The sequence below is a fragment of the Elgaria multicarinata genome, chromosome 20 (genome assembly GCF_023053635.1).
Source record: "Elgaria multicarinata webbii isolate HBS135686 ecotype San Diego chromosome 20, rElgMul1.1.pri, whole genome shotgun sequence".
NCBI classification, from domain to species: domain Eukaryota; kingdom Metazoa; phylum Chordata; class Lepidosauria; order Squamata; family Anguidae; genus Elgaria; species Elgaria multicarinata.
This window is the reverse complement of record NC_086190.1, coordinates 12,723,143-13,297,383: the sequence shown is the minus strand read 5'-3', so window position 1 is coordinate 13,297,383 and position 574,241 is coordinate 12,723,143. Positions and strand designations below refer to the sequence as shown.

Below are 574,241 nucleotides of genomic sequence, written 5' to 3'. Positions count from 1 at the left end.
CACCCCTGCCACGACTATCCCACTCCTGCCACCTGTTACAGAAGCTCCACCAGCGATTGACCTGGGAGATTCTGAATGCAAAGTATTTACTTGGGACCAAGGCCGTAGCTAGAACTAAGGTTTATCCCAGGATCATCCCGGGTTCGCCCCTGCCTGAGCGCTGGATGCCCTGTGTGGCACTTAGATGAACAGGTTTGACCCCAGGACAATCCTGGGATAAACCTTAGGTCTAGCTACGGCCCAAATCATGGCTTAATATTACATTAAACAGCAAAAGCTGGTCTCTTGTAACAAAGGCAAAACATTAAAGTTTCAGGAGTCCTGCCCCCTTTTGCATCGGGTCAAGAGGGCAGGGCTTTTAACAATTGTGATGAAGAGGGAATTTCACCAGGTGCTACCTGCCTACAAAGGACACCTGCTGAAATTCCCTTTTCTCTACAACTGTTAAAGATACAGGCGCCCTGCCCTCCTTTTCATAGAATCATAGAATAGCAGAGTTCGAAGCGGGCTACAAGGCCATCGAGTCCAACGCTCTGCTCAATGCAGGAATCCACCCTAAAGCATCCCTGACAGATGGTTGTCCAGCTGCCTCTGTGAAGATTGCAGGTAAACTCAGAGGGAAGTCTGAGGGGGTGGCAGATAATATCCGTGCCTCTGCTAAAAAAAAGAAGTCCCTGCAATCTTCATCAGAACAGATCATCACAACATTTCCTCTTCATCACAACAGTTAAAGCTGCAGGAGCTATACTGGATAGGGTGACCATATGAAAAGGAGGACCGGGCTCCTGTATCTTTAACAGTTGCATAGAGAAAGGATTTTGAGCAGGGATCGTTTGTATGCATGCAGCACCTGGTGAAATTTCCTCCTCACCACAGCAGTTAAAGCTGCAAGAGCCCTGACTTCTTTTGTATCTGTTCAAAAGGGCAGGGATCCTGCAACTTTAACTGTTGCAATGCAGGGGGGATTTCACCAGGTGCTGCATGCATGCAAATGACACCTGCTGAAATTCCCTTTTCTATGCAACTGTTAAAGACACAGGAGCCCTGTCCTCCTTTACATATGGTCACCCTAATACTGGAGAGACCAGATTCAAAAGAGGGCAGGGCTCCTGCAGCTTTAACTGTTGCGATGAAGAGGGGATTTCACCAGGTGCTGCATGCATACAAAGAACACCTGCTGATATTTCCTTTTCTATACAACTGTTAAAGACACAGGAGCCCTGTCCTCCTTTTCAAATGGTCACCCTAATACTGGAGTGACCAGATTCAAAAGAGGGCAGGGCTCCTGCAGCTTTAACTGTTGCGATGAAGAGGGGATTTCACCAGATGCTGCATGCATACAAAGGACACCTGCTGATATTTCCTTTTCTATACAACTGTTAAAGACACAGGAGCCCTGTCCTCCTTTTCATATGGTCACCCTAATACTGGAGTGACCAGATTCAAAAGAGGGCAGGGCTCCTGCAGCTTTAACTGTTGCGATGAAGAGGGGATTTCACCAGGTGCTGCATGCATACAAAGGGCACCTGCTGATATTTCCTTTTCAACACAACTATTTATTTATTTATTTATTAATTTAAAACATTTATATCCCGCCCTATATCAATAAGATCTCAGGGTGGCGTTCAGATAAAAGCATACAGTATAAAACAGTAAATATACACAGCTAAAAACAAAATTAAACCATAAACCAAGTTAAAACAACATATAATTTAAAAGCAGTAAAACTATTAAAACACTTAAAACAACGTGCCAACTTGGTGAATTCAAGATACAGGAGCGCTGTCCTCTTTTCCATACGGTCACCCTAAACCTGGGTGGTCCATCCCGCACTGACAAGGATCCTGCAAAGAGTACAACGTGCCGCCGCATACCAAACCATTCAGTCCACATGGGGTTGTGTCTGGTTTGTGAGTTCCTTCGTCAAGAACTGGTTGGTCTGATCTATCAGGGGTCTTCTTACGGTCTTAGGTGGTCCCACGAGTAAATTATAATAAGTAGCACAATAATAACCCAAACTTTCTCCCATTGGCCAATCTGCGCTGGCGAAGAGCCCTGTATTCGCCCATTTCCTGTGTCCCTTTCCAATCCATATTCCCCCCCCATTTTTAGCACTTACTTTTAAAAATATATATCATAGAATTATAGAATAGCAGAGTTGGAAGGGGCCTACAAGGCCATCAAGTCCAACCCCCTGCTCAATGCAGGAATCCACCCTAAAGCATCCCTGACAGATGCTTGTCCAGCTGCCTCTTGAAGGCCTCGAGTGTGGGAGAGCCCACAACCTCCCTAGGTCACTGATTCCATTGTCGTACTGCTCTAACAGTCAGGAAGTTTTTCCTGATGTCCTCCGGCTTCCTTTAACTTGAGCCCGTTATTCCGTGTCCTGCACTCTGGGAGGATCGAGAAGAGATCCTGGCCCTCCTCTGTGTGACAACCTTTCAAGTATTTGGAGAGTGCTCTCATGTCTCCCCTCAATCTTCTCTTCTCCAGGCTAAACATGCCCAGTTCTTTCAGTCTCTTTTCACAGGGCTTTGTTTCCAGACCCCTGATCATCCTGGTTGCCCTCCTCTGAACACATGAAATAATTCATGTGTTTTTGCCAGAGGCTGAGATGTTAATCTGAGTGTTCTGGCCGGCCGCCAAAGCAAAGTAATTGACATCACCGGCATTCTCTGGCCATTTCAGATGTAGATGCGATGTGTCATTTCCAGTCGCGTGCGGTTGTGTTACCCTGACCCCCTTGTTTTGCTCTCGGGAGGGAGCTGTTCTCTCATGTGAGCCAGTTGGAGGCTGGGTAAACCCGTCTGTCGCCTACCTTGCGGAAGGAGGGAAAGGCAGGCGTCCGAATTGGGTAACCCGTTGCCTGCAAGACGCCATACAAGGTAGCCTTTGGGGTTGGGTAGAGTGACCCTATGAAAAGGTGGACAGGGCTCCTGTATCTTTAACAGTTGTATTTAAAAGGGAATTTCAGCAGGTGTCATTTGTACATATGGGGAACCTGGTAAAATTCCCTCTTCATCACAACAATTAAAGCTGCCCTCTTTTAAATCTGGTCACTCTAGTATAGCTCCTGCAGCTTTAACTGTTGGGATGAAGAGGGAATTTCACCAGATGCTGTATGCATACAAATGACACCTGCTGAAATTCCCTTTTCTATGTTACAGGAGTTCTGTCCTCCTTTTCATATGGTCACCCTATGTGACGCCAATCCTGCATTGATTATCTATTCAGGCTCAATTTAACTTCATGGCTACGGTGATCATATGAAAAGGAGGACAGGGCTCCTGTATCTTTAACAGTTATATTGAAAAGGGAATTTCAGCAGGTGTCATTTGTATATATGGAGAACCTGGTGAAATGCCCTCTTCATCACCACAGTTAAAGTGCAGGAGCTATCCTAGAGTGACCAGATTTAAAAGAGGGCAGCTTTAACTGGTGTGATAAAGAGGCAATTTCACCAGGTTCTCCATATATACAAATGACACCAGCAGAAATTCCCTTTTCTATGCAACTGTTAAAGATACAGGAACCCTGTCTTCCTTTTCATATGGTCATCCTAGGGTTGTGTCAACACTGGCATCACACCAGTCACTTTTAAAAGGACGATCTTGATCTCCAAGCAGAAGGAAAACATTCATTCTTGGTAAAGCACAAACGCTGTCCCAGTCTGCGTCATGACTGGTAACACGTAGGCAGGATAAGGCCTGAGACACCATCATTTTGTCTGTACCCTCCACTCCATAATGAGCCATTTGGCCAGGAGGCCGAAGGCCACTGGGATCTGCAGCCCTACCTCTCACATGGCAAAGGGAACGCGAACCTGGCCCTATCTATTGCTGGTCCAATGCTTGCTTTCCTCTCCCCTCCTCTTCTTTTTTCCTTTTGTATCACGACTAGTATTTATTATTTATTGCATTTTGTGAACCACCCAGAGAGCTTTGGCTATTGGGCGGTATAGAAATGCAATAAATAAATAAATTACAGGCTATTATATTGTGAGCCTGCAGACAAGGGACTGCCTCATCTTCTTTTTCTTTTCTTTTATAAAGATTTTATTCGTTTTTCAAAACAAAAAGGATAAACATTATACCGAAACAATATGGAACGATGTGCATGTCCTCCTAAACTACCTAACGGCTTCTTGGAAGTTAATACATGGTCAGCGCAAATGACATTTATTTATTTATTTATTCATTATTGAATTTATATTATTATTATTTATTATTATTTATTGCATTTTAATCCCGCCCAACAGCTGAAGCTCCCTGGGCGGTTCACAAAAACTATCCCGCCATTTTTCCTGCAAGGAACCCAAGACGTTGTCGTACATAAATCCTCCTTGTCTCAATTTTTATCCTCACAACAACAACCCTGTGAGGTAGGTTGGGGTGAGAGGCTGTGACTGGCCCAAAGTCACCCAGTGGGTTTCCATGGCCGAGTGGGGACTAGAACCTGGATCTCCCGACTCCCAGTCTGACACTCTAGCCACTATACCACACTGGCTTTCAGTGCCCTTATGACAGATGAAAGATTATACTTTCATATTTGAAGGACAAATGTTCACCTCCCATAATGCAATGGATTGAGAACTTAACAACACTATCAACATTTTAACTTGGTGTTTTAAATTTTTAATTCTGCATTGCTGCTGTTTTTATCTGGTTGAGCTTTTATATTGTATTTTATATTATGGTTTTATACTGTTGTTTTATACTTTGAATGTTTTTAATTTTTGTGAACCAACCAGAGATCTCCGGCTATTGGGCGGTATAGAAATGTAATAAATAAATAAATAAATAAATGGAGTCCCCTTTTGGAACGGGCCGTCAGTAGCCCTGTATGCAAAGTGCCCCAGGTTCTAATCCTACCATCTCTCGATAGGGTTGGAGAACACCTTGGAGAGCCACTTGCTAGATGGACTAACTGTCTGACTCAGGATCATAGAATCATAGAATGGTTGAGTTGGAAGGGGCCTATAAGGCCATCGAGTCCAACCCCCTGCTCAATGCAGGAATCCACCCTAAAACATCTATTCAAATGCATGGGCGGAGAAACGGCGGTAAGCAAACGCTGTTTTCCCATGTGATGACGCTCATATTTACCTTGAAAACCTGCTAAATTTGTCCTTTCTATGCTTCCATAGTGGTTAAGCGCCTATTTTATTTGCTGCTGCCTTGCCGTCGGATTTTGGGGGTGCGACAGGGACATCAAAGGCCACGCCAGGGGGCAGGATTGAGTGCTGCCCACCCTTAAGTAAGGGTCTTTTTGACCCAGGGCCATTCTAAAATGTATTATTTATTCATTACATTTCTAGACCGCCCACTAGCTGAAGCACTCTGGGCCGTTCACAAAAATTTAAACCATAAAAAGCATAAGAAAATAACCAACAGTCTAAAAACACCAATACAAAATACGATCTAAAAAGCACAACCAGGCTAAAACCACACAGCAGAAATTGATGTAAGTTTAAATATGGAATTAATGGGATCTCCCAGCAGCTTTCTGAAGTGGTACAGTCCCAGTTTTTAGCACCTCTCCCCACTGAGGGCTCCATTTGAAATGAAGCTTCCAAGCTCCACAGGACACTAATTTGGGCCTGCAGTTATGTATCTGGGTCAAAACCATCATGCAATTGACCGGGTGCCATGAATCATTTCATGGCATTGTTCGGTTCAGTCTTTCTGCCTGATTCCTTTCTCTATTCTTAAGCAGGGGGAAATACCTCATTGACCAATGAGGAAACAACATGGTCATCTTGAGACATGACAACCACACGTAGATGGAGGCCACGTCCTTGTGGCATTTTGACACATTTATTAAAATCACACACACAAACACACCTCTCTGAGCTATCTGAGATGTTTCCTTTTCCGAAGAAAAGGAGTGCCTTCTCAATAAAAACATTCAGGACACCCTATCAGGAAAAAAAAATGACTGCTTTCTTCTTTCTCAAATCCATTGTGACTAGGGTGGCCATATGGAAAGGAGGACAGGGCTCCTGTATCTTTAACAGTTGCATAGAAAAGGGAATTTCAGAAGGTGTCATTTCTAGGCATGTACCACTTGGTGAAATTCCTTCTTCATCACCACAATTAAAGCTGCAGGAGCCCTGCCCTTTTGTATCTAGTCACGCGAGGCAGGGCTCCTGCAGCTTTAACTGTGGTGATGAAGAGGGAATTTCACCAGGTTCTCCATATATACAAATGACACCTGCTGAAATTTGCAAAACGCAGGTTTTACAAAATCCCAACATCCCCATTGCTAACACTGATGGGCACATGCCGGTGGAACTGATTTTTTCCCCCGGTTCCCCAAATTTGCACAAAGTTCACATTTGCGTAAATTTGCATTTTGCATGAATTCAATCTCACGAAAATGTGCAAGTCCTCCTGAAATGTGCAAATCCCCTTGAACAATGTGTAACTTCTCCCCAAATGCACATGTTCATGCTTTAGGCGATGGGGAAATGCACATTTCGGGCTGCTGCTGGATTTTTTATTTATTTATTTATTTATTTATTTGTCTATGTAATTTCTATGACTAGGTTTGCATAAAATTCCAGAAAGTAAAAAAATAAACAGCCTGCAAATCTGTGGGATCCTGGAATTCTGTTCTGCTGGAGAACTCATTTGATTCTGTTGCAAATTTCTCCAATGTCCCTAGTTAACAATACCTGCCTTGAGCAGGGGGGTTGGACTTGATGGCCTTATAGGACCCTTCCAATTCTACTATTCTATGATCTATGGCCTGGTTGCTTAACCACAAAATGGTTAAGGGAACCCATGAACCTTAATGCATTCCATTAATCATTTTGTGGTTAAGCAGCGTGGTTTAGCGTGTTGTCTGAACCAGGCCTATGATTCTATGACCTGTCTATACAAGTGTCTGACTCTTTTCCTGGCACCAAAAGGATCACGACATGCCTGCCCCCTTTGGGGAGAGAGTCCCAGAAAATAGGTCCAACTCTCAGGATTTAGTGACAGAATCCTTGCTTTGCTTGCACTGAAACAACTGGGCACGTTTCGCCTGGAGAAGAGAAGGTTGAGGGGAGACATGATAGCACTCTTCAATTACTGAAAAGGTTGTCACACAGAGGAGGGCCAGGCTCTTCTCGATCCTCCCAAAGCGCAAGACATGGAATAACGGGCTCAAGTTACAGGACGTCAGATTCCGGCTGGACATCAGGAAAAACGTCCTGACTGTTAGAGCAGTACGGCAATGGAATCAGTTACCTAGGGAGGTTGTGGGCTCTCCCACACTAGAGGCCTTCCAGAGGCAGCTGGACAACCATCTGTCAAGAATGCTGTAGGTTGGATTCCTGCATTGAGCAGGGGGTTGAACCCTTCCAATTCTACTATTCTATGATTCTATGATTTTATGATTCTGTGATTCAATCCTTGGCTTTTCCAGGCAGAGTTGGGAAAGGCTCCTGCCTAAAACCAAAACCTGGAGAGTGTGTAGACCAGGGAAGGGCAATGCCTGGCGATCCAGGGGTCAGTTTCCAGCCCCTGGACCCCTGGCCAGGTGAGACACATCTAGCAGAACATCAATCTGAGCTCCTGAGTCAAAGCCCCCCCCCCAACCGAGGTGGGTTCTGAGGCAAATACTTTTCCTGTATACAGCCATAGTAAACAGTATAGTCTTGACATAATGAGCAAGTTGATGACCAGGCAATCCTTAAGCTCTGCTTCTGCTGTCCTGGGGCTAAATTAAGAATAAGCGACGACAATCAGCCTTTAATGGTTAAATTCACCTGGCTGGCACATGGTTTTAACTGTTTTCATTGTTTTTACTGCTTTTAAATTACACTGGTTTTAACTGGATCAATGGTTTAATTTGTTTTTAGCTGTGTATATTCATTGTTTTATATTGTATGATTTTATCTGTACGCTGCCCTGAGATACTAGTGATATAGGGCGGGAATACAATTTTTTAAAAAATAAATAAATAGATTGTTCCAAATATGTGAAATGAATTCACGAATGAATTTCTCTCCCCACCCCATCCCATCCCTAGTTATCCGTTACGTTGTGTTGAAGAGCTGTTCTTTGAAAAAGCCAAATTGGTGATCCTCAAGGGCGAATAGCAAAACCATTATTAGACAAAGGGAATAATTGTGCAACACACATGCAGGCAACAACCTGTTGTGAGCCTCAGCAGGGAGTCACTGTTCCATCTTACGGGTTTACCGGTACGAGGGGCCCCGCAGCCAAAAAGAGACAAACGTATCTCGCACGAACTGAGCAAACCAGACAAGTGCCTGGAAAAGGTGGCGTGTTGCCTGTGAGGCTGAACACCCGGAATTTGAGTTCATAAGGCGGCGGCCTATGTCATGGCCGGGGGGAACCCCAAGCCGTCGGGTACAGGGGTTGGGCAGGAGGCAGGAGGTCAGGTTTGTATGCAGAGCAGATGTACGAGGAGACGCCTTCTAGCCTTAGAAAACCTCACCATGCCCTCTATTTCTCATGTGCAGCAAGTGACTGTTGCTGCTTGCGTAGCCAGGGTAGAAACACAACTTACACAAGAGGGAGATGCCAGCAGAATTCGGGGAACCCCAAGCAGTGTAGGCCTCAGGACCTCTCCTCAATGAGTTGACCTTCCCACCGCCATTGTCGGCATCTACTCTTGCTCCTCCTCCTCTTTCTCACCCTCGCTGGACAGGCAGTGTCGTGTCTAACCCTACTGCCTCTGTTTTGGGAGAAGATGTTTCAGGTAATCAATCAGAATCAGATTCGGACGGAGAGGAAGCGGCGCCAGACACCAGCCAGCCTGTACCAGTAGGGGAGGAAGCTCTCATGGGCGATTCCCCAGCTGGGAGTCAGCCCTCTCCAGAGCTTATCTCCTCAAGGCCAAATCCTACACACTCAGTGGGAAGTGAGCCTTCTTCCGGAGGAGAGCACCCCAACAAACTAGCTGATGCTAGGGTCTGCCGGAAGCTCAAACGCACAGAGCGGAAGGAAGGCATGAGAAAGTCAGTCCGACTAGGGTTGCGCCAGAACCTGCCTCCTCACCAGACTCTCTGAAGATACGGGCGTTTGGGAAGGGGCTTCTTGTTCTCCTTGGTCGGACAATTGTCTCACTTAGTTTGCATAGTTTTGCCTAGGGGGAAGTTTCCAAGAGATTAGACTATTTTCAGGTAGAAGAGATGTTTGCTGCTTAATAAAAGCTTTGTAGATTACCTAGCAGGCCTCTTCATTTGTCTCCCATCAAAACCAGGGCCTTTCTGAGAAACATGACAGGCAGAGAGCCAGGGAGCAAGGAGGACTGTCATGTTTCTCAAAACCTTCCGCCTTCTTGGGAGACAATAACGAGGCCTGCTAAGTAATCCACCAAGCTTTATTCAAGCAATAAACATCTCTTCTCACCTGAAGAAAGTCTAATCTCTTGGAACTTTCCCTTAGGCAAAACTATGCAAACTAAGCGAGACAATTGTCCTTTCAAGAAGAACAAAAAGCCTTTTCCCAAGACACGTTAACTTCAGGGAGACTAGTTCTGAGGCAGCTTCTGATGGGATGAGAGCCGGGCTGACTTTCTCTTGCCTTCCTTTAGCTCCGCCCATTTTAGTCTGCGCCATAGTCTAGGATCGGCTAACCTCTCCGTGCTCTCCCCTTCGGAAGAATATTGGCTTCCCACTGACTGTGTGTTATTTGCCCTTGATGAGATAAGCTCTGGAGAGGGTTCACCACCAGCTGGTGAAGAGCCCGTGAGAGCTTCCTCCCCCACTGGTACAGGCTGGCCTGTGTCTAGTGCCAACTTCTCTACTTCAGAGTCTGATTCTGATTGATATTAGAAGAGAGTCTACCTGAAGAGAGTCTAATCTCTTGGAAACTTCTCCCTAGGCAAAACTATGCAAACTAAGCGAGACAATTGTCTGACCAAGGAGAACAGAAAGCCCCTTCCCAAACGCCCGTATCTTCAGAGAGTCTGGTGAGGAGGCAGGTCATGGCGCAATCCTAGTCGGACTGACTTTCTCACACCTTCCTTCTGCTCTGTGCGTTTGAGCTTCCGGGGGACCCTAGCATCAGCTAGTTTGTTGGGGTGCTCTCCTCAGGAAGAAGGCTCACTTCCCACTGAGTGTGTAGGATTTGGCCTTGAGGAGATAAGCTCTGGAGAGGGCTGACTCCCAGCTGGGGAATCACCCATGAGAGCTTCCTCCCCCACTGGTACAGGCTGGCCTGTGTCTGGCACCCACTCTTCTACTTCAGAGTCTGATTCTGATTGATCACCTGAAACACCTTCTTCCAACCCAGGGGGAGCAGGGCTAGACATGACACCGGCCATGGCATCTTCTGCTTCTCCTTTTCACCAACACCATTGTCAAGGGTCAGAGAGAGAGAAAGAGAGAGAGAGAGAGAGAGAGAGAGAGAGAGAGAGAGGCAGGTGGGCAAAGCTGTTTGAAATGGGGAAGAAGAGGGGAAACTCTAGGGGGTCTTGCCAGTGGGCTGTTGGCATGTATCGAACCATACCTACCCATGACACCAGCAATGTAAGTGACTGTCCTGAAGGAAGACAGGTCTGTCAATATGCTCCCAACTCAAGTTGAGGTGCTACCATTTAAAGCAGCCTTCTCCAACCTGGCCCCTTCCAGAGTTGTGGGACTACACCTCCTATTATCCCCAACCAGCATAGGGATGGATAAAATGACTAACATTTATTTTAATTATAACCAAAAAGTGATCCGTTTCCTAACAATTGATGTCTAAACAGCTGTTATATAAAATTAATTAATACAATTTTAAGCGGGGGGGGGAGGGAATAATACAAAGAAGGAAAGAAAAGAGAAAAGAAAAAAGGGAGAAGAAAACACACAAAATAAACAAATAAACTCATTAATAAGTGTGCTGTATAATCTTCACTTGTTGTTATAGTGTCCAAATGCTCAAAGCTGAAGTGGGCATATATTGTTGTAAGTCCGGTTGTGACGTATGTTGAATAAATCTCCACCATACAGCATAAAAAGATAGTGGTTTGGATTAGAAGCAAGTCATGAGTGATTTTTTTCTGATATTGCCACTGACCGTATATTTCGGTACCATGCCAAGAAGTTATATGTTGCTCTGGGAGTGAGGAATGAACTCCATCCAGACTGTTGTGTTTCTCCGAAAACTCCTGCTTTCGATGGGAGGCAAATGATGAGGCTTGCTAAATATCCACAAAGCTTTTATTAAGCAACAAACGTCTCTTCTACCTGAAGAGAGTCTAACCTCTGGGAAACGTCCCCCTAGGCAAAACTATGCAAACTAAGCAAGACAATTATCTGTTCAAGAAGAATAGGAAGCCACTTCTTAAACACTCATAACTTCAGAGAGCCTGGTGCGGAGGCAGGCTCTGGCATAATTAAACTGACTTTCTCACGCCTTCCTTCCACGCTGTGTGTTTTAGCTTCCAGAGGACCCTAGCATCAGCTAGCTTGTCGGGACGCTCACCTGTGGAAGAAGGCTCACTTCCTACTGAGTGTGTAGGATTTGGCCTTGAGGAAATAAGCTCTGGAGAGGGCTGACTCTCAGCTGGGGAACCGCCCGTGAGAGCTTCTTCCCCCACTGGTCCAGGCTGGCTGGTGTCTGGCGCTGCGTCTTCTAGTTCTGAATCTGCTTCTGATTGATTACCTGAAACATCTTCTCCGAAAACAGGGGCAGTAGGGTTAGACATGACAATGACCACCATTTACACAGTGCAATTTCTGGAGCCTCTGTTGTTGCGCACAACAGAGGCTCCAAAAAGTGCGCACAGTGCCGGTGCCAGATTATTTTGTGCCCTAGGCAGGTGAGCTGCTTTCATCCACTCCCACCACTGCATACCTGGGCACGGGGTGCCATCTCGCCCGCCCAGCCAAAGCAAAGCCAGGAAACTGGGGTGGGGGGTGGGCGGCTTCGGAACAGCGAGCCTGGCCGGAAGCCACTCTGGGAGAGCGACTTCCGGGCGCGCCGTTCCGAAGTCGCTGCCCTGCCCCCCTACCCCAGCATTCTGGCTTCACTTCGGCACCCACCCAGCTGAAGTGAAGCCAGGATGCTGGAGTGGGTGGGGGCGTGGTTTCGCTTCGGCTGGGTGGGCACCCAGCCGAAGCGAAACCAGGACACTAGGGCAGGCAGGCGGCTTTGGAACGGCGCACCCGGAAGCCGCCCTCTCAGAGCCATTGTGGGAGAGCAGCTTCCGGGTGCAGCGTTCAGCGCGCCCCCTTACCTTGGCACTCTAGGCGGCCGCCTGAGTGGCCTCTATGGTAGCACTGGACCTGACTGCGCAGTTTGCCTGCTGCGTAAATGGGGCCTTTACGGCCTCCATTTAAGCAGCGGGGGGAATTGCGTCATTTCCGGAGCTTCCGTTGTTGCGCACAATGGCAGCGTGGGAGGGGCGCGGAGGGCTGCCAGGTGCTCATCAGATGCCCACCGAGCCGCCAAAGGAGCAGGGGTGAACGGTGGTGGCAGTGGGAGAAATGGCAGTGGCAGCAGCAGTGTGAGCGTTCAAGTCGGACCCACGTGAGTTCGCCTTTCCCTAGTCTTGTGATTTAGAACGAGCTATTTAGGGCAGCTCCCAAACCCCTACCCACCCAAACTATGCCGTTGAGATGATAGCACATCCTCTGACGTCTCAGGTTCACAGCTTGGGTGTGCTTCTATGTCCCAACTAGACCTGTAGGTGGTGTCATCAGCAAGGAGAGCGTGTTACTGACTAAGAACTAGATTGCTAATTGTGGCCTTTCCTGGCGAGGAATGATCATTGATTTGCCCCATCGTTTATTTATTTGTTTTTGAGTATTTATTTACTCTGCTTTTAGACGGCTTAATAGCCTAACATTGCCGAGCTGTTCCACCCTGCATCGCATCCAGACAACCACCATAAATTGCGTAAATTGTTAAAGCTGTAACAATTTTGCGTAAATTGTTAAAGCTGCACTTAAACAAGAACTTTGCAACCCAGGCTTGCACCGGCGTAGATCCGTGCAAGGGGACAGGTGCAAGTGAGTGGGAAGTCCAATGGACATTCAGTCAGCCTTGCACCCAAGAAGGGTTGACCCACTTTTTTTGGGGGGGGGGGCTGAACCTTGCTTCAGATTCGGTTCTGAAGCGAGGTGATCCAGCCCCGAAGCGCCCCGAAGCGCCCCGAATCGAACTGGGGCCATTTCAGAGGCTCGGAAATGGCTTCCGAGGTGAGTCAACCCTACAGGAAACCCCAGACAGTACCACTGTGGTTTTTTTCGGTGGCCTTGGCAGATGCAGTAGGCTCTGGTGGGATGTTAGGAACAGTTTGGTAGGCTGCAAGGACAGCACTGTTTGAACCCCTGGCCTATAGGCAGGTGTGAGAAGTAAGTACTCACCAGAGCCAAGCCCAGCAGCCCTGAAAGACAAAGTCAAGGATGACAATTTCCCAAGCAAAGCCCAAGACTGACCTGGAAGCTGTTATAGCCTTACCAGCTTAGGGGCGACCAATGGGCTGGGCACTCTTCGGTCTGCAGTTCTTTGACTCGCCACAAGGAGAAGCAGCAACCTCAAAGCACCCAACACAGGTGAGGCAGGTAACTGGCCATGGCAGGAAGGCAAGGCAAAAGGACTTTATTTCCAGGCACCCTCTTTTGGATCAGCTGCTGAGGGAACTGTTCCTTGGGCTGAAACAATCGGCCAGCCTTAGACTGCAGTGAAGGTACAAAGACAACATTCCCAGTCTCGCTAGTCCCACGGGGAGATCCAGCGCGAACTCCTCCAAAGCCAGAAGAAGCGACTTGCGTCACCAGAAAGGTGAAGGAACAATTGAATCAGCGGAAAGGAGAAAGGACATGAAGACGTTTTGCCTGTCCATCCGACGCCTTAGGATCCAGGGACAGGGAGCTCCAACGAGGACAGGAACATGAATCATGTCCTTGCTTCTTCTCTCCGGTACAAATCCTACGCCAGCTTTCCTGAGATGCCGTCCATTGCCCGAGAAACGGGGCGAAACAAACAGAACACCCATCGGAGGGAAGCAGAGGAAAATGACCAAGTTTCTTCTGACTCGCTTTTCCAGTCGAATCGCTTTAGATTCTCTGCATCACGCTGGGAAACGCTGGGAAACGCAGCCGCTGTCCTCCGTGCTTCGAGAAGCACCATCCCCTTTGAGACGTGACTCAACTCTCAATCTGCATAAATGAGGCTGGACAGCTCCTCAGGCATCCTCAGCTGTGGTTATAAAGGAAACTTTCGCGATCCCGCTGTAACACTTCGCTGGCTGCTTCGGACGAAGCGAGAAGGCGCATTTTGCCGGCTCCCACTGAAGCATAGGGCCAACAAAGGTACAGTTCCCTCCATGATGGCCAATATGTGTGCATTGTGTGAGTCTGTTGTTAGTGTCATGCCTGAAATAGGCTTCTAATTGCTATATATTCGTAACAAATGTAATAATTGTGCCGTGCCTGAATTTCTGACGACACCTCTGAGGGTGTGTTTTTGCTAGAAGGGTTTGTACAGTTGATGACAGTTTGGGATGGATCCGCAACAGGCAAGCGCTATGAGCGGAGAACGAGAGGCAGTGTGGCGTAGTGGTTAGAGCGTTGGACTGGGACTCAGGTGACCGGGGTTCTGTTATTATATTTATATGTATCCCGCCTTTTGAATAACACTGGGCTTAAGACCCCGCTCTGACACGGAACTCACCAGGTGGCTTCCAGCCCTCACCGATTCTCAGCCTGACCTTCCTCGCAGGGTGGTTGTGGAGGACAAAATGAAGAGGAAGTAGAATGTGGAAGCCGCCTTGGGTTCCTTGGAGGAAAAAAAGGTGGGGTATAAATGTAATAAAAGGAATGAATAAATAAATAAATAAAAAGATATAAAGATGTGGTGCAATAGGAAGGACTGTACCACTTCAAACTGTGGTTCTTATACCACGTCTGAACTTCCCCCTACATTCAAATAGCAACAAACCTCCATGCAAAAAGAGAAACAGCACATCAAGGAGAACGTTTCTTCTAATCCAGCTTTCTGCTTGCAGGGCTGTTCCCCCCCCCCTTTCTGTTTCCAGGGGAGCATTCAAACACGTTGCTTTTCCCTACCTGTATCCAATCGCTTCAGCATTCTGCCACATAAGAGGCCAGGAACGGACGCATTTGGCAGTTTCCGTTTCAAACCGTCTCTCACTTTTCCGACCCCAAGTTCATTTCGTCTCATTTTTGCGTAGATTGGTGGATTTCTTTCGGAAAGAAAATCCGCATGCATTTTTGTAATATATGGTCCTTAATGCAATTTTGCGTACTATGCACATTTTTTAAAAAAGCAATTTTCCTAATATAAATGTGTGTGTGTGTTATTTCTGCACCCTTTCCCCTAATATACACAGTGTTTTTAAAAAACATTTTTTTTAAAAAAAATATAGCAATCAGCTACTTTTAGCTGTGGGCAGCTATGGAGTTCAGAAGGCCCAATTTGGAAACCAAGACCTATGAAGAGAGACTGAAGCAACTGGGCATGTTTAGCTTGGAGAAAAGGAGATTGAGGGGAGACATGATATAGGGTGACCCTATGAAAAGGAGGACAGGGCTCCTGTATCTTTAACAGTTGTATTGAAAAGGGAATTTCCGCAGGTGTCATTTATATATATGGAGAACCTGGTAATATTTCCTCTTCATCACAACAGTTAAAGCTGCAGGTGCCCTGCTCTCTTTTAAACCTGGTCACTCCGGTATAGCTCCTGCAGCTTTAATTGTTGTGATGAAGAGGACATTTCACCAGGTTCTCCATATATACAAAGGACACCTGCTAAAATTTCCTTTTCTATGCAACTGTTAAAGATACAGGAGCCCCGTCCTCCTTTTCATAGGGTCACCCTACATGATAGCACTCTTCAAATACTTGAAAGGTTGTCATACAGAGGAGGGCCAGGATCTCTTCTCGATCCTCCCAGAGTGCAGGACACGGAATAACGGGCTCAAGTTACAGGAAGCCAGATTCTGGCTGGACATCAGGAAAAACGTCCTGGCTGTTAGAGCAGTACGACAATGGAACCAGTGACCTAGGAAGGTGGTGAGCTCTCCCACACTAGAGGCCTTCAAGAGGCAGCTGGACAACCACCTGTCAGGGATGCTTTAGGGTGGATTCCTGCATTGAGCAAGGGGTTGGACTCAATGGCCTTAGAGGCCCCTTCCAACTCTGCTATTCTATGATTCTATGATCTCCTTTTGTTCAAAGGTTAATGGACCTATATCTATAGCATTTAATTTAAGAACTGCTGCTAACAAATCTTGCTTTCCATTGCTCTATAATAACTTCAATAACTACGGACTCACTGCAGCTTCATATCTGTAGGCGTGAACCATTCCAAAGTATAGAAGAGCATTTACCATTGCTTGCTTTAATGTGTTTCCATCAGCACTTCTAGAAGGACGATTTAGTAAAATCCCAGTTAATGAGCGAATATGTCCCTGTGGGACTGGAGCAATAGAATCCGTCGAACTTGTCATTTTGCATTGTAACATGTATGAGGAATGCAGAAAGAAGCTAATCTTTCCGTTATTAACAGCTTTTTCTGGAAGTAACCCCACAACTTTGGTATTAATCTGTTTAAGGGATGTGTCTTCCCATATTACTGAAAGGTTTTCTAAGTTTCTTAGAACCTCCATGAAAATTAGAAAAATAACGTTGCAATCCTTCCGGGAGAAGGAACTTCACCAAACTGTATTTCGTTTTTTATGTCCCCTTTTAGCTATCCTTCGTATGTTTTATATTGATTTTGCTGGTCTGCGGCCGTAATAAATGATCGATTGATTGTATTTCCGTGCCAGAAGTAAACTGCAAATATGTTCAGCTTCTGAGCATGGAATCGAATGATTCGGGTTGCAATAGTCGCTTCCATGGTGGTAGTGAATAAGAGACGGACCCGTCTTTTTAAACGAACCATAAAAACCTTATTTGTTTTGGAATTCAGTCTTTCTTTCAAAAGGACTGTGTGTCAGGTTTTAGACCGCTGCTGTTTCCCTCCTCTTCAGATTTTTACAACTGCATTTTTATTTGCATTTTAAACATCATTTTATGGTTTTAATTGCCTTTTGTATAACTGCTTTGGGTGAGGCTTCACCCTGAAAGATGGGGTTTTATTCATTTATTTATGTACTCTAGGTATTATTTTTAGATATATATAAATCAGTGGTTCCCAAAGTGGGCGGTACTGCCCCCTTGCGGGCGGTGGGATTGCATAGTGGGGCATTAAGAGGCAAGGGGGTGGCAGGGGGGGCGCTCCAGGTGGTCATTTCCAAGAAGCACCTCTCCAGAAGGTCTTAAAACCCAGGGACATTTTTATGGGAGAAGGTAGTTTAGTCCCAAGCCATATAGGGGAAGAATCCACACATGTATTAATACAATTTAAGAAGAGTCCTTTTAATGGTGAATTGTAATGTTTCCAAAGCACCAAAACGCTAATGAAGAGACATACCCTGCTTGGTGTGCCCCGCCACGCCGGCTGCAAAACAGAGGCGTTCGCTCTCTTTTTCCTCCCTCCCTCAGCAAGCCTGCGGCGGGTGCTTCGGATTTTGAATAAATATTCAATTAATTGTTACTGTTTTGAATTTTATTGTTATTATCTTCCTTAGTGGGTCAATGAAAACCGCTATTCTGAATAATGATTTTTATAGTGTAGGGTGGGGGGGGCACTGAGCATGAGTTTGTGGAACCAAGGGGGCGGTGACCTGAAAAAGTTTGGGGACCACTGATATAAATGAATGGACTAATGAATGAATGAATGAGGAGACCCCGGGCAGTGTCTAAACCCATTTTAGGCTTTCGGCATGCAATCCTTTGAGCATGGGAGTAAGACCCATTGAACCCACACTCCAAAATGTTGCAAACCTCTCTTCGAAACTCAGTCTGGATCCTTCCCATTGTTATTGCAACCTGTTTTTTCAGTTTGTTCCAACAGGAAAAGTGACTTTTTTTTTTTTAAAAAAAAAGTGCACATTCTCCCATTGACTAAATTATGAAGATGTACACTTCTTTTTAAAGTGCATCTTAAAGTGTGCATTTTTAAAGAAAAACAAAGATGCATTTTTGAATGGAATCCCAAATTAAGGAAATATGTCTCAAAGGAAATGCATTTGGGACAAGTTCGGATGATTCGTGACCTGGAACGCATTTCTCGTACTTCCCTAGAAAACACCCGAATCGGTTTAAGGGACGGCAGTCAAAAGTTCTGAGACGGGAGAGATGGATGCATTGCTCCCAAGGTGGAGCAGAACTCACTGGAGCTTACTTGCGAGGAAACATGGACAGGATTGTGCTGTCAGATCTCTTGTTGGCTGTCGTGTTGCTCAGAACATTCCTGCTTTCAATGGGAGGCAAATGACGAGGCTTGCTAATTAATCTACAAAGCTTTTATTAAGCAACAAACGTCTCTTCTACCTAAGTAGAGTCTAACCCCTTGGAAACGTCCCCCTAGGCAAAATTATGCAAACTAGGCAAGACAATTGTCTGTTCAAGAAGAATAAGAAGCCACTTCTCAAACGCCCGTAACTTTAGAGTGCCTGGTGCGGAGGCAGGTTCTGGCGTAATTAAACCAACTTTCTCACACCTTCCTTCCGCGCCGTGCATTTCAGCTTCAGCTAGCTTGTTGGGACGCTCACCTCCAGAAAAAACCTCACTTCCCACTGAGTGTGTAGGATTTGGCCTTGAGAAGATAAGCTCTGGAGGGGGCTGACTTTCAGCTGGGGAATCGCCCGTGAGAGCGTCCTCCCCCACTGGTACAGGCTGTCTGGTGCTGTGTCTTCTAGTTCTGAATCTGATTCTGATTGATTACCTGAAACATCTTTTCCCAAAACAGGGGCAGGAGGGTTAGACATGACATTGGCCAAGGGACAGTTTTCTCCGAACTGCAATAGATCCCACCTACCCTGGAACTTGGCCAATAAGGGTTCACATGAAAAACTGCTCCAGATCAGATCAATTCTCTAGTTAATCGTGCCCAGTGTTTGTTCATGCTAACCAGTGGTACAGTTAAGAAATTTCAGAGTCTGGAATTAATCGTCTTATGATGTGTGTTATTTCACCTGCCATGCTGTATCTGGGGTCCTCCTGTTCATTTGCTGAATGACACGTGCCCTGGAGTCCTACCCTAACGGCGCCACTAAGATCTCCATTGGGAGAGGTCTTTCTTTTGAAGATCTGCTCCCTGAGATCCGTTGAACTGGAGCTGTTGGGGGTGGAACCTGGGGGCAAAGATGGGGGTCTGTGCGTGAAACATGCTCCCAACCCCAATGAGTCTGAGCTAGGGATGGCAGAACCAGGGATATTCAAGCTTACTGAAATATCAAGCTCAGGTTGGCCCACTCCACTTTTTCTTTGCCACCCATTTCTCAGTTGGTTCAATCGGGAAATTTGCACATTTCTTCAAAGTACGCATGATCCCATATTGGCTAAATCACGCCTCCCCCTCCCGAAGTCCACATTTAAAAAAAAAAAGACACTTTTTTTCAAATGGGATCACAGGAGCATGCAAACATTTTTTCTTAAAAAGAAAAAAAAATGCCTTCCCGTTCACATTCGAGGCAAGTCCGGTTCATTTGCGAACTGGAACGAATTTCTCGTACGTCCCTGCTTCCAAAACATCCAAATCGGTTCGAAAGGTGGAAATCATCAAGGGTTCCAAGATGGACGCATTGCTTCCCGGATGCCATAGAAATTGGGGTGCTTGTCATAGCTGTAGGACTCCAGGCAAACTCTGGCTTGAGCTCAGTGGAGGCTGGTGGCTCCGACTTTGGTGGGGCTGTGATTCCACTACAAGTTTCAGTCAGAACCAGAAAGAACTTTAAAAGAGTTATCCAAGGTGAAGGGATTAGGGTCTCAAGACACTGCACTAGACGAGGTTAGATTTTTTCCTCTACCTAGCACAGTTTTCTCTGTTCCTATTTGCAGCGACTTTCCAGGGATCATAAATGTATTTATTTATTGCATTTCTATACCCTCCCAATAGCTGAAGCTCTCTGGCCGGTTCATAAAAATCACAAATTATAGAATAGTAGAGTTGGAAGGGGGGTTGGTGGTCTTTATCTCCCCTCACCCGCTCATCACTAGGTTCCCGTAGGCGAGTCGCTGTTCGCTCAGGTTTAATCTTTCACTACCCCTCATGCAATGCGGGGATCATGGCATTGCCCTTTCTGCGAGGCTGTTGTAATTACGTCTGAGATCAAAAATGTGGAGCAGTCTGGGTCCATGAAATGCAAGGTAATTGATTGATACGATTGCTCGGTGTTTATTATCAGTGCGGATAGAGGCAGACCGGTTGGTGTGTGCATGGCTTGAGAGATAAATTGATGTAACTATAGTTGGACAATAGATGGAAGAAGATAGATGGATGATAGACAGACAGATAGGTGATAGTCAGATGATACACAGATAGATGATAGATGACAGATAGATAGAGGATAGATTGATAGAGGATCTGGAAACAAAACCCTATGAAGAGAGGTTGAAAGAACTGGGCATGTTTAGCCTGCAGAAGAGAAGATTGAAGGGAGACATAATAGCCCTCTTCAAATACTTAAAAGGTTTGTCACACAGAGGACAGCCAGGATCTCTTCTCGATCATCCCAGAGTGTAAGACACGGAATAATGGGCTCAAGTTAAAGGAAGCCAGATTCCAGCTGGACATCAGGAAAAACTTCCTGCCTGTTAGAGCAGTACAACAATGGAACCAGTGACCTAGGGAGGTTGTGGGCTCTCCCACACTAGAGGCCTTCAAGAGGCAGCTGGACAACTATCTGTCAGGGATGCTTTAGGGTGGATTCCTGCATTGAGCAGGGGGTTGGACTCGATGGCCTTGTAGGCCCCTTCCAACTCTGCTGTTCTATGATTCTATAGGATAGATAGATGATTGATTGATGATAGATAGATAGAGAGATAGATTTTGGGTGTATGAGGCAGGGTAAAAAACAGGGTTTGCAAAGAAAGTGTGAAGAATATGCAACAGTGTTTTGAAATTTCTGCAGGAAATGCTATACATGTCAGAAGTAAGATGCATTGCGTTTAATGGGACTTGCTCTTAGGTAAGCGTGTAGTCACAGTTTTTCTCTTTCTGCCCTATCTGTCAATCTGCCCAACTGCTTGCACATACACGTTACCACAACCGTACGTGTCAAAATGTGCCTGTTTGCATCAGGGAGTGACCTCATGAGGGCTAGCTGCTTGCTCACAACATAGCTCATCTCGGGGTTTTCTTTGCAGTTCTGTTTTCATTCTTACTCATGACGTCCTCCGAGTCTTCCTCTGCAACTGTGCAGTTGATCGCACCAAGAAGCTTGGCTGAGTGAAAATTACAAGGCACTCGCAGGTGTTCATTAAAGGCTCCCGTACTAAACACACTTGTGAGAGGGCACGTTCCATTGCACTGTCTGGGACTGGCTTCTTAGTTAACATGCGTACAGTCGTGACGCACACGTCCGTGTTTTAAACAATCATGGCATAGCATGTGTGTTTGCAAACTAAATTCCAAACGGGTTGCCTCTGGGATCCTAGCTGCCTCTGAGCTTTGCGACGCACTCATCACTTGCAGATGTAACCGAATAGCATCCGTATAAAAAGTCACATGGAAAGATCACATGGAATCATAGCACTCTTCAAATACTTAAAAGGTTGTCACACAGAGGAGGGCCAGGATCTCTTCTCGATCCTCCCAGAGTGCAGGACACAGAATCACGGGCTCAAGTTAAAGGAAGCCAGATTCCGGCTGGACATCAGGAAAAACTTCCTGACTGTTAGAGCAGTGCGACAATGGAATCAGTTACCTAGGGAGGTTGTGGGCTGTCCCACACTAGAGGCCTTCAAGAGGCAGCTGGACAAGCATCTGTCAGGGATGCTTTAGGGTGGATTCCTGCATTGAGCAGGGGGTTGGACTAGATGGCCTTGTAGGCCCCTTCCAACTCTGCTGTTCTATGATTCTATGATCAGGATCACTTACTTGTGAGTAAGCCACGCTGTCGTTGCTGGTTCATTTTCCCTTTGTGCGTGAGCAGCAAAAAGAGCAAGGTGAAGGGGCGGAGGCCACCTCCACTTGCCTGGAGTTCTCCTTGAGTGGTGAGGATTGTGGCCCAAAGGGAACAGAGAGCAATGTTGATCAGAGCAAGCAAGGAGACCCCAAAGATACACACCCCCATCCCTTGAAAACCAGAGCAGGCACTGAGAAGCAGGGCGTCAGGCCTTTGTATCCACGTTCACACATTGACAAGGATTTGTGCTAGAGTCAAGCTGTAGCCTCCCCTCTCTCAGAGGTTTAAATGAGATAATAATAATAATAATAATAATAATAATAATAATAATAATAATAATAATTCTTACCCGCCTCTCCGATTGGATCGAGGCGGGGAACAACAGCAATCATAAAATACATAAAATACTGATTAAAAACATAGTATACACTGTTAAAAACATCCTAAAAGCATCCTAAAATTCCACTGGCTAGGCCTGCCGGAAGAGATCAGTCTTGATAGCTTTCTTGAATGCTTAAAGACTGTCAAGCTGACGAATCTCCTCCGGCAGGCCATTCCACAGTCTGGGAGCAGCAGAAGAGAAGGTTCTCTGGGTAATACCTGTCAGCCTTGTTTTGGCAGGCTGAAGGAAATTCTTCCCAGAGGACCTGAGTGTGCGGGGCGGATTGTACGGGAGAAGGCGATCCCGCAGGTAGCCTGGACCCATGTAGGGCTTTAAAGGTGATAACCAACTCTTTATACTTTGCCCGGAAACTAATTGGCAGCCAGTGAAGAGATTTTAAGACTGGTGTGATGTGATCACCCCTAGATGTTCCAGTGACCAACCTGGCTGCCATATTTTGAACTAGTTGACGTTTCCAAACTAGGCACAAAGGTAGCCCTATGTAGAGCGCATTGCAGAAGTCAAGCCTCGGAGTTACCAGCGCGTGCACAACCATCTTTAGGTCTTCCAACTCTAGGAAGGGGCACTGCTGACGTATTAGCCAAAGAGCCCTGCTGGATCAGACCGAGGGTCCATCTAGTTCAGCACCCTGTTCAGTGGCCAAGCAGGCCACAATTGCAACAGCACCCTCCCACCCATGTTCCCCAGCAACTGGTGTATATAGGCCCTGATCGTGGAAGTAGCACATAACCATGAAGACTAGTACCCTGCCAGGAATTGATCCAACCCCCTTTTAAAGCCATCCAAATTGGTTCCCTACATGGTAGCGAATTTCGTGGTTTAACTCCGCTCTGTGTGAAGAAGTCCTTGTTTTTATCTGTCTTGAATCTCCCGCCAACCGGCTTCATGGGATGACCCCACACTGTAGTATTTTGGGAGAGGGAGGGAAAATGTCTCCCGATCCACCTTCTCTACAGCAGGCATGATTTTGTACACCTCTATCATGTCTCCCCTTAGCCTCTTAGGGGATTAGAACAGGGGGTGGAAATCTGAGGATATCTTGCCCACGTGTGTGCACAGTAATCACACAACAGGGATGCAGAAACTCACACACCCCTTTTCCCAGCCACAGCCCAGTTCCTCTAACTTTTGTGTGGTTTCTCCCACCCATTCTAATAGGTGAGATTGCCTCTCCTAATGCTGAGTGACAGGCAACATGCTGGTGTGTTTTGCTCCGCCCCCTTTTTCCTTTAGGCCCCACCCACCAGTGGAATGCGCTCCTGAGAGCTTCCCCCGAAATGGAATTTGGCCCTGCAGCTGAAAGAGGTTTAAAAGCCCAAATAATAATTTCAAAAGCTCCCCGCGGTATCTCATTTCCTGGAGGCATTTAATCAGCGGCTGGTTAGACATCTGCCAAAGATGTTGTTGTTTCATCTTGCCTTGTCGATCCCGCACTGAGAAGAGGGTTGGATTAGATGACCTCGATGGTCCCACCCCACTCTAACATTCTGTGAACCTGCAGTCTCCACAAAAAGGTGAAAACAGGGACCAGAAAAAGAAGGACTGTTCCTGATAAACGAAGACGTTGGAGGGCATGTGTCCTTGTGGAAGACGTACATTTGCACATGGCCTGGAGCACTCTTTTCTTATTACACCATACATTGCAGTGCAATCTACCCATTCAGGGTTGCCATGAATAAAACTTGTATTTGTATAGTCAAAGCAAGAGCTGAGGTTGAATCATTTCTGCAGAGTGGTGCTCCTGGCTGCAGTGACTCAGCAACCGTCAGGGCAAAAAAAAAGTACATCCACGGAAGCTTATGTGTACCTGTTATCTCGGGTGATAGCGAGCTTTCGGGTTCTCCCCGATGAAGACATATGTGTAACCCAGAAGCTTGCACCACTGGGTTATGTCACATCTCTTACTCTCTGTGTGAGTTCGGGACTGAAGCACGAATCCCGTTCTGGATGAAGAAAGAAATGCTAGTGAGACAATGAAATGCCTTCAGAAGCCAGGCAATGGAATTCATGAGAAATAGGCAGGCAGGAAAGAGTGGGAGAGAACCATCCAGGGTAGGGTGACCATATGAAAAAGAGGACAGGGCTCCTGTATCTTTAACAGGTCCATAGAGAAGGGAATTTATATATTCCCTTCTCTATATATACAAATGACACCTGCTGAAATTCCCTTTTCAATACAACTGTTAAAGATACAGGAGCCCTGTCCTCCTTTCCATAGGGTCACCCTAATCCAGGGACAGAGAGGGGAAATGAAATTTTATACCAGTGTAAAACGCAAGTAAACATTACATTTTAACATTTGCCTCCTGACATTGACACAGCTGGCTTTTAAAATCTGAACGTGAAGGGCGCATTCACAATCCTATGCATGTTTACCCAGAAGTAAGTCCCACAATGGGGCTTTGACTCAAGTAACTAGGCAAAGGATTTTAGCCGTCAACAGAGCAATCCTATACAATGGAACCAGTTACCTAGGGAGGTGGTGGGCTCTCCCACCCTAGAGGCCTTCAAGAGGCAGCTGGACAACCCTCTGTCAGGGATGCTTTAGGGTGGATTCCTGTGTTGAGCAGGGGGTTGGACTCGATGGCCTTGTAGGCCCCTTCCAACTCTACTATTCTATAATTCTATGATTCTATGACTTGAATGGTTGTCACACAGAGGAGGGCCAGGATCTCTTACTGATCCTCCCAGAGCACAGGACACAGAATCATGCGCTCAAGAGACAGGAAGCCCGATTCCGGCTGGATAGCAGGAAAAACATCCTGACTGTTAGAGCAGTACGACAATGGAACCCATGACCTAGAGAGGTGGTGGGCTCTCCCACACTAGAGGCATTCAAGAGGCATCTGGACAGCCATCCGTCAGGTATGCTTTAGGGTGGATTCCTGCAAGAAGCACGGGGTTGGACTTGATGGCCTTATAGGCCTCTTCCAACTCTACTATCCTATGATTCTATGATTACCCAGAAGTAATCCCCATTGAGTTGAATGGGACTTACTCCCTGGGGAGTGTTATTATAGGGTTGCATATAAGTCTGAAAGTGGTGGTCAACTTGTGTTTCGGCTGCATCGCTGTATTGCTTCTCAGCCTGTTTATATTGGATCAAAGAGCTTTCAAAGTGGATTTTCTGATCCATCCCTCTTTCAAAATTAGCCCTGCAACCCATGAGGACCAGAATGTTCCCACACATACTTTAAATAAAAACAGGTCTTCTACTCGAGATCCTAAAAGGACCTCATAGCATCTCTGGAAGGAATCATTTCTCAAACTACCCGTGGAATCATGAGGACTAGGCGTATCTTTTTTTAATTTAAATTCTTTGTAGCGGAGTGTTTGGAGAGGGAGGGACTGGGTTAGCATTTCTCTAGTGAGAGCTGACCATCACAAAGTGCTGCCTCTGGCTATAACCCACAGTCTGTCAATAGATCAATGTTTACCTCCGCACAATGTCACGAATTGCTGAGCGTTCAACACTGTCCGGATGCAACCAGTGGAGGGCGGCACCTTCTAAGGACTCAAGTCCTTTCCTGGCTTGGCCATGGGTGGCACTGCAGACTCAACACGGCCCTGCGACAGGTGTATTTTGTTGCATCGACACTGTCTAATTTCTTGGCGTCCCTAAAGAGGAAGATGTATGAAAATCAATCCTTTTTTAAAGGAATAAACCCAGCTCATCCCTGCTTGCTAGAAGGTGGGCTGAGCTCCCACTAATTTCGTAGCAGACTCCCTGAGCCCAATACGAGGTGTGGCTTTGGACCCAGCCCAAGGACCTTGGCAGAACCATCCCATATAATAATAATAATAATAATAATAATAATAATAATAATAATAATAATAATAATAATAGTCTTAATGTCTTGCCCGCTAAGCAATGGAAGGGCCAAGGGGGCACCATTATTGGGCTGTGCTTTGGGCATCATAGAATCATAGAATAGTAAAGTTGGAAGGGGCCTATAAGGCCATCGAGTCCAACCCCCTGCTCAATGCAGGAATCCGCCCTAAAGCATCCCTGACGGAGGGTTGTCCAGCTGCCTCTTGAAGGCCTCTAGGGTGGGAGAGCCCACAACCTCCCTAAGTAACTGGTTCCATTGTCGTACTGCTCTAACAGTCAGGACGTTTTTCCTGATGTCCAGCTGGAATCTGGCTTCCTGTAATTTGAGCCCATTATTCCATGTCCTGCACTCTGGGATGATCGAGAAAAGATCCTGGCCCTCCTCTATGTGACAGCCTTTTAAGTATTTGAAGAGAACTATCATGTCTCCCCTCAATCTTCTCTTCTCCAGGCTAAACATGCCCAGTTCTTTCAGTCTCTCCTCAAAGGGCTTTGTTTCCAGACACCTGATCATCCTGGTTGCCCTCCTCTGAACACGCTCCCGCTTGTCTGCGTCCTTCTTGAATTGTGGAGCCCAGAACTGGACGCAATACTCTAGATGAAGCCTAACCAGGGCCTTAATCCAGCCCTGCCCCAGTACCACACTACACGGGAGTGTTGTGGGAAATTCAACATGGCAGGCAGCTCGCGGTGCGCCAGCTCCACTCTTGACACTGCTGCTACCTGCCATCACGAAGACCGCTAGGTAGAGCATTGACTGGTGTGACCATCTGGAAAGGAGGACAGGGTTCCTGTATCTCTAACAACCGAATAGAAAAGGGGATTTCAGTAGGTATCATGATATGTACGCATGTGGCTCTTGGTGAAATTCCCCTTTCATCACAACAGTTGAAGCTGCAGGAGCTATGCCAGAGTGACCAGATGCAAAAGAGGGCAGCTTTAACTGTTGTGATGAAGAGGGCATTTCACCAGGTGCTGCATGCATACAAATGACACCTGCTGAAATTCCCTTTTCTAGACAACTGTTAAAGATACAGGATTCCTGGCATTGGTATCAGGAGGCCCACAACCCTTCAAGTATTTGAAGAGTGCTTTCATGTCTCTCTCTAAAGAGCTCTGTGTAAGTTTCCCATTCTGTAGGTTTCATACAGCCCCCCCCCCAAAAAAACCCAGAATACCAAATTGGTCAGTCTATTAAGTGCCGGAATCCAGATCAAGTATCATCTCTTGCCACCATTGACTGTCTCTACTGTTCGGACCTGATTGTGATTCAGATGAGTTGTTGAAATCTGGGAAATGGGAGATGCTACAGGAAGCAATACCTTGTGAAACAGATGCTGTCAGACATTCCTTTGGGCCCTGTTGTTGAACCGACGTCCCCATTTGGGATTGAGGGTAGGAGAGGTGCTATTTCAAGCGAGGCATGAAAAGCAAAGAGGAATTTATTACAGTCATCAGGAGAGATGAAGGCCACTCATTACTGATCTCAAATCGCCAGATCTCAAGATTTGGTCTTGGTCATCAAATCTCAACGATTGTTCTCTGGGTACCAGATCCTGCTGCCGTACCAGACCCTGCTTTGGAAATTTCCGTCTGTTTCAAAAGTACTTTGCCTTGCAGCATGTTGGCCCGGCCATTAAGGATGCTCAGGAATTTCATTTCTGTTCACCGACTGTGTTTGCAACGCGCCCTGCTCCGCTTGCGTTTGCAAACCGAGTTGCACGCTTCGCCCGAATTCCGGGGAGGTTTTACGGTTTGTTTGTTTGTAATATATTTTTAATATTTCCGCATCTCGCGACTCAATTTGTGCAAATGTCCACCAGCTGGCAAAGTCACTGCAGACTGAGTTGGGCCAAGTGGCAGAAGATGGAACGGAGTCCAGAAGGCTGAGCTGGAGGTGGGGGGAAGAGTAAATGTTTTGTGGGTCCCACACTGGGCACGCCTGGCACAGATATTGAAGTGAATACGAAACCCAGAGAGGGATTTTATGTTCTTCATAGGCATTGCTAATGGAAATCATTCCCTGTCATAGTGAACGCAACTGGTCGGTGTCGTCAGGATTGGAGTAAAAACTGGATGACTGAGAAACAAGTGGGAGGTGTCAGCAGGTTCAGGGGAACCCCAAAGTTTTGGGGGGGGGAAATACCAGAAATCTGAGTGGGCTACCTTCTCCCAAAAGCAGCCCAGTGAGGACCGAACATGCTCAGAAACCACCAAATGTTGAACATCAGCTGTGAAAGGGTAAACAGAAAACTGGGATGGAGTGTGTGTGTGGAATGGAATGGAGTTTCTTGGAAGAGGACATGGCTGGCTCACTGGCCGGACTGCAAAGGAGCACTCCAATTTGTAGTTGGAGATACCCCGCCAAGTTTTGCTGCAGGGTGTACTTGTCCATCCCCTTAATTTAGAATTTCCGAAACTCATTCCAGGTTTAGAGGATGGAGGAAGGAGCAGCGAAAGAGAAGGAGGGGGAAATGAAAGAGGAAGACGCCGCCCTCATTGAGTTCTACAGCTCCTTCAAGGATTTGTTTGAGTTCTTCTGCCTCAACACCACCATCCATGGTACCATCCGCCTGGTGTGCTCAAGCTGCAACAAGATGAAGACGGCTTTCTGGGCCCTCCTCTTCCTCATGAGCTTTGCCATGCTGTACTGGCAATTCGCGCTCCTGTTCAACCAGTACTGGGCCTACCCGGTCATCATGTCCATGTCGGTTCACTCGGCGCCGAAGATGTTCCCCGCCGTCACCGTCTGCAATTTGAACCCCTACAGGTAGACGATTTTGTTCAGGACTTTCCTTTCGGACCTCGGGGAAGGGAGGGAGGGAGGGAGGGAGGGGAAAGTGTCTGCTTGCGAGCTGGGAGGGACCAAAGCGTGCCATGAACTTGGCAGGGAGTGGTGTGGATGGAAAGCCATGATGTTCAGAGGCCAGAAGAATGGAAAGAGCACAGTGATGGACTACTGGGAAGGGAGCAGGGAGGAAAGGAAGGATGAGGAAGCTCTAGCAGGGGAAATGCAATGGGCAAACTGGAGAGGCATAAAAAGGCAATATGGCCATAGTAGTTATTCTTTCATTACGATCGTCGGGTAAAAAAGACAATCGTCGGGTAAAAAATACTTGGCAAAAGTATTCTGTTGCCCATCTTTACCTTGCCAAGGTAAAGATGGGCAGCAGAATTATTTCTCCAAGAAAATCCTTAATTGTGAAATGTTCACCCTCTTCTGGTCCTGTTAACTGCTGGTGTTCTCCTCTGGCCCCATCCTTCTCCTTCTCCTTCTCCTCCTCCTTCTCCTTCTCCTCTTTCTTCTCCTCCTCCTCCTCCTCCTTTTCCTCCTCCTCCTCCTCCTCCTCCTTTTCCTCCTCTTCTTCCTTCTCCTTTCCCCCTCCTCCTCCTCCTCCTCCTCCTCCTTCTTCTCCCCTCCTCCTTCTCTTCCTCCTCCTCCTCCTTCTTTTCTCCTCCTCCTCCTCTTCCTCCTCTCTTTCTCCTCCTCTTCTCCTCCTCCTCTCCTTCTCCTTCTCCTCCTCATCCTCCTCCTGCTCCTCCTCCTCCTTCTCCTCCTCCTCCTCTCCTCCTCCTCCTCCTCCTCCTCATTCTTCTCCCCTCCTCCTTCTCTTCCTCCTCCTCCTCCTCCTTCTTTTCTCCTCCTCCTCCTCCTCCTCCTCCTCCTCCTTCTCCTCCTTCTCCCCTCCTTCTTCTCCTTCTTCTCCTCCTCCTCCTCCTTCTATTCTCCTTCTCCTTCTTCCCTGCTCCTTCTCCTCCTTCTTTTCTCCTCCTCCTCCTTCTTTTCTCTTTCTCCTTCTCCCCTGCTCCTTCTCCTCCTTCTTTTCTCCTCCTCCTCCTCCTCCTTCTTCTCCTCTTTCTCCTTCTTTTCTCCTTCTCCTTCTTCTTCTCTCCTGCTCCTTCTCCTCCTCCTCCCCCTCCTCCTCCCCCCACCTAATCTCCTTGTTTTAGTAGTTACATCAGTAATCCTAGCCAATCAGGGATCAGGATGATAGCATGGCCCTATATAACCAGTCAGATTTTGCTTCTTGCTGATGTCCCCCTGAAGGCAAACAAATCCATGGGCAAATCCCAACCAATCAGTGGTAGCATAGTGAATGGGATGACATCGCAACACTACATCGTGGACAGGCGTAACTCGGTGTGTCCCCTCCTGAACACTTGTCCCGATTTCAGACTTCCCCCACTTAAATAAGTAAAGGTAGGCAGAGGAAGGGGATGCCAATGTGCGGTGGAGACGCACCTCCCAGGTTCCTCCAAGGTTCCTCCCAGGTTCCTCCAAGGTCTGAGATGGGAGGCAAATGCCTTTCCCCATGAACCTTTTCCAATTCAGATGCTCATGGCAACCTCCTGAATTCTGATGGCTGAGCCATCTATCTGTGTACTGGATGGTGTCTTTGTCCAGTTTGGTTTGTGTTGGTCTTCTGAAGACCATTGCCGTTTCTGCCATCTCTGCAGAGTCAACCTTGTCAGTAAAAATATGGCTGAGCTGGATAACCTGGCGAGGGAAACCATATATAATTTGTACGGCTTCCACATCCCAGTGGAAGATCTGGAAGACGACGCGAGCGTCAGCCTGGAGGAGCAGCCGAACGGAAGGCCCAGCAAAGGCAACAGCTCCAGCTTCCAGCTGGACAAAAACATCACCCTGGTGAAGACGGGTGAGAAAGTGGGCTTCCGGCTGGTAAGTTGAACTGGGATCCTGGTGGCCATTTTGAGCAGCTCTTTGTTACCAACCCAGGGATGGCCCGAGACGTTTTGCGGCCTGGGGCAGAGCAACAGCTGGCCCTGGGTGTGCACAGAAGGGGCTTGAAAGGAGCATTTTCCTTCGGATGTGTAGGCAGAACAAATATTATCTATATGACTCTGTTGCTTGCCTCTTCTGCCTGACTCTGTGGCTTGCCTCTTTGGCTGAAGATACGCTCCCCTTCCCCCAAAACCCAGAGCTAGAGATGAATGTTTGCTATAAGGAATAGTAGGGGTTTCTACATGCTCCGCACTACCCCATTTTTGCTGCATCTACACTTGAGGAATTACTTATGCAGCTTCATCTTAGCCCTGCTAGGGGACTCAGGTGGACCTCCAGGTGGGATGAGGCTGCCACCCCCCAGTAACTGCTGCCTGAGGCAGCTGTCTCACTTCACCTAGCATTAACTGTTAGGATGAAGAGGGAATTCAACCAGTTGCTACAAGCATATAAATGACACCTGTTGAAATTGCATTTCTATACAACTGTTATAGATACAGGAGACCTGTCCTCTTTTCCGTATGGTCACCCTACCTTCTCATTTGCCCACCTGTGAGGGTGGTTAGGTGGGTGACCACATGTGAGAGGGCCTTTTCTGCACTGGCCCCACACCTTCGGAACAAGCTCCCATCAGAGCTCCGCCATTGTAGTAGGCTTTTAAGAAAGCCTTGAAAAACTATTATTTTACCATGGCTTTTTCTTGATATGACTGCTGCTGGTTTTATTGTTGGCTTTTATTGCCATTTTACGGTGTGTGCATTTTAACACTTAAATACTTTAACGGTTTTGATGCATTTTATTGCTGTCGGCCGACTTGGGAGGGCGTCTGCCCGATTCAAAGTGCTGGTATTAACATTTAAAGCCCTAAACGGCTTGGGGCCAGGCTATCTGAAGGAATGCCTCCTCCCGTATGTACCTGCCCGGACCCTAAGGTCATCCTCAGGGGTCCTTCTCCGCGAGCCCCTGCCAAAGGAAGTGAGGCAGGTGGCTACTAGGAGGAGGGCCTTCTCTGCTGTGGCACCCCGGCTGTGGAATGAGCTCCCTAAGGAGGTTCGCTTGGCACCTACACTGTATTCTTTTCATCGCCAGCTGAAGACCTTTTTATTTTCTCAGTATTTTAACACCTAAATTTAAACTTTGCTGTTTTAATTCTGCATTTTAATCCTACATCAATTTCTGCTCTGTGGTTTTATCCTGGTTGTGCTTTTTATACTGTATTTTGTATTTGGGTTTTTAGAGGGTTGGATGTTTTATTACGTTCTTAATGGTTTTCATTTTTGTGAACCGCCCAGAGAGCTTCGGCTGTTGGGCGGTATAAAAATGTAATAAATAAATAAATAAATAAATAAAAGGCGGTGAAGAAATAGTTTAAATACAAATAAATGCAATAAATACAAGTCTACTCAGAAGTAAGCCCCTTTGAGGTCAATGGAACTTGCTCCTGGGCAAGTTTGTATGGGATTGCAGTGCCAGCTGCTGAAGCGGAACCCATAAAACATAAGACGTGCTGGATCAGACCGAGGGTCCATCTAGTCCAGCACTCTGTTTCCACAGTGGCCAACCAGCTGTCAATCAGGGACCAACAAAGCAGGACATGGTGCAATAGCACCCTCCCACCCATGTTCCCCAGCAACTGGTGCGCATAGGCTTACTGCCTCGGATACTGGAGGTAGCACATAACCAGGGCTAGTAGCCATTGATAGCCTTCTCCTCCAGGAATTGATCCAACCCCCTTTTAAAGCCATCCAAATTGGTAGCCATCACTACATCTTGAGGTAGTGAGTTCCATAATTTAACTCTTCATTCCTCCATTGTTGAGGCAGTGGGGTATTTGGGGGTGGTCTCCAAGTTTGGTTCAGAGCAGTCTATATGCGCAACTCACTACATCTTTGGTATCTCCAAACACACACACGCACACCTTACTCACGGTCTGAGGTCTCAAGCAAAGAATGGGCATTTGTGTTGATACAGCAGGGTAGGGTGACCCTATGTAAAGGAAGAAAGGGCTCCTGTATCTTTAACAGTTGCATAGAAAAGGGAATTTCAACAGGTGTCATTTGTATATATGGAGAACCTGGTGAAATTCCATCTTCATCACAATGGTTAAAGTAAAGGAGCTATACTAGAGTGAACAGATTTAAAAGAGGGCAGGGCACCTGCACCTTTAACTGTTGTGATGAAGAGGAAATTTCACCAGGTTCCCCATATACACAGATGACACCTGCTGAAATTTCCTTTTCAATACAACTGTTAAAGATACAGGAGCCCTGTCCTCCTTTTCATATGGTCACCCTACAGCAGGGCTCTTCTTATTAGGGCTGTGCACCACCTCGGATCTGAACCCTGAATCCGAAGCAGATCGGGTTGGTTTGGACCCTTCCGAAGCGGATCCGAGGCGGTTCGGGCAAAGGCCGAGGCGGCCTGAAGCCAAAGCCGAAGCTGAAGCCAATTCGGGCCGCCCTAAATAAATAAATAAAAATATCCTTCAAATGCCTCCTGAAAACATATCTTTCTAGACCAGCTTTCCCTGGCCTTTAATTTATTCTGGTTTTATACAGCATTTTTAAATATTTAGCGTTTTAAATCTTGATTTTTGTATATTATGGCTTTAATTGTAAAGTGCCCAGAAAGCCTTGGCTGTTGGGCAGCATAAATATGTAATATATAAATGAATGAATAAATAAATCAATAACAGCCACAAGCCCTGGCAAGACCTTGCTAGGATTCGACCCTCTTTCCCTAACCTCCATTTCTTTGCTTCCCTCAGTGCAATGCAACTGGTGGGGATTGCTACAACAAGGTGTACTTGTCCGGAGTAGATGCTGTCCAAGAGTGGTACCGTTTCCATTACATGAACATCATGTCCCAAATCCCACCCATCATTGACGTTTCCCTCACGGAGGATGATATCGGAGACTTAGTCTACGCTTGTCAGTATAACGGACAGCCGTGCGACGACAGGTAACCTACTCACCCACCTAAGTTTGTGCCCTGCCTGTTAGTAAAATGTATGAGTGGGTGGGTGATTTTCTATGACCCTGTGCAGGGTCGGGCCCTACCATTAGGCGGAGTTGAAGCTGTCGTCTCAGGCGGCAGTTTCTAGGAGGCAGCAGCAATGTTTTAGATAGGGTGACCCCATGAAAAGGAGGACAGGGCTCCTGTATCTTTAACAGTTGTGTAGAAAAGGGAATTTCAGCAGGTGTCATTTGTATGCATGCAGCACCTGGTGAAATTCCCCCTTCACCACAACAGTTAAAGCTGCACTGAGCTATGCTAGAGTGACCAGAGACAAAATAAAAAAAAGGGGGAGGAGGCTCCTGCAGCTTTAACGGAATTCTGCCAATCTGTTCCAACCTGGAAAGGAACGTTTCTGCTTTATGAAATGCTAAATCCCCATTGCGCAAGCACAATGCAATGGAGGTGCCCTAACATGTTGGAAGAACCAGTATGGTGTCGTGGTTAGAGTGTTGGACTGGGAAGCGAGAGATCCCAGTTCCAGTCCCCGCTCGGCCATGGAAGCTCACTGGGTGACTTTGGGCCAGTCACAGACTTTCAGCCCAACCTACCATGCAGGGTTGTTGTGAGGATAAAATGGTGAGGAGGATTATATACACCGCCTTGGGTTCCTTGGAGGAAAAAAGCCAGGATAGAAATGCAATAAATAAAAAAAAAAGCAAGACCAGGGGATTATCCTAGAGAGGACAACTTTAAAATTCCTTTGTGCCGTCTGACCTAGAGTTGCACCCCGCCTATTGAAATCTTTAATCTCCTAGGAGAAGAACTAGTTCCTCCAGCGATCCAACAGGGTGTTGGTAGTGTTCTCCTATTGGGATAATTGGAGGATTTAGACGGGGAAATTCCCCGAGATTGCTCCAGAATTCCACCTGGTCGCCTCGGTTCGGAGAGGGAATGAGCAGGTTGGAACCGTCCTGGGTGCCACCCAGCTCGCGCCGGTTTGCCTTCCATGCAGCAACGTGTCGAGAACAATCAGATAAAACCAGCGCAAACCTGCCCACGCCTGGTTAAATAACCTCTCCTGACACTTGCCTGGGAGCATTGTCCCGGGGAAAATGCAGGTGCTTTTTACAAAAAGAGCCAGGGAGGGCGTGAGCACCACAGGGAGAAAGGGTGTTCCCTGCCGTTGATATCTCCTTCAACAAATCAGACAATCTGATCTTACAAGCACAGGGCCTTCTGCTTGCATCATGCGGCATGCACCATGCTGCAGTGAGGGCATAAGCCCACTCCTTTCATCTCTAGCCTAGGCCATGGTAACTTCCTCCCCGTTTGAGTCAGCTTCAGGAATGTCTGAGAAATCCCTTTGGGGGGTGTTCAATGTGTTTTGCTAGGCTCAGCACCCCTGGACTTCATCTAGGTTCCTGCTGCAGCGTCCGACTGAATCTCCAGCGAGTTTGCGAATTTTCCGGGAAATTTGCGCATTTCTGAGGTTCTGCAACTTTCAGAGCAATTTGCACAAATGATGGCCAAATTTGCAGAAATTACATCTTGATGTGTGCAAGTTCTGCAAATTACATCCCAATTCGTGTAGCGCAGCCTTCCTCAACCTGGGGCGCTCCAGATGTGTTGGACTGCATCTCCCTGGCTGGGGCATTCTGGGAGTTGTAGTCCAACACATCTGGAGCGCCCCAGGTTGAGGAAGGCTGGACTGTAGCTTGTGCAAATTGGGGTGGGGTGGGTCTGCAATTTGCACAAATTTCTGAATGATTTGCACAACTGCTAGCCCAATTTGCACAATTAGCGCAAATGACATCCCAATTTGTGTAGTTTTTGCAAAAAAATTTTTTTCGGGGGGAGGGAGGTTCTGAAATGAACATAAATTGCACCCAAATTATACAGGAATTACACCCCAATTTGCACAAATCCTGCAAATTACACCCCAGTTTGTGTGGTTTGTAAACACCCGGGCATAATTTACACCAATTGCTCAGGAATTTGCGCAAATGGCTGAAACTTCCCCCAAAAAAGGTGTGCAGAAAAAGGTCCCAGAGTTCGGGAAAGGGTCCACCGCTTTGGTGGACCTCTGCTGAGTCACGAAAGTACCAGTTTTCCCAGTGATGGAATCCCTAATTGTCTTCGAAAACTTCTCACCCAGCAATCTTCTTCCTCACCCATCGTTATGGTGGTAATGAGAACCTAAGAACCTCGCGTTTGTGAGCTGAGCTGTGGGCTTTCCCCCCCAGAATCCAGGACTTTTTAAATAGTGACATTTACACAATCTGTGCAAAAACGTGGGTGCAATTTGCGCAAATTAAGGATATGACAGCCGGAATTTGTTCAAATTATGGCTGAAGTGGCACGAAGAAAAGAAACCAACCAAAATATTCATGAGCTGTCCAACAACATCTGCATTGAGTCAGTTTGGCGTAGTTGGACTGGGAGTCAGGAGATCCGGGTTCTAGTCCCCACTCAACCATGGGACCTCACTGGGTGACTTTGGGCCAGTCACAGCCTCTCAGCCTAGCCTACCTCACAGGGTTGTTGTCGTGAGGATAAAATGGAGAGGAGGAAGATTGTGTATGCCGCCTTGGGTTCCTTGGAGGAAAAAAGGGGGTTATAAATGTAATAAATGAATAAAGTAGGTAATCAAATCAAAGTCCTGGGGGACCAAACCTCTAAAAGCTCAGTGAACTTGACCCCAGGATGGATTCCTCCAATATCCCTACTTCAAGGTGGCATTTGGAGAATCTGAGCAATTAGGAAAATTCCTTGTTTGTCCACTATTGGTACATCCACCGAAGCGTACAAGAACTTTTGCCCACAAGAATTCTATCTGCCCCCAAAATAATCACTCTGCTTCGTGCCAGCTACTTAATAACCCTTGGCTTGAATACAGTGCAATGGGTGACCTTTAATCATGATCCCCTCGTGCGACACCTAGCCGTCCCTCCGTCTGGCCTTATCTCGTCTGCACAGTACACGGTGTGACTGTACCATCTGTTCTTTCTGTAGAGCCAAGGCGGGAGATGCTTAACCTCTGCCCAGATCTGTTGCGAAACGAGACGCCGAGGAGCTAACCGCAAAGGCCCATCAAAATGTGCGCCTGGGTTTTCAAAGAAAAAGAAAATGAGCAAACATTTGCTTAAGCCTTATCAGGGCCCATCTTGAGTAATTCGCAAACTCCTGGAGGTTCTAAATAATCTCCGGAGGAAGAGTTTCGTCACTCTGTTCTTTTTTGCTGACTCAGCGTGATGTCATTCGAAAAAGCAACCATTTGGGGGACGTTATGTAACAGAGGACCAGTGTTTTGGGGTTGTGTGGATAAACTGGTTGGATAAATTCCTGGAGGCAAAGGCTGTACTCTGTACAGCACCATGTACATTGATGGTGCTATATAAATAAATAAATAAATAAATAAATAAATAAATAAATAATTGATAGCAGTATTGGGCAAAAGGCGGTATACAAATAAATATAATAATAATATAATAATAGCTACCAGCCCTGATTGTCTAGTATGATCATGCAATTTTCTGTTTTCCATGAGTTGCTTTTTCATAGAATCATAGAATAGCAGCATTGGAAGGGGTCTATAAGGCCATCTAGTCCAACCCCCCCGCTCAATGCAGGAATCCACACTAAAGCATCCCTGACAGAGGGCTGTCCAGCTGCCTCTTGAAGGCCTCTAGTGTGGGAGAGCCCACCACCTCCCTAGGTCACTGGTTCCATTGTCATACCGCTCTAACAGTCAGGAAGTTTTTCCTGATGTCCAGCCGGAATCGGGCTTCCTTTAACATGAGCCCGTTATTCCGTGTCCTGCACTCTGGGAGGATCGAGAAGAGATCCTGGCCCTCCTCTGTGTGACAACCTTTTAAGTATCCAGTTATCATGCCCTTCCAGAAGTAGGACCATTTAAAATACTGATCTCCACTAAACACACACCCCCTCCCATAGCTGGACGTTGGCGTCAGAATAATCCCACCCTAACCGCACATTTGTTTGGAAGCAACCGGAAAATGCTGCTCTTTGGCTTTGACACGTTGTGATCCCACCTCCCTTTTCTGTTTTCTTTCTCGCCCCTATTTTGACTACAGCGATACGGAACACTTCCACCATCCCGTCTATGGAAGTTGCTACACTTATAACAAGAATGGGAAGGAGAACTTCTGGGAAGCGTACAAGCCAGGAATTGTTTATGGTATGCCCAGGGAAATGAATGTACAAATGCTGCCGTTGTTGATGATGATGATAAGAAGAGCTTGTGTACATAAGAGTTGGGGCTGGGCACAAAATGCTCCATGGAGCAGTAGATGAGGAGAACCTTTTACACTTAGAACTTAAGTATTTCCCTTGCTTGATCAGACTATAAGAACCATCAGAAGAGCCCTGATGCTGGATCAGACCAAGGGTCCATCTAGTCCAGCACTCTGTTCACACAGTGGCCAACCGGACATCGGCCAGGGATGAACAAGCAGGACATGGTGCAACAGCACCCTTTTTTATTTATTTATTTTAGGGTGACCATATTTTGGAAACCAAAAAGGAGGACAACATGGTCGCCCCCCCAAGGGGGCGTGTCCAGTACCAAGGGGGCGTGCCCACCCGAACATAGCCTTGGTCACATGTCTGATTTTACAGCACACATTTAAGACAAATCTGTTCTACATAACATCTTAATGTTAAAATCACTGAAATAAAGAACAAGGGAGAGATTCAAAGTATCTGAAATTAACTTCACTCCCTCCTACTTTTGTAGGTTTTGCTGTACTTTGAAGCTTTTGCTATACTCTGTGTGTTACATTCTCCCCTTCCCTCAAATATCTTTTCTGACTGTATCTTCACTCATTGCAAGCTGCTGTTGTTGTTAACAGGGTTTGCTACTGCCCCCAGATCTGTTTCAAATTTGTTATGGCTAAAGCTCTACCTAAAAGCTATCATGGTGCCAACTTTCAGCTCTTTATCTTTAAAAATGACAGTTTAAAAAATGATAATTTTAAAACCTCATTTTTTAAAAAAATGTCTTAAAAATCAATGGATGAACAGATCTGCTTCAACTTTGGTGTGGCTAAAGCTCTACCTAAATCCTATCATGGTGCAAAGTTTTATCCCTTTAACTTTTAAAATGACGATTTAAAAAATAATAGTTTTAAAACCTCAATTTAAAAAAAAATCCTAAAAAATCAATGGATGAACGGATCTGTTTCAAATTTGGTATGACTAAAGCCCTTCCTAAGAGCTACCATTGTGCCAAGTTTCACGTCTTTATCTTAAAAAACTGACAGAGTTATAAGCATTTTTGTTAATTCCCATTAGAGCTGCTCTTTAAAAGAAAATCCAGATTTCCCCTCCCAGATTTGCTATTGAAAACCCGGACAAATCCCCGGTCATATGGTCACCCTATTTATTTATTGCATTTGTATCCTGAATTTTTCCCTCTAAGGAACCCAAGGCGGCAGACATAATCGTCCTCCTCCTCTCCATTTTATCCACACAACAACAACCCTGCGAGGTAGGTTGGACTGAGAGTCTGTGACTGGCCCAAAGTCACCCAATGGGTTTCCATGGCTGGGTGAGGACTAGAACCCAGATCTCCCAACTCCCAGTCCAACACTTTGGCCACTACACCACCCATGTTCCTCAACAGCTGGTGTACATAGGATTACTGCCCCTGATAAAGAAATAGCACATAGGCATCTGGACTAGTAAACATTTATAGCCTTTTCCAGGAATTGATTTAACCCAGTTTTAAAGCCACCCAAATTGTAATCATTACGGCATCTTATTTTTATATATATTTTTTAATTTTATTTATTTATTTAGCACCATCAATGTACATGGTGCTGTACATAGTAAAAGAATAAAACAGCAACGCCCTGCCACATAGGCTGACATCCTAATAAAATCATAGTAAAACAATAAGAAAGGGAAGAGAACGCACCAAGTAGGCACAGGGAGGCAATAAAACTATGGGCTCATTTACACCAAGCAGGACATTCCACCAGGAAAGCGACACACGAAAAGCAGGCGCCACACCAACAAGGATATAGCAGTATGGAAGCGGTATATCTTGTGGTAGCCAACTCCGTAGCTTAACTGCGCTGTGTGAAGAACTTCCTTCCTTTGACCTGTCCTGAATCTCCCACCAATCAGCTTCATGAGATGGCCCCAGTGGCTTCTAGTATTAGTGGGTTCTAGTTAAAGCTCTCACTCATCCTTAGGGGAGGCATTGCAACCTTTTTAGAATGGGGGGAAAGCCTTCAGAAAAAGCCAAGAAAACATTGGTGGTTGGTGGAAAGAAGGCGGGCCCTAGGTTAAGGGGGTGTGGCCATCTGGGGAATCACAAGGGGTAAGACTGGTACCCTAGGAGGGTCAGATTTAGCCCTAGGCCTAAGGTTACCCATGGCTGTGAATGTGATAGGCCTTTGGTATGCTCAGCCTGATTCTTCTTATGTCCACAAACTGGAGATCCATACATAGGATCTCCCCTAGGTTTTAAAAGTGTTAATACTGGGTACTTGTGGCTCTCAAATCAGATCAGAACCATGATACTGGGGGAAGGGGGGGGTCAATCCTTTGGGTCATTTTCCTCCTTCAAAACAAGCCCATAAGCTACTGTTTGCCCTACAGAAGGAAAATGTACAGGTATCATATGGGTACCTGTATGTTTCCCATCCAAGCCACAGAAAATGGCAGCTTCGGTTTGCGATGTCAATCAGAAAATTAAGTCCGGGGGGTGGACGCGGGAACTAAACCCTTCCTCCACGCTGTCTACTTTATGCCCTAAGGGACAGGGGCGGTGTGGGACAAAGTGTGCAGAGGACAGCTACATAGGACCTCAAGGGAAAGGCAGGCGGAATGGAAGAGATTCTTAGAGACCTTGGGGCGGTGTGCTGGGTTTCATTATTGGTATCTGTTGCGTCAGACCGAGCTGATGGAGGATGCAATAAATAGGAAGAAATGATGGCCAGGCAGATTTCAGGCTTGTGGGTCCTGCTTTTTTTTCTTTTTTCTTTTATACTAGAACTAGGGTGACCCAATGAAAAGGAGGACAGGGCTCCTGTATCTGTAACAGTTGTATTGAAAAGGGAATTTCGGCAGGTGTCGTTTGTAGATATGGAGAACCTGGTGAAATTCCCTCTTCGTCACAACAGTTAAAGCTGCAGGTGCCCTGCCCTCTTTTAAATCTGGTCACTCTAGCATAGCTCCTGCACTTTAACTGCTGTGATGACGAGGGAATTTCATCAGGTTCCCCGTATATGCAAATGACACCTGCTGAAATTCCCTTTTGTATGCAGCTGTTAAAGATACAGGAGCCCTGTCCTCCTTTTCATATGGTCACCCTATACTAGAACCCATCAGTAGGAATGCCGCGAGCACCCAGCTGGGTCTGGGAGTCCAGCGGACAACCCCACGTCCAGCCCCCTCCCCTAGTCAGGTATTCCTAACATGAGCACGAAGCCCTCCCCAAGTGCTCGCAAGGTCCCGTCAAGTGCTCGGCCCACGAAATTGCCCAAAATTGCTGAAATTCCCTTCTCTATGGACCTGTTAAAGATACAGGAGCCCTGTCCTCCTTTTCATAGGGTCACCCTAGCATTACCGTTATGGATAACGCCTTCGGATAACTCATATGCAAAGTCAAATCTATATCTTAGTTCTTATGGGTCAGCAATTCTCACACGGCTTCTGATACCAGAACCGAGCTCCTGATCCTTTCATATAAACAACCACTCCTGGTCAGGCACACATCCTGCTCCTGTTTAATTTCCTTCCTTCTATCCGCCTAATTTAGAAGAGGCCCGTTTTTAAAAGAAATAAATTCCATTTCTTCTCACACCGAGATTGCTTTCAGTTTAAGCTCTATACTGAATAGCTTGGCCGAAAATGTGGAGCAGATGTGTCAAAGGGACTGACATCATAGAATCATAGAATAGCAGAGTTGGAGGGGGCCTACAAGGCCATCAAGTCCAACCCCCTGCTCAATGCAGGAATCCACCCTAAAGCATCCCTGACAGCTGCCTCTTGAATGCCTCACTTCCTGTTTGTTCTGAACTGTGATTTGATGAGGCGTTTCTTTCCCTCCCCGCACCATCTTTTTGGACACCAGGCCTGTCCCTCATCCTCAAAGTGGAACAAAAGGACCACATCCCTTTGCTGTCCACTGAAGCGGGCGTGAAAGTGATGATCCACAACCACAACCAAACGCCCTTCTTGGATCACGAAGGATTCGATATCAGACCCGGGATTGAAAGCAACATCGGAATCAAACAGGTGGGAGCATACAGGAGTTCTGAATGGAGCAGAAAGCCTAGCAGCAAAGATGGAGTTGTGTGTGTGTGCCTGTGACCAGAGTGGTGGTGGTGGAACGGGACGGTGCCTCTTCGGAGGACAAGCGGAGCGAAATGTTGCTTGAAATAACGAGTAAAGTACATATGTTTCGCCTGCTATTTTAATAGCAGCTGCGAGACAAACAATAGTACAACAGTGGGGGGAATTTGGATCACCTACACAAAGAGGCATGGTCTAACAATGTATGGTCTGATCAAAGATGTGGTGATGGCCACCAATTTGGATGGCTTTAAAAGGAGGTTGGATAAATTCCTGGAGGAGAAGGCTATCCATGGCTACTAGCCCTGAGGGTTATGTGCTACCTTCAGTATTCAAGGCAGTAAGCCTGTGTGCACCAGTTACTGGGGGACATGGGTCTATCTATGGAGGTTGTGGGTTCTCCATCTCTGGAGTTTTTTCAGAAGAAGCTGGACAGCCACCTCTCAGGGATGGTTGAATTGGTTTTCCTGCACATTGCAAAGGGTTGGGCTACATCATAGAATCATAGAATAGCAGAGCTGGAAGAGGCCTACAAGGCCATCAAGTCCAACCCCCTGCTAAATACAGGAATCCACCTTAAAGCATCCCTGACAGATGGTTGTCCAGCTGCCTCTTGAAGGCCTCAAGTGTGGGACAGCCCACAACCTCACTAGGTAACTGGTTCCATTGTCGTACTGCTCTAAAAGTCGGGAAGTTTTTCCTGATGTCCAGCTGGAATCTGGCTTCCTTTAACTTGAGCCCATTATTCCGTGGTCCTGCACTCTTGGATGATCAAGAAGAGATCCTGGCCCTCCTCTGTGGGACAACCTTTCAACTCCTTAAAGAGTGCTCTCATGTCTCCCCTCAATCTTCTCTTCTCCAGGCTAAACATGCCCAGTTGTTTCAGCCTCTCTTCATAGGGCTTTTTTTCTAGACCCCTGATCAACCTGGTTGCTGCAGGGGTGGGGTTGCTGCAGGGTTTTTTTTTGGGGGGGGGGTTGCAAGCTTATGCTGTTGGCTTTGTGGGGACTGATGCAACTTTCAAAGACTAGCATTGCCGGTCTGGGTTTCACTTCCTTTCATAGAATCATAGAATAGCAGAGTTGGAAGGGGTCTACAAGGCCATCGAGTCCAACCCCCTGCTCAATGCAGGAATCCACCCTAAAGCATCCCTGACAGATGGTTGTCCAGCTGCCTCTTGAAGGCCTCTAGTGTGGGAGAGCCCACAACCTCCCTAGGGAACTGATTCCATTGTCGTACTGCTCTAACAGTCAGGAAGTTTTTCCTGATGTCCAGCCGGAATCTGGCTTCCTTTAACTTGAGCCCGTGATTCCGTGTCCTGCACTCGGGGAGGATCGAGAAGAGTTTTGCAGTTGTCTTCCAGCCTGCGTGAAACCCCAAGTAAGAGGCTCTTTTTTTCTCCACCCGACTACGCAGGACGAGGTGACTCGCTTAGGTGGGGTGTACGGCGAATGCACGCACGAAGGGAAGGACGTCAACGTCAAGCTCATCTACAACAGCACTTACACGATGCAGGTACGTCGGAAGCTTCCGTTCATTTTCATGTTGCGATGCTGCCCCGTCCCTCTGTTGGACCACGCAAAGCTTGGCCACAGGTTCATGCTCAAAGATCTGCCTGGTTGATTCCATTCAGCATGTGAAATTCAGACCCTACGTCTTTGCCTTCTTCGGTATGGCCCCATCGTACCCAAACTCCTGTGTCCGTCCAGTCCCTGGCGACTGAAGTCACCCAACCCTTCCTCTGTCTGGGCCACCTAAGAACATCAGAAGAGCCCTGCTGGATCAGACCAAGGGTCCATCGAGTCCAGCACTCTGTTCGCACAGTGGCCAACCAGCCATTGGCCAGGGATGAACAAGCAGGACATGGTGCAACAGCACCCTCCCACCCATGTTCCACAGCAACTGGGGCACACAGGCTTACTGGGATGTGGAACCTCTTTCAGGCCACAGTCCAATTCAATTTTGGAGTAGCTCTAAGGGCCCACATTCCAGGGGTGGATTCGAGTAGGCAGAGGGGGTGGGAACAAAATCCCTCCCCCCAAAGTCACCTATTTTATGTTACAACTCTTAACGCCAATTGAGATAGGCATTTCAACCATTTTAGTGGGGGGAAAACCCCACAAAACTTACAAAAACAAGGAAGCATCAATCAATTTGGGGGCGAGGTGGAGAGAGCACTCGGTGACGTGGGGGAAGTGACCACAGCCACCCCGAAAGGTCAGATTGGGACCCCAGGACTGAGGCTCAACACTATTTCCCTACATGATATTTCCCTCTATAGACCCTACATTACTTTCCTCACAGCAGGCTACTTCCTCCTTATCTTTATCCCTGCCTACCCATTCTTACCTCCTTTGCTCCTCCAACCCTCCTTCATTCAGATATCTCACCCTCCTTCCTCTCAGGAGGGAAGGTGAGATCAGGAAAAACAGGACATCAGGAAAAACCTCCTGACTGTTAGAGCGGTACGACAACGGAACCCATGACCTAGGGAGGTTGTGGGCTCTCCCACACTAGAGGCCTTCAAGAGGCAGCTGGACAACCCTCTGTCAGGGATGCTTTAGGGTAGATTCCTGCATTGAGTAGAGGGTTGGACTCAATGGCCTTCAAGGCCCCTTCCAACTCTGCTATTCTATGATTCAGCACTGTGCGCTTCCGTAATTGCACCCCAATGAAAGCGTAAGGGGTCAGTGAGTGTGCCGCTTGTCATCTTGCCCACGGAGGCTGGAAAGGGTTCAGAGGAGGGCAACCAGGATGATCAGGGGTCTGGAAACAAAGCCCTATGAAGAGAGACTGAAAGAACTGGGCCTGTTTAGCCTGGAGAACAGAAGATTGAGGGGAGACATGATAGCACTCTTCAAATACTTAAAAGGTTGTCACACAGAGGAGGGCCAGGATCTCTTCTCGATCCTCCCAGAGTGCAGGACACGGAATAATGGGCTCAAGTTAAAGGAAGCCAGATTCTGCCTGGACATCAGGAAAAACTTTCTGACTGTTAGAGCGGTACAACAATGGAACCAATGACTTAGGGAGGTCATGGGCTCTCTTCTCTTCCTTCCTCTCAGGAAGGAAGGTGAGATCAGGAAAAACAGGACATCAGGAAAAACCTCCTGACTGTTAGAGCGGTACGACAATGGAACCCATGACCTAGGTAGGTTGTGGGCTCTCCCACACTAGAGGCCTTCAAGAGGCAGCTGGACAACCCTCTGTCAGGGATGCTTTAGGGTGGATTCCTGCATTGAGCAGGGGGTTGGACTTGATGGCTTTAGAGGCCCCTTCCAACTCTACTATTCTATGATTCAGTTGCATCCTTCTCAGATACTCTTCCATTAGACTATTCTGCTCTTTCCCCCGCCGCACACGCACACCCTCCCCGAATCAGGACTTTGGTGCACCAAGTCAATGGCCCTGAATGGCCCCATTCAGAAGACACCTTAAACCATGGCTTTAACCATGGTGAATAAAGCCTTTCAGGTGTCTTCTGAACACGGCCAGGCTTTCTGCTTTAACCGCCATGGTTTAAGTTGTCTTCTGAACAGGCCCTAGATCTTATTCCGTTCTCCTCTCTCTCCCTACAGGCCTGTTTGCATTCCTGCTTTCAGCATGAGATGATTGAAAAGTGCGGCTGTGGATATTACTACTACCAACTGCCACCAGGGGCAGAGTACTGCAACTACAACAAACATCCCGCCTGGGGTAAGGGAAGCGCATTCAGCTAGAGGTATTCCGGATCATTTGATTGGGCCGTTCTCGATCACCTAGTGATGTCAGAGAAATCCATTTGGGGGGGGAGTGGAGTTTGATGGGCACACCTAGGCTCGCCCCTGGACTTCGTTTCAGTTCCGGCTGCAGCACCTGACTTGACCTGCAGCGAATTCAGCAATTCGTGCACATTTCTGAGCCGTTTGCACAGATTATGGCTGAATCTGCATGAGATTTGGCCGAATTTACACAAATCGCGGACGAATTTGCGTAATGGGTGTATATTCGCCTGTAATTTGAGCAAATTTTTTTTGGTGAACCGCCCAGAGAGCTCCGGCTATTGGGCGGTATAAAAATGTAATAAATAAATAAATAAATAAATTGCTTGGAAATCTTGTTTTAAAAAAAGTGCAAAAATTTCCTGGAGTTCAATGAACAGCTCCCAGCTTGGCTCCCAGAGGCAAAGCAATTGTCATATGCCATGGAACTCCATTGAGCCAAAACAAAAAATGGATTCCCCAGTGATGGACATCCCTACCTTCACCACCACCTTCTAGGACAGCCGTGTGTCCTACTTCACAGGGGACACTCCTGAGCCATTCAGGTCACCTTCTCTGAGTCTTCCCCAATGTGAGAGATATCAGAGATACATCTGTTCAGATTTCTATGAACCTGATTTGCGGATTCCGCAGAAGACCGGTTTCTCCTGAGTCCTGCCACTTCCGCGGATTTGCGGACTACTTTTTCACTTGGTAGGGTTTGTGCTAATTTGCATTGGCAGCACAAATGCACATCCACGCTAATCAAGCTTGTGCAAATGTGCCATTCCACATTAGTTCACGTGCATTAGTGCTAAATCTGTATCCTCTTTTGTCGGTGATGTATATCCACTCAGCCTGCCTGGGTTGGTTTGCCATCATGTCATAGAATCATAGAATCATAGAATAGTAGAGTTGGAAGGGGCCCATAAGGCCATCGAGTCCAACCCCCTGCTCAATGTCTCAAGGGTTGGTTTGAAATGTCAGGGTCTGAGCCTCTAGAGAAAGGGGGGAACTTAAGACTGGGACATAGACCAGAGCGGACTCTCTACCCCCCCTTTTCCACAATATCTATTTTGCTAGCCCTACTGATTTGAAACAGGAAGTTGTAATCAAACTGGGACAAGGAAGTGACAATCAAAATGGGTTAAATGGGAAACAGGAAGTGACGACCCAAGAGAATTCAACCAAAAACAGGAAGTGGCCATCAAACTGTGTTCCATTGGTAACAGGAAATGCTGATCAAACCCATTGGGGTTTGATGCTGTCGTGTTTCTCCGAACACTCCTGCTTTCAATGGGAGGCAAATGACGAGGCTTGCTTAGTAATCTACAAAGCTTTTATTAAACAACAAACATCTCTTCTACCTGAAGAGAGTCTAATCTCTTGGAAACTTCCCCCTAGGCAAAACTACGCAAATTGAGCAAGACAATTGTCCGCTCAAGAAGAATAGGAAGCTACTTCTCAAACGCCCGTAACTTCAGAGAGCCTGGTGCGGAAGCTGGTTCTGGCACAATCTTAGTTGGACTGACTTTCTCACTCCTTCCTTCCGCTCCATGTGTTTGAGCTTCCGGCAGACCTTAGCATCAGCTAGCTTGTCTGGACGCTCACCTCTGGAAGAAAGCTCACTTCCCACTGAGTGTGTAGGATTTGGCCTTGAGGAGATAAGCTCTGGAGAAGGCTGACTCCTAGTTAGGGTATCACCCATGAGAGATTCCTCCCACACTGGTACAGGCTGTCGGGTGCTGCCTCCTCTATTTCTGAATCTGATTCTGATTGATTACCTGAAACACCTTCTCCCAAAACAGTGGCAGTAGAGTTAGACATGACAAGTACAAGCCACGATCCCTTTGGTGATAGGTCTAGGCTGAATATAGACTTCCACGTAGCAGCTGCCTCCTATTGACCCTGTTCTTCCCCATTCCTCTAGGGCATTGTTTCTATCTCCTATATAAAAAGCTTGCCAACCACCAGATCAGCTGTTTCAACAAGTGCCCGAAGCCATGCAAGTAAGTACCAAAGAAATTTCCATCCCTTTGAATGGTAGGGGTTGGTTTGGAAATCATCCTTTTTACTGACTGGCCCTCAAAATAATTCTCTCCTCTTTGTGCCCTGTGTCCCCCTAAGGGTGCATGCAGGCATAGATATATTAGATCAGTGGTTCCCAAACTTTTTCAGGTCACCGCCCCCTTGGTTCCACAAACTCATGCTCAGTGCCCCCCCACCCTACAATATAAAAATCATTATTCAGAATAGCGGTTTTCATTGACCCACTAAGGAAGATAATAACAATAAAATTCAAAACGGTAACAATTAATTGAATATTTATTCAAAATTCGAAGCACCCACCACAGGCTTGCCGAGGGAGGGAGGAAAAAGAGAGCGAATGCCTCTGTTTTGCAGCCAGCATGGCGGGGCACACCAAGCAGGGTATGTCTCTTCATTAGCATTTTGGTGCTTTTGAAACATTACAATTCACCATTAAAATGACTCTTCTTAAATTGTATTAATACATGTGTGGATTCTTCCCCTATATGGCTTGGGACTAAACTACCGTCTCCCATAAAAATGTCCTGGGTTTTAAGACCTTCTGGAGAGGAGCTTCTCAGAAAAGACCACCTCGAGCGCCCCCCTGCCACCCCCTTGCCTCTTAACGCCCCCCTATGCAATCCCACCCCCCCCAAGGGGGTGGTACCACCTACTTTGGGAACCACTGTATTAGATCATCCAAGCTGCTCTGGAACTCCCACCTTTGATCAGGTGTACAACCTTCCCTGGTCTATTGCATTCCAGAGGAACTGGTTCTGCCATGTCCCAATAGAAACCAGCTGTGTGGAGCACTGATTGGCTAGCTTCTGTAACCTCCCTCACATTCCTAGATTACATTTTTTCATGTTTTCTTTTATATAAAGAAGAAAACAAAACCAGAGGTGGGGGGGAACCCAAGCATTTCTGCACTGCTGCTGTTTTTATCCTGGTTGTGCTTTTATATTGTATTTGATATCATGTTTTATACTGTTAGTTTCATACTTTGAATGGTTTTAATTTTTGTGAACCTCCCAGGAAGCTTCGGCTATTGGGTGGTATATAAATGCAATAAATAAATAAATAATAAAATAGCCAGACACATGATTTTGAAAGAGAGCCCACTCAATGTATACAGGGGAGAAAGAACTGGAAGTTAATGGTGGGTTCCGAAACAAGTTTGTGGCAGCAGAAAAACAACAACAACACACTCACTTCCATTGGCACATATATCTCTTCACACCAAATTACAATTTTCAGTACCTTCACAACACCACAATTCCTCAGCTTTTTGCAGAAAGGCCATGACACGCTTCAATTATCAAGTGTCAATGTGAGTGGGAACGTGTTGAGTGTTAAGGATTGTGTTCACAGCTAATTGTGGTCTCGTGTTCTCGGCAGGGAGACTTGGTACAAACTTTCGGCAGGATACGCTAAATGGCCGTCGTCCAAATCTGAGGTAAAGAATAATGTCTGGGTAGAGTTCGACATGAGAAATGGGGTTCTCTCCCAGTTCTCACTCCTCCCAAACACCAACGTCCTTGTTCTATCCCTTCACCTCCATCGCCAACTTGAGACTTACAGATTTGCTCAGTGTCTTAGCCAGGGTACGGCCAAGCTGTGATTCATCAACTATTTTTGGGGGGAAGGGTTTTTTAAAGTCCATGACACGATGACAGCTTCTGTTTGAAAAATGAGAGTTGCTCTTTTAGAATAGGAAAAGATCATCCCATTTAGGACAAACAGTATAAGAAAAGCCAAGACCCAACATCCTGCTCTGTTCACACAGTGGCCAACCAGCTGTTGACCAAGGTTCAACAAAGCAGGACATGGTGCAACAGCACCTTCCCATCCATGTTCCCCAGCAACTGGTGTACACAGGTTTGCTGCCTCGGATCGTGGAGGTAGCACATAGCCATCAGAATCATAGAACAGTAGAGTTGGAAGGGGCCTATAAGGCCATGAAGTCCAACCCCCAGCTCAATGCAGGAATCCACCCCAAAGCATACCTGACCTAAAGCATACCTCTTGAATGCCTTGAGTGTGGGAGAGCCCACCACCTCCCTAGGTAACTGGTTCCATTGTCGTACTGCTCTAACAGTCAGGAAGTTTTTCCTGATGTCCAGACGGAATCTGGCTTCCTTTAACTTCAGCCCTTGCATAGAATCATAGAATAGTAGAGTTGGAAGGGGCCTACAAGGCCATCGAGTCCAACCCCCTGCTCAATGCAGGAATCCACCCTAAAGCATCCCTGACAGATGGTTGTCCAGCTGCCTCTTGAAGGCCTCTAGTGTGGGAGAGCCCACAACCTCCCTAGGTAACTGATTCCATTGTCGTACTGCTCTAACAGTCAGGAAGTTTTTCCTGATGTCCAGCTGGAATCTGGCTTCCTGTAACTTGAGCCCATTATTCCGTGTCCTGCACTCTGGGAGGATCGAGAAGAGATCCTGGCCCTCCTCTGTGGGACAACCTTTGAAGTATTTGTCACACAGAGGAGGGCCAGGATCTCTTCTCGATCAGGAGTAGTAGCCATTGATAGCTTTCTCCTCCAGGAATTTATCTAACTCCCTTTTAATAATAATAATAATAATAATAATAATAATAATAATAATATATTCCTTACCCGCCTCTCCAATTGGATCGAGGCAGGGAACAACAGCAAGCATAAAATACATAAAATACTGATTAAAAGCATAGAATACACTGTTAAAAAACATCCTAAAAGCATACTAAAAGTATCCTAAAATTCTCCTGGATAGGCCTGCCGGAAGAGAGCCATCCGAATTGGTGGCCATCGCTATGCCTTGTAGTGCAAACATTTTCCTCAACCTTTGGGATGAACTAGACTTACGGTTGAAAAATGAGAAACAGAGAGAGCCCAGAATTGGCACATTCTCCCACTGCCAGATACCAGCAGCGACACACCGACAGAGGCCCACCTCGGTTCTGAAGGTTTACTGCCACTCTAACTTCCTCTCAGCTATGGTAGCTAACTGCCACTAATAAACCTTTGCACTTCTGTGAATTTGCCCTATCACTCATTACCTCACAACTGCAGACTTAAGAAAGAATTTGTCACCACCACCACTCCACCCAACCTCCACTCCGCCCCAGTTCCATCTCCTGGGCACCATTTTGTGTCCTTCTTCTCCCAGTGTGGTGTGTTGCAGTTCCTCCAAAGGTACCTGTCGATTTCACTTTCTGCTTTGTTTCTTTGATTTCAGGCTTGGATTCACAGGGCTTTGGAGGCACAAAACAGTTACAACACAACAAGCGACCGGTTAGTAACAGTTTTCTCTTCCTCACCCCTTCGCAAAATTCTCCCCTTTATGCCTGTTTAGGAGGACCACTCTGTACAGCACCATTTTCATTGATGGTGCTATATAAATAATAATAATAATAATAATAATAATAATAATAATAATAATAATAATAATAATAATACATACATACATACATACTGGAGAATACTTGAGGAGAATTCTGCCTTTCTTTTGTAGGGATGGGCATTCAAGAGAGAGAGATAAAAAAAAACTCTTCTGTGAAAATTTGGTTTAGCTCTGAACTGTCTTTCTTCTGTTTTCAGGAAAGATATCGCCAAGGTGAATATCTTCTACGAGCGGCTAGATTACAACTCTTGGGACGAGTCTGCGGAATGGACTGTGAGTTGGGGGTTCCTCTGCTTTGATTTCTAATTATTTATTTATTTATTTATTGGGATTGTTCTACCCATTCCCCTTCCAACGAAGGAAGCAATTAAGGTGGCATGATGGGGTGGGTGGATGGGATCCAGTACAGATCCAAGCAAAGTTAGTTGCATTTACATGCCATTGAAATTGATGGGACACCATAGTCATCAGCGAACCTTAGTCCCATTCAATGCAATGGGAACTAAGTTAGGGTGATCATATGAAAAGGAGGACAGGGCTCCTGTATCTTTAAAAGTTGCATAAAAAAGGGAATTTCAGCAGGTGTCATTTGAATATATGGAGAACCTGGTGAAATTCCCTCTTCATCACAACAGTTAAAGCTGCAGGAGCTATACTGCAGCTATACTGTGACCAGATTTAAAAGACGGTAGGGCACCTGCAGCTTTAACTGTTGTGATGAAGAGGGAATTTCACCAGGTTCTCCATATATACAAATGACACCTGCTGAAATTCCCTTTTCAATAAAAGATACAGGAGCCCTGTCCTCCTTTTCATATGGTCACCCTAACTAAGTAGAACTAGTACACTACTGCTTTAAATAGGGTGACCATATGAAAAGGAGGACAGTGCTCCTATATCTTTAACAGCTGTATTGAAAAGGGGATTTCAGCAGAACCTGGTGAAATTTCCTCTTCATCACACCAGTTAAAGCTGCCCTCTTTTAAATCTGGTCACTCTAGTATAGCTCCTGCAGCTTTAACTGTTGTGATGAAGAGGGAATTTCACCAGGTTCTCCATATATACAAATGACAGCTCCTGAGATTCCCTTTTCTATGCAACTGTTAAAGATACAGGAGCCCTGTCCTCCTTTTCATAGGGTCACCCTACTTTAAAGCGCTTTATAACAGTTTTGAAAATGGTATATGCAGTGTGTCCCGGGCCCCAACAGTTGTTCAAAACTGTTATAAAGCGCTTTAAAGCAGTAGATGGCAGTAGCCCTATAACAGTTTCTTGAGAATGGGTCTATTCACATGTAACGCTAAGCGACCCTGGTTAGCGTTGGGGAAAGGAACCAAGGTGGCTTAGCATGATGTGTGGGGGGAAGAAAAACGATGGCTAATAAATCACCCTGGTTAACAACCCTCCTGCAGTGGGGTTAAGGCGCTGTGGGTTGGCTTCCTGTGTCATCTGACAGGCTCCCCAAGGTTTAAAACGGCCATTCTATAAAAAATATAATAATCCTGTGGTGACCATAGATTCAGCTGCCTAGAGCAGTCACAACTTCCAGTGACACTCTAGGCAGCAAAGACTCTCTAGATTCCTGATTCCTGCCGCCGTAGCTTCTGGGATACATGGCCACAATGGCGGAAGGAAGACAAAGTAACCATGAAACCGGGAGCGATACGTAAACCACATGGTGCTTCAGAGTTCCTGGTCACATGACGGCTGCACACATCGTGGTTTTGTTAATTCTCTCTGCTCCATAGTTACTCTAACCACCTTCCCTCAGTCACATGTGAATAGACCCACTAAGTCCAATTGGGCCCAGTAGAGCTTACTTCAGAGTAGACACTTAGGCCACCTTTAAGCAGGGGGTTATTGTCGATGGCCTTATAGGCCCCTTCCAACTCTTCTATTCTAAGGGTGGAACTACCTCTAGGCATTGTACATAATCTAAGAAAACATAGAGCAATAAAACAATAAAAGCAGTAAAGACCATGTACAGGAATTGCACTGGCTGCCTGGATCTAGACAAATTAAAAATAACACTGAATGTACAATTACAAAGGAAATAAAACCATGCTCATTACAATGCAAGCAGCAAGAAAATAAATAAAAACCAAGGAGAGCCATGGGTCAAACCGAAAGAAAATATTACATAGCAGAGAAATGAAACCGTTTCCAAAACAAAGACATTTGAAGTGTGGTGTAGCGGAGACAGGGTTGGCCGGCGATGCAGCGCTGGGACCTTTCGATAAGCAGGGATGCCAATGTCATGATAAGGCTTGATCCCCTTAGTGTGGGAGAAGGAGTTTCAGGCGATCAATCAGAATCAGATTCTGAACCAGAAGAAACAGGACTAGAAATGTCCCAGCTTACACAGGAAGCAGGGGAGGAGGTTCTCTCAGACTCTTCACAAGCCAGGGATGAATCTTCACCGGACCTTATCAGTGAAAACGCTAACAACTCAGAGTCTGTGGTTGCTCAGCAATCCTAAGAGGGGGGAAGGTACTTCAGAGTTGACCCGATCCGAGAGTCCGCCACAGGTTCAAACGGGCAGAGCTAAAAGATCAGCTCCACTAGCTTCTCGCCAAAGGCTTCTTCAGAGGAACCCTCCCTGAAGTAAAGTGTCTCCAGGGGAAACCTTCCCTTTTGTTGAAAGGACAATTGTCTCGCTTAGTTAGCCAAGTTTTAGCCTACGGTTCCTAGTGTTTGCATTCGCTTCAGGGGCAAAGAGATGTTTATTTGCTCAATTACGTTGTGTGCATCACTTGGCAGACAGGAGGGCTGAGAAACACACGAGCCAACCCCATCCCTTTTTGTAAACCGCCCAGAGAGTTTCGGCTATGGGGCGGTATATAAATGTCATAATAAATGCATAAATAAATAAAATCAGACATCCCCCTCTGTCTTTCCTCTGAGCTGAGCTGCAGTCCTCACCGTAGCTGGTGGGAAATGGGTTTTCCCCCCGTAGCGATCTCTTTTTACGGATGGGTGAACTCAACTGGGTCCGACTCGTGTGCCCCACTGCCATTTGCCCCTGCTCACACATGGCACGAGCTTCTTTGGTGTCTGATGAGTGCCCGGCATCCGTCCGCCCCGTTCTGGAGCCTCCATCATGCGCGACAACAGGGGCTCCAGAAATTACGGAATTCCCCCGCTGCGGGAATGGCGGCAATGGGAGAAATGCGCCATTTCCAGAGAACGTTGGAGACTCCGGAAATTGCGCATTTTCCTTGTTGTGTAAATGGAGGCTTTAGGGCCGACATTTACACAGGGGGGGGGGAATTACATTTCCAGAGCCTCCATTGGCCCAGAATGAGGCAAACGGATGCTGGGTGTTTATCGGCAGCACAGGGACTCAACCCGCGGGTCTGTGAACGTGCCACAGATGCCCAAATGGGTCCAGCGGGGTGGATGCTGGGTTGTGGAGAGTGGACACCTGTGACATCCCCATCTATTTTATCCTGTTGTAACACAACATAGTTTGGGGTCTCTTGGTCTTTAACAGGCAATTGAAACACTCATTAAAGACCTGCATCTGATAGAGATGAAAATTTTTACGGGGACTGTTATGATGGGTGCCTGCACATTCAAGTGGGCTACCGCACAACGAGCATTTTACTGGAGGCGAAGGCTATCAATGGCTACCAGTCCTGATGGTTGTGTGCTATCTCCAGTATTTGAGGCAATAAGTCTGTGTGCCCCAGTTGCTGGAGAACATGGGGGGAAGGGTGCTGTTGCACCATGTCCTGCTTGTTCATCTCTGGCTGATAGCTGGTTGGCCGCTGTGCGAACAGAGTGCTGGACTAGATGGACCCTTGGTCTGATCCAGCATCAGGGCGCTTCTGATGTTCTTACCGTAAGGTTTATATTTCACTTTTGCAGGTGACTCTGATCATGTCCAGCATGGGAAGCCAATGGAGTCTCTGGTTTGGGTCGTCAGTGCTGTCCGTGGTTGAGATGTTTGAGCTCGTTGTAGATATCGCCATCTTGACCCTCATCTTCTTCTACCGGAGGCTCACAACCAAGAAGAAGCTCAAAATGTCCCAGTCCCCTACCATCCCAAGTGTGACCTTGACTTTGGAGAAATACCGATTTATGGAAGAAGGGCTGCCTGCTAACCGAGTGATTGAAAAGCCTTATGCCCAGGATGGCAACGACTCCTTTGCCCAAACGGATGAACTCCCTCCATACTCAAAAAGTAACAAGAACCAGGTGCCCGAACTGTACTCGTCTGTGGTGCTCCATGGATTTAAACACCGGAAAGAACATTGTGTAGATATAGGTCTGAATAGCTAATGATGTCCAGAAGAGATCAGAGAAATATCTTCAGAACCGCAAGACCGACCTTCATGACCTCGCCATGCAGGTTTCTTGAGGACGGTTGCGCTCAGGGGGCATTGTAGCCGGTAGAGGACATGGTGACCTCTGACCCTGGAAATGCCAAGCCCAGAAGGACAGGACGGATGGGACCTGGCGTCCAATGGGAGGCAAAGTCTGTTACTTTCCCCTTTCGAACCGCCTCAGGCTGTCCTGTGGCAAACAAGATGCCGCCGACAGGCGAGAAGGTGGGCTCTCCATGACATGAACCAAGTTGTGGAGATCAAATGTCCACCCACCTCTTTTGCATCCAATCAAAATCTAGCCAGCCAGGACTGGTACTGTGTGCTGATTGGTTCCTTGGTTCACTTGAAAACTTGTTACTGTATTAATCCTCCTGGGGATGACTCAGTCTCATTTTCAGATTCGTCATCCTTTCAAGAACCATCCACTACGTTTCCTTGGAAGTCTACTTTTCATGGGAGGGGTAGAAGAGCACCTGGCAGTTTTCCAGTTCTCTATAAAAGAAGCGGTATTGGCTTCCTGTTGAAAGTCTCCTGAGGGAACCAGATTCGACTAGGAACCCCCGGACGAACACAGTGGCCTGCCGACATTTCCCAGCTGTCCCCGAGTTAAACGTTAAACTGCCGACACATTAAAAATATCTCTAAGCAGACATTTACGAGCGAATGTTCTGAACGGCCTGTGTTCTTCACACCTCCGAGTTCTCAGGAAGATGCAATGACACTTGACCACACTAAGTCGTAATGGGCAAGTCGCCTCTTCTTGTTTGATAGAGGGCTTGTTCCTTTTGGAGCTCACCCATAAAATCCACAGCAGGAAGCTTTTTTTTTTTTAATGCTGTTTGGGTAGTTCCTCTTTTAACAAACACGATGTTCTGGATTTATTGATGATTCCGCCAAGCAGGAGAGGCAAAAGTTCAAAAGGGCATCTAGTGTGGTGTGGGAGACAGTCTATGGCCCTTTCTACACCTAAGGATTATCCCAGGAAAATGGAGGAATCATCCCTGCCTACTCCCGGGATCCCCCGAGTGTCATTTGAATGCACAGGGATGATCACGGGGGGAAAAGGCGGGTGTAGAAATGTCCTATGTGTCAAAGACCTTCAGGCCTAGTCCACTCATGTGCTTGGGACTGTTTATGCAAAGCCTTCAGCGGCCATTTCTGGCAAGAAGGAAATAGCGGTGTGCAATATGAGCTTCTGTGATTGGCTGGCAGTACAAAGGCCCCTGATTGGCTGGACGTCCCTTCTAAAATCCACCATCATGGGGCACTTTTAAATCTTAAATGTTGGTGAATATGAAGTCTTCCCAAATTAAATTATTATTATTATTATTATTATTATTATTATTATTATTATTATTATTATTATCCAGCCTTTTGCCCAATACTGGGCCTCATAACGATTTTACATATGGTCACCCCCACCCCATATACACACACAAGCCCCCTAAACCTAACAATAACCATAACTGGGTGCTGTTATTTTAAAATAAAAAATCGAAGCAAACTATTAGGGTAGGGACATTTTTGCTCAGGTGAATTCTCTCACCCCCAAATTGGTCCAAAGGCTGCTTTGCCACAGACGTGTTGGAATCTGGATTGATGGGAGATTTTTCCTTCGATATAAACTCGGGGGCTTGACATGCCACAATGGACTTGAAGAACAGAGCCGAGGGCTAAAAAAGCACTTTATATTTTGAGGGCCCGTTCGGACATACTTGATCATCACTGGTTGACTGTCACATCAAATAATGATTTACTGTCTTGAGTAATATATATATATGACATGAAAACTCTGTGTGATTCACCCATATGAAGGCTCCAGACAGTAAATTATTATACACACACACACACACACACACAGGAAAGTCATTATCTAATTCTGGGTCCTTATGTACCTAAAACAGCTCCATCCATGTGCAGGAAGGCTCAGGAGAACCCCAAGTTTTGCAGAAACACAAAAAAGAAAAAATGTAGGGGAAAAGTTCCTAAGTGTGTGGGTAGTGGATGGGGGAGAGACACCCCCCCACCCACCCCCAAAAAAAACACCCAGAAAAGACCGACCATACTAAGTAGCCACAAAATACTGAGTATCTATAAGAGGGGATGGAAAACCAGGGAAAAGAGGAAATGGTAGGAAATATCCTAGAAGAGGGTTTGCTCACCGGCTAGAACCCTGAATAGGACCATTCCGTACTGCAACATTTTGTTGCAGTTCTCTAATGATATCTGTAGCCCAACACATCTTCATTTGAGGTAGCAAGGAAGAGGCCTGCTCGGTCTGATCTATTTCCAATGTTCTGTTTCCAATAGCGGCCCACCAGGTGACCCATAAGAAAGGCACAAATGCCACAACAATGTTGTTTTTCCTCTAGTTCCGGTATTCAGAGATACACTGCTCATGAACATGGAGGCTTCACTGAGTTGTCATTACCTCCATTGTGCTAGCCATCAAGTGATGAACATGCCTGTCCGGATAAGCCCATGTAGCATTGTTTCAGAAAGCAACCCGTCGTGATAACGGTGTTGAATCCATGCACAAAATATGTACTGTATTCCCTCCACCTACTTTTGTCTTCTTTCACTTAGTTCTGTATTCCTTCCACCTACTTTTGTCTTCTTTCACTTAGTTCTGTATTCCTTCCACCTACTTTTGTCTTCTTTCACTTAGTTCTGTATTCCTTCCACCTACTTTTGTCTTCTTTCACTTCATTCTGTATTCTCTCCATCTACTTTCGTCTTGTCTCACTTAGTTCTGTAATCCCTCCACCTATTTTTGCCTTGTTTCACTTAGTTCTGTGATGGCTAGATGTGCTGCAATGTGAACATTTGATTGTAATTTATTTAGGCAGTGCACATGTGTGTGAAAGAGTAATATGTATGCATGTATATATATGGTTGGAAACTGACCTGTTCTTGCTTATGTAACTTAATTATTTATTTTGCTCTACACTTCCCCCTCTCTATTTGTCTTGATTTTGAAAGTTAAGAAAGAAATGTAGCAACATGCACTGATGTTTTTTGTAGTCCTCCAGTACTAAAATGCTGTGGATACCTTTTCATACTGACTTGTGTCTTTTACTTGGTATTTGAAATGTCTTGAGTAAACGGTGAAAGTTCACCAATCACTGCTTGGTTTAGTAGTCAGTCCCAACTAGGGACAGGTGTAACTGTAGGGTGACCATATGAAAAGGAAGACAGGGCTCCTGTATCTTTAACAGTTGTACTGAAAAGGAAATTTCAGCAGGCGTCATTTGCATATATGGGGAACCTGGTGAAATTCCCTCATCACACCAGTTAAAGCTGCCCTCTTTTAAATCTGGTCACTCTAGTATAGCTCCTGCACCTTTAACTGTTGTGATGAAGACGGAATTTCATCAGGTTCCCCATATATACAAATAACACCTGGTGAAATTCCCTTTTCTATGCAACTGTTAAAGATACAGCAGCCCTGTCCTCCTTTTGATTCAAAAAGGATGTAGACAAGCTGGAGCGTGTTCAGAGGAGGGCAACCAGGATGATCAGGGGTCTAGAAACAAAGCCCTATGAAGAGAGACTGAAAGAACTGGACAGGTTTGGCCTGGAGAAGAGAAGATTGAGGAGAGACATGATAGCACTCTTCAAAGACTTAAAAGGTTGTCACACAGAGGAGGGCCAGGATCTCTTCTCGATCCTCCCAGAGTGCAGGACACGGAATAACGGGCTCAAGTTAAAGGAAGCCAGATTCCGCCTGGACATCAGGAAAAACTTCCTGACTGTTAGAGCAGTACGACAGTGGAATCAGTTACCTAGGGAGGTTGTGGGCTCTCCCACACTAGAAGCCTTCAAGAGGCAGCTGGACAAGCATCTGTCAGGGATGCTTTAGGGTGGATTCCTGCATTGAGCAGGGAGTTGGACTAGATGGCCTTGTAGGACCCTTCCAACTCTGCTATTCTATGATTCTATATGGTCACCCTATGTAACTGCCAAGCTCAATTTAGCTCAGGTCCTCATTTTTCCACCACTTAGGCCACAGCTAGACCTAAGGTTTACCCTGGGATCATCCAGGGTTCGCCCCTGCCTGAGTGCTGGATCCCCTGTGTGTCACCTAGATGAACAGGTTTGACCCCTGGATGGTCCAGGGATAAACCTTAGGTCTAGCTATGGCCTTAGTTAACCCTATCCCATTTTCTCATTGGATTGGGTATTTTTTTTCCAGTTTGCACAACATTCCTTTCATATTTATGTTCACATTTTTCAATGTTCACAGAGTGCCCAAAGCACACTGCTACACGATAAATATACAGGTTTAGATAGTGATGATTAACCTTATTTATTCACAAATATACCTGATGCATCAACCTGCAGTCAGAAAGGGCAATCTGCTCGTTGCCTAACAAAACTGTGCATGCAATTTACTCCTGAGACAATCATCTTTTTGCAATAAATACTTTCTGATACATGATACACATATACCACAGTCACAGTTTTTGGATACAATACAGTGCTGGTAATGACATCAGCGCAGTACTGTTTAAACATATATTTATAATACAAGATTGTGTTTATTATTTTCTTGTTCTTATCATTATTGTGGCTTGACTTCTGCAATGCGTTCTACACAGGGCTACCCTTGTATCTAGTTCAGAAACTTCAACTAGTTCAAAATATGGCAGCCAGGTTGGTCACCGGTACATCTAGGGGTGAGCATATTACCCCAACATAAAAATCACTCCACCGGCTGCCAATTAGTTTCCGGGCAAAGTACAAAGTGTTGGTCATTACCTTTAAAGCCCTAAATGGTTTGGGTCCAGGTTACCTGCGGGATCGCCTTCTCCCATACAGTCCGCCCCACACACTCAGGTCTTCTGGGGTGAACTTACTCCAGTCCGCTAAAACTAGGCTCACATCAGTTTCCCAGAGGACCTTTTCTTCTGTCGCCCCCAGATTGTGGAACGGCCTGCCGGAGGAGATTCGTAAAATTAACTCTCTGTGTGATTTTATGGCAGCTTTAAAGACTAGCCCTTTCCAGCAGGCCTATCCAGATCAATGTTAAATCATGAATTTTTAAGATGTATTGATTCCTGTTCTAATGTTGTTCCCCGCCTTGATCCAAAGGGAGAAGCAGGCAAGAAATATATATATATATATATATATATATATATATATATATATATATATATTATTGTGAACTTGACAGGCCTCCGGTTTATTGTCCTGTTTACATGATAGCTTCAACGGGAAAAAACGTTAAAAGGACAAGATAACAGATTTTGTTGGAGAAGATACCCTGTCACCACACAGACATCTATCTGCTTAAGTTATGAGCCCATAGTTCCAACCAAGTTTGTAATAACTCACCAACGACGAGTCGGCTGAAACATGTAAATTATTGTTGGGTGGACACCTCCAAAGATTATTGTGGGGTAGAAACCTCCAAAATGAAAAACTACGAAAACACGTTTTTGTATGCATTCTTTTCACATTTTTGTGCACACATCTTCAGATGTACGCATTTTTGGGGTGTGTGTGTGACTTTTCCATTGAATAAAGCCTTCCTCCAGATCTATGCATCTTTGTATGCAGTGTTTCAAATATAGGCGTTTTTCACGTGCGCTCTTTCAAATGTACACGTTCTTCATGCGATGGCTGGCGTTTTTTTTAAAGACTGGAATGCAAACATTAGAAAAAGTGTCAATGTGTAACTGCATTCCAGCTTGTGCTCAGGATTGGGAAATGCAATATCAGTAAACTAGCACTGAAATGTGAAACATACAAATTTCTCACGCATCCCGAAGGCAAAGTACATGTTTTGCACACAGACGGCCTTCCGATGTTGCTGTGATGAGATTCTTGCTCCCTGTGGCTTAAAAAAAATGGGATAGGATCATAGCTTTGTATGCAGAAGGCCCTTGGCGTCTTGATATTTTTTAAAAAAAGCTCAGATAATTCCTATAACCCTATTTATTTATATTTATTCATTTCTTACATTTTTATACCACTCCATAGCCGAAGCTCTCTGGGTGGTTCACAAAAATTAAAACCGTGAAGAGCATAGTAAAAACAACCAAGAATCTAAAAACACAAATACAAAATAGAATATAAAAAGCACAACCAGGGCTCTGTGTTGTCACACAGAGTTCCTGGCCATCCTCTGTGTGACAACCTTTCAAGTAGGCCTCATCTAGAGGCCTACTGGTTAGGCCTCATCTATAGGGTGACCAACTGTCAGGATTTCCCCGGATTTGTCCTGGTTTTTGTTCTTTCCATAGTGTCAGGGGGGATTTTCTATAATTTTCAATAATGTCCTGGAATGACACACCTTCCCCTTTAAGGCTGCCATTAGCATGGCAGGAGGGAATGACATGCTTTCTTGAGGCACATCATTCCCCCACCCCGAGCTCCAATTGAGGTCTTAAAGGGGAAAGTGGGTCATTCGTGGACATTATAGAAAAGGCCCCAATTGGAGTGGATGGTGGTGGTGCAGAATGAAATCCTTTTCCCTCCTCCACTCCAATCGGGTTCTTTAAGGTGGCGGGGGAATAACGTACTTTCTGCAGGACTCAGAAAGCTGCTTCCCCACACACACACTAGGTGTCCTCTTTTTTGGTTTCCCAAATATGGTCACGCTACTCATCTAGAGTATTGCGTCCAGTTCTGGGCTCCACAATTCAAGAAGGACGCAGACAAGCTGGAGCGTGTTCAGAGGAGGGCAACCAGGATGATCAGGGGTCTGGAAACAAAGCCCTATGAAGAGAGACTGAAAGAACTGGGCAGGTTTAGCCTGGGGAAGAGAAGATTGAGGGGAGACATGATAGCAGTCTTCAAATACTTAAAAGGTTGTCACGCAGAGGAGGGCCAGGATCTCTTCTCGATCCTCCCAGAGTGCAAGACACGGAATAACGGGCTCAAGTTAAAGGAAGCCAGATTCCAGATGGACATCAGGAAAAACTTCCTGACTGTTAGAGCAGTACGACAATGGAACCAGTTACCTAGGGAGGTGGTGGGCTCTCCCACACTGGAGGCATTCAAGAGGCAGCGGGACAACCATCTGTCTGGGATGCTTTAGGGTGGATTCCTGCATTGAGCAGGGGGTTGGACTCGATGGCCTTGTAGGCCCCTTCCAACTCTGCTATTCTATGAGTCTATGATTCTAGGTTGTCACACAGAGGAGGGCCAGGATCTCTTCTCGATCTCTAACTCATTTAAGTCCATCAAATTTCTTTACCATCTCTAGCTGGGAAAATCTCTAGCATGAAACCCTGGAAAAACACGGATCGTCAGTATAGACAATAAATGGCCCGATGTCTTGACTCACCATAAGGCGGCTTCTTATGTCCCTGAGATGTTTGACTGGCTAGACATCTTTTTGATATCACTCCGCTCCATTGGATTTCGATGCCAGTTCGGCTGTTATTATCCAACTTAGACAACTCCTTTGCCCAAAAGCAAGATCTAAGCAGCTGTACAGCAACCCGGTGGCAAATTGCCACCATGCCGTCCCCCTCCCAGATGAGTATGACGGCCAAACCCTTCTAATCCTTGGTTCAGCATTATTGTTATCATTGATGCTTTGTTTCCAAACAATGGAATGAATTATAACAAAGGTTTGCAGTTAATTAATCCACCCGTCCTCTGGCCACCCCCACAAGCTGGGGCTGGTCCGATTGCAGCGACAAGCTAAAGAAGAGCTATTATCCAAGGAAAACCCTAAATGGAAGGACGTTGGATTTTCCCAGGCCACGCCTCGCACCAATTGGTTTGTGCACGTGCTGCGCACAGCTGAGGTTAGGGTGAAGAGAGCCGTAATATTTGAAAGGTGACTCACAGCAGGGCCCATGTTGAAAATCACAGCAAGCCCGGCAGCCATGCTTCTTCAAGTTGAAGTGCTGCGTCTCCTGGAACATCTCCTGTCCGCTTTAAAGAAAAGAAAAAGTGTTGTACAGACCTGTCTTCCCCTAACCTGGTGGCCTCCAGCCCAATTCAAAGTGCTGCTTTTAACCTATAAAGCCCTACACGGCTTGGGACCACAATACCTGATGGATCACCTCTCCTGACATGAACCGACCCGTACACTGCGCTCAACATCTAAGGTCCTCCTCCAAGTGCCTACTCCAAGGGAAGCTTGGAGGACGGCAACAAGGGAGAGGGCCTTTTCAGTGGTGGCCCCCCAATTATGGAATGATTTCCCCGACGAGGCTCACCTGGCGCCAACATTGTTATCTTTTCGGCACCAGGTCAAGACTTTTCTCCTGGAACATCTCCTGGAACATCTCCTGTCTCCTGGAACATCTCCTGTCTCCTGTCTCCTGGAACATCTCCTGTCTCCTGTCTCCTGGAACATCTCCTGTCTCCTGGAACATCTCCTGTCCGCTTTAAAGAAAAGAAAAAGTGTTGTACAGACCTGTCTTCCCCTAACCTGGTGGCCTCCAGGCCAATTCAAGGTGCTGCTTTTAACCTATAAAGCCTTACACGGCTTGGGACCACAATACCTGACGGATCACCTCTCCCGACATGAACCTACCCGTACACTGCGCTCAACATCTAGGGTCCTCCTCCGAGTGCCTACTCCGAGGGAAGCTCGGAGGATGGCAACAAGGGAGAGGGCCTTTTCAGTGGTGGCCCCCCAATTGTGGAATGATCTCCCCGACGAGGCTCGCCTGGCACCAACATTGTTATCTTTTCGGCACCAGGTCAAGACTTTTCTCTTCTCCCAGGCATTTAACAGCAATTTAACAACATATGCGAAGTTTGTTTGTTTTTAATGCCCCCCAGAACTGTTGTTGCTTCAACGCATATTATTGTTTATACTGTTTTTACATTTTGGATGGTTTTAAATTTTGTCTACTTTTTAATGTTCACTGTTTTTAACCTTTGTAAATTGCCCAGAGAGCTTCGGCTATGGGGCGGTATATTAATCTAATAAATAAATAAATAAATAAATAAATCTTGCTTTGGCCTAGACAGCTTGACTGGTGGTCGGGGATGATAGGGCTTGTAACCAAAACATTTGGAGGGCATCAAGTTGGGCCAAGGCATAGACATTTGCATGTTAATTTGACACATTTTTAAAAACAACCACTAGAACATCCATAAACATCTCTCTCTGTCTCTCTCTCTCTCTTTCTCTCTCTCCCTGTGTGTGTGTGTGTGCGCGCACAAAACTGTTCTGAAATTGGGCTGGGTTCTTGATGCCAAAAAATCAAGGATGCCAGAAAATCAGGATCCTGCACTTCCAGTTTCTGTAGAGTTGCTGTACCTCGAGGTGTGTGTGTGTCCACCCACGCACAGCTCTGTGTTGCTGTATGCGGATTACATCATTCTGTAACCTGATGGACAGATGATCTGGCTGTGGCTTGCATAATAAAAGTTACTTACTAAGAGATCATCTTCATTGTGTGACTACAGAGATGACAGGAGGCTTGGCACTTCCCATTGCATAAGCCTCCTGTGGAATCTAGAACCCTACGTGGCGAGCATACAGGAGTATAACAATTGAAAGCCAGTGTGGTGTAGTGGTTAGAGTGTTGAGCTGGGAATTGGGAGATCCAGGTTCTAGTCCAAACTCAGCCATGGACGCTCACTGGGTGACTTTGGGTCAGTCACAGACTCTCAGCCCAACCCACCTCACAGGGTTGTTGTTGTGAGGATAACATGAAGAGCAGGAAGATTATGTATGCCACCTTGGGTTCCTAGGAGGAAAAAAGGTGGATTAGAAATGTAATACATAAATACAGACATTTGTCCTCTCAATGTTGGGAGGGCAGCAGGGCTATTCATGAGGATGTGATGGTTGGAGGAGCTAGCTAGTATATCCCCACATTTCCTTTCAATTATTCTAATGTTGTAAGAGAGCAAATACCTGCATCAGATAAGGATGGGGGAACGTTTTGCACTTTCGAACTGCTATGCAAACCAAATAGCCTTCAAAATTCACACAATGGAGTTCTCCAATTAAAAAAAAAAATTGGCTACAAAAATACACACAATAAGGAAACCGACGTTATTATATCAGGGAGATCGCATGGAACGCTGGGTACATTATGCCGAAATCATAAAAACGCATGCATTAGGACAAATGTGCAGAAAAATGCATAGAAATTTTCGTGCAAACCTGTTTTTTGCTTTTTTTTAAAGCTCGCTTTTCACACACCAGATGAAGTGGAGAGAGCATCCACGTATGTTTATGCCAATATAAATTTGTTCATCTTTAAAGTGCTACAAAACAGATTTGTGAAAAGTGGTCTTCAAAAAAAAACCTTTGCATGAAAATTCCTAAGCGTTTTTCTGCACAATTCTCACCACGCATGCATGTTTGTACGCATTTTCGCCGAATATTCATAACTTTGTGTGCAATTCCCCTAATATAATATTAGTTTCCCTAATATATGCATTTTGTGTAATCATTTTATATAGACATGTATTGGAGAATTCCATTTTGTGAACTTAAGACCGGAGATCTTCCCAAAGTTCAAAACAAGCTGAACTTAAGACTGGAAAAATGAGAAACTGAATAGCCCTAGCCAAGGACAATTTGGTTTTTTTTCTGGTTCTGGTATGTTCCAACTTGCCCAATGGCTCTGACTCATGGCTTCACTTCTTTGCACACTGGCATAGCCTGTGAGGGAAGGTGGCAACAGCTGGGATTGTTTAGCTTGGGAAAAAGGAGGTGAAGGGGAGACATGACAGAGGTGGACAAAACCATGCATGGTGTGGAGAATGTGAAGAGAGAGACATTTGTACTCTCTCTCCCATAATACTAGAACCCAAAGGGGTCATCCCATGAAGCTGACTGGTGGGAGATTCAGGACAGATCAAAGGAAGGACTTGTTCACAGAGTGCAGAGTTGAATGTACCATTAGGGAATGGTACAAAACAGGGCAGCACGCTTACTAACAGGGACTGGCCGACGAGACCACATTACACCAGTCCTTTTCCAGCTTCATTGGCTGCCAGTCCAGGTCCGGGCCTGATTCAAAGTGCTGGTATTAACATTTAAAGCCCTAAACGGCTTGGGGCCAGGCTATCTGAAGGAATGCCTCCTCCCATATGTGCCTGCCCGGACCCTAAGGTCATCCTCAGGGGTCCTTCTCCGCGAGCCCCTGCCAAAGGAAGTGAGGCAGGTGGCTACCAGGAGCAGGGCCTTCTCTGCTGTGGCACCCCGGTTGTGGAATGAGCTCCCTAAGGAGGTTCGCTTGGCACCTACATTAGATGCTTTTAGACGCCAGGTGAAGACCTTTTTATTCTCCCAGTATTTTAACAATCTATAAATACATTTTAACTTGGTGTTTTAAATTTGTAATTCTGCATTGCTGCTGTTTTTATCTGGTTGAGCTTTTATATTGTATTTTATATTATGGTTTTATACTGTTGTTTTGTACTTGGAATGGTTTTAATTTTTGTGAACTGCCCAGAGAGCTCCAGCTATTGGGCGGTATAGAAATATAATAAATAAATAAATAAATAAATAAATAAATAAATAAAATTACTGCGTCCAGTTCCGGGCTCCACAATTCAAGAAGGACGCAGACAAGCTGGAGCGTGTTCAGAGGAGGGCAACCAGGATGATCAGGGGTCTGGAAACAAAGCCCTATGAGGAGAGACTGAAAGAACTGGGCATGTTTAGCCTGGAGAAGAAAAGATTGAGGGGAGACATGAGAGCACTCTTTAAATACTTAAAAGGTTGTCACACAGAGGAGGGCCAGGATCTCTTCTCGATCCTCCCAGAGTGCAGGACACGGAATAACGGGCTCAAGTTACAGGAAGCCAGATTCCAGCTGGACATCAGGAGAAACTTCCTGACTATTAGAGCAGTACGACAATGGAATCAGTTACCTAGGGAGGTTGTGGGCTCTCCCACACTAGAGGCCTTCAAGAGGCAGCTGGACAACCATCTGTCAGGTCATGCTTTAGGGTGAATTCCTGCATTGAGCAGGGGGTTGGACTCGATGGCCTTATGGGGCCCCTTCCACCTCAACTATCCTAGGATTCTATGAACTCATGACCACAAGATGTAGTGATGGCCACCCATTTGGATGGCTTTAAAAGGGGGTTGGATCAATTCCTGGAGGAGAAGGCTATCCATGGCTAGTAGCCCTGATGGCTAGGTGCTCTCTCCAATACCAGAGGCTATAAGCCTGTATACACTAGTTGCTGGGGGACAAGGGTAGGAGGGTGTCCTGGTTGTGGGTCCCTGATCAACAGCTGGTTGGCGACTGTGTGAACAGAGTGCTGGACTAGATGGATCCAGCATCAGGGCTCTTCTTACGTTCTTATGCCTGCCACCTCCTCTGAGTCACTCTGGCTGCTTTGAAGACAGCAAAAGAAATAATAAAAAATATAAGCCATTGTTCTCATGTATGCCAAAGCACATCCCAGAATGCATATAAAAAGACTGCAGCGACCCATAAAAAAAAGTCAAATTTATGATATGCAAATGACAGGTGGCAAGAGGGAAGGAGGCGGAACTGGTGCACACCCAATGGCAGATGTCAGGTTCGCAGGGAGGTGCTCCATTTGCGACTGGAATGGACCGCTTCAGCCTGAAAATGGGGACCGGTTGGATGGGAAACTTCTCCCTGCAAATGAAATAAAGGAACAGAATCACTGCCCATGGAACCCTGGCATGCCAGGGAGCTGTGCCTTTTTGACAAGTTACAGGAAGCCAGATTCCAGCTGGACATCAGGAAAAACTTCCTGACTGTTAGAGCAGTACGACAATGGAATCAGTTACCTAGGGAGGTTGTGGTCTCTCCCCCACTAGAGGCCTTCAAGAGGCAGCTGGACAACCATCTGTCAGGGAAGCTTTAGGGTGGATTCCTGCCTTGAGCAGGGGGTTGGACTCGATGGCCTTGTAAGCCCCTGCCAACTCTGCTATTCTATGATTCTATGACACGATATCTATTTGTTATTGCGTTTCTATCCCTCCCAATAGTTGAAGCCCTCTGGGTGGTTCATAAAACTTAAAACCCTCAGACCCGAATCGAAGTCTAAAAGAAACCACAGTATAAAAGCGCAATATGAAAATGCAATATAAAAGCGCGACCCGGGTAAAACCGAGCAGCAGTGCAGAGGTTTATACAGATTTAAAACACCAATTTAAGCAACCGATGTTTAAAACAGCAAAGTGAAAAGGTGAAGAGGGTAAACTGTTAAAATACTGGGAGAATAAAAAGGTCGAAAGGAGTCTAATGTAGGCGCCAGGCGAACCTCTCTAGGGAGCTCATTCCACAGCTGAGGTGCCACAGCATAGAATCATAGAATAGTAGAGTTGGAAGGGGCCTAAAAGGCCATCAAGTCCAACCCTCTGCTCAAGGCAGGAATCCACCTTAAAGCATACCTGACAGTGTCCAGCTGCCTCTTGAAGGCCTCTAGTGTGGGAGAGCCCACAACCTCCCTAGGTCATTGGTTCCGTTGTCATACTGCTCTAACAGTCAGGAAGCTTTTCCTGATGTTCAGCTGGAATCTGGCTTCCTTTAACTTGAGCCCGTTATTCCGTGTCCTGCACTCTGGGAGGATGGAGAAGAGATCCTGGCCCTCCTCTGTGTGACAACCTTTCAAGTATTTGAAGAGAAGGCTGGTAAAATCTTCCTGGTAAAACTTTGTAAACTCTGTTTGGTGGAGGCAAATGTGAGTTGACATCACCTCCATTATTTCTCAGGCAAAAACAGAGTCATGCTGGTAAAAAAAAAAAAAAACAAGGAAAAAGGGGAGAAGCAGATTCGTACTGTTATAACCTGTCCCCCACTCCTGCCGATTTGACATCGGCGAAGGCATTTGTCTACTTGTTTTATGTATTTTGTGACTGTCTGGCTTCTGCCAGTTTGGGTGCCAAGACCAGTGGAGGCTGGTGGCTCCAAAGTCAGTGGGGTGGTGGCTCCGTTCCCGATTTCTGTCACAACCAGTCCAAAGTCTAAATGAGCTCTCCAATGTGCTTCTGCTTTAAGGTGGATTCCTGCCTTGAGCAGGGGGTTGGACTCGATGGCCTTAGAGGCCCCTTCCAACTATTCTAGGATTCTAGAATTCTATGAGAACAGTGCAATCTTATCCTACAGACGGAAGTTAAGTCCCAATGATTTCATTGGGGCTTTCTCCCAGATAAGTGAGGATAGGATTTTGAGCGTTCCCTCCTAATCCCATTTCCTCCCTGCTAATCCTTTCTGTCCTCCACCCAACCGTTGAACCAACAAATTCTCACCGCCGCCCCAGCTGTTCATTTCCATGCTCTTCTCATTTCCCAAAGGAAATGAGACTGAGGCCAGAAGGCAGGCCGAGAATCACTTTGGAACCAAATCCGAAGCGTGTCATCCTGGCCCCGAAGTGTCCCATGCTGAAAGTTGGGGGAAGCAGATTTCGGCAAAACGTTAGGGCAAATTTCCTAAAAGGGATGCCCATTGTTTGAAAATCTGGCCCACTGCCTGCCCAGCTTGGTTTACATTCACATGCTGAACCGCAGGCTTTCCCCGAAATCCAGGAAGTTTTCTTGATTTTTTTTTTCCCTAAGTAGAAATTTGCACAAATTGAAGGCACAATTTGCATAACTCGTGCAAATTCCGGCCGCAATTTGCTCGATTTGGACAATTTGCAGATGTAATAAATAAATAAATAAATAAATAAATAAATAAATAAATAAATAAATAAATCACCAGTTTTGGGGGGGAAAACCATCCTAGACATCTTTTGTACATGAAGTGGGAGGGGACGCCATCTTGTTCCTTGCGTCAGGCAGCAAAATGTCTTGGGCTGGCCCTGCTTCCAACTTTACGATTTTATGTCCACGCACAACATGATTAAGCATGCCTCTTTCAAATGGGCACCTTGTTAATGCACCCTCCCAAAAAACAAAATTAAAGCCTGCCATCACCTGCCGATCTACAACATAGAGATGATAATAATTCCAACCTTCTTTACAAAGCTGTTTCAAGGGTTAATACTAGAGTATTATAACATACCGAGGATTTTTTTAAAAAAATTGAATGCTACCCGAGGGAGAAGAATAACCTGGTGATTATACTGCCTGAAATTGCTACCCCCAGATAGACTGAGATTCCACCCGCATTCTGTGGGTCATTTGAGATTTGAGCAAGGTGGGAAGGCCCCAAGCGCATGACACATAGGGGAAAGGCCAGCCCTCGTTGACAAAGATCAGAAGATTGGCATGCTAAAGGTCTCGGGTTCGATTCATGCTTTCTCTCGGGGTGTAGGGGCAGGTGGAAAGATTGCAGCCAAGTAGCTGAGTGGTCAAAGCTGGTCTACCAGAGAGCTTCAGCTATTGGGCGATATAAAAATGTAATAAATAAATAAATAAATACTGCAACCTTCTCCAACTTTGCGCTTTCTAATGGTATTGGACTATAGCTCCCATCATCCCCGGTAGCATGGCCTGGGGATGATGGGAGTTGCCATCCAACACCACTGAAGGACACCAAGTTGGGGAAGCTAGAAAGAGACCAAGGCTGAAATCCTATACACATAACCTATACAATGAGTTGAATTCAGTGGGGCCTATTTCGGAGTAGACATGCACAGGATTGTAAGAGTTTGAGACTCAACTTCAGGCGAGCCAATCATTAGTTACCCACAGCAAGCAGGGTCATAGAACTGTGACGTTGGAAGGGACCACAAGGGTCATCTAGACCAACCTTCTGTTGGAAAGCCAATTACACCATCCAGGAGAGGTGGCTGGCCAGCCTCTCCTGAGATGGAGAACCCACAACCTCTGTAGGTAGACCGTTCCACAGTTGTACAGGTCTTACCATCAGGCCATTTTTTCTCATATTTAATCAAAACCGAGGTAGCTGTAGCTTAAACCCATTATTTTGGGCCCTAATTTCTGTTTTCATGGAAAATAGTGTGCATGAATATAATAGCACCCTCCTGCTTGGGTTCCCCAGCATACTGCCTCTGATAGTGGAAGATACATATAGCCATCAAAGACATTGGTAGCCTTATCCTCAATGCATTTCTCTATGCCCCTTTTAAGACCATCCAAGATCCTATCTTGTGCTAGTGAGTCCCACAGTATAACTATGCCCTGTGTGTGTGAAGGAGTCCTCCCTTTTGTCTGTGCTTCAGGTGAACGCCCATCCAGCTGGACAAATAGCCCGACCTCGTATAAGGCAAAGGACATCCGCCATCTTTTCTCGTGTTGGCGTTCCCAGTAATTCCGGGAACTGGGAGGAACCATTTTACAGGCAGGAAAAGAAGTCTTCCTTTTCGCAGCTGTGCGCTCTGTCCAGGGAAACCTGGGGACTGTAGTTCTGCGATGGTGGAGAATGGGTGGAGGTGAAGAACTAAGGATCCCAAAGCCAGAATTTCGACCAAATTGCAGTTCCCAGGTTTCTCTGCTGAAAGTCTTGGGAGTGAAACCAAAATCAAATATATGAAAGACTATGGAATTACTAAGCACTCTAACGCAAGGGTAAGCCCAGTGCTCGCTTCAGGTTTTGGGGGACCCTTGGGCAAGACACCCTGAGGGGGGGGGCGCTCCCTCAGTGAACTGACCTTCTCACCAGCTTCTCTTGTGTCATGTCTAACCTTAGTGCCCCTGTTTTGGGAGAAGATGTTTCAGGTAATCAATCAGATTCGGAACTAGAAGACGCAGCGCCAGACACCAGCCAGCCTGGACCAGTGGGGGAGGAAGCTCTCACGGGCGATGCCCCAGCTGGGAGTCAGCCCTCTCCAGAGCTTATCTCCTCAAGGCCAAATCCTACACACTCAGTGGGAAGTGAAGTTTCTTCCGGAGGAGGACATCCCGACAAGCTGGATGATGCTAGGGTCCGCCAGAAGCTGAAACGCACAGAGCGGAAGGAAGGTGTGAGAAAGTCGATTAGATTACACCCAGAACCTGCCTCCGCACCAGGCACTCTAAAGTTACGGGCGTTTGAGAAGTGGCTTCTTTTTCTTCTTGAACGGACAATTGTCTTGCTTAGTTTTTCATAGTTTTGCCTTGGGGGACGTTTCCAAGAGGTTAGACTCTCTTCAGGTAGAAGAGACGTTTGTTGCTTAATAAAAGCTTTGTAGATGACTTAGCAAGCCTCGTCCTTTGCCTCCCATTGAAAGCAGGAGTGTTCTGAGAAACACAACATCTTGCTCTTTCTCTTCTTTCTCATCATGGCCCCCATTTGGTTGGTGGACAGGCAGAGAGCCAGGGAGCGAGGAGGCAGGGGCGTCTCCTGTTCCTCCTTCTCACAACCACCATAATCTTGGCCACAGTGAGACACAGGCGATCAAGCCGGTTGCCATGATGAAGACAAGGAGCAAATATAATGGGTTCTTGCCAGTGGGCCCCTCCTGAGATGTGGACCCTTGGCAGGTGCCCTAATATGCCCACCCATGGCGCCTGGGTGGGAAGAAGGTAGATGGACATATTTTGGTAGATCTCCAGTCAATTTGCAGTAGATTAACAAGGATTTCTGACACACACACCCACATTTTTAACCACAGTGTGCTGTAGTGGCTAAAGTGTCGGACTGGAGATCCGGGTTCTAGTCCCCCACTCGGCCATGAAAACCCACTGGGTGACTTTGGGCCAGTCACAGACTCTCAGCCCAGCCTACCTCACAGGGTTGTTGTTGTGAGGATAATATGGAGAGGAGGAGAAGGATTGATGTACGACGACGCCTTGGGTTCTTGGAGGGAAAAAAGGCAGGATATAAATGCAATGATAAATAAATAAAATAAACAGGCACCCTTTCTCTAACAAACTGAGGCTGTTGAAATGGGAAAAGTTTGGGGTAACCAGGACTCAGCTTTTGTATGAAAGGACAGTAAGCTAGGGTGACCATATTTGGGAAACCAAAAAAGAGGACACCTAGTGTGTGTGGGGGGAAGCAGCTTTCTGAGTCCTGCAAAAAGTACGTTATTCCCCCGCCACCTTAAAGAACCCGATTGGAGTGGAGGAGGGGAAAGGATTTCATTCTGCACCACCACCATCCACTCCAATTGGGGTCTTTTCTATAATGTCCACGAATGACCCACTTTCCCCTTTAAGACCTCAATTGGAGCTCGGGGTGGGGGAATGCTGTGCCTCATGAAAGCATGTCATTCCCTCCTGCCATGCTAATGGCAGCCTTAAAGGGGAAGGTGTGTCATTCCAGGACATTATTGAAAATTCTAGAAAATCCCCCCTGACACTATGGAAAGAACAAAAACCAGGACAAATCCGGGAAAATCCTGACAGTTGGTCACCCTAAGTGAGCTCAGTTCAGCTCTGGCAGTGATGACAAATTCCTAAACTCAGAAAGTGCTTGGGGAAGGGGGGGCATGCCGTTCTTTAATTCTAAGCCTTTGTCCTTTTGCGCCAGGCTCCGGTTGGGGGAACTTGGGTTCTGGTTAAAACACACACACACACAAGCAAACCCCAAAGGTGATGCAACAAGCCTAAAAGAGAATTTGCTTGAAAAAGAGCAGAATATATGTATGTATGTATTTAATCTCCGCTGCCCTCTGCCGGCTGGTATTAACCATGCTGATTTATTGACCCCTTGTAAAAAGGAACATAGGTTTTGATTGATGCCCTCCTAAACCTATCAAGGTTGCTCTCTCTGCCCCCATAGCGGCAATATTTCAGGACTTCATTACGCTGTCCACAGCATCAAGGGTTCACACACCACTTCATCTTCCACGGTGGTCCGTGCTATCATCTGCCAGCAACGTGTTCTACATTGGAGAGGCCTGCTGAACACAGTGGAGGCTGGGGACTCTGGTTTCGGCAGGGCAGTGAATCCATTCTGGGTTTCGGTCAGAACAAGCCAGAACTCTAAAGAAACTCTCCAAGATACTGAACCTATTTGTGGTCTAAGGGTCTTGCTAGACCATGCCGGATAAGCCGGCAGGGAGGTGGGACGACAGCGCGCTAACTTTAGCGCGTGCCGCGCCGCCTCCTAGACGCACGATGCGCAGGGACTCCGGAAGCCCTGCAGCGTCGGCCATTTTTTGTTGTTGTTAAAGGGGCCACGTGTGCCCCGAAGACTCCAGAGAAAGTAAGTTTTTTTTTAATTAAGTCCCCCCACCCCTTTTTAAATTAAGCCCCCTGCCCCCTGCCCACTCTAACCTCGCCATCCCTCCCCATCCCCTAGATGTGCCACCCTCCGCCATCCCCCTCTCCTGCCGGTCCAGCCTTCCCCCCATCTCCCCCCCCCCGGAATCCCCCCAGCCCAATGGGCACAGCGCTCGTATGAGCGCTGTGCCCAGTCTGTGGCTTTTCCCGGCTACTCGCGAGTAAGCGAGTAGCCGCAAAAAGCCACGGACCCTGCTAGACATTCCGCAGCCCCGGCCTCAGGCCGGGGCTGCGGAAAAGCCGCACCATAAGCGACTTTGCACCATGTACATTGATGGTGCTATATAAATAAATAATAATAATAATAATAATAATAATAATGGCGCATCAAATGAGGTTTCAGCGCAGCCTGACCCTGGATTCCCCTGTGCGTCATCTGGACGCACAGCAGGGAAACCGGGTCTCACAGCTCGCTAAGACCTCGTCTAGCAAGGCCCTAAGTTTCATTGGATAGCTCCTGTAGAGTTCTGGCTGAAACCCAGAACGGATTCACTGCTCCGCCAAGACCAGAGCGATGCAGACACGATTCGGGGAGGCAGGGGAGTAGCAAATGGAAGACGGAGGGTGGGATGGGGCACCATCCATTTTCTGAGCCGTCACCTTTTCCTCCTGGGAAAATGACCACTGACAGAATTTCTTACCACCCTATGGCCAAATTCTAATTCGGAGAAGCTCGGGGGCTGGATTCCAGGGGTGGGTGGGGCTAAAGGGGAAAGGGGCGGGGCCAAAATACCAGCATATCTTACCCTTAGAAGAGTCGCCTTTTCGAATGGTGGGGGGGAAACAGCACAAAACCCAGGAAACTACCAAATGTTTGGGCCAGGGGGAAGGCGGGGGAATCCTTGAGGGTCAAAGTGGAAGGGCCGAGGTAGGCCAGATTGGGCTCCCGTGTCTGATGTCCCGTCCCCCCCCCCCCCGGCCACAGAACAAAGAGGCCAGTTTGCACACAAAAGAATAAAGGGTCACCTTTTTTTTTTTACCTCAGGAATGGCAATGTGCAGGCCCCAGAGGCTGTTATTCGGCTTGGGCTTGCTCTTGAGAAAAACAAAGTGATGGGTGATGAATTGCAGGTCGCGGCCTGCATTTAACCTCTACCAAGAAGTGGCAAGGTGGAACTGATTTGGAACTTAGAAGCACGGGCTGAGCAGATGGCATTTTAAGATGCAGAGGCCACCAGTGAGGGAGGAAGCAGCAGCCAGGCACCTCTCCACCGTGCCTGGGTCCAGCTCCAGTTCAGAGCCCCCTCCCTCCTGCTACCAACTGTCTCTGCAGAGGCCACCAGTGAGGGAGGAAGCAGCAGCCAGGCACCTCTCCATCGTGCCTGGGTCCAGCTCCAGCTGAGAGCCCCCTCCCTCCTGCTACCAACTGTCTCTGCAGAGGCCACCAGTGAGGGACGAAGCAGCAACCAGGCACCTCTCCATCATGCCTGGGTCCAGCTCCAGCTGAGAGCCCCCTCCCTCCTGCTGTCAACTGTAACTGCTGAACTTTGCAACTAAGATTGTAGTGCCTGAATTTGCTTTCCTTTTCCCCCTCCTCCTCCTCCCTCCCAATCCCCTTTCCTTTTGTGTCATGTCTTTTAGATTGTAAGCCTGTGGGCAGGGACTGTCAAGAAATACTTTTGTAAGCCGCCGTGAGAGCCTTTTTTGGCTGAAGGGCGGCATAAAAATCCTTAAATAAATAAAAAAGTAAATAAGATGTCAGCGGTCCTGCTCCCACTCAAAGAACCGAGGAAAGCCCATCCCTTTGCTGATGGTGCAACACTAGGTTGGAGAGCCATCTTCGTTCAGTGAATATAATCACCCTGTTCAGACAACATGCTAAGCCACAGTGGTTAAGCATTTTGAGCTAAGTATTATAGCTTACCGTGTTTTGCGAACCATTCCTAACCCTGGTGGCTACATAACCACGGTTTAAACATGCTCCCTAACCAGTTGCTGCAAAAGGGTTAGCGGCCTAACCATGGCTTGGTGTGTCATCTGAACAAGCCCATTCTCTGTTGCGGTTGGAGTTTTGTGGGTAATGGAAGCCTACTGCATTGTACGGCAGACATGGGAGCACCGCTGTGGCACCCCGGTTGTGGAATGAGCTCCCCAGAGAGGTCTGCCTGGCGCCTACACTGTACTCCTTTCGTCGCCGGCTGAAGACCTTTTTATTCTCTCCGTATTTTAACACTTAATTTTAACTTCAATTTAAATTTTACTGTTTTAACTCTGTATTTTAATCTTATATCAATTTTGCTGCGTGGTTTTATCCTGGTTGTGCTTTTTATATACTGTATTTTGTATTTGTGCTTTTAACCAGTTGGTTGTTTTATTATGGTTTTAATTTTTGTGAACCGCCGAGAGAGCTTCGGCTATTGGGCAGTATAAAAATGTAATAAATAAATAAAACAATAAATAAATATGGGGGATCTACGTTCATTACTACTGAGCTGTCGCTTTTGTGGTCTTCTTCTCTGTTCTGAGACGCACCGACTGAACCTCACACTGGCATCCTTTCCCAAAAGATGTAAGGTGCCAGCCCTCAGGGTTCTGCATAAAAGGGTGATTTAACTAAGAACATGCCTCAGACCAAGTCAGATCAAGGCTTCATCTTATCTTCCAGCTCAGTGTGGTCTACATGGTCTGGTAGAGTCCCTCCTGGGTTTCAGACAGGTTATTTTTTCTAGCCCTACTTGGAGATCATAGAATCATAGAATAGCAGAGTTGGAAGGGGCCTACAAGGCCATCGAGTCCAACCCCCTGCTCAATGCAGGAATCCACCCTAAAGCATCCCTGACAGAGGGCTGCCCAGCTGCCTCTTGAAGGCCTCTAGTGTGGGAGAGCCCACAACCTCACCAGGCAATTGATTCCATTGTCGTACTGCTCTAACAGACAGGAAGTTTTTTCCTGATATCCAGCTGGAATCTGGCTTCCTTTAACTTGAGCCCATGACCCTTGAACTTGAGCTCCGTGACCGGAGCTGGGAACATCTCCCTCCACATTTATAGTCCTCACGGTTCTGAATAAAGGGCTAATTTGTCTAGGAACATGTGTCCTAGATAGGATGTTGGTCTATTTACTTCAATATCAGTTACAACAGCCTTTCCCAACTTGGGACCACCTAGACATTTTGGACTACAATTCCCAGAAACCCTGGGGAGATGCTGTCAGACCAACCGTCCTCAACCTATGGTGAGCTACAATTCTAAGCATCACCACCTCTCCACGGTACCAGGCAAGGGTCTTTTTCCAGCCCTACCAGGAATCTGTTTTCTGATGCCAGGTTCTGAAACTGGGACTTTGTTCATGACAGCTCTGTCCTGGACTTATGGTAGTCGACCACTGAATTACGGTCCTCTCCCTAAAGGTATAGTAAAATTCCGGTCCTCGTGGTTCTGCATAAAGTGCTGATTTGATTAGGAACATGCCTTATGCCACGTCAGACCGATGGAGGGATATCTCAAAATTTCGCTTTCGCTCACGAAATCTGTGATGCGAGCGTGAACACGTGTGTGACGAAAGTAGCCTGGATAAGAGAAGATTGAGGGGAGACATAATAGCACTCTTCAAATACTTAAAAGGTTGTCACACAGAGGAGTGCCCCAGAGCGCAGGACACGGAATCATGCGCTCAAGTGACAGGAAGCCAGATTCCAGCTGGACAACAGGAAAAACTTCCTGACTGTTAGAGAAGTACGACAATGGAATCAGTTACCTAGGGAGGTTGTGGGCTCTCCCACACTAGAGGCCTTCAAGAGGCAGCTAGGCAGCCATCTGTCAGGGATGCTTTAAGGTGGATTCCTGCCTTGAGCAGGGGGTTGGACTCGATGGCCTTAGAGGCACCTTCGAACTCTACGATTCTATGATTCTAGGCGCAAATTGTCAAACATGTCCTCATGTTCGCCTTACTCCCAATTTCCAGTTCGATTGGCGCAAAACTCTGAAGTTGCGCAAATCGCAGCAGCAGGCTGTCTGTGGAGATTTGCGCAAATTTGGGCAGGTTTGCGCAAATCTCTCCCTTCGATGGCTGCTCGATCTGTGCACATTTCCTGTTCAGGCAGAGGTCACGAGGGTAGCCTTGTGGTTAGATTACTTGTATGTATGCCTTTGCCCTTTATATCTTACAATCCTCACACCACCTCTTATTACACAATGCTGTAATTTTCTGTTCCCCGTCGGAGAACTGGCAGCAGATATGAATTCTGATGAGCTAAGTCAGCAGAATTGCAGAGCTATTGAGTCTCATCAAGGCCTGTGGGAGCAGGTTTGGCCCAGGCCAATGACAGATTTACAATTGCCCGATGTTGGGGCAATGGGGAGTGAGGTATTGAAACTGAATGTGCAAGAGGAGTCACACAGAACAAAAAGGGGAAATCCTCTGTTTGGAAAGCATCAGATGCAATGAGTTGGGCTAAGAAGGGTTGGCCAACTAGAATAGACGAAGACATGGGGAATGTTTTCAGTTATGGACTCATTCCTTGGCTCGGACCATTAAACACCCTTTACTCTGGCCCTTTATGGCTAGGAAAAAGGATTAGAGCTCTCTGTGTATTCGACAAAAGTTGATAATAGTTCTAACTGTATGATGTTTCATGTTTGATTCTTCCTTTTAAATGGCTGCCATCGAGGATGCAGAGCTGTAGGATGGCTTAGATAAGTCCCGCAGGTTGGCGGGGGCAGCAGCTCCAGGTTTGGGGGTGAGCAGGGAGGGGGAGGGGACTCTCAGTTGGCCCAGCTTTTCCAGGTACCCACAGAACAGCTGCACCCAGGAACCCGTTACAGCTGATCTGCTTCAGGGTGTTTGAATCTCACTTCGGACCCAGGCCTGAACCATCCCGAGTTGAATTGGGGCTGATCTGGAAGCTCCAAATTGGCCTTCAAAGTGAATTTGGGGGGCTGTGAATTGGAGGAGTCTCCCCTTGACTTTCCTAAGGCAAGGAAGGAGCTGGCCATCCCACCAGAAGGCACGCCTGTATGGACTTTTAGATGCCTCACCAAGACTCTAACTATGCATGGGGAAAAGCAGCATCTGGGCAACCGAGGACCAGTCTTTCCTTGGGGAATTTGGAAGCACCTCTAAGGTTGTTATAAAGGCCAGATGGTTTGGAACTTCCATCTAATAGCAAGCATCCCAGACAACTCATTCTCACCTATGTAGGTATCGTTATGTAGCCAAATCAACACCAAGAAATAGCCCAATGAGAGCTGACCAACGTCTGTGTGTGTCTCATGTTTGTCCCACACTTTCTCCCGCCCGCCCCCCACCATTTTATCCCCGCAACGACACTGCGAGAGAAAGGCTTAGTGGGGATTTCAACCCGAGTCTCTCATCAAGGCTTTTGCCAGCGCGGCAATGCAACGGTAGTAGGATACAACTGGGCACATTATGCAAGACTTGCACAAGACTTATGCAACCCGCATCCCAGCTACTGAGCTTCAACATGTTGACAATTCAGAAGATTTCTCCAACGTCCCTCTGGGCTTCCTCCTGTGCAACCGGATTGGCCAAAAAAAGGTTATATAGCTGATTTGCTTCGGGGTCACCTCCTCGACACGCTCCCCTTGGGCGAAACCCTTCCTTCGGATTTCAAAACGCTCGTGTTTTTCAGCCATTTTCATTCCTCAACGCCCCCGCTTAGAAAAGGTCATGATCTCATTCAGACAAAGGTTGTTTTCTATCAGCGTTTGTTTAGCTTCGAGGCACTGATCGCCGGTGGACTGAAATAGAAAAACGGTAAGCTATGATCAACTGTGCCCTTTTTCTTCCTCTTTTCAGCACAGTGAGAAGAACCTGTAATTAACTACGAGCGGAAAGAGAGAAGAACCCATCTGTTGTAAGGAACCAAGACTCGTGTGGTAACTAACTTGAAGCCCACAGTCCGCCGGTCATCTGGAAAGAAGGTTTTGAAATGAACCCAAACCCTCAGGCCATAGCTAGACCTAAGGTTTATCCCTGGATCGTCCAGGGGTCAAACGTGTTCATCTAGGTGACACACAGGGGATCCAGTGCCAAGACAGGGGTGAACCCTGGATGATCCCAGGATAAACCTTAGGTCTAGCTGTGGCCTTAGATTCAAACCACTTTTTGCCATTAAAAAACACACTTCCCTTGCAGATATTAAGGCCCTGTTCAGGCGACACGTTAAACCATGGTTAGGCCGCTAAACCTTTTGCAGCAAAAGGTTAGTGAGCATATTTAAACCGTGGTTATGTAGCCCCCATGGTTAGGAATGGTTCACACAACACGCTAAGCCATAATATTTAGCTCAAAATGCTTCACCACCATGGCTTAGCGTGTCATCTGAACAGGCTCAATAAGTTATTTATTTGCTAATATTTATGAATTGCACACATTAAAAAAGCTGAGAAATGGAGGCAACATAAAACCATATGGTATACAACAGGATCACATCCACGCTGTACTTCTAAATCAGCAGACAAACCAAGGTTCTCTGTATACAATGCATTAAACCATAGATTCAAACGTTAAAATGAGTGGACAGGCAAAAAAACAAGCCAGAGTTAAACCATAATAATAATAATAATAATAATAATAATAATAATAATAGCAGCAAAGATTGAAACTACCTCTGTACATAAAACTTCTAAATCAGAATCTTGGCAGAAGAGTCAAAAATGATCGAATCCTGGCAATATTATATAGGAGGAAAATGACAGGATTTAGCTACTGCCTCAATATGAGGAATAAAGGAGAGCGAGGAGTCAAATATAAAGCCAAGACTACGAGCTTCCTTGACCGGAGTAAGTGTAACATCATTGACAGTATGAGAGAATGAAAGATGGGGAGAAGGTTTAGGAGGAAAAACAAGCAATTCTGCCTTTGCCATATTAAGTTTCAAATGACGATGAAGCAACCAAGCTGAGGTATCTGAAAGACATGCCGAGATACGATCGTGAACGTCAGGAGAAAGTTCCGGAGATGAAAGATATATGTGTATCGTCAGCGTACAGATGATATTGGAGACCATGAGATTGCATAAGATTACCCAAGGACAACATGTATGAAGAAAACAACAACGGGCCAAGCACCGAGCCTTGAGGAACCCCTACTGAAAGGGGAAAAGAAGAAGACGAGCTCCCATTAGCCAACACATTGAAAGAGTGACTCGCTAGATAGGAGGCAAACCAGTTATAGACGGATCTGCAAAATCCGAGGTCATGAAGGGAATCCAAAAGAAGATCGTGGTCAACTGTGTCAAAGGCTGCAGTGAGATCCAGGAGAATAAGAACAGAATTTGGTGACTGAACGAATAAACAACAATCTTGGAAGAACATACGTTTCGAAAATGTGCATTTTGAGAGAAGATGGGTTTACAAATATACCATACCATACGTCTTTACGATCCATAGATCCATGAAAAAACAAGAATCACGCGTGAAATCATACAGTTAGAGCTATTATTTACAAATATGAAATTTCATGTGAATTTTCACGCGAACCCTTCAAAACAAAATGCAAGATGAATGCAGAAGCAGGGCCAACGTATGTGGAAGTAATACACATGGGAAAGTTGCTGGATCGCTGACCTAGCATGGACGCCTATCCAGATTTTCACTGTTAGATGACAATTCGTTAGGTTTAAAAATAAGCCACCGCTGTCACTAGTAAATGCAGGCTGGTATGGATACTGTGGTTCACTGTGGCACCTAACAAAAATATCCCAGTGTTCTCAGTCCTGCTTCTTAGATAATTATGGTCCCTTGCTTTGTTTTGTTTTGCGTGGGTCCGCAGGTGTAATTATTATTATGAACCATGGTTGGATGCGGGGTGAGCACATTTTACTGAAGGATCTGGTTGGGTTTGCCTATATAAGCAGACACGGACCCCAGTAAGATGGTACCAAGCCATTCGCTTTGACAGCTCGACAAAACCCTTCTTCGATCGCTTTCGTGCAGCTGCGAAGATGAAGAACTCCATCATCTTCATCCTGGCTTTGGCTTGCGGTAAGTGAATCCTGCTACTAAAACTCTTTTAGAACAGAGCTCAAGCTCTTCTCGGAGAACATTTTGTTTCAAAAGTAAGGGGTCCGGGTGGGATGAAAGGCGGTTTCTCCTCTTTTTCTTTGTTGTTCCGTGGCTCAGCTGGTGGAAGTAATTTCACTCCTTTGTTGATGGCAGGCACCACAAGGCATCAGAGTGCAGGTAGGAAATATTGCCCTCACTCTGACTTGGCTTTGCAGTGATGCCAGATCATCATGTGGCACTGTGTGGAGGAGGCAGGTGAGGGCAATGCTTCCTGCCTCTCTATGCAGGAAGGTCTACTTTCTCTGAACCTGGAAGTTACCAACAGTGTGATATGGCTGCAAGAAAGGCAAAGGCTATTTTGGGCTGAATTCATAGAAGTTTAGCTTCCAAATTACGTGAGGTACTGGTTCCTCTCTATTCGGCCCTGGTTAGGCCTCATCTAGAGTATTGCGTCCAGTTCTGGGCTCCACAATTCAAGAAGGACGCAGACAAGCTGGAGCGTGTTCAGAGGAGGGCAACCAGGATGATCAGGGGTCTGGAAACAAAGCCCCATGAAAAGAGACTGAAAGAACTGGGCATGTTTAGCCTGGAGAAGAGAAGATTGAGGGAAGACATGATAGCACTCTTCAAATACTTAAAAGGTTGTCACACAGAGGAGGGCCAGGATCTCTTCTCGATCCTCCCAGAGTGCAGGACACGGAATAACGGGCTCAAGTTACAGGAAGCCAGATTCTGGCGGGACATCAAGAAAAACGTCCTGACGGTTAGAGCAGTACGACAATAGAACCAGTTACCTAGGGAGGTGGTGGGCTCTCCCACACTAGAGGCCTTCAAGAGGCAGCTGGACAACCATCTGTCAGGGATGCTTTAGGGTGGATTCCTGCATTGAGCAGGGGGTTGGACTCGATGGCCTTGTAGGCCCCTTCCAACTCTGCTATTCTATGATTCTTTCAATGCTAGAGTAACTTCTGCATTTGCCTAAAGCCCTTCTAAATCCCATTCCTGTCACCAGCTTCCTTTTGACCTAAGGGTAGACATATTGGCCCAACTTCCTTGCAGCATATATGAGGCTCTTATACCTGTTCAGTCCAGTATTACTGGAAGTATTTTCATGAAGGGAGGGCTCTGTACCAAGCAGTTGCCACAGATGCGTGAGGGTTCTGTCCCAAGAGTAAGGGGGATCAAGGCCAGAATCCAGATCCAGTAAAGCAGAGTTAGGCAAGGGATACAGGGCCAAGTCCTAGTTCCAAAAAGAAGTATCAAGCAAGGAAGTGTAAGAAAAGGTGAGGGAAAGTCTAGGTTCTGGTAACACAAGCAAGTTCATGTAGCCCAGGACAGCTCTACCAAAAGCTCAAAGTGGAGACTCATAGGAGCTAGAGACAAATGTTGCTTCAGCAACAAGCAAACTCAGACTGAGCCTTAGCTAGAGCCACAGCTCAATCTGAGCGGCTAGCTTTACCTTCAGTGGGAGGAGCTTCTTCAATTAAAGGAGCGTCACCAGCTCCAACAGCCGTTGACTTGGACAGCATAGGGTAGATTGTAGTTGCACTTGGGCTTCTGGGCTGGAGTCAGAGAAGGGTGACATGACTGAATAAGCCTTGAGAGGGGTTGGGAAAATGGGTTCCAGGGCAGTGGGGACATCCAGGGGACATCCCTGAGGGCCATTCCCTCTCTGATAACTCCAACAAATCCATGGCTCATCTCCTGAAGCCCCACCGACCCTGAGATCCTTCAGCCTTGGCTTAGTCCAACCTTGCCAAACCCTCTCTCCACTCTTCCCCAGAATGGAGTGTTGCTCTTCCAGGAGGAGCTGTTGGCACTGGCATCACCTCTCCGTTTAACGAGATGATCCAAATGAGTACCATTACCTTCAGCCTGGCCAACTTCACCAACTACGGATGCCACTGTGGACCAGGGACCCAAGGTTTCCCTGTGGATGCCATTGACAGGTAAGGCTCACCTGGGATCAGCTGTATTGCCCATCTCATCTCTCGGTTATCAGCCTTCCATTTGAATCCAGAAGACCAGCAGGTTTACATTCATAGAATCATAGAATTGTAGAGTTGGAAGGGGCCTACAAGGCCATCGAGTCCAGCCCCCTGCTCAACGCAGGAATCCACCCTAAAGCATTCCTGTCCAGCTGCATCTTGAATGCTTCTCGTGTGGGAGAGCCCACCACCTCCCTAGGTCATTGGTTCCATTGTCGTGCTGCTCTAACAGTCAGGATGTTTTTCCTGATGTCCAGCCGGAATCTGGCTTCCTGTCACTTGAGCCCGTTATTCCATGTCCTGCACTCTGAGATGATGGAGAAGAGATCCTGGCCCTCCTCTGTGTAAAAGCCTTTCAAGGACTCGAAGAGGGCTCTCATGGCTCCCCTCCGTCTTCTCTTCTCCAGGCTAAACATGCCCAGTTCTTTCAGTCTCTCCTCATAGGGCTTTGTTTCCAGACCCCTGATCATCCATGCTTAAGTGGTTGTTAACCAGGAAGTCTTTGCAGAAATAAGCCCAGCGCAGAATTGCTTTTACAGTTCTCCCCGTACACATTTTTCAGACGATTTCGGCATGCTGAACTTACCGGGTCTTCTTTCTAATGTGGAACCAATGTATTAGGAATTGGAATGGATGCAGCCTTGTCAATAAGCTCACAGACATTACTAGCCTGCACAAAATATTTACCAGCCGCTGGGGGCTGACAGAAGAGAAACTGCAGACAAAACACTAGCTTGAATAAGCTTTTCCCCAACTTCCACATGTTTTGAACTCCAACTCCCACCAGCCCCAGCGAGTATCATCACTGGTCAGGAATGTTGGGAGTTGTTGTCCAAAACATCTGGTAAGCAACGTCCTGGGGGAAGGCTGTTTTAAATACTTAGCGAGGCAGTTGGCTGCTAAAATAAAATGAATTCACCAGCTGGTTCAAGACAGCCAGAAAGGGGTAAGGTCTTCCACCATATCAGTGCAACCACTTAGAAGGCCCTGCCTCTTGTCATCATCAACCATGACTCCCCGTAGATGAGATACTAGGCAAGGGCCACTCTTTCTGATCTTAGGGAGTGAATAGGTTGATACTGGTGGGAGACATGAGAGCACTCTTCAAATACTTAAAAGGCTGTCAGGATCTCTTCTCGATCCTCCCAGAGTGCAGGACACAAAATAACGGGCTCAAGTTAAAGGAAGCCAGATTCCGGCTGGACATCAGGAAAAACTTCCTGACTGTTAGAGCTGTACGACAATGGAACCAGTGACCTAGGGAGGTTGTGGGCTCTCCCACACCAGAGGCCTTCAAGAGGCAGCTGGACAACCATCTGTCAGGGATGCTTTAAGGTGGATTCCTGCATTGAGCAGGGGGTTGGACTCGATGGCCTTGTAGGCCCCTTCCAACTCTGCTATTCTATGATTCTATGATCTATGGGGGATCCCTTGAGCATCTTGAACATAATCCCTGGACATTTTGTCATTCCAGGGCATTGTGGGAAGGGAAAACACGGTAGCTTCCAGTGGGGGGTTGTCATGTTTTATAGGACCTCTCATGCTCGTTTGATTTTACCCATACTGCTCTGGCATGACAGCATTTGCAGTGTACTGCTTATCGAGAAAACTGAAGTTGTGGCCGTAACTGTGGCCACTGGGAGCCCAGAGTGGAGGCATTGGCAGATGTTACCATCAGCAGTGGTTCCTCGCAGTTTCCTGTGGATGCCGGGTGCTGGTGACCAGTCCTGGGTCCAGGCTTTTGGAGTCCGTTGGGCAATGCACCCTCAGAAGGAACGGCCATTATTATTATTATTATTATTATTATTATTATTATTTATTTATTTATTTATTTATTTATATAGCACCATCAATGTACATGGTGCTGTACAGAGTAAAACAGTAAATAGCAAGACTCTGCCGCATAGGCTTACAATCTAATAAAATCATAGTAAAACAATAAGGAGGGGAAGAGAATGCACCAAACAGGCACAGGGTAGGGTAAGCAGGCACAGGGTAGGGTAAAACTAACAGTATAAAGTCTGCACAACATCAAGTTTTAAAAGCTTTAGGAAAAAGAAAAGTTTTTAGTTGAGCTTTAAAAGCTGTGGTTGAACTTGTAGTTCTCAAATGTTCTGGAAGAGCATTCCAGGCGTAAGGGGCAGCGGAAGAAAATGGACGAAGCCAAGCAAGGGAAGGAGAGACCCTTGGGCAGGCGAGAAGCATGGCATCAGAGGAGCGAAGAGCACGAGCGGGGCAATAGTGTGAGATGAGAGAGGAAAGATAGGAAGGAGCTAGACTGTGAAAAGCTTTGTAGGTCAACAGGAGAAGTTTATATTGGATTCTGAAGTGAATTGGAAGCCAATGAAGAGATTTCAGAAGCGGAGTAACATGGTCAGAGCGGCGAGCCAAGAAGATGATCTTTGCGGCAGAGTGGTGAACAGAAACCAACGGACTGATGTGAGAAGAAGGAAGGCCAGAGAGAAGAAGAACCTTCCCCATGTCTCGTCTATGGGGAGTCCTGGTGGATGGCGAGAAGAGGCAGGGCCTTCTACGTGGTTGCACCGATATAGGGAAACACCTTACCCCCATTAAGCCTTCTCTCTGGCTGTCTTGAACCAACCTTTAGTGAGTCTACGTTCTCACCGTCATTGTCTCCAGCTGCTCTTGCTCTCCTCTTCCTCTTTCATGACTCCCACTTGCTTGCTGGTCAGGCAGAGAGACCCAGGGAGCATGTAGGCTGTGGTATCTCCTTCGCCTCCTTCTCACCACCTCCGTGGTCTGGCCCAGAGTGAGAGGCAGATGAACAAGCAAATTGCCATGGGGAAGAGGAGAAGCCACTCCTAGGGGGTCTTGTGAGTGGGCCCTTGCTGGGATGAGGGCCCTCGGCAGCTGCCCAATCATGCCTACCTTTGATGCCGACCCTGGTGGTGACACCAGGCCTGAATGATACCTATTCCCCTCTCTTTTGACTTTCCTTTCACCCACAGGTGTTGCCACAGCCACGATTGCTGCTACAACAAAGCAGAGATGTTCGGTTGCAACCCACAGGTCCACACATACAGATTCTACGCCCAGAGGGATAAAATTAAGTGTGGTAAGTAGAATGGAAGTCTGGCCCACTTCAGTCAGAATCCGGATTGGCATCGGACCAGGCTGGGCCTAAAGCGCTTCGGACCCCCTCGGCCCGATGTGGGGAGATGGTAAGACGCCACCCCCACTTGCCCGCGGGACTACCTGAGCTGTCCTGCTGACACACGTCCTTGTCCTCAAATAGAGGACTGTTACCTGTAAAGTAGAGCAGAGGGCACTGTGCACTGCCTCGGGGCCAAACTCCGAATCTGAACTGAAGCGGGATGATTCGGACCACTTCACTCAGAATCTGGATTGGCATCAGATCGGGCTGGGCCCGAAGTGCTTCGGACCACCTCAGCCTGATGTGGGGAGATGGTAAGATGCTGCCCTCACCTGCTCGCGGGACTACCTGAGCTGTCCTGCAACCACATGTCCTTGAAGAGAGCCACCATTTTAAATTTCTTAAAGCTAAGGTCTCAAACTACAGAAATGCCCCTTTACAGCTGCCGTAGTTCACGATGTTAGATCTAGAAAACTACAGAGCCCCCATCCTCCTTTTAAATGGCGGCTGTCACCGAGGATGCAGAGCTGTAGGATAGCTCAGGTAAGTCCTGAAACTTCAGCTGGTACAAAACAGGGCAGCCCATTTACTAACAGGGACTGGCCGACGAGACCACATCACGCCAGTCCTTTTCCAGCTTCATTGGCTGCCAGTCCAGGTCCGGGCCCGATTCAAAGTGCTGGTACTAAAATCCAAAGCCCTAAACGGTTTGGGGCCAGGTTATTTGAAGGACCACCTCCTTCCATATGTACCTGCCTGGACCTTAAGATCATCCACAGGGGTCCTTCTCTGTGAGCCCCTGCCAAAGGAAGTGAGGCAGGTGGCTACCAGGAGCAGGGCCTTCTCTGCTGTGGCACCCCGACTGTGGAATGAGCTCTCTAGAGAGGTTCGCCTACGTTATACTCTTTATCTAAAGGATAATCTCATATGTATGTGCCTTGACCTTAAGATCATCCACAGGGGTCCTTCTCTGTGAGCCCCTGCCAAAGGAAGTGAGGCAGGTGGCTACCAGGAGCGGGGCCTTCTCTGCTGTGGCACCCCGGTTGTGGAATGAGCTCCCTAAGGAGGTTCGCCTGGCGCTACACTGTACTCCTTTCGTCACCAGCAGAAGACCTTTTTATTTTCTCAGTATTTTAACTCCTAATTTAACTTAAATTTAAACTTTGCTGTTTTAATTCCAGATTTTAACCTATATCAATTTTTTGCTGTGTGGTTTTACCCTGGTTGTGCTTTTTATATCGTATTTCGTATTTGTGTTTTTAAATTTGTTGGTTGTTTTTATGCTCTTCGTGGTTTTAATTTTTGTGAACCGCCCAGAGAGCTTTGGCTATTGGGCGGTATAAAAATGAAAGAAAGAAAGAAAGAAAGAAAGAAAGAAAGAAAGAAAGAAAGAAAACCAGATTTGCTTCTGAGGAATTAGCCCACATGGCCAAACAGGGTTTTCATCAAGGGGAGTCAATGCCATGTTTTGCTTTCCCTTGGCTCTCCTCTTGGTAGAAACTGCTGCTGAAATCACAGGTCTTTCATTTCTCTACAGTCAAGTCAAGGGACCGCTGTGAGAAGATGGTGTGTGAGTGTGACCAAAAAGCGGCCAACTGTTTCCGGAAGAATCTCTTCACCTACAACTCACAGTTCAAGAATCACCCAGTGGCCAACTGCAAGGCACAGCGGCCATTTTGCTAAGGGTCACAGGATGGGTGTCACTTCTCTCTATAGCATAAGTCCGGCTCTGTCTGGCTCTTAATCAATTTACCCCCGTAATGGGACTGCTGAAAATCTTCTTATTGGGTGGCATAAGTCCATTTAAAAATAAATAAATAAATAAATAAATGCATTGAACGACTATCTTCGCACTGCTTAAGTGTTGTTCATCTGCGTGAAACTTGGCATGGAGTATGATCTCTCACACGGTTATCTCAATTCCTGACCATATGTGGCACAAAGAAGGGCTCAGAAGGGCATGTGCCCCTTCAGATAAATGGTGTGCCCCCCTCCCATTGCTGCGGTACCTGAAGGAAAGGCACATTTCATATATGAAGTGTAATAACCAGGAATTAAGATCAGGTTGCAAACCCAATGTCGTGTTTCTCAAAAAACCCTGCCCTCTTGGGAGACAACAATGAGGCCTGCTAAGTAATTCACCAAGCTTTATTCAAGCCATAAACATCTCTTCCCACCTGAAGAAAGTCTAATCTCTCTGAACTTTCCCCTAGTCAAAACTACGCAAACTAAGTGAGACAATTGTCCTTTCAAGAAGAATGGAAAGCCCCTTCCCAAGATGCGTTAACTTCAGACAGACTAGTTCTGAGGCAGCTTCTGATGGGATGCGAGCCGGGCTGACTTTCTCGGGCCTTCCTTTAGCTTCACCCGTTTTAGACTGAGGTGTACTCCTGGATCGGCTAACCTCTCCATGCTCTCCCCCTCAGAAGAATGTTGGCTTCCCACTGACTGTGTATTATTTGCCCTTGAGGAGATAAGCTCTGGAGAGGTTTCACTCCCAGCTGGTGAAGAGCCCGTAAGAACTTCCTCCCCCACTGGTACAGGCTGGCCTGTTTCTGGCACCAACTCCTCTACTTCAGAGTCTGGTTCTGACTGATCACCTTAAACACCTTCTTCCAACCCAGGGGGAGCAAGGCAAGACATGACTAGGGTAACCATATGAAAAGGAGGACAGAGCTCCTGTTTTTTTAATAGTTGCATAGAAAAGGGAATTTCAGCAGGTGTCATTTGTGTATATGGAGAACCTGGTGAAATTCTCTCTTCATCACAGCAGTTAAAGCTGCAGGAGCTATGCTAGAGTAACCAGATTTAAGAGGGCAGGGCTCCTGCAGCTTTAACTGTTGTGATGAAGAGGAAATTTCACCAGGTTCTCCATATCTACAAATGACACCTGCTGAAATTTCCTTTTCAATACGACTGTTAAAGATACAGGAGCCCTGTCCTCCTTTTCATAGGGTCACCCTAGACATGACACCCACATGCTCAAAAGAGGGAATGTAGGAACAGCAAGCCGAAGCCAAAGAAACGACCACCATTTGTAACAGCAGGTTGAAGGAGCCCCAAAGTTTGCAGCACTGCAAAATATTTGGGGAGAGGGGCTAGAAGGGTGGGGGGAATGCAAATAAAAAAACCACACACAGCCCAATGAGATCTGAGCGTGCTCATTGGCTCTAGATTGCTATTTGATGGTTGGGGACCAAAAAAGTGACAACTTGGTCAGAAGGGGCATGGAATGGAGCATTCTGGGGAAAGGTACGAATGCTGTGGCAAAATCTGTACTCCCGTTTCCAGAACATTTTCTTTCCCTGCAAAAATACCTCATACATTTCTCTTGGTGGCATTTTTAAGTTAGTGCCTCAAGATGGCTGAGGGTGCCTTGCGTTTTTTGTTCTTTATACATCTCTCCATAGCTTTGCACTCTGCACGGCTGCCTGCGCTTCCTGATCTGAAAAAAAAAGCCCTCTAGAAGGAGTCTTCCCTTGAGCTTCAATTGAAGTGTAGGAAGTCTGGGAGGCAGCAGAGAACCTGAGAGATGGACGTACAATGAAACACAGGGCACTCACACCATGTTGTAACTAAAGCAAACTGGAGAGAGTGCGGTGTAGTGGTTAGAGTGTCGGACTGGGAGTTGGGAGATCCGGGTTCTAGTCTCCACTCGGCCATGGAAACCCATTGGGTGACTTTGGGCGAGTCACAGACTCTCAGCTCAACCTACCTCACAGGGTTGTTGTTGTGAGGATAAAATGGAGAGGAGGAAGATTATGTACCCCGCCTTGGGTCCCTTAAGCGGAAAAAAGATGGGATAGAAATGCAATAATAAATAAATTAAATAAATAAACTCCAGAACTCCACCCAATTTTCTTTTGAATGTTTTTCAAAAGCATTTTTTTAAAAAAACTGAATGACAACAGTTAGGAAAAAAATTGGAAGAAATTTTCAGCACAGCATTCGAGAGGACTGAGCAGGCACACGCCACACTGCAACATTTTATTGCAGGTTCTCACTTACCTCTTCTAACATCAATTTGATCTGTAGAAATCAGCAAGTGAGTCTTTTTTTTTTTTTTAGAGTGGAAATAATCACGGCTATCTCCTTAACACTTTCACATCAGGCTGCCACAGAGAAGCAGAAGGCTGGTACAAAGAAAGAATAGGTGTTATCTATACACAAGTCAAATTTAGAAGCAAGGAACCCACATCACTTCCTGGGGCACCTGGTGTACATGGTGTAGATCAGCTAACAACTGAAACAAACAGTAGAATCATAGGATCATAGAATAGTAGAGTTGGAAGGGGCCTATAAGGCCATCGAGTCCAACCCCCTGCTCAATGCAGGAATCCACCCTAAAGCATCCCTAACAGATAGTTGTCCAGCTGCCTCTTGAAGGCCTCTATTGTGGGAGAGCCCACAACCTCCCTAGGTAACTGGTTCCATTGTCATACTGCTCTAACAGTATGTCCTCTGTTGTAAACCTAGCCATGCTGAATACATTGCATAGCGATGTATGGGAATTTTGTTTTTGCACATTTGGGAGGCTTTACGCAATTTCGCAACTGCAAATTTGCACGTTTTTGCAACTGCAAATTTGCGCAACTGCAAATTTGCGCATTTTTGCAACTGCAAATTTACTGAAGTGCGCACAAACGCAAATTGGGAAATGGAAACAAAATCCATTTCCATCAATGAGTGGATGACAGAAAGAAAGGCGCTTGTCAATCCGTGAAATGCAGACAGAATGGATTTTACCAAATCCATACGCACCTAACATCCAACAGAATTCCATAGCTCAGAGTCGTGGGGTTGCTTTGCTTTGCCTTCTCAGGCTCTACACCACCAAAGATGTTTTCATTCTCTTGCAAAGCTCAGGGATTCCCCAAAGAAGCTGATGTCCCTGTTCTTTCTCAGCTTGTCTACACAGCCATCGGCACTCAGCACCTGGGTTCGTTATTAAAGTGATATTTGAAAGCTGAACCCAATGGAAGAGGAGCACCAAAGACACTCCTCTTCTGGGCCACTTTGATCTGTGAATCAGAAGCAGCAAAAAGAAGCTCTGTGTTTATATGAACGTGTTCTCGGTTAGCCCTCGACTTTTTCCTTTTTTTTAATATTTATTTTTGCAACGATTGCTGAGAGTTCATGTTTACAGGTCACGGTTCTTGGAATTGAAAGCGATATAAAACAGGCAGCTGTGAGAAAGCGTGTGTCTAAATAAATATGTAATATAATAAAGACACGCACACATACCGGCTCTAACTCACTTTTTTCAGGGACAACAGCAACAAGAAAAATCTTATTTGGCAACCGATCTCAAAGCCATAAACACTTGCCCAGTAAAACTCACCATGAAGAATGCCCCATGACATAATTTTCTCACCTCGCCAAAAGACCGGAAAAGCAACAAGAAAGCACTATCAAACGTGCCAGAAGAAAAAACTTCTCCCAACTTTATTTATAGTCTTGTAAATAAGGTTTCCCCCTCAAGGCCTCACTCCCCACCCCATCACAATTTACCCTCCCCTCCCTGCACAACATTTAAAAAATATGTTTCTTTCGCCCAGAGATATATTACATTTGCAGCATTTAAACAAGGATTTCTATACATGAGAGGCAGTTTGAAGAGGGCACCCTGTACCAGTACAGGTTCTGCCACAACTCCATTTCGTAACTATGAAACAAGAGGACAAGGTTTTTTAAAAATAAAAATAATCACGAAGCCATGCTTTCAAAAGAGAAAGAAACAGAAAGAAAGAAATAGAAAGAAAAGGAAGAGGAAGGAAGGAAGGAAGGAAGGAAGGAAGGAAGGAAGGAAGGAAGGAAGGAAGGAAGGTTGGGAGAGAATAATTATTTTATACTTTAGTAACATCCAAAAAAAAGAGGAGGAGGCATGACAGACATAATGAAATATATTTGATGGGGAAAGGGGGTTATGATGTATGGGTTTGACTGAGGATAATAGAGGCTGGTTGTTTGACAGTTCTTCAAATATAGGGCAGTCCTCTGTAAAAGAAGATACATGGGTCATCCTATGACTTTCAGTGGTAGGATCATAGAATCATAGAATAGTAGGGATGGAAGGGGCCTACAAGGCCATCGAGTCCAACCCCCTGCTCAATGCAGGAATCCACCATAAAGCATCCCTGACAGATGGTTGTCCAGCTGCCTCTTGAAGGCCTCTAGCGTGGGAGAGCCCACAACTTCCCTAGGTAACTGATTCCACCGTCGCACTGCTCTAACAGTTAGGAAGTTTTTCCTGATGTCCCGCTGGAATCTGGCTTCCTGTAACTTGAGCCCGTTATTCCATGTCCTACACTCTGGGAGGATCGAGAAGAGATCCTGGCCCTCCTCAATGTGACAACCTTAGAGTGGTCTCATGTCTCCCCTCCATCTTCTCTTCTCCAGGATAAACACGCCCAGTTCTTTCAGTCTCTCTTCATAGGGCTTCGTTTCCAGACCCCTGATCATCCTGGTTGCCCTCCTCTGAACCCCCTCCAGCTTGTCTGCGTCCTTCTTGAAGTGTGGCACCCAGAATTGGACGCAATACACAAGATGAGGCCTAACCACTGCCGAATAGAGGGGAACCAGTCACTCAAGCGATTTGGAAGCTATACGTCTATGAATGCAGCCCAAAAGGGCAGGTGAGGAACAGCTTCGCCCCAAATTTTCTCTCTCAACTGGCCTGAGAGCAGAAACCAAATCAAAAGGCCAAACAAAAGTTATATATAAACTCGATGGTAGCCCTGTGCCAGGACAAAATGGCGGCGACTGGTAGGCCCAAACCTTTTCCGAAAGCTCTCTGTTCCATGGCAGTTGAAGGGGATGTCAGTGTGATGTTCTAGAGAAGTTGGTGTTGGCTTCCTGCACTCGTGTACAGACTGTGGGCACAGTGGCCGCCATTTAGGTAAAGGAGGGCTCAGGAAGGTGCCTTTACTTATGTCAGTGGTTATTTTATCAGACACATGTATGCATGCGAGAACAGAAAAACTCTCTCTCTCTCTCTCTCTCTCTCACACACACACACACACACACACACACACAGTCCTGTTTTATTCACCAGCTGGATAGCTTAAGGCAACAGACCTCAAGTACTTGGAGGACATAGGCCTCCAGAGAGAGAGAGAGAGAAAAGGAGGAGGAGGGAAAAGGGAAGGTGAAGGATGACAAAGGAAGAAAGAATGGAGAAAAAGAAAGAGAAAAATAAGGAAGGCAACAAGAAGGCAGAAAGAAAGTAAAGGAAGACCAATGAAGAAAATCAGCAGCCAATATATTTATCTTTCAGGCCACACCAGGTCACAAGAGGCCCCATTTTCTTGCTGGCTCAGACCAAAGGCCCACCCAGGGCTGTATCCACAACGGCCACCCAGATGCCTCAAAGAGGACTCTTCCGATGTTGTTTCTCCAGCAACTGATGCACAGTGTCCTACTGCCTCTGAACTTAAAGCCATGGAGGCTAGCAGCCGTTTTAAACACAGCCACTCGCCCCATGCCCACAAATGGCCACTCGCCTTTGGCGAGCGAAAATGACCTCCCAGCCACCAGGGAGAAAAGCTTCGGAAAAAGCAACTTCTCCGTTGTCGCTTCTTTCTTTTTCTGGTCTGGAACAACAACGCGCGGTATCGTAACTTTGGCGGGCAGGTTTGTAAGGCGGTGTGAACCTGTTCAAAAGCCTGGGACCAAAGCAAAGATGGAGGAGCCAAAAGCCACTTGGTTGCGGGATGGGGGAGTGTAGCAATTGATGCCAATTTTTGTGGAGACTGCGTGGAATGATCCCTGTCTGGGATGGACTGGTGTCTTCAGCAACCAACCACCCCGGTCCCAGTCCTTCCACTTCGTACGGGGTGTGAAGACTCAATATGCCTTCTGATGGTGGAAGAATAGGCCATCGTCAAAAGAAAAGGTGACGCCGGCAGCCAGAGCTACCGGTAAGAGTGACCGAAGTGCAGGCTACGACGGTTGAGTTTCTCCGGGTTGTTTGACGCCATGTGAGAAAACTCGCGGAAGATGTCGAGGTAGGTGGCATCTCCTGTAGGAGAAAGGAAGACACAAAAGCTGAATGGACCCACCCTTCTTTTCAAGAAATAAAAGAAGGGGAGATTACTTCTCCAACGACAGAGACAAAGAGATGAAAACTGGAAGGGCCGTGACAATAGAAGTTCATCGCCCAATCTCTCTTGTGCATAGTTTTCCAGTTTCCCTCCCAACTGTCAGTCAAGCATTATGTAGCTTGGGATCTTTTAGGTCCATCATTGTCACTTGAGGCTCAGGTGACCTCAGTGGCATGGAGTGCCTTCTACAAACTCCGGTTGGTGGCCCAGCTACGCCCCTATCTGGACAGGGATAACCTGGCTTCAGTTGTCCATGCTCTGGTAACCTCCAAGTTAGATTACTGCAATGCACCCTACGTAGGGCTGCCTTTGAAGACAGTTCGGAAGCTGCAGCTCGTGCAAAATGCAGCGGCCAGACTGATTTCGGGAACCAGGAGGTTTGACCATATAACACCTGCTCTGGTCCGCTTGCACTGGCTGCCTGTATGTTTCCGAGCCCAATTCAAGGTGCTGGTTTTGACCTATAAAGCCTTACATGGCTTGGGACCACAATACCTGACGGAACGCCTCTCCCGACGTGAATATACCCGGTCACTACGTTCAACATCGAAGGTCCTCCTCCGGGTGCCTACTCCGAGAGAGGCTCGGAGTGTGGCAACGAGGGAAAGGGCCTTTTCGGTGGTGGCCCCCAGACTGTGGTATGATCTCCCTGATGAGGCTCACCTGGCACCAACGCTGCTGTCTTTCCGGTGCCAGGTTAAGACTTTCCTCTTTGCCCAAGCATATGGCGGCACATCCTAATCACCCACATGTTCAGGGGTTTTTTTAACGGTTTTTAATGCTTTATGTGTGTATGTTCTGTGTTTCAGAATTTTAAATTTTGTATACTCGTATTTATCTTAATTTTAGTATTTCTGTCAACCGCCCAGAGAGCTCTGGCTAGGGGAGCGGTATATAAGTGCAATAAATAAATAAATAAATAAATGTGCCCACTGAACATGTTCAGGCCTCATTAGGTTATTTTAGGGTCCCACCCCCCTGCTTAAATCCATTCCCATTTTTTTATATATACATCTGGAAACTTTAGGCTTCTCCCACAAGTCTCCTGATACTCCATCACATGGGTGGGTGGTGCCGTTTTGGCTAATTAAGCAACAGCACTCATAGCTTCAGTTCTTCTGCCTCAGAGCACATGTGCTGTGTGATAGCTCATACATGGCATGCTAATTGCAAGAGCCTGGCATAGGGTGATTTTCCTGCCTTGATCCTTGGGGACAGAGAACAGGGGAGGACTGTCCCTTTCTTGCATATCTGGCCAGCTTTTCAGAGGCATTTGTCTGTCCACTGTTGGAAACAAGAGCCTGGATTAGAGAGAATCCAGGGCTGCTCATACATTCTCATGAATCCCACCTGAGAGGTCTCACAGAGAGAGTCAAAATTATTTCCCCTTTCCTCTCAGCAGGTCTATAACTATTTTCTCTGAAGAGAAAATAAATAAAATCAAGTCAGCCCACATTTTCACTTCAAAAGAGCTTTCGTGGCAAATCTGGGATGAGAATCGAAGATATTTCAGGGACTGCTGGATCTTTGTTTGGCTGCTCCATGTGGCCAGGCACTGAACTGCGGCCTCCTGGACAGGAAGGAGTAGAAGAGGCCTTCCTGTTCCAGTTGAACCTTGCTCAAACTTGAGTGATCCAGAAGTCAGGACTGAAGAATACAGGAATATACCAAAGTTCAAGAAGACCATGTTGCTCAAGCAAGACCCAACTGCCACAGGAAGCTATTTCCTACTTCTTCCTGTTCAGGAGGAGCCAATGCCGAGCCTGTGTGGGCGGAGTCAGTCCAGGGCTTGAAAGTACCCCACCAAGAAGCTGTAGTTCAATGGCTCACCATATGGGGGAGATGTCCACAGATCCCAGCAGCTTCTAACATCTTCTGGTTCACTCTGCTGTCCATTCCACTGCACAAAAGAAGACCATGGATCTATGCACCTGAGTGCATCAAGAATCTTCATGTGCCATGTGCCACTGATGTGCATGTTCCTCCCAACTGGAAGAGTCTATCAGAATCCATTTGCATGGGGAGGCCCAAGTTCAAATCTCTGCTCAGCCCTGCAGCTCTGAAGAGAGACCTGGAACCTTTGGTTCTGTACATGGCTCCTTCATGTGTGAGCCACCACTGCTGTGATTTGGAATAGGACTATGCTTCGCCTTGGTCCCGAAGCTCAAATCCAAGTTGAAGCGGGCCGATTTGGCCTGCCTCGGCCCAAATCTGTTTCAGGACCAGATTGGGCCACCTCCGTCCGAAGCAGCCAAACTGCTTCAGGCTGATTCAGCTGGTGATTCTCTGGCAGCCTAATCTACCTTACAGGGTCATTGTGAGGGTGAAGGGGGAGGAGAGGAGGAAGCTGGTAGGCCACGTTGAACTCCTTGGAGGAGGAGTGGGGTAAAAATGTGAGGAGGAGGAGGAGGAGGAGGAGGAGGAGAAGCAACAGCAGCTGATTTTAGCAAAGGCTAAAGTCTTTGGACAGCTCACCCTTCCCCTTGATATTTTGGCTGAGGCATACTTTGAGTTGTAGGCCAACACATCTAGGGGGCTGGTATAGCTGCTTCAGCAAGTGCCCAGATTTATGGCTAATCAAGCAGAATTAGGATCATCCCACATGCTAATTTTCCATCTGCAGTGATGGAGGCAGCTACTGGGCTCATCAAAAAAGCCATTTCCCTTCGGTCCTTTGCTTTGCTGATGTCTAAAGATGTTCCCTGAAGAGGCACTATAAGATATCTCTGTTGCTTCTGATGACTGGTAGCTCCTAGCTACAACACTGTGCTTGGGAGGAGCCCGGAGAGAAACGTTCCCAGCTGGGACACTTCTGGAGAAGAAGACAGGAGCCTGCATTTTCCCAGGTAGCTTGAAGGGGTAAATTGGATCTTGGGTGTGGAATTTTCTCTTGTGAGGAGGGGAGGTTGCTTCACAGTCTTGCATCATCTGGGTGCCTGCCTATGCCCACCTATCTTCCTGTCTCTTTTTGGTTTTATTAGCAGATATTACAAATGTTCTAAAAGCCCCGAGCATTTTCTCTTCACAGGGGAACTGACCCTGCTTCAGCAGCCACTGAATCTTTGGTTCTGTACATGGCTCCCTCATGTGTGAGCCACCACTGCTGCGATTTGGAATACGGCTACGCTTCGCCTTGGTCCCGAAGCGCGAATCCAAGTCAAAGCGGGCCAATTCGGCCTGCCTCGGCCCGAATCTGTTTCAGGACAAGATTGGGCCGCCTCCACCCAAAGCGGCCAAACTGCTTCAGGATGATTCAGCTCAATGGTCAGCCCCTACCCCTTCATTTGTGGGACTTACCTGAACCTGAGTGTGTACCAGCAAGCTGCCTGGCCTCCTCTCTGGGCCGCAAAGTGCCCCAAAGTTCTGGCTTTTTGTTGCCCACCCAGGGTGGCTATTGGGACGTGCCAAAAAGAAAGGGGCTATTAAAAACCATCCTATCTGGGTGGGGAATTTGCCTGGGCATCCATGTCTGTTCTGCTGTGCCCTGGCTCCTGGCCCTGACCCCAATACAACTGCTGGTTCTTGCCCGCCTGCAAAAAGCAGACCCCCCCATCCCGGAACCCCACTATTTGGGAACTGAAGAGCACAAGACAGAAGGACAAACCTGCTGCTAACTCGCCCCCTCCCCCTCCTCAAGGCATGGGTGAATCGGTCAAGTTCGGTTTCTCTCCGTTTCCCATTTTTCCCCACCTTCAGTTCAGTTCATTTTGGACTTTAAGCATTTCTCAAGTCATAAATTTGGTTTAACCCAAACTCAGAGTTTTTTTGTTTTTTTAAGTACACACAAAAAGTTCAGAAGCACATTTCACCAAATCCACCCACTTTTCCCCTAATGCACATTTTTTTTTGCAAGCAATTTCCCTAATATAATGCATTCTTTTTACCATTTTCTTGAATACACACATCCTTGTATTTATTATTATTATTATTATTATTATTATTATTATTAAACCACAGACTTTTTTGGCAAGCAATTTCCCTAATATAATGCATTTTTTACCATTTTCTTGAATACACACATCCTTGTATTTATTATTATTATTATTATTATTATTATTATTATTATATCACAATTTTGGCAAGCAATTTCCCTAATATAATGCATTTTTTACCATTTTCTTGAATACACATATCCTTGTATTATTATTATTATTATTATTATTATTATTATTATTATTATTATTGTTATTATCACATCACAGACTTTTTTGGCAAACAATTTCCCTAATATAATGCATTTTTTACCATTTTCTTGAATACACATATCTATTATTATTATTATTATTATTATTATTATTATTTTCAACGGACCCCAGAATTATTGTTTTTAAATGGATACCGTTGTTTTTATACTGTTGTTTTTATGTTTTTGATGGTTTTGAATTTTGTATACTTTTTAACGCTCACTGTTTTTAACTGTTGTAAACTGCCCAGAGAGCTTCAGCTATGGGGCAGTAGATAAATGTAATAAATAAATAAATAAATAAATAAATAAATAAGTTGGAGAAACTTGGATTGAAATCCTCACTCACGGGATGACCTGTGACCGGCCACTCTCTCTTTGCCGAACCTATCTCATGGATTCAGTGTAGTGGGCGTCAAGGATTTAAGCTCCTGAGCGTTTCGGAACTCTATGTGGAATGCTACTTCCACGGCTGCTTTCTACTTGTTTCTTTGGCTGTTTTTTGTAGGCAGAAAGTGAAGCAGGGTTAGAAATTCAGCACCAAAGCGCCAGAATGCAACGGGAGGTGGAAAAGCACAGCAATAGAGTAATCCCAATTTGCCTACCTTCTCCTCTCCTCTCAAGTAACTTAGCCACTGTTTTTCTGGTTCCTTTGTTTTTAAATTGAACAATTTTAATTTGTTTTTTAAAATCTTCTTTCTTTTAATGCTTATACTTATGATCAACGCTCTGGAATCTGTGTTAGATAATTGAGCAGTGTATAAATATTGTAAATAATAATAATAATAATAATAATAATAATAATAATAATAATAATAATAATAATCCTGTTGCCACTCCCATGACCGTGGGAAATGGGGGAATATGTTGGATGAATGGTGTGGACAGAGAAGAGGAGTGGGTTTCTCCCCTACACACGCACACACACACACACACACACACAATATTAGAACCACAAGCAGTCGATTCAGGACAGAGAAATGCACAAATCAACTGAGGGAATTTGCTGCCCCCAAGTGGTGATATGGGCCAGTTTCCTGAGATCAGGACGGAAGAGGATATTTTATAGATAGATGGGGTATAAATTAGGCTGGCCATACGAAAAGAAGGACAGGTCTCCTGTGTCTTTAACAGTTGTATTGAAAAGGGAATTTCAGCGGGTGTCATTTGGAAATATGGGGAACCTGGTGAAATTCCCTCTTCATCACAACAGTTAAAGCTGCCCTCTTTTAAATCTGGCCACTCTAGTATAGCTCCTGCAGCTTTAACGGTGGTGATGAAGAGGGAATTTCACCAAGTTCTGCATATATACAAATGGCATCTGTTGAAATTTCCTTTTCAATACAATTGGTAAAGATACTGGAGCCCTGTCCTCCTTTTCATATGGTCAGCCTATATAAATTGAATAAATCATAGAATCATAGAATAGCAGAGTTGGAAGGGACCTACAAGGCCATCGAGTCCAACCCCCTACTCAATGCAGGAATCCACCCTAAAGCATCCCTGACGATCATCATCATCATCCAAGGGAGTAAATATGGCCCACTTGGGAGAGGAATCATAGAACAGTAGAGTTGGAAGGGGCCTATAAGGCCATTGAGTCCAACCCTCTACTCAATGCAGGAATCCACCTTAAAGCATACCTGCCCATACCCCTTCACTAGGCTACACCCCTTCCCCACAACCAGCAATCGTGGTCTCCCAGCTTTTGTGCAGTTTTCCCTTCGTTCTAAAAAGTTGATGTGCCTCTCCTCGCAGCTTTAAGCTAAAATAGGCTGGGTGTTTGGGGGTATTTGGGCTATGCCCTCTTTTGCATTTGGCCCCGCCCACTACTGGAATGGGGCCTTCAGAGCTTCTCCGAAGTGGAACCCGGCCCTCGGGCTGAAATGGGCTCGACTTCCCAGGCTTAGACGGCTTTCAAGAGAGATTCACCAAGTCAATGGTGAGATCTATCACCATCCATGATAGCTAAATGGAGCCTGTAGAGTCAGACGCAGTCTACCTCCGAATGCCAGTTTCCAGGGGACAACCGTGTGGGTTTCTGTGGGCAGGAAGGAGCTGTTGTTGTCACACTTGGTTTGAGAGGTTCCCAGAAGCACCTGGTTGTGCAAAACAGGATCACAACACCATCCTAGACATGTCTTCTCTGAAATAACCCCAATTGAGGTCAGAGGGGTGTAGGCCCAACTAGGTAAATGTGTATAACAGGCGAAGGGACTGTGTACCTCTCTAGATGCTGTTGGATTGCACCTCTCATCAGTCTTCGTTGTGGGCTATGCTGGAAGACCCTGTTTTCCCCTGCCCTGATAAATAGGATTGGAACGTAGTGGATCTTTGTGCTAGGTGCAGCCACAGGAGGCTGGTGACTCTGGTTTTGGTTGGGCTGTAATTCCATTCCGGGTTTCAGTCAGAACCAGCCAGAATTCTAAAGGAGATAAAGGAGCCACTGTGGTGTAGTGGCTTAAGTGTTGGACTGGGAGTCAGGAGATCTGGGTTCTAGTCCCCACTCGGCCATGGAAACACACTGGGAAATCGCGTGGAAAGCTGACGCAGTGCTATAATTCTGCCACCAGATGTCACTGTCTCAGTGAACTTAGCATTGCAGATGGGAAGTGTTCAATTCAAAATCACACAGTCCCCATCTAAAGAAGCACGTAGTGAATGCGGAAAGACTCCAGAAAAAGAAACCCTGCTAAGGATGTGGGGGTTTCCCCCTTTAATGTAGAGACACCCTAAATTTGTTGAGCTTACATCCCAGTGCACTCAATGGGAAAGGTTAGGTAGCCATTAAGTCCCTATTGATTTCAAAGTGGAACGAAGTTCAACTAAGAGCCAGTGTGGCGTAGTGGCTAAGGTGTCGGGCTGGGAGTCGGGAGATCCGGGTTCTAGTCCCCCACTTAGCCATGAAAACCCACTGGGTGACTTTGGGCCAGTCACAGACTCTCAGCCCAGCCTACCTCACGGGGTTGTTGTGTGAGAATAAAATGGAGAAGAGGAGGATTATGTACACCGCCTTGGGTTCCTCGGAGGAAAAAAGGCAGGATATAAATCCAATAAATAATAATAATAATATCCAAGGTATTTAATCCTACCCGTAAAAATGGGTTCAGCACCTTGAACAGCTCCTTTAGAGTTTAGCTGGTTCTGGCGGAAACCCAGAATGGAATCACGTCCCCAAAATCCGAGCCACCAGCCTCCGCTGGGTCCAACACCTGGTGGGAATCTACACTGATGTTATTCTAACGTTTTGAATGGGTTATTGTGACGCACAGCGTCACGTGACCCTGGGTCTCCAACGTTGCAAATGAGTTCTACTCACAGGTTCTATTTCTTAGTTGCAGCGCGGCTACAGATTCATGTGTCTCCTTCTACAGGTAATTTCCCTCTCCCTCTTCTCTGAGAGTAGCAGAGCTGCTGGGTTTGCTCCGCCCACTTCCTGTTCTCCTTCCTTCCCCCCCGTTTGCTATCTTATCTGCTACAGCAGATCAATCACACCAGCGTTATACTGTGCAATCACTGACAATTGCATGCAAAGGACTCAGAAGTTTTCCACCTTAGAATCTGCTTTGATTGTGAAGTAGTCCCATGCATCCTACCTCAGTTGTGCTCCTTTTGCAAAAGATTCGCCCGAGCCGCTGCTGTGGGCGCAGGAGCAGGATTTTAAACAAATGCTTACATCTGCATAAGCTTTATAGATAAAGACACCAAAATTGGCACAGTAATTCAAATACCAAATTTGAATCGAACTGGGTCATCGGTTGATTTTTTATGATTTTTTTAACATTGCAAAGGAGCTGAGGAGCGCTCAAAGGATCGCTGTAGCTCCGTGCAGGAAAATTAACAAAGGTCTCTCCTCCCAGTCGAAAACGGGGCTGCTGCTAAAACTTTTCAATTTGGTCTCCCATCCAAACCCCGACCAGACCCAGCCCAGCTTAGCTTCAGCAAAGTGGCTGCTGGCTCCTACGCATTCAGGCAATTCCCTGGGACTTGTGTTAAGATGTTTTGGGAGGGAGGGAGTTTGTGTGTGCTTATGACTTGCCCTGCTTTGCTGGCTAGGAATGAGGCAGGCAGTGGGCAGAGCAAACCCAGCAACAAAAGGATTTAACAATGTGCCCTGCAGTAACATTACAGCTAAATGTAAGTCACGCTAGTGTGCCCCGTGATACAGAGAACCGATGCAGAGAACCACGTTAGATAGGGACACTAGCAACGTTATAAGACTAGTGTAGATCTGGCCCTCTTTATATCCATCTCACATCTTTCTATTTACACCTTCTTTCCCACCCATGCATAGTCCTCAATTACCACTGGAAATAAATGTGGATAATATGGCACTAATTCTAGGAGTACTTACTCTACTCCCACGCTCTTAAAGAGCAGCGATGATTTGTAGCGTGCATGTAATCCTCTGAATCAACCTTCCTCAACCTGGTGTCCTCAAGACATTTTGGGCTTCAATTTCCATCAGCCCCAGTTAACAAGGCCAATGGTCAGGAATGCTGAGAATTGTAGTCCAAAACATCTGTAAGGCACCAGGCCGGGGAAAGCCGTTCTAGATTTTTGTCCCAAGCTTGAAAGTTAATATAGAGAGGAAGAAGAAGAAAACAGGAGGCAAAGAGGTCACGACATAAATAACAAGAGGCAGAGCAGGAGGAGGTAAAAGACTTTACTCTAGATTTTTATTAACAGTGTTTCAAGAAACGAGAGAAGGAAGGGGAAAGAGGGCAGGCAGTAAGACACCAGAGCAGCAGAATTTTTCTCAGTTTTTCTCTCTGGGTTAAATGTGTGTGTGTGCGCACACGCGCACCCGGGCGTCACTGCGCTGATGTTTCTGTTTTTTGTTAAAATCATACAAAGATAAATAACATACAGAGTGTTTGCATCCATAGGTATTACTCAGCAGAGTAGGCAAAAAAGTGAGAAGAGGTCGACCGAGGGAAGGAAAAGCAAGAAAGGAATCAGTGTTACAAGGGATTGTACCGGAAAAAAAAAAAAGCAGGTCAAAGTGACAGAGGAGAAGTTAATATGCTGGAACGTATTTACAGAAAGTGTCCATCTCCTACGCGGCCGGAAGGCTCCCTCTACACACACACACCCCGGCACTTGTGGAGCCTGTTAAAAACCAGAGCCAGGCCTAGGAGTTTCCGATGTTTGTACACATCCAGCAAAACCACATGGTTTGAGGCCTGCTTGGTCTGAACCACTTTCAGACTGCGGGTGGAGGGGTGTCACATTTTCAACGTTTCCCTATATCACCTCTCCCCTGCAAGTAGCACATCAGGCTAAGCTAGAGCCATAGGCGTGCACAAGGGGTCTACCGGGGGTGCCCAGGCACCCCCTAATGTCTCAAGCGATACGTGCCAAATTCAGGGGGGCATTGAGTCCAGAGGGGGGGATCCAGACACTGCAGGAACAGCCCTCCAAGAGGGCATCATTGCTGGGGCTTGAAGAATATCTCACTCCCCACCCCACCTTCCACGGCTTTCCCACAGTCAGGCAAGCTGAATGCAGAATAGGGCAGTCTACAGTGTTGAATAAATAAATGAATAAAAATAAAGTCCATTATGACTGAGTATTCAATAAATGTCCGTCTCTAAAAAATAAATACATCCCTAATGAAATGTGCTGTGCACGCCTATGGCTGGAGCGTTTCTCTAAATGCACGAGAGAGAGAGAGAGAGAGAGAGAGAGAGAGAGAGAGAGAGAGAGAGAGAGATTAAAAGAATCTAATCATCCCCTTTCATTCCAAACTGGCACGGCCCATGAAGGACAGCGCGCCACCATGATTTTACTGATTGCACAGCTCCGTTCTAACTCAGAAAAGGGGTGGGAACCCAAACACACTTTTATCCAGTGCTGTTTAAACAAGAAGAGATGTAACCCCAGACGGTGGGAAACATAGAATCATAGAATAGCAGAGTTGGAAGGGGCCTACAAGGCCATCGAGTCCAACCCGCTGCTCAATGCAGGAATCCACCCTAAAGCATCCCTGACAGATGGTTGTCCAGCTGCCTCTTGAAGGCCTCTAGTGTGGGAGAGCCCACAACCTCCCTAGGTAACTGATTCCATTGTCGTACTGCTCTAACAGTTAGGAAGTTTTTCCTGATGTCCATCTGGAATCTGGCTTCCTTTAACTTGAGCCCGTTATTCCGTGTCCTGCACTCTGGGAGGATCGAGAAGAGATCCTGGCCCTCCTCTGTGTGACGAGTGCTCTCATGTCTCCCCTCAATCTTCTCTTCTCCAGGCTAAACATGCCCATTTCTTTCAGTCTCTCCTCATAGGGCTTTGTTTCCAACCCCCTGATCATCCTGGTTGCCCTCCTCTGAACACGCTCCAGCTTGTCTGCATCCTTCTTGATTTGTGGAGCCCAGAACTGGACGCAATACTCTAGATGAGGCCTAACCAGGGCCGAATAGAGAGGAACCAGTACCTCACGTGATTTGGAAGCTCTACTTCTATTAATGCAGCCCCAAATAGCATTTGCCTTTCTTGCAGCCACATCGCACTGTTGGCTCCTATTCAGCTTGCGATCTACAACAATTCCAAGATCCTTCTCGTTTGTAGTATTGCTGAGCCAAGTATCCCCCATCTTGTAACTGTGCATTTGGTTTCTATTTCCTAAATGTAGAACTTGGCATTTATCCCTATTAAATTTCATCCTGTTGTTTTCAGCCCAGCGCTCCAGCCTATCAAGATGAAGGAAAGACAGGCCCAGGGATGTGGTTTCAATTTTGGTATCTTAATCTTACGAGACAAATGTTTTATCCTCACCCTGCCGCTATGGATCTCAAGGGGGGGGGAGTTTGGGATTGCAGTCAATATGTGCTCTTCTGTGGATACAGAGCAAAAGAATGAATTGACAGCACCACCCTCATTCCTGCCCGTTCAGATTAAGTCCCACTGGGTTCAGTGGGGCTCACTCCAAGGTAAGTAGATTTAAGATTGCAGCCGGGAGACAGATAAGGCTCAAAGATGTAAATATTCCATACGACAGAATACGCCTGCCTCGTGAAAGATGGGGGACTAGGGGGAGGACCGTGGCAAACTTCCCCAAACAGGCGCCCGTTCAGATGTGTCGGACTGCAACTCCCACCATTCCCAACCTCCGGAGAGCATTTGAAAATTAAGTCTGCTACCCAGAGCAGACTTAATTTTCAGACAAATATTCTCTGAGAAGACTTGTGAACCGTTGCTTTATCCTTGCTTTTAGAGTTCATTGCTTAACCGTTTCCCAAATCGATCCTTTTCTTTCTTTAAAAGCGGGTTTGCGTTTCCTGACTCCACCCCAAGATCCAAACATCTCCGGCCTGATGAACCAGCAGGCTCAGGGGTTAATAAATCCCCCTTTTCACACTGCCAGGTTGACTCTGTTTTCGACCTTGATCTCTACCGTACAGCCAGCCCTCTAAAAGCGAGCTCAAGATGGTGATTGCCGACAATTATGCGGCCAAAGCGAGGCCACTGAAAAAGCAAAGAGGAAGGTTTGCTTTGTCATGGAACCTGAAGCTTTAAACCTTCACAACAAAAAGCCAAATCCAAGGGAAGCAGGCCGTAGCTCAACAGGGAAAGCACCGGCTTTGCATTCCTCCGTTCCCCTGCCTCTCACTCTGGCCCAGATGATGGAGGTGGTGTGAAGAAGGAACAGGAGGTGCCACGGCCTCTTGGCTCCCTGGCTCTCTGGTTGCCAAGCAAGCAAGTGGGAGCCAGGATGGGAAAGAAGATGAGGAGCAAGAACAACTGGTGACAGTGGCGGTCAGATGATCGAGTCACGAAGGGAGGGACGCTCAAAAACAAAAAAAAACCTCAAGCTCTCTGAGGGGGGACCCTCAAAATCACTGAGGGAGGGACCCTCAAACTTTCCGAGGGAAGGACTCTCAAAATCACTGTGGTAGATACCCTCTCTGAGGGAGGGACCCTCAAACTCTCTGAGGGAGGGACCCTCAAACTCTCTGAGGGAAGGACCCTCAAACTCTCCGAGGGAAGGACTCTCAAAATCACTGTGGTAGATGCTCTCAAACTCTCCGAGGGAAGGACCCTCAAAATCACTGTGGTAGATACCCTCTCTGAGGGAGGGACCCTCAAACTCTATGAGGGAAGGACCCTCAAAATCACTATGGTAGATACCCTCAAACTCTCTGAGGGAGGGACCCTCAAACTCTCTGAGGGAAGGACCCTCAAAATCACTGTGGTTGATACCCTCTCTGAGGGAGGGACCCTCAAACTCTCTGAGGGAAGGACCCTCAAAATCACTGTGGTAGATACCCTCAAACTCTCTGAGGGAGGGACCCTCAAACTCTCTGAGGGAAGGACCCTCAAAATCACTGTGGTAGATACCCTCAAACTCTCTGAGGGAGGGACCCTCAAACTCTCTGAGGGGGACCCTCAAAAACAACAAAATCACAGACAGAGGGACCCTCAAACTCTCTCGGGGAGGGACCCTCAGAAACCTGAGGAAGAATGACATCACAGCAGTTAAGGAGAATTTTGCTCAAGGTCTGGAGGGGTGCTGCGTTCTTCACAAAGGCAAATCTGCAGTTTTGCAAGCGATTCTGCAATCCTGCAACCCAACTCTCTTTTTTTAAAAGGAGGGAGGAGCCCGAAAAAGGGGGAACATTTCACAGGGAGAAATTTCAAACAGGATTGCATAGCCGATGATACAAGCACCTCTATATTGAAAGAGAGGGTGGAAGAAAACAAGCCAAATCCTGTGTTATTTCTAGATTTTTGCCACAAAGAAACCTGGGATTATATACAGTTTTTCCTAACATCCCTCTCTTGCTCCCTCCCAACAGCAGACACACACATCGCATCCACGATATTCAAAAAATCTCAATCAACCAACAAAAGAATTCTGAATTAATGCATTTTTTTCCATCCCAGACAAAGCAAAAGAGGGTTCAATCCAGTCTACGAGCTTCTCTACACAAACTATTTATTGCACACTCGTGCTTGGCCACTCACGGAGGTTTGCAGGTCCTTTACATAATGCCATCAACTTCTAGGATCTCCCCCGTGCTTTCCCCTGGTCATCTCACTTTTAAAAAAAACCAACGGAGATAATACAGTATTTAAAATAATCACAAATAATCGTGTGGAAAGCTGACGCAGTGCTATAATTCTGCCACCAGATGGCACTGTCTCAGTGAACTTAGCATTGCAGATGGGAAACCAATTCAAAATCACATGGTCACCGTCTAAAGAAGCACGTAGTGAATGCGGAAAGACTCCAGAAAAAGAAACTCTGCTAAGGATGTGGGGGTTTCCCCCTTTAATGTAGAGACACCCTAAATTTGTTGAGCTTACGGCCCAGTGCACTCAATGGGAAAGGTTAGGTAGCCATTAAGTCCCTATTGATTTCAAAGCGGAACGAAGTTCAACTAAGAGCCAGTGTGGCGTAGTGGCTAAGGTGTCGGGCTGGGAGTCAGGAGATCCGGGTTCTAGACCCCACTTAGCCATGAAAACCCACTGGGTGACTTTGGGCCAGTCAGAGACTCTCAGCCCAGCCTACCTCACAGGGTTGTTGTTGTGAGGATAACATGGAGAGGAGGAGGATTATGTATGCCACCTTGGGTTCCTTGGAGGAAAAAAGGCTGGATATAAATGCATATTATTATTATTATATTATTATTATTATTATTATTATTATTATTATTATTATTATTATTATTATTATTGCAATCCTATGCTTGTTTAGACAGGAAAAAGGCCTATATCTCCCAGCTCGCAGCTTTTAAAGCTCAACTAAAAACTTTTCTTTTTCCTAAAGCTTTTAAAACTTGATGTTGTGCAGACTTTATACTGTTAGTTTTACCCTACCCTGTGCCTGCTTACCCTACCCTGTGCCTGTTTCCATTCTCTTCCCCTCCTTATTGTTTTACTATGATTTTATTAGATTGTAAGCCTATGCGGCAGGACCTTGCTATTTACTGTTTTACTCTGTACAGCACCATGTACATTGATGGTGCTATATAAATAAATAAATAAATAATAATAATAATAATAATAATAATAATAATAATAATAATAATAATTTTAATTTCCCCCCCTGTCTAAACATGCATAGGATTGCAGCCTTAAACTGGATTGAACCCAGATGCTTTTTCTTTAAAACTTGTAGGGATGCGTTAGAAAATAGTTAAGTATCTGCAGCCTGCGTCCCAAAGACAAAGGAAATGGAGAAAGCAACAGAGGATAGGGTGAGAGACATCTCTGCTGGATCTTTTTCTTAAAAAAAGAAAATACTCTCCCTAGCAACTGTACAAAAGAAAAAAAAACCCCAACATTTCATACAGCCAAACTGTATTGGACGAAAAGGCAGGGGGGTTATAGTAATTGCACTCGCCCTCCGGGGCTTCCTCAGTAATAAATTAAATACATAACAATGTCACGCCTTTTAAAAAGACAGCACAGCATCCATAACAAAAAGAACATGAAAAATAATCATATTTTTCTTTAACAAAAAGCAAACAAACAAAACCTCAATACTGTTAAGTAGGAAAAAGTGCACCAAGTTGATTTTATACATTGAATCTAAAGAAGGTACCGACACATCTTAAATCGATAAACTGCCCCGTCAGGCACGCGGTCTTTGTTTTTAAACGAAGAACTGAGGGTACACCCAAGGGTCTCCAACTTCGACCAGCCCTGTACACTTTCTGCGTCGTTCTAAAAGTTTCCTCGTAGCTCCTGCCTGGAATGCCAACAAAATCCCAACGTTACGGCCCTCTGTGGAGATGAGGGTTGAATTGGCGAAAGGTAAGAACCCCACAAAACTTTTGTGGGAACGACTGGTGGGAAGTCCACACAACCATTTTACATGCAGTGAAGGTCGATAAATAGGGATGTTCCGGGAGGGATTGGATGAAGTTTTCCATTCTACTGGACGTGATTGCCATGACAACAGTGGGAGGTTATGGGAGGAATAGATTTAGTGTCTGGTTTAGAACAGCTTAAGTGTCATGGTTCCCTCCCCACTGCCACCGTCATATTTAGGGGCCATGACACTCACACACAAACACACACCAAAGAATCCTGGGAACTATAGTCCGATGAAGTGTTGGGAGTGCTGTCCAGGGATGCCCAACATGGTCCCCTGTGATGGGTGGGCAGCATGGGACCTTTGGATTGGCTGGGCCTGGAATATCTACTAGGACCTGTCCTTCTGCCTTCAGCTGGTCAAGAAAGCATTGGGTGGGGGGAGATGTGGTTTCTTGTTTATACCACATACGAAATGGAAATCTCGTGAACCCTGAAGAATGATCACATAGGCATTGAAATGCAGGGGAAGTACCGCCTCTCTTCCAAAAATGGCACCTCTGGTTAAAGATCTGCGCCCGCCTTCATGTAACTACGATTTCAAGAGTTCCCTGAGAAGAGGAAGCGACTAAATTGGATACGTGGTCAAATGGTCAACCAGTCTGGTGATTTTGGCCATCTGTCACTCACGATCAACTCTACTTAGAATCATAGAATCATAGAATAGCAGAGTTGGAAGGGGCCTACAAGGCCATTGAGTCCAACCCCAAGCTCAATGCAGGAATCCACCCTAAAGCATCCCTGACAGATACTTGTCCAGCTGCCTCTTGAAGGCCTCTAGTGTGGGAGAGCCCACAACCTCCCTAGGTAATTGATTCCATTGTCGTACTGCTCTAACAGTCAGGACATTTTTCCTGATGTCCAGCTGAAATCTGGCTTCCTTTAACTTGAACCCGTTATTCCGTGTCCTGCACTCTGGGAGGATCGAGAAGAGATCCTGGCCCTCCTCTGTGTGACAACCTTTCAAGTATTTGAAGAGTGCTGTCATGTCTCCCCTCAATCTTCTCTTCTCCAGGCTAAACATGCCCAGTTCTTTCAGTCTCTCTTCATAGGGCTTACACTACCCTTTCCTCATCTGGCCACATCCGCGTCACACATTTAGAAGACCATCTCACCACTAGGGATGGTGTGAGCACCGAACTGGATCCAGGAGTCTGATGGACTGCCCCACCCCAGCTTGGCGACCATAAAGGCCTCATTTACACCACTCGGGAAATACACGATTTTCGGAGCTTCCATTGTCGTGTGCAGTGGAAGCTCTGCATGTCGGTGGACAGCTTTGCCGCTCCGTCAGGTGCTCGCCAGGTTGTGAAGCTCACCCTTGGCGAGCGTCCGACGGAGCTAGACGTGGGTGACTCCCTCTACCCTTAAAAAACCCAAATTGTTTATTTGCTCTCCCTTAATTTGCTGTTCTTAAAAAAACAACAGTTGCCCAATGTAGTACTCAAACATCTGGAGACCCAAAGGTGATCATGGCAGCCTTAGTTGGTAACGTAACAAGAAATGATATTTCTTGGAAATGAGCTTTAAGAAGAACCTTTGAGGAAGAGTGGCGGGGTGGGAAAAGGAAAGCCTCCTTTCCTTGCTCTGGAGAGACCTCAAGTCACGGTTCTGGATTGTCGCTCTTGGGGAAAAGGCAATGTTTGATCTCAAAGTTCTGCTTAAAGGGAGTTCAGCTTGGATGGGAAAGATTCCAAGGCCCCAACAGAGGAAAGGTGGGTTTCTAGATGCCTCTCCTGAGACAGTGGTGTTGTACTGTTAGACGCATGGCACGGAATGTGATGGAACTTTTCCCAAGTGCTGGAAGAAGTCAATGGGTCATGAGTGTAGCAGCTTCGGATGGAAGCCCGAACTAACTTATGTTTACAAAGAATTCTTCGAATTTCTAATCCAATGGGTAATTGTCAATACATCTCTCAAGAGAGCTAGCGCGGTGTAGCAGATAGCACCACAGAGGTTCCCTTGGGGAGAATTGGGTCCGATTCCATGAAGCTTGCTGAGTAACCTCATAGAATCATAGAACAGCAGAGTTGGAAGGGGCCTACAAGGCCATCGAGTCCAACCCCCTGCTCAAGGCAGGAATCCACCCTAAAGCATCCCTGACAGAGGATTGTCCAGCTGCCTCTTGAAGGCCTCTAGTGTGGGAGAACCCACAACCTCACCAGGCAACTGATTCCATTGTCGTACTGCTCTAACAGTCAGGAAGTTTTTCCTGATGTCCAGCCGGAATCTGGCTTCCTTTAACTTGAGCCCGTTATTCTGTGTCCTGAACTCTGGGAGGATCGAGAAGAGATCCTGACCCTCCTCTGTGGGACAACCTTTTAAGTATTTGAAGAGTGCTCTCATGTCTCCCCTCAATCTTCTCTTCTCCAGGCTAAACAGGCCCAGTTCTTTCAGTCTCTCTTCATAAGGCTTTGTTTCCAGACCCCTGATCATCCTGGTTGCCCTCCTCTGAACACGCTCCAGCTGGTCTGCGTCCTTCTTGAATTGCGGCGCCCAGAACTGGACGCAATACTCTAGATGAGGCCTAATGATCGAGGTCAATCGATCATTACCTTGGGCAAGCCTACCTCTAGGGGTTGTTATGACGAGGATAAACTCTCTTCCCGGGCAAGCTAGTCTGGCTCCCTCTTTGATGGGCTTTCAGAAGCAGGCAAAAACTTGTTTGTTCCAGCAGGCCTTTGGAGAATAATCTGGTCCTCTATCTATGTTAAGGACTTGTAAAATTGTCCTGTATTTTAAACGTTTATGTTTTAATATTGTAAAAAAAAAAAAAGTACATTTCTTTTCCTAGGTTTAAAATGTACATGTTTTAAATTTTGTAAGGCCGCCTTGAGGCCCAGTATTGGGCAAAAGGCGGGATGATAATAATAATAATAATAATAATAATAATAATAATAATAATAATAATAATAATAGGACAGCTTCATGGAATTTGGCATACCTTAATGAGGGAGGGGGTAATTGGGGCAGAAGAACCACCCTATATGTATGGAATGAGAAGAATGGGCCCTTTTATCCCCATGTGGCCTATAGCTTTTACTCAGAGGTTACTCACAGGACAAGCCTTCTCATGAGTTGGGAGTACAGCTTCTCTGTCAAGACTGCAGGGTGTGATTCAGGAGAAGCTAGGCAGAGGAGGAGGGGGGAGGGAGAGAAGGTGGTGTTTCCTGATGTCTAGATTCCGGCTGGACATCAGGAAAAACTTCCTGACTGTTAGAGCGGTACGACAATAGAACCCCTGACCTAGGAAGGTGGTGGGCTCTCCCACACTCGAGGCCTTCAAGAGGCAGCTGGACAACCCTCTGTCAGGGATGCTTTAGGGTGGAATCCTGCATTGAGCAGGGGGTTGGACTCGAAGGCCTTATAGGCTCTTTCCAACTCTACTGTTCTATGATTCTATGATTCAGTGTACCCATGTCAACTACCAAGGGTTACATCATGGTGGAGAGGCAGCTACGTATGTGGATTGCATACCCTGAGCTACTCAAGGTTACGTAAAAGACAAGGCTGTTACTTGGCTTGTTGACTCCAGCAGGAATGCTGTATACTTGTTTGAGGCATGAGGAAGGGGGTGGAGCCGCTGGGGTCACATGGTCTAGATGCTCATGGACCAGCTAAGAGGGCAGAAACAGCTGTAGGTGGGAGAGATCTACACCTAGCAGAATACAGCACTATGAAAGCAGTCTATGGTCTGTGTCAATGGGCCCCAACAGTTGTCAGGGCACTTCAATACCGCTATAAAACCGTCGTGTGTCTCCTGCCTCTGATTTCACACCACTTTCATAGTGCAATATCCTGCTTGGTGTAGAACTGGCTGTGGACTCACAGATCTGAAATCAGGGTCAAGCTGAAATCAGTCCTCTCCCCACTCTGTTTTTGCAGGTGACAAAATGGGGGGGGAGGCATTTGGGCTGGTTTTCAGAAGGGCGTCACAAATTACTGCCTGCTTCTTTCTCCTAGAAGCCCCCAGGAGCACTGCTGGAGAGAGAGAGAGATCTCACCTTTCTTCCGTTGTGGAACTCAAGGTGACTAAATGGGATTGCCCAGTCTCCCCTCCAAGGACTGACCAGACCCAGACCACGAGGGGATCTACACATCGTACTGAAGGCGCTTGAGTGCGCCTCCCGTGCGCCCCCAAAACGATTGTGTAGATCTCCGCCCAGAAGAGACGGAGGAAGAGGCGGAGGAGGAGGAGGCTGGGGAATCCGGCCACGTCCTTGCCGCCGCCCACCTCCCCGCCGGCCTGCTGCTGCCGGATTCCCCAGCCGCCTCCTGAAGTAGAAGACCAGCCAAGACAGGAAGAGGTGGAGGGAATTCTCCAAGACTCTCCAGGAATCAAGGAGGAATCTTCCCAGGAGTTTATTGAACAGGAGGCCCAGGCTTAGAGATCCTCCTCACCTTCCCGGGGAACTCAGTCTTTGTCAGAGCTGGAGGGAGCATGAGAATTGTCCAATCCCAGAGTCCGCCACAGGGTCAAGTGGGAGGCAGTCCCCAAGACTAGCCACACAGCACAGGTTACAGCTTGAAGACCCTCCCTGAAGGAGGGGTCTGGTAAAAGCCTGTAGGGCAATGCAGGAAGCCGTCCATTTAGTTGATCAGCAACTGCCTTGCTCTGTTAGTCTAATTTAGCTTAGAGGATAGCTCCTTGCATTCACACTCCCTTGAGGTGGGAAGAGGTGCCTCTTTACCAAATAAAGGTTTTGTGGATTGCACAGCAGACCTGTTTACTGACCCACACGGCAGAGGGAGGGCTAGGAATCACGACACCCACATCTCCGAATTCGACCTGAACGTTCTCACGCGGGCGGTTCAGTACAAGTCCGAATTTAGCCACGACGGACTTGCAGCCCTGAGAGTTGGACATCTCAGATGAGAGCATGAAGGAGATGGAACCAGAAGCAAAAGCAGTTGATGGAACAACCAGCCCCCCATGTGGGCATTCGGGAAGTGTGTGTGCGTGGAGGGGGGGACGGGGGACGGGGGGGACAGCTACCGAGACGTGAGAGAATATGAGTGAGAGGATCGGGGAAAAAACATTACTGGATGTAGCCAAGAGAGCATTGGCAAAACTGCTTTATCTGCCCCAGGCCATCTAATCCCTTTGCCTTCAAGGAAAGCACATCTTAGGGAATCCACCACTTTGGGGGTACGACACCGCCCGCCCACAAAGAATTGTCCAGGGCTAGCTGCCACTTGGTATTTTATATATGATCGTCAAGAGAAATGACCTACTTCTAAGTCTAAAGTAAAACCCCGGTCTGTCTTCTGACAAAGACCATAAAACCCCAGAGTTACTCGGAGAGTAAAAACAGGTCCCGCTCCAGCAAAAAGCATAATAAATAAATAACCCTCCCCATCCCAGCCCTGTCCCCCCGCCCTCCCCGAAAATCCCAAATCTCAGAATGCAAGAAATCTGGATCCTCTGAGCCCTCTGCTGTCATGCATTGGTGAGGGTGGGGGGACAGACAGCACCTTCTTTTTTAGGACGTGCATGCAAAGAAGACGAAATCCCCTTTCTCCGAAATGGGGAGAAATATTGAAGTAGGAAAGCCATCATGGTTTAGGAATACAAACCCTTCCCCCCTGTGTGCTCCAGTTAATTGTTGCCTCAAAGGGCAAGAGGAGAATTACTTTACTGTTCTCCTTGGGTACGTGTGGGTGGTCTTTTTTTTTTCCCCTTTAAAAAAACAAACAAACCATTAAACAAAAACCCATCGCCGGCGATGAGCGTCTTCTTCCAAGCCTCACCGCTTCGGTAAGTCTAAGAGTGAAGACAGAAGCAATATCTGAAGGGCGAAGACAGATGTACTATTTGAAAAGAAATCACGGCAGGGTTCTTCTCCGTCAGCGCTGAGCCTGGCTTTACTTCCAGGATCACAATTCGCAGGATAGATGTCCTTTTGAGCTGAGCCCTGAGTTGGCAGTGTGTTTTGTCCATCCCTGTGTCTGTCAGGCAGGCTACTCATATGTGTGGCTAAATATAAGCAAACAAAAATAATGCACGTGGCTCCCTTTTTCCTTTTCTTTTGAAAATCGCTGCAGTCAGAAAAGTAACACATCAGGAAGTTAGGCTCGAAAACTCCCTGGCATGCTAGATTTCTATGTGCAGGCATTGTTATTATTATTCTATGGATGGGCATTCCATCATGTGAGCAACCACCTGCAGTCAGAATTGGTATAGCCCAGACCACCTCAGGACGAACAAGGTCAAGGAGGGTTATTAGTTTGTTTTTGGCAGGTTGTTCTTGGGTTGTTCATTCATATCTCCATCCATTACAAATCTAGATTTTAAGTCAGGAACTGGGATGGGAGATGTCTTTTTGACGTCACAGGTATTGGCCAATTGGTGCCATACACCACTTTTTTCTCTCTTTTTTTTTTTGCTGAGATGTTGCAGAACCCCGCCCTCTCCCCGGAGCTCAGTCCTGAAAAACGTATATTTACACTCGGACATGGGCTTCCAAATCAGCCCTACTGTTTCTGCATATGTTATATCTGTCTTCGCTCTACAAGGATTGAGTCCCCATCTTGGAAGCGGCTGAGTTATGGCTTTGACCAGCTAAGCTTACCTCCCTGTTAAATTCCCTCCTCTCAAAAAAAAAAACCCAAAAAACACGCAAAACAAATGGAGGAAGCCTGAGCTGGCATTAACCTGAGAGCATGTAAGGTGGGCGAAGCCATGCCTCTCGAACCACGAACTGCAGCGCAGGGCAAACCGATCCGCCAGCCGCCCCGCAAAACCCAATCCATGCGCGCTCCACGTTCGGGCAGGCCGGGAGACTGCATTCCGCCCCAAAACCACCTGCTGTCTTGAATATGTGTGTGTAGTGTTATCGTTTTTTGCAACACCATCAGTGCTCAAACCGAAACCGGAGTCCCCTCGGACGTCGACGGCCATTGCCGTTGGACAGAGCATGCACGGAAGAGAGGGAGAGAGAAAAAGAGAGAGAGAGAGAGAGAGAGAGAGAACACTTCTGTTTCAAGTTGGGCTGGCTTCCATATATATATATATATATATATTACACAATTCCCTCTTCGCTCCTGAAAATGCCTCTAGTCCTTTTGATTCCTGGAGATGAGGGTTAAAGACTGCTAAACCTTCCTCCCCGAAAAAGGGGCGTGTCTTAAACTCCTGACTTAAGGAGGGTCTTTGGGCTTTCCTACACCTGTGTAGCACAACCTGCATCACGGCCCCGATCCAAACTTCTTCCCAAGCTAAATCTGCTTGTGCGTCTGAAACAGAAAGCTCTCCTGGAACCATTTTTTTTTAAACAGGTATTTATTTTAAGGGTTCTCTTTCACATTCTCTCTCCCTCTCTCTCTCTCTCTTTCTCCCATTTTCCGCTGATCCGCTGTTAGCTTTTTGGACCAAAACCTCCCGTCGGCAACACCCACCCCACCCCACCCCAATACATGTTTATAGTTTGTTTATTCGTATCCTTTTCTTTCTTTTTTCCTGGGCTCAGTCAACATCATTAAATTTCGACCCCAAAGAGGAGGAGGAGGAGGAGGAGGAGGAGGAGGAGTAAGAGGCGGCCGCAGGGGTCGTGGGATCCATCACTAACACTCATCTATGTTAAGGCTGATGAACTCCTGTATACACTTTCGGTACTGGAGCTCTGTGGGGCTGTTGTTGGGATATTGACCTGGGTGACCAAATGGACCCTCGGCTTCCCGCATCTCTTCGTTCATTCGAGCCAGACGCAGCCTGGAGAAGGGGAGAAAGACGAGGAGGAAAGGTTTGATTCAGCACACGACACCATCCGGGAAAGGCCGGGCTAATGCACGCTGCCGGGAACGGGAATGACTTAGGGGTGGGTGAACTTACCCATGTCCGAATCGTCAGATGCTCGTGCCCCCTGCTGTCTGCCACGGCTCGCCGAGCTATTTTTGAGGCTCGGCTCAGCCCGGCGAGTGCTCAGCGGCTGTCCGCCCTCGCTGCCGAAATTGTGCATTTCTCCCTGCTGCGTAAACGGCATCTGTAAAGGCCCCATTGACGCAAAGAGACCCCATTGACGCAAGGGTAAAGGTGCAAACGGTCCATTTGCTCCTTCGCTCTTGTATAAACGGGGCCTTCACGGATGCCCTTTGCACAATGGGAGAACTGCGAGGGCGGACAGGTCTGCGGACATACCATGGGTGCCCGACTGGGTCTGGCGGGGGGGGGGGCATATCTGGGACGTCTCAGTTGGGCACTTGTGACATCCCTACTGGCTGTTGCTACTGAAGCTAGAACTGGGAACCTTCCTGTTCTGTGTGCACAACTCTCTCTCGCCCTTGTGTGGTGAGCTATGAGAACACCCACTCGGAACACCTTCCAGGCAGTGAAGGGTTGTTGCCATCCACCAGGGCTGGCCTGCCAGGACAGGAAGGGCTATACAAGACTTCCTGTGTGGGTCTGAACCTTGTAGGAGCAACAGCGGTCTCCATCAACTGTTCTTTGGTCCGGACTCCTGCCCTTCCCCCAACCCGCCGCACTTCACTTCCTGGATCATATCAAGCTTGACACGGGCAACCCTGAGCTGCCCCCTTGTGGTCAACCACTGGATCTGCAATTGTGGCACGGAGTGCCTTCTACAAACTCCGGCTGGTGGCCCAGCTACGCCCCTATCTGGACAGGGATAACCTGGCTTCAGTAGTCCATGCTCTGGTAACCTCCAAGTTAGATTACTGCAATGTGCTCTATGTAGGGCTGCCTTTGAAGACGGTTCGGAAGCTGCAGCTCGTGCAAAATGCAGCGGCCAGATTGATTTTGGGAACCAGAAGGTTCGACCATATAACACCTGCTCTGGTCCGCTTGCACTGGCTGCCTGTATGTTTCCGAGCCCAATTCAAGGTGCTGGTTTTGACCTATGAAGCCTTACACGGCTTGGGACCACAATGCCTGACGGAACGCCTCTCCCGACGTGAATATACCCGGTCACTACGTTCAACATCTAAGGTCCTCCTCCGGGTGCCTACTCCAAGAGAGGCTCGGAGTGTGGCAACGAGGAACAGGGCCTTTTCGGTGGTGGCCCCCAGACTGTGGAACGATCTCCCTGACGAGGCTCGCCTGGCGCCAACGCTGCTATCTTTCCGGCACCAGGTTAAGACTTTCCTCTTTGTCCAGGCATACGGCGGCACATCTTAATCACCCACATGTTTCATTTTTTAACAGTTTTTAATGCTTTATGTGTGTATGTTCTGTGTTTTAGAATTTTAAATTTTGTATACTTGTTTTTATCTCAATTTTAGAATTTCTGTAAACCGCCCAGAGAGCCCTGGCTATGGGAGCGGTATATAAGTGTAATAAATAAATAAATAAATTGGGGGCACCTTCCTGGGCCATGAAATATTTCCAAGCTCCGGACTGGACCGCCCACCTAGGTTGGTCATTGGGCCTTCCTGTACAGGAAGTGCTGTGAACAGCTTCCTGTTTGGACTGGCACCAGTTCATCTTCCTGGCTCTGGCAACTTTCAGTATGTGTCCTTTGCCTGGGATTCCTTCCTTCATCCTTCGGCGTTGACTCCCTGATGCAAGGCCTAGCTCCCTGCAGGCAGTTACTGGAGGCGTGCGAGTTGGGGGAAGCTACAGAATCTTCATATCTGCTTATCACCCCAGAGACCCTGATGGTTAGCTCCTCTAGGGCCAAAATAAATCAATCACTATACAGCTTGCCAAGTTTCTGCAACTGGCCATTCTCATCAGACCACATATGATGGCTTAAATTTTCCTCCTATGTTCTGTTCAAGGTCTAATGTTAACACATGTCCCATCCTTGCTCTGACCTTACTCCCTTTTACCCTTGATTTTTATGTATTAAAATGTATTACTAATGATATGTTTTATATGCTTAGGTTATCTTATTGACCTTTTGCTTGGAATAACTGTACCTTTCTTTTTCTGGTCTATTGACTGTAAATAAAGGATTGATTGATTGGTCATAGAAATCCCAACTCATTTGACTCCGTTGCGGACCGCCTTGCTCTGAATTGGGGGAAGGTTGCAGTCCTCGGCTTAAAAATTGCTTACACGCGGGAACGTTGCATACGAAAATGTGTGCGTAAGGAGAACGTGAATTCGTCAGGTGAAAATCGTGTAGGAATAAACGTGAACGTTGTACACGTTTTCGGCAAACAATCGTTGCGGGCCAAGGCAAAACTTGAGTGAAACAGAGTGAGGACGGAAGGCACGTGAAAGCGATTCGGACCGGGAATCGACTGATTCGTCCAACCCCGTGAGGTACCGGTCCACTTACAAGGTGACAATGTCGGCGTTGGCAGCCTGGACCGCGATGCTGAGGGGGTCTTGCCCGTCGTCGTCCACCGCGTGCTGGTTGGCTCCTCGCTTTAGGAATAAGCAGACCTGACTGCCAAACATAAAAGAGAAAAATCAAAAGAAAAGACGTCAGGGGAACAAGCGCACTTACTCACGGGAGACCTGGTGGAAGTGGGGGGGGGGAAATCTTATGGGGTCCTAGGTGTAAACCTTATTTTAATAATAATAATAATAATAATAATAATAATTATTATTATTATTATTATTTTCTAATCCGCCTCTCCATCCTGATCGAGGGAGGGAACAACAAGGATAAAATACATAAAATATTGATCAAAACACAATATACATTCCTAAAAACATCCTAAAAGCATCCTAAAATTCCACTGGATAGGCCTGCCAGAAGAGATCAGTCTTGATAGCTTTCTTAAATGCTAAAAGACTGTTAAGAAGGACAGGGGCCCTTCTCCGTGAGCCCCTGCCAAAGGAAGTGAGGCAGGTGGCTACCAGGAGCAGGGCCTTCTCTGCGGTGGCACCCTGGCTGTGGAATGAGCTCTCTAGAGAGGTTTGCTTATCAAAAGGATAATCTCATATGTACGTGCCCGGACCCTAAGATCATCCTCAGGGGCCCTTCTCTGTGAGCCCCTGCCAAAGGAAGTGAGGCAGGTGGCTACCAGGAGGAGGGCCTTCTCTGCGGTGGCACCCTGGCTGCGGAATGAGCTTTCTAGAGAGGTTTGCCTACGTTATACTCTTTATCTAAAGGATAATCTCATATGTACGTGCCCGGACCTTAAGATCATCCTCAGGGGCCCTTCTCCGTGAGCCCCTGCCAAAGGAAGTGAGGCAGGTGGCTACCAGGAGGAGGGCCTTCTCTGCGGTGGCACCCCAGCTGTGGAATGAGCTCCCCAGAGAGGTCCGCCTGGCACCTACACTGTATTCTTTTCATCGCCAGCTGAAGACCTTTTTATTTTCTCAGTATTTTAACACCTAATTTAACTTAAAGTTTGCTGTTTTAATTCTGTATTTTAATCCTATATCAATTTCTGCTGTGTGGTTTTTATCCTGGTTGTGGTTTTTATATTGTAGTTTGTATTTGGGTTTTTAGATTGTTGGATGTTTTATTATGTTCCTCATGGTTTTAATTTTTGTGAACCGCCCAGAGAGCTCCGGCTATTGGGTGGTATAAAAATGTAATAAATAAAATAAATAAAATAAAATAAATAAGTTGGCGAGTCTCCTCCGGCAGGCCATTCCACAGTCTGGGAGCGGCAGAAGAGAAGATCCTTTGGGTAATACCTGTCAGCCTAGTTTTGGCTGACTGAAGTAGATTCTTCCCAGAGGACCTGAGTGTGCGGGGCGGATTGTGCGGGAGAAGGCGATCCTGCAGGTAGCCTGGACCCAAACCATGTAGGGCTTTAAAAGTGATTAAGGAAAGGAAAGGAACCTCTTGTGCAAGCACTGAGTCATTGCTGACTCTTGGAGGGACGCCAGCTTTCGCTGACGTTTTCTTGGCAGGCCTTATAGCGGGGTGGTTTGCCGTTGCCTTCCCCGGCCATGATTACCTTTCCCCCAGCTAACTGGGTACTCATTTTACGGACCTCGGAAGGATGGAAGGCTGAGTCGACCCGAGCCGGCTGCCTGAAACCAGCTTCCACTGGGATCAAACTCAGGCCGTGGGGAGAGTTTCAGCTGCAGAAACTGCTGCTTTACCACTTTGCGCCACACGAGGCTCTTAAAGGTGATAACCAACACTTTAAACTTCGCCCGGAATATTATAAATTATTAATAATAATTCATTATTATTATTTGTATTATTATACATTTTTATGCCACCCAATAGCCAAAGCTCTCTGGGAAGTTCATGAAAATTAAAACCCTAAAATACAACCTAATAAACACATGCTAAAAAACATTTCAAAACAGAGTAAAACCAAAGTTAAAACAACCAGCAACTTTGTAAAGATGCACTTGGTATATATTGAATCATTCACACTACTGCCTTCTTTTTTGGAATGTAAAAAACAAAAACAAACCACAATTAGAATGTACAACTAAAACCCTGAAAAGCCTGAGAAAATAAAAAAGGGCTTCACCAGGCACCAAGAAGACCAAGGCACACAGGTAGCCAGGGTGGGTGGGTGCAATTTTACCACAAGGTGCCACCGCTGAAAAGGCCCTCCCCTTAGTAACCACCTGCCTTACCTCATGTGAGCCCAGATTGGGAATACAAGTCGTATCAGCCCCAGGTAGCATGTTGGCTGGGGCTGATAAGAACTGAATCCAAAACTGGGGCTTAGGAGACTGATGGGAGTTGGCTGGGACAAATGGGAGTTGTAGTCCATGGAGGGCAGCAGCTTGGGGAAACACTACAGAGCAAGAGGTAACAGATAACCCAAGGAAGGAAGCAATATGTAGGAAGGCTGAAAGATATAATTTTGTTTTCCCCCGTTCTGCATGCGCAGGGCCTTGAAACCGAAGCCTGCGTGGCCCCACGCCAGGATGCAAAGGGACCAACTTACCCAGTGTGGCCCAAATAGGTGGCGTGATGCAACGGCGCGCGCCCTCGGATATCTCTTTGGTTAACGTCCGCTCCGTTCTGGAGCAAGAATTCACAGGCTATCAAGGAGCCCTGGCGGAGACGGAGGGAAAAGAGGAGTGTGAGAATCCGGGCGAATCTGTAACAAGAAACTCAGAATATATGTCCCCGGGACTCCTCCAACCTGGCGCCCCCTAGAGGCGTTGTACTGCAACTCCCATCATTCCTAGGAATGATGGGAATTGCAGTCTACCTGGAAGGCACCACGTCGAGGGAGGCTGTCCTGCGCAAATCTCGCCTACCCCCATTACGGCTTGGATCAACTGCGTTTTGCTTTCGTCCTCGTCGTTGACCCAGTTGACGTCGGCGCCGTGAGCCAAGGCTTCCGCCATGACGGGCAGGTTCCGGGCCCGCGAGGCCTTGTAAACCAGCAAGCCCGGGTGCAGCTCCCGCAAGTCCTCCAGGTCGGAAGCCTCCTGCTCGATTTCGGCTTCTCCGCTCGACTCTTCGGAAACTTCGCACTCTGCGGGGGAAGTCGGGGAGGAAAAAGACTGGGTTGAGACTTCGGCGTGGACAGCCCACAAACCTCAGAAGTGCTTCCACCCACACCCGTGTTCTCCATCCTACTTCAGTGTCCTTTGCGCGAGGTGCCCCAACTCTGCAGCAATGTCGATTCGGAAGGGGGAACCTCACACCTGTTTTCAAGGCTTTCTTGCCTTTGGGGGCAATTTGGAGGGGGGGAGTTTGCAGTATATAGCAAGGGAGAGTTAAGCCTTCGCTTCCCAGCTGTGACCACCACCACCACCACCACAATTGCTCCTTTTGAAAAGCTTCTCTTGGCCCCAAAGGGTGCTTTTTCAGGAGCCCCCTTGTTGCCGGGGGGGGGGCGGAGAGGAGATTCCTTGCAGCAAGCGGAGAGGGTTAACCCTTTGCTCCCCAGCTGCCTCCGCGAATGCCAATCAGGCTTTTCCAGAAACTTCCATTCGCAGCCTTGTCCGTGAACTGAGCTGCCAAACAGGCGGAGGGGTTTTGGCAGGGCCTGGCCTGCACCGCCTCACTTTCCCCACGGAGCCGCAAAAACCCCACGTCCTTTAAAAACAAAATGATGGGAAAGAGGAGCCTCCTCCCCGCCACGACCCAGCCAGCCGGCCTGTCTGCAGCACCCACCTTCCTCCGTGACGCTGTCCACCACAGAGCCGAACACCAAGACGTCGGTGCTGCCGTCAGTGCTTCCACCGAGTCCGCTATCACTGCTCAGACCTGCCGGGCCAACAAGACACAAGCCAAACGCATTTGAATATGCAGGTACCCTGAGGTTCCGGTCCATTCCCTCTTTCCCCCCCCCCCACAAACACACACATCATCCCTCTTTCCCCTTTTCTCCTCCGCCTGCTTATCATGTGATGGTTAGACAGGAGTAAGCGAGACGTTTTGGACTACGACACCCAGCGTGCCCAAAGGTCCGGGTTTATGGGAGTTGTCGTCCAAAACACCTGGAGGGCACCACGTCGTCTTCCATGGAAATTCCACAGCGCCACCTAGTGGGGGAGGAGATACAGCACCGTCCCCTAACAAACTGGGATTTGACCCCTGTCCGGGATGTTTTTAAGTGAAGGCATCCCCCCATCCCAAATCGCTCGAAAGCACGTGCACACGACGGTCGTAAGCATGTACAGAGTCAGTAAGTAGAGAGGTTGCAGGCGGGGTCCAGGAGTCTGATGGGCTCCCCCTGTGTTTGACCCCCGGACCAGCTTGCCGGGTAGCGGCATAGAATCATAGAATAGCAGAGTTGGAAGGGGCCTACAAGGCCATCGAGTCCAACCCCCTGCTCAATGCAGGAATCCACCCTAAAGCATCCCTGACAGATGGTTGTCCAGCTGCCTCTTGAAGGTCTCTAGTGTGGGAGAGCCCACAACCTCCCTAGGTAACTGGTTCCATTGTCGTACTGCTCTAACAGTCAGGAAGTTTTTCCTGATGTCCAGCTGGAATCTGGCTTCCTTTAACTTGAGCCCGTTATTCCGTGTCCTGCACTCTGGGAGGATCGAGAAGATATCCTGGCCCTCCTCTGTGTGACAACCTTTGAAGTATTTGAAGAGTGCTCTCATGTCTCCCCTCAATCTTCTCTTCTCCAGGCTAAACATGCCCAGTCGGGCACTCGTGACTTCCCTAGCTACCTCCAGGAGCAGAGGCAGTAAGCCTATGCACACCAGTTGCTGGGGAACATGGGAAGGAGGGTGCTGTTGCACTCTTGTTCTGCTTCTGGGTTCCTGGTTGACTACTGGTTGGCCAGTGTGTGAACGGAGTGCTGGGCTAGATGGGCCCTTCGGTCTGGTCCAGCACTGCTCTTCTCATGTCCTTCGCTATACAACCACCAAACGTGGAGGTTCGTTCCACTTTGCTCACGCGGCGAAAACAGCCACGCCAGCGAGAGTCTCTTGCCACGTTGCATCCCCCTTACCTCCATCCAGGAGGAACGGTGAAGCGCTCCCGGCGGGGCCATTACTGCCGTCACTCCATGGGCTAGCTGCCAGGGGGGGCTGCTGAGGGACGTGGTTGCCACCTAAGAGGAAGGTGGACGGAATGTCAGGGGGGGTCATTGTCATAGGCAACTGTGGCATTTTGTGGGGAGGGGGGGAAATGCCGCGTTCACGATTGGACCTGGTTTCCCTTAAAAGGGCCAAAAGAAGGGGGTGGGGAGGGACAGAAAGCTAGCCTGTGGCACAAAAGTGGCACAAAAGAGGGCAGAAGGGGGGAAATATTAAGCTCAGCTGTCGAAGTAGAAAATGCCAGGAGGGGAAAATAATAATAAAAGTGCAATGAAGGGAGGGAATGATGGACTGAGATTTCTGAAAAATAATGGTCTATTCCCCCCTTTCTCTCTCTCTCTGTTAAAAATAATGGTCTATTCCTCCCTTTTCTCTCTCTCTCTGTTAAAAATAATGGTCTATTCCTCCCTTTTCTCTCTCTCTCTGTTAAAAATAATGGTCTATTCCCCCCTTTCTCTCTCTCTCTGTTAAAAATAATGGTCTATTCCTCCCTTTTCTCTCTCTCTCCGTTAAAAATAATGGTCTATTCCTCCCCTTTCCCTCTCTCTTCGTTAAATATTTCCCCGCATCGGAAAGTGCGCAAAGACAGCTGATTGGCCTTGCTGCTGTTGCATCCCAAGGCGCATGCCCTAGACCCGGCAGGAGGGAATGGCGCACGGCCGCGGCGGTACTTACTGCGTGGCCCAGCTCCAGCTCCTGTGTCGAAATACGAGAAAAGGGAGTCCAGCTCATCTGGGCAAAAGAGGGAATCGCGACGGAACTTCCGCTCCAAGGTGGCCACTGTGTGGGAAGAGCAATGTTTCGTACGCCGTTGGTGCATTGTTTTTCCAACGCACACGCATGCTTACAATACAGTTAGTTGCCAAGCCTTACTAATTAATCCTCGTACCCATAACCCCCTGCCCTTCCTCACAAGGAGGCCAGAGTGGCGAACAACACATATGAAACAGAACAACAATTTTATTGCAGTCAATAGACCATTCCAGCAAAAGTTACATGCAAAAGGACGGTAATGTGAACACCACTGCAAGCATCACTCTAAAATTAACAACGTAGTAAAATACAACGGGCCGAATCCAATGGGACCTTACCGCCGTCACCGATTTTCCTCTGCCCCTCCAGTTCAGCTGCAAGGCTCCTGGCATCCCCGAAACGGGCAGAAAGGCTCATTTCTGGAAAGAGGCAGGTCGCTGGGTCTGGCATGAGAGTTGATCTGCTTACCTGCCTGCTTCCAGAAATGAGCGTGTCCACTCATTTCGAGGGATCCCTTGCAAAGCCCTAAATCTCACTCGTGTATGTGGTGGGTCCCACTTACGCAGCGGAATGTATGAAAAGAAGAAAAGAAGTATGAAAAGAAGAATAAGGTATGAAAAGAAGTATGAAAAGAAGAATAAGGCTATCAGTGTCTCCTAGCCATGTTGACTATGTATTACCTCCAAGATCATAAGCAGTAAGCCTCTGAATTGCAGTTGGTGGAGAATGCGAGTAGAAGAATGCTGTAATTGTGTCCACGTCCTGCTTGTGGGCTGGAAGGGGTAAGGTTTGAAGTGATCCAGCTGGGCTCTTGTGACAGTCATAAATATTTGTGATCAACGTATTTTGGAAACACATTGGGAAGGGCTATTGGGAAGGTTTGAGGCCTACTGAGGCAAGGTAATAAAGTCAGGCCTAGAAGCCTGGTGTTTTTGGGTTTTTTTCTGTTGGGAGGGGGATCTCTGAGAGGATTAGTTTCATTTCTCTAATTAAGTTTCATATCTTCAAGGATAGAAGCAGTATTTTCTGTTGTGGGGGAAGAGGGTATAAAAGAGTGAGAGAGCCAACCAGGGAAGACCAGAAAGGGAAAGACCTGAGCATAAGGAAGCAGCAGAGAGATGCAGCTTGAAGAAGTCTAGGTGCAACGTAGGGTAAAGTTGCATTTTTACAACTTTGGTTTTCTTTTAATGCCTTTTGTATCACACAACTCTACTGATTGCATACCTTTATTGTAATTTACTTGTTTTAATTCACTGTCAACTCTTTAGCTGCAAGTATCTGGATTGTTACTCACTTCACGTCTACAGCCTAAACCCCATATTACTGGGAAGCGGAAGATTTTTTTTAAAAAAAAGGAAGGTGGGACTCCTAAGGAGGCAGAGATCCTTAAGGGGGTCCAGGTCATGGGAAGGGGACAATAGGAAAGGAACCTCTCATGCAAGCACTTGAGTCACTGCTGACTCCTAGAGGGACGCCTGCTTTCGCTGACTTTTTCTTGGCAGACTTTGTAGTGGGGTGGTTTGCCATTGCCTTCCCCAGTCACGGTTACCTTTTCCCCAGCTAGCTGGGTACTCATTTTACCGACCTCAGAAGGATGGAAGGCTGAGTTGACCTGAGCCGGCTGCCTGAGAAGCAGCTTCCGCTGGGATCGAACTCAGGCCGTGGGGAGAGTTTCAGCTGCAGAAACTACCACTCTGCGCCACACGAGGTTCTACATGGGAAGGAACCCCAACCTATATAATATGTAAAAATGCTGTAATTGTGTCCATGTCCTGCTTGTGGGCTGCAAGGGGTAAGGTTTGAAGTGATCCAGCTGGGCTCTTGTGACAGTCATAAATATTTGTGAGCAATGTATTTTGATGTACTGTCAAACACAATGATTCGTTCCTTGGATCGACGGGTAATTGGTAGGGATGGGTGACAGATGGGCTCCCACCTGAAGAGTGTGGCGCTGGGGATGCGTTTCCTGCCTCGTGTCGGTACTTCCTCCGCGCCGTGGGTGCTTTGGTGGAGCTGTTGCGCCGCTGGCACTTCTTCACACTCCAGCGCCGGGGTTTCCTCTCGTTCTCAGCCAGGGCTTCCCCAGTGGGCAGCTTCTTCAAGAACTTCTTCTCCACGTATTTGACTTTGATCCAAGCTTCTTTGTCTTGCCTGGGGGTGGGGGGAACACAGTTCATCAAGTTTGCCTCCCGTCCTTTTCTCCAAAGCATCTTTCCCTGACCTGATGCCCTCTGGAGGTTATGGACTACAACTCCCAGCATCAAGGCTACCTGAGGCTGATGGGAACTGTATTTCCCAAACATCTGGAGACCACCAGGTTGGGGAAGGCTGTTTTGGTAGGGGTCTTATATCCCCTGCAGCAACTCTGATAAACAGGTTGGGGAAGGAAGCCTTAAACATCTTGTTTCTTTGTCCATATGAACCTAACCATCACATGAGATGTCCTGAGAACTTCCTTTGAGTGTCCCCAACTTCAGAGGTTAGGCGTGGAAGGCCTGTTCTGGGATGACAGGTCTGGACCTCTCTCTCATTGCCAACCTGTTCACCTGAGCTTTAAACGGCATTTAAGATACTTTCTTAGCAACATTGGAAGCAGCTGTATACTGAGTCAGAATCTTGGTCCATCTAGCATTTTCAGCAGATGGCTGGCGTTCCTGGACATGAACTTGGGAACTTCTGGGCACATTCAGAAGACACCTTAAACCATGGCTTTAACCATGGTGGTTAACCCAAAAAGCCAGGCCGTGTTCAGGAGACACCTTAAACCATGGCTTTAACCATGGTGGTTAAGCCAAAAAGCAAGGCCATGTTCAGAAGGCACCTTAAACCATGGCTTTAACCATGGTGGTTAAGCCAGAAAGCCAGGCCGTGTTCAGAAGACACCTTAAACCATGGCTTTAACTATGGTGGTTAAGTCAGAAAGCCAGGCCGTGTTCAGAAGACACCTTAAACCATGGTTTTAACCATAGTGGTTAAGCCAGAAAGCCAGGCCGTGTTGAGAAGACACCTTAAACCATGGCTTTAACCATGGTGGTTAAGCCAGAAAGCCAGGCCATGTTCAGAAGACACCTTAAACCATGGCTTTAACCATAGTGGTTAAGCCAGAAAGCCAGGCCGTGTTCAGAAGGTACCTTAAACCATGGTTTTAACCATGGTGGTTAAGCCAGAAAGCCAGGCCGTGTTCAGATGAAACCTTAAACCATGGTTTTAACCATGGTGGTTAAGCCAGAAAGCCAGGCCGTGTTCAGAAGACACCTTAAACCATGGTTTTAACCATAGTGGTTAAGCCAGAAAGCCAGGCCGTGTTCAGAAGACACCTTAAACCATGGTTTTAACCATAGTGGTTAAGCCAGAAAGCCAGGCCGTGTTGAGAAGACACCTTAAACCATGGCTTTAACCATGGTGGTTAAGCCAGAAAGCCAGGCCATGTTCAGAAGACACCTTAAACCATGGCTTTAACCATAGTGGTTAAGCCAGAAAGCCAGGCCGTGTTGAGAAGACACCTTAAACCATGGCTTTAACCATGGTGGTTAAGCCAGAAAGCCAGGCCGTGTTCAGAAGACACCTTAAACCATGGTTTTAACCATAGTGGTTAAGCCAGAAAGCCAGGCCGTGTTCAGAAGACACCTTAAACCATGGCTTTAACCATGGTGGTTAAGCCAGAAAGCCAGGCCGTGTTCAGAAGACACCTTAAACCATGGCTTTAACTATGGTGGTTAAGTCAGAAAGCCAGGCCGTGTTCAGAAGACACCTTAAACCATGGCTTTAACTATGGTGGTTAAGCCAGAAAGCCAGGCCGTGTTCACCCCTGTCTTAAATAAATAAATAAATGTGGGCAGGAAGGAGAGGCCCTGTTCAGACAACTCGCTAAACAATGATGGTTGAGCACATTGAGCTAAGCATTATGGCTTAGCGTGTTGTGAGAACCATAACTAAGGCCTTAGCTAGACCGAAGGTTTATCCCGGGATTGCCCGGCGTCGTCCCTGCCTGCTCCTGGGATATCCCGTGTGTCATGAACAGGAATGACCCTGCGACGATCCCGGGATAAACCTTAGGTCTAGCTAAGGCCTTAGTGTGTCATGGGAACCATTCCCAATCATGGTGGCAACAGAACCATGGTTTAAACATGCTCGCTAACCACTTTCTGCAAAAGGATTAGCGTCCTAACCATAGCTTGGCATGTTGTATCAACAGGCGCAGAGAGAGACCGTAATTGGACCAAGGTCATCCAGTGAGCTCCATGGAATAAACCAGTACCAGAGATCCAGAACTGCTAGAAGTCAGAACTACGGGAATTGAATGAGTTTCAGTCCTCCTTTTCATAGGGTCACCCTAACTTTGTATAACGTGCTGCCATATATTCTTATCAACTCGGTGGAAACATACACACAGGGACAACCAAGACACCTTTGAAGAAGACCTTTCTCAGTAATGACACAGTGGGATGGACGCTCTGGGCTGTGGCCTACCTTGAGCTGCCTGCAGTGGGCTTCTTCAGTCCCATCTCTTCACACTGCGCCTCGTAGATCTGGTTCATGGTGGCGTTCCCCAACTCACACATCAGCTTTAGGAAAGCAAGCAAAAAGGCAACCCATGAGGAGAAGGGAAAGCTGCTATTTTTAAAAACAACTCTAAAAACAGATCCAGGACCAATGAAACCCATTACATATTGCTAAATGCCTGGGGAAAGAGAAAAGTTTTAACCTGGTGTTGAAAAAATAGCAACGTGGGCACCAGGGGGGCCTTGTTGGGGAGACCATTCCATAATTGGGGGCCACAACGGAGAAGGCCCTCTCCCTTGTTGCGGTCTCCCAGGCCTCTCTCGGAAACCATTCCCATTCCATAGGTCATGACTAGACATAACTTAAGGTAGATTCCTGCAATGAGCAGGGGGTTGGACTTGATGGCCTTGTAGGCCCCTTCCAACTCTACTGTTGGCTCATATTCACAAGCTGAATATGAGCCAACAGTGCGATATGGCTGCAAGAAAGGCCAATGCTATTTTGGGCTGCATTAATAGAAGTATAGCTTCCGAATCGCGTGAGGTACTGGTTCCTCTCTATTCGGCCCTGGTTAGGCCTCATCTAGAGTATTGCGTCCAGTTCTGGCCTCCACAATTCAAGAAGGACGCAGACAAGCGGGAGCGTGTTCAGAGGAGGGCAACCAGGATGATCAGGGGGCTGGAAACAAAGCCCTGTGAAGAGAGACTTAAAGAACTAGGCATGTTTAGCCTGGAGAAGAGAAGACTGAGGGGAGACATGAGAGGACTCTTCAAATACTTAAAAGATTGTCACACAGAGGAGGGCCAGGATCTCTTCTCGATCCTCCCAGAGTGCAGGACACGGAATAACGGGCTCAAGTTAAAGGAAGCCATATTCCAGCTGGACAGCAGGAAAAACTTCCTGACTGTTAGAGCAGTACGACAATGGAATCAGTTGCCTGGTGAGGTTGTGGGCTCTCCTACACTAGAGGCCTTCAAGAGGCAGCTGGACAACCCTCTGTCGGGGATGCTTTAGGGTGGATTCCTGCCTTGAGCAGGGGGTTGGACTCAATGGCCTTGTAGGCCCCTTCCAACTCTGCTATTCTATGATTCTGTGTTCTAAAATCCTATGATTTCCAGGTACTTTAAAAAGCCACACTTTTGATTTTTGTGCAAAAAGGACAATTGCAGCTCTATTACATTTATGTCCCACTCTTGATCCAAGGACATTAGGGCAGCGTGCATGGTTCTGTACAAACATATAGACACATACACTTTAGCATCACAGCTCTGTGAAGCTGATCAAGCTGGGCGAGAAAGACTGGTCCAAAGTCACCTATTGGCCTTCATGGATGTGAGGATTTGGCCATAGGTCACTCTCATTACAAGGCTACAGCCATGCTTTTTAAAAATGAAATATGAAAGGGGTAGTGGCTGGATCTCAAGAGACCGAAAGAACTGGGCCTGTTTAGCCTGGAGAAGAGAAGACTGAGGGGAGACTTGATAGCACTCTTCAAATACTTGAAAGTTTGTCACACAGAGGAAGGCCAGGATCTCTTCTCGATCCTCCCAGAGTGCAGCAGATGATACAAAAATGTTGTATATTTTTTTTAATGTTTACTGTTTTAAACTTTTGTAAACCGCCCAGAGAGCTTCGGCTATGGGGCGGTATATAAATGTAATAAAAAAGGAAAGGAACCTCTCTTGGCAGCACTGAGTCATTACTGACTCTTGGAGGGAAGCCAGGTTTTGCTGATGTTTTCTTGGCAGGCCTTAGAGCGGGGTGGTTTGCCGTTGCCTTCCCTGCCGTTATTACCTTTCCCCCAGCTAACTGGGTACTCATTTTACCGACCTCGGGAGGATGGAAGGCTGAGTCGATCTGAGCCGGCTGCCTGAAACCAGCTTCCGCTGGGATCGAAACTCAGGCCGTGGGGAGAGTTTCAGCTGCAGAAACTGCTGCTTTACCGCTCTGTGCCACACGAGGCTCATAAATGTAATAAATAAATAAATAAATCCTGGGCTCAAATTACAGGAAGCCAGATTCCAGCTGGACATCAGGAAGAGCTTCCTGGTGGTTAGAGCAGAACGACAGTGGGACCAATGACCTAGGGAGGTTGTGGGCTCTCCCACACTAGAGGCATTCAAGAGACAGCTGGACAACCCTCTGTCAGGGATGCTTTAAGGTGGATTCCTGCCTTGAGCAGGGGGTTGGTCTCAATGGCCTTATAGGCCCTTTCCAACACTACAATTCTATGATTCTATGAATTGGTCAAAACCTAAAAGCAGTGTTCATGCTTACTACCACCCCTCCCCGAAAGGCCTTATGTACTGTACAGAATGTTCTACTCTCACTATGGTCCTATATCCATCTTTTCTCTCCCGCCCTCATCTCTTTGGGGGTTTCGTCGTTACCTTCAGTAATTCCGGTTCCCAGGAATCCAGGGTGAGCGATCTCACTTTGGAACAGTGAACCCCCAAGCTCCTGTACAGAAGCATGACATGAACAAAGGTGAGAATTGTTATACCACGGGTCCTGAGGACACCCATAAAACATTAAAAATAATAATCCCCGTTTCTTTTAATATGTATTCTGCGATTCGTGTATAACTCCAGCGATGAATACATATGAAATGTGTGCATTCCCAGCGTGAGCAAAGTACCTGTGTATCCCTGAACATTCGATGCATAGTAGGATGCCCAAGTTGATGCTAGCCCACCGCGGGTCAGCCTGCCCACAGTCACAACACTGGTCATTTCCCGGGATGCCCTGTACCCTCTGCAAAATGGTCTCGCCTTTGGCGCTGCGGTCTCGCGAATCGGTAGCGGAGTCGATGCTGCTGGTAGAGGGAGAGGCAGTTCGATCCAATCTCTGGACAGAGAGAGAGAGACAGAGAGAGATTGCGCAAGCGTGAGCTTAGGCAATTTTAAGGCAATGGTCATTTCCAGCATATCGAAGAGGCAAAGCTAAAATGTGTGACTCAACCAAAGTTTGCTCTTGACCTATTACTGGCAGGAAGCTTGACCTGGGGGAAAAGAAACGCCTCTCCCGACATGAACCAACCCGTACACTGCGGTCAACATCTAAGGTCCTCCTCCGAGTGCCTACTCCGAGGGAAGCTCGGAGGGTGGCAACAAGGGAGAGGGCCTTTTCGGTGGTGGCCCCCCAATTATGGAATGATCTCCCCAATGAGGCTCGCCTGGTGCCAACATTGTTATCTTTTCAGCACCAGGTTAAGACCTTTCTCTTCTCCCAGGCATTTAACAGCATGTTTGTTTTTAACGGACCCCAGAACAGCTGTTTTTATAAGGATACTGTTGTTTTTATGTTTTTAAACTTTGTATATTTGTTTTTATTGTTTACTGTTTTTAACTTTTGTAAACCGCCCAGAGAGCTTCGGCTATGGGGTGGTACCTAAATGCAATAAAGAAAGAAAGAAAGAAACCTATGATATTGACAACATTGCTGGGGTTTATGACCTGTTAGAAAATAATGCACATCCACTGCTCTTAAAACACCCTGAATGAACGCAGAGACACCACACACACACACACACACACACACACACACACACAGGCTGTTTCTACACCTGCCTTTTTCCAGGGATCGTCCTGGGGTCAAGCCTGTGCATGCAAATGCCACACAGGGGATCCCAGGAGCAGGCAGGGATGACCACTCCATTTTCCTGGGATAACCCTTAGGTGTAGAAAGGGCCACAGACACCCCTGGACTCGCGGCTACTGAACTCTGAAATAGTATTACTGGTTACTCTCTACAATTGAATAGATCACTGAGTGGGCTTTTAAAACTTACAATGAATTTTACTTACCCAACCAATGAAATATTCTCATCGTGCACACATGGAAACAGGTGGGCACACATATGCACATGGAGAGACAGAGAGAGAGAGACAGAGAAAGAGAGAAACAGGATGCAGACGGACATGAACACACATGGAACAGGGCTGGCCCTCCCATTAGCCAGAGTGAGATGGTTGTCTCAGGCGGCAGATGCTGGGGTCGGCAGCAAGGTGTTGGAGGGGAGAACTGCAGGGCACTCAGCCTGCCCTGCACGCCCCCTAAGCTAGCCTGCTGCTTTCAGGTGCAACGGAGGATGCAGTCCAATTGCCAGTGTTGAAGAAAAATTCGACTGCCAGTTTAGTTGGCGTCTGTACACGAATGGGAAGGGGCGCCATCTGGTTCTCTGCCTCAGGCGGCAAAATATCTTGGGCTGGCACAGACACACCTGGACAAACACACACCCAGACACAAATGGACATGAACACACACAGACAAATGGACAAAGAGGACACACACAAGGATGTGCAGAGACAGAGACCCAAAACGTGCACATAGGGATGTTGTGGGCGCCTGACTTTCCAACATCCATCCTCCCCTAGACACACCTTGATGGGCCATGGCGCATTCGCAAGGGAGTTGAGCGCCCTGCAGCTGTCTGCCTTGGCCTGGAGTCTCCATTGTTGCGCCCAACGGAGGCTCCGGAAATTGCGTATCTCCTATGTTGTGAAAACGGCGGCCGTGAAGGGCCCATTTATGCAACGTGGGAGATACACAATGCACAGTGCACAACGATGGCAGCTCCGGACCAGGACAGATTTGCTCACAGCTTCCTCAGGCACTCACCAAGCTGTGAAGAAGCTCACGCAGCGCCACAATCACCCAAGAGGAGCAGATGCACGCAGACCCACCGCTACCGAACTCTGAAATAGTATTTCTGGTTACTCGGTAGGGTAGAAACGGGTCGTGGGGTGTGCATGTCTCTCCTTCTCCCAACCCCTAAACTCACTTCGATGTAGCAGCTGTCAGGGCTCTCTCGATACGCAGAGGCTATGCTAGCCTGAACCGCCTGGATCCATGCCTGACGCAGTTTCTCTGAATCAGCCTGCAGCATACAGCTCCTGGGAGAGGAGAAAGCATCAAGAGAGAGCCGCGTTGCAGACGTAATAAAGAACACAGTTGGGGTGCTTAGCACTCAACCACAAAAAGTCACATTTAAAGTGGAAAATAAACGAACATCTCCCTATATAAAACGCTTAGGTATGTTTCCGTACAGGCTTCAGCTGATACAGGTTGCTAAGCAACAGGAACAACGTGTAACGTCAGCTGATACAGGTTGCTAAGCCCCTCACCCAACTCCTCCAGGTTTTCCAAGATAATCCTACCCCCCTTTCGGCCTCTTCGCTCCCCCCCCCCCACGAAGGAGGGTCATGCGAGCTGTGTCATGCGAGCTCCCCCCCCCCCCCGCGAAGGGGGTCATGCAAGTTGGGTGGGCGGCCCAAGGCTGACAGGAACCCCGGGGAGAGGGGGACACCTGCTCTCCCTTCCCCCCGACCTCCCTGCCCCCCAGGTCTGCCAGACGGCGCTGTATCGGCGGCCTCCAAGCAGCCCGCACCCCCGCAATGATATTTAGAATCATAGAATCCTAGAATAGCAGAGTTGGAAGGGGCCTACAAGGCCATCGAGTCCAACCCCCTGCTCAATGCAGGAATCCACCCTAAAGCATCCCTGACAGAGGGTTGTCCAGCTGCCTCTTGAAGGCCTCTAGTATGGGCCCATCGAAACAGATGAACGTACAAAGCGTTTAGAAAAGAAAAGAAAATTCAAGAGGGCACGGCTTACTTGGTTGGGGAGACAACTTCAAAGCAAAACCTCCTCTCTATGTCTTCACAGGGCTTGACGGTACAAAGCCGGAGGTCTTCCACCACCACCGTGAGGACATCCTGAAAGCAGAAGAAGGGAGCGTCAGGCGCAACGGCCCACCTGCGGCTGCAAATACAGGGACACAGCGCTGAAATCCTGTCCAACTGTGTCAGATTTTGTAACCTCTCTTGTTTTTCTTTGGGACCAGAGGGTGGAGAAACCTCAGGATTTCAAGCAGTAGTAATCTGTCAGCTGGGGACTGCAAGCCAGCGGTGAGCGTGCCAGAATCAAAAGTGAGCAGTGTAACCCTTTTTTCTCTCTCCAACTCCATCCCAACCTATCAAGCAAGCATTTTGCAGCATGCCGGCCTCCCTATTATTATTATTATTCACAAAACTATTTACGTGTTTAAAAAAATCAAGAGGTGGAGGCAATCTGGTGGGTGGCGAAGGACATGTCCAGGAAGGAAAGGAACCTCTCGTGCAAGCACTGAGTCATGACTGACTCTTGGAGGGACGCCAGCTTTCGCTGACGTTTTCTTAGCAGGCCTTATAGCGGGGTGGTTTGCCGTTGCCTTCCCTGGCCGTTATTCCCTTTCCCCCAGCTAATTGGGTACTCATTTTACCGACCTCGGGAGGATGGAAGGCTGAGTCGACCCAAGCCAGCTGCATGAAACCAGCTTCAGCTGGGATCGAACTCAGGCCATGGGGAAAGTTTCAGCTGCAGAAACTGCTGCTTTACCGCTCTGCGCCACACGAGGCCACATTAAAACCCACAGCCACCACGTTGAGAACCCCAGTTCTAGAGTCAGGTTCCTGCTGAACGTTTTTTGATGGCCAGAGGAGGTTTCTTTAACATGGATGGATGGATGGATGGATGACCCGCACAACGAAACACTCATCATGGTCAGTTGAAGATCAGGCAGAGGAACAGAAAAGGAGTCTCAATGGAGGCATCAAAAGAGACAAGAAAACTTGAGTTTTGCTGACGTAGTTTGCAGCATTGACTCTAGGGAAAGGTAGAGCCTCCATCTTCCTTGAGCCTCGTGTGGCGCAGAGTGGTAAAGCAGCAGTTTCTGCAGCTGAAACTCTCCCCACGGCCTAAGTTCGATCCCAGCGGAAGCTGGTTTCAGGCAGCCGGCTCGGGTCGACTCAGCCTTCCATCTTTCTGAGGTCGGTAAAATGAGTACCCAGTTAGCTGGGGGAAAGGTAATCACGCCGGGGAAAGCAACGGCAAACCACCCCGCTATAAGGCCTGCCAAGAAAACGTCAGCGAAAGCTGGCGTCCCTCCAAGAGTCAGTAGTGACTCAGTGCTTGCACGAGAGGTTCCTTTCCTTTCCTTCCATCTTCCTTAAATATGACAGTTTTCGTGGAGGACAGACAGACGGACAGCTGCTCGGGGCCAGCGGATGGATCAAGTAAGTCCCATGGGCGGATGGTGGCAGTGGCTTGGCATCGGTCCAAAGTGGTCCAAAGCAGCCCGAAGAGCTCCAGACCCACTCTGGGCTGCTTCAGCTTGTTCCAGATTCGGAGTGAAGTCATCCTGCTTCGGTTCGGGATCTGGATCCAGACCTGAAGCAGTGCACAGCCCTAGTCCAGAGTGGGTCACAGAATCCATCTGACGGAAGGAGATGAATGCATTCTGCTGCACCCTAAACGTCAGGTGGGTTGCCACATGTTGCCATCCAACATGTGCATCACCCTGTTGTCCGATCCGCAACCTCTCCTTCCACCCCACACCGAATGGCTCCACAATCCCTTGAACAACAACACATCAAGACAAGCCATCTAATCTGTGAATGTCGTCGGAGGCGACCCTGCTGACCTTTAGCTTCTTCTGGTACACCAGCTGGCTGTTCTGTATGGAGAACCACCTCCTGGGAAGAGAGAGAGAGAGGGAGAGAGAGAAATGAATGGAAGTGAAAACTGATGGCTCTGAAAGGGGGCAGCAGCAAAGACCTAGGAAAGGTCCAAAATGGAGCCAGTAAAGTGACTGGACCACGTTTCAAAGCGGGGTTCCAAAAGACTTTGGATCAGAACAATGGCTGCCGAATTCTCAATTTGGAATCCCTACACTAGAAGATGCAACACCCTCAGAATCATAGAATCATAGAATAGCAGAGTTGGAAGGGGTCTACAAGGCCATCGAGTCCAACCCCCTGCTCAATGCAGGAATCCACCCTAAAGCATCCCTGACAGGTGGTTGTCCAGCTGCCTCTTGAAGGCCTCTAGTGTGGGAGAGCCCACAAACTCCCTAGGTCACTGGTTCCATTGTCATACTGCTCTAACAGTCAGGAAGTTTTTCCTGATGTCCAGCTGGAATCTGGCTTCCTTTAACTTGAGCCCGTTATTCTGTGTCCTGCACTCTGGGAGGATCGAGAAGAGATCCTGGCCCTCCTCTGTGTGACAACCTTTTAAGTATTTGAAGAGTGCTATCATGTCTCCCCTCAATCTTTTCTTCTCCAGGCTAAACCTGCCCAGTTCTTTCAGTCTCTCTTCATAAGGCTTTGTTTCTCGACCATCTGGCAGAAGTTGGAGGGATTTCAGTGTCCTTTTCTGGCCTCATTTTCCTTCATTGTTTATGATATATTGATATATCCTGCCTTTCCTTCAAGGAGGTCAAGGTGGAGCAATTTGCCCTTCCCCTCCCCCAGCCTGTTTTATCATCACAACAACCCTGTGAGGTAGGCCAGGCTGAGAGTTGAGTCTGCTTCGTGTCTGAGTGAAGACTAGAACCTAGATCTCCACGGTCCTAGCTCAGGGAGTAGGCAAAAACGGGTGCTTTTCAACCCTTTTGGATTACAACTCCCATAATTCCTGACCATTGTCCATGGTGGCGGAGGAGGATGGGAGTTGTGGTTGAAAACATCTGGCAGGAACCAGCTTGCCTCCTCCTGCTCTAGCCTCTAAACCACGCTACGTTGCAACCAACAATTCAAGTCATGAGAGGTTCAGCTATTGGGCGGTAGAGAAATGAAATAAATAACAACCCTTTACCGGTTCCAAGTCTTGAACGCGTTGCTTGCTCTCTTGAAGAGGTACCCTTCCATCACCACTCCGTTGGGGGCATCGACGTTGAATTCCACTTTGGAGTCATCATAGGAGAAGTCCTAAAAAAAACACCACCGTCAAATATAAGAACAGCTGCTGAACGCTACCAGAAGAAAGGAGTAAACGTGTAGGCTGGAGCAATCCTATATGTGTCTACTCAGAAGTAAATCCAATGGACCTCAACGGGGCTTGACTCCCAAGTAAGCGGGTAAAGGACCGCAACCTTCATTTGGATTCAACCCAAGTCCGACAAAGTTCAAGTAACTTAGTCTGGACCCAATTTATTGAGTGTAAGGGGAAAACACAGATTGATTATTGGGCTTTCTCCCAAACAATTCTGGGAATTGCAGTTTTCATGTGGGAGCAGACAGTCCTGTCAAAAAACCCAATCCCCTGCCAAATGAACTTCGAATGATAGGACCCTTCGGAAAAGTGAATGACTTTTCATCCAGTTTTAACCCGGTAGTGCAGATACATCCTCCATGTCTGAATATGCTCAGGGATGAGGAACCTCTTTTGCCGGAGGGCCAAATTCAATTTTGAAGATGCTCTCGGGTGGGGGAGGCAGTTGTGGGTGGGGCTAAAGGGGCAAAAGGGGTGGAGCTAAAATACCAGTACATTTCTGCTTCAAGCTTTTACTGCCGGTAACTAAGGCCATAGCGAGACCTAAGGTTTATCCCTGGATCATCCAGGGGTCAAACCTGTTCATCTAGGTGACACACGGGGGGATCCAGTGCTCAGGCAGGGGCGAACCCTGGATGATCCCAGGATAAACCTTAGGTCTAGCTGTGGCCTAAGCCTCAGGAGAGGCATTGTCAACCTTTGAGAAACCGGTCAAAAGCCAGAAAACCAGCAAACTTTCTGCAGATATAGAGATAAAGAATTTGCGGATGGGCCTTTATCACGTTAATTTTTTTCCCCCCATGCCTGATTGTGCTTGCTGTTGGATCCCCTTTGCATCATCCCAGAGTGCAGGACACGGAATAACGGGCTCAAGTGACAGGAAGCCAGATTCTGGCTGAACAGCAGGAAAAACTTCCTGACTGTTAGAGCAGTATGACAACGGAACACATGACCTAGGGAGGTCGTGGACTCTCCCACACTAGAGGCCTTCAAGAGGCAGCTGGACAACCATCTGTCAGGGATGCTTTAGGGTGGATTCCTGCCTTGAGCAGGGGGTTGGACTCGATGGCCTTAGAGGCCCCTTCCAACTCTGCTATTCTATGATTCTATTATTATTTATTGCATGTGTATTCCCCAGCTGGGAGTCAGCCCCCTCCAGAGCTTATCTCCTCATAGCCAAAGCTCTCTGGGCGGTTCACATAATGTTATCTCAGCACCACCACGACGCTTAATTTAGGATGGAGAGGGGGTGTGAAGGGGTGTCCCGACGCCACAGTAGTAGCAAATTGGAAGGCCGCAACAACCATTAACTTAAGTGCCTTTTTGCCCGCTCGGTCCATCAAGGCCCCAGCGAAGCCTGGTTGCTAGGCAACCTGCACTCCGCTCTCATTAGCAGGAGTGAGTTCCGTGTTGGAAGAAGCTTCCTCTCCCCAGGAAGGAGTCATAATAAAGGGAAGCGGGCAAACCGAAGACGAGAAGATGCAACGGGACAGGGTTGAGGCATCGCCTCGGGGAAGCGGCCTGACGTTGAATGAGAGCCGGGGATACTGGGGAGCTCCCAATTAAAAGAAATCTGGCCTCATTGAGGAGCCCCCCAACGACAACTTAATCTATTTCTCTCACAAAATGGGAGAGAGAGAGAGAGAGAGAGAGAGAGAGAGAGAGAGAGAGATGGTGGTGTGACATCTAGCATTTAACATATGAATGTGGGAGATTCGCGTCCAAAGCCTTCTTCGGTGTCCGATTCGTTGAATTAGGGATTTCTAGGCCTCAAGCCTTGCCTGTCCTGTCCAACCTCGAAGCTTTTCTATCTAATTTCTCAGAGGCTTGGTTGTTGTATAGATTTACCTCATGGTAAACCTAGGTTTTCACATGGCTTCTACCAAGGGTTGGACATTTTGGTTTACAGCTTGCATGCCTGTCATGGCTAACCCTACTGCCCTTGTTTTGGGAGAAGATGTTTCAAGTAATCAGTCAGAATCAGATTCAGAACTAGAAGACGCAGCGCCAGACACCAGCCAGCCTGGACCAGTGGGGGAGGAAGCTCTCAGGGGCAATTCCCCAGCTGGGAGTCAGCCCCCTCCAGAGCTTATCTCCTCAAGGCCAAAGCCTACACACTCAGTGGGAAGTGAGGCTTCTTCTGGAGGTGAGTGTCCCAACAAGCTAGCTGATGCTAGGGTCCATCGGAAGCTCAAACACACGGCGTGGAAGGAAGGTGTGAGAAAGTCAGTTCAATTACACCCAGAACCTGCCTCCGCACCAGGCGCTCTGAAGTTACGGGCGTTTGAGAAGTGGCTTCCTATTCTTCTTGAGCAGACAATTGTCTTGCTTAGTTTGCATAGTTTCACCTAGGGGGACGTTTCCAAGAGGTTAGACTCTCTTCAGGTAGAAGAGACGTTGGTTGCTTAATAAAAGCTTTGTGGATTACTTAGCGAGCCTCGTCATTTGCCTCCCGTTGAAGGCAGGCGTTTTCTGAGCAACACGGCAATCCCTCCTCATTGGCTATGCTGGTTAAGAGAGACTGTAGTTATAGGCCAAAATATCTGCAGGGCCACATGTTGTGTGTCCTCCCTGGCCAACATATACAGTTCAGTTATGAACCTCAACAGCCTTTGACAGCTGGTGGCTCCTAGCTTACAGACTCACCACCAGCTTGCTTAAGACGGCAATGCTCCCCACCACCCAAGAATAATAGAATCATAGAATAGCAGAGTTAAAGCTGCAGGAGCTATACTAGAGTGACCAGATTTAAAACAGGGCAGTTTAACTGGTGTGATGAAGAGAGAATTTTACCAGGTTCTCCATATATACAAATTCCCTTTTCAATACAACTGTTAAAAGATACAGGAGCCCTGTCCTCCTTTTCGTAGGGTCACCCTATCACTGGGTGACTTTGGGCCAAATCGCAGACTTTCTGCCTAGCCGAGAAATTGTCAAGGACAATTGTGTAAGCCACCTCGAGTTACTTCCAAGAGGGAAAAAGGTGGGACATCAATGCAATAAGAAGAAGAAGGAGAAGAAAAACAAAATAAAAGATGAGAAGATTCTGAGCACACACACGCCAGCTTATATAAACCAGCCACTGTCAGAAATGCACGCTGAGAACCCCCTGCGAAATGCCTGTCATCTGTTCTCTTTGCTTTTGGGTCATTTCAATCAATCACGCTTTCTCCCCCCACGCGAGATGCTCTCTACTTCTCCCCTTCGCTCCCTTTGATTTGAATTTATATCTCCAAGGCTGCCTGAATTAGAATGGAGAGTTTCCAAAAAATAAAAGTGACATCAGACAATGGTTTCCCTGGAAACGCCGAATGCCAGCACAAAGAGGGACCAGATTCCAAGCGTCGGGCTGGAAATGATGTCGGGGGGGGGGGGGGGCCCTCCTCCCCCCAAATACAGATACTTTCAAACAGGCCAATGAGGATGAAGGAGGAAATGTGAACACACACACACACACCCATACACCCTCACACTGCAATCGAAGCACAAATCTCCTCCAATGGAGACATTTCAATGTTAACCCTTCTATACTTTATAACAAAGAAAAACAACACTTACTAATGTGTCATAGAAACATAGAATCATAGAATAGTAGAGTCGGAAGGGGCCTATAAGATCACTGAGTCCAACCCCCTGCTCAATGCTAGAATCCACCTTAAAGCATCCCTGGCAGATGGTTGTCCAGCTGCCTCTTGAAGGCCTCTAGTGTGGGAGAACCCACCACCTCCCTAGGGAACTGGTTCCATTGTCGTACTGCTCTAACAGTCAGGAAGTTTTTCCTGCTGTCCAGCCGGAACCTGGCTTCCTGTTCTGGCCATTATTCCTGTAGGTGACTACTGTCATCCTCAATGTTGGCCGTGAGTCACTGTCAGCCACCTCACATGGAACGGCCTCCTTTGACCGGCAAAAGCAGCTTTTCAGAGGCCTTTCTCAACCTTGCGGTCCAATATTTATTTTTAAAAGGAAGTTACATCCCACTCTCCTTTACCAAAACGTACGCGAGAGATTACGATAGCCTTTGGAGGAACTAAGGCGGCTGAAGTCTAGTTCCTAAGTAGATCTGTGCTAGATCAGAGTCAAATCAGATAAACCAAGCATCCAAATAAGTCAGGGACGGGGGCGGGGAATAGATGCATTTCACCGTGATTCCGATTTCATACGAAAAATATGAGCTCCTAACAAGGAAAATATGTATAGTACAAGGACACGATAGCATCTATGGTATCATCCATCCTTCCTCAAGCTGGTGTCCTCGAGATAGTTTGGACTACAATTCCCAGCATTCCTGCCCATTGACCACGCTGCCTGGGCTGATGGAAGTTGAAGTCCAAAACATCTGGAGAACCCCAGGTTAAAATCGGGGTGGGAAATGTTTTAAATTAACAAGGGTGCAATTCTTGGTAAAGGAGAGTGGGATGTAACTTCCTTTTAAAAATAAATATTGGATCGCATGTTTAGATAGAAAGAATATCTGATAACTCCCAGCATGCTTTTCTGTCTAAACATGCATGGGACTGAGCCCTAAGTAGCCACCACATCCTTAAAGAAGAGCTTTCACCATGCCATGGTTCATTGATGGTTTGATATATCCTGCTTTTCTTCAAAGGAACTATAATCCTCTTCCTCTTCATTTTATCCTCACCACAACCCTGTGAGGTAGGTTAGGCTGAGAGTCAGCGCCTGGTCCAAAGTCAAGCCAATGGGCTTCATGGCTGAGTGGGGACTAAAACCCAGATCTTCCGAGTCCAACACTCTAACCACTACACCGCACCGTCTCTTCATTGTGACCCTTCCAGTACTTTTGACGTATACGGTTTCAATCTGCCATTTATCAATTGCCCTTTTAGTCACATCGCACATTAAAGTACCATACATAAACTACAGAGCAATTGACCCCTTCAAAATGTATGAAGAAACACAGGTAAGGAGCAGGTGTTTTACTATTCCGAGACTCAATACATAGGAGAATTAAAAGGTTCCTTCTGTAACCATCCTTTCTCTATCTCTCTCTCTCTCTCCAGTTCCATGACACATCTCTAAACATCAGATGCGGCATGTCAACTCATCAATTGCATATGCGGAGTCATCCACGCATAGAAAGAAAGCCACCAATCACATCCAATAAGGGTTTTGATATTTTTTTGTTAAAAAAAAATGAAGCATAAACACAAGACATGAAGAGAGAGCCAACCCCTAGGATCACGAGAAGCCCTTGACAACTTGCATCTCAAATCCTTGTGTTCTATTCATATCTCTCTCTCTCTCTCTCTCTCTTTGAAAGGCTAGCTTATGCAAAGCATCAGGTGAGGGATGTCGTAAGTTTGAATGCTCCCACCACCACATCACCACTACACTTAAAAATGCTCCATGCACACAGACATCTAGCCTATCAGGGAAAAGGGTCCCGCCTAACCCTTCCCTGATAGGTTAGTTTTCTATGTGCAGGAAGGGCTTGTATTTTTACGAGAGCATTCAAAGAAGCAACTGCCCACCTACGAATACAAGAAGCTGCCTCATATTGCCACCGAAGAAGAAGAAGAAGAAGAAGAAGAAGAAGAAGAAGAAGAAGAAGTCAGACCGTTGGTCTGTTGAGCTCAGAGTTCATAACAATGACTTCCAGCCCCCTCCAGAATTTCAGAAAGGAGTCTTAAGTTCAGTCCATCTCAAACTTTGAGAATTATTGGTGGGTGTATTTTAAGTTTGGACATTTCTCCTAATCATGGATTTTTAATTCATTTTTGCCTTGCAGATACATTTTTACTTTTGCAAGTAGCTGTCGACTGCAACACAGACTTGAAGATCGGTTTCTCTAACACACTGATTTTTGTACCCCTCTTTATAGAATCATAGAATCATAGAATCGCAGAGTTGGAAGGGGCCTACAAGGCCATCGAGTCCAACCCCCTGCTCAAGGCAGGAATCCACCCTAAAGCATCCCTGACCGATCGTTGTCCAGCTGCCTCTTGATTGGAGAACTCCGGCACTGAATTCAGAAAAAGTGCATGTTTCAGAGGACAGCCGCGTTTCGATTCGGGTAGCGAATCGTAAGCACGAAGTGAGGTAAGTTCACATTAAACCATTAACTGCGTGAATGTCTTCTACCCTCATTACGCACAACCCTTTGTCAAAATTCCTACGGCAAGGGGGATTAGACCTTCGGGGGCAGAAGTGAAAGCTTCCTCATGCAGCTTGAGGCTCACTCTAGAAATTAATTAGCCACAAACTTCACGTGGTCATGTGAATATATGTAGAAGCCAACCATCCTACACACACTCACGCTTTGCCACATGCCTGCTGCTCAGTCACACAGTCATTGGATGAAGCCTGAATGACATAATGCTCTTAGGTTTCTTTTCCCCAAGTAACGATCAATCACACTCGCACACACATCTTTCCCCGAGTGCTTCCTCTTCAGGCACCTTGCTCATCAGTCTCTGTGTCTCAAAAGAGCTGCTCGTCAAATGACATAAACCCAGCCAAAAGCTTCATCTAATTCAGCGCTACCTTTGAGCCATTTCCCCCCCCCCCATGCACACACGCACACTGAAAGCACCCACACTCTTAAGAACATCAGAAGATCCCTGCTGGATCAGACCAAGGGTCCATCTCATCCAGAACTCTGCTCACACAGTGGCCAACCAACTGTCAGACAGGGACCAACAAAGCAGGACATGGTGTACCAGCACCCCCCACCCATGTTCCCCAGCAACTGCTGCACACAGGTTTATTGCCTCAAATACTGGAGGTAGCACACAACCATCAGGGCTAGTAGCCACCGATAGCCTTCGCCTCCAGGAATTTATCCAACCCCCTTTTGAAGCCATCCAGATTGGTGGCCATCACTACATCTTGAGGTAGGGAGTTCCATAGTTTAACTAGGCACTGTGTGAAGAAGTACTCTTCCATTTGCCACCTCTGCCTTGTGGAAATTAAAACAGTGGAAAAAACAGTGTGGTGTAGTGGTTAGAGTGTTGGACTGGGAATCGGGATATTGAGGAGATTGAGGGGAGACATGATAGCACTCTTCAAATACTTAAAAGGTTGTCACACAGAGGAGGCCCAGGATCTCCTCTCGATCCTCCCAGAGTGTAGGACACAGAATAACGGGCTCAAGTGAAAGGAAGCCAGATTCCAGCTGGACATCAGGAAAAGCTTCCTGACCGTTAGAGCAGTACGACAATGGAATCAGTTACCTAGGGAGGTTGTGGGCTCTCCCACACTAGAGGCCTTCAAGAGGCAGCTGGACAACCCTCTGTCAGGGATGCTTTAGGGTGGATTCCTGCCTTGAGCAGGGGGTTGGACTCAATGGCCTTGTAGGCCCCTTCCAACTCTGCTATTCTATGATTCTATGATTCTATTCAAGTTCTAGTCCCCACTTAGCCATGGAAGCTCACTGGGGGTTTTGGGCCAGTCACAGACTCTCAGCCCAACCTACCTCACAGGGTTGTTGTTGTGAGGATAAAGATGGAGAGGAGGAGGATTATGCATGCTGCCTTGGGTTCCTTTTAAGGAAAAGGGCAGAACAGAAATGTAATAAACAAACAAATAAATAAAATAAAATAAACCTATATTGCCTAGAGCGTGCATTCCTTTTTAAAAGGGCCCTCCCTACTCTCTGACAGTGCATTCACACTGCCAAATAAATACCTTATTATTATTTTTAAGATGCCTTTTAATAATGTGCTGTATTAGTTTTATATGTTTTAATCAGTTATATGTATTTTATGGTGTTTGCATTTGCATTGTTCCCCGCCTCGATCCAAAGGGGGAGGCAGATAACATATTATTATTATTATTATTATTATTATTATTATTATTATTATTATTATTATACAAACATACAGTGAGAGAGTGCCCCAAAGTGCAGTTTGACATTCCACGAAAAGCGAGTCGTCCAATAATGATGGATTTAACGGTATTTACGAATCAGTCACATGAAAACAACACAGCTTAAGACCATAAAGAAATGGCTTTTGGCCACTGTGTGGACAGAATGCTGGACTTGATGGGCGTTGGTCTGATCCAGCAGGGCTCTGAGGTCTCCGACATGTTGACTTTGGGACCAATTTGCCCCACGGAGACCTCCCTTGCAGACCACCAGATTCCCTTCCCCTCTTCATTATTTTATGTTATATAATAAACAAGGACAAATGAGGCAGATTCCTCATCCTCTACACACAATGACAGCTTTGCAACCCCCACATCTAAAACCCCAGAGGGGTCCCAAAGCAAGAACGAACGAACGCGCAGAGTCGATTGCAGTGACATGCGGATCTGAGCAAAGGTAAGATGAAAGATAGAATCCTGGACTTACTCCGTGATGGAGTCAAGAAGAGAAAGCAAAATGATGGAAACACCCTACCCAGCTCTTATGCTCTGTAAAAGCCACACACCGTATGTTCTGGGTTTTTTTGCTTTTTCCCATGTTCATTTTTTTTTTTTAAAAAAAAAGCCATCTCAATTTCTTCCCTGTTCTCTTTGTGAAGACATTTGCAATATTGGGGGACGCTCTTCTCCAAACTTAAACCTCCGAAAATCATCACCGATCTACAACAGACAAATGCAATAGGGGAAAGTTACCCCCAGCTCCGAGAGGACCATTTCGTACCCGCTGAAGACCAATTGGACTGCCAGGGAGGGGGGGGGGAAGACAGACACTAATTCAAATTCAGTACCACAAATGTGGTTGAATACACACAAATTCAAAACCAGATTTATAAGAGCTAAGGCACTGGATGGACCAACCTTTTCACTTTCTCCCACATTCCATTTTTTTAAAAAATAAATAAATAAAAACCTCCCTTTTTTTCCACTACACTAATGAAGACATTTGGGGAAGATCTCGTAAACACACACACACATACACACACCCCAAATGGAATTCCCACCCATCCGTACACGTCCCCGGCCTGCCCGTGCGACAAAGGAAAAGAGAAGGCGTGGACGAAGGCACAACACGGTACCCCTAAACCAACTGGCCCCGAGTCCAACGGAATGGCCTCCTGGATCAACCCCCCCCCCCCCCGTGTCTTACCAGAAGATATTCGAGCCGCCCGAAAATCTTCATGGCTATCGTGGGGCCGCGTTTTCCAGATGTACGGATCCTTTCTCGGTGCACGCTCCGGAGCGGGGACGTTATACGGTGTCACTAGCTGAGAAGGGAGGCGGGATCGATCTGTCTCTGCCTCCTCCCCGGCCAGGACCACATCCTCACGTGTGTGTTTGTGTTTTTAATCCCTCCCCCAGCTTCTTTCTTTCTGCCAGGAAGGCTGCCCGTTGGCTCCCGTCAGAGCAGGCTACGCCGGGAGGGTGAGCGAAGAAGCAGGGCTCTCATTTGTGGACCACCTGCCCGTCCCCCTTCAATCCCTCGCCCCCCCCAAAGCCAGCGGCTCCCCTTTCAGAATCAATCAGCTTAGCACAACGGCTAATTACCATACAGCTGTCGCCTTGGGATGGAGGGGGCGGGAAGGGGCAAGGAAAGACACAGCAGAGACGACAGAGGCCAAAAAACCTCAACCCCTCCGCCGTGTGATCGTTGACCTGTTCGGGACGACTTGGCAAGGTTCGAAGGAAGACTACGTCCGACTAAGATTCTAACCCCCCCCACACACAGACAGACACAGCATCCATCCACAAAAAGTCATCGTGCATGGGGTGCCACCTACAGAGATGGGTAGCCCCTCCTAGCCAACCCAAAGCTCGCCCCGCCCCGCTAAAGACCAGAAAGCAGTGCCATATGGCCAACCGGTTTCCTTATTCATCTTCCAAGCCTCCCCACTAAATCAACCCGACGGGCACACCCCGGCACGCACGGACGCGCCCCCCCCCATTCCGTTCCCACGCTTCCACGCGGATGGCTCTTCTCTAACTCTCCCTTTGGCCTGGCCGCCGGTGCGAGGATTCTCCGCGAATCAAATGGCATCAAAAATATAAAAGAGCCACAATTTGCAGGGGAGGGCAGAGGAAAACAGCCGGATCCATTCCAACGGACTCTGAGAGGTTATGATTTTCTTCATCTTCTCGGTGGATAGGTTGGGTTAATGTTGGATACCCGGACCTGTCCGTTTCTTGGTAGCGTGTTTCCCCCCCCCCCTAAATATTTTGTTTAGGGGAGATCCTTCTGAAGGGATCTCATCCTTTATAACAGGGGTGAAAAACGTCAAGGGGTCCAGGAGCCACTTCCTTCCCCCCCCCCCCCCCCGTCAATGCCACACAGGCCACACACCTGTCACTGCCACACTGCCAAACTTTGGCTGTATGATGGTAGCGAAAAATGCCCCCAACCCCCGGGTTCCTGCTGCAACACCCAACTCAATCTGCAGTGGTTTGGGCCAGTCCATGGATTTTCCAGGCGCTTTGCACAGTTTCCGCAATTTGCGCAAATCCCTGAGCAATTCACGCAAATTCAGCCGTGATTTGTGCAAAACCAGTCATCACTTGCAGAAATTGCTCAGAAATTTACACAGTGTTCAAAGCCTGAAAAAGGGGGCGGGGGGAATGCACAAAACAAGTATCCGGAGTTCTGGGAAAAACCTACACCTTGGCTCACAAACACATCATGGAACTGCATCGAGTCAAAAAAAAAAAGAACTGGATTTCCCAGCAATGGACATCCCTAATGCAGAAACACAGGTGACGGGTGCCCTCTCCGGGGGTGAATTTTGGGTGAAAGGGTGAAGCATTCCCACAGGATGAACTCCCAGTTTATGTGGCCCTTTGACGTTTCCCCTCTCACCACGGCTTCCCCAATACGTTGCTCTGCAGATCTGTTGGACTACATCCCCCATAATCCTCAGTGAACATGGCCACCATGATGGGCAAGGATGATGGGGGTTGTAGTCCCCTGGTGGGTTCCCCCCTTTCCCTGACCACTGATGGTTTTGTGGTCTCCCGGCTTTTGTGCAAGTTCTTTCTGTATTCTAAAAGTATTCTAAAAGTATTTCTGTATTTAGCCTTCATGACTTTGTAGTAAGACTTTGATAGTCACCCTTCTTTGAAGTAAAAAATGCTTCTCCTAAGACCTCTCTAGAGGCAGTAAGAGCTTTAAGCTACAAAATACCCGGTCACTATGTTCAACATCTAAGGTCCTCCTCCGGGTGCCTACTCCGAGAGAGGCTCGGAGTGTGGCAACAAGGGACAGGGATTTTTCGGTGGTGGCCCCCAGACTATGGAATGATCACCCTGACGAGGCTCACCTGGCGCCAACGCTGCTATCTTTCCGGTGCCAGGTTAAGACTTTCCTCTTTGCCCAGGCATATAGCAGCACATCTTAATTACCCACATGTTTAGTTTTTTAACAGTTTTTAATGCTTTATGTGTGTATGTTCTGTGTTTTAGAATTTTAAAATGTATGAAGAAACACAGGTAAGGAGCAGGCGTTTTACTATTCTGAGACTCAATACATAGGAGAATTAAAAGGTTCCTTCTTTAACCATCCTCTCTCTCTCTCTCTCTCTCTCTCTCTCTCTCTCTCTCTCCAGTTCCATGACACATCTCTAAACATCAGATGCGGCATGTCAACTCATCAATTGCATATGCGGAGTCATCCATGCATAGAAAGAAAGCCACCAAGCACATCCAATAAGGGTTTTGATTTTTTTTTTTTTTTTTTGGTTAAAAAAATAAAGCATAAACACAAGACATGAAGAGAGAGCCAACTCCTAGGATCACAAGAAGCCCTTGACAACTTGCATCTCAAATCCCTGTGTTCTATTCTCTCTCTCTCTCTCTCTTTGAAAGGCTAGCTAATGCAAAGCATCAGGTGAGGGATGTTGTAAGTTTGAATGCTCCCACCACCACATCACCACTACACTTAAAAATGCTCCATGCACACAGACATCTAGCCTATCAGGGAAAAGGGTCCCGCCTAACTTTTCTCTGATAGGTTAGTTTTCTATGTGCAGGAAGGGCTTGTTTTTTTACGAGAGCATTCAAAGAAGCAACTGCCCACCTACGAATACAAGAAGCTGCCTCATATTGCAGCTATCTTTCCGGCGCCAGGTTAAGACTTTCCTCTTCGCCCAGGCATATGGCGGCACATCTTAATCACCCACATGTTTAGTTTTTTAAAAGGGTTTTTAATGCTTTATGTGTGTGTATGTTCTGTGTTTCAGAATTTTAAATTTTATATACTCGTTTTTATCTTAATTTTAGAATTTCTGTAAACCGCCCAGAGAGCCCCGGCTATGGGAGCGGTATATAAGTGAAATAAATAAATAAATAAATAATTTTTTCAGTATCTGCGCCTTTATCTTTAGCTCCACCTCTTTTCAGCCTAGGCGCCACCCACCATTGGAATGTGGACCCCCGAGAGCTGATCTATTTGGCCTTTGGGCTGAAAGAGGTTAAACACTCCAGTTGTATCTTGCCATAGCGAATTACATCTCCCACTCCTTTGAAATAGGTCTTGGGTTCAAATCCTACACTGTGTTGGATGGACGTCTCCAGAACAAAGGAAGCAAATTCCAACCTGTTCAAAAGCGACAGACCTGCACCCATAGGGTTGTGGGGTGGGTGGGTGGATTGTACAATTTTTATTCTAATGGAGATTTCCCTAATTTGCACTTCGGGAACCAACGCATGAACTGAAATGCAGCGATCTATTGAAATTTGCGCTTTTCTTAATGCTGCGATGCAGTTCTCCAGTCAAAAAATGCACACGTTAGGGGAATGTGAAAATGCCAGAAGAAACACATTATTTTAAGGGAAATTGCTAGCCCCAAAAAGGGTGTATTAGCCACTGTATACAAAACATGTATATCTGGAGAAATGCACACAAAAAATGCATATGAATCTTTACAATCTTTTCTCTTCCTTTTTTAAAAGGGAAACTGAGGGGAAATGGGACGAAATGAACTCAAAGTTGAGAAAATGAGACACTAAGCAAACCCGAAATTGACGGATTCATCTATCCTTACACCTCCAACAAAACCACATTCCCCATTGTGTCCTCTTGCGGGCAGGCTAGGACTCCACGAACGAGTTAAATCACAACACAGCAAAACACACGGCTATTCCCCGCCCTCCTTTCGGTCTTCTCCAGCTGTCAGGAAAGTTAGCTGAAGGCTATAAAAACTCAAGTGTCTGCGTTCTCACACAAGGTTTGTGTGTGTGGTGGGTTTTGTGCGTGCATGTGTGTGTGTGTGTGCACAATGAAGGAGGTTAGGGTTGGTTTGACTTCTGTTTAAGCAGGACTTGTTTTCCTAGGGAGTGTAAATCAGGCAAAAGGGCACTCTCCCGAGGCGCGGAAAGAGTACGACGTACAATCGGCGGGACACCAGTTAATGGAATAACAAAGGCATCTTGGAACGGCAGTCGTTCGGGGTACGAAAAGGGCCCTTGAGAAAAGGAAGGGAACAGAGAACAAAAGGGCTGGCTAGGTAGCCCCATTATAGGCAAAGTATAATCCAAATTCTTATCCTCTTTCAAAACAAACTGCCCCTGAAATTGTAATGGTAGAACCTAGGGACATCAAAGGACTCTGGTTGGGGAGGTGGGTACAACTGGACAAACTTTCATTGGTTTGCCCCCCCCCCACCCCAGCTTCTGCCAGCTGGCTTGAATCCATCCACGGTGATCCAGGCCACCTGGCATATTTTCTGCATGTGTGTAAATAGCCATTTGGACAAATAGTGCCCACAATTTGTGCAAATGGCTACTTATACAATTTTTAATAAAACCTGAAAAAGTTCCTGGATTTTTTAATTTATTTTTTGGTGGTGGTGGGTGGTGGTGGGGAACACAGCTCAGCTTCCAAATGAAAGCTGGGTTGGGGGCACCACAGAATTTTGGTGAGCCCAAAATGGACTGGGTTTGCCAGTGACGGACATCCCTTGAAGAGCTGCCAAGACCTTTTGGATGGAAGATATGCCATGTGTGAATGGAGAACAGAGGAGAGGAAACTCATAGAATCATAGAATAGCAGAGTTGGAAGGGGCCTTCAAGGCCATCGAGTCCAACCCCCTTCTCAATGCAGGAATCCACCCTAAAGCATCCCTGATAGGTGGTTGTCCAGCTGCCTCTTGAAGGCCTCTAGGGTGGGAGAGCCCACAACCTCCTTAGGTAACTGATTCTGTTGTCGTACTGCTCTAACAGGAAGTTTTTCCTGATGTCCAGCTGGAATATGGCTTCCTTTAACTTGAGCCTGTTATTCCATGTCCTGCACTCTGGGAGGATCGAGAAGAGATCCTTGCCCTCCTCTGTGTGACAACCTTTGAAGTATTTGAAGAGTGCTCTCATGTCTCCCCTCAATCTTCTCTTCTCCAGGCTAAACATGCCCAGTTCTTTCATGTTTAGCCTGGAGAAGAGAAAATTGAGGGGAGACATGATAGCACTCTTCAAATACTTAAAAGGTTGTCACACAGAGGAGGGCTTCTCAATCCTCCCAGAGTGCAGGACACAGAAAAACGGGCTCAAGTGACAGGAAGCCAGATTCCAGCTGGACATCAGGAAAAACTTCCTGACTGTTAGAGCAGTACGACAATGGAACCAGTGACCTAGGGAGGTGGTGGGCTCTCCCACACCGGAGGCCTTCAAGAGGCAGCTGGACAACCATCTGTCAGGGATGCTGTAGGGTGGATTCCTGCATTGAGCAGGGGATTGGACTCGATGGCCTTGTAGGCCCCTTCCAACTCTGCTATTCTATGATTCTATGAGTCTATGAGTTTCCACTCCTCTGTTCTCCATTCACACATGGCATATCTTCCATCCAACTGTGGACCTGCAGGTGTTAACTCACAGGGCACATCATGTTCCCTCCAGGAAGCATTTCTATCAAAACGCTACCCAACCGTGGAAGCATTACTATCCAAACATGGGAGCATTGCTCTGAGTTGTACATACGCACACATTGGCCCACTTTCTCTTGCTCAAGAATGCCAATAAGTGGATGATTGTGGATTTATCAATGAAATCTCGTGCCATCTGCAGCTGCTTTCTCCATTATCCGGCTTTATACCCTCGTTCCCCTTTGGCGTTTAGAAACATGCTGTATGAGGAGACGTTCTGAATGAGAGGCATTCACAACACAGATCAGCCAAATTATACGAGCTTCAAACACAGCGGAGAACATTCAAAGGCCTTTGACATGGAAGCAATGTCCCAATTTATGACATGAAGGTGATTGTAGTGATAAGGGAGTTTAGGGGGAACACTCTGCACATGCTCAGAGATACCCTGGCCATCCAGCCTGTTAGTTCAGCGAACAAGAACTCCCTGATTTTGTGAGACACCATAGGGGCTCCACCACGTAAACAACCACATTGCAGCCCTGCCCGCAGCCCCCCTAGACAAGCATAATCGAAACCCTTTGCAAATGCCGATCACAAGAGCAGGAGAAATCGAAGCCCATGGAGTATTGATGGCAGAACTTCATGAGCCAAGGTCTTTGGTATACAAACTATCAGGAAACATTTAAACTAGTACTTACCTGCAAAAGCGTCTGGGAGGACATGTCGGAAATTGGTGAGAGGGGGGGACAGAAAAAGGAGAAGAAAAACAAAGCATTACTGGAGTTCAATAATAATAATAATAATAATAATAATAATAATAATAATAATAATAATAATAATAATAATAATTATTTTATTTGTTACCCACCTCTCCCTCTGGATTGAGGCAGGGTACACCACCAAGTCAAATACCATAAAATACATATAACAAATTTATTTATTTATTTATTTATTACATTTTTATACCACCCAATAGCCGAAGCTCTCTGGGCGGTTCAATTAAATCATTTAACACTAATACATTATTAAAAGCAGCACATTATTTAAAAAAAGGCATCTTAAAATCTGTATTAGGTGGCTACTAGGAGCAGGGCCTTCTCCGCTGTGGCACCCTGGTTGTGGAATGAGCTCCCCAGAGAGGTCCGCCTGGCGCCTACACTGTACTCCTTTCATCGCCAGCTGAAGACCTTTTTATTCTCTCAGTATTTTGACACTTAATTTTAACTTCAATTTAAATTTTACTGTTCTAACTCTGTATTTTAATCTTATATCCATTTTACTGTGTGGTTTTATCCTGGTTGTGCTTTTTATACTGTATTTTGTATTTGTGCTTTTAACCTGGTTGTTTTATTATGTGTTTAGTTTTTGTGAACCGCCCAGAGAGCTTCGGCTATCTGGTGGTATAAAAATGTAATAAATAAATAAATAAATAAATAAAGTGATGACAATGATATTCTGCTACATTGGCAGCCAAATTCTGCAGCATGTACAACAATTTGGAAATGAAGCATCATTATTTTGCATGATATCTTTTGCCGCCTGCACCGGTTTGCAGGATTTTATTCACATTTCGCACATCACGGGAGGAGCTATGCACTGAAGCCCTGCCCACAACTCCCTCCCAATATTACTCAGCAGGTCTTATAATGTTGGAGTTACTTCTCAGCCAAATTTCCCAGTGAAACGTTTTCAATGTATCTTTGCAACCACGAGGGCTAGGAACTTGCTTTTCTTTCTTTCTTTTTAAACGCGTGCTCGGATTCTCCATTACCTGGATTTTGTGAGCAATAATGAGAACTCCCATGGATTCCTGCATTGAGCAGGGGGTTGGACTAGATGGCCTTGTAGGCCCCTTCCAACTCTGCTATTCTATGATTCTATGAAATCCTCTCCCCATCCCCAATTTTGAAGCCCCATTTGAAGGTCACGAAAGAGGGGGAGGAGGTTCTGCAATTTGCACAAACTTTTGAGCGATGTGTGCAAGTTACAGCAGAATTCACGACCCTTCCTGCCAAAGGTGTGCAAATTATGCAAACTGCGGTCATATTCGCGTAATGTGTGCAAATTCAGCCACGCTCTGTGCAAATTTGGCCACAAAATCCGAGTAAACCGCTCAGAGAGCTTCGGCTATGGGGCGGTATATAAATGCCATAAATAAATAAATAAGTTTGTGCAGAATTGACTGAAAGTTGCGCAAATTGCCCAGACGTTTGCGCAAATTGCAGCATCTTTTCCTCCCTGAAAGAAATTCGCAAAAAAGGTTTGCGGTGTTCAGGGAACCTCCCGCAACTGGGCTCGCAGGCAGAAAGCGAGCTGTCCACACCGCAAAACTCTGTAGACCCCCCAAAAAAGAACTGGATTTCCCAGTGACAAACATCCCTGCATCTGGAAGGCACCAGGTTTGGGACGGGTGAGCTAAGCCATTTTAGACGAGACATTCGGGGCAGGGGCGATCTGGGTTCTGGAAGTCCTTTTCGCCGCATTTAAAAGTGTTTAAAAAGTAGGAGTAAAAGAGGGTTGTGTGTAATTTATTTCCCAGATCCGTCCTCTCTTCCCTTGTCCCCATGGTCTACCTAACAATCCAAGCTGACTCGCCCGGGTCTTACCGTCTCTGACGGCAAACGAAGAAAAATGCAGCACTTTGGCCAAGACCATCCCAGGGGCAGCAACAGGGCGGGTGAGGGAATCGCACGACTCCAGCCATTCAGCCGTCTGCCGTCTGATTTAGGAGGCAGCGTGGGCCATCTGGCAGGGAAAGCGAGGCGAGGCGGAGAAGCCAGCTGGACAGATGTGCGAAGCGGAGCGAAGAGAAACTGTTGCTTCTCGAGTAGTGGCTGAGATTTGTGGGAAATTAGAGCCAGGCACTTTCCCCAAAAGGCAAAAGAGGCGAGATGCAAAGGAGATTAAGAGTGGAATCCTAAGCAGGTTTACTCAGATGTAAGTCCCACTGAATGCAACAGGGATGAATTATAAGAATGTGGCAGGGAGTAGCCACTTAGGCCATAGCTAGACCTGAGGTTTATCCCTGGATCGTCCAGGGGTCAAACCTGTTCACCTAGGTGACACACAGGGGATCCAGTGCTCAGGCAGGGGCGAACCCTGGATGATCCCAGGCCAAACCTTAGGTCTACCTGTGGCCTTAGATAAACTTCATCTAAGAAACGTGGCTTTAAAGCAGCGCACATTCATTTCAATTGGGCTTCTTGTCCTAGGAAACATTCTTCCGGATCATGTCCTTATTAGAGAAAAGTCTTTAATGATCAATATCAGGTTCATCCTTGCTCCAATTAATGTAGTCAAATTTCATTACACTCCTACTGTTACCTTTTCAATTCTCTTTCTCTCTAACACACACACACACACACACACACACACCATTTGAATTTTATATGTTCAAGACTGCCCTTTTTTGGAACGCTTTCACACCATGAGGCTCACCTGGCGCCAACGCTCTTATCTTTCAGGCGCCAGGTCAAGACTTTTCCCTTCTCCCAGGCATTTAACAGCATTGAACAATGCTAAGTTTGTTTTCTAACAGACCCCAGAACTGTTTTTTTAAATAGATACTGTTGTTTTTATATGGTTGTTTTTATGTTTCTGATGGTTTATTAAATTTTGTATACTTTTTTTTTAATGTTTACTGTTTTTAACTTTTGTAAACCGCCCAGAGAGCTTCAGCTGTGGAGCGGTATATAAATGTAATAAATAAATAAATAAATAAATAAATACGAGAGCCCTAGGAGCAGGGCCTTCTCCACTGTGGCACCCTGGCTGTGGAACGAGCTCTCCAGAGAGGTCCGCCTGGCGCCTACACTGTACTCCTTTCGTCGCCAGCTGAAGACCTTTGTATTCTCTCAGTATTTTAACACTTCATTTAAATTTAAATTTTACTGTTCTAACTCTGTATTTTAATCTTATCTCAATTTTTGCTGCGTGGTTTTTATCCTGGTTGTGCTTTTTATACTGTAATTTTGTATTTGTGTTTTTAAACTGTTGGTTGTTTTATGATGGTTTTAATTTTTGTGAACCGCCCAGAGAGCTTCGGCTATTGGGCGGTATAAAAACGTAATAAAGAACGAAAGAAAGAAATATCTTTTCGGCACCATAAACTTTTGTGGGCGCCGTCCACTTGGCCACGGTGCGTGACGTGTTAACCTTACATTGGCAGATTTAGGACAAATTCCTATGCGTGTTGAAAGTCCTAAACTCCCAGCATTCCTCAACCAGATTTGATTTGTTGCTAATTGTGTGAGGTTAACGAGGGACAAACACCCCTGAATAGCCCACGTGCCAGAGATCAAACAAACAGCAGGCCTCATGCTTCATATTTTCATTTTATTTAAAGTATTCCTTTGCCACTTTTCGCGTGGCCAATTTTCCTTATGATCAGGAAAAGGGTATAATTAATATAAAAGAGGCCGTCCACCTTCAAATCCTAAGCAAGCAACTAGGGGTGGGTATCACTTCCATGACCAGATGCTAGAGACTAGGGTGACCCCATGAAAAGGAGGACAGGGCTCCTGTATCTTTAACAGTTGCATAGAAAAGGGAATTTCAGCAGGTGTCATTTGTATATATGGGGAACCTGGTGAAATTCCCTCTTCATCACACCAGTTAAAGCTGCCCTCTTTTAAATCTGGTCACTCTAGTATAGCTCCTGCAGCTTTAACTGGTGTGATGAAGAGGGAATTTCACCAGGTTCTCCGTATATACAAACGACACCTGCTGAAATTCCCTTTTCTATGCAACTGTTAAAGAAACAGGAGCCCTGTCCTCCTTTTCATAGGGTCACCGTACTAGAGACATCAAATTCTGCACTGGACAGACCATGGGCATGGCTAGACTACTGGCGGAGGGGGGAGGATCTCACGATACGGTGATAGCGAAATCCTCCCCCTCGGTTCATGTGCAGAGCGCAACATCCCAGGAGGAAGAGGACGTTGCACCTGCCATTTTGGATTTATTTATTTATTACTGAAAATGAGCGCTTGAACGCTCCATCGAAAAGGTAGGCTTTTTTTTAAAAAAAAAAATCAATCCCACTCCCCCCTTGGGTGTTCACGTTTACTTGCACGGAGCCAGGAAGAAACCGGGATGATCCAGGACGATCCCATAGGAAAAGTCGGGATTAAAGCCGTCTTGCTTATCATTCCCCCCTGTCCCCAGGATTCTCTGTGCGATCCCTGGGATAAACCCTCATCTAGACATGCCTCATCTGTCTGATCCAGCAGGGCAAGTCTGGCGCTCTTACGCCTTAGCGCACATGCGCCAGGACAGCTCGCACATGCACAGTGACCGGGAGAACCAAATGCAATCTGGTCTTCCCAACCGGATTCCGAGGACAGAGAGCAGGGGGCTGCCATCGTCTCCGTGCTCTGCTTGCATGAATTCCCTAGAGGCCTCTGACTGATCGTTACTGGAAGCAGGATACTAGGGTCTGCTGACGGGACACAATAGGGGGGATTCCTTGCAGCCGTGATGGAGACTCACCCGTTGTTGAATAAGTGCGTGCTTGTGTTCCATTTCCCTCTTCTCCACTGCAGAGTCAATCACCAATTGGTCCAGCTTAATGCAAGGAAGAGAGAGGAAAAACAACGATCCAATATTTGCAGTGGTTTTCTTCGCTAGATCTCTCTCTGTAGGACTACCTACAGCCCAGACTCGAAGTCATTCCGTTCTCTACAGGGAACCCTGGAAATTGTAGACTTGCATGGGATCGGCTAGAGATATCCTAACAACAAAGAGTTATCGGGCTCTGAACAAATCTCCCCGCGGCCAAAGACTCATAGATAATCCAGAGGGCCCAAAATGTCATTGGGAAGAGGGAGAAGACCACATGGTTGTTGTAGTAGACCGGTGTTTACCACCAACACGTCTCCTCTGGCAATGTCAAACAGCCTGGTGCCCTTCAGATGTTTTACTAATTGATTGATTGATACATTCATTTATTTATTACATTTATATCCCAGCCTTCCTCCAAGGGAACGTACGTAATCCTCCTCCTCTCCAATTTATCCTCACAACAACCCTGCAAGGCAGGTGGGATTGAGACTCAAAGACTGGCCCAAAGTCACCCAGAGAACTTCATGGCCGAGTAGAGTCTAGAACATGCCCTGTTCGAAGCCCCAAAATTGGTCGACAGCGCAAGTTCGTCTGCGGAAAACGTTCGCTAACAGCCGGACCCCAGCTCAGGTACAGTTTGCGCAAATTTCCCACTTCGATTTTGCGCAAATTTCACTGGCGGCTGAATCCGCCCTGGGGGGGGACGTTGCGCAAATTTCACATCGGGTCGCCACTTGGTTGACGCCATTTCCCCACTCGCACAGAGTGAGCGGCAAACGCCAACCCGAATAAGGATCGGGCACGAACCACGGGGCAATGTTCAGAGAAATGTAGCCCTGATAACTACACCTCTCATTCGCCCATCCCTAAATCAGGAAAAAAAGGAAAGGAACCTCTTGTGCAAGCACTGAGTCATTACTGACTCTTGGAGGGACGCCAGCTTTCACTGACGTTTTCTTGGCAGGCCTTATAGTGGGGTGGTTCGCCGTTGCCTTCCCCGGCCGTGATTACCTTTCCCCCAGCTAGCTGGGTACTCATTTTACCGACCTTGGGAGGATGGAAGGCTGAGTCGACCCGAGCCGGCTGCCTGAAACTAGCTTCCGCTGGGATCGAACTCAGGCCGTGGGGAGAGTTTCAGCTGCAGAAACTGCTGCTTTACCGCTCTGCGCCACACGAGGCTCATATCCCTAAATCAAGCAGTGGCCAAACGCTGGGTTTGGTTTGTGGCTTCTCAGTTTAGCTGCCACGGCCACTTGTGCCCTCCTGACGAAAGCCAAAGAGGTCAAGATGGAGACAGAAACCTCCTTGGCACGTGGCCAGGGGATAACCGGCATGTGAGAGCACTTGAGGATTAGAGGGCTGATAATGGCCAAGAGCTTGGAGGATTAACCTGGAGGCTCTTATCCTAAGTTGACAAGACAAACGTGAGCTGCCTGGAAGGAGATATGAGGACAAGAAAGCCCCAGGCAAAGGCTTGAATGCAAGCCACAAAAGCCAAAGGGCTCTGCAACAGAACCGACCCAGCATTACAGAGAAATAGGAAGGATTCCAGGTTTTCCTGATGTCCAGCCGGAATCTGGCTTCCTGTAACTTGAGTGTGTTATTCCGCGTCCTGCAACCTAGGATGATCGAGAAGAGCTCCTGGCCCTCCTCTGTGGGATAATTTTTCAAACTATCATGACTCCCCTCAGTCTGTGTTCAGAGGAGGGCAACGAGGATGATCAGGGGTCTGGAAACAAAGCCCTATTTATTTATTTATTTATTTATTTATTATTTAGAGTATTTTTATCCCGCACCTCAGCCAAAAGGCTCTCAGAGCGGCTTACAATGTATCAGTAAAGAAGACAGTCTGGAAATCAAGACCTATAAGGAGAGACTGAAAGAACGGGGCATGTTTAGCCTGGAGAAGAGAAGGTTGAGGGGAGACATGAGAGCGCTCTTTAAATATTTGAAAGGCTGTCATGCAGAGGAGGGCCAGGATCTCTTCTCGATCCTCCCAGAGTGCAGGACATAGAATAATGGGCTCAAGTTACAAGGAGTCAGACTCCAGCTGGACATCAGGGAAAAGTTCCTGACTGTTAGAGCAGTACGACAATGAAACCAGTTGCCTAGGAAGGTTGTGGGCTCTCCCACCATAGAGGCCTTCAAGAGGCAGCTGGACAACCATCTGTCAGGGATGCTTTAAGGTGGATTCCTGCATTGAGCAGGGGGTTGGACTCGATGGCCTTGTAGGCCCCTTCTAACTATTCTATGATTCTATTGTTCTATGATTCTCTTCTCCAGGCTAAACCTGCCCAGTTCTTTCAGTCTCTCTTCATAGGGCTCTGTTTCCAGACCCCTGATCCTCCTCGTTGCCCTCCTCTGAACCCGCTCCAGCTTGTCTGCGGCCTTCTTGAAGCGTGGTGCCCAGAACTGTACTCAGCACTCAAGATGAGGCCTAACCAGTGCTGACAAAATAAAACTCGAGGCAGGCTACACATTTTTTTTAAAAAAGTAAGCTGGATATATTCCGTGCGCCAAGCAGAGCAGATTTGCACAGTGGGAATTGTATTCAGGCTGTGTGTGTCTACAATTGAGTGCATGGCACTTACGAAGGAGCTTGGGAAAAGGAAGTTCAAAAGAAATAAAAAGGGAATACTATTTTTTTTAAAGCAGCCTTCCTCAACCTGGGGCGCTCCAGATGTGTTGGACTGCATCTCCCAGAATGCCCCAGCCTGGGGCATTCTGGGAGTTGTAGTCCAACACATCTGGAGCGCCCCAGGTTGAGGAAGGCTGCAGTTTAAAGGTTCATAATGTTATTCTAACAGCAGAATCAGTTTGGAAAAAGCAGGGGGTTGGACTTGATGGCCTTATAGGCCCCTTCCAACTCTACTATTCTATGATTCTATGAAAGACAAACTGTTTCCTTCCTTCCTGCTTATTTCCCTTTTCCTGGTTTTCTGCCATCTTTCTCAATGCAATTTCTTCTCACCTCAGTAGCCAGTTTCTTCATATAAGGGTCCAATTCATGGAGGAGGCTGTAGCCTTGCTGGAAAAAGGTGTACTGGGCATGCATGAAGGACAGCATCTGGAGGACAAAAGAGAGAGAGAGCCGGATATGAACCGCCGAGGGTCGCAGGGGAACCACAGGGCCGAATACATGCACATTTTGGCGGTATCTTCAGATAGATACGTATAGTTGGCTTACACACAGGGGAATCGCCACTGTTATCTCCAATAGTGGATCGGAGATAACGGCAGGAATTCCTCCAGGGGGTGGGGCTTGAAGGGTAAGCCCCGCCCCCGAAGGAATCGGTGGAGGCTGCTGGCTCCCAATTCAGCGGGGTGGTGAATACTGTTTTTGTTTCAGTTAAAATCAGTCAGAACTCTAAAGAAGCTATGTAAGGTACCGATAGATAGCTCCTTTAGAGTTCTGGATGGTTCTGCCTGAAACCCACTCTGCAGACCCAGTTGGGTGCCTGAACAGGAACCGGAATAAAGTACAGGGGGCTGAACTTAGGAGAATTTGTTGAACTCCATCTGCCCTGAAACAGATTTCTCAGACATTCCTAAATTTAGTTTTTTTTTTGGGGGGGGGGCAATGTGATCTCAAACCCACACACACACACAAACTCTTAAACAACTCCCCTGTTTATCCCAATTATCAGCAGTCAAACTGGTTTAAGGCCATTTCCAGTGTGAAATTCAAATCTACTCTTTACCGGTCCCTTGAATTGGGGAAGGGCCAGCGTGGTGATTTTAACACCGCTCTTACCGCATCCAGAACTTCAAATTTCTTCTTGGCCTGGAGGACGTTGATCTAAAATAAGAAAAAAAGAGAGAGAGAGAGAAAAAGATTGATTTCGGGAACCAGAAGGTTCGACCATATAACACCTGCTCTGGTCCGCTTGCATTGGCTGCCTGTATGTTTCCGAGCCCAATTCAAGGTGCTGGTTTTGACCTATAAAGCCTTACACGGCTTGGGACCACAATACCTGATGGAACGCCTCTCCCAACGTGAATATGCCCGGTCACTACGTTCAACATCTAAGGTCCTCCTAAGGTTGCCTACTCCGAGAAAGGCTCGGAGTGTGGCAACGAGGGACAGGGCCTTTTCGGTGGTGACCCCCAGACTGTGGAACGATCTCCCTGACGAGGCTCGCCTGGCGCCAATGCAATCTTTCCGGCGCCAGGTTAAGACTTTCCTCTTTGCCCAGGCATATGGCGGCACATCTCAATCACCCACATGTTTAGGTTTTTTTAACGGTTTTTAATGCTTTATGTGTGTATGTTCTGTGTTTTAGAATTTTAAATTTTGTATACTCGTTTTTATCTTAATTTTAGAATTTCTGTAAACCGCCCAGAGAGCCCCTGGCTATGGGAGCGGTATGTAAGTGAAATAAATAAATAAATAAATAAATAAATAAATAAATACATGAAATCAAGATTTGCCAACTGGCCTAAAATAAGCCAGCCTGGTTTTCTCTGTGTTTCTCACATCTTAATCTGCAGAGGTTAATCTTTCTACTGAGTGGAAATAAGCAGAACCCTATATATGCGTTATCTTGATCTTTATGTAACCAAGACAGCCCTATCCACACACAGGAAAGAGGCAGCACAAGGCATGGGAGAACTGGTGATGTTTTCGGAAGTACAACACGAAAAAAATCCAAGAGAGAGATCCGAATATGAACCACAGGGGAACTACGGGGCCTAATCTACCCACATTTTGGTGGTATCTTCAGATAGACAAGTAGATACGTATAGCTAGCTTACACACAGGGGAATTGACACGGTTATCTCCAATCATACATCGGAGATAACAGCAGGAATTTCTCCAGTTGGGGGCAAATAAACCCAAAACAGCCCAGTGAGGACTTAGCATGCTCAGAGGCCGCAGAACATTGAGTCTGTGTGGGGGACAGAGGCAAGAAACTAGATGGGAGGTGGAATGGAATATTCTGGAAAGGGCATGGCCGGCTGGAAACTTGTATTGGAGTGCTCCGGACTGCAAGGTTTTGTTTCCAGTCCCACTTGTTGTCTTTTTTCTTTTATCTTCAAACGAAGCCTTCCGTTCAAGGCGCTCAAACCGTAACAGAAGTTGAGGACCTCACGGGATGCCAGGTACAAACTGTTGCAGCTGTTGCCGACCACGCTAAGATCTTTTGTCGTGATCGTCTTGAACGAGTTAAAAAAGAAGAGTGAATTCAGTGGGTTTCTGCCCACAGAGCAAAAAAAAAAAAAAAATGCTCTCTAAACGTGAAGAGCATCAAAAAATAGAATTCTCATTCGGTACCATTTCCTTTTCCAAGATCTTAGGGTAATGACACCACAGAGCCATCTTGTGGCTGGATTGAGATATTACTTCTCGATGCTTTTTTGCCAAACCGTTTTCATAATTCCGCAAGCAACGCTTTTAAAATAAAACTTTCAGAAAGGGAGGGTAATGTGGAGGCGGTTAGAATTAGAAATAGACGAATCACTCGAATACACGTCCATGACAGTTTCACATGAGTTCATTCATAAAGCCCTGTTCCGTCCTGTTTCCGTGTCAGTTTGCGAATTGTTTATTAAAACTGCACAAAAATGTGCATTTAACGATTTGATTGAAGACATGCTTCTGTACACGTTTTATCCTTAAGTTATCCTCCCAGGCATTTAACAGCATTTAAAAGCATATGCTGAGTTTTTTTAACTGATACCAGGATAGTTGTTCTTAATGGATACTCTCTGGTTTTGTTCGTATTTTATGCTTTTTATGGTTTTAAATTTTGTACATTTCTTTTTAACGTTCACTGTTTTTAACTTTTGTAAACCGACCAGAGAGCTTCAGCTATGGGGCGGTATATAAATGTAATACCATATTTCTTTGATTGTAAGACGCCATCGATTGTAAGACGCACACTAATTTCAGTACCACCAACAGGAAAAAAAAACCTAAGACACACCCACGATTCTAAGATGCACCCCATTTTTAGAGATGTTTATATGGGGGGAAAAGTGTGTCTTAGAATCGAAGAAATAGGAATTATTATTATTATTATTTAAATAAATCCTCCAACTGGAGTCCACCAGGAGAAGAGACTTCTGCTGAGGTCAGCAGAGAGCATGTTCCTGGTGGTTCCACATGGACCTATGGATTGATTGGAAGTCTACCGGGGCAGAGCCTTCAGCGTGGTGGCCCCTCTCTTGTGGAATTCCCTGCCTCTGGAGGTCAGGCAGGCACCAACTTTGTATTCCCTTCGGTGCCTCCTGAAAACATCATTATTCCAGGAAGCCTTCCCTTGACGACCAACCATGGTTCACTTTGCATTTTGCTTTTTTAAAAAATCTATTTTCATGTGTTCATTATCCTGTTGTCATTCTATTTTCTCTTGTACAATGCTCCAAAATTTTGAATTGGGGGGAGCGGTATATAAATACTGTAAATGAAATAAAATCAATAGATAAGGGCGCAATTATGGACTTTTAGACTAGGGAATGCTGACTGGAGAATGCTAGGAGGACTTCAAAGACTGAAAGCTAAGGATGGAACCTCCATGTTCAATAGCAATTTACCTCTTAGTAACAGGTAATAGGGGCAAGAAAAGGGAGAGGGTTATTTTGAAATCCTCTTTCAGAAGTTCCCAGAAAGGTCTGACTGACCAACTTTAAAACGGGCAGGGAACTGGAGGGCCTCCAGGTATTATGGACTCCAACTCCCATTCATCCCAGCCTCCAGGGACAGTGGTTGGGGATGATGGGACTGGCAGCCCATCCACTCTCACAGGTCCTTCCTTTGGCATACTGGACTAGATGGACTCATGATTTGACGTCATTTGATACAGAATTATGTTGACTCCCAGTAGCTCTTCCTTATTTTGTCTAAGTACATATGAAATTTTCGTTTTTGGTTGTAAAACCTGCAACCACGCCCATTCCCAACATGAGCATGAGAACTTGTCCACCAGAACTATTCACAACTTGTCGAAGACATGCTGACATTAGCCTCATTCCTAATTCCGCGTTCGTTTTCCGCAAATTTCCTAATTTGCACAAATTTCCTCTCTAGACTGAATCGGCCGTTTTTCTCTATGGAGGAAATTTGCGCACGTTAGAGAACCCGCGCAGATTTGGGGGAGCGTGCCTCAATCTTCCCTTCGAAGCTCCGAAGGCGAGCGCGAGCCCACGTTGCCCAAAAACCGCGGCCCCCATTCCCAGTTTGAGTTGCACAAATTTCCTAATTTCCAGTAGACGAATCGGGAGATTTGCGCAAATTTGGGGAAACCTGCACAAATCCCCCACTTTGTCGCTGTTGAATTTGTAGAAGTTCCCCGCAGAGTGCGCAGTGATCGCTGATGAGAACCGGGCCCGTGACCAACGGCAGGGACCATGTTCGGAGAAAGCTGGCGAACTCAAATGTCACTCATTTGCCCATCCTTCATGTTATCACCAACAACATTTTGCCACCAGTGGGGAAAAAGCAAAGGGTTGGTCATTGTCATGTCTAACCCTACAGCCCCTGTTTTGGGAGAAGATGTTTCAGGTAATCAGAATCAGATTCGGACCTAGAGGAGGAGGCGCCAGACACCAGCCAGCCTGTACCAGTGTGGGAGGAAGCTTTCACGGTTGATTCCCCAGCTGGAAGTCAGCCCTCTCCAGAGCTTATCTCCTCAAGGCCAAATCCTACACACACAGTGGGAAGTGAGGTTTCTTCCGGAGGTGAGCGTCCCAACAAGCTAGCTGATGCTAGGGTCCGCAGGAAGCTCAAATGCATGGGGCGGAAGGAAGGAGTGAGAAAGTCTGTTTGATTACACCAGAACCTGCCTCCGCACCAGGCGCCCTGAAGTTACGGGCGTTTGGGAAGTGGCTTCCTGTTCTCCTTGAGTGGACAATTGTCTTCTTTAGTTTGCATAGTTTTGCCTAGGGGGACGTTTCCAAGAGGTTAGACTCTCTTCAGGTAGAAGAGACGTTTGTTGCTTAATAAAAGCTTTGTAGATGACTTAGCAAGCCTTGTCCTTTGCCTCCCATCGAAAGCAGGAGTTTTCTGAGAAACACAACAGCCATGACCTTATCATCGTCTCCTTTACATCCCCCGACCGTTCCCCCTGCTCATTCCCACTGATCAACAGGATATGACAGCATAAGCTGTCCCAGGATGAGACAGAAGGCGTCGGCAGATGGTCCCACTTTCAAAGGGCGGAGAGCGAGGGGGCTAATGGAACAGCTTTGGATCAATATTAGCTTGGAGTCCGTTTCATGGCACAACAAATCCATTACCAGGGAAGCAGGAGGCTTGCCGTGATGCAGTGAATGAGGCGGTGCGTGCACGTACGGGGGACATCGGTCCGGAAATAGCTTTAGAGGGTAACGATTCCGCGTTCCCGAGGGAGGAGAGGGGGGGAAATCTAATGTTAAGCCGTGGTTTGATGCAAGCAAATTAACTGCAAAAATGAATTGTGATGACTTGCCTCTTTAAACCAAACCGAAGCAATTAGGAGCACGGGATGTGGTGTGGTATCAGATCATTTGCTCAGTGTAGATCCATATTCTCTGCCCTGACCAGTCGATGGTCTGCATGCTCTTGGGCAGAGAAAAATCTCCTCTAAACCTTTTAACCAGAGATGCCGGGTTTAAACCTGCTTTTTTTTCTATGTGCAATGCAGGGGCTTCATTTATTTATTTCGTTTTGATAGTGCTCACAAAAATCACCGCTGAGCAATCAGCCGAACCTTATTGCTGAAAATAGAGTATGCTACATTGCTTCCCCAAAGTGATTTCCCCTAGTGCAGACACAGACACACACACACACACACACACACACACACACCAGGCATTCCATTCGCAAAAGTTTTGGGAGCACATTTTTTTTTTAATTTGAAAAATGCCTCGCGACATTCTGAAACGTTTGTGGCCGTCGGACTGCGTGCAGGTTCGCAAAGAGCGGATGTGGCCAAGTACGCATTCCTTCACGAACCCAACGAGTTTCTTAACCATCCCTACCAAATCACCACCAGAACGAAATTAGCCTCCAAGAAATAAAACGGGGCCCACTGAACTTCGCGCCGTGGCCAATGAGTCCCTTCAGTCCAGGGGTGTTGAACCTCTTTCGAAACGAGGGCCAAATTTCATTTCGGAGAAGCTCTTGGGGGCCGCGTTCCAGTGGTGGGCGGGGCCAAAGGCAAAAAGGGGCGGGGCCGAGATTCAAAAATGCCAGGCTGTGTTAGGTTAAAGCTCTTACCGCCAGTAACTTAGGATGGGCATTTCAGGCTTTTAGAAGGGGATTGAGAAACCGTCAAATGATTGGTGATCGGGGGAAAGGGGGTGTGGCCGGGAGACGTGGGTGTGGCCATCTGGGGAATCCCAGAGGGCTGGATTTTTAATCCGTCGATGGAAGTCTGAAGGCCTGGAATACAGAAGCAGCTTGGGGATTTCAGCCCTAACATAAGGAGGTTGGGAGTAGCTGAAGATCTCACCTGCAAGACGTAGTCCAGGGCTAAGTGCCGGAAGCATTTCCTGGTGATCGTCAAGGTGCCAGTGGCTTCTTCCACCTCGTGCGGCTTGTGTCGCGGGGCTTGGGCATTCTTGACCAAAGCGATCTCCATGTCCTCCCGCACCTTGTCAAACTGCTTCTTGGTCTCCTTGAATTTCCGGACATCACTGCAAGGTAACGGGGAGTCATTTCTCAATTTAGGGGGACAGAAAAGCTAGGATAGCCTCTCCTAACCTGGCACCCTCCAGAGGTTTTGGACTACAAGTCCCATCAGCCCCAGTCCGCATGACCAATGGCCAGGGATGATGGAAGTTCTAGCCCAGATGTTTCAGACTCCACCTCCCATTAGCCCCAGTCCGCACGACCAATGACCAGGGATGACGGAAGTTCTAGTCCAGATGTTTCAGACTCCACCTCCCATCAGCCCCAGTCCACACGACCAATGGCCAGGGATGATGGAAGTTCTAGTCCAGATGTTTCAGACTCCACCTCCCATCAGCCCCAGTCCGCACGACCAATGGCCAGGGATGATGGAAGTTCTAGTCCAGATGTTTCAGACTCCACCTCCCATTAGCTCCCAGTCAGCATGACCAATGGCCAGGGAAGACTACAGCTCACTCTGCATGGCCAGGGATGATGGGATTTGTAGTCCCACCCTGGAGGCACCCCCAGATGTTTGTCTATAACTCCTATCATCCCCAGTCAGCCTGGCCAAGGGTGATGGGAGTTGTGGTGTAGAACATCTGGAGAGAACCGGGGTGGGAAGTCTATAAGCTAGGATGCCTGCTGTTGTGACCGGTCAGTCCCCGTGCTCCCCTTCTTGACCAGCCTCCCCCAACCTGGTATTCTCCAGATTTAGTGGACTACAATTCCCATCATGCATGGCCACTGGGCAGCCCTTCAAATACAACTGCCTTTCCTCAATGTGGGGTTCCTCCAGATCGTGTGGACTACATCTTCTAGAAGTCCTAAGCACTCACCATGCTGGTTGGGGCTGACGGCCATTCATAAAATGGCTGCCTGGCCCGTCGTGAAATACTTATTTCCCGGAAGACCAACTGGTGATCTCCAAAATCCTTGATGGATTCAAAATCCCCCTCAAAGGACCGCCTGGATACTCACTCTTTCACAAAATTGTGCAACTGCTGTTGGACGGATCGCTGAGCTTGGTCAAAAAGGATCTAAGGCAGAGCAGCGGGGGGTGGGGGTGGGAGAAAAACAAGGAGGAGAAGAAAATGAGAACCCATAAACAAAACTCTCTTTATCAAGAACTGAACCATTCCCAGGCAGAGTCAGTCCACAGGTACATTCCGCAATCCAATGAGGAGGCTGCTTGGATAAATCTAGAATCATAGACTCATAGAATAGCAGAGGTGGAAGGCGCCTACAAGGCCATCGAGTCCAACCCCCTGCTCAATGCAGGAATCCACCCTAAAGCATCCCTGACAGAGGGTTGTCCAGCTGCCTCTTGAAGACCTCTAGTGTGGGAGAGCCCACAACCTCCCTAGGTAACTGGTTCCATTGTCGTACTGCTCTAACAGTCAGGAAGTTTTTCCTGCTGTCCAGCCGGAATCTGTCTTCCTGTCACTTGAGCCTGTTATTCCATGTCCTACACTCTGGGAGGATCGAGACTTAAAAGGTTGTTTAAAGAACCCACCTGGGGTTCTTTGCAGGAAGAAAAATGGTGGGATATAGTTATAATAATAAACAAATAGATTCTGTTTTATGCTGTCTTAGGGGGTTGGACTAGATGGCCTCATAGACCCCTTCCAGCTCTATGATTCTATGATTCTCTTAGCTGTTTTGTATGTGAAAGGCAAGAAATAAAGATATTGATTGATACAGTTAAAAATACAATAAATAAATAAAATTATATTTGTGTATTTTTAATAAGCCACCTCGCTATCCAAGGGACCCCAAAGCAATAAAACTACAACCAAACATTAAAGTGCAACTACGAAAATGAAACCCAAACAGCAAAATGCACCCCAAAACCCCAGATCATTAAATATATATATTTGAATTCCCCGTTTTGACCAGTAGGGGGCGCCATCACCTTATAGGTCAAGTGTGCCATATAAATCTATGGAAGCTTGTTCACCATTGGTTCATTTCACCTAATATATTAACCAGCAGCAGTTTCTCCAATGATGAGTATGATAAGTAATTTCCCTGGGGTTTTTTTTTTAACATTTGGTCTACCACATTTTAATTTACAATCTCAACCATTTCTTACCCTGTTCCTCCAGCACCATTTTGTAAATGGTGGCCCTTTGTTGTATGGAGAGGAGCATCCATTTATTATTATTATTATTATTATTATTATTATTATTATTATTATTATTATTATTATTATTATTATTATACCACCCCATAGATAAAGCTCTCTGGGCGGTTTACAAAGATTAAAACACTGAACATTAAAAACCGATATGCAAAATTTAAAAAGCATAAAAACAGACAATATCCATTTAAAACAACTCTTCTGGGGTCACATAAAAAATCAACATATGCTGTTAAATGCCCGGGAGAAAAAACTTGACCTGGCGATGAAAAGATAACAATGTTGGCGCCAGGCAGGCCTCGTCAGGAAGATCAATCCATAATTGAGGGGCCACCACAGAGAAGGCCCTCTCCCTTGATGCCATCCTCAGAGCTTCCCTGGGAGTAGGCACCCAGAGGGGGACCATAGATGTTGATCATAGTGTACGGGTAGGTTCATGTCAGGAGAGGCATTCCGTCAGGTATTGTGGTCCCAAACATGTAAGGCTTTATAGGTTAAAACCAGCACCTTGAACTGGGCACGGAAATGTACAGGCAGCCAATGCAAGCGGGCCAGAATCGGTCTTATATGATCGAACCTTGTGGTTCTTTCTTTCAAAGCAGCAGTTTCTGCAGCTGAAACTCTCCCCATGGCCCGAGTTCGATCCCAGCAGAAGCTGGTTTCAGGCAGCCGGCTCGGGTCGACTCAGCCTTCCATCCTCCCGAGGTGGGTAAAATGAGCTGGGGGAAAGGCAATCACGGCCGGGGAAGGCAACGGCAAACCACCCCGCTCTAAGGCCTGCCAAGAAAACGTCAGCGAAAGCTGGCGTCCCTCCAAGAGTCAGCAATGACTCAGTGCTTGCACGAGAGGTTCCTTTCCCTTTTCCATTATTATTATTAGTTACATTACATTAAATAAAACAATAGTGCGCCCATCAACAGGACCAACTACACCTTCATCCCTTTTCCCAAAATTGTAATATTTCTTGTACAGGTGTACATCCTTTCCCTCTTAACAAAACAAATTCCAAAAACGGTTTCCATATAATCTCAAATTCATTATAATTGCACCTTCCTTTTTTCTATTTTAATATTACATGTTAATTTATCATTGATAGCTATATCCCATACTTCTTTATACCATTCCTCAATCTGAATATTCACTTTGTATCTTCCATTTCCTAGCTATTATTAATCTTGCTGCTGTTAATAAGTTCGTAATCAAATCCTTAATAGGTTGTGTGTAGTTCACCCCATCATATATTGATAACAGTGCTACGCTCGGGGATAACTCTAAACTTATTCCAGTTATCTCTTTTATCTCTTTATACACCAATTGCCAGAATTTTTGTACACATTTACATGTCCACCACATATGAACATAAATGCCCACCTCCTGACATCCTCTCCAACATAATATTGAATATTTCTTCTCGATTTGATTAGTTTAACTGGTGTTAGGTACCACCGCCATACCAATTTATAAAAACCTTCTGGTTCCCGAAATCAATCTGGCCGCTGCATTTTGCACGAGCTGCAGCTTCCGAACAGTCTTCAAAGGCAGCCCTACGTAGAGTGCATTGCAGTAATCTAACTTGGAGGTTACCAGAGCATGGACAACTGAAGCCAGGTTATCCCTGTCTAGATAGGGGCGTAGCTGGTCCACCAACCAAAGTTGGTAGAAGGCATTCCATAGGGAGGAGAAATGAAGGATTCCAGTTATCCCATTCCTCATCCAGGTTTCCTCCTACCCTCCCCACTGAGCATGCTCAGTGCACATTGGGCTGGGTTCTTTTTTTGGTGGTGGTGGTGGTGGTAGGGATAGATTTTCTAAATATTTTTTGTACTTCGCAAACCTTGCGTTCCGCCAAGTACACCAACGCCTCCTTCTTGCATGAAGGAGGTGCTGCTTTGGTGATATAAACAAAGACACTACCGCCTGAACATCAGAAGTAGAAGGAGTTATATTAATCTAAGTATACCAACATTCTTCTGTCTTTGGGGAGCATGGAACATTTCCTGTTCCCAGTGGCCCGAGGGCAACAGATCCTTGGCAAAAGGAAAGCAGACTGTACCCCTGAACGTACGCCTGAACATCAGAAGTAGAAGGAGTTATATTAATCTAAGTATACCAACATTCTTCTGTCTTTGGGGAGTATGGAACATTTCCTGTTCCCAGTGGCCCGAGGGCAACAGTTCCTTGGCAAAAGGAAAGCAGACTGTACCCCTGAATGTTGGTATTGTTGTTTCGGAGGTCTTTCCCACGCCAGGCATTCCACACAATGGAACACCCTCCTCGCTTTTAAATAGGGATGTATGAGAAATCCCTTTCAATTCATTTTTGATCCAGATTGACCCAGTTCGCACCTTTCAGACTGAATGGGGACTCGGATGCAATCTGCCGTCCAAGCCGAAAATGCCCGCGCTTGCACCGCGATCCACGCCCCCCAAATGTGTGCGTGACGGCACGCGTACCTTTGAAAAACGTGCGCGAAAACGTGTGCAAATGCACTTCGGTCAATAAGAGGAGAAGGCGTACGCTTCGGAGGCGTGCGCAAGTGACGGGTGGAGTTGGGGGAAAAACAGGTCAGAAAAAAAGAGAAACGGGTTCTCAGGATGCAAATTGTTTATTTTCACAAAGCGTCGTGAAAACGCTTTGTGGATGTGTTGAACAGGCTGTAGATGTGTTGAACCGGTGCCTGGCTGCGACAATGGACTGGATGAGGGCTAATAAACTGAGACTCAATCCAGACAAGACTGAGATGCTGTTAGTAGGTGACTCTGCGGACAGGATGGGGGCATGTTCTACCGGTTCTGGATGGGATTGCACTCACCCTGAAGGAGCAGGTTCGTAGCTTGGGGGTTCTTTTAGATCCATCATTGTCACTTGAGGCTCAGGTGACCTTAATTTTAATTTTAGAATTTCTGTAAACCGCCCAGAGAGCCCTGGCTATGGGAGTTGTATATAAATGCAATAAATAAATAAATAATAAATAAATTGCATCCTGAGAACCCGTTTCTCTTCAAAGGATGCCACACATACAATACATTGGAGTAGTCCAACCGGGAGGTTAACAGAGCATGAATAACCGTCGCCAGGCTAAATTCCTATTCTTTACAACATTTTATTTCATCGTCGGGACGGTAGAAGAGCCAGTGTGCCTGGGGATAGTGTGGGCGGGATCTACACACAAGCCCCACCCCTAACAAATTTGGAAACATTCTTTCGAATGCTTGCCTAGGGCTTACATCGGTTTGGATTTCTCAGCAAACCCATTTCCTGAGGATTTGGGGCTGGTTGGTAACGATCCATGAAGGGAATATACCGTTCAACTGTGTTGGCCCAATAAAACCCTTAGAAACAATGTTTTCAGAGATCAGCTTCATGGTCTCCAATATTGAATTGACCGCCAGCCAAGATCATATGGAGAGGCTCAGCGGAGGGGCTCCTTGCGTTTAATTTTTCAAAACAAATTGAATTGATTAAACTTTATATATATATATGCGCTTGGCTTCTCATTTGAAACTGAAATAAAATCAGTCTGATTCCTAACGACGCAGTCATTTTCTTGGCTTGCCCAGCAGGCTTGGAACTGATTGTATGAAATAAAAGTTTCCAGAAAGTCTGTCTCTTCTCCCCACCCACCCCCACCCCGGTCTCCTAACCCCAAAGAAGTCATCAGGATGTGACTCACTCAACGCTGGTCACTTTGGATGGAGCCCTTTTCCAGGATTAAGAGGAGAGGGTTCATGCATGAAACTTCTTGGCCCCAGGGCGGTCCCAGCCCTAAAGGCAAACTAAGTAACTTTCTAAGCGGTCAAAATTTTAGGGCATAGGGCCAGGATCTGTGTTGCTCAAGAGCAGGGGAACTTGAGTAGAGGAAGAGTTCTGCTTATGGGAGATCCCACCACCCTCTTTTAGGAGATAACCCTCCACATACACACACACACACACACACCCCATAGCCTATCCCATGCTGCAGGGCCTCCTGACTCTCTGCCTAGCTGGAGGGGCTGCCATCCAAACTGAGGAATCAATTTGAACTCAACCCCAAGAAGGCATCTCAGCCTTGCGTAGAAGACACTTTAAACCATGGCTTTAACCACGGAGGTTAAGCCAGAAAGCCAGGCCGTGTTCAAAAGACACCTTAAACCATGACTTTAACCATGGTGGTTAAGCCAGAAGGCCAGCCTGTGTTCAGAAGACACCTTAAACCATGGCTTTAACCATGGTGGTTAAGCCAGAAGGCCGGGCCCCGTTCAAAAGACACCTTAAACCATGGCTTTAAACACAGAGGTTAAGCCAGAAGGCCAGGCCATGTTCAGAAGACACCTTAAACCATGGCTTTAACCATGGTGGTTAAGCCAGAAGGCCGGGCCCCATTCAAAAGACACCTTAAACCATGGCTTTAAACACAGAGGTTAAGCCAGAAGGCCAGGCCATGTTCAGAAGACACCTTAAACCATGGCTTTAACCATGGTGGTTAAGCCAGAAGGCCAGGCCATGTTCAGAAGACACCTTAAACCATGGCTTTAACCATGGTGGTTAAGCCAGAAGGCCAGGCCATGTTCAGAAGACACCTTAAACCATGGCTTTAACCATGGTGGTTAAGCCAGAAGGCCAGGCCATGTTCAGAAGACACCTTAAACCATGGCTTTAACCATGGTGGTTAAGCCAGAAGGCCAGGCCATGTTCAGAAGACACCTTAAACCATGGCTTTAAACACAGTGAATAAAGCAAAAATGCCTTATTCACCGTGGTTAAAGCCATGTTTAAGGTGTCTTCTGAACACGGCCTGGCCTTCTGGCTTAACCACCACGGTTAAAGCCATGGTTTAAGGTGTCTGACGAAAGGACCCGCTGAGAGGTTCTTTTCAAACTGTGTCCAGTTAATTAGGAATCACCCATGTGTCCCTTTTTGGGACATCCAAAAGTCCATACAGGTGCCATTTGTCACTGGGGATGTCAGAGAAATCCACAATGGAATCCAATGAGTTCAGACTTTTATGAATCCAACCAGTGGATTCCACAGTGGACCAGCTTTTCTTGAGTCGCGTGGATTCTGCGGACTTGCAGACTGTTCTTTCAACTTTCCCGAATTTTATATATATATATATATATATATATATATATATATATATATATATATATACAACATTCGAAAATGAACATTTTCCTCTATAGGCTCAAAGCATGAAAATGCACCTTTGGGGAGGGATTTGCACCGTTTGGGTGAATTTGTACATTTTCGCCAGTGCAAATCTATACGAATGCGAATTTGAGCAAATGCAAAGTTGCACAAATTCGGGGGAAACAGAGGGAAAGAAACCCTGATTCCATCAGAGAGGATGTTGGAATTAAAAGGAAGGAACACCGCCTCCCATATGTACCTGCCCGGACCTTAAGATCATCTACAGGGGCCCTTCTCCGTGAGCCCCTGCCAAAGGAAGTGAGGCAGGTGACTACTAGGAGCAGGGCCTTCTCCGCTGTGGCACCCTGGCTGTGGAACGAGTTCCCCAGAGAGGTCCGCCTGGCGCGCCTACACTGTACTCCTTTTGTCACCAGCTGAAGACCTTTTTATTCTCTCAGTATTTTAACACTTAATTTTAACTTAAATTCAAATTTTACTGTTCAAACTCTGTATTTTAATCTTATATCAATTTTGCTGCGTGGTTTTAGCCTGGTTGTGCTTTTTATACTGTATTTTGTATGTGTGCTTTTAACCTGTTGGTAGTTTTATTATGGTTTTAATTTTTGTGAACCGCCCAGAGAGCTTCGGCTATTGGGCGGTATAAAAATGTAATAAATAAATAAAGTACCTGACAATCTGTGAAACGCAGATGGAACGCATTTTACAAAATCCCGGCATCTTTATTTACCACGTCATTTTGGGCTTCTTTGAGCCTTCCCCCACCTACGATTCATACGTGCACGCATGTTTGGATGAAACGCATAAGGCAGCTGCCTTACTCTGAGTCAGATCATGGTCTATCCAGCACAACATCATTTTCTCCAAACTTCCCTGACCTGGGACCCTCCAGATGTTTTGGACTTCAACTCGCATCAGCGTCTTTTAACTGGAGACGCCAGGAATCAGACTTGGAAGCTCCAGCACGCAAAACAGGTGTTCCGCTGCTGAGCCACGGCCCGAGAGTTACTCATTGAGAAAACACCGCACAAAAAGAATGTTAACACCCTCCGGCATGCGAGCACCTAGAGGTGGCTTTTGTGCCGTGTGTCATCAATGAGCAGCTGTCTGTGACATACAGGGAGGGTGGGAGAGATGTACAACAATGGAAAGGACTGAAAACCAAGGGAAACGGAACATGCTCTGATTTCAGCATGAGTTTTAAGAACATCAGAAGAGCCCTGCTGGATCAGACCAAGGGTCCATCTTGTCCGGCACTCTGTTCACACAGTGGCCAATGGAATCAGTTACCTAGGGAGATTGTGGGCTCTCCCACACTAGAGGCCTTCAAGAGGCAGCTGGACAACTATCTGTCAGGGATGTTTTAGGGTGGATTCCTGCACTGAGCAGGGGGTTGGACTCGATGGCCTTGTAGGCCCCTTCTGATTCTACAATTCTATGGCCAACCAGCTGTTGACCAGGGACCAACAAAACAGGACATGGTGCAACAGCACCTTCCCACCCATGTCCCCCAGCAACTGGTGCACATAGGCTTACTGCCTTGAATACTGGAGTTTTAGAAATTCTCCTCGCTGAACCGGAATGTAGGAAGATCGGGACGTGGACTGGAGGATCCATGAAGAAAACGGAATGGCGTGCACATGCATTTGTAAACAAAAAGGGGGAAAGCTACCTTTATTTATTTATTTATTTATTGCACTTATATACCGCTCCCATAGCCAGGGCTCTCTGGGCGGTTTACAGAAATACTAAAATGAAGATAAAAACGAGTATACGAAATTTAAAATTCTGAAACACAAAACATACACACATAAAGCATTAAAAACCGTTAAAAAACTAAAACATGTGGGTGATTAAGATGTGCCGCCATACGCCTGGGCAAAGAGGAAAGTCTTAACCTGGCGCCGGAAAGATAGCAGCGTTGGCGCCAGGCGAGCCTCGTCAGGGAGATCGTTCCACAGTCTGGGGGCCACCACCAAAAAGGCCCTGTCCCTCGTTGCCACACTCCGAGCCTCTCTTGGAGTAGGCACCCGGAGGAGAACCTTAAATGTTGAACATAGTGACCGGGTATATTCATGTCGGGAGAGGCATTCCACCAGGTATTGTGGTCCCAAGCCGTGAAAGGATGTGATGGGACATAATCGCCCCATTTAGAAGACACCTTAAACCACGACTTTAACCACAGTGGTTAAACCAGGAAGCCTTACTCACTGTAGTTAAACTATGGAACTCCCTCCCACAAGATGTAGCAACGGCCATCAATTTGGTAGGAGAAAGGTTTCGAATGGGCAATTCAGACCTGTTTACATCACAAAAGACCTGCTCCTGGTGGAGATTCAGGGCAGTATGCAACTAAAATCTTTCTTGAGTATACCCATTGAAATGAATGAAACTTAAGTTAGTCCCATTCATTTCAATGGGATTACCCTAAGTAGGACTTTACTTGGATTCCAGCCGTAAAGGTAGAATTGACTTCTGCTGGAATTGAACAGCCAGCCTACTAGGAAGAGGGCCTTTTCTGCTGTGGCACCCCAGCTGCAGAATGAGCACCCTATAGAGATCTGCCTTGTGCCTTTTTATTTCCCCAGTATTTCGCATTTTAGCTTCCTAGCCTTTTAGCCCTGCTGTTTTAAATCTGTATTTTAAACCTCTGTGGGGCGTCTCGGTTTGATTCTGGTTGTGCTTTGATATCATGATTTTAAGCTTCCATATTTTATATCGTATACCGTGCCCTGTGGTTTTACTTTCTGTGAAAGAAGAGAGCGCTGGCGATTGGGCAGTGTAGAAATGAAAGAAATGAATAAACAAACGCCGTAGGCTGCATCTTCTTGGGGGCATGGCTTCCAAATTTACCACTGCAATAGTGCTCCTCAGAAATTTGAGCTGTAGCCTAAGGAGATCTGGAAATGATCAGAAATAACCTGTTTTGCTAAGCGCTGCTTTTCCTTCCCCCTCGGTCTGCTTTGAACTTGGGCGCCTATTCCCACGGGTGATTTATGTCTAAGTGCTCTGAGGAATCCGGTTTCTCTTTAAAGGCTTGGGATATTGTCGCCAGTGTTTTGATGTGTGTGTGTTCTCTCTCTCTCTCTCTCTCTCTCCTTTCAAAATTCTCTTCTACTTCCCAGTCTAAGTTTGCATCTGTTACTCTTTCAGCAAATGGAGAATTCATAGAATCATAGAACAGTAGAGTTGGAAGGGGTCTACAAGGCCATCGAGTCCAACCCCCTGCTCAAGGCAGGAATCCACCCTAAAGCATCCCCGACAGAGGGTTGTCCAGCTGCCTCCTGAAGGCCTCTAGTGTGGGAGAGCCCACCACCTCCCTAGGTAACTGGTTCCATTGTTGTACTGCTCTAACAGTCAGAACGTTTTTCCTGCTGTCCTGTCACTTGAGCCTGTTATTCCGTGTCCTACACTCTGGGAGGATCAAGACTTAAAAGGTTGTCACACAGAGGAGGGCCAGGATCTCTTCTCGATCCTCCCAGAGTGCAGGACACGGAAAGCCATCCAAATGGGTGGCCATCATTACATCTTCTACAATCATAGAATAGTAGAGTTGGAGGTGGATTATGGTATAAGGCCATCGAGTCCAACCCCCTGCTCAATGCAGGAATCCACCCTAAAGCATCCCTGATAGATGGTTGTCCAGCTGCCTCTTGAAGGCCTCTAGTGTGGGAGAGCCCACAACCTCCCTAGGTAACTGGTTCCACTGTCGTACTGCTCTAACAGTCAGGATGTTTTTCCCGATGTCCAGTCAGAATCTGGCTTCCCTTAACTTGAGCCCGTTATTCCGTGTACTGCACTCTGGGAGGATCGAGAAGAGATCCTGGCCCTCCTCTGTGTGACAACCTTTCAAGTATTTGAAGAGTGCTCTCATGTCTCCCCTCAATCTTCTCTTCTCCAGGCTAAACATGCCCAGTTCTTTCAGTCTCTCTTCATAGGGCTTTGTTTCCAGACCATCCTGGTTGCCCTAATGACTCCGTTTGGGAATAGGCCAGAATTAATTGCATGTCGAGCTTAAAGTTTAGCTCCAGAAGGGGATAAAATATCTTAGAAATGTCAGAGGAAGCCAAACAGCAGTGTTCCAGGACCTGAACCTGGGAGCCTAACTCTGGCAATGAGCAGGGAATCCTCCCTGTCACCTCACTCAAGTATGAGTAGTGGAGAAGGTGGATTTTCCACACACTTCACCACGGGCTTTAGGCCTGTCGTGTCCCAAAAAACCCATCACTGGAAGCACAACAGAAGCGTCACAGAGTCAAAACCAGTTGGCCCATGTGCGCCCACAGACCTAATTCCGGCCTGTGGACAAACACCCGGGAAGCCAGCTCTCACAACCCACTCCGACTAAAAAGGGTTGCCAACTTTTGAAGCCTCCATTTTTGAGTCGCAGCGACAAGTAGGCCCTGTTTATTTCCAAGCCAACCTGGGCCCCAAAAGCGGCGTATACAATTTTAATAAAATAAAAATACGAAAAAACACAAAGGTAGGCCCTGCTGTTTTGTTTCGTTTTAATTTTGGCCAGTTAATTTTATTTATTTATTTATTTATTTATTTATTTACTACATTTTTATACCGCCCAAGAGCCGAAGCTCTCTGGGCGGTTCACAAAAATTAAAACCACAATAAAACACCCAACAGGTTTAAAACACAACCAGTTAACAACCTGAAACACTACCACCACTCCGAAAGGGGCGAGCAATCTTATCAGGACAGAAAAAAAGGGGAGAAACAGGTTCTCAGGATGCAAAAAACACTTTATTTCAAAGCTATGTGTTCTTTCAAAGACCTTCCTCAGGGGTTGATAAGAGATGGCTGCAGAAATACTCCTAGCAAAGGTGATTGTCTCCTATGATAATCAATGGCGACTCCAAGGGAGGCCTTTGAAAGAACACAGGCCGAAACATGTCGGGCTTTGAAATAAAGACTTGGGATCTGTTGGATAGAGTGACCAGATGCAAAAGAGGGCAGGGCTCCTGCAGCTTTAACTGTTGTGATGAAGAGGGAATTTCACCAGGTGCTGCATGCATACAAATGACTCCTGCTGAAATCCCCTTCTCTACACAACTGTTAAAGATACAGGAGCCTTGTCCTCTTTTCCATATGGTCACCCTACTGTTGGAGGAGCCCTCCTCTGTGTCTCACCAACGCAAGACATTCGCTATGTTGGGACAAGGGAGAGGGCCTTCTCTGTTGTGGCACCCCGGTTGTGGAATGCCCTCCCCTGGGAGGCCCGACTGGTGCCAACGCTGACTTTATTCCAGCGACAAGTAAAAGCATGCCTTTTTAACAAAGCCTTTAATGGTTAAATTCACCTGGCTTGCACATTGTTTTAACTATTTTAATTGGTTTTACTGCTTTAAAATTCTATATTGATTTTAGCTGGATTAACGGTTTAATTTGTTTTTAGCTGTGTACATTTGTTTTATATGGTTGCATAATTTCGTTTTATGATCCTAGAGATATTGGGCGGGATACAAATGTTTTAATAAATAAATATAGATTCTTCATCCTGAGAACCTGTTTCTCCTCCTTTTTTTCTTTCTCAAGTTAACAACCTGACTTTGTTAGCGGTTGCAAAGCAGGGCTACGGAAGTCACGGGTGCCTGACCAGGTCCAGGAGTCCGATGGACTCCCCTGTATCGTCCCCCACCCCAAGACAGTCACCCTCTCGTGGGTCAAGTACCATCCACCCATGTCCACAGATTCCATTGTACACATCAGTGGAGACTCTGGAAATGACGCAATTCACACACACACACCGGCCTTTCGTAAATGGTGGCTGTAAAGGCCACATTTATGCCAGAGTAAAGGCAAAATGGAGGTCAAGTTTCTAGACTTTAAGACTGCAGACGCAGTAGGGTGACCCTATGAAAAGGAGGACAGGGCTCCTGTATCTTTAACGGTTGTATTGAAAAGGAAATTTCAGCAGGTGTCATTTGTATATATGGGGAACCTGGTGAAATTTCCTCCTCACCACAGCAGTTAAAGCTGCCCTCTTTTAAATCTGGTCACTCTAGTATAGCTCCTGCAGCTTTAACTGTTGTGATGAAGAGGGAATTTCACCAGGTTCTCCATATATACAAAGGACACCTGCTGAAATTCCCTTTTCTATGCAACAATTAAAGATACAGGTGCCCTGTCCTCCTTTTCATAGGGTCACCCTATACAAACACTACTAGATACTACATATGACGCTGTGTAAGTTCACACTCGACTCTTTGCCATTCGTCTGAAACCAATATATTGGGAACCTTGTGAAATTTCCTCTTCATCGCAACAGTTAAAGCTGCAGGTGCCCTGCCCTCTTTCAAATCTGGTCACTCTAGTATAGCTCCTGCAGCTTTAATTGTTGTGATGAAGAGGGAATTTCACCAGGTTCTCCATATATTCAAATGACGCCTGCTGAAATTCCCTTTTCTATGCAAATGTTAAAGATACAGGAGCTCTGTCCTCCTTTTCATAGGGTCACCCTAAGTCATAGGCTATATTTAGGGTGCAATCCTATGCATATCTAGGCAGAAAAAAGGACTACAACTCCCAGCATGCCCCAGTCAGCCATGTTGCCTGCGGAATTCTGGGAGTTGTAGGACTGTTTTCTGTCTGAACAGGCCTAAGATGGCGCCCTTACATAGCTTCGTATTTTTCTGCCTTATTACCTTACTCCCTGCAATGTGTTTTATATTATCCTAACCCCTGCAATGTGATATTATGTTTTATGCTGTGTTGGCATGTTTATTCGTTTCATATTGTTGATTTTATTGTGATTTCGGTTGCACTTTAAAAAAAAAAAAGCATTGTAGAATGCCTACAGCAATTTCTTTTATGGGGCATACCATCAATTAAATAAATAAATACCAGCGGCAGCTCTGTGTGTGTGTGTGTGTGTGTGTGTGTGCCGATTCAGGAAACGACTCCGTCAGGAAGAGTGCTGACCTTTTGCATCAATGCCAACCAAAAAGGGAGCCCACCACTCAGAGAGAGACAGCGTGATGGTTAATGGCCCCTAGGAAGCATACGTGAGCTCTCTCGCCTTGACGTAATCCCTAATGCCGCTGCACCGCTTCATTACCCTGAATGCAGCAGCCTGTAGAGATAAAGACTACTGATGTGTAACCTGCAGAGGCCTACCACTCCACGAGCTGGAAGCCTGTCCTTGTCATATCTGGCCCTGCTGCCCCTGGGTTGGAAGAAGGTGTTTCAGGTGATCAATCAGAATCAGACTCTGAAGTAGAAGAGTCGGCACCAGAAACAGGCCAGCCTGGACCAGTGGGGGAGGAAGCTCTCACAGGTTCTTCACCAGCTGGGAGTGAACCCCCTCCAGAGCTTATCTCGTCAAGGGCAAATAACACACAGTCAGTGGGAAGCCAACATTCTTCCAAAGGAGAGAGCACAGAGACGTTAGCCGATCCTAGAGTACGCCGCAGACTAAAGCAGGCGGAGCTAAAGGAAGGCGAGAGAAAGTCAGCCCGGCTGGCATCCCGTCAGAAGCCGCCTCAGAACTAGTCTCTCTGAAGTTAACGCGTCTTAGGAAAGGGCTTTCCATTCTTCTTGAAAGGACAATTGTCTCGCTTAGTTTGCCTAGGGGAAAGTTCCAATAGATTAGACTCTCTTCAGGTGGGAAGAGATGTTTATTGCTTGAATAAAGCCTTGTGGATTACTTAGCAGGCCTCGTTATTGTCTCCCAAGAAGGTAGGAGGTTTTGTTCTTGAGCCAGGAGGGGATGCTTCTGAAATAGCCCCTCCCCGCATCCAAATTTCACCCTCGGTCGGTGGGAGTCCTGAATTAACTAGCCTCATTTCCTGAGTACAGTTAAGGTGGCCATGTCTGCTACTTTACAGAGGGCAGTCCCATATCTCAAGGGGCCTTGAGAGGTCCATCCCCTCTTTGGAGTAGGAACGTCCATCACTAGGAAATCTGTTACTTTTTTTTAACCCAATGGAGTTCTGTGGCATGGACAACCCGCTTTGCATCTGCGAACTGTGCGGTGGGGCTGCTCCCTGATTTTTTTCCCCCCTTGCTCAATTTTGGGGAAGGTTCTGCGATCTGCGCAAATTTCTGAGCCACTCGCGCAAATCATGGCTGAATTTGCGCAAATTGCAGGCATTTGGCCTGGATGCACGTAATTTGTGCACATTTGGCTGTCATTTGCGCGCATTGCTTGGAAATGTGTGCAAATTGCAGAACCTTTTCCAAGATTGGGGACAATTCAGTCAAGATGTGCCACACCTGAGCTGTCTGTCTAAACTACAGCCAGTGTGGCGCAGTGGCTAAGGAGTTGGACTGGGAGTCGGGAGATCCGGGTTCTAGTCCCCACTCGGCCATGGAGACCCACTGGGTGACTTTGGGCCTGTCACAGCCGACCTCACAGGGTTGTTGTGAGGATAACATGGAGGGGATGATTATGTACGCCGCCTTGGGTTCCTTGGAGGAAAAAAGGCAGGATATAAATGTAATAAATAAATAAATAAATAAATTTATCCTTTCCCCCCATCCTTGCATTAAGGGCTTCATCAAAATGTTGCCAAGTTTATTATCTTCCTTACAAAAAAGGGGGGATTGCAGCTGGACAAGAGGTGGATGTTCACCTCCCAGAGTTCATGTTTCTTTGCAATTACATTGAAAGGCCAAACCATGCCCGAGTGAACTTTGCAAGCCACTCTTTCCTCCTTTTCAACTCGTTCCAGAGTCCTCCGTACCCTGCTGGATGAGGGCCTGAAGGAAACTCTGCATAAAGCCTCCTGGCTCCCTCCATCTTTGTGCAGCAATGAGCCGGCATGCTCACCCACGTGTGAGAAAAAGGGCCGCAGAAGCAGAAAAGCCACTAAAAATAACTCCCTCCTTTGCCAGCCCCCCCCCCCCGCCCTCACACTCCCAGCAAAAAAGGGGGTGGAAAGAAAAGGATGTTTGAGTCAATCTGCAGACGTTCCCCAGAGATGTAGCATCACGCTTGAGAGTCCAAGGCCCTTGCTGTTCCACAAGCCCTCGGGAGTGAGTGTTGCAAGCAAAGACAGGGAGGAGGCAATAGATAGATGATAGACAGACAGATAAATGAGAGAAAGTGAGAGAGAGAGAGAGAGAGAGAGGGCAAAGGTAGGTAGATAGGCAGATAGCTGTGAGATAGAGAGAGATAAATAGAAGTTAGACAGGCAGATCAGAGATAGATGGATGATAGGCGGATAATTGATAGATAAATTAGATAGATTATAATAGACAGACGGATAAATGATAGACAGAGAGAGAGATAATAGGTACATAGGCAGATAACTGAGATAAACAGATAAATAGAAGAAAGATAGATAGATAGATAGATAGATAGATAGATAGATAGATAGAAGATAGATGATAGACAGAGAAAGAGAGAAAGGGCAAAGGTAGACAGGCAGACAGCTGTGAGATAGAAAGAGATAAATAGAAGTTAGACAGGAAGATTCCCACACTAGAGGCCTTCAAGAGGCAGCTGGACAACCTTCTGTCAGGGATGCTTTAGGGTGGATTCCTGCATTGAGCAGGGGGTTGGACTTGATGGCCTTGTAGGCCCCTTCCAACTCTGCTATTCTATGGTTCTATGATTCTATAAGAGATAGATCAGAAATAGATGGATGATAGGCGGATAATTGATAGATAGATAGATGATAATAGACAGACAGATAAATGTTAGACAGAGAGAGAGAGAGATAATAGGTACATAGGCAGCTGTGAGATAGATAAACAGATAAATAGAAGATAGATAGATAGATAGATAGATAGATAGATAGATAGATGATAGACAGAGAGAGAGGGCATATGTAGATAGGCAGACAGCTGTGAGATAGAGATAAATAGAAGTTAGACAAGCAGATAGATAAGAGATAGATGATAGACAGGTGGATAATTGATAGATAGAATAGTTAGATAGATTAAAATAGACAGACATAAATGATAGACATGATAGACTTACAGTCAAAGAGAGAGAGAGAGAGAGAGAGAATAGGTAGATAGACAAATAGCTGTGAGATAGAGATAAATAGAAAATAGCCAGACAAATAGATAATTGATAGATAAGAGATAGATCATGATAGACAGGTGGATAATTGATTGATAGATAGATGATAGACAGACAGATAAATGATAGAGAGATAATAGGCAGATAGATATTAGATAGACGCTCTCCCCTTTTCATTCTGTTCTATTATTATTATTATTATTATTATTATTATTATTATTATTTCACTCGTGGTGGCTTTTCTAGATGGACATCACAAATTTTGCCGAGTCATGCTGTCTTTTACCGATTGAGGAATTTCCTGACAATTGAGCACGTTTTTTGTGGGGCTGCTTTCGGGATGCGGGTGTGGATGTAATTTCGGTAGGCCCAGTTTCTGAAGGTTGTCTGTATAGTTTTTCGATGTGATGACATTGTGCTTATCTTTTTTTCATCAGTCACCATAAGGCGCACTGGATGTTGAAGGTTTGCAGGATATGAATATTAAAATCATAATAATGGGATTTAGAAATCATAACGTAAATGTACAGATGGACAAATCTGTCAAGTTTGCTTCCTCTCAGTTGCTCATATTTCCAATCTTAACTTCCTTTCCTCCCATATCAACATGGGTTGCAATTTTTTTTAAAAAAACGGGGGGACAGGGACTCACGAAAGCCATACACATTTTGTGTGGAATTCTGCTAATTTTTGCACGCAACTTGTTTTAATAGGCGCCTTTTTTGCAAACGATTTTCCCTAATAGAATACATTATTATTATTATTTATTTATTTATATAGCACCATCAATGTACATGGTACTGTTTGTACATACAGTTTGTACATTGTTTTCATTTACACTCTAAAGTCGGAATCCTATGCATGTTTAGACAGGAAAAATGTCCTACAACCCCAGGCATGCTAAACTTGCATAGGATTGCACCCTAATTTCACTAATCTGGGGAAGACGTCTCCTTATTATATACATTTCTCTATGCATTATTTTGTTCCGAGAACTGAATCGCAAAATTTGTAGGGAAGCGACCCCCTGAAGCCTGGTTGGAGAATGCTAGAAGCTGTAGGACTTTTTCTGTCTAAACATGCATACGGTTGCACCTTAATTTCACTAATTTAGGGAGGACTTTCCCCAACCGAATACATTTCTCTAGGCCTTGTTTTGTTCAGAGAACCCCATCGCAAATTTCGGAGGAGGGCGAATCCTGCCTCTCGATTCGCAGATTGGTTCGAGAAGCGGGTTCCGAAATCAATTTCGCCCCAGTACCTATGTAAATTATCCACGCTTTCTAGGAATGATGGGAGATGCATTCCAACACATCAGGAGGGCACCAGGTTGAGGAAACCAAGTTTACACATATAAACCCTCCTCTCCCTCAAAAAAAAAACCCCACTCCATTCCCACAAATGCCAGCCCACGTTCCAAGTATATTAAGTTTTGCTCCTCAGGATGAGACAGAAAAGCTTTCAAGACAAAACAACTTCAGGCCACGAGAGATGGATCTGCGCTTGTGTGTGTGACCCAGTTAACTTTATTTTTTCCACGCTGTCCCTGTCGCTCTTCATTAAAGGTGGTGTCTAGTTTTGGAATCCAAGCTAAATACGCCCAGATGTGGTTCCTTGGAAAGGATTCAAGGAATAGCTGCAAGGGATGGCAAGAAGGCTCAGAAGGGTTTCTTTTTTTAAAATAAAAATTATTTCTCATTTTCAGAGAAGCTTAGCAAGGGATGTTTGGGTTTTTTCCTGCCTTCACAGCACTACTTTAGTTGTAGTGTACCTGGTGGACAGTGTGGTGTAGCACGAAACATAGCAAAGCTATCTTATACTGGGTCAGATCCTTGACCCATCTAGCTCAGTACTGTCAACACTGACTGGAAGCACAACGGCTGCCAGATGGGGCCCAGTAAGCCTTTGAAATTGGCCCACCCTATCCCTCCTCTGCCCCACACCGGACTTCAAACTCAAGAGGTGGATATGGACCAGTATGCCTTTGAAACCGGCCCACCACCTCTCCACTGCCTGCCCCACCCTTCCTCTGCTCCGCCCCCTCCATCTCAGCAGCCTCACGCCACAGCCAGTCCCCCAGATGCTCTGACGTGCACGAATGGTGGTTTCTCACTACGCTTCTCCCCAGCACATAGAATCATAGAATCATAGAATAGTAGTGTTGGAAAGGGCCTAAAAGGCCATCGAGTCCAACCCCCCGCTCAGTGCAGGACTCCACCTTAAAGCATACCTGACAGTGGGTTGTCCAGCTGCCTCTTGAAGGCCTCTAGTGTGGGAGAGCCCACAACCTCCCTAGCTAACAGATTCCATTGTCATACTGCTCTAACAGTCAGGAAGTTTTTCCTGATGTCCAGCCGGAATTCGGCTTCCTGTCACTTGAGCCCATTATTCTGTGTCCTGCACTCTGAGATGATCAAGAAGAGATCCTGGCCCTCCTCTGTGTGACAACCTTTCAAGTATTTGAAGAGAGTGCTATTATGTCTTCCCTCAATCTTCTCTTCTCCAGGCTAAACAGGCCCAGTTCTTTCAGTCTCTCTTCATAGGGCTTTGTTTCCAGACCCCTGATCATTCTCGTTGCCCTCCTCTGAACACGCTCCACATGTGAACCTGGAGGCCCAACCATAGAGCAAGGTGGCTAGGATGGCGCAGCATTCTTCGGAAAGGCACTCTAGCAACTGCACTCCATGGTCAGGCAGACTAGCTCATGCGTGCGCTTGACAGTTTACTGCTTTGCCTTCTCTCTCTCTTTCTTCCTGCTTTTTAATTAACGCGCATGTGTGCAAATGGTCGGTGTTGTGAGAAAAAGGGTGAGAAAGAGCATGTGCAGTGTTTTTCTAACCCCATCCACCACTGTCTTTACCCTCACCCCATCTGCCTTGCTGAAAGTCTGTGTATTTCGTGTATAGAACTTAATGGGGAGCCGCTTAAAGCCATGTCCGCTCTTATCAGCAGAGAGCTCTCCTGGTTTCTGTTCAAGGAATCACAGACTTAGGGCATGTCTACACCAGGGGAGGGGAGGGGGAGGAACTCACGATATGGTGATTGTGAGATCCACCCCCCTCAGCCCACACGTGGCGCGCAGCGTCCCGGGAGGAAGGAGGTCATCGTACCCACCATTTTTTATATTTATTGAAGATGAGAGCACGAGCGCTCCAATGAAAAAGGGTTTTTTTTAAAAAAAAATGCTTTCCCCCTTCCGATGGGCACGGAGTTCCTGAAAAGCTTCGTACCCCATGCCCAGTTCCCGGCTCCTCACGTTTATTTGTGAGGAGCCGGGATGAAACCAGGGCGGCCGCCCATACCTCCTGTGGTCTCGGGACGGTCCCAAGACCGCAGGGAAAAACGGGCTAAAAGCCGTCTATAAGAAAAAGAAGCTTCTAGCTCTGGTGCTAAGAAACGTCAAAAGGAATTTATTTTTATTTTAAATATAAACATTTAACAATGTTTTTTTTAAAAAAAAACCAGCATTTTGATGGCTGATGGAGACAGAATGACCACAACTGCGGTTTTGTAAAAAAAAATCTCTAGAAGGTTTTACATTTATAATTACTACAAAAAGTAATTTATTTCGTTGTACAGCTCCTGACGAAGGATCTCCGGATCCGAAACGCTGAGGGTCATACAAGTTTGGCTGAAAGGTGGTGTTTGTTTTTTGAACTTTTTTAAATGTTTATATTTCGGATAAAAATAAAGGAATGTCTTTTGACATTTCTTTGCACCAGAGCTGGTAGTCTCTTTTTCTTATAGCCTTTTCGGGGTGCTTTTGCCCTCTTTTTCCTCAATGGTGTAGACATGCCCTTAGATTTCCCTTGTTACGCTGGGATATGAGCCTAAGACAAAAACCCCGAAACTGAAATTTACTCTTGCTCAAACCACCCCCCAACCCCATGAAGATTTTGGCGTGGACAAATTATGCATAGTGTGTAGAATGAGGATAGGGAGACATTTTTCTCCCTCTCAAAATACTAGAACCTGGAGTCGTCCCATGAAGCTGATGGGTGGGAGATCCAGGACAAATAAAAGGAAGGTCTTCTTCACACAGCACATAGTTAAACTATGGAACTCACTACCACAAGATGTAGTGAAGGCCACCAATTTGGATGGCTTTAAAAGGGGGTTGGATCAATTCCTGGAGGAGAAGGCTATCCATGGCTATTAGCCCTGATGGCTATGTCCTACCTCCAGTATCAGAGGCAGTAAGCCGATCTACACCAGTTGCTGGGGAACATGGGTGGGAGGGTGCTGTCGTACTCATATCCTGCTTGGGGTGTGTGAACAGAGTGCTGGACGATCCAGCAGGGCTCTTCTGATGTTCTGATGATATTTTCCAGTTGTGCGCGAACCGCTCATGAATCAATGTGAAAGAGGCCCCTGGAAAACTGAGACCGGGTGCCTCTTTTCCCCTTCACCTCTTGAACGCCATTTGGGAGGAAATTATTCTAGCCTTTCCTTCTGGATCTTGATTTTATGGCCCTGAGGATTTGACCAACTCCCAAGCTTTCTCGGCTGCGATTGATTTAAGGAACGTCAAAGCAAGGACGAGAAGTGCAGGCCCGCACCAACCCTGACCTGCCACCACTGGGAGCAAAGTCTTTCTTTCCTGTTACCGCCCCGAAGAGAATTATATCTGTTCTGAGCCATCCACTCCCCTCTGTCTGGCATTCAGCTACAGACTAGATTCCTGGCCAGCTTAAGCACGAAGTCAGCAGTTTCTACAAAATACTGATGGAGCCTCCGCCCCTACAGATGGACGGGTGACAACATAACTGTATTTAAGGGTTCAAAATGCGTTATTTTAGGCAGTTCACTGGGACTGGCCAACATGATCATATGATGCCAGTATTTCTGCCTCTGCGTTGGCTGCCAGTCTGTTCCTAGGCCCAAGTCAAAGTGCTGGTTTTGACCTTTAAAGCCCTACGCAATTTGCAGCCAAGTTATAGAATCATAGAATTATGGGTCCACGAGGGTCATCTAGTCTAACCCTCTGCAATGTGCAGGAAAACCAGAGAAACCATCCGGGAGAGGGGCCTCTTCTTAAAAAACCTTCTGAGATGGAGAACCCACAACCATCATAGATAGACTGTTCCACTGTTGTAAAAATCTTACCACCGGGAAGTTTTTCCTTATATTTCATCGGAATCTAGGTAGCTGTACCTTATACCCATTACCTGAAGTGACTCCTCCTCCCATATTATCTACCTGCCCAGATATTAAGGTCATCTTCAGAGGCCTTCTTTCTAGTGTCCCCCACCGAGCAGGTGACTATAAGAGAAGGTCTCCTTAGTGGTGGCACCTGTATCTGAAATGTCCTCTCCAGAGAGGCTCTCCTGGTACCTACGCCGTGCTCTTTTTGAAAAACCTTGTTCTACGACCAAGCATTTGAACCCAAACAGGAACCGGGCATGAGACGGCATTCGGGGCCTCCTAAAGATCTCAAACATTCCCCATCCAAGTGAGATTTAATAACATTTGAGTAATGCCATAAGTAAATGGCACAGCAAGACATTTCTGGGAGGCTGTGGCTTACCATGTGATAGTTGACCATCTCCTGCAGGCTGTCTCCAAACTTGTCCAGGCATTCCTGCAGGAGGGAGAGAAGCAAGGAGTGAGTAGCAATTTAAAAAAGCGCCTGGGAGGGAGAAGCTGTTGGGACTATTTCATAGAATCATAGAATCATAGAATAGCAGAGTTGGAAGGGGCCTATAAGGCCATCAAGTCTAACCCCCTGCTTAATGCAGGAATCCACCTTAAAGCATCCCTGACAGATGGTTGTCCAGCTTCCTTTTGAAGGCCTCTAGTGTGGGAGAGCCCACCACCTTCCCAGGCAATTGATTCCATTGTTGTACTGCTCTAACAGTCAGGAAGTTTTTCCTGATGTCCAGCCGGAATCTGGCTTCCTGTCACTTGAGCCCGTTATTCCGTGTCCTGCACTCTGGGAGGATCAAGGATCGTCTTATAAGACGAGGATCGTCTTATATCAAGTCAGATCCTTGGGTCCATTTCTTAAAGGATCCTTGGTCCATTTCTTAAAGGAAACTGACACCAACCCAGCGGGGTTTTTGGGGAGGTGCAGTTCTGAATTCAACCACTCCCTCCCTTCCTCACAGTCCTTTTGATCACTCTCCCAAAGGTGCCGCCTCCGCTCCCGCCCAGCTCTTTCCCGCGACGGCTTCTCCTCCCCTTCCCAAATAACGGATGCTCGCTGACCTACTTCGGCTGCATCGCCTCGGCTTTCCGGCTTTACAGAAAACAACGCGATTCCTTGAGGCATCAAACTCCTCAGATATTTTTAGCTTAGCGAGGGTGTGCGTGTGGCTTTGACAGGAGTTATCAGATCCAAATACATATATATTTTTTTAAAAATATATTCATTTGGGGGCTTCTTTGCAAAAATCCAAAGAATATCAGAACATCAGAAGAGCCCTGCTGGATCAGACCAACGGTCCAACCAGCTGTGGACCAGGGAACCGCAAGCACGACACGGGTGCAACAGAACTCTCCCACCCATGTTCCCCAGTGTATACAGGCTTACTGCCTCCGATACTGGAGGTGGCACATAACCATCAGGGCTAGTAGCCATGGATGGCCTTCTCCTCCGGGAATTTATCCAACCCCCTTTTAAAGCCATCCAAACGGGTGGCCGTCACCACATCTTGTGGCAGTGAGTTCCATTGTTTAACTCTGCGCTGTGTGAAGAAGCCCTTCCTTTTATTTGTCCTGCCAAACAGCTTTATGGGATGATGACTCCTTTGGGTGCTAGTATTATTTTATTTATTTATTTTACAATATTGACATACCGCTCCCCATTCAAAATTTCAGCGCGGCGTACAAGATAAAACAAAATAAAAACAGAATAATAAACACTTTAAAATAGATTTTAAAAGAAGCAACATGTACAGTGAACCGTGGCTGGTCATTAAGGAAAGGCTTCCTGGAATAACGACGTTTTCAGGGGGCGCCGAAAGGAATGCTAAGTTGACCTCCAGAGGCAGGGAGTTCCACAGGAGGGGGGGCCACCACGCTGAAGGCTCTTCCCCTGGTGGGCTCCAATCGGAGGATGGGTCTATGTGGAACCACCAGGAGCAGACCCTTATGGGAGAAGGAGAAAAATATCTCCCTATCCACATTCTCCACACATGCACAATTTGGTACTGTAGATTGGTATTTATTTATTTATTTATTTATTAGATTTCTATACCGCCCAATAGCCGGAGCTCTCTGGGCGGTTCACAAAAATTAAAACCATTCATAGTATAAAACAACAGTATAAAACCATAACATAAAATACAATATAAAAGCTCAACCAGATAAAAACAGCAGCAATGCAAAATTACAAATTTAAAACACCATGTTAAAGTGTATTTATAGACTGTTAAAATGTTGGGAGAATAAAAAGGTCTTCACCTGGCATCTGAAAGCATATAATGTAGGTGCCAAGCGAACCTCCTTAGGGAGCGCATTCCACAGCCGGGGTGCCACAGCAGAGAAGGCCCTGCTCCTGGTAGCCACCTGCCTCACTTCCTTTGGTACAGGGTCCGTCCACCTCCACAATTTCAGGAAGAACAATTTTGCATTGTGGGTCCCTGGCCGACAGCTGGTTGACCGCTGCATGAACAAAGTGCTGGACTAGATGGACCCTTGGTCTGATCCAGCAGGGCTCTTACATTGATATGTCAGTGTTTGTCTCTTTATTTACATCTTTTCAGCGTCCCTCTGAATGTTAGGAACATAGAAGGAGGCCTTATAATGACCCTTGGTCTACCTAGCCCAATACTGTTGACACGGACTGGCAGCAGCAGGTCTCGGGCACGATTTGTTCCCTGTCCTACCTGGAGAAGCCGGGGATCGAACCGGCTTCTGCATACAAAGCACTCCTTGAGCTACCAGTGCAATGATAATTATTAAAATGGCTCTGCTTGGGCCAATGGCGTTGGGCTCACATGTTCGACACGTGGCCTCTCAACCAATAGGAGGCTGTCAGAGGTAAAGGAAGCAGCAGTCAGCCGATCATCCACCGTGCCAAGATCTCTATCATGCAATTACAGGGAGAAGAAAAGGGGCAGCCAGTGTGGCGTAGTGGCTAGAGGGTTGGACTGGGAGTCCGGAGATCCGGGTTCTAGTCCCCGCTCAGCCATGGAAACCCACTGGGTGACTTTGGGCCAGTCGCAGACTCTCAGCCCAACCTACCTCACAGGGTTGTTGTTGTGGGGATAAAATGGAGAGGAGGGTTATGTACCCCACCTTGCGTTCCTTGCAGGAAGAAAAAATGGGAAATAAATGTAATAAATGAATAAAAGAAAGAAATAATAAATCTACCGGAATTGGAGCCACCAGCCTCCACTGGTGGACTACATCAGCCATCATCCCCAGCAAACACTGAAGTAGATATTAAACAATGCAAACTGCCAAACTGAAGGAGACAGTGTGATGTAGCAGTTAGAGTGTTGGACTGGGAGTCGGGAGATCCGGGTTCTAGTCCCCACTCGGCCACGGAAACCCACTGGGTGACCTTGGGCCAGTCACAGGCTCTCAGCCCAGCCTACCTCACAGGGTTGTTGTTGTTGTTGTGAGGATAAAATGGAGAGGACGCGGATGATTATGTACCCCACCTTGCATTCCTTGCAGGAAGAAACAGTGGGAGATAAATGTAATAAATGAATAAAATAAATAAATTTTGCAGGCGCCCAACCGGGAGTCCAAATGACTCCCATCCACCCCCAGTCCCAGTTGGGTGTCCAGACAAGTCCCCAACAGCTGTCCGCCCCTCCACTGCGTGCTCCACACAACGTAATTCACCACCACTAATTAGTTAATGCACATTCGTGGCCTACTGGTGGAAATCCACCCTGAAAGTGAAACACTGGTCCACAATTCCATACGCATCCATGAGAAGCGGCCTCCTCTTTCGCCCTCATCTTTGGTGATGCCTTTCCTCCTTTCCGAAGACGTGGAAGTTCGCCACCCCCATGCAGAGAGGCCATATCACACCTCCGAAGTACGGCTAGGCACTCTGCATGCACTCAAGAGAGTTCTTGAGCGCCTGCTTTTTGGTGGGACTCCACGCCACTCACTCACCGAGATCATTTCGTCCTTCTTGCATTGCTGCGATAGGTCCCGGACGCCGCCCACAAAGTGTTTGTTTGTGATGATATAGGCCTTCCCGGCATCGATCATATTGCTGCATAGTTTCACCAGCTGAAAAGGAACGAAGACGGGGTTACAGCAAGAGCATTTCTCCAGTTAAGTTCCATTTCTTCAAGACTGAAACAGTAGAGAGAGACAGACCAGAGCCAAGGAAGAACAGAACAGAAGGAAGGAGCAGAAAGATGCAGCTTGAAGAAGCCTAGGTGAAGCCTAGGGTAAAAGAACTTTCATTTTTGTAACTTTCCTTTTCTTTTCATGCCTCTTGTACCACTCAGCTCGATTGAGTAAACAGCTTTAGTTGCAAGTTCCTTGGTTTTACTTTACTAGTAAACTGTTGTGTTAAACGCATCCATGAGAAGAGGCCTCCTCTTTCACCCTCATCTTTGGTGATGCCTTTCCTCCTTTCCGAAGACGTGGAAGTTTGCCACCCCCATGCACCCCATGCACCTCTTGCTATTTACTGTTTTACTCTGTACAGCACCATGTACATTGATGGTGCTATATAAATAAATAATAATAATAATAATAATAATAATAATAATAATAATAATAATAAACCTAAAACGTCTGGAGTGTCACTCACCTTGTGTACAGTCTAAACCCCACATTACAGGGAAGGGTAAATTTTTATTTATTTATTTATTTTATTTATTACATTTTTATACCGCCCAATAGCCGAAGCTCTCTGGGCGGTTCAAAGAAGGAACGGGGATTCTTAAGGAGGCAGAGAGTCACTCAGGGGGACCAGGGCATAGAAGGAACCCTGACAGCATGAAAAAAGGAATACATTTGGAAAGCTACATGTGGAAATCCACACAGATTTTCCTGCCGGGGGGGGGGGGGGGAGAAGCAAAGCTTCAAGTCGAGATGGAATTCGGAAAAATTCACCAAGATCGGGTTTTGCTGACCGCTAGAGGGAGATCATTTGGACACAGCTGCACCAGGCTAATTTATTTATTATTGCATTTATATCCCGCCTTTTTTCCTCCAAGGAACCCAAAACAGCATACATAATCCTCCTCCTCCTCTCTCTTTTAACCTCACAACAAGCCTGTGATGTAGGCTGGCCTGAACGTCTGTGACTGGCCCAAAGTCATCCAGTAAGCTTCCATGGCCGAGCGGGGACTAGAACCTGGATTTCCCGACTCCCAGTCCAACACTTTAGCCACTACACCACACCGGGTTATCAGATTTACTCCCACCAATGAGAGCCAGGTGCGAAACACATTCCAAGGATGGATGGGTCTTGACAGCAAGTGTGGTGTAGTGGTTAGAGTGCTGGATTGGGACTCTGGATACCTGGTTTCGAGTCCCCGTTCAGCCATGAAGCTTCAAATAAAAAGCAAAGTGGAGCCATCAAGCCTGAAGTCAACACTTCCAGACTCCTTAGCAAGTCTGGAAGTGTTGACTTCAGGCTTGATGGCTCCACTTTGCTTTTTATTTGAAGCTTCATGGAACAGGGGTGTCAAAACGGGGGCTGAATTCAGTTTCAGAGAAGGTCCTGTGGGACACCTTCCAGCAGTGGGCGAAGCCAAAGGCAAAACGAGGTAGGGCTGAAGGCAAAGGTTTAAGGCCAAAATAACCCAAAACAACCGCGTATATTTGAGCTTAAAGCTTTGGCCCCATTCAGAAGACACCTTCAACCATGGCTTTAACCATGGTGGTTAACCTAGGCCACAGCTAGACTTAAGGTTTATCCTGGGATCATCCAGGGTTCGCCCCTGCCTGAGCACTGGATCCCCTGTGTGTCACCTAGATGAACTAGTTTGACCTCTGGACGATCCAGGGATAAACCTTAGGTCTAGCTATGGCCCTAGAAAGCTGGGCTGTGTTCAGAAGACACGTTAAACCATGGCTTTAGCCATGGTGAATAAAGCAAAAAAAACTTATTTGCCATGGTTAAAGCCATGGTTGAAGGTGTCTTCTGAACACTGGCTGGCTTTCTGGCTTAACCAACGTGATTAAAGCCGTGGTTGAAGGTGTCTTCTGAACACTGGCTGGCTTTCTGGCTTAACCACCATGGTTAAAGCCATGGTTGAAGGTGTCTTCTGAACACGGCCTGGCTTTCTGGCTTAACCACCATGGTTAAAGCCGTGGTTGAAGGTGTCTTCTGAACACGGCCTGGCTTTCTGGCTTAACCACTATGGTTAAAGCCATGGTTGAAGGTGTCTTCTGAACATGGCCTGGCTTTCTGCCATAACCACTATGGTTAAAGCCATGGTTGAAGGTGTCTTCTGAACACGGCCTGGCTTTCTGCCATAACCACTATGGTTAAAGCCATGGTTGAAGGTGTCTTCTGAACACGGCCTGGCTTTCTGCCATAACCACTATGGTTCAAGCCATGGTTGAAGGTGTCTTCTGAACAGGGCCACTGAAGGCAAGCAGTCGGCCTGACGCAGGAGGAAGGAGGAACAGCAGAAGTGATATTAGTCTCACATCTGTTCCTGCGGAAGTTGAGCTGTAAAATTGGGAAAAGGGAAAGCAGACCCCCATGAGGTCAAAGAGGCGTGCCCAAGGCCGCCGAGTCCGGATCAGTCAGAGTTGGCACGGAAGGATATCCGGACCGGGCCCCGCGTCTCATCTTGCCTGCCTTCCCGTCCTCGGCCAGGGGAAAATTTGATGCTGGCAAAACTCCTTTGCGCTGTTGCATCTGATTCCAGGGGAAGGAAAGCAAACAGATGCAGCTCCCGGTCACATCTGGCACCCAGATGGACACCAGCGGTGCTTGGAGCGAGCCACTGGAAAGGAAAGGAAAGGAAGGGAATGCTCGCTCTGCAACGTGGCAGTTTCTGCTGTGCAGTTTCATCTTCACAGTCAGCGAATCTAGCTGTAGGTTATTTGCTGGGAGTTTTGGAGGGAGGGGGGAGGAGAGAAGCGTGCATATGGGCGGGGGGTGTCCCTAAAATGTTATTAGAAACCTAGCTGATGGTTAGGAAATCCATGTGCAACATCCAAGGCTGAGGCCAGCTGGGCGTGTAACGTTCGGAGGAATGATCCACGGCCCCGCTAGCGCATAGAAGCCGCGCAGCATGACCTCAAGCAAGTCTACTCAAAAGCAAGTGCCAAAGGTTTCAGCGGAACTCGGGGACGGGAGACTCGGCAAGGGCCGAGTGCATTCGGATCCTCCGATTTTCACTTCCGAGAGCGAGTCGTCTCCGTTCCGTTCTCCAACGGGAGCTGCCATCACCCCGAACCGAAGAAGTGTGCATTTCGGTACGTCTTGTAAAAAGTGCGCATGCAAGAAGCACACTTCTCCTCCATAGACCAAAGTGCAAAAACACGTGTGTTTTTTTTTAAAAAAAAAACCTGTTCGGGAACTTGCAAGCTTTTCTGGAACATGAGACGCCCGTTCGTGTCCGGGGCTCCGAACGGGCGAATTCTAAATAAAAACGTATCCGGACTTAATTGTCCTGCATCCTTCCTTACAGACTTGTAAGAATGTGTTGGGCTACTGCCTCAGGCTGGAATCCCAGGCACACTTACTTGTGAGTAAACTAAGTGGGGCTTACTTCTGAGCAGGGTGCTCTTGTGTCCTATTTTACAGTTCTCTATTTGAAGAGCTATCAAAGGAGAGTAGACAGAGCAGATGGCCCACCGCTGGGGGATGCTGCAGGATCCGTGCAGAGGCTGACGTTCTTTGAGCTTTAGTCAGCTCAGCCCCTGGGACTTGCTTTCCCATGAACTTGCCCGACACAGTTAAACTATGGAACTCACTACCACCAGATGTAGAGATGACCACCAATTTGGATGGCTTTAAAAGGGGGTTGGATCAATTCCTGGAGGAGAAGGCTATCCATGGCTACTAGCCCTGATGGTTGTGTGCTATCTCCAGTATTTGAGGCAGTAAACCTGTGTGTACCAGTTGCTGGGGAACATGGGTGGGAGGGTGCTGTTGCACCATGTGCTACTTGTTCATCCCTGGCCGATGGCTGGTCGGCCACTGTGTGAACAGAGTGCTGAATTAGATGGGATCTCTCCCACACTAGAGGCATTCAAGGTGCTAACCGGGGATGATGGGTATGGAGAAATTATGCATGGTATGAAGAATGTGGTAGGGAGACATTTTCCTCCCTCTCTCAAAATACTAGAACAAAGTGGGGTCATCCCGTGAAGTTGATTGGTGCTCCAGGACAAACAAAAGGAAGGACTTCTTCACACAGTGCACAGTTAAACTATGGAACTCACTACCACAAGATATAGTGATGGGCACCCATTTGGATGGCTTTAAAAGGGGGTTGGATAAATTCCTGGAGGAGAAGGCTATCCATGGCTACTAGCCCTGATGGCTGTGTGCTACCTCCAGTATTCGAGGCAGTAAGCCTGCATGCACCAGTTGCTGGGGAACATGGGCGGGAGGGTGCTGTTGCACCATCTCCTGCCTTGTTGGCCCCTGGTTGCTTTCAATATCAAAGCAACATCATTTGTGGCGGGTTGGCTTCTGTGTGAACAGAGTGCTGGACTAGATGGACTCTTGGTCTGATCCAGCAGGGCACTTCTGATGTTCTTATGATCTGCTTCGACTTGGGCCAGCTCATGGATTTCCAGGGACTTTTTAAATCCGTGTAAAAGCGATTTGTGCAAATCACACCTGTCATTTGCGCAAAACGCGGCGAAGATTTTATGTCGCTCGTGCAAATGGCAGCTGTAATTTGGCTGGGAGCCACCCACCCCTGAAAAAGTTCCCGAATTTCGGGAACAAACACACATCCCCAACTCGGTTCACAAATAAGAGCTGAGTTTGGGGTGCTGCAAAAATTCGGCGGGCCCGAAATGGGCCAGATTTCCCAGCCATGGTCCCCCCCCCCTCCACACAGCTGGTTACTGTCTTCCACACTACAGTGAGATGCATCACGTGTCTCTTTAGATTATATTATTTTTTAATCTGTGCATACATTCGCGCATGCATATTGTATGCAAATCTGAGCCCTCTCCCTCTTTGGTGATGAGGAAGTGGCCACCTGAACAGGCTTATGTTTTACGTTCCACGTCTCTGCAAAGATGGCTCCAGTTTTGAGGTCCCATTCCCCCCCTTCCTCCAACAAAGCATCTTCTGCTGGGACCTATCGAAAGCGGCTTCCAGATTTGAGGTGAACCTGGGCAAAGCGCTCTTTGGTGAGGCCTCCTCCTCTGTCAACGGGCCCCCGTGGGCTTACATGGCTATGTAGCACTCCAAAAAGAGCTGGGCGGCTGGTTCTCACCACCCTTGTAGGCATCTGGTGTGGCCCCTGCTAGGACAATGGAGCCCTGGCAACTGCCCAATTATGCCGGATGCTGGTGCTCCCTCTGACATTACTATCTTCCCCGGCAGGCTTACGTGCTGACTACTAGTGGTGGCCAGCCTTCCATTTTAATTACCCATGATGCTTCCGACTCTTGGGCATTGTCATTCCAGAGGATTGTGGGCAACGTACGTGTTTCGGACTCCAACTCCCGTCAGCCCTGGACAGCACTGCCAACATTTAGGAATGCTGGGAGTTGTAGCCCCACCCGGAGGTCGCCTCAATTCTCTCCGCATGCAAGCGTCCAGAGCTTACCTTTTCGAGCTTGGCTTCAATCTCCACGACATCCGTTTCCACCTCATCGATGGTCGCCCTATGAGAGAAGAAAAGATGGAGATACTCTGATGACACCGCATGGGATGATCCACTTGTCAGGTGCTCAGACCTCAGGGCAGACTGGATGCAGGCAGGGTATATAGACAGTGGTGTAGTGGAACCGGGGCCCTCAGGGTCGAAGCACCAGGACTTTTTGATTAGCAGGGATGCTGAGAACATCTGCCACCTTGCTCAGCCTTCCCCATTCCCTCTGAGCGTGGCAGCGATCTTCACCACAGCTCTACGGAAATGGGTCTTCCCGGCACCGACATTCTGGTGTGAGTTATTCCTCTTGTGACGCAAAGTCTTTCCGGGCGTGAATGAGCAATTAAGACCCACTCGCTTGACAGGACTCCGGCCCTCCGGACGGAGGTGAACGCTGCTAGAACGGGTTTTGTTCACTTCCGGATCAAATGCTTCTCTTTCGTGCTGGGGAAATAAATGCCTGGAAAAAGAGCTGGTGGCCTTGACGAAAACCATGGCGTATTTCCTATGTTGCGTAAAAGGCCCCATTTACGCAAAATGAAAGATGTGAAAGGAGCGGCAGTGATCTGGGTCTAGGAGGGGGTGGACGCTGGGAAGCCCCTCAGACTCCCAGACCCAGAAGGGAACCCGCAACCAGGGCCGGTGCTACCACGGAGGCCACTCAGGAGGCCGCCTAGAGCGCCAGGGTAAGGGGGGCGCCGAACCCGGAAGCCGCTCTCCCACAACGGCTCTGAGAGGGCGGCTTCTGGGCGCGCCATTCCGAAGCCGCCTGCCCGCCCCTGCGTCCTGGCTTCGCTTCGGCTGGGCGCCCACCCAGCTGAAGTGAAGCCACACCCGCCCCCACCCATCCCAGCGTCCTGGCTTCGCTTCGGCTGGGCGCCCACCCAGCCAAAGTGAAGCCACACCCGCCCCCACCCATCCCAGCGTCCTGGCTTCGCTTCGGCTGGGCGCCCACCCAGCCGAAGTGAAGCCACGCCTGCCCCCCACCCCCATCCCAGCGTCCTGGCTTTGCTTCGGCTGGGTGGGCGCCCAGCCGAAGCGAAGCCAGAACGCTGGGGTGGGGGGACAGGCGGGCGGCTTCGGAATGGCCCACCCGGACGTCGCTCTCCCAGAGCGGCTTCCGGCCGGGTGCGCCGTTCCGAAGCCGCCCACCCCCACCCCAGCATCCTGGCTTCGCTTCGGCTGGGCGGACGCGATGGCGCCCGGCGCCCAGGTATGCTGGGGTGGGGGTGGGTGGGTGAAAGCAGCTCACCTGCCTAGGGCACAAAATATTCTGGCACCGGCCCTGCCCGCAACATCCCTAAACTCAAGGCCATGGAGGGCACATGCTGCCCACTCTTGTTGTAGGAGACAGGTTGATTGAACGCCAATAGTCTGGCAAGACCGGCCAAATTCTCCCCTCAATGGACAATGGCTTTGACATCCTACTTCCTTTTAACTTTTGAATGCCATCTTTAAAAAAAAAAAACCATTAAAAGAAAACTGCCCATGTAGCCCGTTTCACGACTCCAGTGCACAATTTGCACACTGGATTGATTCTGCTGCCGCATAAGATGATTAATACGCAGGCATGGAACTGACCACTCACACCAGTTGTCGAATGCGTACCGAGGTCGCCAATTCCCCCCCCCCCGCTGTGCGCAAGTTTCAACCAAAAGCGAACGCCCAGAGTGAGCAGGAAAGCAACGCCAGCTACACAAGACCTGGGCTCCCAATTTTGAAAGCCATGGAATCCTAGACTTAGCAGGGGCCTCGGAGGTCATCTGGTCTACCCCCTGCTCGGTACAGGATCTGCAGTGCAAAATGTAACTAGTGTCCTGACAGATGGCGGCCAGCCTCTTCTTAAATCAGTAGAGGCCGGTGGCTCAGAAATCAGTGGGGCGGTGAATCCGCTCCGGGTTTATTTATTTATTTTTGCATTTATATCCTGCCTTTTTTCCTGCAAGGAACCCAAGGCGGCGTACATAATCCTCCTCCTCTCCATTTTATCCTCACAACAACAACCCTGTGAGGTGGGTCGGGCCGAGAGTCTGTGACTGTCCCAAAGTCCCCCGGTGGCATTCCATGGCCGAGTGGGGACTAGAACCCGGATCTCCCGACTCCTAGTCTGACCCTTTAGCCACTACACCACACGGTGTACACCACACTGGTTCGCCGGACACGGCACCAGTCAGAACTCTAAAAGGTGTGGAAATGTGAAAGAATATTGTTTGCTTGCTGCCACTCTTGCTGGTAGAGGGATTCTGCCGGACACCGAATCCTAACCCACCCCGGCATCCTCATTTCTGAGTGAGGCCTCCGCAGCGCGGTTTCCAGGCCTGCTTTCCCTCCATTCGGGAGGCATGTCTTAAAAAATAATATTTTTGAGCAAAGGCCAACAGGCCATCCCCACACATGTACATGCACATTCCAGTCAGCTTTGAAGAGAACATGGCATTCCAAGGCCAAGGCCTTGTGGCCTAAAATCCACTCAACTCTGGAAGGACAGAAGAGCCCGAAATAAGAGGGTCTTCCCAGGAGCTCATTCCTGTGGTAAAGGCGGACAATGGTTCCTTTAAACCAGCACCTGGAAGTGTGGCAAACCAAGGAGCCATCTTGTCCGGCCTGAGCAGCCCGGCCAAATTCTCGGTGGCTTACAGCTCTTCGGCTTGTGGTTTGGGCTGCAAAGCGAGGGGTAGAGGAGGCCTGTGAAATGTCCAGGCTTTGGGGTTTTAAGCATTCCGACACCAAACTATTTCCCTCCCCTCCATTCCAGATGCTGGGTTTTCCCTCAAGGTCCTTTCTTTCTGGCAAATTCAACCTAGGCTTCCTCTTGCTTAGAATCATAGAATAGTAGAGTTGGAAGGGGCCTACAAGGCCATCAAGTCCAACCCCCTGCTCAATGCAGGAATCCACCTTAAAGCATCCCTGACAGGTGGTTGTCCAGCTGCTTCTTGAAGGCCTCTAGTGTGGGAGAGCCCACCACCTCCCTAGGTCACTGGTTCCATTGTCGTACTGCTCTAACAGTCAGGACGTTTTTTCCTGATGTCCAGCTGGAATCTGGCTTCCTTTAACTTGAGCCCATTATTCCACTCTGGGATGATCGAGAAGAAATCCTGGCCCTCCTCCGCGTGACAACCTTTGAAGTATTTAAAGAGTGCTCTCATCTCTCCCCTCAATCTTCTCTTCTCCAGGCTAAACATGCCCAGTTCTTTCAGTCTCTCTTCATAGGGCTTTGTTTCCAGACCCCTGATCATCCTGGTTGCCCTCCTCTGAACACGCTCCAGCTTGTCTGCGTCCTTCTTGAAATGCGGAGCCCAGAACTGGACGCAATACTCAAGATGAGGCTTCTTGCTCCTCTCAGCACAAGCTGGTGTCTCTGATTCCAGCAGAGCTGTGAATCCATTATGGCTTGTAGCCAGAACCAACCAGAACTCTAAAGGAGCTGTCCAAGGTTCTGAATCTATTTTAGACCACGGGGTTCACCCCCTTGAATAGCTTTTTTTTTGGAGTTCTAACTGGCTCTTACTAAAACCCACCAAATCACAGAGCCACTGAAATGGATGCCACCATCCCCCACTGCCCAAGGGAGTTACTTATATGCATTGCTTAAAAAGAGAGAGAAAACATATCACACACCCCCACAACACACACTTTTTTTAATAATGCGTTTTTTTAATAATACAAATTGTATAGATGCACGTTTTTAAGCAATGTTCTGGATGCAGGCTATATATCAATCTAAAATTCATTCCAAGGTGCTCTTAGGGGTGGAAAAACTCTCAAGACTTTCTGGATTTTGCAGTTTTTTTCCCCATTTGAAAAGCCTGAAATGCCTTCTCCTAAAGCTTCATTATTCAAAGGTTTTTAAGCTAAAATATGCTAGCGTTGTTGATGTTTTGGCCTAGTCCACTGCCAGAATGCGTCCCCCAAGAGCATCACCAAAATAGATTCCAGCCCTTGCACTGAAAGAGGTTTGACACGCCTAGGGCAGGAAGGCCATAAAACTGTATTTCAGTAAAATCCACGCAACCGCGTTTCACTAAAATTCACGCAACCGCGTTTCACTAAAATCCACGCAACCACATTTCACTAAAATCCACGCAACCGTGTTTCACTAAAATCCACGCAACTGTGTTTCACTAAAATCCACGCAACCGTGTTTCACTAAAATCCACGCAACCGTGTTTCACTAAAATCCACGCAACTGTGTTTCACTAAAATCCACGCAACCGTGTTTCACTAAAATCCACGCAATCGTGTTTCACTAAAATCCACGAAACCGTTTTTCAATACAATCCACACAACAGTGATTCTCCAGGCTAAACATGCCCAGTTCTTTCAGTCTCTCTTCATAGGGCTTTGTTTCCAGACCCCTGATCATCCTGGTTGCCCTCCTCTGAACATGCTCCAGCTTGTCTGCGTCCTTCTTGAATTGTGGAGCCCAGAACTGGACGCAATACCGGGATCATCCCTGTACATCCAAATGACACACAGGAGATTCTGGGAACAGGCAGGGAAAACCCCTCCATTTGCCTGGGATAATCCTTAGGTCTAGCTAAGGCCTGTGACTGGCCCAAAGTCACCCGATGGGTTTCCATGGCTGAGTGGGGACTAGAACCCGGATGTCCCGACTCCCAGTCCAACACTTTAGCCACTACGCCACACTGGATATAAAGCCATTGGCATGCTGTGTCTGGATTGAGTATTAGAGGGAGTGATTCCATCTTCCCCTCCCCTTGCTTCCCATCCTCTCTCTTTTTCACACATACACACACGTAAGAGAAGTCATTTCCAAGGAACAAACACTATTGAGAAACAAGGAAAGGACATCAGGGTACCTTGGACAGCAAAATCTAATCCCCATCTGCTGTGGCTAAGACGCTTCCAACATTGGTCACTGTTCATAATCCAGATGGTCCAGCCAGACTTCAAAAGATCCCCCCGTTTTCCCACAATAGGAGAAGATGTGAAGGGACTGCCAAACAATAGCTCTTTAGGAGCTACGACCTCTCCCGACTGGGACATCGAGATCTACTCTGGGAGAAGCAGACACAACAGTCTGCTTTGAGCCGGCAGAAGATGGCCCGCAGGCTCACATGAACGTGTATCAGGCACCTGAACGGTATGCATTTCGTAGCCAACACCAGCAATCAGCTATGACACGGAGCCACGTGTATGTGCGCCTCTCCGTCCCTTGCACGCTTTGACGTGTTTAAGGAGAGCTTTTCCCTTTCGCAACCTCGTCTTCGAAGGTTTGCCGGCTGACACAGAACGGCGGTTACATAACCCTGGGAGGGTTGAAGCCGCCCTTCCCCGACCTGTTGTGTGGTGATTGGCCACGCTGGCTGGGAACTATGGGAGTTGTAGTAAAACCTGGAGGGTACCGGGTTAGGGAAAGGCAGTTTCAGCCAATGGACAATGCTCGTGATTGAAAAGAGATAGGAGAAACCGAAGTGTTTGGGCGACAGGTGCAAGAAGGGAAGTGTTTTTGGAGGACGCCCACAGAGAACAGGAACCGGCTGCCATTTTGAAATCAGGGGACTTGGAGCTTTGCTCAAACCACACTTTCTGCGAACTTGGAGGCTTCCAAGATTCCGGTGCCCAACTGGGATGAAACCGACAGGGCAGGAGGAATGGCAGAGGCAATCTTTGCCTTCTGGTCCTCCAATCTTTGAGTTTTTGCTAGATGGGCTTTTTACCCATCTAGCAAGGTTGCTTTGGAGGGGGAGGGAAGGAGGCCAAAGGATGCTCAGGATAAATAATAACCTGAACCTCTGGGGTCTCCTCCCCACCTTGTTGCGATTCCAACCCTCCCACTGAAACGTAAGACAACAAAGTGATTCGCTGTGCAATTTACGAAGTCTTTATTCAGTAAAAAAAAAAAAACCTCTTCACACCTGAATCAATTGTAAAGGCTAGGCGCTATCCTCTAAGCTTAATTAGCCAAAGAAAGCAAGGTATTTGCCTATCAAAGAAATGGACAGTTTCCCACTGTGCCCGACAGGCTTTTACTGGATTCCTCCTTCAGGGAGGGTCCTCTTGACTCTACTTCTGACATACAGCCAAGCTGGTGGACCGCCTCCCACCTCCTCTCAACTCCACCCACTTAGCCCTGTGTTGGACTCTGGGATCTGTCATTTGCAACGCTCCCTCCCCCTTGGACAAAGGCTGCGCTCCCAAGGGTAGGGGAGCAGGCAGAGACCATCAGAGCCTGCTTCAAATGGAACCCCCTTGGGGCTAACTGTCATCTTCACCCTGTGGGGAAGAAGAAGGAGCTGTTGATCTGCTCCTCCACTGGGAGATGAGAGGGCGGAGCACGGCCTTCCCATCAGCCTGAACAGCCTCCTTAATTTCTTGTTATTTTCTCCCTCTTCCCTCCCCATCCACTTTTCCTTGTGTGTCGTGTCTTTTTTTAGAATGCAAGCCGGCAGGGACTGTTTTCTTTACTGATCAATTGTAAGCTGCTCTGAGAACCTTTTTGGCTGAGGTGCGGGATAAAAAGACTCTAAATAAATAAATAATAGGGGGAAGGGGAACTTAGGCCTCCTGTTCGATAAGCTCCTGAGAAGATTCCTCCTGGACCCCTGGAGAGTCTTAGAGGATTTTCTCGCCTGCTCCCTGTCTTGGCTGAGCTTCTTCTAGTTCTGTGTCCAAGTCTGACCCATCATGTGAAACCAAACCAGGGAATCTGGGCCTCACCAGAATACCCCTTCCCCCCTCTCCGAGATGGACTTTCTGACCACGGAGAGGCATCCGGGGTGGCTCTCTCTGTGCGGCTGTAGGGTGGGAGGGGAGTCCGATCCGATTCTCCCTACCAAGTTTCGAGCACTGCCTCCAGCGAGGAGGGGAAACTGAGTCATTCTAGGGTCCCTGGGACTCTCACCCATGCAACACAGGATTGCTCTCCCGGTCTCCAATGGCATCATTTCACAACATTTCCATCACCTAACAGTACATTAACAGAGCATTCCAGGATCAAGGATCGTAACTGTCATTCGCTTTACACCACGGTTTTACCGTAAAAGGCAATTCTGATAAAGATAATCCTAGTCAGAGTGGATTATAAGAAACACATGACATCAATACTCTAGGATCGCCATTATTTTATAGAGCTAGGTAGGAAACCTGGTGTTTCCTAATGTGTTGGACTACAAGTCCCATCATCCCTGATCATTGGCCATGCTGCTGAAGCTTATGAGAGTTGTAGCCCAACGTATCTGGAGGTCCACTCCTGTTATAGACAATTTTGGATGCTGTTTTTGACTAGGGATAGAGAAAATAGTTTCTATAATGTTCACATCCCCCCCACCCGGAGCACAAGTTCACTCTGGTCCATTTTCACATCACTTTGCAAATGGTTTTCAGCCCACATGAAAATTCATACACGTTTTCCCCCATTACACACATTTTTACAAGCAATAATGTTCTCTTTCTCTTTTTTCTTTTGCAATTTCCTCGATATATGGCCCTTTTGTATGCAATTTTCCTTAATGCATTATTATTATTATTATTATTGTTGTTGTTGTTGTTGTTGTTGTTGTACCCAATTTTCCCTAATGCATGCATTTGGGGTAGGGTGGGGGGGAATTGGAGACTGCGTCATAAAATTCAGAGAGATGGAAAAATGAAAGGATAATTGAGTTCCGGTTCATGGTTAATTTGGGAAGTCCCAAATTAACTCCGGTCAGTATTCAAATGCTAACCAAATGAATTGGTTATGTTCTAAATGTCTCGGACCCCAAAGAGTTTGGACATGGCATCAGGGACAAGCCACAACAAGATGGCAGGTGTGTGGAGAGGTATCCCCGAAATTCCCCCTTGAGATTCGTCCAACAGGAGGAGGGCCTTCTCTGCTGTGGCACCCCGGCTGTGGAATGAGCTCCCTAAGGAGGTTCGCTTGGCACCTACATTATATGCTTTTAGACACCAGGTGAAGACCTTTTTATTCTCCCAACATTTTAACAATCTATAAATACATTTTAACATGGTGTTTTAAATTTGTAATTTTGCATTGCCGCTGTTTTTATCTGGTTGAGCTTTTTTATTGTATTTTATATTATGGTTTTATACTGTTGTTTTATATTATGAATGGTTTTAATTTTTGTGAACCGCCCAGAGAGCTCCGGCTATGGGACGGTATAGAAATGTAATAAATAAATAAATAAATAAATAAATAAACATCCCCCCCCTAGTTAGTGCCATGTCAAATGCTTGCAAAGTTCAGTTTTCAATATTCTCCCCCCAAAAAAACAAATCCATTTTTGAAGAGCCTGTGTACCTTTTTAGTAAATATCCAGTGCTCCTCCTTTAAAAACCCAATATTTTCTGCTGGAAACAGTCACGAAAACGCTGACTGCGGTCCTGTTGAACTTGTTTGAGTTAAAACGGTTGAAAATCACCCATAGTTTAAAACGGTTGGCGTTCTCTCGTTCATGGACCACAATTCCCACCATGCTCCAACCTCTCCCTCCCGGGGAAATGGAGGGATCATTCTTCCCTGTTCCCGGGATCCCCTGTGCGTCACGTGGGGTTGATCCCCCAGATATCGCCTGGTGTAGACATGCCCACTGTGTGTCATATGGGGTACAAATGCGTTAGAGGGATATAGCGTTACCATGATGGAATCGTAATGGTTTGACACAAAGTGTTGATCTGTCCCAAGGTCGCCTCTGGTTTCTTGCGATCTGACATTTCAACATGAGGCGCTCTCTCCCTGACAGTGCGAGGTGTCGGTTCTTGAAATCCACATCGCCCCTGCCAGGTCTCTCAATCCCCTCCTGCTGTAGCGTGACAGCGTTCCTGAGTTTCCTTCCGAGGGGGAAACCTGGCCTTCGCACCAAAACAAATTGACTTCCCGACATCTAGGCCGAACATCAAACCGCGGAGGAAACGCTCCGAGTTATTTATCACCGTTCCGGATTATATAAGGAAGACGGAGAGAGATCTGGTTTCGTTCAACCGTCGTGGATTTGGAAAACCCAAGCCACGGCAGCGGGCGGCTGGCGGGTTCAGGTGAATGCAGCTGGCCCCTTGTTCTCACACCACCACCGAAAGAATTCGCTAAGGTGTGCAGAATCAAATGAGCATTTCCACCCGGTGGGCAATTTAGCATCTCAGATGCCACAATGCACTGTGGATTGTGCATTGTGTCCTGGTCCCAAGTTGTTTAGGGCTTTGTACACTAGTACTAAAACCTTAAACCTGGCCTGGTAGTGAATAGGTAGCCCATGCCATGGCCGAGGAGTTTCTCATGGCAGTAGAGCACGGGATCATTCAGTGTCTCATTGGCCGGGGATGCACTGAGTGGCCACTTGTGCATAGCCCCAAAGGAAGAAATGCCTCAACAGAAAAGGGATGCCTAAAATGTACATAGGCTCATTCAGACAGAAGTCATGATTTACACTGCAATGCAATACATCTCATCCTAGTGGGGACAATTATGCTTTAAGGTGGGTCCCTGCATTGAGCAGGGGGGTTGGACTCAATGGTCTTACAAGCCCCTTCCAACACACAGGTGAGCTGTGTGACTGCTTGGCCAGGTGTTGCTATCTTCAAGATTTCGGCTCTTCCTACTTAGGCTTAGCTTTAAACCGGACCTGCACTGGACAAGCCTTTAAAAACACAAGAAGCTTTTAAATAGAGGACTGCTACTGCCATCTTTCAAATACAGGATTGTCCTCTGAAAAACATCCAGTCTGTTTTGACCTGCAGCCAAATAGACGCTCCAGGCAAAGGTCTCAGGAAGGCCTGAAGGAGCTAGAATCATCTGCTATTATTTATCACCACATGCGCCGCTCAGAGGCATTCTGCGTTTTGCAAATAGAGGCCGTATTCAACTACGGCGGCCAGTCATGGTCGACAAGCAGGTTCTGCAACAAAATGTTGCAGTATATCCACACTTCTTCTCTTCAAGGCCGTAGCTAGACCTAAGGTTTATCCCTGGATCATCCAGGGGTCAAACCTGTTCACCTAGGTGACACACAGGGGATCCAGTGCTCAGGCAGGGGCGAACCCTGGATGATCCCAGGATAAACCTTAGGTCTAGCTGTGGCCTAAGTCGTTCAATCAACCATGGCCTCTTGTAGGACACTCAATTAAATTTCTCCCCTCCAGATTGTTTTCCATTTCTCTTTCCCAACGGAATTTCGACATTCTGTGTCTGCTGAGTAAGTGCAGTCCTTAATTGGGAAGTGTGGACACTGCTTAACCCATTGGGTATGTCACAGTCAGTCTTACCTATTTTGTTTCGCCATCCACTCATTGACAGGATCAGAACTTTGGGGGGCATGAACGAGAATTTCATTCCAACCCCACTCAGTGCAGGGATCCACCTTAAAGCATCCCTGACAGATGGTTGTCTATCTGCATCTTGAAGACCTCTAGTGTAGGAGAACCCACGACCTCCCTAGGTCATGGGTTCCATTGTCGTACCACTCTAACCGTCAGGATGTTTATCCTGCTGTTCAGCCCGAATCAACCAGGACTTTAAAAAGCAAACTCTCCCTGTTCTTGGGTTTATTGACCACTTGTGGGGAGGAGAGAATGAGTCATACACTCAATGTTGTCCGTTGGCCACTGGCCACGGCGAGCTGCGAGCCCCCGACCACAATCGATCCTTCCCTTTTATAACGGCTTCCCAAACTAAGAAGCAAAGTCAGCTGCTCAGAAGGAACGTCGCCTGTCTCCATCGCACTGGCAAGGCCCTGCCTGTATATAAAACTGGAATAATGAAAGGCTTTCGCCCGGGCGGACTCTTTCTCGCTATTTTCATTCTCCCAGCTCGGAAATCACGTGGGCTTTGGCGGGCAGCTTTTCCCTGCCCACCCGGATGCGATGTTTCCACTCGGCTTCATCTCAGCTGCAAGGAGCCGGAGACAGAGGCAGAAGCATTTCGACAGCAGAAAGGAAAAGAAACGTGTGCGCCTTCTTCTTTTTTTTGATGTTCGCCGCAAGCTAATTGCAGGCCCCGATCGTGTGGGAGGTGTGGCAAATAGCTCAACGCTGCCAAGCGCTCCTGCCGCGACCGGCTGAGAGCACCCGTGCGGCCGCACCCACTTTTTCAGCGCTTCCAGAAAGAGGGTGTTGTTTTCATGTTGACGTCTCAGATCTTCTGCCTTCATGTGCTTCGGGCAAATTCAGTCCTGCTCTGCTGTTGTGTTCTCCCAAGGAGGAAGCACAGTGCTGTGGAGCAAAGAGAGAGGCAGGCAGACTTGGGGAGAAGGCCAGGAACTCTTAGAGGAAGGCCAGGAACTTTTCTTGAACATCCCAGAGGGCAGGACATGGACTAATGGGCTCAAGTTACAAGAAGCCAGATTCGGGCTGAACAGCAGGATAAACATCCTGACGGTTAGAGTGGTACGACAATGGAACCCATGACCTAGGGAGGTCGTGGGTTCTCCTACACTAGAGGTCTTCAAGATGCAGATAGACAACCATCTGTCAGGGATGCTTTAAGGTGGATCCCTGCACTGAGTGGGGTTGGACTCGATGGCCTTATGGGGCACCTTCGGACTCAACTATTCTCTGATTCTAAGACAAAAGAGGTGGACATTTGAGGTCCACACTTTTTGCTGAGAAGGAGCCATTTTAAATTTCCCAGAAGGCTCCGACGCACCCAATGTCGTCACCTGAGGAATTGTGGGAAATGGAAAATAGGAGCTTCCCAGACCAAAGTGCCAGATGTGGGGAAGCCAGGGCAGGTAACAGTTCCTGTGGGACCTGCTGAGATGCTGAGACTTGCCAGAGGGGAAATTTCCCAAGACTTCCTAAGAGTACGATGAGGAGTTGAATCCAAAACATATGGAGATCTTCCTTCAGCCCATATCTGAGCTAGGGTGGCCTTGCGTCCTTCTTCGCCGGGAACAATATTTTAGCCCTCCAGACTGTTGGACTAAAGATCCCATCATGCCATCAACTCCTATTAGCTGGGGCTAATGGAAGTTGTAGTCCAACACATCTGGATGTTGGTGAAGGCTGTGATATTTGAAGGGCTGTCACAGAGCAGTTCTATTTTAAGGCATTCTCTGTATAAAAACGTTCCGGTCCAGTTTAAGGAGAACCAAACCTTGATCACAGCCAGCTAGCTTAGGGGGGCTAAGGGCAGGTCATTTTCCCAACACCGCACCTCTGATTATTATTATTATTATTATTATTATTATTATTATTATTTAGATGCCTTTCCCAAAAAGAAAAAAAATGGACTCAAGGCAACTTACAACAGAATTAAAATTTAAAACAGCTAAAGCAATTATCCGCTAAAACACCACTGTCCCATAAAACAATTATCCGCTAAAACACCAACGCCCCATAAAACAACTCAAACAAGCGTAACTATTTCAAGTGATGCGTTCAAGAGCTTGTCATGTGACAGTGGAGGCTGGTGGCTCTGAATGTGGTGGGGCTGTGAATCCATTCTGGGTTTCAATCAGAACAAGCCAGAACTCTAAAGGAGCAATCCAGGGTGCTGGACCTATTTCGGGGGCTAGGGTTCAGCACCTCAGACAGCTCTGACCAAAACCTGGAACGGATGCACAGCCCCACAGAAATCAGAGGCACCAGCCACAACTGCCATCAAATGTCTAGGAATAGACTTAAATTGGTGCTGGAAAGATGGCCCCTGTTGGTGACAGCTGAGCCTCCCTGGGGAGATCATTCGACGGACAGAGAGCATAGCTACCAACGCTTATGCTCCACCACTTTATTTTTCCCCTTTGTTGTTTATTCGTTCAGTCACTTCCAACTCTTCGTGACTTCATGGACCAGCCCACGCCAGAGCTTTCTGTCGGCCGTCGCCACCCCTAGCTCCCCCAAGGTCAAGTCTGTCACCTCCAGAATATCATCCATCCCTCTTGCCCTCGGTCGGCCCCTCTTCCTTTTGCCTTCCACTTTCCCTAGCATCAGCCTCTTCTCCAGGGTATCCTGTCTTCTCATGATGTGGCCAAAGTACTCCAGTTTTGCCTTTAATACCATTCCCTCAAGTGAGCAGTCTGGCTTTATTTCCTGGAGTATGGACTGGTTTGATCTTCTTGCAGTCCAAGGCGCTCTCAGGATTTTCCTCCAACACCACAGTTCCAAAGCATCTCTCTTCCTTCGCTCAGCTTTCCTTATGGTCCAGCTCTCGCAGCCGTAGGTTACTACGGGGAATACCATTGCTTTAACTATGCGGACCTTTGTTGTCAGTGTGGTGTCTCTGCTCTTAACTATTTTATCGAGATTTGTCATTGCTCTCCTCCCAAGAAGTAAACATCTTCTGATTTCCTGGCTTCAGTCAGCGTCTGCAGTAATCTTTGCACCCAGAAATACAAAGTCTGTCACTGCCTCCACGTTTTCTCCCTCTATTTGCCAGTTATCAATCAAGCTGGTTGCAATAATCTTGGTTTTTTTGAGGTTTAACTGCAACCCATAATCTTGGTTGAAGATCAGAATCCACAAGAAGCAAGAGAAGATGGTGCCGCTTTCTTCCTGGCCCACGGAACGCCACAATCTGACACCATCCCCCCACCCCCGCCACACCTCCAATGGGATCTGACGCAGGAGGCACATTAGCTCCGGATAAATTGGACATGATCTCAGCTATTATGCCACATCACCAACGAGACAGTAATGAGTTTGAGCGGGTATCTGATGTGATCACCATCACGGGGCCTGTCTGCCTTCATCCTCCTTCCTTTCAAACCAGGAAGCATCACCAGGGATAGAGAGGAGCCCACGGAAGGGCTCATCTCAGTCCATAATCAGGGCTGCGTATAATCAGCCCGAAAGAAAAAGAAGAATTCTCTGTCCAGGCAATCCAAGGGTAAAATCCAATGCAAGTCATCCTGAGAGTAGACCCACTGAAATGAATGGAGATGTAATTGGCATGGCTAGGTAAGACTTATGCTGGAGTTTACCCTCCAAATCTTGAGCCACAAGGATTTGGAGATCTGTCTGCATGGTGCACACGGCGAATATGCCAGATTCCGGCTGGACATCAGGAAAAACGTCTTGACTGTTAGAGCGGTATAACAATGAAATCAGTTACCGAGGGAGGTCGTGGGTTCTCCCACACTAGAGGCCTTCAAGAGGCAGCTGGACAACCCTCTGTCAGGGATGCTTTAGGGTGGATTCCTGCGTTGAGCAGGGGGTTGGACTCGATGGCCTTATAGGCCCCTTCCAACTCTACTATTCTATGATTCTATAAGACGACTTAGACTTCTGAGGAATGCCAGTGGCCTGGATTGGGACCCCAGGCCTGGAGTTCTACACTCCTCCCTTAGAGACACAAATCCTTCCAAGCCTTTCGGCATATTCCTGACTAACCCCGAAGCTAATCCCCAAACAATGTTGGTGGCCACTTAGAAAGGAACGATGACGCCTCGGGATGACTCGCTCCGAGGCATGCCGCCAGTAAGCCGAGGTGTTGACTCAGGCTTCGGACACCCGGAGAGACCAGCCTGATGATCCCCAGACAGAACTGGGTGATGCTGTCATCTCTTGGCTCCGTGCCCGGCCCACTTCTAAGCAATGAGCTGCTCCTCATTTCGCGATCTTTTAACCCTTGGGCTCCTTTTGTCATGGCGACGGGTGGAGAGATTGGGGAAGGAATCTAATTCACAACCAAAACATTTCAGCGTGAGGTTCGCCGGGGCTAAATTGGCGCGGGAGGGTGTTCCTCTAAAGGCCTTCGACAGGGCTTGGTTCTGAGCAAGGATGTATCACTAATTCGTTCCAGTTTGTTTTCAATCAGGATTTACCCACTTCTCGCCTTCTGGGCCGAACACGGATTCGGACGCGCTCCGCAGACAAAATCTGTACAATTCTGACGATGCCACCCGCGGCGCCTCCCCCAAAGCGTTTGCCGTTTGAAAAAGGCACGTGAGAAAAGAAAAGAAAATCCTGCATGTTTTTGAAAAAGGCGTATAAATCGCTTTAATCAACAAGCCAAGCCTGGCAATCTGATTCGGAGAAATGCAAGGAGCTCAGATTTTGCTGATTCACACATCTAGTTCTCATCAAAACTTTGCAAACCTTGTTTTTAGTGCTGTCCCCAGCGCCGGCAACACAAAGAACAAAGAGCAGAGCTCACCTGTTCGTCGTGCAAACCCATCGGCACTATTTGCTAAGGCATACTGGATATATGCCAGCTGACTGGGGATAATGGGCCTTTTGAGTCTCACCCCTGTAGAATGTCTACTCCCTATTACAACATTGGTCCGACTTTTGCCCTTGAGGGGTTTTAGTTTTATTTATTTTGGGTATTGAACAGCTCACGGAGTCGCCAGGGGCGACAAGAAATTCCATGCAGGCGAGTAAGTGGACTGGCCAAAGAGAGATGGGTCACTTCATTGCTTCCAAATTGCATGAGGTACTGGTTACTCTCTATTCGGCCCTTATTAGGCCTCGTCTTGAGTATTGCGTCCAGTTCTGGGCACCACACTTCAAGAAGGACGCAGATAAGCTAGAGCGTGTTCAGAGGAGGGCAACTAGGATGATCAGGGGTCTGGAAACAAAGCCCTATGAAGAGAGACTGAACGAACCGGGCATGTTTAGCCTGAAGAAGAGAAGATTGAGGGGAGACATAACAGCACTCTTCAAATACTTGAAAGGTTGTCACACAGAGGAGGGCCAGGATCTCTTCTCGATCCCCCCAGAGTGTAGGACACAGAATAATGGGCTCAAGTTACATGAAGCCAGATTCCTGACAGATGGTTCTCCAGCTGCCTCTTGAATGCCTCTACTGTGGGAGAGCCCACCACCTCCCTAGGTCACTGGTTCCATTGTCATACTGCTCTAACAGTCAGGAAGTTCTTCCTGACGTCCAGCTGGAATCTGGCTTCCTTTCACTTGAGCCCGTTATTCCGTGTCCTGCACTCTGGAAGGATCCTATGCAACCAGAGAGAAAAATGTACGGATGTTGTTAAATCCATTTCACCTGAGTCAGGAATCTTTTGTTGTATCATCAGCTCATGACAGAACCAGATACCTTTAGGGACGCATGGAAATTCTGTTCCACTTGAGCAAATGTGTATTAGCAAGTCCACATAGATACAAGTGCACATTCGCATTGAGATGCATCAGCACAACGTGCACTTGCGCTAATGTAAATTTGGACAAATCTCCAAAAAAAAATTTAAAAAAATGGTCCTCAAGTCCGCAGAATCCACGCAAGTTGGTAGAAGCTTGTCTTCTGCAGAATCCGTACGTTGCATTTCTAGAAACCCAAACTCATTTGAATCTGCTGAGGATTTATTTGACATCCCTATCTGGAGGGCACTGAGATCTGAAAGGCCGTTAGAAACCAGAATGCTGAACTTCGGTCTCATCCTGTACGGATTGTGCAAAATGGATTCTGTCTGTTTCGTGAATTGTCAGACGAGTTTCATTATATCAACCAGCCATCGATAGAATCAGGGGGGTTCCAGTTTCCAAATCTGCGCAAATATGAATATCCATGAATTCGCACATTTGCAAATGTGCAAATCCCCCCTCAAAAAATGTACATTTTCATGCTTTAGCCTATGGGGGAAATGCACAATTTGGGGCCGGGTTTTTATTCATCTACGACGCAATGTGTGTGAAATTCCCAAGGTTCGGGAAATGGACCGCAATGTGATTCTTGCGTTCCATCACAGGTAAATCATCACATGCAAGAACATGAGCTAAACAGACCACCTGACCTAGAAAGATATTTTAGCAGTGGAAATTAAAAGTTCTCCCAAGTATCGGTTTTCCTCCTACACATCCTACGCTGTCCTCCCCCACCCTTTAAGCATGACTTTCCCTCTCTCGTGCTCTGTGCCAGTGTGAGAAAACGGCACCATGGCAACGGCTCCATAGCAACCGTCTCCATGGGAACAGGATCCAGTTACTGCCACAGCATCCGCTCCAATCGCTTTAATAGGGCACTCAGTTTTGTGTGGTCTGTCAAGCATGGCTCTTGGCCAGTTGCGCTGGGCTCTGCGACAACCAGGAAGGGAAACGGAGTATTCTTGGGAGACCTTTGAACTGAAATTGTATGGTGGGGGAGAGAGAGAACATGCACCAAAATGATGATGATTTGGTTTCAGAATTTTTGGGCACACACACACACACAAGCAGCTTATCTCATTTCTGCATCAATGAAGCGAAAGAAACATCCTCCATTAACCACGACACCTGTGGGGATTCATAGAATCATAGAATCATAGAATAGTAGAGTTGGTAGGGGCCTATAAGGCCATTGAGTCCAACCCCCTGCTCAAGGCAGGAATCCATCTTAAAGCATCCCTGACAGAGGGTTGTCCAGCTGCCTCTTGAAGGCCTCTAGTGTGGAAGAGCCCACCACCTCCTTAGGTAATTGGTTCCATTGTCATACTGCTCTAACAGTCAGGACATTTTTCCTGCTGTCCAGCCAGAATCTGGCTTCCTGTAACTTGAGCCCATTATTCCGTGTCCTGCACTCTGGGAGGATCGAGAAGAGATCCTGGCCCTCCTCTGTGTGACAACCTTTCAAGTATTTGAAGAGTGCTCTCATGTCTCCCCTCAGTCATCTCTTCTCCAGACTAAACATGCCCAGTTCTTTCAGTCTCTCTTCACAGGGCTTTGTTTCCAGACCCCTGACCACCCCCGTTGCCCTCCGGTGATTCCATCCACAGCTTCTGAAAGCTGAAATTGAACATTTCATAGAATCCTAGAATCATAGCAGAGTTGGAAGAGACCTACAAGGCCATCAAGTCCAACCCCCTGCTCAATGCAGGAATCCACCCTAAAGCATCCCTAACAGAGGGCTGTCCAGCTGCCTTTTGAAGGCCTCTAGTGTGGGAGAGCCCACCACCTCCCTAGGTAACTGATTCCATTGTCGCACTGCTCTAACAGTCAGGAAGTTTTTTCTGATGTCCAGCTGGAATCTGGCTTCCTTTAACTTGAGCCCGTTATTCCGTGTCCTGCACTCTGGGAGGATCGAGAAGAGATCCTGGCCCTCCTTTGGAATCCAAGGACCGATAGCATAAAATGCAACCAGACCTTTCGCATGTTTACTTGGAAGGAAGCCTCGTGGAGCTCAATGGGGCTTACTCTCTAGTAGAGCGGAGTAGAAGCTCAGGACCAGGGCGAAATCTTGCCTTCCTGGAGTCCCAATCTGGTGCCCTGAGGTTTCTCCAGAAGGCCCACCCCTTTTCCCAACTCCCAAACTTTCAGTGTTTTCCCGGATTTTGTACAGTTCCCCCCCCCTCAATAGTAAAAGCTTGAAATGCCTCTCCTAACTCCTAGTTACCAGCAATAAGAATTTCCAGCTGAAACTAGCTTGAGTCACACAGAGCATCTGTGTACTGGATTCTGCAGCACCATGGCGGTTTCCCGGCCGAGCAGAGTCCACAGGGTTGTGTGCAGTTTTTCTAACCGTTGAGAATTCTGTGCAAATTGTATCATAAAGATATGCAAAATTAAAAACCTGGCCAAATCGGGCATTTCCCCGACCGGCTAAAGAGTGAAAATGAGTAAGACCCTAATCTATCTAGATCCCCCTTGCCCAGAACTGCAGCAATTTTCATTGTAAGCATCACAAGAGTTGACCCCAACAATCCGTCCAGCTCAGCATTAGGATGGCCAACCAGAGAGGCCTTCTCACATTCAAGTGCACAAATTTCCCCTGGTGTTTGCCTCCTTCATTCATTCACTGATGTATAACTTGCCTTCCATGGCTTAACTGCCCTCCCCAGGCAGCACACAAAACTGGACTGAAAAACAGTAAAACACCATAAAACATAATCATCCCATTAAAACCATAACACACAAACTGGGCAGATGCAATTAATACCACCAATTAGTAAAAAAAAACCTGACTGAAATAAAAATACATTCTAACCTTTTAGGACTAGCTTGACTTGCTGAGACCATCTATGCGCTAGTACGTTATTGTTCAGTATCATACTTTTCCAGGCACAAGGCTGACTCTCAACCACTTCATGCCAAATGCTTCCCCCCACTTGCCTTCCCACTGACCTATGGGACTTATCTGAGGCCTCCCCATGTGCACTGGTGAGCCACCCAGCCTTTCTGGACTCCTCCCTCCCAGCTGCTCCTCCCCACCTCCAGCTGTGTTTATATATCCTGTTGGTTAGCCACACAAAGTTCTTCTCATAGCTCGGAACCTCCAGCATACAAAGTTCTTCTCATAGCTCAAAACCTCTATATCATGGTTTGCCTTAGCATTTGAGAGAGAGAGAGAGAGAGAGAGGGAGAGAGAGATTTCTAAGCATGGGTCTACATCAGCAGAAGCTAATGGCTCTGATGCCAGTATGAATCTTCTCTGGGGCCATAGCTAGACCTAAGGTTTATCCCTGGATTGTCCAGGGGTCAAACCTGTTCATCTAGGTGACACACAGGGGATCCAGTGCTCAGGCAGGGGCGAACCCTGGATGATCCCAGGATAAACCTAGCTATGGCCTGGGTGTCATTCAGAACCACTCAGGACTCCAAAGGAGCTATTCAAGGTGCTTAACCTATTTGGAAGATTAGGTTCAGCACCTTGGATAGCTCTTTTGGAGCTCTGGCTCTAAAGGTGAGCCAAGCCGGGTGGGCAGCGGGGATCCGTCAGGCCCCCAAAGGACCAGATTTCCAATCGACGGACATTTGTTTCACTTCAGTTTTGATAAGAATTCACAATATCCTAACATTGCTTCATATTTGGGATGGAAAGGGAGAAGGCAAAACCGACAGAATCATCCTTACAGCCAAAGCGGGTAAAAGGACTTCTCAGTTATTCAAGGCATAGTGCATCAGTACATGGAGGCTCTATTTCTTCACCTTCATGGCCAACGACCAATTGACAGTCTTAACCTCTGTGAGTTTGTCGAATCCGTTTTTTAAGCCGTCTAAGCTAGCAGCTGTCACTGAATCTTATGGCAGCAAATTCCGTTAAGTCTAATTAGGCATCCTGTGAAGAAGTCCTGACTTTTGTCTGTCAGGAGCCGACTGAACATCTGGGCAACTTGTGGATTTTATTGCGCTGTTGACTTCACCATTCGTCTCTACGAACGCCTCACCCTGGCAATGCATTTGTGAACCTTGCTTGTCGGGCGCTCCGCCAGGTCTCTTGAACTTTTGCCTGTCTGGTCTACATTCCCTTCTGGAACACCCTCCGAATACCACATGTCCTCTCTTGGGGAGTGGCGTTCATGGAAAGCATCCATTCGCACAACACAACACCCTTCCTCTCTAACTCCTTCTTCCCAATGCTGTTTGGTTTTTTCACAGCATTCCCTCTATTTGTGATGCTCAGGTGCTGAGTGCCGTTCCTTATGCAGCCAAAACTGCACCATACACACACCAGTGTGAGCTTTCAGCCAGGCACCTCTCCGTCGTGCCTGGGTCCAGCTCCAGCTGAGAGCCCCATCCCTCCTGCTACCAACTCACACTGCAGAGGCCTCCAATGAGGGAGGAAGCAGCAGCCAGGCACCTCTCCATCGTGCCTGGGTCCAGCTCCAGCTGAGAGCCCCCTCCCTCCTGCTACCAACTGACACTGCAGAGGCCTCCAACGAGGGAGGAAGCAGCAGCCAGACACCTCTCCATCATGCCTGGGTCCAGCTCCAGCTGAGAGCCCCCTCCCTCCTGCTGCCAACTGCCAACTAACTGCTGAACTTTGCAACTAAGATTGTAGTGCCTGAATTTGCTTTCCTTTTCCTCCTCCTCCTCCTCCTCCCTCCCAATCCTCTTTCCTTTTGTGTCATGTCTTTTAGATTGTAAGCCTGTGGGCAGGGGCTGTCAAGAAATACTTTTGTAAGCCGCCGCGAGAGCCTTTTTTGGCTGAATGGCGGCATAAAAATGCTTATATAAATAAAAAATAAATAAATAAAACCCAGAGTTCGGCAGAAATACAACATCCTTAGGCGGAGCATAAAAACAGATTACATACAATATTCATCTATTCTGGGTCAGTTGAAAACTCAACAAATGCTGTTAAATGCCAGGGAGAAGAGAAAAGTCTTGACCTGGCGCTGAAAAGATGGCCATGTTGGCGCCAGGCGAGCCTCGTCGGGGAGCTCGTTCCACAGCCGGGGTGCCACAGCGGAGAAGGCCCTGCTCCTAGTAGCCACCTGCCTCACTTCCTTTGGCAGGGGCTCACAGAGAAGGGCCCCTGTAGATGATCTTAAGGTCCAGGTAGGTACATATGGGAGGAGGCGTTCCTTCAAAAAACCCAACTCACAGGTGACCAAGCTGGGCCAGTCAGTTGGAGGCCACACGAAGTCCGAGGGGAAAGCCAATGAAATCTCATCAAGCTCCACCCCCGGGACAGACTTCTCTGACATCCCTACAATTAGGGATAGATGGACTCACCTCCGTCTGTTTATCTCTGGGTGCTCAGTGAGCTGCCCATCCTGCTCTCTAGCCCCAGACCCACTTGTGGCGTTACACCCCACAAGTCAATTCCAAATGTATGTCTGCAGTGTGTAAGTCTGTGGTTTTTAGAATGTTGGCCTGAGTGGGCGGAGTTAGAATGTCTTGGGGGGGAGGAGTGATATATAAGGGAAGGACAGAGGGGATTGTGGGGGACTTGTTAGGTACTCTTAGAGTCTTTAGTGCTCTCTGTGTTGAGGGTACTTAAGTTCTGGGAAATTTGAGGGTCAGTGTAGTGAGTGGTGTCTTTAGGGTGTGGTGTGCACGTAGTGGAAGTATATTAATCAATACTGATAATAAAGAAAGTTCAAGAGTGATTGTGTGAGAAAAAGGAAAGCGTGAATGTGAATGAGTGACCGGATTGTATGAAAGGTTTCAAAAAGGTTTTTAAATGTTGTTATTTGAAACAAAGCTTGTGAACTTTTAAAAATAAATTTTGAGTGTTTTGTTTTTAAACTACCACAAAAGTCCCACGTGTCTGTTTGGCATTTATCATCTTAAGTTTACACATTTAACACCCACTCTGACAATCATTCACCTAAGCAGATATAACTCACAACGCATTATTATATATATTAAAATCCATTCTCCATTTTAAACCCCTTTCTCCACATAGTTTGGAGGAAGGTGGGTTTTATCCCTTGCCTCAGGCGTATCAAGCAGTGGTGCTTGGCTTGAGCAGGGAGTAGCCTCGGCCAGGTCTGTTGTTCAGAGCCTGTGTCGCCCCATAATAAGTGGTGGCAGCCATGAGGTCTGGTGTTCAGAGCCTGTGTCGCCCCATAAGAAGTGGTGGCAGACGTGAGGCCTGGTGTTCAGAGCCTGTGTCGTGGCACCACTCACATCTGTGAACGCCCAGCAGCCGTCCATTTCTTAGCGAGTCACCATTTGCGTAAAAACAGCGACTCGTGTTTTCCCCGTAAACCGATTCTTGCGCAAATGACAACAGCAAAGTTGTTACACAACATTACAGGCGTAAATAGTCCAGACCCAGTTGGGCATTCGTACCATCCCTACCTACAATGGAACGGAGTATTGCGGGGAAAGGGCATAGCTGACTGACTAGAACACCGAACAGGAGCGTTTGCATTAAGGATTTCAAACACTTAGACCCCGTCCTTTCCATCGTAACGCGCCCTTAAGGAAGCTTAAGAGCGGAACAGCTTTCACAGTAAAATTGCACTGATCCGTAACAAAACAAGCAAACTAACTGGCACCCACAACAGTCAGGGCTGCTCGCTGGAAGCCCCGCCAAAGAAAGTAACATCAAATAGCTAGCCACAAGCTAAAAGAGGAGGTGCTACATCCCAGCAGGGCACCCTACAACTCCTTACTCCCCAGGTGATCTGCCTCTCCAAAGGAACAGCTGAGAAAGGAGGAATCCACCTCCTGATGACAGTTGGCCCTTGATCATAGAATCATAGAATACCAGAGTTGGAAGGGGCCTACAAGGCCATCGAGTCCAACCCCCTGCTCAATGCAGGAATCCACCCTAAAGCATCCCTGACATCAACCATCCAATGCTGCAGGTAGGCCTCAGGAAGCAAAAAACGTCGCCCTCTTTGGCAACCTTTAATATTCCCAGGGGAAGACACGCCACAAGCAGAAGATACGGAAGTCAGAAAAATCCGCAAAAGAATCAAAACAGTTCAGATTTCTATAAATCCGACCCATGGATTCTGGAGCGGACCGGCTTTTCTCAAGTCGCATGGATTCCGCGGACTTGTGGACCACTCTCTCTATTATTATTATTATTTTACTTTCTGGGATTGCAGGTACATTTAGTCACAGAAAAATACATAATTTTAAAAAAAAAAACACCCAAAAATGCGCAGTTGGGATTTGCGCATTTGGACAGGTAGATTTGCGCATTTTGAGGGGGATTTGCGTATATTCCCAAGTGCGAATTCATACAAATTCGGCAAATTGGGGGAAAACCTATCAAATTCCATCAATGAGAGGTTAAAGGAACTAAAAGCACCGGGCAATCCACGAAACACAAACGGACCGGATTTTACAACAACAACAATAATAATAATAATAATAATATTTCTTGCCCGCCTCTCCACCTTGATCGAGGCGGGGAACAACAAGAAATGATAAAAGACAAAACACTCAATTAAAACATAATATACATTGTTAAAAACATCCTTAAAACCTTTTAAAAACATCTTAAAATTCCACTGGAAGAGATCAGTCTTGATCGCTTTCTTAAATGTTAGTAGACTGTTAAGTTGACGAGTCTCCTCCGGCAGGCCATTCCACAGTCTGGGAGCAGCAGAAGAAAAGGTCCTCTGGGTAATACCTGTCAGCCTTGTTTTGGCTGGCTGAAGGAAATTCTTCCCAGAGGACCTGAGTGTGCGGGGTAGATTGTATGGGAGAAGGTGATCCCGCAGGTAACCTGGACCCAAACCATGTAGGGCTTTAAAGGTGATAACCAACACTTTCTACTTCGCCCAGAAACTAATTGGCAGCTCTGTTTCATCCCATCGCATGCCCCAAGACTTAAACAAAGCCCTGCGAGAACTCCTCCCAAGCAAGGTTGATGTCCCCACCCTGCTAATTGTCACCCTGATCAGGCCTGTTATTAAATCGGGATTATTTCCTGAAACGTAACAGGCCTGGAGGGTCCGTACAGTTCCTGCAGGCTGGTGGATGCAAAAGTCAAGGAGACGCAGACACAACAGACCAACAGAGAATTAATTATGGGTCCTTTCGTCAAGCCAAGATACACAGAGGCGCAACCCCAACGTCTCCGGGTAGGCAAAATCTCTCACATATGAAGACGTTGTTTGGCATACAACAGAGCTGGAAGGGTGAGGAATTCGTGGGTCGGGGTGTGGGGGGAGGTTGAATAGGAAGCAAATTCCAAGACCGTGTCGCAAAAAATAATGCTGCATCGAGAACAGCGTCTGGGATGGAAGAGCAGGAATTTCAATATTTAAAGCCAAGCTGAGACTATTATTATTATTATTATTATTATTATTATTATTATTATTATTATTATTATTTCTTACCCGCCTCTCCCTCCGGATCAAGACGGGGAACAACATTAAATACAATACAATACATAAAGTGGGTTAAAAGAGTATATGAAAGCAATACAGTATTAAAATAGCAATCACAACGTCTTCAAGTTCTTAGGTTTAAAATTCATCTGGCTAGGCCTGCCGGAAGAGACTAGTCTTTACGGCTGTCTTAAACTCAGAGAGAGGCAGGGCCGGCGCTACCATTAGGGAAACTAGGCAGCTGCCTAAGGCACAGACCTCAGAAGGGCACAGTACTGACCTTTAAGGGTCACACTTTTATGCAAATTAGCTGTTTTAAGGAAAAACCATAAGTTCAAGTTTTGTGCTTGTCATTTTTTCTACAAAACATGTTTCTAAAAATCGACATTGGCAATTTTCGGGGGGTGGGGGGGTGAAAGTAGCTCACCTTGCCTAGGGCACAAAATAGTCATGCACCAGCCCTGGAGAGAGTATTAAGGTGACGAACTTCCTCCGGCAGGCCATTCCACAAATACTGAAACCGGATGTCAAACCGTTTTGCCCTCCTTGCAAAGTTGTAATTTTTCTTTAGAGAATTCTGGTCCTGACTAGGAAGTTTTTCCTGATGTCCAGGCGGAATCTGGCTTCCTGTAATGGGCTCAAGTTACGGGAAGTCATACTCCGGCTGGAGATCAGGAAAAACTTCCTGACTGTTAGAGCAGTACGGCAATGGAACCTGTTTCGTAGGGAGGTGGTGGGCTCTCCCACACTGGAGGCATTCAAGAGGCAGCTGGATAACCATCCGTCAGGTGGATTCCTGCATCGAGTAGGGGGTTGGACTTGATGGCCTTCCAACTCTACTATTCTATGATTCTATGTCATGGGTGCCAGCAATGGGCCCGCGAGCCCACTGTGTTCTTCACATGACGCAGTTAAGCTATGGAACTCACTACCACAAGATGTGGTGATAGCCACCAATCTGGATGGCTTTCAAAGGGGGTTGGATCAATTCCTGGAGGAGAAGGCTATCCATGGCTACTAGCCCTGGTGGTTGTGTGCTATCTCCAGTATTTGAGGCCGAATGCCTATGTGCATCAGTTGCTGGGGAACATGGGTGGGAGGGTGCTGTTGCACCATGTCCTGCTTGTTCATCCCCGGCCATTGGCTGGTTGGCCACTGTGTGAACAAAGTACTGGACTAGATGGACCCTCGGTCTGATCCAGCAGGGCTCTTCTTATGTTCTTAACTGAAGAAGGCTGTGTTGTGTTCATTACATTTTAAAAAAATTCACCGCACAAGGGTGCCCTTGAAACCATGGGGTTTTCAGAACCGCCACAGTCGCTAAGGGGTGTCACTAAATCATGCTGCCGAGTTTTAAACCGAAGTGACTCCTCAAATATCCCCTTCCCTGGACCTCCTCCCCCCCCCCCACTTCACATGACGGCTGTTTACACAGACCCAGCGGCCTTCCGGAAGTTTCTTTTCCTTTCCAGCGTTGCTCTTTGGCCTGCCTCTGCCGAGGCCTGAACGGAGCCAAAAAAAAAACCACTCCGCAGGAAGAGAGGTTGTTGGCGGGGGGTCAGGGGGGGCGGGAAAGGGAAACATTTCCCTCTAGGCTACGGAAGAATGAGAAACTTTTGAGGAATGAACTTCCACTGCTTTCAAGCTTCTCACACGTCTCCGTCTGAGAGGAGTCGGTTTTCCCTCTCTTTCCCCCTCCAACTTCCTCAGCCGCTAGCTACAAAACCGCTTTTTGGGTTTCTCTCAACATGGCGCCTTCCCGATGTGTTGGACTGCAACTCCCATAACCCCCAGCCAGGATGGGTGGGGGCGATGGGACTTGTAGTTGTCCCATTTGGCAACGGGTTGGGGGGAAAGCCAGACTAAGGAATTCAAAAACGTGCGGCAGTTACACATTCCTCCAAAGCCGAGCAACGAGGATAGAGGAGGATAGAGGAAGCCGGATTCAAACTGGGAGAGCCCTTCCACAACGTCCTCTTTGACGTCTATCAAATGGAAACCAGCAAACGCTTACTGGCTTCAGGAGCACAGTGGGAGGATGGCAGAAGTTGCACAGGGGTGGCGAAATGAGGGTCAGGTCAAGTATCGCCACTGATTATCTGGGACTTGCAAGAAAACCTTGCAGCGCTGTGAGACGCTCCTGTCCGGGATCCCAGCCAGCCCCTCTGCCATTGCCCTCTTCCACGATACTCCATTCCATTCCGCACCCCATCCAGTTCCCCCCCCCAATAGTGAGTCAGCATTCTGTGCCCATTAAGCATGCACAGACCTCCTTGGGCGCTTTCGAGATGAGGAGCAGTTTCTAAAGGTTGTTGTGGGTGTACAAATGGTGGATTTCACCTGAGCCTGCTTATATGTCCCTCTTGTGTGTGCATAGTGTTGGTTTGGCTATGTAAGGATCAGGGCCAGTTTCAAATACTTGAAAGGTTGTCACACAGAGGACGCCCAGGATCTCTTCTCGATCATCCCAGAGTGCAGGACACGGAATCACGGGCTCAAGTTACAGAAAGCTAGATTCCGGCTGGACAGCAGGAAAAATATCCTAACTGTTAGAGCAGTACGACAATGGAACCCGTTACCTAGGGAGGTTGTGGGCTCTCCCACATTAGAGGCCTTCAAGAGGCAGCTGGACAACCACCTGTCAGGGATGCTTTAGGGTGGATTCCTGCATTGAGCAGGGGGTTGGACGCGATGGCCTTATAGGCCCCTATGACTCACTGAGGACCCACAGAGGGGGTCTTGCCAAGGGGCCCTCCAAAACCTGGAGCCACCACTAATAAGGATGCACACTCAGAGAATATGTTCAAAACCGAACTGAAAAAAAATTCTTGTCCGTCCCTAGCAAGGGCTAGCATTGTTGCTCCTATGTAGAGGAGACCCTTGAAATGAACAGGACTTAAGTTAGTTTCATTCATTTCAATAGGTCTACTCTATGTCGGGCTAACATTGGAGTTACGACCCGATATTTCTTTTTCAGCGGAGACAGTCCATGCAAAGTTACTGGCTGAAGAGGAGGTCATCATGGTTCTCTCGTCTGGCTCCTCTTCAGTTCAACAGGACTTGTGCAGGAGAGCTTCCTGCTGAATTGTGTACTGTGTGTGTTTTTCCTGCAGTGCACTGTCCAAATTCACCTCTATGGTGGCCGCCGATGCCACGCCAAAAGAGCAGGCCACCATTTGCATAAAATTTGCACCTTCGCATTTACATGTCCAGATGCAAATTTAGAAATACTGACTCCGGTTTAAACAGAGATACAACCCTGGGTAGAAATACAAGCTGTGACGGACACATGACACCCCTTCACGGTCCCAAAAGGACACACACACGTACGGTCAACCTCCACACAACATATATATATATTAGGGTTAGGACTGTACCCTCCACTCAAATTGCTACTTTCTCTCCCGAAATTGAAACGTTCCGCACACCTCGAAAGAACGCCACGCCCGAACCAGTAACCCGACGAAGGCCGAGACCCTTCCTGTATCTCGAAATAATTTGCCCTTTTCCTCCCTCCTCCAGGGCTATTTGTAGCTGGCGTTCGCTCCGGCAGCAAGGATTTCTGCCAGCTCTTACTGGCACGGCTCCTGCGTCCCTTTTTTATTTTCACAGCGGGCCTGGGGGGGGGAGGTGAAAGGAGGGGGGGAAGGCGTCCTGCCATTGAGCCCGACAGCTGCTGTGACAGAGCCTTTCATTTCGACTTCCTTCTCTTTTGCAACTCGGCAGAACGCGCCCGGCCTCATTCATAAAACAAAATTGGCAGCTCGCACCGTCTGCCGGGACTCGGAAGCGTGGAAAACGGAGGCGCTCCGGCGGAAGCACGTTAACCCTTCCCGGGGCCGCCGGGCCGGCCGATCCGTTGCAGGTGTCTCTTCCTTGGCCGCGACGTACACCAGCCATCCACATCGTAAGGCCGCACAATCCATCGCTTGTGCCCTGACATCAAGTCTGAGACAATCAACCTCTCCATCGCTCTGTAGGGACCAGGCCTTTTGCAACTGATAGCTATTCATGCTCACTCACTCCTGGTTTGATTATTTATTTATTTGCATAAGCTCGCTGGATGCTAATGGCTTTCGCCTTGTTTCGGATGAACACTGGAGCATTTCTTGAGGCCCGGTAGACGATATTCATTCTCTTCCTCTGTCTGTCTCTCTCTCTCTCTCATCTGGCCTCTGTTACAGGAACTCAATTGTCCGTTTTAACACTGCAGCAGTGTCCTCTGCAACGGGCGCTCCAACAACTCTCTCCACTGTGCAGTATTTCCTCACGCTGGGCCATCTCAGCAAGCTCTGTGGCTCCCAAGCTGCATCCCACTAGATGTAACGAGGGCTACCAATTTGGATGGTTGGATACTTTCCTGGAAGAGAAGGCTATCAAGGGCTACTAGTCCCGATGGCTATGTGCTACCTCCAGTATCCAAGGTGGTAGCCAATATATACCAGTTGCCGGAGAACATGGGCAGGAGGATGCTGTTCCACTTGTGGGTCCCTTGCCAACAGCTGGTTGGCTACTGTGTGAACAGAATGCTGGACTACACGGACCCTCAGTCTGATCCAGCAGGGTGTTCCTGATTTATTTTATTTATTTATTTATTACATTTTCATACCACCCAATAGACGAAGCTCTCTGGGTGGTTCACAAAAATTAAGGCCAGTTCCCCAAAATCCCTGATGTTCCTGATGCTCTTATCAAACCCTCACCTAGGGGGTTCAAAAGCGCACGCCGAGGTACATGCCACCCTTGCAGGAAGGGTAGAATAAATAAACAAATAAATAACAAAAATCACCAGACGGATCTTAGTCCCCCACGTAGATTTCCAAAAGAGAAGCGACGATCCTATTCCAAACGCGTTTTCTTTGAAGCCTGTCCTATTGATTTGGGTGTGGGGGTGTCAATCCAGCCAAATCTGGCCATGTAACCATATAACAGCGGTCTTAAAGGAATTGCACTGCCTGCCAATACGTTTCTGGTCGGAATTCAAAGTTTTGGTGATGACATCAAAAGCCCTAAATGGCTCGATACTTAAGGGAGCGCCTCTCCCTATATCTGCCTGCCCGAGACCTGAGATCTGTCAGAGGAGCCCTTCTCTGTGCCCAACCAACACAACACATACGCTATGGTGGGACGTGGGAGAGGGCCTTCTCAGCTGTGGCACCCCGGCTGCGGAATGTCCTCCCCCTGGAGACCCGACTGTCGCCGGCACTGGCTTCATTTCGCCGCCAGGTTAAGACATGGCTTTTTAACAGAGCCTTTGATGGCTAGATCCACCAGCCTGTACACTGTCTTGTTTCAATCGGATTTTACTGTTTTAAATTTTCATACCGGTTTTGACATATTAATGGATTAATTTGTTTCAGAATTGTGTATTTGTTGTTCTGTTTTATACGTATGATTTTATCTGTACGCCGCCCTGAGATCCTTGTGATATGAAAGCGAGGAGGAGCTGAGGAGCCTTATGACGAAGGTGAAAGAAAAAAGTGCAAAAGCTGGGTTGCAGTTAAACCTCAAAAAAACCCCAAGATTATGGCAACCAGCTTGATTGATAACTGGAAAATAGAGGGAGAAAACGTGGAGGCAGTGACAGACTTTGTATTTCTGGGCGCAAAGATTACTGCAGACGCTGACTGCAGCCAGGAAATCAGAAGACGTTTACTTCTTGGGAGGAGAGCAATGACAAATCTCGATAAAATAGTTAAGAGCAGAGACACCACACTGACAACAAAGGTCTGCATAGTTAAAGCCATGGTACTCCCCGTAGTAACCTATGGCTGCGAGAGCTGGACCATAAGGAAAGCTGAGCGAAGGAAGAGAGATGCTTTTGAACTGTGGTGTTGGAGGAAAATTCTGAGAGTGCCTTGGACTGCAAGAAGATCAAACCAGTCCAGACTCCAGGAAATAAAGCCAGACTGCTCACTTGAGGGAATGGTATTAAAGGCAAAACGGAAGTACTTTGGCCACATAATGAGAAGACAGGATACCCTGGAGAAGAGGCTGATGCTAGGGAAAGTGGAAGGCAAAAGGAAGAGGGGCCGACCAAGGGCAAGATGGAGGGATGATATTCTGGAGGTGACAGACTTGACCTTGGGGGAGCTAGGGGTGGCGACGGCCGACAGAAAGCTCTGGCGTGGGCTGGTCCATGAAGTCACGAAAAGTCAGAAGCGACTGAACGAATAAACAACAAATAGATGTTTTAAATAAATAAATAAGTGTATTGTGTAGGTAGTTCCTGATCCTTAATAACTGTGCATTTTGGAGCGCGGGAGCAAAAAACAGCACAATTTCTCCTCAGCAGACTGGCAAACGGAGCACCAGATTCCACAATGCCCGTGCCATTTGCCACCCTATGATCAAAAGAGCCTTAATTCCTCTCATGGCTTCTTCCAACAAAGCCTTGGCCACAGCCCAATGCTCTGTTCCCGTTGGCAAAGCCAATACAATAGTCTATCACTTTGATTGGCTAATCCTCTAATGATCCCAATAATCCAATTTCTCTCCGTTCACACCACAGCGCCTGGCGCATGTTTTTAAACAAAACAAAATACTATTAGCAGAAAACAGTGAGGCGTTGAGCAACCATCTTTTCAATTTCTGGCTGAGGTGAAATTCGAACAGGGGCCTTCTCAAGCGCACACTCTACACTGCTACGCTCCACCACAGCCCTCTTACTATCTCCGTGATGGAGGCCCGGTTGTCAAGGCGGCCACCATGTTTGTTTACATCGGGCGGCCATCTTTGAATACCCAAAGCGTCTCTCAGCTGCTGTTTCACACACAATTTGGAGGTCCGGTTGTCAAGGCGGCCACCATGTTTGTTTACATCGGGCGGCCATCTTTGAATATCCAAAGCGTTTCTCAGCTGCCGTTGCACACACAATTTGGAGGCCCGGTTGTCAAGGCGGCCACCATGTTTGTTTACATCGGGCGGCCATCTTTGAATACCCAAAGCGTTTCTCAGCTGCCGTTGCACACACAATTTGGAGGCCCGGTTGTCAAGGCAGCGACCATGTTTGTTTACGTTGGGCGGCCATCTTTGAATACCCAAAGCGTTTCTCAGCTGCTGTTGCACACACAATTTGGAGGCCCGGTTGTCAAGGCAGCCACCATGTTTGTTTACATCGGGCAGCCATCTTTGAATACCCGAAGCGTTTCTCAGCTGCCGTTGCACACACAATTTAACACGTCACAACAATTGCTCTGTTAAATCGCCTAGGTGTCTTTATCCTTCCCGTTCGCACCGTTTAAAGAAAAGCCCTCGATGAAAAGACCCCCAGATCCACATGTCCTGCCAGTTTTCCTTTTGTAACGCTGAATAGCAATGGGATGCCGTCTGTGGAGGCCTCGGCCTTCTGCCAGAGAAAACAAGCCTCTTTCACTCAAGGCTCTCCAAGGAGGGATATAGTTAGCCTGAGGTCTGGGTCTCTCCGTGCGTTTTTGCTCTCTCCTTCTGCCTTTCTCCGATTCATAAGCAGAAACCACAAACGCAAACACGAGGCTGTATTGGATTCAGCCCAAGCGAGAGGACTGGTTTCTGTGGAAGCCGTGAGCTCTTCTCCGCCCCCGCTCCACATTTCGGGGTCCTTGGGTGACTTCGCACATTACGGGGTCACCAGATGAGGTAAATTGGGTCCCAAGTCAGATACGTGGTAACGGGCAGACCCATTGGAAGGTTCAAGTCTACCGTTGAAAAATGAGACGGAGTTCAGGGATGGGTGCAATTTGAAGTAGAAAATTCGTCGGCAGGAAGAGGGACGCTGAACCTTTCTTCCTGTCTGTGTGTTTCTGAGAGAGGAAGAGAAACACACAGGACTTTTCTTCTTCATAGAATCATAGAATAGTAGAGTTGGAAGGGGCCTATAAGGCCATCGAGTCCAACCCCCTGATCATTGCTGGAATCCACCCTAAAGCATCCCTGACTGATGGTTGTCCATCTGCCTCTTGAAGGCCTCTAGTGTGGAAGAGCCCACCACCTCCCTAGGTAACTGGTTCCATTGTCATACTGCTCTAACAGTCAGGAAGTTTTTCCTGATATCCAGCCGGAATCTGGCTTCCTGTCACTTAGGCCCATTATTCTATGTCCTGCACTCTGGGATGATCAAGAAGAGATCCTGCCCCCCCTCCTCTTCTCTGTGTCAACCTTTTTAAGTATTTGAAGAGTGCTACCATGTCTCCCCTCAAGCTGTACTTTCTTGGTGCGTCTCCGAGACAAGAAGTAACCCCAACAACAGAAAAACAGCCACAGAAGGTTTGGGGTGGGAACGTATGGGCCAGAGGAGACCACGAGTTTTTGGACAGCCATTCAGCAAGATCTAGGGTGCAGCATGTCCGCATTTACAGAGACCCATCCTTTATTTGAAGGGTTCTTTGGAGACAACCTTAGATTTGAAGCTAGCCTCAATTTAGAGGGCTATCTGCTCCAAGACTAAGGATGTCAGAGAAATGTACTTGGGGGAGTGGAATTTGATGAGGTATCCTAACCCTAACCCTGGAGTTCATTTCATTTCCCACTACAGCACCAGAGAATCTGCCATTCAGGCCAGTTCATAGATGTTCTGAGAAATTTGCAGTTTTCAAGGGGGGAGGTTCTAGAATTTGCACACAATTCTGAACGTTTGCACACATTTCTGAGCCATTTGCGCAAATTAAAAGCCCAATTGGTGCAAATTATGGGCATTGTGGCCGAATTTGTGTAACCTGTGAAAAATTGGTGCCGTTGGCACAAATCCAGCTGCGATTTGCCCGAATCCGGTTGCGATTCACGCAAATTGCTCAGAAATTTGCCCCAATTGCAGAACCATTTTTTAAAAAAATGTGCAAAAAGGTTCCCAGAGTTCAGCTTGCAGGTCGGCTCGCTGAGGTAAAGCGCGTTACACACGCCGGCGGAACTCCACTGAGCCAAAATTAAGAAAGGAACGGATATCCCAGTGAGGGAACATTCCTATCCAAACCCAGTTGTTGGGAACTGCCCCTTTTCAGCATTTAACTCTTTTGCTGAGGGAACTGTACTGGCTGTTCCTAGTGGCTACCAGGCCAGGTTTAATGTTCTAGTATTAGTGTACAAAGCCCGAAACAACTTGAGACCAGGATACCTGAGAGAGCACCTTCTCCCTCACCAACCTGCCTAGCCACTGAGGTCATCTGGCGGCATGCTCCTGGTGGACTCCGCCCAGAACAGAGCCTTCAATGTGGTGGCCCCCTTCCTATGGAACTCCCTGCCTTTCGAGGTCAGGCAGGCGCCAACATTCTGTCTTTTTTGGCGCCTCCTGGAAACATTATTGTTCCAAGAAGCTTTCCCGGAATGACCGGCCGTGATTCAATCTTTACCTTGTTCTTTTAAAATGTGTTTTTATTGATGCTTTCATTGTTTTATTCCCCTCTCCAAAACCTTTGGATACGGAGCGGAACATAAATATTGTAAATAAAAGAAATAAAGATCAGGAATCTAAGGGGGAAAACCACAGGCCTGGATGCGAGCGCATAGAATCATGGAATAGTAGAGTTGGAAGGGACCCATAAGGTCATCAAGTCCAACCCCCTGCTCAGTGCAGGAATCCTGGACCGGAGACTTAGCAGGGGACACAGGCTGGCTGCAATCCTGAGCAACAAACTTCCATGCTGCAATATGTGGCATGTCCCAATTGTATTGGCTGTAATGCACATGCATAGAAGTGCACACGCATAAACGCTAAGGCACCACGTCGTGTCCAGACGACCATTGCCTGCACCGCGGCTGATGCGGTTCGTTCTCTAGGACAATGAGGTTTCCCTCGAATATCCTCAACCAAAGAACCCACAGGGCTGGCCCTTCCATGCAGCAAGGGGGGACAAACTGACGTCCGAATGGTACAGTGGGGCTTTTTAAAGAGTCAGTCTTAGCCAAGCAGCATTTGGGCTCCATTTCAACCAAGAAAGTGCCTTGGATTGGCACGAAGGAAAGCGCACCTGCCTTTCCAATTAATTCAGGACACGTTATTGCAGAGTAAACAGACACGTTATTCAGAGAAAAGACATCGATAAGAGCTGTTTGATGGCGGAACAGGCTGTCTTGGGGGCGGGGGTCGTCAGTCTCTCCTCTGCTGGAGACATTTCATAGAATCATAGAATCATAGAACAGCAGAGTTGGAAGGGGCCTACGAGGCCATCGAGTCCAACCCCCTGCTCAATGCAGGAATCCACCCTAAAGCATCCCCGACTGATGCTTGTCCAGCTGCCTCTTGAAGGCCTCTAGTGTGGGAGCGCCCACAACTTCCCTAGGTAACTGATTCCACCGTCGCACTGCTCTAACAGTTAGGAAGTTTTTCCTGATGTCCAGCCGGAATCTGGCTTCCTTTAACTTGAGCCCGTTATTCCGTGTTCTGCACTCTGGGAGGATCGAGAAGAGATCCTGGCCCTCCGAGCCAGGATCCTGGCCCTAACGAGCTCAAGTTAAAGGAAGCCAGATTCCAGCTGGACATCAGGAAAAACTTCCTGACTGTTAGAGCAGTACGACATTGGAATCAGTTACCTAGGGAGGTTGTGGGCTCTCCCACACTAGAGGCCTTCAAGAGGCAGCTGGACAACCCTCTGTCAGGGATGCTTTAGGGTGGATTCCTGCATTGAGCCGGGGGTTGGACTCGATGGCCTTGTAGGCCCCTTCCAACTCTGCTAACTATGATATGATTCTATGATAGAGAGCAATAGGTTTTGCTTCAGCAACAAGAGCCTATATGGCTCAGGTCCAGGTTATCTGAAAGACCGTCTTCTCCCTTATGAGCCTGCCTGTGCTTTGAGATCTTCTGGAGAAGCCCTTCTTTCAGTCCCGCCATCTTCACAGGCGCGCTTGGTGGGAACATGGGAGAGGGCCTTCTCGGTGGCTGCTCCAGTGTTCTGGAACTCTCTTCCCGGGGAAGCTAGGCTGGCTCCCTCCTTGATGGGCTTTCGGAAGCAGGCTAAAACATTTTTGTTCCACCAGGCCTTTAGAGAATAATCTGGCCCTCCATCTATGTTAATGTCTTATAATTTTGTTGTGTATTTTAAACGTTTATGTCCCGTCCCCCCCAGTGTATGTTTTAAACTTTGTAAGGCCGCCTTGAGGCCCAGCATTGGGCAAAAGGCAGGATACAAATAAAAATAATAATAATAATAATAACAACAACAACGCCGAAGGCGTTCTCATGCTGGTATCACCACAGAGGAGAAATGGGATACCTCCCAAGCCAATAACTCTATATACCAAGAACCTATGCATTCCCAGAGTGTGAATATTTATGTAGGCAAAATGGCACCACCTCCATACAAGAGGGAAGATACCCCCCCATACCTGGAGGCACGCCAAAGTTTGCAGAAGTATAAAATTTGTTCAGAAACAAAAACACTAAGGGAAGGGGGGGAAACTGCCCACCCAATGGAGATCGAGCATACACAGTGACCCCGGAATGGCATATCCTTGAAAAGGGCCTGGCCGGCATCCAGAACAGGATCCCATTTTGCTGCATATCCAACTCATTTTATGAAGCCCTGGCCTCTGGCAGGCCTCCAAGGATGTGATACAGACAGCCAAAGTTCCTCATGTATTCTTGGAATGCGTGACAAAGGAAACAGAAATGCACCTAGTTTACATGCATTATTGTACCGGGAAGAATAAAAGTCCTTCTCAAAGACCATCCAGCCATTACTGGGTTAAAAAAAAGAGCTATTTAGAAAAGAACCAGGAGAAACGCAGCTTAGGAAACTCTCCAGAGAGGATGGCAATTCTTCCCCTGGCAGATGGGCACAGAAACCAGTGAACCGCCGTTCTCCTCCCCGGAGACCCTTTTCGCCTCCTGTAATCTAATCAGATTTGTATTCTGGGAAATCCAAGAAATAGTCATTTGAAAGAGCAAATCTGCAGACCAGTGCAGGGGGATCGTTCATCCATAGGACGCAGGAAACGAGAGGCAATTAAGTATCAACAGGCCAGCCCAATCCAATTTGTAGGTCAACCTGGCCAAGACGCCATCTCAATTTAACAGGGATGGAGGAAGTGAAAAACGATCTCTCCGGTGCCAGTACTACAGCTGCAGATGTAACAATAAACTGTGGTTTATAGTTATGGGAATAAGCTGTAAAGAACCCCGGGCATCCGTGCTTCCTGTTCCAACTGCTTCTTCAGTGTAGCAGCGAGGAGGTCAGAAGTGTTCATTTCCATTTTTTATTGTCCGCAGCTCACGTTGCGTCGGCAACCTTGCCAACCACGGGTAAACTTAACTACGCTTTACTGAACCACCCAACTTCAAAAGCGGCTTGTTTCAACAAAACTGGCTTGTTTCAACAAACCATAGGTCAACCGAACCACAGTTTACGGTGGTTCCGGCGTAACACTAGACCGCAGTTAACCGAAGACAGAAGCAAAAGCTTCCAATCTGTGATTATTTATTTATTTACTGAATGCATTTATATACTGCCCCATAGCCGAAGCTCTCTGGGCGGTTTACAAAAGTTAAAAACAGTAAACATTAAAACGAATATATACAAAGTTTAAAAACATAAAAAGCATAAAAACACAGTATCCTTATAAAAACAGCTATTCTGGGGTCCGTTAAAAACAAACAAACTCAGCTCATGTTGTTAAATGCTGTTAACTGCCTGGGAGAAGAGAAAGGTCTTAACCTGGCGCCAAAAAGATAACAACGTTGGCACCAGGTGAGCCTCCTCGGGGAGATCATTCCATAATTCGGGGGCCACCACTGAAAAGGCCCTCTCCTTTGTTGCCATTAAACTTAACCAACCAGTCAACATCAAACCTTGGTTTACAAAACTGGAATGTTTCAGCAAACCATCGTTCACTTTAAGCACAGTTTACGGTTCCGGCGTTAACCTTAAACTGCAGTTAATCAAAAACAAGGAAACACATCCTGAACCTGCACACAAATCGGCAGGGCGTTATACGGCGGTATTTGCACTTTGCCAAATGCCGTGGTGTGGTTCGCAAATCAAAAGCGTGCCCGGTAGGGAAAAGAGGCTCACAGCATACATTAAAGGAAAGCGTATACAATAACGTGTATCTTGGGGAGTGGGGGACACAACGCATTAGATTAGGGGAATTTGCTTGGGGATCATTTATATTAGGGCTGCGATCTGCTCCGTTACAGATCCTTCTTATTGTTTTATTATGATTTTATTAGAATGTAAGCCTATGCGGCTGGGTTTTGCTATTTTATTGTTTTACTCTGTACAGCACCATGTACATTGATGGTGCTATATAAATAAATAAATAAATAAATAATAATAATAATAATAATAATAATAATAATAATGGACCATGACGGAGCCAGGTAAGTGGGGAGGAGGGGCTTACCTGGCACCACCACCGCGGTCCGTGTGGCGACAGCAGTGCCAGGTAAGTGGGGGAGGGGGACTTATTTGACCCCCATTTTGTCCCACCTTCCCCATTTACCTGCCTCCGCCGTCCGCTGCAGAGGCAAGTAAGTGGGGAAGGTGGGCAAAATGGGGTTCGAATATCGATCCGGACCTCCGGATCTCGTTCTGGATCCGGTTCCGGAGTGCATCGGGGAAGGTCCGGATTGGGATCCAAAGCGGTTTGGGGAGGGGGTGCACAGCCCTAGTGTATATGATTAGGAAAGCACATACACAAATGCATGTAATCGCAAAAGAAACACGAACAAAAACCCACACTAATTTATGTCCAGGATTCGGTGGGGGGAGAGAATCGCAAGGGGATTTAGAAATGAGACAGGACAAATGTAACGTTGGGGAAAAATGAGAAACTGAGCGGAATCAAACTTCGCAGTTACATCCTTTCCTTATAGCAACCATCTCGGACGTTATCAGGACAGCTGAGAGCACGAGATTATTTGCTCCGTGCTAGGTGGCTTCGTTCCTCCCCTAAATGCGGTCCGCTTGCGATTTTCTGCACCAAGATGGGGAGCAGGACGCCAATTAAGCTGCCTAACTTGTCCGCACGTCTCTCTTTGAACATTTCTGGGTTCGCCATACCCGAAGCTATCATTAGATGCTCCCCAGCCAGCTCCCTGGCGCGGAATACAACGGTCGGGATTGTGACAGCTGATTTTGAGCCAGGCTTGAAAGAACAGGCTCCTTTCAAGAACTGCCAAGATGTGTCAAGGGTGGGGTGGGGGGAACCCGCGTTTTGCCAGAATCGCAGTGCCAAATGGCGCGGACGGCGCTTCTGGAAGGTGGAAGCCAACGGACGCGGCGGAGTGGGGCAGCAAGCGATTGTGGAAACGTTCGGCTAAATGCCTTGGAAGTTGCAAACCAGAGACGACCTGGGCCAAACCCAACCCATCTGGATGGCCATGCTCTTTGCCCCCCGACTCCACCCTCTTTCCCTCCGAATACCCTCCAAATACTCTGGAGGGGACAGACTTGACTTTGGGGGAGCTAGGGGTGGCGACAGCCGACAGAAAGCTCTGGCGTGGGCTGGTCCATGAAGTCACGAAGAGTCGGAAGCCACTGAACAAATAAACAACAAAAAACCCATCATTTGCCGGTTTCCTGACTTTTGTGCACTCTAGAAGCGGGGCTGTACGTCCCGCCTCGCCCGAATCCAAGGCGAGGCGGGACGATTCTCCCTGGCTTGACCCAAATACAAGGCAAAACCTTGTATTAGATTCCTGTTGTAATGTTGTTCCCCGCCTCGATCCAAAGGGAGAGGCGAATAAGAAATTATTATTATTATTATTATTATTATTATTATTATTATTACCGGGTCAACCCAAAGCAACCTGAGGTGAAGCAGATTGTTTCCAAAGCACCTCGGGGGGGCCTCAAGCCTATACAGGGCAGTGGTGGGCCGCTCTCCCTCCCTGTGTGGAAAAGCCAGCGCAAGGCCAACCCTGATGCCATTCAACTCACCTCCCTCCCTATTCACCCTTCAGAACCATGAAGAGCCATTTCGACAGTTTGCGGCCCTAGATCTATAAAGACAAGAGAGCCCCCGCCTTATCTTTAAATCGCAGATCCAATGGTTGAAGTCAGAAGGCAAAAGGAAGTCCCGTGGGAAGGGGCGGCTCCGGGTTGGGGTGGTGAGTGGTGAGGAGGGAGGGAGGGAGTGACCAGGGCACCCAAGAACTGACCCGCATCGGGGTCAGCTTTGGTTCCAAAGCGAGACGGACCAGCCCCAAAGCACCAGAAACGAATCAGGGCCAATTCAGAGGCTCCAAATCAGCCTCCGAGATAAATCGGGGGAGCTGTGCGCATCCCTACCTAAAAGACTGAAATGTCTCAAAGTTTGACTATTGGCAGTAAGAACTTTAATCTACAATGTCCTACTACCTGTGGGGGGCGGAGTATTCTGGCTCACCCCTTTTGCCACAATCCTATGCATCAAAAGTTAGGGCACAATCCTAACTTATATCGAGACAGAAAAAAAAATCCTAGAATTCCCCGGCGGCCCTGCTGGCTGGGGAAAGATGCGAGTTCTAGGATTTTTTTTCCCCTGTCTAAACATGCATAGGATCCTGCCATTAGGAGAATGTCTGCCCCATATCCACATTGGGAATTCCAGCCTGCTGGATTGCACCCCATCTCTCGTTCGAATTATTAAATACAGAGCTAAAGAACAGGTTATGAAAAGCCGACAATTACCGTAGTCTCTTATTAACCTGCAAAGCAATTTCCGATGACAAGTATATGCTAATAAGTATATGTTTAAACAGAATGAAATTATGCACGATATTTCAACAAAACAACTTACCCCTAATCGTTCCCTTTTTAAAAAAAAAAAAAAAAAAAAAAGTTAAAACTTTGCTGAGAGGATCAATAGGAGCATAAAAAGAACTGTGTTGGATCAGAACCAGGATTCATCTGGACCAGTATTCTGTTCATACACATGGGACGTGAAGCCAAAAGCAACCTAAGAACATCAGAAGAGTCTAACTGGATCAGACCAAGGGTTCATAGAATCAAAGAAACATAGAATAGTAGAGTTGGAAGGGGCCTATAAGGCCATCCAGTCCAACCCATTGCTTAATGCAGGGATCCACCTTAAAGAGATGGTTGTCCAGCTGCCTCTTGTGTGGGAGAGCCCACAACCTCCCTAGGGAACTGGTTCCATTGTCGTCCTGCTCTAACACTCAGGAAGTTTTTCCTGATGTCCAGCCCGAATCTGGCTTCCTGTAAATTGAGCCCACGATTCCGTGTCCTGCACTCTGGGAGGATCGAGAAGAGATCCTGGCCCTCCTCTGTGTGACAACTTGTTAAGTATTTGAAGAGTGGCTAATCAAAAGTATTTGAGGAGATCCCCTCAATCGTCTCTTCTCCCGGCTAAACAGGCCCAGTTCTTTCAGTCTCTCCTCATAGGGCTTTGTTTCCAGACCCCTGATCATATAGTCCAGCATTCTGTTCATGCAGAGGCCAACTAGCTGTCCACAAGAAACCTACAAATGGGACATGAGCACAACAGCACCGTCCCACCCATGTTCCCCAGCAACTGGTCAACAAAGGCTTGCCGCCTCTGATGCTGGAGATCGAATAGAGGCATCAGGGCTAGTAGCCACTGATAGCCTTCTCTTCCAGCAATCTATCCAACCCCCGTTTAAAACCACCCCAACTGGAAGCCATCACTACATCTCACGGTAGCCAATTCCATAGCTTGACTCTGCGCTGTGTGAAGAAGTCCTTCCTTCGATTGGCCCTGAATCTCCCATATTCAGCTTCGTGGGATGACTCTGCTGAGTTGTAGTTTGATGAGAGAGGGAGAAAAACGCCTCCCGATCCGTTTCCTCCATCCCAGACATAACTTGGTACTCACTGCTAAGGAGGGATGAATATGTCCATGTCGTTTCTGAGAAACTTCAAGATACCTGGGGGAGAAGACGCCTCCTTTGGACCATTTATAACCATCAGGATGACAGTCAGTGCTCTCCAACGGCCTCGTCCCAGCTTCTTCTCGTCCCAGCTTCAATTAATGATGAAATTGTCCTTCTGCTAGCAGGCCAAGCTGAAGCCTTTACAATGATGGATCTTCAACCCTGCCGGGTGGGTGATCACAGAGGCGCTGCTCAAACATTACAGCTCCCAGAGATCGTTACCGAGGAGGCAGTGACAGAGCCTGACGAGGAGGCTCACGCGGTCAGAAGTGACCTTGGGAGTGAAGCGGGCCGAGTCATCGCTCCAGCAGACAGCCGTCTCAAAAACAGGAGGTCCAGGTCGGCTCGTGTTCCGCCTCGTTCTGCATGAACCCGCCTGAACCTTAAAGTCAACCTCAGAGGCCCTGCTCTCCACCCCACGCCTTTGGCTCGCACCACGCAAGTTGTCCAAGTCAATCCGCATCGAGTCAGCTTACAGCTTTTGGCCGGTTTCGGTTATTTGTGCGGAAAGCAATCTGCACAATTTGCAGCCACCAGTTGCGCAAATTTCAACCGTAATTTGCGCAAATGACAGCGGCGATTTGCGCAAACGGCTCAACCCTTGACTGCAATTTGCGCAAACGACAGCGGCGATTTGCGCAAACGGCTCAACCTTTGACTGCAATTTGCGCAAACGACAGCGGCGATTTGCGCAAACGGCTCAACCTTTGACTGCAATTTGCGCAAACGACAGCGGCGATTTGCGCAAACGGCTCAAACTTTGGACGCAATTTGCGCAAATTGCAGTCGTGAATTTCAGCAGGTGTCCTTCCGATGCATGCAGCCCCCGGTGAAATTTCCCCTTCATCACAACAGTTAAAGCGGCAGGAGCCTCCCCCTCTTGACCAGATACAGAAGAGGGCAGGGCTCCTGCTGCTTTAACTCTTGCAACGAAGAGGGCATTTCACGGGGGCTGCATGCATACGAATTGACACGTGCTGATATTCCCTTTTCTATGCAACTGGTAAAGATACAGGAGCCCGGTCCTCCTTTCCATGTGGTCACCCTAAGTAAGGCAGAGAGGGGTGGGCATCAAATTAGCCTCGAATGGTGGAGTCCGGAACGTACATAGTCGCCCAAAGGCACATTGGAAAAAAGAACAGCTTATCCCGGCCTTTAAGGACACGCCTAACTTCACGAGTTCCCAAACTTGTACAGATGATCATGAGGCCAAGGGGAGGGGAGAGAAGGAATGGGGGGCTGGAGGAATTAAAGGCCATTTTTAAAAAAAGATCAATGCAAGGCACTCAAAAAGTAATGAATGGGGGTTACTATCCCAGGCACTGCTCCTTCCCAGGCAAGAAGGAACAAGGAAAGCTTTATGCGTGGGCTATGGCATGGTATGTGGAGAGAAGCATTAGGGGTCGTCACAACAAAGTGTGACCCCTGAGGGCTTCCCCGGAATCCTTTCCTAACTCGTTTCCGTCTCCAGTTCGGGCGCGCCACCGCTTGGAACGTTGTGCTTCCTTCCTCCCGTGCTTCCTTCCTCCCGTGATCACCAACACAAAGTGTTGGTGATCACCTTTAAAGCCCTACATGGTTTGGGTCCAGGCTACCTGCGGGATCGCCTTCTCCCGTACAATCCACCCCGCACACTCCGGTCCTCTGGGAAGAATCTCCTTCAGTCTGCCAAAATTAGGCTAACAACTATTACCCAGAGGACCTTCTCTTCTGCCGCTCCCAGACTGTGGAACGGCCTGCCGGAGGAAATTCGTCAACTTGACAGTCTTTTAGAATTGAAAAAAAGCAATAAAGACTGATCTCTTCCGGCAGGCCTATCCAGTGGAATTGTAGAATGTTTTAAAGATGTTTTAATGTTTTAAAGATGTTTTAATCATGTATGGTACGTCTTTAATCAGTTTTTAATGTATATTTTATATCATGTTTTGATACTGTTTGTTTTATACTTTGAACGGTTTTAGTTTTTGTGAACCGCCCAGGGAGCTTCAGCTGTTGGACGGTATAAAAATGCAATAATAATAATAATAATAATAATAATAATAATAATCCCTTTCGGGGATTGGAGACACATGCTTTGAGGCTTCGGAATTTGCTAGGGTGGCCACAGACACACACAGCATGTGAAAGAGGACATGGATATGCATGCGAATCACGATCGCTGATTTATAAAGATGCACATTTTTGAAATACCCTATTTCTTCAATTCTAAGACGCACTTTTTCCCCCGTATAAACATCTCTAAAAATGGGGTGCATCTTAGAATCGCGGGCGTGTCTTAGGGTTTTTTTTCCTGTTGGTGGTACTGAAATTAGTGTGTGTCTTACAATCGATGGCGTCTTACAATCGAAGAAATACGGTAATCGTTACGAGGTGTGTAGAAATACGCATCAGCTTGTGACCTGGGTCCTGGCTCAGTCTGATGTCCAGGTGCTAACCGCAGATGTGCAAATTCAAGGATCCTGGCCTCTAACGATGCATTTTAATCTTTAAACTGGATGCGGATGGGACAATCCTTTTCAGAGGGACCTGAGCTATGCATCCTTTGCAATGTTCCTGAGGACGTGCAGATGTACTTCTAAGACCAAGATCTGTGCAGGATATGTACGGAGCAATTGTCTTGTTCAGAAAGATGGATAGAGGGACATATACGCCACTTTTCTGTCGTAAGAACATCAGAAGCGCCCTGCTGGATCAGACCAAGGGTCCATCTAGTCCATTCACACAGTGGCCAACCAGCCATCGGCCAGGGACCAACAAAGCAGGACATGGTGCAACAGCACCCTCCCGCCCATGTTCCCCAGCAACTGGTGCACACAGGCTTCCTGCCTCGGATACTGGAGGTAGCACATAACCATCAGGGCTAGTAGCCATGGATAGCCTTCTCCTCCAGAAATTTATCCAACGCTCTTTTAAAGCCATCCAAATGGGTGGCCATCCAAAAATCTTGTAGTAGTGAGTTCCACAAGTTCCATAATTTATTCATTTATTTATTTATTTATTTTATTACATTTATATACCGCCCCACAGCCGAAGCTCTCTGGGCGGTTTACAACAATTAAAAATAGTAAACTTTTAAAGTATACAAAAATTAAAAAACACATAAAAACAGTATAAAACAACAAAGTTAATTTAACTCTGCGCTGTGTAAAGAAGTCCTTCCTTCCATTTGTCCCGGATCTCCCACCAATCAGCTTCATCCGAGGACCCCACTGGGCTCTCGTATTTTGAGAGAGGGAGAAAAACGTCACCCCGTCCACATTCCCTACACCGTCCATCAGGTGTCATTTGTATATATGGAAAACCTGGTGAAATTTCCGCTTCATCCCAACAGTTAAAGCTGCAGGAGCTATACTAGAGTGACCAGATTTAAAAGAGGGCAGCTTCAACTGTTGTTATGAAGAGGGAATTTCACCAGGTTCTCCATATATACAAATGACACCTGCTGAAATCCCCTTTTCAATGTAACTGTTAAAGATACAGGAGCCCAGTCCTCCTTTTCATAGGGTCACCCTAGGTTAATCAAACATGCAATCACTCCCACCCCACCCCCGGCAGTCCTCAACCCTCTGTTAGGTATGCATTAGGGTGGATTCCTGCATCGAACAGGGGGTTGGACTCGATGGCCTTGTAGGCCCCTTCCAACTCTGCTATTCTATGATTCTATGATTCTATGAAAATTGGTGAATAAATAGGCATCAATACAATAATCTTGGTTTTAACCAGACGGTGGTTACAGAAGTTCTCCAAATTCTGTCTCCAACGCCGTTCCTACTCTAGTCCGTATCACACTGCGAGCTTGAAAACCCATGCCTATTTTGGAATTTTTTTCCAAATGTAGACATCCATTGTGCACAGCTTTAAAAAGCACCCAGGATTCTCCCGTGGATTAAAGCGGATTTGTACACATGTTTCAAAAGCACACACTGACCCTGTCCAGACGACACGCTAAGCCACGGGGGTTCAGGATTTTGAGCTGAACATTAGGGTCTTTGCGGATCATGTGAACTATGACTTAGCGGGTCATATTTTTATTATTTTCTATTTATTACATTTATATCCCGCCTTTTTTCCTGCACGGAACCTTCCTCCTCTCCATTTTATCCTCACAACAACCCTGCGAGGTAGATTGGGCTGGGAGTCTGTGACTGGCCCAGAGTCACCCAGTGGGTTTTCATGGCTGAGTGGGGACTAGAACCCAGATCTCCCAAGTCCCAGTCCAACACTCTAACCACTACACCACGCTGCCTCTCGATTACTTTTTTCTCGATTTCTTTGGCGGGAGCGCAGGCCACAGGAAGGGGTCCGGGAGGGGTAAAAACACTCCCCCCAGATCTGCCACGCCATTGGACCAGTTGATATCTTAGTCCTTTTCTGCCTGAATCTACCAGCCAACCAAGTCTCTCCTCTTTCGGCTTTTTATCACTCGTCTGCATCGGCCTTTGCTAGTTGCTGCAAAAGAACAGATTCTCCGTGTTGGGGGAGGGGAGGGGGTGCAGGGGGAGCGAGCATTATCTCGCACGCCAAAATTACATAAATCTGTTTAGACTGGGCTAACTCCGTGCTTATTTAGGCGCTGAGTAATCGTTTCCGCCCGGTCAGCGCCACCCCGGAGTCGTGACATCACGCCTTAATCCTTCGTAATAAATATATGCTGTTATCCCAGCTTGGCCTCTGAGTATTGGGGGCACCACGACTTTCAACAGACCAGCTATTAAAAAAAGAACTGAACCAGAAAGGGGGGAGTACATGTGGCCGGCAGATTGGGAGGAGAAAGTGGAGGGGACGCACGTACGCACATGGGTGGCGCACGTACTCCCCAGAATGAAATCCACTTCGTCCGCATGCTGGTTTTTTGTTGTTTATTTGAGGGTTGGGAAGTCTGGTTTTTTTGAGCCAGGATTGACCCAAGGGCTAAACTCCAGAAATCCGTTCGCCACGCCGCGGGTCGGCGTTCTAACATGCGATGCGCTACCAACGAAGACAGCATCTCCGGGTTCAGGACCACCAAAGATGGTCAAGAATTATTTTCCATGGCCACAGGAATTAGGACCCAGAATAATGGGTATAAATTACAGCTACCCTGATTCCGATGAAAATCTTCCTGATGGTATGACCTGCACAACTATGGAACAGTCCACCTACGGAGGTTCTGGGTTCTAGGTCTCTGGAGGTTTTTTAGAAGAGGCTGGGCAGCCACCTCTCCTGGGCGGTTGAATTGGTTTTCCTGCACATCGCAGAGGGTTGGACTAAATGACCCTTGTGGTCCCTTCCAACGCCATAATTCTGCAATTCCATGAATCAGATGTGGGAGGCTGAGATGTCACCCCTGGCCTGCTGGCTGGAGAAAGAAAGAAAGATGGAAAGAGAAAGGTGCCAGAAAGAGGGGGGAGGGGAGGATGCCAGAAAGAGAGGCAGTGCGGCGTAGTGGCTAGAGTGTCGGACTGGGAGTCGGGAGATCCGGGTTCTAGTCCCTACTCGGCCATGGGGAAACCCACTGGGTGACTTTGGGCCAATCACAGACTCTCAGCCCAACCCACCTCACAGGGCTGTTGTTAGGATAAAGTGGAGAGGAGGAGGATTATGTATGCCGCCGTGGGTTCCTTGCAGGAAAAAAAGGCGGAATATAAATACAATAATAAATAATTAAATGAATAAATAAATAAATATAAATTTGTGTTGTACCCCGCCTCGATCCAGAGCAGCCTTCCTCAACCTGGGGCGCTCCAGATGTGTTGGACTGCATCTCCCAGAATGCCCCAGCCAGCTGGCTGGGGCATTCTGGGAGTTGCAGTCCAACACATCTGGAGCGCCCCAGGTTGAGGAAGGCTGATCCAGAGGAAGAGGCGGGTAACTATTATTATTATTATTATTATTATTATTATTATTATTATTATTAAATAAGAGAAAGAATGAAAGAAAAGAGGCTGGCAGAAAGAGATAGAATAAGGGTCCGGCCCTGCCCTCCGTGACTTCAGCCGCACTCACCCCCAACCTATGGGCCCCCACAGATGACCCCTTGCCAGAAAAAGGTGCCCTGCCCAGCCCTAAACGGTCTGTTTCCAGGACACACGAAGGATCGCTTGCTCCCTCTGAACCTACATATCTATTAACACCTCCTCCGGAGGCTTTTCCTAATGCATGGCATTAGGAGAGAAAGAACACAACCCCTCTCCCCTGCAACGTTCATCATTTCATAGCAGGGCTCCCGGTCTGCCCGGCCTGCCCTTGATTTCTTTCCCGAGGACGCCACCGGGAGGCCCCACTTCCGTCCCCGAGAACCTGCTGTTTGCCACCCCGTGCGGAAAACGGCGTCCGAAGCATATGGAGACGCTGCTGGTGACCCTAACGGCAGCTGACAGACGTGCGGAGGCCCAGCCGAGCCGTCAAACAGCCTCCATTAGAGAAGGCGGCTCCCGGGGCGCGCCTGTCACAACCACGTTCCTTCCGCGTCTGAGCCACTGTGCACATGGGCAGGGGGGGGGGACTCCCGCTCTGCCAATCTTCAAAGCTCATTGCCGGATTAGACCCGCCATCCAAAAGATCCACAGGTTCGATTTCGGCACCCTGAAGGGCATCAGGGGGCAGATTCCCTGGGCTCCCAGGTAGCATTCTGAGCGTGCTCAGATCAAACAGCCGGGTTCTTGGCCTTAAATGAGGGAACAGGACGCTGGTGCAAGCCCTGCGCACCCTCCCAAATAGGGATATATGGATTGTGCAGCATCTGTTCCACCAGCATTTCATAGTTTGTAAGGTACCCTTCCCGCTGTCGTATGCTCATCAATGGGTTCCATTTTAATTCCCCCCTCAAATTGGCGCAAATTCCCATTTTCGCCCCCTCCCTTAAAATGGGCAAATCCCCCCCTAAAAATGTGCATTTTTCAGCTTTCAATTATTATTATTTTTGAATATTTTGGAGGCAACCGAGGAGCTATCCAGACACCAAACTCATTTCGGGGGGAAAGGTTCGGCAGTTTGGACAGCTGCTTCCGAGTTCTGGCTGGTTCTGCGAAAACCCAGGATGGATTCACAGCCCCGCCAAAATCAGAGCCACCAGCCGCCGCTGGTTTCCCTCCTTCGGCGTCCTCGACGGCGTGCCGTGACGGATGCCATGACGGGATCCACCCGGCGACCAAAGGTGTCCGCGTGCCGATTGGATGAGAGCATCGAGCAGAACCCGAGTGAAAAAAAAACCATCCCATGCATTGCAAACAGGTATTTCAAGGTAATTAAGGTATGTTTACCTGAGCACAAATTATACATGCCTCTACAAGGAGCAGATCAGGAACAAGGCTGAGATGCCAACCGATACACTGGAGAGTTCCAAAATTCTGGTAGCCATGGCACATTTTTTTCCTGAATTAAAACCTGGAGCTACGCTTCTCCTTTGCACGCACACACGCACACACACCAGATTTCCTTTGACAAAATACGGCTCACAGTGAGACCCGTCTTTGGAGGGGGTCTGCCCCCCTGCGTGTGACCATCTGAGTCACTGTTCTCTGGGCAGGTCTGCCGTCTGGGCCCTCAAGGACTCCCACTGGAAAATTGAGAGGGGTGGCTGCAAAGGCCACAACACACCAACAGAGAGATTTCACTCTGACGCAGCCGAATTGATTCGCAAAATTCGGCACGAGCAGCCTCGGGCTCAACAGGAATTGGGGCTGGTTTGCTCCCAACAGAGAAGTCACGGCCGCCCTTTCAGGGCTTTTGAAAATGCCAAGCACGCACAGCCGTCCAGGTGTGTTGGACTACAACTCCGCCCACCTCCCAGTCATTGGCCACGCTGGTCGGGGATGATGGGAGTTGTAGTCAAAGACAGCGACAGGGCATAGGGTTGGGAAAGGCTGCAGTCCAAGTGGACAAACCTCCAGACTCTGTTTCCCAAAGCTTTTTTCCTCAGGGGCTGAGAGCAAGAGTTGATGAAACACCAGCATTTCACTAGCCTTCCCTTAAATTGGGGGGCTGGGCTTTTATTGGTAAGTTTATTGATTTATTTTTTTAAATGAATTTATTTAGCCATCTAGGTTTCCATGGATTTTATCGAAACATGCTTTTTATGAGTTTTTGAAATGCTATCCACTTGGTGCAATTTCCATCTTGTACAACATCTTGAGAACATTCCTCCCCAGAAACGATTCCAGATAGATCTCAACTTAGCAGAGAAACTGCGACCGGGTAAACCGTGCACCTGCCTGTTTGGCCTGCTGGTGTCCAGGTGCTAACCGGGGATGATGGGTATGGAGAACTTATGCATCGTATGAAGAATGTGGATAGGGAGACATTTTTATCCCTCTCTCAAAATACTAGTACCCAGTGTGGTCATGCCACGAAGCCGTTCGGTGAGAGATTCAAGACAAATAAAAGGAAGGACTTCACACAGCACATACTTAAATTATGGAACTCACTTCACACAGAGGAGTGCCAGGATCTCTTCTCGATCCTCCCAGAGTGCAGGACACGGAATAATGGGCTCAAGTTACAGGAAGCCAGATTCCGGCTGGACATCAGGAAAAACTCCCTGACTGTTAGAGCAGTACGACAATGGAACCAGTGACCTAGGGAGGTGGTGGGCTCTCCTACACTAGAGGCCTTCAAGAGGCAGCTGGATGTTTTAGGGATGCTTTAGGGTGGATTCCTGCATTGAGCAGGGGGTTGGACTCGATGGCCTTATACCATAATCCACCTCCAACTCTACTATTCTATGATTCTATAAGATGTAGAGATGGCCACCCATTTGGATGGCTTTCAAAGTGGGTTGGATAAATTTCTGAGAAGGCTATCAATACTAGCCATGATGGTTATGTGCTACCTCCAGTATCCGAGGCAGTAAGCCTGCGTGCACCAGTTGCTGGGGAACATGGGCGGGAGGGTGCTGTTGCACCATGTCCTGCTTTGTTGGTCCCTGGCCAATGGCTGGTTGGCCACTGTGGGAACAGAGTGCTGGACTAGATGGACCCTTGGTCTGATCCAGCAGGGCTCTTCGATCAGAATGGAGAGGCGGGTTAGAATTATTATCATTATTATTATTATTATTATTATTATTATTATTAATAATAATAATAATAATTTTCCAATGGGAAACTCCAAGGACCCTCCTCTCCTTTTTTAGAGTTTTCTCTCTTTCTTTCTCCATTCATTTATTCACATGCTGCAGATGTCAGCCACCTTTCAAGATTACAGGCTTCTCGGGGGTGGGTTATGGTATAAAGCATGCAATTCAACATCCCGCAATGGGCAAAAGGGAGAGAATCATAGAATCATAGAATCATAGAATAGTAGAGTAGGAAGGGGCCTATAAGGCCATCGAGTCCAACCCCCAGCTCAATGCAGGAATCCACCCTAAAGCATCCCTGACAGATGCTTGTCCAGCTGCCTCTTGAAGGCCTCTAGGGTGGGAGAGCCCACAACCTTCCTAGGTAACTGGTTCCATTGTCGTACTGCTCTAACAGTCAGGAAGTTTTTCCTGATGTCCAGCCGGAATCTGGCTTCCTGTAACTTGAGCCCGTTATTCCGTGTCCTGCACTCTGGGAGGACCGAGAAGAGATCCTGGCCCTCCTCTCTGAGACAGCCTTTCAAGTATTTGAAGAGTACTCTCATGTCTCCCCTCCATCTTCTCTTCTCCAGGCTAAACAGGCCCAGTTCTTTCAGTCTCTCTTCACAGGGCTTTGTTTCCAGACCTCTGATCATCCTGGTTGCCCTTCTCTGAACTGAACTAGGTACCTTCCGCTCACGAGCGGGAGCGGTTCCACAACAAAAGAGCAGATTCATAACACTATAAACCAGTTTGAAACACACCGAAGAGGGAGCCAGTTCAAACAAGCCAAATCCGAAAACAGAAACCGAAAAACATACGAGAAAAACCTTGCAGTTCAAAGCCGGGCTTCAAACCTGGCCAGGACTGGACAGTTCTCTAAACAGAGGAGTGACCCCTGTAAAGTAAGGCACATGGCCACTCTATTCCACAATGCCGGCAAACAGGGGCGAATCTGCCAGATAAAGAAATATCAGGGATGTCAGAGATATTGGTTCGGTCTGCATTTTGATACGAGCTGTCACGCTTACAAACCAATACTCTGTATGCATCACAGCTTTATATAGTTTTGATTTATATCCTGCTTTTCCTCTCTCCTTCCAAAAATAAAAAATGATACGGGTCAGCTATCCTTCCAAATTCACATTCCTCTGAATTTTGCAAGAGAATTCGCCACTGCAAAGGAGAAAACTGAACACAAAAACCCATCAGTTAGCAAAACGTGATGGAAATCTGAGGGGAGTTTTTCCAACGTTCCAAAAATCCCGGGGATTTTTTATTATTATTATTATTATTCCATATTCCCCGCTCCGTGCATTTTCCTGCTTTTTCAACTCCAGGCCTTCACATCTCTAGTAGTCCCTAGGATGAAAGGAAGCAGGGATTGTTTGAATTTGCCAAAAAAACCTTGAACCCAAGGCGGCGTACATAATCCTCCTCCTCTCTCTTTTATCCTCACAACAACAACCCTGTGAGGTAGGTTGGGCTGAGAGCCTGTGACTGGCCCAAAGTCATCCAGTGGGTTTCCACGGCCAAGTGGGGACTAGAACTCGGACCTCCCAACTCCCAGTCCAACACTTTAGCCACTACACCACACCGGCTCTATTATTGTGTTTTAAAGAACGCCCTGTCTCGTCCCTAACCTTCACCCCTATCACTGGACTCCAGTGGTCACTGGAAAAAAAGGCATTTCTCCCAAACAAATCTTAAATCACTGAATCGTAACCCGGAAATGAAAAGAAGGCTGCTGTGTTTAAGTGAACGCCGTCAAAATCCACAAGACCTACTTCTGAGAAAGTGTGTTGAGGACAAATTCCCACGGGAGAAGACCATCAACGGCCACTAGTCCTGATGGCTACATGCTCCAGGATTAGAGGCAGTGCGTCTACGTACACCAGTTACTGGGGAACATGGGCTGGAGGGTGCTGCGGTGCTCAGGTCTCGCTTGTGGGTTTCCCGTGGGCAGCTGGTTGGTGAACGTAGTGTTGGGGCCTTGCTAGCCCTACCAGATAATCCGGTGGGGAGTAGGAGCGACGGCGCGCTGCAGCTAGCGCTCGCCATCGCCCTTTTCTAGACGTAAGACGCGACGGGGTAAGGGGAAGCCCCGTCGGGGCAGCCATTTTCTTTGGGATCTTAAAGGGCCATGTGCGCAGGAGCGCACCAACGGAAAGGTAAATCCTTTTTTTAAAAAAATAAAGAGTTCTCCGCTCCCCCTGATTTCCCCCCACACAATGCCTGATGCCCCCCACCCGCTCGCTCACCCGTCCTCCCCCCACTCGCCATGCCTGTCCCCATTCTTCTTCCCCCCCGTCTGCCATGCCTGTCCCTCTCCCTGCTTGCCATACCTGTCCCCCGTCCGCCATGCCTGTCCCCATTCTTCTTCCCCCCCTCTCCTGCTAGGTCCGCTCTTTCTCCCGGCCCCCATCTCCCCCCCCCATGATTCCCCCCTCCCCGGCCCAATGGGCACAGCGCTCCTATGGAATGCTGTGCCCAGTCCGCGGCTTCTCCCGGCTACTTGCGAGTAAGCGAGCAGCCGGGAAAAGTCATGGACCCTGCTAGACCTTCCTCAGCCGGGCCATAACCGCATCTGGTTATCCCGGGTCAAGAGAGGACTTAGCCCGGCCTGACCCCAGGATCCTCTGTGCATCATCTGGATGCACAGGAGGGAGACCGGGCCTCACACCGGGCTAACGCCTCGTCTAGCAACAGCCTTGGACTAAATGGACCCTCGGTCTGATCCAGCAGGGCTCTTCCTACGTTCTTATGGATGGAAGCACTAAAAAACGATTCCTCTTTTAGAATTGTAACGTGTGGGACAAATCTCATTCCTTTCCCTCAGAAATGTGCTTTGCCCTTCCTGCACTACCCTCAGTCTGTATGAGCATATATACATACTAAGGGTAGCAAAGAAAAGGCAAAGCACATTTCTCAAGGAAAGGAATATCCACGCTGTGCAGAGGAGAGTTCCTGCACAGCACAACTGTTGGGTTGCACGTTGTGGGAAGGGCTCCCCGGAGCTCTGCGTTGCACTGCGTTGACTTTTCCCACTGGCTAGAGAATTCCCTGGCAAGAGCGGCGAAAGGAGCTCTAGGAGAGCCCCCAGGATTGGGTTTTTGCAGCAATGGCTGATGGGATACCATCAGGGGAGGAGAGAGGGTGGAAGAACTGTCCGTCAAACGTCACGATGGATGTTACTCAACTCCACGGTGGCCCACAGTCACACAACGGTGGAGTTAGAACATGTTGGGTGAGGAGTACCTCCTAAAAACGCAACCGTTGAGTGGAGTTGTCACACTGAGTTGACTAACGTGTTGTCTGAACTGAGACGATGCCTCTGGACTAGACCATAGGTTAATCTAGTCCAACATCCTTCCTTCCACCGTGGTGAACCAGATGCCTCGGAATGAGAAGTGGGTGGTGCTTTTTTTGAGATACTGAAGGAAATGTAAGATAAGTAATCGTTTTCTAAACAAAACACTATCGCTTCTTGATAAAAAGAAAGCTCAGTTTCCCCCTACTACCCTTTTCACTTCTTGTTACATTAAGGCTGCAATCCTATGCCCGTTTACCTGGGAGTAAGCCCCATTGAATCCAATGGGACTTCTTTCTGATTGCTATAGGACTGCCCTGCAAATTAAAACAATAAATAAATCACCAAAACCAAAATTGCTGCAGAAAACTCATGTTCATTCATAGCCCCACGGTTTAAAAACTTGCCCTCGCAAAATACAACTGATCCTTACTGTTAATCAACTAAAGCGAGGGTTGATTAATCAGCCAATGTGAAACTGAATGACGTTCACAGAGGTAGCACGGAGGACTCAGGCCGCATCTACACCAGCCGTTTCTTCTCGAATAATAGTGATGTTGTCCCTCCCGGACCACATGACACCCAGCTGATCCCGCTGTGAATTCGAGTCCACCGCTCGGTTATTCAGGAATATCGCTGACTGCTTTTGTCACGGGTTATTTCGGCTCTCTCGCTACAATCCCGAAATCCACGGCTGGTGTGTTTCCCCCTTCGTAAAGCTGTTGCTGTTCAGTGCAAAGTCCTGACTCAGCAAACAGCCAACCCACTGTCAGGGGCCATAAAATTATAGAATAGTAGAGTTGGAAGGGGTCTATAAGGCCATCTAGTCCAACCCCCAGCTCAATGAAGTAATCCTCCTTAAAGCATACCTGACAGATGGTTGTCCAGCTGCCTCTTTGAAGGCCTCTAGTGTGGGAGAGCCCACAACCTCCCTAGATAACTGGTTCTATTGTCGTACTGCTCTTACAATCAGGACGTTTTTCCTGCTGTCCAGCCCGAATCTGACTTCCTGTAACTTGAGCCCGTTATTCCATGTCCTGCACTCTGGGAGGATCGCAAAGAGATCCTGGCCTTCCTCTGTGTAACAACCTTTCAAGTATTTGAAGGGTGTGTGCCTGGGCATCAGTCTGTTTCATCACTGAGTGATTTTTTTTTAAAAAAAACCCACAAATAGATCTCTGCGCAATAGCGCATTTTCGACACAGTACCTATTGGTAGCCACGTATCTGTGCTGCTACGCATCTCTCAGGAGTTATTATAAAAAAAATCCGTGCCCTGAACCCCATCTGTCTAGTCTCTCCCACTTCTGCGGATACACATTCGGAAGCACCATCACGAGGCCCACGTTCTCCTGCAATGGCTCTCCTCGTGGGAACCATCGCCCATGTGTGCCCTGTGAGCGTTGATCGCGGAAGCAGGGAAACATCACAATCACCCCTCTTCCAGTGCAAAAGAGCTATAGGTGTAGATTAGGCTTCAGTCCAAGATCAAACAGTGCCCTTAAATCCTATACATGTCGAATCCGAGGTAAGGTGTGGTGTAGTGGTTAGAGCCAGTGTGGTGTAGTGGCTACAGTGTTGGACTGGGAGTCGGGAGATTCGGGTTCTAGTCCCCACTCAGCCATGGAAACCCACTGGGTGACTTTGGACCAGGCACAGACTCTCAGCCCAACCTACCTCACAGGGTTGTTGTTGTGAGGATAAAGTGGAGAAGAGGAGGGTTATGTACCCCGCCTTGGGTCCCTTGCAGGAAAAAAAAAGTGGGATATAAATGCAATAATAAAAAATAAATAAAATAAGGTGCACCGATTTACTCCCAGGTATGTGGGCTCAGGGTTGCAGCCTTAAAAGATATGAGACCTGAGAAAGGAAAGCAGTGCTATCATGTCTAGGGTGACCATATGAAAAGGAGGACAAGGGCTCCTGTATTTTTAACAGTTGAATAGAAAAGGGGGATTTCGGCAGGTGCTATTTGTATTCCCTCTTCATCACGACAGTTAAAGCTGCAGGAGCTATACGGGGTGGGACTAAAATACCCCCTCCCAAAACCAAACACCTGCATATTTTATCTTATAGCCCTTCCTACATAGTTTAGGGGGAGGCATTTCCACCTTTTAGAATGGGGGGGGCTGTGAAAAACCCAGGAATCTGTCAAATGGTGGGTGATTGAGAGGAAAGGGCAGGACCAGGGGAGGGGCTATTTGGAGGAAACCCAGGGGGGGCAGATTTGCCCCCCAGGACCAGAGGTCCTTCACTCCTGACCCAGACAGTCTGAGCAAAGTTGTCATTTCTTACATCTTGACGCCCCTTCCTTCCTTTATCCACAATAAATAAGCGCATGTTCACACACCCTCACATCCAAACATGCCACGTATCCTTACAGACCTATGTACGGACTTATCCTAGGGTGACCATATGGAAAGGAGGACCGGGCTCCTGTATCTTTAACAGCTGCCTAGAAAAGGGAATTTCAGCAGGTGTCACGATTTGTACACACGCAGCAAATTCCCCTCTTCATCACAACAGTTAAAGCTGCAGGAGCCCTTCCCGCTTGACCAGATACCAAAGAGGGCAGGGCTCCTGCAGCTTTAATTGTTGCAACAAAGAGGCAATCTCGCCAGGTGCTGCAGGCGTACAAGTGACACCTGCTGAAACCCCCTTTTCTATGCGACTGTTGAAGATACAGGAGCCGCGTCCTCCTTTCCATACGGTCACCCGAACTTCTCACGCTTGCTCTCTCATTCTCACCTTCCTGATCTCAAGGCCCAACCTCCACGTGCCACTTCACCCGCCCAGAAAATGTCCAGTTAGAACCACCAAGGGTGGTCCCTGCGGCGTAATCCACCCTCTCAGACACGCGCATGACCACGGCGAACGACCTTGCTGCGTCCAATAACACACGCAGACACACAAAAAAGAACCACAGAAGTCTCTGTCTTTTCCTTCTGGCGAATTTGGGGAGGGGGCAAAAGAAAGGGAAAAAGCCGTGCCCACCCTGTGAACGCTGTTCGCTCTCCTCTCGCCACGCTGGATGGGGCTTGGATTTTCTCGGCAAGCTGTTTTGACACCACCCATCCTTCGTGGTTCTTTATTTGTTCTCACGCCCAGCCGAGAGATCCCTCCAGACGGAGAAGATGTGTGCCTGTGCCGCTTTGTACATCGCTGGGCGTCCGGTCCGTGCAACCGGACGGACAGCTAGACAAAACACAGCCGCCTGCTCCCACACCCCAATATATATAGAGGGGGGGGGCAAAGAGAGAGAGAGAGAGACGGACACACAAACAGAATCCTTCAACTCAATGCTGCTGTTGCTGCAAGAAACTGACATTGAACCCTTTTTGGAGAAGGGCGCTTCATCACAGCCTGAACGCAAGGCCAACCAGGAGGATGGGCGTCTCAAACACAGCCCATGACACCAGACCTCATGAGGCCCGTTAATTCGACCCTCTCCGGGGGTCCAGTCTCCTCCGGATCGATCCGTTCTAACACACCCTGCGTGAATCTTGCCTGAAACCCTCTCTATGTCTCTTTGTGTGTCATTTCACCCCCTTTCCCACCTCCCTTAATGCGATTAGAAATCCAGAGCCTTTGTAAGGAATAGGGAGGAAGATGGTTTAATGCTCCCTCCACCCCACCCACCCTCCACCAAAGCCAGCTGCTCATCTTACAGGGACTAAACACACACACACACACACACCAAATAATCATAAAAATCCAAGCTCATTCTCAAGATGGGGAGCGGGCTGGAAAGGCAAATCCCCCTCCCCAAGCAGCTAGTCCTCTCTGTCACAGCAAAAATTAAATCCCCCCTCTCCCTCAACGCCCCCCCCCCAAAGAAAGAAAGGGTGGCTGGCTGGGCTGCTGAATTCTTCCAAAGCCTGGTCGACGATGGAGGCTTGCACGCCCTGCGAGATTGCAATATGCGGAATCATGGATCATTGTGTGTGTGTTTGTGCAAGAGCGTGTGCACAAAATAAACCTGAACCTTAATCTCTGCAAAAGCTCGCTGTCTCGCCTGCATTATAAGGGCAAGACATCCTGGCTGCATTCAACCCATCCGCCCTGACACACACACCACACACACACACACAAAAAGAGGCGTTGGGGGGTCTCTCTCTAGTCCTTACAACCCCCCCCTCTCAAAACCAGCAACGATCAGGGCTCCTGGTTTTCCCGATCCACGCAGTCGCTGTCAATGCCAGCAGAGAAAGGAAGACCAAACCCCAAGGCAAAAGGCGATCAACCCCCCCCCTCCCCTCCCCTCCCCACGAAAACCCTGCACCAAGGAGGATTCGGATCAGGATTCGCCTCGAGCCGGGTGGCGCCTCGTCCTGGCTGCCGCCGGTGGGCTCGGCTCCCGGGCGCGTGCAGGAATTGGAGAGAAGGGAGCAAACCGAAGCAGGGCAGGGGGGAATCCGGATTCAATTCGGCTTGACGCCGGGGTTGTTGTTTTTTAAGACACACACAGAGAGAGAGAGAGAGATCGAAAAAGGGTGTGTGTGGGGGGGGGGGGTGCCTCCTTACCGGAACCGGGGCGAATCCTTGATACACTCCTCGAATTCCACGGTCATTTTGGCACGCCTTTTGGAGAGCCGAAGCGCGGCTCCAGCGGGGTGGGAGAGAGACGGGGGAGAGCGCGGTCACAGCCCGGGAAGGCGCATCTCCTCCTGCGGCGGAGCTGGGGGAGAAGCCCGCAGAGGCGGCCGAGGGCGGGACCCCTCGCCTGCCCGCTCCCCTCCGGCGGCGGCGGCGGCGGCGCGGGGCTCTCGCTCTCGCCTTCCGCGCGCACCGCTGCTGCTTGCTGCCTGCCTGGCTGCCTGGCTGGCTGCCGCGGCGGCTACGGCGCGAGGGGGGCAGCCGGGCGGAGAGAGCCAGCAGCCCCGGCTGCTGCAGAGGCGAGCCTGGCGGCGAGAGCTGTCACAGGAGGAGGCAGGCAGGCAGGCCGCGCAGGCAGCGGCCGCGGATTACGTCGCTAGCGCCCCTCGGGAAAGCCGCGGCTGGTGCAGCGGCAAGCAGCGGCAGCAGCGACGCCCAGAACGCCCGGGGGCGCTCCGGCTCTCTGCGTGTGTGCGTCTCTCTCGCTCTCTCTTTCTCTCTGGCGCGCGCGCTCTCTCTCGCGCGCGCGCGGCTGGCCGATCCGGATTGAGTCCGGCTTCACTCCGGATTTAGAGCGGCGGGACGCCCCGCTTTGGGGAGGGGGGGAGGAGGAGGTCCTGCTTGTGTTAATAATAAATACGTATTATTATTTTTAATAATAATAATAATAATAATAATAATAATGTTATTGTTGTTATTATTATTATTATTATTATTGAAAAGGAAAACAAACCTTCTAAGGAGAATCCAAGGCCACCCCGTTTCCCCGCTCTCCGGATTTAGAGCGGCGGGACGCCAAACTTTGGGGAGGGTGGTCCTGCTTTTTATTTTTATTAATTATTATTATTATTATTACTTTGGGGAGGAGGGGGTCCTGCTTTTATTAATAATAAATACGTATTATTATTTTTAACTGGCTTGTGGCGGCCAAGCGTTCATAGCGACGTCGCTTTTTGATCCTTCGATGTCGGCTCTTCCTGTCATTGTGATTTTTTAATTACAATTAATAATTAATAATTATTATAATTAATCCGATCCGGATTGAGTCCGGCTTCACTCCGGATTTAGAGCGGCGGGACGCCAAACTTTGGGGAGGGTGGTCCTGCTGTTTAATAATAATAATAATAATAATTTATTTTATCTTATTTATTTACTACATTTGTATACCGCTCCACATCCAAAAGATTTCAGAGGGGTGAACAACAGACTAAAACGCCATGTTAAAAATATATATGCTACATTAAAAAAAAAAAAAAGAATCAGATTTCTGATCAAACTGAGTCCTGGTAAAACCACCCCCGGTCACTCATGGAAGGCTTCCTGAAATAACATTTTCAGGAGACGTCAGAACAATACAACGTTGGTGTCAGCCTGACCTCCAAAAGCAGAGAATTCCATAGGAAGGGGGCCACCACAGTGAAGGCTCTTCTCGTGGTGGACTTCAATCAGGCCGTAGGTCTATGCGGAACCACCAGGAACATGCTCTCTGATGACTTCAGCGACTGGGCAGGTTGGTAAGGGAGAAGGTTTTGGGGAAACTCTCAGCTTGAATCTTCCCTCTTTGCCATGAACCCAACCAGCTGCCCACGAGAAACCCACAAGCAGGACGTGAATGCTACAACACCCTCTCACCCGAGTTCCCCAGCAACTAGTGTACATAGTCATACTGCCTGAGATATTTGGAGGTAGCCATCAGGACTAGTAGCCATTGATAGGCCTATCCACCACAAGGGGAATAATTATAGCCACCTACCTTACAGGACCGTCGTAATAAAATCATCTACGTGAAGCACTCCGACGCATTCCGGAGATTGTGAAAGGAGCCTAGCCATTTTTGCAATGGCTTGGTTGTGCCGTTGAACGCCGCGATTTATCTGAAAAGAATGAACCATTCATCCAAAACCAGGCCAGGCAATCTGCCGGTGCTTTATTTAGCCAGGCCTAGTTTCAAGGAAAGCCAACCTTGATCAATGTATGTTAACTAATTTCTTCTTGAAATTCACAAATACTGTGGCACGCCCTGTTTGGCCACCCTTATCTCTCTTTCATTTCCTCTTGTGAATATGCAACGTTCAAGGAAAGGTCACCAATCAGGGTGACCAGCTCTTGATTATTATTTTTCAAAAAAGCTGGGTTGTGGGCGGGACCTGGGACGGAGCTAGGAGGCAGAGCTGAATGGTTTGTTAATTGGTCTGCAGGTGGAGCCAATGTTAGGATCACAATAGTTACCTATTCAACACAGGTGTAGAGCTAAGTGGAAGCTAGTCTTAACCCTTTGTTTTTCTGGCCACTGGTCTGAAAAACCAGTGGCCAGAAAAACCAAGCCAACCAAACTAATTTAATCGAGGGGTGGGTAGATCTCCAGATGTTTTGGATTACAGTTCCCAGAAGCCACTGACAACATGGCACTCACCTATACCTATTCATGCTCAGTGTCTGTGGCTCTCAAGGGTTCTGTAGTCTTGTGTGGCTCTGTCATATGAGCAAAGAAGTCCACTAAACCAAGATGCTTTGCAGTGCATCAGAGGAACAATGGCCCACGTGCAGGTATGTCTGATCTGAAGGTGGAGATATTTCCATATTGTTTTGAGACCGACACTGGCCCACTTTCATTGTCTGCCTGTATGTTTCTGAGCCCGATTCAAGGTGCTGGTTTTAACCTATAAAGTCTCAGGACCGCAATACCTGATGGAGCGCCTTTCCCGGAGCTACGCGTACACTACACTGAAGTCTACTTCCAGATGCCTCCTCCAAGGGAGGCTCAGAAAATAGCAACAAGGTAGAGAGCTTTCTCTGTGGTGGCCCCCCCAATTGTGGACTGATCTCCCCAATGAGGCCCACCTGGCACCAACATTGCTACCAGTTCACTGCCAAGTCAAGCCTTTTCTCTTTTCCCAGGCATTTAGCAGCCTGGGATGAGTTTAAATCAATCCTGGATCTGCTTTAAGGTTTGATTGATTGATCAAAGTTCATTTTAGAGGCATGTGTGTACTGTCGGTTGTGTGTATTTGTAAACAGCCCAGAGAGCTTCAGCTATAGGGTGTTATAGAAATCATCATCATCATCAATCTTGGAAAATGCAGATCATAAAATATACTGGGACAGAACAATTCATACTGACAAAACAATACCTTGCAACTGACCAGACATAATAGTCATAGACAAAAAAGAAAAACACACATACCTCATTGACATAGCGATACTTCATTACAAAATGTTGTAGAAAAGGAAGAGGAGAAGAGAGAGAAATATACACCACTGGCTATGGAAGTCAAAGCACTATGCCAACAGGAAAAGGTCACAGTTATTCCGTTAGTCACATCAGTCACTGGCATCACATCAAAAAACTATACAGAAAACCTTCAGAAATTGGGCCTACCCAAATACATCCACACCAACATTCAGCAAGCAATCTAACTTAAAACATGCTCAATTGTCAGGAAATTCCTGAATCTGTAAAAGACAGCATGGCTTGGCGAAGTCCGTCATGTCCATCTAGAAAAACTCCATGAGCGAGAAAGAGATAATAATAATAATAATAATAATAATAATAATAATAATAATAATAATGTAAAATGGATTCTAGTGGGCACAATGACTGATTTATTGCATTTCTATCCCACCGCTTGGAGATTTAATTGCTTTACTGCATTCTAATTCTTCTGGGCTGGATGGACATCACAGCAAGAGGGTAGACCATTCTAGCACACACGCCCTACATTGGCCAGAGAAGGAATAGCTACCAAGTGCCTGTTTCGCCCTTCCTCACCAGAAAAAAATACCTATAAGAACTTCAAAACGAAGAACCAGTGCCTGCGTTTTGCTCTCTTTCTTTCCTCTCATCCCTCCCCATTCCTTTTCCTTTCATGCCGTGTCTTTTAAGACGGAAGCTTCAGGGAGGGTCTGTCTTATGATTAGTTATGAGTAAGCCACCCTGGGAGCCTTTTCTGGCTGAAGAGCAGGGGTTAAAATGCTGTAAACAAACGTCACACTCAGCAGCTGAAACAACACAGGTTGTTTCCTGCGGCGGAACAAACACAAACAGCCATTGATGGACTGTATCACAAGACGCTGCCTGCAAATTATGTGTTGAAGTTGTGAAATGGCCCAAGAATACCTGATAATAATAATGGTGTATTCAAAAACAAATGTGGAGTTGTACCAAAGATCTTTGCCTGGGCTAGAATTTGGTCAAGGATGTCTTGCGTGACGTCTATGACTGGATCGGGCCTGTAGCACAGCCTAGCCCAACCTCCGCTCCTCCAGATGCTTTTGGACTACAAATCCCATCAGCTTTCAGAATGCCCAGTGGTCAGGAATGACAGAAGACATCCTCCAAAATGTCCGGAGGGAGAAAAAGCTGGAGCAACGAGTGTTTTCTAGCATTTCACAGATGGAAGGAAAGGCGTTGCTGCAACCCGTGGAAGCTGGTGCCTCCGGGTCCAGTAGGGCTGTGAATCCATTCCGGGTTTGGGTTAGAACCAGCCAGAACTCTAAAGGAGTTACTCAAGGTGTTGAACCTTTTTTGAGGATGTGGTCCAGCACCCTGGAGAGCCTCTTTAGAGTTTTGACCGAAACCCAGAACGGATTCGCTGCCCCACCGAAATCAAAGTCGCCAGCCTCTGCTGGTTGTCGGCCCTCTCGTTCAGAGCACTGTAGAGTTGGACGATATCTAAGAGGACATCTGCTCCAACCCCTGCTCAACGCAGAATGCAATCTCAGCTTCAATACCTCCAGTGAAGGAGAGCCCAACTCTTGTGTGGCTCTTATTATGAGGACAGTTTTCCTGACGTTTAGCCGAAATCTGCTCCTCTGCAATTTCCACCCGTTATTTCCAGGGCAAAAGAGCACAAACTTGCTCCATCTTCTGCATCACAGGAGATAGTTGAAGACAGATCTTCATATCTCCCCTTAATCATAGAATTGTAGAGTTGGAAGGGGCCTCTAAGGCCATCGAGTCCAACCCCCTGCTCAAGGCAGGAATCCACCCTAAAGCATCCCTGACAGATGGCTGTCCAGCTGCCTCTTGAAGGCCTCTAGTGTGGGAGAGCCCACAACCTCCCTAGGTAACTGGTTCCATTGCCATACTGCTCTAACAGTCAAGAAGTTTTTCCTGATGTCCAGCCGGAATCTGGCTTCCTGTAACTTGACCCCATGATTCCACGTCCTGCACTCTGGGAGGATCGAGAAGAGATCCCGGCTCTCTTACGTGGGACAACATTTGACGGACCTGAAGTGTGCTATCATGTCTCCCCTCAATCTTCTCTTCTCCAGGCTAAACATGCCCAGTTCTTTCAGTCTCTCTTCATAGGGCTTTGTTTCCAGACCCCTGATCATCCTGGTTGCCCTCCAATATACGCAAGTTTCTGTTGAGACGGGAAAATATGCATGGTGAACCGTACGCTAAACCTTGCGTGTTTACGTAAATGACGTAAATGGTTGCGAACCCTCTTGCGGAATTATTTGCGTATTTTTCCACATAAAGTATCAAAACAAAAACATCTGAATCTGTCTGGGAATGGACGCTGGATCGAACGACACTGCCCAACCTACGAAATGCACGCTTAAGGACGGATTTCACAAAATCCAGATGCCCCAATTCCAGACGCATCTTTGCGTGATATCCTGAGCTGCTTTTTCCGAGCTCCGAACAAGCGAACTGCTTGACGTGCGAGAGCAGAAACGGGCCTCGTCCACGAGAACTTGCCCGAAGAGGCAATCAGGGTGCAACCATCCTGCCCTGAACTCTATGAATGGAACCGCTGCTTGTACGCAGATCAGATTAAATTAATCTGGGGTGGTTAAAGACCAATAAATAGCCGCTGATGTATCCCTTTAATCCTGATCCTCCCTTACCCAGTCAGCAAAAGTGATGGGAACATTTCCAACGTACCAGTGCAACACAGAACCGATTGCGTAAGTCCCCGGGTAGGTTACATCAGTGCATCTGCTTAAACGCTTTGGAATGTTTGGGGATGTATAAGATCTTAATTAAACTTGGCTTTTTAAAATCACAGACCTTGCAGAAATCAGAACCAAATGGTGCCACGAAATACAATCTGAGTGTATTGGGTGTATTGTATCAGAATGATGCCGAAACTGTGTGTTTTATTTATCCATCCAATTTCGCGTTCTGTCCTTCCTTCAAGGTGTTCGGACAGCATCATGTACAGCGCTTTGTAACAAAGCACTATATACATTATTATTAGCCAGATTCCAGTTGTCACACACAGGAGGGCCAGGATCTCTTCCCGATCCTCCCAGAATGCAGGACACGGAATAACAGCTCAAGTTAAAGGAAGCCAGATTCCAGCTGGACATCAGGAAAAACATCCTGACTGTTAGAGCAGTATGACAATGGAATCAGTTGCCTGGTGAGGTTGTGGGCTTTCCCACACTAGAGGCCTTCAAGAGGCAGCTGGACAACTATCTGTCAGGGATGCTTTAGGGTGGATTCCTGCATTGAGCAGGGGGTTGGACTTGATGGCCTTGTAGGCCCCTTCCAACTCTGCTATTCTATGATTCTATGATTCTATGATCTCTCTTTTCTCGTTCCTGGCGGTTTTTCTAGATGGACATGATGGGCTTTGCCATGTTGTCATGTTGTCTTTTACTGGTTTAGGAATTTCCTGACAATTGAGCATGTTTGAATTATGACTACTTTCTGGATGTTGGTGTGGATGTATTTTGGTAGGCCCAGTTTCTGAAGGTTTTCTGTACAGTTTTTTAATGTGATGCCAGTGACTGATGTGACTGATGGAATAATTGTGACCTTTTCCTCTTGCTGTAGTTCTTTAACTTCCATGGCCAGTGGTGTGTATTTTTCTCTCTTCTCCTCTTTTTTTTGTACAACATTTTTGTCATTCGGTATTGCTATGACAATGAGGTACGTGTGGTTTTCTTTTTTGTTCGTGACCGTTATGTCTGGACAGTTGCAGGATGTTGTCTTGTCCATATGAATCGTTCCGTCCCAGTACATTTTATGATCTGCATTTTCCAAGATTGTTTCGGGTGAGTATGTAAAGTTTGATGCAGTTGAATTTGATGGCCAGCTGTTGGTGAATTATTTTTGCACCTGTATTGTGTCAGTCCATTCTTGCCAGAATTTTAAATCCTATTATTAATAATAATAAAATTATTATTATTTCTCCCGAGAACCGCTATACGTGCACAATTGAGCATGTTTACCTGACAATTGAGCATGTTTTAAGTATGACTGCTTTCTGGATGTTGGTGTGGATGTATTTTGGTAGGCCCGGTTTCTAAATATTTTCTGTATAGTTTTTTGATGTGATGCCAGTGAATGATGTGACTAATGGAATAATTGTGACCTTTTCCTGTTGCCATAGTTCTTTGACTTTTGTGGCCAGTGGTGTACATTTTTCTCTCTTTTCCTCTTCGTTTTCAACAACATTTTTGTCATTCGGTATTGCTATGTTGATGAGGTATGTGTATTATTATTATTATTATTATTATTATTATTATTATTATTATTATTATCTAGAGAGCTTCGGCTATGGGGTGGTATAAAAACATAATAAATGAAATGAAAAAAAAAGTCCACCAACATGCAGCATCCCCCAGCCAGCCATATCTTTGAAATCAAAGGGACTAGAAACATGCCCATTTTAAAACGAAAGCTAGCATTCTGAAGGAAGTAGAATTCTGCAAATGATAAAGTGTGGGTGTTCTCTCTGCTCCTGTGACATATCTAAAGGTTTATAATTTGGAATTGGGTGTGCATGCACACACAGTATTTCATCAAATTTAATTAGTTGCTTTTCCTTACAAAGCAACTTACTGTTTATTGATGCATTTATTTATATCAGCATTTATATATGACACATGTTCGTCAAAGTGGCTTACAATCAAATAAAGAGTCTCAAAGGGAAACCCAAGCAAAGAACATTATAAAAACAGAAAAATCAAAATGACCAAGCAACCACTGATAAGACAGGAAAATCAAGAACTAACCAGCATCAAAACAGGGAAACGTAAAACATGAAACACTTGTCTGAAATGAAGTGGCGACAGAGTCCTTTGAAAAACTGAGTGACAGAGGACTAAGTAGTCCTCCAGCTAAAGGGAGTTGAGAACTCAGAAAATAGCATTGAGAAAATACAATGTAAGATGTATACAATGTACTCTGTACAGCACCATGTACATTGATGGTGCTATATAAATAAATAATAATAATAATAATAATAATAATAATAATAATAATAATAATAATAAGACACAGTGTCCAAGTATAGGCTTTGCTGCTGCTTCTTTTTTGCAAAACACTGTGTGTGTGTGTGTGTTTGACAGGGTTGTTGCGTCCCACCCATAATTTTACAGGCTGACGAGAAGTTTACTCTCTTGGCCTGTTGACCGAATAGGGGGATGTAAATCTAGAATGAATTTTTAAAAAAGATCCACTGAGCTGTTCTTGCAAATGCCATACAGCGCACACATCTACATGTTTTCACTTGGGACGCAAGCGTAAGGTGTGACTACAAAGGTGTTTGAGGTAGTTTAACATTAATTAATTTAATTTACCACACACACACACACACGGAAATTACCCATCCACAAAACAAAGTAATTTCTGAAAATCGCCTTGAATTGTTCTTTTTAATCCATGCTGCATTAAAACTAGGGTGACCATATTTGGGGAACCAAAAAAGAGGACACCTAGTGTGTGTATGGGGAAGCAGCTTTCTGAGTCCTGCAGAAAGTACGTTATTCCCCCGCCACCTTAAAGAACCCGATTTAAGTGGAGGAGGGGAAAGGATTTCATTCTGCACCACCACCATCCACTCCAATTGGGGCCTTTTCTATAATGTCCACGAATGACCCACTTTCCCCTTTAAGACCTCAATTGGAGCTCGGGGTGGGGGAATGATGTGCCTCAAGAAAGCATGTCACTCCCTCCTGCCATGCTAATGGCAGCCTTAAAGGGGAAGGTGTGCCATTCCAGGACATTATTGGAAATTATAGAAAATCCCCCCTGACACTATGGAAAGAACAAAAACCAGGACAAATCCGGGGAAATCCTGACAGTTGGTCACCCTAATTAAAACAAAACCTTGTTATTTTTTGGCAACAGTTCCCCCCCTCAACAATTTGACTCCTACTTCTTTTTTCCTCCTAAAATCTATCCTAATCCTTAAAAAAAATGTTGTTATTATTATTATTTTTAGCACAATGGAAAATGGACGTTTTTCTTCAGGGTTGAGAATTTCGCCCCCATCCCTCACAAAGATCACGGCCGAATGGACGTTTTTCTTCAGGGTTGAGAATTTCGCCCCCATCCCTAACGAAGATCGCGGCCGAATCTCAGCCTCGCCGGGTCTCCCTTTGCGGTCGAACGTTGCAATCGGAACGCGACGCGTCCCTCTTTAGGCCCCCGTGAAAACGCCCTATCTCGCCCATTGCACCAAATTTAGCTGCCCTAAGGACTGCCTGCAATATGCAAGACATGAACAACAACCAAAAAACTCTCAACAGGTCCGGGGGGGGGGGGGGAGGAAAGAAAGCAGATTTCCTTCCCAAAACCAACGAGAAGAGGAAGGGAAATAATATTGCAGAACCAATTTGTAATTTTCTTTTTTTTAAAAAAATAAGAATTAGTATTGATTACAGTTACTGCAGGAAAGGCAATCAGGAAAACACCCTAAGGAGGGGGGCTTTTCTTAGTAGAAGCCTAGAAGTTCAAAAGTGACCCATGCTGGATCAGGTATGGGTGTTTGGGAAAGCCATGAAATTGCTCCTTTCTTTTTATTTGCAATTTTAAATGCATGGAAAAGGGGGAGCATTTTTTTTTTTTACACTACCATAATAAGCATCTGTCACTTTTGGAGCCAGACAGATGTGCACTGGTCTGCTGCATCTGTCATTAGCAATAATATTAATCATACTGATGTTAATTATCCAGGTTAGAGACTGCACGTGACTCCGATTCTTTTCACGTGGGATTTCAGCTGATCGTTTTGGGGAAAAACTGACATGATTTCTCCGAGGACTCGGTATTTAATATTCTTTCAGTACTTTGGGACGAAATATTGGTAAGTCTGGTGTGTTTAAAAAGTGCCCTGTTGCTAGCTCTGAGCTCTTTCGGTACCTCTGGGCATGTGTAGAATTCCTGGGCATGTGTAGAATCTGGCTTCCAGATTCCAGCTGGAATCGAAGCCAGATTCTGGCTGGACATCAGGAAAAACTTCCTGACTGTTAGAGCAGTACGACAATGAAATCAGTTACCTAGGGGTGTCATGGGCTCTCCCACACTAGAGGCCTTCAAGAGGCAGCTGGACAACCCTCTGTCAAGGATGCTTTAGGGTGGATTCCTGCATTGAGCAGGGGGTTGGACTCGATGGCCTTAGAGGCCCCTTCCAGCTCTACTATTCTATGATTCTATGATTCTCCATTAGGGTGACCCTATGAAAAGGAGGACAGGGCTCCTGTTTCTTTAACAGCTGTATTGAAAGGGGAATTTCAGGAGGGGTCATTTCTATGCATTTATTTATTTATTACATTTTTATACCGCCCAATAGCCGAAGCTCTCTGGGCGGTTCACAAAAATTAAAACCATAATAAAACAACCAACAGGTTAAAAGCACAAGTACAAAATACAGTATAAAAAGCACAACCAGGATAAAACCACGCAGCAAAATTGGTATAAGATTAAAATACAGAGTTAAAACAGTAAAATTTAAATTTAAGTTAAAATTAAGTGTTAAAATACTGAGAGAATAAAAAGGTCTTCAGCTGGCGACAAAAGGAGTACAGTGTAGGCGCCAGGTGGACCTCTGGGGAGCTCATTCCACAACCGGGGTGCCACAGCAGAGAAGGCCCTCCTCCTGGTAGCCACCTGCCTCACTTCCTTTGGCAGGGGTTCGCGGAGAAGGACCCCTGAGGATGACCTTAGGGTCCGGGCAGGTACATATGGGAGGAGGCGTTCCTTCAGATAGCCTGGCCCCAAGCCGTTTAGGGCTTTAAATGTTAATACCAGCACTTTGAATCGGGCCCGGACCTGGACTGGCAGCCAATGAAGCTGGAGAAGGACTGGCGTGATGTGGTCTCGTCGGCCAGTCCCTGTTAGTAACCGTGCTGCCCTGTTTTGCACCAGTTGAAGTTTCCGGACCGTTTTCAAAGGCAGCCCCATGAATAACGCATTGCAGTAATCCAAACGAGAGGTTATCAGAGCATGGATAACTGTAGCTAGGCTTCTTTCTTCCTGGGTCGTGATTTGGGGGCGTTTGAATGCCGTTTCGTGCCACGGAATTCATTTTTGACAGTCAAGGTTGCACTGTTTTTTCTCTCTCTCTGTCTCTCAGCAAGATATTAGCTCAGACAATGTAAAATTGGTGGAGGTGATAGCGTGGTGTGGATGCTGTGAAACAAGAGAAGGGAAACGGGATAATTAGAATTAAGTATGCAAATGACATCTGTTGTTAACATATTGATAACGTTCGCTCCTGCACCTGCCGCTTCAATATTTTCCTTTCTGCTTAACCTTGTTAGGTTCTTTGATTATTAATAGAGCAATTATGTCACTCAAGACGCTGGTGTGTTCCTATGGAAGGTTGTTTTTTTTAAAAGGGGATTTAAAAAAATAAAATGAAACCTGCTCCAGTTGGATTAGGGAGGGAACTTTGTGTCGTGTTTCTCAGAACACTCCTGCTTTCGATGGGAGGTAAATGGACGAGGCTTGCTAATTAATCTACAAAGCTTTTATTAAGCAACAAATGTCTCTTCTACCTGAGTAGAGTCTAACCTCTTGGAAACGTCCCCCTAGGCAAAACTATGCAAACTAAGCGAGACAATTGTCCGCTCAAGAAGACTAGGAAGCCACTTCCAAAACGCCCGTAACTTCAGAGCGGCTGGTGCGGTGGCAGGTTCTGGCGTAATCGAACTGACTTTCTCACACCTTCCTTCCGGGACATGCGTTTCAGCTTCTGGCAGACCTTCGTATCAGCTACTTGTTGGGACACTCACCTCCGGAAGAAGGCTCACTTACCAGTGAGTGTGTAGGATTTGGCCTTGAGGAGATAAGCTCTGGAGGGGGCTGACTCCCAGCTGGGGAATCGCCCATGAGAGCTTCCTTCCCCCACTGATACAGGCTGGCTGGTGTCTGGCGCTGCCTCCTCTACGTCCGAATCTGATTCTAATTGATTATCTGAAACATCTTCTCCCAAAACAGGGGCAGTAGGTTTAGACATGTCACTTTGGGTCTCAATTGCACGCGCATCTACAATCTGGTGGAGTATGGTGGCTTAGAGATTGGATGATATACGGGGAGGTGCTGTGTTCAGGTCTTACCACCCTATCACTCAGTTCGGACAACACGTTTCTCAACGGTGGTTGTAGAACTCCGCAAGCGAGGGAAGCTGCTGATATTTTCGATGCATTGAGCTCATCGCCCTGCAAACCTTCGCTTAAGAAGACATTTGAGTCAATCCAGCAAGAAAATGATTACGCCTTATTTCTCTCTGCAGTGGCGTGACGAGAGCACCTCCTGACCAGGCAGTGCTCGGGGTACTGAATTACCTGGAGGTAGGTACTACAGATTAAAGTCGGGACTCCACGGGGCGAAACCTGAGCTCCCTGCGGTCCCGATCCAGTTCTCCGTGGTTACTCAGATGGCCCCACCGCCTTTTCCTGAGCTCCACCCCCTTTCCCCAGCCCCGCCCACATCCCCTGAACAACTGTCCTTTGGCGGCTTTTCTGCTGTCCGCCTTGCAATTCTGAAAGGTATTCTAAAATGCAGGAAGAGTTCTGTGCTAAAACATGCTGGGGTTTTGAGTGTGTTTGGGTCCGTCCCACTTCCTCATCTTGAGTATTGCGTCCAGTTCTCGGCACCACACTTCAAGAAGGATGCAGACAAGCTGGAGCGTGTTCAGAGGAGGGCGACCAGGATGATCAGTCAAGGAAGCTCATAGTCTTGGCTTTATATTTGACTCCTCACTCTCCTTTATTCCTCGTATTGAGGCAGTAGCTAAATCCTGTCGTTTCTTCCTGTATAATATTGCCAGGATTCAATCATTTTTGTCTGTCTCTTCTGCCAAGACTCTCGTTCATGCATTGGTTATTTCTCGGTTGGACTACTGCAACCTTCTTCTCACTGGCCTTCCTTCTTCTCACATCAGTCCGTTGGTTTCTGTTCACCACTCTGCCGCTAAGATCATCTTCTTGGCTCGCCGCTCTGACCATGTTACTCCACTGCTGAAATCTCTTCATTGGCTTCCAATTCACTTCAGAATCCAATATAAACTTCTCCTGTTGACCTACAAAGCTTTTCACTGTCTAGCTCCTTCCTATCTCTCCTCTCTCATCTCACACTATTGCCCCGCTCGTGCTCTTCGCTCCTCTGATGCCATGTTTCTCACCTGCCCAAGGGTCTCTCCTTCCCTTGCTCGGCCTCGTCCATTTCCTTCCGCTGCCCCTTACGCCTGGAACGCTCTTCCAGAACATTTGAGAACTACAAGTTCAACCACAGCTTTTAAAGCTCAGCTAAAAAGTTTTCTTTTTCCTAAAGCTTTTAAAACTTTATTTTGTTCTGACTTTATACTGTTAGTTTTACCCTACCCTGTGCCTGTTTGCATTCTCTTCCCCTCCTTATTGTTTTATTATGATTTTATTAGAATGTAAGCCTATGCGGCAGGGTCTTGCTATTTACTGTTTTACTCTGTACAGCACCATGTACATTGATGGTGCTATATAAATAAATACATAATAATAATAATAATAATAATAATAATAATAATAATGATGATGATGATGATCAGGGGTCTGGAAACAAAGCCCTATGAAGAGAGACTGAAAGAACTGGGCATGTTTAGCCTGGAGAAGAGAAGATTGAAGGGACACATGACAGCACTCCTCAAACACTTGAAAGGTTGCCACACAGACGAGGGCCAAGATCTCTTCTCGATCCTCCCAGAGTGCAGGACACGGAATAACGGGCTCAAGTGACAGGAAGCCAGATTCTGGCTGGACGTCAGGAAAAACATCCTGACAGTTAGAGCAGTACAACAATGGAACCAGTTACCTAGGGAGGTGGTGGGCTCTCCCACACTAGAGGCCTTCAAGAGGCAGCTGGACAACCATCTGTCAGGGATGCTTTAGGGTGGATTCCTGCATTGAGCAGGGGGTTGGACTCGATGGCCTTATAGACCCCTTCCAACTCTGCTATTCTATGATTCTAAGTATTATGCTTGTTTGCCTCTTCTGGGCTTTCTCTCTGTTTATGTATGTTCTGTGGGTTTTTGTTAGAACCGTTCCCTCCTTTCTCTCAGTCTTGTGATTCCCCCCCCACTCCCCCCCCCCCCCGGCTGCCCAGAACAAATCTTTTTTCCTATGCAAATCCCTTTTTCTTGGCCCTCGGAAGTCTCCGCCGTCTCCAAGAATTTCTTCCCATGCAAGAGCAAACAGCAAAGGGAGTGGAGTCGGACAGGAGCCCGGGACAGCTTGAGTCTTTGGAGAAACGAGGGGCGACGGAGAGGCAGGCGTCTGGGAAACTTTCGGGATTTGGAAAGCTTTCTTGGAGACTTGCACGAGAAATAAAATCTCCTCCCACCCACTTCCCAGTGTGGAGAAGCCATTCAGTTGTCTTCCCTTGTGCCTGTTTTCCGTGCTGCTTACTGAGAAGGTTCCGTGGCGTTCGGGTAAAGGTTTGCCACCCTGGTCGCCTGGGGTGAGTTAAAATGGCCTCCAGGCGACCAGACTAAGTACGGAGTTTTTTCCTTCTTCTTTTAAGTACAACTTTTAACATTATGAAAAATTTTAAAAATGTAATGTGACATTAGGGGAGAGGGGAGGGGCTTGTAGCTCTACGCTAGGCGCTTAAAAGATTTGGAGGCCGTCATTTTGTGCACGTCGCAATTTGCGCACCACCATCACCACCCGGAAAAATCCGGGAGTTGTCTCGACTCGTTGCGCGTCGAGAGTTGCCACCTCGCGAATGATCCAGCCGGAGTCCGGGGAGGTGGCGAGCCAGTGAAAACTCTCACTGAGCACCACCCATCAAACGGATTCCTCTGACATCCCTGTTTCAAACCCCGGCATCTCCAGATATGAAGTCGCAAAGAGCCGCTTCCTGTACAACGGGACAACGCTGAGCCCGATGAGCCAAATCTCTGACAGTGGAGGAGGCAGTTTTTGATGTTCTGATTGCCGGATGCTAGGGAAAACCCCAAAGTGGGCCTTCTCCCATAGGCTCTTCCAAGAGGTACGTATGGCCTAGTGGTTAGAGTCCTGGAGCTCCTCAGCCGTGAAGCTCACCAGTTGACTTTGGGCCAGTCGCTGACTCTCACCCTCATCTACCTCGGATTCCACGCAATGTGTACGTAATAATAAACTACAAATAAATGCGTTCAGAGAAATGCATGCAAAAAAAAAAGCTGTACAAATTTCAAGGCCTCCGACCCCAACCCTACCTGCAAACGGAGTCCCTTCTACTGGCAATCTGTCCGAAAGCGCCAGTTAATGCTTTTTGTGGGACGCAGCCTCCCCGAACTCCTGACCCCGTTCCGCAAATGACCTCGCCGTGTCCTAGCCACGGATCCCGACGCTCTCCGGAGCCCATCTGCCGCTTTTATTTATCACCCTCTTTCTCCCTCTCCCTCCCCCCCCCCACCCCATCGCCTCCAACGCTAATCCGCTAATGTCACTCGTGCCAAATTGAGTTCGGAAGATGCATTATTGCCTCTGCACTAATTGCTTGTGTGTCGGCGGAAGGAAAAATGAGCCTGAACAATCCCAAGAGAGAGCCAAGAGTGGAGGTGCATTCTGGGTCGTTCCACCTCCATATTTTCATCTGCCTCATTCCCCGTGGGCAGGTTTTCTTTTTATTTCTTTTTTAAAAAATATTTATTTATCATTCTATCCCAGCTTTCCCCTGCCCCAAGAACCAAATTTGGCTTACGAGGTCCTCCTCCTCTACATTTTATCCTCACAACAACCCCGTGAGGTAGGACAGGCTGAGAGTCGGTATAGAATCATAACATAGTAGAGTTGGAAGGGGCCTATAAGGCCATCGAGTCCAACCCCCTGCTCAAGGCAGGACGGGCCCGAAGCCACCCCGTGAGTTCTGTGGCCCAATGGGGTCCCAGAATCCTCGCGTCCCAGGCCAGCGCTCTAACCACTGCGCCACACAGCCTGCACTTTGCTCGGGGCTTGGACTCCCAAGTCCTTCGGCACGTACTCGGTTGCCTTATACTGTTTGTCCGTGTAATTTCCTGACTCTTGGGGGGGATTTGAACCTCCGGCCACTCCCGCAGATACCCTCCTAGACGTGGTTCTAGCCAGCCTCCCCGGAATCGTTGCCGCCTGTACGGGATCCCTCCAAGGAAGGCTTCTTGCTCCTTGGGACGGTCCCAATCCTTTCTCCCTGCTCTCTTTTCTCTTTCTTTTCTTGCGGGCACCCCGAAATAACCGCCCCCCCCCAAGCGACTCTCCTATCCCGTCCTTAAAAGCATTGCCGCAGCCATGTGCGGGATGGCGCGGCCTGCCAAATCCCGCTAGAGGAGACTCTTTCGTTCCTGTTTGCTCCTCTCTGCAAACGGGGAATAAATAAGAGCTTTTCCTTTTAATTGGAACCACATGGCTATGGAGGGCTATGAGGGAGAGTCATTCCCCTGCTTTCTAGCTGTATGGCAGAAATATAACACACACACTGCACACACGCACACCCCAGTAATAGAATCATAGTAGAGTTGGAAGGGGCCCATAAGGTCATCAAGTCCAACCCCCTGCTCAATGCAGGAATCCACCCTAAAGCATCCCTGACAGATGGTTGTCCAGCTGCCTCTTGAAGGCCTCTACTGTGGGAGAGCCCACAACCTCCACAGGCAACTGATTCCATTGTCGTACTGCTCTAACAGTCAGGAAGTTTTTCCTGATGTCCATCTGGCTTCCTGTCACTTGAGCCCGTTATTCCGTGTCCTGCACTCTGGGAAGATCGAGAAGAGATCCTGGCCCTCCTCTGTGTGACAACCTTTCAAGTCTTTGAAGAGTGCTATCATGTCTCCCCTCAATCTTCTCTTCTCCAGGCTAAACAGGCCCAGTTCTTTCAGCCTCTCTTCATAGGGCTTTGTTTCTAGACCTCTGATCATTCTGGTTGCCCTCCTCTGAACATGCTCCAGCTTGTCTGCGTCCTTCTTGAAGTGTGGTGACACAATTCTCAAGATGTCTTGCTTATCTTCCTTGGCCGATGGCCGGTTGGCCACTGTGTGAACAGAGCGCGGGACTAGATGGACCCTTGGTCTGAACCGGCAGGGCACTTCTGATGTTCTTAACCTGGTCTTCGAGCCCTAGGTATGTGTGCAGAACGTTCCGGATTCAACCCCCGGCATCACTGGTAGGGCTAGCGACCGCCTGAGTCCCGGTCCCGACTTATTAACGGCAAACGGACGCATCCGGTAGCCAGCCTCCAAACATTTAAGCTTCATGCCGGGGCGGGGGGTTGGGGGGTGTCTAACAGCCTCGGATGACATCACCACTTAAGGGACCGCTTGCCTGCCCTCCCATCAGCCTCTCTGGTTTGAATAATTGATGGGCCCTTGCGTCTCTCTTTGCAAGTTTTTTTTTCTTTTTCCCTCCGTCAGCAGAGGCTGTAAACCGTGAAAGGTGGATGGATGGGCCGTCTGTGCCGGACGCCGACTCCCCGGCCTGCCACGAAGTCTGGAGCAGAACGGCCGGGCGTGTCAGCCCCCGACTCCGGGAGGATTTTGGCTTTTCACCCTTTTCCATGACCGCATCCGAAATCTGATCGTATTCAGTTTCTAATCCATTTTATATAACAAGGTTCCACGTTTCCGCCGCCCCTCCTGCTCCTACGCCGCTTGGCTGACCCGGGAAGATAGAAAGCTGCCGTTCGCTGAGCCAGGCCCCTGGGTCCATCTATCCCGGTGTCGGCAACACTGACTGGCAGCAGCAGCCCTCCAGGGTTTCAATGTCAACGCACTTTGGCGGTCAGCAGACCGCTCTTCACTGCCGCGGTTGACCCCAAGAGGAGTGCGTTTGGGGATTGCAAAGGTAGCAGGGGTTTTTTCCCCCAACCCTACCTGAAGAGGCCAGGGATCTGCAAGGAAAGCAAACAGCTCTACTGTTGAGCTATGGACCTTTTTTTCTCATGGGGGAAAGGGAAAGGAACCTCTCGTGCAAGCACTGAGTCATTGCTGACTCTTGGAGGGACACCAGCTTTCGCTGACGTTTTCTTGGCAGGCCTTAGAGCGGGGTGGTTTGCCGTTGCCTTCCCTGGCCGTTATTCCCTTTCCCCCAGCTAGCTGGGTACTCATTTTACCAACCTCGGGAGGATGGAAGGCTGAGTCGACCCGAGCCGGCTGCCTGAAACCAGCTTCCGCTGGGATCGAACTCAGGCCGTGGGGAGAGTTTCAGATGCCGAAACTGCTGCTTTATTGAGGGGTTAGAACATAGGATAAGGCCGAGGGTCCATCTAGCGCTCTGTTCACACAGTGGCCAACCAGCTGTCAACCGGGAACGCACAAGCAGGACACAGGTGCAACAGCACCCTCAGGGAGCTGAAACCTGTTGCCGGCGCTACTTTCTGCGGCTTCTCTGTGAAACTCTTTTATCGTCAATGCACCCTCTTTTTCACCTCTCTCAATTATAGCCCCTCTCAATTATAGCCCCTCTTTTCCCCGCCCCCAGATGGCAGCTGAGAAGCTCCGCCTTTCTGCGCCGGCCAAATTCGTCATCTCCAGCCGCACGGACTCCGGGGTGCACGCCCTCTGCAACGCTGCCCACGTCGACATCGAGAGGCCAAGCGACAAGCCGCCTTTCTCTGCAAGGCTTCTGGCCGAGGCTCTCAACCGCCATCTCAAACCCGAGCCCATTCGGTGAGTTTCCAGGAGCTCAGGTTTTGCTGGTTTGCACCTCACTAGCACTGGCGCCAGGTCTTGCGCTGCGCTAGTGCCAGGTCTTGTGCTGCGCTAGTGCCAGGTCTTGCGCCGCCCTAGCGCTAGTGCCAGATCTTGTGCTGCGCTAGTGCCAGGTCTTGCGCCGCCCTAGCGCTAGTGCCAGGTCTTGCGTTGCGCTAGTGCCAGGTCTTGTGCCATGCTAGCGCCAGGTCTTGCACTGCCCTAGAGCTGGTGCCAAGTTTTGGAGGGCCCAACTTCAATGGACACACCCACACTCGCTCAGTTAGTCAACTTTCTCACTACCATGGTCACCCCCTCCTTTTGCTCCTCATCCCTTCCCGCATCATGGCTCCAACTTGATAGTTTGACAGGCAGGGAGCCAGGAGGTCGTGGAGGCAGCGGCGTCTCCTGCTCCTCCTCCTCACCACCACCGTGGTCTGGGCCAGAGCGAGAGGCAGGTGGACAAGCAGGTTGCCATGGAGAAGGGGAGGAGCAACTCCAGGGGGCTCTTGTCCGTGGGCCCCTGCTGGGATGTGGGCCCTCGGCAGCTGCCCAACCACACCGACCCTTGACGCTGGTTCCTGTACTCTTGGAAAACCGGTCCTTCTCATGTTGTGGGCTCCGTAGCCCTGAAGCCAATTTGGTATGGGACGTCGTTGAGGTACCTGTGATCTGCCTTCAGCACCCTTCTTCCTCAAGGGAGCTCACGTCGCCCGCCCTGAACCAGAGGGACGAGCAGATTTGCCTGCCCTCTCTTTTCCGCAACCGTTGCCATGGAATCCGTGGAACGTGGGCACCGTCCAAAGCTCCACACCTACTGCCTAAAACTGCTGCTACTTACCGGGGGTGGGGGGGGGAGAGGGGAAAGGAGATTGAACTCCTCATTATATTTTGTTTTTGTTCCATATGCTGGAATCCGCGCCCGCCCCCCTCCTCCCGAAAGCCAGATTTTCGGGGCTGGTAGAGAAGTCTTACCGCTCTCAGTATTTGCCAACCGCTGCCGGGGCGGCGCTCAGCTGACCCTCCTGGCGTTACGGGATGCAAAGTGTAGATGGTCGAGGCGGCTGACGAAGGCCGTGGGCAGGACGCTTCCCCGTTTCAGACGTACGTTCGTTCGTAACGATGGACAGGTGCCAGAGTTAGTCTTAGGCCCAAAATGGCCGTTTCGGAGTCGTAGCTAACGCTTTTTCGGATCGTTTCCCCTACCGAGTCGGTCAAAGAGCGCCTGTGTATCCTTGGAGCATGCGTAGATCTCAGAGGGAAATAGGACCAGTCAAGGGCCTGTTCAGATGACGAGCTAAGCCATGGTTAGGCCGCTAATCCTTTGTTTAAACCGTGGTTCAACTGAGTTTGAACCGTGGTTATGGAGCCACCCGTGGTTCGGAACGGTTCACACAACACACTAAGCCATTATGGGCCTGTTCAGACGACACGCTAAACCATGGTCAGGCCACTATCCCTTTTGCAGCAAACGGTTAGTGAGTGTGTTTAAACCGTGGTTATGAAGCCACCATGGTTAGGAATAGTTCACACAGGGCCGATGATAAAACAACATCAAAATCACTTTTCAAAAGCAGCAACAGTCATTTTTATTTATTTATTTAAAAAAGAGAAACGAATACCCAGGCAGGTAAAACATGGGCAAAGGTGATTTAAAAACCTGTCAGGAAGCAGAACACAATAAAACAAGCGGCAGTTAGAAATTAAAAATTAAATTGCGTTGGAAAATTAAAAGTTGAAAGAAGCGGCAGTTAAAATTCTTTTTAAAGGCCTGCCTCGACTTCCCTGCTCTTCCTCTGTCCTTTCTCTCCCCCCCCACTTTCGAATTTGAGATTGTAAACTTCTCGGGGCAGAGTTCTGTCCGCACGTACACTGTTCAGGGCCGTGTGCGCCCATGGCGCTTCATAAATAGTAACCTCTGGAAGCCGTCGCTGCTAGCCGGCCAGCGGACCCAGTTTGCTGCTTCCGCCGAGGGTGGCATCGTTTCTCTCCGCCTACCATGCAGCAGCACGGAACGTTTAAACGAAAGGCCGATTAAACTCCCGTCCGGCGTGGGGCGCTCACAAAAGGACTCCCCTCCTGTCCTGCTTTGTAAAGAGAGTGGCAAAACGTTTTTTGCCCGTTGACTCTCACGTCCCTTTCGCCCCCTCTGCCCCGTTTGCTTTATTCCCTAATCTCCGCTTTGTTTAACGCAGCCTGGCTCAGGATGCAGACGCAGCAAATTCTGAGGCCGGTGGGGGTGACACCTCCCCTTCTCCGCTCTGTTCTTTCTCCTGCTGTCTGCTGAGTTGAAAACCCCTTTCTGTTAACGCCTTATGCGCCTGAAACACAGTACGAATGTTTAGATTCTTAAAGAAAAGGAAGCTCCTATCTATTTTTTCGAATAATAATAATAATAATATAGAATCATAGAATAGCACAGTTGGAAGGGGCCTACAAGGCCATCGAGTCCAACCCCCTGCTCAATGCAGGAATCCTCCTTAATGCATCCCTGACAGAGGGTTGTCTAGCTGCCTCTCAAAGGCCTCTAGTGTGGGAGAGCCCACAACCTCACCAGGCAACTCATTCCATTGTCGTACTGCTCTAACAGTCAGGAAGTTTTTCCTGATGTCCAGCCGGAATCTGGTTTCCTTTAACTTGAGCCCGTTATTCCGTGTCCTGCACTCTGGGAGGATCGAGAAGAGATCCTGGCCCTCCTCTGTGTGACAACCTTTCAAGTATTTGAAGAGTGCTATCATGTCTCCCCTCAATCTTCTCTTCTCCAGGCTAAACATGCCCAGTTCTTTCAGTCTCTCTTCATAGGGCTTTGTTTCCAGACACCGTTGTAAGAACATCAGAAGAGCCCTGCTGGACAGACCAAGGGTCCATCTCGTCCAGCACTCTGTTCACCCAGTGTCCAACCAGCTGTCAACCGGGGACCCCCAAGCAGGACAAGGTGCAACAGCACCCTCCCACCCATGTTCCCCAGCAACTGGTGTGTATAGGCTTACTGCCTATATTCACGCCTTCTCTTAACCTTTTTTCCCCAAGCGAAATAATCCCCTAACTTACCCTCGTAGGAGAGTTGCTCCAGAATACCTGGAGTTTTTTTTTTAAAAAAATATTTCATGCATTGATCTATGACTACATGTGCGTGAAATTCCAAAAGCCAGTCTGCTGGGGAAACAGTGCTTCGGATTCAGCGAAATCCGAACTCACTTGATTCCGTTCCGGGTTTCCCCGACATCCCTAGCTGAAGCAAGCCGCGATCAAACCGTGGATTCGGATTGTGGCTTGTGAGCGAGTTTGGCTAGTAACCCCGGATCTGCGGATCACATACGTCTAAACACAGCCAGTGTACAAATTACTGTTATTTTTTAAAATGCTAACCCTTCCCCTGAGAAGTTCAGGTTGGCGTATATGTTATCTGGTCAAAGCTCCTCTTGATACACAGGGATTTGAACTCCGCAAGCCGTGTCCAGCACTCTACGCGCTACGCCAGCCTTGATGTTTTGGACTCCAATTCCCATCAGCCCCAAACAGCGTGGCAGGGGATATAATAGGAGTTGTAGTCCAACATGTTTGAAGGCCAGCAGGGTTTCCAAATCTGCTCTGCCCTATACCGTTTCTCAGATCCAGCACCGGCATGTGAAGAGGGCATCTTGGGAAGGCCAGTGCCAGGGGTTGACATAATAGGGCCCCTGCTGAGGTGCTCACCAAAGCTGGGGGCCCTCTGTGCATGCCCAGAGCCCCTGTTCCTCCTCCTCCTTGCTGCTGCTCCCTAAATACAAGTGTGCCGGGAGGAATGCCATCTTCCGCATGTCTGCAGCTGCACAGTGGCGTGGATCACGTCCTCCCTGCCCAGCAGCTAACGCCCATGAGGCGCGAGGCCTAACACGTGGCAGCGTGGGGTGTGTGCACGTCGCATTCCCTTCCTCTTCGCGTTATCCTGGCTTCCATTTTCTGACGGCGCTTCCAGTCTTCTAGCAGGAAAAGGCAGCTCAGCTGCTTTTCATTTCGAGGCCAGGCCTTGACAAGAAGCGTCGGCCAAGAAAAACCCGGCGATGGCTGCCTCCCTTCTAGAAATATTACCGTACAGAGAAGGGGAGGGAGGGGTTTCACAAAAAGCCAGGCCTTTCAAGTGGCTTGGCGCGAGCGTCTTATTGTCGACAGGGCTCGGAGAGCGGAACAGGATTCCATTCACCTCACGGCGGGCCTCCGTTTCCTCGCGGGAGCTTTCCCCGTCGCAGCGCTTCGCTTCGGACGTCTGCACCACGCCTCGGGTGGGCTTCGTTTTCCCCGAAGCGATGGGATTGAAGCCTCTCCCGTCCCCACTCCTGCCCACCTGGCGAGTTGGTGAGGGGACTCAACAGGCCGTAGTTTGCACGGTCCAGGCACACGGGCGCAGAGCCGTTGCCTCAGGCCCGTAACGGCGGGCAAAGAACGAGAACGAGAACAAGGCTTCCGCCCTGCCCGAATCTCTACCATAGTTTTGCCAACTTTTTTTTAAAAAAAGTCACTTATGTAACATCTCAACACAAAAGCGACAAGAGACATCGTTTTCTCTCTCATCCCCCCTCTCTTCCCCCCCCCCGGCCGTGTCTTCTAGGAGTAGGTGTGTGAAGTCTTGGATTCGGCCCACGTTAAAGTAGATTCCATGGCAACGGCTGGAAACGATAATGGAAAAATTAAATGTCAGGCAGGCCCATCTCCTGAGGTGTCCGGGCCCTTCAAAACAAGGCCCAAACGCAGCAGAACCTTGGCAGCGCGCCCTCCTCAGTTTCAAACTCTCCCCAGGGCTAAGTGGGCCGGTGTGTTGTGGTAGTTCAAGTGTTGAACTGGGACTGGGGAGGCCTGAGTTCAAATCCTTGCTTGGCCGTGAACTTCCCTGGATGACTTTGGGCCAGGCACTGACGCTCTTCCTAACTACCTCACAGGGTTGTTGTGAAAATAAAACGGAGAGACATCACCGCCCGCATTTTGGCTCACTGTACTTCGTTTTTTCCTTTCTTGCCAGCGTGCTGGGCGCCCGTTGCGTCCCCGACACCTTCCACGCCCGCTTCTCGGCCCGGTCGAGGACATACGTGTACCGGGTGGCCACAGGATGCTCACACCCTTCTGAGCTGCCCATCTTTGAAAAGAACCTCTGTTGGGCCACGTGTCGAGGGTGAGATTCGGAATTGGACGGAGGTGTTCAGGCTCTGCCCCCACTCCCCAAAAGTACATTCAAGCACTTTTATTTATATGTTTGTTTATTTACTGCATTTTTACTCCACCGTTCTTTCAAGAAAGCTCCCAGAGTGGCTTGCAAAGATTAATAGTAAGACCCTCTCTGCCCTCGGGCTTACTATCTAAACGACACGAAAGGAAAGGGGATGGAGAAGGAGGAGGAAAAACGGGCACCAGTTCTTAGTTTCAATCTAAGAGACACAACATGAAAGGAAAAGACATGGGAAAGGAGGAGGAAAAACAGGCACCAGTTCTTAGTTTCAATCTAAGAGACACAACATGAAAGGAAAAGGGATGGGAAAGGAGGAGGAAAAACGGGCACCAGTTCTTAGTTTCAACCTAAGAGGCACAACACGAAAGGAAAAGGGATGGGGAAGGAGGAGGAAAAACGGGCACCAGTCCTTAGTTTCAATCTAAGAGACAACAGAAAAGGGATTAGGAAGGAGGAGGAAAAACAGGCAGCAGTTCTTAGTTTCAATCTAAGAGACACAACAGAAAAGGGATTAGGAAGGAGGAGGAAAAACAGGCACCAGTTCTTAGTTTCAATCTAAAAGACATGACACAAAAGGAAAAGGGATGGGGAAGGAGGAGGAAAAACAGGCACCAGTTCTTAGTTTCAATCTAAAAGACATGACACAAAAGGAAAAGGGATGGGGAAGGAGGAGGAAAAACAGGCACCAGTTCTTAGTTTCAATCTAAAAGACACGACACGAAAGGAAAAGGGATGGGGAAGGAGGAGGAAAAACGGGCACCAGTCCTTAGTTTCAATCGAAGAGACACAACATGAAAGGAAAAGGTATTGGAGGAAAACAGGAAACCTCTGGCACCAGTTCTTAGTTTCAAAAGTCTCTGGCAGGGAAGAGCAAAGAAGTTCCCTGCAACTGTTCCTTCTCAGGCCCATCTATGGGGCCAGGCTGGTCTCCCCCTTGCTGTGATGTTTATCTTGGGAGGCAATGGGGTGGGGCAGCCCCCCAGTGGCGCTTGAGAGTCCTCGGGAATTGTCAGTTGGAGCTGTGTGTTCCTTCTCTTGTGGAGCGGGGCATTTTATCTTCTAGATAAGTGATCTGAATCCAAAATGGCATCGAGGAAAAATAGAGTATTCTCAGGAACATAACATTCACACAGACCCGCCTTCCCCAACCTTGTGCCCTCCAGATGTTCTGTACTTCAATTCCCATCAGCCCCAACTGACAGGAGCCATGCTCAGGGATCATGGTCCAAAACATCCGGAGGGCACCAGGTTGGTTTTGATTATTATTTATTATATTTTATTTAATACATTTGCGTCCCGTTTTTTCTCTTCTTGAAAGGGACCCCTGATCCTCCTCACCATTTGATCCTCAAAACAACCCTGTAAGGTGGGTTAGGCTGTCCCAAGGTCACGCGGTGAGCTTCGTAGCTGGGACTAGAACCCAGGTCTCCAGAGTCCCAGTCCGACATTCTAACCGCTACACCACACTGCCTCTCTCTAACCACTACACCATACGGCCCCTCCCCACACTGATTGAGAATGTTCACAATAACACGAATTTTTCAGGCCCTCAACCCCAAAGGCTGAAAAGGTTTGACCCAGGGACGGAGGGAACATCTATTTCTGGTCCCTGCCGGGCTGAGCCGTGTCCTTTCGGAATTCCTTTTTGTCGTGAAAATGGCTGCTGTCTTTGCCCCGGGCTTCCTCCATCTTTGTTGGCCCGCACTGCAGCATAGGCCTAAAGGGGCAGAGATCATCATCCAGAATGCCTGTGATGCAAAAGCTCGCCACAAACCATGCAACTGGACAGCCTTTCCCGATCCGGTTTGCTCCACAGGTCCCGGACTTCAACTCCCATTGTCCCCGGCCAGCATGGCCAAAAAGCTTTGTGGCTGATTCCCGGCCAAACCCCGAGTATTAGATCCCCCCCTCCTCCCCAGAAAAGAGCTTCACCCCTTCCGTCTTTTCGTTTCAGCCATTTGAATTTGCTGGCCATGCGGGAGGCGGCCGCCTTCCTGTTGGGGACGCACGACTTCAGCACCTTCCGCTCAGCCTCCACGGAACTTCCCGTGAGGGACCCAGTCAAAAACCTTGCCTGGGTGGACGTGAGGCCCGCGCCCGGCTTCCTTTCAGAGCACAGCAAGAACAGGTGAGAGGAAAGACCCTCCTTGGGACTGGTTGTATGTGTGGCTATGCACGGGTAGAAGAATAGACGAAGAGGCCTTCTCTCACGTCGGACCAGGACCCTGTTCAGATGACACGCCAAGCCACGGTGGTTAATCGTTTTGAGCGAAACGTTATGGCTTAGCGTGTTGTGTGAAGCATTCCTAACCCTGGTGGCTACATAACCACGGTTTAAACACACTCACTAACCAGTCGCTGCAAAACGGTTAGCGGCCTAACCATGGTTTAGCGTGTCGTCTGAACAGGCCCATAATGGCTTAGCGTGTTGTGTGAACCATTCCTAACCCTGGCGGCTACATAACCATGGTTTAAACACGCTTACTAACCAGTCGCTGCAAAAGGGTTAGCGGCTTAACCATGGTTTAGCGTGTCGTCTGAACAGCTTAGCGTGTCATGTGAACCATTCCTAACCCTGGTGGCTATATAACCACGGTTTAAACACGCTCCCTAACCAGTCGCTGCAAAAGGGTTAGCGGCCTAACCATGGTTTAGCGTGTCGTCTGAACAGGCCCATAATAGCTTAGTGGGCCTGTTCAGACGACACTTCAGTCTCTGTGGTTAAGCGAAATTGTGGTTCTCTGCGGTTAGCACTAACCACAAGCCGTGCTCGCGTACACAACACTTTAAGCCACAGTTAGAGCCGCAAACTTGTCACCACCTTGAGGACCAGAAACTTCTCTTTTTTAAAAAAAGAAGAGGGGAGGTATCAGGCAAAGATTTGGATGATGAAGGCAAAACAACACAAGACTTCTCCTTTCTACAGCTGAATTACCCTTACCTGGCTGTTTCTTTCTCTCTCCTCTCCCGAGCCTGTTTTCTTAGCCTATTGTTATCCAACACAGCTCTTCTTTCGTACGTTCTTAAATATCTGCATAGCCGGAGGGGTGGTATTTAACCCCTCGAGAGAAAGATTTCTGCTTCCCTGCAGTAATCACCCAGAACACAACGTCCTTCTTTTCTATTTTTATTTTATTTTTAAATGAGGTGTACTCCCCTGGCAGGGCCCGATCCGAATTGCACCTCTGCCGTGAATGGACTAAGGGGCCGAAAGCAAACTCTCAGCCTCAGCGCCCCCCAGCCGTATTTATAGCCTCAGGATAATCTTACCGGTCTACCCTGCAGGGTTGTTGCAAGGGCAAGAAGACAATGTCCTTGAAGCAATTTTTGGAGTGTTCAGAGCTGCTGTGTAAATAGATATTTGAGGGAGTGTCTCCTCCCTTAGCAGCCTGTATTGGCCCTGAACTCATCAAATCCTAGGATCGTAGAGTTGGAAGGGGTCCCCTAAGGCCATCAAGTCCAACCCCCTGCTCACTGCAGGAATCCGCCTTCAAGCATCCCTGACAGATGGCCTGCGCAGCCCACGGCACCCCCGCAGGGCGCGTTTCATTTCTTCTCCAAAATCCTTAAATGTGGGGCTGCGAAGGAATTTGATCATCTGAGCAGCATGGTGGCGGCGGCGGCGATGGCGTGAGGGAGATGAGTAAGGCATTTCATTTTTCACCCCCACAATCGCTGCTGTTTGCCTCTCTTCTCCCCACTTCGGCCTGCCAGGTTGTGGGGGAAGTAGCAGCTGTTTAAAGGAGCGGTGCGTTTTTCAGGCGCTCGGAGAACGGGCTTGAGTCACTGGCGTAGAATCCTCGAGCCGGAGAAGGCGTCCGAATCGAAAAAGGAGAGAAAAGTCTCCAGACGGATTTATTATAAAGAAAGCCGGCCTTTTGCTTTCCGTTAAGGCCTTCTGCAGGAGGCTGTAGCCGTACATATATGAGCAAGTACAATTGTAATGATTTTAGTCCTTTGTTCATATGTTTAAGGCCTAAGACAGAAAGCATAAGAACTTAAGAAGAGCCCGGCTGGATCAGACCAAGGGTCCCTCTAGTCCAGCACTCTGTTCGCACAGTGGCCATCGGCCAGGGACCCACAAAGCAGGACATGGATGTTGAGGACTAGAAACTTCCCTTTTGGGGGAAAAGTTGCAATATTCGCTGTGCAGGCGTTGGGCAGAATTTGGGTGCCATCACCCGCTTCAACGCCGTGTGTTTTCTAGGCTTTCTGCTCCGAATTCGCTCTTGAAAGCGAAGGCCTGGCTGTCGGCGTTTCCCGCTAGCGTGCCTTGGCCCGAAACGTTGCAGCCAAAAATAAATCCTGCTGACCGCAAAGGTGGAATAATAACGTTGCTAATACCAAGCTTCTGGTTCCATGAGGGAGTCGGATGTCCATCAGAGCTGTTGTTGTTGTTCTGGGGCAGAATGCATTCCCCCACTCAGCAATGCACGGCCGGCCGAGAGAACGGAAAGCTCAGCAAATCTGACAAAACCATCCGGCTTCTTTTCAGACAGGCATTGAAAAACGGGCCTTGTTTATCCCTTCAGCAGAACCGAGCGGCGGGGAGGTTTTGCCCCATTTCCCGTCACGCCACCCAAGTTGGAGGGCGTGTAGGGCATGAGACAAAATCCCCCCTCACCCCGAAACGTGACGTCCTGTTTCCACAGGTGACGGAAATGGAGAGGGGGGCGTTTCGACGACTGTTCAGAGGAGGAATTTCAAGAGACTAGCTGTACCCGGCGTAATATACGCCGTTGTAGCATATCTTAAAGTTTATTAATTTAGCAACCTGTAGCAGCTGAAGCCTGTACGGAAACATTAAGACGTTACATGTTGTTACTGTTGCTTATATATGCGTTCATGATGCAGTCCCTGGGCGACATCCAATCTAAGCTCTACTTAGAGTAGATGGGGCTACACTCCCCCTGAAAGACTGTGTTTGCAGTTTGGGGGATGCTCCTGGATCCGTCGCTCCAAATGACAGCCCAGATAGATGCGACAGCCAGGAGTGCCTACTATCAGCTTCGGCTGATACGCCAGCTGCGCCCCTTCGTAGAGTCAGAAGACCTGAAGACAGTAGTGCATGCGCTGGTAACCTCAAGGCTTGACTTCTGCAATGCGCTCTGCACAGGGCTACCATTGTACCTAGTTCGGAAACTTCAACTAGTTCAAAATATGGCAGCCAGGTTGGTCACCGGTACGTCTAGGGGTGAGCATATTACCCCAACATTAAAATCACTCCACTGGCTGCCAATTAGTTTCCGGGCGAAGTACAAAACTTGGTCATTACCTTTAAAGCCCTACATGGTTTGGGTCCAGGTTACCTGCGGGATCGCCTTCTCCTGTACAATCGCCCCGCACACTCCGGTCCTCTGGGGTGAACTTACTCCAGTCCGCTAAAACTAGGCTGACATCAGTTTCCCAGAGGACCTTTTCTTCTGTGGCCCCTGGATTGTGGAACGGCCTGCCGGAGGAGATTCGTAAAATTAACTCTCTGTGTGATTTTAAGGCAGCTTTAAAGACTAGCCTTTTCCGGCAGGCCTATCCAGATCAATGTGAAATCATGAATTTTTAAGATGTATTGATTCCTGTTCTAATGTTGTTCCCCGCCTCAATCCAAAGGGAGAGGCGGGTAAGAAATAAATTATTATTATTATTATTATTATTATTATTATTATTATTATTATTATTGTAGACCCACTGAAATGAACGGGACTCGAGTGAGTCATGACTCACTTCAGCCCAGTCGTGGAGACATTAAGCGGCCGAGAGACAGAAGGGCTGGAGGGGGGCTTGGAGGCTGCCGATACAGCTCCATCTGGCAGACCTGGGGGGCAAGGAGGTCGGGGGGAGGGGGAGCAGGTGTCCCCCTCTCCCCAGGGTTCCTGTCGGCCTTGGGCCACCCGCCCAGCTCCCATGAGATTAGGCCGGGGCCTGGGCTTGCAGCAAGCGAGGGGCCTCCCAGCCGGCCACCAAGGGCCCCGGCCGTGCCTGGCTCATGCTCCGGACCGTGGCGTTGCCCCCTTCGTGGGGGGGGGGGAGCTAAGAGGCAGAAAGGGGGGTAGGATTACCTTGGAAAGCCCAGAGGAGTCAGGCAAGGGGCTTAGCAACCTGTATCAGCTGAAGCCTGTACGAAAACATACCTAAACGGGCTAAGATCTCAATCCAGAGCTCCGCTGCCCATTCTCTCACTGCGGGAAATGCCACCCCGGGAAAGTGGCGGACTGGGCTCTCTAGAGCGCCCCCCGGAGGAGGCATTAAGCAGCACAGTTTGCCTCTCCTCCCAACTCTGACGCCTGACGCAGGTGCCTGCTTTATACGTGGGCCCATCCTTTGCTGAAGTTCATTCCTGACACTAGGTTATTTGGGATGCAGGGGCAGAATTCAGAATTTGGGAGCGTTCTTCCTTGTTTTTTCACAGGGAGCCCCAGTGAAAAAATTGTACACCCCTGGAGTGCTGTTTTCATGGTAGAAAAGCGAGGTACAAACCAAATCCATAAATAATAAAGAGTCTTTGGTGGATGTGTGGGGTATATCTGTTTTTAAATACTGATCTTTTGCTTCTCTTTTTCAGTGACCTGCGGTTTTGGGAACTGGAGTTCATGAGCCGGTCATTTCTCTACAAACAGGTATGGTGAGAGCGATCTTGGTATGTGTATAGATTAAAAAGCTAGTTTTGAAACTGGTCAGAAAACTTTTTTGTTGTCGCAGCTGTTGCATTACTTGCTATTTTACCTTTGTTTGCATCTTAGAGTGCTTTATAATTTTTAATTGAACGTTGCATAAGGTGTATTGGCTTTTTAAATTATTATTTGACGGGCTGGAGGTAGCAGACAATAAAAAATAGCATATATATTTTTGCTGAGTTATGGGAGACCCTGGAAGGTTTTGATGGAGATCAGTTCTTTTTGGGGGAATGGGACCTAGGTGGTGTCTTCGCAGTCCAGGGTGTGTTTACAAGTTGTAGAGAAGGCAATATAGATTACTACAGCTTTCCCAAACCGGGTACCATAGAATCATAGAATAGTAGAGTTGGAAGGGGCCTATGAGGCCATTGAGTCCACCCCTCTGCTCAAGGCAGGAATCCACCTTAAAGGATACCTGACAGGTGGTTGTCCAGCTGCCTCTTGAAGGCCTCTAGTGTGGGAGAGCCCACAACCTCCCTAGGTAACTGGTGCACTGTCAAACTGCTCTTACAGTCAGGATGTTTTTCCTGATGTCCAGCCGGAATCTGGCTTCCTGTAACTTGAGCCCATTATTCCATGTCCTGCACTCTGGGATGATTGAGAAGAGATCCTGGCCCTCCTCTGTGTGACAACCTTTCAAGTATTTGAAGAGTGCTATCATGTCTCCCCTCAGTTTTCTCTTCTCTGGGCTAAACATGCCCACTTCTCTCAGTCTCTCCTCATAGGGCTTTGTTTCCAGACCCCTGATCATCCTGGTTGCCCTCCTCTGAACACGCTCCAGCTTGTCTACGTCCTTCTTGAAGTGTGGTGCCCAGAACTGGACACAGCACTCAAAATGAGGCCTAACAAGTGCAGAATAGAGGGGAACCTGTACCTCACACGATTTGGATTATCCCATTCTGCCTAATCAGTGGATCGCCACTTTGGCATCTATACCTGTCATGTCTATGGATCTTAGGCTGCGCCTTGTTCAGCAAAAACACACCTCTATGTCCCTTTAACAAGGGATTGTTAAATCCAGCTAATTGCTGTCGATGCGATACAGCTAATGCTTCTGTTAAACAAATGTTTCGGCAATGTTCAGTAGTTGCTTCTTTTTGGGAGGAGATTATTACACAGATAAATTTTGTACTGGAACAGTCTTTAATATTCGCCGATGTACATGTCTTTTAAATTATTTATTTGCTCCGTGGAAATTAACTAACGGTCAGAGTAAATTGGATTCTCCGCACCCTTTTGAGAGCTGAAAGACTGATATTACAACACTGGAAGGATAAACATTCATCTTCTATAATGCAGTGGATCACGGAACGCTTTCAACATTTGAACAGCTGGCATGTAGATTCCGCTTTCAAATGCATATTTATTTGGATATCTGGCCCACTTTTGTCAAAGCCTGGGTATAGTTGCTAGAAAGTTGCATTTTCATATATATGCATTTCATATTTTAAAAATTCAAAAAAGAAAGAAAAATTCTCCTTGTAGCAAGCATCTGGTTCCCCATCTGGTTTTATACTTGAAGTGTTAAGGTAGCCCTTTTGTGAAGGTCCCTCTGTGTTTCCCCACGGTTAGCTAAAGTTCAGATTAACTTCCAAAACATCGCAAGCCCTTAAATCGAGAAAAAGAGTTTCATGAGAAACGTTCAAATGAACTGTCAAACGGAAGAGGGCCAGTGCTCTCTGGTGGTGAATTCTGGAAGAGCAGGTTGGGTTAATCCGAAACACCTAAAGGACCATGGAAGTGTCAAAGGACCATAGAGAAGGGGGGAGGCTAGAGCGTCCTTCCCAAAATGTTGCCCTCTAAATACGTTGGACCATACCTCCAACCATCCTATGCTGGATGGGAGACATGATAGAGACTCTTCAAATACAAGAGACATGATAGAGACTCTTCAAATACTTGAAAGATTCTCACACAGAGGAGGGCCAGGATCTCTTCTCGAGGATATGGAATAACAGGCTCAAGTTACAGGAAGTCAGATTCCGGCTGGATAGCAGGAAAAACTTCCTGACTGTTAGAGCAGTATGACAATGGAACCAGTTACCTACGAAGGTGGTGGCTTCTCCCACATTAGAGGCCTTCAAGAGGCAGCTGGACAACCATCTGTCAGGGATGCTTTAGGGTGGATTCCTGCACTGAGCAGGGGGTTGGACTTGATGGCCTTTTTTTTACTAGCAGGCACGCTGACGCTCTCTGCCACCCCCTTAAGCATTCCCGTTTCCCACTGGGCTTTGCTGTATATTCCTCACCGTAGCTGGTGAGGAAATGCAGCCCGCCAGTGACAATATATAATTTGTATCATGCGAAGTCTTTTTGCGGCTCTTGGATTGCTGCCGTTCTCCGAGACGCGCGTGGCTGGCCACGAGGGAGCAGGCGCCACGTCCCACCCCCACGCGGCCCGCCACGCGCGTCTCGGAGAATGGCAGCAAAGCTTCCCCGAATGTGAACAGTTCACAGCACGCTATTTATATGTCTGCAGGCGTTTATAGCCTGCCGTCCAAGCTGAAAAGGGCGCCTGCTGCACCTAGCGTCTGACCACATCCCTGGTGCATTCCGCTGCCGTATTTTCCCATCCTGTATTGGGGCTGTGGTTGGCTGATTTTTGGGGGGTGGGTGGTTTATTTTTAGAAATAATCATCAGCCGTTTCAGTTTACACCCCTGCAAGTCCTCCCCGTTCGTCTCCTCCCGCCCCCAGGAACTGCACCGAAAGAAGAGCTCGAAAGATGTACACACACCCTGTTCGCCAGTCTCTCCTTCCTTTACTTGCAAAAACATCCTGCCACGGGGGGCGGGGGGCGACGGCACGGCGTTCGGGGCTGTCGATTCAGCTCGCAATCAAGAGCCGGATTTCAAGCGGCCGTTTGAGGCGTTGGAAGGGGGTGCGTGGGGGGTCACGGCCCCCCTGCCAAAGGAAGAGGCAGGATGAAAGCGTTTCCTTTCCAAAACAGGCCGTCTGGCTGAGCGGAAGGTCACTTTTCTCACGGGGATCAAAGGCTCTTTAAGAGGAGCCCTGCTGGATCCGGCCAAGGGTCCATCTAGTCATAGAATCATAGAATAGCAGAGTTGGAAGGGGCCTACAAGGCCATCGAGTCCAACCCCCTGCTCAAGGCAGGAATCCACCCTAAAGCATCCCTGACAGATGGTTGTCCAGCTGCCTCTTGAAGGCCTCTAGTGTGGGAGAGCCCATGACCTCCCTAGGTAACTGATTCCATTGTCATACTGAGAAGGAAGGTAGAAGCCAGAAGCAGCACAAAAATCTAACAACGCACGAACGCTGGTTTTGAAACCTTTCCCCAAGACCAATCCAGTCTTCTCCCATGGAGTTTAAAACAGCCCCCAAGGATATAAGTTGCTGGATCCGACCAAGACTGTCCGGTCTAGTATCTTTTATATCCTTCATTGTTAAAAAGCAAAAAGACGTTTTCTTTTGTGCTAGCCACAGGTTGTGCTAGCCACATAAATTATGATTTATTGTTTAAAAGGGGAGATCCCAACAAAACTAAGGAAGAGTTGAAGTGCTGTGAGTTAGGGAAATAAGTCTAGTGTCTGCAAATATGAGGAAAGGTTGAAGGAACTGAGCACGTTCAGCCTGGAGAAGAGAAGACGTGGAGTGCTCCTCAGATACTGGAACGGGCGAAGGATAGGATGAAGATTTCTTCTCTGGGACAAGATTTAATGGGCTTAAGTTACTAGAGGGTAGATTTTGGCTAAGCATTAGGGGAAATGCCTTGACGGCAAGAGCAGTTGGACAGTGAAAATGGTTACCTAGATGTGGTTGGCTTTCCCGAGCTGGAGGGCTTTCCTGAGCTCGAAGGCTTTCTAGGCTGAAGGGCTTTTCCGGGATGGAGGACTTTCTAGGTTGAAGGGCTTTCCCGGGATGGAGGACTTTCTAGGTTGAAGGGCTTTCCCTGGATGGAGGACTTTCTAGGCTGAAGGGCTTTCCCAAGCTTGAAGGCTTTCCTGGGTGGGAGGCCTTTCCCAGGATGGAGGACTTTCTAGGCTGAAGGGCTTCAAGCAGAGGCTGGATACCCCAGCTCTGGATTTCCAAACGGGTTAGTCTAAGTGGCCTCTAGGACCCCTCCAACTCTCCGATCCGACTCCTCCATTTGCTGAACACATGCAGATTGTGGAGCTGGGCTCACGCTGTGTCCGGCTTTTGCGCCTCCCCGTCCATCTCATTCCAGGTGCGGCGGATGGCCGGCGTGTTGGTGGCCGTGGGGCAGAACCGGCTGGAGCCTCACCATGTCCAAGAGCTTTTGGAGATCCGGGATCTGATGGCTTATCCCCAGAACACCATTGCGCCGGCGGACGGGCTCTTTCTCAAGGATGTGGAGTACTACGAAGCTGGTGAGGCAAATAGCCCAACCATAGCTCAAGGATAATGTAGCGGCGTCGGGTGCAGGGGGTCCCAGATTCAATCCCCGGCAGAATAGAAATACAATAAATAAATCTCCAGCCTCCCCCGACCTGGTGCCCTCCAGATGTTTTGGACTTCAACTCCCATCAGCCAGGGATTATGGGGGTTGTCCCAGACATCGCGGGTTGGACCCAGCTTCAGTCATGCTTGGAGTGGATCCGTTTGAAATCAACGGGACTTAAGTTTGTCACGCCAGACCAGTCCTGTTGATTCCAATGGGACTACTCTTAAGTAGGACTCCATCTGGATGCAGCCCTTGGGGGACGCTGCTATAGAACATCACAACGAAAGCGCAGATTATGGTGTTGAGGGCAGAAGTCCGGGAGAAATTATGCTGCTTTTTTAAAACCCACCCACCCTTCTAGTCCTTATGGATGCAAAAATGCACTTGGAAAACGGGCCACTGTGCTTAACATGCGTAGAGCGCTTTCAAGTGTTCGGTGTGCTCCACATGCATTTCCTAGTTGCAGTCCTTACAACAAGTCTGCGAGGCAAGCCAACTGTTGCTATACTCGCAAAGGAGGCTTAGAGGGAGCAGCCTGCCTAAGGCCACTCTGCGAGGCGAGATGCTTGATACGCGGCTTAAGTCTCTTGGCTGCAGCGCTACACCAGCCTTATTTCTCTCCTCCCTCCCCCCCCTTTTTTTTTTTTTTTTGGTCTTTGCAGATTTGGAGACTGGAGAACCTGAAATGGAATCGCAGCCCTGTTGAACGCACCGTGGCTTCTGACTGGACTGTTAATGCTTTTTTGTGGGGGTGGGGTCAGGTTGAAACTCCCTCCTCTTATCCTTTGCTCTGTGAGCATTTGTCAATAAACCCCCCCTTACCCCCTCCTCCTTAATCACAGCTACAAATATACAGCGTGACAACCAGGATGATCAGGGGTCTGGAAACAAAGCCCTATGAAGAGAGACTGAAAGAACTGGGCATGTTTAGCCTGGAGATGAGAAGATTGAGGGGAGACATGAGAGCACTCTTCAAATACTTAAAAGGTTGGCGCACAGAGGAGGGCCAGGATCGCTTCTCGATCCTCCCAGAGTGCAGGACACGGAATAACGGGCTCAAGATAAAGGAAGCCAGATTCCGGCTGGACATCAGGAAAAATGTCCTGACTGTTAGAGCAGTGCGACAATGGAACCAGTTACCTAGGGAGGTTGTGGGCTCTCCCCCACTAGAGGCCTTCAAGAGGCAGCTGGACAAGCATCTGTCAGGGATGCTTTAGGGTGGATTCCTGCATTGAGCAGGGGGTTGGACTCGATGGCCTTTTATGTTCCATATTTCTTCAATTCTAAGACGCACTTTTTCCCTCATATAAACATCTTGTGAGTGTGTTTATTATTTCTTAGAATCAAAGCTTTTTTTCTGTTGGTGGTACTGAAATTAGTGTGCGTCTTACAATCGATGGCGTAGTTTCTATTTCTTCAAAACAAACCAGTCTTGATTTGGGGAGAATGAGCTGCGAGGCTGCCTTTTGAACCGGGATTTGCACCCAGAGCTCTCGTCAGGCTGCTTGCGAGACTGCCCATCCACAGAACTGGGTTTCTGGTGCAGCGTGTAGCACCCCGGAACCCGCAGCTTGATTCTTATTTTGAAGTTTCTAGTCCCTGGGAAGGAACTTGGAAACGTGCAGCATATTAAAATTCTTCCGTTTAAAAATTAAAAACAGGAATACCAATAAAAAATGGGGGATGATCAGTTGAGGAAAGCTTCCGGGAAAAGAGAGGTTTTCAGGAGACGCTAGAAACAGCACAGTGTTAGCACCTGCCTGGCCTCCAGTGGCAGGGAGTTCCAAAGTGAAGGGGCCACCACGCTGAAGGCTCTTCTCCGGGACGGCTGTAATTGGGCCACAGGAACCACCAGGAGCATGCCTTCAGTGACCAGGCAGCTTAGTAAAGGAGAAGGTGCTCTCTCAGGTGTCCTGGTCCCAAGTTGTTTAGGGTTTTGTACACTGGTACCAGAACCTTAAACCTGGCCCGGTAGCCAAGAGACAGCCAGTGCAGTTCCCCCAGCAGAGGGGTTATATGCTGAAAGGAGGCAGCTCCTGACAACAGCCGAGCTGCTGCCTTCTGCACTGTCTCCAGCTTCCAGAGCAGTCTCAAGGGCAGCCCCAGGTAGAGCGCATTGCAGTAATCCAGCCTTGAGGTTACTAACGCCCGTACCACTGTGGCCAAGCTATCCCTGTCGAGAAGAGGCCGTAGTTGCCAGGCCGGCCGAAGCTGGTCAAAGGCACTCTCAGCCGTCGTGGCTACTTGGGTCTCGGGCGACAGTGATGGATCTCGGAGTCCGTCCCCCCCTCCCAAACTACGAATCTGACTTTGCCCTGCTCTAACAGGAAACACCCGCAGGGTTAAAGGGTGCCACCAGCCATCACAGATCTTCCTGGAGCTTGTTGAAGCGCTGCAAACCTCTGCCCTCGCTTCCTGTGGCTTCTCAATACGAAACTGAAGTAAGAGGCCCCATTCCTTTGCAAGAGAAAAAGCACGCAGGGACGCCTCCGGGCGTCAGAAAGCTCACGAGGCGGCGGGTCGCTGCAGACCCCTCTCCAAGGAGGGAAACCGTCGGCTGTTGAACCGCTGGGGCCCGGCTGCGAGAGCGAGGACGGGTAAGTGGTTTTGAATCATTACTGTCGCCCTTGATGATGGATTTCTGCCCTGCCTCCCTACGGAAGTCCGCAAGGTGGTTTGCACCAAAACCCGCGGGGTACAAAATCGGATAACGCAGCCTAAAAAAAGAAAACAGGCAGACGAAACCTACAGCAGTAACGTCTTCATGCGGGAGGTTTTTGGCGGCGTATCGTAAGCTAGCAGGGATGGCTTTCCATTAGAAAACGAGGGAGCTGCAACGAATTGTTGCAGCGCAGGGTGTTTCCGGCTCAGGATTCCGGCCTCTCCACTCACCACAACCCCGTTTTCCATGCCCAGCCCCTAAACAGTCAGCATTTCATAGCCATAGAGTATCTTACTGAGCTGTCACAGAATCATAGAATAGTAGAGTTGGGAGGGTCCTATAAGGCCATCAAGTCCAGCCCCCTGCTCAATGCAGGAATCCACCTGAAAGCATCCCTGACAGAGGGTTGTCCAGCTGCCTCTTGAAGGCCTCTAATGCAGTGGTTCCCAATTAGCTAAGTGCTGAGGACCCCTTGTTTTTCAAATGCCAAGCCATGGACCCCCTACTTTTGAAAAAAAAATGTTATCTCTATGGTAGTTACCTGTGCGAAGCAATTTTGTAGAGAAAATAAGGGGTAGCCCCTAATAAGCAAAAGGTATACTAAAAAAACAGACCATAAAATTTGTGATATTTGTGATATTACCACGCAAAAATGACAGTGATTTAGTTAGGAATATGAAGATGAATTTAATTTTGCTAACGTCTGGTTTACAAATGAACAAATTATGACATGTCTAGCAGCTACTAAACCTAAATATGATGGGAGAAATCGTGCCTCTTTTTGTCCCGAACAATCCCTTCCACATCCGGTTCAATATTTCCTACTTTTAATCTCAAATCTGGATCAACATCTAGGCTTGTTCTTCATATAACAAAATGCCGAAAATGTTTGTTCACAAAGATACGTGGAACAAAAAGGAACTAGATGTTTCAAAGCTTTTTCACCTAACTCCTTATAATCAGGAGGAACCTTCACCCAGAATTGGTCCGGTCTAGATTCTTTGAAAAATGATTTCAGTGAACCATCACAAGTCACGTCAGCAAGTGCATCTCGCTCTTCCGCAGAGAGTTGTTAGTTGTACATCACCACATTCAAAAGGATTCCTTCTCCGTGAGTTTTCAGGATTAGGTGCAGGGAAGTAATCTCTGAAGCTAGTCGCTAAATCACGCAGGTGCTCAGTGGTGTTATATTTTACTTCTGGAAGGAATTCGTCGTCAGTGGACTTCAGAAATGAATGGTGAATATATGAATGGTGCCAGGGATCCCCTGGGTAGCTTACGTGGACCCCCTGGGGTCCACGGACCACCAATTGGGAACCCCTGCTCTAGTGTGCCCTCTCCAATTAGGATTTTTGGTTCCCTAAAGAATTTTGGTTCTGCAATCAAACGAAAGCACCTACTTGCCCAGTTGTCTGTTTTTCAAGAGCAACCAGCCGGGAATGCAGAACATTCAACAAATGCCTGTCCCCGTTTTGGGGGTCCCTCGATACTGATATTCAGAAGCTATCACGTTTAATAGCCTGTGCTAAACCCTGGAGAACATAGCAACAGCTCTGCTGCGTCAGACCAGAGGCCTGCTTTGCCCAGTATCCTGTGCCCAACAGAGGACAGCAGTGCCCTCCATCCCCTCTCGCTTGTCCCCAGCGTAGCGTCCCCGCCACTAAGGTGCCTCTAAACATCAAGGTACCAAATCTAATAGCCGTTGGTGTGGGGTTCTTTTAAGTCATAGAAGCTAGTGCGACTTAACAGGGCTTTATTATTCGCCCTTCGTTTGCCGGCGATCAGCTAGATGGAACCAACTGGAGTTCTAGCAGCATGAAAGGGAGAAAAATCTCCCCCACGGTTTGTATAAATACGTATTTTACCTAAAACTTCTACCGCAGCCTTGGAAAGAAGTTGATTGGATTTACCAAACTGCTGGGAACCGGGGACGTGGAATCATCCAAACGTGTGCTCGGCTAAATTTTCATTGGGGCTCAAGTCCATATCAGATTGCGAGCTTTGGAGTTCAAAGCCCTATGAAGAGAGACTGAAAGAACTGGGCTTGTTTAGCCCGGAGAAGAGAAGATTGAGGGGAGACACGGTAGCCCTCTTCAAATACTTAAAAGGTTGTCACACAGAGGAGGGCCAGGATCTCGTCTCGATCCTCCCAGAGTGCAGGACACAGAATAACGGGCTCAAGTTAAAGGAAGCCAGATTCCAGCTGGACATCAGGAAAAACTTCCTGACTGTTAGAGCAGTACGACAACGGAACCAGTTCCCTAGGGAGGTGGTGGTCTCTCCCACTCTAGAGGCCTTCAAGAGGCAGCTGGACAGCCATCTGTCAGGGATGCTTTAGGGTGGATTCCTGCATTGAGCAGGGGGGGTTGGACTTGATGGCCTTGTAGGCCCCTTCCAACACTACTATTCTATGATTCTATAAGCCAGCTTTGGCGCCAGTAGGGCCTCCAAGGGGAGGGTATTCCACAACCAGGGGGCCACCACAGAGAAGGCCGAAACAACATTGATGGGAGTTGTCTTTTGTTGCCTGCTCCATTTTATCCCATTTTACCACTCCTCTTTCTGTGCTCGACAGTTTTGTTCTTCAACGGGTCCGTTTTGCTTTGCCGGCTGAGATCCAGCTATGTACGACCTCTGTGGATGCGGACGAGGCTTCATCCCTGAACTCGATTCGCCTTCAGCTTTCGCAAAGTGATCTGCTGAGGCACCTCAGACCTTCTGGAGGAGAGGTAAAAAAACCTGAGGCAAAGGTTCCTCGCCTTAAAAAATGGATGACACAACTCTCGCTAACGTGTGGCCTAACACGACCAACGCCAGTTTGGAGTGTGTCCTTCAAGCTGAATTCCAGTATTCCCTCTTCACCATCGTCTACAGCACCGTCTTTGTCCTGGGCCTGCTTGAAAACGGGGCGGTCTTGTACCTCCTCACCTGCAGAGTCGCAAACCCGCCTCGCTCTTACATCTACCTGGTCAACTTAGCTGTGGTGGACACGGCCTTCGCGTGCGTCCTGCCGTTCAAGATCCATTACCACCTCAACCGCAACGACTGGATCTTCGGTGACGCGGCCTGCCGGATCACGGGGAGCGTGTACTTCCTCAACATCTACCTCAGCATCGCCTTCTTCACGTGCGTCTGCGTCGACCGGTACGTGGCGGTCTTGTACCCTTTCGCGTACATCCGGATCAAGAGCGTCCACTACGGGGTGGTGTCCGCGGCCCTCTGGGCGACCGCGCTGGCCATCGCCGGCCCGCTGGTTTTCGGAGGAGCCCTCGATTCCAAAGTGCGCAACAGCACCGTGTGCTTTGAGAATTTTCAGGCCGCCACCTGGACCGGCCGTATGATGCCCTACAACGTCTGCGCGCTGGTGTTTGGCTTCGTGGTACCCTTCGCCGTTATCTTGATCAGCTACCCGTTGATCGCCCGCCGCATCTCCCGTATCCCCCGCAGCGCCCGCAAGAGGAAGGCGCTGGGTACCATTTACCTCATCCTCTTCATCTGCGTCACCTGCTTCCTTCCGTACCACCTGACCCACCTGTTGCACTTCCTAATGCGGGCCGGGCTCATCCGGGACTGCCGCTTCGCCGCTTTCATTTACCGGATGCGCCGGGTGACCTTAGCGCTGATCAGCTTCAACTGCTGCCTGAACCCTGTTTTGTACTACTTCATCGCGGCCAGCAAACGCTGGCGTTGGCAGTTTCGGCTCCGGAGAAATGCGACGAAGGTCTACACGGTCTGCGGTGCCCAAGACGGCAGGCAGCCGGACGCAAAGAGAAGCATGCCTGAACCCAGGTGGGGGAAGAAATGCAGCCGGGCTGCAGACGGGATAAACCTGGTGAAACCCTGTACAGAAGGTCCTCTGACTTCCACTGCTGTTTGAAATGGTCCAGGCTGTTCTATACACGTAACTGGGGTACATTTTATGCATCACAAAGCAACCAAAGCTTTTTTTGAGAGAGAGAGTGAGAGACGGACAGTGGGTTATACGTAGTTGTATATGCTTCTGTTGGACTCTTCCCCCACCCCCACAGGGCAAACTGTCATCTTGGCCCTGTGGGGAAGAAGAAAGACCGAGGGGACAGGAGCAGGCAGAAGAAACATCGGGGCCTGCTCCAGTTGGACTCTTCCCCCACCCCCACAGGGCAAACTGCCATCTTGGTCCTGTGGGGAAGAAGAAGGACCGAGGGGACAGGAGCAGGCAGAAGTAACATCAGGGCCTGCTCCTGTTGGACTCTCTCTCTCTCTCTCTTCCCCCCCCCCCCCCTGAACTCCTTTTCCTTGTGTGTCATGTCTTTATTAGACTGTAAGCCTTAAGGCAGGGACTGTCTTTTTTGCTAAGTGTAAGCCGCTCCGAGAGCCTTTTTTGGATGAGGAGCGGGGTATAAATATGATAAATAAATAAATAAATAAACAGTTGTAGTAAGAAAACGCTGCAGGGGCACAGAACGGCGAGCGCAGAATACAGCTTTCATCTTTTCAACTCCCCCCCCCCCCGGCTTTGGCTGCAAAGTTGTGCTTAAAAGCGTGGACTCCGACCTCAGAAGCTGAAGGTTCGAATAAGCGCCTTGCGCAGAATTTTGCTCCTCCCCGTGACCAAGTGCAAAATAAGGTCCCGCGTCGGTTTTCTGTGCAGGCTTCAGGTGACCCGGTTACAGCGTAGCTTGTTTTCGGACACGAGACTACTCACGTACCCGTGTTCATAGAGAGCAGCCTTCCCCAATTATTAGAAAAGGAATTGGGAATAAAACGGCCAGTATCCTACTGCCTTTATACAAATCTATGGTGCGACCACACTTGGAAGACTGTGTACAATTCTGGTCACCACACTTAAAAGAAGATGGGAAAAGTGCAGAAAAGGGAAACTCAAATGATGAAGGGGCTGCAGCATCTCCCCTATGAGGGAAGGTGACAACAGCTGGGATTGTTTAGCTTGGAAAAAAAGGAGGCTGAGGGGAGACAGGAGAAAGGTGGCCAAAATAATGCACGATGTGGAGAATGTGGATAGGGGACATTTTTCTCCCTCTCCCATAATACTAGAGTCATCCCATGAAGGTGATTGGTGGGAGATTCAAGAGAGATAAAAGAAAGTCCTTCACGCAGTGCAGTCAAACTATGGAACTCACCACCACAAGATGTGGCAACAGGCACCCTTTTGGATGGCTTTAAAAGGGGGTTGGATAAATTCCTGGAGGAGAAGGCTGTCAAGGGCTACTAGCCCTGATAGCTATGTGGCAAAGGATGGTATATGTTATCCCTGACAAAGGCCGATAATATTGAAACTAAAAATCCTTTACTTAAACACACACAAACACACCACTGTCCACAACTTACGTATTTACATAGTTCTTTATATTTTTTGAGGTTTGCCAACTTCCAGCAGCTTCAAAAGATGCCCAGGGCTTACGCGGTGATTTGGGGCAGTGCCTTCTTCAACAAGGCAGTAACGTAGCTACCCATTTCTTCATCCTGTACACAAAATCCAGATTATTATTATTATTATTATTTAAAAAATAGATGTTAATGGGTGGTCCCTGCTTCTTCTTTTTAAAAACATTTTAAGACTGGAAACGCCACATAATTTTTCATGCTTGGCCCCATCTGTTCAGAGGAGGGCAACCAGGATGATCAGGGGTCTGGAAACAAAGCCCTGTGAAGAGAGACTGAAAGAACTGGGCCTGTTTAGCCAGGAGAAGAGACGATTGAGGGGAGACATGAGAGCACTCTTCAAATACTTAAAAGGTTGTCACACAGAGGAGGGCCAGGATCTCTTCTCGATCCTCCCAGAATGCAGGACACGGAATAATGGGCTCAAGTCAAAGGAAGCCAGATTCCGGCTGGACATCAGGAAAAACTTCCTGACTGTTAGAGCAGTATGACAATGGAATCAGTTGCCTGGTGAAGTTGTGGGCTCTCCCACACTAGAGGCCTTCAAGAGGCAGCTGGATACTTTAGGGTGGATTCCTGCATTGAGCAGGGGGTTGGACTTGATGGCCTTGTAGGCCCCTTCCAACTCTACTATTCTGTGATTCTATGATCTCTGTGTCCCTCCCTTCCAAGGGACGTATATCTGGTTCCTTCACTGCTGACTTTTAAACAGGCCTCAAAAACCCTATTTACACCGAGCTGCTTCTCACTGAGATGCTGAACTATTTAACGCCTTATACCACTAGTTTTAAAAAAGTGCTCTTGTGAGGGGTTTCATTTTCTGTGAGCGTCGTGCCCCCTCTGGAAACATTTCGAGTGCTGTTTGAACTTTGATGGCATCTTACGGAAATTGTGCTTCATCCTCTTCATATGAGTGGCTTTGCCCTAAAAGGCAGTCTAAAACTTTTTTTCAAATAAGTCAATGTAAACAACTAACTAACGACCTTCACGACTCCTGCAAGATCCAGTGAAAACCCATTTAAGTTTTAATGGGCTTCCTAGGGCCATTTTTAATTGATGAATTCCCCCACACACCCCCATCCAACACAGCACAGCTGTTATCATTGGGTATTAGCTGTTTAAGTGTGCAGCCAAATATATATTTACTGCAATTCTATACCGTCCAATAGAATCATAGAATATAGAGTTGGAAGGGGCCTACAAGGCCATTGAGTCCATCCCCCTGCTCAATGCAGGAATCCACGCTGAAGCATCCCTGACAGAGGGTTGTCCAGCTGCCTCTTGAAGGCCTCGAGTGTGGGAGAGGCCACAACCTCACCAGGCAACTGATTCCATTGTCGTACTGCTCTAACAGTCAGGACATTTTTCCTGATGTCCAGCCAGAATCTGGCTTCCTGTAACTTGAGCCCATGATTTCGTGTCCTGCACTCTGGGAGGATCAGGAAGAGATCCTGGCCCTCCTCTGTGTGACAACCTTTTAAGTAATTGAAAAGTGCTATCATGTCTCCCCTCAATCTTCTCTTCTCCAGGCTAAAGTTCTTTCAGTCTCTCTTCATAGGGCTTTGTTTCCAGACCCGATCATCCTGGTTGCCCTCCTCTGAACACTCTCTAGCTTGTCTGCGTCCTTCTTGAATTGTGGAGCCCAGAGCTGGACGCAATACTCTAGATGAGGCCTAACCAGGGCCGAATAGAGAGGAACCAGTACCTCACGCGATTTGGAAGCTATACTTCTATTAATGCAGCCCAAATAGCATTTGCCTTTCTTGCAGCCATATCACACTGTTGGCTCCTATTCAGCTTGCGATCTACAACAATTCCCAGATCCTTTTCATTTGTAGTATTGATGAACCAAGTATCCCCCATCCTGTAACTGTGCATTTGGTTTCTATTTCCTAGATGTAGAGCTTGGCATTTATTCCTATTAAATTTCTATTGTTTTCAGCCCAGCACTCCAGCCTATCAAGATCCCTTTGAAGTTTGTTTCTGTCTTCCAGGGTATTAGCTATCCCACCCAATTTTGTGTCATCTGCAAATTTGATCAGCGTTCCCTGCACCCCATACTCTGCATTTCTGGGGACTTTGGTCATCGCTACACGTTCCTCGCTTGAGGATGGAAAGGCATGTGTGAATAAGGTCATCGCAGACCCATGATTTCAGACAAAACATCGGTCCAGCTACACGCTTTTCCGGGGAGTCGGTTCCCACATTTCAGTGACCCAGAAAGCCCACAGAACAGATAAAAAGCCCAGAGGAGTCTGCTAATAGCTATTAACAGCTAATAACAACAGGGACCTGCAACATGATTTCTGGTTTCCAGGTAGATTGCATACTTGTTTGGCGGAATATCCTCTTTCCAGGCTGGGTTGAAGAGGACATTTACTTTTTTTTTTTACAGATGCAGATATTCACATTTTGTATACATGTCTATATACACATATATGTGCATATAGACATATATCAACATGTTTGCACATGTATAGACATGTTTACATACACGTAAGCACACACATATGAGTATGGGTGGGCATATAGATGGATGTGTGAAGGGATGGGATAGAGGTGGCAGGTCGAAATACAAAATGTAAACCTCACCTGGTATGTCCATGACACCAGCAGAAGTTTTGTAGCTGGGTCTTCGGACTGCACAGTGACTTGGATCAGGATGGATTCCACCATGATGGAGGAGTCAGAGAGGTGCTGGACAGAATAATCCTTCAAGACACTGGTGGGGGGAGAGGGATAAACAACACATAAATTCCCAAGAGATCTTAAACTAGGGTGAACATCTGGAAAGGAAGACCGGGCTCCTGTATCTTTAACAGTTGTATAGAAAAGGGAATTTCAGCAAGAGTCATGATTTGTATGCATGTTGCACCTGGTGAAATTTCCTCCTCATCACAACAGTTAAAGCTGCAGGAGCTATACTGCAGCTACACTGTGACCAGATTTAAAAGAGGGCAGGGCTCCTGCAGCTTTAACTGTTGTGATGAGGAGGAAATTTCACCAGGTTCACCATATATACAAATGACACCTGCTGAAATTCCCTTTTCAATACAACTGTTAAAGACACAGGAGATTCTAAGAAATAATAAACGCAGCCGCGATTCTAAGACGCACCCCGTTTTTAGAGATGTTTATATGGGGGGCGGGAGGGAAATGTGTCTTAGAATCGAAGAAATACGGTAATGAGACCTTCAGGTTACATAATTTCGACAAGGAACAGTAGCCAACTCTTCCAGATGCAGAATCTGGATTACACGGGCATCTATTTTTAATTTACATCGTAAGAGCCCTGATGGATTAAATAAAGGGCCCATCTAGTCCAACATTCTGTTCACATAGTGGCCAACCAGCTGTCGAGCAGGACACGGATGTAACAAGAACCTCCAACCCATGTTCTCCAGCAACTGGTCCACACAGGGTTACTGCTTCTGATGGAGGAGGCAGCACAGAGCTTTCAGGCCAAGTAGCCCTGGATAGCCTTCTCCTCCAGGAATTGATCCGACCCCCTTCTAAAGCCATCCAAAGCCCTGGTCACTTGTGGAAGCAAATTCCATCGTTTAACTCGCCGCAGTGTGAAGAAGTCCTTCCTTTTAACTGTCCTGAATCTCCCACTAACCAGCTTCATGGGATGACCCCTCTACCACTTTCTCCACACTCTCCGTAATTTTGTACACCTCTTATCATTTTCTTCCTCCTCCCTCCCAATCCCCTTTCCTTTTGTGTCATGTTTTTTTTTTTTAGATTGTAAGCCTGCGGGCAGGGTCTGTCTTAAGAAATATTTTTTGTAAGCCGCCTTGAGCACCTTTTTGGCTGAAGGGCGGGATAAAAGTACTATAGTAAATAAATAAATCATGTCTCATAGAATCATAGAATAGCAGAGTTTGAAGGGGCCTAAAAGGCCATCGAGTCCAACCCCCTGCTCAAGGCAGGAATCCACCCTAAAGCATACCATTAGCTTCCTTTATTCGAAGCGAAGCAATACCAGCAGTTGTAACCTTCCCTCATAGGGAAGATGCTCCAGCCCCCTGATCAACTGAGTTGCCCTTTTCCCAATTCCGCAACTCCCTTTTAGCGTGGAGTCCCCAGTCCAGAGTAGCCTTGTGTGGCGCAGAGCGGTAAAGCAGCAATTTCTGCAGCTGAAACTCTCCCCACGCGAGTTCGATCCCAGCGGAAGCTGGTTCTCAGGCAGCCAGCTCGGGTCGACTCAGCCTTCCATCCTCTCGAGGTCGGTAAAATGAGTACCCAGTTAGCTGGGGGAAAGGGAATCACAGCCAGGGAAGGCAACAGCAAACCACCCCACTATAAGGCCTGCCAAGAAAACGTCAGCGAAAGGTGGCGTCCCTCCAAGAATCAGTAATGACTCAGTGCTGGCATGAGAGGTTCCTTTCCTTTCCTTTCTTCCCCAGTCCAGAAACGGTTCTTCCTCACCTACCGGCCAACCAGGACACTCACTCACTCTCACTCCAATAAAGGTTTCGGGAATCTCAAGCAGGTGAAAGCATCCCTGCTGCCATGCCCCAATACACACACACACACACACCCCTTTTATTCCCCGCCCAATCGGAATGAATACGCACCCTTTGAGGTGGTTGTAAACGCACAGCCCCGTCTCGTGCTCTTTGCGGGGGTCTTGGAAATGGATCCGGCACGTGAAGCGCAGCTGGTGTTCCCCCAAGCCCAGCTCCTTGAGGGCCTGCTCGGGCGAGACCAGGCGGAAGTTCTGCCCAGAGAGAGAAAAGGGGTTAAACATCACGCCGTAGCGTTGGCAGATTGGGGGGGGGGGGGCAAGATGCGACGGCAAAGCTCATGGTCACATGTAGGGCTTGGGGGGGGCAGCACAGAAAGGGAGTGCAGAGGGGAGGGAACTGTTTCCATATCACATCAAATTCATTCGTCTTTGCTATACCTCTTCTTACCTTAATATTACATGTCAATTTATCATTAATAGCAATATCCCAAACTTCTTTTTACCATTCTTCAATATGATAATCCCCTTGAATCTTCCAGTTCCTAGATATAATTAACCTTGCAGCGGTCAGCAAATTTGTTATCAACTCCTTAGTTTCTTTTTTACACTTTAAATTTTCAAATAGTGAGAGTAATGCCACTCTTGGTGTCGCTTCAAGCTTCATTCCAACTATTTCTTCAATCTCATTAAACAGTGGGTGTGTTTCTAAGGAGAGGCAGCAGTACGTTGCACAGGAAACACTCCCCAAATCACTGAAGGCCAATCGGTTCGGAGGGAGTTAAACTTCCAAGTAAGCAGGCTTGGGATAGCCGGTTCATTTTCATTTCCCATTTATGATGCTGATAAAAAGGAAGCAAAGCTCACCGGGATCAGACCAAACATCCCATCTAATCCAGCGCTCTGTTCACACAGCGACCAGCCAGCTGTCGACCGGGAACCCACGATCAGGACATGAGTGCAACAGCACCTTCCCACCCATGTTCCCCAGCAACTGGTGCACACAGGCTTACTGCCTCTGATACTGGAGGAGGCACATAGCCATCAGGGCTAGTAGCCGTGGATCTCCTTCTCCTCCAGGAATTCATCCAACCCCCTTTTAAAGCCATCCAAATCGGTGGCCTTCACTACATCTTGTGGTAGCGAGTTCCACAGTTTAACCATGCGCTGTGTGAAGAAGACCTTCCTTTTGTTTGTCCCACCGTGCGTAATTTTGTACCCCTCTATCATTTTTCCAAGTTGAACAATCCCAGCTGTTGTAACCTTCCTTCATAGGGGAGATGCTCCAGCCCCTTCATCATTTTAGTTGCCCCTTTCTGCGCTTTTTCCAACTCTACTATATTTATTTTATTTATTGCATTTATATCCCAGCTTTTTTTCCTTCCGAGAAACCCAAGGCGGCGTACATAATCCTCCTCCTCTCCACGTTATCCTCACAACAACAACCCCGTGAGGTAGGCTGGGCTGAAAGTCCGTGACTGGCCCAAAGTCACCCAGTGGGTTTCCACAGCCGAGTGGGGACTCGAACTCGGGTCTCCCGACTCCCAGTCCAGCACCTTAGCCACTACACCACACTCTTTTTTAAGGTGGGGGGACCGGAACTGTACACAGGTGTATGTGAAAAGGTCCTTAGCCACTATACCACACTATACCATACATCAGTGGTTCTCAACCTTCCTAATACCGCGACCCTTTAATACAGTTCCTCATGTTGTGGTGACCCCCCAACCATAAAATTATTTTCGTTGCTACTTCATAACTGTAATTTTGCTACTGTTATGTAGCAAAATTATGTAGCTCGGTTCCTAAGACCATCGGAAATATGTGTTTTCCGATGGTCTTACGCGACCCCTGTGAAAGGGTCGTTCGACCCCCAAAGGGGTCGCGACCCACAGGTTGAGAACCGCTGCCATACATGATCCTCGACTCCACTTCATCCTCACAACAATCCTGCGAGGTGGGTTAGGCTGAGAGTCAGTGGCCTGCCTTAAGTCACCCGGTGGGCTTCATGCCCGAGTGGGGACTAGAACCCAGATCTCCCAAGTCCCAGTCCAACGCTCGAACCACTGTCCCACCCTGGCATCCCTTTTTCACTTACGTTGTCCTTGATGATCAGGGTTCCGTGCATCAGCTTGGGCTTCTTCGTGTCTGGCAAGGGGCCTAGAATCATAAGACCATAACAAGAGCGCTGCTGGATCAGACCAAGGGTCCATCTAGTCCAGCACTCTGTTCACACAGCCGTCAATCAGGGGCCCACAAAGCAGGACATCATGCAACAGCACCCTCCTACCCATGTTCCCCAGCAACTAGTGCCCACAGGCTTACTACCCTGAATACTTTAGGTAGCACACAACCATCAGGGCTAGTAGCCACTGATAGCCTTCTCCTCCAGGAATTTATCCAACCCCCTTTTAAAGCCGTCCAAATGGGTGCCCATCACGACATCTTAGAATCATAGAATAGCAGAGTTGGAAGGGGCCTATAAGGCCATCGAGTCCAACCCCCTGCTCAAGGCAGGAATCCACCCTAAAGCATCCCTGATATAATAAATAAATCTTATTGCATTTATATCCCTCCTTTTTTCCTCCTTAAGGAACTCAAGGCGGCGTACATAATCCTCCTCCTCTCTGTTTTATCCTCACAACAACCCTGTGAGGTGGGTTGGGCTGAGAGTCTGTGACTGGCCCAAAGTCACCCAGTGGGCTTTCCATGGCCGAGTGGGGACTAGAACCCGGATCTCCCAACACTTCAGCCACTGCGAGTTCCATAGTTTTAACTCTGTGCTGTGTGAAGGAGTCGGAGCGCAAGGGGAGAGAAAGGCAAAACAGTCAAATCAGCCGTTTTTCTTTCACTTTCCATGCACTAAAAAAGTAACAACAGTATCTCACCCTAGACCGTACAGTCATTTCTCTCACCCCTTTGGGGGCAGAGGAACCACAGCCCCACTCCACCGCCTCCCTCCGCAAACAGGAAACAAGTACTACTCGAGACACCACAACCTCCACGATCACATCCTGGTAAGGGCCCCTCTCTACACTGTACTCTGAGAGGTAAGTTTATTACACCATGGCTCGCCCCCGCCCCCGCCCCCGCCCCATGTATTACGTCACTCTTTCCATCTTCCCACGGGGAACCGGGCTGCAAACTAAAATGGTCTGGGTCGTTTCTACACACGTAACGGGGGTTTCTGTCGTTTTACGCATCACGGAGCAGCCAAAGGTGACTTTTAAGAGGCGGCTTGATGATCAGACGGAGTTGTAGCAGAATCAGAGTTGTGGGGTGGGAAGGGAACACAAGGATCATCCAGCCCAACCCTCTGCGATGTGCAGGAAAACCAGTGAAAAGACCCCTGAGAGGTGGGTGCCCAGCCTCTTCTTAAAAGCCTCCAGAGACGGAGAACCTGCAACCTCCATAGGTAGACTGTTCCATAGTTGTACAGATCTTACCATCACCATGTTCAGGGGAGGGAAGAGGGGGGGGGGAAATTAAGCAGATTGCCGGCAGGACTGGGAGAATGGCCCTCCTTCCCCTCTCGCTGCCCGGGGGGGGGACAGTCCAACTGATACAGGCCCTGATATCTCTGCTGCCTGCTCTGGTCTCCCTTGCTCCTCGCCTTATAGAGTTGGGCTTCCACAGGTGAACACTTGTCTGCCTGCCTAAATTGGGGTCTTTAAGAGGAAACAAGAGTCTCGTGTGGAGCAGAGTGGTAACAGTTAATAAAGAGCCTCATGTGGCGCAGAGCAGTAAAGCAGCAGTTTCTGCAGCTGAAACTCTCCCCACGGCCTGAGTTCGATCCCAGCGGAAGCTGGTTTCAGGCAGCCGGCTCGGGTCGACTCAGCCTTCCATCCTCCCGAGGTCGGTAAAATGAGTACCCAGCTAGCTGGGGGAAAGGGAATAACGGCTGGGGAAGGCAACGGCAAACCACCCCGCTATAAGGCCTGCCAAGAAAACGTCAGCGAAAGTTGGCGTCCCTCCAAGAGTCAGTAATGACTCAGTGCTTGTACAAGAGGTTCCTTTCCTTTCCAAGAAGAAACAACCCAAAAGTGGGTGCCCCGAGAATGCAATAAACAAGCACCACTAGTTCATATGTACAACCCCCGTACCCCACAAAGAGGAATGGCCGCTTGGGCCCCTGGCGCGTTACCGGCTGAGAGTTCTCTCTTCAGCAGTCCGAGCGAAACGTCGACGGGAATGTTGGGGTTGGTGAGAACGGCCACCGTTTCTCCGTTGGCAGGCATGTGGCAGTTCACGTCTAAGAGAAGAGGGACGCAGAAAGGGGGCGTTAAGAAGCAGGCCGCAACAGCACGAGCCCTGCCCCGCTGTATGAGCCTGGAGGCTTGATCTAGTATTCAGGGCCCAGTCAAAGTAGGTTCTTTGGATTCCCAAGAGGAAACTACAAGCCGCTTGCGAAAGGAATGAACGTGACAGGCTGGTTGGGCACGTTCCCCCATGGAACGAAGCCAAACTGGCTAGGCCTCAACCCAATCTTTTAAACCCTTTCTCAATATTTAGAACATGCAGAAAACATCACGGGCATGGTAATAATTTATTTCCCCCTAGTGACTAAGGCAGTGGTTCCCAAAGTGGGCGGTACCGGGATTGCATAGGGGGCGTTAAGAGCAAGGGGGCAGCAGGGGGGCGCTCGAGGTGGTCTTTTCCGAGAAGCGCTTCTCCAGAAGGTCTTAAAATCCAGGGACATTTTTATGGGAGGTAGTTTGGTCCCAAGCCATATAGGCGAAGAATCCACCCATGTAGTAATACCGTTTAAGAAGAGTCCTTTTAACGGTGAATTGAAATGTTTCAAAAGCACCAAAATGTTAATCAAGAGTCACACCTTGCTTGGTGTGCCCTGCCACGCCGGGTGCAAAACAGAGGCGTTCGCTCCCTTTTCCCTCTCTCCCTTGGCAAGCCTGCAGCGGGGGCTTCGGAATTTGAATAAATGTTCAATTAATTGTTACTGTTTTGAATTTTATTGTTATTATCTTCCTTAGTGGGTCGTTGAAAACTGCTATTCTGAATAATGATTTTTATAGTGTAAGGTAGGGGGCACTGGGCACGAGTTTGTGGAACCAAGGGGGTGGTTACCTGAAAAAGTTTAGGAACCACTGGACTAAGGTATTCCAACATGGGGGTGGGATCATCTCTTATCTCTCCCGTTAAAGCAGGCAAGCAAACAGAGGAAATTAGGCAGCTGTGAGGATTACACCCTTATCAGCGTCAGATAGCTAGCAATTGTTGACATGTGGATTGATGCCTGCTGATGTGATAGGTGAAAAGAAGGGAGAAAGGAGCTCTCAAGGTGCTGAAGTTTTTATTCTTTGATTGAAGAGCCCAACGTGTTTCGGACTGTGATCCTTCAAAGCCTCCTTCAGTGGGCTGCAGCCATTGAAAATACAAATTGTAAAACATGGTAGGAACAACCCATAGTGAAAATACATTCTTATTGTAAAATAAATTGACATATTGCCACAGGGGCCTCTGCACATATGTAAATTGTTTCAAACAATTGTCGGGGAGAGATTCGTCAACTTAACAGTCTTCCAGAATTTAAGAAAGCCATAAAGACAAATCTCTTCCGGCAGGCCGACCCAGTTGAATTTTAAGATGCCTTTTGAATAATGTGCTGCTTTTAATAATGTATTAGTTTTAAATGTTTTAATTAGTTATATGTATTTTATGGTGTTTGCATTTGTGTTGTACCCGCCTCGATCCAGAGGAAGAGGCAGGTAACAATTATTATTATTATTATTATTATTATTAATAATAATAATAATAATAATAATAATAATAATAATAATTAATTACATTTTTATACGCCCAATAGTCAAAGCTCTCTGGGCGGTTCACAAAAATTAAAACCAGGAACAGCATAATAAAACAACCAACAATCTAAAAACGCAAATACAAAATACAATATACAAAGCACAACCGGGATAAAACCACAGCAAAAATTGGTAATTAAAATACGGAATTAAAACAGCAAAGTTTACATTTAAGTTAAATTAGGTGTTAAAATACTGAGAAAATAAAAAGAATTTAAGAAGTGTCCTGATGCTGGATCAAACCAAGGGTCCATCTAGTCCAGCACTCTGTTCACACAGGGGCCAGTCAGCCCTCGGCCAGGGATAAAGAAGCAGGACATGGTGCAACAGCACCCTCCCGCCCATGTTCCCCAGCAACTGGTGCACACAGGCTTACTGCCTCGGATACTGGAAGTAGCACACAACCATCATGGCTAGTAGCCGTTAGTAGCCTTCTCCTCCAGGAATTTATCCAACCACCTTTTAAAGCTATCCAGATTGGTGCCCATCACCACATCCATCATCACTATTATTATTATTATTATTATTAAGCTTTTTAAAAAAATTATATAAGGACAGAATGCTCTATATACTGGCATTTCAATACATTTTTTAACAAAAGAATATCTGGCATAACTTGCGTATAGAAAGATGTCTGCAGAAATGTTTTAAACAATTTACATATGCGGCAATATGTCAATTTATTTTACTATAGGAATGTATCTTCACTATGGGTTGTTCCTTATCCTGTTCTACAATATGTATTTTACATGTTCACAGCCCCCTGAAGGAGGCCTTGAAGGATCACAGGCCGAAACACGTCGGGCTCTTCTATCTAAGAATAAAAATGTCAGCATCTCGAGAGCTGGTTTCTCCCTTCTTTTCACCTGGCTTGGATGGTCACCTCCTCCCGCTTTTGCTAATGTGATACCAATCCCCGTCACTCTCTGAAGGAAATCTAGAATTGGAGTCCCCCTGGCTGACGGCTGTCCGGCTGTCCCCGCTTTCAGGCCTCCATTCAACAGCTGAGCTGCCCGGGTTAAGCTCTCCTTAGAAAGTTAACCGAAGAGCCGTTCCTACGTACGGAATTCCTGCTCGATCTTCTGCTTGAGGAACTCCATCTTCTTGGCCTCGCCGTGAACGAGGAGGACGTTGCGTGGCTCGGCCTGGCGAATGAGCTGCATGATCCCCTTGGCATCAGCGTGGGCGCTGAAGGACATATATTCCACTTGCATCTTCACTTCAAGCTGGAGAAGGGAAGGAGACGCAGAGAAGACTCAGAACAGGCACTCCGGGAGCGCCCTTTCCCAACCCTTGAGCTGGCTGGCGAAACTGCACTCTGTGTGTGTGTGTGTGTGTGAGTGTCTCAATTTGTAGGATGCAAGTTGGCTAAAACAGGCCAATCTTTGCAGGTTAGATTCTACTGGTTCCTCTCTATTCGGCCCTGGTTAGGCCTCATCTAGAGTATCGTGTCCAGGTCTGGGCTCCACAATTCAAGAAGGACGCAGACAAGCTGGAGCGGGTTCAGAGGAGAGCAACCAGGATGATCAGGGGTCTGGAAACAAAGCCCTATGAAGAGAGACTGAAAGAACTGGGCATGTTTAGCCTGGAGAAGAGAAGGTTGAGGGGAGACATGAGAGCACTCTTCAAATACTTAAAAGGTTGTCACACAGAGGAGGGCCAGGATCTCTTCTCGATCCTCCCAGAGTGCAGGACATGGAATAACGGGCTCAAGTTAAAGGAAGCCAGATTCCAGCTGGACATCAGGAAAAACTTCCTGACTGTTAGAGCAGTACGACAATGGAACCAGTTACCTAGGGAGGTTGTGGGCTCTCACACAATAGAGGCATTCAAGAGGCAGCTGGACAACCATCTGTCAGGTATGTTTTAGGGTGGATTCCTGCACTGAGCGGGGGTTGGCCTTTTAGGCCCCTTCCAACTCTACTATTCTATGATTCTATGGTTCTACTTTGAGGCCTGGTCCCCACGTGCAGCAGCCATAAATCACAGAAATCAGGTCCCACTTTGAAACTTTTCAACTCACAATTTGTCGCCCTTCCATTTCCAGCTTCCGCTGTCCGCCCAAGATTTTATGGCCCACGGTGCCTTGCACGCAGTACCCCGGCATGATCACCTGGGAACAAAATCCAAAAGGGAATTACGTCGTGGGGCTTCTAGAAAAATAAAAACCCAAGAACCGAAGCACAAAAAAAATCTGTAAACTTCCCAGAGGCACATTCTCCCATTTCATAACCTTTTAGATTACGAATGTCGCACTTAGTTTGGACGCTGAAAAGCTAGATGATGGTTCAACCACTAGTTTCTTACTCAGGGCTGCAGCAGAAATGAGGCAGGAAAGACGTGGTAGAGTCCAGAGGAGATAAAAAGAGATAGACCAGTATTGGGCAAAAGGCGGGATACAAATAATAATAATAATAATAATAATAATAATAATAATAATAATAGGTCCAGTTCAGATTTCAGTCAGGAGAATCACATTTTAATGCTCCTCCATGTGAAAAACTCCCCGAACACAAAAAGGTAGCACAAGAGTGGGCTAGAACTATCCTTGAGGTACTAGACTTTTACCTGCGGGGAAAGTTGCTTTGCCTTTTTTAACCATGGAAAAAGAAAATACACAAAAACGTTTCCTTCTCCTTAACAAGTATGTTTAAGACTGCAGCCTAAAACATTAAAGAGGGGAAAAATACATCAAAGTTTGTTTTTTCTTTTAAAAAGGGACTACTGTTAAGCTTTAAAAATACATTAAAAAAACCCACAAAACCTATGTGCTCAATTTACAGATGTGACAAAATCCTCAAAGTTCTCCCTTGGAAACCTGTTACGAACTTCTCCCAAAAAAACAAGAGTCATTGCTTTGATTTCCTGAAAAACAGGGAAGGCTGTTTGAGTTTGAAAATAAAAATAAAATGGAGGAACATTAAAATTGGCAGGCTAATACGGTACAGTCCACTCTTAGAAGCTGTGATTTCTACCACTTCTTTCTCTTAGAAATGTGGTTCTTTCACACCTATTTGATACCCAAACACCCATATCTGAAGACTCTTCACGTTATTTTATTAGACGCGCATCCTGAAGTGTTTGATGAGGATGCCCCCACAAAAATTTAATGTGTGAATGCAACAAACATGTCTGCCTGCCTAGGCATTGTACAAGCACACTCATTCGGCATCCAGGATTGGCTTTAGCTCTCTCTACTGTGCATGCTTGGAAGTTCTGGTAAGAAATTGACAGGGGAACGGTTAGGTGTGCGTCAATTTCAAGTAAGGCAGAAGAGGTCAATTTCAAAGGTTTAGCGCCATGTGCTCAAGCCAGAACAAGTTCAGGTTATGCTTGTTTAGACAGAACAAAAATCCTACAACTCTAGGGTGACCCTATGAAAAGGAGGACAGGGCTCCTGTATCTTTAACAGTTGTATTGAAAAGGGAATTCCAGCAGGTGTCATTTGTATATGTGGAGAACCTGGTGAAATACCCTCTTCATCACAACAGTTCAAGCTGCCCTCTGTTAAATCTGGTCACAGTATAGCTGCACCGTAGCTCCTGCAGCTTTAACTGTTGTGATGAAGAGGGAATTTCACCAGGTGTGACATGCATACAAATCATGACTCTTGCTGAAATTCCCTTTTCTATGCAAGTGTTAAAGATACAGGAGCCCTGTCCTCCTTTTCATAGGGTCACCCTATACAACTCCCTGCTGGCTGGAGAATGCTGGGAGTTGTAGGATGTGTGTCCTGTCTAAACAGGCATAGGGTCGTGTCCTAAAAGATGCAATTTCCATGTCTGTAAGTCTACCACTAATTGGGAAGAAATGATCAGATGGCCATTTCCGTATGAGCCCGCGATGAATGCTCCCCATGCCAAGACAGCTGTCTGGTTAACTCCTGCTGGAGGCAGAATGCTAGACCAGATGGACTTCGGAGTGATGACTTCAAGACCCAAGAGTAACATGCTAAGGAATCCCAAAAACTCGGACGTCCAGACCCAACTTTGCTGCTGATTTTAAAGGGATGGTGCAAAACACGGAATTTTTTTCGCTTGGCTTTCAGTTTGGGGGCTTTGGGTTTCAGCCGCTGCTTTTTATACCATGTTCTTCTCGTTGCCGGCCCATTTCTTGAAGATCTGGAGGGACTGTCCCGCGTGAAGCATCCCCGGTGTGGCAAATACAACCTAGTGAGTAAAGAAAGAAAACCGTGTGCTTAATTCAGGGGTCTCCAGTGTTGTGCCCTCAAACTCTTCTCCTGGCAGTTACCAGGTTCCCCTGACTTTTACTTATAAGGAGGGCTGTGGAGTCGGCACATAAAAACCCAGACTCTTTTAATTATATATTGATATAGGAAATAAATTTCCTATATATTCCCTACATTGACTGCAAGCACGCAACTTTTTAGAACCCTGACCTGTTAAAGCCCAGGTCTAAAGGCTAAATAGCTAAGACATTCTGGTTTTTTTATTTTATTTATTAAAGAAGCCCAAAAATGAAAACAATGAGGTTATCTTTTTATTTATGTATTTAATTGCATTTATATCGCCCCATAGCCAAAGTTCTCTGGGCGGTTTATCAAAAGTCTATAGAGTATAAAGTAATAGGGTACAAAAGAAAGAAACTATAAAAGAAAATCAGGAACAACTTTCTCTACTAGTTCAAAAATCTAAAGTATATAGTTTGATATCAAAGTCAAAACTATGAAAAACTAAAAAAAACCCACCACAATTGAACACCTAAAACAACTTAACAAATGACCATTTTAAAAGAAATGAACTCAGTTAGGCACATAAGTAACATAAACCTTTTTCGAGATTAAAGTATCATTTGTATATAAAATTCAAGTGAATATACATTTAATGAAATAAACATTATATTGTAGAAGATTGAAGACTAACATATTGCTCTTAGAAACAGAATTGGTTCTGCCAAATCCGACTCCTTTAATTATATATTGATATAGGAAATAAATTTCCTATATAGTTCCTGCATCGACTGAAAGCACTCAACTTTTTAGAACCCTAACCTGTTAAAGCCCGGGTCTAAAGGCTATAGCTAAGACATTCTGGTTTTTTTTATTATTATTTATTTATTAAAGAAGCCCAAAAATGAAAACAAGGTTATATTTTTATTTATTTATTTATTTAATTGCATGTATATCGCCCCATAGCCGAATTTCTCTGGGCGGTTTCTCTACTAGTTCAAAAATCTAAAGTATATACTTTGATATCAAAGACTATAAAGTAATAAGGTATAAAAGAAACTATAAAAGAAAATCAGGAACAACTTTCTCTACTGACCATTTTAAAAGAAATGAACTCAGTTAGGCACATAAGTAACACAAACCTTTTTCGAGATTAAAGTCTCATTTGAATATAAAATTCAAGTGAATATACATTTAATGAAATAAACATTATATTGCAGAAGATTGAAGACTAACATATTGCTCTTAGAAACAGAATTGGTTCTGCCTTAAGAGCTTCTGTGAGGGAGGATTTGGCAGAACCAATTCTGTTTCTAAGAGCAAGATGTTAGTCTTCAATCTTCTACAACAGCCTTCCTCAACCTGGGGCGCTCCAGATGTGTTGGACTACAGCTCCCAGAATGCCCCAGCCAGCCGGCTGGGGCATTCTGGGAGCTGTAGTCCAACACATCTGGAGCGCCCCAGGTTGAGGAAGGCTGTTCTACAATATAATGTTTATTTCGTTCATCTGATTTGACTATTTTCAGTGCCGAAAACAGTCTTTCAACACTGACTTGGGTGGGTGGCGTTGCTGCTACAGTTCTAGCTGCATCACGAATAACCGCTGGATAATTTTATTATTTATTTATTTTATTTAAAGCATCTTTATAGCGCCGCCTCGCCATTTCTGGCATTGAGGCGCTTTACAATAACATACAAAACAATTCCATTAAAACCTATAACCTGACTATAACTATAGTCAGGTTTCCAGGGACATATCGCAACTCTATATACAATTTAAATTGATTAGGAGTCAGAATTGCTTCCAACTCCACAGCCCTGCTTATAATAATAATAATAATAATAATAATAATAATAATAATAATAATAATAATAAATTTGTATCCCGCCTTTTGCCCGATACTGGGCCTCAAGGCGGCCTTACAACATTTAAAACATATACATTTTAAAACCTAGGAAAAGAAATACACAAAAGTTTAAAATATATTCCAGTATTAAAACATTTAAAATATATGACAATTTTAAAAGACCTTAGCACAGACGGAGGTCCAGATTAATCGCCAAAGGCCTGCCAGAACAAAAAAGTTTTCGCCTGCTTCCGAAAGCCCATCAAGGAGGGAGCCAGTCTAGCTTCCCCGGGAAGAGAGTTCCAGAGCACCGGAGCAGCCACCGAGAAGGCCCTGTCCCGCATTCCCACAAGGCGCACTTGTGATGGTGGTGGGACTGAAAGAAGGGCTTCTCCAGAAGATCTCAAAGCATGGGCAGGCTCATAAGGGAGAAAACGGTCTTTCAGATAACCTGGACCTGAGGCTTTATAGGTCATAACCAGCACTTTGAATTGTGCCCGGAAACAGACTGGAAGCCAGTGAAGCTGTTTTAACAGGGGACTTGTATGCTCCCTGTAACCAGCCCCGGCCAACACCCTGACTTAGAAAGCTGAGCAAGTTACTTTTTCTTTCCCTCTCGCCAGTTTGTCTTCCGAGTGTTTTATAAATGGGCAAGACCCTCACCGCCCCCTCGGCGGCCATTTTGTGAGAGCACCCTCGACACTCAAAACCCCCCAATTTCGTTTACCTATCTATTTTCTTTAAGACATTTCTGTACCCCCGTAATAGCCGAAGCTCTCAAATGTGCCCACCAGCACAAAAATGTTGAAAATCTCTGTCTTAATTTTTATTTATTTATTTATTTATTTATTACATTTTTATACCGCCCAATAGCCGAAGCTCTCTGGGCGGTTCACAAAAATTAAAACCACAGTAAAACACCCAACAGGTTAAAACACAATTACGAAATACAGTATAATGGATCTAAGATGGTTTTTTGTGAACCGCCCAGAGAGCTTCGGCTATTGGGCGGTATAGAAATGTAATAAATAAATAAATAAATCCCGTTTCGAATTCCAGATTTTGAGTGATTTGGCCCTGACCCACCACGGCCGGACCTCCTTTCCCCGCTAGAATATCGGGGTTTTAACCACAGCTTTCAACCGCACATACCATCGGCCCTGGGTTGTCGGTGAAGGCCCGGTCAAAGGCCTTGATGTGTTTGAACTCAAACATGTTCCTCTGGACAAAGGTCTTCCGGATCTTCTGGTTGGTCCAGGTGATGAAGAGCTTGTAGTAGTGGTTGGCCTTCTCCGTCAGGCCCGTCGAGAAGTAGATGGGAGCCTTCAGGTTCATCCGTTCCCTTCGGAGGAAAACAGACCAGGGGTGAAAAGAAACAGAAGAGTGTCAGCCAGCTCCAAACACGGTTTAGGAGAGGGAAAAAGGGAGAAACGTAAGAGGTGAAGCAAGGTGCTGGATCTCAAAGACTGGGGTGATGATGCACGTCTGGCTGGGGAATGCTGGGAGTTGTAGGACTTCTTTCTGTCTAAACATGCCCAGGACTGCGCCTTAAATTACAAAAACCAAGCACACTTTGGCTCCGTTCAGACAACACGTGAAACCGTGCTGCTTAACCACAAAATGGTTAAGGGAATGCATTAAATACATTCCCTTAACCATTTTGCGGTTAAAGCAACATGGTTTCGCGTGCTGTCTGAACGGGGCCTTTCTTGACTTTGCATCGCTTCATTGGCCCCATTCAGAAGACACCTTAAACCACAGCTTTCACCACCGTGGTTAAGGGAGAAAGCCAGGCTGGGTTCAGAAGACAGTTGAGGAAAAAGAGGGGGAAAGCACCACGAAAAGGCTGTAAGAAAAAGAGGCTACTAGCTCTGGTGCTAAGAAATGTCCAAAGAAATTTCTTTCTTTTATCTGAAATATAAAAAAGTTCAAAAAAAACACTTTCAACCAAACTTGTACAACGCTCAACGTTTCAGATCCAGAGTTTGACTGCTGATGGAGACAGAATGAACATGACTGCGGTTTTGTAAAAAATATCTAGAAGGTTTTAAATTTATAATTACTTCAAAAAGTAATTAATTCCGTGGTACAGCTCCTGATGAAGGATCTCCGGATCCGAAACGTTGAGGGCTGTACAAGTTTGGTTGAAAGTTTCTTTTGAACATTTTTAATTTTTTATATTTCAGATGAAAATAAAGACATTTCTTTTGACATTTCTTAGCACCAGAGCTAGTAGCCTCTTTTTCTTATAGTGTGTACAGAAGACACCTTAAATCACAGCTTTAACCACGGTGGTTAAGCCAGAAAGTCTTATTCACCATGGTTTAAAGTGTCTTCTGAACATGGCCCAGCTTTCTGGCTTAACCAACGTGGTTAAAGCTGTGGTTTAAGGTGTCTTCTGAATGGGGCCTTTCTTTGCTACCGTGAAGCAGGGTCAAGGGCGCCAAAAATTTGGTCTGGTATTTCCAGTTTCCAAACTTTCAGCAGGCCCAGCTCGCTCATTTTCAAGCGTGTCGTCATAGCCTTAAGGACTAGAAACTTGAGGTGCTGTTTCGTCTTTAAAGAGTGAAAGCATAAGATTCTCACAAAGGGGAATTGCACACATACACACACCGTCCGCACAGTGTGCTTTTGCCTGCACCTCCGCGAGATCGCAACGTCCATGCAAGGCCAGGAAATAGCATGAGAAGAAACACCCATTGGGCAGGGATATCAAAGCAGCAGGACAGAAAGGGAGACGGGAGATAAAAGAGGGCTGCCCTTCTTACCAGAAGGTCTCCAGTAAAATGCAGAGCTCCTGAGCACGTCCCAGAGCAAATACCGGGATAAGGACCTGCAAGGAGAGAAAATGCGGGGCTCAGGGGCAACACAGTATTCTTCCCAAAGAGGAGAAAGGAATATTAGATCCCCCAGAACCCTAGCTAGATGGGCAAAAATGCCCATCTAGCACAAATGCAGAACGGAGGCAAAAATGCCCATCTAGCACAAATACAGAACGGAGGCAAAAATGCCCGTCTAGCACAAATGCAGAACGGAGGCAAAAATGCCCATCTAGCACAAATGCAGGACGGAGGCAAAAATGCCTGTCTAGCACAAATGCAGGACGGAGGCAAAACTGCCCGTCTAGCACAAATGCAAGACGGAGGCAAAACTGCCCATCTAGCACAAATGCAAAGCACAAGAGGCCTGCCATTCTCAGGGTTTGGATGCTGGTGGGCGTCCAAACAGGACTGCATCCTAAAGGAATTTGACAAGTTCATGAAGCACAGCTCTATAAAGAGCTATTCGTCACAACAGCTTAAGCCCATTACATCCCAACGTGCCACTCACCCCCAGCGGCAAGAGCTCTCCCTAAAAATAGTCCAAAAAATTCACTGCAGCTATAGCATTGCAGGGGAAGATTGGTACGGATAGTCAACCTTGCGGGGATCTTTGTTCCCTCTTAATCGGTCTTCTCACTGACGACCCCGGAGCCATGCTCCCCAAGAACTGCAGGATGTCTCAGAGCAGTCTAGAAAACCGCCCGCACCACGTCATACCTTCCCTCCCCGTTCGATGGCTTCGTGGACTTTCTTCAAGAAGTCCCTCTCACGGCAGCGCTTGGAGTCTCGAATGGTCGTGGCGTAGGTGGACTCGGATATGAGCAGATCCGGGCGGCATTTGTCAATCCAGGCAGCTCTAAAAAGGGCGCGCACACACTCAGAACAAAGCCAAGGGTTTTAAGAATTGGCCCCGCTAGGGGACCCACCAGACATAGAGCACAAAATAGAATCTCCCATCCTTAAAATCCGTCCCGGCCATGCCCAATGCGGAACAATCTCAAGCAAATCACTGTTTTGCTGATACTTGAGATCCAGTATTTGATTTCAACATATGCAGACACTGCGACTGAGCCTCGTGTGGCACAGAGCGGTAAAGCAGCAGTTTCTGCAGCTGAAACTCTCCCCACGGCCTGAGTTCGATCCCAGCGGAAGCTGGTTTCAGGCAGCTGGCTCGAGTCGACACAGCCTTCCATCCTCCCGAGGTCGGTAAAATGAGTACCCAGTTAGCTGGGGGAAAGGTAATAATGGCCGGGGAAGGCAACGGCAAACCACCCCGCTCTAAGGCCTGCCAAGAAAACGTCAGCGAAAGCTGGCGTCCCTCCAAGAGTCAGTAATAACTCAGTGCTTGCACGAGAGGTGGTTGGCTACCATGGGTTATCGTGTTGTGTGGACTGATTGTTTTAACCAACGGTTATTTGGCCAAAATAACCAGTGCAAATAACCAGCGGTGTCCAGAGTTGGCTATTTATTTATTATATTTATATCCCGCCTTTTTTTTCCTTCCAGGATCCCAAGGTGGCAAACATAATGCTCCTTCTTCGCTCCATTTTATCCTCAGAACAACAACCCTGTGAGGTAGGTAGGGCTGAGAGTCTGTGACTGGCCCAAAGTCACCCAGTGAGCTTCCATGGCCAAGTGGGGACTAGAACCCGGATCTCCCGACTCCCAGTCCAGCACTGTAGCTGGGTCTCTATTTGAACCAACATTGGTTATTGTGTTGTGTGGAGGGTACCGTTGGTTATTTCGTCAACCACAGAGTTGCAAGGCAAGAGCGGTCAAAGCGGTGGCTGCCGCTCTAGTTCTGCTGGCAAGACTGATTTTCAGCAGCAATGGCTGATGGGATACAAGCAGGAGGACTGAGGGGGAGAAGAGAGGGCAACGCAGACTAATAGTCAGCTCAACATTGATCCTAATCCACGCCACAGCTAGTTATTATCACGTTATGTGGGGAGTACCCTCTAGATCAGCCTTCCTCAACCTGGGGCGCTCCAGATGTGTTGGACTACAACTCCCAGAACGCCCCAGAACTGCTGGCTGGGGCATTCTGGGAGATGCAGTCCAACACATCTGGAGCGCCCCAGGTTGAGGAAGGCTGCTCTAGATAAACAACTGTTCAGTTGATTATTACCCCACCATTAACTATTTTTGGGGTGCTCTTTAACCAGGCATTTTAAACTAATATATCAATCCTCTTAACTTTATGTATACCTGTTTAATGCTTCATGACATTTTTAATTGTACCGAAGTTTTCAAATTGTTACTTATACTGGACTGAAATTCCATTTATTTATATTTCTGGGATGAAGATGCAGTCTATGAATTCTTAAAATAAATAAGGAAGATGCCCTTGCAGAACTATCTGCCGCTCCTGGGCTCCTGGGCATACTTGTTGATTTCTTAAAATGTACACCCCACTTTTATTTATAAAATAACTCAAAGCAGCTTACGAAAACAGCGCATAACGCACAACAAACAGCATGTAAAGTACAATAAAGAAACCATTCCAGTAAATAAGATCAATTTCACTCGTCAAAAGCAAGAGCTTACCCTAAATGCCTGTCGGGAGTCATGTTGTAATCACCCTAATGAATGGGAGAAGGAACAAAACCAGAAGCGCTTTTAATTATTTATTTATTTATTTATTTATTTATTGAATTTATATACCGCCCCATAGCCGAAGCTCTCTGGGCGGTTTATAAAAGTTAAAAACAGGGAACATTAAAAAGTATTTTGTTGTTTATTCGTTCAGTCGCTTCCGACTCTTCGTGACTTCGTGGACCAGCCCACGCCAGAGCTTTCTGTCGGCCGTTGCCACCCCTAGCTCCCCCAAGGTCAAGTCTGTCACCTCCAGAATATCATCCATCCCTCTTGCCCTTGGTCGGCCCCTCTTCCTTTTGCCTTCCACTTTTCCCAGCATCAGCCTCTTCTCCAGGGTATCCTGTCTTCTCATTATGTGGCCAAAGTACTTCAGTTTTGCCTTTAATACCATTCCCTCAAGTGAGCAGTCTGGCTTTATTTCCTGGAGTATGGACTGGTTTGATCTTCTTGCGGTCCAAGGCACTCTCAGAATTTTCCTCCAACACCCCAGTTCAAAAGCATCTCTCTTCCTTCGCTCAGCCTTCCTTACGGTCCAGCTCTCGCAGCCATAAGTTACTACGGGGAATACCATGGCTTTAACTATGCGGACCTTTGTTGTCAGTGTGGTGTCTCTGCTCTGAACTATTTTATCAAGATTTGTCATTGCTCTCCTCCCAAGAAGTAAACGTCTTCTGATTTCCTGTCTGCAGTCAGTGTCTGCAGTAATCTTTGCGCCCAGAAATACAAAGTCTGTCACTGCCTCCACGTTTTCTCCCTCTATTTTCCAGTTATCAATCAAGCTGGTTGCCATAATCTTGGTTTTTTTGAGGTTTAACTGCAACCCAGCTTTTGCACTTTAAAACCATCAAAAACATCAAAGCAACAGTATAAAAACAACGGTATCCATTTAAAAACAACTACATATGAGGAGAGGTATACTGTAACAGGGTACTATAATATCCTTCTATTTCCGTGATATATTTCAGCATCTGTGCAATATGATATATGAGAAACTGTTAGCCAATTGCCACACAGCATCTTTGAGAATGACATCTATCCCAATCATTGCAAAGAACAACCTTTTAAGAATGGGATGTGACTGGGATGTGTTCTTAGGATGTTGTTGGTTTTCAATTCTATTTAAGAAGGTTCGACATGGGCTGGGTTGCATGTGTATAGTTTGCTGATATTTTTTTACCAAGCTCCTCAATTGCTAAACTGCTATCTTCAGTCAGAAAGCGGCATTCACCCTTAAAAGCTCGGTGGAAGAAGGTTGTCTCCAAAAGGACACTAAAGAGGAGGTTACCCTAAGCTCCGTTGGGGAGTGAGTTCCAGGAGCAGGGGGCTGCTAGGAAAAAGGCCCTACCAACCTCACCTCTCCAGGCGGCGGGGCAGGTAGGAGAGGATGGGACGGGAATTAATGGAGCAGACCTAGTCTAAAAGGAAACACGCAGGACCACAGGGGATTCGCCGCGGGCACTTACAGTATAAACCACAGACTCGCAGCCAACTTTAATCTGGAACATGGCAGCCCCAAGGACGTGGCCCGCATAGTAGGCCTTGATCTCCAGCTCCTCGTCCACCTGCAGCAAGGTGACAACATCAAACACAATATTTAAAAGCAACAACACCAGGCCCTGTAACTTCCCAAGGTGGCTAATGGCTACAGTGATCCATGCTCTGATAACCTCTCGTTTGGATGACTGCAATGCGTTATACGTGGGGCTGCCTTTGAAAACGGTCCGGAAGCTTCAGCTGGTACAAAACAGGGCAGCACGGTTACTAACAGGGACTGGCCGGCGAGATTGAATATGGATACAAGCTGAATATGAGCCAACAGTGCAATACAGCTGCAAGAAAGGCAAATGCTATTTTGGGCTGCATTAATAGAAGTAGAGCTTCCAAATCACGTGAGGTACTGGTTCCTCTCTATTCGGCCCTGGTTAGGCCTCATCTAGAGTATTGCGTCCAGTTCTGGGCTCCACAATTCAAGAAGGACGCAGACAAGCTGGAGCAGGTTCAGAGGAGGGCAACCAGGATGATCAGGGGTCTGGAAACAAAGCTCCATGGAGAGAGACTGAAAGAACTGGGCATGTTTAGCCTAGAGAAGAGAAGATTGAGGGGAGACATGATAGCTCTCTTCAAATACTTAAAAGGTTGTCACACAGAGGAGGGCCAGGATCTCTTCTCGATCCTCCCAGAGTGCAGGACACGGAATAACGGGCTCAAGTTAAAGGAAGCCAGATTCCGGCTGGACATCAGGAAAAACTTCCTGACTGTTAGAGCAGTGCGACAATGGAATCAGCTACCTAGGGAGGTTGTGGGCTCTCCCACACTAGAGGCAGCTGGACAAGCATCTGTCGGGGATGCTTTAGGGTGGATTCCTGCATTGAGCAGGGGGTTGGACTCGATGGCCTTGTAGGCCCCTTCCAACTCTGCTATTCTATGATTCTATGATCACATTACGCCAGTCCTTTTACAACGTGATTGGCTCCAGGCCTCTCCACCATAGGCGGAGAGGCCTGGAGGTCCGCCTTTGACCCGGGGTCTGGAAATGCCCCACCACGGCTGCCCTACCTGGACTGTCTGATGAAGATGGACGGCTACGACTTTCTTCATACAATCTTTGATCATCTGGGAGGTGAAGAAGTTGGTCTCCCCTTTCTTATCCACGGTGATTTTCCGGAAGTCCTCCAAGAGGATGGGGCAGATGGCCTTGGTGGGGTGGGTCATGTAAATGGGCCCATCGTAGCCGACCATCTCGCTGAAGTATGGAAGGCCCCCGCAGTGGTCCAAGTGGAAGTGACTGAGGAGGGACGGAGCAACATCCAAGAGAACGGTTTGAAAGCAATAGGTACATCCAAGGGATTTTTTTTTATTATTATTATTATTATTATTATTATTATTATTATTATTATTATTATGTTTTTATATAGCACCAACAATAGATTATTAATTGGAGAGGTCCAATCAATGGGTACTTGCCACGATAACTGAACAGAACTGCCACGCTCACAGGCAGTATACCTCTGAGAGCCAGATGCTGGAGACAGTGAACAGGGGAAATGGAACCAGTTACCATGCATGATCCAACAAAGCCAATCATGCAGTTATCAAAATGGTAGAATCCGCGGGGACGGGGGGGGCTGGACTCATTGAAAGCTGGAATTGGCACACTCTTCGCATGGCGGTAAGAGAGACGCACCCACCTGATGATGACACAGTCCAGGAAGTCGGTCAGCCTCCCGTTCTGAGTGATGTATGAGAAGTCAGGAAAGCGCCTCTGGAACACACAAGAGCAGGCGGTTGTGATGCGCGAGGCTCAGGTTTGCAACGGCTGGCAAATTTGGCCAGTTTGAGAGTTGTTATCTTAGAACTGATGATCTACGGCAGAACTGGGGAGCCCTTTTTCTGATGAGGCGCCAATTCCCCAGGGCTAATCTGTCAGGGGCCAGAGCCAGCAGAGAGCATGGCCTGAGCCAAAATTGGCACAACTTCCTCCTTTACTCTTCCGCTATCTGTTACCCCGTCTCTGGCCCTGTTCAGAAGACACCTTAAACCACGGCTTTAACCACGGTGAATAAAGCAAAAAGGCCTTATTCACCATGGTTAAAGCCGTGGTGTCTTCCGAACACAGCCTGGCTTTCTGGATTAACCACCATGGTTAAAGCCATGGTATAAGGTGTCTTCTGAACGGGGCCACTCTGTCCTCCTTCCTCTTTCTGACAATGCATTCTTTCTTTCTCTCTAGCTCTCCCTTCTCCTCCCTACCCAGTACACTGTTCAGGAAGGGAACAAGTCACTCTCGCCAAAGATCTAAAAACCAATCACAGAATCATAGACTAGGGAGGGGCCTATAAGGCCATCGAGTCCAACCCCCTGCTCAAGGCAGGACTCCACGCTAAAGCATCCCTGACAGATGGTTGTCTGGTTGCCTCTTGAATGCCTCTAGGGTGGGAGAGCCTACCACCTCTCTAGGTAACTGGTTCCATTGTCGTACTGCTCTAACAGTCAGGAAGTTTTTCCTGATGTCCAGCCGGAATCTGGCTTCCTGTAACTTGAGCCCGTTATTCCGTGTCACTTGCAGAGGGCTTTTGAAATTGAGTCAACAAAACGTATGTCCGCACCTCCACCCTGCAAGATAGGACAGCCTGGAAGACAGGCTTATATTCCTGAGCTTATACATTCCTCTGCTTATACATTCCTCTCGTGGCTTTATAATATCCTGCCCACAGGAGAAAGCAAGCTTATGGATTTGATATACGGCGAAGGATAGGTCCGCTCCAAGCCTGCCCATACTGATTCCAAACTCAATTCGCCTGGCGCCTACACTGTACTCCTTTCATCGCCAGCTGAAGACCTTTTTATTTTCTCAGTATTTTAACACCTAATTTAACTTAAATGTAAACTTTGCTGTTTTAATCCCACATTTTAACCTCTATCGGTTTCTGCTGTGTGGTTTTATCCTGGTTGTGCTTTTTATATTGTATTTTGTATTTGTGTTTTTAGATTGTTGGTTGCTTTATTATGCTCTTCATGGTTTTAATTTTTGTGAATCGCCCAGAGAGCTTCGGCTATTGGGCGACACAAAAATGCAATAAATAAATAAATTCTCCATGCACACTTTGAATCAACCCCAAACCCAATCTGTGGCATAAAGGTCTTCCCAAACAGACCGCAGCCAGCTAAGGTAGGACCAAACTCCCATGCTCCTCTAGCCTACCACACTTACGTCATCATTATAACCCATATGCATCCCGCAATCCAACATGACGTTCTTCCCTGCGATGGACACCAGGATGCAGCTCCGGCCCACATCTTGGCCGGCTCCTGAAAAGGCAGAGGGAAAAGACGTTAGTTCAATTACCTTAATAAAGATGCCGCCATTACCCCTGACATACCCATCGGTATAAGGCGGCCTTGTGTTTAACAGCTCACCCGGTCACCAAAGGCGACCAGAAATTCCATGCAGGCGAGTCAGCGGGCTGTGAAGAGATTTGCAGAAATACAAAAACTCTTTAGGGGAAGGAAGCTCCTAAATGGAGGTCCCTAAAAGAAACACTACAAACGAGAAGGATCTTGGAGTTGTTGTAGATCACAAGCTGAATATGAGCCAACAGTGTGATGTGGCTGCAAGAAAGGCAAATGCTATTTTGGGCTGCATTAATAGAAGTAGAGCTTCCAAATCGCGTGAGGTACTGGTCCCTCTCTATTCGGCCCTGGTTAGGCCACATCTAGAGTATTGCGTCCAGTTCTGGGTTCCACAATTCAAGAAGGACGCAGACAAGCTGGAGCGGGTTCAGAGGAGGGCAACCAGGATGATCAGTGGTCTGGAAACAAAGCCCTATGGAGAGAGACTGAAAGAACTGGGCATGTTTAGCCTGGAGAAGAGAAGATTGAGGGGAGACATGATAGCACTCTTCAAATACTTGAAAGGTTGTCACACAGAGGAGGGCCAGGATCTCCCAGAGTGCAGGACATGGAATAACGGGCTCAAGTTAAAGGAAGCCAGTACTTTCAGATTCTAGTCTGACCCTCTTATTTAGGGCTGCAGAACTTTAGGAACTTGGCTGGATCCAGATCTCTGGGTGTCACAATAAAGTTTGAGTGCAGGACATGGAATCATGGGCTCAAGTTACAGGAAGCCAGATTCTGGCTGGACATCAGGAAGAACTTCCTGACTGTTAGAGCAGTACGACAACAGACCCAGTTACCTAGGGAGGTGGTGGGCTCTCCCACACTGGAGGCCTTCAAGAGGCAGCTGGACAACCATCTGTCAGGGATGCTTTAGGGTGGATTCCTGCATTGAGCAGGGGGTTGGACTCGATGGCTTTATAGGCGCCTTCCAACTCTACTATTCTATGATTCTAAGAAGACTAAGCGTGCTCAACAGCCAAATACTACTGACCGATTATTAGGGGTGGGGTGGGAAACCAGGGCGAGGAAGAGGAATGGAACAGAGTGTCTGGAACTCTGAACAGCAGCACTGCACGCTGCAACATTCCGCGACGTTCCTCACTTAACAAACTGACCAATGTTAAAACGTTAAGAAGAGGCCTCCTGGACCAGACCAAAGATCCACCTAGTCCAGCATCCTGTTCTCCTACGGTGGCCAACGTGATGTTCCAACGGGAAGCCTGGAGGAAAGCAATTCACAGGCAGGTTTCTTCTGATTTCAAGTGGTTATCCCTGTCCGTATGCCTGCCTTTGTTAAGGACAGAATCTTACGGCTGAGTCACGCAGCACCCTAAACTCCAAGAACTCAAGCTCTGTCTTTTTCCAACATACGAAACAGGAGCCAAAATCTCTGCCTCTTACCCAAGGGAGTGACTTTTATTTCAGGCATGTCTAAATAGCCAGGAAGTCTTGGAAGTCCAGCTGCACAGGGGGCTGTTTCAGAGGCCCCATAAAGGTGCCCGGAAGACGTTGGACTTGAAGTGTTTCATCCGGAAGCTCGTCCTAATGAGAGACAAAACAACAAAGAAGACATATAGAATCATATAATAGTAGAGTTGGAAGGGGCCTATAAGGCCATCGAGTCCAACCCCCTGCTCAATGCAGGAATAATAATGCCCAATGTTTAGTCTGGAGGAGATTGAGGGGAGACATGAAAGCACTCTTCAAATACTTGAAAGGTTGTAACACAGAGGAGGGCCAGGATCTCTTCTCGATCATCCCAGAGTGCAGGACACGGAGTAATGGGCTCAAATTACAGGAATCCTGATTCCGGTTGGACATCAGGAAAAACTTCCTGACTGTTAGAGCAGTACAACAGAACCAGTTACCGAGGGAGGTTGTGGTCTCTCCCCCGCTAGAGGCCTTCAAGAGGCAGCTGGACAACCATCTGTCGGGGATGCTTTAAGGTAGATTCCTGCATTGAGCAGGGGGTTGGACTTGATGGCCTTATAGGCCCCTTCCAACTCTACTATTCTATGATGCTATGAAGAACACAAACCAAGAGAGACCTTTTTATGAAAATCATCACATTTTCAGGTTTTGTAATAACCATGCACCAATGGGCAAACAGGGCATTATTATTTTTATAGGAGAACCTCCCAAAGAACTGTCTTCCACTAACAACCAGTTCTTACCATTAAGTCTCTCCTAAGGTTTAGCTGATATCTGCTTCCCTTCAAATTCCTTTGCAAGCGACAGAGAACACTTTCTGCCCAACAGCTCTTTCTATATTTCAAGATGACTCTCACGTCTCCCCTTAATTTTCTTTCCTCCAGGCTAAACATCCCCAGCTCTTTCAACCGTTCTCTACATGGCTTGATTTCGAGAGTTCCACCACGCTGGTCGCATTTTAGTAGGCTACAGACATTTAACACCACTATCAAATACCGCTGTGACTAAAACAATTTCTGGGCCAGAGATTCAATGCATTAAGCTTGCTGCTGAAACTAGTGACATCAGTATACAGATCCAAGATAGAAAAGCATTGGTTAAAAGCGCCTCTCAGAAGGAACGGCTCCTCAGAAAACGCTGGGCTTAAAAATACTTTTTTTCCCCCTTGTGCTTTCTTTTCCCTGAGAATTACTCGCCCTAATCAATTGGTTAGGATTTTTTAAGGTGCAGCAAGGCATTGTTGTTTCTGTTGCAACGGATTATCAAGGCCACCTTTCTGGACACTTGTTCATAATTTCTATTTAGCCACGAGAAATCTGTTGCAGCAAAACCTTAAAAACGAATGAAGCGATTATGGGACGAGCTTTCGTGGACTAGAGTCCAGTTCACCCGATGCATCGGACGAAGCAGACCCGAAGTCCTGAAAGGCAGAAGCCAGGGTAAATTTGTTAGGTTTTAAGACACTGCAATGTCTTAAAGCTGCAGTTTGTGCAAAATGCAGCAGCCAGATTGATAACTGGAAAAGGGAGGTTTGAGCATATAACACCGATTCTGGCCCGCTTGCATTGGCTGCCTATATGTTTCTGAGCCCAATTCAAGGTGCTGGTTTTAACCTATAAAGCCCTACATGGCTTGGGACCGCAAAACCTGATGGAACGCCTCTCCCAACATGAACCTACCTGTACACTGCGCTCAACATCTAAGGTCCTCCTCTGAGTGCCTACTCCGAGGGAAGCTCGGAGGATGGCAACAAGGGAGAGGGCCTTTTCGGTGGTGGCCCCAACTGTGGAATGATCTCCCCAATGAGGCTCGCCTGGCGCCAACACTGTTATCTTTTCGGCGCCAGGTCAAGACTTTTCTCTTCTCCCAGGCATTTTAACAGCATTTAACAACGTTAAGTTTGTTCTTTAATGGACCCCAGAATTGTTGTTTTTAAATGGATACTGATGTTTTTATACTGTTTTTATGTTTTTAAAATTGTTGTATACTTTTAATGTTTACCATTTTTAACTGTTGTAAACCGCCCAGAGAGCTTCGACTATGAGGCGGTATATAAATAGATAAATAAATAAAGCAGCCTTGTACTTATGTGTTAGCCTTTTAGGCAGAGGCAACAAGGAATTACATGCAGGCAAGGGAGGGGGCTAGTGGGGGATGATGGGTGGAGTGTTTCTCTGAACATGCCACAGAAATGCAGCAGCTGCTGCAGAAGGAAGAGAGCCTTTGGACCTTCCTTTGCCAGCCCCCAACAGTTTGGCAGGCTAGCGACTTTCGTGCTGTGATTTACAAGGCTGAGTTAGGCTATGGGACTAAGGCTGGAGAGTTCTGGATTCAACTCCCCACCTGGCCGTGAAGCTGGCTGGGTGTCTTTCAGTCCAACCTCCATCACAGGGTTGTTGTGAGGATAACATTGGTGCGTGTGGAGGGGGTGGACGAGGACCCTGCAATGCTACCTTTCAAGCTGCTTAGGGGGGACATAAATACATCAAATAAATGATTGCACCCACCTTCCACATAAAACAAAATCCTTTCCTCCTATGCAGCAAGCTTGCAGGCTCCAAGAGGGCAGCATCCCCCACCCCACCCCACGCATGTTTATTTATTTATTTATTATATTTTTTATACAGCTCAATAGCCGAAGGTCTCTGGGCGGTTCACAAAAATTAAAAGCATCATAAAACAACCACCAGTCTAAAAAACACAAATACAATATAAAAAGTACATTGGGGCCTACGCAGGAGTAAACCCCAATGAGTTGAAGGGCACTGATTCTCAGGGAAGTGTATCTCTAAACCAGCCTAGCCCAGTCTGGCACCCTCCCTCCCCCAAGATGTGTTGGACTACAATGCCCATCATCCCCACCCCAATCTGGAAAGGTCCCCCAAGGTGCGTTGGGACTGCAACTCCCAGCATTCCTACCCCAATCTGGCACGCTTCCCCAAGGTGTGCGAGACTACAACCCCTATCATCCCTATCTCACCTGGCGCACCCAAAATGTGTTGGGACTACAACTCCCATCATCCCTACCCCTCCAATCTGGAACGCCCACCCCAGGATGCGTGAGAGTACAATTCGCACAGGCCCCTTTTTTTTAGGATGATGGGCCTTGTAGTCCAACACACCTCGGGGAGCTCTCGCCGTTCTCCCCCCCTCCCCGTCTCCATAGCAACAAGGCCCCCTCCCCATCAGCACCACCGCTCACCTGTCTCCCGGCGCCACCAGGTTCAAAACACGCATGCGCAGAAGAGTCGCACTTCGTTTCCGGCAACTTGCGCGAAACTGGCATATAGATAAAGGAAAATATGTAGAGTGACACATAGGCAATACACTTCCGGGAAAGTTCTCTATGGTGAAACCCTCCTAAACCTCTATCTCTATGGTCAGTCATGGAGTGGACAGTCCCCTATGCTAGACTAAATTCGTTAGTCTTTAAGGTGCATTGGAACTTGGAGTGGGGAAACAAAGACCCGTATTATCCCGGAAGTGACAATAAGGGGACGATTCTACATTTGTAGTTTTTCATATCTCTAGGTTTTCCCTTCTATGCCTCTAAAGAAAGGCTGAGCAAAGAACCTTTGGACGCATGCGCGCTCGCTCCTCATCCCACCGCTCCCCTTATGCGCGTGCGTGCCCCAATGTTCTCCACGGTTCAGGAACTCGCTTCTGAGCCCCTATTGGCTGGCGCGGCTGTGGAAAGCCGGCGCGCGGAAACCGGCGGAAGGGCGTGGATTGGTCGAGGAGAGTAGCGAGGCGTGGGAACAGAGGGGCGGGCTCGGGCTCTCATTGGCTGCCCAAGGTGGGCGGGGAGACAGCCTTCCGAAACTAGGAAGGAAGAAGAGGTTGCTAAGGTGGGTCGGTTGCTAGGGAGGGAGAGAAGCCCCCTCCCCATGCTGGGTGGGGGGCGGAGGAGGAGACCCTTCCCCTTGGGAGGAGAGGGAGGGGCCGAGGGGGGGGCAAAGTCCAGGGGGATGCTGGGTAATTTGCTCTCCAGCCCTATTTAGTAGCAGGAATTACTAGTTATGACTATTATTATCAATAATAATACTTTTATTTATTATTAATAGTCGGATAACTGTTATTCTTATAAATAATAATACTTTTGCATACGTTTAATAGTAGTAGTAATTATTTGTTACCATTATTACCAATAATACTTCATTTATTTATTTATTTATTTACTACACTTGTATTTATAACACTTCATAGAAGTGTAATAAATAAATGACACTTTGTTATAAGTGTAATAAATAAATAAATAGTTCTGTGTTTTGGAATTTTTAAATCCTTCTCTGTGGGCCCCTGCCAATTATATGAATAATTATATGAATTACTATAGTGAATTAGTAATTATATGAATTACTATAATAATTCATAGTAGCAGCAATTAATAGTTATTACTATTATTATCAATAATAATACTTGTTATTCTTATAAATAATAATACTTTTGCATACGTTTATTATTAGTAGTAATTATTTGTTACCATTATTACCAATAATACTTCATTTATTTATTTATTTACTACACTTGTATTTATAACACTTCATAGAAGTGTAATAAATAAATGACACTTTGTATAAGTGTAATAAATAAATAAATAGTTCTGTGTTTTGGAATTTTTAAACTACGTATACTCGTTTTTATCTTAATTGGGGCGATATATAAGTGTAATAAATATGTTGTTGTTGTTATTATTATTATTATTATTATTATATGTATTTGTAATCCACCTTTTGCCCTATACTGGGCCTCAAGGCGGTCTTACAAAGTTTAAAACATACATTATAAAACCTAGGAAAAGAAATGTACAGAAATTAAACTAAAAACTAAAAACGTAAACGTTTAAAATACACGACAAAATTATAAGACATTAACATAGCTGAAGGGCCAAATTACTCTCCAAAGGCCTGTTGGAAACAAAAAAGTTTTAGCCTGCTTCCGAATGCCCATCAAGGAGTGATGATTTTATATACATTTATTAATTATTAGTAGTAGTACTTGTAATTATTATTATTATTATTATTACCATATTTCTTCGATCTAAGACACACTTTTCCCCCCATATAAACATCTCTAAAAACGGGGTGCGTCTTAAAATCACGGGTGTGATTATTATTCTTAGAATCAAAGCTTTTTTTTCTGTTGGTGGTACTGAAATTAGTGTGTGTCTTACAATCGATGGCGTCTTACAATCGAAGAAATACGGTGTTATCAATTATACTTTTATATACATTTATTATTATTAGTAGTAAATTATCTCCTTGGCGGGGATGCTCCTGGTGGTTCCACATGGACCTTTGGCCCGATTGTAGTCTACCCAGGAGAAGAGCCTTTCGTGTGGTGGCCCCTTCTCTTTGGAGCTCCTTGCCCCTAGATTCTGAGTTGCAAAGCTCAGTAGGTCTTGGACACAGTGGAAGGGCTCAAAATGCAACATGAAATGCAATATAAAATTTAAATGTTTAAAACTGCAGTATAAAAAAACCCCAAAATGAAATCTAGCAGCAATTTAAATACAATAACAGACTAAAAGAACAGAACTAAAAGAGTAAAATGTCTGGGGAGATAAAAAGGTCTTCATTCGGTGTCGAAAAGTGTATAACGTGGGTGCCAAGCGAACCTCCTTAGGGAGCTCATTCCACAGCTGGGGTGCCACAGCAGAGAAGGCCCTCCTCCTGGTAGCCACCTGCCTCACTTCCTTTGGCAGGGGCTCATGGAGAAGGACCCCTGAGGATGATCTTAGGGTCAAGGCACGTACATATGAGATTATCCTTTAGATAAAGAGTATAATGTAGACAAACCTCTCTAGGGAGCTCATTCCACAGCCAGGGTGCCACAGCAGAGAAGGCCCTCCTCCTGGTAGCCACCTGCCTCACTTCCTTTGGCAGGGGCTCATGGAGAAGGACCCCTGAGGATGACCTTAGGGTCCGGGCACATACATATGAGATTATCCTTTGGATAACCTGGCCCCAAGCTGTTTAGGGCTTTGAATATTAATACAAGCACTTTGAATTAGGCCCTTTAACGGGGTTCTTTATCTAAAAACAGACCTGAATTAGACAGTCCTTCAAACAGAGGACGCCTTCAAGAGAGGACTGTTTTCTAACATGCCTTTAAATAGAGGCCTGTCCTCTGTCAAGGAGATGACATGGCCACCGCCCCCCTGCCTTTTGAAAAAAAATCTGATTATGGGGTGTTAACGTATCATATTGCATTTTATTCTTTTAAATCCCTGTATTTTATATTCGTACTATGGAATTTTAATTTTTTTTTTCACTGTTCATGATATGCATGGAGGATGTTAGTTATTGGGCGTATTAGAAATGTAATCAATAAACCGACACCCTCGGTGAGTGTCAGAACCGAGGGTCCAGATAACGGCGGAACAGAAATGCTTTAGAACAGCCTTCCTCAACCTGGGGCGCTCCAGATGTGTTGGACTGCATCTCCCAGAATGCCCCAGCCAACTGGCTGGGGCATTCTGGGAGTTGTAGTCCAACACATCTGGAGCGCCCCAGGTTGAGGAAGGCTGCTTTAGAAGCAATAAGCTTTCATTAAACATTGATGGCCCTGCGGTCTGGTATTAAGCAGCATTGCAGTGTTCCTTTTGGTTATTTATAATTTACAGGCTGCACTGCCTGTTGGATTTGTGTGTCTGTTTCAGGGCTTCGTCATGGCGAATGGAAATGACGGAAATGGCCTGAGGGAAGTGCTGGTCACATTCAAGAGCTGTCTGGATGACAAGCAGGAAGTCCTCATGGATCCTTACTTAACGGGGTGGAAAGGACTCGTGAGGTACGGTATTATTATTATTATTATTATTTATATACCGCTCCCCATTGAAAAATTTCAGAGCGGTGTACAAGGTAAAATGAAAATAAAAACAGCATAAAAACAGTTAAAACAAAATTTAAAAGAAGCAATAACAGTAATCCAGGACGGTTTCAGTCTCTCTTCATAGGGCTTTGTTTCCAGACCCCTGATCATCCTGGCGGTCTGGAAACCAACATTGGTTGGGGTCTCTGGCTTTCCCTCCCCGCCATCCCCCCTTGTAACGAAAATACCCTACTTATTTTAAAAATACAGGTTTCTGAATACCATGGGCGCCATCTTTTCCTTCATTTCCAAAGACGCGGTGGCCAAAATCCAGATCATGGAAGACTTCCGGAGCAGCGAGGCGAAGGAGAATTACGTCACCCTCCAGTCCATGGTGGATTTCGAGTTGGCCAACGGCCTGGTGGACTTGAAGAAGCCTGGCGACCACCCGGCCTCGGGCTGTCGAACGATTCTGCGCCTCCACCGAGCCCTGCACTGGCTGCAGCTGTTCCTGGAAGGCCTGCAGACCGGCAACGCGGACTCCAAGACGTCGGTGCTGTGCACGGACTCCTACAATGCCTCGCTGGCCAATTACCACCCTTGGATCATCCGCAAGGCGGCCACCGTGGCCTTCTACGCCTTGCCCACTCGGGACGCCTTCCTGGAGAACATGAAAGTGGGCACCGGCGAAGAGGCGGTGGAAATGCTGGGCGAGGCGTTGCCTAGCATCTCCAACGTCTACGAAGTCACCCAAGCTCTGTATACCCAGCACAACCTCCTCGACCTTCCTTGACGGAACGGGTTCCCAATCAGTGCTTCGCAGGCAATGGCATGTTTAAGCCTGCGCACGTCCCGTGCAACTTTTCAGTACCAAAATCTAGCTCGCTCTCATAGAAATCCGGTTTCCTAGCGTTGTGAGCTCTCGAACCTTCAAAGGAAAACTACCTCTCCCAAGTCAAACCATCCCCTTGCTCCCGAGGAAACATCAGAATAGGCTGTTTCGTGATTTCAGCACTCCTTTTTCCCTGATGTCTCGCTAACCTGGGACGGAAGCGGTCCCGGTTCTTCTACAGCAGGGGCAGGTCGCTTACAGTGCTCTAGAAGTTTCGGCCTACAATTCCCATCTGCCCTAGCCAGGGATCCTGGGAGCTGAAGGCCCAAACATCTGGATCAATTCCAAACATCTGGATCAAGTCGCCCACCCCTTTTGTCCGGCACGGTTCTTAAGGCCTTCATCTTCCCGTAAACAATTAATGGACTTCCTCTCAGGATGTGGATTGGAAGCGGCGTCAGTCAATCGAACCTGGTTGGTTGTAATCAAGGGGCAGCCAGGCATCTTCTTCAAATCAAATTCAGCTTTAAAGGGAAGGGAAAATTTCATGTTTCAATGACGATGTGAAAATGGGAAATTCTGTGTGTGTGTTTGTGTGTGAGTGTGTGTAAGGGGGGGGGGAATGCTGAATTATTGGCGTTATCCCTCCTGGGGGAGAGAATCTCATAGGGCCAGGTATGGGCAACACATGGGCCACAGGTGACCCCCCCAAAAAACATTTTTGCAAAAAAACCCACCCACCCATTTTTTTCCTTGTCAAATTGGCACAATTTTTGCCGCTGCTGTAGCAAAGTCAGCCAGGCCAGCATGTGTGAATGTGGCCCTCTTTATCCCCCGATGTTTTCCACTCTGTTGTAGATTCTTTGGAGCCCTTCCTTCTACAGACAATCGCACGCTTGTCTTGGACTGCAATTCCCATTGTGGCTGGCTGCGGCATGCTGGGTGTTGTAGTCCAACTCACCTCTTTCAGGCGCAGAAGGGACAACGCGGATTCCCCCTTCCACACATGCAGGAGGGCTTATAAGGGAGCTAGCCCTCCGTTACAGGCAGGAAATTGGCAATCAACTTTGAATCTGCTGGAAGCTTGAACAATCCCATTCTATTGTCTGAATCAAGGCAACTCATTAGCCATGAAAAACAACGAGGAACGATGAATGAACCCGGACTGGTTTTGATTAAGCGACAACCAGTTAAACAGGAAGTTGCTCAGGCTACAAGCCTATACTCGCTTCCTTCGGGTTAAGCCTCCGTGAGCACAGAGAAGCTTTCTTCTGAGTCAGCCTAGGAGCGGGCTGTTTAGTTCTTTCACACCTTCTTCTTCTCTCTGGTGTCCTGTCTTTGCTTTCTTTCTTTCCCCCCCTCAATCTACAGCTGGCCAACACTTTTAGTAAGACTGACCGGAACGCCAGAAAAACCTGCCAGCTTTTGAGCTCTACAGAACTCTTCGTCGGTGGCTGGCTTGTACAAAAAGCAGGGCGTGGGGAGGTATTTCATTGATTGACTTAAGATATTTCTTAGCCTCCTTTCAGGACGAGCCCTCCCAAGACAGCTTACAGCAACGCAACGCCTCAAAACAGCTGAACTATTAAAAGCGATCAAAACATCAACCCGGTAAAATAGCAGGAAAAGCCGAGAGTGAAACCGGCAGTCCCAGCAACATCAGCCGATCTATCACGAGAAGGCCAAGGTTAAATAATACGTTTCCAAGGCCTTGAAAACCCGCAAAGGTGGAGCGTGGCAACTTGTTACAAAAGCGTGGGAAAATAAGAAACATCCCCAAATCTCCATTTTGTGACAGTGTCTATCTGAACCACAGGCCTCCTGGCCAAATTTTTTGGACTTGGCTGTTTCTTGTTCCTTCTGCCATCCCTTGCCTTTTGATCTACCTAGCCTGAAGAAGAGTTCTGGATAACTTGAAACCTTGCACACTTTTGTTGATTTTCGGTTGGCGCTGATAAAGATATTACCCAACCTTGAATTTTGGATGTATGCATTTTCCTTACGGAGCAGCACAGCTATCTTTGTTTTGATTCCCCCCCCCCCCCCCCGCCCTTGCGTGAGCACTCCTTCACCCATCTGTCACCCACGGACGTCCACTTCTCCTTGACGTCACCTTTCAAGTCACTCCACATTCCCCAACCTTGCAGCATTTAAGCTTTACAAACGGAACGGCCGGTACGTTTGCGACTTTCTAAACGCAAGGAAGTCACCGATTTTGCTTTGCCTTTAAAAAGGCTTTTAAGTATTCGTTTAGAAAAGCTTTAAAACACACACACACGCACGCATATTAAAAATCATTACAGCTTTTCGATTGCGTTGCTGTTGGCCAAATCTTTGACCGAAGACAATCTAGGAACGATTTAGTATTTTCTCAAAGTGTTGTAGGATTTTTGTTGGTTTGTTTTGCAATGTGGTGTCTCGTGAAGATTCCTTTCGGGGATGCAAACCGCTCAAAAAGCCATCATGAATCCTGTACTTGTGTTATCTGCCGCTCTCCTAATTCAGTTGGAACAATCAATGCCTTTGCTGTGGGGCGGGGCGCTATTGAAAGTATTTGCACTGCGCTTTGGGTGCTCGTACTGTGATCTTGTATATGTTTTCATCTCTTGTGCGTTGCATGGATTGAAATAAACGTCTGTACACATTAAGTCGTGCTGTCCTATATTTCAAGCCTTCAACACAGAGGAGGGCCAGGATCTCTTTTCGATCATCCCAGAGTGCAGGACACGGAATCATGGGCTCAAGTTACAGGAAGTCAGATTCCGGCTAGACAGCAGGAAAAACTTCCTGACTGTTAGAGCAGTACGACAACAGAACCTGTTACCTAAGGAGGTTGTGGGCTCTCCCACACAGGAGGCATTCAAGAGACAGCTGGACAACTATCTGTGAGGGATGCGTTAGGGTGGATTCCTGCATTGAGCAGGGGGTTGGACTCGATGGCCTTGTAGGCCCCTTCCAACTCTACTATTCTATGATGGTGGGCTTAGAATTGTCCTGAATTTAGTGCTTGAAGTTATGAGGGGGCGAGGGACCCTGAATGAAATCCACAACCTCCACATGCCTGAGTCCTCCGTTTCCCCCAAATCATGCCCACCCCACAAATAGCTATATTGCCGGTCACAAAAGACAGTGTCCTGTTCTGGCAGTCACAGGCTCTCGCTGCAGTTCAGATTACAACAGCAGTGGTCAATTTCCAAGCTGAGGTCAGAGCACAGGGGGGCAGGCAGACAAGACGAGCAGACGTCCACAAGAGCGGCCACAAAGAACAGGCAAGAGGTCAAAACACACGTAAACAGTATGTTATGTAGTCCAAGAGCAGAGTTGTTAGGCAGTCCGAAGGTCAAAAAACAGTATCGGGCAAAGACACCGTTCAGGAAACATGACACAAGATGGGTGGACCAACGCTGGGCTGCTTGCTACTGCAGGCTTTTAAGCCCAGAGCCTGCTGGGCCCCACCCAGAGCTCAGCTGGTGCGTTCAAGCTTCCTGCAGAGCGTACCGCTTGAGGCGACGATGCTGCCTGGGGTCAGCCGGGTTTCTCAACTTCTTCCGCAAAGGCAGAGTCGCTTTCTCCTGGCAGGGATGGCACTGCAACCACCTCCCCCAAGTGCTCAGGCTTTTGTGAGGCTAATGGCAGTCCCCAGTCTGGGGCTTTGACTTCTGGGGCATCCTGGGCTTCTGGGTCCTCTAACTCTGAAGAGGACTCTTCAAGTAGGGGCATGACAGACAGAGTTAGAATCCTCCCCAGTTCAGTGCTTGAAGTTATGTGGGTGGGGCCTGAACGAAATCCTCAAACCCGCCATGTCTGAGTCTTCCCTGTTTTCTCCAAATCATGCCCCTCCTCTAAAAATAGTAGCTACGTCGCCTTCACAAAAGGTAAAGAGGCAGCCCTCACTGGCCTCTGCATCCCATAATTCAAGCTGTCATGTCTAGCCCTGCTCCCCCTGGGTTGGAAGAAGGTGTTTCAGGTGATCAATGAGAATCAATGAGAAGCCTAGCTACAGTTATCCATGCTCTGATAACCTCTCGTCTGGATTACTGCAATGCGTTATACGTGGGGCTGCCTTTGAAAACGGTCCGGAAACTTCAACTGGTACAAAACAGGGCAGCACGGTTACTAACAGTTACCAAGATGGACTGCTAACAACCTGAGAGCATGGCTTATGCGTACCTTTCAACATTTCGCTCAATCGCTCATCCCGGGGGGTGTCTTACCTGAATTTATGATCTTACCCTACTTTATTCATGAACATATAGACAATAAGGTCACCCTGGTTCAGGTAGACCCAATGCAGGGGTGGGGAAACCAATGCGTACTTCAATTTTAAAAATGCTTTTCTCATTTCTTTCATAAATTTCTACCCATCCAAGATGCAATCTCTTTTTAAAACTTCATATAGGGGTTTTGCCTTTCCGCCCTAGTCAGGGATCCATAGTCTGCAAAACCCTGCTCAATTTTCCTTCTACCAGGACACTCCCGCCTCCAATATCCCTCAATGCAGGGGGTTGGACTTGATGGCCTTGTGGGCCCCTTCCAACTCTGCTATTCTATGATTCTTTTTACAAAAGGCACAAACATCCCGTGGGAGGGGGATCTGTCCCCCTCCTCTTCCTCCCCATGTGAACACACGCCCTCTCTCTCCTTCTCCCTGGCCCGACGCTCCTGCAGCAAGTAGGGGAGCCCTACTTGCAAATTCCATCAGGTCGTCCGGTGGCGGTGGCAGGACAACCGATTTTTCCTCCTGACGCAACTGGAGTCCCTTTTCACGCTCGCGAGCATTATTTTACACATCTGGCCTTTACACTTTACCAACCAAGGGGGATTCAAATTAGTCCAATTCAACCATGAGTCTATGTAGGGGATTTGATCGTAATGTCCTCCTAAAGTAGTTCGCACTTTTCTCACCATCCTTATTATTATTATTATTTATTTATATAGCACCATCAATGTACATGGTGCTGTACAGAGTAAAACAGTAAATAGCAAGACCCTGCCGCATAGGCTTACTGGGCCGTAGGGGTTCCAATACACGGGCCACTCCCGTTGACACAATACAATTAACTTGTTCTTGGTCATTTTAAGCCCAAAATCCATTTTAAACCTTGCCCAGTTTCTTAACACCCATCCTAACGGAGTTTCTTCCTTTCTACTTCAGTTGAGGGGCCACTCCAAATTTTCAACCGGTACAGGCGCGTAGATATACTCCAGCCAGTCGCATCCGACGGCTCCCTGGTCCGCTAGGTCTGGTCTGATTCTCCCTTTTCCGGAGCACCCGTCCCTTAGCCTCTGGCTTCTCTCACGTCCGCAAGACTGGCCGGCGGCTCCAAATGGACCCGGTGATCACTTCCGAGCACAGAATCAGACATTCTTGAGAGTGCAGGTGGTCCAGGACAGGCTCCTGGCTTGGCTTCGCCAAAATGGTTGCCTAAATGGCAGAAAGAGGTTCGTTCCCCTGGAGGACTGTGCCAATTTTATCCTTCAGGGTGGAATCAGACTCGCAGACCTTCGGCGGATGCAACCCAACATTTATTTCTCAAGAAAGACCAGACAACCAACAAGCTAGCGCCCTGTAGGGTCTGGCCTCGTTCAAATGCCACATTGCTCGTTCTGGGCAGAGTTTGCACTCGGTACATAAACCTTTGCTGGAGAAGAAGCTATCCTGGCTAGAATATGGTCAATTAGAGCAATGGAATAAAAAGTGGATTAAAGATAATAGAATGTGCAGAAAGATGACGAGGTTTGAAGAATTAGTAGTAAGTAAGGAGGAAGGGAAAGGAGGGAGTATAGTTTCAAAAGGATTAATGAGTGAAATATATAAAATATTGTTAGAGAAGGAGTTTAGAGAGAATACAGAGAAAATGGTTTGGGAATCAGATTTGAAGATACAAATAGGGCGACAGAGCTGGGAGGGACTATGGAAACAAAGAGTGTTGAGAAGTTTATCAGTAAGAATAAAGGAGAATTATTTTAAAATCCTATGGAGGTGGTACCTAACCCCGGTTAGATTGAATAAGATAAGTGATCAACATTCAGCAAATTGTTGGAGAGGTTGTGGGGAAAAAGGAACGTATTTACATATGTGGTGGCAATGCAAATATGTACAAAGATTATGGAAGATGGTGTTCTCAGAAATTGAAGAAATAGTGGGAATGAAAATAGAACAAACACCAAAAATAGCATTGCTGTCACTATTTGAAGATATAAAGTGTGGAAAAGGAACTATAGAGCTGATATCGAATTTGTTGGTTGCAGCACGACTGATGGTAGCTAGGAACTGGAAGGTCCAAGGGGAATATTCTATTGAGGAATGGTACAAAGAAGTATGGGACATAGCCATTAATGATAAACTGACATGTAATATTAAGTGGAGAAAAGGCGTAACTAAAATAAATGAGTTCGAAGGAATTTGGAAACAGTTCCTAGTGTTTGTGTTTACTAAGGGAAGTGGGAAACCACCAGCAGAAGAAACGATTAGATTTTGGACTCAAGAATGATCCCGAGGTGGGGGGTGCACTTTTATGTTAAGAACGAAGATGTTGTAGTATGATAAGGTATATGTAATAGTTTTTGATATTTGTACTCAACAATCATTCAATATGTATGCAGCAGATATTTGATGTTTTTTTTTTCTTATTGTGTTTTGTTTCAGTTATATTTTGGTAATGTTTATCTATGTTTATATAGTGTTGAAAATGAATAAAAATTTAATAATAAAAAAAAACATAAACCTTTGCTCCCAGCCAACCATTTTAGGCACAGATGTGTGTTCAGGGTCTTGTGATTAGCTAATTCAAGCAGGCATTTTGCAATTTATTCTACACTCCCAGAGTGCAGGACGTGGAATAACGGGCTCAAGTTAAAGGAAGCCAGATTCCAGCTGGATATCAGGAAAAACTTCCTGACTGTTAGAGCAGTACGACAATGGAATCAGTTGCCTGGTGAGGTGGTGGCCTCTCCCACACTAGAGGCCTTCAAGAGGCAGCTGGACAACCCTCTGTCAGGGATGCTTTACGATGGATTCCTGCATTGAGCAGGGGGTTGGACTCGATGGCCTTGTAGGCCCCTTCCAACTCTGCTATTCTATGATTCTATGACATCTCAGTTTGAATAATGCCCATCTGGGGAGGAAACAGCGGATCTGGGCCAGTGGTTTGCAAAAGAGCTCAACTCAGCGACCGCTGCGGGGGATTTGATTAGCACGGGTGGCTAACCGAGTCCTCTTCCGCACCTACCCGCGTGCACGGGATATATACTTTGCTAAACAAATTCCCCTGGGACATTTCTTTCCCGGCCATCGATAATTCTCTTTAACGAAACCTTTGGCATTCTAAAGGTCTTCCCGTTGTGTCTTCCTCTCCCTTTAGGCTGCCCGCACAGAATCTGGTCTCCGAAAACAGCCAAAGCAGAGATGTCCGCTTTCCTCCTGCTGGGGGTCAGTTTAGACTGGGCTATGGCCCAGGATTATCGTTGCATGTCTTCCCAGTTTAGAAGACTGGGAGATTACATGCTGGGCGGCTTGTTCCCTCTCAAAGTCCACACCAGCCTCGTGACGGAGAGGCCCTTGCCTGAAGTTTACGACTGTGAGAGGTAAGCTTGCACTGGTCTGTTTGCACTGGCTGCCTGTATGTTTCCGAGCCCAATTCAAGGTGCTGGTTTTGACCTATAAAGCCTTACACGGCTTGGGACCACAATACCTGATGGAACACCTCTCCCGACGTGAATATACCCAGTCACTGCGTTCAACATCTAAGGTCCTCCTCTGGGTGCCTACTCCGAGAGAGGCTCGGAGTGTGGCAATGAGGGACAGGGCCTTTTCGGTGGTGGCCCCCAGACTGTGGAACGATCTCCCTGACGAGGCTCGCCTGGTGCCAATGCTGCTATCTTTCCGGCGCCAGGTTAAGATTTTCCTCTTTGCTCAGGCATATGGCGGCACATCTCAATCACCCACATGTTTAGTTTTTTAACGATTTTTAATGCTTTATGTGTGTATGTTCTGTGTTTTAAAATTTTAAATTTCGTATACTTGTTTTTATCTCAATTTTAGAATTTCTGTAAACCGCCCAGAGAGCTCTGGCTATGGGGGCGGTATATAAGTGTAATAAATAAATAAATAAATAAGGAGGAATTTGGCGAGCCAAATACGTGAGGCTGCAGCAAAAAGGGCTAATGCTGTTTAAAGTCCTAACTTGATATCCCTAACGTGCTAGCTCCTTGAACGGTACATGGTTTTAAAACACAAGACAAGCATTTAAACTTGCAAATCCTTCCGTCTAATGGCTAGAGTGGTGCCCCATGTTTATGAATATTTATTTATTTATTTATTTATTACATTTATATACCGCCCCATAGCCGAAGCTCTCTGGGCAGTTTACAAAAGTTAAAAACAGTAAACATTAAAAGTACACAAAATTTAAAACCATCAAAAACAACAGTATAAAAACAACAGCATCTGTTTAAAAACCACAGTTCTGGGGTCCGTTAAAAATCAAGCTTAGGTAGGGTGGCCATATGACCGGATTTGCCCGGGTTTGTCTGGGTTTTTGATGGCAAATCCGGGAAGGGGAGGGGAAATCCGGATTTTTTTTCAAAGGGCAGCTCTAATGGGAATTAACAAAAATGCTTATGACTCTGTCATTTTTTAAGATAAAGACACAAAACTTGGCACAATTGTAGCTCTTAGGAAGGGCTTTAGTCACACCAAATTTGAAACAGATCCGTTCACCCATTGATTTTTAAGGAAGTTTTAAAAAATTGAGGTTTTAAAATTATTATTTTTAAAACTGTCATTTTTAAAGATAAAGAGCTGAAAGTTGGCACCATGATCGCTTTTAGGTAGAGCTTTAGCCATACCAAATTTGAAACAGATCTGGGGCCAGTAGCAAACCCTGTTAACAACAGCAGCAGCTTGCAATGAGTGAAGATACAGTCAGAAAAGATATTTGAGGGAAGGGGAGAATGTAACACACAGAGTATAGCAAAAGCTTCAAAGTACAGCAAAACCTACAAAAATAGGAGTGAGTGAAGTTAATTTCAGATACATTGAATCTCTCACTTCTTTCTTTCAGTGATTTTAACGTTAAGATGTTATGTAGAACAGATTTGTCTTAAATGTGTGCTGTAAAATCAGACATGTGACCAAGGCTATGTTTGGGTGGGCACGCCCCCTTGGTACTGGACACGTCCCCTTAGAGGCGACCATGTTGTCCTCCTTTTTGGTTTCCAAAATATGGTCATCCTAGCTTAGCGTTGTTAAATGCTGTTAAATGCTTGGGAGAAGAGAAAAGTCTTGACCTGGCGCCTGAAAGATAACAGTGTTGGTGCCAGGCGAGCCTCGTCGGGGAGATCATTCCACAGTCGGGGGGCTACGGAGAGGTACGGAGGAATCCTCCCCCCCCCTGAGCCAAATAAGTGACGCTGCAGCAAAAAGGGCTAATGCCGTTTTAGGTTCTAACTTGGCTTCCTTTCCCTAATGCGCTAGTTTTCTCAACTGTACATGGTTTTAAAGCACAGGACAAGCATTTAAACTTGCACAACCAGTTTAAAGGTTGGGGCAGTGCCGTGTGACTGTCCCAAATGTGTAGATTGACTTTCTGTCTCCTGTCAAGAGGATCACTGTGTCCGAAACAGCTGTGAAACCCTGTTAAGCCATTTCCGTCTCCTCCCTTAAATCAAGACCCATTTTTCTTTTCTTTTCTTTTTGCAAAGCCTCTTCTACCCTATACACATTATTATAAGTGATTCTTAAAGTTTCTTCTTGGGTTACTCTCCGCAAGGCACCATGTGCACCGATAGTGCTTGCTAAACACCTACATACCTCCAAGACCCCCTTAAATACTCACATCCAAGAAGATTTAAAGATTATTGCAATTAATCTCATATTTTTGCTACATTCTCCTTCCCTGTAATTACCGAGCATAATTATTCGAGCATAATTATTCTTATGCTCGAATAACCACCGTGTTCCTTCCTTTGAATTTTGTAATTTTCTAAAACAAAGCATTAAATAGATTTCCATTTACAATTTTGCCTGTAGTGATGTTTGCTTGTTCAGACTTTGCTTGGCTCCCCACCGGGGTGTTTAGTACATTATTATTATTATTATTATTATTATTATTATTATTATTGTTATTATTGTTATTAATTACATTTATATCCCACCTTTTTTTCCTCCAAGGAACCCAAGGTGCGTACATAATCCTCCTCCTCTCCGTTTTATCCTCACAACAACAACCCTGTGAGGTGGATTGGGCTGAGAGTCTGTGACTGGCCCAAAGTCACCCAGTGGGTTTCAATGGCTGAGTGGGGACTAGAACCCGGATCTCCCGACTCCCAGTCCAACACTTTAGCCACTACACCACACTTATACAGTTAGTATAAGTTCTAAAGTTAATCAAGACCAAATTCACACCCTTCAGTTCTCTGATATCTCCTTTGGGGGGCATTTTGGCTAAAAATGGAACGGCACGCACCCTTGAACATCAGCGATAGCGGGAGAGACCCCTCACTTTCCCCGTTTTCTCCCCTTCCGCAGGCTCTATGCTGCCGGTCTGATTTGGGCACTGGGGATGAAGTTTGCCGTGGAGGAAATCAACAACTCCAGCACGCTCCTCCCCGGAATCAAACTTGGCTACGACATCTACGACAACTGCATGGAACCCGTGGTCGCCCTCCAACCTAGCCTGCTGTTTCTGTCCAGGGTGGGCACCAGTAATATCGGAGTCCTTTGCAACTACACAGACTACCAGACCCGAGTAACAGCAGTCATAGGGCCTCACAGCTCAGAACTCTGCACGGTGACGGCTAAGCTGTTTAGCTTCTTTCTGATCCCACAGGTAAAAGGAGGAAAAAACTTCCTCAAAATTCAGTTCATGGGGGTAGCAGGGGCGGCAGTATTCCCACCCTGAAGAAAGGAGCACTGCACAAATCATGTAAGGGAGAATTGGAGTTACTGAGCCTTTCTGCATGAGGCTTTTATTGTGCGCTCGTGATGACTCACTCATGGTAGTTTGCGGGACTTTACGTGACATCGTCATCCTCCAGGGCCTCTCCCGTGCTTTGCTACCATTATCGCAGTTTTCTTCCAAATGAGGAAAGTCTGGTATTTTCCCGAATGCCGCTATATTTATAATGTGTAATTTGCAGTTTGACTCTACCACACCACCTTCTAGTGGTTCCATCAAGAAACTTATAGAAAGGCAGAGAAAGAAAGAAAGAAAGAAAGAAAGAAAGAAAGAAAGAAAGAAAGAAAGAACCATTAAAAAAAAGCACGTGTAAAGGAGCCGATCTTAATCCCGCTAAGAATCTGGAAGCAAAAGCCCCGGTAAAAGCCTCATCTAGATAAGCTCATTGTCTAGGAGGGCTTTTTGCCAGCTTAGAGTCACGGATGGTGCAAAGGGCTCTCTGGCAAAGGGCAGGCCTGGACTTTGAATCATAGAATAGTAGAGTTGGAAGGGGCCTAAAAGGCCATCGAGTCCAACCCTCTGCTCAATGCAGGAATCCACTTTAAAGCATACCTGACAGATGGTTGTCCAGCTGCCTCTTGAAGGCCTCTAGTGTGGGAGAGCCCACCACCTCCCTAGGTCATGGGTTCCATTGTCGTACTGCTCTAACAGCCAGGATGTTTTTCCTGATGTCCAGCCGGAATCTGGCTTCCTGTCACTTGAGCCCTTGCATAGAATCATAGAATAGCAGAGTTGGAAGAGGCCTACAAGGCCATCGAGTCCAACCCTCTGCTCAATGCAGGAATCCACCCTAAAGCATCCCTGACAGATGCTTGTCCAGCTGCCTCTTGAAGGCCTCGAGTGTGGGAGAGCCACCACCTCCCTAGGTAACTGATTCCATTGTCGTACTGCTCTAACAGTCAGGACGTTTTTCCTGCTGTCCAGCCGGAATCGGGCTTCCTGTCACTTGAGCCCTTGCACAGCCTTGACTAATTGATACGATTGTTATCTAAGGTCAGCTACGGAGCCACCATGGAAAAGTTGAACAACGAGGAGCTGTACCCCTCGTTCTTCCGCACCGTGCCCAGCGACAAGAACCAGCTGGAAGCCATGGTGCAGCTCTTGGTGGCTTTCAAGTGGAACTGGATCGCCGTGGTGGGCAGCGATAATGACTACGGCCGTGAAGGCCTCAGCCTCTTGTCCTCCATGGTGGCCAAGTGGAAGATCTGCATCGCCTACGAGGGGCTGATCCCGGCGGACGTGTCGAACCCCGACCTCCAGGAGAAGCTGAGGCGGACCATCCGGTCCATCAACGACACAAAAGTCAACGTCGTCATCCTGATCTCCAGCGACCGGCCGGTCCGGGCCCTCTTCAAAGTGTGCTTTGAGCTCGGCTTGAGCAAGAAGGTGTGGCTGGCCACGGAAGCGTGGGTGATGTCCGACGTGGTCACCAGCCTGGACCAAGTCCAGTCCATCGGGACGGTCATCGGTTTCATCATCAAAGGCGGGAATGTCCCCGGTTTCAAGAACTACGTCTACCGCCTCTTGGAGCAGACCCAACAGGACGACTTCTGCCGGGCTTCCAAGGAGGAGTCGGAGTGGTCAGGATCCGACATCCTGAGAACGGAGTGCGTGCCGTGCGACCGCGTTACCCGCCACAACCTCAGCGCAGTGCTTGAGCATCGGCAGACCTTCGCCGTGTACAGCGCAGTGTACAGCGTGGCCTACGCGCTCCACGAGGCGTTGCACTGCGAAACAGGGCAGTGCCAGAAGAGAAGCATCAAACCATGGCAGGTGGGTGGGTAGGAATAAGCAGAGAAATTCAGGCTGGGCTGGTGAGAGTGAGAGGGCACACTTGGTTTAAATGGGGCCAGAGGGGGGCGGTGGAGTGGGGTACACACTGGGTACACACCTGGGACACAGGGAGGGGCAGGAGCAAAAGCCCTCAAGCTAAGAGTTGGGCTAGGCCTGGAGAGTCCCAGGTTCGAATCCTCCACTCAGCCATGAAGCTCATGGAGTAACTTTGGGCTAGTCACTGTCTCGCAGTCAACTTTATGAGGGTGAAATGGAGGGGGAGAATCCTGTACGTCAGCCTTCCCCAACGTGGTACCCTCCAGGCATTTTAGACTACAGTTCCCAGGATTCCTGATGGCTGGAGATGATGGGAATTGAAGTCCAAACCATCTGTAGGATACCAGGTTGGCAAAGAAGAGTGGGATATAAATGGGTTACAGGTTACTTGATATATATTGTCTCTGCTTTATTTATTCTCATCGCCTTGGGTGAACCGATCACAGAAAAGAGGCGATCAGTGCATTTTATAAATACATACATACATAGGAACAGGGAGCGAGGCTTGTGAGTCAATTTAGTCATTCCTCAACCCTTTGGAATACCGCCGCTTCTGCCAAACTGAAAGAGACAGCGCGGTGTAGCGGTTAGAGTGTTGGACTGAGAGTCGGGAGATCTGGGTTCTAGTCCCCACTCAGCCGTGGAAGTTCACTGGGTGACTTTGGGCCAGTCATAGGCTCTCAGCCCAACCCACTTCACACGGTTGTTGTTGTGAGGATAAAAGGGAGAGGAGGAGGGTTATGTACGCCGCCTTGAATTCCTTAAGGAGGAAAAAGGGCAGGATATAAATGTAAAATATGAATGAATGAATGAATGAATGAATGAATGGATCTGCAGGTGTGTTTGGTACCCACTGGATACCTGGGCCAGATCTACACTATTGCTTTAAAGCACTTTATAACAGTTTTATAGTGCTTTAAAGCAGTTAAAGCGCTTTATAACTGTTATAAAGCGCTTTAAAGCAGTAGTGTAGATCCAGCCCTGGTACCCATTGCAATGTTTTTAAACACACACATGCAGGCTGGTACCCAGTGCCTGGGTTACTGCAGAAGTCAGGAACCAATTTCTCCATCTATACCAGGGATGGAAAACAGATATTGCTTGAGTCCAATTCCCATTATAATTGGCCATGCTGTCTGGGGCTGATGGGACTTGTTATCCAACAATGTCTGGAAGGCCAGAAGTCCGCCAGCCCCGCTCTATCTCTACATCTCTCTTATTCATGCTTGCTCCTAAAATTGGATGCACTTTTGAATCGTTCCAAAAGCCGCGTCGTTGGGATGATAGAGTCACAAGGGGCCCGTTTTGATGGCCCGTTCTCCCAGTTTGGAGAGATCCTTCTGGAGCGCTTCGCAGTCCCTTTTGGTTTTGATCCAATCGGGCAACTCCCTGGAGGAGACGGCTATCCATGGCTACTTGTCCTGATGGCAATACAATCCTTCCGGTATCAGAGGCAGTGGTTCGGTGTACCCCAGTTGCTGGAGAACCTGGGCAGGAAAGGTGCTGTTGCACCATATCCTGCTCATGGGTTTCCTGGTTGGCCACTCTGTGAGCAGAACGCTGGACTAGATGGACCCTTGGTCTCATCCAACAGAGCTCTTCTTAAGTTATTCTGAAATCCAGAGGTAGAACATCCACCACAGGTGGTTGTCTGGGTTCTGCCTGAAGAACTCCGGTGAGGGAGACCGCACCACCCTTCTAGTCAATTGGTTCCACTGTCCACCTGCTCTTGCTGTCACACAGAGGAGGGCCAGGATCTCTTCTTGATCATCCCAGAGTGCACAACACGGAATAACAGGTTCAAGTTAAAGGAAGCCAGATTCCAGTAGGCATCAGGAAAAACGTCCTGATGGCTAGAGTGGTGTGACAATGGAACCCATGACCTAGGGAGGTTGTGGGCTCTCCCACACTAGAGGCCTTCAAGAGGCAGCTGGATGAGAGACTGAAAGAACTGGGCATGTTTAGCCTGGAGAAGAGAAGATTGAGGGGAGACATGAGAGCACTCTTCAAATAATTAAAAGGTTGTCACACAGAGGAGGGCCAGGATCTCTTCTCGATCCCCCCAGAGTGCAGGACACAGAATAACGGGCCCAAGTTAAAGGAAGCCAGATTCCAGCTGGACATCAGGAAAAACTTCCTGACTGTTAGAGCAGTACGACAATGGAACCCATGACCTAGGGAGGTTGTGGGCTCTCCCACCCTAGAGGCCTTCAAGAGGCAGCTGGACAACCATCTGTCAGGGATGCTTTAAGGTGGATTCCTGCCTTGAGCAGAGGGTTGGACTCGATGGCCTTATAGGCCCCTTCCAACTCTATGATTCTATGATTCCCCTAATGGTCAGCCGAAATCTGCCCTCCTGCACTGTAAGCCCATTAGGCTTAGCCCTGGCCTCTGGATCAGTAGAGGTTGAGCACTTGCCCTCTTCTATGTAGTGGGATTCAAACAGACCCAGGAAGTTCTCAGGGCTCCAAGGTAAAACCAGAAGGCACAACGTTGGAAAGAGCAGAACCATCCCCTGGGATCCATTCACAAAGCCCTTCTTCTCCTCCCCCTCCAGCTGATGGACAAGCTGAGGACCATCCAATTCAACGTCAGCAACCAGTCGCTCCATTTCGACCAGTACCGCAGCGTCAACATGGGCTACGAGGTCATTGGGTGGCATTGGCGGAACAGCCAGCTCGAACACGTCAGCTTCGGAGACTTCGACAGCCAACTGAGGATAGACCAACGCCTGGTCCAGTTTCACACAGAGGATGAGAAGGTAAATGAGAGAGAGAGAGAGAGAGAGAGAAAGCCCCGATCTCTTTGCACATGAGAAACTCCCTTATCACTGCCTTCTGCAACTCAAGAAAGCATCCAACAAAGGAGACGTCTTCTCGTTGGTGAAGCCAATAGAAACATAGACTAATAGAACAGTTGGAAGGGGCCTCTAAGGCCATCAAGTCCAACCCCCTGCTCAATGCAGGACTCCACCCTAAAGCATCCCTGACAGATGCTTGTCCAGCTGCCTCTTGAAGGCCTCTAGTGTGGGAGAGCTCACAACCTCCCTAGGTAACTGGTTCCACTGTCGTACTGCTCTAACAGTCAGGAAGTTTTTCCTGATGTCCAGCCGGAATCTGGCTTCCTGTCACTTGAGCCCGTTATTCCACATCCTGCACTCTGGGAGGATCGAGAAGAGATCCTGGCCCTCCTCTGTGTGACAACCTTTTAGCATACCTGACAGAGGCCCTTCGAGCAAGACCTTCTCAACCCCATGGTCACCACTGCTCTTGCACGGGCCGGAATGGAGTTGATAACATTGCCTCTCCTCTTCCCTTCCGCCTAGGCGCCCCGCTCGGACTGCCTCACTACGTGCCACCCCGGGCAGATCCGTCGCATGAAAGGCTTTCACCTCTGCTGTTATGACTGCATCGGCTGCGAAAGCGGCACTTACAGCAGTTCGACAGGTGAGAAGGTCCGGGGGGGTCGCCATGAACTCCCCGCACCGCAGTCTCCGTACAGTGGGGACAGCAGCTCTTGAAAAGAAGAGGTGGGATACACATTTCCCGGGCATTGCAAGGGGGGGGGGGTGTCTTCCCATTGCCCTACTAGATTCTTCTTTTCTTTTCTTTTCTTCCAAAACTAAAGAACCCAATGTAAAATACAGACAAACTTACAACCACGGCTCACCAACTGGCAGGACGTATGGGTATTTCTCCCTCTAGGATATATTTTTAAATATGGACAGTGGGATATAAATCTATTCAATAAATCAGTAATTAAGAACATAAGAACATCAAAAGTGCCCTGCTGGATCATAGAATCATAGAATAATAGAGTTGGAAGGGGCCTGTAAGACCATCAAGTCCAACCCCCTGCTCAAGGCAGGAATCCACCCTAAAGCATCCCTGACAGAGGGTTGTCCAGATGCCTCTTGAATGCCTCTAGTGTGGGAGAGATCCCATCTAGTCCAGCGCTCTGTTCACACAGTGGCCAACCAGCTATCGGACAGGGACTCACAAGCAGGACATGAGTGCAACAGCACCCTCCCGCCCATGTTCCCCAGCAACTGGTGCACACAGCCTTGGATACTGGAGATAGCGCATCACCATCAGGGCTAGTAGCTATTGATACCCGTTGCCTCCAGGAATGTATCCAACCCCCTTTTAAAGCCATCCAAATGGGTGTCCACCACTACATCTTGTGGCAGTGAGTTCCATAATTTAACTCTGCGCTGGGTGAAGAAGCCTTTCCTTTTATTTGTCCTGGATCTCCCACCGATCAGCTTCATGGGATGACCCCACTGGGTTCTAGTATTATGGGAGAGGGAGAAAAATGTCTCCCTGTCTACATTCTCCACACCGTCCATCATTTGGTCCACCTCTATCCTGTCTCCCCTCAGCCTCCTTTTCCCCAAGCGAAACAATCCCAGTTTGATGTAACCTTTCCTCGTAGGGGAGACGCTCCAGACCCTGGATCATTTGAGTTGCCCTTTCCTGCCCTTTCCCCAGCTCTATAAAGACCCGCTTCTCCCTGCTCTCTTCCAGAGGACTCGACCTGCAGCCTGTGCCCCGCCACCCAATGGTCCCCCAGGAACAGCACGCGGTGTTACGAGCGTGGCGAGAAGTATCTCTTCTGGCTGGAACCCCTGGCCCTCGCCTTGCTGGCTCTGTCGCTTTCGGCTTTGGCGCTCACCTGCCTGGCGGGGGCGCTGTTCCTGAGGAACCGCGGAACGCCGGTGGTGCAGGCCGCCGGGGGAGACCTGTGCCTCTTGGCCTTGCTTGGCTTAGGGCTACTCTGCATCAGCACCGGGCTGTACGTCGGAAAGCCAAGCTCGGTCCTGTGCCAGCTGCAGCAGTCTTCTTTAGCTCTGTTCCTCAACCCTTGCTTTTCCACCATCATGGCCAAAGCCCTCCAGATCATGCTGGCCAATGACTTTGCCGACAGCCGCCGGACATTCCTGCACACCCTCATCCAGAGGCGTCCCTGGGCCGTCGTGGCCTCTTCTTTCTTGGTCGAAGGCCTCCTCTGCTTCGGATACCTCTACAGCACCCCACCCATGCTGGCCAAGAACTACAAGCTCCTGCCCACCCAAGTCCTCCTCCATTGCAACATCCAGTCTTGGGCGGCCTTGTCCGTGATGCACGGCCACAACGGCTGCTTGGCCTTCGTGTCCTTCCTCTGCACGTTCATGGTGGAGACGCCCCCCAAGAAGTACAACATCGCCCGGGGCATCACCTTCGGCGCCATCACCTTCTTCTTGGCCTTGGTGGTCTTCATCCCCACCTACGCCACCGTCAAGGAAGAGCTCCGGCCCGCCGTCCAGATGGGCTCCATTTTGCTGTGCGTCGTCGGGCAGCTCGCGGCTTATTACCTCCCTAAAAGCTACATCCTGCGCTTTAGGCCGGAATGGAACACGCCGGACTATTTTCAAGATGGCGCCAAAGGGAGGCTGCAGGAGAAAGACTCCCAAGACTAGCTCCAGGGGAGTCTTCGATACGGGAACGGGCATTTGCCCACGGATGGGGGAGAACGTGTGCGGTTTGGTACGTGCGCTCTACATAGGGCTACCTTTGTGCCTAGTCCGGAAACTTCAACTAGTTCAAAATATGGCAGCCAGGTTGGTCACCGGTACACCTAGGGGTGACCACATTACACCAGTCTTAAAATCTCTTCACTGGCTGCCAATTAGTTTCCGGGCGAAGTATAAAGTGTTGGTTATCACCTTTAAAGCCCTGCATGGTTTGGGTCCAGGCTACCTGCGGGATCGCCTTCTCCCGTACAATCCGCCCCGCACACTCAGGTCCTCTGGGAAGAATCCACTTCAGTCAGCAAAGACTAGGCTGACAACCATAACCCAGAGGACCTTCTCTTCTGCTGCTCCCAGACTGTGGAATAGCCTGCCGGAGGAGACTCATCAACTGACAGTCTTTTAGCATTCAAGAAAGCTATCAAGACTGATCTCTTCCGGCAGGCCTATCCAGTGGAATTTTAGGATGCTTTTAGGATGTTTTTAACAGTGTTTGCTATGTTTTTAATCTGTATTTTATGATTGCTGTTGTCCCCGCCTCAATCCAATTGGAGAGGCAGGTAAGAAATAAATTATTATTATTATTATTATTATTATTATTATTATTATTATTATTATTATTATTATTATTTGTGTACATGCTTCGAATGTGTGGTTGGTTGGTTTTGAAGTTCTGCGAAGATACAGATTCAACACTGCACCTATTCAGGCTGTAAGGCAGATTAGGATCTTCTGGTATATGGGGGTGGCCTATATCCTTTTTCACAGAGGGCAGTCCTCTAGCTGACGATACCCTTGCTCTGAAGGTCAGTCTGGTCCAAGCCCATTTTAAAGGCAACGGGTTTGGATCCAGGCTAAGGGCGCAATCCAGTCTAGATGCCCATCAGCTTCTGAACTCAGAGGCGAACGGACACCTTACGTGGACCGGGAGGAGCACAGTGGCGATCTTCGCCTCCATCTTCCTCCCGCTCTGCATTTTTGTGTATTTGCGTTTGCGTGCGTGTGGTGGACGAGTTCAGCTCCTGCCTCTCGCTCTCCCCCGCGGTGTCATCTCTCCGGGACTCTCTTCGGTATGTGCTCGCACACGCGCACGCAAACGCAAATACAAACACACCGAGGGAGAAAAGTGTTTTGCAGGAGGAGCCTCCGCCGCTGCCGGGACGCGCCAGAAGAGCCGCCGGGTGGGAGGGGGAATTATTCGAATGGAAGAACACGCGAGGGGAAACAGGCCAGAGCAGCGTCTTTGAATGGGGTAGAGAGTCTTCCGCAGGCGGCGCTGCCTAGCTCACAGTACACACAGTAAAGAAAGAGGCGCTTCTTTTAGGTACGTCTTTAAAAAAGGCGCCTTCGCAACCACGTGTAGATCTGGCCTAAAATAAACAGATCTAGCTGTCCTCTGCTGGAAACAGAATACTAGGCTAGATGGCCTCTTGACTTGATCCAGGCTGGATTTGAAACCAGAGATAATTACAGTGTAAAGGGAGCATAATGCAAGGGGTTCATTTCCCAGAGATTTGAATGTACGGGCTTCATTTCCAGTTGTTTGCAAAGGACATGAAAATGAAGGGAGGTGTAAGCGTCAATCCCCCAATGCAAATAGTTCTCTTTCCCAGGTTTAAGCCAAATCGCTCTTGAAGCCCGACTGAGTATGCAAAAACTCGGCAGATCGGACGAGATTTGTCACAATGAAAAAGAGGATTAGATCTTCGAAGACCAGCAAAAGCAGGGAAGAGGAAAACTGCAAAGAATAATAGAATCATAGAATAGCAGAGTTGGAAGGGGCCTACAAGGCCATCGAGTCCAACCCCCTGCTCAATGCAGGAACCCACCCTAAAGTGTCTTCTGAACACAGCCTGGCTTTCTGCCTTATTCACCATGGTTAAAGCTGTGGTTTAAGGTGTCTTCTGAACACGGCCTGGCTTTCTGCCTTATTCACCATGGTTAAAGCTGTGGTTTAAGGTGTCTTCTGAACATGGCCTGGCTTTCTGCCTTATTCACCATGGTTAAAGCCGTGGTTTAAGGTGTCTTCTGAACACGGCCTGGCTTTCTGCCTTAACCATCATGGTTAAAGCCGTGGTTTAAGGTGTCTTCTGAACGGGCCCAATGTAATTTTGTACACCTCTAAGTTGTCTCCTCTTAGCCTCCTTTTTTTTCAAAGCTAAACAATCCCAGCTGTTTTAAACTTCCCTTTTAGGGGAGATGCACCACTGATTATTTTAGTGGCCCTTTTCTGCACTTTTTCCAGTTCCACAATATTTTTTTTTAAAGATAGGCAGGCAGGCAGGCAGATCTATCTATCAATCTATCTATCCATCCATCCATCCATCCATCCATCCATCTACACACACACATCTCATAATAAGGCATCATCACAAATGAAGAAAAGACATGTGGGTACATTGGTCACATAAAATTAAAAGCTTTTTTTTTTAGTTTTTAAAATAGCATTTACACATAAGTAGCTATATATTAACTATACAGACAACTTGAGTTTTAATACAATATCTACAAAAAGGAAGAATCCAGATGATGGAATAGGCATTGAAAATGGAGAACAGTGCAGTTCACGCCACTAAGAAGTCAGTCTCAAAGCTGAACCAGTTCTCAGACTGTCAAGAAAGATTCTCAGCTTTTCCTTTTTCCTTACTTAATAACTTTCGGGGTTTTTTTTGCCTACTGTACATAAAGTCTTTACACGTCTTTCTAATCACTGATTAGAATTCCTCATTCGTTACAATCCAGGTAAATGCAGTTTTAAAAAGGAAGCAAAACACACCAGAACTCTTCAACATTTTGTTAGCCCCCAAGATAGCGTCGCCTAGTTGAAATGCCACCCCCCCCCGAAAAAAACACAACAGGAACAAAACCAGGAGAGGTCAAAGGTGAAAATCGGTGTAGTGGGGTGGGATTGGCGAGTCATATCTGGATAAAACATTCAGGAATGGATCGCTTTGAAAGAGAAGGGCAAACACAGGTTCATCAAGAGAGGATGGCGGAGCCATTGAAGGGTGAAGACATATAATAAGTATAAGCTTTGTAACGGACAACTCCTATGCTTTAATGCAGAGGCAGCAAACCTGGTGGCCTTCCAGATGTTTTGAACTACAACTTCTATCAGCCCCAGCCAGCCTAGCCGTTGGTCAGGGGTTGTGGGAGTTGTAGTCCGAAACATCTGGAGAACGCTAGGGGAAGTGTCCTATGTCGATCCTACGTGGAGAGGAATGAATGACGCTAACGTTAATTGTGACTCATGTCGGTCCCATTCATGTCAATAGGTCTACTCTATGTAGAACCAACATTGGGTATTTGCCTAGATAGCCTAACCCTGATTTAATGGGGCCTCCAAACTCACTGGCCCTGGTTGGTACGTCAAATCCTCAACCTGCAGAGAATGTGGAATCTTGGGCTCAAGTTAAAGGAAGCCAGATTCCGGCTGGACATCAGGAAAAACTTCCTGACTGTTAGAGCAGTACGACAATGGAACCAGTTACCTAGGGAGGTGGTGGGCTCTCCCACACTAGAGGCCTTCAAGAGGCAGCTGGACAACCATCTGTCAGGGATGCTTTAGGGTGGATTCCTGCATTGAGCAGGGGGTTGGACTTGATGGCCTTGTAGGCCCCTTCCAACTCTGCTATTCTATGATTCTAAGGTATTTCTTAGACATTTTCCAACCCGCCACAGGCGCATGGCTGCCTCTGACGCACGGGGACATTGATCTGCCGCAGCGCCCTCATTGCACGATTGACGAAGCAGCTAGACTCAATTTACAGTTGATTCGGGCGGACAGTTAAATTGCGCACAGCACGGAATTGCTGCTTGCGCTCGCCTTCTCTCTGGCATCAGCTGCTCTTGCCTGTACAGCGCAAGGGAAAGCAGCCGACGCCAGAGAGAAAGAGAAAGGAGCTGAAAGAGGAGGGTTTCCCCTTTGGCAAAAAGAAACAGACACAGCAATAGCGCCACCTTCAGGTCGGGTGAACAATGGAGGCGGTGCTGCTCTCCTCGCATCCAGAGTGAGATTGCGGGGGGGGGGGGGGAGACCACTAGGCCACGCTGCCCGTCGAAGCTGCAGTCACTGAAAAACACAACCGTTGCTAGGAGGCTTCTTTCAACAGGGAGCGAATGTATGACACAAAACAGAAGAGTTCATGGTTTGGGGCGGAAAGCCCAGAGCTCTGAATCTGGACATAACCGGGGAGGAGCAAGGAGCGCACAAGCATTGAACGTGGGATCGTGTCCCCCAGGATAAAGCGCATAGCTCCCGACCAAGTGGCGTTTCCTTCTTAGAGCAAATGCACTGCACCGACCCAGGCACATGATGTGCAAAAGAAAGCCATGAGAGCGAAGGAAAAACAGCCACCACCTTGGTGGAAAGCTGTACCTTCCCATGCTGTTGAACGAGGGGCTCCCAGAATGCATCTTCCACATGGACGGGCCCTGGATTTCACAGCTGTTAGCTCATGCTGCCCTTATCATTGCAAAAGAATAACAATAAAAAAACAGGCATTTCCCCCCGCTCTGGCTGGAGAGAAACAAACCAACCAGAACATTTTCTTTCTTTTTTTTAAAGGTGCAAATACGCATGACTGGATAACAATGTGCTGTTCCTTCTTTTCTTCTTCTTAAGAACATCAGGACATAAGAGGAGCCCTGCTGGATCAGACCGAGGGTCCCTCTAGTCCAGCACTCTGTTCACACAGTGGCCAGCCAGCCGTCGGCCAGGGATGAACAAGCAGGACATGGTGCAACAGCACCCTCCCGCCCATGTTCCCCAGCAACTGGTGCACGCAGGCTTATGGCCTCGAATGCCGGAGATAGCACACCACCATCAGGGCTACTAGCCACCGATAGCCTTCTTCTACTCTTTTTCTTTTTAAGTCCTATATAAAATACGCTTCCTTGGTTTAGCCAAGGAGGACACAGTATAATTGCACTGGGAAGAGGCGCCATGGGAAAACGAAGCTGATTAAAGCATGGGAAGAGAACACCAATCAATCACATTCAGAAAAGAACGAGAAGGAGGGAAAAGGAAAAGAAAAAAAAACAGGGAGGAGGGGAACAGATTCCACTGATTTGCGGATATCTAACATCCCAGAATTCCTTTTCCTTCTTTGCTTGCAAAACACGAATCAAGAGTCGGGAAGGTGTGACATGCAGAGGTCAGTGAAGAGGGGTTCCTTGCTCTCTCTTCTCTCATTTCTGGTTAAAACGTCCGACATCGGGAAAGGAGCCCCAAGAAAACAGACGCGCCCCCCCCCGCCCCGTGCAGACGCTCCCTGAAGGCACTTCCGCTCACATAATGTCCACAAAGAATTCGCAAGGGTTGCCCATGGCCTTCTGGAAGGACTGGCGGCTCCCCGTCAGCTCGGGGGGGATGGAGCCGAGTTCTCGGACGGGAGGACCCCCTGGCGGCCCGCTGGTCCCGTAGATTTTGGAGCCCAGCTTCGGAAAGTTGTATAGCGGGGGTACTCCCGGAGGCCCGTACGAGTGATGGCTGCGTGGGCTCCTCTCGCTGGGGGTGGCAGAGACGTGGCTGCGGTGGCTGAGCTGGCTGGCGGGCCGCTCACGCCGCACCACGCTACTCCCTCCTCCGCTTCGGGCGGCGGGATCCGATTCGCTGCCGCTGCCGGCTGACTTGCGATCCTTCTCCCGGTTCAGAGCCCTCCGGCTGTTCTCGCTGTTGCTTCGGTTAGAGCCACTGCTTTTACTTCCTGGGGAATAGCGGGGCGGAGGGAGGGAGAGAGAAAAGGGAGGAGTCAATGAACAGAAAGGAGGAATGCGGGTTAGGTCAGCTACATTCCTTTTGCTGCTTGCCCGTTAATGGGTCCCCTCCATAAACGATAGAATGGCAACGATAACGGTCCTCTACGGTAACGGGGGTCACATGCTACGGACGGCTACAGGATTTGGGAGAGCACAACCAGTGGGATAAAAGCAGATAGAATTCTATCATGCATGGATGAAGGAATCCAGGATTCTCCTTGGCTCTCTACAGTGATAAAGAACCCAGGACTCTGAGCTCTCCAAGGTGATGAAGAACCCAGGATTCTCAAGAGCTATCCATGGTGCTGAAGAACTAGGACTGTCAGAGCTGTCCATGATGAAGAACTCAGACTCTCAAGAGCTCTCCATGGTGCTGAAGAACCCAGGACTCTCAAGAGCTCTCCATGGTGCTGAAGAACCCAGGACTCTCAGAGCTCTCCATGATGAACTCAGACTCTCAGAGTTCTCCATGGTGCTGAAGAACCCAAGACTCTCAGAGCTCTCCATGGTGCTGAAGAACCCAGGACTCTCAAGAGATCTCCATGGTACTGAAGAACTCTGGACTCTCAGAGCTCTCCATGGTGAAGAACTCAGACTCTCAAGAGTTCTCCATGGTGCTGAAGAACCCAGGACTTTGAGCTCTCCTTGGTGCTGAAGAACCCAGGACTCTCAAGAGCTCTCTATGGTGATGAAGAACTAGGACTCTCAGAGCTCTCCATGGTGATGAAGAACTAGGACTCTCAGAGCTCTCCATGGTGCTGAAGAACCCAGGACTCTCAAGAGATCTCCATGGTACTGAAGAACTCTGGACTCTCAGAGCTCTCCATGGTGAAGAACTCAGACTCTCAAGAGTTCTCCATGGTGCTGAAGAACCCAGGACTCTGAGCTCTCCTTGGTGCTGAAGAACCCAGGACTCTCAAGAGCTCTCTATGGTGATGAAGAACTAGGACTCTCAGAGCTCTCCATGGTGATGAAGAACTAGGACTCTCAGAGCTCTCCATGGTGCTGAAGAACCCAGGACTCTCAAGAGCTCTTCATGGTGCTGAAGAACTAGGACTGTCAGAGCTGTCCATGGTGAAGAACTCGGGCTCTCAAGAGCTCTCCATGGTGCTGAAGAACCCAGGACTCTCAGAGCTCTCCATGATGAACTCAGACTCTCAAGAGCTCTCCTTGGTGCTGAAGAACTAGGACTCTCAGAGTTCTCCATGGTGCTGAAGAACCCAGGACTCTCAAGAGCTCTCCTTGGTGCTGAAGAGCCCAGGACTCTCAAGAGCTCTCTATGGTGATGGAGAACTAGGACTCTCAGAGTTCTCCATGGTGCTGAAGAACTCAGACTCTCAAGAGTTCTCCATGGTGCTGAAGAACCCAGGACTCTGAGCTCTCCTTGGTGCTGAAGAACCCAGGACTCTCAGAGCTCTCCATGGTGATGAAGAACTAGGACTCTCAGAGCTCTCCATGGTGCTGAAGAACCCAGGACTCTCAAGAGCTCTTCATGGTGCTGAAGAACTCTGGACTCTCAGAGCTCTCCATGGTGAAGAACTCAGACTCTCAAGAGTTCTCCATGGTGCTGAAGAACCCAGGACTCTCAAGAGCGCTCCATGGTGATGAAGAACTAGGACTCTCAGAGCTCTCCATGGTGCTGAAGAACCCAGGACTCTCAAGAGTTCTCCATGACTCTGAAAAACACAGACCCTCAGAGCTTTCTGTGATGCCAAACAGCTCCATCTCATTGCTTTGTCAATTCAGCTCCCTGTAAGCCGTTCAGTGCCGGGCCACTCCAATTGATCCCCTTTCAAGACTTGCTTGACACCTTGCAGGCTTTTGGCCCAGATGGATGGGGGTCATTCAAAAGAAATTAAGGGACAGGGCAGGGGGAAGGGAGAGAGATTGGGGAGGAGTGAGCTAGAAGTTCCAGGGTGGGGCGGAGAGGGAGGTCACGAGAACCTAGATGATCATGCCATGGTGTGATAAGAGTTTTTAAATGGAGGTACGAGACGCTTACCCATCCCAGCCATTCCTTTAGGAATCCTTCAGTCTAAGGCTTGCTCAGGACAAAACAAGGGAATAAGAGTTACCAAAAAAACCTTCCCTCCGCAAGAGAATCGACAGAACAGCAGCAGGCATAGCAGCAACACACTTTAGATAGGAGGCAGAAAAGGGGGAAAGCAAGACAGTTCACCAACATGCTCTTTGCCCCCCACCCCTTTAACTGGATATCATAGAATCATAGAATAGTAGAGATGGAAGGGGCCTCTAAGGCCATCTAGTCCAACCCCCTGCTCAATGCAGGAATCCACCTTAAAGCATCCCTGACAGAGGGCTGTCCAGCTGCCTCTTGACTGCCTCTAGTGTGGGAGAGCCCACCACCTCCCTAGGACATGGGTTCCATTGTCGTACTGCTCTAAAAGTCAGGATGTTTTTCCTGCTGTCCAGCTGGAATCTGGCTTCCTGTCACTTGAGCCCATGATTCCACATTCACTGCAGGTTGAGGGTTTGATGTACCGCACAGGGCCATTGAGTTTGGAGGAGGCCCCATTAAATCAGGGTTAGGCTGCCTATGCAAATATCCAATGCTGGTTCTACACAGAGTAGACCCATTGACATGCATGGGAGCGACATCAGTCACAACTAACGTCAGTGTCATTCATTCCAACAGGTCCTCTCCACCCACCCACAACCGGCCAGTGAGGGCAGATGCGTAATAAATCAGCACTTGAGCCAGGATATGAACCCGGGTCTTCATGACACCATCCACCAGACCGCGCCGTGTTAAGCAAACAATCAGGAAAATCGTGAAGACACAGCTCAGCTCCTTTGTCCGGAGAACCGGCCCACTATTAGGAATCTACGCAAGGCAGCCGCATGAAAATGGCGATTATCCAGCCTTTCCATTGCAGCAAAGCGACACCAGTTCCATGCGTGATGCGCACGAGGGAGCATGAGAAGAGAAAGGGCAGGCCAAAAAAACCGGGGGGCGGAGGAGAATGGCAGAGGCAAAGGTTGATGTCCCAGGGCTTACCTTCACTTTGCTGGCTCCCCGCGCTGCCGCTGCCGTAGCTGAAGCCCGGGTCCTGGTAGGCCGGCGGGAAACACGGAGGGGCCAGGGGGTACTGGTACGAATAGCCCTGCCCCAGCGGCCAAGGCGCGGCCGGGTGCGGGAGGGGGCCCAGGGTGTCCTGGTCCGAAGCCCCACTAGAACCGTTGTTCAGGTTCAGTGCAGCCAGATCTGGAGAGGAGATTGAAAGAACAGTAAGGACGGCCCAGCAACCGGAGGCAGAGCACCTGCAAAAGATCCCCAGTTCGGTTAGGGCCGGGGAAGGGCTCCTGCCTGAAACCCCGGAGAGCTGCTGGAAGTCAGTGTAGATCAGCCGGACCCAACCTGGTGTCTTCCAGATGTTTCTTGGACTACAACTTCCATTGGCCCCAGCAAGCATCACCAATGGCTATTGATGACGGGCATTGTGTTCTCTAGATGTTTGTTGGACTACAACTTCCATCAGCCCCACCCAGCATCGCCAATGGCTATTGATGACAGGCACTGTGTTCTCTAGATGTTTGTTGGACTACAACTTCCATCAGCCCCACCCAGCATCGCCAATGGCTATTGATGACGGGCACTGTGTTCTCTAGATGTTTGTTGGACTACAACTTCCATCAGCCCCACCCGGCATCGCCAATGATTATACTGATAATGGGAAATGTGTCCTCCAGATATTTTGGACTACAACTTCCATCAGCCCCAGCCAGCATCATCAATGGTTACTGATGATGGGAGTTGTAGTCCAAAACATCTGGAGGCCGTGAAGTTGGGGAAGGCTGCATTAGACTTATATACAACATAGCAAGGAAAGGCTACTTACTGCCACAGAGGTCTCCAAAGACGTAGTAGCATTGCTCCGAGAAAGTGATTTTGTTCACAGTGTGCCTGAGGTAGCCATGTTTTAGCATGCTGCTGGCGTACTTCCGGGCTTCCCTTCGGTCTTTAAAGCCCTCTACGTGCGTGTAAAGCCAGTCAACCACGTCTGCGCCTGCAAATGGGAAGTGGCTTAGTAAAGCAGATTCGCAGCAAGCGAGCGGCCTTGTAAACCTAGTTGTTGCTTTTCACAAACATGTTCAACAGCATAGAAAAAGGCGTCATATATTCAGGGTTTTTTCAGTACTCCTTGTGAAAATGAGCAGTTATTTACGCCCTCACTTGCCTTCCCTCTCCATTGCCCTCACTTGCCTTCCCTCCCCATTGCCCTCACTTACCTTCCCTCCCCATTGCCCTCACTTACCTTCCCTCTCCAGTGCCCTCACTTGCCTTCCCTCCCCATTGCCCTCACTTACCTTCCCTCCCCATTGCCCTCACTTGCCTTCCCTCCCCATTGCCCTCACTTGCCTTCCCTCCCCATTGCCCTCACTTGCCTTCCCTCTCCAGTGCCCTCATTTGCCTTCCCTCCCCATTGCCCTCACTTGCCTTCCCTCTCCAGTGCCCTCACTTGCCTTCCCTCCCCATTGCCCTCACTTACCTTCCCTCTCCAGTGCCTTCACTTGCCTTCCCTCCCCATTGCCCTCACTTGCCTTCCCTCTCCAGTGCCCTCACTTGCCTTTCCTCCCCATTGCCCTCACTTGCCTTCCCTCTCCATTGCCCTCACTTGCCCCAGTGATGTTGTTACGTAGCCCAGCTTTCCCCTGCAGGGCTGGTATAAATGTAAAATGGATTTGCCCATAACCCATTGCTAAGGGATCAAGGACAACATGGATATTCCATATTCCTTCCCTCAAGCCTCTCCTTTCTCATGTATGAACGTCCACCAGCCTTAACCATGGTTAAGAATGACGTCCGCACTGACCTAAACCATGTTTTATCTTAGCCACGTTCCCTCTTTTAACCAGAGTTGGCTAACCAGCAGTGAACTCTGCGTTCAAGTCCTGTTTATGAGGGCATCCTATAATCATGGTTATGGGGAGTAACGAATGATAGAGAGAATTCGAGTGTGGGGAGAGCCATGAACCCCATGCTGGAAAAGACGAAACTGTGCAAATCTACATCCTAGGCTCGCCTTCCTCAACCTGCTGCCCTTCCCAGATGTTTTGGACTACAGTGCCCATCTACCCCAGCCAGCAGTCATGGATGATGGGAGCTGTAGTCCAAAACATCCAGAGGATCCCAAGTTGGGGAAGGCAGTCATAGGGCAACTTTTCAGAGAAGTGTGAGGCACTCACCTATCACTGCGTTAGAGATGGTGATTTTTAACCACATCCTGTCCCGGATTTCGAGACCCGAATCCGATAACTGCATCACCTTGACGATGGTGGCCATGTCGCTTTTAACAGTCAAGGGGGATTCGTCCAGTTCTGGAAAGTAAAAAAGTTTGGAGATAATTGCTGTAAACGAAACAAGGAATGGATGGAGGCAGAAAGCAGGAGAGAGAGAGAGAGAGAGGACACGTAGTTTCACACAGGGGTAGCCCTAGCGTCAGGAACGCTGAGAGGAGGACACTTCAGGTTCCAGTTTTTAGGGGTGGTGGAGCGAGAGACCAGTTTGAGATGGCCCATGAGGTAGGGTGACCATATGAAAAGGAGGACAGGGCTCCTGTATCTTTAACAGTTGTATTGAAAGGGAATTTCAGCAGGCGTCGTTTGTATGCATGCAGCACCTGGTGAAATCCCCTCTTCATCCCAACAGTTAAACCTGCAGGAACTATACTTGAGTGACCCAATACAAAAGAGGACTCCTGCAGCTTTAACTGTTGTGATGACGAGGGGATTTCACCAGGTGCTGCCTGCATACAAATGACACCTGCTGAAATTCCCTTTTCTATACAACAGTTAAAGATACAGGAGCCCAGTCCTCTTTTCCATACGGTCACCCTACATGAGGTACAACCCACCAGCGTGTTCTCTTACGCAAACCTAATGAAAAGGAACTGGAACTCGGCAAAGAGAGGGTCGGTTTCGGCCTGTGGCAAAATGGCCGCCCCCGAGCAATAATGGAGGGGGCCGTTTGGGGCAATTGTTTGGGAGAGGCATGAAACTTCACCATCATCGCCCACCACCTAAATTCACCTTGTCAAGGCACTAGGCCATGACATGGTATTGGTCTGAGGTGAATTCGGGGTGTGTGTGGAGAGACAGTAGCCACTGAACGACACTTCCCTATCCCCCCCCCCCCGGGAAATCCCCTCAGGATCAGCCTCCCAAATTCCACCTTGAACATCCTCACTGGAGAACTTCCAGCCCAGCCTTACAGTGGGCCTGTGCTTCATTTTTATTAATTAATTTATTTATTTCATTAGCGGCCGTCCCATTTAGGTTTTCCACCTCAGCCACAGACCTGACAGGTCTGAAGCAACACGTCGGCAACCCGGCATGGCTCCTGCTCATGTCAGCATGGGTTGTGCAAGACAACCTCTGGGAGGCCCGTACCCCATTTTGACTAGCGAAGAAGAGGGGGTGTCCTTTGGATTCCCCCCTTCTGGGAGCAAAACTTCTCAAGAGATGCCCAGCGCAGAGAACAGCAGCTTGGCAAAAACGGGCTTCGAAAACTATACTCTGAATTCACACAAAGACGTTTCCCAACCGTCTGCACCGCAGAACTAAATTATGCATCTATATTTTGCATAATTTAGGCCTCCTTTGCAGTGAGAGCTTTAACATTGTTCCCTTGACTATACTGAGCAGGAAACTGTATGACATAAATAAATAAATTAGCGCATATAGAAAACTAACATAGCAGGAAGAAAACTCAGCTAGGACGATTCTCTCTAACATGCTAGTTTTCTATGCACGTTTTTTTAAAAAAGGGGTAGGGTGACCATATGAAAAGGAGGACAGGGCTCCTGTATCTTTAACAGTTGCATAGAAAAGGGAATTTCAGTAGGTGTCATTTGTATATATGGAGAACCTGGTGAAATTCCCCCTTCATCACCGCAGTTAAAGCTGCAGGAGCTATACTAGAGTGACCAGATTTAAAAGAGGGCAGCTTTAACTGTTGTGATGAAGAGGGGATTTCACCAGGTTCTCCATATATACAAAGGACACCTGCTGAAATTCCCATTTATTTATTTATTTATTACATTTCTATACTGCCCAATAGCCGGAGCTCTCTGGGCGGTTCACAAAAATTAAAAACATTCAAAGTATAAAACAACAGTATAAAACCATACTATAAAATACAATATAAAAGCTCAACCAGATCAAAACGGCAGCAATGCAAAATTACAAATTTAAAACACTAAGTTAAAATTTATTTATAGACTGTTAAAATGCTGGGAGAATAAAAAGGTCATCTAACAGTTTCTATGCAACTGTTAAAGATACAGGAGCCCTGTCCTTTTCATAGGGTCACCCTAGGTTTGAGGAAAAGGTGGGAGTGGGTGAAATCAAGGATGACAGCAGGTAAAAAAGTCCCAGCCCAGCTGGAAGTTTCTATAACCTGGAAGTTTCTATTACTCTCCACAAAGTTCCGAGTTTTTAATCCGAGCTGCCCCGAATGCATCAAGAACAACTCCGGATATTGATTCGGTGTTACATAAAGAGCCATGTCGTTGCTTGCAAGCAATTCCGAATTTTATTTTTTTTAAAAAAAAAATCACTTCTTTTCAGCGCCATGCCGCCTGTCAAAAGGAAATCAGCCTGAGGCGAAGACAGGCTGGGAGCACTCAAGTTCAGGCCATGCATTTTCACGTGCGTGCGCACACACCGTCCAACAGCCTCCAACGCATCCGTTTGCCCACAAGGGTTCCCGTCTGCAACCAATTAGCCTCTGCGCCCGGCGGCAAATGTTTCACGGCGGCTGAAAGTTAGTGCGGTTAGTAGCAAGAGAAGCGACGTGTGGTTTGGGGTGAATGACGTTCCAATTTGAAGAGGTGGGGAGCAAGAAAATGGAGCCTGTTGGGGGTCCCCCCCATCATAGGAGATGGACAGGATTGCGGCAGAAACCCCTGCGTGTGTGTGTTGATCAGAGCTCCCTGGCTTCGTACCCTTAGAGTTACAGTCCTTATAATGGATTTCTCTTACAAGAGAGATCAAACTTTTTAGGATTTTCTAGGATCAAACCTGAGACATCAAAGGAGACATTCCCATAGTGAGTGTGCACACAGGTTCACTAGCATGTTGCAAAAAAAGGGGGCCCCTAAAGCATTGAATATGTTTGCTGCTTTATGCCTATTGGAACAGGCAGGGACTGGGGGAGCATCAATCTCTCCACCAAAATGTAAGCAGTGGTCATAGAATAATTGAGCTGGAAGGGGCCTCTAAGGCCATCAAGTCCAACCCCTGCTCAAGGCAGGAATCCACCTTAAAGCATCCCTGACAGAGGGCTGTCCAGCTGCAACTCGAATGCCTCTTGTGTGGGAGAGCCCACCACCTCCCTAGGTCATGGGTTCCATTGTCATACCGCTCTAACAGTCAGGAAGTTTTTCCTGATGTCCTGCTGTCTAGCCAGAATCTGGCTTCCTGTAACTTGAGCCCTTGCATAGAATCATAGAATAGTAGAGTTGGAAGGGGCCGATAAGGCCATCGAGTCCAACCCTCAGCTCAATGCAGGAATCCACCTTAAAGCATACCTGGCAGATGGTTGTCCAGCTGCCTCTTGAAGGCCTCTAGTGTGGGAGAGCCCACCACCTCCCTAGGTAACTGGTTCCATTGTCGTACTGCTCTTACAATCAGAACGTTTTTCCTGATGTCCAGCCAGAATCTGGCTTCCTGTAACTTGAGCCCTTGCATAGAATCATAGAATAGTAGAGTTGGAAGAGGCCTATAAGGCCATTGAATCTGGCTTCCTTTAACTTGAGCCTGTTATTCCGTGTCCTGCACTCTGGGAGGATCAAGAAGAGATCCTGGCTCTCCTTTGTGTGACAATCTTTCAAGTATTTGAAGAGTGAAATCATGTCTTCTCTTCTCCAGGCTAAACATGTCCAGTTCTTTCAGTCTCTTCTCATTACCGTATTTCTTCAATTGTAAGACACCATCGATTGTAAGACGCACACTAATTTCAGTACCACCAACAGAAAAAAAACAAACCCTAAGACACACCTGCGATTCTAAGACACACCCCATTTTTAGAGATGTTTATATGGGGAAAAAAGTGCGTCTTAGAATCGAAGAAATAGGGTAGATTGAATTGGAGGCTGGTGACTCGCATGTCAATGAGGTAGTGAATCCACTCCAGGTTTCAGTTGGAACGCAGAAGGAGCGAGCCAAGGTGTTGGACGCAGTGAAGGCTGGTGGCTCCCATTTCGGTGGGGCTATACATCCATTCTGGGTTTTAGTCAGAACCACTGGGCCAAGAGAGACTGGCTCTGGTGCTGTGAAGGATGATGAATCTTTAATGGTCTTTATCGAAAGATAAGACTTTTATCTAAAAAACTCAAGTAGCTTCCTAGATAGAAAACATAGCTTTCGACCATGACGCTCCATAGAAAAAGTGTCAACCTTTGCTCCTGACGTAGGATCCTGGAACGTTGAGCTTTTTGAGTTTTTTTAAAAATAAAAGTCTTATCTTCTGATAAATACCATTAAAGATTCATCATCCTTCACAGCACCAGAGTCAGTCTCTCTTCTCACGCTGCTTAGCGGTGCTTTTTCCTCCTTTTTTTTCTCTCCTAATGGAGCTACCCAAGGGTGCTGAACCAATTTCGGGGATGAAGTCCAGCACCTTGGACAGCTCCTTTAGCGGTCTGACTGAAACCCGGAGCGGATTCACCACCCCACCGGTACAGGAGTCACCAGCCTCCACTGAAGTCAACACATCTGGGGCATGGTCTTCTGGCAAATGCAGAGAGCCATATTTGGACTTTGGGTCTGAGCTTAGAATCATAGAATCACAGAATAGCAGAGTTGGAAGGGGCCTACAAGGCCATCGAGTCCAACCCCCTACTCAATGCAGGAATCCACCCTAAAGCATCCCTGACAGATGGTTGTCCAGCTGCCTCTTGAAGGCCTCTAGTGTGGGAGAGCCCACAACCTCACCAGGCAACTGATTCCATTGTCGTACTGCTCTAACAGTCAGGAAGTTTTTCCTGATGTCCAGCTTCTGCGCCCCGGCTTTAGACAAAGTGAAGAGCTGTTCTCGCAGCCGCTGTTTTTTTTTAAAAAAAGACGAAGACCCTGTTACTCACGAGAAAGAGCCGCTCGTGTCCGTGAGAAAGAAGAGGGCAAACGCCACTTCCTAAGGGCAGATTTCTAAGGTGAGATGGCACCAGCTCAAAATCGTGGAACCATAGGAGAATTTTCGGTGTGGAGGATACGGATAGGGAGACATTTTTCTCCCTCTTGCATCATGCCAGAACCCAATGGGGTCATCCCATGAAGGTGATTGGTGGGAGATTCAGGACACATAAAGGGAAGGGCTTCTCCGCACAGCGCAGAGTTGAACGATGGAACTCACTGCCACAAGATGTGGCGATGGCCATCCATTTGGATGGCTTTCAAAGGGGGCTGGACAAATTCCTGGAGGCGAAGGCTATCCATGGCTACTAGCCCTGATGGTTGTGTGCTATCTCCAGTATTCGAGACAGTAAGCCTGTGTGCAGCAGTTACTGGGGAACATGGGTGGGAGGGTGCTGTTGCACCATGTCCTGCTTTGTTGGTCCCTGGCCAACAGCTGGTAAACCACTGTGTGAACAGAATGCTGGGTTAGTTGGACCCTTGGTCTGATCCAGCAGGGCTCTTCTGATGTTCTTATGGTGACTTGTGAAACCAAAGAAAACAATTGCTCCCAAAAAGTTTTGTTCCCCACAAAGTAAAGGAAGGAAAGGCACCTCTCGTGCCAGCACTGAGTCATTACTGACTCTTGGAGGGACGCCAGCTTTCGCTGACGTTTTCTTGGCAGGCCTTAGAGCGGGGTGGTTCGCCGTTGCCTTCCCCGGCCGTGATTCCCTTTCCCCCAGCTAACTGGGTACTCATTTTACCGACCTCGGGAGGATGGAAGGCTGAGTCGACCCGAGCCGGCTGCCTGAAACAAAGTAAAACAAACCAAAAAAACCCGACCATTTTGGGGTCGCCACTGCTAGTTTTTGGGTTGGGTGGTTGTCACCGTTGCTCTGTGTAGCTCCACACTGCCAGCCCTGCTGCGCAGGAGGAGAACCTGCCCGGTTCTGGCGGCAGTGCGACTTACTTTCCGAATCGGGGATTGAGCTTGTTAGTGAGGAGCTGGTAGAAGTGATGGTGCTCATGGAAGGACTCATACCGTAACGGGGGTACGCTCCCGTCAGGGCCGTGGTATGAGAGATCCAGGCCGCGGGATCGATCGGGCGCACCGGCTCAGCTGGAACGCGAGAGAGAAAGAGAAAAGGGGTGGGGGGAGGAGAAAAATCGGGTTAGCAAAACATTCCGGGGGGGGGGGAAGGGGTGCGTTTCACTCTTGCAAATCAGCCCCCGGAAGTGTCTAGCCTGCAAAACTGTTTATCGTCTGTAAAGAGCACAGAGCACAGAGGAAGGGAAGCACTCTTCTCCGTGATTAGGATAGAATCATAGAATAGCAGAGCTGGAAGGGGCCTACAAGGCCATCGAGTCCAACCCCCTGCTCAATGCAGGAATCCACCCTAAAGCATCCCCGACAGATGGTTGTCCAGCTGCCTCTTGAAGGCCTCTAGTGTGGGAGCGCCCACAACTTCCCTAGGTAACTGATTCCACCGTCGCACTGCTCTAACAGTTAGGAAGTTTTTCCTGATGTCCAGCCGGAATCTGGCTTCCTTTATCTTGAGCCCATTATTCTGTGTCCTGCACTCTGGGAGGATCGAGAAGAGATCCCGGCCCTCCTCTGTGGGACAACCTTTCAAGTATTTCCTGTCTCCCCTCAACCTTCTCTTCTCCAGGCTAAACATGCCCAACTGTTTCAGTCTCTCTTCATAGGGCTTTGTTTCCAGACCCCTGATCATCCTGGTTGCCCTCCTCTGAACACGCTCCAGCTTGTCTGCGTCCTTCTTGAATTGTGGAGCCCAGAACTGGACGCAAGGCCTAACCAGGGCCGAATAGAGAGGAACCAGTACCTCACGTGATTTGGAAATCACGTGAGGTACTGGCTAATAGTGTCTTAGCACTTGGAGGGCTGATGGGAGAGCAACACATGGGACCACAGCCCTGCTGCATTTTCATGCTGGTGGTAGAGAAAGAGGTTGCCCTTGCTCCATCCCTAGCATGGAACTCAAGCAGATTGTATTCTGCTCGAGTTCTGCCTTCCCACTCACCTGCATGGAATCCCTGGTCACCTTTGGTGACCAGGCAAGTAGTGAAATACTAGGGCTGTGCACAGACCACCCACCCCACTTCTGAATCAGCTCAGGTTTGCCTCGGCCCGCTTCAGACCCAGTCTGACCTGCTTCGGATCTAGATCGGAAGTGAGATTCGGACCTCTGAAGCGGGTCAGGTGTTGCTGATTGGCAGGTACCCAGAAAAGCCAGCTGCAAGGTCGACTGGGAGTACATCGGACTCCCCCCCCCGGCTCACCCCCCCTTTACAGCTGCCATTGTGCACAACATTAGATCTATGAAAACCCAGAGCCGCCATCTTCTGTAAAAATGACAGGTCTCATGGAGGGCGGACTGCTGCTGGGTCACAGCAGTTTGGTGGGTGGGGTCAGCAGCTCGCCATTGTCCGGAGCAATCCGAAGTGATCCGAAGCACTTCAGATCGCTTCGGACCCAGTCTGCCCCACTCTGGACAGATCTGGCACGAATCGCCCCACTTCGGGATTCAGATCTGGAACCGAAGCGGTGCACAGCCCTATTAAATACACAGGTAGTTTATTTAGTTATTTTCAAAACTGAGATCTCTTCCCTCTATAGAACAAAAGTTGCACTCCAGGTGTTTTGCACTACAACTCCCTTAATCCCCGAACACTGCCCATTCTGGCTGGGGCTGATGGGAGTGGTAATCAAAACCATCTGAAAGGCACCAGTTTGGGGAAGGGTCATTTGAAGGCTTGTTGATGGATACATTTGGAAAACGATGGACGAAAATACGTGTAAATTTTTGCATGAAAAGGGGGGGACCTTCAAAATCCAATATGGACACGAGATGGAATTAACTTCAAGGTGCAATTTGGAGAACCGTAAAGAGCTCGGGTTTTGCAGGTTCGCACATCTCTACCTGAAAGCAGCCCTTGACGTAGGTCCGCTCCGGGGAATTGTGGGAAATTCAAAATGGTAGCTCGGAGTCCCGGCCAAAGGCTGGTGACCCCTTGCAGATGCCCAAAGGCTGCAGGGCCTGGTTCTAAAGGTCAAAAGCAGCCAAGGTTTGGTCTGGGTGGAATTCAGCAGTCCTGACTTGCATCTGCATCTACACTGGCCAAGTTCCTCCCGGGATAAGGAGAGAGGAAGCTTTGCGAGTTGGCCTTTTCTCATCCCAGGGTCCTCTGGGACATGAGGCAGGAGAGCCCTACAGCTTGGGGCAGGTGTCTAACCTAATCAACTACCTGGGACTGCCTATACTTGGGCCTCATGTGTAGAAGGCAGTAGAGGGAATGCAGCATCGTAACACCTTGTAATTGGCAGGTGCTACGGAGTCTCTGTGGGCTCAAATCTCTACAGTGGGGGCAAGGAATCCATCCACACACACCCACAGCAAGAAGAAAAAGGGCTTTTTTATTGGGAAACTGCGGTAATAAAGGGTTAAACAAGACTCCCAACCCGGAAGAAACTAGCAGATCTCCATAAATTTATCTGGATTGAGAAAAAAAGAAAGGAAAAAAGAGAGAGAGAGAGAGAGAGAGAGAGAGAGAGACTGGTCACAGACCTTGCGCATAACATGTACTGTGGATGCACGAGGCAAGATGTGGCATCGCATCCTGTGGCGGTGAGTTCCACAGATTAAACGAGGTACACTGTTAGATCAAACGTTTCCCCCCTCGTTTGATAAACCCTGTGACGGCCGAAGCTGCGAGTCCCTTAACACAGAAGCTTGTTAAAATGGCTGCCGACTCACCCCTGGGGATTGTGAAATAACTCCTGGGCGTCGGGTCCCAGCATTTGGCCACCGTTAGACTGATAGGTCTGGAAAACAAATGAAGGCGAAAAGAATAAAGCCATGGAAATGTACTTCCTTGCATCCTGCTGATGGTCTCCTGCCCTCCTCCTCCTCCTCCTCCTCCTCCAACTCAACCACACGGTTCCAGGCTCCAAATCTCACAATCTCTCATGCTCCACAACCATCCAACCACGTTGTGGAGTCCTTCCCGAACTACACCGCTTCCAACTGAGAGCAGCGGTGGCGGGGAGACTATATTTTGAACGCTCTCCCATGCAAAACAAAACAAATACATAAAACACACATCTCTCTGCTTGCAGAAAAGTAGCATCTCTAGGAGAAAGGGCTGCATTTTGATACTAGTTTTCTACATGCAGGAAAGGTGGTTTTCAGAATGTGATCTCCCAGCATCTCCCAAGGAACCCAAGGCAGCGTACATAAAACTCCTACTCCTCTCCATTTTTACCCTCACAACAACAACCCTATGAGGTAGGTTGAGCTGAGAGTCTGTGACTGGCCCAAAGTCACCGAGTCGGTTTCCATGGCCGAGAGAGGACTAGAACCCGGATTTCCCGACTCCCAGTCCAACACTTTAGCCACTTCACCACACTGGCTCTCCTCCCCCTCCCTCAGCTCTCGTTTGCAGTCTGAAACGCTACAGTCCCAGGATTTCGTTGTGCAAATTAACAATCAACTTATATATATATATTGCGGGGATCTCATGAGGAATAGCTGCCACCTCTTAAAACCTTCCACCTGAGACAGACTCTCTCCACTTTGCTTAATGGTTGGGCCGGCCCTCCAGCTGTGCATTCTCCTGGTTGAACCCAGCGCTGTTTGTTCTCGGCACTAACAGCCGTTGACGGCAGGAGCAAGTCCGCCGCAGAACTCAGACACTTACCCTGGCTTGGAGACGATTTCCCGTAACACCCGCACCGCGTCGTCATTGCTCATGTTCTCGAAGTTGACCTCGTTTACCTGGAACGCGCCACAAAACAAGTTCTATTTCCTGGAACTGTTTTCCATGTCATCAACTGGAGTCCTGCTCGGACCAGCCTATGCCGGCCGTCCTCAACCCGGAGATGTTTTTAGACTACAACTCCCAGCATTCTCAACCCCTGGCCATGCTGGCTGGGACTGATGGGGCTTGAAGTCTGAAACATCTGGAGGGCGTCTCTGGAGGCCAGAAGCAAGTGGTACACTGCTTACAGGTTAGTTTCTGAGTGAAATTCAACGAGCGAGTTATACTCTTTAAAGTGGGATGGGCAACCCTCCAGATATCGTTGGCCTGCAATTGCTACTCATTCCTAGCTATTGGCCAGGCAACCTGGGGCTGATGGGAAGGGCAGTCCAAAAGATCTGGAGGACACCCTGTTGGGAAGGGATACACGGCCGTCGGTCCGTGGCTGCCTCCCACAACGGAGGAAGGCCACAACCTTCTGGGGCACCCACCTGTAAGAGCATGTCCCCCGGTTCGATCCGTCCGTCGGCCGCCACGGCCCCACCCTTCATGATGGAGCCAATGTAGATGCCACCGTCCCCCCGGTCGTTGCTCTGGCCTACGATGCTGATCCCCAGGAAGTTGTATTTTTCTGAAACGAGAGGGAGAAAGAAGACGCATGCTGAATAATAATAATAATAATGATAATAATGATGATAATAATAATACGCATCAAGGATGTCGCGGATGACATTCTGAAGCAGCTTTCCCCAACCTTGCCCCCTTCCAGATGTATTGGACTACAACACCCATCATTCCCAGCCTGTCGGGAGAGCACAAAGCCGGTGGAGGCAGCTGCTCCTTCTGCTGGCTCTTGCACTGCTGAGAGAGGGCAGGCCCAGAGGCAGCAAAAGCAAAGAAGAGCGACAGGGCAGGGGATTTGAGGGGCGGCAGTGGAGGCCTACCTCGGCAGGTGCCCCGGTAATGCCGACCCTGCCCCAACAGCATAGAACCACTTTCACGCACTTATGCAGCCCTCTCCTTCCTTCCAGTCTTTGGCAACTCCTACCCCATCACTGTCTTTGGCTCTGCTTATCCTCTTCCAGTTTTGGGCTCTGCCTACCCTCTTCCTGTTTTGAGCTCCGCCTACCCTCTTCCTGTTTTGGCTCCGCCTACCCTCTTCCTGTTTTGGCTCCGCCTACCCTCTTCCTGTTTTGGCTCCGCCTACCCTCTTCCTGTTTTTGACTCCGCCTACCCTCTTCCTGTTTTGACTCCGCCTACCCTCTTCCTGTTTTGGCTCCGCCTACCCTCTTCCTGTTTTTGGCTCCGCCTACCCTCTTCCTGTTTTTGGCTCCGCCTACCCTCTTCCTGTTTTTGGCTCCGCATACCCTCTTCCTGTTTTTGGCTCCGCCTATCCTCTCAGTTTTTGGCTCCGCCTACCCTCTTCCTGTTTTGGGCTCCGCCTACCCTCTTCCTGTTTTGGCTCCCCCTACCCTCTTCCTGGTTTTGGCTCTGCCTATCCTCTTCCTGTTTTGGCTCCACCTACCCTCTTCCTGTTTTGGCTCCACCTACCCTCTTCCTGTTTTTGGCTCTGCCTACCCTCTCCCTGTTTTGGCTCCGCTACCCTCTTCCTGTTTTTGGCTCTGCCTATCCTCATTTCTGGCACTCCCTTCCCCAACCCCCAAAATCTTCATTCTGCCCTTCCTGGCAATGGTACACCAAGTTCTCTACCTCCCAGCTCCTGCAGGGCCCTGCCATGACGCAGGTGAGGCGCCCGCATCAGGCTGCAGAGCAGGTGCTTCGGGTGGCATTTGCTGTGGCAGGAAAGCAGCTGACAGGGCTCTCTACATGGAGCGCTGCTCAGCTCAGGGGAAAAACGGCAGCGAGGACCTCGCGAATGCTCACCCCAGGTAAACTCCTTGGCTGCTTCTTCCAGCCACGAAGCTCTCCATGGGATCAGGCAAACAGAAGATGAGCAGTGCCACATGTCCTCTCCCGCCTTGCGCCAGGGCTGAGCCCCCAACGCGTGGTTCCTCCCTCTTAGCCTCCCTATCACACCTTTTCAGCATCCCTTGCCTGAGCCTTCCCTCTCAACATTTAGAACGACCGCGAACACGCCGTGACCTAACAGCAGCTCAGCCAATGGGACTTACCCATGTTGAGGGTGACAGTGATGATGTTCAGAGACATGGTGGAGTCGGTGATGCTGCTGAAGGAAGATGACTGGAAAACACAAAAAAGGAAGAGGCTGGTATGACACCAAGCTTCAGCAGTTCGGAACACGGCTGTTCGAAGAACCAACAGCACAAGTTTGCCAAGAGAAAACCACAATGCCTTTCAGAGCACCTAAAAACCTGCCCATACTTTACAATCATTATCTGAAGGCGTCTTCCAAGTACCTCCTCTAAGGGAAGTTCAAATGATATCAATAAGGGAGAGGGCCTTTTCAGTGGTGGTCCCCCAACTGTGGAATGCTTTCCCCAGTGAAGTCTGCCTGGCGCCAACCTTGCTATCTTTGTTTATGTATTTATTTTGATCGGAGAACCATATCACAGCATTCGGACAAATGAGAATACCAAAAGCGAACCGTGTTTCTGTTCATGTGTGGGTTTAGAAAGGGATCCGGGGGTGGGTGGGATCCTTGCACCTTTGTTGAAAGGAATATCAGACAGAACCCCGTTTGCGAGCAAAGGTGTGAATTAATTGCCAACATAGATTCTTCTGTAACTAAATCAAGTAGCTTTATTTCCTATTGCTGGCTGGAAGATTAGAAGGGTGTTTTTTTAAAAAGGTTAGGGGTGTTAAGTTTCATATATGATGAATTGACTTAATCAGTACATTCAATTTTTTTATTCTTCTCTTGGAAAAATGGTAAGCACCTAGGGGTTATCTCTGCCTATAAAGCTGAAAGTATGCGTGTGGTTTTGTATGTCCGGAAATGTTTACCCACTTCAAGATGAGGTACAGTATTAAAATCGGGCACGCTACAATGATCAGAAAAAATCTAACATCCAGCATGTCTTAGTTTCAACTATTTTTTAATTGATTAAAAACTCAACTTATGCTGATGCCTTCAACTCCCTGCAGGCCTACAACTCCAGGCAACTGAAGGCATGCTGGGAGGTGTAGGCGTTTCACAGATCTTCTAAGAAAGCACGTAGCCATGTGAGTGATCTTACGAGATTTCTGTAATGGCTACACAGCCTTCTGCTGCTCCCAGACTGTGGAATGGCCTGCCGGAGGAGACTCATCAACTTAACAGTCTACTAGCATTCAAGAAAGCTATCAAGACTGATGTCTTCTGGCAGGCCTATCCAGTGGAATTTTAAGATGTTTTTAGGATGTTTTTAGTAGGGCTGTGCTCCGCTTCCCTTCGGTTCGGAGAAGCAGTAACGAGGCGGCCTGATTCGCCTTCGGAAAAGGCAGAGGCGAAGAGAGTCGGGGGGGCTGCGGATCGAGGCGAAGATTGCCTCAATCTGGACGCAGGTAAGTGGGGGGGAGGGGGATTCTTCTGGCGCTGCCGCCGCCGTAGCTGTCCCTACGGCGACGGCGATGGAGCCAGGTAAGGGGGCAAGGAGGAAGGAGGCTTACCTGTGCCCGTCACAGGCTTCAATTGAGGCCCTGGTTGAAGCTGAAAGTGAAGGCCAAGGCCTCTTCCAGCTTCAAGCAGGGGCCTCAATTGAAGCCCGCGATGACGGACACAGGTAGGGGGGTGGGGGCTGGCTTACCTGCGCCCGTCACAGGCTTCAATTGAGGCCCTGGTTGAAGCTGGAAGTGAAGGCCAAGGCCTCTTCCAGCTTCAAGCAGGGGCCTCAATTGAAGCCCGCGATGACGGACACAGGTAAGGGGGTGGGGGGTGGCTTACCTGCACCCGTCACAGGCTTCAATTGAGGCCCTGGTTGAAGTTGGAAGTGAAGGCCAAGGCCTCTTCCAGCTTCAAGCAGGGGCCTCAATTGAAGCCCGCGATGACGGACACAGGTAAGGGGGTGGGGGGTGGCTTACCTGCGCCCGTCACAGGCTTCAATTGAGGCCCTGGTTGAAGTTGGAAGTGAAGGCCAAGGCCTCTTCCAGCTTCAAGCAGGGGCCTCAATTGAAGCCCGCGACGACAGACACAGGTAAGGGGTGGAGGGTGGGCTTACTTGGCACCGCCATCCATGCGGCGACAGCAGCAAAGCTGGATCTCGCTCCGCGGACGGGCGGATCGGCCCAAAGAGGATCGCGCCCGATCCGGATTTTCCGGATCGGGCCACAAAGCGGATTGGGGGGTGTCTGAGCACAGCCCTAGTTTTTAGGATGTTTTTAACAATGTATATTATGTTTTAATTCAGTTTTATGTATTTTATCATTTATCGTTGTTCCCCGCCTCGATCAAAATGGAGAGGCGGGTAAGAAATAAATTATTATTATTATTATTATTATTATTATTATTATTATTATTATTGGGTTTTGGCAGCCATTTCTCTGAGTTGGCACCTCGGGTGATTGTGCCAGAAAATAATAAAACTGACTGACTACATTACCGATAATCATAAAAGAAGCTGTCTGTCTGTCGGCGCCATAGTGCCACAACCGTGAAAACTAGAGACTTGAAATTTGGCGGGCGTACTAAGGGGACCCTAGGAGTGTGCACCCCGGGGTTATTTTGTTTTAAAATATGTTAATTTTAATTTTAATGAGTTCAAAAGGGGACCATATTGTTTCAAAAGGAAACCATGTTAAAGATTCCATTGACTGGATTAAACCTCTACGTAGCTAATTTCTCCTTTACCATTGCTACTATTCAATGAGGTTGAAACTAGATCGGGTAAGATAGACATATAAAATAGATAAGATAATGCTTTACTGTTAAAACCTTTTGGTATTTTTAATGACTGTAATCATGCTCTGTATTTTGTAATTGTGTTTTTAACCTGTCTGGTTGTTTTATTGTGGTTTTAATTTTTGTGAACCGCCCAGAGAGCTTCGGCTATTGGGCGGTATAAAAATGTAATAAATAAAATAAATAAATAAATAAATAAATGCTTTGTAGAAATAAGTGTAAATTTTTTTTTTAATCTTGTAATAAAATATTAAGAAAATATTTTAATGAGTTCATGTCGTTGGCGCTTGCGGTGACAACTTCAGCCACTAGGGGGCAGCCTTCCCCAATTAATACAACCATTGGGTTTGAAGCCAGGAGAGATTAATAGGGACAGAGTTGTATGCTTCCCACCCCCACTGCTGTGGATTATCCCTTCACCCGGAGGAATGGAGTGGACAGACCCCTCCCTCAAGGGATGCCAGTAGCCATGGCTTCACTCATCTATGCCAGTTTGCTTGTGGCCAATGTTGCATCAAAATAAGGACTGCACCCACCCGGGCGAAGCGGATCGATTCGGATCGAAGCGGATCGAGACTACAATAAACCCAAAGAGCAATAAAACTGACTAGGAATTACACCCTCGTCCCTAGTCTGATCTAATATGGCAGAAGGTACTTCGGGGTGGGTGGGTAAGTTGTTAAGCAGGAACGCGACCGCAGCGTCGCAGAGACGCACCCTGTCGATCTGTCGCATCTTCTGTTTCCTCCGCCGGCGTTTGTGTTTCCGGATGAGACGAGATGAAGTGCTTTGTTCCGTGGAGCTGCTCAACCTGGGCAGGGGGAACGACAAAGTCAGAAGGCGGGGGGGGAAGACTCAGACATTTCAATGGCAGCAGGTTCCGCCGCGGACGTGGTTTTTCCTCGCTCGGAGCTTTTGAGCTGATTGCCAGTCAAAATGCTAAAGCAAGTCCGTTCCGGAGTGTGTGTGGAAAGGAGGCAAATACCTGCGGCTACATGAGTGCCCACACTCGAGTTGTTGCGAGCAGCTTGTTGGTGAAGACAGCCTGCCTTGAGCACACACATCTTACCAGGGCTGGCCCTGCCATAAGGCTCAGTGGGCCTCTTCCCTCAGGCGGCAAATCAGGAGGGGCGGCAGGACTAGCATGCCTGCTGCTGCCCTGCCAACTCAGTTCCCCTCCCACCCTAATCACCACCACCATCGCCAGTGGCCATTTTAAAAGGCTGCCATTTTGAATCCTCCAAAATGCAATGCCTGACATAGAATCATAGAATAGCAGAGCTGGAAGGGGACTACAAGGCCTTCGAGTCCAACCCCCTGCTCAATTCAGGAATCCACCCTAAAGCATCCCTGACAGATGGTTGTCCAGCTGCCTCTTGAAGGTCTCTAGTGGGGGAGAGCCCACAACCTCCCTAGGTCACTGGTTCTGTTGTCGTACTGCTCTAACAGTCAGGAAGTTTTTCCTGATGTCCAGCTGGAATCTGGCTTCCTTTAACTTGAGCCCGTTATTCCGTGTCCTGTACTCTGGGAAAATCCAAGAAGAGATCCCGGCCCTCCTCTGTGTGACAACCTTTCAAGAGTGCTGCTCTCACATCTCCCCTCAATCTTCTCTTCTCCAGGCTAAACCTGCCCAGTTCTTTCAGTCTCTCTTCATAGGGCTTTGTTTCCAGACCCCTGATCATCCTGGTTGCCCTCCTCTGAACACGCTCCAGCTTGTCTGCGTCCTTCTTGAATTGTGGAGCCCAGAACTGGATGCAATACTCTAGATGAGGCCTAACGAGGGCCGAATAGAGAGGAACCAGTACCTCACATGATTTGGAAGCTATACTTCTATTAATGCATGGTGTTGGGCATTACATTTGGTGTGTGTGTGTGGTGAAATGGCGGCTATCTGCTACAGCATCTGACTATCTGAAGCCACGCGGGATCCCGGCTCCTAACTTAAGGTTCTGCTACCACAGCTCAAGTTGCCCTGGTCGGGTGGGATATCATAAAATGACCGCCAGTGGCAGGTGCATGGGTGGAGGCCATGAGGCAGCTTACAGTGGTGGCCAAAATTGTGGACACTTTTTGAAATGTTCATGTTTTGCAACTTTGCACGCTTATAGAAAATGTTCTGTTTCACGGAATTCAAATGGTTATATCCCAATGGAAAGACCTGATTCACGTAATACAACAATGCTGCTCCTTTTCCTGGGTGTCCAATCAACACTTTTCTTTGGTGCCCTTGCTCTATTTATGATGGACGTACGTACCCTTCAAATTTGAGAAATGCTTCAAATACTCACACCATCTCCAATTGCGCTTCGGTGACAGAACAAACAGCAAAACTGACTTTCCCCAACTTGAAACATGATGTATCGCAGCTACTGCCATGGGATTGGTCCCCAGAACAAGGACTGCGATTGGCCAGTCGGGTTTGCAATTCCAATCCGCTCCTTCACTCAATCACACCTGTGTTTGTTTTTCGAGTAAAGTCAGCATAACTTTTTTTGTACTGCAGATAGTTGCATTCTGTTTTTTGTATGGAATTCAGCATTAAATTCTCTTTCAATTGATATATAAACATTTGAATTTTGTGAAACAGAACATTTTCTATAAGCATGCAAAGTTGCAAAACATGACCATTTCAAAAAATGCCCACAATTTTGGCCACCACTGTAATTTGGAGAGGGGTGGCAGTCCTTGCTTGCCTGCCCACCTAGGGGGTTGCTTGGACTGGGTGCCCCCTGCCTCAATTCTACATGCACACTCAGGATCATCATCATCATTATTATTATTATTACTATTATTATATTTATTTGTATCCTGCCTTTTGCCCAATGCTGAGCCTCAAGACGGCTTTACAAAATTAAAACATATACTGTAAAACCTATCAATAGTAATATGCAAAAGTTAAAAGTATAGAATCATAGAATAGCAGAGTTGGAAGGGGCCTACAAGGCCATCGAGTCCAACCCCCTGCTCAATGCAGGAATCCACCCTAAATAAATCTCAGTATTAAAGCATTTCAAATACATAACAGAGGTCTAGGCTATTTGCCAAAGGCCTGCTAGAACAAAACAGTTTTTGCCTGCCTCTGAAAACACATCACGGAGGGAGCCAGTCTAGCTCCCCTGGGAAAGGCGTTCCAGAGCACCGGAGCAGCCACCGAGAAGCCCCTCTCCCGCGTTCCCACGAGGCGTGCCTGTGATGGTTGTGGGACCGAGAGAAGGGCTTTCTCAAAAGCTCTCATAGCACGGGCAGGCTCATAAGGGAGAATACGGTCTTTCAGATAACCTGGACCCGAGCCATATACGGCTTTATAGGGCATAACCAGCACTTTGAACCCCTATGAAAACTGACAGCGGTGATGCTTTGAATGAGTGCTGTCTCTCCAACCCCATCCCTAGGGGGAACCTCTCCCCCCCCCATGGCTTTTCTTACAAGCAGCTGTTCAGCAGCATTGTGGGGGGAAATGATTGGGGTTTCATGAGCGCCCTTCCTTAGCCCTTGCAAAATCCCTCAAGCTTTTGCAAAGACTCGAAGGAAACGCTGGCAGAAATCACAATCCATTTGGAGTTGAAGGCAGGAATGTCTGTGCCTCCCTCCCCTGCGGGGTCGGGCCTGGGGAGGACGGAGAGTCTGGACTCCCGAAACAAAGCGCTCCACACTCCCGTGTTCGGTTGCGTTTCCTGCTTGTGGATGACGAATATTCAATCGTTTCAGATCCGCCCTCCCTTTTCAATCCAAACCCGCTTTCCGCAGCATGTATCAATGCTAAATATCCCAGAACCTTCTGGTCCTCTCTCGAGGGAATTTCTAGAAGAGGCAAGTGGAGACTGGGGAGTTTAATCAGCTAAAATGACAGCGGGATTTAACGCGGATCAATTTACAGCCTCCTCCTCCTCCTCCTCCCAGAGCAAGAGATAACAGCCTCAGCCCCGATCCGCTCCCTTGGCGAAGCGTAAATCAAACTTGATTTAAAAGATGGAAGGTCAGAGGTGCCCACCGGCTCTTTCTACACTCATGGGTGGTCTTGACTCTGTTACCCGGAAACATTCACACACAGCAACTCAAAGCAAGCGAACCCAGAGGCTTGGTTGTCACGGAGGGCCCTTAACCTGCAGCCTGGCTCATGTTGGAAATAGACAATGACGTTTGTCGGTTGTTTGGAAGAAAGGTTAACCTGATTAACCTTCCTTTAATTGTCTTTATTGGTTTAATTGGTTCTGCCCTTTCTTCCGCTCCTGTATCTTGACTGCTTCCCATCCAGTCTCGCTCTGCTCCTCTCTTTTCTTCTCTCTTTCCTTCTCGCTCTGCAAAGAGGTTATGTCTTTTTTTATCACTAGTAGTAGAAGTAACTATATATGTTTCTTACTTCGCTATTATCGGGTTGTTGTTTTTTGTTACTTTGAGCGTAAGTCGTAACAGTCTGTTTATTATTGCAACTCCTGTCTGTGTGTTCATCAAGCTATTCTTATATTACCTATTATTTTATTATTTATTTATTTATTTATTTAGCACTAACAATGTACTTGGTGCTGTACAAAATATATAAATAAAACAGCGATAACCCTGCCTAGAGGCTTACAATCTAAAATCACATTAAAACATATGAAGGGGGGGAGGAAGGGGCGCAGATGGGGGCTCACACAGAATCATAAAAGTTGGAAGGGACCTCAAAGGTCATCTCGTCCAACCCCCTCTGCCACAATGCAAGACATCCGTAGCTGCCACAACCTTGACAAGAGGGCTGCCCGGCTTCGGCATGAAAACCTCCAGCGTGATGGCGAATCCGCCTCCATGCAAAAAGCCTCCCTGCACACAGAAAGCTAGCACGGGAGTGGAGAAGGCTAGAACCTTTATGCTCCACCATGCTGGGAAATGGCTGATGAAATAAAAACTGACTGACCTGGTCCCAAAAAGATTGTGATGTCGGCGCCATTCAAACCTCTTTTAGGAGGATATTCCTTTCCCTCAACTTCTCACCCAGTAGTGGCCATTCCATAAGGAGGCAGGGATATTTGAGTGGTTTTGCTGAAACACCAGCTCCCTTTTGGCTCTTCCTCAGCTGTCACCAAGCAGCAACCTTTCCATTTGGCTATTGGAATTCTTTTCATCCCAGCTGGACATTACAAGAACTGGTGCTAGAGTTCACTTTTTTTTCCTCCTCCCTCCCCACCGCCTTCTCCTTTCATATCGTGTCCTTTAGATCATCAGCTGAAAGGACTGTTAAACAGAAGAGGACAACGATTTCTTCTCTGCTGATGGGAGCTAGTGAGATGAAATTACGCAAGGTGAGATTTCGGTTGGACATTAGGAGAAAAGTCCTGATGATAAGCAGTTTTGACAATGGAACTGGTCACCTAGTGGGGTGGGGCGCTCTCCCTTGCCAGAGGATTTTGAGCAGAGGCTGAACAGCCATCTGTCGGGAGACGCTCTAACGCTTGATTTCCCACATCAGAGGGTTGGACGAGGTGACCTTTAAGAATATCTCCAACTCTTACGATGCCCTGCCTGAAACAATTATCTCCCTTTGTCTAATAGTAGAGCTGGTCCTGCCTAACAGTAGGGCCGGCCCCACCTGAGAACCCAGCACACAGAAGAACCATCACCACCAAATGATGCCAAGAAGCTTGTAACGCCCTAGCAGAAGAGGGGAGATCAATGGGCTGCCTGAACGGAGCAAGCTCTCCCAGCTTAAGGGATGAATCCCACTTCAGAGAAGCCATTGGGGGGCGCGTTCCAGCAGTGGGCGGGACGGAAGGCAAAAGGGGCGGTGCTAAAACATAGTAGCTTATAGCTCCGATCGCCAGGCACAAACCCTGGGAAGCCAGCAAAAGATCAGTGTTCGGAGAAAGGGGTGGGGCTTGTGGAAGGGGCGGGGCCTTCTGGGCAGCGCGTCCTGTGTTTCTGGACAGCTGTGCTAGAACCTGGCAAAAGATTACAGCCCTGCGGAGGTCTCAAGCTGCAACTGCTCAGCTCACCCAGAGCAGTGGTGGAAGAGGAGTCCTACTTTCAAGCTGCAGCTGAACTCGTCGGCAGGACTGAAGCCCAGACACCGACGGAGGCAGCCCTGCTCCTCGAAAGGAAGCGGAAGGGGGAACAATGAGTGGGTTAAGATAAGCAACCCGCACACGGTGACCTCACTCGCAATGTTTACACCGCAACGTGAGAGCAATGGCCGCCCCGCAGGCATGCCGCGGCCTCCCGCAACCGTCCGTCCTGCAGACGTGCTGGACTACAACGCCCATCATTCCTTGCCATTGGCCTTGCCCCACGCCCCCAGCTTTGAAAGAAAGGGGAAAACAGACCCAGAAGTTCCAGGGAGAGTTGTACGATGCAGATTTTAAACAGCACTGACGGCACCGTTGGATCAGACCCAATGGTCCAATTTCCCAAATTTTTTGCAATTTCTTCTCCATCTGTAAAGCTTGAACCACCTCTGCTAAGGCTCGCTTACTGGGAGGCAGGGTTCGGAGCTAAGAAACAGTTTGATATTTTGGCCCAAGCAACCTCCCTAGGTAACTGGTTCCATTGTCGTACTGTTCTAACAGTCAGGAAGTTTTCCTGATGTCCAGCTGGAATCTGGCTTCCTTTAACTTCAGCCCGTTATTCCGTGTCCTGCACTCTGGGAGGATCGAGAAGAGATCCTGGCCCACCTTTCAAGATGGGAGAGGATTTCCCAACCTTCTGGCTCAGACACGATGCTACCCCAGTTCAAATAGACAGAGACATTCAACATAAGACACGGTTCAAAGGGTCTCTCAACCACAAAGCCCATCAGGCCACCTTAGGCCCCGGACATCTTGAAGACAGGGCTGCCCTGAACAACTCGGAAGGAAGAAGGGATTCAAAGTCCACCTTGTTTCTTTTTAAAAGGAAGCCCAAACTTTGGAAAAGAAAAACAGACTGCGAAGATTCAGGATTTAATTGCTCCTGAAAAACTTCAGAGCTGCTCTGCGTGATCCGACCAAAATCTTTACCTGCAGTGCCCAACCAGACGCCTCTAAGAAGCTCCTAAGAGCAGCGTCTTCCCAAAGAGCAGCCTTGCTGATCCCAAGACCTTTCCTTAACCCCGGTTTGGCTTCAATGACTCGGCAGCGAGTGGGGGGGGGGAAACTTCGTACATGCCCGGAGACACTCTTGTCTGTGTTTCTTCTTTCAAATCCCTCCCCACACCCAGCACCGAGGCCGTCCATCCAAGCCAACGGTGGATTTAAAACAAACGCACACGTAGAGAAATGAAAGGGGGGGGAAGTCTCCCGAGTACTCACACGCAGGTACGTCCCCCCTTTCTAACGGATCGTGCCCGTTTCCAACTGGATCCATCTTTCCCAGCCTCGCGACACCCCACCCCACCCCCGCTGCCCTGACGCCCGACTTTGGAACACAAGTCCGGCCACGACGGCTCTTTCTTGCGCTGTGCCAGACAACAGCTTTGCAATTTCGATTCTCTCGTGCCGTTTGTGCCGTTTGAGAATTGTCCGGCCTTTTCCCAGTGTTCCGTCCCTCCCTCCCCGCCCCCGTCGAAGGAATGTCTCATCCGCTTATGAACATCATCTTTGTAATATTAAACAACATACCTTGGGACATTCCACCCTCTTGCTCTGGCTGGCCGGCCAAGCAGTCTCTTGTGCGTGCCAGGAGAGTCTACCCCGCTTTCTGAAAGGTTGGGGAGAGATAAAGCCCTGGCAGCTAGAAGCAGCCGCCTTCGGGATCTTGTATTTTATTTATTTCCCCCTGAAAGGGAGGGATAAGATCAAGCTTGCAGGACAGGGTGTTGTTATTAAAACACACACTGGGATTTAGCGGAGCCCAGCGTGCCGTGTGCCAGTAACCGCCTTAATCCTATCCCGGTACAGATCTTGCTGCTATGGAAATATTCCTTGTCTTTCAGAGGGGAAACACGGGCAGGAGAGAAAAAATAAAGTTACTGCGTTTCCTTAGAAGGCCTAAAAGAAAGGTAGTGCGGTGTAATGGTCAGAGCTTTGGACTAGGACTTGGGAGATCTGGGTTCTAGTCCCCGCACGGCCATGAAGCTCACGGGTGGATTTTGGGCTGGTCACTGGCCTTCAGCCTAACCTACCTCACAGGGTTGTTGTTGTGAGGATAAAATGGAGAGGATTATGGGTTCCTTGGAGGGAAAAAGGCGGGATATAAATGCAATAAAGCATCCCTGACAGATGCTTGTCCAGCTGCCTCTTGAAGGCCTCTAGTGTGGGAGAGCCCATTACCTAGGGAGGTTGTGGGCTCTCCCACACTAGAGGCCTTCAAGAGGCAGCTGGACGACCATCTGTCAGGGATGCTTTAGGGTGGATTCCTGCATTGAGCAGGGGGTTGGACTCCATGGCCTTGTAGGCCCCTTCCAACTCTGCTATTCTATGATTCTATGATTCTATGATCATCATAATGAAGCTCACAGGGTGACTTTGGGCCAGTCACTGGCCTTCAGCTTAACCTACCTCACAGGGCTGTTGGAAGGTTAAAATAGAGAGGAGGAGGAGGAGGTTATTATTTATTTATTTATATAGCACCATCAGTGTACATGGTGCTGTACAGAGTAAAACAATAAAATAGGTGCTGTTAGCAAACTCAGCCGTTTGAGCTGGGGATGTCGGGAGACCCTCACCTCACAGATTATGCATCAGGGAAGTCTGTTCTAACACATATACTGGCTCGATTCGGTTTCCCCTTCTTCTCGAAAGTTACCCGGGTCTCGCCGACGGCTCCGGGGTTTCCGTACCTGCTTGTATTCTCCTCCTCTTCGGAGTCTACGAAGCTGCTGGACTCCAGTTCGCTGCTCATCACCGTGGAGGTGCTGTCGTAGCCGGGCGGGTGTTCCCGGTGCCGGTCCAGCTTCGAGTGGCCATTGATGCGGGAGACTGTGGGGAGGAAGGCAAAGCGTGAACAGGCGGGCGTCAGGCTGAGACGGGGCGGCTTCGAATGATCGCCGACGCCGGCCAGCATGGATGGCTCCAAATTCAGCGGGGCTGCGAATCGCGGCTCGGTTTCAGTAGGGGACCTGCGACGTAACAAACCCTGACACTTGGCCCGTCGCATAAACCCTTCTCAAGACAAGCGCCACCACTGGAAAAACTGAGCGAGGGTTAATTAAAACGCTTACTAACAGGGACTGGCCAACGAGACCACATTACGCCAGTCCTTTTCCAGCTTCATTGGCTGCCAGTCCAGGTCCGGGCCCGATTCAAAGTGCTGGTATTAACATTTAAAGCCCTAAACGGCTTGGGGCCAGGCTATCTGAAGGAACGCCTCCTCCCATATGTGCCTGCCTAAGGTCATTCTCAGGGGTCCTTCTCCGCGAGCCCCTGCCAAAGGAAGTGAGGCAGGTGACTACCAGGAGTAGGGCCTTCTCTGCTGTGGCACCCCGGCTGTGGAATGAGCTCCCTAAGGACGTTCGCTTGGCAACTACATTATATGCTTTTGGGTGTTTTACTGTGGTTTTAATTTTTGTGAACCGCCCAGAGAGCTTCGGCTATTGGGCGGTATAAAAATGTAATAAATAAATAAATAAAATAAATAAAATGCTTTTAGACGCCAGGTGAAGACCTTTTTATTCTCCCAGCATTTTAACAGTCTATAAATAAATTTTAACTTGGTGTTTTAAATTTGCAATTTTGCATTGCTGCGGTTTTTATCGGGTTGAGCTTTTATATTGTATTTTAGATTATGGTTTTATACTGTGGTTTTATACTTTGAACGGTTTTAATTTTTGTGAACCGCCCAGAGAGCTCCGGCTATTGGGCGGTATAGAAACGTAATAAATAAATAAATAAATAATTCCCCTCGCTATGCGGGAAACAGGTTTAATACAGAATCTGCTCTAAATACACTGTGGGAATAATAATAATAATAATAATAATAATAATAATAATAATAATAATAATAATAATAATAGCAATAATGATAATAATAATAATATTTCTTACCCGCCTCTCCGATTGGATCGAGGCGAGGAACAACAACAAGCATAAAATACATAAAATACTGACTAAAAACGTGGCAGACACTGTTAAAAACATCCGAAAAGCATCCTAAAATTCTACTGGACAGGCCTGCCGGAAGAGATCAGTCTTAATGGCTTTCTTGAATGCTAAAAGACAGTCAATCCGGGGCGGGTGTTTCATAACTGTAAGGCAGGTAAATAATGCCAAGCTGACACGTGGTAGTTGGTAGCTAACAAACATAACGAAAAGTTTATTGTTATTTAAAGACTTTGGCCACAGCTAGACCTAAGGTTTATCCTGGGATCATCCAGGGTTCGCCCCTGCCTGAGCACGGGATCCCCTGTGTGTCACCTAGATGAACAGGTTTGACCCCTGGACGATCCAGGGATAAACCTTAGGTCTAGCTATGGCCTTTATATAAAAATATAATACTTCCAATCCTGCCTGATCTAAACTCTCCATACATCAACCACCTCTCTCTGTTTACACCAATCCCAAGTCCCTAGAATCTAAACTCTTCTTTCTTTACAAATAAAATCCGCAAGAAAACAAAACTTTAAAACGCTCTCTCCACAACTCCCAACACACTCTTTATATACCACTCTTCCCACCACATCTATTACTGTATTTCTTTGCTTGTAAGACGCCATCGATTGTAAGACGCACACTAATTTCAGCACCACCAACAGAAAAAAGAAACCCTAAGACACACCCGCGATTCTAAGACGCACCCTGTTTTTAAAGATGTTTATATGGGGGAAAAAGTGCGTCTTAGAAACGAAGAAATAGGGTACATCATAAACCTCACCCACTCAGTTCTAACATTCCCTACTTCCCAGACATACTGATCTGGACATATACAATATAATCAATTGTGGGGTAACACCACAAGATCGCCAAAGACCTGAACCCATTTTAGGGATAGAGTTCTGCACTTCGGAGACTTCAAATGTGCCTTCTGACTAGTTATCAGGCCTTGTGCTGACAGCCAGTGTAGCATAGTGGGTAGGAGTCATAGAATCATAGAATAGTAGAGTTGGAAGGGGACTCTAAGGCCATCGAGTCCAACCCCCTGCTCAATGCAGGAATCCACCCTAAAGCATCCCTGACAGATGGTTGTCCAGCTGCCTCTTGAAGGCCTCTAGTGTGGGAGAGCCCACAACCTCCCTAGGTCACTGGTTCCACTGTCGTACTGCTCTAACAGTCAGGAAGTTTTTCCTGCTGTCCAGCCGGAATCTGGCTTCCTGTAACTTGAGCCTGTTATTCCCTGTTCTGCACTCTGGGAAGATCAAGACGAGATCCTGGCCCTCCTCTGTGTGGCAACCTTTTAAGTATTTGAAGAGTGCTCTCATGTCTCCCCTCAATCTTCTCTTCTCCAGGCTAAACCTGCCCAGTTCTTTCAGTCTCTCTTCATAGGCCTTTGTTTCCAGACCCCTGATCATCCTGGTTTATTTATTTATTTATTACATTTATATACCACCCCACAGCTGAAGCTCTCTGGGCGGGTCACAAAACGAATCTCTCTGGGCGGTTCACAAAAAAACCTCCCTCCTCTGAACACGCTCCAGCTTGTCTGCGTCCTTGAATTGTGGAGCCCAGAACTGGATGCAATACTCTAGATGAGGCCTAACCAGGGCTGAATAGAGAGGAACCAGTACCTCACGCAATTTGGAAGCTCTACTTCTATTAATGCAGCCCCAAATAGCATTTGCCTTTCTTGCAGCCATATGGCACTGTTGGCTCAGATTCAGCTTGCGATCTACAACAATTCCAAGATCCTTCTCATTTGTAGTATGGGCAAGGCAGCTTATTATTATTATTATTATTATTATTATTATTAGGATGGGATATTTGTCTGGGATATTATTATTATTAATAATAATATTATTATTAATATTATTATTAATAATAATAATAATAATAATAATAATAATAATAATAATAATAATATCCCAGGCAAATGCAAGCCCACCTCATTGTCCGGTGTGTGTATGTGAGCGGAAATCTAATACGGATTAGCAACCTGGCAGGAGAAAATTCCTTGCAATCACTTTCTCCCATGCAATAAAAGAGTCAACATGTTTGGGCACCTTCAAGCATCGCTCATTTCCTTTAGCCCCTGCCAAACGTTGCTGTCGAAGTCTAGATTGTGAACCTTGGGGGGAGGGAGAATTCCCCCATCCCACCCACCCCCCTCATCCAGATGGAATGGGGCAGCTAGTCCCAGGTGTCCAATTTCAGACCTTGAACACAGATTCCCCATTCACGACCAGGTCAATAATTGATACAAGACGTTAAAAAAATAGAGGAACGAAAATCCCATCTGTTCTCATCCATTGTGGAGCATTAATGGCCCACATCACTTGTTTATGTGGTTAGTTCTGAGAGAGAGGAGAGGAGAGAGAGGAGAGCCTAGAGAAGAGAAGATTGAGGGGAGACATGAGAGCACTCTTCAAATACTTAAAAGGTTGTCACACAGAGGAGGGCCAGGATCTCTTCTCGATCCTCCCAGAGTGCAGGACACGGAATAACGGGCTCAAGTTAAAGGAAGCCAGATTCCGGCTGGACATCAGGAAAAACTTCCTGACGGTTAGAGCAGTATGACAATAGAACCAGTTACCAAGGGAGGTTGTGGCCTCTCCCACACTAGAGGCCTTCAAGAGGCAGCTGGACAACCATCTGTCAGGGATGCTTTAGGGTGGATTCCTGCATTGAGCAGGGGGTTGGACTCAATGGCCTTGTAGCCCCTTCCAACTCTGCTATTCTATGATTCTATGAAGAGAGAGAGAGAGAGAGAAGGGGGAAACACACACAGGAGATCAACTGAGAAGAACAAGCTGAATTTTAACTACATGCTGTGACACACACACACACACACACGGCGGGGCATATTGTATGCGTTCACTTGAACATGGCCCTGAATGGGTTAACCAGCATTGCCTCACACACTATGACCCTGTTCAGATAACAGGCTAAGCCACGGTGGTTAAGCGGTTTGAGCGAAACATCATGGCTTAGCGTGTCGCGCGAACCCTTCCTGACCACACTGGCTACATAACCGTGGTTTAAACACGCTCACGAACGACTTGCTGCGAAAGGGTTAGCGGTCTAACCGTGGTTTAGCGTGTCGTTTGGACAGGCCCTATGTCGGCTGTGCAAGATTACCTTTAGACCTTTTTGAGAATCTAAGGTCTCCGCTCGTGCAAAGGCAGCCGGCTTCCCGATTCCGGGAGGGGCAGATTCTGTTTGTGTGTATGTGTATGTGTGTGTGTGTGTGTGTGTGTGTGTGTGTATAAAATGAAGAGGAAGAGGACCATGCAGGCCCCCCTTGGGTCCTTGGCAAGAGGAATAGAACTTAGTATATTAATGTAATAATAAAATAAATAAATAACAAATAATCAGATTCAAAGACTGAGGAAACATTACATATTATTGTCAAGTATTACGCTTTTCAGTTGTCTTCTGAAAATACCAACCGGTGGTGGAGGGTGTTGAGGGGAAGTTTTGCAGTTCCCCCCACAAGCCTAGTTCAAGATAACAGGGGTCATCACAACGCCCCCGCAACGTGAACACGTCGCGCTTAGAGGCGGTTATGACGGAGCGCCCGATACCTACAGTGACGCACAAGCGGCGAGGCTTCTGGGTAGCACTTGATTGGTTCCAGCGGCCTCAAAAGGCGACACCCTCTCCCGTTGCTGCCGGATCTCCGGGGGGAACATGGCGGTGGCGGTTGTGACTCCCCAGTTTGTCCAATGTGCTGCGGTCGGCCTCGGCCAAAACATTCCCAAAATGAGGAGGCGACCATGTTGAGGGGACCACGCTTTGCCAAGCCAAGGTGTGCCCGGCCCAAAGCCAATGGCTGAGGCGTCAATATTTCACCTCACGCCCGCGCGAGTCGGAAAAAACGGAAAGGGAAGAAGAAACCGACCATTGCCTCACGGCCATCCCAAACATATTTGAGCGAAGAGAAAATAATAATAATAATAATAATAATAATAATAATAATAATAGACGTAAAAAATGTCCACTCTCCAGCTAAGGCATAAAGCAAAAGCCTTCACCCCAAGGCCAAGGAATTATGGGAAGTTCATGTGGAAACCGGTAGGCCTCTTCCTTCGCGACAGAATCCCAAGACGTTATCTCGCCTGAGGGACAAAATCTTGCCAAAAGCTGTGGAAAATAAAACACGGAAAATTTGCACTCTCTTTACGGTGGTCACCTCTCTCCCCCCATCCCGATTCACACACGCATAGGGCTCAGGTCACGTTTTCCATCCACGGCTGGAGGGCAGTACTAGAGAGAATTGCTTTTCTTTGCACCGTCGTCTCCGGCAACCTTCAAATCCTTTTAAAGACTTAAAAGAAACGAAAAAAGAAGCAGGATCCTGAGATGGAGAGGATAAACCCTCCTCATCCACCAGCCTTTTCAAATTTGCAGGACTGCTTTCGACTAGCGGTGGTAGTTTTCTAGCGAGGCAGCGGAGGAGGTGTTTAATTCAAGGTGTCCGTTTTTATCTTCACCTGAGGGCAAAAAGATGTGATGCATTCAGGCGATTCAGCACCAAATATCCCAATGTTAAAAAGAATTCCTCATAAAACAGCTGTAAGACGGGGCGAGAGGGTGTTGAACCCAAGCTTAAGGCCTTGAATAGCCACCGGGACTGCAATGGTGTCCTCTGATCCTCGCATCAGCCATGCCAGGGAGTTGGGTTTGAAAGATGCCATTTGGCTTTCCCGGAATGCACTGGAACAATGTCACACTGGGGCAGTGTAGGAAGTTAAAATGGCCGCCTGCCACTGCTGTTACCAGGACCAGAGATGGGCCTTCAAACTTGGAATTGACTTTTGGTTTCACTTTCCCCTGCCCTTGCTGTTTTCCTGATCTAAATTGCCCTTCCAGGGCTATTAACCCCACTGGTTGGAGGAGGGAACACAGGAATGACACAACTAAATGTCTCCTTCACTTCGCTTCCTTGTAGAGCTAATAGTAGTAGTTTGGGAGGGCCATTTTTGATCAGGAAAATATCACTTGGGGGGGGCACTTCACAAACTCCAACCTACGTGTGGCTGCTTTGAAGTGAAAAATCCAGGGGCATCTAATCAGGGGTCTCCCAAATCATGCCTGTTTGGGACACATTGGCATATTCTCCAATCATGTGTAGGGGAATCCTGGCCTCCAAAATGAAGTGTCCCCCGAAACAAAACTAACCTTAGTTCTTGAACTATCTCAATGCGTCATTTAAACTCACTTTCTGCCCGGAATTCCCCACCCCACCCCCGGTTCACCTAACAGTACAGCACAGGGGATCCCCACAACTCTACCTTCTTCCCATTTCACAGAGGAGGAAACGGAGGCTGTGGATTGGGCCGTGGGCTGCCAGTAACGCAGCAGTGCTTTGAAGCTGGATCTTTTTAAAGGCCGGTCACCCGAAAGCTTTTCGTGTTCGTGAGAACGGCTCCGACGGACCCCCGTTACGCATTTGCGCAGGCGAGAATTAAGCAAACCAGGAACGGCCGGCTACACGTCCCTATAGCGGTTGCTGGAAAAAGCACCCCTGCACCCGTGGGTATTGCTGCTGGTGGGATGCCCGCCCCTTAACTCATCTGCAGGCAAGCGCATCTCTCATAGAATCATAGAATAGCAGAGTTGGAAGGGGCCTACAAGGCCATCGAGTCCAGCCCCCTGCTCAATGCAGGAATCCACCCTAAAGCATCCCTGACAGAGGGTTGTCCAGCTGCCTCTTGAAGGCCTCCAGTGTGGGAGAGGCCACAACCTCCCTAGGTAACTGATTCCATTGTCATACTGCTCTAACAGTCAGGAAGTTTTTCCTGATGTCCAGCTGGAATCTGGTTTCCTTTAACTTGAGCCCATTATTCTGTGTCCTGCACAGCTGCACTCAAGAAGAGATCCTGGCCCTCCTCTGTGTGACAACCTTTTAAGTATTTGAAGAGTCCTATCATGTCTCCCCTCAATCTTCTCTTCTCCAGGCTAAACATGCCCAGTTATTTCAGTCGCTCTTCATAGGGCTTTGTTTCCAGACCCCTGATCATCTTCGTTGCCCTCCTCTGAACACGCTCCAGCTTGTCTGCGTCCTTCTTGAATTGTGGAGCCCAGAACTGGACGCAATACTCTAGATGAGGCCTAACCAGGGCCGAATAGAGAGGAACCAGTACCTCACGTGATGTGGAAGCTATATTTCTATTAATGCAGCCCCAAATAGCATTTGCTTTTTTTGCAGCCGCATCACACTGTTGGCTCATATCCAGTTTGTGATCTACAAGCTGAATGATTCTCTTTGATTTCTTGTTCGGCTGCTGTTTCGCTTTGCTGGGTTACAACAATTCCAAGATCCTTCTCGTTTGTAGTATTGCTGCAAACAAGAACCTCACTTCGTGCGGTTCTGCATCTCCACGGCACCCCCAAATTGTGTTAAGCCGACGCCACAATCCTCTTTAGCCAATGAAAGGAAGTGATATTTTTAGCCCCTTGGGGACATCAAAACACTTGCCTGAGCTATGAAACAAACAAAAAAATGCTAGGAGAACGACTTAATCCATGGCGAAGCACATGGATTTAAGCAAATATCATCCCGTAAGCTTCAGTGAGATCAGGCAGAGTTAAATCCGAGTAGTTTAGCTGCCAGGGACCTCACTCGTTCGTGGAACAACAAAGAGGCAGCGTGTTCCTTTCCCGCTTCCTAACTCCTGAGAAAACCCCCATGGCTTCTCATCCTTCCCAGCCGAAAATCCGAAGCGGGGAAAAAAAGGAGAAGCAAATTCTCAGGATGCCGAACTTTTTAGTTGTAGGTTGAAGAGCCCGAAGTATCTTTTCAGGGCCTCCGTCAGGGGGCTATAAACGTTTAAAATACGTTCTGTAAAACCTGGTAAGGACAAGAAGTAGTAATTTTATAACGAGAATAGATTTATATGTCAAGTTCATTTTACAATAAGAATATTTTTTTTACTCTTTACTCTTTTTTTTACTCTTTACTCTTTTTACTCTACCAAGTTTTGCAGTATTTTAAATGTTTATAGCCCCCTGAAGGAGGCTTTGAAAAGACACAGGCCGAAACGCGTCGGCTCTTCAACCCACAAATAAAACGTTCAGCATCCTGAGAATTGGCTTCTCCCTTTTCTTCACCTGATTTGGGTGCTTTTCTCCTCGTTTTTGATTCTGATGTCAATCCAAAGTACCTCCATCAGTATGCCAGTAGCTCATTCACACCTACGTGCAACGCACGGGAAAGTAATCTTTCTTTTTAGTCTTTCCTGCCAAAGCATACCTGTTCATCCAGGATGACGTCCAACTCGGATCTCCTCGGATCTCTCGAGGGTCCCTTTAAACCAGCCTCTCCGTGCCTGGAGATGCCTCAAACACGCCCCAGCCAACATTGATGGATTCGCCTCTGGCACGCCCCCCTCGGGGAGCTGAGCCAATGAGAGCGGAGCTATGCAAATGCTCTCCCAGTAGACTAGAAAAGGAGGTTCTCTCGACTGAGACCCATTTCCCTCCTGTCCCTGTCCTACCCAGGGCCTCTGTGACTTCACAGGTGATGTGCAATTGTTACAGCCACAGAAACGAATGCTGTCTTTCAGGGGAGCATGATAAAACAGAACAATGAAGTGTGCTCAGAGGCCAATAGGGATGGGGGGGCACGAAAAATCCATTCAATTCACATTTTAATGCGAGTGTCTCTGATTGCACAATTTCGGAGCCACAGGAGAAGCCAAACTCTGCTATCCTTCGAAATTCGCAAGGCTCCGAATTTTGCGATCATAGAATAGTAGAGTTGGAAGAGGCCTATAAGGCCTTTGAGTCCAACCCCCTGCTCAATGCAGGAATCCACCCTAAAGCATACCTGACAGGTGGTTGTCCAGCTGCCTCTTGAAGGCCTCTAGTGTGGGAGAGCCCATGACACCCCTAGGTAACTGATTCCATTGTTGTACTGCTCTAACAGTCAGGAAGTTTTTCCTGATGTCCAGCCAGAATCTGACTTCCTGTAACTTGAGCCCGTTATTCCGTGTCCTGCACTCTGGGATGATCAAGAAGAGATCCTGGCCCTCCTCTGTGTGACAACCTTTTAAGTATTTGAAGAGTGCTATCATGTCTCCCCTCAATCTTCTCTTCTCCAGGCTAAACATGCCCAGTTGTTTCAATCTCTCTTCATAGGGCTTTGTTTCCAGACCCCTGATCATCCTGGTTGCCCTCCTCTGAACACGCTCCAGCTTGTCTGCGTCCTTCTTGAATTGTGGAGCCCAGAACTGGACGCAATACTCTAGATGAGGCCTAACCAGGGCCAAATAGAGAGGAACCAGTACCTCATGCGATTCGGAAGCTCTACTTCTATTAACACAGCCCAAAATAGCATTTGCTTTTTTTGCAGCCACATCACACTGTTGGCTCATATTCAACTTGTGATCTACAACAATTCCAAGATCCTTCTCGTCTGTAGTATTGCTGAGCCAAGTATCCCCCATCTTGTAACTGTGCATGGAGTCCTCCAATGCAAAACGGTGCACAGGAATATGTACGTTAGGGGGAAATCCATACAAAAAGGCATATATACGGGTCAATATAAACATTCTCTGCAGCCGATTATCCTGATCAAATGTGGGAGGAGTAGCTGGCATGGTTGGAGGGGCAATCCCCAATCTTCTTTAACCTCTCAGACAACGTCTAAGGGCATAGAATTGCTCCCTTAGTCTTTAACGGTGCCAAGAAACGCTTAGCTGCTTTTGGTGAAATAAACTGAACACAATCAGTCCTTGGAATTGTGTGTTTGTGTTTTTTTAATGTCCATCTAAACATGGTCCACCTATCAGGGATGTTGTAGCAATGATCTTCATAGACTGGCAGGGGATGGAGCTAGATGGCCTTTGGGATCCCTTGCAGCTCTACAATTCCACCAAACGCCGCATGTAAACGTGATGTCCCGAGGCTGTGCGGCATCAACACAAGAGGCGAGTGGGGCTGCAAGTCCGTGTCAAGCGACGCTCACTCACAACCTTGGATTCGGTGTTTTCAACTTCCGGAAAGGCCCGACGGCCTATTCCTGGAGTCTGTTTAGTGTGTGTCCTTATGACAGAAGTGAACGGCTTCCAGGGATCGAAAACCTCATTGGCCCCCGCACTCCTGCCTCCGGCGGTGCATAGCAGCAAGGAAAAAATGTGCCCCATTTTAAAAGGAAAAAAGTGGGCAGTTTGCCACCGACAGTGGTACAGCAACGCGGGAAAAGGCTGATGACTATTTTGTTTTAAAATCGCCCACTTTTGCCACTCCACCGCTGAATTTCAGTGGCAAACTGATGGGTTTTTTTCCTTTTAAAGTGGGGTTCCCTCCCCCTCGCGCCACCGAATTTCAGAGGTGTAGCAAGCAGAGGCCATAAAAACGGCCAGGGGCTGCCTGTTGCCAACTCTTTACTTACAGAGTCACCAGTACAGCATTTGGTATCCGGGTACTGCAGAAAAATGTGACCACACATCTTGACAGCAGAGACAGCAACAGAAGGGGTCCGGCAGGGTGGATTATGAGGAGCGGGAGAGATGAAAAGGACTAAGTACACGGAGACCGACTAGGGGGAAACCATGGCAACAGCTTATGCGTATCTGGAGGACAGCGGGGTATCCTTCGGTGTGGCGTCCTTTAGCATGGAAAGGGGACGAGACAAAAATCCTAGACACCTAGAATAGTAGAGTTGAAAGGGGCCTTTAAGGCCGTCGAGTCCAACCCCCTGCTCAATGCAGGAATCCACCCTAAAGCATCCCTGATAGAGGGTTGTCCAGCTGCCTCTTGAAGGCCTCTAGTGTGGGAGAGCCCACAACCTCCCTAGGTCACTGGTTCCATTGTCGTACTGCTCTAACAGTCAGGAAGTTTTTCCTGATGTCCAGCCGGAACCGGGCTTCCTGTCACTTGAGCCCATGATTCCGTGTCCTGTACTCTGGGAGGATCAAGAAGAGATCCTGGCCCTCCTCTGTGTGACAACCTTTTAAGTATTTGAAGAGTGCTGCTCTCACGTCTCCCCTCAATCTTCTCTTCTCCAGGCTAAACATGCCCAGTTCTTTCAGTCTCTCTTCATAGGGCTTTGTTTCCAGACCCCTGATCATCTTCGTTGCCCTCCTCTGAACCCCTTCCAGCTTATCTGCATCCTTCTTGAAGTGTGGAGCCCAGAACTGGACGCAATACTCAAGATGAGGCCTAACCAGTGCCGAATAGAAGGGAACCAGTACCTCACGTGATGTGGAAGCTTTATTTCTATTACTGCAGCCCCAAATAGCATTTGCTTTTTTTGCAGCTGCATCACACTGTTGGCTCATATCCAGTTTGTGATCTACAAGCTGAATGATTCTCTTTGATTTCTTGTTCGGCTGCTGTTTTGCTTTGCTGGGTTTTTTTTTTTTTTGGTGAGGCCAGGAAATTTCTCGAAACATTTGCAGTCTCTCCAGAGCTGTCAGACGATCCTTCGCTCTCCTTTTTTGCCTCTCCCGTGCAATCGGGGACTTCAATTGCACGGAGATAATGATGGAGGCCTTTCTACACCGCCTGGCCTCTGTGCCTCGCTCTTCCGCGATGGAGGCCGGAAGGGGCCGGCGGAGGCTTTTGGAAAATGGGCCTTCCAATGCGACAGGATAAGGCATCGCTCCGGAGATCAAAGCATGTCCTCCGTCACTTTTATCAGGAGCGGAGGAGGGCAACGTGACCTGAGGGGTCGCGGAAACGCTTCAAAGTGTGGAATCCAACAGGCCCTCAAGGAGGGAGAGAGGCAGGGGGGGAAAAAACCCTCCGAGGACTCAACAGAGGCAGCTAGTTTGAACTGACAGGCCAAGTTAATCAATGTCAAGGCCGCTTTTGCTTTTGACGAGCCCTCCCTAATTAGGGAGGAGATCCTGAAACTTCATCTGCAGGTCAGGGAGTAATTTCATTTGCCAAAGTCTCCCATTAGCAAGGGAGTGTCACGTAATGCGAATGCTGTGAATCATAGAATAGTAGAGTTGGAAGGGGCCTATAAGGCCATCGAGTCCAACCCCCTGCACAGTGCAGGAATCCACCCTAAAGCATCCCTGACAGATGGTTGTCCATCTGCCTCTTGAAGGCCTCGAGTGTGGGAGAGCCCACAACCTCCCTAGGCAACTGGTTTCATTGTCGTACTGCTCTAACCGTCACAGGAAGTTTTTCCTGATGTCCATCCGGAATCTGGCTTCCTGTAACTTGAGCCCGTTATTCTGCACTCGGGGAGGATCGAGAAGAGATCCTGGCCCTCCTCTGTGTGACAACCTTTTAAGTATTTGAAGGGTGCTATCATGTCTCCCCTCAATCTTCTCTTCTCCAGGCTAAACATGCCCAGTTCTTTCAGTCTCTCTTCATAGGGCTTTGTTTCCAGACCCCTGATCATCCTGGTTGCCCTCCTCTGAACCCGCTCCAGCTTGTCTGCGTCCTTCTTGAATTGTCTAGCCCAAAACTGGACGCAATACTCTAGATGAGGCCTAACCAGGGCCGAATGGGGGGAACCAGTACTTCATGCGATTTGGAAGCTCTACTTCTATTAATGCAGCCCAAAATAGCATTTGCCTTTCTTGCAGCCATTTTGCACTGTTAGCTCATACTCAGATTGTGATCTACAACAATTCCAAGATCCTTCTCGTTTATAGTATTACTGAGCCAAGTATCTCCCATCTTGTAACTGTGCATTTGGTTTCTATTTCCTAGATGTAGAACTTCGCATTTATCCCTATTAAATTTCATTCTGTTGTTTTCAGCAGCTTAGGAGCCACAAACCCAAAGCCGATGTAGCAGCGTGAATACAGAGGAAACCACTCACCTGTTCTTCCCCAACCCCATGCCCTCCAGACCAGACTTCAACGCCCATTAGCACTTGCCAGCATGGCTAATGTGCAAGAATTTGGGGAGTCATAATCCTAGACCTCTGAAGAGGACCAGGTTGGAGAAGGCAATGATAGCCTATTTCCTTCCTGCCCACTCCTGAGACAAAATCAAGGCAGAGAGGTCTATCTGCAGCTATCAGCCGTGGCAGCCAAAATGGAACCTCCATGTTGAGAGGCAGTCTACCTCTGAACACCAGGGGATGCCAGTCCAGAGCAGCCGCTGGGTTAGATGGATAAAAGGCACAGCCTAAGACAGCTTCCAATGGGCCCATTCAGAAGACACTTTAAACCACACCTTTAAATACAGTAAATAAGCCTTTTTGCTTTATTCACCATGGTTAAAGCTGTGGTTTAAGGTGTCTTCTGAACACAGCCCAGCTCTCTGGCTTAACCACCATGGTTCAAGCCATGGTTTAAGGTGTCTTCTGAACACAGCCTGGCTTTCTGGCTTAACCACCATGGTTCAAGCCATGGTTTAAGGTGTCTTCTGAACACAGCCTGGCTTTCTGGCTTAACCACCATGGTTCAAGCCATGGTTTAAGGTGTCTTCTGAACACAGTCCGGCTTTCTGGCTTAACCACCATGGTTCAAGCCATGGTTTAAGGTGTCTTCTGAACACAGCCCAGCTTTCTGGCTTAACCACCATGGTTAAAAGCCGTGGTTTAAGGTGTCTTCTGAACACAGCCCGGCTTTCTTGCTTAACCACCATGGTTAGAGCAGTGGATTAAGGTGTTTTCTGAACACAGCCTATGTCCATAATGTCATACTAAGCTAACCATATGAAAGTAGCAGCTCCTCAATATTTACGGTAGCCTCTTGAAAGGCAGGTAGACGCATGTGCACAAGAACACAGAGACGTACTTGCATGGGTGCAGACACACATTGAGAGTCATTGCAGCTGCTCTGTGATCGTGCCTTGAAAGAGATACACAAGTACAGATATGTGCACACACAATTACGCACATATACACAGACAGGCTGAGAGAATTGGCTGCTTGGCAGTTGCCGTTGTGGCAGGAGATACGAAAGTGCAGACGCCCATATGCGCCGATGCACGCACGATGAGAATAGGAGGTCCTCCATGTTTGGGGTAGCCCCTTTATCCAGCCATCTGCCAGCCCCCCCTAGATAGATGCAAGATCTATATTTATTCACCGGCTGCCTGCCAAAGGTCTGAGCGTATACATCACTCCCCCCAGACAACAGAACGGCCCATTTCACCAGCATCAAAACAATTATGTTGACACTTGACATCTGCAAAGGGGGGGGAATCCAAAAAGTCCGTCGGAGTCCCCAAGATATTCTGAAAACAAAACCCCATCGCTTAATTACCTTCCTAATTGGACCCTTCCTCTTTGGGCTCATCCTTAGAAAACAGAAGAGGGGGCAGCAGGGAAAAAAAAAATCTTTGTCAGACTCAGCGAGGGGTCCCGAGAACGGACCTCCCACGCTCCTAATTAAGTGCCAGGCTCCGCTTTCCCTTTTAATGGGGACTCACTCCATTTTTCCACCCGTCGAGTGGGTCTTGTTGTTTCGAGAGGAGGAGGAGAAAGGAGATGGGGGGGGGGAAGGCACCCCCTCTTTCCCCACGACAACAGGCATCTTATTTAACCGTTTTAAAAACCACCAGACCCACAGACAAAAGTCTTTGCTAATTAGACCGAAAGGGGATAAGTAGAGAAAAGCAGGTTTTGTATTGCACTGAAACCACACACACACATCCCACAAAAAAAGCTCTCTTGCTCCTCTCGTTGCCGCCGCCCTGCGCCCCTGAGCAATTATCTCTCCGCCGCACGGATCCTGCTTCCACCTGCTTGGTTGTAGAATCCCCTTGACCAAGGTAATACCTTCCAGGCTGGAAGTCTCTTGTCTGCTGCTTAGCAGTTGCCGGGCCTCACTCCGTGGAGAAAAAGAGCCGACAGCGAAAGTATGACACAAGCACAATTGACCTGCACGTATTTTGGAGGACGGCACCATCGGGAGGGGGTTCGAGGAGGCCAAAAAGGTCACAACCACACGCCCCTTTCAGCAGCCCCACGCAGAGGATGCCACGTAGCTGCACAGCTCTGCTGCATTACTGGACACTTCAAGATACACGCAAGGCCGGCGATCACCGAGGCAGATCTGGCTTTCAAAAACCACAGAGCAGGGTGAAAACCGAAGGCACTGTGAGGGCCAAAACAGACCTTACTTTGAATTAGTGACATTGACGAATTTCATAGTGAGTCGGTTCCTGGGTCGAAACGTATATGTTCATAATGCTCAGCTTTGTAGAGAGCTTGGATCCTACAATTTTGTTATTAATTTTGGGATACATGGGGAGCTTTTCAGCCTGCAAAGTCTCTATCTGAATTTCAGCATCTCTGCACTTATTATTATATTTATTTATATCCCGCCTTTTCCCCAGTACTGGGACTCAAGGCAGTTTACAAGATTAAAACCTGTACAATTAAAACATGTAGATATAAATTACGACAGTTAAAACAGAATTAAACCTACAGTAAAATTAAAAACATGTTAAAAAATTTAAAAACTGTAACAGGTTAAAGGGGGGGGGGATCCAATACATTATCACAGGTCCACTATAATTCTGAAAGACTGCTGAAACAAAACAGGGTTTTGCCGGCCTCTGAAACTGTAGCACAGAGGGAGCCAGCCTAGCCTCCCTGGGATGGGAGTTCCAGAGCCTTGGAGCAGCCACCAAGAAGGCCCCGTCCCGCGTACCCATCAGGCGTGTCTGGGATGTTGGTGGGACTGAGAGAAAGGCCTCCCCAGGAGATCTCAGAGCACGGGCAGGCTCATATGGGAGAATATGGTCTTTCAGATAACCTGGACCCGAGCCGTAGAGGGCTTTATAAGTCATAACCAGCACTTTGAATTGTGCCCGGAAACAGAACGGAAGCCAGTGAAGGTATTTTAACAGGGGAGTTGTCTGCTCCCTGTAACCAAGGTTAAACCAGATTTATCTTCTGTCTCCATGAGCAGTACTCAGATTTTATCACGCCTCCATACCGGGTGTGGGTGTGTGTGTGACAGCGAATAAACATCAGGTAAAAAGTCCACGTAAAAACAACCAATCAGAAAGGGGCACGTAACAAGGTGGCCCACGGTGTCATGCCGTGCCACGAAATTCCAAACTACAGCTCCCAAGATGCAGTTTGATTTTGTGCGGGCGCACCAACTCGTACGCACCGAAAGCGATCTCGAATTAAAGGGCAACACTGGGCCGAGATAACACGCACAAATTTCTTATTTTCCAAGGAAATAATAAACTGATTTGGGGTACGTTCGCCCAACACCACTTTAAATCCATATCTAGTAGTTACTTTTAAAAAAAATACTCTAGAGTAGCACAGAGACCTGTATCTGGATTTTAAAAGTCCCCCTACCATCCACGTTAAGGGCTTTGGGGGGGTCGTTTAATCATTGCTTCAGATATGCCTTGTCTCAGAGTATGCTATTTCTTTATGTGCTTTTATGTCAAGCGTTTTGCACTCTGCATAATGCATTTTTTGGTAGGTTTCGATTTTTGTGAATCGCCCAGACCGCTTCGGTTATGGGAGGGCCTATTGCCCAGAGAAGATGAAAAATGACATTTACGCCCTCAAGAAGGGTCGCATAACCTCCTCCGGCAGGCAAACAAAATATTAAGTCTCTGCAGCAGCAGCAGCCACGGAGACCCCCAACTCTCTATTAGGGTCCGTACACATTCGATACTATTTACTGCATTTTGCGTAGACCTCATACCAAGACGGAAGCTTAAGCTCTGTGCTGGAGCAAGCAGTGGCCAAGCGAGGCCCCTTGAAGAAACGAGCCAACTTACCGTCTTCGTGGCCTTCACGGTTCCTCCGCCGGTGCCTCTCTCGCCTGTGGCTGATAACTGACTCAGTCCCCGTTTCGTTGTCCAGCCCATCTCGGCTGCTTGCGGCATTGGGGCTGGGGAGAAAGAAGATGGTGTGAGACGCGGCTAGCATTCAAAGTAGGCCTCTACCATTTAGGCGGGGCCCCCGAAAGAGCCCCTGCACATCTCCCACAAGCCGATTCAAAGCCATTGTAAAGATTCAGCAAGGGATGTGGTACAGTCCTCGCAGAACAGGACCACTTCAGGTATGTATGTAGGAGATTGAAGAGACACCTAGTGTGGCATTACTATCATTATATGGAGAGGTAAAGTGTAATAAAGAAATTAAAGAATTGATAACAAATTTGCTGACAGCAGCGAGATTAATTATATCTAGGAACTGGAAGGTTCAAGGAGATTATCGTATTGAAGAATGGTATAAGGAAATTTGGAATATTGCCATTAATGATAAATTGACATGTAATTTAAAAGTAAGAAGAGGCATAACAAATACGAACGAATTCGAGGGAATTTGGAAACAGTTCCTGGTATATGTGTTCTCTAAGGGAAGTGGAAAACCACCACGAGAAGAAGAAATGAGATTTTGGAAGCAGGAATAGATCCCAAAGGGTGAAGGGGAGCAATTTTATTGTTTGATTATGAATAATGATAAATTACATAAAATCAATAGTATCCTCAGAAAAACAGCTATTCTGGGGTTCGTTAAAACAAACAAACTCAGCTCATGTTGTTAAATGCTGTTAAATGCCTGGGAGAAGAGAAAAGTCTTGACCTGGCGCCGAAAAGATAACAATGTTGGTGCCAGACGAGCCTCGTCGGGGAGATCATTCCATGATTGGGGGGCCACCACTGAAAAGGCCCTCTCCCTTGTTGCGTTAAATATAACAGAACACAGTGCTCAGAAGCTGGTAGTCCTTCAGTTAGGGAAAGAATTGAGAGTGCGCAGCTAAAATATTTTAAACGCATCGCCATCTTGCAAAATGAGCGTCTTCCTACTAAGTGTTTTCTAGAAATGGATAACAATTGTCATTGGACGGCAATATCCCAAAAGCGCCTGTATAGTTATCATCTCCCTGAATTGAAGTTTGCTCTAAGCGTGGATAAGAAGCAACTAAGGGATTGGTGTTTTGGGGTAGATTCCAGGAGGGACCTGCAACTTATTAAAAATTCTAAATTCTCTCGGTGGTTCCCTCTTCTAAAAACAGAACACTATAGAGCACGTTATCTGTCCATATTGAGGCCACTGCCCCTGAGAAATGCTTTCATTGAATTGAGGTTTCAAGTGATGCCAACTGCAGTGCTGGATGGACGCTACCACGCGGTACCATTTGAATCGAGATTATGTATCTGTGGTCAACAACAAGTGGAAGACGTAGCACACTATATGTTAACTTGCCCTCTGTATAGGGACCCAAGAGAGAGACTCCTGAAACCGCTGCTGACATATGGAGGCATGAATGCCCAAGCAGAAACAGTTCTCTTCTTCCTTAGTGTTCCCAACAGTTATGTCACTCATAAAGTGGCCCTGTTTGCACTGGCAGCGAAAAAGATTAGGAAGAGAGAACTTGATAAAATTGCTATAAACTGCCACAGACTCAAAGTGCTGAGCGAAATGAGAGCTTTAGTCACCGTAAATTTAAGCTTGCCTGTATGGCTCTCTTGGTTATTTTAAACTGTTGTGTACTTTTATAGTTGTATGCTTTTCTACGGATGTATTTGTCAGGGCCTTCGGCTAGCACAATAAACTGATGATTGATTGAACACAGTGCTAGAATTTAAGAAGTTAGCCTGCAACGAGACCTTCATGAGAAATTGGGGGGACAGGACCAAAAGTGTGCAATCTGACACAGATTCAAGTTGGAAGGAAATCACGTTTTGCTATTTCTTAACCTGTCTCCGCAGCGCCGTCTACTGACCAGAAGGCGCTCTGGAGGGCAGAAATCTTAAGCCTTCCAGGATTCAAAATTCCTTCCAGCTGGTATTATGGGTCTCAGATTTGATGATCCAGACCTACACCAAAATCTGCATTAGCTTTTGACAACTGTCATGTATTGAAGAAATAGCTAGGTAAGACCAGCCTTTCCCCAGCCTAATGCCCTCCAGATGTGTTGGACTACAACTCCCATCAGGCACAGCCCGCATGGCCAATGGCCAAGGAGGATGGACGCTGCAGTCCAAAACACCCAGAGGATACCAGATTGGGGAATCGCCATAAAACCAGGAGGAAATTCAGGAGTACACGTCTGAAGCCGTTCATGTGTGGCTGTAAGGTGGGTATCTATCCCTCGCCAAAAAAGCAGGGCAAAAGAGGGCAGCGATTTGCATCCAATTTGCATTTATAATTGCATATGTAGAGATACCCATTTCGAAATAACGAGTGCAATTTAAAGAAAAATACGAGACAGCCCAGCATGGTAGTGGAGGCTTTAGTGTTTTGCTCTGCAGGTGTGAAATGGGGCCGGCCATGGCTCTACTAGGTGATGGCCCTTTGGATAGGATGGGGACCGAGTTAACCGATGTCAACGGGACTTAAGTCACGACGAACTTGTCCCACTGTTTTCAGAGGGACTCAAGTTCAACGGACCTGGCTGGAATCCTGTCCCTTTGCCTTGAAAACAGGGCAGGTTTTCGAAAAGAGGACCGCCCCCGGCCAAGCAAAACGCACGGCCACTGCGTGGATGGATGCATCCGGGGAGACAAAGAAAGAATTAGCCCAGCGGGTCATGTGACGGCGGTCGCCCCTCCCGGCCCGGTGCTCGGGTAGCGGGAACGCCACAAGAGGGCAGCAGGACTTTAGCAAGAAAACGGAGCCGACACTGGCTTTCATGGTGGCTGTTTTATTCCCGGGCGGAAAATGTATACGCCGAAGCGGCTGTGATACGTTCCTGGGCTGGGTGAGGGTGGAAACAAGCTGGAGAGATGGACCAGGAAGCAACGAGGGACAAATAAACTGAACCGTGGGTCTTCAGTCCTGCATGGTTGTCACACAGAGGAGGGCCAGGATCTCTTCTCGATCCTCCCAGAGTGCAGGACACGGAATAATGGGCTCAAGTTAAAGGAAGCCAGATTCCAGCTGGACATCAGGAAAAACTTCCTGACTGTTAGAGCAGTGCGACAATGGAATCAGTTACCTAGGGAGGTTGTGGGCTCTCCCACACTAGAGGCATTCAAGAGGCAGCTGGACAAGCATCTGTCAGGGATGCTTTAGGCTGGATTCCTGCACTGAGCAAGGGGTTGGACTCGATGGCCTTGTAGGCCCCTTCCAGCTCTGCTATTCTATGATTCTATGGCGGATCCCCGCTTTTTATTTTTAGGGTTGTATTTCAGGCCGAAATTCCACTCTCCTAGCAAGTTATCAGAATACAGGACCCCAAAAATTATATACATTCACAAACATTGTTCCCCAACCTCGTGCCCTCCAGATGCTTTAAACTACAGCTGCCATCCTCCTCAGCCAGCATGGTCAATGGTTGGGGATGGTGGGAGGTGTAGTCCAAAATGTCTGCAGAGCCCCAGGTTGGGGGAAGCGGTGTATAAGATCGCTTTTTAAAAAATGATGCCATTTAGAAGCGTCATTCGCGCAAAGGCGTAACCGTTATCGGCATTACGCCACCCTGAAATCTTATTGATTATAGGGCGGGATATAAATGTTTTTTTTTAAAATAAATAAATTATCTTTCAAAATGCTTCCTACTTTGCACATTTGCAAAAGCGTTTTCCCATTTTTGTTTGTTTGAGGAATTATTCCGGGCAAATATAGATGGTTGTCCAGCTGCCTCTTGAAGGCCTCTAGTGTGGGAGAGCCCACCACCTCCCTAGGTAACTGGTTCCATTGCCGTACTGCTCTAACAGTCAGGAAGTTTTTCCTGATGTCCAGCTGGAATCTGGCTTCCTTTAACTTGAGTCCATTATTCCGTGTCCTGCACTCTGGGAGGATCAAGAAGAGATCCTGGCCCTCCTCTGTGTGACAACCTTTTAAGTATTTGAAGAATGCTCTCATGTCTCCCCTCAATCTTCTCTTCTCCAGGCTAAACATGCCCAGTTCTTTCCGTCTCTCTTCATAGGGCTTTGTTTCCAGACCCCTGATCATCCTGGTTGCCCTCCTCTGAACACGCTCCAGCTTGTCTGCGTCCTTCTTGAATTGAATTGTGGAGCCCAGAACTGGACGCAACACTCTAGGTACTCAGCGCATGGGTGTCTGCCTCTAAGGGTGGGGAACCTGTGACCCTCCTGATGTTGCTGGACTGCAATTCCCATCACCCTGGGTCTGATGGGAGTCGGAGACCAAGACCAGAAGTCCCTCAACCCCCGCCGTTTTTTGCCTTGAAAAACATGCGCAAGCTCTCAGTTACATCAGCAGCGGGGTCGCTCTCCTGACTTTTCACGGTAACAAGAAAAAGGCGTCTCAGGACAGGATTTTAAAAAAGAAGACGGAACGGCGTACTGAAAAGACGGAGGACGGGAATCTCCGATGCCTCCGGTTCTCTCGATGGGCGGAGGAAGGTCCGTGTGGCTTTCCGTGCACTGAGAGCCGGCATCTGAATGGGAGCTTTCTGCCAGCACCAGCTGCAAACGAGAGGAGAGAGAGAGAGTTAGACAGAGAGGCTGGTGTGTGTGTGGGGGGGGGGGAAAACAAGGCTCTCTCAAACACCCTCCGAAAACAATCCTACGGCCTCAGAAAACAGAACCCTTCCCCAAACTTCAAAGCCAGTGGGTAAGAAATAAATATATTATTATTATTTATTTATTTGTCCTGGATCTCCAAACGAATCAGCTTCATGGAACGTCCCCGGGTTCTAGTATTTTGAGAGAGGGAGAAAAATGTCTCCCTCTCCGCATTCTTCACACCAATAGCTTCGGCTATTGGGCGGTATAGAAATGTAAACAAATCTAAAATCTAAATCTAAAATTTTGTACACCTCTATCAAGGCCGCTGTCCAACAACCCGTAGCAGGATATGGCCACAACTTCAGTCGACAATTTCTGATTTTAATTCGTTCATCTGTCAACCGGCTGCATTTCCAAAGTAAATCATAGATGACGGCGAACTGTAGGGGGGCAGGCCCACGGCAAAAAGCCAGGGGGCTATTGAAGGAGGGGTAGTGTAGATAACACCCCCCTCAAAAGCCCAAAACATGAATTGTTTTTCTCCCCCTTAGAACAGAATTAATATGGTTCCACGTTTCTCATCGGGGTCAATCCATCTCCCACAACAGCCGCCGCTGGGGAATCGCTGAAAAGCATAGATAACGCCAGCCCTCGGCACGACGGCGGGTTGGCTGGAATTAGCGTGCCTGCAGCTGACGCGCGAAGGAAACGGTAATGCGGAAGCGACGGTGGAGAGGCAGGTAGAGGGGACAGACAAAAAGCCGGAGGGACCGTCCCTCCCACAGGCACCGTTTTTTGCTGATGAGAACATTTGCACGCTTTTATTTTATTTTTTACAGGAAGAAAAGGAGGGAGGAGGGAGGATCCGAGAGTTGCAAGCATGCTACTACTCCCCATTGGGCTCCTATCAGAAAAAAAACTTTCAAGATCTTGAGTTCCATTTGCTCCAGAGGGAGAGAGAGAGAGAGAGAAAGTGTACCTTTTCTGCTGACAACAGCACCTGTCTTCATTAAGAGCAGGCTGATGAGACAAGTGAGAATGGAAGAGGGAGAGAAAAAAAGAGCGAGAGATGGAGGTTGCAGGAGGAAACTCAGGACGGGGCATTTCTCCTCTGGCTTCTAGACCAAGCGTGCAGAACCTCAAGACTGGGCGCCATATCCGGCCCTCCAAGTTTCCCCAGCAGGCCACACCCCTTCCCCTGGCTTCACTCCCTTTCCCCTGACCATGAATCATTGGGTAGCTTCTCGGCATTAACACTGTTTTCTCCTTCTTTCTGCCACTCCCTTTCCCCTCACTTTCTGCCACCTCTTTCTCTCTCTTTCTTTCTGTCCCTTCTCTCTCTCTCTGCCACCCCCTCTCTCTCTGCCACCCCTTTCTCTCTCCTTCTTTCTGCTACCCTTCTCTCTTTCTGACACCCCCTCTCTCTCTGACACCCCCTTTCTCTCTCCTTCTTTCTGCTACCCCTTTCTCTCTGCCCCTTCTCTCTTTCTGCCACCCCCTCTCTGATACTCTTTCTCCTTCTTTCTGCTACCCCTTTCTCTTTTTGCCCTTTCTCTTTCTCGCTTTCTGCAACTCCTTCTTTCTGCTATCCCTTTCTCTCTTTCTGCCCCTTCTCTCTCTCTTTCTGCTACTCCCTCTCTCTGACACCCCCTTTCTCTCTCCTTCTTTCTGCTAACCCCTTTCTCTCTTTCTGCCCCTTCTCTCTCTCTTTCTGCCACCCCCTCTCTCTCTGACACCCCCTTTCTCTCTCCTTCTTTCTGCTACCCCCTTTCTCTCTTTCTGCCCCTTCTCTCTCTCTCTTTCTGCCACCCCCTCTCTTTCTGCCACCCCCTTTCTCTCTCTCTCTTTGCCACCCCATTTCTCTTTTTTCTGCCACCCTTCTCTCTCTTTCTGTCTATCAGCATCTTTTCTCCTTCTTTCTGCCACCCACTTTCTCTCTTACTTTCTGCCACCCCCTCTCTCTTCCTGCCTCCTCCTTTTTCTCTCTCTCTCTCTGCCACCCCCTTCTCTCTCTTTTTCCACACAGTGGGCTGCCAGATTGCTCTTGCCAGAAATCTGAACTGATCGCATGTGTGTGTGGGTTGAAATTAGGCTGACGGCCACATAAAATCAGGCCTGCAGGTTGCCCACTCCTGAAATAAAGCCACTGCACAGCACCACAGAGGGCAGCAAGATAGCTTAGGACAGGGGTACAGAACCTCAGCCTTGGGGGCCCAATCTGGCCCAATCCAGAATTCCCCCCCCCAGGTGGCCACACACTCTTTCCCTGGCCCCACCGCCTTCCTCCTGACCACTGGGAGTTTGGTAGTTTCTCCGCTTGTGTGCAGTTTGCCTCCCATTTTAATAGGTTGAATTGCTTCTCCTAAGGCTTAGTGATTGGCAGTAAAAACGTGAAGCTAAAATATGCTGGTATTTTTGGTATTTTGGCCCCGCCCCTTTTTGCCTTTGACCCCGCCCACCACTGGAGTGTGGCCCCAGAGAGCTTCTTTGAAATGGAAACTGGCCCTCGTGCTGAGAGAGGTTCAACACCCCTGGTTTAAAGTATGCAGGACAGGATGTGTAACACACACAAAAACTGAGGGGAACTTCTGGGGCGGCTCAGGCAGAACGACCATGAGGCTGCCGCCCTTGAACATCTGCCGTCTGAGGCAGGGCCGGCCCCAATTATTTGCCATATCGTGACGAGGCACTTCCTTTCGTCATAAGAACATCAGAAGAGCCCTGCTGGATCAGACCAAGGGTCCATCTAGTCCAGCACTCTGTTCACACAGGAGCCAACAAAGCAGGACACGGTGCAACAGCACCCTCCTGCCCATGTTCCCCAGCAACTGTCGGCCCCGCATCTCCTGCCAGTCCAGTTCATTGCACGACCCCGAGTTCTCGTTGCAACCGGTCGGAGGAGACGGTACCAGGATAGACAGACCAGCAGTCCAAGTCAACTCCAGATGACCCACTTCGTTTCCTCCAATGAAAGACGCTTTCCACAATGGCCCATGCCGCTCGGGGATGGACCGCCGAGCAAATTTAGCAGGCTCCTCCCCATGGTGCCTTTCAAACCAGGCCGAGGGGGAATGTTTTTTTTATCAAAACGCAGGCATCAGAAAGCAGCGTACACGGACACAAAAGAAGCATCAGCCGATGTAATGGGCTTCTCCTTTTCCACCCCGCTGAGGGCAGAGAAACCAAGCTCGAAAATGCCTCGGCAGACATCACCCGCGGCGTCTTGCGCAGGGCGAGAATCCAAAAGCAACAGGCCTGTTAGTTTTAGAGACTTCTTTCTTGCTTATATGAGTTCAAATTGGCTTCTGGGTGTCATGTCTAACCCTACTGCCCCTGTTTTGGGAGAAGGTGTTTCAGGTAATCAATCAGAATCAGATTCGGACCTAGAGGAGGCAGCGCCAGACACCAGCCAGCCTGGACCAGTGGGGGAGGAAGCTCTCACGGGCGATTCCCCAGCTGGGAGTCAGCCCTCTCCAGAGCTTATCTCCTCAAGGCCAAATCCTACACACTCAGTGGGAAGTGAGCTTTCTTCCAGAGGAGAGAGCCCCGAAACACTAGCTGATGCTAGGGTCCGCTGGAAGCTAAAATGCACAGAGCGGAAGGAAGGCGTGAGAAAGTCAGTCCGACTAGGATTGCGCCAGAACCTGCCTCCACACCAGGCTCTCTGAAGTTCCGGGCGTTTGGGAAGGGGCTTCCTGTTCTCCTTGGTCGGACAATTGTCTCGCTTAGGGGAAGTTTCCAAGAGATTAGACTCTCTTCAGGTAGAAGAGATGTTTGCTGCTTAATAAAAGCTTAGTGGATTACCTAGCAGGCCTCGTCATTTGTCTCCCATCGAAAGCAGTTTTCTGAGAAACACGACACTGAGTGGCTATGGAGTGGGCATTCCAACATAAAAAAACTCTTACAACGGCAAGCCAGATGAGGAACGCTGGACGTTGCAGGATTTCCCCACCCCCCCGTCTAAACATGCATAGGACTGCACCTTTTAAAACATGTCGTTCAAACATTTCAATGCTTGCAGTGTTCTTAATGTCCTTGTTTTGATCGCTTCAGGCTTGAGATGTTTCCCTTCCAACCATGCGTCTAGTTTGGATACTCTCCCGGGGTGTTGGGGTTTTTTGCAGCTTTTGTTCTTTCGCTTTCTAGTACAAGGATGTAGCCAAGAATTTTTCATTCTTCGGCGGATGTGGGGGGCCCATCTGTTCGCACAAGCCTTCTCTGCGCGGTACAGACATCCATCTTCGGTCGCTATGATATATTCGATACACTGGGCTTTGTTTTTATGTCTCTGTTAATCGCGCACGCCGCTTTGCACTCATTAGACGCAAGCGGCTGAGGAAGAGCGATAAGTAAATAAATAAATAAGGGTTTGGAGACAAATTAATCCAGGCCTGCACGCGCACCTGCAAGAGCACAAACCTGAAGCCCTTGCGAATCCGCCCCTGCTCGGCTGAAAGGCACATGACTCCGTGAGTCACCCCCGAGAGCTGTGAAATTTTGCTTCAAAGCGGCAACACCCACTCGTAAATGTCCCGGCCCATAAAAAAAAACCGAACGGTTGACGTTCCGCAGGTCCCAAAGAGCAAACTGCGTCGCGGAATCTTCCGGAAGGTATGAAAGTCTTTGCACAGAGGCAAAAAACCGAACGACCTAAAAATACATTCCCGGCATTCAAACGTTTTTCATTCCAGGGGTGGACAGCCTTCTTTGCACCCGAGGGGTGCACACGGCGGTGGCCGGGACGTCAGGGACCTCACACCAGCAGTGGGCATGGTTGGACTCCGCCCCCTTCGCTCTCTTTCTTGCACACTCACAAAACACGCCCACTCACCTTTCCCCCCTCGGGTGGCCAGCTCATTGCCGAAAAAAGGGTACGCTACCCACCGCAAAAGAGGGCAAGAGAAGGTAATGATTTGTATCAAATTTGCACGTGAACATTTATAATCATAAAGGATATCACAGAGCTGGGAAAAGTGCAGAAAAGGGCAACTTAAATGATTAAGGGGTGGAGCATCTCCCCAATGATGGAAGGTTACATCAGTTGGGATTGTTTAGCTTGGAAAAAAGGAGGCTGAGGGGAGACCTGATAGCGGTGTACAAAATAATGGACAGTGTGGAGAATGTAGAGAGGGAGACATTTTTCTCCCTGTCCCATAATACTAGACGCCAACAGGGTCAATCTCATGAAGCTGATTGGTGGGAGATCCAGGACAAATAAAAGGAAGGACTTCTTCACCCAGCGCAGAGTTGAATGATAGAACTCACTACCACAAGATGTAGTGACAGCTACCAATTTGGATGGCTTTAAAAGGGGGTTGGATAAATTCCTGGAGGAGAAGGCTAACAATGGCTACTAGCCCTGATGGTTGTGTGCTATTCTCCAGTGTTCAAGGAAGTAAAGCTCTGTGCTCCAGTTGCTGGGGAACATGGGTGGGAGGGTGCTGTTGCACCATGTCCTGTTTTGTTGGACTCTGGCCCACGACTGGTTGGCCACTGCGTGAACAGAGTGCTGGACTAGATGGACCCTTGGTCTGATCCAGCATGGCGCGTCTTATGTTCTTATATTCTTAACACTACGGGCCCGTCAACACCAAGGGACAAAGCAGGAATGAACAACCCGGCAACTCCAGATAGGGCTAGGAAAGAATTCTGCCTGAAACCTTGGAGAGTGACTGCCAGTCAGTGTTGACCATACTAGGTCAGATGGACCCATAATGCGTTCCTATCATCCCCTACAGAATGGCAGGAAGTTAGTAGGTCTTTTTGGAGTAGGAATATAGGAAGTTGCCGAATAACAAGTCGGACCCTACACCCATGTTGGGGTCCTTGGGAGCTCCTAGGCATCCCTTAACTCTTCCCAGCCCCAAAAGACGAGAACCGCTCCAACATACCCAGGACACGACGCGGCCATTGAAACACGGCAGCTTTGCGTTGTCGTCCGAGATCTCTTCTTTCACCACCCTGGGAGAGAAGGGGGAAAAAGGGGGGAAATGTCAGGAGTTTGTATCACGTAACAGCCTAACACGTACAAGAGCTAGAAAAGAGAACGGCTCGCCAGGAGATCCGGGTTCTAGCCCCCACTCGGGATATAAACACAACAAATAAAGAACAAATTGCGGCATTGGCTTTGCACTGGCGAGAGGCAAAGAACCGCAGTAATTTTTTGAAACTATGTAAACAGAGCCAGTGTGGTCATAGAATCATAGAAGGGTAGAGTTGGAAGGGGCCTCTAAGGCCATCGAGTCCAACCCCCTGCCCAGTGCAGGAATCCACCCTAAAGCATCCCTGACAGGTGGTTGTCCAGCTGCCTCTTGAAGGCCTCTAGTGTGGGAGAACCCACAACCTCCCTAGGGAACTGTGAACAGTGATCCATCAGGGCTCTTCTTAAGTTGTTATAACTATGTCCCCAGAGTACATGCTTTTCTGCACCACTGTGAAAAAGGCAGTAAAAGCAGGGTTCCTCAGCAATTATGGTAGCCCACATCATCATCATCATCATCATCATCATCATTTCTTCTTCCTCCTCCTCCTCCTCCTCCTCCTCCTCCTCATCTCAGCAAAGTGGAGGCTGGTGACTCCAATATCAGTGGGGAAGTTAGGGGAAGTCTAAGAGAGCTATCCAAGATGCCAAAGCCGTTTTTGGAGGATCCGGTTCAGCACCTTGGAGAGCTCCTTTGAAGTTCTGTCTGGTTCCGACTGAAACCCAGGGCAGATTCACCATCCCACAGACATCAGTGCCACCAGTCTCCACTGCTTATGCTGAGGCAAACCTTGTTCTTACGATTAGTAAGAAAGAATCGTAGAGTTGGAAGGGGCCTACAAGGCAATTGTGTCCAACCCTCTCCAAATTGCGGGAATCCACCCTAAAGAATTCCTGACAGATGGTTGTCCAGCTGCCTCTTGAAGGCCTCTAGTGTGGGAGAACCCACAACCTCCCTAGGGAACTGGTTCCATTGCCGTACTGCTCTAACAGTCAGGACGTTTTTCCTGACGTCCAGCCGGAATCTGGCTTCCTGTGTCCTGCACTCTGGGAGGATCGAGAAGAGATCCTGGCCCTCCTCTATGTGACAACCTTTCAAGGATTTGAAGAGTGCTCTCATGTCTGCAAGTCATCCACCGGCTTTCCAGCTCCTCCAGAACTCTATTTTATTTTCTAAGTTTTCTAAAAAATATAATCAGGAGGCTAGCAGGCTGCAAAATGTAAGAAACAAGACCTTGATCAGCCTTTCCCAACCTCGGATTCCCATCTGTTCTTGGATGACAATGCCCATCAGCTCCAGCCATCATGACATGAGGATGGGGAGATGGGATTTGCAGTCCCATCCGTCTGGAGGGACCCAAGTTGAACCAGTGTGGTGTAGTGGCTAAAGTGTCGGATTGAGAAACGGGAGATCCATGTTCTAGTCCCCATTCGGCCGTGGAAACCCACTGGGTGACTTTGGGCCAGTCACAGACTCTCAGCCCAGCCTACCTCACAGGGTTGTTGTTGTGAGGATAAAATGGAGAGGAGGGTTATGTACCCCGCCTTGGCTTCCTTGGAGGATAAAAGGCGGGACATAAATGCAATAATAAATAATAAATAAATAAATGAGATTCGTCGCCCCTTTTACCCTGGTTGTGCTTTTATATTGTATTTTATATTACGTTTTTATACTGTTTGTTTCGTACTTCGAAGGGTTTTAAGTTCTGTGAGCCGCCCAGGGAGCTCCAGCCGGTATAAAAATATAATAAATAAATAAATAAATTTTCAGGGGGTGGCGTTCTTAGGCTTTTCCGTCTCGGTATTGTTTTTTGCTCGGAGACCTTGCGGAGGGAAAGGAGGGAGGGAGGGAGGGGGCGATCCAAAAATATTCTCTATAAATCCGCACTCGATTGAAGCAGCAGGAACGGTCTGCGGTCTGCAGCGAACAGCTGTAAAAACAATAGGTTTCACAGGGCCTGGGCGCTGAGCGATGCCATCTGTAACTCTTCTTGCAGATCCAGAAGCTGCCCCACCCAGTCCTCATCCCAAACACACAGGGATTCAAGGCAAACGATAACTGTTCACAGCTACAATTCAGGCAAGGTCCACCATAGAATCATAGAGTTGGAAGGGGCCTCTAAGGTCATCAAGTCCAACCCCCTGCTCAATGCAGGGATCCACCTTAAAGCATCGCTGACAGGTGGTTGTCCAGCTGCCTCTTGAAGGCCTCTAGTGTGGGAGAGCCCACCACCTCCCTAGGTAACTGGTTCCATTGTCGTACCACTCTAACAGTCAGGATGTTTTTCCTGATGTCCAGATGTCTTGGACTTCAGCTATGTTGGCCGTGGGATAATGGCCATTGCCGTCCAACACATCTGGAATGCAGCAGATTGGGAACCCTGGAATAAACCAGTGTTGGGCTAGAAGGAACTTAACACACGCTCAGCGCAAATGGATTTTTAGAGCCCTTACGGCAGCTGAAAGACTTATACGATCGCGTTGGATGGACAAATGCTCACCTTCTATAATCCAATGGATTGAGAACTTAACAACACTATCAACATTTGAACGGGTGTTATATAGGCGTGACTTGCAAGTGGAGAAATACATGGATATATGGTCTGCTTTTCTTGAAACCTATGTGCAACTCTCTCCGTTTTTAAAAATACTGAACGATATACCTAATGGAAAAAATGATGATATTCCTACATATGTAATGTTTTTGTTTTTCATGATTTATTTTTTGTTCTGTTTTGTTAAATTCACAGTAAAAAAAGAAAAAGAAAAACAAAGTTACAAAAGTATCTTCTGCCACCACGGCAGCATTTAAGTGGAGGCTGGTGGGACTAGATGGCCTAGCCCCACCAGCCTCCGAGGGTGGGTTTAGATGACCTCTAAGGTCCCTTCTATCTTTCAAATGGTACGATTCTCTTGCTCCCTGGTCTGCTCTTCAAATGAAAATGACGGGGACTGAAGCTGAGCTCTTCTGCATGCAGGGCGAACCTAGGGAAATTCGTTTGTGGGGGTGGAGTTTGACGGGTTTACGAAGTTCACCCTCCACCCCCCTGTTCCAGTTCCCACTCCAGCGAGTCGGGTCAGTCCATGGATTTTCAGAGCGTTTTGCACAACTTCGGAATCTCCCCCGAAGATTCCCCGATTCGCGCAAACGTCGGAGCGATTCCAAACGTGCGCAAATTCGGCCGGGATCTGTGCAAATTGCTCGGGGATTTTTGCAAACTGTGCAACTTGCCGGGCTGGTGGGGGGGGGCGGAGAATGTGCAAAAAAAAAAAACTTCCCAGGGTTTGGAGAAAAGGCTGTGTCCTGGTTCTCAAAGGCAAATCAGATGGACCTCCGTGGAATTTCATCAAATCAAAAAAGCAAGCGAATTTCTGAGCGATGGACATCCCTGGGACAGCAGCCTTTAGATAGTGAATTAACTATGCACATTAAGACAGAAAAATGCATGTAGGACGGCACACGCTTGATCCGGTTTTCTCAACTGGGCAGAAGGTCTTGCTCGATGGGGCAGCAGTCAGCCGGCCAACAGCTCTGTGCTATTGGCTAAGCAGCTTCCAATCCCACCACAACTAGGAACGTCAGAGAACTCCACAATGGACTCAAATGTGTCCTATGAATCTGGCCTAGGGATGCCCCAGCACGCCAGTTTTTGCCCAGTCACACCAATTCTGCAGACTTGCAGACCGGTTTTTCACTGGAAGGGGGAGGATTTGCACGTTTTTTAAAAAATCTGAATCCGTTAACGACCGGAGGACGAAATGAAAGACGCATGACATTCCACTGCACGCAGACAAAATGGACGTAACGAAATCCGTACCTCCCTTGCTGCAACATTTCAGCACCCAGGGAAAACGACAGCGAGCCATTCACTCCCGGCTCAGCTTCGCAAAGCGACAAAGCCGTGCTAGGAGGAACACAGAGTACAGCAGCTGCTGCTATTTTTCCAAAATATCACTATTTTAGGAAGATATATATAATGTTTTTCACCAGTTAAGGCATGGATGTATCATGGGCGGCTCACGCCCAGCCAAGAAGAAGTTTTTCAGTTTCGTTTTAAGGATGAAAAAATGCCCAAATGTTCAACATTGCAACGTTATCATCAAAACCTTATACACAACAAGTCTAGAGCAAAATCAAAATTGATAGCATCCCCAACACACACACACTTCTCTATGGCCCTGATAAATGGGGATGCATATATATGAGGCGCATTAACAAAACCACATCACAAGTTAAACGGCATCTCTTCTTCATATCCGCTCCGGTTGTCCGGTTATTAAACACCGATTTTGTCAGTACTCATTGCTCTCCATTTTTATTATTGCATCATGCACGCCCTGGAGCAATTTAATCAGCAGAATGAGTTAAAGAGGGTGCGTGCTCTCACTCACTCTCATTTTGGGAACCTTCTTAAGTGCTGTCTTGGGGTGGAGGTAAGAGCCTCGTGTGGCGCAGAGCGGTAAAGCAGCAGTTTCTGCAGCTGAAACTCTCCCCATGGCCTGAGTTCGATCCCAGCGGAAGCTGGTTCTCAGGCAGCCGGCTCAGGTCGACTCAGCCTTCCATCCTCCCGAGGTCGGTAAAATGAGTACCCAGTTAGCTGGGGGAAAGGGAATAACGGCCGGGGAAGGCAACGGCGAACCACCCCGCTATAAGGCCTGCCAAGAAAACGTCAGCGAAAGCTGGCGTCCCTCCAAGAGTCAGTAATGACTCAGTGCTTGCACGAGAGGTTCCTTTCCATCCTTTCCCTGGGGTGGGGCTAGGGATCAGGTTAAGACAATCAGGACAGCGTTCACCGTCTCTTCCAACTGTACATACCCTTTTTTCTTGCCCACTGGCAACAGCAAGTGCCCAAGGTGTACAGTCTTGTACATAAACAGCCGCTCGCCTGTGGCGAGCAAGAATTTTTACCCAAGGGACCAGCCAAAATTCAGGGGTGAAAGCGCCAAGCTTCCATCACACGTGCTTCCATGCATCGGCAAGCAGGCTTCGACAATTACGCTCACCACATTGGCCGTGGCTGTCGTGTCTCTCAGAACGCTCGCACTTTCAATGGGAGGCAAACAACGAGGCTTTCTAGGTAATCCACAAAGCTTTTGTTAAACAACAAACGTCTCTTCTACCTGAAGAGTGTCTAACCTCTTGGAAACGTCCCCTTAGGCAAAACTAGGCAAACTAAGCAAGACAACTGTCCACTCAAGAAGAATAGGAAGCCACTTCCCAAACGCCCGTAACTTCAGAGCACCTGGTGCGGAGGCAGGTTCTGGTGTAATCGAACTGACTTTCTCACACCTTCCTTCCGCTCTGTGCATTTTAGCTTCCGGCGGACCCTAGCATCAGCTAGCTTGTTGGGGTGCTCTCCTCTGGAAGAAAGCTCACTTCCCACTGAGTGTGTAGGATTTGGCCTTGAGGAGATAAGCTCTGGAGGGGGCTGACTCCCAGCTGGGGAATCGCCCGTGAGAGCTTCCTCCCCCACTGGTCCACGCTGGCTGGTGTCTGACGCTGCGTCTTCTAGTTCTGAATCTGATTCTGATTGATTACCTGAAACATCTTCTCCCAAAATAGGGGCAGTAGGGTTAGACATGACAGTAGCCATTGATCCTTCCCCAACCTGCTGAACTCCATCTCTGTGGGGCTACAATACCCATCATCCCCAACCAGCAAGGCCAACGCACTCCTGAAACCAGAACAGGAAATACAAGTCTTCCGTTGCAAACTTCCATTCAGCCCTTCAGCGTAGAAAGAAATCCAGGGTCAAACCGAGTTCAGGGAATTGTTACTCCGGGAATAAAACAGCTTGCATAAAAACAGCCCCCCCCCCTAAAAAAAAAAGACACCGCACCTGCGTTTCTGATTGATGGAGGTTGAGTAGGGTTCATGGGAAAACAAAGATGAATAATTGAAACAAGCTGTCAACTCTTTGAAATCCTCCAAAAGTGTGGATTTTTATTACAGGCAAGGAAAAGGGTAAGAAACTAATCTAAAACGCTCCTAAGCTGCTATAACTGAATATATAAATAAAACGTAAAATAGAGGTCTTTGGGGGGGAGAGAGAGAGAGAGAGAGAGAGAGAGAGAGAGAGAGAGAGAGAGAGATCACAGAATAGGTGTCTCTTTCCAAAATGCTGGATTTTTAACCAGAAAAAGAAAAAGAAAAGAAACAGAAAATCAATTTTATTTTCAAAATACAAAGCTCTCGCAATTAAGGCAGCTGGACAACCCTCTGTCAGGGATGCTTTAGGGTGGATTCCTGCATTGAGCGGGGGGTTGGACTTGATGGCCTTATAGGCCCTTTCCAACTCTACTATTTTATGATTCTATGAAAAGGGAAAGGCCCACACGAGCCATCCCCTCAAACAAAAGTGTTTTGGCACCATCACCAATAAAAAGATGATTTGCTACAGCAAAGTCTTCCAAACACATCTGAACGCCACGGTGTGATTTATCTCTCGCGCTTCCCCATTCTGGGCTGAAGAGGGAGGATCTGAACGCGGCCGAAAAAAACGGAGCACGTTAACACCCACACCCCCATGCAAAAAAAAGGCGTCAATTGGTGCCACCCTCCCTGGAGAAACTCAAAGACTTTCTTGTACAAAGGGAAAGCGGATCTTGAGTAATAACATTTGACATTTGCGCAGCGCTTCCAAGGATTTCAAAGCGCTTCCAGTTTTTATCCTTGATACAACCCTGTAAGGGAGGGGTGCAAAACCTCAAGCCCCGGGAGGGGGGGAATGGCTGAACCCCATCATCCATGACTAGGGTGACCCTATGAAAAGGAGGACCAGGCTCCTGTATCTTTAACAGTTGCATAGAAAAGGGAATTTCAGTAGGTGTCATTTGTATATATGGAGAACCTGGTGAAATTCCCTCTTCATCACAACAGTTAAAGCTGCAGGAGCTCTACTAGAGTGACCAGATTTAAAAGAGGGCAGCTTTAACTGTTGCGATGAAGAGGGAATTTCACCAGGTTCCCCATATATATAAATGACCCCTGCTGAAATTCCCTTTTCAATGCAACTGTTAAAGATACAGGAGCCCTGTCCTCCTTTTCATAGGGTCACCCTATCCCTGACCATTGCCGTGTTGGGGTACTACAACTCCTATCATCCCCTGTTGTGCTGGCTGGGGCGATTGGGAGGTGCAGGCCAACCGGTGAGGTACCGGTTCCGCATGCTAGGTTTATTGTAACAATGCTCTGATACGTATTCCTGTTCTTCTATTGCTCTTCTTGTATCGTTTGCCGATTTTGCCACATCTCTCTGGGAAAGCAGCAGAAAAAAGGATGATGATGATACCTAATGACAAAAAATATTGTAGAACAGGAAGCGGGGGAAAGAGAAAAATATACATCACTGGCTATGGAAGTTAAAGAACTATACGGAAAACCTTCAGAAAACGGGCCTACCAAATTACATCCACTCCAACATCCAGAAAGCAGTCCTACTTAAAACATGCTCAATCGTCAGGAAATTCCTGAATCAGTCAAATGCAGCACGACTTGGCAATGCTCATCATGTCTGTGTCTAGGAAAATAAAAAACCCTGAGCAAGAAAAGAGATAATAAGATGATGGTGGTGGAAGTTAAAGAACTATGGCAACAGGAAAAAGTTACAATTATTAGGGTGACCATATTTTGGAAACCAAAAAGGAGGACAACATGGTCGGCCCCCAAGGGGCGTGTCCAGTACCAAAGGGGCGTGCCCACCCGAACATAGCCTTGGTCACATGTCTGATTTTACAGCACACATTTAAGACAAATCTCTTCTACATAACATCTTAAGGTTAAAATCACTGAAATAAAGAACAAGGGAGAGATTCAATGTATCGGAAATTAACTTTACTCACTCCTACTTTTGTAGGTTTTGCTGTACTTTGAAGCTTTTGCTCTACTCTGTGTGTTACATTCTCCCCTTCCCTCAAATAGCTTTTCTGACTGTATCTTCACTCATTGCAAGCTACTGTTGTTGTTAACAGGGTTTGCTACTGGCCCCAGATCTGTTTCAAATTTTGTATGGCTAAAGCTCTACCTAAAAGCTATCATTGTGCCAACTTTCAGCTCTTTATCTTTAAAAATGACGATCGTAAAAATAATAATTTTAAAACCTCAATTTTAAAAAAAAATCCTACAAAATCAATGGATGAACAGATCTGTTTCAAATTTGGCATGACTAAAGCCCTTCCTAAGAGCTACCATTGTGCCAAGTTTCATGTCTTTATCTTAAAAAATGACAGAGTTATAAGCATTTTTGTTAATTCCCATTAGAGCTGCTCTTTGGGGGAAAATCCAGATTCCCCCCCTCCCGGATTTGCCATCAAAAACCCGGGCAAATCCGGGCAAATCCGGTCATATGGCCACCCTACAATTATTCCGTTAGTCATGTCAGCCACCGGCATCACATCAGATGCCTTTTTAATAATGTGCTGCTTTTAATAATGTATTAGTTTTAAATGTTTTAATTACTTATATGTATTTTATGGTGATTGTATTTGTGTTGTACCCTGCCTCGATCCAGAGGGAGAGGCGGGTAACAAATAAATAAATGTATTATTATTATTATTATTATTATTATTATTATTATTATTATGCTATACAGAAAACCTTCAGAAATTGGGCCTACCAAAATACATTCACGCCAACATCCAGAAACATACTCAATAATCAGGAAATTTGTGAATCAGTAAAAGACACCATGACTTGGCAAAGCCCGTCTAGAAAAACCGCCACGATCAAGAAAAGAAAGATGATGATGATGATGATGATGATGATAATAATAATAATAATAGTAATAATAATATCATCAATACAAATACATTTATTTATTTATTTATTTATTTATCACACTTTTATTCCACCCAATAGCCAAAACTCTCTGGGCGGTTCCCAACAATTAAAACCAGAAAATACAAGATAATAAAATAGAGGCTAAAATACAATATAGAAGTTTAAACGTTTGAAACAACAACAAAATAAAATAAAATGAACCGTACAGAAGCTAGCAGCAGCGCCAAAAGAAAAGCAGGTGCCAGGTGAACCTCTCTGGGTTCACCACCGCCACCATTTTTTCCCCTTCTCACAATAACCTTGCGAGGCGGGTTAGGAAGAGACTAATTGCTCATCCAGCAAAGGTTCATGGGACCACGCTAGGCTTTGAAACCCGGTCTCCTTGTTTGCCCTAAACCAGAGATGGAGAAAACGTATGCCCTACTGGACTTCAATTCCCATTAACCCCAGCCTGCACTGCCAATCACCAGGAATGAAGTGAGTGGGAATCCAGCAATAACTACAATTTACCGCCTGTGATCTAAACATTCCCGCTACTATCTGGTGGTGCTGTCGTCCCAAGAGCCGAAAAACAATACCCTCTGGACGCTCCTTTTGTTGAACTGCCGGGGGGGGGCTCCAAACTCCACCCCGAAATGTCCAGCTCAGCTTTCGCTCTCTCCCGGGAGCAATTACACGCCAACTGCTGGAACGTCCAACGCTTAAAATAGCCCCGTTTTCGGACAAGAGTTGCACAGAGATTCCAGGAAGGAGGAGGAAGAGTGGGTTCAGAACTTCAGCCTCCCCGAGCCAAGCCTGGGCCGTGCTCTTCGGAGTAGGGCTGTGCTCCGCTTCTCTTAGGATCGGAGAAGCAGAAGCGGATTGGGGTGCTTCGCCTCCCCTTAAGGTGGAGGCGAAGAGGATCGGGGGAGCAGCGGAGTGTCGTGGAGCGGATCGAGATGAAGGCGGATCCTTCACCTCGATCCGGAGCTCGCAAAAAAGATAAGGGGGCCTTACCTGGCCACCATGAAACAAGAGGGAGCCCATTGGCGTATACTTAAAAGGTTGTCCCACAGAGGAGGGCCAGGATCTCTTCTCGATCCTCCCAGAGTGCAGGACACAGAATAACGGGCTCAAGTTAAAGGAAGCCAGATTCCGGCTGGACATCAGGAAAAACTTCCCGACTGTTAGAGCAGTACGACAATGGAATCAGTTACCTAGGGAGGTTGTGGGCTCTCCCTCACTGGAGGCCTTCAAGAGGCAGCTGGACAAGCCTATGTCAGGGATGCTTAAGGGTGGATTCCTGCATTGAGCAGGGGGTTGGACTCGATGGCCTTGTAGGCCCCTTCCAACTCTGCTGTTCTATGATTCTATGATTCTCCATTTAATCCTTGCAATTTTGAAACTATGGCTTATTTCACAGAATCATAGAATAGTAGAGTTGGAAGGGGCCTATAAGGCCATCGAGTCCAACCCCCTGCTCAATGCAGTCAGGACGTTTTTCCTGATGTCCAGCCAGAATCTGGCTTCCTTTAACTTGAGCCCGTTATTCCGTGTCCTGCACTCTGGGGTGATCGAGAAGTGATCCTGGCCCTCCTCTGTGTGACAACCTTTCAAGTCCTTGATGAGTGCTATCATGTCTCCCCTCACTCTTCTCTTCTCCAGGCTAAACAGGCCCAGTTGTTTCAGTCCCTCCTCATAATTTCCTCCGTGCACTGAAGAAATCACTGTTTTCCTCCTTTAGGAGATCATTAAAAAGATTTTTTTAAAAACACACACACACACACCTCAGGTCATGCCTTTGTTAGACTTCAGGGGCTCAAACGCTTGCTATTTTTGGCTTGGCAAAGCTCACCATGAAATGTTCAAGAAGCGTTGACATCATTTTCCAACCCAAAGGTCACCAAAGCGGCGTGCCAATCCAGGCTTGGGAGGAAATCCTGCCGCGGTAGTGAAGAACGGGGAATTTTTCAGGCTTCCATGCCGGTGGAGCAACTGACACCAGCGTTTTGGATGACGGCTCCCATAATCCCTGGCTGCTTAGCCACGCTGGCGGCCACCAAGATATCCACCCCGTTGTCACGCATAGGCAGAGCATAGGGCATCAATTCCAGGCCTTTTCCATTTCAACCGATCTCATTTTGCTAATCTGAACTTTAGCCCACCTTGAACTCGGGGAAGTTCTCTAGTCTTAAGTAGGGGTGTGCTCCGCTCCGTTACGGATCCACGGATCTGAAGTGGAGCGGGCCAATCCAGACCTTCTAAGCCCGGTTCCAGAGCGGATTGGAGGAGGTCCAGATCAGCCCGAAGCAGTTTGGAGTGGTTCAAAGCGACTCAGACCATTCGGAAGCTTTGGAGACAGGTAAGTGGGGAGGGGGCTTACCTGGCTCCGTCGTCCGCCGCAGTCCATGGGGCAGCTTCAACTGCCGCCCAGGCCTGCCTATTTCCGGCCTTAGGCCTGGGCGGCAGTTGAAGCCGCCCCACGGACCTTGGCGGCAGTGGACGCCGGAGCCAGATAAGTGAGGGAGCAGGGAGGGGGTCTTACCTGGCTCCGACCCGCCGCCGCCATGGTCCTTGCAGCAGTGGATGGCGGAGCCAGGTAAGGGGGGAGGGGTCTTATTCGGACCCCATTTTGTCCCCCCTTCCCCACTTACCTGCCTCCGCCGTCCACCACGGAGGCAAGTAAGTGGGGAAGGTGGGAGCAAAATGGAGGCTGAATATCTATCCAGATCTCGGGGAAGGCCCAGATCGACCCGAACCAGTTTGGGCCCGATCCGGATCGAGATCCGAAGCGGTTCGGGGCGGGCGTGCACAGCCCTCGTCTTCAGTTCCATTCTTCCCAAACTTTTGAGATTCTTTTTTAAAAGTTTGCATGAAAATTCATAAGCATTTTGGGTGCATTTCTCCTAACATATGTATTTAATATACATCTTTCTTTCTTTTTGGCAAGTGTTTTTCCTAATATATTGCATTTTAGCATCACTTCCCATTGCACATGGTTTTCTTTTTTTTAAAAAAAAAAAGGTGGAGGACTGCAGAAGAACCATTTATAAAATTTAGAATGTTAACAAGCCTTGGCGAACAAAGAGGTCTTCACAGGGCCGGTGCTACCATAGAGGCCACTCAGGCGGCTGCCTAGAGCGCCAAGCTAAGAGGGGCGCCGGGCACAGCGCTGCACTCATGCCCGTTGGCTGTGAGCTGGGCCGACCCAAGGATTCAGCTGGGCCTGGGCGGGCGAGATGGGGCCCCGCGCCCGCCCAACTGAAGCAAAGCCAGGGACGCTGGGGTGGGGGTGGGGTGGCTCCACGTTCGGACTTCCGGAACATGCCCAGAAAAGAGAGAGAGGGAGAGAGAGAATGTATGGGTGAATGGGGTGCATGGGGTCTTTGAGTGAATGCATGTGTTCATTATTCAATTTATTTATTTATTAAATTTATCTACCGCCCCATTGCCGAAGCTCTCTGGGCGGTTTACAAAAGTTAAAAACAGAGAACATTAAAAAGTATACAAATTTGAAAACCATCAAAAATATAAAAACAACAGTATAAAACAACAGTAGTATCCATTTAAACAACAACAGTTCTGGGGGCCGTTAAAAAACAAACCAACTTAGCATACGTTGTTAAATGCTGTTAAATGCCTGGGAGAAGAGAAAAGTCTTGACCTGGCGCCGAAAAGATAACAATGTTGGCGCGAGGCGAGCCTCATCGGGGAGATCATTCCATAATTGGGGGGCCACCACTGAAAAGGTCCTCTGCCTTGTTGCTATCCTCCGAGCTTCCCTCGGAGTAGGAACTCAGAAGAGGACCTTAGACGTTGAGCGCAGTGTACGGGTGGGTTTATGTCAGGAGAGGCGTTCCGTCAATACCAATCTCGACACAGTTCATGAGCAAGAAAGGACCTTTTATGGTTATTCAAACGCAGCGAACAGGTTGTATGCAATTTCTTGGGGTTTTTTTCTTTTCTTTTTTTTTTAAGCCGCTGGAGAGAGTTCTGGAAAAGGCAGTGGGGGGGGGGGAGAGAGAGGGCAGGGTCATGATTTGCCGTTTCGTGTGGCAGGAGCAAAAATTTGCAAGCTGCAGGCGCCCCTAGGGAGACACCGCTTTCGAGAGGGAAAGACTAGCATTTGCATAAAACTGAGCCGCAGAGACGGAAAAGAGAAGAAAAAGGCTCTAAGAGGTGGAAAACTTTCAATTTGACCCTGATTTAAATGCAGGGCATTTGTTCTCTTCCTCTGGGTCCCATTTGCCCCGTGCCGTCCCTATAAATTCAGATCTGATATTGGAAAACACCAGCGATGCTCAAACTGCACGCCGCGGACTGGTTTGTGTCGCGAGAGGAAGGCACGGAGCGCAAAGGAATGGATTAAAATACATCCAGAGCCTGATGCCTCCTCGAAGAGTTCAGCCAATGCCTCTCTGCATGATGCACTATTCTTGCATCCTTGTAGGCCCCTTCCAACTCTGCTATTCTATGATTTTATGATTCTATGAGAGCAAGACAGAGAGGTGAGAGAGAGAGAGACAGAGAGAGATGAGAGAGAGGCAGAGACGGAGATCCATGTACATCGCTACGCTCTGTGTGCGTGTGCCCGCAGGGAAGTTGACTTGGGATTGCCAGCCCAAACAAAATCCTGCTGAGTCAACTGAGGCAGGGCGTGAGCGTCAGCTATGCACTGTCCTAGTGCGTCATAAAATGCAGAGTCGTCCCATCCTGCCAACGTTTCTGCTTGAGCCCATAACAAACCTGCCATTAAGGGTCAAATCGGATCAAGGCCACCACTCGTGAATCCGACTGTACGAAACTCCATCCCATTTGAAAGCAGGCTTTGCAAAGTTGCGGCGGGGCGGCTTGCGGCTCTCCAGATGTTTTCCCCTGTGACTCTCATCAGCCCTTGCTGACAGAGCCAGTGGTGAGGGATTATGGGAGGCCAAAATATCTGCAGGGCCACAAAGGAGCCCTCTCATCCCTTTATCTGTCCACACACAGACACACTTCTTAGAATGTAAGCCTATGTGGCAGGGTCTTCCTATTTTATTGTTTTACTATGTACAGCACTATGTACACTGATGGTGCTATATTATTATTGTTATTATTATTAATAATAATAATAATAATAATAATAATAAGTGGTGAAGGGGTAGTTCTTCAAATGAGGATGATCAGGGGTCTGGAAACAAAGCCCTATGATGAGAGACTGAAAGAACGGGGCCTGTTTAGCCTGGAGAAGAGAAGATGGAGGGGAGACATGAGAGCACTATTCAAAACTTGAAAGGTTGACACACAGAGGAGGGCCAGGATCTCTTCTCGATCCTCCCAGAGTGCAGGACACGGAATAACGGGCTCAAGTTAAAGGAAGCCAGATTCCGGCTGGACATCAGGAAAAACTTCCTGACTGTTAGAGCAGTACGACAATGGAATCAGTTCCCTAGGGAAGTTGTGGGCTCTCCCACCCTAGAGGCCTTCAAGAGGCAGCTGGACAACCATCTGTCAGGGATGCTTTAGGGTGGATTCCTGCATTGAGCAGGGTGTTGGACTCGATGGCCTTGTAGGCCCCTTCCAACTCTGCTATTCTATGATTCTATGGCTGAATTTGCCGAGATTACGGTTGGATTCATCCAAATTGTGGCCGAATTTGCGCAAATGACAGTCAGATCTGGGCAAACGATGGGTGAATTGGGGCAGATTATGCAATTTGAGCGTCATTTGCACAAATAGCAGAGCCACTCCCAGCTGTAATGCACCAAATTTCAGGAAAATCCATGAACTGGCTGAACTCGCTGCAGACTGAGTCAGGCGTCGAAGTAGGAAGAAAACCAAACCCGGTAGACTGAGCTTAGGAAAACTCATTGAACTCCACCCACCCACCCCCAAATGGATTTCTCTGACATGAATCAGTCCGGGCCCAATTCAAAGTGCTGGTATTAACATTCAAAGCCCTAAACAACTTGGGGTTATCTGAAGGAGCGCCACCTCCCATATGTACCTGCCCAGACCCTAAGATTATCTTCAGGGGTCCTTCTCTGTGAGCCCTTGCTAAAGGAAGTGAGGCAGGTGGCTACCAGGAGGAGGGCCTTTTCTGCTGTGGCACCCCGGCTGATTCTATGATTCAGGAAAAGCTTCCTGACTGTTAGAGCAGTACGATAATGGAATCAGTGACCTAGGGAGGTGGTGGGCTCTCCCACACCAGAGGCCTTCAAGAGGCAGCTGGAGAACCATCTGTCAGGGATGCTTTAGGGTGGATTCCTGCACTGAGCAGGGGGGTTGGACTCGATGGCCTTGTAGGCCCCTTCCAACTCTACTATTCTATGATTCGGCCTCAGCAAATGCCCAAAGCTCCCAACCTCACATCCAATCGGGGTAGAGGATGCATCGCTGCCCAATCCCTGGCTGAACATTGGGAAGGCGGCTTAGAAATCACAATGCCGGCGAGGGGCCGAGATGAGGAAAACAGAACACAAGCGAGGACAGGGGGGAAATCCCCGCTTCGCCTCAGCCCGAAGCGCCGCACGGCCCCTTCGGGGGTGGCGGCGACAGACCCGCGGCTGTCAAAACCAATCGAGCCCGAAAAGCCGTCATCGGGAGCCGTTTTCCGTCAGCCTGTCAAGCTGAAGGAAAATCAATTGTGCCACAAGCTGGTTGGCTCGGCCAATCCCAGCCCTCCCCGCGCCCGTAGGCACAATGGTCCCTCCTTGCTCCGACCCGTTCACGCCGCCCTGCTGCTTTAATCCCTTTATTCTCATTTTAAAAATTGGACTCGCAGAGCTAAGAAAAGCCCCACGTACCCAAGGCGGCTTCCCTTTTCCCCTCTCTGCCTCCATAGCTCACCGGCCCAAAATAAAATCGTGACGCCACTGAACTCGCTGGGCCTCAGCTGGGTGAAAAGGGAACTTTCCGGAACGCGCACGGACAATAGAAGGAATTCCACCGCAAGGAGCCAAGTGACACCGTGTTTTTTATGTGTATGCTTTTGATGGTTTTAAAAATTTTTATATTTGTTTTTAATGTTCACTGTTTTAAACTTCTGTAAAGCACCCAGAGAGCGTCAGCTATGGGCTGGCATATAAATGTAACAAATATACTGTATATTTATACTGTATTTCGTAATTGTGCTTTTAACCTGTTGGCTGTTTTATTGTGGTTTTAATTTTTGTGAACCGCCCAGAGAGCTTCGGCTATTGGGCGGTATAAAAATGTAATAAATAAATAAATAAATAAATAACAAATAATAATAATAATAATAATAATAATAATAATACTTTGTGTGGTTGGGGTGTGTGTGTGAGAGAGAGAGAGAGAGACAGAGACAGAGAAAGAGAGAGAGAGAGAGAGAGAGACACACACACACAGAGAGAGAGAGACAGAGGGAGAAATAGAGAGAGACAGAGAGAGAAAGAGAGACAGAGAAAGAGAGAGTGACAGAGAAACAGAGAGAGAGACACACAGAGGGAGAAAGAGAGAGAGAGACAGAGAGAGAGACAGAGAAAGAGAGAGAGAGGCAGAGACAGAGAGAGAGACACAGAGAGAGAGAGAGACAGGGGGAGAAAGAGAGAGAGAGAGACAGAGAGAGAGAGAGAGAGAGAGAAAGAGAGAGACAGAGAAAGAGAGAGAGAGAGAAAGAGAGAGAGAGGCAGAGAAAGAGAGAGAGACAGAGAGAGACACACACAGAGAGAGAGAGAGAGAGGGGGAGAGAGAGAGACAGAGAGAGAAAGAGAGAGACAGAGAAAGAGAGAGAGACAGAGACAGAGATGTTCTGCTTTCTGTCTCTCCGCACTCTGTGTGTGTGTGTGTGTGTGTGTGTGTGTGTGTGAGAGAGAGAGAGAGAGAGAGAGAGAGAGAGAGAGAGAGAGAGAGAGATTGAGATTCTGCTCTCTGTCTCTCTGAACACTGCACATAATGGTACATAATGGTGCACTGGAGCCATGCTCAGCGAACAAGAACGAGAACTCAAGCGTTCACGAGTGCCTCCTTTCGACAACATCTGGGCCACCATGCTCATTGCCCCAAAATGGAAGGGGCGCTGAGATAAAGATGAACCAATTTAGCAGGGTACGCTGAGCTAACGCATACTCATGCTCCCACTGGCCTACATCAGGGGTGTTTAAGAACCGGCCAACAGACCAAGGCTAACCTCTCTTGGGGCGAAATCCAACCCTCCGAGGTGGACCAGATGGCCCCGCCCCCTCTCCCCAACCACCAATCCGTTGATGGATTCCCTGATTGGGTGCCTTCTACAGGCAGGAAGAGTTTTGAGCTACAATATGCTGCCATTTGGGCCACACCCCTTTTCGTCTCGGGTCCGGCCCAGGGTTGTTCAATGGACCTATAGAAAATGCGGCATGAGTAAATTGCACATTGGATGCTCAGGGGATTTCAACCCTCAGCGATCTGGGCTTGCAGACGCTCATGTTAAGCCTGGAGAAGAGAGGCCAGGCCATTGGTCTATCTCATAGGACCATAGAATAGTAGAGTTGGAAGGGGCCTCTAACAGTCAGGAAGTTTTTCCTGATGTCCGGCTGGAATCTGGTGTATTTGTATTTTGCTTGTTTTTGCGGTTTTTAATCTTTGTATATTGTTTTAAAGTGTTTTATCTTATGTGAACTGCCCAGAAAGCTTCGGCGATGGGCGGTATACAAATGCAATAAATAATCATAACATCATATTTCTTACCCGCCTCTCCCTCTGAAAGTAAAATTTAAAAAATTAAAAATACAACATGCAAAAGGAGCGTGTGGAGGTGTATGCCATTTTGTGCGTTTGCACATACTGATCTGGGTGGGTGGGTGGGTGTGCTGGGAATCTAGGCAACTGGACGTGGTTGGACATTTATCAAAAGCCAGAAGTGCCGCAGAGGAGGAAATGAATAGAAACCACGTAACATCATTCTTCGCGTTAGGAGTCGTGGTGCATTTTACCAGCTTGCCAACAAGAATATCCTGGTGGGAACTTGTCGACTGTCAAAATCAGGGTCAGGAGCACTGTACGCTGCAACATTTTGCTGCAGGTCCTACTTGTAACGCTAAAGCCTTCAGTCGCGACTAGAAACCTTGGCACACCTTTGTAAGAGCCCTATAAAGAACACTGAGTGTTCCTACAGCAAGAGTGGGCAACTTCAAGGGGGGCCACGACCCATTATTTCCCCTCCAGACCCTCCCCACAAGGTACTTTTCTTTGTCTTCTTTTACAAAGAAACGAAGGCATTTACAGCACAGAGCACAAAACAGGCCAAACGGACCTTGTTTTGAAGCTCAATTTGACCGGTATACTCCGTGCGAACTCTGCGGCCAATTTTTTTGTTTTAAAACTTGGGGCTCACGGCGGGAGGTGCCCACAGCCCACATGTCACCCAGCTCCGGTCTACAGGACCACCGGGTATGATCCAAAACGTTAACTCCACCCAAGTCCAGTTCACGGAGTCCGAGGTAGGGATCAAGACGGGGCGTCTCAGGTCTTAGCATGGGTTGAATTGAGGGCGACCTTTCAGGCCTTCCTCAAACCCTGCAAGGCCTTCTGTATTTGCTCAACAGCTTGTCCTCTTCAATCAATTGTTAGGAGCAGATACGTGGTCAACGTGCCCGTTCTGAAAACAGAAACCCTTGTGTAATGAGACGTTTGGAACGGAGAGCGCCAAGCTGAAGGCCGCACCATTCCTCCCGGAAACCAGCTTGTCGTGCAACACAGCGGGGAACGTTCATTAACGTACAAGCTGCTATTGACATCCTAGCAGGAACCAGGCCAAGTTTCCTTGGGTGCGTGTACCACCATCCCAAGCATGATGTCTCTGACAATGACCAGAATTATCCACAAAGGAGGGATCCCAGGGCCTGAATTGGCCAGAACGGGACTCCCATGGTAACATCAACATTCCCCCAGGCACCTGCCAAAGTCTCTGAAGAGTAGTGATGTCCATCACTGGGAAATCCAGGTGTTTCAACTGAGTTCCACAGCATGTGTGAGCCGCTTTGCATCTGTAAGGCAAGCTGCAGGTGGTTCCCTGAACTCCAGGAAAAAAAATTTTGCACCTTTTTTGTGTAGGGGGGGAGGTTCGGCCATTTTTGCAAATTAGAACTCAAATTGGGCAGACTATGCCCGAATTTGCGCAAATTGCGCGAATCGGGGAAGAATTTGCACAGTTTGCACAAATCCAGCGGCATTTTTGCTCAAATTCGAAGGTCATTTTGCACGAATTCAGCCGCGATGTCGCGCGAACTGCCCAGAAATTTGCGCAAATGGCAGAACCCTCCAAAACGAAATGCGCAACGTTCCCACAAAATGCAGATCAAATCAGGCACCAGACCAGGAAATGAAACTAAGTCCGAGGTCGAAGCCTAAGGAAAGTCATTAAACTTCACCACCCCAGAGGGATTTCTCTAACTTTCCTACTGTACTTTGCAGATAAGCAAATATCAGTTTCCATAGAATCATAGAATCATAGAAAATCAGAGTTGGAAGGGGCCTACAAGGCCATCGAGTCCAACCCCCTGCTCAATGCAGGAATCCACCCTAAAGCATCCCTGACAGATGCTTGTCCAGCTGCCTCTTGAAGGCCTCTAGTGTGGGAGAGCCCACAACCTCCCTAGGTAACTGATTCCATTGTCGTACTGTTCTAACAGTCAGAAAGTTTTTCCTGATGTCCAGCTGGGAGGACCGAGAAGACGTCAGGCAGCTGCCAACTTTGTATTCCTTCCAGAGCCTCCTGAAAACGGGGCTGTCCCAGGAAGCCTTCCCTTAACGACCAGCCGTGGTTGATTTTGCTTTTAAAAATGTACTTTTAACGTGTTTTTATATTCTATTTTATTTTGTCCACCGCTTCGAAATTCTGAAGGGGGAGCGGTATCCAAATATGGTAAATAATAAATAAATAAATAAATAAGCTCAAAGAAAAATGACGGGGCGAAGGAGGAGAAAGAAAGAGGGGCAAAATGAACATCAAGATGGACAGGTAGCAGTTTCAGTCACAATTTGCCAGAGATGAACAACTGGTGAGAAATTCATTGCTATTTAAAAGAAATAACACCGTTCAATGCTGCAATCCCACACCTCCCGACGCCCCTGAGTCATTAGAAAATTGGCCACTCGAGCGACAGCGTAAAAGGCTGAGAATGAAATCGATATCAATTCTCTTCCAAGCTATAATATGAAAGCCCCTAAAGCCCTGAAGGGTTGAAATCATGGCTGCCAGCAGATGGGCAACATTCCCAGATATATATTTTTTTTGAGCCCAAATGTGGAGGGGCACCCCTTTGGTTCGGCATTGCTAGGTGAGACACCCAAAATTGGGTTCCCAAATTTCGAGACGGACCCGGGAGTTCTCTGAGGCCTATAAACGCCGGCGTACAGTGGAGAAAAGAAGATTGAGGGGAGGCATAAATGCACTCTTCAAAATACTTGAAAGGTTGTCACACAGAGGACAACCAGGATCTCTTCTCGATCCTCCCAGAGTGCAGGACACAGAATAACGGGTTCAAGTTACAGGAAGCCAGATTCCGGCTGGACATCAGGAAAAACTTCCTGACTGTTAGAGCAGTACGACAATGGAACCAATGACCTAGGGAGGTGGTGGGCTCTCCCACACTAGAGGCCTTCAAGAGGCAGCTGGACAACCCTCTGTCAGGGATGCTTTAAGGTGGAATCCTGCATTGAGCAGGGGGCTGGACTGGATGGCCTTATAGGCCCCTTCTAACTCTACTATTCTATAATTCTATGAACACAGGGTCAGTTGGAGCACTTCATCTGCAACTATCCCATGACCGCTTGCAAATTATCAAAGCCCACCTGTCAGGGATGCTTTAAGGTGGAATCCTGCCTTGAGCAGGGGGTTGGACTTGATGGCCTTAGAGGCCCCTTCCAACTCTACTATTCTATGATTCTAATATCGATGCGAGAACTGCTCAATTGGACCAGAGCATGGTCGGGTCCCATCCTGCCCTCGCATGCTTTTCCCAACCAGGAAACCCCTGGAAACCCACAATCAAGACGCATAGTCAATAACCCCAGAGGCAGGTTGGCTGCAGCATCCTTTGGCCTACAACTCCCATCAGGCCTAACATAGAGAGCCAATAGAGAGGGATCATGGGAGTTGTCAGCCAAATCATCTAGACAACCCTGAATTGTCTACCCGTTTTAGAAGACGGAGGCAGCTAACTTGAGCAGGCGGAAGTTATTACGTTTCGCATGCATTGCCCTTTTCTGCATCAAACCGGTGCGAATTCTCAAGTGAATTGCGTTGAACATCCAACCAGCAGAAGGAAGGCTCCGTTTTATTCCCGTGACACAATAACGGCCTGATTTGAGTTTTAAAATGGCACATGCCAGGAGTATTATTTTGCCGTTTTTCTGCTCGGCTCCCAAGTATCAGGAACATGGGAGCAACATTGAAGCAGAGCAGACGGACGACCCAAAAACCTTTGCTGCCTGAGGTGGAGAACAAGATGGCGCCGCCTTTATTTCCACGTACGAAAAACAACCGGGTTGGCGGATAAATCCGTCTTCACTGATGATGCAACAGCGTCCATCACTGCACCTGAAGACAGTTCCAACTTGGCAGGTACCTTGCTGCCACCTCCGAGCATCTGCTGCCTGAAGCAATTGCTTCATTCTACCTAACGGAAGGGCCAGCCCTGGTAGGGAATGACTGCATAGGGAGGGGAGAAATGTTAGTTGTTTGCTTCACAACTGAAGCAAATACACACGGGGCACAATCCTACACATGTTTCGACAGAAAAAAACCCTACAACTCCCAGCATGCCTGGCTGGCTGGGGCATGATGGGAATTGCAGTACTTTTTTCTGTCGAAACATGCATAGGATTGCACCTTGGACCATCTAAAGGTCCCCCCCATAAGATCATTAAGCCGAGTATCTAAAATTACCGAGCTGCACTACTGAATAGCTTTCTGACATTGTGGCTTCCCAGGACCTTTTACTCAGATAGACTTCCTTTTGCTATGGAAGTTCCATCTAACTATCTCGGCTAATAAAACCAGCTCTGCTGCAGCTCAGTGCAAAAAACAACAACACACACACACAAACAAACGTACACCAAGCCCAGACGTCCTCTCACAACTTATTTTATTTTATTCTCTTTATTATTGCATTTATATCCTGCCTTTTTTTCCCTCCAAGGAACTCAAGGCGGTGTGCACATAACTCTCCTCCTCTCTATTTTATCCTCACAACAACAACCCTGTGAGGTAGGCTGGGCTGAGAGTCTGTGACTGGCCCAAAGTTGCCCAGTGGGTTTTCATGGCCAACTGGGGACTAGAACTCTCCATTTTATCCTCACAACAACAGCCCTGTGAGGTAGGTTAGGCTGAAGGCCAGTGACCGGCCCAAAGTCACCCTGTGAACTTCATTATTATGATGATTTATTGCATTTATATCCCGCCTTTTTCCCTCCAAGGAACCCAAGGCGGTGTATACATAATGCTCCTCCTCTCCATTTTATCCTCACAACAACAACCCTGTGAGGTAGGCTGGGCTGAGAGTCTGTGATTGGCCCAAAGTCATCCAGTGGGTTTCCACAGCCGAGTGGGGACTAGAACCCGGATCTCCCGTTTCTCAATCCGACACTTTAGCCACTACACCACACTGGTTCAACTTGGTTCCCTCCAGACGGATGGGACTGCAAATCCCATCTCCCCATCCTCATGTCATGATGGCTGGAGCTGATGGGCATTGTCGTCCAAGAACAGATGGGAATCCGAGGTTGGGAAAGGCTGATCAAGGTCTTGTTTCTTACATTTTGCAGCCTGCTAGCCTCCCGGTTATATATTTTTTTAGAAAACTTATAAAATAAAATAGAGTTCTGGAGGAGCTGGAGAGCCGGTGGACTCCTTGCAGGCATGAATGTTGGAGACTCCTGCACTGAACGGGGGGTTGGACTAAATGACCTCGCAGGCCCCCCTCCAACTCTACCAAAATGCATACGGAAACAAAAACATGAAGTTGTCTCCCTCCGGAGAAAGAAGAGTGCGGATTCTCAGCTGCACAGCGGCAGCTACAGGGTGTGCCCGGCCTCCTTCCTTCTCCTGCCCTCACTGTCAGACCAGGAGCCAAGCGAAGGAGCAGGCTGCGTAAGTGGAGAAAAATGTGTTTTCTCCCCCCTATGCAGAATGGGAGGTGGGGGGAAGGTGCACGGTGCAGGGAAGGCATTTGACAGTTCCCCGAAGGCAAATGCTTCAAGCGTTACACCCAACAGATGTTTGACTTGGTTTGCAAAACGAGCCTGCTAGGTGGTCCGTCCACGCCCTCGCCTGGAGAGCACCAGAGGCGACTAAGAGTTCACTGGTAGGTTTCCCATTCCCAGGCCTGGCCTGGGGAGAAGGGTGAAGACAGGGTTCTTACAGAAGAAGAGTTCCGCCAGATCAGACCAAAGACCTGTCTAACTCAGCGGCATCCCATTGACAACATGGCCCAACCAGATGCCCCAAGGGGCTAGTCCTCAAGCAGTGCCCGAAGGCAACAGTTCTTCTTCGTGGCTGCAGTCAACATTCGAAGATAGACTGCTTCTGAACACAGAGGCTCCGCTTAATCATCGTGACCGAGGGACGTTGAGAGTTTTCCTTGAGGGGATAGACCTGTCTCTAGGATCTGCCTCTGCACATCCCTGCCTCTGTCAGGGATGCTTTAGGGCGGATTCCTGCATTGAGCAGGGGGTTGGACTCGATGGCCTTGTAGGCCCCTTCCAACTCTGCTGTTCGATGATTCTATGACAGGAGAGGGTTGTCCCTAGCTCAGTGGCAGAACATCTGTTTTGCACCCAGAAGGCCCCTGTTCGATGCCCGGGCAAGGCTATCTGAGATTGCAGAGAGTGTAATCTCAGTCCGCGTAATCTCTATGGCTTGACCCAGTATAATGCAGCCTCCTGCATCGCTACGGCAGAATACTCCCCAAATATACAAAACAAACTGCCCGCTAGCAGAAAACCAGCCTCCCAGGAAGAAGAGTTCTAGCCTTTCACCACAACATGCTAGCTTTCTGCATGCAGGGATTTATTTATTTATTTATTTATTCATGTACGGAGTGGCATTTACTCATGGGAAGCCCCCACCCCATGGTTAAAAGGTACCAACACAGACATGGGTTTACCTCAAAGGGAACTTACTAGACCAAACACAAAGAGTTTATAGAGATAACCAGGGTGACATATGATCACCCCAAAGAATAGCAGGTAGAGTTTTCGTCACATCAGGCACAGAATTGAAGGCAAATACACGGTAAAAGAGGAGTCGGCAACCTAGTGCCCTGCTGGTGTTTGGACTACAACTCCCATGGTCCATGACTAATGGTCATGCCAGCTGGGGCAGATGAGAGTTGCAATCCAAAACATCCCAAGGGATACCAACTCCCATGGTCCATGACCACTAGCCATGCCGGCTGGGGCAGATAGGCATCGTAGTCCAAGACTTCCAGAGGGCACCAACTCCCATGGTCTATGAGTATTGGCCATGCTGGCTGGGGCAGATGAGAGTTATAGTCCAAAACATCTGGAGGGCGCCAACTCCCATGGTGCATGACCACTGGCCGTGCCTGCTGGGGCAGATGGGCATTGTAATCCAAAACTCCTGGAGGGCACCAGGCTGCCTAGCCCTGCAGGAAGGAACTCACCTGTATCGCCCACCCATCCATTTGCTCGCTTCAATGTGCAAAAAGGGACGGGGGAGAAGTAATCTTGAAAACGCAGCTGGCCGCGGCCTCGCTCAGAGGGGTGGCGTTACAGCCATAATTAATCTGTTTTGCTAACTCGCCTTCCCTCGGCGCACAGACCACAGGAAAAGGGCCTAGCCTCCCTGCATCCCTTCGCGGTGTTTTCACAGCATTCGCGTGCAATAAAAGAACCGGGCCCCGCCCAGCACGGCCGGATTGTTTCCTTGCTTCTAGCACTAACTTAGGGCCGCCAGGACGATCGTGGCCGCTGGAAACAGCTCACCAAAAAGGCCAGTCGCAAAGGAAAACACCAAAACCACATTTTACATCCCATCCTCACCCAACCTGGTGCCGAAACGCTGCCCGCATTTCATTCCCCTTCGCCCCTTTTAAAGAGCTGCAACGAAGTGTTGCAGCACGGAGCAAGCCTGTTCAAGGTGCCAGCCACGCTCTCTTCCAGGAAACGCCATTACATCCCATCTCTTAGGTTGCCACTGAGAACGTTCATGTCCTCAATCTGGAGTTTGGGAGATTCTCCCTAGCCACTTCTTCAAACCTTTGAAGTATCAACCTCCAGTTCTCCCCATTTCTCCCTCCTATGCACAGATGGTGCCGTTTTGCCTATATAAAGATCTTCACGTGAACAACGAATTTTTGGTTAGTAGACGCTATCTTGGATATTGTGGGGTACCTTCTATCAATTTCGCTGGCGCAAACAGCCGTGCACTAGGGGGGATTACAACCCATGCAACAAAATGGTGATAACATTTACACAATAGAAGAGCCTCGTGTGGCGCAGAGCGGTAAAGCAGCAGTTTCTGCAGCTGAAACTCTCCCCACGGCCTGAGTTCGATCCCAGCGGAAGCTGGTTCTCAGGCAGCCGGCTCGGGTCGACTCAGCCTTCCATCCTCCCGAGGTCGGTAAAATGAGTACCCAGTTAGCTGGGGGAAAGGGAATCACGGCCAGGGAAGGCAACGGCAAACCACCCCGCTATAAGGCCTGCCAAGAAAACATCAGCGAAAGCTGGCGTCCCTCCAAGAGTCAGTAATGACTCAGTGCTGGCACGAGAGGTTCCTTTCCTTTCCTTCCAACACAATATCAACAAAAGCAAGGTAGTGAAGGAAACAGGTTAAAAAATGCAATTTTATAAACTAAAATATAATGTTAAAAGTAACATACACAGAGCATTTCACAAGTACTATAATACAACGAAACCATCAAACTGCTAGACAAAAAAAATGCTCAGTAGACTAAAACAATTTGGCTAGACGTGTTTCGACACTTGGTCTTCCTCAACAGCCCATGTGCCAAGCTGATTAGTACTGTGGGCTAATTTTTCTCGGGACCGACTTAAAAGTTCCAAACAATATAGATAATCAGATGTCACTTCCCACAATATACGGTATAATTCCAAATATTCAAAGAAAGCCCACAGACGGTATTCTAAACAGCCACTGCTCGCAAGCACGATAATGCGCGAGAACTCATTTCTCATGGCAAGCTGCCCACTCTGAGCCTCAGCCACCCGTTCTGCAACGTGGCGGAGAAATGACCCCGACTTATTTTGCAGGGCTGTTGTGAGGATTGCAAGTCAATCACACGGGCAAGGCAGGCAGAACACCTAACAGCATTCATTTACTTTTTTATTTAAAGTATTTTTATTATTTATTTATTTAAAATATTTATATCCCGCCCTACATCACTAAAATCTCAGGGCGGCGTACAGATAAAAACATACAGTATAAAACAATAAATATACACAGTTAAAAACAAATTAAACCATGATCCATGTTAAAACAATATATAATTTAAAAGCAATAGATACAGTTAAAACAATGTAGCAGTGAGTTTAACCATCAAAGGCTTTGTTAAAAAGCCATGTTTTCGCCAATCGGGCCTCCTTGTCTCTCCTTAGCCAATGCCGCTTACAACAAACAGTAAAACAAGACCATCTCTGCACAATTGGAAAAGTCACAACACTAAAGGAAAAGGGGAAGAGGAGGGAAGAGGGGGAAATCAATTCTGGAATGGGCCTAACCCTCTCTCTTCTCTCTCGGTACAGCTGACTACCCTGAAGAAAACATTCAAAAGAACATCCTGCACCACGCCGGAATCTAATTGTTCAGCTTTCACCGTTCCTGACAGCGGTTTTACTCTGAATCAGCACTGGGCAGTAGAGAGCCACTAATATCGCCTCCCAGAATGCCCTGGGGCGATGCTATTTCGGGGCATTGTGGGAAATTGAAAATGGAAGCTCCCAGCCAATCAACACTAATTTAGAGTACGGGTGGGGTGTTCAAACAGTGGGTAGCAGCGGAGCCTGCAACGCTAAGCCTAAGTTGGATTTTCTCACGAGTAGACACAGCACAAGGCCACAGCGGCCCTGTTGAGACAACACGCCAGGCCCCCGTGGTTAAGCGTTTTGAGCTAAACATTATGGCTTAGCACGTCGCGTGAACCGTTCCTAACCATGGCGGCTACATAGCAACACTTCAGACATGCTCACTGAACCCTTAAAAGGATTGTGATTGTTAACCACTTTGAGACACATCAGTTGGTTTTATACATCCTTATAAATTGTAAATAAATGGGTTATTTGATCATTATCACCTTTTATTGGTGTTCGGAGTAGTTGTGTGCCTTTGGGGCACTTTATATAGTACTAGCGCGTCGTCTGAACAGGCCCACTGTTTCAGCAATCTGCCGGCAAGGTTAGAATTTATTTATTTATTGTATTTATTGACAATATTTATATACCACTCCCCACTCAAAATTTCAGAGCGGTGTACAAGAAGAAATTCAACAGAAACAGAATAAAACACCTCAAAATACATTTTTAAAAGCAAAATGAAAGGTGAACTGTGGACCGCGGCTGGTCAGTAAGGGAAGGCTTCCTGGGACAATGACGTTTTCAGGAGGCGCCGGAAGGAATACAAAGTTGGCGCCTGCCTGACCTCCAGAGGCAGGGAGTTCCACAGGGTCAGGCATTCTAACCAGTGCCGTCTCTCAGGGGGCCACCACGCTGAAGGCTCTTCCCCTGGTGGACTCCAATCGGAGGATGGGTCTAAGTGGAACCACCAGGAGCAGGCCCTCGGATGACCACAGTGACCGGGCAGGTTGGTAGGGGAGAAGGCGCTCTCTCATGTATCCTGAATTCAGGCACATAACAAATCTGTTCCACAATCAATCACGCCCACCACCACAGTGCTGTGGCGTCCTAGCCAAGCATTCAGCTAAAAACGAAAATAAACATATAGGGAACTGAACACCGGTAAAGAGCTGTGCTTTAGAGCTCCGCTGCCCTGCCCTCCCGGCTGGGAACACATTTAACTGTCTCAAGCCGACGGTTTTATTTACGACATCTTTCGGTTATTGTTCCAGGACGATCCAGGAAAAAGGCTGGGCTCTTATGGCAACACACACAATTGTGAAGTCATATCCGAACAAGCTGCCACTGTAAAAGCCTACACTACTTTCCCCCACCCAACCCCCCCCCCTCCAAAAAGGAGCGCGGAGAGACAACTTTACTTCCCTGACACACACTCACACACACCCAATTTTTAAAAATTGTTTTCACTCGGTGGGAGACACACAACTCAACCAAATTGGAAGTCTCTGTCCTGGCCAAATTGCAGCTCCGTGCAACCAACCTGGAAGGGTACCAGGAATGAAAATCTCCAGCAAAACCTCATTTATGCTTGAAGCGGCAGCGTTCATCTAACCACTTCTTCCCAAGGCAGAAGCGGAGGGGAACCATTATTATTATTGATGTTGTTATTATTATTATTAATATTAATCATACATATTTTCCCAGGACACTCAGGTTGGCCGTTACCGGTAGCGGAAAAAGCAGTACGTGAATTTCCAAGCACCGGCGTTTGGGGGTTTATTTTTCAATTGCAGGGGGAAATCTGGGGATACGCAGAAGTTGGTCGGACGTCCTTATTTATTTTATTCATTTATTTATATCCTGCCTTTTTCCCTCCAAGGAACCCAAGGCGGTGTATACATAATGCTCCTCCTCTCCATTTTATCCTCACAACAACAACCCTGTGAGGTAGGCTGGGCTGAGAGTCTGTGACTGGCCCAAAGTCACCCAGTGGGTTTCCATGGCTAAGTGGGGGACTAGAACCCGGATTTCTTGACTCCCAGTCTGACGTGCCAGCCGCGACACCACACTGGCTCTCGCCAGGACGCGAAACGCGACACCTTAAGGAGAGCAGTGTAACCCTTTAGGCATTCTAACCAGTGCCGTCTCCAGGTTTTGGAGGGACTTTTTTGGAAACGCACCCTCCGTGGGCTGCCTCCCCTCAGTGTGTCGACCTTTCTACCAGCATTGCTCCTGCTTGCTGGCTGGACAGGCAGAGAGCCAGGGAGCAAGGAGGCTGGCGTCTCCTCCTCCTCCTCCTCCTCACCACCACTGTTACCTGGGCCAGAGCGAGAGGCAGGTGAAGAAGCAGGTTGCCATGGTGAAGAGGAGGCGCAACTTCAGGGCCTTTTTGTCAGTGGCCCCCTGGAGTTGCTGCTCTTCTTCACCATTCCAACCTGCTTGTTCGCCTGCCTCTCTCCCTGATGCTGAAACAGGACAGAACAAGTGAAATTGAGCTTGCCAGGTCTGCCTCAGTCACCAGGTTTCACACATTATAGAACCATAGAATAGCAGAGTTGGAAGGGGCCTACAAGGCCATCGAGTCCAACCCCCTGCTCAAGGCAGGAATCCACCCTAAAGCATCCCTGACAGATGCTTGTCCAGCTGCCTCTTGAAGGCCTCTAGTGTGGGAGAGCCCACAACCTCCCTAGGTAACTGGTTTCATTGTTGTACTGCTCTAAAAGTCAGGAAGTTTTTCCTGATGTCCAGCTGGAATCCGGCTTCCTTTAACTTGAGCCCGTTATTCCGTGTCCTGCACTCTGGGAGGATCGAGAAGAGATCCTGGCCCTCCTCTGTGTGACAACCTTTTAAGTATTTGAAGAGGGCTGTCATGTCTCCCCTCAATCTCCTCTTCTCCAGGCTAAACATGCCCAGTTCTTTCAGTCTCTCTTCATAGGGCTTTGTTTCCAGACCCCTGATCATCCTGGTTGCCCTCCTCTGAATTACTAGGTGTCTGGCACGTTGGCCTTTCCCCGATCAGAAGAAGTGAGAATCGGGTGAAGTTAACTGAGCTTCTGCCTTGAGAAATGCTCCTCAAGGCGGCCACTCTTAGCATCCAAAACAGTAGAGTTGGAAGGGGCCCCTAAGGCCATCAAGTCCAACCCTCTGTTCAATGCAGGAATCCGCCTTAAAGCATCCCTGACAGAGGGCTGTCCAGCTATATCTCGATTGTCTCTTGTGTGGGAGAGCCCACAACCTCCATAGTTCATGGGTTCAAGTGTCATACCGCTTTAACAGTCAGGAAGTTTTTCCTGATGCTCAGCCAGAATCTGGCTTCCTGTAATTTGAGCCCATTCTTCTGTGTCCTGAACTCTGGGATGATTGAGAAGCCACACCTGCATGGTTAACAAGCCACCCTTGCAGAAAACGACCTGGGTTCAGACAACACCCTAACCACAGTTCAACAGACAACCCATGGTTCAAAACAACCCACATTCAACCACTGAGTGTGTCTTAGTGTGTTGTGTGAACCCAGCCACTGTTTACGATCTATTCCAATTATAAAATTGCAGTGTCAGTGGGCGGAAGGGTGTTGGTGGCAAAGAACTCCAGTTCTCCTGCCTTCCTGCCCTGTCCCAACTTCAATGAGCTTCAAATAATCTTCTCTTTAACCACTGCAAGGGAATACTTTGATCAACCCAATTCTAAAACCGCACATTCAACCACAAGCCAAGAGGAGGAATCAATAGCGGCAGCAAAGCCATCTAGCTGACTCACGTAAGCGAGACAATCAAGAAGGCAACCCTCTCCCTGACGCAGGTTAACGCCCCCCTGTTGACACTCTCCCCCCGGGGTGCCGGGTGTTGGCAGGGCGAAGGCATCTTAATCTCGAAAGAGGCGGGGGGGGGGGGGCGGGAGAATGACGATGACTCGTTTCTGGGAAAACTTCCAAGCACTTCCCAGCGCTTCTGAGTTGCAACAGCCTAACGTCAAAGCGGCACGGACAGCAACCCGTCCGCCATCAACGGCTTATTTTGGGTGGAAAACAGGGGTCTGCTAGGAAAGGGCTAAAGATCACGGGGAGTCCTAGGTTCGAATCCCGGAATCTCCAGTTAAAACCAAAAGGGTCAGGTAGTAGGAGAGATGAAAACGGCCTCTCTCTGGCTAGGACCCTGCCAATCAGAGTGGACTAGACTTAGCGCACCCACCGCCCTCCTGGTGGACTACAAGTCCCATTCCCCCCAGCCAAGACACCTATGTTGGACATCTGTAGGGGGGCAAATTCCCAAAAATCCCCACTGTGTTTATACCTAGCAGTTGCATTCCTGAATTACTCCTCTCAGGATTTATTCGATTCATTTATTCTTACATTTACAACCCGCCTTCATTTTCCTCTTGCAAAGGAGCCTGGGGCGGCTTCCACAGCCCCCCCCCCCTTTGCACTGTCATCCTCACGACAACCCTGCGAGGTGGAGAGTCTGCGCCACAGCCTGAAGAGTCTACCCAGTGAGCCTCGGGGCCGGGGTACAGATCGGAACTCGGGTCTCCTGAGTACTAGACTCCTAACCACTATACCACACTGGGTCTTCGTTCACCCTGTTTTGCCTTCTGTCCACCAACGGCCAGGTTGGCTGTCGGTGATGGGTGTTGTAGTCCCAACACATTTGGGAGGGTGCAGAGAAGACCCGCAACCTTTCAATGGATTTGCTTGCAACTGATTCAGCCTCTAGTTTTTGTTATGGGGGCAGGATTTAGCCCTATCTTTTTGCCCTCTCTGCACCATTAAGCCACTGGTATTACTGTTCACTGCTGGGGATGGATGGGTTTAGTCCTTCCGTTTCTTGAACTTTAGCGTTGTATCTTTGTATCGGAGGGAATTTTAAGTTTTGTGTGTTTTTTAAAAATCGGATTCAGAGAACCTGCAGCCTGCCAGATGTTGATCCCCAGCTACTCCCATCATCCCCTACCAATGACCATGCTGGCTGAGGATTATGGACGTTGGAGTCCAAGCAAACATCTGGAGGGCCACACATTCCCGGCCCTGGATTTAAACTCTTTTCGGTGCCCTGAAATCTTAGGTCCACCTTCTGCAACCTGGGACCTTTTCAGATGTGTCAGGACTGCATCTCCCAGAATTCCGAGCCAGCACGGGCAGTGGGAATTCTGGGAGATGTAGTCCCGACACATCTGGAGGGCTCCAGGTTGCAGAAAGTGGACTTAGGAGATGATGGGAGCACCAAACAAATAGAGGAAAGAAAAAAGGAATGTTTGGGGGGGGGGGGACGCAAAAATATCAGACCCCCTACTGAAGCACAGGAAAATCTCATATCTGGTTATTCATCTCTCTCGGCCTCGTCTGCTCCCTCCACAGACTCAGGCAGATAGTTTTCCTGCTACTTTAGCCTTTCAAACGGGAGATGCCAGGAATCGAACCCAGAACCTTCCACACACAAAGCACCCGCTCGGCCTCTGAGCTGCAGTCCCTCCCCTCAGGCCGCCGGCAACGCCAACTTCACCAGGCTTTGTGCACACCCCTGCAAACTTAGCTTTTGCAGCCCTAAGGACTAGAAACTTGGTTTAGAGAATTTTTTTTTTTAAAAAAAATAAATTCTCAGGACTCAGAATTCTGCATCAGATCCGACGCTTTGCACGGCGTCATCGTGGAGGACACACACAGACTTGACAATAAGCCGTGTTCCGGAGGCTTGTCCACGTTCCTTCCCCCTCTGCTTGGCGTGACCTTTCACAAGCGACACACAACACCCGGTTTAGCGTGCCCGAAATAGATACAGGTACCAGCAATCCGACACAGAAAGGAGGGGAGATGTATTACCAAGAGCATATTAAATTTCAAAAGCTGATTTGTGGCAGCATGAAAAGAACTGTAAATGGGGGCGGGGGGGGGGGGGGTTGAAGGTTTTAATACTCATTTTTAAATTACGCAAATGCCAGCAAATCGCGATGGGCGAAGCTCAACAGAAACACTCCTTAAAGTTTAAGATGCCAGAAAAAAAAGGAGGGTAAGAACTCAACCATTACAAAGCCTTATTTATTTATTACCAGTGTTTATATACCAATCCTCTTTTGGAACACATCTCAAAGCGGTTTACAAAACAAAACAGACAAACAGAAACCACACAGGTCTCTTCATGTGTTTATGTCATAAGACCATATGAAGAGCCGGGCTGGATCACACCAAAGATCCATCTAGCCCAGTATTAGGGTGACCCTATGGAAAGGAGGACCGGGCTCCTGCATCTTTAACAGTTGCATAGAAAAGGGAATTTCAGCAGGTGTCATTTGTATATATGGAGAACCTGGTGAAATTCCCTCTTCATCACAACAGTTAAAGCTGCAGGAGCTATAGAGTGAGCAGATTTAAAAGAGGGCAGGGCTCCTGCAGCTTTAACTGTTGTGATGAAGAGGGAATTTCACCAGGCTTCCCATATATACAAATGACACCTGCTGAAATTCCTTTTTCAATACAACTGTTAAAGATAAAGGAGCCCGTCTTCCTTTTCATATGGTCACCCTACCAGTATACTGTTACCAACAGGGGACAGCTGGGAAACTTACAGGTGAAAGTAACCTTTGTTGTTTATCCCCTGCATCGGGTATTATGAGGTATACCACCTTTGACCATGGAGGTTCAACTAGCCTACATTGCTATTCATTTAATTATTTTAAAAACACGCTTCATCAAAGAACATTGATAAGAGTTGATTTATCCTCCGTAAATGTGTCCAATCCACCTGCTGGGTTTTTTTTTAAAGCCAACTAAGCACATGGCCGGAATCGAATCTTGCGGTAGGTAGGGTGACCCTATGAAAAGGAGGACAGGGCTCCTGTATCTTTAACAGTTGTATTGAAAAGGGAAGTTCAGCAGGTGCCATTTTAATATATAGGGAACCTGGTGAAATTTCCTCTTCATCACAACAGTTAAAGCTGCAGGAGCCATGCCCTCTTTTAAATCTGTGGTCTTGCTGTTTATTGTTTTACTCTGTACAGCACCATGTACATTAATGGTGCTATATAAATTAATAATAATAATAATAATAATAATAATAATAATAATAATAATATAGCTCCTGCACTTTAACGGTTGGACTTGATGGCCTTGTAGGCCCCTTCCAACTCTGCTATTCTATGATTCTATGAAGAGGGAATTTCACCAGGTTCTCCATAAATACAAATGACACCTTCTGAAATTCCCTTTTCTATGCAACTGTTAAAGATGCAGGAGCCCTGTCTCCCTTTCCATAGGGTCACCATAGCGGTAGGGATTTCCATAAATTAATTACGTGCAAAGAACCCGAGATCCCATAACGAGAAAACGGAAAATGCAATGTTCTCGTATGCAAATTTGTACTGCAAACAATTTTTCCTCCACACCCCATGAGTCTCTGCCAGGGGGGAGGTTGAAGGTTGTTTTTTTTGGAGGGGGCGGTGAAGGGTTTTTTGGGGACGGGATCACTGGAAAACCAAGTCTAGATATGATTGGAGACTCCAATGTGGTGTCTGTGAGCATCAAAGTGCCAATGTCCGCCATTCCTGACGCGCCCCAGGCTTCCTGATTTTTATTTTATTTCTTAAGATTAATTTAGAATGACACTTAAAAAAGAAAAAAGAAAAAAACTGGGAGGCTAGCATACCTCAAAGCAAAGTCTCACTCTGCCATGTTTATTTGGATTCAAACAAATGCTTGTGGGTTTTGGAGTTCCGCCCGGCCTCTGCCTTGTAGTTCGTTTCTTCAGAAGTCATTTTTCTTTCAGCCTCACCCCTTTGCCTTTGGGGAAATGGGTGTTTCGGGGCTGGCCAGACTCACTACAGCAACCGTTGGGTAAATGGGCAAGCCCCCCCCTCCTGCAGCCATTTTGTGAAAGCACCCACGACACTGTCACGAAAACCTCTCTCTTTGGGCAAGTGTTTTGCAGATGGTGGGAAAGAAACACAGCAAAGGAAGATTTCTGCCACAGTTTTCCCCCCTATTTGTAGTTTACATCCAACCAAAAGTATTGATCCAGGAGGCTAGAAATGGAGCATTTGTCATTAGCATATGAGTCAGGGGATATGGGAGGAAAGCTCCCATCCGGAAGTGAACAGAGGCTTAGCATAATTTCACTGTGGTGGTCAACTTGCGTCCCACCTACATCTCAAAGGAGGGGTTTCGTATGACTGCCATCTCCTTCACGCAGAAAGATTCAGAAAGCTAGCATGTCAAGGATGAGGACCCTGAGCCAAGTTTTCTACAAGGAGGGAATATTTTGTGTGTGTTTTCTGAGTATTCAGATATGTATTGTATGTATTATTGCATTTATATCCCGCCTTTTTTCCTCCAAGGAACCCAAGGAGGCATACATAATCCTCCTCCTCTCCATTTTATCCTCACAACAACAACCCTGTGAGGTGGGTTGGGCTGAGAGTCTGTGACTGGCCCCAAAGTCACCCAGTGGGTTTCCATGGCTGAGTGGGGACTAGAACCCGGATCTTCTGACTCTCAGTCCGACACTTTAGCCACTACACCACACTGGTTCTCGGCTTCGGTTTGGTGTGATACAGGCCCAGGCTGGCCACCTTGAAGAAAATTAGTAGGCCGAGATGCGGGCGAAAGGCCTCCCTCGGCCGAGGAGTGGGCGAAAAGCCTCCCTAGGCGTGGGTGAAAAGCCTCCCTAAGCTAAGGCACGGGCAAAAGGCCTTCCTGGGTGCGGGTGAAAGGCCTCCCTAGGCACGGGCGAAAGGCATCCCTAGGCACAGGCGAACAGCCTCCCTACGCATGGGTGTAAAGCCTCCCTAGGCACGGGTGAAAAGCCTCCCTAGGCCGAGGCGCGAACGAAAGGCCTCCCTAGGCACAGGCGCAAGTGCAAAGCCTCCCTAGGCAGGGGTGAAAAGCCTCCCTAGACCGAGTTGCGAGTGAAAGGCCTCCCTAGGCACAGGCGCAAGTGCAAAGCCTCCCTAGGCATGGGTGAAAAGCCTCCCTAGGCCGATGTGTGGGCGAAAGGCCTCCCTAGGTGAGGGCGAAAGGTCTCCCTAGGCGTGGGTGAAAAGACTCCCTAGATCGAGGTGTGAGCGAAAGGCCTCCCTAGGTGAGGGCAAAAAGCCTCCTTAGGCGTTGGTGAAAAGCCTCCCTAGGCCGAGGCACAGGAGAAAAGCCTCCCTAAGCTAAGGCGTGGGCAAAAGGCCTTCCTGGGTGCGGGTGAAAGGCCTCCCTAGGCACAGGCAAAAAGCCTCCCTAGGCACGGGTGTAAAGCCTCCCTAGACCGAGTTGTGAGTGAAAGGCCTCCCTAGGCAGGGGTGAAAAGCCTCCCTAGGCCGAGGCGTGGGCGAAAGGCCTCCCTAGGTGAGGGCGAAAAGCCTCCCTAGGCCGAGGTGTGGGCGAAAGGCCTCCCTAGGTGAGGGCGAAAAGCCTCCCTAGGCATGGGTGAAAAGCCTCCCTAGGCCGAGGTGTGGGCGAAAGGCCTCCCTAGGTGAGGGCGAAAAGCCTCCCTAGGCCGAGGCGCAGGCAAAAGGCCTCTTTAAAACGAGGCACAGACCCTTTATTGTTCTCCTGCAAGGGAGGCTTTAGCAGAGCCCTTTGCCCCCACTATCTACGTTAGCCATTTTCTACTAATCTGACACACATCCAAAGGCCTCTTTAACCCCGTCTCTCCTGCTCTGCGAACAGCAAGGGACGCTTTGCAACACACCACCCAGAGCCATCTATTGGGAGGGTCACAAACACCTCCGTCCCGCCCCCCCTCCTGCCCACACACAGCCGATATTGCTAAGACACACAGCTTTCCTTGCTGGTTTTACGTTTGTCCACTAGCAGACTAAAAAATTAAAAAAGCCCACAATACCTGCATTTGCCTCTTGGCCCAGCCAGGTGACAAGAGAATACCACGGCATCACCCGATATGTAATTTGTCCCTTCCTTAGGAATAGCAGTAATTTATTAAGAAATTCTGTCTCCTCCACCAAATATACAAACTCTCCCATTCCTCCTCTGTTCCATGCCGTGGCAGGGGCCAAAAGGAAAATACTCCCCGCGCATGTGGAGATGCACTTCATTGATCCGACGCAATTAAATATCTGCCTTGCTCTCCAATACACCTGCTAGGCACCGCCCCCCCCCCCCCACATAACCATTCCATGCAGACTGTCCCCCTGTCTCCTAGGCCTTAAGTCTGCGATGTGGAACAGGCTGAAGTGGAGGCTGGGAGGTCAAAAACAGCCCCAATTTGAAGCCAAAAGTCCCACTTCTCAGAAAAGGGCAGCGATGAGAACTGGGCCTGTTTAGCCTGGAGAAGAGGAGATGGAGGGGAGACATGAGAGCACCCTTCAAATACTTGAAAGGTTGTCACACAGAGGAGGGCCGGGATCTCTTCTCGATCCTCCCAGAGTGCAGGACATGGCTCAAGTTAAAGGAAGCCAGATTCCGGCTGGACATCAGGAAAAACGTCCTGACTGTTAGAGCAGTACAACAATGGAACCAGTTGCCTGGGGAGGTTGTGGGCTCTCCCACACTAGAGGCCTTCAAGAGGCAGCTGGACAACCATCTGTCAGGGATGCTTTAGGGTGGATTCCTCCATTGAGCAGGGGGTTGGACTCGATAGCCTTAGAGGCCCCTTTCTATGAACTGAACACACACACACGTCCAGTTCTCCTTGGCAACCTACATTTAAGTGATGTTTTCCCCATCACAATATTCTCAGCTGTGCTTATCTGGCACTGCTGAGGAAGAAGGCCCGGGGAGGGGGGGGCGGGGGAGAGAAAAAAGGGACACACACCCAGCGCTAACAAAAATTTAATATCCTTGCCCCTTCCAAACAAAACTCAGGCAACCTCAACTTCTGAAGATGCTCACACTTGCACACCCCTGAAGTCGTTGGCACCCCAAAGATTTGGGGAGACCCACACCCAGCCTACGACTCCTTCCAGAACCCCCAAACGGGTCGACCTAACATCTCCCTAAATACGACTCACATCAAACAGGAGGACCTCGAACTCGCAACCCTGCCTGCAGCCTCGATTCCAGAAAGCCAAACCTCGTCTTCACCTTACCTGGATGGGCAGGTGGGGCAACCTTTACACCTTCTCAAACTTTTAAGAATTGTTGCCGAATATAGCAAAGGTGAACACACAAACAACCTTTATTCCCTACCGGAATTGCAGAAAATCCGACACCCCCCCCCCCATCTGTGTTTTGCCTTTCTTACCTGGCAATGCCGACCTCTTCTGGAACACCTGTTCCTGGGGCTTTTTCGGCCTCCTAACCTAGCCACCCTTTCACCTGATTAAAGCCAGGAAGGAGGGGAAAACACCCCTGCTTTTTCACCTGCAGCTTTCTTCCGCCACCCAAACCATTAAACAAAACCCCATCCGCCTGGGCCACGGGTTCGAGGCACGCCACTTAAAAGGCGGAAACCTTTCGAGCCAGGAAGGTGGGTTTTTCAGAGCTGGCATGGCATTCTCTCTCTCTCTCTCCCTACTGGGAAGAAAACAGGTGTTGGGGCAGAAGGATGAATAAACCCCAGCAGGTTCCAATAATTTCAGAAACACACCATTCAACACCTCCTTAAGGCAGGTAAGTAATCAGAGAGGGAGGCAAGGTTTCCAAACTGTACCCCTCCCGTTTTAAATGTGTGTGTGTGTTTGTGTCCCACTTACCCAAAATCCTGATCCATCGATTTGAAGAAGAATTTGTAGTTGTGCACAGGCCGGTTGCTGAGGACATTTTTAAAATCCGCCAAAGTGACTTTTTCCGGCGAGACGGGCAGTTTCACCAAATAAGGGGTCTCTTCTTCATCGATGTGATAAATGATTTTTGTCTCCGCCATGGAAGAAGGAAAAGGGGTGGGGGGGGAGGTGGAGGGGGGGGACTGGGCAAAGGGGGTGGGTGGGGGGAGAAGGGAGGGGTACGCCAAGGAGGAGGAGGGGGGGGAGAAAGCAAAATGGAAAGGGGATTGGAGGGGGAGAAAGAAGGGGGAGGATAAAACCCGAGGCCAAGTTCAAGGCGCCAGTCCCTCAGAGCCTCCTCGGTTCCGCGAGGCGAGGGTGGCTTCCAAACAGGAAGAGATCCGTCAGGGGCGGCGGAGTGCTACCGTGGACGCCCGGGCACCGACGCCAAGGCATGTCCCACACCGCTCTCTAGCTGCCCAGACGCAGAAGGACACCTTGGTACCGGCGCGCCAGGACGCATTCTCCCCGATCCGGGGGGGTTTGCAGCGTCCAAAAATCGCCCCCCACCCAGATCCGCCTGCTGCCACAACCGCTCCTCTTTCTCCACCTCCCCAAAAAAGCCCACCACCACCACCAACCCACGCGCAACCTTCGAACAATGCTGAACGAGCCCTGCGTAAATCCAGCCCGAAAAGGCTGGAATCGGGCCGGATTCGAGCGGCTGGCAAAGGAGAAGGTTGGCAGGGGTGGGTGGGTGTTGTTTGGGAAGGCGAAGGCTGGGGAGGTGGGGGGGAGACAGCCACCCAGCTCTCCTCCCTCCACGGCAGATCTCCTCCGCAACCACCACTGTGTAGGGCGCGCAACAACAACAAATCTCTTTCTCTCTCTCGACCCAAAGTCCCCTTTTCTCCTTGGGCAGCCTCCTCCCCGCCCACGCAGTTTAAAGGGAAACGGCACGGATTTGGCTCGCCAAAGGCGCTGCGTAATTGCGCACGCGCGCAAACAAGGTTTCACCCCCCCCTTTTTTTTTCTCTTTTTTTTCTTTTTTAGTATGGGGGGCAGATTCTGGCAAAGGAGACTTCAGACGTACGCGCGTCAGGGGAGAGGGGGGGGGATTGAAGACAGAACCACAAATGTCCAAAATCAGACATCAGCCCTCTCTCTCTCTCTCCACCCCAACCCAGTAAATTAATGCAGTGTTTCCTAAGCGGTCATGTGACACCCCCGCCCCCTTTTCCACCTCTTCCTGCTTTCCTGGTCGTGTGGAAGTCCCCCATGGGATGGGTCAGGTGCAGAAGCGGAGAGGGCAATTGGAGCAGGTGTTGCTGAAAAATAAACTCCTTCCACTTATATTTATCTGATTTTTAAGATCTCCTTCCCTGCCCTCTGCCATGCAAAAAGGGGAGGTTAGCACAGACTTTCCCCCCCCTAAGTAGAGTGCCATATATATATATATATATATATATATATATATATATATATATATATATATATATATATATCAGAAGTGCTTCAGAACATGTGCAGAGTGCCATATCAGATCAAAGTGCTTCAGAACATATGCAGAGTGCCAGAGAAAGAGAGAGAGAGCAAAGTGCTTCAGAACATGTACAGAGTGCCATGAGCTCCCTAAGGAGGCTCGCCTGGCACCTACATTATATTCTTTTAGACGCCAGGTGAAGAACTTTTTATTCTCCCAGTATTTTAATAGTCTATAATTTTAACTTTGCTGTTTTAAATTTGTATTTTTAATTTGTATTTTTGCATTGCTGCTGTTTTTATCTTGGTTGTGCTTTTATGTTGTATTTTATATTATGGTTTGTTTTATTTATTTATTTATTTTATTACATTTATATACCACCCCACAGCCGAAGCTCTCTGGGTGGTTTACAACAATTAAAAATAGTAAACATTAAAAGTATACAAAATTTAAAAAACAAAAACAGTATAAAAACAACAGTATCCATTTAAAAACAACAATTCTGGGCTCCATTAAAAACAAACTTAACGTTGTTAAATGCTGTTAAAATGCCTGGGAGAAGAGAAAAGTCTTGACCTGGCGCCGAAAAGATAACAATGTTGTTATCTTGTTGTTTTATGCTTTGAATTGTCTTAATTTTGTAAACCGCCCAGAGAGCTTCTGCTACTGGGAGGTATAGAAATGTAATTGCTTCAGAACATGTACAGAGTGACATAGATAGATAGATAGATAGATATCAGAACAAAGGGCTTCAGAACATGTACAGAGTGACATCAGACCAAAGTGCTTCAGAACATGTACAGTGTGTGTGTGTGTGTGTGTGTGTGTGTATGTGTGTATATATATATATATATATAAGACCAAAGTGCTTTAGAACATGTATTGAGTTCTTTTAACTATTTGCATTGTATTTTGTTTATTTATTCCAATTTTTATATTGCCCAATAGCCGGGCAGGACACAATTAAAACCAGCCTTGTGTAGTGGCTAAAGTGTTGGACTGGGAGTCGGGAGATCCGGGTTCGAGTCCCTACTTAGCAACGGAAGCTGGCTGGTTGGCCCAGGGCCAGTCACAGACTCTCAGCCCAACCTACCTCATAGGGTTGTTGTTGCGGGGATAAAATGGAGAGGAGGGGTTAGAACCACGGCTTTAGGTTCCTTGGAGGAAAAAAGGGGGTATAAATGCAGTATAAAGCTTTGAAAGTTTAAAAAATACCACGTCCAACCAACACTTGCACTGGCTGCCTGTATGTTTCCGAGCCCAATTCAAGGTGCTGGTTTTGACCTATAAAGCCTTACACGGCTTGGGACCACAATACCTGATGGAACACCTCTCCCGACGTGAATATACCCGGTCACTGCGTTCAACATCTAAGGTCCTCCTCCGGGTGCCTACTCCAAGAGAGGTTCGGAGTGCAGCAACGAGGGACAGGGCCTTTTCGGTGGTGGCCCCCAGACTGTGGAATGATCTCCCTGATGAGGCTCGCCTGGCACCAACGCTGCTATCCTTCCAGCGCCAGGTTAAGACTTTCCTCTTTGCCCAGGCATATGGCGGCACATCCTAATTACCCACATGTCTAGTTTTTTAACGGTTTTTAATGCTTTATATGTGTACGTTCTGTGTTTTAGAGTTTTAAATTTCGTATACTCGTTTTTATCTTAATTTTAGAATTTCTGTAAACCGCCCAGAGAGCCCTGGCTATGGGGGCGGTATATAAGTGTAATAAATAAATAAATAAACACAGCAGCAGTTACAACCCAGGGAAAGCCCCTGTGAAAAGATGTGTTCTCAGGAGCTGTTCAAAGGATGTTACATTTTCCGCTCCCCCCCGCCCCACTCAAGGGAGGGTTTTTCAAAGGACGGGGGCCACTACAGAGAAGGCCTGCCAGCAAGGTGCTTCATGGCGATGTTTCGTTCATTTCGGAATGACCAGCAAGACCTTTTAACTGTTTATAAGCAATGAGACAGATGTTATTGGGCAGAACAAGGAGACCGTTTCTGCTTTACAGGTCCTAATGGAAATCCATGTATTTGGGGCAAAAATTAAACTCTGCTACAGTTGGTACCCAACACCACCCACCCTGCACCAATAGATGTTCAGCGCTGAATGGTCCCTGTGCAATAGCACCTTCCTGAACCACACTTCAAGAAGGATGCGGACAAGCGGGAGGGGGGGTCAGAGGAGGGCAATGAGGATGATCAGGGGTCTGGAAACAAAGCCCTATGAAGAGAGACTGAAAGAACTGGGCAGGTTTAGCCTGGAGAAGAGAAGATGGAGGGGACAGTACTCCCGAAGTCCTTGAATGGCTGTCACACAGATGAGGGCCAGGATCGCTTCTTGATCCTCCCAGAGTGCAGGACACGGAATAACGGGCTCAAGTTACAGGAAGCCAGATTCCGGTTGGACATCAGGAAAAACTTCCTGACTGTTAGAGCAGTACGACAATGGAACCAGTTACCTAGGGAGGTGGTGGGCTCTCCCACACTAGAACCCTTCAAGAGGCAGCTGGACAACCGTCTGTCAGGGATGCTTTAGGGTGGATTCCTGCATTGAGCAGGAGGTTGGACTGGATGGCCTTGTAGGCCCCTTCCAACTCTACTATTCTGTGATTCTATTTCCCCCAGCTACAGCCTGTGATACTGGAGGTAGCATATAGCCATCAGGACTAGTACCCGTTGATAGCCTTCTCCTCCAGGAATTTATCCAACCCCCTTTTAAAGCCAACCAAATCAGTGGAAGCATCTTGTGGCAGTGAGTTCCATAATTTAACTCTGCGCTGGGTGGAGAAGTCCTTCCTTTGATCTGTTCAGAATCTCCCACCAATCAGCTTCATGGGAGGACCCCTTTGGGTTGTAGCATTTTGAGAGAGGGAGAAAAAAATGTCTCCCTCTCCACTTTCTCTTCAGCATGCATCATTTTACACACCTCTATCCGTTCTTTACTCACCATTTTTCCAACCTGAACAATCCCAGCTGTCATAACCTTCCCTCGGATCATCTGAGTTGTCCTTCCCTGCACTTTTTAAATTTTATTTTCGCCGTGCTGACCAGGACTGTACACAATATTCTAAATGTGGTCGCAACATAGATTTGTATAAGGCCAGTACGATACTGGCCGTTTTATTCTCAATTCCTTTTCTAATTATGCCTAACATGGAGTTTCCCTTATTCACAGCAGCTGCACACTGGTTTGACCCTTTCATTAGCTGTCCACCACAAGATCTCTTTCTTGGTCGTTCACTGCTAGCTTAGATAAACTTCTCCTGTTAACCTACAAAGCTTTTCACTGTCTAGCTCCTTCCTATCTTTCCTCTCTCATCTCACACTATTGCCCCGCTTGTGCTCTTCGCTCCTCTGATGCCATGCTTCTCACCTGCCCAAGGGTCTCTCCTTCCCTTGCTCGGCTTCGTCCATTTTCTTCCGCTGCCCCTTACGCCTGGAACGCTCTTCCAGAACATTTGAGAACTACAAGTTCAACCGCAGCTTTTAAAGCTCAGCTAAAAACTTTTCTTTTTTCTAAAGCTTTTAAAACTTGATTTTGCTCTGACTTTTATACTGTTAGTTTTACCCTACCCTGTGCCTGTTTGGTGCATTCTCTTCCCCTTCTTATTGTTTTATTATGATTTTATTAGAATGTAAGCCTATGCGGCAGGGTGTTGCTATTTACTGTTTTACTCTGTACAGCACCATGTACACTGATGGTGCTATATAAATAAATAAATAAATAATAATAATAATAATAATGGACCCTTGGTCTGATCCAACATGGCACGTCTTATGTTCTTAAACTGTGCATTCAATTCCCATAGTTTGTAATAAGCCAATTGGCCACTAGGGGGCAGTAAAAGCATTGCAGTAAATCAAGCCTCTCTATGATATGATACTAATATTAGCTTCAGTAGCTTGGATTCCCTATAAACGCAGATGGGTTCCTACTAGGACCACACAACCCTTTCCTAAAGTTAATCTATTTCCATAGACTAGTCTGTTGCTAGGATCTTTATGGTTAATTAACTGTGATATTTATATACCTCTAAATATAATGCAACCTCCAGTGGTTCACATAAAAATGATTAAGACCACATTTCAAAATACAACATTAAAAAAAAATCCAATTACAATGTACAGTACAACGGAGTGGCATGATTCATTTAATTACGGCCCAGGGAAAGTCTGGGTGAAAAAGTGTGTTTTCAGGAGGCATTGGGGGGGAGGGGCATTTTTTTGCAACACAAAGTGCACAAGGGAGGGTTTCCTGAAGGGTAGGTTCCACTACTGAGAAGGCCTGTTGTCCAGGTATTGCGTGGCGACATTCCATTCATTTTCAGCAAGGCCTCTTCCGAGCGTAAAGGTTGTCTGGGTATGTATAGAGGAAGGTGGTCCGCCTGGCCCCAAACTTCACTTATTTATTACATTTATATCCTGCCTTTTTCCTTCCTTAAAGAAGCCATAATCCTCCTCCTCTCCATGTTATCCTCACAACAACAACCCTGTGAGGTAGGCTGGGCTGAGAGTCTGCGACCGACAGTGGGTTTCCACGGCCGAGTGGGGACTAGAACCCGGATCTCCCGACTCCCAGTCCAACATTTTAGCCACTACGCCACACTGGCTTTGTATGACAATGGTGTAACCTGTCAGAAGCTAACATGCAGCCAGTGCCGTTCTTTTAACACAGGTGTTATGTGAGCACAGCTGAGGGTCCCGCAGAGCACCCTCGTTTCTGGGTTCTGCACTAGCGACAGCTTCTGAGAATGAGGGGGGCAGAGGCGATACAGCGATTGCTTCCATGGGATCATCTCTTCGTACCAGAGATTCGTAGAATCATAGAATAGTAGGGATGGAAGGGGCCTATAAGGCCATCGAGTCCAACCCCCTGCTCAATGCAGGAATCCACCCTAAAGCAAACCTGACAGATGGTTGTCCAGCTTTGTGAGTTTCACAGAATTTGGGGGGGGGGGCAAACTGAAAAGATAGCTCATTTCTTGAGAAAACACAATGTGGCGGCAAGGCAGATCGCTGCCTGAAACGGGGATCCGCCGCCATTGCCTCCCTCCTTCCAGATCAGCCCGCCTCTCAAGCATTCTGCCTTGAAGGCATTTCTTCCTTCAGGAGTTGCGCAGTGCCTGCACGTCCAGAAAAGTATCATGAGCGATCCTGGAAATTCCAAGACGTCTCATGATACTTTGCCCGACTTCGTGCCGCTTCTGAAGACGGAAACTCCTTACAGGAAGCGGGTATGCATATCCGCACCAGGCAAAGTAAGTTGCCAGGTTGGGAGGTGAGCATCCGGGAGGTGAGGCAGGAGGCACACGGGCAAGCGAGCTGCTTCTTCTTGGCTGGTCATGCAGGTTGCCAGCAGGACCAAGAAGCGGCAGTCCACTTGGAGAGAGAGAGTGCCACCCGTCTCATATTCAGCCGCCTGCTCTCCTGCTTCCTAATGCTTCATAGTAGGGCCAGCCCTGAGTGGTGGAGGGGAGGGAACAGGGCCGAAACCACATTGAAGAGTTCAACATTGAGCCTAGTCCAGAAGCTGCCCAGCTGCAGAGTGGGGCACCGTGCCGTGCATAGAATTACACCAGCCTTGAAGCAATGGCACTGGCCACATATTATTGACTGAGTCAAGTACATATGAAACCCTGAACAGCTTGGGACCAGATTACCAGCAGATCGCGTTTCCCAGCGTGTGAACATGAAGATCATCGGAGGTCTTGCTGGTTGCCATCTTGCGGCAACCTGGAAACAGGCCTTCTTAGTGGTGGCTCCAATCTCATGCAATGGGAGGTATTCGGGAAACGCCAACTGGGGTGTCTTTTAGGCATCATCTCTTCATCCGGGCCTTCCCTGATCGTGTTCTAAGTAGTTGGTTTTAATGGTTTTTTTAAATTATATAGAGGAGGAGGAGGAGGAGGAGGAGGAGGAGGAGGAGGAGGAGAAGAAGAAGAAGAAGAAGAAGAAGAAGAAGAAGAAGAAGAAGAAGAAGAAGAAGAAGAAGAAGAAGAAGAAGAAGAAGAAGAAGAAACACACTAACATCAACAGAAGGAGGAGGAGTTGGGTTTTGCAGGACCAAGTTTCTAGCACCTGATCCAATTGGAAAAAACATTTTATTATTTTGAAAGCATATTTTAATCTCCACAAAGAAGCTCCATTTCTATTTAAGGTGTGCAAAACCACGTCATTCTGCAGCTGTTCCCTAGTGCAGAAAGTGTGAGAGCTTGCACACACCCACACAGTTCTCATTCAAATGGAAAGATGGGGGCAATTAACACATTTTTAATCATCCACTGGAAATAAGAGCGTCCTGCTGAGAATCTACAGCTGTGCGTTGGAGAGTGATGGTGATGCAAATTTTACGTTGGATAAATGTGGCTACTCAGACCTATTTCTGCACCTGCCCGGGTTCCCCCGCCCTCCAGGCTGCCTCCAATTAAATCGGCTTGCCAGAGCTCTCTCTGTCGCCTCCATCCTAGACTCTGAAGATGCCGGTTTACTTCTCATTTTAACCGCCATTTTCCAAAGTACGGAAATCATTTACACTTTGGATTTACGATTGACGTTTCCCCCTGCTACAGATCTTCACGAGGAACTTGCGAAGTTGATGAAGCTACATTGGAGTGTAAGTTGCCAAGTCTCTCGAGGCTCCCGTTCAAAGACATAATCGTAGAGATGGAAGAAACCTCAGAGTTCATTTAGCCAGGGGTGGGGAGAGAGTTGATCTTGATATGTTTTGGACTTCATCTATTCCTGACTGTTGGCTATGCTTCTGGGGGTTGAAGTCCCAAACATCTGGAGATATACCCAATCCCAGGTCAGGCAAGTAAATCCACTGACCATCCAACCTCATAAGAACATAAGAAGAGCCCTGCTGGATCAGACCAAGGGTCCATCTAGTCCAGCACTCTGTTCACACAGTGGCCAACCAGCCATCGGCCAAGGATGGACAAGCAGGACATGGTGCAACAGCACCCTCCCGCCCATGTTCCCCAGCAACTACTGCACATAGGCTTATTGCCTAGAATACTGGAGATAGCACACCACCATCAGGGCTAGTAGCCATGGATAGCCTTCTCCTCCAGGAATTTATTCAACCCCCTTTTGAAGCTGTTCAAATTGGTGGCCATCACTACATCTTATGGTAGGGAGTTTTGCTATAAAACATCTAAGGAAATTCCACTGTCATCCGAGGCAGTCACGGTCAAACAACTCATCTTATCTTATATAAGAACACGGTAGTGTAAGTCTTATTACTAGAGATGTACACGACCGATTTCGCTCCTTTTTGTCTTAAACTGAAGCTTGAGCAGTGTAGAGGTGCAGGAAATTGTGAACATTCAAAACAGCTCAAAGCTCGGGCTTTAATAGCAGTTAATTTCCTCTGTGCCAAGAAAGCAGGGCAGACTCTATGCCAGCAGGATGACAGACAGCCCTGCTTGGCCAATCCGTGTGGGTACAAGAGTGCAGAGGCACAGTTACACTGTCACCTTTGAGTGTGGTTCGTCGTGTTGTGTGAAAGGAAAGGAACCTCTCGTGCAAGCACTGAGTCATTGCTGACTCTTGGAGGGACGCCAGCTTTCGCTGACGTTTTCTCGGCAGGCCTTATAGCGGGGTGGTTTGCCGTTGCCTTCCCTGCCCGTCATTACCTTTCCCCCAGCTAACTGGGTACTCATTTTACCGACCTCGGGAGGGTGGAAGGCTGAGTCGACCCGAGCCGACTGCCTGAGAACCAGCTTCCGCTGGGATCGAACTCAGGCCGTGGGGAGAGTTTCAGCTGCCGAAACTGCTGCTTTATTGCTCTGCGTGAATCCGGCTAATAAAGGAGGCACCAGTTGAGCCTCAAACCCCCTGATAAAGACGCTATTCAACAAAAATACAGATTCCAAGCCACCCCCGTTCTTTTCAAAATAGCCAACAGAGAAGCAAAACTCAGCGGGTCGCTTGCTGCTGAAAGTTCGCAGGCGGAAAAACACCCCCTCAGAGTTAGAAGGTCAAGAAAGACTCCGTCCCCAAGACCTGGAATTTGCTGCCGTGCAGGCCGCTGCTGTCAGCACTGTTACCAAGGCAACCGTCATGTATCCTATGGAAAGGATACGGAAAGCCGCTATTGCGGTTGTGAGCACACAAGTGGGATATTGATTCCAGAGCGCTCAGAAGAATAAAGCAAAATAAAACACGTCCCCTACTTCTGTGCCAAAGCCTCCCCCCGCCCTCCTTTTCCTTTCTTGGAAAAGTATTTCTTCCGAATAGCTGAGCTATAATGACATTTAACGTAACCTCTCTTTTTTTAAAAGGACATGGCAGCATATAAAGCGTCTCCGTTTCCAAACAAAAAAATCACTTTCAAGCAGGATTGTCAATGGCTGTAGCAGATGATTCTCGCTTCCCGACGGACAGCTGGTGGCGAAACGCGACAAAAAACAGACTGGGTAGCAGGCATACAGGTCACTTCATCTTAGTGTTCCCCAATGTGGTCAGATGTAATATATTTCTATTTAAATTACAGCAATTATTTCTAAATTTGCGTCTAGGCATATAAATTAGGATATGCAAATGTTATGCAAATCTGTGTCCTCTTTTGGGGGGGATACTTAAGTGGCCTCCTTAAATTGGCCTAGTCAGTGACTGAGCACATACCCAGAATCCTCTGCAATGAACAGGTATTCCGTAGTAAATATTTGGTCGGGGGTGGTACGAAGGGTTCTCTGTAGTTAATCAGTTTAGAAAGCACAACTGTTGACCATTTCGATTTTACAACGTCAGTATTTTAACAGCATTTTTTTTTTTTAGAGTGTTCAAAGCGCTTCCATTCATTTATTTATTTTATGGACAGGTCCCCAACACTAAAACATTCGCAGCACATCGTCTTCTTGCAAGCCTTACAACAGCCCTGCAAGGTAGGCCGGTCTGCATTATTATCTCCATGTCGGAGAGGCAAAGCTGAGGGTGAGAAGGAGAGGGCACGGCTTGCCAATAACTGTCTAGTAAACCCATGGGAGCAGAGGTACAACTCAGAGTAGGCTTGAAACTGCTTGACTTGTCGCTCCCTCTCTCAGCCATTACAGTTGTGTAGCAGTAAATTTTGGCCTTCACCATGACAGGGCCTCGTAGACGTGGCCCCACGGAGAGTCCAAGAACGCAGGGAGCTTTGGATCCAGCTCTTTGTGTATTAGATATAACCCTTTAATATAACTCGTGGGTCTTAATGATCCATTCAAGACCACCCCACTTCAAAATACTTTGCATTCCATCAGGGATAGCTGACAACAAGATACGGTTGCTTGAAAAATCCCTCCCTCCTTCCTCACAACACCTGGAGGGGAGTGGCAGATATCTTCAGAGGCCCTGCTCATCAAGGTGTCCTAGGGCTATGACCCTATGAGCCACTCCACCACTCCATCGGTGGTAGGGGCTTCAAAACACTTTAAGTCACACTGCAGCTAAAGTGTCAGGATTTTCTAGCACAGGAGCTTTCAAACTATGTTCCCAGGAGGGTATTCCCAATTCACGCGGAGCAATGGCGAAGAGCAAAGCAACCGGGGGGGGGGCTGTATAATGTACAGAAAGCCCAGGGGTGGGCAGGCGGCGGTGCTGCGTCGATTATACAACACAGCAGCCACCATGCAGCCACCCCGGGGCTTTCCGATGAAGCTGCGGGGCGGGGCAGTTGAAGACTTACCCCGGTTGTTTTTTCCCTCTAGAGCGAGGCTAATACAGAGCATCCACTGTCTATCCTTGCTCCAGAGCCGCAGCGGAGGTGTGGTCCAGCGGATGGCGACCCATGATTGGTCGCCATCCGCCTGAGCAGAGGGTACACCTGGTGAACCTAATGGCTGCTGGGAAATAAGCGCTGCCTCCCTGCATCAAGATTACACGACGCCACCCCGCAACAGCGATACCGCGGGGATTGGCTGCGGAGAGGCATCAACTCGGTGAAGACAGCCCCCTGATGAAGAGTTTGCGTGGTAGAAACTTTTGAGACAAACAGAGATTATCTAGCAGGATCGATCAGCAGGGAAGTTGACGTGAAAAGGCTTTCTTAAAACTAGCAGAATTTGAAGTGAGGACCTCAGAGGGGCGCAGTACTTAAAAGTGTGCGAAATAAAAGGTTTTAATGTCGTTTGCCAATGGAAGAGGTATACATTATACCGAGTGCCCTTTAGTTCAAAATGATTCGTGTGCCCAAATATTTTCTTTTGTATTTGCAAAAGATAAACAAAGATCGATGATTACTTATTCTTGCAATGTAAAATAAATTTAGCCATTTCAAGTTTGGTGCTTTTTATTTTTTCTACAAAACATCTGTTCTTAAAAATCGAAGTTGGCAATTTTTGGTGTGTGTGTGTGTGTGTGCAAGTAGCTCGCCTTGCCTAGGGCGCAAAATAGTCTGGTGTCGGCCCTGGGGTGGGTGGGTGGGTGGGGGACATCACTGTTCTAGAAGTTATCCTGTTTGTGAAGATGACCAGAGACCCGTGCAAAGTTCAGAGCAATGCCTCTGTTCCCTTTTTCATTTAAACTGTTTTGCAGCCCTGGGTGGACTGAAGGAAATATTTAAACGTGGCAGGAGTTTGATGAGTCAGCGACCCCGTTTCAAATTTTGGCCCGCGTGAGGTGCTTGGGCAGCAACAAATGAGATCCAATCTTTGACAAAAAGGGGATGAGAGCGAGAGTAAGGGTAACAGACCGGTGAAATAAGATCGCCACTACCACCAGTGGCAAGAATGCAGATTCGGCTTCCGATGTTGTTGTTTATTCGTTCAGTCGCTTCCGACTCTTCGTGACTTCATGGACCAGCCCACGCCAGAGCTTTCTGTTGGCCGTCGCCACCCCTAGCTCCCCCAAGGTCAAGTCTGTCACTTCCAGAATATCATCCATCCCTCTTGCCCTTGGTCGGCCCCTCTTCCTTTTGCCTTCCACTTTCCCCAGCATCAGCCTCTTCTCCAGGGTGTCCTGTCTTCTCATTATGTGGCCAAAGCACTTCAGTTTTGCCCTTAATACCATTCCCTCAAGTGAGCAGTCTGGCTTTATTTCCTGGAGTATGGACTGGTTTGATCTTCTTGCGGTCCAAGGCACTCTCAGAATTTTCCTCCAACACCACAGTTCAAAAGCATCTCTCTTCCTTCGCTCAGCCTTCCTTATGGTCCATCTCTCACAGCCATAGGTTACGACGGGGAATACCATGGCTTTAACTATGCGGACCTTTGTTGTCAGTGTGGTGTCTCTGCTCTGAACTATTTTATCAAGATTTGTCATTGCTCTCCTCCCAAGAAGTCAACATCTCCTGATTTCCTGGCTGCAGTCAGCGTCTGCAGTAATCTTTGCGCCCAGAAATACAAAGTCTGTCACTGCCTCCATGTTTTCTCCCTCTATTTTCCAGTTATCAATCAAGCTGGTTGCCATAACCTTGGTTTTTTTGAGGTTTAACTGCAACCCAGCTTTTGCACTTTCTTCTTTCACCTTCGTCAGACAGCCAAAGTGCCAAGTTCTTCTGGAGAACTTTGAACATAAATACCAGCAAAGGCGGCCCGCCAGACTAGTTGCTTTGGAAACTGACAAGCAAGACAGACTCTAATCTTAACATCAAACCTTGGGCATTTTATTAGGATGTGCTACTTTGGGGGAGCTAGGGGTGGCGACGGCCGACAGAAAGCTCTGGCGTGGGCTGGTCCATGAAGTCACGAAGAGTCGGAAGCGACTGAACAAATAAACCACAACAAATTTTGGATCAGGTGCTGGTTGCTTTCAATGTCTTTATAACCCCTCTTCTCAACATGCCTTTGGAAATATTGGTCTTGACTTAGGAACATATTCAACAGAAGCATATTCACCAGGGTCCGTGCCGGTTTCCCTAAACCCTGTCCCAGATCATCCCCTTTTTCTTTTTTTAGTGGGGGATACATTTTTAGCATTTTTACTATGAGTAGCTAGAACACGTCCTTCTTTCCTCGAAGTTCAATTCCCTCCCTGAAAGCTCTCTAAGTTAAATCTAGCAGCGGCTGCATTGTCTCAGGCACACGTGCATATAAATGCAGGCACACGGATGCTAAGGCATCATAGTTACGTAAGTTTAGACTCTGGGCTTAAGGATTTTGACCCTCCTTCCCCATATTTACATGACAGGGGGCCGGTCCGCACAATCAAGCAGCCCGCCGTGGCTTATTTAAGCCACGGTATGCTGTGGGGCCATTTTGAATATTCAAGCTGCAACCATGGCTGTGCCCCTTCCTAGAGTCGGAAGACCTAAAGACGGTAGTGCATGTGCTGGTAACTTCGAGGCTCGACTTCTGCAATGCGCTCTACACAGGGCTACCTTTGTGCCTAGTCCGGAAACTTCAACTAGTTCAAAATATGGCAGCCAGGCTGGTCACTGATACACCTGGGGGGACCACATTACACCAGTTTTAAAATCACTTCACTGGCTGCCAATTAGTTCCCGGGCGAAGTATAAAGTGTTGGTTATCACCTTTAAAGTCCTACATGGTTTGGGTCTAGGCTACCTGTGGGATCGCCTTCTCCCGTATAATCCACCCCACACACTCAGGTCCTCTGGGAACAATCTACTTCAGTCAGTCAAAGGCCATGGCTAGACCAGGCCTATATCCTGGCTCCTAAATTGGTGAAAGACAGGTGACTGCAGAATAAACACGGCATAAAGCAGAAGGAATCAATTACGTGAAATAGTAGCAGAGAGGGTCCTCCTTGGTATGAGAATTTGGGTGTTACACATGTGTTCCTCTTTTCAATCTGTGAAACAGTGGAAGGTATATGGTAGCCATGTAGCAGCAGAAACAGGTAACAGGGTCCAGGGTTAATGAGTTACCAGGGAAAATAGCTGTGGACACAACTGAGTCCCAATCTCAACAGAGCCCCTGTATCCAGACAAGCTGGAGAGGATGGCAACGAGGGTGATCAGGGTTCTGAAAACAAAGCCCTAGGAGGAGAGACTGAAAGAACTGGGCATGTTTAGCCCGGAGAAGAGAAGATTGAGGGGAGACATGATCACACTCTTCAAGTACTTAAAAGGTTGTCACACAGAGGAGGGCCAGGATCTCTTCTCGATCCTCCCAGAGTGCAGGACACGGAATAACGGGCTGAAGTTACAGGAAGCCAGGTTCCAGCTGGACATCAGGAAAAACTTCCTGACTGTTAGAGCAGTACGACAATGGAACCAATGACCGAGGGTGGTTGTGGGCTCTCCCACACTAGAGGCCTTCAAGAGGCAGCTGGACAGCCACCTGTCAGGAATGCTTTGAGGTGAATTCCTGCATTGAGCAGAGGATTAGATGGCTTTAGAAGCCTCTTCGAACTCTACTATTCTATGATTCTATGATCCCCAGACAAGGCCTGGTGGGGGTCCCCACCCCTCAAGAAAACATGCAGAGAATTTGAAGCAGGCAGTGCTCTGAACGGCCTTGGATTGAGTCTGTTGTCTTCTCCCCTAGGAATACCCAAAGGTGGAGCAATTCAGACTTCTCACCCAAAAGTTCTGATAAAGAGCTCTGCGTAATACGAAAGCGAGCGTGTTTTCAAGAACTGCGGAAGCAGCTCCGAGTCAAGGCAGCCGTGTTTTGTGGTGGGGGTGCGGGGAAGAATGTAAATGTTGGTGCAATAAGAAATACCACAATATCTGTTCTGTGTTTAACAGAAAGCCAAGCTTCTACTTACTTCAGCTTATTAAAATGACAACAGATCTTTTTTAAAAAACAAACCTCTAAAAATACTGATGTAAATGAAACCAAATAATTATTTAAAAGAAAGGGGGAAAGGGGGCATTTTAAAAGGGGGGGGGAGTTAGCAATCCCACCAAAAAAAAACCCCACCCAAAGATGCCCCTCCCTCCCTAAATGATCCTCATAAAAGATAATGAAGAGGAAGTTTTACAGCGCATTCCCGTACCTGCCTACTCAGAAGTAAGGGCTATTGACGTCAGTGGATCTTACTCACAGGTACACATGTACTGCAGCCTTCCACAAGCTGCTGCCCTCCGGATGAGTTGGATTGGCCAGCTGGGGATGATGTGAGTTGTAGTCACATCTGGAGTCATATCTGGAGGGCACCAGTTTGGGGACAACTGGTATATATAGGACTACAATGTCATCTAAGCTTTCATTACCCGCGAGATAGGAAGAAAGTCTACAGAGAGCTCTTGGTAAGTGGAAGGATGACATAAGATTGAAAAATGAAGTTTCTCTCATTCGCTTAAATTCTGATTGGAGCTTCTGGGCCAGCCAGTAGCTTTGAGTCGTCATTTTCATTTACAGTATTCTTTCCTGAAATCTGGAAACAAAACAAAAAAGGAGACAAAGAGTTAGTGGGATCAAAGGTGGCGGGATTTCATGCCAGGGTATCCCTGATACACGTCTACACATTATGCATTTGAGCAAATGTTAGCCACATTCTCTGTAGGGTGACCAAATTTCAGGATTTCCCCGGATTTCTCCGGGTTTTTTGTTCTATCCAGGGTGCCAGGGGGATGCACAGAGATGGTCCCAGGTTCAAGTGCTATCGTATTCAGTGAAAAGACATCAAGCGACAGAGCAAGGAAAGAGCTGCCTTAAAAAAGTGAGGAGTTACTGCCCATTAGAGTAGACAGCTATGGGCTAATGAACCTGTTGGAAAGTCTGGGCCGGATCTACAGCAAATAGGATATAACCCTTTGAAAACAGTTTGAGAAATGTATATGGAATGTGTCCAACAGTTGTCAAAATTGTTATAATGCAGTAATGTAGATCCTGCCCTTATGTGACTTACAGCAGAGTTGCTTTATACAGAGAAAGTGTGGCAACACATTTAGTATTGGAGGCAATGAACACAGGTTAGAGCCAGTTTGAAAGAAGTTCAAACCAACTTAGAGTGCAATCCTATGCATATTTAGACAGGAAAATGTCCTACAACTCCCAGCATTCCCCAGCCTGCATAGGAGAGCATTCTATAAGAAAGGGGAATAACTGAACAAACTGAATTCCATAGTTCATAGTTCTGACTTCAAAAAAGGAAAGGAAAAATACAAGCAGGTTGTGTGGAAATCCTCCTGATTTCTCAACACATAAAGATCCTATCTGCATCACAAGCTTATATCCAGTTTATACCAGTCATAGCTTCCTCAAAGAATCCTGGATGATATTATTATTATTATTATTATTATTATTATTATTATTATTATTTCTATACGACTCAATAGCTAAAGTTCTCTGGGCAGTTCACAACAGCTGAAGCTGTAAAATATAACAAGATCAGATACAATATAATTTTTAAAGTTTAAAACTACAGTATAAAATAAAAATAAATAAAAAATAAAACCCGGCAACAATTTTGTAGGATTATAGTTGGCTGCACTAAGAATTTGCAGTTGGAGATTCCTAAAACTTAAAAAAAAAAAAACAATAAAACTACAGTTCCCATGATTCCCTGTGGTGCAGGAAAGTCAACCAGCTTCATGTCCCAGATGTAGATTTGCCTAGAACTGAACAAAACACAAAATTTGGCTTCGGTGTCAAAAACGCTTCGAAGTGGAGCCAAAGAAGTGAATATCAGGGCCGAGTGGATTCTTGAAGGGAGAGGGTGACTCATCAGCTACCAAAAAAACTTGTAATGAACCCCTTGGAAGCCATTTGTGGTGGGTTGATGAGAGACTCCGGGCAAAGGGAACCGACATTGCTTTCCGTCAAACGCTGCAAACCCGTCCTTTCCATTTGCGCATGGTTCACGCTAGGGAGTGACCCGCCCTTTCCCAACATGCCATGGGGTGTTTAGGCAGGGCGAAGGGGTCTCCCCCATCCACAGCACTATCTTACCTTTGTCTAAGTCAATATTCTTGGCTGGAAGGGCCCTGTTCTGATCCGCTTTCTCCTTCACGATATTGTTCTTGTAATCTGTGGCGAGAAAGGTGCTCGGTTCAGGAAGCAGCTTTGGACAGAAGTGGTAGGATGACCCACCATCATAAATAAATAAACACACACACACACACACACACACAATCCAAAGTCCTTAAGACACCATGCAGATGGATTATTAAGAACGTATGCCATTCTGGATTAGGCCAAAGGTCCACCTAGTCTTGGTTGCCAAGCTGGAGTGTGTTCAGAGGAGGGCAACCAGGATGGATCAGGGGTCTGGAAACAAAGCCCTATGAAGAGAGACTGAAAGAACTGGGCATGTTTAGCCTGGAGAAGAGAAGATTGAGGGGAGACACGATAGCACTCTTCAAACACTTGAAAGGTTGTCACGCAGAGGAGGGCCAGGATCTCTTCTCGATCCTCCCAGAGTGCAGGACATGGAATAATGGGCTCAAGTTACAGGAAGTCAGATTCCGGCTGGACATCAGGAAAAACTTCTTGACTGTTAGAGCAGTATGACAATGGAACCAGTTACCTAGGGAGGTTGTGGGCTTTCCCATACTTGAGGCATTCAAGAGGCAGCTGGACAACCCTCTGTCAGGGATGCTTTAGGGTGGATTCCTGCATTGAGCAGGGGGTTGGACTCAATGGGCTTTTAGGCCCCTTCCAACTCTACTGTTCTATGATTCTATGATTCTGTTCACACAGTGGCCAACCAACCATCGGTCAGGGAACAACAAAGCAGGACATGGTGCAACAGCACCCTCCCACCCATGTTCCCCAGCAACTGGTGCACACAGGCTTACTGCCTCAAATACTGGAGGTAGCACATAACCATCAGGGCTAGTAACCATTGATAGCCTCTCCTTCAGGATAGAAAGTGTGTGTGTGTGTGTGTGTGTGTGTGTGTGTGTGTGTGAGAGAGAGAGAGAGAGAGAGAGAGAGAGAGAGAGAGAATGAATGAGAATTGAGGCCAGTTCTGTAAGTTTTCTCAAAGTCTTTCCTTGCCCCTGGAAGCCACACATGTTCAGAAGACTCCTATGTGACTAGATCACGTGAGTTTAAGTTAGAGGTAGATTTGGGTTGGGAGAGAGAGGGAGAGAGAGGTGGATTTTCAGGGGAATATTGCACCATAGTTCCCTTAGCACTACCCAATTATTTCCACTATTAAAGCTCAGCCCTGGCATGTGTGAAGAGCATGTCTTTTGAGCATGCACAGAGTGTCAATCCCCCCGCCCCCAAAAAGAACTTCCAATAGCGTTAAAGTTTTACCCAAAAAGGTGGCCTAAAAAAAATCATTTTAAAAAAAGAAATAAATACCCAGCTTAATGTCTTCACTTTTGTAGTTGGACAAATCCTCCGTGTCGATTGGGAGCTCTCTGAGATTCATACCTTTCCTGGCAAAGCAAAAAAAGTTTTTGTTTTTGTAATGGTCAGGTTGGTCAGATGCATATTCAACTCTATGGTTATGGCTATGCCAAGAGTGGAGAGATGGGGCTTCTCTACACCAGGCTTTTACCCTGTGATTGAGACTGGTTGCTCACAGACATTTGTGGGGTCCTTTACATGATTCGTTAACCTCCAGAGCCTCTCCTGTGCTTTGCGACCATTTGCGCTGCGTTATTTGTAATGGAGAAAATGCAGTATTTTAAAAATGGCGATTGGAATCCCTCCGTGTACTTTCGGAGTTGTGCTATAATCGCAGCTATATTACATCTAGTGCCATCTAGTGGCTGTATAATGAAACATATCGAACTCGCCAAGAAATAAAAATCCCAAAGAAAAAAGGGGAAGTGCATGTGAAGGACTGATCATAATCCCACAAAGAATCTGGACGCAGAAGCCTTAGTAAAGTTGCGGGATAAACAACCTGGTGTAGAGAAGCCTATAGCCTTTGCTCAAGGCTTTTGTAGAATTAATAGCCAGAGATCCTCTTGCTTAAATGAGCATTGATGGGCTTTTTATGACTAGTGGCTACTAGCTAATAAAACAGATGCTGCTTTCACCTTTCACATCATATGAAACATTTATATCTTTAAATAAGCAGCTATTACAAACATCTCCAGAATTCACTCGGAAAGTGACTGCGTAAAACCCATCCTCTGCCCCTGAACATGTTACCACTTGAGGAGCAATAACGTCCCCTCATTTTTACACCTTCTGCTCTGTGTATCTCACAACATTTCCTTGATCTACAATTCAAAGACTTTTAGCTAATTCTGAGGCTGCTAGAGAGTGTAAATGTGGAAAAATAGCAGATAGGGGTAGTATCCTCTCCTTCCCTGATTCGTACAGAAGGCCGTACAGGCGAACCAATTGCCTGCCTGGGTGGCTGCCATTTGGGAACAAGGGCTGAACGACACAGAACATAGAGGACCCTCAAATTTAATCCTGGCTACTCTGGACAAAGAGTCTGAAACGGCAGTGTTCCGTCCCCGTCGGACAAATCCTGTTCCTACTTACTCATCGTATTTCTTGACGTTGTACTCAAAACCTAGGAAGAAGAGAGGATAGGATATTTATATCAGAGATCCTAGTGATATAGGGCGGGATGCGAATGTTTTAAATACATAAATTATCACTCAAGGACCTCAGCGTCCAAGGAGAATAAGACATGAGTAAGACATCACTAAGCAGTGTCTTCGCAATAGTTTTTGGCTGGAACCAATTCAAACGAGTCGAGCAACAAGCTGTTGACCGGGGAAGATATCAAGGGGTAGACATGAATTGCTCCGTGATGAGGAGGGTGAATTGCTCCGTGATGAGGAGGTTCTTTCTTTTAACTCCCCCCCCCCTTTTTGGTTTTGCTGCTGCCTGTGGTGGCCATTTTATTTTCCCAGAATGCCCCAGAACAACGACACGTCTGGGCATTCTGGGAAAATAAAAAAGCAACTGTCTTGAAGCAGCCTCTTGAAAAGGCTGCTGTTTGAAAAAGGTAAACACTTCATCCCTGAACGAGTGAGGAATGGACCCAAAGGAAGTCATTAAAAAACGAATGCATAGCTGTATGGCGAACGACAACTTGGCACCCGTACCCGGAATTCCTTCAAACCCAAGCTCAAAACCCACCTTTCCCATGAAACCTTTGACTTAAAAGCATCAAGCTAGACTGATTCGTCCATTCCTACCCTCGTTCCTGCCTCCGTTACCTTTCACACCCCTACCGAAGTTTAAATGCTGTTTGGAAGAATCCTTTGGGTAAGGGCTTGTCTTTTGTGAAAGGGGGAGTGGAGGCTTATGGGTAGGGATGTCGGAGAAATCCACAACGGAATCAAATGAGTGAATTTTTATGAATCTGACCCATAGATTCCAGAGTGGACTGGCTTTTCTCCAATCGGGCGGATTCCGCAAACTTAGGGGCTTTTTTCTAACTTTCCTGAATTTCACACAAATTTGGTAATAGAAAAATACAGGAAAAGAGAAAAACCCTAGCTAAAAATGTGCATTTTCCCTATAGGTTAATGCACGATTTTGCGGGATTTGCGCAGTTGCGCAACTGCGAATTTCTGCAAATTCGGAAACTAAAAAAAAAAATCCAATTCCCTTTATGGTCAAACGACGGAACATAAGGCGTCTGCCAATCTGTGAAACGCAGACAGGATGGAATTTACACAATGGGTACATCCCTACTTATGTGCCGTATGCACGGATGGAGCCCTAGAAACAGGAAACGCTCACCTCTCCTCCGGCGCTTGCGAGTGACGAGGACCACCAGGATCAGGAGTAGGATGAAGAGTAGCAGCGTGGCCAGGACGTAGCCCAGCTGGTGGAAGAAATGCGCGCGGCTCTCGGGGATGATGACGTTGATGACGTTGTGGCTGTGGCCGGCGTTCGGATCTGGGTGGCGGAGGGAGAGGGAAAACGAGGGCACTGGTCAACAGCACTTTTTGGGGAAATGAAGACGTGAAGGTTGCAGACTTATACCCATTTCCCTGGGACCCAGACCCATTGAACTCAATGGGACTTGCTTCTGAGTGGACATGGCTAGGATTGTGCTGTAACGAACAACTGGGTCAGCCTCTCCCAGCCTGGTGCCCTCCGGGTATGTTGACCTCAGTGCCAGCTTGAGGTTTTTGAGGGCACTTGGGAGGTTGTGGGCTCTCCGACACTAGAGGCCTTCTCGATCCTCCCAGAGAGAAGAATCTCTTCTCGATTCTCCCAGAGTGCAGGACAAGGAATAACAGGCTCAAGTTAAAGGAAGCCAGATTCCAGCTGGACATCAGGAAAAACTTCCTGACTGTTAGAGCAGTACGACAATGGAATCAGTTACCTAGGGAGGTTGTGGGTTCTCCCACACTAGAGGCCTTCAAAAGGCAGCTGGACAACCATCTGTCAAGGATGCTTTAGGGTGGATTCCTGCATTGAGCAAGGGGTTGGACTCGATCACCTTATAGGCCCCTTCCAACTCTACTATACTATGATTCTATGATTCTGTGATAAGACAGACAGTCTACCTTATCACCACCATGGTCACCAGCTGCCCTCGCTCCTCCTCCTCTTCCTCATCATGGCTCCCACTTGCTTGCTGGACCAGCAGAGAACCAGGAGGCCACGGCGTCTCCTGCTCCTCCTTCTCACGTCCACCGTTGTCTGGGCCAGAGCGAGAGGCAGGTGAGCAAGCAGGTTGCCATGGAGAAGTCCAGGGGGTCTCTTGTCTGTGGGCCCCTGCTGAGATGTGAGCCCTCAGCAGGTGCCCAACTACGCCTACCCTTGAACACAGCCCTCATTCAGTGGATTGCATCTCCCATAATCCCCAGCCAACCTGCCCAATGGGAGTTGCAGTCCAACACATCTAGAAAGTACCAAGTTGGGAAAGGCTGCATGAGATCATAACTCGGCGAGAGAGGTATACTGCCTCTGACCATGGAGGTACCACTTTCGACAGAAGCCAGTGGCCGCCACCTCGCCTGGGAGCAGAGAAGTTCTGTGTATCAATTACACGCTGTATCATTAAGAATGACGCCCTCTCATCTGTCCTGACTCTCCCGTTGCCCAGCTCCACTGGATGAGCCCAATTTCCAGGGCCAGGAAAGAGGGAGAAAGACTTCTCCATTGGGCTCTAGACGTGACTCTCAATGGCTCCCACTCAGTTCTATGGAGCAAAATGAAACTACCGTATTTCTTCGATTCTAAGACACACTTTTCCCCCCCCCCCATATAAACATCTCTAAAAACAGTGTGCGTCTTAGAATCGCGGGTGTGTTTATTATTTCTTAGAATCAAAGCTTTTCTTCTGTTGGTGGTACTGAAATTAGTGTGCGTCTTACAATCGATGGTGTCTTAAAATCAAAGAAATACGGTAGCTGCATCACCACCAGCCTTATGTGTCCATCTAGGCCAGTATTATCTACACTGGCTGGCAGCTGCTCGCGAGGTTCTCAGACAGAGGAGGCCTTTCCTCTCCCCGCTACTCAAACCTTTTTAGTGCTCGCCAAACATCCTTCCCCATTGGTCTTCTAGATGTCTTCCAAGTTTTTACAGTGCAAGTTCTTTCACATACCTGCTACTTGTGTTACTTTCTGCCCCACCAATCCACATCCTCCTCTCATACCTATTTCCATGCCTAGCAACCAACATATCACGCAATAAGGAAAGCAGGCGAAGGCTACCTTGCTTCGTAGTTATAAACAAAGGTCAATGATAAATGTGGACATATACCCACATGTAGCTCATTTCTTGTGCAAGTTTCCACCATTTGGCTGATATACGCCCTTATCTGGACAGAGATAGCCTAGCTACAGTTATCCGTTCTCTTGTCTGGATTACTGCAAAGCGTTATACGTGGGGCTGCCTTTGAAAATGGTACGGAAACTTCAGCTGGTACAAAACAAAGCAGCAAATTTTCTAACAGGGACTGGCCAACGAGACCACATCACACCAGACCTTTTTCAGATTCACTGGCTGCCAGTACAGCTCCAGCCCTGATTCAAAGTGCTGGTATTAATATTCAAAGCCCTAAACAGTTTGGGGCCAGGCTATCTGAAGGAACGCCTCCTCCCATATGTACCTGCCCGGACCCTGAGATCATCCTTAGGGGTCCTTCTCCGTGAGCCCCTGCCAAAGGAAGCGAGGCAGGTAGCTACCAGGAGGAGGGCCTTCTCTGCTGTGGCACCCCAGGTGTGGAATGAGCTCCCGAAGGAGGTTCGCCTGGTACTCAACGCCAGCTGAAGACCTTTTTTTATTTCCCCAGTATTTTAGCATTTTACCACCCTAGTCTTTTGACTCTGCTGTTTTACAACTGCATTTTAAATCTGTATTTTAAATCTCTGCATCGCTGTTCGTTTTTATTTTGGTTGTGCTTTTATATTGTGGTTTTATATTTGGTTTTAAACTTCCATATTTTATGTTGTATCATACAGTTTAAAGTTTTGTGAACGGTAAAGAGAGCTTCAGCTATTGGGCGGTATAGAAAAGAGATAAATAAAGAAATAAAATTTGGGGGCAGGGCACTGCATTTGTAGAGCTTTCCCCAGCCAGGTGCCCTCCAGATGTGTTGGATTGCAATACCCATCATTCCCAGGCAGCACGGCTGGTTGAGAAAGGCCACGCCAGTGAATTAATTAAATCATTCCCATTCCTTTCAAACCCATGCTTGCTACTTCTTTTAGGTCGAGGATGATTCTGTCCAGGGCAGAGCGCCCTCCAGACGGCTGGACTACAACTTCCATCATCCACAGTCAGGGACCATGGGAACTGTAGTCCAAAATACGTGGAGGACACCAGCTTGCCTTGCTCTGCTCCAAGCTATGAAAATGCCGGGTTCAGTATCGGGAGGGAGGGACACTGATATCAAAAGAATGAGTTTAGATCAAACAAAATAAACCTGTGCATGTATGCATGGGTGCGCGTGAGAGCACACACACACACATACAAAACCCGGGCAGCAAGCCAGGAATCCATTCCTGCACAGGGTGGAGCAGTTCCTAATGTAGAGCCAGAGAAGGGAAATGCTGAACCAGTCGTCCCTCTGGAATGCATCTCTCTGTACATCTTGGCTGAGCAGGTCGTGTTCAAAAGAGAATCTTGGCACAAATTGTGTTAAGCAAGATTCAAGGGGTTAGATAAATCCAGATGAGGGGCCTGGGAGCAGCAGACTGGGGTTTCTTCTGTTTTACCTTGTGGGGAAAGGACAGCAACCTTGGAGAGTGTACGAACGAAAGAGGAAAGAACATGAGAAGAGAAGGCTGAGGGCAGACATGGTAGAACTCTAAGTCCTTGAAAGTTTGTCCCACAGAGGAGGGCCAGGATCTCCTCTCGATCATCCCAGAGTGCAGGACACGGAATCATGGGCTCAAGTTACAGGAAGCCAGGTTCATAGAATCATAGAATAGTTGGAAGGTGCCTATGAGGCCATCGAGTCCAACCCCCTGCTCAATGCAGGAATCCACCCTAAAGCATCCCTGACAGATGCTTGTCCAGCTGCCTCTTGAAGGCCTCCAGTGTGGGACAGCAGGTTCTGGCAGGACATCAGGAAAAACTTCCTCACTGTTAGAGTGGTACGACAAAACATCAGGAAAAATGTCCTGACTCTTAGAGCAATATGACAATGGAACCAATGACCTAGGGAGGTTGTGGGCTCTCCCACACTACAGGCATTTAAGAGGCAGCTGGACAGCCATCTGTCAGGGATGCTTTAAGGTGGATTTCTGCAGTGAGCAGGGGGTTGATGTCCTTATAGGCCTCTTCCAACTCTACTATTCTATGATGACGATTCTATGATTCTATGAAGTAGCAATCTGAATCACTTGCTACGTCCTCGCTGCCTGCAAACTGAGAAAAAAGTGACAGGAAGCCAGATTCCAGCTGGACATTAGGAAAAACTTCCTGACTGTTAGAGCAGTACGACAATGGAACCAGTTACCTAGGGAGGTTGTGGGCTCTCCCACACTAGAGGCCTTCAAGAGGCAGCTGGACAAGCATCTGTCAGGTATGCTTTAAGGTGGATTCCTGCATTGAGCAGGGGGTTGGACTCGATGGCCTTGTAGGCCCCTTCCAACTCTACTATTCCATGATTCTATGATCTCCGCCAACGTCAAAGCTATTAGGTTAACTTCAGAATCTGACGGCGGCCTGAGCAAAACGAAAATTAGGCCATGTTGATACTGTAAGCAGAATAAAATTTCCTGTCTAGAAAACTTTTCCAGCGTTGGAACAGTGCCTTGGATTAAGAGGATCCAAAGACCAGCTTCCTGGCTCTGCTTCTCTTCATCTTCACTTCTTTTTTTTAAGCCTCTCTCTCTGCAAGAGTTTACATGGACTCCCAGGGGGATTTGGAAGGCCCTTAGCAGCCTCTCTCATTGCTGAGTAAACAAGGATCCGCTTCCCAGTATGCTGCTTATAAGCGCCTGGAGCCGGGGAACAAGCGGACGAGAATTTCCAGACGCTTTGTTTCAGAAGTGAAAAGATAAAAGTCAAGCAAGGAACATTCCTGACAATTCAGCAAGTTTGCTTCACGCCCTTTCGGCTCCAGAAGAGACTCCACCCAAGAATTTGAGCAAGCTCTCTCTCTCCCTCTCTCTCTCTCTCACACACACACCCATCCCAAACCCTGCTTTGGGCTGCTTAGAAATCCTTGGGGATTTGGGTCAATTTCCTGGTTGCAGCTGAAATGAATTCCTACCGGGGGGTGTGCATGGGGGGCTTTCTCTCTCGTTAAGTTTCTGCATTTTCAGATTTTCCTGCCGGATGATGAATCGTGAAATGCAACTGATTTCCGTAAGGACTGCAGTTCCCATAAGGCAGTCTTCCTCAACTTGAGGGAAGTTTATACGACGCAGCTTCATATCCGATTCCCTCAAAATGGCGCAGCATCGCTGCTGCGACGCGGAAACGATAAATACAGATGGTAGAAGGGAGCGTGGACTACCTGGCCGGAAAAACCGCAGCACCGGCAGCCATTTCACAGAATCATAGAATCACAGAATAGTAGAGTTGGAAGGGGACTCTAAGGCCATTGAGTCCAACCCCCTGCTCAAGGCAGGAATCCACCCTAAAGCATCCCTGACAGATGGTTGTCCAGGGGGGATTCCACACGTCGTACTGAGGGCGCTTCCATGCGCCCCCAGTGTGCACCCAAAGCGATAGTGTAGCTTGCCTGGAAGAGACGAGGAAGAGGCGTCCTTTCTGCCACCGCTGCCACCCACCTACCTCCTCGCTGGCCGGGTCGGAGAGCTCGGCGGAAGAAGGCGGGGTCGGCCGAGCTCACCGACCCGGCCGGCGAGGAGGTAGGTGGGTGGCAGCGGCAAGGATGCCTCTTCCTCGTCTCTTTGAACAGGCAAGCTACACGATCGCTTTGGGGGCGCACTGGGGGCGCATGGAAGCGCCCTCAGTACGACGTGTGGAATCCCCCAGCTGCCTCTTGAAGGCCTCTAGTGTGGGAGAGCCCACCACCTCCCTAGGTAACTGATTCCATTGTCGTACTGCTCTAACAGTCAGGAAGTTTTTCCTGATGTCCAGCTGGAATCTGGCTTCCTTTAACTTGAGCCCGTTATTCCGGAGCCCACCTCCTGCCCTGCATTACCGCGCTTACCTTTTATTGCTTTTATATTGTATTTTATATTATGGTTTTATACTGTTGTTTTATACTTTGAATGGTCTTAGTTTTGCGAACTGCCCAGAGGCAGTATACAAATTGGGCGGTATACAAAGGCAATAAATAAATAAATAAATAAATAACCTGGATTGGGGGGTGGGGGTGGGGAACCACAATTGCACTTGGATCTGCTCCCAGCAATGCTCAATGGGCTTAACCCGAACTGAGGCCACCGCCACCATCGGACAGAGAAGCAATGTGGCGACTTCAGAGCAACCACAAAAAAATCACAGTAAAACAACATCGCGGGAAAGCGCAGTAAAAGCCCAACAAGGCTGCACGTTGGTGGCTGCATCATATGAACAACGCAGCGCTACTGTGCAGCCACGATGGGTTTAGTAAGTTGTTGTCAGGATCTATGCTGTACTGAGTACTTGCAGGACCCAGGTCTTCGGTCAGGACCTGTCCTGCTGGGGTGTTTGCAAGCCTCAGGCCCCTGACTAACTACACGCAGGGGGTGTGATTGGAGTCCAGCTGGGTGGGGCCAGGGTAAGAGCTATTTAAACACTGCACTTCTCTCTCAACCCTCGCCATAGCAACACTGTTCCTGTGCTGCTTGGCTCCGCTCCCCGTGAACCGCTACACCCGTTCCTGATGGTGTTGGTTCCTGACTTCTGGACTGCCTTTGGACTTCGCTTCACTTTGCCTCTGCTATGCCTTGTTGGTTCCTGACTTCTGGACTGCCTTTGGACTTCGCTTCGCCTCTGCCTCTGCTACACCTTGTTGGTTACTCCTCTGGGTACTGGTGGCCCAGCCTAGCTCCCTGCCGCCCACACCCCAGATGTAACAATTGTATAGACAACCCTCTGGTGTCATCCAGATGTGCTGAACCACCACCATCATCGTGATGGTCGTGTGTGTTCGACACATCTGGGAGGACTATCGTAAGGCATCTGAGGTTTCTCCATCAGTAGCAAACCTTTCGACTCCTACCGCCCCGTTTCTGTTCTTCATAACTCCAGAAGGTTTATTCCTCAACCGAGCAACATAGGCCCATCTAAAAATCTATCGCACCACCTTCAGGTTCGACGTTAAGCAGCCAATAAATATTAAAAGCGTGCTAAATATTTTAGAATGCTAATAAACACAGAGCTATGGCTGGCAGGTTTTTGTGGGGTTCTTTTCTTTTTTAACGATTAAAATTGCTGGTTTCATTTCTCCGTGCGATGATTAAGTTGGGGCAGGGTTCTTTTAACAGCCAAAAATGAAGGGGAAAAGAAAATTAAAAAGATAAAAAACAGATTGAAAAGTAATTTCTTATTCCAGAGATGGAAAACACGCAATGGAGTAAAAGTGGAAAGGGCGTGGGGCTTTCTAGCTTTGAGAAACCATTTCCATTGTCGTACCGCTCTAACAAAGTTCCTTATCTTTCATGAGGGGAAAATCACAGGTGAGCTTGTCAACTATTTTCTCACCATAAAAAAGCCTCCTTTGATGAGGGACCACATTTATATCGTTTTATTCCATTCCCGTCGGAGTTCCCTACCTGCCGGGGGTGGGTTGTGGCGGGTGAGGTTCAGCACAACCTTCTTCTCTGGTTCCGGCTCCACGACAGTGACCTTGAAGATCCTGCGTTCATGAAGGCCACAGTAGTGGTGGTGGAGGTGGCAGGAATAGATGCCTTCGTCGGCAACCTCCAACGCAGATATCTTCAAGGAGAAGTCACCCAAGTCAAAAGCCTTCTCAGTGATATTCATCTTTTGCCGGATGAAGAGAGGTCCATAGGAGCGGCCCTCTCCGGAGGCATACAGGTCAATGAGACGGTCCGCCCGGTCGTGAGGCACACCCGGCGGCTGCCGGTCCCAGTGTACCACTTGCTGATCTTCTTCATCATGTCTCTCAGTCCAAACTTGGTTCCGGTTGATACAGGGGAGGAGCACGGTGCTTCCTTTCAGGGCCACAATCACAATTTTCTCCCCATCCCAATATCTCTGCGCCACTTTGGCTGTGGAAAACACACACAAGAGAATCAGATAAATTTCCGTCGGGTTCAAGAGGGTCCGTTTCACAGGCCCCCGTTCCCTCCGCCACTGAGAGGTTCGAAGCAATCTCTGCCAGGCAGGACGTCTTTCGGCCGGAGGGCCATTTTGAAGAAGTTTTCAAGGGCTGCATTTCAGCAGTGCAGTGAGGCCAAAGGCAAAAGTGGCAAGGAACAAAAATACCAGCATTTTTTAAAATAAATAAATAAATAAGGTTATACTGAATCGTGAACTTTATCGTTCCGATGTGGTGTAGAGCCAGTGTAACGTAGTGGCTAGAGTGTCGGACTGGGAGTCGGGAGATCCAGGTTCTAGTCCTCACTCGGCCATGGAAACTCACTGGGTGACTTTGGACCAGTCACAGACTCTCAGCCGGACCCACCTCACAGGGTTGTTGTTGTGAGGATAGGACGGAGAGGAGGGGGTTTATGTACGCCCCCTTGAGAAAATGCCTTCGTCGCTCTCAGCAATGTCTTGATAAGATGAGAGAGAGAGAGAGAGAGAGAGAGAGGGAGGGAGGGAGGCCATTGTCATCCAGATCATAGAGTCTTGAACTTGTAGAGTTAGAAGGGACCTAGGTGTCCTCTAGTTCAATTTATTATTCAATAATAAATTGAGCCAGTGTGGTGAAGTGGCTAAGGCGTTGGGCTGAGAGTTGGGAGATCCAAGTTCTAGTCCCCACTCGGCCAAGGAAGCCCACTGGGTGACTTTGGGCCAGTCACAGACTCTCAGCCCAACCTACCTCACAGGGTTGTTGTTGTGAGGATAAAATGGAGAGGAGGAGGTTTATGTACACCCCCTTTGGTTCCTTGGAGGAAAAAAGGTGGGATATAAATGAAATATATATATAAAATAAAATTAGAGACTACATTTTTCTATTAATTTTTTTTTACTAATTGTCTGTCTCTGACTGTACTTATATTAATTTCATCATTAAGGCTATATCCCAATCTCTTATACACCAATCTTCTACCTATAGCTTATCGCCATATGGACAGCCATCAGTAAGTGAATAGTAATTTCCATATCAGTGGGGACTATATTTTAATGTATCCCCCCAAATATGTATATCAATGGGTCCAAAGAGAGTTAATCGCCTACAGTTTTCATAATTTTCAGCTTTTACTATCCTCCAAAAATGTACTATTTGGTTCCAAACTAAAAAAAAACATGGTATATATTTGAAATACCAGCATATTTTAGCTTAAAGCTCACATGAGGCTTTACACCTTGACCGGGGCATCTGCTTCCAGATTCTTTGTGGGATTAAGATCAGCTCCTTTACATGAGCATTTTTTTTCCAGAGAGGTTTCATTAAACAATCACTAGATGCCGCTGTGTTATAGCAGAATCACACAACTTCATGAGACTCTCATTCCTAGGGTGACCATATGAAAAGAAGGACTGGGCTCCTGTATCTTTAACAGTTGCATAGAAAAGGGCATTTCTGCAGGTGTCATTTGTATATATGAAGAACCTGGTGAAATTCCTTCTTCATCACAACAGTTAAAGCTGCCGGAGCTATACTAGAGTGACCAGTTTTAAAAGAGGGCAGGGCACCTGCAGCTTTGACTACTGTGATGAAGAGGGAATTTCACCAGGTTCTCCATATATACAAATGACACCTGAAGAAATTCCCTTTTCAATACAACTGTTAAAGATACAGGAGCCCTGTCCTCCTTTTCATATGGTCACCCTACTCATTCCCCCATTTCTAAATAATACCACACTTTCCTCATTAGGAAAAAAAATCCCATTTTAACAGTTGCAAAGCACGGGAGAGGACCTGAAGGATGACAATGTAGTGTAAAGGGCCAGGAACTACTGTGAGTGAGCAATTATGAGCACACAGTTAGAGCTTCATGTGGAACGGCTTAGTTACTACCAGTAACTTAGTCTTAGGAGAGGCATTTCACACTTTCAAAATGAGCGTGGAAACTCCACAATAGTTGGGAAACCAGCCAATGATTGGGGCTTGGGCGAAAGGGGATTCCACACTTCTTAGTGTGGTTGATGTAATATGGTTAATTAACCAATGTAAAGGTTGAAAAGGCATTAGGGAGTCTTCAAAAATAAGCACATAGACAATTCAGAGCAACACTGATGCGCTTCAAGCAAAATCCAAATCCCAAAACCTGTGGCTTCCCAGCTCTCCTCACTCACACTCTGTGGGCAAAGACATGTGTTCGGATGGATATGACTCAAGGTACATTCCCAAACAGCTTGAGACATAAGCAGCAGCCAAAACCAAACGGCCGATGAAGCAAATATCTGTCGGTCGCCATCATCAACTCCCACGCTAGACAAGAACCAGGAGAGGGGCCATCTCCTTGCTTAGCACAAAAGAATGACATGAGTGTACAAATTGGATCAACACTTTACCGGCACGGTGAATCACTATGAGTTCAATTTTGGAGAAGTTCTGGGGGTGGGAGGAGGCAGAGAGGTGCATTCTAGTAGTGGGCGGGGTGAAAGGCAAAAGGGGCGGGATCAAAAATTCAATTTTAGGACGTTTTAGCTTAAAGCGCTTAGCGCTAAGGAGAGGCATTTCAACCTTTCAGAAAGAAAAATAAAAAGACCACGCAAAAGCTGGGGAACTGCCGAATGTAGGACAGTCAGGGGAAATGGGTGTGGCCATTATGGGAACCCCGAGGGCTGCATGTTGTCCGTAGGTGGGCCGGATTTGGCCCACGGGCCTGAGGTTCAACACCCCTGTTCTTCACACAGATCAGCAGTGGCTCTGCAGGCTTTTAGGCAGGGGATGTTCCCAGCTAGGGTGACCAACTGTCAGGATTTCCCTGGATTTGTCCGGGTTTTTGTTCTAACGTGGGTGTCAGGGCGGATTTTCTGTAATTTTCTATAATGTCCGGGAATGTCACACTTTCCCCTTTAAGGCTGCCATTAGCATGGGGGGGGGCGTTTCACACATTTTCCATAAGTGCATCATTCCCCCCACTACTCCAGTCAGGGCCTTAAAGGGGAAAGTGTATCATTATCAGACATTACAGAAAAGGCCCCGATTTTAGCAGTAGTGGGAGGGGTAGGAATTATATGCTTTCCCCTCCTTTAAGGCCTCCATTCACATGGTTGTGGGGGGGGTGGAATGAGACATTTTCCAGAGGCCCCAGAAAGCATTCTTTCCCACCCACCCCCACTGGGTGTCCTCTTTTTTGGCTTCCCAAATATGGTCACCCTATTCCAGCATTCCTAACCACTGTCCATAGTGGCTGAGGCTGATAGGAGATGGAGTCCAACAGCACCCAGAGCCCTCAAATTCCTCATTTTCCACACCAAAACACCGTCTGTTTCTTCTCAGCCTTCTCTGCAGCCCCGTGACAGGAAATGCTCCAGAGGCCACAAACATCTTAATTATAGCTCCCTGGCCTTTCATTATGCTCTGCACCACGCCAGAGAACGGCAGATCCTGGAACAGGACTGCGCGAATTTACAAAAGAGAAACATATGAGGGGAGGGAGGGAGAGGAAAATCAGAAATAAACCCATGACAAAAGATCGCAAAATATCCATCCTCCTGTTCCTCTCCCGCCACGGCTCCTTTGGCAAAACGTTTACCTCTTTTGGTGACGTCAAGTTGAATTTGCACTCTTTCGTACAGGTGGCAATAATGGTGGTGGAGGTTGCAGGAGTAAACGCCTTCGTCGCTTTCAGCAATGTCTTGATAAGATGAAAGAGAGAGGCCATTATCATCCAGATAATAGAGTCTTGAACTTGTAGAGTTAGAAGGAACCCTGGGTGTCCTCTAGTTCAATTTATTACTGTATTTCTTTGATTCTAAGACACCACCGATTATAAGATGCACACTAATTTCAGTACCACCAACAGAAAAAAAGCTTTGATTCTAAGAAATAATAAACGCACCCACGATTCTAAGATGCACCCCGTTTTTAGAGATGTTTATATGGGGAAAAAAGTGTGTCTTAGAATCGAAGAAATACGGTATTAAATAATACTGCGAGCCAGTGTGAGCCAATGTGGTGTAAGGTGTTGGACTGGGAGTCGGGAGATCCAGGTTCTAGTCCCCATTCAGCCATGGAAACCCACTGGGTGACTTTGGGCCAGTCACGGACTCTCAGCCCAACCCACCTCACAGGGTTGTTATTGTGAGGATAAAATGGAGAAGAGGATTATTACGTACGCCACCTTGGTTTCCTTGGAGGGAAAAATGGTGGCATATAAATGAAATAAATAAATAAATGATGACATTCATTTATTTAAAATATTTCTTGGCCACCTTTCAGGGCAGAAGCTCTCCCAAAGCGGCATGCAGCAAACAGAAGAAACTAGTATGAAATAAAGAGCGATAAAAACACAATAAAAAAAACAGCAGGAATGCTATAAAAACAGCAATAAAACCAACAAAGATAGCAATAAAACCAATAACCAAACCAGCAATAAAAACAACAATAGAATGAATCCTGTGAGGAGAAAAGGCCGGAGTAAAATGTTTTCAAGGCCTTCTTCAAAGCCTGCAATGATGGGACATAGTGGACCTCCGATGGTGACTCATTCCAAAGTTGTGGGGCCACTACAGAGAAGGCCCGCAGATGTGTGGTTATGCACCAAATTGATCTCCCAGGTGGGATCACTCTTATGATTAAGTATTGTGTCCAGTTCCGGGCTCCACAATTCAAGAAGGACGCAGACAAGCTGGAGCGTGTTCAGAGGAGGGCAACCAGGATGATCAGGGGTCTGGAAACAAAGCCCTATGAGGAGAGACTGAAAGAACTGGGCATGTTTAGCCTGGAGAAGAGAAGATTGAGGGGAGACATGACAGCACTCTTCAAATACTTAAAAGGTTGTCACACAGAAGAGGGCCAGGATCTCTTCTCGATCCTCCCAGAGTGCAGGACACGGAATAACGGGCTCAACTTAAAGGAAGCCAGATTCCAGCTGGACATCAGGAAAAACTTCCTGACTGTTAGAGCAGTACGACAATGGAATCAGTTGCCTGGTGAGGTTGTGGGCTCTCCCACACTAGAGGCCTTCAAGAGGCAGCTGGACAACCATCTGTCAGGGATGCTTTAGGGTGGATTCCTGCATTGAGCAGGGGGTTGGACTCGATGGCCTTGTAGGCCCCTTCCAACTCTGCTATTCTATGATTCTATGATTCTATGATTATTTTACTTCTGAACCGCCCAGAGAGCTCCGGCTATTGGGCGGTATAGAAATGTAATAAATAAATAAATAAGCCTATTACTGAACAAGTGGCCAATTTTTTGAATCTGGTTATTCTCATTAAAGCACTCATGGATGTCTGATCATTATTTTAAACCTACTGATAAGCAAAATTGTACAGATTTTGTACCCTTTCTTTTTACCATCACATATTTTTGTTAACGCCTGTGTACCTATATGCTATAATAATGGTCTGTTGACTGTAAATAAAGATTGATTGATTGGATAATTTAAAAAATGTAAACCGATGAATACAGTCCCATTGATTCGTTTCTTTAAGCAGAAATTACGTGTGCGCTTGTGGGTAGAGATCCTCTGTACCTTTGACCACCAATGAGAAGTTGCCCTCCACGAAGGCGTTTTCTGACATGGCGATTCGCCCTTCGTTGTATGAGCTGTAGACCCGCTGCTCCCCAGCCGAGTACATGTCGCACAGCCTCTCAGCACCCTGCTGGCTTCTGTAGATGTCCCAATGGACCACGCGTTGGCGGTCGTTCAGGCGGTCTTGCGTCCACACCATGCGGTAGCTCTTGCAAGAGAGGACGGTCCGGGAGCCCGCCTTGGCGGTGACGTTCAACACGGACATCACCACGCTCTCGAGATTGGAAGCATCTGCCGGGACTGCGATACAGAGGGAGAGAAAAGCCATGTCGGATTGTCTATCCGTGACTGAGATCCCGTTGGGCGGGGATGGGGAACCATGTGGCCCACAAGATGCTACTGCTTTTATCTCCATTCCATAATTGGAGATAAGAGGATATTTAAAGGCATTTACACTTTAGACACTCTGCACAGAACTGAGCAGTGCTTTGCCAGCAGGGCCGTCCCAAGACATTTTGCTGCCTGAGGCAAATTGTTGGGAGTCAGAAATCTTTGCCAACCGTCTGGAGATCAGCCAGAGATCTGCCAGTAGATCCGTATCTACCTTGTGGCCTTCATCAAGGGGCCGCTGAAAGGATTTACATGCAACCAGCTTTGGATACTTGATCTGTGTTGTTATTATGGTTTCATTATTAATTACCTGTATAAGGATGAACAACAGACTCTGAAAAGGAAAAAAGAAGAAAATATTAGGGACAATATTTAATTTCTCCCAGGAATCTGACATAATTAATCCAGTGAGCCACTTAAAAAGAATATTTATTCATCCCCAAAGAGCCCTGCTAGAGTCAAGGACAGAGACCAGCAGGTGTCATTTGTATGCAGGCAGCACCTGGTGAAATTCCCTCTTCATCACAACAGTTAAAGCTGCAGGAGCCCTGCCCTCTTTTGTCTCTGGTCACACTAGGCAGGGCTCCTGCAGCTTTAAGAAAACCATAAAGACTGATCTCTTCCGGCAGGCCTACCCAGTTGAATTGTAAGATGCCTTTTTAATCATGTGCTGCTTTTAATAATGTATTAGTTTTAAATGTTTTAATAAGTTATATGTATTTTATGGTGTTTGCATTTGTGTTGTACCCTGCCTCGATCCAGAGGGAGAGGCGGGTAACAAATAAAATTATTATTATTATTATTATTATTATTATTATTATTATTATTATTAGTGGTGGAGACGGAATTCCACCAGGTGCTCCCTGCATACAAATGACACCTGCTGAAATTCCCTTTTCTGTCCAAGTGTTAAATATACAGGAGCCCGGTCCTCCTTTCCATAGGGTCACCCTAGGCACCACCCCTTTGTCTTTGCTCCACCCACTACCAGAATGCCCCCTCCCAGACATTCTCTGAAAATGAATTAGTCCCTTGAGCTGAAAGGGGTTCGACATCCCCGCGATACAAAAATACCGAATTCATTCTCCAAGCCAAATTGCCGCTATTCCAGCCATGAGAGGAAGCTAACAGCAGGCTGAGGAAGGGAGGGAGGAACAGGGTACGGAATGGAGTACCCTAATAGAGTATGGCTGGCTGGAACCGTGAATGATAGCACTCCACACCGCAACCATTTCCCGCAGGTCTCCCTTGTTATTTCATGTACTTCCCATGACATGCTGACGCTGTTCTCTCCCTCTGGGAATCACCGTCCTAACGAAGGCCCGGCCTCCCATGTTTTGCTGCCGGAGCGCCTCCCACAGCAGACATTTTGAAAGCGAGAAAGCCATCTGCGAGGAGCCTTTGTCCTCTGCTCTATCATTTGTGGTCCCGGAGCTCAAAAGACAGCCCTGGCGAATATCTCCGTTCCCGTCCTAAATTACCGCTCCGTGGAGGCTGAAATTGCAGCCTTGCTGTTGCCAAAATGGCGCCAACCGACAGGCCATGACAGGAAAGCATGGATGGAATGCAGATGGAAACGCAGCACAGTGGAAGAATGTTATGCCTGCCTGCCTCACAGAGCCTTCGACGCTGCACGGTTTCCTCCGCTTGCCTAATTTATCCTGCCATTGTTACTGGCTTGTATTTCACCTAGCATTCGAGCCCCTGAAATGGGCTATGATAAACCCTGCGACCTGGTTTCTCACGCAACGGCAGCAAACCAAGGTTTCATTAACCCACAATTCAACTATAGTATCCAGGTTTGGACATCACATAGGCTGGATAGCCAAACAGGCTGAGGAACTTTCCCCAGTATGCATGGCAGCAAAACGTGGCTTCATTAATTGTCCAGTCGTGGGCTTGGCAGCTTTAGCTCTGCCTGGTTCCCATCCGATTGCGGGCTGAAGGAGGATGGCACTTCCTATCAGCTACAGCTATAAGATGCAGCCTTGATGGAGGCCTCTGATTTGCAGCCTGGGGTTGTGAGAACCGCTTAGTGGCTAAAGTGTTGGACTGGGAGGCAGGGACTAGAACCCGGATGCCTAATTCTTGGGTCCATCACTCCCGACTCCTCCTCCACCACAAGCTCTTGCATTCCCACAGATGGAGAGATCTCCGGGTGGCTTTGATGCCAGTGACTAGAATCATAGAATAGCAGAGTTGGAAGGGGCCTACAAGGCCATGAAGTCCAACCCCCTGCTCAATGCAGAAATCCACCCTAAAGCATCCCTGACAGAGGGTTGTCCAGCTGCCTCTTGAAGGCCTCTAGTGTGGGAGAGCCCACAACCTCCCTAGGTAACTGATTCCATTGTCGTACTGCTCTAACAGCCAGGAAGTTTTTCCTGATGTCCAGACGGAATTGGGCTTCCTGTAACTTGAGCCCGTTATTCCGTGTCCTGCACTCTGGGAGGATCGAGAAGAGATCCTGTCCCTCCTCTGTGGGACAACCTTTTAAGTATTTGAAGAGTGCTATCATGTCTCCCCTCAATCTTCTCTTCTCCAGGCTAAACATGCCCAGTTCTTTCAGTCTCTCTTCATAGAGCTTTGTTTCCAGACCCCTGATCATCCTGGTTGCCCTACTCTGAACATGCTCCAGCCTGTCTGCGTCCTTGAATTGTGAAGCCCAGAACTGGATGCAATACTCTAAAAGAGGCCTAACTAGTCAGCATCTGGGAAGACTCCTCTCTGCCACTGATCTCCTGCCCTATCTCCTGATCCACCATCCCTTCACCCTCTTCCTCATCTGATTAAGAATCGGTCCCCATGCCTGTTCTGGAGTGCTACTGCAGAGATGTGGGGTGCAAGCCTTCCACACAGGAACATTGGTGCTCATGGGTATCACGTTGGAGACACCTGTCATGTTTCTCAGAACACTCCTGCTTTCGATGGGAGGCAAATGACGAGGCTTGCTAAATAATCGACAAAGCTTTTATTAAGCAACAAACGTCTCTTCTACCTGAAGAGAGTCTAACCTCTTGGAAACGTCCCCCTAGGCAAAACTATGCAAACTAAGCAAGACAATTGTCCGCTCAAGAAGAATAGGAAGACACTTCCCAAACGCCTGTAACTTCAGAGCGCCTGGTGCGAAGGCAGGTTCTGGTGTAATTGAACTGACTTTCTCACGCCTTCGTGTGTTTGAGCTTCCGACGGACCCTAGCATCATCTATCTTTTCGGGATGCTCGCTTTCCACTGAGTGTGTAGGATTTGGCCTTGAGGAGAAAAGCTCTGGAGAGGGCTGACTCCCAGCTGGGGAATCGCCCGTGAGAGCTTCCTCCCCCACTGGTCCAGGCTGGCTGGTGCCTGGCGCTGCGTCTTCTAGTTCTGAATCTGATTCTGATTGATTACCTGAAACATCTTCTCCCAAAACAGGGGCAGTAGGGTTAGACATGACAACACCAGGACTAGATGGCCGCCAAGGCCCTCTCCAACTCTATGATTCTATCACAGTACCAGTTTGGACATCGCCCTCATATAAAAAGACTCTAAACCCTGTCAATCCTAGAACTCTGCATCCTGAAGACCAAAGGCACTATGACATTACACAAATGCTCTGTGGCACTTTAAGACAGGATTGGGCATTTGAACAGGAGCTGGGGGTGCCCTAAGAATGACCTCTTTTTCTGGCAAGCACACGGACACCCAGATTGGCTACTCTGAGAATTAGCTACTCAACGATTTGTAATTACCTAATAAACGTCCCTTAATTGACGAGAGTGCTGCGTCTCATTACGGTTTTGAGTAACACCCAAGAGCTAGCCTTCCCCTAACCTGGAGCCCTCCAGGATTTTGTGACTACAATCCCCATCATTCTTGGCCATGAGCAGGGGCTGATGGGAGTTGAAGTCCAAAAAAAAAAAAACCATCTGGAAGGCACCAAATTAGAGAAAGCTGCACTTAAGTCCTTTTCACACCACATGTGTGAAAACACATGTGGTTTTTTTCTGCTTTTCGGTTTAATGTAAAGAACATGACTTGGCTTGCGGATTCCATACATCCCAAAAAAAGTTTGGCTGCCCTTCCAAAGAGCAGGAAACTCACCAGATGTGCTGTTTCCTTTGGACGGCACGATCCCCAGGCTATGCATAGCATTTAACCACGCTTCAGGATTCTTTTATTGGGCCAGGCTTACTCGTGAGCATGGTAAAGACCCCCCAAATCCTAGATCGCATCCCGTTCAAGTGGTGGCACTGAAACCATGGGTGACATTTTTGTAACCACTTGCCAGTAATTTTCAGTGACTTGAAAGTGCCTTCCTGTGTTAAAGTTGCAAACACGGGCCTAATGAGAAGCTGAAATTGTCCCCGCTCTGCCTGTCCTGCTGCCCTCACTAAGCCTCTGGGCAAATGATATCTTAGGGACAGCAGAACCCGGGTTAAATACTCTAAACTCCACTTTAAAACTCAGTTTACCTTGCTCACCCATTAACCAGCCAGAAGTCATCAGGACTGAGCCCCTGCACCTAGTTGCTGGGGATTATGGGTGTGACGGTGCTGTTGCACTCATGTGGGTCTTCTGTCAACAGCTGGTTGGCCACGTTGTGACAGAACGCTGAACTAGATGGACCCTTGGTCTTTATTATTATATTTATTTATTTATTTATTTATTTATTACAATTCTATACCGCTCAATAGCCGGAGCTCTCTGGGCGGTTCACAAAAATTAAAAATGTTCAAAGTATAAAACAACAGTATAAAACCATACTATAAAATACAATATAAAAGCTCAACCAGGTCAAAACAGCAGCAATGCAAAATTACAAATTTAAAACACCGAGTTAAAATTTATTTATAGACTGTTAAAATGCTGGGAGAATAAAAGGGTCTTCACCTGGCGTCTAAAAGCATATAAAGTAGGTGCCAAGCGAACCTCCTTAGGGAGCTCTTTCCACAGCCGGGGTGCCACAGCAGAGAAGGCCCTGCTCCTGGTAGCCACCTGGCTCACTTCCTTTGGCAGGGGCTTCTTCTTCTTCTTATTATTATTATTATTTTGATACTATCCCATAGCCAAAGCTCTCTGGGCAGTTTTCAAAAGATTACAACATTAAACCTGAGATCCTAGTGATACAGGGCGGGATACAAATGATTCAAATAAATAAATAAATAAAACGTTAAAAAACAATATTTTGTTTATTTATTTATTTATTTATCGCATTTCTAGCCAAAGCTCTCTGGGCAGTTCACAAAAATTAAAACCATTCAAAGTATAAAACCATAATATAAAATACAACATAAAAGCACAACCAGGGTAAAGAAAAATTTAAATCTAGAAATTTAGAAGAATTTAAAACCGTAAAAACGTAATAAAGGTGATAGCAGAAAACGACAACATGGCTTTTCTGTTCTCACGCAGTTGAAGGGCTATAAGAAGAATGAGTAGAGTTCCAGGGCAATGTTTCACCCACATTTGGGGGTGCCAATTGGCCTCCCCCACCAACCCTGGACTAGACTGTATGGTTGGTTGCCAGGCCAAACAACCTGGCGAGTTCAGTAGCCAACTTGATCATCTGATGCCAGCGCTTCGTCAGCTGCGCTGGCTTCCGGTCCATTTCCAAGCCCCATTCAAAGTGTTGGTGTTGACTTGGGCCATAGCTAGACCTAAAGTTTATCCTGGGATCATCCAGGGTTCGCCTCTGCCTGAGCACTGGATCCCCTGTGTGTCACCTAGGTGAACAGGTTTGACCCCTGGACAATCCAGGGATGAACCTTAGGTCTAGCTATGGCCCTAGTCTTGGTATCAAAGTATCTAACGGCAGGTCTCCTCATTCATGTACCTTCTCGGACCCCTTGGTCATCTTCGAATACCCTCTTTAGGGTGCCCCTGCCAAAGGAAGCTAGGCTACAAGAGACAGGGCCTCCTCGGTGGTGGCTCCCCACTTGTACAGCACTCTTGGTATTACTATTCTTTTTCTTTCTTTCTTCCCTTTTTTCTAAAATTGTATTAACCAAGTCTTCTGTAACAGCCTATTGGGCTCCAGTTGATTGAACATAGTTCTGTTTGTTTGTTTGCTTGTTATATTTAAAATAAAACACTTAAAAAAAAAAAGCAAGCTAGCTGTTTCCCACTTCTCAGTAATTTTCCACGAGTCTCTCCTTCCACAGGTCAAGTCTCTTTGGTTTGCATCCCTTCGCAAACCTCATTAAACACACACACCAAAACAGAACATTTTGCAGTCAAAAGCAGGAACAGATAAACAACTTTGCAGCTTGGCACAGAAGGCGTTTCTTGACTTACGACGGATTCAAATTCCGCATTGGCAGACTTCAAGCTTACAAGATCTACTTTCCTTTTCTTTCTTATTTTTACCAGAACGCTGAGATTCATTAACTTCAGCCTGGTACACAAACACTCACATACTAAGAATGAAAGCATTCTCAGCACAACGGAGCTCAGTCCTTCCATGGGAAAAGAAAATCTACTCCTGGTTTTCACTCCGAGCTTTCTTCATTTAGGGCAGGGGGGGGGGGGGGAAATCATTTTTTTCTGCTGCAACTGTTAATCAATTGGGAGTCAGAAATCCTTAGAGATCTATTTCAGATCTCCCAAAGATCTGCCAGTAGGTCCATAGCCAGCCTAAAATTCCAAGGGGCAGGGAGAAAAGAGGCAGTTCATCTAGTTTGCAGGCCTTTTGAAGCCCAAAAACAGGACTGTTTTTTAATTGTGTGTAAAAAAAAATGTAGGGGGCAGAGAAAATTGGGGGGGCAGATCCCCCTTAGCCCACTCCTGGCTACGGACCTAAGTATGTCCTGATCTGCTTTCTGCCTACAGCTGCACAAGGGGACCTCGGACCAGGCACCGCCTGCGTTTCTCAGGAGAGAAAGAGACAGAATATGACAAAATCTTTGCTCAGATCCCTTTGGCGGAGTTGTAAGCAGTCTTTCCGGCTATGCAGAATTCTTCATTCTCATGAAGAGGAACTAGGTGTAGTTCAAAAGCTTGCTAAGGTTATGCGATTTCCCCACCCCGCTGCTCTGTGCCAATCAATGGTTTCTGTTCCATCCCTCATCTGACTCTGTAAAGCTGAGGGTAAAACAATGCCCACATATCAGGGGCGGCGGGGGACGGACGGACATGTATGTTAATAAACAAAAAAGCTCTCTCTCATTGGTAAAAGGAAAAGCCATCTGTCATATTTCCATTTTCATCCTCAGGGACAGTAACACACCAGATACAAAACAATTGGGCCTCACTAATAACAATTAGCTCACACCAGTTAATCAACTAAACTCTTAGGTTGATTAATCTACCAATACTATTGCCCAATACTTGCAGCAGACCTTCTTTTGAAGGCCATTTTGATCCACTCCTCTCTCTGCGTGCCACGCTTTGCCTTGTTTTAATCAATCCCTCACCTTTCTTTCGAAATAACTTTGGCAATAATACTGCCTCCACCTCCCTCGGTTGTTTGGCATACTTGGTAAATGGTTCCATTTCACAGATGTGGAGCTGAGGCTAGACAGCGGACTTTCCCAATGAGTTCACGGCAGAAAAAGTGGGACTTAGAGCAGGAGTTTTCCTGGCCAGCTCTCTCCGTACACCACATTGCCTCTCAGGATGGCGGTGCAAGCAACTTTAAAACTACGGTTGCCAACTTTTTTCACTGCCTCTGCTCCTGTGCTCATAACAGCAACCCGACACGCAGACGACTTCCACACGAACCTTTTCTTGACATTTATTGCCATGCCAGGAAAGGCTACACCTGCTAGATTTGTTTCGGGGTGTTGTTAAAGGCACAGGAGCAAAGCCAATAAAAAAAGGTGGCCACCGTAAGGAGAAGCCAAGAGAAATCCTGCGCGATTCTTTTCACCCCAGTGAGATTATACAGGGTAGAAACTGAGAGAGTTCCTCAGCCCTTAACGGCTTCGGGATGTCCAGAAATGGATAGAATCTAGAATCATAGAATAGTAGAGTTGGAAGGGGCCTACAAGGCCATCGAGTCCAACCCCCTGCTCAATGCAGGAATCCACCCTAAATCATCCCTGACAGATGGTTGTCCAGCTGCCTCTTGAAGGCCTCTAGTGTGGGAGAGCCCACAACCTCCCTAGGTAACTGGTTCCATTGTCGTACTGCTCTAACAGTCAGGAGGTTTTTCCTGATGTCCAGCCAGAAACGAAGAGGAGGAGCAACTCCAGGGGGTAGATATAGGCAGGAATTGGTGTACGAATGGAGCAGCAAGAATAATAAAATAGTAGAGTTGGAAGGGGCCTACAAGGCCATCAAGTCCAACCCCTTGCTCAATGCAGGAATCCACCCTAAAGCATCCCTGACAGATGGTTGTCCAGCTGCCTCTTGAAGGCCTCTAGTGTGGGAGAGCCCACCTCCCTAGGTAACTGGTTCCACTGTAGTACCGCTCTAATTCAACTGGTACAGCTTGCCCAAGCACAGAGATGCGGTGGGAAAGCTTCACCCGTGGGATTTCTGCCTGCCATCCTTCCTCAGAAAACAAGCACATGTCCTGTTTCAACCCATCTGCACAAGGCCAGTCCACCACATTTGCCTTCGCTGGATGCTTCCAAGCCGAAAGCAAACCAACACCCACTAGAGCGATACCATATAATAAAATGGAGCTTCCATCTGATGGATTCTTATTTATTTATTATTTTATTAAAACATTTACATCCCGCCCTATATCATAGGGCTCTCAGGGCAGCGTACAGATAAAACCAAACGAATAAAATAGAATAAATATACAATTCTAAAACAAATCAAACCATGAGTACATTACAACAACTATGAAATTTTCAAACAGTAAAATCCAATCGAAACAAGACAGCAAGTGTGCAGGCTGGTGGATTTAGGTGGTGGATTTAGCTGGTGGATTTAGGGACACTCAGGAGACCCACCGGCTTTTGGTGCCTTTTGCAGGGTGGGTTTTTTTTACATTTTTATTTCTAATCACGGCTTTTAATTAAACATTACTTGGGACCACAATACCTGATGGAACGCCTCTCCCGACATGAACCTACCCATACACTGCGCTCAACATCTAAGGTCCCCCTCCGAGTGCCTACTCCAAGGGAAGCTCGGAGGATGGCAACAAGGGAGAAGACCTTTTCGGTGGTGGCCCCCCAATTATGGAATGATCTCCCCGACGAGGCTCGCCTGGCACCAACACTGTTATCTTTCAGGCACCAGGTCAAGACTTTTCTCTTCTCCCAGGCATTTTAACAGCATTTAACAACGTTAAGTTTGTTTTTAATGGACCCCAGAATTGTTGTTTTTAAATGGATACTGTTGTTTTTTATACTGTTTTTATGTTTTTTAAAATTGTTGTATACTTTTAATGTTTACTATTTTTAATTGTTGTAAACCGCCCAGAGAGCTTCAGCTGTGGGGCGGTATATAAATGTAATAAAATAAATAAATAAAATAAATAATTTTTGTCTCGTTCCCTTTCACCTTGCTTGCTGCGTGGTGAAATGTTCCACCCTTCCAGGCACACTAGAAATCATGTGAAATAAAATTATTATTATTATTATTATTATTATTATTATTAATAATAATAATAATAATAATAATAATAATAATAATAAATCACCCAGTGGCTCCGAACTTACATAACATGCTCTTGTTCCAGCCTTCAAGAGAGACAGACCCCCACCCCACTCCCTTCCCAAGCTAACCAGGCAAGTATCTACACTACTGCTTTAAATCGGTTTATAACAGTAGTGACAACTGTTGGGGCCCACATACAGTTTTCAAACCGTTTTCAAACCGCCAAATCCTGCTTGGTGTAGATCTGCCCCATGCCAAAGCGTTGTTAAATCTCCTCCGCCAATTCACTTTTTTGCTGAAAACCGGAGAAAAACGAAACGATGCGGAGGGAAAAAAGCCTCTCTTGAAAACGTACCTTGCAGGAGCAGCAAGAAAGCCAAGAGGAATTTGGGGACTTTCTCCATGTCTCCGACGCCTCTTCCTTTCTCCCCGAAAGCAAACTTTCTTCAATGTTTTCCGCCCTCCTTGCCTGCGCTTGAAAACACTTATGAGCTCACCAGTTGACAACCCACAAAACATGGACATGCAGCAACCCTGCCCGCAGCTACAAGTGTATCTAACTTCTCGCCTTCTCTCTCTCTCTCCCTCCCTCCCACATCACCCCTTTCCTCTGCCCCACACTTCACTGCTCCGCGTCTACATAACATGCACACTGTCTGAACTTTCCCTGGCCAAGTCCCTTTTGATGTAACAAATGTATGTTTTTTTTTAAAAAAAAAAATCTACTGAGTTTTTGCTGGCCTGGTACAGCTCTGAGCATCAAAAACAACTCCACCCACCATCCTTCAGGGTATGGTATTAATTTACTCGGGCATTTACAAAATCCAGCTGTTCTTTCCTCGCGTTGACTTTCTGCCAGATGTCTGCCTGGGTTGAGTTTTCTTTCTCTTTCCTCTGTTCCTCTTGCCTTCAGGGTCCACCCCCTGCTTTTCACCTCTTTCCACTACAAGCTTTTGCTGCAATCTCTCAGATCTTAGAGCATAGCTTAGAATCAAGAGCGGGCAGAAAGCAGATCTCTAGTTGTTTGCGGTAAATCGGTGACGGATTCTGACAACCAGGTGTTGTTGTTTTTAACGGATCTACTTATAGATCGTTGGATGATTTGCGGTAGACCGGGAAGGATTTCTAACTCATGGCTGTTTAACAATCAGTCTGTACCTATTAGTACATCTCTGAGTGATATGCAGTAGATCAATCAAATTTTATTTATTACATTTTTATACCGCCCAATAGCCGAAGCTCTCTGGGCGGTTCACAAAAGTTAAAACCATAATAAAACAACCAACAAGTTAAAAGCACAAATACAAAATACAATATAAAAAGCACAACCAGGATAAAACCACGCAGCAAAATTGATATAAGATTAAAATACAGAGTTAAAACAGTAAGATTTAAATTTAAGTTAAAATTAAGTGTTAAAATACTGAGGTCTTCAGCTGGCAACGAAAGGAGTACAGTGTAGGCGCCAGGCGGACCTCTCTGGGGAGCTCATTCCACAACTGGGGTGCCACAGCGGAGAAGGCCCTCCTCCTAGTAGCCACCTGCCTCACTTCCTTTGGCAGGGGCTCATGGAGAAGGTGAATTATTTAATAATAGCAGCATCAAAATGGCCTGATTTGCACATAAATGGCCTGGTTCTGCTAAGCTATGGTGTGGTTTGTTGAAATCTGGCATGTCTGTGATCTGGTTCACACATAACACCAATCCAGAGTACAGTTTGAGTATGGGTTGTTGAATTGTGGGTTGTCATTGAACCATGGGTTGTTGTTATGTATGAACTCTGCACTAGGGTTTAACTATAGGTTGTTACCCATGAACAACCCAGAGTTCACGAAGCATGGGTTCTCTTCCTGGATTGGTTGTGGTTAACAGCCCATAGTTAAACCATAATGCAGGGTTTGCACATAACAACGCATGATTCTACGACAGCCTATAGTCAACCCATACTCGGGGTTGTTGTTATGTGCAAACCAGTTTTATCTGAATCCATCCCCACAAATAAACCATGGTTTGTTAACCACATATAAACCACCAGTAGAAGCCATGATTTGTTAGTGGCTTACAAAATCAGGCTTGTTTAAACCATGGCTTGTCATGAAAGTGCCTTGGTTTAACACAACATGATAGCCCATACTCAACCCTAACTATCTGTTTTTAGATAGATAAAGCTTTGTTTCAACCAGTGGTTACAATAATCATAGTAAAAACAAATCATGTGTACATTTGTATGCATTTTTGCCTAACACACATATTTTTGAAAGCAATTTCCCACACATAATGTATCTTTTGACGTCATTTTCCCTAATGTACTCATTTTCATATGCATGTTTTGGTTGGAGGAGGCCATTGCAAGATTCAGCGAAGTGCAAATTTCAAAGGATAACTGAGTTTCAGTTCACAGAAGAACTGTGCCTTCTCTGCTGTGGCACCCCGGCTGTGGAATGAGCTCCCTAAGGAGGTTCGCTTGGCACCTACATTATATGCTTTTAGACGCCAGGTGAAGATTCCTGGGTGGATCTCTTCTTAGGGTGGATTCCTGCATTGAGCAGGGGGTTGGACTTGATGGCCTTGTAGGCCCCTTCCAACTCTGCTATTCTATGATTCTATGACCTTTTTATTCTCCCAGCATTTTAACAGTCTATAAATAAATTTTAACTTGATGTTTTAAATTTGTAATTTTGCATTGCTGCGGTTTTGATCTGGTTGAGCTTTTATATTGTGTTTTATATTATGATTTTATACTGTTATTTTATACTTTGAACGGTTTTAATTTTTGTGAACCGCCCAGAGAGCTCCGGCTATTGAGCGGTATAGAAATGTAATAAATAAATAAATAAATAAATAAATAAATAAAAACAGCCCCGCTGGATCAGAACAAGGGTCCGTCTAGTCCAGTGCTCTGTTCTCACAGTGGATGACCAGCTGCCCAGAAGAAAATTTGCAAGCAGGACATGAATGCAATAGCACTCTCCTGCCCATGTTCCCCAGCAGCTGGTGTACATAGGCTTTGATCCTGGAGGTATCACATAGCCATCAGAACTAGTAGCCCTGGATAGCCTTCTCCTCCAGGAATTTAACCAACCACCTTATAAAGCCATCCCAATTGATGGCCATCACCACATCTTCTGGTAGTGAGTTCCATGATTTAACTCTGTGCTGGGTGAAGAAGTCCTTCCTTTCATCTGTCCTGAACCTCCTACCAGTTTCTTGGGATGACTCCGGGTTCTAGTATTATGAGAGAGGGAAAACAAATGTCTCTTTGTCCACATTCTCCACTCCAGGAATAATTTTGTACGCCTTGTGATGGCTTGAGCTTTCTCTTAGCATAAGCGAAGCCATGTTTAATCAACCTGATCACAATGGATAACCCAAAAGTTAAGGGTGTAAACAATAAACAAGGTTTAATACACTAATAAAAGCAGATTCTAAAGAGCACTTATATTAACAGAATCAATAGTGCAATCGCACAAAAAATTCCAGCTCTTTGTTTATGTGAGCAGAGGTTGCTTCAAGTACGCCTTATGGGCTTCTTCTAAACATTAGGACGTTCTATTTCATATAGAGGGGAGTGACGTCCATTTACTCCTATTTTGAGGAATTTTCAAGTCAGCCCCCGGCCACAGCTAGACCTAAGGTTTATCCTGGGATCATCCAGGGTTCGCCCCTGCCTGAGCACTGGATCCCCTGTGTGTCACCTAGATGAACAGGTTTGACCCCTGGACGATCCAGCGATAAACCTTAGGTCTAGCTATGACCTTAGTGTCGAAACATGTCTGGCCAAACCAATCAAGTTTTCTGAGCACTTTTCTTTTTGTGCCATTTTAATTGTGTGATTGTACTATTGATTCTGTTAATGTAAGTGCTCTTTAGAATCTGCTTTTATTAGTGTATTAAACCTTGTTTATTGTTTATACCCTTAACTTCTTTGTTATCAATTGTATTGTGCGATATGGCTGCAAGAAAGGCAAATGCTATTTTGGGCTGCATTAATAGAAGTATAGCTTTCAAATCACGCTGGGTACTGGTTCCTCTCTATTCGGCCCTGGTTAGGCCTCATCTAGAGTATTGCGTCCAGTTCTGGGCTCCACAATTCAAGAAGGATGCAGACAAGCTGGAGCGTGTTCAGAGGAGGGCAACGAGGATGATCAGGGGTCTGGAAACAAAGCCCTATGAAGAGAGACTGAAAGAACTGGGCATGTTTAGCCTGGAGAAGAGAAGATTGAGGGGAGACATGAGAGCACTCTTCAAGTACTTGAAAGATTGTCACACAGAGGAGGGCCGGGATCTCTTCTCGATCCTCCCAGAGTGCAGGACACAGAATAACGGGCTCAAGTTAAAGGAAGCCAGATTCCAGCTGGACATCAGGAAAAACTTCCTGACTGTTAGAGCAGTACGACAATGGAATCAGTTACCTAGGGAGGTTGTGGTGTCTCCCACACTAGAGGCATTCAAGAGGTAGCTGGACAACCCTCTGTCAGGTATGCTTTAGGGTGGATTCCTGCGTTGAGCAGGGGGTTGGACTTGATGGCCTTGTAGGCCCCTTCCAACTCTACTATTCTATGATTCTATGACTCTATGTATTGTTTGTCGCTTAAGGTTAGCACTTTTTTGTTGTGCCTAATCAATCTGATTAACCTAAATGGAAAAGTCAGACGTTGGGCGTTGCTAAACAGCGGAGCAGCAGCTTTTAGAAATCGCCTGTGTCTCAGAAGATCCGCCCTCCAACATCCACCTGTTCCGTGCTTATGCAAACCAAGAGTCTGTGGTGAGGTAGACTTCCCCTTTTTCCTTAGCAGCTGGGACAGATCCCCTTTTTCCCTAATCACCTTGGTAACAGGCCTGCTTTACAAAAGCTGTGGTCAGCTAGAATTTCCGTTTTGGTAAACAAACTTTCTGTGCATGCTCTAGTTTTTTCTGCCGAACTAGCCAATAAAACAGCTGACCAACCCAGCAAGCCTCAGAGAAGGGTATTCCTTGGCCCAATCAATCTGTCTTCTCTCCATTGCAATGTGAAGTCCTTTCTATCAATAAACGTGTGTTGAAGCATCTTCGTAATGTTTGGGTCACAACACTTTGTAAAGAAGTCCTTCCTTTCATATGCCCTGAACCTCCCACCAATCGGTTTCATGGGATGACTCCAGGTTCTAGTATTATGAGGCAGGGAGAAAAAATGTCTCCTTGTCCACATTCTCCAACCCAGGAATAATTTTGTACGCCTCTATCATATCTCGCTTTTTCCCAAGCTAAACAATCCCAGCTGTTGTAACCTTCCCTCCTAGGGGAGATGCTCCAGCCCTGAATAATTGGAGTTGCCCTTTTCTGCACATAGTGGTTCAAAAGTGTGAAATGAGTTCTTTAACTGATCAAATTCCTGCCCCATCCCTAGTTTGGGGGAGGGGGCAGATGGCAAAACTAAGGGTGAGCAGAATTGAACCCCTGGACCGCCAGCGGCTATCTCTGTTCTTTGCTGGGAGAGAGGGACAATTCTCAGAGTTGCACGCACATAAACAAGATAATCACAAGATAATTACATTACAGCACAAGTCTCCATTTGCTTCCTGCGTCATGGATTTGGGGTGGGATCTTCTGCTTATACAGCAGAAATAAAACTCTTTTCCTGCCCTGAACCCAGCATCTTGTTCACGAAAGCTTTCTCCGCAAATCTTGCAGCGGTCAGGCCCAGTGTGCTACGCTTTGTTTAGTTCCGTTGGCTCCGCTGTACGGTGACCGGTCATTTTTCTACGGGAGGCCGCACAACGGCTCAACTTCTCCGTCGAAGACTGTTCGGGCCTGAAGATCAACAGATGGAGACTTCGGCGGGGGGGGGGGATTTTGATGCTGTTTCCCCACATCTGGTTCTCAGGGATCAGATCCAAGCCAGAATATTTCTGGAGAGTGGGATGAAGGCGTTATCATCCAAATCTTGGCCCCGTTTTATCCCCTAGTTCAGGGAAGTTCTTTTTAAAACAAGTGTTTGCAACTCCAGTACGATCAACTCCGTCTGAACAGTCACATTCTCTGGGAATATGTATTTCTCGTCTAACCCTTTGCTTCTACCTCTCCGCGCACGATAACAGCAGGCCCAACAGAGCCAGAAGAGGCCGCTAGTACAGGAAACACAGGAGCGAAAGCTCCTGTTTTCCAGAAGGCTGGTTAATCCTCCCCAGAGGAGAATAAAAGGCAGAAAGACAGAAGTCACACCAGGCCGAGTTCTGGAATCCATAAACGCTACATTGTGAGCTGGGTCTCTTGCTTGGTATGCTTTGGCGTGCTTGGCCAGGGCTGCCATTTTGGATTTCAGTTGGAGCAGGGAAACAGAGGTCTTGTTGCAGGTGGGGAGGCTGTAAGATACCCTGTGAGGTTTTTTTAAAAAACAAGAACTGCTTTCAATATATTGAAGGCTTGCAAGTGGACCCAGCTTTGCACGGGATGGAATAGCAACTGACCAGTACACCTAGGGGGGGACCACATTACACCAGTCTTAAAATCTCTTCACTGGCTGCCAATTAGTTTCCGGGCGAAGTACAAAGTGTTGGTTATCACCTTTAAAGCCCTATGTGGTTTGGGTCCAGGCTACCTGCGGGATCGCCTTCTCCCGTACAATCCGCCCCGCACACTCAGGTCCTCCGGGAAGAATCTACTTCAGTCAGCAAAGACTAGGCTGACAACCATTACCCAGAGGACCTTCTCTTCTGCCGCTCCCAGACTGTGGAACGGCCTGCCGGAGGAGACTCGTCAACTTGTCAGTCTTTTAGCATTTAAGAAAGCTATCAAGACTGATATCTTCTGGCAGGCCTATCCAGTGGAATTTTAGGATGCTTTTAGAATGTTTTAATCATGTATACTATGTTTTAATCAGTTTTTATGTGTTTTATATTCACTGTTGTTCCCCGCCTCAATCCAAGTGGAGAGGCGGGTAAGAAATAAATTATTATTATTATTATTATTATTATTATTATTATTATTATTATTATTATTTGATATAGCACCATAAATGTGCATGGCACTGTAGAAAGAACAAAGCAATAAAACAACTCGTTGCCCAAATGGATTGCTGTCGTGTTTCTCAGAACACTCCTGCTTTCGATGGGAGGCAAATGACGAGGCTTGCTAAGTAATCTACAAAGCTTTTATTAAGCAACAAATGTCTCTTCCACCCGAAGAGACTCTAACTTCTTGGAAACATCCCCCTAGGCAAAACTATGCAAACTAAGCAAGACAGTTGTTTGTTCAAGAAGACTAGGAAGCCACTTCTCAAACGCCCGTAACTTCAGTGCGCCTGGTGTGGAGGCAGGTTCTGGCATAATCTAACCGATTTTCTCACGCCTTCCTTCCGTGCCATGCATTTCAGCATCCAGTGGAACCTAGCATCAGCTAGCTTGTCGGGACGCTCACCTCCGGAAGAAACCTCACTGAGTGTGTAGGATTTGGCCTACAAAGTGATTGGCTGAGCTCCCGCCTTCCCACCTATCACGTCCTCCTCTGGCTCCCTCGTTCCTTCATGCCCTTTCAGTTTTGAATTCTATGATTCTCCGGAGCTTATATTAAATATGAAAACAGGGGGGAACGGGCAGCCAGAGGCAGGAGATGTGCTGTTTTCAACGCTCCGCTTACCCCCTCCACTTGTATCCTCCTGTGCTGCCTCGTTCCTTTCCCTCGTTCCTTTCCCTCGCTCGCTGTTGATGCTGCAGTGTGACTCTCGTTGCATAGATTCAAATCTACGAAAATTCAGCTTTATATTTAATGGGGAGCAATCCCGTTGTCATATAGAGTTATGCCTTTGCCTGCAGTTCGGGCAAAGGCATAACTTTAAAACAAGGGCAGGGTTTCACCAGATGCCAGAACGCATCACGGAATCATAGACCACAAGCTGAATATGAGCCAACAGTGCGATGTGGCTGCAAGAAAGGCAAATGCTATTTTGGGCTGCATTAATAGAAGTAGAGCTTCCAAATCACGGGAGGTACTGGTTCCTCTCTATTCGGCCCTGGTTAGGCCTCATCTAGAGTATTGCGTCCAGTTCTGGGCTCCACAATTCAAGAAGGACGCAGACAAGCTGGAGCGTGTTCAGAAGAGGGCAACCAGGATGATCAGGGGCCTGGAAACAAAGCCCTATGAAGAGAGACTGAAAGAACTGGGCATGTTTAGCCTGGAGAAGAGAAGATTGAGGGGAGACATGATAGCACTCTTCAAATGATTAAAAGGTTGTCACACAGAGGAGGGCCAGGATCTCTTCTCCATCATCCTAGAGTGTAGGACACGGAATAACAGGCTCAAGTTAAAGGAAGCCAGATTCCAGCTGGACATCAGGAAAAATTTCCAGACTGTTAGAGCAGTACGACAATGGAATCAGTTGCCTGGTGAATTTGTGGGCTCTCCCACCCTAGAGGCCTTCAAGAGGCAGCTGGACAACCCTCTGTCAGGGATGCTTTAGGGTGGATTCCTGCATTGAGTAGGGGGTTGGACCCAATGGCCTTATAGGCCCCTTCCAACTCTACTATTCTATGATTCTATGAACACAGGGTCAGTTGGAGCACTTTGTCTGCAACTATCCCAGGACCGCTTGCGAATGATTGAAGCCCGTAAGCCCGCTGCTAAATTGAATGCAGCTCGCCGGGCTGACAGAATCCACAACAGCGGGGAGCTAGTTCCTTGCGCAGTAAAGGCAGAAACAGAAGCAGAGACCCAATTACAGGCTTGCAAGACTCAACCCGCTATGATTCCCAGAGTGAGCATCTCTTGCGGACACCATGTTGCAGAGGACTTTCTATGTCCTAATTACTGTCTGCTCCCTCTGCTGATTAGCACCCCACCCCGCAAACGAAAACTTTGGGACCTCCTCCACGTGTGACAGAACCAATCACACAAACCGTTGCACTCTGCCTTTGCAACAAATGCCATGTGGCCTCTCCAGAGAGGAAGCAGCTAGCCATATCTCATCCCTTCGCTCACTTACACGCACACTCCCAGCTTTAGGGGGCGCTTGTAGTTAAACAGGGTTCGATCCAGTTCGCACCTGCTGAACCAAACACAGACTTGGACCCGCTCTGCAGTCAAAATCCATTTTGAACTAGCTAGCTCAGGTTTTGCTGATCTGCCCTTCCATGTTGGACTGGTATCCTGGAATGTCTCTGGGTATGATTCATAACTCAGCCGCACAACCACTAACAGCATTGTCATCAGTTTAATGGCTTCGTCCAAAGAATTCTGGGAACTGTAGTTTTGTGAACATGCTAAGCCTTCCTTTTTCTTTTCTTTTTAAAAGAGAACTTCACTCCTTTGAGTTGCCAGAGTTTCTTGGTTAGGATCCTAGACAGTGAAGCAGGTTTGAAACTGTTTTGACTTGCAGCGTAAACATGCCTTCAAAATATGTCCCGGGTGGCCAACTGTCCAGAAATGCCGAAACGATCTTGGAGCACTGAGTACTCATTAACTACTGCCCGCTATCCCATCGCAATGAGCAGTGTACCCCCCATAGTCCAAAAAGTCTAGGCTACACTTGGTGTGCTTATTTCTGACCTTTTTTTATATACCTTGGGATGGAATAGCACACTCCAAACTCGGCTTTAGCCTTACCCTTTTGGCAAAGGTACCATTTTAAATTCCTGAAATTCATAACAAAACCATTAATAGGAACCAGTTAGAAAAACAAAAGTTTTGCCCAGGAAAATAATTTTTCAAAAACGCTCCAAAACAAAAAGAGTTATCCAGACATTCTTTTTGGAAATTGTGTTGTGTGTCTCCAGCCCCAACGCCCACCCCACTTTTTTCTTCTTTTGCAAAATTTAAAAGATTTAAAGAAAGTTGCCTGTTGGGTGATTCTTCTTACTGTTATAAAACCTTCCTGAAAACAGCAGCCAGGAAGGAGAATTGGAATGGATTTATTTCCTTTCTTTTCTTTGTTGCTTTCGTAGTTTTCTGTTGCATCCCATTGCTAAATGTCATGGGGAATGTGGTTTAGTCCCTCTGCCCCCAAGGGCAGTACTGGCTCCAGATTTTTTGGGTGTGTGTGTGTGTGTGTGTGTGTGAGCAAAATGTCTTCAATGGCCTTCTTTCTTTCTCCCTTGCAATCTACCCACTTGCTTTACTTCTGCCTTTGGTCATGATCCATGCTACTAAAGAGAGAAAAAGGGCAGATGAGTAAGAAGCAGAGGAAGTTGATATTCCTTTGTTTGACGGTGATGTCTCTCTGGAACCAGAACAACTGAATTAGGAGCATCAACAGGTTCAGGAAGTTCTGTTGGTCAGTGTTATAATTCTAGGGGCCTGATCCACTCAGGTCCCAGTCAACTCAGATTCGAGGATTGCCAAAGTGAAGCAGAGCCACAGATGCAACAAACTGACGGTTTATTGATCATACACAGGTGATAAATCGATGCCGAAAGAAATGCAAAGATAGCTCACAAGTCCCTTCAGCCGATTGAAGCAGACCTCCATCACGGTGACTGTGTGCTCGGGTCCCCACAGCACACACGGCATTGCCCCACGGAGCAACAAATCCTTGCAGGCTGGCAGCCCGCGTTTCCCCGCTGGAGCGAGACCAAAATCGGTCTGCTCTAAGTACAAGCTTATATAGCTATCTCCCATGTTCACGGGCTGGACAATAAATCGGCTTCTTTTTGTGAAAACAGGGTCCCAGCTATCCAGCAGTGAATGGGGAGTTTCTCAGCTTTTCAGGGAGACAGGGCAAAACATCCTTATCTTGGAGGGATGAGTAAACCCAGCAGAAGCCGAGCAGATGCAAGGCTGCTTACATGTGAAGCTGTTGTTGTTTATTCGTTCAATCACTTCCGACTCGTCGTGACTTCATGGACCAGCCCACGCCAGAGCTTTCTGTCAGCCGTCGCCACCCCTAGCTCCCCCAAGGTCAAGTCTGTCACCTCCAGAATATCCTCCATCCATCTTGCCCTTGGTCGGCCCCTCTTCCTTTTGCCTTCCACTTTCCCTAGCATCAGCCTCTTCTCCCGGGTATCCTGTCTTCTCATTATGTGGCCAAAGTACTTCGGTTTTGCCTTTAATACCATTCTCTCAAGTGAGCAGTCTGGCTTTACTTCCTGGAGTATGGCCTGGTTTGATCTTCTTGCAGTCCAAGGCACTCTCAGATTTTTCCTCCAACACCACAGTTCAAAAGCATCTCTCTTCCTTCGCTCAGCTTTCCTTATGGTCCAGCTCTCGCAGCCATAGATTACTACGGGGAATACCATTGCTTTAACTATGCGGACGTTTGTTGTCAGTGTAAAGTCTCTGCTCTTAACTATTTTATCAAGATTTGTCATTGCTCTCCTCCCAAGAAGTCAACGTCTTCTGATTTCCTGGCTGCAGTCAGCGTCTGCAGTAATCTTTGCGCCCAGAAATACAAAGTCTGTCACTGCCTCCACGTTTTCTCCCTCTATTTGCCAGTTATCAATCAAGCTGGTTGCCATAATCTTGGTGGTTTTTTTGAGGTTTAACTGCAACCCAGCTTTTGCACTTTCTTCTTTCACCTTCGTCATAAGGCTCCTTGCTTGGTAAGTTATCTGGTGTGAGAGGCCTGCTTGGTTAACTATAAAACTGTTTGTTATACGAGGCTATACATGTCTCTCTACACTACAAACAACATATAGGGCACTGTGTAAGTTCACATCTGACTCCTCCTCTTCTGAAACTATCTTCAATACAGCCAGAAAGGGCTAGGTAAGACTGCCACTACGATACTGAGACAGTGGACGAAGGGTCGGCCTCAATCTAAAACAGCCCCCTCCGTTCCTATCTTTAATTTTTCTGGGAAAAGCTAGTTTTCTCCTCCTCCAGTCTGGACGGATCAGAGGCAGAGAACTGGGAGGAAATAGCAAAGAGATCAAATCAACGTCGTACGAGGCCGTTCCAAGCTATCTGGTTTCGAAGTTCACAACAACGGCCAAAAAGTGACATTCCTGCTCTTTTACTCATCTATGTTGGTCAGAAACGGAGGCAGTGCTCCAGATGAGATAGGCAGATGAGAATATATATATATATATATATATATATATATATATATATATATATATATATATATATATATATTTGGGTGCTCCTCAAATAAGAGAGCTTTTGCTTGCTCTCTAGTTATAGTTATGATTATGGGTTTCCTAGCATAGAGCTCCCCAACTTTTTATGGTCAGTGGGTATATTTGGAATGTTGTGGGTACTCTCACAAAATGGCTGCCATGGTGGTGGAGGAAGTTCCCACATAAAATGGCTGCCATGGGGGGCATGGCTGGTCACCAAACACCCACCAATTCCCAGAAGGCAAACTGGTGAGACTAACAGAAAAAGAAAATGGCCCGAAAGCAAAATACGGGCGCAATGGCGTCAGCAAAGAAAAGGCCCGGATGGCTACACAGGACGGGCACAACTTTCCTGGACATTCATTAACATTCTGGAATTTCCCCCCAGACTCCGGTGTGGGGCCCCTGTTTCCGGACTTGTCCGGGGAAAACCGGCCATTTGGTCACCCAATGCAAGGCAGAGGGAGGGATCTGAGTTCCAAAACACAAAATCGTTCTTTTGAACCCACTTTCCCCCCCTGCTGTAACAGTCATTCCACAGAAAGTGGGTCCCAGAGGCATTCTTGGAACGTAAAGATGGTGCTGGAGATTGATGTGTCGCTTCGCAAGCATGCATTAATTTTTTAAATAAAACAAAAACTTTAAAACTAAAAAACCTGGGAGAAGCAGGTGCCAAGGGAGGGGTCCATATAGGCACCACGTCGGAGCGGAGGACTACCAGTGTGGAGGACTTGAAGCACAGATCTGGGCGTGACCGAAGAACGCCGATAGCCTTGTAAATGTTCAGGTGATGTTTCTCCATGATGGACGGAAGGGATTTCTCTCCTGGGCCGTCCCTTCCTACTGAAATATGGAGGTGGGGGCAAGATGACAGAGTTAAATAACATCGAGGGAGCGGTCCTATGGCCCCTAGACACCATCTGCATGGGCCATAGGATACTATGGATTCATGGATCGAAGGTTGACTGCAATTTGACACAGGGATGGAGAGCGGTGTGTAGAGCTGTGTTTGGGCTATATAAGCATCTTCGAGCAGGGGGTCCCCAATCTTTGGGCACATAGCGCATTTGAGAAACTGCTGTGGGCATCGCCACAAAATGGCTGCAACGGAGGATGCAGCTAGTCACATCGTTGTGGCCGTGGAGGCCGAGCTAGTCGGAAGTGAGCTAAAGAGGGGTGCGGGAGAGGGGGGAGTAATAGCAAGGCCAGAGGCTGGGAAGGAGGGGGGAAATAGTAAGGCAACGGGGTAGACGGGGAGAGAAAGAGCCAGGCTAGGAGGGAGGAGAGGGAGAACCAGGGAGCTAAGGAAGTTGGGGAGAAATAGCAAGGCTGGAGGCGGGGACGGAGGGGGAAACAGCAAGGCTAGAGAGTACGAGAGGGAGAAACAGTGATCTGAAGAGTTTGGGAGGGGGGAATAGTGAGGCCGGAGGATGGCGGAGAGGGGGAAATAGAAAGGCAAAGGAGTAGAGGGGGGAGAAAGACCTAGCCTAGAAAGGGGCAGAGAGAAGATGGCCCTAATACTTTGCACATGTTTTTTTTAAAACCATTGTTTTGAAGGGGGCAGGACACCGTTGGAGGTACCTGCGGGTGCCATGTTGGGGACCACCATTTGAGGGTGCTGGCTGTGTCCTGAGAGATCTGTCGGTGGGCGCAACGGTCTGTCTGTCAGTGCCCGTGAGCTGCGTCCCACCACCTTTGCTCCACCTGTAAATAAATGCAATTTACTCCAAAATGCCAACGAGCGTCCGGCAACACCCTTCCAGAGGGAATCAACCTGGGGTAAGCGCAGTGCCCGCCCCCCCCCCAAAAAAAAACTTCTGAGCATTTGGAGAAGCTGGTGGGGAGGAACCCTAAATTAACGACAGGCCTTACATCATGGGTGTTGAACCGAGGGCCGAGTTTTGTTGCGGAGACGCTCTCAGGGGCCGCATTTCGGAGATGGGCGTTGTAAAAGGGTCAGGGGCACAGGGAGATTTATTTATTTATTTATTTATTTATTTATTACATTTCTATACCGCCCAATAGCAGGAGCTCTCTGGGCGGTTCACAAAAATTAAAACCATTCAAAGTATAAAACAACAGTATAAAACCATACTATAAAATACAATATAAAAGCTCAACCAGATAAAAACAGCAGCAATGCAAAATTACAAATTTAAAACACCAAGTTAAAATGTATTTATAGACTGTTAAAATGCTGGGAGAATAAAAAGGTCTTCGACTGGCGTCTAAAGGCATATAATGTAGGTGCCAAGCGAACCTCCACAGCCGGGGTGCCACAGCAGAGAAGGCCCTCCTCCTGGTAGCCACCTGCCTCACTTCCTTTGGCAGGGGCTCACGGAGAAGGACCCCTGAGGATGACCTTAGGGTCCGGGCAGGTACATATGGGAGGAGGCGTTCCTTCAGATAGCCTGGCCCCAATCTGTTTAGGGCTTTAAATGTTAATACCAGCACTTTGAATCGTGCCCGGACCTGGACTGGCAGCCAATGAAGCTGGAAAAGGACTGGCGTAATGTGGTCTCGTCGGTTTAAAGTTAAAGTTTAGCTTAAAGTTCTCACTGCCGGTAACTCAGCTTGGGTGGGGGGAAATTGCGCAAAAGCCAGGGAACATCAAACGATTTGTGGTCGGGCAAAAAGGGGCGGGGTTCAGAGAAGGGGGTATGGCCAGATCTGGAGCCCGGGAGGGCCAGGGTACCACCACAAGGGAGGCCGATTTGACCCACTTGTGTACCCTTGCGTTACCTGCTATGACGAAGGCTGGGGATTACACGGTTTCTTGTGCAACACCTTCAGGGGGCGCAAGGTTGGGAGAAGCTGTTCCTGGGCCATGTGGCCGCAGGAGAGAAACGCCGTTTCGAACCCACAGCCCTCACACTTGGAACCCCGTGTCCCCGCCCTCTCCACCCGCAAGCCACTCTGGGGTGCTGCTCCCTTTTGAAGGAGAACATTTTCCCCTGCCCGTAATTACCCCCGCCTTCCAAAAACTGCTGTAATCACAACCCGAAAGTTACAGGAGGGTGAAAAAACCCAAACCCACAGAATCAAGAGGGCCCACATTATTTCTCCTCGTCGTGGCGCACCCTGGGCACACCACGTCCCCAGACCCGTGTGTGTGTGTGTGTGTTTAACACTTGCCTGTGCTTTCCAAACCACGTTGATTTATAAAAAGCAAGAGCTACCGAATGTAATTCTGGACTCGGGGAAAGAAAAAAGGAGAAGAAGAGAGAGGCTATTTTAACGCTTCTGTCGGTCAAATCACCCCAGTCCAAATTTAGATGTGCAGAAATGGAGCACGGCCAGTTTCTCAGTCCAGAAGTTGCCCTGCTAAAGAATGACAACGTCAATAAAGAGGAATTGGTGATGTGTGTCTAGATTATTTCTTTTTGACCCGGAATTGCTACTCAACATGAACTAACTGAAATTCACAAGTTTTCTCCTAATGGTTTGTGCGGTTTAATGTAGGGTGACCCTACGGAAGGAGGACAGGGCTCCTGTATCTCTTTTGTATCTAGTCAAGAGGGCAGGGCTCCTGCAGCTTTAATGTTGTGATGAAGAGGGCATTTCACCAGGGGCGGCCTGCATGCAAATGACACCTGCTGAAATTCTCTTTTCTATGCAACTGTTGATAGAGCCTCGTGTGGCGCAGAGTGGTAAAGCAGCAGTTTCTGCAGCTGAAACTCTCCCCACGGCGTGAGTTCGATCCGGTTTCAGGCAGCCGGCTCGGGTCGACTCAGTCTTCCATCCTCTCGAGGTCAGTAAAATGAGTACCCAGCTAGCTGGGGGAAAGGTAATAACGGCCAGGGAAGGCAACGGCAAACCACCCCGCTATAAGGCCTGCCAAGAAAATGTCAGTGAAAGCTGGCGTCCCTCCAAGAGTCAGTAATGACTCAGTGCTTGCATGAGAGGTTCCTTTCCTTTCCTGCAACTGTTGAAGGTGCAGGAGCCCGGTCCTCTTTTCCAGAGGGTCACCCTACAACTTGTACCAGTCCTGCAAAGCGAATGTAATTTCAGTGCAGGGAACAAGAGGTGAATGGGGCAGTCAGGTATGAGAACGGAACTTTTGCACACACCCAGCGGAATGAATGCCCCCCCCTCCCCTTTCCCGGTTTGCTGCCTTGCATCCTGATTTCGGTTGAACATTCAGCGACTGGTTTCACACAACACGCTAAGCCACACTCAGCGGTTGTGTGTGGGTTATTTGGAACCGTGGTTTCTTTGTTGAACCTTGGTTGAGCATGTTGCCTGAATGAAGCCAGGGTGGCTGGTTAACCGTGCATTGTGGCTTTTTTTCCTCGAACGTGCCACAAGAATCCACAGTTTGTGGTTGGGTGGTTCACAAGCCACACTGCGTAGTTAACAAGCATCCAAAACGCCAACCTACAGTTCCACGAACAACCCACGGTTCAGAACAACCCACGGTTCAAAACAACCCATGCTCAACCACTGGGATTGTGTTAGCATGTTGTGCGAACCCAGCCAGAGAAACATCTCAAAGCAACGGAACTGACAATGGTGGACTCACCCATGTTCCTTGGGGATCTTTGAGCAGAGGGAGGATTGGGTATGTTCCCGGCCTGGATTTCCTACATCGAGCAGGTCTAGATGGCCTCCTAGACCCCTCTTGGGCTCTAGAATTCTTCCCTGGCTTTGACCATACCTCTCAGAACTTTGCTTGCTGCTCTAGAACTTGGCTCCTGCAAGGCTCAGAGGAAGGTCCCCTTCACTCTTTCGAGCTTGTGCCTCTGTTTGAATCTCAGCGGCTCCTGAGAAAGCATCCCGGCTCTGAGAATTTGACCGGCACATCTTGGCAGGCGGTGTCATGTCTAAACTTACTGCCCGTTTTGGGAGAAGGAGTTTCAGGTAATCAATCAGAATCAGGTTCAGAACTAGAAGACGCAGCGCCAGACACCAGCCAGCTTGTACCAGCGGGGAGGAAGCTCTCACAGGCGATTCCCCAGCTGGGAGTCAGCCCTCTCCAGAGCTTATCTCCTCAAGGCCAAATCCTACACACTCAGTGGGAAGTGAGCCTTCTTCCGGAAGTCAGCGTCCCGACAAGCTACGGTCCGCCGGAAGCTAAAACACGCGGGGCAGAAGGAAGGTGTGAGAAAGTCGGTTCGATTACGCCAGAACCTGCCTCCGCACCAGGCTCTCTGAAGTTACGGGCGTTTGAGAAGTGGCTTCTTATTCTTCTTGAATGGACAATTGTCTTGCTTAGTTTGCCTAGTTTTGCCTTGGGGGACGTTTCCAAGAGGTTAGACCCTCTTCAGGTAGAAGAGACGTTTGTTGCTTAATAAAAGCTTTGTGGATTACTTAGCAGGCCTCGTCATTTGCCTCCCATCGAAAGTAAGAGCGTTCTGAGAAAAACACGACAGGCGGGCTGCGATGAAATCACCCTGGCAGGGAAGTAAACGGATTTGACACAGCCAGGCTCAAGGAATTCAGCCAGAGGCAGCCCGGTAACCACAGTTGTATCCCCGGTGAGTGTACTGCTTTTGGCTTGCATATCAATGCTGACACCCCCCACCCTGCCCCAAACACCCCACCACCACGCTGATGACTCTTCTGCTTTACTCAGCTCTCCCCACGGGTTCAAGGCGACCGTCCAGCTGCAAAAGTTGAGCCAAGGTTTTCCACCAGACCCCCCGCTCTCACCCTTGAGAACCCCTCCCAAAATCTTTAAGCAATGACACCTTTTACGAGGGATGGAAACCAATACAAGACGACTAGACGAGGCTGCAGATTGGAGAGATCAAGGGACGGCTGTCACCTCCAAGTTCAAGTGTGGTATACGTACATCGGGAAGGACCCCTTTCCCCTCTTGGCCCAGGTCACTCTTGCAAGCTTGGAGAGGCAGCCAGAAAGATTTTCATAGAATCCTAGAATAGTAGGATTTGGCAGTTCAAAAGCGGCCACCCAAACGTTCAGAAACCAAGCAGACCGACCATTGATTCATACTTCAACACTGGCAATAGGACCTATGAGGCCATCGAGTCCAACCCCCTGCTCAATGCAGGAATCCACCTTAAAGCATTCAGCTGCCTCTTGAATTCCTCCACTGTGGAAGAGCCCACGACCTCCCTAGGTAATTGGTTCCATTGTCATACCGCTCTGACAGTCAGGACGTTTTTCCTGACGTCCAGCCGGAATCTGGCTTCCTGTAACTTGAGCCCGTTATTCCGTGTCCTGCACTCTGGGAGGATCGAGAAGAGATCCTGGCCCTCCTCTGCGTGACAGCCTTTCAAGTATTTGAAGAGCGCAATCATGATTCATAATTGCAATTCTATCCTGCCTTTTTTCCTCCAAGGAAGCCAAGGTGGTGTAGATAATCCTCCTCTCTATTTTATCCTCACAACAACAATCCTGTGAGGTAGAAACGTAGAATAGTGGAGTTGGAAAGGGCCTAAAAGGCCATCGAGTCCAACCCCCTGTTCAATGCAGGAATCCACCCTAAAGCATCCCTGACAGAGGGTTGTCCAGCTGCCTCTTGAAGGCCTCTAGTGTGGGAGAGCCCACAACCTCCCTAGGTAACTGGTTCCATTGTCATACCGCTCTAAAAGTCAGGAAGTTTTTCCTGCTGTCCAGCCAGAATCTAGCTTCCTGTAACTTGAGCCCGTTATTCCGTGTCCTGCACTCTGGGAGGATCAAGAAGAGTTCCTGGCATGTGCCTGGAGGCTGGGACTGCGTCACGCCTCAGGCCACTGAGAAAAAACCCTTTGCCTAGGCATCAAATCCCCAAACGCCGACGACAGCCAACCAGTGGTGGTTTTAAGAAATTATTTCAGCTCACAAACGTACAGGCCGCTTTTGTTCCCCTGAACTGGTTATTGGGCAATGGCAAATTTTCCAGCCAGGCGTTGACAGGACAGTGGACCTGTCTGCTCCTTTTTCAAAGGCGGCTTTGTTATACCAGGTGCTTGTAAAGAGAGGTAGGAGAGGAAGCCAGGGAAAATGGAGGCCAAAGCAGGTGAGGGCAGCTGGAAACGCCTGCTGATACAGGTCAGCTTGTCTGCAATTGTCCCCAAGACAAAATTAACAAATTAAAGGCCAAGGAAATGCAGTCCGAATGGCCTGGGGAAGGGGTATTTATTTGGAGGGCTCTGTCACCTGCACAAACGTCTTGTAAAAACGCCAATGCACAGAAGAAGGTAGAAAGAACACCCTGACTCTTTTGCCTTCCCAGCTCCATTTACAACACAGGGAACGGCCGGCTTATGAGATCATCAGCTGGAGTGCTGGCCAATGTATGCATCTAGAAGACACACGGGCTTGTGTTCTTGCATTTTGGAGGGTGCCGCTTGGCCTTTTCGACAGGGGGTCATCATTTATTTTTTATTTTATTTATTTATTTATTGCACTTATATATCACTCCCATAGCCAGGGCTCGCTGGGCGGTTTACAGAAATTCTAAAATTAAGATAAAAATGAGTATACAAAATTTAAAATTCTAAAACACAGAAATATACACACATAAAGCATTAAAAACCGTTAAAAAACTAAACATGTGGATGATTAAGATGTGCCGTCATATGCCTGGTCAAAGAGGAAAGTCTTAACCTGGCGCCAGAAAGATAGCAGCGTTGGCGCCAGGCGAGCCTCGTGAGGGAGATCGTTCCATAGGCTGGGGGCCACCACCGAAAAGGCCCTGTCCCTCGTTGCCACACTCCGAGCCTCTCTCGGAGTAGGCACCCAGAGGAGGACCTTAGATGTTGAACGTAGTGACCGGGTATATTCACGTTGGGAGAGGCGTTCCGTCTGGGCAGCACCACTGACACAAGCTCGTATGGAACAGAACTCCTCCTCGTTTCTGAAATTCAGCCTTAAAAAAAAAAAATCCTTGGTCTTGCTGATGGAATAAATCATCATCATCACCCTGGAAAATGAAGATCATACAATTCATACGGACAAGACAACACCTTGCAACAGACAAAAAAGAAAAACACATCTACCTCATTGACATAGCAATACCTAATGACAAAAATGTTGTTGAAAAGAGAAATATATACACCACTGGCCGTGGAAGTTAAAGAACTATGGCAACAGGAAAGTTACAATTACTTTGTTAGTCTCATCAGTCACCGGCGTCACATCAAAGAACTATACAGAAAACCTTCAGAAACTGGGCCTACCAAAATACATTCATACCAGCATCCAAAAAGCAGTCGTATTTAAAACATGCTCAATTGTCAGGAAATTCCTGAATCACTAAAACACTGCGTGACTTGGCGAAGCCTGCCAGGTCCGTCTGGAAGAACTGCCACGAGTGAGAAAAGAAATGATAATAGTAGTAGTAGTAATAATAATAATATCCTTACAACAACTCTGCAAGGTAGGTGAGGCTGAGAGGCAGCAGACTGGCTCAAAGTCATCTAGTGAGCTTCCCGGCCGAGCGGGAAGTAGAACTCAGGTGTCCCAATCCCACACTGTAACCACTACACCACCCTGTCATGAGACACTGATGTTCAGAAGCAACTTCTCATATTCAGGCATTCCCTGGGTGTGTGTGTCAGCAACTGGAAGTCTGTAGGCTCAATCTGCCTCCCAGTGTTTCCCATCACAGCCCGATTTTAAGGATCCCCTTCTATATTGCTTTCTCTTATACATGTGGATAAGAGGCCAGGTGGCCTATTTTACAGAGGACAATCCTCTATTTCAGAGATGTTGAACCTCTTATCACCCTGAGGGCAGTGGTCGATTTCAGAGCAGCCCTTGGGAGGGGACGGGGGACAGATGGACACATGCCAATAGTGGGCGGAGCAAAAAGTCAAAAGAGGCGGAGCTAGAAATATTAAAGATACCACCATCTTTTACCTTAAAGCTTTTACTGCTAGTAACTAAACTTTAGGAGATGCATTTTAATCATGTTACTTTGCCTGTGGGCTCCCTCTGCTGTTTCGCAACAGCTTTGCTCCTCCAAAGGACGAACCGAGCAAAAACAAAAACAAAAAAAAAGGAGAGGAAAAGATGTTTTCATGCCAGCCCAAGCCATGCTTTCAGTTTGTTGCTGTTGTTTATTCGTTCAGTCGCTCCCGACTCTTCGTGACTTCATGGACCAGCCCACGCCGGAGCTTTCTGTCGGCTGTCGCCACCCCTAGCTCCCCCAAGGTCAAGTCTGTCCCCTCCAGAATATCATCCATCCCTCTTGCGCTTGGTCGGCCCCTCTTCCTTTGCCTTCCACTTTCCCTAGCATCAGCCTCTTCTCCAGGGTATCCTGTCTTCTCATGATGTGGCCAAAGTACTCCAGTTTTGCCTTTAATACCATTCCCTCAAGTGAGCAGTCTGGCTTTATTTCCTGGAGTATGGACTGGTTTGATCTTCTTGCAGTCCAAGGCACTCTCAGAATTTTCCTCCAACACCACAGTTCAAAAGCATCTCTCTTCCTTCGCTCAGCTTTCCTTATGGTCCAGCTCTTGCAGCCATAGGTTACTACGGGGAATACCATTGCTTTAACTATGCAGACCTTTGTTGTCAGTGTGGTGTCTCTGCTCTTAACTATTTTATCGAGATTTGTCATTGCTCTCCTCCCAAGAAGTAAACGTCTTCTGATTTCCTGGCTGCAGTCAGCGCCTGCAGTAATCTTTGCACCCAGAAAAGTAGATCCATTGAAATAAGGCTTTCTACTGAAATAATTATTTTATAATTAAATAACGCTTTCTACGGAAATAATTATTTCTACTGAAATAATGCTTTCAGGAGACGCTAGCATGAGCACTTCTGGAAGGTCTCAAAACAGACCAAGTTGGGCAGAAATGAAGTCCAAGCAGAACAGACGGTCCGTAGCTCAGCGTAAAACCACCTGCTTTACATGCAGAAATTTGAAGGTTCAACCCGTGGTGGAGCTAGGTCAGGGCTGGGGAACATGGTTCTCAAGATGTTCTTGGAGTCCAACCTCTATCAGCCCCAGCAGTCAGGAATGATGGGAGTTGTAATCTAGCAACATCTAGAGGGGGCAAAGGTTTTCTATCCCTGGGCAAGCAAATCTGACACTGTCAACGTAGGAGGCAATTCTATACATGTTTAGGCAGAGGAAAAAAGTCCTACCACCCCCAGATAGCACCAGTAAAAACAGCTGTTTGATGCAGATCTACCCAGATATACGTCCCACCAGCTTCAACAGGACTCAATCCCAGGCATGGGTGTTTAGAACTGATCATAGAATCATAGAATAGCAGAGTTGGAAGGGGCCTACAAGGCCATCGAGTCCAACCCCCTGTTCAATGCAGGAATCCACCCTAAAGCATCCCTGACAGAGGGTTGTCCAGCTGCCTCTTGAAGGCCTCTAGTGTGGGAGAGACCACAACCTCCCTAAGTAGCTGGTTCCATTGTCATACTGCTCTAACAGTCAGGAAGTTTTTCCTGATGTCCTGTTGGTATCTGGCTTCCTGTAACTTGAGCCCATGATTCCATGTCCTGCACTCTGGGAAGATCAAGAAGAGATCCTGGCCCTCCTCTGTGTGACAACCATTCAAGTATTTGAAGAGTGCTCTCATGTCTCCCCTCAATCTTCTCTTCTCCAGGTTAAACACACCCAGTTCTTTCAGTCTCTCTTCATAGGGCTTTGTTTCCAGACCCCTGATCATCCTGGTTGACCTCCTCTGAACATGCTCCAGCTTGTCTGCATCCTTCTTGAATTGTGGAGCCCAGAACTGGACGCCAGGCTGGGAAGCCTTTTTTTTTTGGCTATGGAGCGGCATAAAAATACTTCAAATAAAGAAACTGTGTGAACCACCCAGAGAGCTTTGGGTATTGGAGAGTATAGAAATGTAAATAATAAATAAATAAATAAATATGGACTGAGTTAGTACAATAAGTTCTCTCTTCACTGCTACCATATATTTAGCGGTGGACACATTAAAAATTTTCGCCATTCATTTCTGTGATTAACTCATACTTCCATCCTAGGGGACGTATAAAAAATGGATTTGCAAGTGTGAACCAGGAAAAGACGTATCCAGACAATGGGATAATTCTCTGTACTTTTTCTAATCTCTATGCTACCAGCTGCAGAGACAGGAGGCTGAACTCACCATAGACCTACGTAGCATAGAGATGCACACACAGTGCCCAACTTCCAGGATCGCTTTGGAAGCCATGTTTTGGTCCGCACAAGTGGACAGGCAAGAACCAACAAAGAAACGCAGAACCCAACTGGACAGAAGGTGTCTCAGGAGTTCAAACATTTAAGGCGCGCACAGCTCTCCAGGGAGTTATGGCAGCCGCTGCTGTTCTCAAGATGGGAAGGGACAGAGAGCAGCCACCTGGGCTATGCAGCTTTTCCCCACCTGTGATCACATAAATACTCGTAGTTCCTGAGCATCGGAACTAGAGGGAATTATGATGACATTGTTTCCCCCATCCTTCCTCCAAGGAGCTCCCCTATCCCTCACAAGATGGTTAGTCTGAGAAAGAAGAATCGGTCCAGGGTCACCCAAGTGAGATTCACAGTTGTGTCGAAATTTGCATCCTGGTCTACGTCCATCACCAAGTTGAGCTATTACTCCGGCCCTTGTAAAATTACCAGGCGGCCTTCGGCAAGCCATTCTCTTGTTCTCAGCCTCAGTTATCCTAACTCCAATATAGAGATAAGAATACCGGCCTACCTTACAAGATTGTCGCAAGGATAATTGTGACAAAGTCAGAGTTTTAGCATCAGCATTTAAGAAACACACAATAGAAGTCGCTGTTAAATACTCTTTAATGAAAAAGAAAAAGGAAAACACTCGGAGCAATGTCACTCGGACTTCACATTCTTGAGATATATCTTCGGTGCGACCCAACCCTCCGGGGGGTTCTTCAAACCGGCTCTCCTCCAGATGCGTTCCAGATCGCGTTCAAACCTTTTCTGTATAAAGGGAGAAGAAAGAGGAAACCTCGCTTTGGTAAGTGATGTTCTCACTGTGAGATTTCAGACCCTAAAGGCAACAAGCCTGGATGCTTGGTGGTAGCGGTGGGATCATTCCAGGAAGCAGTAGAAGAGATCAAAATCAAAAGGGATTCAGGAGAGATGAAGAAGCCAGATCAAGGAGGAGCAGAATGTTCAACACTGGCATGACTAGAGTTATACATTGCTGGGAACCAACCAGGCTGTACTGGAAATCAGATACATTTATTAATGCCCTAAACTGGACAGATACCTTACGGACCACTTTCTCCCATGTAAATCTGCCTGGACCTTAAGATCGGCAGCTGAGGGCTTACTCTGGGTCCCAGCACAACCATCTGTCAGGGATGCTTTAAGGTGGATCCCTGCATTGAACAGGGGGTTGGACTCGATGGCCTTATAGGCCCCTTCCAACTCCACTATTCTACGAGTCTATGAAAAGCAAAACCAACTGTACTAGCCAGTTGCTGGAAACCTCCTCACCTGTTTTTTCCGCCGCCGGATTATCCTGATACTCTTCCGCAAGAATTTTGTCCGTTTCATCAGCTTCTTGTACTTGTGTTTATTCATTTTCCTCCTCCGGATCTTCAGGATGTTCTTGCATTCTATCTTGTCCCGGTTCAGCTCGCCTCCCCCGTCCTCCTCATCCCCCTCCTCTGCGCCCCGGGAACATGGCGGGAGGTCGTACTCCCGGGCGGGTTCGTAACCTATCCTCTCGTGAACATTGATGACTCCACCACCTTTCGGGAGGGAATACCGGACCGTCAGCCAGCTTTCGAGGGGGGAGATGGACATCTTTCGGGGCACCAGCATTTCTTCCAGCTCGGGGTCCAGCGCGTACCACTGCTGGGGGCAGGCTCCATTTTTGCTGGAGGACTGCGTGCCGTAATTGGCAGACGCCGCAAGCCTAGGAGTCCGGAGGGAAGCGGCGGATCGCGATAGGAGGCGTTCTGCGGGTGAGACAGAGATTTGTAAATACACAAGCATTCGTGATTCGTAGGACAATTTCCGTATTAATGATAGGCTAAACATTTCCCCATGATATACACAAACACACAAAAGCCTATCTGTGTGTGTGTGTGTGTGTGTGTGTGAGAGAGAGAGACAGACAGAGAGAGACAGAGAGACAGAGAATCATAGAATTCTAGAATAGTAGAGTTGGAAGGGGCCCATAATCCCCCGCTCAATGCAGGAATCCACCCTAAATCATCCCTGACAGAGGGTTGTCCAGCTGCCTCTTGAAGACCTCTAGTGTGGGAGAGCCCACCACCTCCCTAGGTAACTGGTTCCATTGTCATACTGCTCTAACAGTCAGGAAGTTTTTCCTGATCTCCAGTCGGAATTTGGCTTCCTTTAACTCGAGCCCGTTATTCCGCGTCCTGCACTCTGGGAGGATCAAGAAGAGATCCTGGCCCTCCTCTGTGTGACAACCTTTTAAGTATTTGAAGAGTGCTCTCATGTCTCCCCTCAGTCTTCTCTTCTCCAGGCTAAACACGCCCAGTTCTTTCAGTCTCTCTTCAAAGAGAAAGAGAGAGAGAGAGAGAGTTCTACATTGCAACATTTTCATATTCCGTATTTCCTCGATTGTAAGACGCCATCGATGGTAAGACGCACACTAATTTCAGTACCGCCAACAGAAGGAAAAAAAAACCCCTAAGACACACCTGTGATTCTAAGATGCACCCCATTTTTAGAGATGTTTATATGGGGAAAAAAGGGAATCCATCCCTCAGCTCAAAACTAGTTGAACATCCTTGATAACGCACAGAACTGCTGTCAGTCAGTAGAAAAAACCCTTTTCTACATAAACGTTTTGCAAGATTATCCTTGCTTCTGCCCCTGCCTTTGGCTTGGATGGACAAACAGATATGGTATAAAGCACTCTCAGTTCCTAAGAAAGGCTGTGCTTACCTGTACATCGCGTGACCCTCGCTATCTGAGATGTCAGCCGTGATATCAGCATACTGGATCATTCTACCCAAAATCAGAAGATATGTCAAAACACATCCCTTAAGGGCATAACTCCCATGCACATTTAGATAGGAATAAAAAGCCCCACAACTCCCAGCATTCCCCAGTCAGCTATTTTTGATGGTTTTAGTCAGAGTGGGAGATTTCCCATAGATCTAGGAAAGCAAAGATGAGCCCCCGTGCCAGCCAAGTCCCTGTATTGCTGAATGATGCATCTGAATCACAGCTGGCTGGGAATTATGGGAGTTGTGGCAGTCCAGCTGATCTAGAGGGCATCTGGTTGGGAAAGGCTGGCTTCTCCCAGGCATTTAGCAATATGTAATTAGCCCGGGTTTATTTTTGTATGTTTTCGTGGTTTAAAATTGTATGTGTTTGTGATTTTAAATTATTGTACATTGTTTTGAAGTGTTTTTATCCTATGTAAACCGCCCAGAGAGCTTCGGCTATGGGGCGGTATACAAATGCAATAAATAATAAAAATAATAATAATGATGACATAATGAATTTTGCTACCCAATAACAGGGGTGGGCAACTTGCCCTCCAGAGACTGCAACTCTGGTCATCCCACAACCACCAGCTACGGGGGCCGAGGGCTGATAGGAATTGCACTCCAACAACTGGAAGGGTGGAAGTTGTCCACCCCTGACCTATAAGACACTTTGGGTGTAATCCTATGCATGTTTAGACGGGAAAAAAATCCTCCCAGCATGCCCCATGCTTAGGGTGACCACATGAAAAGGCAGACAGGCCTCTTGTATTTTTAACAGTTGAATAGAAAACTGAATTTTAGCAGGTGTCATTTGTATATATGGAGAACTTGGTGAAATTCCCTCTTTATCACGACAGTTAAAGCTGCAGGAGCTATACTCGAGTGACCAGGTTTAAAAGAGGGCAGGGGACCTGCAGCTTTGACTGCTGTGATAGAGAGCGAATTTCACCAGGTTCTCCATATATACAAATGACACCTGCTAAAATTCCCTTTTCAATATTTATTTTAAAAAAATTCTAACCTGCCTCTCCATCCTTATCGAGGCAGGGAACAACAACAGCATAAAACACATAAAACAAATGTTAGATACAACTGTTAAAGATACAGGAGCCCTGTCCTCCTTTTCATAGTGTGGTGTGGTGGCTAAAGTGTTGGACTGGGAGTCGGGAGATCCGAGTTCTAGTCCCCACTCAGCCATGGAAACCCACTGGGTGACTTTGGGCCAGTCGCAGACTCTCAGCCCAACCTACCTCACAGGGTTGTTGTTGTGAGGCTGAAATGGAGAGGAAGAGGATTATGTACACCGCCTTGGGTTCCTTGGAGGAAAAAAGGCAGGATATAAATGCAATATGGTCACTCTACCCATGCTGGGAGTTGTAGGACTTTTTTTCTGTCTAAACTAGGGTGACCATATGAAAAGAAGGACAGGGCTCCTGTATCTTTAACTGTAATGTAGAAAAGGGAATTTCAGCAAGTGTCAATTGAAGAGGGTGGAATTCTCTCTTCATCACCACAGTTAAAGCTGCAGAAGCCCTGCCCTCTTTTGTATCTGGCCACTCTACTATAGCTAGTGTAGCTTTAACTGTTGTGATGAAGAGGGAATTTCACCCACTTCAATTGACACCTGCTGCAATTCCCTTTTCTACATTACTATTAAAGATACAGGAGCCCTGTCCTCCTTTTCATATGGTCAGCTACATGCATAGGATTGTGCCTTGTATTGGTTCTGTTGCAACAGACGAACACTTCCAGAACCAGCCCCAAATGAAACCTTTCCCATAAACCATTCTCTCCCCCTATTGCTGGTGCCCTCCAGATGTGTTGCCCTAAAACTCCCATCATCCCCCAGCTAGCAAGGCCCATGCTTGGGAATAATGGAAGCGGTAGTCCCCAACATCTGGAGAGGACCAGCATGGGGAAACCCACTTCAGTGGATTCACCCGCTTGTGACTTCCCTTGCAGATGGGTCGACTATGCTGGCAGGGGATGATGGGAATTGTAGGCCAATACACTTGCAAAGCCCTTGGTTGGGGGACAGGCTGCCATAAACAACGTAATAGAAGCGACCACTATCACAGGGTCACTCCCTGAAACCCCCACCCACAACAGACCACCATAACCCATGCATTACTGGCTACCCCTAAATAATACACCTCCCTTTTAACAACAACAACACCCCCTTGTCGTAAATAGTGTAGTAGCAGCCCCCCTTATTAGCCCAAGGGGGAAATGAAGAAATGAAGGGGCCCCGATCCAAAAAAAAAAGTGCTTTTACCGTATATAATGTACTAAAATAGCCTCTAAAATTAGAACAGGGTTTCTATTAAGATCAAAAACACTTCCGGGATGGAGGGAAGGGTCCCAATAACCATTCCCGTAAAACACACACAAACACACACTTACCATCACCTTTGGGATCTGGGGTGCAGTTAAAAACGGGAACTTCCGGTCCCGTGGGCTCAGAATCCCTCCCGGCAACGCGCGCCCGCTTCTTAGAGTTCCGGCCTTTAAAAGTTCCTACGATTCCCCCCAGCCGTCCCCTGCCATTGCCTCTACTCCCCTCTGCCGGCGGTAGGTGGGATTGCATCGCCAAAACCAAAAGTGTTGGGTGCTATTCAGTGGAGGCTGGTGGCTCCGATGTCAGTGGGGCTGTGAATCCGCTCTGGGTCTCAGCCACATCCAATCAGAACACTAAAGGAAACCTAGGGAGGTTGTGGGCTCTCCCACACTAGAGGCCTTCAAGAGGCAGCTGGACAACCCTCAGTCAGGGATGCTTTAGGGTGGATTCCTGCATTGAGCAGGGGGTTGGACTCGATGGCCTTCTAGGCCCCTTCCAACTCTGCTATTTTAGCTGTTTGACCTGAACACTTCTTCGCAGATTTGGCTTGAGAAGATCCAGCCTTGAACGTAAGGTAAGACCCAAGAACAACATTGCAAGCACTTGGTTTGTTGTTGCGGGTTGCGCTATGCAATTAAAAAATGTGCAAGCTTTTGGTTCCGTGTGATCTTTTCCCCAGACATTGCTCTCAAAGCATTCTTCAGGCTTTGAACAAACCTTTCAGCTAATCCATTGGTAGCTGGGTGATACGGCGCTGATGTAATATGTCTAATTCCGGGTGGTTTTTTTTTAGGAATGTCTGAAACTGTTCAGCTACAAATTGCCCAATACTGTTATTATTATTATTGTTATTTATTTATATAGCACCATCAATGTACATGGTGCTGTACAGAGTAAAACAGTAAATGGCAAGGAGTGTAATGTATGTCTTATGACGACTGATTGGTTGGCTGTGCCTACTATGTATTGCTCCTGTTTTGATGGTTCAGGGCTGCCAGCAGGCAGTTGCCAGCCCAGCCCTTTGTCAGTTGGGTTCCAGAAGCTTCCTAATAAAGAAGCACAGTTGAAGCTCCAAGCCTGACTCCTGGTCCTTACGTTACAAATAAGTAATAAGGACGCAACGCTGGCGAATCCTTACAAACGTCGCCGTCTCATCACTGACCTGCGCGGTGGCTTTGGATGATGGAGCGGCGTTGGCTTGGACCAGTTGGACGGCCATGGCTTGGGTCCATCGGTCGCCACTGACCTTCTCCAAGACGTCTCTCCTGGCTTTGGCACAGCGGCCTTTTCAACGCAGGCCGCCATCGACTTCCGGAGAGATGCCAGGAGCGGCACCAGTGGCAAAGTTGTTCCTACGCTCTACATTGGGGGTGTCACCGGCTTCGGAGTAGACATGTATTGTGGGTTTACCGACAAGGTGATGATCTCTGGGGTCCGCACAAGAGGCGGCACCGGCTTCTGTACAGTTGTTGGTGCCGGAATTCGCCAAGAAGGCCTGTATTGGCTTGGGCCATGTGGTCTTGCTCTGATCCAGGGGCCTTGGCAAGGAGGCCTCCACCACCTTCGGCAATCTGGTCGGCACTTTCTTCGGCTGAGCAGTTGGCAGTGGCTTCACGGCACCCAGATGAATTTTGGGGAGTGTGCATGGCTTGGGACGGGGCCTTGGCAGAGGTCTTCCCGTTTTCTCCACTGCGCTGCACAGTCCTCTCTCCTGAAGGATCCGGAGCAGTCGTGAATCCTCTCTGGTTTCTCCTGGGAAGAAGACACATCAGTTTATGCAAGCGTTCTGTGTGTAATTCATCCTACGCTACAGATACAATCTATTCTACATAGTGTTTTATATGTTTTATGGTTTCTGTTCAAAACTCGGTAATCTGTGGATGTAAACCATCCATAAATACTAATAAATCAATAAATATTATTGAGATGGTTGTCTCTGCTCCATCTTCTGTTCAATAGCACCCCTCCCCCTGCAAGAAAGGTGATAGCCCACTTGCTGCCGCAGGTGAGTGTGTTGGAAATCCCCTAATACTGGGCCGAACTACTGGGCCTCCCTGCCTTTGCTGATTGGCAGCCATTCTCTAAGGTCCCCCCAGGCAAAGTCCTTTCCCTGTGCTGCTGCTTCAAGCAGGGGCTGCCAGAGCACGGGTGCCCAACCATTTTGGGTTGGTGGGCACATTTGGCATTTTGAAAGGGTGTTTTGGGCAGAAGTGGGTGACGTAGAGTCTGAGCACCCAAACAGAAAAGCCCTCCTTTGAAGCCTCATCAAGACGGAGCTGGAGGGCAGCCCTTCGCTTTGCGGCCTGCCACTTTCGACAACATCTGAACTGGCCCAAAGAGGTGTCGCCCTCAAGTCTGCGTTGAGTAAAGAGGAACCCATGGAACGGGCATCCTCTGCACTTGCTTACTGCCGTTCCCATCGGGATCCCAAGGTTCTGCAGGGCCAGAGAATCTCACAATGCCAACGGGAGTCCAAAGAAGGGATGGCCGCTTGGCCTGAATGGAAGGTGCTGGGAGGGAGGGAGGGAGGCTTTCAGAGGAGCCAAAGAGTAAGGCCACAGCTAGACCTAAGGTTTATCCTGGGATCATCCAGGGTTCGCCCCTGCCTGAACACAGGATCCCCTGTGTGTCACCTAGATGAACAGGTTTGACCCCTGGATGATCCAGGGATTAACCTTAGGTCTAGCTATGTCCTAAGTCAAACCACACAGGAAGTTTGAGAAATAAGCGTTTGCTTTGACCAAAGTCTTCGCCCAAATGTGAATGGATAATCTCGGTGCAGTCCTGGGCACCAGCCAAATGTCCCCCGCCTTTTATATTTCGCTGTGATTCTTGTTAGAGAGAGCTATCTATTTAAACATCACACTCTTCTCCCAACCTTCCTTGACTTTCTGGAGCTTTTTGCTCTGGATTAATTAATACATAAGAGGTCCCGGCTCCCTTGGGCCCATCACTCAAAAGCCCCAATGAGATGTGAGTTGCAGTCATGGGAAAACCAGAGAACAGACTCTTTGTCTTCTAATGCTATCTTAGAATTGCAGCAGGAAAGTAGGAAGTCTTCATAGGCACTTCATTCCCCCCGCTCCCACATTTCTTACTCTATCGCTCTGAGGGCCCCCAAAGCAAGGGTCCTTCTGAACAACGAAGTGGAACAATATCCTACCTGCCATGATGCCAGAAAAGTCCACAACTCTGGAAATCTTCCCAAAATAGGAGAGAGAGGCACCAGCATTCCTTACCATCCAAATGTCCGGTAAGGAATAGGCCATGCAATTGCAGTGATGTAAAACTTTTTATTGTTGTTCCCATGGTAGCCGGGGGTTTGTGAGGTGGGCTCAAGGAGAATATTCAAAGTGGGGTATGGTGATGAAAGATGGTGTCATGGTAGAAGGTAGGGTGACCCTATGGAAAGGAGGACAGGGCTCCTGTATCTTCAACAGTTTTAGAGAAAAGGGAATTTCCCTTTTTATCCCAACCTTTAAAGCTGCAGGAGCTATGTTAGAGTAATCAGATACAAAAGAGGGCAGGGCTCCTGCAGGTTTAACTGTTTGATAACAAGGGAATTCCACCAGGTTCTCCATGCATACAAATGACACCTGCTGAAATTCCCTTTCCTCTACAATTGTTACAGAAGCCCTGTCCTTCTTTTTCATATAGTCACCCTACAGAAGGCAGAAGAGCAGACCAAGGGCTAAGAATTCAGCTAGGCAGGGAAGAGAGTTCACAGACTCCCGATATCTGTCTGTCAAAGAGTCAGCAATCTCCATCTTAACCTCTGGAGAGGAAGGCCTAGCCTGAGATGCTGAGATATTTCAAACAGAATCACTTGAAATCCCTTTTGTTTGAATGGAAGGCTAACATATTTATTTATTTATTTTTATTTATTACATTTCTATACCTCTCAATAGCCGGAGCTCTCTGGGCGGTTCACAAAAATTAAAACCATTCAAAGTATAAACCAACAGTATAAAACCATAATATAAAACACAATATAAAAGGTCAACCAGATAAAAACAGCAGCAATGCAAAACATGTTATGCCTTCAAGTTTCCAGAGTGCCATAGTAGCAAAGGGTTATTTTAGTTACCCTGGCACTAAATATGACAGGGTCCAGAAGATGGTGGTGATATTACCTTGGATTATCATAGAATCATAGATAGTAGAGTTGGAAGGGGCCTACAAGGCCATCGAGTCCAACCCCCTGCTCAATGCAGGAATCCACCCTAAAGCATCCCTGACAGATGCCTGTCCAGCTGCCTCTTGTAGGCCTCTAGTGTGGGAGAGGCCACAACCTCCCTAGGTAACTGATTCCATTGTCGCACTGCTCTAACAGTCAGGACGTTTTTCCTGATGTCCAGCTGGAATCTGGCTTCCTTTAACTTGAGTCCATTATTCCGTGTCCTGCACTCTGGGAGGATCGAGAAGAGATCCTGGCCCTCCTCTGTGCGACAACTTTTTAAGTATTTGAAGAGTGCTCTCATGTCTCCCCTCAATCTTCTCTTCTCCAGGCTAAACATGCCCAGTTCTTTCAGTCTCTCTTCATAGGGCTTTGTTTCCAGTACATTCCTGTATTGTTTCCAATACATTCCTGTATTGTTTCCAATACGTTCCTGTATTGTTTCCAATACGTTCCTGTATTGTTTCCAATACGTTCCTGTATTGCAGTAAATTTGGTGTGTGTGTGCATTAATAAAGAAATTGCCTTGTTGGTATATGCCCCCCTGAATGCAAAAGTCTTGAGTTCAAATTTCACCAATGCCCAGGACTCCCTAGATAACCTTAGAAGCTGATTTGCTAGATCCATTTCTAGATTCTACAGACAGTCCTAGATTCAAGCTAATCAACATAGTACCGCGTACAGGGTAATCCTATCGATGGCTATTAGTCATGGTGACCGTATATTAATTACCATCAGTATCAGATTCGGTTTGCCACTAAATACCAATTGCTAAGGAACGAGGAGGGTGCCACTTCGATCATGTCTTGGTTGTACATTTCTCACGCCGTCCACACTGGCATTGTGGCAGGGAACCGCGAAAGAACTGTGCAATTTGCAGCAGTTCTGAAAGGAAGTCAACGCTTTTGGCACTCAGATTCCCAGTGGGCTGAATTCTGGATCTAGCAGTATCTCATGCTGCACCTCTGGCTGTCACAGAATCAGGTCAGATCACCAGTCCAATTGCTAGTACCCACCAGAGCAGGCACATTGAAGCAATGTAACTTAGAGAAATGGGGACCTACCGAGTTCCCACCGATTCACTGTGTCTACTCCAGTTCGGAGTAGCAATTGAACCCACATCCGTTGGTTCTGCCTACTGCTTTCCCCCAATGTGTGCTTGTCCAGGCCAATGTAGCCCTCGGGCTTAAAAACATTTCCCCACCCTTGTCCTATGGCAGAGGTGGGTGAGAAAACAAAGCCAGAAGCCTTGATATACCTGCTCTGTATGTAGTTTGGTTCTTGTAAGTGAACTGCATGATGGGATTGGAATGATGAATGTGCCTGTATGTGCTGTAATGCCGAAACTGTTATATCAGCAAGGAAATGCTTAACTAGAATTTCTAACTGACAAGGCCTCTTGATATAGTAGAAGACAACTAATCTAACTTGATAAGGTAGAGTGACCCTATGAAAAGGCGGACAGGGCTTTTGTATCTTTAACAGTTGTATTGAAAAGGGAATTTTAGCAGGATTCATTTGTATATATGGGGAACCTGGTGAATTCGCTCTTCATCACAACAGTTAAAGCTGCAGGAGCCCTGCCCTCTTTTCAATCTGGCCACTCTAGTATAGCTCCTGCAGCTTTAACTGTTGAGATGAAGAGGAAATTTCACCAGGTGCGATATGCATACAAATGACACCTGCTGAAATCCAATTTTCTATGCCACTGTTAAAGATACAGGAGCCTTGTCCTCCTTTTTATATGGTCAGCCTAGATAAGGAGGACAATCCAGGTCAATCTGACATTGCCAGAAGAGTTACGGGACATTTGTTGATCAGGTACAATAAAGTTTTCTTTGATCTGTCTCTGTTTTGCTTTAGAACTTTGCTGACTGCTAATTAGTTAAGATGTGACTGTGTATAAATAGACCTGCTTTTCACCCTGCCGGTTGAGAAGTTCTTTGTCTGTAGGACTCTCTCCATACAGCTGTATTATGCTCAGTAAAACAGAGTTGCCTTACAACTAACCCCGATGGCTGTGCTACCTCCAGTATTGAGGTAGCACAGGTAGCACAGGTCCAACCCCCCTGCATTGAGCAGGGGGTTGGACTCGATGGCCTTGTAGGCCCCTTCCAACTCTGCTATTCTATGATTCTATGATTCTATGATTCAAGACAGTAAGCCTGCGCGCACCGGTAGCTGGGGCATATGGGTGGGAGGGTGCTGTTGCACCCATGTCCTGCTTGTAGTTCCCTGGTTGATATCTGGTTGGCCACTGTTTGAACAGAGTGCTGGACTAGATGGACCCTCGGTCTGATCCAGCATCAGGGCACTTCTTAAGTTCTTACGGTTCCCAAAGGAACTCTGGTTATGGAAAAGAAAAAGACATATGTGTTGGCTTTTCCGAGACACAAGGTAGAAAGCTGTGTTTCTTTAAAAGTAGCATCATCGTCATTGTCAGCATCATTATTTATTACATTTCTATACCACCCCATAGCTGAAGCTGTCTGGGTGGTTTACAAAAGTTAAAAAAAACGTTAAAAATACAATACGAACAATTGTGAAGCATAAAAAGCTCACAAACAGACAATATACACAGAGAGGGTGTGTATCTAAAAACAACTTGAGCTGCTAGGCCAAACCACAAAAGTAATCCAGGATCGATTGAAACTCATCACGTGCTGCCAAATGCTTGGGGAAAGAGAAAAGTCTTGGCCCGGTGTCGAAAAGATAATGTTGGCACCGGGCAGGCCTTGTCAGGGAGATCGTTCCATAATTGCGGGGGCCAGGACCGAGAAGGCCCTCTCCCTTGTTGCCGCCCTCACAGGAGGCACGTGGAGGAGGACCTTAAAGGTACTTAAGGAACCATTGGCGAGAAGAACAGCAACAAAGATAAGCTTTCAAAATTCATCATGCTACAGTTTGGCTGGCCAAGTGGCCCCTTTTACATAGGACAGTCCTCTGTCCTCTGCCTTACCAACCCCAATGGGCACCAGACATCAATGTGCCCTTCTACAGTTAGCAGGCTGATCAGACAGACACAGGTCACAGTCTCTCTCACTATGGTGAGATGGACTGCATTTCTATTGAAACTATAATCATTTCTAAATTTGCATGTATACATATTAATTAGTACCTGCAAATATTAATGCAGAGAAGTATGTACTTTAGAGTACCACCTGGAAACAATTAATCGACAATTCCTTACATCTTTAAAGATCGTCGTGGGAGATTTCAATGGGTGATGAGTACATAATTGCCAGTGCAAGGTTTGGTTTGATCCTAGAAGACACTGCCCATCTCCCATTTAGGACATCCATGGACAAAAAAATTAATTTGGCGTGTATCCATTTGTTCAAGTTAGCCTATAAATTTAGGTTGCCTTTTTGTTTTTGTAACAGCACCGGGCAGGACAAGTCAGCAGGGAACGTAACATCGTTTTCCCTCAAGGGTGAGAGTGTTATAGATAATTGCATATCAATGCAAATCACTGTTCCTTTTTCGGAACAGTGATGTTGCTCTTCTTTGGCAATTCGCAAACGGCCGCTCTGACTACAGCTATTGCTATGAGTATATTGCAACAAAGAAGGGAGGAGTCACAGCTGGCCTCCCAACCCCGTTTGTTCTAAAAATCCAGGTGTCTTTCGAGGCGTCTGGAATCGATGCCCCACTGCTACCAGGGTAAGGTTTTCCCTTGCCAGTCCAGGAAGGAGCCGTTATCTTTTTCGCCAAGCTGAGCCAAAACAGAAAGGATGCTGGGGATAGTATCTTGGATCTTCAAGGGTGCCTAGCAGGAGCAAGAAAGGAGAGCAAATGTATCATAACGGAAGCATCCTTCAAGCAAAAATAAAGCAGAGCGATAGCGCCCAACTGTTGCTGCCAGTTCTACTAATGGGTTGATCAGGAGCTGCTGGTAGATCTCAGGGTGGTTTGCAGGAGTTTGGCAACAGTTATTTTTATTTTTATTTTATTTTATTTATTTATTGCATTTATATACCGCCCCATAGCCGAAGCTCTCTGGGCGGTTTACAACAGTTAAAAACAGTGAGCCTTAAAATACAAATATACGAAGTTTAAAAACATAAAAAGCATAAAAACAACAGTATTAAAATTTGTTGCTGTGGGGTCTGTCTTCTGTGAATACATTTATGTTGAGAAAGGTCAGGCTTTTGACAGAAGTTTTTTCCACACTCCTTACACAGGAATGGTTTTTCACCTCTGTGAATTCTTTGATATGAAGTAAGGGTGAACGTACGACTGAAGCTTTCCCCACCCTCCACACATGTGTATGGTTTCTCCCCTGTGCGGGTTCTTTGATGTCTACTCAAGGTCCCACTACAGCTGAAGCTTTCCCCACATTCCATATGTTTATATGGCTTCTCTCCTGTGTGGGTTCTTTTATGTGCAGAAAGAGTTCCTCTGACTCCCAATCAGGGCTAGAGTCAAGGGTAGGCACGGTGGGGTGCCTGCCAAGAGCCCACCAGCAGCAAGGGTCCACTGACAAGAGTTGCTCCTCCTCTTCACCATGGCAACCTGCTTGTTCACCTGCCACTCACCCTGGTCCAGACAACGGTGGTGGTGAGAAGTTCGAGCAGGAGATGCCACGGCCTGCTCGCTCCCTGGCTCTGTGGCCCTTTCTGCACCTACGGGTGTAGAGGGAGGGGGAGGGGGCGATCCCGGACGTTCCTGCTTCCGGGATCGTCTCCCTCAGTCTAAACAGGCCGCACGGTGTAACAGGCATCACACCTGTTGCGGCCGCCAAATGAAAAGGTAAGAAAAAACAAAGCAAAAAGCCCCAACCCCACTCCCCACCCTGGCTCCTTCCCTTTAGGGAGGTTGTGGGCTCTCCCACCCTAGAGGCCTTCAAGCGGCAGCTGGACAGCCCTCTGTCAGGGATGCTTTAGGGTGGATTCCTGCCTTGAGCAGGGGGTTGGACTAGATGGCCTTGTAGGCCCCTTCCAACTCTGCTATTCTATGATTCTATGATGACCCCTGCTACTCACGGGGAAGAGGGAAGAAGCTGGGATGGGCACCCACACCGCCCGCGGTCCTTGGGATCATCCCGGGGCCGCATGTAAAACCAGCATAACTGAGGTCTCAGTTATCCCAGGGAAATGGAGGGCTCCATTCTCTTGGCCCGTTTTAGAGTTTTGGGTTTGAATTTTTGTTATAAAAGCATAAAAAGTGCCGTTCACTTGTATCTGGAAATGTGCATTAGGATAGGCAAACCTTATGCAGATCAGACCAGGTTTTGGCAACATGGCAGCGGTCACCCAAATAAGGATGGCCCTGACCCCTGAACTTTGCTAATAGGGTGACGGGACGCTAATGCCGCCATAACGGGTGTGTGGAAGAGCCCACATAAAAGAGGGTTTGTTTGTTTGTTTGTTTACTTCACTGACCTTCTTTCCTCCCATATCTGTCTGGATCCAGCCTGGGTGGAGAGAGATGCAGAGAATTCCATCCGACTTCAAGTCTGCCGCAAGGCACCGCGTCACCATGTTCAGTGCCGTCTTCGGTGGTCCATGGTGGGGTGGGGGAGAAGGAGGGTGACAAGAGAATATCTGGGTCATGGGATCATGCTGACACTGACAAGATAGTTGCCATTTGGGAACAAGATGCAAGCGTACAGGTTTATTTTAAACACACCTCCCTCTGTCTCTCTCATACTGGAAGCCAGACAGATCAATCCTTTCTCTCTCTCTCTCTCTCTCTCTCTCACACACACACACACACACACACACACACACACACACACCTTTCTGAAAGAATCATAGAATAGCAGCGCTGGACTACAACTCTGTAGAGTTGGACTACAAGGCCATCGAGTCCAACCCCCTGCTCAATGCAGGAATCCACCCTAAAGCATCCCTCTTGAAGGCCTCTAGTGTGGGAGAGCCCACCACCTCCCTAGGTAACTGGTTCCACTGTCGTACTGCTCTAACCGTCAAGATTTTTTTCCTGATGTCCAGCCGGAATCTGGCTTCGTGTCACATGAGCCCGTTATTCCGTGTCCTGCACTCTGGGAGGATCGAGAAGAGGTAATAGTTCTAGGAGCAGCCTACTTTCAAGGGGCGGATGGTTAGAACCCTATGGCCCTTATGTACCATCCCAGCCTTCCTGCAAGAAGCACAGGAAGTTCTATATTGGATTCTCCTGTTTTCTCATAAACAACCACCCAGCGAGGTAGGCTTAGGCTGGGATTTAGCGACTGGGCCAAAGTCACCCCATAGGACTTGTGCAGAAAATTAGAATCACAGAATGCGTCGCGTCCATTCATTGCCTCCCAATTTTGCTTACGTGGGTAAACAACAGCAACCGTGCAAAGTGGAAATACGAGAGGTTCGGCAGGACGAGAGATTTCGATTAGAACAAACCAACAAAAATACTCTTTCACTGCAGCAAAACCAGAAGAAAAGCTTCAGGGCATACAAATAAATTGGATGCTTCTTCGTCAAATACCCTTTAGGAAAACGAAGCGTGACGAGAAAGGATGTGACCCAATTTGAAGGTTTGTTATTGGAACGGATGGCCAATTCAGAAGGACTCGTTTCTAAAATGCATTCAGATTGTATCGAAACAGATACCAAGATGTCAGACGGATTGAAAATAATATGCAGCATAGATCGGCAGCCCCACGTATAGACAGCCCCGTGTACTCAATATGACGGAGATTTGTCCTTGTATATGCGAAGTCTTCTCAGGAATACCGTAGGTAGTTAGCTCTGCCCTCTTAAGAACATAAGAGCCCTGTAGTTGACACTGGTTGGTTAACTTTTTTTACCGTGCCTGGGTCCAGCTCCAGCTGAGAGCCCCCTCCCTCCTGCTACCAACTGTCTCTGGAGAGGCCACCAGTGAGGGAGGAAGCAGCAGCCAGGCACCTCTCCACCGTGCCTGGGTCCAGCTCCAGCTCAGAGCCCCCTCCCTCCTGCTGTCAACTGTAACTGCTGAACTTTCCAACTAAGATTGTAGTGCCTGAATTTGCTTTCCTTTTCCCCCCTCCTCCTCCTCCCTCCCAATCCCCTTTCCTTTTGTGTCATGTCTTTTAGATTGTAAGCCTGTGGGCAGGGACCGTCAAGAAATACTTTTGTAAGCCGCCGTGAGAGCCTTTTTTGGCTGAATGGCGGCATAAAAATCCTTAAATAAATTAAATAAATAAATAAACTTTGGGGTACTAGGAAAACAAACCAAGTAGATCCTGCAACCTTCAAGCCTGCCTGTGATTGCTCCAGAGTTCAGAGGGACTGTTGTATGTTATTGCCCAATCCCAAGGCAATGGTTTACTTTGACTACATACCTTGGCTATCCTGTAAGGGTACACCCCGAGGGCCAAGTCATTGACATCCACAAACTGCATGCAGGCCGAGCGCGAGGACATGTTGATGATGGCAGCTCGGTGGCACCCCATGCCGGTGCTTTGCTGAGCAGCTTTCCTTAGAAGGGGGAGAAATGCCTAAAGGGGAAATTTAAGAGAGAGAGAGAGAGAGAAGGGAAGTAAAGTGCAAGGAACAGACGGGAAGGGCAGCATTTTAATTAAGGCTGTGCAGAGACTCCCCGATCCACTTTGGAGGCTGATTTGGAGCTTGCGAATCCGCCCCGATCCCCTTCGGGTGGCTTCGGGCCTGGTCCAACCTGCTTCGGATCCAGATCCGAAGCGAGATCCAGACATCCGAAGTGCGTCGGATGGTGTGGGTCCCTGGGTACGAGGCAGACTTGGGGCATGTCTATACCAGCAATTTATCCCGGGATCGTCCCGGGATCATCCCTGTGTATGCAAATGACACACAAGGGATCCCGGGAGCAGGCAGGGACGATCCCCACATTTTCCTGGGATCATCCTTAGGTGTCGAAAGGGCCTTCGAGTCCATTGGACTCTCTATTCAACCCCTGTTCCCAGTTCCTCCCCACTCACCCTCCAAACTCTTTGAGCCACTATCCCCACCTGTCCACAAATGGCCTTTATGGCTGCTATAGTTTGAACAGTAGATTTAGGAAACAATAGAGCTGTCCTTAAAAAGCCCTGGTAAGGCCTCATCTAGGGTATTGCGTCCAATTCTGGGCTCCACAATTCAAGAAGGACACAGACAAGCTGGAGCGTGTTCAGAGGAGAGCAACCAGAATAATCAGGGGTCTGGAAACAAAGCCCTATGAAGAGAGACTGAAAGAACTGGGCCTGTTTAGCCTGGAGAAGAGAAGATTGAGGGGAGACATGATAGCACTCTTCAAATACTTAAAAGGTTGTCACACAGAGGAGGGCCAGGATCTCTTCTCGATCCCCCCAGAGTGCAGGACACGGAATAACGGGCTCAAGTTAAAGGAAGCCAGATTCCAGCTGGACATCAGGAAAAACTTCCTGACTGTTAGAGTAGTACGACAATGGAACCAGTTACATAAGAAGATTGTGGGCTCTCCCACACTAGAGGCCTTCAAGAGGCAGCTGGACAACCCTCTGTCAGGGATGCTTTAGGGTGGATTCCTGCATTGAGCAGGGGATTGGACTCGATGGCCTTGTAGGCCCATTCCAACTCTGCTATTCTATGATTCTATGAGGATGGGTGGCTGCCAGATGGGTCAGGCGGTGGGCAAGTGGGCAAGCAGGGAGAGGGCCAGTGAGGAGTCCAACGTGCTCCCAGATGGCCAGATGCCCGGGAACCCGCACCACCCAGCCTGCTTCAGATCTGCATCTGAAGCGAGTTGGACTAGGCCCAAGGTGGATCAGAGCCAATTCGGAAGTTGCGAATCGAAGCGGATCGGGTGGGCCTTGCACAACCCTCGCAAATGACCTTTGCTTAAACACCCCCTGCCTGGTTGCCTGCAGGAGAGGACTACTCACTGTGTCCTTACTTTGCTGACCATCAGCTGGGCAACGGTGTTGGTCTTGTAGACAGTGAGCATGGTTTCCGCAGTGACTTCGTCCAGTGAAGCCAAGACATTGATGCCAGCATTGTTGATCAGGCAGTTCAGTCCTTGAGGCCCGACGATGCCTTCCACTTCCTTGACGACTTCGTTGATGCTGTTTTCAGAAACCACGTCTGGATTTGAGAAGGAGAGGAACATGGGGTAGGAGAAAGGAGGCAGAGGGACATGCTCTGGGGCCGTTGCGCTTGAACGATAGGCCTTGTTCAGTACTATACTTTGGGTGACCATATTTCAGAAACCCAAAAAGTAGCGTGACCCTATGGAAAGGAGGACTGGGGCTCCTGTATCTTTAACAGTTGTATTGAAAAGGGAATTTCAGCAGGTGTCCTTTGTATATATGGAGAACCTAGTGAAATTCCCTCTTCATCACAACAGTTACAGCTGCAGGTGCCCTGCCCTCTTTTAAATCTAGGAATTGCGTTTAGGGTTTGAGCCGGTTCTCACATCGCAACAACCCACAAGTTAAACAACCCATGGGCTTTCGTGCACGAGCGGGAAAAAGAAGACGCATGGCCTGCAAGCGTGCCGGCCACTTCCACTTTTATTTGGAAACCCACAAGTGGCTGTTTTGTAGGTTAACTCAACAACAAACCTGGGTTGTTAAGCCCCTGAACAACCCAGCACTCTGGGTTTCGATGACACACTCAGCAACTTACAGACAAGTTGCCACCCTTACTCTCCCCAATCATGCATGACAGCCCATGTGTCGTTTAACCAAGGGTGACCATATGGAAAGGAGGACAGGGCTCCTGCATCTTTAACAGCTGTATAGAGAAGAGAATTCCAGCAGGTTTCCTTCGTCTGCATGCAGACTGTGTGCACCAGTTGCTGGGGAACGTGGGTGGGAGGGTGCTGTTGCACCGTGTCCTGCTTGTTCATCCCTGGCCAACGGCTGGTTGGCCGCTGTGTGAACAGAGTGCTGGACTAGATGGAGCCTTGGTCTGATCCATCAGGGCTCTTCTTATGTTCTTATGAGCTACACACAGATAGGGTATGTCATACCCACTCGTCAGAGAGAGAGAGAGAGAAATGGGGTGTCAGAGAGAGATGGCTCACACACACACACAGGGTATGTCACACACATTCAGAAACACACACACATCAGAGAGAAAGAAAGAGAAAGAAAGAGAGAGAGAGAAAATGGGGTGTCAGAGAGAGATGGATCAGACACACAAACACAGGGTATGTCACACACATTCAGAAACACACACACATCAGAGAGAAAGAAAGAGAAAGAAAGAGAGAGAGAGAAAATGGGGTGTCAGAGAGAGATGGATCAGACACACACACACAGGGTATGTCACACACATTCAGAAACACACACACATCAGAGAGAAAGAAAGAGAGAGAGAGAGAGAGAGAGAGAGAGAGAGAGAGAGAGAGAGATGGGGTGTCAGAGAGAGATGGATCAGACACCCACCCACAGGGTATGTCACACACATTCAGAAACACACACACATCAGAGAGAAAGAAAGAAAGAAAGAGAGAGAGAGAGAGAGAGAGAGAGAGAGAGAGAGAGAGAGAGAGAGAGAGAGAGAGAATGGGGTGTCAGAGAGAGATGGATCAGACACCCACCCACAGGGTATGTCACACACATTCAGAAACACACACACATCAGAGAGAAAGAAAGAAAGAAAGAGAGAGAGAGAGAGAGAGAGAGAGAGAGAGAGAGAGAGAGAGAGAATGGGGTGTCAGAGAGAGATGGATCAGACACACACACACACAGGGTATGTCGCACACATTCAGAAACACACACACATCAGAGAGAAAGAAAGTGAGAGAGAGAGAGAGATGGGGTGTCAGAGAGAGATGGATCACACACACACACACACACACACACACACAGCGTATGTCGCACACATTCAGAAACACACACACATCAGAGAGAAAGAAAGTGAGAGAGAGAGAGAGATGGGGTGTCAGAGAGAGATGGATCAGACACACACACACACAGGGTATGTCACACATATTCAGAAACACACACACATCACAGAGAGAGAGAGAGAGAGAGATGGGGTGTCAGAAAAAAGAATATCAGAGAGAGATGGGGAGACATACACAGACCCACAGAAAGAGAGATTTTACATCTCTCTCTCTCTCTCTCTCTCTCTCTCTCTCACACACACACACACACACACACACACACACACACACACGTCAGAAAGGGAGAGAAAGAAACAGAGTATCAGCAAAAGGTGTGTCAGGACCACCCAGTGGGGGATGCAGCCAGCGGCAGGAAAAAGAACCTTCAGCAGGACTGCTTATAATGGTTTATAATGGTTATGACAACTGTTCAGGCCCAGGACACATTACATATACCGTTCTCATAATGTTTTAAAAGTGTTATATCCTGCTTGGTGTAGATCGGGTGCAGACAGCATGCCAACGATATGACCGTGCGTCAGGCAGCTCCCTAGGTCTACTCTACTCAAACAAAAGGGACACTCTTGTGCTTACCCAGCCGGAGGATCTTGATGTTCCGATACTGTTTGCAGAGCTGGTGCAGCTCCTGAAAAGCAAGGACAAGACCCAAGAGTGGTGAAACCCATTCCGCCCTGAGCAGCCCAAATCCGCTTTATCGGCGGCGTTCGCCAGCCATCTCGCTACTAAGCAGGGCGGCCCCGGTGGCCTAGGGCAGGAGAAAGAAGAGGACTGCATCATGCGATGGAAACCACAAACCCGTCCAGGCGTTCCGAAGATTAAAAAGGGACGAGCAAACAAATTCTTCATTTGCAAGGTGGAGAGTGGTGGTAGAGGTGGCAGAGATGGAAAATGAATGAGACCACATCACGCTAGTCCTTTTCCAGCTTCATTGGCTGCCAGTCCAGGTCCAGGCCCGATTCAAAGTGCTGGTATTAACATTCAATGCCCTAAACGGCTTGGGGCCAGGCTATCTGAAGGAACGCCTCCTCCCATATTTATTTATTTATTTATTAAATTTATCTACCGCCCCATAGCCGAAGCTCTCTGGGTGGTGTACAAAAGTTAAAACAGTAAACATTAAAAAGTACACAAATTTAAAACCATCAAAAATATAAAAACAACAGTGCAAAACAGTATCCATTTTAAACGACAGCCGTTCTGGGGTCCATTAAAAAGCAAACAAACTTAGCATATGTTGTTAAATGCTGTTAAATGCCTGGGAGAAGAGAAAAGTCTTGGCCTGGCGCCGAAAAGATAACAATGTTGGCACCAAGCGAGCCTTGTTGGGGAGATCATTCCATAATTGGGGGGCCACCACCGAAAAGGTCTTCTCCCTTGTTGCCATCCTCCGAGCTTCCCTCGGAGCAGGCACTCGGAGGAGGACCTTAGATGTTGAGCACAGTGTATGGGTAGGTTCATGTCGGGAGAGGCGTTCCATCAGGTATTGTGGTCCCAAGCCGTGTAAGGCTTTACAGGTTAAAACCAGCACCTTGAATTGGGCTCGGGAACATATAGGCAGCCAATGCAAGCAAGCCAGAATATGTACCTGCCCCAACCCTAAGATCATCCTCAGGGATCCTTCTCCGTGAGCCTCTGCCAAAGGAAGTGAGGCAGGTGGGTACCAGGAGGAGGGCCTTCTCTGCTGTGGCACCCTGGCTCTGGAAGTGTTGAAGAGAAGAGCCCAGAGTAACCTATGCTACTAGTTGCTAAGAAAATGTTGCAAAACGTCTAAGAAAAGCCATGGAATTCTTAGATAACCGAAATCAAGTTGAACGTTCTCCAGGGAACAGTGAGTACTATAGATGCTTAAGGAACAGGAACATCAACAATATTTATAAGATGTTCACACTAACATTCACAACAAAGCCTGCAATATCAACAATCTAATATACATATGGTGAACTATTCACATGAAGCGTCTTTTATATAAACAGTAGTCCGGTACTAATTGCTGTTTCGAAGATTCTTCCTCAGTATGACGCCACAAAGTTTACAGAAGGAGCCACGGCTACACAATTAGAAAGAAACCCACCAGGGACTGGGAGCGTGACTTGTCGGCTTGAGGAAACGAGAATGATATGGTGATAAACCCTAGCTGGCATAGGCAGTGGTGGTGGAGTATGGGAGTCAGAAAACGGCTGGAAAGACCATCCCCGATTTACAGTCTCTGTGTAGGGGGCAGATTCAGACTGGATGGGGGTGAAAGGCTTGCAGGGTTCAAATTGTGGGGGTTGATCACACTGTCCTTCTCCTTTGGTTATTTTAAAAGAAATTTACAGGGATCCTAGGATTTGGCTCAGATGCGAGGTGGGAGGGGTTGAGGATTGGGGATTCCGTTCAGGAACACTGCCCCCCCCCCGCCCCACACACTGCAAAAGAAAGTCTCTATCCCCACCCCCAGGGAGAGCAAGGACAGCTGTGGATCAAGAGGGAGAGAGATCAGCCTTATATTCAACTTGCATGGATTGGGATGGGGTTGAGAATTATTATTATTATTATTATTTATATAGCACCATCAATGTACATGGTGCTGTACAGATAACACAGTAAATAGCAAGACCCTGCCGCATAGGCTTACAATCTAATAAAGTTGTAGTAAACAATAAGGAGGGAAAGAGAATGCAAACAGGCACAGGGAAGTGTAAATAGGCACCGGGCAGGGTGAAGCTAACAGTATAGAGTCAGAACAAACTCAATATTTGAAGGCTACAGGGAAAAGAAAAGTTTTTAGCTGAGTTTTAAAAGCTGTGATTGAGTTGGTAGTTCTCAAGTGTTCTGGAAGAGCATTCCAGGCGTAAGGGGCAGCAGAAGAAAAAGGACGAAGCCGAGTAAGGGAAGTGGAGGTTCTTGGGCAGGCGAGAAGCATGGCATCAGAGGAGCGGAGAGCATGAGTGGGGCAATAGTGTGAGATGAGAGAGGAGAGATAGGCAGGAGCTAGACCGTGAAGAGCTTTGAAGGTCAGCAGGAGAAGTTTATATTGGATTCTGGAGTGAATTGGAAGCCAATGAAGAGATTTCAGAAGATTTCAGAACTATCTATGGGTCCGATATGGGGGTAGGGGTGAAGAACAGATGTGGGGGAGCACGTGGCGGTGGATTCCTGCATTGAGCAGAGGGTTGGACTTGATGACCTCATAGACCCCTTCCAAGTCTACTGTTCGGTGATTGTACAATCAAAGGATGGGGAGAAGCCAGCGGAGGCTGGGGACTCCGGTTCCGGTGGGGCTGTGAATCCACTCCGGGTTTCAGGCAGCAGCAGCCAGAACCCTAAAAGCACTACCCACGTGGTTGGACCCCCCCCCCAAATTGGTTCAGCACCACCGATAGCTCCTTTAGAGTTCCGACTGAAACTCCGAATGGATTCACTGCCCCACCAAAATTGGAGTCACCGGCTCTCAAATGACTAGAGCAACGGAGGGCGTGTGTGTGAGAGGGGGGTGGGGGAAAGAGGAGAATTAAGAAGGTGATCTACCCCTGCCGGTGGAGGGGGGGGGGCGCGCCAAAAACCACCTCAAATCAGGGGCGAGGAGGGAATCCTAGGGACCTGCTTGTTCCCAGGATCGAAACTTGTGTACAGCTGCAGTTAACAGGGAGAAATATAGCAGCTTTTCCCAACCTGGTACCCTGCAGGTGGCTGGACTACAGGTCCCATCGTCCCCCGTGCTGATGGGAGTTGTGTCTCAACCCACCTAGGGGGCGCCGGGTTGGGGGAAGAGCGAGGAGGGAGGGGGGGAAACGGCTTGGGAGGGTCTCTCCTGGACTTTGGGGGGGGGAGGGGGTATACCTGAGGCTTCCCGCTTTACCTGCGCCTTGTCCGGGTACCGGCAAGTGGCGATGATCAATTCTGGCGAAGGGGAGGCGGCTGCGAGCCCCCGGACTAGCCCCAAGCCGATGCCACGGTTGGTGCCTGTGATGAGCACGGAGCGGCACTGTGAATGCTGGGCCATTGCAAAGAGAGAGAGAAAGAGAGAGGAGAGAGATCCTTGTTTGCTAGACGGGAGGGACGTGCTCTCTTGAATCCGTCCTGCAAGAGCTGCGGGCGGCTTTTAAAGGACGAGGCCACGCCCCCTCTCCTCCCATGCCACGCCCCTTACCTCCCAGGCCACTCTCTCTTCGCAAGAGCAGCCCAGGTGGTGGTGTCCCCCTCCCTCGTTCAGTCAACAGGGCCGCTCCATCCATCCAAAAGTGTCCCTTTGGTTTCTGTTGGAAACTCATAGAACAGTCGAGTTGGAAGAGTCCTACAAGGCCATCTAGTCCAACCCCCTGCCCAAACGCTGTATCCCATCAGGGTGAAAGAGTTTTGCTACCGGCGGCTCTGAACCTTGCGTGAAAAGTGGCGACGGTTTTGCCGATGGACTGCCTGTGCCAAGCCAGGCCTTTTCCTTCCATGAAATCCATTGCATCGTTAGCTTTGCAAATGGTACTCCAGTTAATAAGACCGGTCTTTCCGGTGGCTGGGCTTTTGAATGTTGTTTCGGGCAGGTCTGTCACCTGGGATGCGAATCGGGGTTCTCTGCCCTTACCTGTGTGAAAGAACAGCGCTCAAAAGCAGAAGGACTGAAAATATGAATCACATTGGATCTTTCTAATATGATTGATTTGTTGACTCCAGCTGGTTAAAGGAAGCACTCTGTACAGCACCATGTACACTGATGGTGCTATATAAATAAATAAATAAATAAATAATAGCAGCACTTGCGGCTTTACCTTGTTGCAACAGCTGGTCTTACCAACTAACCAGAGGTTCGGATTTCAGAAGCAACACACGTGGGAGAAAAATGGAATGCTTTATTACCTAGCAGCCTAAAGATTACATGTACATATACAATACAGACAATGTTAAATAAGCAAGGGAGGGAGAGAAAAGGGGGTGTCTGAAAGAGAGAGGGGGTGTGCCCATGGGGGAGAGAGAGAGAACGGGGTGTCTTAAAGACAGACACAGAGAAAAGAGGTGCCAGAGAGAGAGAGAGACGGGGTGAGTGTGGAAAGTGGAGTTCTAAAGTGTGTGTGTGTGTGTGTTTGAGAGTGTGAGAGAGAGACAGGGTGTCCGAGAGAGAGAGAGGGGGGGTATCCAAGAGAGAGAAGGGGGTGTTTGAGAGAGAGAAGGGGGTGTCTGAGAGAGAGAGAGAGAGAGAGAGAAGGGGGTGTTTGAGAGAGAGAAGGGGGTGTCCAAGAGAGAGAGAGAGAAGGGGGTGTCCGAGAGAGAGAAGGGGGTGTCCGAGAGAGAGAGAGAGAGAAAAGGGGGTGTCCGAGAGAGAGAGAGAGAGAGAGAGAGAGAAGGGGGTGTCTGAGAGAGAGAGAGAGAGAGAAGGGGGTGTCTGAGAGAGAGAGAGAGAGAGAGAGAGAGAGAGAGAGAAGGGGGTGTTTGAGAGAGAGAGAGAAGGGGGTGTCTGAGAGAGAGAGAGAGAAGGGGGTGTCCGAGAGAGAGAGAGAGAGAGAGAGAGAGAGAGAGAGAGAAGGGGGTGTCTGAGAGAGAGAGAGAAGGGGGTGTCTGAGAGAGAGAGAGAAGGGGGTGTCTGAGAGAGAGAGAGAGAGAAGGGGGTGTTTGAGAGAGAGAAGGGGGTGTCCGAGAGAGAGGGAGGGGGAAGAGGTGTTCTAGAGAGAAGTGTGTGTGTGTGTGTGTGTGTGTGTGTGTGTGTGTGAGAGAGAGAGAGAGAGAGAGAGAGAGAGAGAGAGAGGAGGGGAGAAAAGGGAGTGTCAGAGAGAGAGGGGTGAGAGAGGGTGCATATGTGTGAATGAGAGAGAAAGGAGGAAGTGTCAAAGAGAGAGAAAAGGCCCCACCCTGCCCCGCCCCACCCCACCCCCTTGGCTTCAGCTCTTAGCCTTATTGATAGGCGGGTGCCCCTGATAGATTACCCCCAAGGGAATGCAACTCCCCAGCCTACCCCCCCCCCCCCACATTCCTGTTCTATCTGGCTGGGACCTTCTGCACGGGCTTTATCCACGGGCTACAGAGATTCTGGCTCCTAACTCCTACGAAGCACCAGCTCCCCTGGAATGGGGCCAATGGTGGGGGGAAGGGCATTTGGTTCCTTTTTCTCCTCTTCCGCCAGATGTGGCTCGTTCCAAGCGTGCCCATTGACTCGTTCATCCGCAGCCTTAATTTCCTCGGCGAGCAATGACCCATTGACTGAATTCCAGGCACCTCCGATTTCATCAAGGGTCAGCGGGCCTGTAATTGATATTGCCCCAGGAAGCAAATGCCCCCGTGACGGCGCTCAACTGATGATGGCCATGGCTGACTTCATTCCTGATGGTTCTGGAATGCTCAGCCGTCCGTGTGGGAAGGGGCTTTCGCACGCACCCTCGCGGGCTGATAACTTCACTCAACCCCAAAGATCTCGGGTTATGAAGACAATGTTAAATGTTAAAGTTCGTGACAGTACAATCAGAAAAAGACTGAACAAGAATGGTTTGTTTGGAAGGGTTGCCAGGAGAAAGCCTCTTCTCTCTAAAAAGAATGTGGCAGCATGGCTTAGGTTTGCAAAGTTGCATCTGAACAAACCACAAGACTTCTGGAACAATGTCCTTTGGAGAGACGAGACCAAAGTGGAGATGTTTGGCCATAATGCGCAGCGCCACGTTTGGCGAAAACCAAACACAGCATATCAGCACACACCTCATACCAACTGTCAGGCACGGTGGTAGAGGGATGATGATTTGGGCTTGTTTTGCAGCCACAGGACCTGGGAACCTTGCAGTCATTGAATCAACCATGAACTCCTCTGTATACCAAAGGATTCTAGAGTCAAATGTGAGGCCATCTGTCCGACAGCTAAAGCTTGGCCAAAATTGGGTCATGCAACAGGATAATGATTTCCAAGCACACCAGCAAATCTACAACAGAATGGCTGAAAAAGAAAAGAAGGTGTTGCAATGGCCCAGTCAAAGTCCAGACCTCAACCCGATTGAAATGCTGTGGCGGGACCTTAAGAGAGCTGTGCATAAACAAATGCCTTCAAACCTCAATGAACTGAAGCAACGTTGTAAAGAAGAGTGGGCCAAAATTCCTCCACAACGATGTGGATGTGAGAGACTGATAAAGTCATACAGAAAACGATTACTTCAAGTTATTGCTGCTAAAGGTGGCTCTACAAGCTATTGAATCATAAGGTGTGCTTACTTTTTCACACATGGCTTCTCCATTTTGGCTTTATTTCTGTTAAATACATCATGACACGGTATAATATGTTATGTATTGTTGTTCATCTGAGGTTGTATTTACCTAATTTTTAGACCTGCTAAGGAACAGATGATTGTTATTATGTCCTGATATGTGAAATCATACAATTGCAAGAGGGTGTACTTTCTTTTTCACACGACTGTATATGGAGGTAGAAAGAATAAGCAAAGAAAGCTCACGACCCTTCAGGGTACAAAGCCGTTTTCCATCTGGTTGTATGCCAGGGTCCCCACGACATACGGAACGCCTGTCCAACGGGCTGAAGCAGATTCTCCAGGTCGGTTCACAACTCGTCCTGAAGCTAGACCGGCTAAATTCCTTTGTTCTCAAGGTTATATAGATCTTCAAGACATTTTGCCCTGCCCTGGGAATGGGATGAGCTGTTTCCTTTAGAGAGCCAAACGTTCCCAAGCGAAGGGAAAAAAGGCTCCCAGGTTAAGAGATGAGATAACACTCTTATCACTGAGAGTAGAGGCAAAAGGTGAGGGAACGGTCAGAAAGTTTTGCTACTGAGGAGGCCTACTTCGGCTACCTGAAGCCTTCTAAAAGCTGTTTCTTGCATTTATTTATTTTATTACATTTATATACTGCCCCATAGCCAAAGCTCTCTGGGCAGTTTACAAAAGTTTATTTATTTATTTATTTATTTATTTATTTATTTATTTATTACATTTCTATACTGCCCAATAGCCGGAGCTCTCTGGGCGGTTCACAAAAATTAAAACCATTCAAAGTATAAAACCACAGTATAAAACCATAATCTAAAATACAATATAAAATCTCAACCTGATAAAAACAGCAGCAATGCAAAATTGCAAATTTAAAACACCAAGTTAAAATGTTGGGAGAATAAAAAGGTCTTCACCTGGCGTCTAAAAGCATATAATGTAGGTGCCAAGCGAACCTCCTTAGGGAGCTCATTCCACAGCCGGGGTGCCACAGCAGAGAAGGCCCTCCTCCTGGTAGCCACTTGCCTCACTTCCTTTGGCAGGGGCTCACGGAGAAGGACCCCTGAAGATGACCTTAGGGTCCGGGCAGGTACATATGGGAGGAGGCGTTCCTTCAGATAACCTGGCCCCAAGCCGTTTAGGGCTTTAAATGTTAATACCAGTTAAAAACAATGAACATTAAAAACAGATATACAAAAATTTTAAACCATCAAAAGCATAAAAACAATATCTATTTAAAAACATCGATTAAAAAAACCATTCTGGGGTTAATTAAAAAAATTCAGCATATGTTGTTAACTGCCTGAGAGAAAAGTCTTAACCTGGTGCCAAAAAGATAACAATGTTGGCACTAGCTGAGCCTCGTCTAGGAGATCATTCCATAATTGGGGGGCCACCAATGAGAAGGCCCTCTCCCTTGTTCCCATCCTCCAAGCTTCCCTCAGAGGAGGACCCTAAATGTAGAGCGCAGGGTACGGGTAGGTTCATGTCGGGAGAGGCGTTCCGTCAGGTATGGTGGTCCCAAGCCATGTAGGGCTTTATCGGTTAAAACCAGCACCTTGAATTGGGCTCGGAAACGTATAGGCAGCCAATGCAAGCGGGCCAGAATCGGTGTTATATGTTCAAACCTTCTGGTTCCAGTTATCAATCTGGCCGCTGCATTTTGCACAAGCTGCAGCTTCCGAACCGTCTTCAAAGGCTGCCCCACGTAGAGGGCATTGCAGTAATCTAATTTGGAGGTTGACTATATGATGCATATACTATACAATTGACTATACTATGCATAATATGATCATGATATTGACATATATTTGTACACGGGACAGGGCTGTGAGAACTCACTAAGCCGCCTGGCCATTTCTCCGGGCAAAATCACCACACCGCCTTGTCTTGGCCTCCCACTGTTTTTATCCCGTTCCACACACCTCAGCAATTCCAGGAATACTCCCCATGCCTCCTGTCCCCTTCCTTCAACTTGCTGCACATCAAAAGATTATCTTGATGCTCATGACCTTTGAAATGTTTACCCGCTCTGAGAATTGGCACGAGGCACCCTTTCCGCTCTGTGCCAGGTACTAATTCTCAAGCGGAGACGGTTTAGACCATGGGCTTCGTCTCCGGGAAGGCTCCGGGAAGACCCCTGACCGAATTCCAGAAGGGAAGCCGACGCCTGGCTTTCTGCACGTGTCTGAAGAGATAAGCCCAAGGAATGCAACTCTTCAAGTGCTTTATCCCAGTTTCCCATGGGTTGTTGTTTCAAGCTGTGTTCCTCCATCTTCAGTTTGGATAGCTGGAGAATGCGCTTTTGTTTTGCCTTTCTGAATTCAAATTAGAGCGGGGCCCCGGAAATCTCTGGCCTTTCAGATATTGTTGGACTAGAACTCCTATTTCCCCTCACCACTAGTTACGCTAGCGAGGGCTGATGGGAAGTGCAGTCCAACAATACCCGGAGGGGCACACGCTCCGCACCTTTGAATTGGCAGGACGTTCCTAAAACGGATTTCCTTTGAGAATGTGCAAAAAAAAATAATAATCCCCTCTTTCGAAGAAGCCCGTCCAGTGGTGTAACGGATCCAGGCCTGGAACGTTGGCACACTTTGATTAGCAAAGTGGCTGATATAACCAACCAATCTGGAGAAGGCTATCAATGGCTACTAGCCCTGATGGTCATCCAAGGCAGTAAGCCTGTGCGCATCACTTGCTGGGGAACATGGGTGGGAGGGTGCTGTTGCACCATGTCCTGGTCTGTTGGTCCATGGCTGACCTCTGTGTGAACAGAGTGCTGGATGATGGACCCTCAGCCTGATCCAACAGGGCTCTTCTGATGTTCTTCAACATCTGATGTTCTCACAGTTGCTTCTGAGCTTAGCTGCAAACCTCACGGTTGCTGTAAACCAAATCTGTCTGGTATAGGGCGATCAGTCCGAATCAGACCTGGGATCTAGAAAGACCTGAGCCCTTCTCATGAGGAGTCTGATTTACTGTGATTCTTGAAGCCCGAGCGTCCTTTCATTTATTACATTTCTATACCGCCTAATAGCCAAAGCCCTTTGTAAGGAGTTTACAAAGATTCAAGCTTACAAAGAATCAGTGTGGTGTAGTGGCTAGAGCAGTGGTTCCCAAACTTTTTCAGGTCACCGCCCCCTTGGTTCCACAAACTCATGCCCAGTGCCCCCTACCCTGCACTATAAAAATCATTATTCAGAGTAGTGGTTTTCAATGACTCACTAAAGAAGATAACAATAAAATTCAAAACAGTAACAATTAATTGAATATTTATTCAAAATCCAAAGCACCTGCCACAGGCTTGCCTAGTGAGGGAGGGAAAAGAGAGCGAATGCCTCTGTTTTGCAGCCGGCGTGGCGGGGCACAAGAAGCAGGGCATGTCTCTTCATTAATGTTTTGGTGCTTTTGAAACATTTCAATTCACCGTTAAAGGACTCTTCTTAAACGGTATTAATACACGTGTGGATTCGTTCCCTATATGGCTTGGGACCAAACTGCCTTCTCCCATAAAAATGTCCCTGGGTCTTAAGACCTGGAGAGGTGCTTCTTGGAAAAGACCACCTTGAACGCCCCCCTGCTGCCCCCTTGCCTCTTAGTGCCCCCCCTATGCAATCCCACCTACCACCCACTTTGGGAACCAATGGGCTAGAGTGTCAGACTGGGAGTCGGGAGATCGGGGTTCTAGTCTCCACTCAGCCATAGAAACCCACTGGGTGACTTTGGACCAAACACAGGCTCTCAGCCCAGCCTACCTCACAGGGTTGCTGTTGTGAGGATAGAAATGGAGAGGATTATGATGCATGCTGTCTTAGGTTCCTTGGAGGAAAAAAAGGTGGGATAGATATGAAATTATAAATACCCTTAAAAATACGGTATTGAGAATAGTATAAAGCAGTCTAGCTACAAACATAGAACATTGTTTGGATACACATAGCCAAACAATGTCCCATGAACTGATGAAAAACTGATCAAACACTGCTAAATGCTTGGGAGAAGGGGATGGTCTTATCCCACCACCGAAAAGACAACAATGTTGGTGCCAGGCAGGCCTCGCTGAGTTTATTTCATATTGGGGTGGGGGCACCACTGAGAAGGCCCTCTCTCTTGTTGCGGCTCTCCGAACCTTCCTCGGAGGAGGCAGCTGGAGGGGGGCCTTAGATGATGAGCGTAGTGTAGAATAATAGACTAGCAGAGTTGGAAGGGGCCTACAAGGCCATCGAGTCCAACCCCCTGCTCAATGCAGGAATCCACCCTAAAGCATCGCTGACAGATGCTTGTCCAGCTGCCTCTTGGATGCCTCTAGTGTGGGAGAGCCCACAACCTCACCAGGCAACTGATTCCATTGTCGTACTGCTCTAACAGTCAGGAAGTTTTTCCTGATGTCCAGCTGGAATCTGCATGGGTAGTCCATGCTGGGATAGGCGCTGTGTAAGGCTTTATAGATCAAAACCAGCGCAATGAATCAGGCTCGGAAACATACAGTCAGCCAGTGCAAGCGGCGCAGAATTTTAGACCTTCTCATCCTTGTTATCAAACTGCCCCCCTGCACATTTCACAAGCAGCAACTCCTGAAGAGTCTTCAAGGGCAACCCCACGTAGAGCGCATTGCTTCGCTTCCGGGTGACGTGCCTCTGCCTTCTGGCCCCGGCATGTTCTAGGGTTAGGTGGACGCTCGTTCTCCGCCTCAGATTCTATGCCTTGTCCTCAGGGGCTTCATCCAGAACGCTTCAGTATCCACCTGGTATAGCTTCCCTTGGAGGTGCTTGGACTGGCTGTGTCAGGATGAGTCCAGTATCCAAAGCAATAAGCCTGTGTGCATCAGTTGCTGGGGAACATGGGCGGGAGGGTGCTGTTGCACTCATGTCCTGCTTGTTCATCCCTGGCCGATGGCTGGTCAGCCACTGTGCTGTTCTAGATGGACCCTTGGTCTGATCCAGCAGGGCACTTATGTTCTTCTGAGTCATTGGACTGCAGGGTCTCAGAAGCATCACCATCCAATGAGACCTCCTGGCCCGGGTCAGGCACAACAGCCAGGAACCTGATGCAGCCGAGCCTACCTCACAGGGATGTTGTGAGGATAAAATGCAGAAGAGGACGACGATGCACGCAAGACTTGTCTAGCCAACAGGCCCTCTTCAAAGAAACACCTTTAGCTGCTTGCGAAACAGAAAGTCTGAGAACGTTGTTCCTTCTCACTTCACTTGACGCCACTTAATAATAAGCACGTCTAAGAGTACTACTGAACAATAATGCAGGCGTCTGGTGCATAAGCCACGGTTTGAATTAAAGAATTAATATAATGAGGGCCAGTCCCCCGTTGCAAAGACAAACCACCCAGTGTTATTTTCCTGAGTCACCGCTGCATAATTCCCCAGATAAACTGTAACATTTCACGGACGGAGAACAAAGCGAACAAGACCTAACAGGCTTCAACACAGAGTGTGTCGGAAGGCCCTCAGCCAGTGGCCATTTTAATTTCCCACAATGCCTTGAGCTGCTACAAGTAGGCAGCGGTGCGGCTAGGCGATTTTAGACCGTGGACATAATGGTCTTACAGGGCGTGTGTATGCACACGTGTGCATGGGGGCTTTTAAAATGGCAAATATGTATTATTTCACTCACTTCAATATTGTGGAAAGCAAGGCCCTCGTCTTGTGTGGGTTCCCCAGACATCTGCCCCTAATGGTACCATTATGGGGAAAGTCCCGTCTTTCATATGTTTTCCAGTAAGATCACGGTCGTGCGAATGTTCAACCCACGCGCTCTTTGACCTTTTCTATCCCTAAACCAGGCCTGTTCAGACAACACGCTAAGCTAGCCGCTTACCCTTTTGCAGCAAATGGTGAGAGTGGTTAAACCATGATTATGTAGCCATCATGGTTAGGAATAGATCACACAGCACGCTAAGCCATACTGGCCCCGTTCAGAAGACACCTTAAACCATGGCTTTAGCCACGGTGGTTAAGCAAGAAAGCCAGGCCATGTTCAGAGGACACCTTAAACCATGGCTTTAACCACGGTGGTTAAGGCAGAAAGCCAGGCCATGTTCAGAGGACACCTTAAACCATGGCTTTAACCACAGTGAATAAAGCAAAAAGGTCTTATTCACCGTGGTTAAAGCCATGGTTTAAGGTGTCTTCTGAACACAGCCCGTCTTTCTGGCTTAACCACTGTGGTTAAAGCCATGGTTTAGGGTGTCTTCTGAACGGGCCCAATGTTTAGCTCAAAATGCTTAACCACCACGGCTTAGCGTGTTGTCTAAACGGGGTCACGGTCTTCTCTTCACCTTTTGTTGCGGTTCTCTTTCCACCCTCGGCAGGTCATCACAGGTTGGCGAAGCGGACTCTGGTAGTTCCTTTCCATTACTGCAGGTCCTTACCAAGCAGCGATGGTGGCCGCTTGCAACGGTGCCCTCATTTAAATTTCCCACAATGCACCGAGTGACGCTACATCAGAGGCGTTGTGGGAAAGTAAAATGGCTGCTAGTATCGGCCAGCTGATGCTACTCAGAGCATTAGGCTGGGAAAAAATAAAAGCATGGCCTTGGTTGGAAATCAAACAGGGGGTGGGGGGGCACCAGCAGCTGCCCAAGGTGCCAGGTTATGGTGCCATCCCAGCCGCTGAGTTATGGGCCTTTTTCTATAGTTGACTATATTCTTACCCACGTCCTTCAACAGTGTGGGATGTTTCAGGGCACACCATACATCGTGAGTAGCTCCTTTGAGGGAGATTCAGGGAGCCTCCATTTTGAGATCATTTTAGCAGCAGGCCAAGGAGGCTTCACTTTTTCAGGCCATTTAATTTTAACTGGCTGATCATCTTCTTAAATATTTCCCTTTCGTTTGGCTAATACTAGCCTCGTGTGGCGCAGAGCAGTAAAGCAGCAGTTTCTGCAGCTGAAACTCTCCCCACGGCCTGAGTTCGATCCCAGCGGAAGCTGGTTTCAGGCAGGCGGCTCGGGTCGACTCAGCCTTCCATCCTCCTGAGGTCGGTAAAATGAGTGCCCAGCTAGCTGGGGGAAAGGGAATAACGGCCAGGGAAGGCAACGGCAAACCACCCCGCTATAAGGCCTGCCAAGAAAACGTCAGCGAAAGCTGGCGTCCCTCCAAGAGTCAGCAATGAATCAGTGCTTGCACGAGAGGTTCCTTTCCTTGGCTGATACTGCTCTTCCTAAAGGATTTCAGTGATTTTGGTTATTTTTTTCCTCCTTTTTGGGGTTTGTTTTAATAGTCCTTTAATTGGGTTTTGAACGTCCGAAAGCGACTTTGGCCAGTTCAAAATCTCTATAACCAAATGCAATAAAAACAACAACCATCGCACGGGCTGACTTTCCTTTGAATGAAAGTGCATTGGGAGTTTTACGGCGGCGACTTTGCAAAGATTCAACGTATTTTTGAAATCTACAAGTAGGGTACGAATGGAGGCAAATAGGCATTCTTAAGGGAAGGAGACCATTTCCTTGTTCCATCCGTGCACTGAGAAAGCACCTGGCAAAGGTCGTACATTTCCAGTTTTAACCAGCCCACGGGACTGTTTCACATCATCAGTTGTACCTTATTTTCCCCACCGAGTGTGCGGGTTGCATGCCAGCCAGATTTCCCTAATTACCCACCAGAACCCAGGTGGCGCGGGGAATCAGTGGGGCTGTGCACTGCCTTGGGCCAAAGCCCTGAATTCGAATTGAGGTGTGACGATTCGGCCTGCATCAGCCCGAATACGAGGAGGTAGCAGTCAGCCCGAAGCCAAAGCAGTTCGGTAGTGAAGAACTCAGGGTGCCTCGGCCATATTCGGGGTGGTGGTGGCCTGCTCACTCACGTGAGAAAGCTGGTGGGAGGCCAGCCATGAGTCCATTGGATTCACCTCCATCTCCATCCCCAGTTACCACACTCTGCTGCCCTAATGCTGCCGTGACTTACCTTGCTGTACGCCCTCCTCCCCAAGAGCTGAGCAGTGCATTAAATGAGCTCTTGTTGCCAGAGATCTGGAGTGTGGCAATGCCTGGAACTGGACACAGACAAAGCCCCCACAAAGATGGTGGATGAGCAGAACTCAAGAGTTTCTTTGACTTTCAGACCCCCATCTCAGTTATTTGAGAATACATTTGTTTTTCCTTGCTGGAACAGAATAACCTTGGCTGATGGGCATCAACTCGGTTCAGTGCCACTCAACCTCAGCCAGTTCTATGCCATTCAACCTCTGCTTGGTTCTGTGCTAGTCAACCTTGGCTCGGCTCTCTGCCACTCAATCTCAACCAGTTCTGTGCCATTCAACCTCAGCTCAATTCTGTGCTAGTCAACCTTGGCTCGGTTCTCTGCCACTCAACCTGTGCTAGTCTCTGCCGCTCAATCTCAACCAGTTTTGTGCCATTCAACCTTGGCTTGGCTCTCTGCCACTCAGTCTCAACCAGTTCTGTGCCATTCAACCTCGGCTCGATTCTGTGCTAGTCAACCTTGGCTCGGTTCTCTGCCACTCAATCTCAACCAATTCTGTGCTACTCATCCTCTACATCTGTAGTTGGGGCTGATTCCTGTACACCAAGGGCGGGCCGTCTAGCGCCCTCCAGATGCTTTGGACTACAACACTCATCAGCCCCAACCAGCATGGCCAATAGTCAGATTATGGGAGTTGCAATCCCAACCCCCTGGCAGACATTGGGTCGCCTACCTTCTGCTGTACATAGATAGCAGACTGTGACACCAGATCAGAAGGGACAAGCAGAGGTGACGCCCATATATCCATTCTCGATACCAGTTCAGAGACACCAAGCAGAGCGGAGGAGAAAAAAAGCACGTACCATGCTTGTACAAGCATCTCTGTATAAGCTTCTCTCAAACCTAAAAGCTGTTTTTAGGGTAATTTTGGGAGGGTGGAGCAGAGAAGAGAGAGAGAGAGAGGGAGATACTCTTCGAGAACAAGATGTTCTAAATTCAGAGCCATGTAATCCTTTTATTTTGGGCAGAAATGATTCCCACGCCTCTTCTCGGCTCGCCCCTTGTGGTTAACTTTTTGGCTAGGGGGCCGAGATTCCCCGACGCTTTTGTGCGATGCCCGTCAAAGCACCCCGCAATTATGTGGATTCCCTTGGCTTGTGCTGAAAGCTTCAACACCGACCGGGAGGGCCAGCCAGCGCCAACACCTGGAAAGGCTGGGCAGCTGGTGAGACTGATCCCAAAATCTACCGCAGTCAGAAGGGAAGGCTGGTTAAGAAGTGGAAAGTACCATATTCCCGGCACGGCCCATCTGTTACCTTGACTGGCCCACTAAAGGCAGTGCCCAGCGACACCAGCCAATCAGCGTCACAGCAAGTGATTTAAAATTGTCTGCTTAAGTGCTCCCCCTTCTCCTCCCACCTAAATTTAGTCTGAGGCAGTGGTCTCCAGATGATTGGGACTGCAACTCCCAGCATCCCCGAGTATTCAACCATATTGGCTGGGGCTGATGGGGGTTAGTAACATCAGAAGCTGCCTTATCTTGAGTCAACCATCGTTTCATTGAGCCTAGTATTGTCAACTATGACCCTGTTCGCACGTAACGACAATCCAGAGTCCACTTTTGAGTATGGGTCGTCGTTGAATCATGGGTTGTCGTCGTCGTCAATGAACCTTGCACTATGGTTTAACTACGGTTTGGTAACCACGAACCCAGAATTCACAACACAGGGACGTCTTCTGGGTTTGTTCATTCTTAACAACCCACAGTGAAGGGTTCACATGCAATGACAAACCACGATTCAAGTATAACCCATGATTCAGCCCAAACTTTGGGTTGTTATGTGCGAACCAGGCCATTGATTGACAGCGGCTCACCAGTGTTTGTCAGGATTCCTTCCTAGCCTTATCTGGAGAGGCTGGGGAACAAAACGGAGACCTTCTACATGCAAACCATGTGCTCCATCACTGAGCTATGGTCCCTCCCACTGTAATCCAACATCTGGAAGAACACAGGTTGAGGAAAGCTAGACTAAGACAATGCGAAAGTTAAGCTGCCTCTCTCCCCCGAAATAAAAAGAAGTGACACTCCATATTTAACAATCGGAGAGGCGGGTAAGAAATAATAACAATAATAATAATAATAATAATAACAATAACAATAACAATAATAATAATAATAATAATAATAATAAATCTTCTCCTGTTAGTACAAGTAGCTGAATCCCCAGGAGTTCCCAGGCCAAGGAAGACGTTCTTTCCCGAACCCCTTCCTCAGCGTGAAGATATTCCACTCCTTTTTTTCCACGCCCCTGCTCCACAGGTCAGGCAAGCACAGCCGAGGAGCAAAAGGGAGAGTTTTCATCGAAGCCTCTGTTGGCTGCTGACTCTGGAAGGCAAGAGGTTATAAGGACCCTTTGCACACATCCCAGGCTGGGGCCATTGTGTGATGGACCACAACTCCCACCATCCCAAGCTAACATGACCTGTTGAGGGCGAGAACTACCTTCTCAGTGATGCACCCCCCCAACCCCCAATTACAGAATGGGGAAAAGCTGATGCCAACGTTGCTATCTTTTTAGCGCCAGGATCAAACTGCCCTCTTCTCTCAGGCATTTGGCAGCCTATCGTGAACTTTTAATCAGTTCCTGGACTGCCTTTGGTTGGTTGTTTAAAAATTGTTTTTAGATATATGTGGCCTGTGTGTGTGTGTGTGTGTCCTCGTTCTCCGTTTATAGGCAAACGGTTTCGCACTTTGCATAGTGTATTTTTAATGGTTCTAATTTTTGTGAACTGTTAATTCCATAACTGCTAAAAATATATATATGGATTTGCCCGGATTCTTTCTCTGCCCCTCGACCATGGTCCGCTTTGGGCTGTAAAGCTCCTTAGAGAGGAGTACTGTAGTTTTGCCTACGTAACTTTAAGACACCACATACTAGGGATGTGCTCCGCTTCTCTTTGGTTCAGAGAAGCAGGAGCGAGGCGGCCTAATTCGCTTCCGGAAAAGGCAGAGGCGAAGAGTCAGGAGGGTTGCGGATCGAGGCGAAGAGGATCGCCTCAATCCGGAGCTTCGCCTGCAGGTAAGTGGGGGGGGGAAGGGGGACTCATCTGGCGCTGCCACCATCCATGCGGTGGCGGCGGCACCAGGTAAGGGAGCAGGGATGCTTACCTGCGTCCGTCGCAGGCTTCAATTGAGGCCCTGGTTGAAGGCGGAAGTGAAGGCCGGGGCCTCAACTGAAGCCCGTGACGGATGCAGGTAAGGGGCGGGGTGGTGGTGGCTTATCTTGCACTGCCACCGCTGTCCATGTAGCAATGGCGGTGAAGCCGGATCTCGCTCCGCGGAGTGGGAGACGGGCAGAGTGGCGCGAAGAGGATCGGGCCACGAAGCGGATTGGGGGTCCGTGCACACCCCTACCACATACCCTGATGTTGCTGTAGTTTGTTTAAAAAAGTCAAGATCTCCAGAAAGCCAAGCTCTGCACCCAGTATTACATTAATCACTTGTACTGTATTCATGTAAGACAACCCGCTGCTGTGGTCACTGCATATGCAGACAAGCAGGAGGGGGTTCAGAGGAAGGCAATGAGGGTGATCAGGGGTCAGGAAATAAAGCCCTCTGAGGAGAGACCGAAAGAACTGGGCAGGTTTAGCCTGGAGAAGAGAAGGCTGAAGGGAGACATGACAGCACTCTTCAAGTCCTTGAAAGGTTGTCACACAGAGGAGGGCCAGGATCTCTTCTCGATCCTCCCAGAGTGCAGGACACGGAATAACGGGCTCAAGTTAAAGGAAGCCAGATTCCGGCTGGACATCAGGAAAAACATTCTGACTGTAAGAATAGTACGACAATGGAACCAATGACCTAGGGAGGTTGTGGGCTCTCCCACACTAGAGGCCTTCAAGAGGCAGCTGGACAACCATCTGTCAGGGATGCCTTAAGGTGGATTCCTGCATTGAGCACGGGGTTGGACTCGATGGCCTTGTAGGCCCCTTCCAACTCTGCTATTCTATGATATCTGGAGGCGCGTCTTCCTGTAACTATGCCTAGCCTGAGCTTTGGGATTGAAAAAAGGCCCTGGAGTGAAGTCCAGCTTCAGAACAAGAGAACTGTTTCCAAACTTCCTGACTACAACAGTCGTCCTTGGCGGTTTTGAGGACAGAGGCGGAATGTTTAAATACAAAATCAAATACTTTAATGAAATCAAGGAACAGGAAGACAGCTCAGTTATACCCCTAAAACGGATATTCCTGCACTGCATACATTTCTCTCTTAATATAAACACCTTCTCTTAAGCAAGCAAGGGGTGGACAAACTATCAGTTCAGAGTTTTTAAAGATCCTGAGTAGAGAGTTTATCTAAACCACATAAAACGTTATATTATATGAAAGCCTCTCAAGTCCTGAGCTGGTGGCCAGCACCAGGCATTTCCGCCAGTTTTAAAAAATAGACCACTTCCAACACACGGAATCTAAATACTTTTCACATTTCCACAGAGTTCTTTATGCAAAAAGGGGGGGAAAAAAACCCAACCTAAAATAAAAAGGGAGCAGGGAAGAAGTGTTCAGTCGAGAAATTTTAAGTTCTCCGTATTTAGTAAGCACGTTGCAAGTCCCCCAAAGTTTAATTAAATGCATTTGCAACTTTTAAGGGGTTTAAGGCCTTTTCTCTGTCCTTACTGCTCCAACACCAGATATATACACAAAAAGGCCGCGCCTAATATAGGCATTGACTCTAAAAAAAAAATAATAAAAAAAATCACCTTGTGTTATGACAATGCGATCAAGTCCGTTGGAAAAATAAAAATAAAAACAAGGACCTGCTGTTAGCACCAAGCAGTTTGAGCTTCCAAAAGCCTTTGGGGGGGTGGGGGGGAGAGGTGGAAAGTAGGGGGGGGGAGGATGTTTGAACACTCTTAACAGCCTCGCGAGGCGATTCTTCTCCACAGCATCCCGACTGTTCTCTGGGCACAATCCTGCTTCCACAAAGGAGCATCCCCCAGTCCGGGATTAAGAAGAAGCGGAAGAGAGCGGCTCTCTCCCGTTAGGGAAAGAGGTTCCAGAACAGCCAAAAGACGTGACACACGTGGCCCAGTTGTGTCCTTTTCAATATCCTTCCTTAGGTTTGGTGCCAAGCGGGCGTAGAACCAGGCAGGCGTCAAGACAGGTTCCACGAAGCCCTCGGAATCCAGCGCAGGTGTAAGAAGCGCCGCGTGGGATCCCGCAGAGCGCTCGCTGTGGCCGTTTCCCGGAGCGCCTTCATCTCCTATGACGGCTGTGGCCGGGATGCTCCCTCTCGTAGCGGTGGCTTGGCCTCTCGTAGGAGTGTGGCCTCTCGGGCCTCTGATCCCTGTAGTAGTGGCTCTTCTTCTTGTACTTCCCGGAGTGGTCGGAGCGTTCCCGCGAGCGGCTCCTGGACCGCGACGAGCTCCGGCTGCGGGACTTCGGCTGCTTGGGGGAGGCGTACTTGTACCCCTTGGCCTTTTTGTAACTCCTCACCTTGGAGCCTTTGTAAGCGGCGCTGCCGTGGTTGAACTGCCGCGGAGGGGAATCGCTGCGGCTCCGCGAACGGCTGTGGGATTTCGAGCCGCTGGACGGGGAGTAGCTTTCGCTCTTCCTGGAGGGCGCGTGCGAGAGAGAGAGAAAGAAGAGTGTTACGTTCGCTGCCATGGGGGGGGGGGCTAGTACCCCGTTAAGTGCAGTTAAAACAAAACACACACATCCGAAATGGTGCACAAACGCCCCACCGGCAAATCTGAGAGACATCCCCTGCCCCAAAGCTACGGGAGAGCTTGGCTAACCACAATACGGGCAAAGCTGGGAGGCAAAGATCAGGCCATCGGGAACAGCAGAGAAACCGTTATGGGCTGTGGTGACGGGGAGAAGCGGCGTCTCAGCGGGCTTCATGTGGCCGGCTTACAAGCCCAGAACCAAAAACAGGGGGAGAATAAGGTCAGTGCCGTCGCAGGTTCTGTTTCACGTGGAGGGATTTCTTTTTAATATGGAGCAACCCGGAGCCAAGGGTTAAGGTCCTGACACAAGTTGACTCCCCCTGTGAGAACTAGGACCCGGTTACTGAAGGATCTGAACTGCCACACAGTCATGAGCGGTCGTCAGTCACTGCCACTCTAGCAGGCTTTGCCAAACTGGGGGTGCTCCGGATTGCAACTCCCATCATCCCCAAACATAGCCAGGGCACCAGGTTGGGAAAGGCAGGGCCAAGATGGAGGAACCACCCTCTATGACATGCCTTCTGAGCAGAGGACAGAGGCTGCACTCCCCTACTTCGGGTTCCTGTACGTCCAAACTATAGTCTTTTCAACGGTACGTACCTCTGCTTTGGAGAAGGTGACCTGGAGGGCGACCTAGAGTAACTCTGGTCCCTGCTTCCACTACGACTCCTGCTTTCTCTGCCTTTCGGAATGCTGTACGGTGAAGAAAAAGAGAATTAAGTGTCAAAGTAACACATGGCCTGCTTCCCCAATTTGCGCGTATCTTGGCCAGAGGAAAACGTGGGGATAATCTCATGGTTTGTGTGATGATACTGTATGGTTCCCTTCCAAATGGGAATTCTATAACTGATACATGCTTCAGCTTGGAGTATGCAGAGGTTACAGGAGTAGTTGACAGCGTAGTAAGTGGAAAATCCAACATCCTGATGATTTAGCTTCTGTTTCATTGAAATACAGAATGTTTCTAGCCCCCTTGGGCTTTAAAAACAAACTTGCTGAAGACTCAGAAACAAGAGGGGCAGTTGAGTAACGTCTTGAGGACAAGGCTTCCAAACACTTGCCCATAACTAGCCAAAGCAGAGCAAGTGTAGAAGAAATTAGGCAAATCTGGTGGAGGCCACATTCGGCCCAGTATGGTGCAGAATTTGGTCTCGCTGGGCACAGAATTGGAACGTCATTTCTTTTAGGAGGAAGTATACCTGGACTCTGGTTATGGTATGCCACTGTAACTTTGGTAACCAGAGACCGATCCCATTTTTAAGAGTCGGGTGGCTGGCAGACTTGGCCATTTGGGAAGTGCTAGGGATTTATTCCCATCCATCTGTTGCAATTAGTAATAGCGATAGAACCCCCCCATGTTCTTTGAGACACCAAATCTCTGGAGGCATTCAAACAAAAGGCAGAGGGAGCTTTAGTCACTGTAAGCAGCTTTAAGTCTGAGCAAAGCAGGATAAAAAAATTCTGAACGGAGTGTCAAGTTTGCTCTGGTTACAGCTGAACACCCGAGGCAAAAGCAGACGGAGTTCTCAGCAAAGCCCCGTTGATTTTAATAGCTGAGAGTTAAGCCTGTATGTACACGGTCAGGCATATCAGCGCATTTTCACAGGGGTGTCTAAAGAAGTCTATAGCGAACAGCCAACTTAAATCACTTTCAAGGCAATGCTGCTATCGTTCATTCATTCCCTTTCTATACCGCCCAATAGCTGAAGGTCTCGGGGTGGGCGTTTTCACAACAATTAGGAAGTCGGCACGTAAGTGTCAAAAACGGGTCATGGAATCTGTGCTCTGGGCACATAATAATTTACAGCCCCGGTGCGCTAGCTTTCTGGCAAGCGTGTTTCAAACCTTTAACACTACTCTAGTATGCACTAATTTAAGCTCCAAGGGGCTTGGAGACCTTTCGGCAGGGCACTGTTTAAGCCAGAGAGCAGTGCCCCATGGGAGAGGCAAACAGGAAGGCAGGGCAGACTATGCCACAAGCAAGCCTCCAGTCCCCGTTGCTCGAGTCCAGCAGTGCCAGAAGTTGTAAAAACATTTTTAAAAAACGAGAGAAGTTTAAACGGCGCAAGGTACTTACCCGTTAATGGGACTGTTTGATTTCACCCGCTTCACCCCTTCCATTTTCCTCTTGGCATTTTTTATCACCTGCACAGCGAGTGGGGAAGGTTTGGTGCCTTTATTTTCTTTTGGCGACTCTGAAGAAGCAAGAGGAGGAGGAGGAGAATCCGGTCAGTCAGTCTTTCTAGTGATGTCATTTGTGCCTTATAAAGAAACTACTTAACATCAGGGTGGATTTGATTTAAATCACTACTCAGAAAGACTTGATTTAATCATCGACTCCCCTCCCACCACACAAAAGTGCACTCTATTCATTGAATTCTTTGGAACTTAGCACTTAATAGATAAGGGGTTGATTCTGTGTACATAGATTTGCAAGGGAACAAAGGGATTGTGATCGCTGCAGACACAAATTCACAGTTTTGAGAACTGTAAAACCAAGCGTCTGTGATAATACCTTCTAGATAGAAAAAATGGCCAATAATCTTACAGAAACCTCTGGAAGAGCATGATATTGTGAATGGAGTAATGGAATTCATTTACCCCAAAATTTAAACATTGCATGAATATACAGCCTTCATGCTACATAATTAAAAACTAATCCTTATTTCATGATGAATAACCTTTGGACAAGAAGTATCTTAAGTAGAAAACGACTTTTAGATAGATTTTCCCTCAAAAAGCATTTTATTAAAAAAAATCCGATTTAAATAAAAAACCGATTTTTTAAAAAAAAATATCATTGATTGCTTTAACATAAATGCCTTTCAAAAATAAATAGAAGGCAGTAGTTTTTAAATGACTAATATATATAAGGCGCCTGAAATCACACAACTACCCAAACCACAAGTGAAGAGATGATCAACAAGAAACCCATTTATTATTATACAAAAGTTACAAAAAGGCTGATGTTATACAATTATACAAAGTTTTGTAACTTTTGTATAATAATAAATGGGTTTCTTGTTGATCATCTCTCTTCACTAGTGGTTTACATACATACATACATAAATGCCTTTGCCATATTTCAGGTATGGCAAACCCTGGAAAAATCTAAGCCAAGAAGCAGCGTTCTGCAACTCAGAACTCAAGTCTGCCAGCTGCATTTGACCCTGTAAATCCTACCTGTCTTCATTCTCAAACCAAATGAAGTTTGAGAATGAAGTTATTGTGATTTTAGAATGTAAGCCGTATGGGCAGGGTGTTTTGTATTCCGTTTTAATTTTGTTCTGTACAGCACCATGAAAATTGATGGCACTATATAAATATTAATATTAATAATAAACTGAGCATGAGGTGCACCAGCTTATTTGAGTTACAGCCATGCTAAGTGAGGTGCAATTTAAGACAGGATGCCACACTGGGAAAGACTAATTTACCTGTGTGGCATTCCAGATGGTTCCTTTAAACTAGGCCACCTCGCCCATTTGTTCCCCAATGGCATGCCCAGGGAAGCATTCCACGACGCATGTGCCACAACAACGCCAGGGCTAAATGAGGCACCAACCAGATGGAACGCTGCACAGGTTTCTTACACGCCTAGCACTTTTCAACTGGGCCTCCCGGCCAACAGAGCCAGGACCACGGCAGAATGCAAGCGCAGATCTAATCTGGTACAATCAAGACCTGAATCTTGCAAGGATGGGATGGACCCACATCTAGAGAGGTCGGGCCCGGCCTATTCATGCAGATGCTACAATGAATTGCATCTCTTCAGATTATTATTATTTATTTATATAGCCCCATCAATGTACAGGGGGGTGGGTGAGAAGAGAGCGAACACATTTTTTAAAAGACTCCAAGAAGAAATCCGCACAGGATGCAAAGGATCTCTCGCCTGATGGGCTAAGCTGCCTATTTGCAGGGAGGGTTGGTGTTTTGAGCGTTGGGTGAGCATTCGAAAGCATTACTCCCCCACACCAGGGTAGCGTGAAGTACTACAATCTATTCTGTCACCCCGATTCTCTACCGCCTCATTCTCCTGCATGTGTAGGCCAGGCCTGTCTTGTGTATCAAAGGGGGGGGGGGGGAGAGAGTGCAAAGGAAGAGAACCACAAACACAAGATCAAAAACACCAACCAGTTTTAGGGATAGGAGAAAATCCTGACACGGCATCCAAGGTGGGTTTTCCATCTGCTAAAAGGCCTTTTGCGTGTGCCTTTGCCTCTTCAATGGCCAGCTTCTTTTTCTCTACTCGGCCTTCCAGGATAGCCAAGTCAACCTGAGAGCGCAAGGAGAGAGCAAGCACTTTAGCGTGTTTTTACGGCATCTACCTGGACACATTGCACTAAAAGACAGGCCTTTCTTGAAATGTGGGAGCGGCAGGACACACCGGCACAGGGAGGCAGAGAGACTCAAGTGATACGATAATGAGTGGAGGTACCTCTGTTTAATACATACGCCTGCCTTCCGGTGGACCATAAAGACCAAGTCCACGTGGCAGGCAGCGTGGGACAAAATTCCCTGGCACTTTGATACCGAAACACATGAAAACAGGCCTGGATCCTCCCTGAAGCCTTAAACACCCACCAGGGGACCCTGCCACCACGTTTGGGAAACCCACAGCAAAAGTGGAAGCAAACCTTTTTCCGTGTGTATAGCTGTAAAATCTTCATGCAGATCTCTTGAATTTCTTCCTCTGTAGCTCCGAAGAGGAGAAACCAGTGAGGACGATTAGGAAGAGGAATCTGTAAACGGAAGGGCAACGCTTGCCATCAGCAACAAACTCATTTCAAGCCAATATAAGGGATACGTCCAACACTGAGACAGTCATCACTGTATTAGCCGTGCATTTGTTTATAACCAAACAGGTGATAGTGATGGAATTAAATCACTCCCCTTTCAACACAAGTCATTTACGGCGTCTGTGAAAGTTCCTGGACTATCTCCCCTCAAAGCACTGTCTGGGTCCTCCTTAGCTTCAGCAAGGTTACATCACGTGACTTTATGAGGGGTTACATTCATGTTCTCAACTGAAAGTCAGAAAGATGAGACCATCTATTCATCTACTTTCCAAGAGATGGGCCAAGGAACTGGGGGCCAAGAGAGGCTTCAGGCTTGGCTCTCCTCTAACAGCACCACACGCTACATGGCAAACTCAATGAGACAGAGCAGGGAAGTCAAGACACTCCACGGCGCTGATGCACGCCTTCTGCATGAGCCTAAGCACCACTTCGGCAATGGCCGGGAAGGGAATTTGCACACGGGTTTGAGAAAGGCACTCACTAGCAAAACCATGCCCCAGTTTAAGGAAGACTAGTGCTCTGGGAATCAGGCATTTAAAAGCACACAATCTTAGTTTCCCTCCACAGGAGTCCCTAGCACAAGGGCAGGCAAGCTTCTTCAGCTGTGGACACATTTGAGAAACTGTCCTGGGCACCACCACAAAATGGCTGCCAGGAGAGGCGTGGCAACGGACAAATAACCTGCTGAATAAAAAGCAGAGGTGGGGGACTGAGCCCCAACACACTAAACAACTCCTTTGAACCTCATTTTCAGCATCAGCAGAACTCTATTTCACAGCAATTCCAGCTGCGGGTAAGAAAATGTGTTAATTAAAATTAAAACAGTGGGAAGGGTGAGGTAGGGGTCAAGGAAGGTGTCTGGGGACACACAATGTCAAACATTTAGTTTACACTGGGCCTGTGGTTAGGCCGCTAACCCTTTTGGAGCAAACGGTCAGTGAGCATGTTTAAACCGGGGTTATGTAGCCAACAATGGTCAGGAATGGTTCACACGACACGCTAATCCATAACGTTTGGCTCAAAATGCTTAACCACTGTGGCTTAGCGTGTCGTCTGAACAGGGTCACTTCGGATCAGCAGAGGTTTGGCAGCCCCCGGATGCCTGAGAGCCGAAACGGCAGGGAATTGTAAATGACTTCTGTCCCTCCTAGGTAGGAACAGTTGGATAAATTCCCCTTTTCAAGACAAGACTGACCTCCTTAGTTACCACTTCTCTTCTGTCCAAGAGAGCGATATACAAAGAAAGAGCCACCAGTTTTAAAATCTCTTCACTGGCTGCCAATTAATTACCAGGCGAATAAATAATATTAATAATAATAATAATAATAATTTATTTATATAGCACCATCAATGTACATGGTGCTGTACAGAGTAAAACAGTAAATAGCAAGACCCTGCCGCATAGGCTTACAATAATAATAATAATAATAATAATAATAATAATAATAATAATAATAATAATAATTTAATTCTTACCCGCCTCCCCCTTTGGATCGAGGCGGGGAACAACATTAGAACAGGAATCAATACATCTTAAAAATTCATGATTTCACATTGATCTGGATAGGCCTGCCGGAAAAGGCTAGTCTTTAAAGCAGCCTTAAAATCACACATAGAGTTAATTTTACGAATCTCCTCCGGCAGGCCGTTCCACAATCTGGCGGCGCCGGAAGAAAAGGTCCTCTGGGAAACTGATGTCAGCCTAGTTTTAGCTGACTGGAGTAAATTCTCCCCAGAGGACCGGAGTGTGCGGGGCGGACTGTATGGGAGAAGGCGATCCCGCAGGTAACCTGGACCCAAACCATGTAGGGCTTTAAAGGTAATGACCAACACTTTGTACTTTGCCTGGAAACTAATTAGCAGCCAGTGGAGTGATTTTAATGTTGGGGTAATATGCTCACCCCTAGATGTACCGGTGACCAACCTGGCTGCCACTTTTAGTATAAAGTGTTGGTTATCACCTTTAAAGCCCTACATGGTTTGGGCCCCGGCTACCTACAGGATCGCCTTCTCCCGTACAATCCGCCCCGCACACTCAGGTCCTCTGGGAAGAATCTATTTCAGCCAGCCAAAACTAAGCTGACAAGTATTACCCAGAGGACCTTCTCTTCTGCTGCTCCCAGACTGTGGAACGGCCTGCCGGAGGAGATTCATCAACTTAACAGTCTTTTAGCATTTTAGAAAGCTATAAAGACTGATCTCTTCTGGCAGGCCTATCCAGTGTAATTTTAGGATGTTTTTAGGATGTTTTAACAATATATATATTAGGTTTTAATTCAGTTTTATGTATTTTATATTTACTGTTGTTCCCCACCTTGATCAAAATGGAGAGGCAGGTAAGAAAAAAATGTATTATTATTATTTCCTCAAAATTCCCCACTGCAGCAGTAGCCCCACTGGGAAAGCCAGTGGGGCCTGTTGAATGGCGCGAGCCAGGTTCACACCAACCTCAAGAGTTCGGGCAGCAAGGTAAATGCAGGCGCACGCAATGCTCTCGGGATGGAATCGTACAAAGACGTCGGTCCGAAGGCTGTCGTTCATGTAGTTCCTGAGAAGGCAAACAAGAGAGAAAGTTGCAGAGTCTGGCCAAGTCCCCCTCCTTGGGCTACGCTGCTTTTTAGGTCTACTGTCGCTCTAGCTTTTCTAGGCATTCTACAGCTAGGTTTGAACGGTAGATAACCCTGTGAAACCTGACAAGAATTTGGAACGGACGAACTGACAGCATCCTCCCAGGGAAGGGCGTCTTATCACGAAACTATCAACTGGATGCTGGAGTTTTATGAAAGAGAACCAGTTTTAACTTCACTTTTCTGCCTGCTACCATCTACTGGCTGGCCTGTTCACAGACAAAGCACAACGTGTTATTTTATTCCTGGTGGGCACAACTTGTAGCAGAGTTTGAAGAATTCTCTTCAAAATCTAGGCTTAATCCCGTCACGCGGAGGAGCATGCAAACTCAAAAAACGGCCAGTCTGGAGTTACGGATCTCGCTGGTGGTTTTGAGAGAAAAGGATCGTCTTCCACAGTCTCTTCCGCTGCAAGCTTCTTTGGAAGGGCCCGTTTCCACTTGTGAAAGCATCCAACACACATATTCCTTTTAGAGAGCCAGACATAGCCACAGAAGTCCAAGTTCTGACGTTTGGTATTACCCCCGTTGAACGGCCAGAGTTCAAGCGGTTCTCTTCACTGAGGTTGTCATTGGGCGGCCTCCAACTTGCCCCACTGTAACAAGGCTTCTCAAAACAAATGTTCACAGAGTGAGGCAACTGTAAAAAATATCGCACATGACTCACAGTCAGTACATTTTACACATTTGCGACCTTAAAAAGGAGGTTTGAACACAATGCCTTTTGCAACCCAAATTCATGAGCAAAATGTGTAGTGCTAGTTAGTTAGGACAAGATCCAGGGGAAAAAAAGGCTTCTATCATTATATTGTGGGAGGGGTAACTATGCGTAGCGAGACTCAGATGTACGAAGACTGGATTCACATGGAGAGACGAATGCCAGTTTACCCAATTCAGCTTCAAGTCAAGCTGTGTATAAAATTTCTGCCCGGAAGGCAGTTAAAGAAGATGGAGGAGGTGGGCTTTGGTTAGCTGCAATTTAATTCTTCAAAAGGGAGAAAGCAGCAAAAGGTGGAATTGGAATCGATGCCTTTCTCCCTCCAAAATGTCAAGGTAACTGGATCCAAAATGACGACATCTTCAGCTAACCCAACTGGGTTGGGGCTTGGAATAGCAGAGCCAGTTTTTTTAGGGGCATACACAATT

At 47.6% G+C, this 574,241-nt stretch overlaps 13 protein-coding genes across 19 annotated transcripts in view; 6 read left to right on the top strand and 7 right to left on the bottom strand.

Annotated features, from left to right (window-relative positions):
* The first annotated feature begins 28,604 nt into the window (after positions 1-28,604).
* SCNN1D (sodium channel epithelial 1 subunit delta) lies at positions 28,605-55,634 on the top strand. Its single transcript, XM_063145452.1, has 12 exons — positions 28,605-28,936; positions 30,625-30,850; positions 33,681-33,874; positions 37,966-38,069; positions 41,976-42,139; positions 43,613-43,711; positions 45,775-45,892; positions 47,867-47,945; positions 49,363-49,420; positions 51,186-51,241; positions 51,548-51,623; positions 55,221-55,634. Exons 1-12 carry the CDS (start codon positions 28,605-28,607, stop codon positions 55,632-55,634), a joined length of 1,920 nt encoding a protein of 639 aa, XP_063001522.1.
* A 26,881-nt stretch (positions 55,635-82,515) lies between these two features.
* On the top strand, positions 82,516-89,524 carry LOC134411342 (phospholipase A2 homolog otoconin-22-like). Of its 2 annotated transcripts, none has more exons than XM_063145076.1 (4): positions 82,516-82,662; positions 84,488-84,632; positions 87,641-87,747; positions 89,324-89,524. In XM_063145076.1, exons 1-4 carry the CDS (start codon positions 82,623-82,625, stop codon positions 89,467-89,469), a joined length of 438 nt encoding a protein of 145 aa, XP_063001146.1. In that variant the 5' UTR covers positions 82,516-82,622; the 3' UTR covers positions 89,470-89,524. The 2 variants fall into 2 exon arrangements, with proteins under 2 accessions (XP_063001146.1, XP_063001145.1); XM_063145075.1 differs by having other exon boundaries at positions 84,467-84,632.
* A 6,077-nt stretch (positions 89,525-95,601) lies between these two features.
* On the bottom strand, positions 95,602-260,219 carry ACAP3 (ArfGAP with coiled-coil, ankyrin repeat and PH domains 3). Its single transcript, XM_063145057.1, has 26 exons — positions 260,163-260,219; positions 202,109-202,166; positions 196,506-196,625; positions 192,958-193,011; positions 171,160-171,218; positions 170,021-170,204; positions 164,341-164,385; positions 163,558-163,653; positions 160,515-160,589; positions 155,723-155,734; positions 140,119-140,231; positions 138,947-138,998; positions 137,101-137,201; positions 136,268-136,379; positions 134,124-134,332; positions 133,876-133,945; positions 131,453-131,547; positions 128,919-129,133; positions 126,905-127,009; positions 126,142-126,243; positions 124,851-124,943; positions 123,986-124,206; positions 123,667-123,776; positions 121,128-121,238; positions 118,536-118,597; positions 95,602-95,806 (listed from the first exon to the last, which is right to left on the bottom strand). Exons 1-26 carry the CDS (start codon positions 260,207-260,209, stop codon positions 95,700-95,702), a joined length of 2,628 nt encoding a protein of 875 aa, XP_063001127.1. The 5' UTR covers positions 260,210-260,219; the 3' UTR covers positions 95,602-95,699.
* Positions 260,220-270,159: 9,940 nt separating this feature from the next.
* On the top strand, positions 270,160-297,799 carry PUSL1 (pseudouridine synthase like 1). 3 transcript variants are annotated; one of them, XM_063145070.1, is made up of 9 exons: positions 270,160-270,283; positions 272,714-272,771; positions 278,889-279,076; positions 284,094-284,243; positions 286,252-286,425; positions 290,857-290,911; positions 295,154-295,316; positions 296,053-296,121; positions 297,718-297,799. In XM_063145070.1, the coding sequence occupies exons 1-8, from the start codon at positions 270,225-270,227 to the stop codon at positions 296,094-296,096; spliced, it is 891 nt and encodes a 296-aa protein (XP_063001140.1). In that variant the 5' UTR covers positions 270,160-270,224; the 3' UTR covers positions 296,097-296,121; positions 297,718-297,799. The 3 variants fall into 3 exon arrangements, with proteins under 3 accessions (XP_063001140.1, XP_063001139.1, XP_063001138.1); XM_063145069.1 differs by lacking the exon at positions 297,718-297,799 and adding an exon at positions 296,233-296,284; XM_063145068.1 differs by lacking the exon at positions 297,718-297,799 and having other exon boundaries at positions 296,053-296,177.
* A 94-nt stretch (positions 297,800-297,893) lies between these two features.
* On the top strand, positions 297,894-302,185 carry LOC134411335 (lysophosphatidic acid receptor 6-like). The gene is made up of 2 exons (XM_063145065.1): positions 297,894-297,987; positions 300,628-302,185. The coding sequence occupies exon 2, from the start codon at positions 300,820-300,822 to the stop codon at positions 301,927-301,929; it is 1,110 nt and encodes a 369-aa protein (XP_063001135.1). The 5' UTR covers positions 297,894-297,987; positions 300,628-300,819; the 3' UTR covers positions 301,930-302,185.
* A 1,132-nt stretch (positions 302,186-303,317) lies between these two features.
* Positions 303,318-344,722, bottom strand: INTS11 (integrator complex subunit 11). The gene is made up of 19 exons (XM_063145061.1): positions 344,356-344,722; positions 334,710-334,786; positions 331,478-331,618; positions 329,892-329,989; positions 328,369-328,442; positions 327,737-327,965; positions 326,644-326,742; positions 325,130-325,164; positions 323,300-323,438; positions 322,529-322,593; positions 320,913-321,102; positions 317,810-317,893; positions 315,748-315,837; positions 314,788-314,950; positions 312,047-312,154; positions 310,001-310,062; positions 308,015-308,157; positions 306,027-306,156; positions 303,318-303,515 (listed from the first exon to the last, which is right to left on the bottom strand). The coding sequence occupies exons 3-19, from the start codon at positions 331,503-331,505 to the stop codon at positions 303,450-303,452; spliced, it is 1,803 nt and encodes a 600-aa protein (XP_063001131.1). The 5' UTR covers positions 331,506-331,618; positions 334,710-334,786; positions 344,356-344,722; the 3' UTR covers positions 303,318-303,449.
* CPTP (ceramide-1-phosphate transfer protein) lies at positions 335,323-341,736 on the top strand. The gene is made up of 3 exons (XM_063145071.1): positions 335,323-335,355; positions 338,169-338,299; positions 338,591-341,736. Exons 2-3 carry the CDS (start codon positions 338,178-338,180, stop codon positions 339,111-339,113), a joined length of 645 nt encoding a protein of 214 aa, XP_063001141.1. The 5' UTR covers positions 335,323-335,355; positions 338,169-338,177; the 3' UTR covers positions 339,114-341,736.
* A 1,291-nt stretch (positions 344,723-346,013) lies between the features above and the next one.
* Positions 346,014-357,635, top strand: TAS1R3 (taste 1 receptor member 3). Its single transcript, XM_063145152.1, has 7 exons — positions 346,014-346,090; positions 346,517-346,739; positions 349,684-349,984; positions 351,107-351,886; positions 354,501-354,704; positions 355,269-355,389; positions 356,470-357,635. The coding sequence occupies exons 2-7, from the start codon at positions 346,561-346,563 to the stop codon at positions 357,399-357,401; spliced, it is 2,517 nt and encodes an 838-aa protein (XP_063001222.1). The 5' UTR covers positions 346,014-346,090; positions 346,517-346,560; the 3' UTR covers positions 357,402-357,635.
* Positions 357,636-359,855: 2,220 nt separating this feature from the next.
* On the bottom strand, positions 359,856-457,541 carry DVL1 (dishevelled segment polarity protein 1). 2 transcript variants are annotated; one of them, XM_063145059.1, is made up of 15 exons: positions 457,343-457,541; positions 419,114-419,183; positions 413,059-413,180; positions 408,576-408,688; positions 391,652-391,790; positions 383,641-383,734; positions 380,258-380,327; positions 378,617-378,756; positions 378,066-378,142; positions 377,123-377,190; positions 374,317-374,466; positions 368,421-368,552; positions 367,073-367,240; positions 366,232-366,438; positions 359,856-363,160 (listed from the first exon to the last, which is right to left on the bottom strand). In XM_063145059.1, exons 1-15 carry the CDS (start codon positions 457,510-457,512, stop codon positions 362,742-362,744), a joined length of 2,139 nt encoding a protein of 712 aa, XP_063001129.1. In that variant the 5' UTR covers positions 457,513-457,541; the 3' UTR covers positions 359,856-362,741. The 2 variants fall into 2 exon arrangements, with proteins under 2 accessions (XP_063001129.1, XP_063001130.1); XM_063145060.1 differs by having other exon boundaries at positions 374,389-374,466.
* A 15,145-nt stretch (positions 457,542-472,686) lies between these two features.
* MXRA8 (matrix remodeling associated 8) lies at positions 472,687-502,210 on the bottom strand. The gene is made up of 10 exons (XM_063145055.1): positions 502,026-502,210; positions 492,449-492,472; positions 491,749-492,048; positions 489,805-489,906; positions 485,740-486,198; positions 478,340-478,498; positions 477,125-477,155; positions 475,982-476,058; positions 474,620-474,697; positions 472,687-473,102 (listed from the first exon to the last, which is right to left on the bottom strand). The coding sequence occupies exons 1-10, from the start codon at positions 502,072-502,074 to the stop codon at positions 473,077-473,079; spliced, it is 1,305 nt and encodes a 434-aa protein (XP_063001125.1). The 5' UTR covers positions 502,075-502,210; the 3' UTR covers positions 472,687-473,076.
* A 23,160-nt stretch (positions 502,211-525,370) lies between these two features.
* On the bottom strand, positions 525,371-529,963 carry AURKAIP1 (aurora kinase A interacting protein 1). 2 transcript variants are annotated; one of them, XM_063145149.1, is made up of 4 exons: positions 529,939-529,963; positions 527,486-527,548; positions 526,058-526,524; positions 525,371-525,535 (listed from the first exon to the last, which is right to left on the bottom strand). In XM_063145149.1, exons 2-4 carry the CDS (start codon positions 527,535-527,537, stop codon positions 525,425-525,427), a joined length of 630 nt encoding a protein of 209 aa, XP_063001219.1. In that variant the 5' UTR covers positions 527,538-527,548; positions 529,939-529,963; the 3' UTR covers positions 525,371-525,424. The 2 variants fall into 2 exon arrangements, with proteins under 2 accessions (XP_063001219.1, XP_063001220.1); XM_063145150.1 differs by lacking the exon at positions 529,939-529,963 and adding an exon at positions 529,811-529,830.
* A 7,742-nt stretch (positions 529,964-537,705) lies between these two features.
* On the bottom strand, positions 537,706-548,820 carry LOC134411476 (C-signal-like). Its single transcript, XM_063145303.1, has 6 exons — positions 548,677-548,820; positions 545,409-545,460; positions 542,877-543,064; positions 541,330-541,485; positions 539,435-539,545; positions 537,706-537,819 (listed from the first exon to the last, which is right to left on the bottom strand). The coding sequence occupies exons 1-6, from the start codon at positions 548,818-548,820 to the stop codon at positions 537,706-537,708; spliced, it is 765 nt and encodes a 254-aa protein (XP_063001373.1).
* A 15,288-nt stretch (positions 548,821-564,108) lies between these two features.
* Positions 564,109-574,241, bottom strand: part of LOC134411541 (cyclin-L1-like) — an 11,060-nt gene continuing 927 nt past the window's right edge. The window contains exons 2-7 of one of the 2 annotated variants that reach the window (XM_063145396.1): positions 572,918-573,735; positions 570,308-570,412; positions 569,805-569,946; positions 567,745-567,862; positions 566,268-566,360; positions 564,109-565,552 (exon numbers count right to left, since the gene is read on the bottom strand). In XM_063145396.1, the coding sequence (XP_063001466.1) occupies positions 565,195-565,552; positions 566,268-566,360; positions 567,745-567,862; positions 569,805-569,946; positions 570,308-570,412; positions 572,918-573,010 (909 nt within the window). In that variant the 5' untranslated portion in view covers positions 573,011-573,735 and the 3' untranslated portion in view covers positions 564,109-565,194. Of the gene's footprint in view, positions 565,553-566,267; positions 566,361-567,744; positions 567,863-569,804; positions 569,947-570,307; positions 570,413-572,917; positions 573,855-574,241 lie in introns of those variants that run through there. The other variant, XM_063145394.1, reaches the window with a different exon arrangement.

Bases quoted from the DNA above. Each gene is read 5' to 3' on its own strand.
- LOC134411342 (XM_063145075.1), top strand. From the start codon at position 82,623: ATGAAGAACTCCATCATCTTCATCCTGGCTTTGGCTTGCG. The intron at 84,633-87,640 runs GTAAGGCTCACC...TTTCACCCACAG, and splicing joins CCTGTGGATGCCATTGACAG to GTGTTGCCACAGCCACGATT. The intron at 87,748-89,323 runs GTAAGTAGAATG...ATTTCTCTACAG, and splicing joins GAGGGATAAAATTAAGTGTG to TCAAGTCAAGGGACCGCTGT.
- LOC134411476 (XM_063145303.1), bottom strand. From the start codon at position 548,820: ATGGCCCAGCATTCACAGTGCCGCTCCGTGCTCATCACAGGCACCAAC. The intron at 545,461-548,676 runs GTAAAGCGGGAA...CTTGCTTTTCAG, and splicing joins GGTACCCGGACAAGGCGCAG to GAGCTGCACCAGCTCTGCAA. The intron at 541,486-542,876 runs GTAAGGACACAG...TTTCCCCTTTAG, and splicing joins CCCAGCTGATGGTCAGCAAA to GCATTTCTCCCCCTTCTAAG.
- SCNN1D (XM_063145452.1), top strand. From the start codon at position 28,605: ATGGAGGAAGGAGCAGCGAAAGAGAAGGAGGGGGAAATGAAAGAGGAA. The intron at 38,070-41,975 runs GTATGCCCAGGG...TTTGGACACCAG, and splicing joins CAAGCCAGGAATTGTTTATG to GCCTGTCCCTCATCCTCAAA. The intron at 42,140-43,612 runs GTGGGAGCATAC...CCGACTACGCAG, and splicing joins GCAACATCGGAATCAAACAG to GACGAGGTGACTCGCTTAGG.
- LOC134411335 (XM_063145065.1), top strand. From the start codon at position 300,820: ATGGATGACACAACTCTCGCTAACGTGTGGCCTAACACGACCAACGCC.
- CPTP (XM_063145071.1), top strand. From the start codon at position 338,178: ATGGCGAATGGAAATGACGGAAATGGCCTGAGGGAAGTGCTGGTCACA. The intron at 338,300-338,590 runs GTACGGTATTAT...TTAAAAATACAG, and splicing joins GGGTGGAAAGGACTCGTGAG to GTTTCTGAATACCATGGGCG.
- TAS1R3 (XM_063145152.1), top strand. From the start codon at position 346,561: ATGTCCGCTTTCCTCCTGCTGGGGGTCAGTTTAGACTGGGCTATGGCC. The intron at 346,740-349,683 runs GTAAGCTTGCAC...CCCCTTCCGCAG, and splicing joins GAAGTTTACGACTGTGAGAG to GCTCTATGCTGCCGGTCTGA. The intron at 351,887-354,500 runs GTGGGTGGGTAG...CTCCCCCTCCAG, and splicing joins GAAGCATCAAACCATGGCAG to CTGATGGACAAGCTGAGGAC.
- PUSL1 (XM_063145070.1), top strand. From the start codon at position 270,225: ATGATTTCTCCGAGGACTCGGTATTTAATATTCTTTCAGTACTTTGGG. The intron at 270,284-272,713 runs GTAAGTCTGGTG...TTCTCTCTGCAG, and splicing joins TACTTTGGGACGAAATATTG to TGGCGTGACGAGAGCACCTC. The intron at 286,426-290,856 runs GTGAGAGGAAAG...TCTCTTTTTCAG, and splicing joins TCAGAGCACAGCAAGAACAG to TGACCTGCGGTTTTGGGAAC.
- INTS11 (XM_063145061.1), bottom strand. From the start codon at position 331,505: ATGCCTGAAATAAAAGTCACTCCCTTGG. The intron at 327,966-328,368 runs GTGGGTGCGTCT...GTCCCTCCTCAG, and splicing joins CTGGACTGTGTCATCATCAG to TCACTTCCACTTGGACCACT. The intron at 326,743-327,736 runs GTAGGGCAGCCG...ACCTTGCTGCAG, and splicing joins ATCTTCATCAGACAGTCCAG to GTGGACGAGGAGCTGGAGAT.
- MXRA8 (XM_063145055.1), bottom strand. From the start codon at position 502,074: ATGGAGAAAGTCCCCAAATTCCTCTTGGCTTTCTTGCTGCTCCTGCAA. The intron at 492,473-502,025 runs GTACGTTTTCAA...TTTCCTTTTCAG, and splicing joins TTTCTTGCTGCTCCTGCAAG to AGTCTGTTGTTCATCCTTAT. The intron at 486,199-489,804 runs GTAAACGTTTTG...TGTTTTCCACAG, and splicing joins ACTTGACGTCACCAAAAGAG to CCAAAGTGGCGCAGAGATAT.
- AURKAIP1 (XM_063145149.1), bottom strand. From the start codon at position 527,537: ATGCTGATATCACGGCTGACATCTCAGATAGCGAGGGTCACGCGATGT. The intron at 526,525-527,485 runs GTAAGCACAGCC...TCTCACCCGCAG, and splicing joins GAGGGTCACGCGATGTACAG to AACGCCTCCTATCGCGATCC. The intron at 525,536-526,057 runs GTGAGGAGGTTT...CCCTTTATACAG, and splicing joins TCCGGCGGCGGAAAAAACAG to AAAAGGTTTGAACGCGATCT.
- DVL1 (XM_063145059.1), bottom strand. From the start codon at position 457,512: ATGGCGGAGACAAAAATCATTTATCACATCGATGAAGAAGAGACCCCT. The intron at 419,184-457,342 runs GTAAGTGGGACA...CTTCTCTCCCAG, and splicing joins TCGATGGATCAGGATTTTGG to GGTGGTGAAAGAAGAGATCT. The intron at 391,791-408,575 runs GTAAGTTGGCTC...TCCTCCCCACAG, and splicing joins CCGTGAAGGCCACGAAGACG to TCTCCCGCATCAATGGCCAC.
- ACAP3 (XM_063145057.1), bottom strand. From the start codon at position 260,209: ATGACCGTGGAATTCGAGGAGTGTATCAAGGATTCGCCCCGGTTCCG. The intron at 134,333-136,267 runs GTGAGTTTAGGG...CTCTCTGTCCAG, and splicing joins CTGACAGCTGCTACATCGAA to AGATTGGATCGAACTGCCTC. The intron at 124,944-126,141 runs GTAAGGGGGATG...TTGGCCCGGCAG, and splicing joins ACCGTTCCTCCTGGATGGAG to GTCTGAGCAGTGATAGCGGA.